The sequence below is a fragment of the Aythya ferina genome (assembly GCF_964211825.1).
Source record: "Aythya ferina genome assembly, chromosome: 3".
Classification (NCBI taxonomy): Eukaryota; Metazoa; Chordata; class Aves; order Anseriformes; family Anatidae; genus Aythya; species Aythya ferina.
The window spans coordinates 102,941,322-103,464,404 of NC_140298.1; the positions used below are offsets into that span (position 1 = coordinate 102,941,322).

Below are 523,083 nucleotides of genomic sequence, written 5' to 3' on the forward strand. Positions count from 1 at the left end.
TCCCACTGACATGTAAATGAACAATTTTCATTTGCCTGGTGCAATATATACAAAAGTGATTGATCTACATAAAAGAATGTGATTTCTAAATGTTTTCAATGGCCCCAGCTGTCCAATGCTCCAAACATGTGGAGAATATCAAGGATAAAAACTACAAAGTATGTGGTTTTTTTTGTTTGTTCTTTTTTTTTTTTTAACCAATAAAATGATTGAATTGTGTACCACAAGAGACTTCCTACTGGAGTATCAGGAAAAACTCATCTAAAGCCAATAAAATGGAGTGGATCAATGGATATTTCATCATAGGAAACCCAGCTGCAAGATAACAAAATGGACTGCATTTAGCCCTTCATCTCTCAAATGTCTGACACTGAAAGTGGGCAGCTGTGACTTTTTGGTTGTGCTGTTTGTTTATTTTGTGGCAGACGATTGCCTTTGAGACTGTAGTAAATACTAGAGTTTTAATCACTTATTTGAAGGAAGAAGGGGGAGTGTGGTTTTGTTGTTGTTGTTGTTGTTGCTTTTTCTCTTTTTATTTCTGACAATACTTGGCACATAGTATTTAATGTGACCTAACTATAGAAGAAAAAATAAAATCTTTCAGTGTGGTTTGCTGAACACCCACACATTAAATGCACTCTAGAATTTACAATAATAACTCATTCTGGTTACGGGAGCAATGATTTCTAAAAACAAGTTTGAAAAAACTTCAAAACCTTCAAAGCTTGTATACTGCATTCTTAAACTAAAGATTAATCTCTGCATAGTTTTTCCTTTAAAAGATAATACTTAATGCTTTCCTAGCAAACTTAAGAATATTCTCATGGTGGAAGCTGCAGTGTGTTCCTGAAGTATTGTGTTGGGCATCCACAGGGATCTGCAATGTGTCTGATACTAGTCAACATTTTGGAGCTGTATTTCAACAACTATTTGGAAGCAAATGTAAAAGTCATTTTATAAAAAAATTACCTCTTCCAGAAGAAAGCTTGACAGAGGTCTATGATGTCAAGGTAGTAATCCTGTATGTCCTATATACCTCCTAGGACTGTTCAGACAGTTGCTCTATATAGCCATGTATGAGTCAGGAATGTGAGTATCTCCTTCAGCATCAGTCTTTGCATCCATCCCATACAGCTTTAGGTGCTTGAGTTAGGCACCAAGTACAAAGCTGGTGATTAAAATTATGATTAAAAGAATCTACATCACTGTGCTCTTCACTGAGCAAATTTACTCTTACAAAATTCCAACCTCTCTCCTGGAAAGTTATGGCTCCAAAAAGCAGGGCATACTGAACTATCCATTAATTCTACTTATGGTAAAGTGGAAATCAAGATAAAGGCTGGAAACTAGAGGGATAAGAAGGCATAGCAGAACAGTTGGAATCTAACTGACAATAAAATTAGGCTTGTATTTTTGTCAGCAGAAATGATTAAGCTTGGGAACAAGTTTATGTGGGTAGTGGTAGACTATCCGTTTCCTGACGTCCTCCCATCAAGGCTGATGGCTACCTTTCACAGAAACAGAGAGGACATTACTGTAAGATATACTGTAGGTCACACTACAGGATCTCATGGCTTCTCTGCCTCTTTAAGTTCATTAGTCTCCAAGGTCCAGTTCAAATATCTATCATTATAGCATCTTTTGATGTAGATATTATTTATCTGTTGCACATCATCAGGGAATCAAACAAAGAGGAATAGTTTTTCCAGACATAAGTGCCAAAAGTTAGATAGCATACTTTGGCATCTGAAGGAAAACAACTATTTCAGCCTCCCTATTAAATTAGCCAGCAGCACATTAACAAAAGTACTGGTTTAAAAGTCAATCTAACTTTAAAACTTTTTTTTTTTTTAATTTGCATTTGAAAATGAAATTTAAATTTAAAACATTTCCCTTAAATTGATTATTCATATATTAAATTGATGTTAAAATTTGGAGTCCTAACTCAGAATTAGTTGTGCTTTAAGCAAAATTATTTATAAGCTATACAAATAATGCAATGACTCTTATGCTTCCTGATGTAGAAATGGAACATCAGATACAGGACTATGCATCATACTGGAATCAGGTTCATGATCCTGGGAAATCCTGAACACAAGCTCCTCAAATTGTACACAGAAAATCCAAGAGTACATTTTTTGTAATCCTTTCCTACTTCCTTCTCACTTCATTCAATATTCATTTAAATATGAGGAATATCATAACTGGATCTCTCTTCTTTATTCTCATCTTAGCAGTCCTGTAGTTAAAAATAAAATTATCATCCTGTATATACTGTCTATACTTACGCTCACAATTGAATGCACTCCATTTGATCTATGTTTATACTAGAAGTATGTATTCAAACTTAGAATATATTCACAAAAAATTCTGGTATCCTTTCTTTATTCCCAAATGTTCTTTTTTTTTTTTTTTTTTTTTTTTAAGTCTATAGAAGATTTTTTTGGTATTGTATTTACTTGCTTGCTGAAGTTACATTTCAAATTACTTGAACAATACGTTATATTTGCAAGCATTATTGTAAAACCAGTCAGTTCACAGAATCTCCAAAACTTTTATAAAGGTGAATCTTACAGAATACATTGGTTATGTACAGTTTAAGTGCATAATTTTCTAATTCACCTATATAGGGCTGACACATTTTATTTAGTAAAGTAGATTAACTCCTTATCTGAAGACAGTAACATTTCACATGTAGCTTATGGTAATTGATGTTCTTGCAAGTGAAAGTGCTCCCTAATTATTTTTCTTTTCCAGTCCTAGAGGGAGTGAAACTCAAGTTGTTTAATTTATGAAGTCATTTATGTGTTAGGTTACTGCCAAACTGCATTACATTCAGCTAACTTGTTGCCAGGTTGAGTCCCTTATACTTTTTCACTACTGATAATAGAGCCAAACTCATTGTCAATCCAGACTGCAGTGTCTATTCTGTCAACATGTTGCTGAAACACACCCTGAAGGGAGCATTTTGTAGTCCACAGGAACCTCATGTCAAGCATTAACATTCTGAAATATTCTGTATTTGAAAGTAATGTCTGAAAACATGTTGATGAATACTGTAATACACTTCAGAGAGATCTATATTTTCTAGATATGGACTCTCCATAATGCACATATAATTGTCTCCATAATTGTCTCCAATGCTCGTGTTGTCTTTTCATTGATGGCTCTCTTTTGATTTTAAGTATATGAAGAACACTAATCATTTCACTTTTAAATATCTATTTCATGGGGGATTGGAGGGGGGTGGGTGAGGGGTGGGTCACATTTTCAACAGTTAGTTTATTCCAGGCTGCCTTCTTCCATTATTTTTCTATTTTGCCACACTGATCGTTTTTTGATAGTTTATTACCCAGGTACTCAGATTACTCTCTTCTTTACCATATGTATGTAGGTGTGCATTTTCTCCTCTTCTCCCCATGTATGTATATGTTTAAGAAAAATCTACTTTTTAACTGTTTTTGTTTACCATAGTTTTGATATGGCATATGGCTTCCATTTCCAGGACTTCCACACTGAAATATCCACTCTGAAAACCTAAAACATTCTTTTCTTATTGTCAGCCAAATAAAACAAACAGGAAAAAAAAATAAAAATTGAAAGTTAAGAGAAAAAAATCTGTTGTAGATTGTCGGGCACTTGTAATTTCTTCAGGTAAATCAGCTTCAGAAATTTAAACTTTGTAGCAATTATCAGCCTGAAAATCGTTGGATTTTTACATTTTACCCATTTCTTCCTCTTTCTTCATTTCAGGATTTTATTTTGTTACTATTGCATGTTTTTGTGTTTTTGTTTGTTTGTTTGTTTTCTTTTGCTTATGACCACATCTGGAAAGGGAATTCTGTTATTTGGTCCATATCTTCACAAGTATACTGGAGCAACCTTCACAGTAAAGAGATTATCAGCACCGGGGACAGGCACTGTGGAAAGTATGTAGGACCTGTCTGTTTCCTGTTCAGTTTTAATGGAGGAACAAAATTGTGTGGTTTGGGTCGAGTTTAGCATTGAATACATTCAAGAATCATGCATTACTGTGGTAGGAGGGCTGTGCAAAGGAATTTAAATTAGAATACAATGAGAGCTTATTCTGAAGCACACAGGGTCACCTTCTGTTCAAATTTGTTACACAAATGCTTCTCAGCTGCAAGATGATTCCCTTTCTATCAATGTTTGTCTGAGAATTTCCAGAGCTGTAACTGTTAATATCCTACCTGTGTTTTATTTTTTTTTATTCTTTTTTTTTGTTGTTGTTGTTGTTGTTTTTTTTGCCTGTGCTGATAGTCCTACTCATGAGAGAGGGAAAATAGTCTGGGATTACCAACCCTCACCCGACCTCAGTGAGAAAGTGTCCACTGGTACTCTTGAAGATAGTGAAGCTTCATCTTTACCATGAGATTCTCACAAGAGGCTGAGTCATATCCAGGATAAGGATCTCCTCTGCAGTTAGGAAAGTATATAGGAGTTTTAAAACAGACGTCATTACTTAGTAAAATAAAGATATTTAACTTGCAATGAATGCATTCACATACCTTGGAATCTTCTGAAAAACATGTTTTTGATCTGTTGTGCTGTAGATTTTTAAAGGTAGAAATCAGGTATGGAAGCTAGAAAAAGCAATTACATCATCTTTGTTAACCTTCTGCACAGCTTAGAAGGTGGTTATCTCATGTCATTATAGACAAAGACATATATGGCAAAGGCATATCAGATGCACTTTTTCTGCCTTTCCTCTTTGCAATTTTAAAACATCTATATTACTGTATCAAACATCATTCATCTCTGAGACTGGATATAGCTCTGTCCATAACCTCAGCTGAAGGATAACAAAAGATGAAGTCCATAACATTTCTCATGTTTACTATTTCCAAGGATTAATCACTTTCACTATCATAAATAAATGTTTTCTTCCCAGTCTGAATTCATCTGTCTTTAAATTCAGCCTTTGTTTTCTCTTATGTTCTTTCAGCTATATTAAGAAGATTGAAATATTCAATATTTTCTCCACATGAGAGCATTTAGACTATCCTACAATCAAATCAACACTTGGTGCATTTGATGAGCTACACAGATCAAGGTCCTTAAGTTTCCCACTGTAAACTATTTGTTCCAGTCCTCTCATTATTCTGTGGCTTCTCTCTTCACCTTTTCCAGTTTTACAAGAGAATTTTAAAAAGGTTTTCAATTTTTAGTTGAACGATATCAGAAGGATAGAAAAATATCTGTTAACTTTAGCTTTGTCCAAAATACTTATCTGTAAAAATATATACCCTGACATCACAATTCATCAAATTTCATCAAACTGCTGACTTTTAATTACTTCTCACACATTTATCAAAGCTGTATACAGATATTTAAATTCACCAATGGCAGACTTGTACCTGTCTCTATTTAGGGCTGTAAGAGGATGTCTTGAAAGAGAAAAATAGCCACAGTGCCAGTTGGCCTAAGTACAAGTTACTTGTCATGCTGTTGAATCTAGATGCTACAGTAACCCCAAAAACTAAGCTACACACCCATAACTGCCAATATCAACTCAACATAATGCCCATGAGTAGGGATTCTTGCTTCATTATTATGGTGGATTGACACTGTAAGTGGTTAGGATTTTCACACCTATGTCTGTACGGTAATGGGAAAAGAGAGATACTATTTACTTTATTTCCATTTCAGATTCTGCATAGGCATCACTCTTACTCTGCAAATGGACAAAGAGAAGGTAGCAAGTGAATCAGGGAACAAGTGTACTACCTGGAAGATACAACTGGAGGATGTTTACAGGGTATACCTCATCAGTAGTCATATAATTTAGCTCACTGGTTTGGTTCTGTGTCTTGGCCCTATCTGCAGGACCTATATTTTTGTTGATATGTATGTTTTATTTTTAATAAAATAAGCAAGTTTCATCTGAAAAACAGTTTCTTCTTGCCGTCCAGATATGACTCTCTATGGGTTATATGGGAAAAACACACAAGAAGCATGCCATCCCTTATCTGCCAAGTTCATCCCTTATCTGTCAGTGCTATCCCATCATCACCACCCCTCACACACTTACATGCTATCAATATCCTTGCCCTCATGATACAAAAATTCCACTCTGGTGTACTCCAGAGTCTTTGAAAGGAGAAAAAAAAATATTACAGCAGCAGATATGTTTTCCAGCCATATCTCTCATTGTTCTGGGGACATTTATATATAGTATTAAACACCAGGAAAAGAAACAGTCCACTCCAAACCTAGAACATTGTAAGAACACGTACTCTACATCTTCTGTCCTGAGATATGAGGATTATTCCAGGTTGTGGATGGTTTCGTAACTATAAACATAGCCATAATACGTGACTAAATGAACTGTATTTTAATGGACATTTTAAAGTGTTATATTCATGATAGATCAATTTTCCGTCCTTGGAAATTTTCAAGACATGACTGGTAAGGCCATGGATGATCTGATCTAGTTGGCAGTAGTCCTACTTCAAGTTAGACAAGATGCTTTCCAGACACTCCTTCTAGTGAAAAATTTTATAACTTTAAGATTCTTTTTTGATACCACAGCTGGACCTTTTGCAGAATTTCTTCCTGAGCTGGACTTTAATTTCTTTAAATAAATAAATAAATAAATAAACCATCTGTCTTGATTTAAACACATCAGGAACAGAGATTTCACTCCTGAATGAGAAAATTACTTCAAAGTTTAATTAACCTCATAGATCAAAATATGATTGCTAACTTTTTTCAAAATTAGGGAAAGTGTAGAGAGGTTATAGCAGTCTCCAAGACCACTTTGAACTAATAAAAGAGAATGCATATGAATGGTGTTTAGTTTGAACAATGTTAATAAACTTCCTTCTGAGAAGGAATGCTTTTGGTTTATGTGCTGCAGTCATTTTTCAAGTCAGCTACATGCTTATTCTTTCAAAATAGAGAACAATGGCAGCTGCCATTTTTCTCAAGAAAGTGTAAAGTGCTTGTTACCTCCAAAAAATTAAACCAATCACATAAATCTCACAGTAATTGTGAAAGGCTGAGAAGATCAAACCCAAAATAGAAGAGATTGAAGAGATTCAGAAGTTCCCCATGTTTTTAAAGGCATGATTGAAAATAAAGTGACTAGATAAAACCAATCAAAATAGAATTACAATGTTGAGCTAGTCAATATTATTTTTAACATTGTATCTGCATTCATCTTATTATTTCAACTAAGTCTCAAGCTCGAAACAACATAAAAAATTTCCTTCTTCCCTTCAAAACCTCTGGCTTTAGTCATAAAATTTTCTCAATGAAATAGGTGCTGTGGTGTTCCTGTGACAATTGCAATCATACATTCAAAAGAATATAAATGAGTAAGGAAATTGGAAGATCTCAACATAGGATCAACTCTCTCCCTTTTCAGACATATGAGGACATAAATATGTGTCATGACCTCCAGCCAACTTTTCCTGAATTGATAAATTATCCATTTAAATATGTATTTGAGCCACATTTGAATTTTTATTCATTTTCTCCTGACTTCTAAAGCAGTGCGGAGAAGGAGGAAGAAAAAAAAAATGTTGTAAAAGCACCAACCTGATAGAATGTCACTAGGGAAAAATATAACTTGGAACAGAGACAATAATAGCCTTCCTGTCCTTCAGCAATGGCCAACAATAAAAGTTGAGAATCCTAAGTGAGAATAACCAGTTAAGCCTAATCACCTTGACAAATAATGAGATTGAAAGGGGGTGGGAGACAGAAAGAGAGGAATTAAAGTTTCTGCTTATTGAAATGCTTCTTTTAACAACAGTATTTATTTCACCTAGGCTGAGTAAAGGCTGTGACTTAACATAGGCTGCCTCAGGAAAAGCATCAATTTGTAATGAATGCGTTTTTTCCCCTGCTCATGTTTTTAAGCGGATCTGCATAAAACTATGAAAACCCAGAAAACAATCCTCTACAAATTGAATTTCTTTAAAAGAAATAAAACATAAGTGAAAAAATAAATGAAACAGCACCATTATTTGGATTACATTTATCTTTAATCCACTTTGTCCTCTATATGAAATACAGTATGAAGACATCTGCCAATATTTTAAAGGCTTCTGCTTGTGTCTGAATTATGTTTTTAAATTAGACCCTAAAGCTGCATTCTAATGCATTACTTTCATTTACTGGAGTATGCATATACTATCATACTACTCCCATGACAGTCTTTATTTAATCAGTCTGAGAGCAGTACAGACCCATATCTATTCCCACATAAATCTCTGCCAAATACTGCTGACTTTTAGATTTAACCTCACTGGCAATGAATGACCTGCCTGGGAAAAAAATGTATAAAATGGACTAATATTTTAGGGGAAGAAGCAATCTTTTTGGATAATCAGTGGAAGTTATGCAAATCTGACTGGTTCAGAATGGAAGTGGTGTCCTTGTGGTGAATAGGAACTGCTGCAGTAAACAACTTTAGCCTTTCCTATTAAAGGTTAGGGGGATTGATTGATATGTTTGACAAAGAAATGTAAGGTCAGGAGCAATAAAGCCAATCTGTTCTTTATACAAAAAGTACATGAAAAGCAGTACATATACTGGGTATTCTCTAGTTGGTTTTGGTGCACCTGCTATTTCAGAATAATAAATGGAGCTGAATCTGTTTGCAGCCTGTGCAGGTAGGATACATTGCTGTTAACTTACTCTGTTCTCTGATCATCAGATCATCAGTTTGTCTCTAAAAAAAAAAAAAAAAAAAAAAAAAAAAGATAATGATCTTCCCATTGACCTAATTTTAGTTTAGAACACCATCTTTATTGTTACTCAGTATTTAAGCTGCAATTAAATACACAACTGTCAAACTCATTTAAGTAGAACTCATTGGAAGAAATGTAACATTAAGCTTCAGGTAGGAGTATTGCCCAGATAATGTTAGCTCTTTATTGTGTTAAGGTTTCAGGAAGTATAAGTGCCATATGTGATGGCACCATGCTAGAAATATCTGTTACTATTTTTTAGGGTTTATGAGTATATCCTGCAAGATTCTGAGCGCAGTTACATTGTCATGTATCAGCATTCAACTTCTTTTGGACCACCAGTAAGATCTTTTTTAAAAGTCTCTGAGTTATTGTCCAGTGACCTCTGAGATGATTCTGCCCTTTCAGGACATGCATTCCCACTGCAGTAAAGGAAACCACAGATTTCATTCTATTAAATGACGTGTTCAGTACATAGAAAGTTCTGACATAGAAAGTCCAGAATCTGGACTTCAGAGATTAATTTCTCTTTTATAGCCTGATGGTACACACAAGTGTCTTAACAGCAACAATTATGCAAGAAAACCCAAACAACAATACAAAGAAAAAACTTCCTTTTTCAGTCAAATAACTTGAAGTACTGCATTTTCCCTTGTTGCAGACATTTTCCTACATTCAGATCAATAGCAGAAAACACAGACGTCCTGCAGTAGTGATTGCAGCCAATAACTAGAATCACATAAAGTAGGCATAGAAAGTATCTTGAGAAATTATCTAGCTTTTTTTCTGTTTGAAAACAAAAGCAAATATACCTGAACTGTCCCTGGCAGCTGTTCTTCTGACTTGTCTTTCAAAACTTACAGATACTGAACTTCAATGATGTTATGAAAAAATAGTTATATAGGACAAGGAGTAGTAGCTTTAAACTAAAAGAGTGTAGGTTTAGATTAGATATAAGAAAGAAATTCTTCAATGTGAGGCTAGTGAGCCACTGGAACAGGTTGCCCAGAGAAGGTGTTGATGCCCCATCCCTGGAAGTGTTCAAGACCAGGCTGGATGGGAACAATGGGACAATGGGAACAGATGGGACAATCTGATTTAGTAGAAGTTGTCCCTGCCCATAGCAGGGGGTTTGGAACTAGGTGATCTTTAACGTCCCATCCAGCACAAACCATGTTATGATTCTATGAATCTGTTCTATCTCCTCTCTATCACTATCTCCTGAGCATAGCTTCCTCCCAAATGTTCTGTTTTTACTCGACCATATCTCATTTAAATTAAACTAATATGACTGACTCCTTTCTTTCACACAAAATATTCTATCCAATTAAAGATTACTCCTCAATTCTTGAATCCTGGGAACACTCGGCATTTATACTGTGGAAGAGAGGTCTTTCCAAGGTACCTCCAATATCATCAATGGAATTTGAAACAGTACTTTTTCAGCATGGGTTTTGGGAATCCGCATACATGTGCAGGACCATAGAAAAGCTTATACAGCTCAAGTCTTTCAATTCCAACTTCTGTTTTTCTCCTGCATTGAAGTCTTATTGTTACAACTGCATATCAGGATGTTCAGCTGACCTTCCCAATTTTACAGTGAATATGCAGTAACTGTGACTGAGGACTAAGCTATATGACTTACCTTAATGAACCCCAACTCAGACTGGTATGCCCTCTTAAAAAATTTAGCAGATTAATCTATACAGCGACCAATTTCAGCTGGGACCTCTTAGCTGACACCAGGATCTGCCTATGTGTTAAATGCTTCTCTTCGAACACTATTTTCTAAAAGGGCCCTGATGATAGGGGAGGTGAGCTGTATGGAAAGGAGTTTCTCACACAACGAACAAAGTTTTCAGCTAAAAGACAGCTAGTACTATATTTTACATCTGGCTGTATAGTCTCAAGATCTCTCTTGCAATGGGACTCTGGTGTCAGGTGGGAAGCAACAATTCATTTGCTGGGAGAAGACTAGAATCGTGCAATCATAGAATCATAGAATGTTTGAGGTTGGGAAGGACTTTAGATCATCTAGTTACAACCACCCTGCCATGGGCAGGGACACCTCTGAGTAGACCAGGTTGCCCAAAGCCCCATCAAGCCTGGCCTTGAACACCTCCAAGGATGGGGTATCCACAGCTTCTCTGCACAGCCTGTGCCAGTGCCCTCACAACCCTCTGAGTTTACAATTTCTTTCAAATAGAAACACCTTTTGTAACCACCCCTCAGTTGCAACTCACTGTTTCACTTGTATTGGCCCTCACAGTCCTCTGACAACAGAGTCACAACTTAAGGATTCAATGGTTTGGGTGAATGAAGAATTAGTGCACAAATTTGGACACAAGGGAGGGACCACAGAGATTTCTAGCTTACTAGAAATCTTCATAGTTTACAACACCATCATGCAGTTCCAGCAAATTTAAACCTCTCCTTTTTCCCCTCTTGTATTTTCCTTTTCTTTCTTTCACTCTGTGCACACATTCACTCTCATCTCTTTTAATCTTCCATTTCATCTTTTTTCTTGTTCAGAGGGTAAATCTATCCAAAGAACTTAACATAAATGTTTCTCCTCTGGTCCGAACCCCTCTCTACAGCTTTACATGTCCCACAATAACAGAATTATCTATTTCAGTATGTTTATCCTCTGCAGCTAGGATTTTAGATACCATTCTTAGGAGAAAAAAGTTGCAGCATACATATATATATATATCCAGGCAATGACTCAGCTGCCAGAAAATTGCAGGCCAATGGGACATTGCTGTAATCTCTGATTCCAACTGGTCCATGTATTTCCCGTGGCCATGCTTAAAGAGACTCAGAACTGTTAATTAAGTTTGTTGTGAAACCAAGTGTTTAATATCTGTAATTCTGAAGGATCAACAAGCAGTTAAATTGAGTGAAACTGGTTTTGAAGTGATACAGTTTCAGAGAAAGAGCAGCATCACGTATCTCCAAAGAACTTACATTTTATCGTCAGACCATGAGTTTGAATCTTTTACTGTTTGGGCTGATGAGGGTTTTTCATTTTTGTTGTTGATTTGTTTCTTAATGAAAGGCTTCACTGTGCATGTTAAAAAACTGCTGTAAAAAAGCTGCAGTGTTCATGAGGAGAACCATTTATTTTACAGATAGGTTATCAACCACAGCCATATTATTTAAAATGGCTTGTCAGCAACAGGGTTGATTTTGTTTGCTTTTGTACGTCTCACTTGCATTTCCATTTTATTATAATGCAAGTACAAAACCATGTTGGGAACACATTTGTCTTCAGTAACAGTTTTTTGATCATTATTGTCATTATTGTTTCTTCTGCCTAATTTGGTATAAATTACCAGGTTCACTGACTGAAATCTATATGAAATAGTGTTTGTTTGTTTGTTTGTTTTTTTAACTGTGCATCTGCTACTACAGTGGTATCATGGGGGCATCTCTAGATGGGGGCATCTCTGAGGGCACCTCTAGATTTGAACTATCCCTGGCCAGCTCACTTATGGCTTCCTCCATGGCCCGGGACCCCATGTCAGCCCCTGAGGACATCACTCCCTGCCCTAGTGAGGCCATAGCAGGGCTGGTCTCCACAGTCCTGCCTTGCCTAGACATGGGTCTCACTGAGGTGGGCCCATATCCCAGCCTGGCTTCAGCCCATCTCCAGTGAGGTGCCAGCTGACCTGCTCCTGGCTGGATCAGCAGAATGGCCTGGATATGTATTCAATAACATATTTCACATAGAGAATATTTCATTGGGATCACTAGGATCCCAAGAAGAAAAAAGAAAAAGTTCTTCCTGCTGCCAGGCCAACACCACAGATACTAATTTTGATTGCTAAACTGGAATCTGTATGGTGGCTACAGCCTGACTGCCCAGTAACCCTCTCACAAGTGCAGCACCGCATGCAGTAACACTAGGGACGCCTGGTGCAAGCAACCATTGCCACAGCCAAATGTGCTACTGCAAAATAAGACTTTGGACTCTTCAGCAAATAAATTTATCTTGTACACTACACACTGGACTTACAATGCAGTGCATATAATACCTGTGGGAATAATTTGGTATAATAGGCACCTGGCGACTGTTGGCCTCTGATATATTTTCTTCTCCCTGGGAGGGAGTAAATGCACTCAGCTGAGAGCTGACTCCCTGGCTCAGGAAGCTGGGAGAGAGGTGCCTTGGTGGCAGAGGCAGGTGCATCAGACAGCTGTTCTCTGTGTTCCCCAGGACTGCAGAAGAATAGAATTATTGGGATCGGGGGGTATGTGGATGCCACTGAGTTAAGACCTAGATGGTTAGAAGTAAAAAAGCATTTTGAACAGTCTTCTAAAGGAAAATAGAAAAAATGCTAATACAGATGAGAAGTAGAGGGGTTTTGAAAATTATTTTTCACTTAGAAATTATAATTTTTCTGTAACAATTGTTGGACGATGGTATAGTTCTCTATTATCTCAGTCAGATTGTTAAAAAATCTATTGAAAGCTTGAGACTTCTTAATGGCCTTGTTCCTTAAAAATACTTATGTAGTTGCCTTGAAGGCTGAAAGAATGCTGTCCAAAATAGACTGGAAGGAATATATCATTGCTAGCATAAGAAAGGACTACTCCATGCTGTAGTAGGTGCAATGAATACTTGCTCACTGTTAAGAAAAAATGGTTTGAAGCTGGGATGAATGAGTTGCACATCAAACCTTGCTTCCCTACTAAATACTACTTCATCGTCTGGTACCTTCATAAAATAACTTTTGCGAAGGAGGATTCTGAATGTTCAGGAGGACATAACAAGAATGGATTACAGGTATCTTTTTTGTTGTTGTTGTTTGGTTTTGCTTTTTTTTTTTTTTCTTCTTTATTTATTTATTTTTTAAATGTGATGAAAAAAATCTCTAGAAAAATTACAGTCAGCTCTCTGAAGTTACAACTCCTCACACGTGCTTTTCATGGGACAGGTTTAAATTCTGAAATTGAGCATGGTAAAACAGTTTTAGCAGCAAGGTAGCATCCAAATTGCACAATGTAAAGAGGAGCAGAGGGAAAGCAATAATTCCATTGTCCCCAGTTACCACAAGAAAGTTAAGAAAAAATACATTTTTGACTTCTGTTCCTGTTTTGTTTGTTTGTTTGTTTTCTTTCTGTTGATCTGCAAAAATGAAAGAACTAATAAAAAACAAAACTATATTTTCTTAAACCAGTGATGTACAATGTACTTAAGATTTCTGCTTTATGGACTGTTGTGGTTAGTTCATATGAGATAAGGTCAGACAAAGGATGTTCTAACAGTCTCTCTTGAAGAGCAGAGGACAGCTGCAGAAGCTCTGAAAGGAACATAGTGCTGAGTAGTTGCATTACCCTATTGTTTGTTAATCTTAAAGTGAAGAGAAAATATTCAAGATTTTTCTATGTTTTTGCTCTGGAAGTCTGCAGAATACAATTTCTTTTCAACAGTCTCTGCCCGGCATTTTGCTGCCAGCCTCGACATGATCCCATCTAAGTTGCAAACCACAAGAATTGTGATTAACTTGTGATATACTCCTCTGAGACAGTTTTTCCCAAAATAGTAAAGATCATTCCACAGTATCCTTTTTTTTCTAGCAGTCTCTTTGTTCTCCATTACCACACTGTATAATTTTATGATTGTATACTGGTAAAATAGAAACAACTTTCCCATGATCAGAATATCATTCTATAATGAAGTAGATGTTAATAAATACAATAAAAATAGAACAGTGGTTTATAAGGCCAGAAAGAACTAGTCTCATCATTTAATCTTACCTCCTGTATAACATGTCACATAGCCCCTAATTTGTCACACCAGAGTTCTAATTCTTGAATTGCAGACCCAAGCTCAACAACTGAACAAATAGCTAACTTTTTTGGCTTCCATTTTGAGAAAAAAAGCAAGGAGTATGGAAAATTACTTTGATATCAGCTGTTTTTCTTATTCTGTAAACAGCACATGGGCATGCAATGTCCAGTACAGTATGTACAGAAATATGGAAGTGTTTTCTTGGCAACAACAAGAAAGTAAAGCAAGAGATGTCCAAAGGAACATAAGCGGAAGGCTGGTTGCTGATGGGCAAGATAAGTCTCCCCACCGAACTAGCCTACTTTGTCATTCCAACTGTTCAAAACCTGACATTTTCCAAGATGTAATTAATATTCACTTTGAAGATGCTTTTAATGAGCTATGGATGCTAAGTTAGTCTCTAACAGCTTTCCAGTGGTAAGTAATGATTCATTCAGAGAGTAACAGATTCAGCTTTAGAATGTCCCATCTTACTGCCCAGTTTTGTTACGCTCTTGCCAGCAAAACTCAATGTCTGCAGTGGTCGACCCAGCCATGTGGCACTAGTACTGTGTAGTCTCTTGATATTAACCTGGCATCTAGCCTCCTTGTTTCAATATTCTTCATTTCATGTTGTTATTAAGGTAGACTATTATTTCACTATTATACAACAACACTGAAGAACAATTCAGTCCAGCCTTTAATATGCATAGCTAAATGCTCTACTTCATGCATTTTCAAGAGTCAGGAGAAAAAAAAAAAAAAAAAAGAAAAAAAAAAAAAAAGAGGATTTCATTCCATTTGTATCCCATATGTACAAATGTGTTCAGTTTATGGCCCTGGAGAGAAACTTTCCAGCTTCCAGAAGTGCATACATAGCCTGGAATGTGAAAATCTTGTTGTTTTCTTTGCTTTATATTATCTTTGATAATAAAGATTGTACAGTCACATAGCTGGCATTTTTACTAGTGACTCATAAGGAAGAATAGAATCCAATTTTCTTGTCCTTAACTCTCTTGGCTCTGATGCTGTAGTAAATAGAAAGCACTTATTGTCAGAAAAGTATGTAGATATGACTCAGGCATACAGAGGGCTACAGATCAGTTAAAAAAAAAAAAAAAAAAAAAGCTATTCTGTGAACAGAACAAATGAAGCCTAGTTTGCTACAGGCTTCTTCCAGAACTCCTAGCACATTTCTTCTTTCCCTTTCCCCTAAATCTTCTCCTTGTCTGTTTGTCTGTGTCCATGTCAATTTTGTTTGAAATTGATTAACGGGTTCCTTCACTTAGGAGAAGTGGAGAAGTGATGAGTGCATTGTTTCAGAGAGAGACTGAAAAATAGGTAGAAAATGTCATTTATAACCTTTATTTCCTTAGAAAGGGAAGCTAGAATGCTTCATATTCCCAGGCTAACAGATTCAGCTTTAGAATGTCTCATTTTACTTCCCAGTCTTGCTGTGCTCCAGCCTGCAAAACTCAATGTCTCCAGTGGCTGACCAGGCCATGTGGCACTAGTACTTCTTATAACATGCTTCATATTCTAGTGTTCTGTGAGGGTCTTGAAGTCCCAGCCAATAGCCCAGTCCTGTTGCATTAAGTTGTGTTATGTGCATGGGGTGAGGGAAGCAAATGCTTCTGCCTTGTTATATCCTTCATGTTGTTAAGAAGCACATACAGCTAGAAAACGTTTCATGAGTCATGTTTCCCTTGCTATAAGTTCTATAATTTATTTTTTTGTGTGTGTGGTTTCACCCTAAAAGATAGGCTCCAACGAAGTTACAGCTCTTAGCCTTGAAGCAAGAATCAATGCAGGAGCTCCTAAAGCATGTTTCATGTAGATCAGAACAGATGATTAAGTGATTCCATTCAGTTTTAAAATCTTTCAGATTAAAAACTTCATATAATCATGTGAATAGCTTTCCTATTCCAACTAATTCTTTGTAAAACAACCACCATTCATTTGTTCTCATATATGCATTATTAGTAAAGAAGGTTGCATTTATCAATGCAGTTTGCTTTTACCACTTCTAAAAAATACCACCAGTGTTTGCTATCTTCCGTTAGTGCAGAATCATATTAGCAAAGGGCATGACCATATATGACCACATATATTGTGAACTGATAAAAGTACTGTGATATCAGGGACTTGTCAAGGTGTGGTGATAAAAGGCTCTGTATTGTATATACAGGATTTCAGAACTAGCATGTTAAAAATCATTTTGGTCATTTTAAGAACCCTAGTTAAGAGCACTGCATCCCTGCAATCATTGTTAAATGGATCTTTATATAAGACAGTCCTCACATTCCTTAAAAGTATAGAAAACAAACAAACAAACAAACAAACAAAAAACTACAATTTTCCTTCTTTAGCGTTTCTTCTATTTCAGGTCAGCTGCCATTAATATCTCTGCAAATAAATATTTTATGAACAAATACACCCATAGTCATACACTGTAGAGAGTATGTCATATCGCACTTCATAGCTAACTTTCCCCTGTCCCAAAAGATTCAAACTTTCATATACACATTGAAAGTTGTAATGATTATCTGACAAAGGTCTGTTAATGCACTGGAAAACTTGATTGTTAGAATGTTTCTGTAATACTGCTTCTCCTTCTATTCACATAGGGCTACATCTCATGGACTCAGGTGTCTGATGCAGCCTTTAAACAGAATGAAAAATCCAGGCCCAAAATCTCCAATGCACAGCATAGCTCTAGTATTCTGCATCTGTTTTACATTGATTCCTGTTCCTGGCAGTTCTAAATCTGCACATCCCAAGAAATCTCTTAGTATTTCAGCTCTGCCCCAGCAGTTTCAAGAGAGGAAAAAGCAGTCTCGGACATCCACATTTCCTGTGCATCCACATTCTATGTGTTCTTGAACTTACTTGACATGTAGGGACAGGATTGAGAGGTTTAATTCAAACTGCAACTGTGGACACTTTCTTTCAAGAAACTTTATGATTGAAATAATGGATTCTGCATCCAAAAGAGTACCAGCATTAAGCACTACACTTTTTTATTGTTTTCATGTGGAACTCATTCCTTTTCTGCACTACCTTCCCACCCTAAGTTCTAGAAGAAAAGATTGCAATTAGTTTTTGCTACTATTAGGCCTAGAGTTAGTTAAAGGGATACAAGACTTCAGATCAACACTGCACTTTAGTCACCTCTAATTTCCACAGTGGGAATAATGGCTATAATGGCAAGCACGTTGTTGTTAATGTGTCAGTTTTTTACTTTGGCACCTTCGTGTATATTCTGCAATTTCTGTGACAGCATGCAATTCCTCCAAATGTGAAATATTCAGAAATAAGTAATTTCAGGTTCAGAAACCTAAAAACATCAATAAGAATATCTCTGGAAATATTAATATCTAGACAAGAACAGTTGATCCTCATTGTCCTAGACTGCAGTATCTGTTGACACATCTTACAACACACTTCCTGCCTTGTGATTCCATCCCAGGAATTTCTCTCATAATAAAAACAACTTCCAAATATCTCAGTCCACTAAGCAAAGCATTAATTGTACTTCTGACATTGCCTTATATTTCATTTTCTCCATGTATATTGGGTAATCTGTAGGAAATGTAGCCTGATGACTCTCTGCCATTTTTGTTTTTAAATTCCACAGTATTGTCTTGACCCTTATTTTTCTGGTAAGGAAATAACATCTGTGTTCTCTCTCTGTGCCCATTCTGTCCAACTCACACCATCCTCTGGCTGAGAATGGGGTCTAGACAAGAGACTTGCCTAGAAACAAGCTATTAACATAAGATGTGTTTTACTAATGTACCCTAATTTAAACAGTAGAAGATCACATGCGTGCTAGATAATTAATTTGGGGATTTAACAGATCAAAGGTCAAAATCACAACAAAATTAGCTGGTTTCTTTATATCACCACTTATAAGGCAGAAGGTGGGGGATATGTATTGTGAGCACTCTCTAGTTAAACTGTTGTGCTAGCACAAAACATTACTGTATTAGGCTGTAGCCTGTAATCAATCCCAGCTGGAAGCTCATATCAACATTACTGTTCTTCTTGCCAGTTCCCTGTTAATGCTTTAAAAGGGTAGGTAAAAACAGGACTAGTGTCTTATATTACATAGGTTGATTTATGGAACCCAGCTATTCAAACATTTTATTCTACACAGTTTACAGGCCAAATAATTTTATTTCTGAAATGTTTAATTGGTTAATTTAGACCATACAAAATAAATGACAAAGGGCTCCAGCGGAAATTCCATCCCATAGTCTCATTTTGGGGTATTTTGTTCCCATTTGAAGTTTGGGGCCTCCCTCTATTCACTGCAGCAGTGCTTTGTTGAGCTGAGGAGTGAGCTTTTATATACATATGGATTTTTTAGACATACTGTCATTGAGCCAGGTATTTCAAAATGTATGTTTTTCCAGAAACCCCGATCTATTGGATAGCATGTGTATTCATGCTGCTTCTTTCCTTTTTGAGTGCCTATGCAGGATGGGTAGATGGCTCAAATGCTGTAGCTTAGCTGCCTTGAGAATGGCAGTAACACCCTGATGTGTTTCCCATTTTGCAAGCCAGTTGGAATGTCATCATAATGAAGCCAAAAAAAAAACTATAAGAGGCTGTCCCTTGGATGCAAACAGATTAATTGAAACTGGGGGAAAGATTCAATTCAGAAAAGTTTTGGAGTGTTTTTTATTATTATTTTTATTTTATTTTATTTTGTTTTTAGCTTGAGATCCTCTCTTTCTATTACCTCCTATCCTATAACCTTCAAAGTAGTCTGAGTCATTAGAACCCATTTGATTCATCAAGGAGACTAATTAAGTTAGTAGCCTCTCTGATTAAAAAGCTCTATTCTTCTGAGACCTATTGCTGATGTCCAGCCCTTCTTAACAGAAGAAGCTAGAACCATAGTGATACCAGATATTTTTTTCCTCTCTGATTGAATTCCCAAAACATGATATTGCTACACCTGAATGCACAGCTGTGGTTCTAGCTGGCAGAAAATGAAGCTGTCTAGACTCAGAGGAGCTGGGTGAGCACATCCCTATACCTCTTGCTTCTGCCCACTTTTGTTCCCACACATTGATCCACAGCTTCAATACCACATATAGCCAGGAGAAAGTCTTCTGGACTAAATTCAGTCCATTCAGGCTGTGGCTTCCTCCTAGATACACCAGAACAGTGCACAGTAGTGCTAAAAGACAGTGCTGATCTTACTAAATAAACTCTTCAGAAAAAAACAATATTGCCTCAAATGGAGGCAAAACAAGAAAAACATCTACAAAAATCACTGAAGATTATAAACATAAGAAATACTTCTAGTCTTAAGGTGGTTGCTTTGGAAAAACACTACAACGGACGGGGTGCAGTTTCAAGATGTTAGTTGTGCAATGAGGGAAATTACAGTTTATGCCAAACTGTCTTTATGCACAGTTGAGGACAATGTTTCTTTTATGTCTTATTTCCAGTGAACAGTGAGCTGTGGTTCAAACTGTTTCTATGTTCTTTTATTTTGAATCTTTTTCCTAGCAGAGATAAAACATTAAAACAGAACGATGTTTAAGGTAAAGTCTGAATTCCGTAATGTAGATTTCAGTCCTATAGCCACCAGAAGAAACTGTCCCTTTATAGTCACAATAGATAGTCAAAGCCTTGTGGAAAGGACTGAGAGTTTTTTTATGATTCACATCCATAGTGGATATCCTAGTGAAAAAGTACTTAATTATATTAGGGTCAAATATGATACATTATTTTGTAACAAATCATCACAAATGTGATACCTATTATTTAGGCTGGATATTAAGAGAATGTACTAAGAGTTGTACATCATTGGAACAGGCTGCCCAGGGAAGTGGTTGAGTCACCATCCCTAGAGGTCTTCAAGAAATGTGTAGATTTAGAACTTAATAGCATGGGTTAGCGGTGGACTTTAGTACTAGGTTAAAGGTTCAACTCGATGACTCGATGATTTTAGAGGTGTTTTCCAACCTGAATGATTCTATGAATCTTTGATTATCTATTTCACTGATTGATTTATTTAATCTGTGCATTGTTGGAAACCACATCCTATTAGAATCTAGTGCCATTTTGGAAAAGAGCTTTCCTGACATAGACAATTAGAATAAAAAAAATAATAATGATACTTTAAACCCATAGTCAGTGCTACCTTGATTTGCAGCTACTGAACTTTTACATATCTCCTTGAAATTTGAATCCTTACTTTGACCTTCATCTTGTAAATAGTTTGTTCTTGTAAATTTGTACCAATAGGTCTTGGGAGGTTGAAAATTTTCTTCCATTTATAGAAAAATTCTGTTGTGGGTGTTTCTTTAACTGGATTTAAATCATCATCTTGTCTAGCATGACATTTCCTTTTCTTCTTCTCCATCACTTGCCATAAGGAAATATTTGGTTTAGTTGTTAATATCTCAATTATTTTTTTACCTTTATCAAACAGCACCTCAGAGTTCTGAGCCACTTTTTGTGGGTTAGAAAACACTTATTACTAAAATTTCAGGTATATGAACACCAAAATCATGGGAATAAGATATATTCCCCTTGGTGTAGAAGCAAAATGGAATGAAATGAAATTAAATAAAATGAAATAAAATAAAATAAATAAAATAAAATAAATAATAAAATAAAATAATAAATAGAAAGAATATTACTTTTAACAGTTCATAATATACATTAATGGATGTGAAATTTACAGTGACCATGATTGCCATTTATTTTGTATTCACATGAGGCTCCCATATTTAAGTCAGAATTTCTTGGATAGAGATAGGTACACATGCATAAAACATCGTTTCTGATGTGTTTGGGGTTTATCCAACATATTGGGCATTGCTTTATAGGGAGTCTGTATTTGTATTGTGCATCCAAATACATTCCATATGCATCAGTCAGGTCAGCTATACAGAGGTGTGCAACAATTCCAATACACCTAGAATATGAAATTTTATTACACAGGCACTGTGTATCTGAATAGCAAAAAAAGCATAGTCCTCTTCTGGTCTTAGATGTCTTCCAGTCCCTGCATGTCCAGTAGAGCTGCACTGAACACATGTTGTGATTCACTGCCCAAGGATTTATAGTCACTGCACTGTCTGGGCTTTTGTATTATGCCAGGAATTCCCTAGTAAAATAGCCAAAATTCTATTTTCTGCCTGGATAAAAAAAAAAAAAAAGTGGGAAAAGAGATGTTTAGAGAAATGCCATAAGTGTTGTAACACTATATTCTAATATACAAGTAGTCATTGTCGTGAGAAAAAGCATGGAATTTCCTACAGCCTTCACTTAAGTGATTGGGACTGGTTTAAATCATCAGTTTTCTCTGTAACTAATAGAATAAAGGAGCTCTGCCAGGTTTCTAGATAGAATCTGAAGGCTGTGCTTAGATGATTAATATTTTATTTTTTATGTATGTTCTTTTTGGTAATACTACTTGTTATTAAAAGCTTATATTATTTAATGACTAGCAAGATAATTTATTTTGGGACAAGGTACTGTGTGGTATTTCCTAACCACATCCCCTGTCCTGAAGCAAGTAACGTTTGTGAGGATCACTTTAACAAACAGTCATTTTTGTGAAGAGAGAGGGATGTAGTGCATTTTTTAAAGATTTACCTCTAAAGAACCAGAAATCTGAGATGACCAAAAGGTAAAAACTGGTGTGCATAACACCAATCAAATATTGTTTTAGGTGTCTTCATGTACAATAGATTCAATGATTCTGAATTACTGAAAATAATACAGAGAAAATCAAATATTTATAGAGATAATTTCTGGACTGTTTTCTCTATAGGAGGGCTGATATGTTAATAATGCTGATATGTTACAACATCCTTATTCTTTTTTTAGATCAGCAGGAATCTTACAGTATAAAGAAGTATGAAAATATAAAATATAAGGACCTTATACAATGAAAGAAATTACTCAGCATAAGGAACCAGCCACTTCCAAGGTATATTTCTCGTTTGTTATCAGTGTACAGTGACCTTACTACTCTAAGTCCCCAATCTTTATCACTTTAAGATTCTGGGAAAGATCTTAGATAAATAAGGTTGTGACCCTGTGAAGACAAACTGGCTTGTAGTCTATTAAGAAATCCAAGACTATTACTAGACTATTTTAGACTATTTTAATCTAAGAGTCAAAAATGTTAACATGATCCTATCAGTGTACAGTTGTAGTAGTCAATGTCTCCAAGAGGCATTTTCAAAACAACTTTGTAAAATAGTTTCTTGATTTTTGCAAAGCTAAAACACTACCCTACTTGTACTGGACACTTTTGCCTCAGGTTATCAGATTTTGTTTGTTAAATGTGTTCAACTCAATGCTTTTATACATATTTTAAATTAGATAAATGGTGATTTGTTAACACTTGTTTAGGAAATACAAGCTTCATGGGCCCTGTAACTTTTTCTTCCTTTATGCCTGACTGGAGATTGTAGCAAATCTTTCTCTTGAACTCTGATATAAACTGATATAAACATAAAGAACTGAAATTTCACCTTCCAAAACACCTTCATTTTTATTTTGTGAGTGCTGCACAGGTTTGTCTGATAATAAATTTTGGCCCCTATATGTGGATGGGAAAATGGCTGAAAGTTCCACATAAGAAAAAAATATCTAAAAGGTGTTCTTAAAAGCCAAACACTTTCAAGATGTGATAGGCACTTGTATGTCAAAGTTTATTCATTTTATGGGATTGTTCTGAATCCTGGATATGTTGCTTGTGCAGTCTCCCAGAAATATTGGAAAGAGTCTTCTTAAAAGCTGGAAGTTTTTGCATACAAAGAATTCTAAGTGCTTAATATAAAAACATGAAAGTGTCCTTTGAACCATGAGCTCATAAGAAGGATAGATTGAGGCTGTTCACAATGCCTCAGCTAAAAGTTCTTTTTCTGTGAGGTGTCCACATGCTTCACGGTACTCAAAAAGAAAATACTTTATTTTAAATAACGTATTTTTTTCAAGACAATTTATTTACCATACTTTAAGTTATCTGATCTTGTGGCAGCTTCACAGCAAATATGTTTTCCCTAAGCCACAGACATTATTCATTTAGCCACTAAAAACATCAAACTCCTCTATCTCAGAAATAATGTAAAGATTTTGGAGACCTCCTTTTCCTGCAAGAGACAGAACTGAGTCCATTCAATTAATTTTAACAAATCAACCCAAGGAAATTCAATAGACAAAAGCAGGTGCTTCAATTTGCATTTGCCAATAAGCATTCTTAAAACTCATAAGACTCATGAAACACTGGCTATGTTAATAGCCACATCAGTATGAACTGTCTGATCTTGGCCAATTTTCCCAATGAAGTTTCATCAAAAGTGTTCCATGAAAATTTTCAGCTTCAGTGAAATAGTATGTTAGCAGTGTGGAAATAAAAAGGAGGAAAAATACTGTTTGACACCTTCAGTTATTTTCTGATCCTTGCATATTCAGCCAACAAACCCTAGCAAGTGGCATATTGCAATAGCTAGATACAAAAAAATGCTTGCAGTGAGTCCACTGGAGACCATTTTAACGAGAGGAATGCAAGCATTCAGATAAGATGAGACATGGAACAGAACACCTGGAAGGATATCAGCAAATTTCACATTATCAACAGACTAAAAATATCACATCATCAAAAAATGAGAAAGAAACCCAATACTATTTCTACTACTACTACTATTAATAATAATAACAAAATTTAGTGTATTTTATTTTCTTATTATCCTACAGAATTTAAATTCATATCAAATGCATTTCTGCTATTTATTTTTTTGGGACAGTTCAACAAGTGTGCTCTAAGTAATTGAACCAATACTTTCGGTTCTCTTGCAGTTTTGTTTTTTGGGCTCCCACAAGAATAGCTCTGATTAGAGCTTTCTGTGTTATTGGTCACTGAAACATACAGGAAATTAATATTGTTGAGAGAACTGTCCCTCTGTGCAATTTGGTTGCAATTAGTAACAAATTCAGAAGTTATTAGATAGAGACTGACTAGCAGACAGGCATCCCTTTCATGCCTCCTCCCCTCCCATGCACAAAATATCCTCTTTAATTTTGGAAACTGGAGTTAAATTCCTTAACTACACCTTAACTACACAGAGAAATGTCTTTTCTTGGCTTTAATCCTGTTAAATTCCCTGTAAGTTTTCTGTTAGGCAGCTTTTAAGCATTTGTATATTTTCAAAGAAAACTCTGTATACCTTTTAATCAAGTTTTATACAATTTGCGAAGTTAAATAATGTTGTTCCTAGTTTGAATATTTAAGAGAGAGAGACAACATTTAGGACTAGCTGCATAAAGACAAGAGCCTCCATATAAGCTGAGACTTCATTGCAAAGACCTATTGGTGTCAGTCTGTCTTGTGTTCCTCAGCATTCCTAGGAAACAGACGACTTAAACGTATACAGCTGTATCCAGGCAAGTGCTAGAGATATGTAAATATAAATCCTACATGGTCATAGGCCAGTGTATCACTGAAATAATTCTCTTTTCAACAGAGAAACTGTATTGGTTGCAGCTCTCATCTCCTGCCAGCTCATAATCAAACTGAGTCTGAGCACCATCAAGAAAGGGTAGTCTGTTCTGTGCTGTCGATGGAACTTCTACTTCTTGTCTAAGTTTTTTACCAGAACAAAAAATATTAGACTGAAAACTCCCACTGTTCATGTGATAGTGTTGTGTTTCACGTACCGTAAATAATTTGATCCACTAATTTTAATAGCATAAGAACTGTTCATTTGCGAATTATGATATGCACAGCTGGAAGAAATTGATCTTTCGGCATCATGAGTGGCCATGAATGTGGGACATGGTAACAACCAATGGTTCTCTGAGGGACATGATTTGCTAATGTCATTTGAAATTGCTTGATCTCTTATTGGAATTTCCAGCTTGAAAGTATTCACCTTTTACATGTTATTTTTTAAATAGCAAAATACCTGTTTAAAACAAATTTTCTATTTGAATAAACACTGCATCGACTTAAAATTCTGGCTGCTTCATGCAACAACTTTGCTAATGTTATTCTTACCCATGTCACTATTAAAACATGATAGCATCCTGAAACACTCTATCCAGGCTGGGTCATATGGGATTCTTCCTATTGTCAGAACAAGAGAACAATTAAGCCTTGTGGAAGCACAAAGGAAGAAAGCAACCCACTGCTGCTGCCACTTGCTGGAAAACAGGCTTGTCATTTACTGTAGAAAACCAATGATTAGACTACAATAGCAGCAGCAGCTTAGTGATTTGCTTAATTTTTTTAGCAAGCAGAACTCAGCACCTGGACAATGAATTTTCCACCTAATCATCATCACAGAGAGAATGCTGAGTTTGACAGGGCAAAGATACCTCTACAAGGAATTACAGGTTTTCATCTTAAGAATTTGCAATGGGTGCTAATTTACTATTTAGGACATTCAGTGGCTGAGTTTCAAAGCACAAAGCTACGTCTTAAGTATTCATTTATTGCTTCGTAAATTAATCAGAAAATTGTTTTACACTAAAAAAAAGACAAAGCACAATCACTTTTAAGACTCATGTGATGTGTGTTGCAGCCTTTCGAAAATTTTATGGTTTCATTTTCTCTTTGTAAAATTGTATTTTATGCAGTTCTGCATTTCATAACTAAAAATATTTAATTGTGCAAGTGGCAAACTACATCGAAGACTGAAAGACTCATTAGTATGCCAAGATCTTTTTTTATAAGTGATCTTTTTGAAGTCTAAAATATTCACCTCCACATTTGGTTTCATGAGCACATTGCTATGTACCTGTATCATTACCATTTAATGATATAATCCTGAGAAACCTCCTCCTAATCAGTTCTTTTGTTACCAATTAGACAAAGGATTCCTTTTGTCTCAGGGTTTCTTACATCAATGATCTGATGAAAATGGGCTGTTCATATGCATAATACTCGCCACCAGTTGCAGTTAACTAGTCTCATCTAGATTTGCATGCAGGCAATCAGGTACCTGATACTGCAAATTATAGTTGCTGAGAAAAATAAGAAGATTATATATATATTATATATATATATATGTATGGCTCATCCCGTAACTGAGTAAACTGGATATATTATACTAAATAGAATATATGTTATTTATGAGTTTTCAATTTATGATGAACAAATAGCACAAAATCTCAGAGAGAGTAGCTGGAACAATATCAAGAATACATTGCTTTGGATCTTATAAATTATGCCAAGATACACCACTGATTTGTAAAAGTCCATGACTGTTCATTTTAAACTTTTTCATATAAACATGCTATAGTGTTCATTATCATAAACTCCTCACTCATACTGATTAATTAGGCTTTACTTCACTCTGGTGAAGCAAGAAAATATTTGCTAATTTTAGTGATTTGGACTTCTCCAATATAATTTAGCTAAACTGCTAGAGAAATAGCAGCAGCATGTTACTTGACTGCAGCCTTTCTCTGCTAGGCACTTCAGGGCATTGCAAAGGACCAGGTTTTTGCCCCTGACTCCAGACATGATTGTCACACTACATAAGTTACAACATGTTGCTGAATAGCTCAGGATTCTCCAAGTATTTTCAGGTTGAATCTAAATTTTCTAGAGTTACTGGCTTGTCAGACATTAGAGTGCTCTGGTAAAGACTCCCTTCTATCGGCAACATGTCTCATCTAGGGTTTTGTACAAGAATAGTTTCAGGATTAGTAACATCAATTTAACACCACCTGAAAGCTTCCACCAACAAAAGAAGAGTCTTCCTCATGCTTCTTGAAGAGCAGATTGCTCTTCACATCTCAGGGCTTTCCAGTCACTCTGTGACCCCAGAGGCCCTCGACACTTGTAAAGTAATGCACCCATGAGGAATGGGCAGGCAGAGAACCAGTTCTGAGATATTTATATACGGAAAAATTGCTTAATGTCATTTTTGCAGTAGGAACTCTCTGAACTATATCACATCATATGATGTGGTTTTAATTAGAAATCCTTCAAAGTCCACCTTTCAGCTTTACCATTGTAAACTAAATGTCAGCAAATATTTAAGCAACAATTAACCTAAATTAGGTCTCTCAGTTAAAAAAGTTTTTATCCATACATCTTATTATGTTTGAAATACTATATATTTTTTTACCAATACCATAACATAGAAATGATTGTCTTTACCATTCCCATCCATCTCTTAATGTATTAGATTGCAGTGTTGTTCCCTATGATATGTTTTCAGGCACTTTGCCTTCTTTAGGCAACTTATGCATTCACTGGAATCATTTTCAGGTTATTTTATTTCTACAGTACTATCTTAGTAAATTTGGAAAGGATCTTTGTAAATTGGTTGGATATTAAACTTGTTCCCTTAAAGGAGATTATTGCACAGTCCACTAGAATTTACTCTTCAGAACTCCATATGGGCACTCAATACTATATTTCAGCTTGCTTACCTTTAATATAATTATCACTGCTTATGAAGCCTAAAAAAATCTTGTTCTTCCTTGGTTTCTTTTATTTCACTTTGATGAATATTCTTGTCATGTCTTTCTCTGTCACAGTTGGCTATTCTTGACATACTATTCCCTTACTTTTTCATACTCAGATTTATTTTCATATTTTTCAATTTCTGCAATCAGCTGTATTTTCAAAACAAAAAATTGAAAGCAGAAATTGCTGGTTTGGTATGTCTTGAGGTCTTGGGATTTGGAGGGAGATCTGCTTTTTTGGTGTATGTTTTTGTACAGTTGGTTTATCATTGGCATTTTGTATAAGAATTTGGCCATGACTTGTTATGCAAAGTTTTTATAAGATTTACTACTTTCTTTGTTGTTATTGCCTGGGATTTCTGTGCATTAATCTTTTGTTTGTTTGTCTCATAAACTATAGTGTAAAAGATTTCATGTCCTTTTAAGATCATAAATTTTAGATAATTCTTTTCATTGTCTGAGTGCTTTAATGTGTACACCTATTGAACTACACACCTGCACTTGTAGAAGTAAACATTCAGTCTGAACAGATATTCACAGAAGGCTGAAAGCTCACAAATATTTTCTTGCAAATTTCATTAAAAATATCTGGGTAAAAGGAAAACAATATTATTGTTCCTAACTGAGAGAAGAAGGCTGCTCTGTCAAGCTAGAAAACACGTGCAGAAGAGAGATGTTACAAAGAACTTCATTATAAAAAAAAATAATAATTATTATCTTTCCCATGTTTGCCACCTTCCTGGACAACAGAAAATGCAGTAATGACAGCAATGACACACAAAACTATGGGAGTCCAGTTTTACTGGTTTTCTGCTCATAAAATCATTTGCTTTATGATAATCTTAATTCCAGTGTCCCCCCCCCCATTTTTTTTTTATTTTTTCCTGCTTGTCTTTGCATATTTTGTTTCCCTGTTAGCTCTGTTACTTACCTGGAATAACATAGTATGAATGACATGAAGGTGAGAAAAGTGGAGACACTCAATTTCCAGTGAAGACAGAAAGTATTCATGAGGGTCATCATATTTAGAAAGCTATAGAGGGTAAATGCAACAATAGCAAGACATGCATTTTAAAATGCCTGAACCTCAGTGTGTAGAGGATGCATTTTTATGGGTTATAGTGCCTGAAGAGTTATTTATACACACTTTGAAAGAGTTACATTTTAAAGTAGGTTTAGGAAGTGATGCAAATTGTATATACATTGCACTAGCGTGAATCACAGGAACAGTATTTCCTACCACCTCTGATAGAATAAGGCATTGCTTCATTATCCTTACAGGCACATCAAATCCTTATGCTTCTAATCTTCCAGAAGTGCTTGAAAAAATCTTTCACACTGATGTTTTCATTGACATTCATCTTCAAAGGTTCAATTTCAGAACTGAAATAATTTCTGATTTTTTATTTATTTTTTATTTTGCCTATTAGTCATATGACAAGGTCTCTGGTCCTTTCATTCTGATGTTTCCAGAACTGTATTTATCTGTCAGTATTTGCAGTGTAACTGGTGTTGACATTTTTCCATGTCACTTGACATTGCTGAACTAAAATACAAAGCCTATCAGAATTCTCTTATTCTGAAATTACAATTAAATCATGAATAAGTTTAATTTTATCTTCTCCAGGACACAGAACTTTCCACCTCAGGAGACTGTAGAGTCTTTAATTCAGGTCTTTATTGTCTCTGTTGGGTAGCTGTTTTTCATGTTCAGAGACCTTTCTAAATCTCTACTGTTAGTTACCATTTACCCAGAATTCAGCACCTCAAGTGCTGATTCCCATGCTGCTGAATCTGTAATAACATGTTGGAGATCTCAAGGGTTGTACCATTTATACCAGAACAAGGATTTTTCTAGCCTAAAAGACTCTTTCACCTAACCATACCTATGTTCACCTATTTATTTCTGTGTACATGAAACAAAGGATAGAGTTTAGTTAGCTATGCAAGGCGTGGCTTGTGTTTGAGTATTGTGGAAGTGAGGCATGAGATCACAGAAATACAGCTTTCTTGGAATAGAGTAGTGAAAGTCAGGTAAACATATTAAGACTACAAAGTTTAGCTTTTTAAAGAATATAGTGTTAGAAGTGGTACATAGCACTTAAGTTCACTTCTAAGGCAACGTAGCAGATAACAAGCAGAAACATGGATGCTCTTGCTCTTTTGTCCAGCCAATGATGAATGTGATTTTCTTTAGTCACTAGAATGGGCTGGACAGCAGCGCAGTCTCTGTGGGGTTAAGGCATCACAGTGCCTTGCAGAAGAGTTAAAGGACAGTAAAATTTGAAATGTCATTGCCAGCCAATAGAGGCAATATCTTTTTCGTTTCTAAATTCTCTGATTCTCCACTTAAAATTTTATATCAAATATATTAGAGTACACTGATCTTTGTAATGAATGTGTAACTCATGCTGTAAGCAGATCAGAACAAAAATTAAAAAATAAATGTAAATAGAAAGTAAAAAAAAAAAAAAAAAAAAAAGGTTAAATTAGTTTCATTACAGTGGAATTCCTACTGGATTATATTATACTCACAGCAATACTAAAAGAGTTCACCATGATTAATGTTATTAGAGTATCTGCCAAATGAAACGATTGTTCTTCCACAGGAAAAAAGTTTCCACTTACAGTGTAGTAAGATGAAACATTTCACTTTTGTCATATAGGTACATTAACATCTATAATTAAATGAATTAGGAGCAAAGTGTCAAAACACTTTCTAAAGATGATTTCTCCCTGTTTAGCTCAATCTGTGTCCCTCTCTTTTCTTCTTCCTCAGCTTCTTTCTTTGCATAAGACCTCTCAGCCGTTTCTAAGGATTCACACTTTTCCCTCTATATATGTATTAATCGATAGATATAAAAAAAAAAAAAAAAAAAAGATACTGAATCATAACCAAGATCATAGCTAATATAACAATGCAAGTATATATAATGTTTCTGATGGCTTGGTTTTATGTATATTTCATATGTCTGCAGCTCAATGAAAAAATAGATGGTTTGGCTACTTCAAATGAGTTAACCTCATCTAACTTCAACTACATCTGAGGCAGATTTCTTTTATAATCAAGAGGGAAAATAGGCACTTCTAGAATGTGATTCACTTCCTCCTAATATGGATGTCAAAACATGGTATATAGCAATAACAAAATCCTACACTGCTAATGTTCAATTGGATTCTTGCCACCATCTTCAGCAGGGCCAGAATATATCCCCAAATATGCTAAGAGCTTTGTCAGAGATATGTTCAAATTAACTTTCCAAACTCAACAAAGCACACCAAAGTCTTAAGCCAAACCCAGCAGAAGATCCAAAATCAATATGACTTTTTCAATATGTTAACTTCTAAAGTAGAAAACTAATATATTTCAATTTACAACATGACATGAAGTAACAGTGACATGCTGAATAAATAACTAAGCTATCATACAATTGCATATTTTAATCAGAGACAGGATTTTGGATCACTTCTGTGGAAAATCTAGATACTAGTGAACAACAAAGCTACTACCTACAAACAAAAATAGCTACTTCCAATCTAATTCTGAACAATTTCATTAACAAGAATACATGTTAAAACAAGGACTGCTGAAACAAACCATTTCTTTTAAGATCTACTAGTGCATATCCATAGTTTAAGAATTGTTGATCCTATAGAGAATTTGCTTTTGCTTTGGAGATGGTCATTCCACAATTAAAATGGTGTGTGTAGGGGGGGAAATAAATAAATAAATAATACTATTTTTTGAACCATACAACTTATTTTTTGGAAAAAAAAATCACTTCCCCAACTTCTAATAACTCAACCTAAGACACCTATTTCTAATAGTTAATATCACTGAATTAAAAAATAAATAAATAAATAAATAAATCTCAGTAGGAAAGCTAGAGGCTGGAAAAGTCATTAAGGTGCAGCAATTTTTTTTTTTTTTTTAATCTCATGTTAGTTTCTTCCTCATAAAATGATTAATAAGAGATAACAGAACAATACGTGAAATGGTATGATTAAAATAATAATTATGTTCACATAACAATATCTCTGAACTGTTTCCTGTGAAACCCTATTTAAAATACAAAACAAACAAAGAAAAGCAACTTCCAAATAAACTGTTATCATCCCCAAATGAGGAGTAAAACCTGAAATACAGTATTTGAGGTTAAAAATGTTAATTTTCCAGTTTATTAATGCTTTACTTCCTACATAATCCCTATGCTTCTCAAGACAGGATTACAACACACAGTTCACTGTTTATGAAAATAGGTGACATATGAAGATATCATATAGATGTGCCAACAACATGATTTACATATGTTGCAAGAATAATCTTCGTCTCTGTTTTTATATCTTATATAGTTTAGGCAAATGGGACGAAACAAATAGGAAGCCAATAGAGAAATAAAGAATCAGTCATTAAATGCCTGTGCAATAGGTATGGTATACTTCACCTAAGAAATCATTAAAAAATCTATAAAAACTAACAAAAATAAGATATTTATACAAATGGTGGAGAACAGTAATCAATTTGAAAGATCATTCTTCAAAGTACCATCTTTATTTCACAAACATTAAAAGGAATTAGGAAATCTGCCTACATGTTGGAAACTTGCTGAACAAAAGAGATACTCATAAAAAAAATCAACACCATAAAACACATTAAATCCCATTAACAAACAGGGAAGGGGAAATATTCAACAACTGGCAGAAGTATAAAAACAAGTTCAAATGAAAACCATAAGACCAACAACAATCTAGTGGGGGGAAAAAAAAAAAAAAAAAAGGAACCACAAGCCGGCTAAATACTGATTCAACTTGCAGGCTATCAGTTGGCACTGAGTGATATATGAAATCCCAGACGTTGCCAAACTCCAAACCAGCATAATACTTAAACTATAAAGAGGCCCTGCTGACCCATTCCAGAATTTTCCTTATTTTTTAAATTATAGGTTGGCTTCTTCAACGTGCTTTGGCCAAGCTCTCAAGAAAAGGGATTTAAGTCTTTTTTTTTTTAATATTTTTTTGAATCATTATTTGTTTCAGGCTCATGCTTCTCTCTCCAATGCCTAAGCAGGGACTCTATTGTCAATACATGACAGCAACATAAAGCAGACAGGTCATACAGTTACCTACCAGATACTTCAAACTACATTGCATGTGGAAAAGAACTATGCACCTGAACAGAGTTGCAATTTTAACTAGATTTGCAGCTGCTTTGCATTCCTGAAGCTGCACAAAGAAACAGAACTGGACCAGGGGGGCTGACCCTGAGAATGGAAATTCTAAGGATATTGATTAAAACTAGTAGATGTCAATTACACTTGGAGAAACCATGATATTACAATATTTATTACAATATGTTAATCATCAGATGAATACAATAATCAGGGTTTGTTTGTTTGTTTCCTAATGTAGAACAGCTCTCAAGACTAGAAAATGCTCGTTAAAAGACTGAGTTTTCATGATTGTGCCTATGTTTTTTAATCTCTTTTAGTTAGACTGAGGAGAAAAAGGATCACAAGTCTGTGATGTGGCAATTTGTGTGGTATCTGTGGTTGCCATACCTTGAAATTCTAGAAATAGCAGAAAACAGTTTGAACTCTCAAGATTTATTGTCCAATTTCTAGACTTCCCAAACTAGCTAACTGTGTCATGGACAAATCCAAATTATGCCTCAGTTCTGGACATCTGCAAACCACAGATCAAAATCAGTACCCAGGGTCTGCAGTTCTGAGCTTTTGTAGTTTGGATGACTTATCTGAATCAAACATCCAAGGCATCAACAACAGGGAAAATCAATCAGAACCATATGCCTTTTTAAAGATCTTCTTCCAGCTGTTCAGGGGAATAGAGGAAAGGTTCCTTCCATAAACCCTTTAGGACTTCTGATTCACCCCAAAAACAGCAAGAAGGAACAAGCTGGAAATAGCAGTGGAAGCAGTATTCACTATCCACTTACACAATTGTGTTTTAGGAGTGTCCTGCCTTTCACTACTAAGAGAAAACTACTACCCAACCCTCCTGTGTCCAGAGGGGTGACATAGTACTATCCCACTGTCTTTGAAAAAAAATAGACTAAATATATTAATCTAGAACCTCAAAATGTATCTGATTATATCTGGAAAAATAAATAAATAAATAAATAAAAGAGAAAAGAGGTTATCATGGAATTTTTGGAAACTTTGGAACTTATGGGGAAAAAAAAAAAAAAAAAAGAAAGAAAGAAAAAAAGTATTTATTTCAGAAAGTAAAATACAAAATTTTTAGAAGAGACATAAGAAATCCTACTGTAGATGTTAATTTGTGTATGATGTTCATTTTTTTACACAAATTTTGAAATTAGTTTGAACTCTGGAGATCCAATCCAACAGAGATTTTAGCTGCTGTCCGTAGGTTCCTTATTGACAGGATAAGGAGAGTTTCTAATTAAGGTACCTCGTGTAAGCACTTAAAGTCATATTAATCCATATGATACAGCCTCATATACAGCCTGTGTTACTCTGAGACTATCAGATGCCTTAGAATTAGCAAGACTTGTATGGTCTCAATGCCAATATTTGGGAATACTAAGCTGGAAATCTACAGTCTTTGACCCAGAGCACCCCCATAGAAAGTCCTGGATATCTGTAGGCAAAAGTCCACTGGAAAAAGACCAATCAAGTTTCAGAGAGAAGCCAGTTGTAAGTTTGTTGACATCACTGCAAATCCATTAAACATGAAAATCTGATTTACTGGAAAATGTTTGACCTATTCTGTGCAACACTGCCACATTAGGCTTAAGAATACCAACGTTCTTTGGACTACAACAGAATCAGTGGATTTTATAAGAGCTTCTTGTAAAGAAGAATAATGAGAAAACAAACAAACAAACAAAAATTGGCTTCATTGTATCGCCCAAACTTGAATGTTGTTTTCCATATAACAAGGCTTATCCAGATAAAAGCTCCATTATAAGAGCAGGAATTTAAATGCGTGTGTACTGCTGACAGTTCCCTAGAAATAACAAGACAGTTGGGAAATGGGAAAAATGTTTGTAAGAAGACAGATATTTTATTTTAAATTGTCACATCATAAAGTCTCTCAAACTGTTACAGAAGATATAGAAGCAGCATGCATAAACCTTAGATAATTTTCACAGACCCTCTGAAGAGGAATGAGAAACCATTCAAAATGCTACATTTCTTGTACAGGACTTTGGTGCTATTCTCATCAAAGTAATTTGTCAGGTTATGTTGTGCCTCTGTATTTGCTTTTTCCCTTCCTCTTTATTTCTAAAGATGTTTACACCAGAGTAGGGTCAGATGCCAATATGAAATCTTGCTTGTAACACCGATTTATGACAAGAGGAATTTGTAAAAATAAAACTGAAGTGTGGATGTAAATCTGGTATAACTCCTCTGACTACCTTTATATCTTGTTTCCTTTTATGCCCAAAAACATGAGGGAGGGAGGGAGGGAGGGAGGGAGGGAGTTACAGTTCATTTGCTGGGTGGACAGAGTATTTTGTTTTTGTGTGGCTGGCACATATTTCTTTAGTCTTTAGTCTTTTCAGCCTTGGAGTTGCAGCAAAAGAGGGAATATAGAATAACAGGAATGAAAGCTGAGTTTTACCGCAGGCTGTGTCATCCCCAGCCAATTTATTTGCACTGTCCCAGCTCACAATTGCCTATCTGTTAACAAGGTATAATGCTGCCTTTTTAGCACCTTGTGGGTTCTCTTTTGGGCAGGGAGCTATCCTTTTAATGTGTACTTGTATACTGTCTTTCATAAGAGCAGATGATTGTTATAACTTGGAAAACAATATGTATTTTTGTGATAAATGGAAAATGTTTTTTTACTCAAAACAAAAGTTTATGTGGTAACATAAGTGACTTATTTTATCATGAAATTACCTCATGTCCAGAACCCATTTTCTGGAGAGACAAACAAACAGAAACCACATACAGCACTCATCTGGAATGCAGGGAGTTCACATCTACTTGATTCAAAACTAAGACCTGTACTTTGGTCTCATAGCAGAAAAGTGCTTTTTTTAGAGTCATGGTCTTTTATTCCATTTTCTGCAATTGTCTGATATCATGTAATTAAATATTCAGTGGATAAGAAACATATATCTCACCATGACTATTTTCAGGAACCTAACTGATGCTCCCTAATTAATAGCTTAAGTATCCTATATACCCAGTAGAAAGACATAAGACTTAGACCATTTTCAGCCCTTTATGTTTTTGGGTTTTTTTGTGTGTGTGTGTGTTTGTAATAAGGAATTAACCCTGAACCTTTTGCATCAGCAAGGCATAGCCTAACCAATTTCTGTTTTGAAAAATTCACCAGTTTTTGTGAGCACTTAAGAAAAGTTTCGTTTGTAATCCAGAAAATAAACAAATATGTAAATAAATAAAGGATGACATTCAGATATTTACAAAGAATATATATATAAAAAAGTCTTCATATTGCAAGAATAAATAAGCAAATCTTTAAGAAAGTGAAATCTACTCTGGATCTCTTTGATCTGATCTTTCTGTATAGCTAGACAGAATATATAAAATTAAATGGCTGTCTTTGCATAGAATAAAATCTTTCTAAAAATAATGTTTCAGCAGTATCCAGGAACACTAAAATAAGATTTATATGGTATTGATGGGGATCACCTCTCACCATAAGATTCACAAACCATTTTTCCAAGTAGAATAACATACGTTAAAAATGGTGGAGTGAACCCATTGTTACAAAATACAAATGCACCAGGTTCTTAATTGAAGACTGAAATTTAATTTGTACTCAATAATTTTGTATACCTACAAGAGATTTACAAATGTAAGTAACCATTGCAACTGCTTCATTATTTATTCTCCTTTTAAAATGTCTGAGCTGAAGAAATAGTGTGGTAATTTTAATTCTCATTTGAAGAACTAAGAATTACAGTGGTGATTCTTCACTTACAAATTAGGAGAGTTATTTTCTACATGTCAAAGGCAGTAGACAGCACAGTAATTGTACAGAATTTCATTAACGTTGTAGTTCTTGTAGAAGCGTATACAGTCGTGAAGGGTGACATACTTAAAAACCATTTTGATACTCTGAAATGTAGAGCAGTGTGATACATTTATGTATATATATGTGTATGTTTTGCATACATATATTATGAAGGAAAATGGCAAGGCTGCCATTCAGAGAGACCTAGCCAGGTTGGAGGAGTGGGCCAACAGGAACCTTATGAAATTCAGTGAGGACAAGTGCAAAGTCCTGCATCTGGGAAGGAAGAAACCTTGGCAGAAATACAAGATGGTGCTGCCTAGTGGGGATGCAGCTTGCCAGAGAGTGGCACAGGCCAGCATCTCCCCCAGGGCCAGGGAGATGGAGCCAAGGATGACCCAGTTCCAGCATTCCCCATGCCCACAGGACACAGTCACATGGGGCTGGTAATGGGGTCCATTGACAACCTTCAACATGGCAAGTAATGAACCAGAGTGAGGACACAGACAGAGGTTCCAGCCAGAAGCAATAGGAGACAGGAACAAAACCAGGACTGGAGGCCACCACAGCTGCAGTCTGGCTGCAGTGACTGAAAATCTTGGGTGGTCCTGGTGAGGAAGAGTGTGTGGGGGTCCCAGTGGAGTATGGGCAGGACAATCAAGTTCTTGCTGCATTCACTCCTGACTGAGGTGTCTTGACAAGAACTAGGGATCCTGGTTCACACAAGGTGGAACGGGCCAATTAAAGACCAAAAAAATACTGGGCTGTATGAGCAGAAGCACAGCCTGGAGCAAATGATTATCCTGCTCTGCTCAGTACTTTTTAGACCATATCTAGATCATGCATATAGTTCAGGGTCCTTGGTTTCCTGTCTGAGTTCAGTGGAGGTCACCTAAATGGCCAGGTTTGGAATACTTTCCCTGCCAGATGAGATAAACTGCATTATTGTATGATCCTATGAAAGAAAAAAAGAAAAAAAGAAAAAAAAAAAAAAAAACAGCAGTGGACAGTGAGTATACCAGCACCAAATGGATAATTCTTTCAAGAGCTGTTCAGGCCAGTAGAAAAAATGAAAGCTGAGCTACTTCTACTGACAGGCCAAAATATTTACTGGATTGTGGAGGCAATTCCACACATTCAGAATTCTGTGTTTACAAGATTGATTTTTTTTTTTTCTCAGAAATCTCATTCGTTAGATGGGCAATACTGCAGTACTTCGTCTTATTCCTGTATGCCCTCTGAAATCACTCATTACTGAAATTCTGGCTTACCAAGTTTAAATTAGAAAACCGAAGTTACAGCAAACATCCTCCTCAACTTCTGTATTATTTCTTGCTTTAATAAACTGCAGCCTAAGAAATGGAATAAAGTTCATTCACTTGCCCCTTTACCCTCAGACTAGAATTAGCAGGTGTTAGACACATCAAGAGCAGTAGCCATTTCTCAGACACAAGGAGAAGAATTTGATATTGAGTTCGGTTCTGAATCAGTACATAGTGATGCAAATCAATGTTAGTTCCTCAACCATGTGCTTCGAAGAAGTATAAAATCTGAGAAATTCAGTGAAATAAATTCACATTGAAATCACTTTTTGAATTGTGTTAGTATGCATATTATTACAAGAAATGGAAAATAGAAATTAGAGCACATGAAAGCTTGCTTGTCAACATGTCGTTAAAATATTCAGTCAAAAGTTGGACTGGAAGATCTGGCATGGCCGAAATACAGTATTTCTTCTAGACGTTTACATTTCATTATTGACTGTTTACATCCTCAGAACTGAGCTGAATTCCACACAAAGGATATTTTTTACTCTGACTGGCAATATAAATTTCTTCTAACTTCAATGGAAAGAGATGGACACCCACAGAAGAGAATTTATTTCACTTATCTGTGCACTTATCTTAGGAAGAGCTAGCCATCTTCTGAAGGCTCCTATGCCTGTCTCCAATTAAGAGTTAAGGAGAAAGTCCAGGAGACTGTCTTTAAACAGATGCTCAAGTCTTATATGAATTCTCTTCTTCTTCACTTCCAAATATTGATTCTGCAATGTGTTGAAAGTAACCTACTTTTCAAATGTTTCTTGGACTCTTAAAACATTCCAGTCTTTTCTCTTGCATTGCTCCCCTTCCAATTTTGGTGTCATATTTAGTTAAATTACACTTTCATCTTCATTTAAAAAGCATATCTCCAGCTAGATTCTTCCCTAATCTGTAATTCATTGGTCTTGCTTGTAACAATTTCTTTTGGTCATTGTTTTTGAATTGCTACTATGTTTTTCCCTATCTGGTATTTAAGCTCCTTGCTTATTACATGGCACATTTTCAAATGTCTATTCAATTCTGTATATATTTTCAATGTGCATATATAATGAAGAAAACTATTTGATTTCTGTACTATCACTTTTTGTAACTAGGTATTGTGACTATGAAAATGAAAGCACCTTTCTGAAGTTTCAGATGATTCATGAGTTGATTGTTCAGAAGTGAGTCTGACCTGCACTGTGGTGTTAAAGAAATGTGTTTCTACAATGATACTTCAGACTTAAGAATTCTCCAGAGCTGTTGTGCTCGTCTTCCAGAGGAAACAGTGAATGTGTTTAAGGTGGTAACGACATACACATTTTAAGACAAAGGCTGACAAGCAGTGTACTAAAGTAATGAAACAGAAGAGAATACTTTGCTTACAAGCCTATGTTATTAAGAAGGAGATTTAGTACACATCAGTTGCTGTAAGGGTGGCTAGGACTTATTTGTTTCTATAACACCTGCTGTCCTATGCCTATAACCCTCCGAGGCAAACCTGTTTGACACCAGATTCAATATGTTTATTACCTGTACCTGATAACCAACGATTGGCATCTGACATCTCACATTGATGCTGTGATATATGCTGCCTGATGGCGAAGGAAAATAATAGCCACCCAAATATTTTTCTTCAAGCAGATTAATAGCAAAGATAGTTAATTATCAAACATGCTTCACAATGTTATCTTCTAGTAAGTGAAGACTTATTCTAAAGCTTCACACTGATATAAGGAATCAATAATTATGAATCACTTAATATTTTATCAGTTTCATCCCTTGCAGGTATTTTAAGGCATTCACCACTCACAGCATTTAAACTCTTTCCAGTGTTCTTTAAAAAGACCCCAAACTGTCCAGCACAGTACGCATTGCTCACTGAGCTGTAAAATGATCAGCTTGCCTTGGAATTCATCTCTGCTGCTCCTTGCCATCGACCCTGCACCCTTTCCAGCTGGAACAGCCTACAGACACTATGGAAAACCAAGTGCCCATTCCCTCAACACCAGATGTCAGTCATCCTCTAAAATCCATCTAGCCTAGAGGGGAGGTACATTTAATTCCCCAGTGCCCCACAGGACCAACTGCAAAATGCCAAATGGCAGAGCCTTTCCCAAATTCTCTGACTAAAATCAGGCCCATTGTTCTCTTGCAGAAAGTAGCAGCAGAATAAGTTCTGCTCAATTATATGCACTGTCAGCCTCACACAGAATTTTCATCTACTCTGAAAGCTTCAGCTGAAGCCCATTAAGAAGAAAAGAAAACTGGAGTGGACAACATTCCTAATTTCTAACATATTTAATTCCTTTCAATTTGACAAAAATATGGCTATAATTTTAGCTGAGACATGTCAGGACATTACTGGATATATGCAGATTTAAAAAGAAAAAAATGATGAGGCAAATTGCATGCTTTACTTTAAAAAGTATAGCTGACTTTTATGAAGACAATACAGTCCTTCAACATACTACTTAAAAAAATAAATAAATAAAAATAAAAATGGAAGACAGGGTATACCCATTTTATTTTGCAGTTTTTGTGATATTTATTCCATCAAAATGAAACTAATATATACTCATTTGTATTTATATTGCATTTTTATTTCTGTATTAATGTTTGTTTGAATTAATCTGAAAATTCCACATAATTTAAATTTCAGCACATGAACTGAATTAACCTCATTAATGAGAATTCTGCCTATGGCACCCCTTTTACAAATGCTTTTGCCATTGAGAACCTTGCTGTGAAGACAGCTTGATTGTGATTATAGTGCCATTCAACTTGTTACTGCAAATCTCTATTTTTTTTTAGATGTTTTCATATCTGATGGCTGAATTTTCCTCAAATATATGAATAGATGAAGCATTTAACTCAAGTTCTTGAGAACACAACTCAGTAAGGCCAGTTTGCTATGACCAGAGCAATAAATACTAGACATAGGTATTTTCTCAAGAGCTCCTTATTATGTATGTTGTAGGGAACAGTCACAATGGAAAACTGTACTAGAAGCCAAACATTAAATATTTTATGAAGCCAATACCTGCTCTACTTCCCATGTTGCTTCCTGTAATCCACAAATCTGTTTAATATTAAGAAGCTCCTAATGTCAATAATCATTTGTTTGTATAAATAATTTGATAAGTGACATTGATTTCTTTTGCTCAGCACTGTATAGAAATATAAGATTCAGTTACAGATAAATAATGTCTCAGTACAGCAAATCTCTTTTAAAAGAAACCAACTTTTCTAATAGTCTTCCTGTTAAAATCTTTGTGGAAGAAACAGAGAACAACTGCAACCAAATATGCCATTTTAGGTGAGAAATTTCTCTCATTCAGTTACTGCTTATATAATGGTTTGGTTTCCTCTCTGATGCTATTCTATGAAATATTGTGGTTTCAGCCAACAGGTATATCTATTCTCAACTGCAGGTAATCAACTACATGTCATTAGTTGCCTTGCCTTTATTAGAGTGGCAGCAATATACTTGTCAGATACCTAGGAAAATGGAGGCAAAGATATTTTTCTGAACCAGTGTATTAAAAAGCCACAATATGACATGGCAAAAGACAGCTAGTATCATTAGAAACAAACTGTGTAAAATTTGGCTGGTTCAAATTCAGCTCGGGTTGTTGTTATCTGACAGCTATTATCATCTGACAGCTGTTTGTTAGCTGATGTGAGGCAAGCAGGAAATCTCTGTTCAAGTTTCACCATTGACTTCAATGGCTGTATAATAATCCCTAAGTGCTACTATGATTTAAAACAGCAAAATAAAAAATCAATATTTACCCTTGTAGAAGTTCCCACATAAAGTTCAGTAGACTAATTGTCATTTCACCTAACCTGACTTGATAGCATCAGAGTAAAGCCATGGTGTGACTACTGAAGATCTCCCAGGATCTGCTCAGACAACCCTTACTCAGTTAGAGTACTCAACTAGTAAACTTCCCGTCCCCGTGAAGGGTTGCAGGACTGGCATTTTAAATATCACAGAGAAAACTCTATCATGGCAGACATTTTATAACTTGCAGTGAATTTCAGTCAATCATGTTCCCATTATGGTGATTTAAAACCTACATGTATTTCCTCAAGGACAGGATTGATCCCATACCTAAAAAGTGACAGAGTACAACAAAATACTACTGGGATAGAAATATATTGGGTGTTAGTTAAAATAAAATAAAATAAAATAAAATAAAATAAAATAAAATAAAATAAAATAAAATAAAATAAAATAAAATAAATCATTTAAAACAGTTCCTCTAAAATGAAGTAACTTGTCTGGATTCGTTGGCAGGACACAATTTGTTTAAATCATCCTGTAATCTATGCTGGTACTGTTAAAATTAAATTTGATCTCACAGGGCCAAATGCTTACAATTCAAATGTAAAGTTAGCATGCAACAGTAATAGAGCACGTTGCAAAACTATCATTTCTGCATTGCAAGGAAATTGGACACACAGATATCTAGTCCGGAATGCACTTAACTATTTTAAAAATATTTCTACACAGTGTTGAAACCATGTGCTATAAATGATGATCTATTATAATCAAAGGATTTTTAATACAAGTTATTGTTTAAAAGAATATTTTCTCCTTTGGATGATGTTATCATATAGCATAGATCATGTAAGGTGTATAGACTAGTTCTTCAGTTGTTCCATACTGAACACACTTTTTAGAAACAAAGGTTCGAATAGAACTACATCCACTTACGGCAAATGAAGATTTTTCTTTGTATCTAAGCTAAGTGAGCATCAAATATGTTTTGTTAAAAAGTATTTGTAACACATAATATATAATTGTTTTGTCTATACCTGAAAAAGGTCGCACTGCTAATCCTACTGTTAGGTTACAGACGAAGGGTTGAGAAATGTAGATTTATTATTGCCAAAGGAAAAGCCTTTTGCCTCTGTTTCCATAAGTGCATAGCAAAGATTTACTCAGGGTATAATGCTATGCACTGTTCATTTATAGTAACTCCTGTCACTGTCAGATATATCAGTGTAGCAAAGCTAATCTGTAGTCTCAGCTCTACTGTCCTATCTCATCAGTAATACCGCTCAGCTGCTTCTCATTTTTGCCAGTTCCAAAATCTCCACATGTGACCTTGATTTGTCTTTTCCAAGTGCTTTAGGATCTCTGGATGAAAGGTTCTGTGCAAGAGTTAGGAGGCATTACCATCTCTCTTCTGCCAAGCTACCTTTAAGTCTTAGTTAAAAAGAGTCTTTATCAGCCTATTCACCCTCCTCTTTGTAATAAACTTCATCCTGATAACATTATTAAGCAAGTATTATGAACTGGTTTTCATCAGACCTTTGAACTAGATCCTGAAAGTAATAAGAACTGATCTGTAACCTTGTGCCCATTACAGCTGGAGAAACACTGCATGGGAAAGATGCATAGGTATGGAGCTTGGATGACGAAAGTCTACACCATTCTCTCTAGCAATGAATTGCTTTGTTTTGCTTGACTGTAGATGTGTTTTCTTGGAACAGGTGTCTTTGTGAAATGCTTGTGCTATACATTGGATGTTATTCAGAAAATAGGAAAAAAATGAGATAAAAAGCTGGTGTTTCTACTCAGTTTCTTCCAATAAGGTGCAACAGTGCATACTCATCCTTAGTGAGCAGAGGACTAATGGCATCTTATGGGTAGATTCATCACATAAAACTAGAAACCAGTTTAACTCTGGTGCAAATGAAAAAAAAAAATAATAATAAAATAAAATAAAATAAAATAAAATAAAATAAAATAAAATAAAATAAAATAAAAATAAAAGCAGTTCAAAAAAGCAGCTCAAGAAGTTTAAACTCTTCAGAATCAATGATGCATATTCTCCTTTTATTCTGAAGCTGAACTGCTGCTCCAATTCTTTGTTCCATCTGGACTGTTTACTTTGTAAATATTAGTATGTGTTCCTTTTCCCCTTTTTCATTGACTCTCATAATCCACTGACTTCCCATTGACTAGGCTTCTTTTTACCACCTTCTTTTTGTAGATGATAAAAGTAACCTTGTTATTTGCATCATGTGAAAGTCTTCAAATTATTATTACCAGAAATCCTCCCTGCTGGACCAACACTAGACTACTTGTCTTTCAGCAAACATATTTGAAAGTTTATTTGGTTATTCTTTAAACAGAAACACCTGTTGTAAAATGTTTAAAGCTATTTTTGGAATATTCCACCATCTTCAGAAAATTAGGCACATTATATATCCAAAAAAAATGTTAAAACAATCACTTTCTCCAGTGTCTTGTTATAACACTGAGCCAGAGAGGAATAAAGAGTGTGGGTGAGATTTTTTTTCTGGGATGAAAGAAGGAGAATGAGATCTTAGCTCTAGAAATACTGGATGGGCATCCCAGCTCATAGTTCAGGCTACCCAAAGTCGATCGTCTTCTGAACATGCCTCTTCTCTTCACCAACTGCTAGTGTTGGACTAGAGCTTGTTGGACTCCTCCTTTAGTTGCCTCAGTTAAATATATTTATTAACATATTTTCAAGTATGTGAATATTTCAGTGGCAACCTCAGGATTATATATGTACATGTATATTATAAATATCCTATAAGGGGCCAGAGTACTTCATCCCCAGGCAGCCAAACTGAAGAGCTTGTGGGTATGTTGGTGGATTACTTCCTTCTGGCTTACATATCTTGTCTGCCATCTTATGGAAAGAAAAAAGTGTGAGCCCAATGGACAGCCGAAGGGCCCACAGGCTCCCTTGTATCACTCCTTCAATCAGAAGACAGCTGGAAGTAGCTGGAAGTTGAGCAACACGCACAGTGAAAAATACCATTATATTTATATACATATATCCACTATGGAAGATCAACTTAACAAAAAAAAAAAAAAAAAAAAAAAAAAAAAAACATATATATAGTTCAGAATGGATTTTATAAAAATATTATATGTTTAGTAGAACAAAGAAAAGTCCCTGTAAGTTCATCAACTACACAGAGATCTGCTGTGCTCATGATCTAAGTCCTGGTGGTTTATAACAAATCAATTTTTTTCCCTGGACATTTAAATATATACAAGTTATTTGTAGCAAAACCAAACAAACAAACAAAACAAAACAAAACAAAACAAAAAAACTCCTTATTCTCTATTGCATTTATATAGCTTTAAAACCAGATCCATTGATAACATGGAGAAAAAAAGGATTTCGTCAGTTAACAAACCCACCTCAACTGAAATAGAAAATAGAAGATTCATTATCTCATTGATTTTTTGATTCCTTCATTCAGACTAAATTTCACAATCTTCAACATTGCTAAACACTTACTGGAAACCCCTATAAGACAGAAAATGAAATGGCTGACAGAAGAAATGGGAATTTTAGGCATTAATTGGCTGGTCTTTCTGATGTCAAGTTGATCACTCCTTTAACACCAAAGTATTAAAGTTGTTGTTTAAAAAAAAACTATCTGACTGTCTCATGCTTAGCTCTTTGAAGAGTCATTTGCACTGATGAAAAACAGGTGCCATATATCACCAAATCAAGACAGTGGCATTTTTAATTTACTTTATCCAAAGGTGAAAGTGCAAAGCACTGCAAAATGATGCACTACATTGTCATGTAGTTGAAACACCTTTTCATTGTGGAAAGTACTGTTGGTTTGCAAAGGTCACATTAACAGTTAAGTTAAAGAGAAAATTATAGACAATCATATCTATATCAGTTATTTTTTAGGGGGTGAGGGCTGCTCATTGTGTGTTCTCAGTGACTTTAATAAACACCTCCCAATTCTGGGTGAGAGGATGTGGTTTCCATCAGAAACCTTTAGAAGATAATCAACAAGAGTAGAAAAACACACCTACGCTCTCACAGGTGCATTCAGATCCTCCAACCAATGGTGAATAGCCCAAATGTATTAGCGTTCTTTCTTTTCTATCACCACATGAACTAAGTTTAACCAGATATTTGAGCTATGTTTTCTTTTGGTTTTTATTTTTAACTGAGAGATTGCACGATGATGAAGACATACGTAGATGTAAAAGACCATAGTTTTAGCTGGACCAGGGGCCGTTTACTCCTCACTTTCCAGTTATCACGTACCTTAACTTAATACCCTTACATAAACATACAATAGTTCATAGCTTAGGTACAGCTTTTGTTTAGCTTCACACCAGTTTCATTTCAAACTGAAGATGTGAATATATGTATAGATTCTTCTGAATACCATCTAAAAACCTCCTAGGCTTCTCATCTTTGGCAAAGGTAGTGTAATATTTATAATCATATCCTAATCTTTAGGTCACGTAGTCTTTATTTCTAGCTGGTAAATTTGATATTAGTGTCATCCACTCAGTTTTGACTTTGTGTCAAGGCTGGGAAGTCTGAGAATAGCAGAAAAAGTAAACCCTCTTCTGTTCAATATAAGGTAGTTAACGTTTGGATGTTAAGGGAGCCAAGATTTCTCCTTTGATACCTTAGATAATATTTCTGGCTTGTGAATACCATGGAGGGTGGGATAGGTGGACCACACAGAAGAAGTCCTTGAGCCACGAATTTTTGAAGGCTGAGAGATTGTTCAGAGAAAGGAAAAAAAGACTGATATTTTATTCTTATGCTTTTTCATAAGCATCCACTTTCGAAGTCTGTAGGTTGGGATAGCAGGACTCAGTGTGACTGAGTATATATATGCTTATGTTATATTTTGTGATGTTTTAAATCTGCAGGAATTGTTCATCTTAACACTAAATAATGTTACCTTGAGAAAACCTATGGTGCGCAACAGACTGCATTCCTATTTAAGTTTTTTAATTGTTGTTGTTGGGTTTTTAGGCTGTTATTGCATTGTGGTTTGGTTTGGTTTTGTTTTCTCATTTTATATAAAAATCTATACTTTTCAGGGTAAGTATATGTCTGCTTCACATCTCAGCTGAAAATCTGACGCTACATAACAAAAAGATAGCAAAAAAAAAAAAAAGAAAGAAAAACAAAAAGAATTGGAGATAGGTATCATGATGGCTTTTCAAGGAGAAATAGTTTAATTTCTGTAACTTGTAATCAAGTAATCACACCCTTTTTGCAGCCCCAGACATCTCAGTGCATCAGTATCATCTGGTTTACTAGCCAGCTCCCACTGATTTTTTTCTAAAAAAATAACATATTTTTTGGCTTAATTCAGGGTAGATGAGAGCAAACTTTGATTTTCTTTAATAATTTTTTAGCAACTCCATGGCTAAAATAACTACAAACCTTTCATACACTAAAAAAAGCCATGTACAGGGCTGCAAAAATCTGTCAGTGCATTTGCAGGAGGAACAAACAGAATCTAATGTAAGTATAATGGAATTTGGAGTGACACCCAGGCTGTGAGCAGCCTTATGTTGTCATGCCTGGTGTGCAGAATATCAAAAACTCTTTTAAGAACTCAGGCTTGCTTTTCATCAGGATGTTTCTCTTTATGCTGTTCTGTGAAAATGCACGAACCACCAATGTGAAAAAGGACATTTGTTCTGAAAGTGTAGGTCTGCCACTGTTTTGGACTTGCACAGGTCCACTGAATCTCTCCTCCAAATGCAACACATGAGAAGATGAGAACACTCATTAGTATCTAATGTCCCAAGAAATGTATTCCAAAACAATAATCTTTATAGTGAATATTGCATATAGGCAGAGTGGGTAACAGTTTTTGTCCTGAAAACCTTACAATATAGGAAGAGGAAAACAGAGCAGAAATGTGATTTTCATTGTGTAGATCAACAGGAGACTATGAACAGAATGTCTCCAAGCTTCTAATGCAGCCCAGGAGCCACTGACTGCAGTTTCTATTAAGCTTATATTGCAGTCAAATCAACTCCTAACACCTTACTTAGCAAATAAAAATTTTCCTGCCATGAAATTGTAATAAATTGGCATTATGTATGAAAGGCCCCCTCACTGCTTTTGATACAGATGCAGTTTATGGATGAATCTGTTTTACAATATCGAGAAATGCCAGGGGAGAAGGGAAATAAATAAATAAAAATCACTAGTTTAAAGGTCTTGTTTCGTCATCAAAATAGAGATAAAATTAAATTCAAATTTACATTAAACTAAAATAATGTATAGATTTTAACATTCACCCAGGTGAAAGTATGGCTCTCTTGGATGAATTTGTATTTGTGTTGGTTAGTTTGTTTTCAGTGAATGTTGAAGTGGGTGAAATGTGCCTGTTTCTGAGAGAATGTCTCACTGCATTTGTAAGAATTACATATTCTGGAAGAATGTCTGCCATCCAAATCCTAACCTAATAGTTTTGGTGGGGTCTTTTAAAAATGTTTTACCATGGAATTACTATTCAGAAACAGCCAGATTTGTGGGCTTCATTCTTCCAGTTTTGGAATTTTCTGAGGCTATTTTTAATTTAATTTAAAAATTGTAACTTTGGGCATTTTCAAAGCAGTGAAATACTGTGCTGTTTAGTTATGAGGAACTACATGTACATAGTCCACAATTATCTAAATGAAGCATATTAAGCCAGGGAAAATAAATTAATCTCTCTGCAAAAATGCAGGAAGTCAACCCACGACCAAAGCAGCCATGTTTGAAGGAGGCAGGTCAAATGATACTAATATTTTCTGCTAGATTTTCATAGATTACTGTCTAAATGTACAAAGGAAAGGTCAAAAAATGTCTGTTAAACTGTGTGGATGATCACCGCTTAGAATTAAGAATTTGGTTGCCAGAGTTTAGCCACCAATTATGTAAGATAAATACAACCATCTACATAATAACAAGTGTATAGGGACAAAAATGAAATAAAAGAGTGGATGTTGGCTATGCTTTGTAGTGCAGGCTATAAAAGGCTACAGTATGATCTGAAAAGAAGTTGGATCTCCTATCCTTGCTGTTTTTCTCTGAGCTTCATCTTTTACTGTTCTGTTTCTCATTGACACATTAGCTGCTGCACCAATACATCACATGCACACAGCTAAGTCAATCCTGAATTAGATGAGCCATGGAAAACCATAGAATCTGCCAACAGTGAAGAGATTTAGCCAAATATTTCTAAGTAAAGCTTGAGTATGCTCAAACTGCCAAAGAGCAGCATTTGCAAAGACAGCGGGGAGGTAGACGGACTCATTCTGCACTGATCTAATCAGCTGATCTTAAACCTTTGCTTGTCTGACACTTCTTTCTCATAATACCATGGAAGAATGATTACAGGAATGAGTTATGTTGAAAAAACAAAGTCTTTAATGACTAAAGAAACTAAAATGAAAGAAGGCCTTAGAGGCAAGTTATGTATTTCTACTGATTACAGAACAGGCAGGTTTTTATCAGGTCTAAACAAACCAGAAAAAGTAACTATTTTTTCTTTTGCTTTTGTTTTTTTGTTTGTTCTCATCCTGTCCTATGCAAGTGCTTCACTCATTTTTACTGCTAGCATAAGGTAAATGTGATATAACATGCAACTTTTTTTGATCAACCACAAAGAAGTTTTCTAGCATCTATGGAGCTCAGCTAGTAAGCACAATTTATAAAACAATGAATGACTAACCCCTGTAACCATTTTAATGACCCTAAAATAAAGTGCTTAGAGCAACATCTGTCTCAGCAGCTGGGTTCTCTGCATGAGTGGGCAGAGCGACACATTGGGACAAATTCTGTTCTCCCTTTTGACAGAAACAATTGCAGCAGATCATTTTTATCGTAATCAATTTAGGTACAGTTTCTTGGAAACCATCTGTGTAGTGTTCATAGATTGTGCTTAAGAATTTAAATGTGTGTATTTTTGGTTGCTTGATGTAGCATCTGCTAATGACCACATAAGTTCCACTTTTTATGCATAAAGCTGTTTCCTTGTAAAGGGATTAGTAGAATGACTACTTGATTTTATCCTTTTAACTACCCAATAAGCTGTCGCAGCTTGAATGACATCCGCCACAGAGTGTAAGTTGCAGAATTAATTGCATTTTTGAGCTGGAGTTGAAACCATAAGGATAACAAAGCATTAGCAAAACATTTTATTACATTTCTCTCTCAAGTTAGTAATTTAAAATTAATACAGGTTTTGTCTGAGCATTTTAAACTGAAGAGGAAAAAATGTCTTTTTAGATAACAGATAGTTTTTTCAATTCTTTACTGGTTTTCATGTTGTCCTTTATAAACTTTTTTTTTTTTTTTTTTTTTTTTTTTAAACTTAGTAACATTCTGAACAAGGGGAAGAGTGAAAGAGTAAAAACATATTTTATTTCCCAGGGCTATTTGAGAACTATATGAAAAGACAATGATTTGGAAAATGCTGGGAGTATACTAGGGAGGCTGTGCTTTTTCAAAGGAAAATTGTTGTCTGCCCCACCTTTTGTAAAATGTAAAACTTTTAAAAAGAATAACAGTGAAACTCAGGTCTGATTCTTTTTCTATTTTCATACAAAGTGCAATACCTCATTACGCGATTATTATTGATGATGATTTCCTGTAAGTGTAGCACATCAGATTGACACACCAACCCTTCTCTGTGTGGATGGATGCACAGGTGGACCCTGTAACTGCACATGGGAGACTGGGCTTCAAAGAACTCTTACTTAGAGAAGAATTACTTAAGAGAAACTCAGAGGAATTTAAAAAAAAAAAAAAAAAAAAAAAAAAGACTTTAGAAGATAGATATTTAAAATTTTCTTGCTTCAAAGACATTTTGTTGATGGGGTTCTGGGATGCTCATTCCCAAACTGGCCCATACAGGGCCCTTCTCAAACGAATTAAAGGACAAACACATTTTCTCTCAAGGACTGAGGAAAATAAAAATCCTAATAGCTCTATGGAAATTTCGAAAAGACCAGTGAATGCAAAGCTTAAGAAGTGATGTATATGTGTGCTTTTGTGAGACATACATTAGCTATTTTATACTCAAAGTCCAAAGTTAGTGTAAACTACCAGTTAATTAACCCTGCTTTGAAAAATTGACAAAGTCCCTGAGAAGAATACAGAAGTTTCAAGAGAATACATTTACCATTGCTTGTGAAAATTCATTGGATACAATGCAGCTGTGAACAACAAGGAAAAAGTTGCAAAGTATTGTTATGCTTTCAAAAGTAGCTAAGAATCAGAAAGCAGGAGATGCATGATAATAAACCACTAGCAACAGAAGGTTTTAAGGCTGCATCAGAGATTAAGGAATGATTTAATGTATTTATTAATTATCCAGAAATGGAGTCAAGCAGTGAGATACTAAAATTTACAGATAACATGAATTTATTTAGATTTTATTGAAGTCCAGAGGGACAGTAAAGAATTTCAGAAAGGATAAGCTATTCTAAAATAATATAGTGGCAGATTAGTACACTTGATTAAATTTGAAGGCAGTCAATTGAAAATGCATAAAAGGGGGGGGGGAGAGAGCAGACAATGTGCAATTAAACTTCATAAATCACTGACAATAGATACCACCAAGGCCAAAAGTTTAGCAAAAATCCATGGGGAAATGGGCATTTATATGAATGCTGAGAATACTCCATGTTATGATAGTGAAAGCTAAAAATAGATGGTGGAAAGGAATGTAAAACCTCATGCTCATTGTTTTAAGCCAACTTCCAAGTATTAGAATTAGGAAGAGAAATAGAATTAGAAAGAGAGAATTACTTAAATGAACGGGTGACCTCATGATGACTGTGAGACCTGTTGTGCTGTAGTCCAAATGGAGGGCTGGACATCTTTGGAGAGGATACAGAGAGAATGCTACCAGAAGCCTGATCCAGCTTATGTACCCCTGAATCACAGGTCTCTGTGCTACACTATGTCCGAGAACAAATCTTCTTCCCCAGGGTCTGGAGATACTAACTGTACTCTTCAAGAGTTCCTAGACAAGATGGCTTTACAATCAAACTTTTCAACTCTTAGGGAGCTCATCAAGTGGGGGGTGTGTTGTGTTTTACCAGAGGAGAATTAAGGTGGTGAGTCCCCAGATGAGGGAAGTTTTTTATGTAATTAAGACCCAGGCCAAACATGCAAGAATAGCCCTGAATGACCTGATGAAGACTGTAGATGAATCTCCCTCCAGAGCTGAACAAGACACTTCAGAGTAAACATTTTGCTAATTAGAAATGGCTGTGATATCAGAAAGGCCATCTAGTCTGAGCTCCTAATAAGCCCACCTTCTACATCCAGTTTTATTGTCTAGGTGAGTATGCATGACTATATTTCTCTAAGGGTGCTATTATTGTTTTAATGATTCTTTTTTGATCCTTTTTTATTTTCAACATAAAGAGAAAATGCAGATAGAATGTTAACTGTTAGCAGCACAGGAGACTGGTGGTATCAATAAACAATTAGCTTATTGAGAAGTAAAACGTGTAGAGTCTGTGAGAACTGCCTGTATACAAGGAAGCTTACTTTACTCTTCAATAAAAGCTGGGTGACCTACCTTGCCTTTTCTCTGTGGTAAGACCATGCACTGAATCATCCACTGAAGCAACCCTTGAAGCTGACAGGCTTTAAAATCATGCTATAGTTTAGCTTGCTGTAACTTTTCTCATGAGCCAGTGTCCTAACTCTGTCCAGAAGTGACTGAAAAGCTTTTTGTAACTGTGATCTGTATTGTGGAAATAAATTCAATCTCCTATCAGATTTCTGAGGTAGCACAGGATATGAATTTGATATACTCCTTATCTGAGCTGCTTTATTCATCTCTGTTGCATAATTATTGTCCTTTGTGTGAGGAAGACAAGGCTATCATGCAAAATATTCCCCTGATAGAAGATATAAAATGGTAACCAGCTGCAGAAATGTCTCAGAAGCATCTTCAGTTTGTAAATGGTTAGGCCAAATGCAACTATCATTTTAAACATTACCTCCTATACACACTGAATGCATGCAAACACACTGAGGTACAGAACCATTTATTATAGTCCTCCCCACTACAAATTAGAAGGAGGTTTTTTTATTTTTTTTTTCCATTCAGCCTTACAGCCCTGACAGATTTCATTACAACCTGTTACCATTAGCTGGTATTTCCAGTGTATTCAAAATACCACAGCATGTATGCTAGTACTGCAAAGCACTTTCTTTTATTCCTTGCGAGTGTATCAATCTATTGCTCAACAAACAAGGAATTGTGCCAAAAAACACAGATTAAAAGATGGGTGCACAGCACTGGTAGGTACAGGACATCATCTGAAGTCAGAAAAAGCAATAGTGTACTCAAGAGGATAAATGTTTTGTTTTAATAATAATAGCTGTATGCACAGATTAGAAACCTAATTTGGCATGAATCAACAGTAATGCTTAAACCATTCTCATGATTTCTCATTTGCTTTTCTGTATGAACAGTGCCTTGGAAACAGTGAATAATGACCTGTGTTTTATACTTTTATGCACATTTTACTAGTGTTTATCCAAACAAGGGTAATTTTAGCTAGATCACCTGCACAAGCTTTTGATGAATCCAATAAAACCTTTGTTTCCTCTATATTTTTAAGAGATAATTTTGCAGTTCACAGTGTTTTGCTTTATTATATGCTATATGTATTACAAAGTGTTATGAGGAATCGGTTATTACAATAAAGTTTCTGTGTCTTTCCCGGTAATGTGGATGATTTCTTCCAGGAGAAAAATTAACAAACACACTATGGCTTGAGTTTTTTCCCTTTCTCATTCCCTTTAACCACAGCTCCTATGTTTTTCTTTCAAAGACAGAGATGATTTAGTCCACTCTCCTCAGCATTTGATACCTTGCGTCCTCACATTTCCATTTTTACGGCCCTGTCTGACCATGTTTTCCAAATTCCAGTGTGGCTACTCTCATCCTTTCACTACTTTATCATAGCCTCTTTTTCCCTGTATCTTAGAGTTCTTTCTTCTAGAAATAAAAATACACTTCAAGTTTCTCCTTGTTTAATAAATTTTAATGCATATAAAAGTAAATTTTAAAAACTGTCAAGTGAACTCCTCTGCTTCTCCAACTGTAAATCTCTCTGCCTCCTTTCAATTTTAAAAATACTGAATATATTCTCAACATTAACTGTGAAGAGTTGTTCTTTCATTTTCATCTCTTTCTCCTCTTTCCCTCTCCTCACTTCTTAGGCTTTACTGGATCTGCTCTTAACAATGATTCCAGTACTTTTGACATTTTAGTCTACACTCATAGTATTTTCTCCTCGTGCTGACCCAACATCAGCCCTCACCTTTCTTTTTAACTGGTAAGTTTTTACTCTTCCTGTGTGTTTTGTTTGTTTGTTTGTTTTTCCTTTAGAGCATCCGAGTGCAGTCACCTTCAGCCTTCTTTAGAGTCCAACAAGTCGTTAGAAATCTCCTCCCCTCCCCACCCCCCGTCCTTTCCTCTCCTCCTCCCTCTTTTAAATACATATTCAACTGCTGTTTCTGTGCAAAGATCTGTGTCTCTCTTTCAGACCATTGTTTTTCTGTTCATGCTAAAATCTCATCCTGAATAGCTCTTCATGTATTCCTAGTCAGCTATTCTGTTCAATGACATAAAAAAAAAAAAAAAAAAAATCTTTATCTTTCTTTTTCTCTCTTTCTCAAGGTCTTTCCACTTTTTTTTTTTTTTTTTTTTTTTTTATCTCCATCATGGTCCCCAAAATCCCTCATCCAATACAGTAAAATAAGTCTTTTTTAAAAAGTCCTCTCAACATTTGTTTAATGCAAATATATTAAATATAACCTATTAAGCAGAATGTTGGTAGTGGAGAAACCATTTGTTAGTAAAAATCACCAGCAATATTTGGGATTAATGCATTAGTGTGGTGATCGTAGGACATGAAGATGGAGTTGAATTTGCGAAACACTACAGCTATGTTATCCAAAAGAAAGAGCTTATTGCTGTTCTGAATAGAAAATCTTGTTTGCTAATAGCTAGTCACAACAAATTTATCCCAGATTTTTGATTCTGTAAAAACAAAACAAAACAAAACAAACAAACAAACAAAAACTAATGTAATAAAAAGGCTTCAGAAATTCTTTACAGAAGCCTTCTGAAAAGAATAAACAGAAGAGCCACCAGTGCTTTCTTCCAGAAAATCTGGACATGAACTTTGTTAATATTCTTAATAAGCAAAAATAATTAATGGAGTAGCATAGTTACATTGGGATAATTACTGTTAAGTGGAAATAATACACTTTTTTTTTGATGTTATATGCATACATTTTATAGCTAGAAAATATGCATAAGAGTTTTGAAATAAAAAAAAAAAAAAAGAGTATTGATATCAAAAATATGCATACAGAACCTCAGTACAAAACTGGGCAATTGTTTGTGCCTGCATTCATTTGTAGATAGTACAGCCAAGGGTCATTAGTTTAATAGGACATTGTTTTTTTCCATCTCTCTAAAACGTCTGTTGAAACATCCTCCCAGGAGCCAAATTGAGGAGGTGAGGAAATAAACAGCAACTGACAGCTTTGATCACTGACAGACAGAGATTCATTCAGTCCAGAAAGTACCATAGTGTAGGAATCAGAAAAAGCACTCCGAGCAAGGAAGTAATGACCGTACATATGATGATGTCCGGTGACCGAGGTAAGCATACACTGAATAGAGGGCACCTGGAAAGAAGACTCTACAGAGGTTCACAAACAAAAAGGAATTAGGGGGAGGCAACCTGTAGGTCACACAATGAGAGAAATGGTACCCACAAGAGTAAGTATCTGAGGTGCATAGAGGTTAGAAACATTAAGAAGGAACTGCTGGTTTATATATATATACATTTGGTAAAAAGTGAAGAAAGTATTTCAAGAATAGCTCCCTTGCTTAAATGAAGGTAGTGGATAGTATATGAGTGATTTAATTGGGTATTTGATTTACCAGTCATCTTTTTGCAGCCAGCAATATAGTTTGAGCTCCAGTACAATGCCTATGTGTCTGTAGAGAGATATAAAAGGGATTGATTGTTGCAGAACTTGTTGTCTTCCCTACAGTGATGTACTGAAGGGGAGATTTCAGGGACAGCTGGGAGCAATTTATGATTGTTATAATTTCATTGCCAAACTGAAGGTAAAATTGGGATGATTCCCCTTCCTCTGATACAATTCTAACTTTGTCTAGATACTACTAAATAATCCCTGCCAGAGATGAATTACCTCTCAGGGACATAAAATGTTTCTGAAGAACCTTCTCTGGATTTCAAAATGGATTGCTTTGCATTGATAGTAGGTATTTCTAAAGTATTTTGGATAGGGTTATAGCTGAAAGACTGCATCTAGTTTTATTCTCATCCCCAGTTCAAGACTTACAACCAGTGAGACTGAGCTATACAATAAATATATATCAAAATATATCAATAATATTTCAAAAGTAGGCTTTTCTTCAACTATTGACTTAAAACCTAAGCATCTCTGACAAGTTCTGTTCACTTTTTTCTCCCTACTTTTAAGAGAAAGGGGGTTTGTTGGACCAGGAAAAGGGACATAAAATTCAGAATTTTTCTCCTTTTTTTTTTTTTTTTTTCACAACAAGTAAAGTCATTTTTTCCTCCTAAAATAATATTAATGATTAAAGGAATGGTATTTTTCTTTTGAAATCCTCTGTATTAAAACACCATTAGCATATCACAGTTTTTCTGTTATACCTTTATGGGTGATTACTGATTTCCTGAAGAATAACATAGGTATCATTTAGATGTGATATTTTACATTGTTCTGTTTGGGTTTGCTCTGCTTTAGGAGACAGTCCTCAGATTGGTCTTCCATCTTCACAGTTTCAGTATAACTCAACACAATACATTGTCTTCTTTTAATACCCCATTTTTAGGAAGGACCTTTGGTCTTATTACCTTGGTTAGATGGTGGCCCACTAAACATCCTCATCCAAGGCAGAGGGCTTTTTTTCCCTGGAAAAGCAGTGAAATCAGCATTCATGCATCAGAAGCAATGCAAACAGCTGAAAGACATCTCCTTCTATAGACACAGTCAGCACATGGAGTAAAGCTGCTGATGTCACCTGTGGGAGGGGGTGTAGGCACTTTCCCTTACCTCCTCAAAAACAATTCCTTTCTCCTGAAGCAGCAGCACCAAGTGAATGTCAGTGCCAGACAATGCCAGAAGCTGCAGCTCTGAGGGGAAGAATATCACGTGCTCAGTTGGAGGGCCCAGAAAGGTCCATCTGACCCTCATTGTTCCTGGGATTAGAGTACCCCTGATTTACATAATCAAAATATAAGTAAAAATATGAAGAAGCAGAATAAATAAATAAATGAATGTCTAAACAGCATTCTATTTTGCTTCCAAATACATTACTTTGACAATATGCACCTGTGTATTCTCCCATGTGCCTGGTGACAGGACAAGGGGGAATGGGCTAAAGTTGCACCAAGGGAGATTTAGGTTGGATATTAGGAAGAACTGAAAGGGTTGTTAGGCATTGTAATAGGCTGCCCAGGGAAGTGGTTGAGTCACCATCCCTGGAGGTCTTTAGAAGACGTTTAGATGTAGAGCTTAGTGATATGGTTTAGTGAAGGACTTGTTAGTGTTAGGTCACAGGTTGGACTCAGTGATATTGAAGGTCTCTTCCAACCTAGATTATTCTGTGATTCTGTGATATTTACTTAAGGGTCTTCACATAGATGAGATTGTAAATGACCTACTCGGGAGGATTAAATTTTACTTTGGTAGGATTAGGAAAAGAAATAGACCCCAAACACTAGCCTCAGGCTTAGAAGCAATTACAAGAACCAGATAAGAATTATATTGCAAACTCCTTATTTCTGTTTTATCTTATCTTTTAATTACTAATTGCTTATGACTTTAAATATACTTAGCTTGTCTGCTTCATATTTTTTACTGTTTGACATGTCTCTCCTTATTTGAGTTTTAACATGATCTTGTCTGTCTCTGCTGGTCACTTCATTTTGCTCATGGAGGCAAGTCAACAATTATCCTATGATATAAATACCAAAATAAGCACCAACCTGGAAAACAGTAAGCCATCAACAGTTGCCTTACTTCTTATTATTTGGCTCATGTTTCTGTTAATGAAATAAAAATAACTCCTTTCTCAGCCACATTAAAGTGCAATATAGAGTGTGCTCACTAAACCCTCCCTTCTTGGCTGTGGTTTGGAGAATGCAGCAGAGAACACTGATAATCCCCCATCTTGAAAGAGCTGGAGGGGAACCATCCATCAGAGCCGTCCATTTACTGTTGTATTTACCACAACTCTATCAGTGAGAAAACAGCTTCAGATTGCTGACATCCAGCAAAACAGCACTGCGTGTGCAATATGAAATGATCCTGAAAATGCAGAGCTGACGCCTGACTTTGCACACACCTGCATGTTTGGGGAACAGAAAGCCTTCCTGTCCTTGAGTGTGCCCACATCCTGTGCAGGTGCCTGGAGAGGAATGTGTACACAACTGATCTTCTCCAGGGAGACTGGAAAATTAGCTTTGATGGAGAAGTTTGTAGTTGATACTGCTGATCTTCAGCTGATAGAGCTATCTCTTACACACCTAGCCTATTTGAAGGGATACTATCTCTTTCTTTTACCCTTCACGTAACACAGAAATGGTTTCCAGCTCTACTTATTTCAGAGCTCAGTGTCAAAATGTAAAGTAAAAAAGCTGAAAGTCAATTACTTGATAATGTCTAGAATAATCCCTTTTCAGCCCTTGAGTTTGGGAAGGATTCCTGACTGTTAGCTATGGGAAATTGCAGGACTTAGGCTGACAAGCTTAAGACATACTTTTAGTCACTAAAGTCTGACAAAAAGCCATAAGAAGGGGACAACCTCATGGACATGAACCACCCTACTAATTTCCCTGTGTATTACTCACATATTACTATGATGTACAGGAAACACCTGTGCACCATCTATGCGAAATTCTGCCCCAAAAGAAAGCAATTTACTTTTTCTTGCTGCACTAGCGAGCAGTGCTGACCTTTTCTCTGTCTTCTGCTCTGTTATCTTCACAGAATGAAGGTGACTTTAATGCTTTGGTAAGAAAAAACAAACAAAACTTGATGCAATCTGAATTCTTGAAATAAGATCACCCATAATGTTCACTAGTATATGAAAACACCCAGAGGCGATGACCCACTCAAACTGATAGTTATTACACCACCATCGTTAGAGTGACTCATTATCTCCTGCTCAGTGCTGGAGTGTTCAGGGGACAAAGTTTTTCCTGGGGGGTGCTTGTGTGCAAAAGTTGGGAAGGGCTTTTCCCTATAGTAAGCAGGGATTCTCTCAAATGAAACAATACTGTATTGTGTATCAGCCTGTAGATATGACCAAGTAGCTGGTCAGCTCCTTGCCACTTTATCTGTGTCCTGAAGGCAGTGCTGTGCATCTCCATTCTGCTGGAGCTCGTGACTTGCCAAGTTCGTCTTCCTGCAAAAGGAAGACATAGCATGTCAGAGAGAAGGGATATCGTATAGATTTTTTCCAGGTCAGTGAGAGTGTATTACTCACCTATCTGCTGTCTGCCACAGCTTCCCAAATACTGTGCAGTTTGCACATGTGGGTGCTTCTCTGGAGCTGGGGTTCTTGTTCATGAAACCCGTTAAGCATGGGTTACTTTCAGAGAATGTTTGAACACTGTTGGTTTGAATGAGAATAAAATGTATGCTGATGCTACCTACTTGGGTAAAGACTCCTGGTTCATCTGGGCCTTAGAGAAATTGGAGGACAAGGTAGTCCCTCACATTGCATGATCATGACAGGGAACTTTCCACTCTCCCTGCATTATCTCTGTGCAGACCTGAAGCTCCCTGTAAGCCAAAGATGGTCTGTGATGCTCTAATTATCCAGTTCCAGCAGGCCTTAAATACTACTACAACAAATCCACTAAAATATTAGCACTTGTAGTATTTCTGCAAGTGCTTGGAGATAACTTCATCCTGAAAAGTGCTTCATAAAAATATATATATATATATATATATTATTCTGCCTTACCCACCATCCATCTATTTTTGGCTTTTGACTGTAGATTATATGACTTCTACCTGACTCATTCTGGGGGTCATAATGAGAAGAAAACACTCTCTGACATACTTTTTAATATGCTCTTCGCTTAATGTAGTATTTAGATTAACACACTATGACACAATACACTCTGTATAATTTCTTCCTTTTTTTTTTTTTTTTTTTCAGAAGGTGTTGAGAGGATGATAGGGAATAGAGTGAAGCTTATCATTAACAGAGCTAGCAAATGCCCCATATGAAACCCAGGTGGGTTTGGCAGATGGATATAAAGTAGTAAACGAAATATATCAGTAGAGTGTGCAAGCTGGTGAGAGATAACTGCCTGAGTTATTTTTGTGCATTTGAGCCGATTGCTGTTTTCTATAATGATAAGTGAATTTTGCCTTCCAGATTTTAAATTGATATATTTTTCTTAATTTTCCTCATTTCTGAAAAAAAAATAAAAAAGAGTCATTTAGAAATTAATGTAACCAAGTCAAAAAAAAAAAAAAGAGCAAAAGTATAAAAGGTTATTTTTATTGTATATACAAAAATGCATATTTGAAGTTGCAACATATGTATTTCTCGATATACAGTGTATAGACATTTTGTTATCATTTTTACAGATATGTTAGGAACTTTCAGTATTCTGCAGAACAGTGTTATAAAAAGCACAATCCACTTATATTAAAAAGAATCTCTGAAATAGCAAATCATATTTTTTTTCCTTTTTTTTTTTCTTTTTTTTTTTTCCCCACAGTGATAACAGCTTTTCAAACTTTTCAGCTTTCATAGCAAGTGTTATGGACATACCTGAAGTAAATATCATATAAAAATTAAAAATAATAATAAAAACAATAATAAAAAAATGTAAGTTTGTTGTCATGCTCTATCTTTCTCTCTTGTTCTCACCTCCCTGTGCTTAGGTATGTGCTATTTTCATTGTATGAGATCGGTTTTACCATTTCCTAAAACGAAGAGATACCTTCAAGAAGTGGGTGTTGGCTGATTTATTAAAATGGTAGAGTCATTATGGCAGTTTAGAAGTAAAGACTTCAGATATAGGATAGGCATGCACTTAAATGCATAGCCTTCTGAGGCTGGAGATTGGGAGAACATGTAACCATATCCTAGTATTATCTGCTTCCTAGAATCATTCATTTTCCATTCAAAGTTCATTTGCTTTTCCCAGCTCATGCTTGCCTCTACTTTGTGTTGCAAGATACAAGCAGACCAACTGCAATGCATGTGTTTTTGGGAAGGGCTACTCTGGGATTTCTTCAGGGTCAGCAGAAAAGAGCAAAGGAAAGCCTAAAGAGATTTGGATTGAGCTGTCTGCTTATGCAAATAATAAAATACTGTCCTGCACTTCAATCCATCTTCTGACTGTTTGTTAAGCATTGAATGCCTAATATGTACTCATCTTTGATGATGAAACCCATGAAAACATTCTTACCATGTTCCAAGGCTGTTAGCACACTGATCTTATTGATATATACATCATTGTTTCTGCACTGTCCAGTCACCCAGCAACCATACATGGGCTGCCAGTCTTGTACCAGTTAGGACCCGCTCCACTTTCCCTACCCTGAGACAGTTATTGTGCTTTAAGTCAATTAATACATATTCCAAGAATTCCTTTTGAAAAGTGGGAGAAGAGAACAATCCCCTATTAAATTCCAAAGTCTGTCACTGCTGGCAAATGCCTTTGCCTCCTTTGTGCTCCCCTCTGAATTCATGCACTGCTTTTGTCTGTTCCAGGAGTCACTGAAGCATAGACTTCGCAGACTTCCAATCACTGCATCTTGTGGCAAGTTATCTCCCACTGCAGCCTGAACAAGAAGATTTCTATCCCTGCTTGAGTGACTAAATTGGCCATAGATTTTTCGTACTATACTTAACATTATTTCAAACTCCATTACAAACAAGCTAATCACTAAAAATAAAGTTTTAGCAGTGTGCACACCATGACAACTATATATATGCACAGTATTTTGTTCTTTTTCAGCTAGAAACTGTTTTGCTTTTAGTTTGGTTGTTTGCTTTCATGGTGGCATAACTGTTAATGAGAAGAACACTTTAATTCAAACCTCAAAACATTTTGTTTGTTTGTTTGTTTTTCTTTTTTGTCCTACAACACGATGCGTCTCTGTATCCATTGTGGACTCTGTCATAATTTTTCTAGCACTGAATTCTGCTTGTTATTTGATGGTGCATTTCATGAGAATACACACAAATCTGTGTGGGCATGAGGAAGAAATAACACTAGCATTGTTGGAGGTGGGTGATATGGAGCAAATAATTGCCATAGCAAAGCAGAAGTGCATGTGGTGTTTGTACAATTGCTTCAGTACACAAGAGGCACAAGAGACTCTTGAAAATTTCTGGAGATGGTGCTTCCAAAATTTGCAATGGGAAACAATGGAGCCCCTGATGATACTAAAGTATTCAGGATGAATAAACTGACTTGTTTACTTGAAAACAGAGACAATAAATCTTTAAAAATAAACACAAGCCAGGTTTTTTTCTTCAAAAACAACATAAGACACTTAAAATAACCAGGCTCAGAAACAGAAGTCAGACCTTAATTATTATTATGGAACCTGCTATCTTTGTTCATAGTGTGACATTATTATAGATTCCCACAGGATAACAAGTTTTATACCAATAGGATGCACTTCTTCCCAGCAGTGTCTCTACTCTGACATGAAACAAAACTGTAAATGTTTCTTATCAAACTTTCTTATCCTGCAACAGTGTTCTACAAGCCAGATGTGCAGTGTCTCTGATTTCTTCTCTCAGATGAACCACTCTCCCTCCCTTGCATTGCTTGACCATGAAAGTGATATTACAGTATTCAAGGCAAGAATATACTGAGTAATTCTTTCAAATTTTGTGGTTTTCTTCCAGTAATTAATAGAACACAGACTAGAAATTTCACTTTGATTACTGAAACCTGCTACCCATTTGAGCTCTGGTTATTACACTGAAAAACTTGTGTATTAGGTTTGCATCCACAATCCACTGTGTAGAGTCCTCACCACTAATGGAAACCAACTAGCTCTATGCTGAAGACAAAAGCAGCCTCATCTGAGTGTGACAGTCCTTAATAGGCCTGGAACCTCATGTTTCAATACTTTTCCATTTGTACATCTATGCTTTAAGTCAGATAAATTTGATATAAATCTTTTGGTTTTCCTTTTACTTTCTTTTAAGGAGTTTTACATTATTTTAGCTCAAGAAAAGCTGTAAATAGGTTGTATGCAACCCTGCCCCTGTGCATAGTATACCAGTATTTCAGCAATGACATGTCATTTGTAGCTCATGTTGTGAGCTGGATCGATGAAGAGTTCTGGCTTTAAAAAAAAAAATAAAAACACTGTAACACAGAAATTTTGAGGGGGGCCTTCGTAAAGCTGGATCAGATAAAGAGATGACCTAAAGATAGGTCTTGCAAGCAATTATGTTAAAATGGGAACAGCACAAGTCAGTGCAGCCACTGAAGATAGCTCACTGGTGAAGGACCACTCATCAATAACAATAAAAATTAAAATGTGAGCAATGAATTGAAATCTGATGTTCATTTCCTTAAATTGAACAATTCTTAAATTCATTTTAAAAAAAAATATTCACCTTGGTTTCTATACAGGGTGCCTGAGGATCAATGGAAGTATGCATCACTTTCAACAATTTACCAGCAGTCCTGGCTAACCAGGGAGGTCCCAGTTGACTGGATGCTAGTGAATGTGATTCCAATCTACAAGAATGTCAGGAAAGAGGATCCAGGGAATTACATTCCTGTAAGTCTGGCATTGGTGCTAGGGGAATTCATGGAGCAGATCATCTTGAATGTCATCAGATGGCACATGCGGGACAATTGAGTGATCAGATGTAGACAGTACATGTTTAAGAAGGGCAGGTCCTGCCTGACTAAACTGATTCCTTCTATGTCAAGATGATGTGTTTAGCAGATAAGGGAAAGGCTGTGGATGTTTACCTAGATTTTAGTAAAGTGTTTGACACTGATTCCCACAGTATTCTTCTGGACAAACTGGCTGCTCATGGCTTGGAAAAGTGTAGTAGGTAAAGAACTGGCTGGATGTCTGGGTTCAGAGAGTCACAGTGAATGGAGTTCAAGCCAGATGGAGGCCAGTCACCAGTGGTGCTCCCCAGGGCTCAGTATTAGGGCCAGTTATGTTTAATATTTTTATCAACAATCTGGATGAGAAGATTGAGTGTACCCTCAGTAAGTTTGCAGATGATACCAATTTAGGTGGGACTGTTGATCAGCTTGAGGGTAAGATCTGTATAGGCTGGATCAACTGGCTGAGTCCAACAGCATATTTAATAAGATTAAGTGCTGAGTCCCGTACTTGGGTCATAACAAACCCATGCAGAGGTATAGACTTAGGAAAGAGTGTCTGGAAAGTTGCCTGGCAGAAAATGACCTGGGGCTGATGGCTGACATCCAGCTGAACACAAGCCAGCAGTGTGCCCAGGGGGCCAAGAAGGCCAATGGCATCCTGGCCTGCATCAGAAACAGTGTGGTCAGCAGGCCTAGGGAAGGATTTTTCCCCTTGTTTGAGGTGCTAGTGAGACTGCATTACGAATATTTTGTTCCATTTGGAGCCCCTCACTACAAGAAGGATATGTGAAGAGAAGAGCAACAAAGTTAGTGAGATGACTAGAAAACAAGACATATGAGAAGCAACTGAAGGATTTGGGATTGTTTAGTCTGGATAAAAGGAGGCTGAGGGGAGACCTCATCACTGTCTATAACTACCTGAAAGAAGATTGCAGCAAGGAGGGTGTCAGTCTCTTTTCTCAGGTGAAAAAGTGATAGGATGTGAGGAAATGGCTTCAAGTTGTACTATGAGAGGTTTGTATTGGATATTAAGAAAAAATTCTTCACAGAGATGGTTGTCAAGCATTGGAATAGGCTTCACAGGGAAGTGAAAAGTCCCCATCTTTGGAGGTATTTAAGAGATGCATGGGTATGGCACTAAGTGACATGGCTTAGTGATGTGACTCGATAGGTCAGGTTGATGTTCAGTCTTGATGATCTTGAAGGTCTTTTCCAACCTAGATGATTCTCTGATTCTATGGTTTTATGCTCAGATATTTTGACTCTAAGTGGTGCACAGATGTCTAAGACAGGCTATGTTTTTAGCACTTCCTTTCCAGGGTGTACTTAAGACTGAACATGCAGAAAACACAGTATATAAGAGCACAGACAAATAAGCAGCACAGTTACCATCAATATAGGTACTCCTCCATTAAGTCTCTGTTTCTCTGAGAAAGATATTCAGTCTTGGATGTTTGACCCTTCTTTTGTACTAGTCAGATACATTACTGAAGCATCACTGAGTCCAATTTATACTTCAATTGACCTCATTTGAATTAATACAATTACTTTGGAGATTGCTTTGGTTCATGTAGTTATTTATAGCTGTCAGGTTTTATGTGGAAAACCTATGCACTGTAAGAAACAGACCACCAACAAAATAAATTTGCTAAGCATATTAAAAAGTTGTTTTCCCTTCCCCTGTGATAAAAAGAGAATTGCAGCCAAGAAGTCATAGAACAATCAGTCACTTACCAGCTATCAACCAATGATCATGAGTCTGTAATACTTCTTTTTTGAAACACAGAGGAAAGGTACAGTATTCCCAGATATATGGGAACTGCTGGCAAAAGATACATTCTTAAGTGGTATATGTATGTTCCTTATTATAAATATTGCATCCAAATGTGGAAGAACATATAGAGCTGTTTGAACACATGGAATACATTTTAACACTTTCAGCCGTCCAGAGCTGGATGCCTTAGCTAGGTACACCTTTTTCTCATAAAAAAAAAAAAAAAAAAAAAAGAGAGAGATCTTTATACCAGCATTTACAGCACTGAATCGGTATGTGGTAGAAGGGTTCAGGTCTCAAGTTCAGCGTATCCTATCATTTTACAAAACAGAATAGTTTGTACAGGAGACAAAGATAGAGATTCATGAGAAGAATTGCCTGGTCTGGTTGATAAACACTCAACTCAGATGTTAATGACTGACATTTTAATCTGTGCTTCAGATCATGTTCAAGTGAAATGTGAAGGAAAATAATAATAATAATAATATTTTGGCTTCCAGGTAAATGCCTTACCTTGTTTGTCAAATTGGTGATGGGTGGACACATCTTTTTCCTCATGCTTTTTCCTGTGGTCCCAGCAGGTAAAGATCCTGTGAGGAAATCTCAGTGTTGAGACCACCCTGTTCTCTGGAACAGGGTGTCTGGCAAGTGTTTTGCCAGGGTTACAGTGGGAATAACTTAACCTCTCAAATGTTTTAATGGTTATATATACATAAATTGGCAAACACTTAGCGCATAGGTTGAGTTACATAGTGGAAGGAATGTGCTCCACAACATACTCCTGAATTTCATCCCATGAACATCCAAGCTGGACAATCTGCTGGAATGTCTGCTATTTCCTTCCTGGCATGGGACCCATGTTAGTTCTGCAAGAAGCCAGTTATGGGGGAGAGGTACGAAGGAAGCAGACTCATGTGCCCCTCTGATGCAGCCAGGATGCCCAGTCAGATGACGGAAATATTCCCAGGTTTCACAGTCCAGGCATGGTTCTTGCCTTCAGGGGAAAGAAAAGACTAAGGGACTCAGTGTTGGTGACTAAACTCCTTAGTGGACTTAGTGTAAGTTCCTTTCTCATGTAGGGAGCCTACAGTAGTGGGCCTATATAATTTGTACTTGGGCATCCCAAATTAATCAAAACTTAATCCCAAATTACTGACAGCCACTCCACGGACCACATCACATAGACTCAGCTTGTCCAGTCAAATCAGAGAATTCTCAGCAGTAAATGAAATAGGTAGCATCATCACACTGCTGAAATAGCCTACTCATACTGGAATTTTTGTGGGTAGTGCCATTCTGTCAGACCTTCCCAGTTCATTCCAGGTACTTTAGCTCAGCTCTAGTCTTTTTATCTAATAGATAGTTAAAAATCAACTCTAAATATAGTGTAGTGTAACTGTGTAATGATATGTTTATGTTCAGCTAGTGGAAAAAAAGTAAGTGAAAAGAGTAACAGTTAACAGTGTCACCTCCTGTTGTGCCCAAACTGTGAGATGCAGAAACTGGAGACAGCCTGCATAAAATTAACAAATAGCTGATCTGCGGAACCATATATTCAAACCTGTCTACAAAAGACTCCTCTCCCCCTGCTCTCCTGCTATATCAAGCTGTATTACAATCGAATCTGACAAAAATATTTTAACAATGTAAAGTAAATCCTGGAACTATTTAAAACAGGTAATTTTAAAGAAATTATTACCATCACAAATCCTGCTCATTTTGACTACAATAATGCCATTAAAGAATAGCAACACGAGGATGGAGAAAGCTGCTTTGTTGCAGCTGTGTTAGAAAAATTAGTGGCTCCCCAGGGGTTAACAATTGATTTTGTTCCAATCTGACTGAAGGGTGGTGCAGTTTGAGTTTTCTTTCCTTTCTTTCTTTCCTTTTTTTTTTTTTTTTTTAAATTGGTTTGTCATTATACCAAGTATCTGTGAGTTTAATTTCTCACAATGCCTTCTGCAAACTGAACCAACAGAAAGCCAGAAATAGGTTCAAACCACAGACTTTGAATCTGGATTTCAGACACATGAAATCTCAATCTGGTGTTTTGATATAGACTTTGATACAGATAAAAAGACATTTCCAAAACTGATCTTCAGAGTACTTAGTTTTGTAACACTGACAGCCCCATAATCCAGGAGCATCTCAATGCACAGATTTTGTTTAGTGGCTATTTCTTCCTTTCTGTGTCTTTTCTTTCTAAAGACCTTGTAAAGATTAGAACCAGAGGATAGCATTCCAGAACCTGTCAATATTTTGATAATGGTATCAGCATTAGTAAGGAGTTACAATTCTTAGCCAAACAGTGTTCCGCACAAAATAAATAAATACATATATATTTAAAAAAAAAAAAAAAAAAGACATTAGAGGAAATCGAGTGGCCTGTTCTGCCATTCTTACGCATTGCACAAATGTCTTTTGTGTGCTTTGCCATGAAATGAGTCAATGGAATCTTGTTTATTGGAATATTTGAAGATTTTGAAGTAAGTAAAAGAGCTCATATTCTGGAACCAATTGCCTGAAAAAAAAAAAAAATCAATCAATTTTGTGATGTCATAGTTGAGCTGATCTGACATAAAGACTTGTGCACTCATATCTCTGATACAAATATATACAAATACAGAGCTAATGGAGGAAACAAATAAAAAAATTTCCCAAACTGAGCAGTCATCTTTTAGGTCAAGAACTAACATCCTTCTCAAATGATCTCTCTATAAATCTGAAAGTGTTGAAGCTAGTTGGCGTCTAAATATTCTGTAGATTTTATTTATTTATTTAAATTGTGAGTTTTAGATTTCTGTATCAGGAGTTTAGACATGTTTGTACTAATAATTCACTACCTTTTACTTAATAGCTTGTTAATCCTTTAGACTGAAGACCTCCCTGTAGTTCTTTCATGGTAATGGATCACTTAGAAATTGGTAAGCGGATAGGTGACATGAACTTCTTTAGGCAATCACATGATTTGACATCCCATAAAATTTATGGGGTTAAATGAAATTAAAAATGTTTCCTGTTTTCTCAGCAAAGACAATGCAAGCATCATTTGCCACATATATTATGCTAAGGTAGATGTTTCAAAACTTCTCCACTTTGTGCAGTGCAGACAAGAAGTAAAAACCAGTACTTCATTTATGCCTACAACGAGAAGCTTAAAACTCTTTGTCTGAGTTGGTAGCCTTATAGACAGCTATTTTTTGGAGTATGACATTATTCTAATCGATGTGGAAAATTCCCAACAAATCAAAAATTTTCACAAGTAATGAATATAATGTTTTGTGAAGTAAATTGCCCAGTCATATATTTTGAAGATACATTTGCCCTGTTCTGAACTTTCCATCTATGCTTGATAATTTAATTTTTATTCACCTTTCTGCACATTGCTATGACTACGCTCTACCTAAGAATGACAAAGTACTGGAAGTCAAAATATTTCTTGCAAGAGGTTTCCAATTCAGGTTGGACAATGCAGATTTGAGAACTGAGGATAAGCTCCTAATAACGTCCAGAACTTAGATGTGTTTCATGTAAAATTACATATTCTCTCAAGAATTAATCTCAGTCAAAAACACCTCAGTTGCTAGAAAACTTTGAATAAAACCAGCTGTTTTATTTTTGACTTCCTCTGTTACTAAAACTCAGCAGAAGATGCAACATGTCTTTAAACAACAGAGAATACTGCCTTTGAATGGTTTTATTTGTGCTTCTGTTGGACAGTCCCGAGGCTGAATCTGACATATCTTGTGTTTGGTGGACTGGATCTCTTTGGTGGCTTGCCAGAGCAAGCTAGTCTTTGTGCTGGGTCAGAGGAGCAATTTGGCCAATTCACAAGGAGAGGTGCAATAGGGTGAGCAGTTGACTATGTCTGCACATACCCCAGAATCTGCAGTGGCTGCTTCTGCACAGCAACACGTCAGATGCTGATATCAGAGAGAAGGGCTCCGGCTTTCAGCGTCTGTGCTTTATTTGTATTTCCCTTAGAGTGTATCCCCTCTTGCTCAGGCTGCATGCAGATTGTGCAGGATTAAGCTATATCTTCAGTAAAGATAGTAATAATATTTCAACAGTATATTTTAAAATGGTTTGGCCAGCCTGCTTGAATTATCGCAGAGTCAGATGTAGAGCCTGGAGTAACTGCAACAAAAGCATTGTTTGCTCTCGTGCACCTCAGTCACCTTCCAAGCCATGTTTTGTGAAATAAATTTTAGCTAATAGAGTTCTTGACCTTGCAGCTAGAATTTCTAATTAAGTGAAGTTAGTCAGTGATCTTTTATTTTCCTAACATTGCATTCTCTGTGTGATGGCTGTTCAACTCACTACTCTGACATGTTGGTTATTTTAACTAAAAACTTGCTTTAATATACTCCACAGCACCTAGAACAAGAAGCACACACACTGTATATTCGTCATTTCCATCTCGATGAGGAGAAAACAAAGGGATAATTATAAACTGCATCTCATATTGTTACACTTACACTCAACATGTGCATCTATTTTTTTTTTCCACAGTAAAGTGATTCTGCTGTGGAGATAGCACCAGGTGCATGGGGGTGACCTCACACACACACCAAATCGGGAGCTGACATCCATCACACTTTGAAATTTTGGATTTCATCATTTCCTGATCTTTCTAAAGGGATCACAGCACCTGGCCCTCACAGCTGTAGTTCATTTAGAAAGCAATTTAAAAACCGAGAAAAAAGCAAATGACATCTTGCTGCCTCAGCCTTGTCATTAAGTATAGCAGAATGGCCTTCATTTATGAGACACATGGCTAAGAATTAATATCTTTCAGTGCTTTCTCAAGTCGAGATTACAAAAGGTTTGAAAGACCACTAAATAATTAGTAGTATGACTGAGGCAAGCAGAAAAAAAAAAATAAAATACAACCCCTCTTCTTCATTATGAAGAATATTGAGCATCACACTGACTTCAATGTGTTCCAAACGCTGCGGCCTTTGAGCATTGTGTCCTCACTATAGAGCGAACCTTCAGCTTTCATTTCCTTCCCCTTTTCATCCTGTATAGCACTGGAAGCTTTGTACGTGCATGGATACCTTCTCTGTACAGTTTAAATGCCTTGATGAACACAAACTGTTTCTCTGCATCTGCAGGAGCTAGACTTAAACATTGAAGTTAAAGCATTTTAAAGTTTTTCACAGTGTTGTTTCTTGCCCTTCACTGCTCTGTTACATTGTAGTCCCCTTTTTTATTATTTTATTTATGTTATGGCTGGTTTTAATGCTTACGAAACGAGTGGCTAATGACACTGGCTGGAGCCAGACCCTGTGCAGGCAGGTGCTGTGCAAGCTCTCCCCACGCAGCCCTGCCAATCCTGCCTCCCTCCTCCCTGTGCCCCCGCACTCGCTCTACCCTGCCAAGCTGCACCGGGGCTTTTGGAAGGAGAGCTTGGAAGGTTTTATTACCCTGAGCAGAATCTGGACTTTCAAGTGCTTAGCTGGTATGAATGAAAGGCCCTAATCCTGGATGTGTGCCCATGCTATTGTCTGCGTGGTTCAAACCAAGGAGAAATCCCACCTAAGTTGTTTTGCTGGGAACCCTAATGTCGGGTTCAAATCTGGAAGTTCATTCTATCCCTTTCTTTGGATTAAAGACATAATTTTCTGGAAATGTTTGTAAACGCAGGGCTAGGATATGGACTAAGCAGAGCTGTTTAACCTTTTCAAGCAACGTAACCAGAGTTAATATCTTTCAAGTGCCACCTGATAACATACGTTGTCTTTAATATTTACCCCATAGTGTTAATAAGGCAGCAAAAATCTCATGTATTCTTTAGCATTTTGTTTGTTGACTCAGCATCCTTGGATGAGCTTGAAAAGATTGTACATGTAAATGCAAATAATTCACATAATTCAATAACTCAAATAATGACTAATATTTATTTTTCTTCTTTTGTAGCAACTCATTACACTGCTAGCTGTAGGGATGAAGTGGCTCCTATTTCAGCTGAGGGAAGTGCAAATTGGCACCCTGGGTTTCCAGAGTTACCTTTGGATCTTTCCCATGGGGAATGCTTGGGAGGTGAGTGCTAAAGGTAACGTGAAGACCCTCAAGTTTTGGGTTCATTTCACGGGACAGAGTAAAACATCAAGTTTGCAGATAGAAGCTGGATGCTGTAATTGCATGTGTGTGCAAGCATGTGTGTGGGCTTAATAGCCCAGTACTGAATATCAGCCTCTTCGAAATGATACCTAAATGAATTCTTATTTAGCGTATTGTTAAAATCTTCTGGGACTGAATCCACTTACACTCAATTAATATTAAACTAAATAATTACAGCTGTATATTTAAAACCATTTTCGCTATGAAGTAAACATTTTGGGCCTAGAAGAAAACCCACTGAAATCAATTAACTCTTCTGTGGATTTCAAAAGGATTTGTATCATTCCCTTTCCACTATTACCATACTCTCTGCTTCCCTGTCTCCAAGAAAATCCTCTATCCAAAAGGTTGTGCTGCCTTTCAGTTAAACTATCCGTTGTCTTAGGACTCTGCTGATCAGAACTACATTTTCCTCTGGGCCGTCCTGGGCTGCCCTGCCTTGACACGTGGCTTCAGAGGACACATCCTTCTACTTGCCAAGTGGTATTTCTGTCTCCTCTCATAACTCATTTCCCAAAATGCCACAACCACACCCAGCACTTTCCTCAGAGAGTCGTATCAGACCGACTCAGTGCATGCAGAGTTTTCACTAGTAAATAATCTCAGGGAGCCAAACGATGTGTTCAGGAGGGGGTAGTGCTCTCGGAGGCTATTGGCAGTCATTCAGATGACAACCAGCTGCAGAGAGCTTTAAGAACAGTGTTATACACATACACACACACACAAAGAAAAGAAAGAAAGGGAAAATTGTTGACTGAAGTCATATTGCCCTTGACTGAATAGTGAGGAACCTGCTGTCAAGAAAAGAGATATTTGGGAAATCTTAAAAAAAAATAATAATAAAAAAATAATAATAAAAAAAAAAATAAAAAAGATTTGTCCATTTTACTGGGTGTGGATCAGCCTTCAATTGTCAGCCTTCAGTTGCCGAGGACAGACAATGGTGATTTATGCTTGATTAGCCCCTCAGCTGACAAAAATTGCTTTTCCAATTGCCTGTTGATTTTGACTAGGAGGATATTGTTGCCTGCAGTTTTGTGAGTGGAGACCTCTGTAAGGGGAGAGTAACTTGTGGGAGCTCCAGTTTGCATGGATCCCTGTAAAAGATACCAACACAAACAGCAGCAGGAAGGCTGCATGTCCTGACTATTCACTGTCTGCATAAATGCCTTCCAATTCTTTCTCATACACTGTTACAACGGCATTTTTGGTGCTAATATCTTTGATCAAAGTTCCACTACAGGTAACTGGTTTCTGAGTCCCTAGGAGAATAAGCCCTATAGCGTTCCTGTTTCCATTTGAAAGGGATGGTGATGAAATATAAATACAGCTGTATAACCCCTGTGGGGGACAAGTTGGTCCCTATCATTGTAGGGAAAAGCCAAATGTTCCTCAGTGTTTCAAGAAAAAAATACAAAATTGTTTTGCAAGAGGAGCAGCTTAAAAACTAAGCAGATAAACAGAAAACTCCCAAAATATACAGCACATGCAAATAAAGCTTTTTTTTTTTTTTTTTTTTTTATTGTTCCAGGCACTTCTGTGCAATCATCCTTTCAGGGTTATACCTTTTTTTTTTATTACTTTTTTATTTTTTTCCCTAAGCTCCCATCCATCTCATTCCTGTAATGATAAAAAATAGTTTTCCTCTCCTGGATATTCTGGACAATGCTTTACATGTAAGCTCATTTCCCAGCTGTTATTTGTGCATGTCACTGTTTCTATGAACTCTTTGGGAAGGGAATGACTATTAGGATGAGGATTTAAGAGGTATATGTCAGGTCTAGGCTCAACAAATAATCACATCAGCCCCTTGAAACACTGGAGCTGTTTACTGGAAGTGTTATCTCTGTTCCTGGACTGCAGACAAAGCCCAGAAAGATCTCAGAGATGACTGAAGATACCCTTATGACTGGCATAAAACCACGTTATCATAGTCTAAGTGAACACCAGCCCAGCTGTTGTACTCATACTTCCTCTCAGAGCCTGCAAATGCAGGATGGTTGGAGCTATTTTATCCCGCAGTCAGTGCCAGTTGCAGTGAATCACATCATGTCATGCACACGACGTGGACACTTGCTGTCAGCAGCATGGGCCAGGCAGGAAAAGGATTCAAAGATTTTTCCTCACCTGAAGATATTTCAAGAACGTAAGCAGAGAAAAACGGAGAAATTTACCCAAATTTTGCTGAATCTGTACATCAGCAGAGGCCTGAGGAATGTCAGACTGTCATTTCCAAGAACACTATAATTCATTATGTTTAAAAAGACCTTAGTAACACTGTTTATATTCTGAAATATTTAAATTATGTACTAGCACAAAGAACAAACCTATCATAACACCCTGAAATGCAAAACTTGTCCCTGAAAATCCTTCTGCAACCCACAAACTACTTAAATTCCTATCAGAAAAAAAAAGTTTAAGAATTTTTACACATATATATATATTTATACATGTATACATACACACAGAGAACATATACTGATGTCCTTTTCAACTGTTGTGCTTTGCATATGCCTGCATTTAAAAAATGGCAAGGTTTTATGTTTTCATCTCTGCACGTTTTCCATTTGAGTATCCATTTTACTGTGCTGTGAGAGTTAAACTATACAATAGTTAAAAGTTAATTTTCTTTCCTGCCCCCAAAAAAAACAAACAACAAGAAGGAATTTAACCTCATATCCTCACTCTGAAATTAGCTCTATTGTCAAAAGATGACAGCTGTATCCTGATTTCAAGAATTTCATGTTGGAATTAAGCAGCATTTTTGAAAGCATTGTGTTACTTCAAACAGATCCATAATGGTCCCTCAGCAAACCATTTTCAGAAGACTTGTGTAAGTAAGATAAAAAGACACCATTTCTGAAGAGATGCTTTTATGGGCTAGGTCAGAGTGCTCTTTCCATGTTGTTCATTCCCAGTCGAATTTCCTAATAGCCTATCTCCTCAGCTAACAGATGCCCAGCCTCATGTCGGAACCAGATCGAGCCACCACTGAGATGATATCCAGCTCCTTTCTTATTGAGCCGTTTCCCTAGCAGATGGTGCAATGCTGCAGGCACACTCCTTCCTGTTAATTACCAGCCTTCGCTACAGATGGAAATGTCAGTCAGCCTCACAGGTCCTGGTTCCTGCCATTGCCTCAGTCCATAGCCCTCTACCTAGGCAAGATGCTGCCAACACACACCATGTGTTTTGTGACTGCTGACTAGGCAGGCAACAAAAAACAACTTAGTTCATGAATATTCATGGAGGAATGTTTAGAGTTCTGTTCATCTGCAGTGCTTATAGATCTGTTTAAAGGAGATTGTACTTTCCGAAGAGCCCCATGCCCCTTGTTTTACTATGGTGCGGGTAGATGAGTTATCAAAGTGGGTTGCTATAGTAACATATAAAGGACTATTAAATGTCTGTCGTTTGGAGACTTCTATAGACACATCAATTTCTGACTGCCATTTTTTCCATACCTTAAGTGCCCTTTAATTATTCTTGTCCTGCAATAACAGGCCAATAGTCACCAGGCTGAACTGATTATCTAATAACTGTTGATTTTCATTAAAGCCTGATTGCCTCATTATAAGTAACCAATATGAATTCCTTGATCTTTCCCAGTATCTAAGCACAGTAAATCCAGATAGATGAAATTCTCTGTAATCTTTTTAAATTCATTAGACACATTTATTTTAGCGGCTATAGAAAACCTGGTAGTAATCAAAAATACATTTTCAGAAAGATTTTATATAAAGTTTGACCTAGAAGATAAAGAAAATATCAACTGTGTCTTTGTGTGTGCATGTGTGCGTGTGTGTGTGTGTGTCTGGAGGTAATTCATTCTCTTGTGAGATCTGTGCAAGTGTAATGTGTAGATATTAAAATAGCAATATGACTCAGAACGTGCCAATAATATTCTTCAGTTTTTGACTCATGACTGTTCATGAAGTGAGAGTTTACATGTTCCAAATCAGAAAAGCAGGCATCTAGTTTATGTTAAGAACACACTTTTTAAGAAAAAGGGGGATTGTATTCCATTTCCAGCATGCAGAATGAGCAATATGTACAGAAGTAGGGTATGTTTAAACAACAGTATTTTAAATCTGCTCTGTACTGATTGTTGTCAGTTTGCTAATGCTTCAGAAACAGCGCAGAGCACCCAGAAATACCTGAAAAAGACACATGCTGTTTCTTTAAAAAAAGCTGCAAGCCCGACAAAAAAAAAAAAAAAAAAAAAAAAAAAAAAAAAAAAAAAGTTTCTACAAATCAATCATATGTACTTTTAGAGCACTGCTTTTTTTCCTGCAGTTTTATCCCCACATGAGAGTTGATGGTGCCTGCTGATTTTTTTTATCTCTTTCTTGCTTTCCTTGTATTGTTTTAATGGTTAGGATTATACTGGCTGTTACACTGTTAACTGCTAATGAATAGTGGTTTACAAGATGACAAAGTCCTCTTTTATAAACCTGAAGAAGGCAAAAACTAAGTGATGTTTGTTCATCCTCTACATTTTGTCAGTGGTTTGTTTGTCTGTTTGTTCGTTTGTCTCCCACAAAAATATATTCTGATTTTATTTTTACCTTCATTACTATGAATCCAAAGAAGCAATGTAAAGTATTTCCAAGGTTTATTTTGATTTCTAAGTCCTACAACATTGTTTTATTTCAATAATAAATAATAAAATGTAATGCTATAACCTACTTATTTCTAAAATATATTTAGCTGTATCCCTCCAAGTTAAAACTACAAAACATATGCTACTACCAAATTTCTCTCAGCTGCACTGGGGAACTGAAATTGCAAAATACCAAAGAGTTCAAAAAGGGTACAAAAGTTTGGGGATTGAATGATGTGCTTATAATACTGAATCTTGACTTCATAAAGCATTATTTGAAACAATATATAAGCTGCAAACTAATTATTAGGCTGTTAAAAAATAAATAAATACTGCAGTATGAGAAGTTCTGATATTCCATAAGTTCAGGTCTTTTGTGGAGCAACCACAGAATTATTAGGGCTTACAAGCTTATAAATAAATATAATTATATTAGTTATACTTATATTTTATATTTTATAAAATAAATATATAAATATATTATATATATTATCTATATTATATATAGATATATAAATAAATATAATTATATTTATATTTTATATATTACGTATATTAGTCTTCTTCCATGCAAATTTGATAATATTCTACAATAAGATACAAAAGGCAGTGCTCACCTCAGTGTCCAACAGTTAGCTGGCTTACAGCCATTCATCAGCTTCTGTAAAGACAATTAATATTTTTACTTAATAGAAAGGGATTTCATCCCAAATTAATTTTCAGAGCCTTTCTCAATTCCTACCCTAGAGGTAGTTATTTCCATTTACAGCAAACACTTTTTTGATTATATATTTTTTTAAAGGTGAGGTATGACTTGCTGAGACTTAAACAGTGGATACCTTGAGTTAGGTGGAGCACAGCTGCTCCAAATGCCCAGCATACTAGGCTGTCCAATGCACTGTGGGTCAGGTGCACTCGGTGACCGTCTTGGAGCCCTGCTAATGCATATGCTTTTCTCACACTGACCAGGGCATGGGGATTAGTGGGGGTATCTTACTACAGCCTGTTGCATGGATAATTTATTTACAGTAAGTTGAAAAACTATGCTCTAAGGGAATTCAGAGAACTGTGGGACAGTGGCAACACCATTACAGTCTGGCTGGTGGGATCTCACCAGGCTGTCAGAGTAACATCCTGATCTGGTGTGTCTTTATCTCGGTGCTGGAAAGCACACCTCCCAGCAGAAAAAGATTTTGCTATAAAGCTATTGTGGGGGCAGACTCCACAGTCCCCAAGAAGAGCGTTGTCCCTACTGTGGGTGCTGAAAGTACTATGAGAGTTTAAATGACAATGTCAGCAAGTTCTACAGCAACAGTGTGGTTAGATGAATACATAAAAGGTCTAAAAGCCAAATTACAATATTCATTCTAACAAAATGTTGCTCTTATTTTTACACTTCTAAGCACTTGAGTAATTCTATTGACATAAGTGGACTATTCAGATAAATGAGTTTTCAGACATTATTCCACATTACACCTTGTTATTTCTTATTTGCAGCTGAAACTGGGTTATATTCTTCATAGTTTCTCGGAGCCTAAATATCGTAACGTTTCTTTCATTATTAAGTGGAGATGGCAGGCTGAGGAGGGTGACAAAGTTGCTCTCGGGTACAAAATCGAGATAAATATACAGATAGACAAAGCTATGCACATGTGGGTGGGCATGACATCACAACAATCCTATTTTTGAAATTAGCCATGACACATTTCAAATGTTGTCTCAATTTTAATCCCTAAATAATTTAAGTTATAACCACTGTTCGGCCACCTGCACAAGTGATCTGCATCTTAGCTAATGGGGAACATAACAGCCTCACACGGAAGTACTCAAGGACCATACATATCAACTTCTCATAATAAAACAAAAAGAAAATGAATTCTTGATCAGATCATTCCTGGTTATATGACCAAAAAATAAATAAATCAGTTGATGTGTTGTGAAATGCATGACCATTTTCATTCCAGGATTTCCACACATCTATCATATATGACCTGTTAATACCTTATAACATGGTGAATAAAATACAGCAGAGTTCTCAGAAAGCAAAGAAAGAGGAAATAGGTATAAGAACAATCCATACAGACAATTAATTGTACTTCCTGATTTAACCTGGCCTACCAGCCACACATCGGCTCCTACATCAGTCATACATCAAATAGCTGGGCTAGATCAAACTGCCATAACTATTTGTTCTTCACTTAAAACTTTTTACAGACCTCAGGGATTCTAGCTTCATGCCATCTCTTTGGTACGTTTTGAATTGCATGGTTTGTTCGGCTGCAAGTAATGATGGAGGTCTGCAAGTCTGTAGACTTCAGAGTTTTTATTCCTTTTTTTTTTTTTTTAAGTATCTCCAAAAGCATTTGACTGCAAATACATTCAATAGGAGGATGCAGAATTAAAATTAGAAGCTATGAATAATTTATCTCCCATCAGAATGTTTTTCTGCAAGGACTTGACTCTCCCTTACATTGAAGCAGACCTGGAGCAACATTTTCTGTGATGAACTCTCAAGATATAAAGGAAAATTATTGAACTGCTGAACTGTTGTTACCTAGTCATACTCATTTGTTACTCCAAGACTCCTACTCTGATCTTATGTTGCTCAAGGAAGAGAATTGAGGAGTCACAGCTTGCAATATACAGTGCTGAATAATAAGTGGGTAGTAGAGAATGGGTACATGCAATGAAGCAGGAGGATGCTCTGTAGAGTGGAGAAATGAGATCATGTTAAATGCCTGTGATCCCAGAGGTTAACAGCCTATTACCACAGAACCCATGCTGAAACAGGGTTTAAAACTCTTTCCTAGCCAAAGCTCCACAGCATCAGGGTTGGGTGCTTAGCACTATCCACCTAACTGCAGATAAACAGAATCCTACTTCTTTATAACTTGTTATTTTTGGCTGCCTTTGCCACCTTTTCTACTTATCCCCTTCTCAGTCTAACTGCTGCCATGGCAACATACAACCTTGCTCGTTCCCAGCTGGAATGGCGAAAGTAGATTTTCTGGAGTCAGAAGGGACTTACTAGGTCAGCTGGTGGGAGCCTGTGATCTATGAAAAAGGTGAACAGACTTTTAGCATGTATCCAAGAGTGCTTGAGTGCTTTGATTCTTGTGCACTGTGGTTAAGAACCCTTAAGTACTTTTACATACAATTATGGGTATGGATGTAGCATACAGTTTGTAAGGTCACTATCCTTTTTACTTTACCTGTCTTTTTCAAGAATTGTTACCGATAATCACAGAATCACAGAATCAGAGAAACACAGAATTGTAGGGGTTGGCTGGGACCTTGAAAGATCATCAGGTCCAAACCCCATGCCAAAGCAGGTTCCTTAGAGCAGGCTGCCCAGACAGGCTTCCAGACAGGTCTTGAATATCTACAGAGAAGGAGACCCCACAGCCTCCCTGGGCAGCCTATTCCAGTGCTCCATTACCCTCACCGTGAAGAAGTTCTTCCGCATGTTGTTGCAGAACTTCCTGTGCTCCATTTTGTGGACATTGCCCCTTGTCCTGTCCCCGCAAACCACTGAAAAGAGTTTGGCCAAATCCCTCTGTCTCCCACACCTCAGGTATTTATACACATTGATGAGATCCCCTCTCAGTCTTCTCTTCTCCAGGCTGAACAGACACAGGTCTTTCTGCCTTTCTTCATAGGGAAGATGCTCCAGGCCCCGTATCATCTTTGTGGCCCTCCGCTGGATTCTTTCCAGGAGATCCCTATCTTTCTTGTACCAGGAAGCCCAGAACTGGACACAGGACTCCAGGTGAGGCCTGACCAGGGCAGAGTAGAGGGGGAGGACCACCTCCCTTGACCTGCTGGCCACACTCCTTTTAATGCATGCCAGGATGCCATTGGCCTTCTTGGCCATGAGGGCACACTGCTGGCTCATGGTCAACCTGTCATCCACCAGGACCCCCAGGTCCTTCTCAGAGCTCCTCTCCACCAGGTCGTCCCCCAGCCTGTACTGATACTTTGGGTTGTTCCTTCCCAGGTGCAGGACTCTATACTTGCTCTTATTAAATCTCATTTGGTTTCTTCCTGCCCATCTCTCCAGCTAGTCCAGGTCTCGCTGAATGGCAGCACAGCCTTCTGGCGTGTCAGCCACTCCTCCCAGCTTTGTGTCATCAGCATACTTGCTGAGGGCAGACACTATTCCCTCATCAAGGTCATCAATGAAGATGTTGATCAAGACTGGACCCAGCAACAACCCCTGGGGAACACCGCTAGTCAAAGGTCTAGCATGTTAGGACAAGCATGTTAGTCAGACATACTTTCACACTAAATGGAAAATACACCTTCCTTTCTCTCACTATTATAAATTTACATGAGCATGTAAGTGTATGTGCATGTCTGTAATTAAAATACCAAACTAAAACAAAACAAAAATAACAGTAAAGTGAAGTTGCTTGGGTTGTAAATTCAATTAATTTTTAGAAAATGCCAAATATGTGGACATCCTAATTCTTTCTCTGGTATTTCTTCAAAATCCTGGGCAAGGTCAGATTTTCACATATATATACATAATCCACAGGACTTCAATTTTGCAACCTAAGCAACAATCTTTCAGGAGTATTTTCGCACAAATTTTGGTAGAGAAAAGATGGAATTCATTACTGTTACATATCAGAGAAACCTGATGGGATGACATCACAGACTGCAAATACTTGAGCTACTTGAATACTCAAGTCCTCTGGACTGCATCTATCTCTCTGTCATGTAGCACAGAAAGGATGCAGCTTTAGGGGAAAGGCCCCAAGGGAGCAGGCAGCAGATCCTTGATTCAGAAGGTGGTAAGGTAGCCTCCTGCCTCTCACACTCTCTTTATTCCCTCTCTGATACTTAGGGCAGAGACTCCTGATACTTGCTTGCAGTCCTTCCAGACCATATGGTACCAGGGATAGAAGACTATCGGTCATATGTCTGTCCAGGAGATGAGCCCTCTGTCCCTCAGCAGTAGGGTTCCTCTTCCAGAAATTTCTCCAAGGATGTGGTAACCATCCTGACACTACACAGCAGTTGCAAGATGTGAAGTCTGGGTCACTCTCTACCACGTATGGCAACTACCCTTCCTCTTCAGTGTTCCCAGAACAGTGCTGTTGGCTGCAGTTGTCCAGCTGCATTTTTGGCACTGTCTTGCATGAGGTTCTCTGGAATGTTCCAGATTTTGGCAATCAGCAGCATTTTCCTGTAAAAGCTAAGGACAGTAATCCTCAACACTATACAGCTCAGCCAATCCATGTAGAATTTCTTCTGAGAAAGAAAAGATACTTTTCTCACCTATGTAGCTACCACATGCCAAATAACAAAGCCTTGATGGAAGCAGTGGAGGTACCAGAATTTCTCAAAGCAAAGACCACAATAATTTCTTTAGGTGCAGAATGAGATTTCCTGGCAGGTCCTTTATTAACGATTAGTGAAAATTTCCCTTCTCCTAGCATCTCTAGCAAGCCCATCATATAAACTCATCCAGAATCTGATCAAAGTTTATAATTATTTTTTGGTAACAGCTGAAGCTGTGGTTGAGAAAATTACAATTCTTTAATAAAAGCTTCTCTAATTTATCTCACAGATTATTAAAAGGTATGCAGATACGTAGCAAAATAAAGATGAGGACAAGAACATGTCCAGAGATGATCAGCTTCAATAAAGGACTAAAGGTCTCTAGCACTAGGACTATCCAAACTGTTCTGAGGTGTGTGATGGCAGAAAGTGTCTGTAGTCCTGCAGCCTGTTCACCTTCTCCTTATGATAGCATTTACCTGGTTTTCATGTATACGGTACAAATATCAAATATGCTCACTTCTCTCGACAAATGCAAGAAGGCTGTGACATCTTCTATGTCCTTGGAGTCCCCTTTTATTTTGTGAATACCATTCACAATTTCAGTTTCTTAAATGAATTTCTGTAATTTCTTTCCCTATGATTCACCACTTTTCTCCAGGGCTCATTTTTCTCTCCATACTAATGGAGAACTGAGACTGTATTATCTGTGTTTTGTGTTTTTACGTTCAGCTTGCCAACTGCTAATTACTCTGAAGCCATTTTCTTGTATGTCTCCCACTTTTAGCATTAAGGCTTTTCTTCCTAGTATGTCCCAGGAAGCATCTCTTTCCAATCCAGCATAAGTATGAGTCAATAAGAAAATAGCTAGAAGGCTTTGAAGGCTTTGCTGTTTCCAGCAAGGATTATTGATCGTGTTCTAAGTTTTCCACTCAGTTCTGGAGAATATCACTACAGTTTTGGTTAACATGATAGCCCACCAAGACATATAAAGTACCTCGTTAGACATTGCAAATGAATTGTGAAATTAGGATTTATGAGAACTCTTAAAAGTACAGTTGAAACAACAATTCTGCAGAGTCCCAGGATGTGAAAGCAGAGGGGAAAAAATAAAAATAAATAAAATAAATAAAAAGTGTGACTAGATTCCTGAACAAATACTCCGACAATTTGGGATTAACTCCCAATTTCCTAATTCCATCACAGACCTTCACTGAACCTTTGCATAAAAGATTTATTTTCCATGCTTCATCCTCTCACTATAAAATAGGAATAAAATTTCCTTTTGCCCACATTTGATTTCTCTTGTGCATGTTGAATGTATATTATCCAGGGAAAAGGGTTTGGGGTTTTGATTCATACCATTTAACTTCAGACGTCTACAATGCTGATGTGTGCATCAAAAGTAAAACTCTTCAATGGAAAAAGAGGGTTCTTAGGGAAGTTGCTGGCTCGTTATTACAAACCCCCCCCTTTGGGAATAAGATGAATTACATACAAGAAATGCATACTAACTGTACATACTGACATCTACTTTTAGTTGTAACTAAGTCTCTTCACGGTCCCAAACATGCATTTGTGTACATGGTGGGGTATATATGTGTTTTTACTTATAATCTAAACTGCCTAAAGTCATTGTAGTTAAGTCTACTTCAGGCAATAAGGTTTCCTCAAGAGGATACATGAAAACATCTTGACTCATTTTGATCTCCTTCCTTTTTTTTTTCCTTTTTTTTTTTTTAGTCTTTTTTTAAAACTGGAGAAGAAAATGACTGATTATGACTGTTAAAGTGCTTTGTCTGCTTGTGCTTAATTAGCAGGTGTCATTTCCCTGAAGTAGTGTGAATTATTCTAATGTAGGGGCAAAGCTTGAAAATAATGAAGTTATTCAATGTGTTTACATTCAGCGACAGACAAACTAACTTTGCCTAATTATGATTCTGCCTTTACAGGTCTGGGTTGAAAGTTCAATCCTAATGTTTCCTGGATTTATGCTGTACTTTGGAGAAAATGTAGAGAATGAACAGAGACCCTTTCCAAACTACAAGAAAAAAAAAATAAAATGCAAAAATAGACAAGCAGAGAAAGATTATAAGAATGAGCCAGGGAGGGAAGGAAAATAATAATTACATGAGTGAAACCCTACTAATACAATCGTTCTAATAAAATACTCATTTGCCATCTTCTGAATGCAGTTGTTTTAAATTAATCAAAATTTTATCTTCTAAATGTATTAGCAATTATATTTTTGAATACTGCATAATATAATATTTATCTGTGGCATAGCTTTGCATTTCTTCTAGTTGCACTATCTTCTCAAAATAAAATAATATTTTTTGTTTAAATGACAAGAAGGTTGTTCAGAAACTTTGCAATCTTCTTCCTCAAGGTCAGAAACTCTCAAGATCTTTTGTTTATCTACCATTTAGGGTTTTCTTCTTCAGTAATGCAATGGACTCAGTCACTCAATGACCAGTTCTCCAGTCCCTCTTCTCACAGCTGTATCTTCCTGAACTGACAGTCTGGATCCTACTGCCTTCTTCACTTTCATTGCTGCTGTTGGGACTTAATGTGATCCTTTCTCAGTGCATGAAATGATCTCCTGCAACAACTGAAGAGCTACTTAGCTCTTTGCATATTTTTGCAAAGTTTATTGTTTATTGTATCAACAGATCAATATTAACATCTCCAAAGGTGAAAAGGCGTTATGCTACAGTAATCTCTATTATATAAAAAGTGGTCTGTTTTAATTGTGCCATCAGGAATTATGTATGCATTGGCAGATGCACTCAGATATGGATGAGTTTGTTTTTTTCTGACCTGATTTAAGCCAGGTTTGATTCTTTTTTCCTTTTTCTTTTTCTTTTTTTTTTTTTTTTTTTTTTTTTTTATGATCTATGTTTCTTAGGGAGCATTCATATGTTTTCATCCCTTCTTCCTCAGTGATGGTAACAGACAGAGAGCTCTTCATGACGCTTTTATCTTTCCCTGCATTAGTGTCCATCCTAGCTACTGCTTCTGTATTTGTGAGCACAAATTAATGATGTCCGTCTGCTGCTTCCTTGGGATACATCAGCTCTTTAAAGAATCCTAAAATATTGTATTTATTCTGAAGGAACTGAGTACTGTACCGACACAAAGGACAAGATTGTCTTGTGTCAGAAAACATCTCTGCCCAGAAAAGACATTGACCAGGCAACATAGCAAGTTAGGAGCAGAGAAAGAGAAACGTGGAATTAATTTTAGTTGACTTTAGGTGCCTACATCTGAACAAGTTGACTAAAGTTCATTTAGAGTTAACATAAAAATAAGCACAGAATTTAGCTGACATGTCATAAATACATATTTTCAGAGTAGATAAATCAGAACTGGAAATGCCCATTTCCTTCTATCAGCAGTTAGAGTATTCTAGACATCCAGGATTCAGACAAATTTTTGTATTCACCATGATTGTTACGTGAATCTCACCTGGTATTCTATTCCCTATGCTTGTGCTTTATTAAGAAAATCAGCTTGCTTATGGTGAAAGATTTTGTAAACCTTTTACATATATACGTTTTCCTTTCCCCTTTCCTTAACCTTATTATTTTAAACTTATCAAAGGTCAATACTTCAATAATCTTTCAAGTAAGCCTTCTACTGAATTTAGAGCAGTAGCCAAGCTAATCAAGCCAGCATCTTACTGAATATGAACAGATACTTCCTTTTCCATCTCCTGCTCCATTTCTAAAAAGCTGGAATAAAAAGTATGCTGGCCACATAAATGAAAAAACTTTCAGTGAGATTTTTGTGAACATTTTTTTAAACAACCAGATCTTTCCCTTAAAATATCAGCAGAATTAGAAACAGTTTCTTTACAAAAAAAAATAAATAAATAAAATAAAATAATAAAAAATTGGAAACAGCTTCTTAATAAAATAAACACCAAATTAATTTCACAAGAGGCCCTTTCTGTGTAAAGCTGCCTCTTTCGCTGTGGTGCTGGTGATAAGTATTCTTTTAACATGGAAATTACCACTGTGGAACTGCCAGTATGCGATCTCAGATCACTCTTTTGGCTTTGAAATTCAAACCTAATAGAAATCCTGCCAAGTTATTCAATGCTAGAATCCAAGAAAACTTAGCCCCATGTTAAGCTATTGCTAATCAAGAGCTATCCCTCGACACCTGAATGGGTGGATTCCACAAAGAAAAGAAAAGAGAGGTGTCTTTGCAACTCTGCTCAGTTTGCTGCCCAGCTGCAGCAATTTTGTTCTATAAGCAGTCAAAAAAAGAATAAAGTGAAGAAAGCAGCTGTATGGGATTATAGGCACATTTGCAAGATGCTCCATGTGTGGGTTTTTTCCCCCTTTAAATGCAGTGTGAGTGCAGTGTGACTAATTATACCAGAGAGGAAAGCAGAAGCTCTCTAGTTAAAGTATTTGGGTAATCATGTTTACTGCAGGGAAAGTATGTCTGCATTAAATAAGTCAAAACACGGTGCGTAAAATGTGGAATGACTTTGTAAGCACTGCAAGAGAGAGGAAGATGTAGAAATGATATAAGTCTCATTTGTCCAACTAGAAGCACTACCAAAAAAGATAAACCATCTGCTTCAACTAACTCAGCTCCACTTGAAAAATGCTAATTGTACAAGAGGAGGAGGTTTAAACTTATTTAAAAAAAAAAAAAAAAAAAAAAAAAAAAAACTTTGTCAGCTAAGTGGTTTGACAAGAATGATACCCACAACTCGGTGACAAGGACTGGATCTACCCTTTCCACATCTCAATTTCTATTTCATTGTTGCTTTAGGTAGGTGCCATCTGCCCCAAATATACCAGACAGCAAATGCTTAGTCAGGGAAATAAGTTCTTTCAGTTACTTATTGTCTTTCAATTCCATCTTAACTTTCTCCTTTTCCACTATGCCTGCCAGAGCTTGGCAATGGTTCGGCAGCAGCATGCCAAGATCACCGTCTTCCCTGGTGACCAATGTGGTTTCCTTGTGCTCTGCCTCTGTCTGCTTGTCTGTGTCCACCTGCTATCTTTTCTCTAGCACTTAGATCACTAGCTGTTCAGAAATGTTTTCTGCTAGCTGTTAGTAAGGCAGAAGAGGCAATGGGGCAGTAAACAAATTTGGTTTCTGTTTGGAGTGAAGTTGGATAGAACATGTGAAATATTTTCTAGTCCATTATTAATTAGTACCTACCAAGTTTAAACACCTTTAAATTGATAGACTTGGTATTAATTCTGTACCTAAGACTCCTAAAAGAGCCAGGAAAATAACTTCTGGACTTGTTAATTTCTGCTGCATTTTTCAATAGACAAGAATTATGAATAAAAAGGTTGGGGCAGTATTTAAAAGGGCAAATTAAATGACCTGGATAAGCATAGGCTATCTGGCCTGAATCTAATTCTGAGTTAAATAATGAAAACATATGTGGATACAACTGAGAGGGAATTAATTCATAGGTATACTATATTTATGATTTTATGTCAACATATTTTTATGGAAGACAATGTATGAGAACAAAAAGGATTCCATTATCTGAGTGAGGTTATAGTTTGGCTGATACAGACAACAGCATAAATGCAATATAGTTTTCTAATATATTTGGGATTTCTGATTTAACTTTCTGATATAAAAAATATTAAAAATAAATAGGTGTGTGTTACATATATTGGGAGCCAATATACCAAGAGCCAGTGAAACTGTTGAATGTATGAAAGCGATGTCATGAGTAAACTAGTGGATTTATTTTACCTTGGAAAACAGAGCAAAACTAATGAATCAGTACTGCACCAAAGTCTAGGTTTCATATTATCCATATTAGGACTATAGGACAACATTAGAAATTTTTACATAATTTTGACCTTTCTCCTCTGAAGTGAGCAGACAATTCATTCAAGTGTTTGGTCTCATTTTTCAGAAGGAATGAGAGATGATGTGAATGCTATGTAGTAGTACATTGCTGGGTTAACAAAGTTCCAGATATCTCAAATTTCACTATTCCTTAAATTTCAGGTATTCTTAAAATTTCAAATTCTGTTATTTTTTATCAAGAGGAGGAACAGCCCAAATTGAACCAACAGCTGCAATTTTGCATCAGAGAATTTCCAGTTTGAAATCAGATACAAATCTTTAGGGGAGAAAAATAATCATGGGAATAATATAACAGTTGATGAATCAACCATATGTCAATTCCCTGAAATCAAAACTACATGGAAGCTATGTTTTAATCATTTGTCTTTGCAGAAGGATAAATAGGTGAAAGTTTATAGCCCGTTTAATGCAGAATGACAACTATAATACAAAATGGAGTTTTATAACACCAAAAGAAACATGAGTTCATTGCTATTTTCACACAGAAATGAGGATTTAAATACTACACGATTTGTGTGTCCTGTAACCCCAAATTTCAGATACAAGCTTGCAAGCAATTTCATTATTTTCTGATACCAAGGTGTTGCATGTCATTCTTTTATGGTAAAGGCTGCTTAAGTTTCTTCTCTTGCTAGTAAGGGTTAGCATATCATAGACAAAAAATAAAAAATAAAAAAATAAAAGAAATCAGAATGATAGGAAAATGTTTCATGTTTCATATTAGTGAAATAATAAAAAAAATGTTTTAGGGAGAAGATTAGTTTCTTGTACTCATTGAATGAGTACTCTTTTTGACCATAACTAAATTTAAGTTTTCAAGGACATTAACATATTTACAAACTGACAAAAAGAGAAACTATTTTTTTTTTTATCATTCCTTTAGTTCCTGTGTTTTCTGCTCCTCACACAAGCATATCACATATATTTTAGTTGAGCGCTAGCTCTTACAAAAAAAAAGAAAATCCTGCTATAATCACAGGCTGAAAATCATAACCCTGACCAGCTGTAGAGGGGACAGTAAATAACCTATGTGTGATCTTTAAGGGAAAAAAAAAAAAATCTGTGACAAATTTTCAGCCCCAGTCATTGTTTTACATCTGGCTATGTTTCCAAGGATATCTTTCTGTTGTTTTTTTTTTTTTTTTTTTTTTTTTTAACCAATAATACCAGTTTCTTTTTTTTTTTTCTCCTAAAAAAGAAGGCTTAGTTTCCAAAAACATATGAGTGTGCATATTAAAATATCATATTAGCATGCTATATGCTAAAATTCACCAGATTGCACACTAATATCTCCTGTGGCTTATTTGGACAATGCATTTGGACAACGGTCTCTTGCAAAATGTTAAGAAAAATATTAGCATCTATGTCCAGACTTCAGCACAAGCAGTTGGGCTCCAGCTCTGCAGCACATTTACATCAAGAAAAATAAAGTTTCATGTATTTATAGATTAGGATATGTTCTCAGAGAACCTTCTTGTTAAACCTCCCTCATACCTTTTTGCTGACCTTACTCTTTGTGGTTTGATTATGACAAAAAGAGACTAGTTAAGGATGGGGTGGGGCAGTAAAAGCTTTCTTCAAAGCCATACTGGAAATGCTATCAGGGACTTCTGCAGATATAACGACCAGGCTCCCCACTTTATGACCACATTGTTACAATGGTCCACTAGTATATCAACAAAACACATACAGCTGGGGAAAAAAAAAAAAAAAAAAAAAAAAAGAAAAGAAAAGTAAAAAAAAAAAAAAAAAAGGGAAGAAGAAAAACACTCTCTGATGACATCTGGCACATGGATTTGCATGGAAAGTCAAGGCAAAGAGCAGTGCCAAGATTCTTAACAATACTTACTATGTCCGAATGAGAAAGCAGGAACACACATGAATAAAAGGATTAGCTTCCTTGCAATCTAGTTCTCAGCTAGGAATAAGGTTGTTCCTAGGCATTCAACCAGGAACACAATGCAAAATGACTCCAACAGCATGGAGTCAGAGTTTGGAAGTTTCATAGAGTAAAAATATACTCTATTTCACATTGAAAACATACTGTGCGAAAAAATCATGTACTTCTGCAGTGCACAGCACTGAAATCTGAAGCCCAATAGGAACTGTGACCTGGTTCCAAGAAAATGGGGGTTGGATAGAGGAAGGATTTACTGAACTGCATGTCTGCCTAAGTGATGCAATAAGGATAGCATTCCTTTGCTATCTGCTGTGTTATTAAAATAATTTTTTCCTTTTTTTTTTCCACCTTTTTTTTTTTTTTCTGTTAAACTCTATCACATTGTATTACAGATTCTGTTTAAAATGTTGATTGCTCCACTGGCAAAACACAACCAGAAGAATGGAGACTTAGAGGGCGAAGAAAAAAAAATAAATAAAAATGGTATGGTTGACATGAAGATAGGAAAAAAATGGACAATTTTTTATGTATTTTTTTTTACTTAAACCTATGGTATCTGCGTGGCAATGATCTGCGTGGCAATGACCAGAAACTTTACTTTATGAGGAATTACTTTCTTATCTGGCTGGCAATCAAGAATTTCTTCTTACTACAAATTATTTTTGTAATTGTTTTCAAACTTCATGTGAAGAAAAACTGAGATTCAGGTTTCATGTTTATGTGGAAGAAACCTAACTGCAAGAAGCTATAGACTTGCACTTAGCAGAACTGCACTACAACTTCAGATTTCTGCCCTACCACATTCAAAGCAGAAATTTGAGCCTACGCCTTGCATATACATGTAATCACTTCATTTACAGGTTTCATCTTTCTACCTTGTTTCCAATCTGCTTTCCTATTTCGTCATTTATGAAAAATACCTCCTAAAGAACCAAAAGCAACCTAAAGTTTAGCAGACCCACCTGTGAGACTATGACTTAGGGACTGAAGCTGCATCACTGTGGCATTCTTCAGTCTCCACATGAGATCACAGTCATGTCAGAAAAGAGAGACAACTGTATAAGTATCTGTATATCATAAACAAAACAGCTCACCTTGGATATATATACATAGTAGGCAGACATGTTGCTAGCAGATTGTTTTTGCAACACTAGAAAGATAAAATAAATAAATAAACAAATCAAAAGACTACTTCTGTCCAGATAGTTTTATATTTACTAGACACAGGCTTATTTATATAATCATAAATCAAAGGCAATTGTAGTTGCAAAGTTAACTTCTCAGCATGCAGGATGGACAAAAATCATTCAATGTATAGCTGTTTGATAGGCTTTGCCCTTCTTACTGCCCTACTTCTTTATACTTTTTCTTTTAGCCTCCTTACTTTGATTATTTTGCCCTCCCTTTTCTGAGGGAACAAGTTGTGACAATTCAATATTTTTGCACATAATGCCTCACAGCCTCAAGTAGGGAAAGATGTGACGGAAGCAAGGTAGTGTTTGCCGGCTGCGTCTTAGGTCCCTGTTACAATCAACAGAAAAAAATAATCACCTCAAAATTAATCTCATCCTTACGTAGGTTAAAAACAGATCTGCTCAAGGTGTCTGTCTTCACTGAATTAGACAGGCACTAGTAATGACTAACTTCGGTTTAGAGGCCTAAATGTTTAAACCTCTAAAATGAGTTGAAAATAATCTCTTCTACAGCAGCCACCCTTTGAGGGCTACTTTTAACTTCCCTAGCACTGCAGGTCTTTTGGGACATCTCTATCACTACCAGATCTCTACCAGGTCTCTGGTCTCCTTTCTGCACTGGCAGGGAGTGAGTCCTTGTGGAAAACAAGTGTGCCACCATGCAGCTGCAGGCCAGGGCAAGCCTAGGGAGAAGCAAGCGAGTCATGAGCACAGCATCACAACAGCTGCTTTCATGTGTGGTTTCCTAATGCTCTGAAAAGCAAGCTGAAAAGAAAGCAAAGCTGTCACATGGCATTATTTTGACATTGCTATGAGTCAGCAGCTACTTGAAAACTTTATATCTACTGCAGGGACCTCTTCTATGTGGGAAAAAAAAAAAAAAAAAAAAAAAAAAAAAAACATGGTAATTGAGAATGCATTGACTTACACTTTGTAGGTCTGTGGGTCTGTTCTTGTGTTCTTCCCTTAGCATTTACTTCTGGCTGTGGGAGGAGACAGGATATTGGGTTAGATGGTCTGACCCAGCGAGTCAGTCTGATGTACTTACCATTAACAGCAGCAAAACTGCAAGAGGTTTCATGAAAATTGCTGGCAGCTGAGGAATGGTAGGGCTCAAGACTCACTGGCTTCACTGCAGGCTTGACAGGATTAAAAGCTGACATGCACGGGGCTGCCTGACTCTTCTAGCTCTCCTCTGTCTCCCTGCCCAAGAGCCTTGTTCCAGCATGAGCCTCCAACCACAGCTTGTTCCAGTTACCATCTCTACTCCCAACAGTCATCGCTTCTGCTCCTGGTTTCCCATCCAGACTTTAGCTCTAAGAAGCTAATGCTAAGCTCCCAGTCCAAATTACCAGTCTTCACTCAGCCATTTTTTATTGTTTTTTAGCTCCAGCACCTGGTCCAGAGGCTGTAAGTGCTTCCTTATTGCTTTTAACAGACTGCTCCCACACCATCAGCGTTCACCAACAAGAAGTCTAATACTTTTTACTGGTGTATACTAAGCTCTGCTGCAGAGGTTTCTTTTGCATAGGTTTGTAAAGGATGAGTGAGAGACTGGATCACAGTTAATGTATATTGGAAACCATGGAGTCTTAAGCTGTGGACTAAGATTTCTTTAGTGGGAATATATGAGCATAGTGTAACAGTGAGTCATTTTATTTGGTTGTTTGCAGTTCGCTGTGCATTTCATGTTGTTTCTTTAGCAGGCTGTGACCACTTATCTTGATTTAATTGCTCTGCTCTAGTTCAGGTGAAGTCCTCCATAGGGGGTGGAATATCTTGCTCCTCCTGAGACCATCCATGAGCAAACTCCACTTCTGGAAAACATGGTGGGTCAGGGTCAGACATGCAGCAAACAAGGAGTGGGTGATATCTGGAAACAACAAGCACTGGATATGGCCTGGCCACAGAAGTGACAGGCAGGAAGAGATTTTTCATAAGGTAACTAGAGGAAGGGGAAGGAGACTGCAGGAACAGTGTAGGCAGACTGGGATTTGTTTCTCACCCTACTTTTTTCATTATTTTTTTTTCCCATCTGAGATTCTACACCATTAATTACTGAAGTGTTTGTTCAAGGTGTCTCCTCAAGGCTTCATTGAATTAACATTTTTTTCAAATACATATTTCTGGCTAAATCTGAAAGGCTCCTGTGAAGGCAGAAACTGTCACAGGTCTAACTACTCATCTCTTCTCCCTATTCCTCCCTTACAGTACTGAGTCTTAGCTCCAGATGACGTGAATTTGAGTAGTATTCCTAATGCATTACGCTTTTTTCATGGTAAATTTTTGTTGTTGTTATGTTTAGGTAAGTCTTGAAAAATAGCCAGATATTTTGATTAGACCTTTCCAAAATTCTCTATCTTAATGATGTCTGAATACTCTATATGAGATATTTCAGATGAAATAATTCAATTTTCATAAATATATAAACAACCCAAGCCAGGGTCAGATAACGATAAATATCAGGCTTTCTTAACAGTCAAAATTACCAGCCACCACTATAATTATATGAGATAGTATTTGAAGCTGAAATTTTCCTTATAAACAATGTGATGAATAATCAGGTCTGAGAGGAGGAAAAGGAAATCACAATTGTTTCCTTGCTGGAATAGATCCACTCACGATAATTTATGCTTTATCCTTCATTTCATGCAGTCATATCAGCCTTCCATCAGTCCTATCCACCACAGCTTGAAAAATCCCATTTCAAGTGAATCCCATTGAAACCCAAATGGCAAGGCCAGGTGTTCGTCTTAAGAGCAATGGCTTTAGAATTCCCGAATATTCCTTTCAGAAAGCCACACAGAAAACAGCCCAATTATTATTGTTGTTGTTATTATTATTCAAAAACTAGTTCTGAGAAATACTTTAAATAACAGAGGAAAGCAAAAATGCTAATCCTCTTACATAACACAAATCCCAGATGGCCTTGTGCGGAGGGGAGGAAGATGCCATAATAGCAGTCACCATTATCAATTGTGCTTGGTGACAGATGTTAAAATGATGCAAGTGCTTGTGCTCACTCACAGAACTTCAGTAAGTCTTTTTCTGTCATATTTCCCATAGAATAAAATCATAAATAAATAAAAAGTCAGGTGCAGTCAAGCACTAATCTTCACTGCAATTGAGCAACTCATTCCAAATAATGTTTAAAGTAAAGCCTTTACAGTCTCTTCATTTGCAGTTCTGCTCCTTAGCTAGAGAAAAATGCCACAGTAGCAGTACTGTCCTGTACATCTTGATTCCTTTGCTCTCCATAACTCTATAATATAAATCAAAATATAACATTGATTACTAGTGATGTCTGTACTAATCCTGTCACCACCTACTACATCATGGACTGTTTTATATTTACATGGAAGCAGCTTTCTTTCTTCACCTTGCATAAAGCCTGGCCCTAAACTACTTCAGATTAATGGCAGGCTCGTGTGACTTAAAGGGTGCACAGGTATTCATTTTCTAAAGGGTTTTGTCACAGTGATCACCTTGTTGTTAAGGATAACGGGGCTGCAGGGGAAGGTGGAGGAGGTACCCATATGTCATGGGGTATCGCCTGCTTTAATAAAGCATACTGACACCCCATGTACAAATGCTCATTTAGTAACCCTAATATTCAAGAATAGAAACATTGATATGTAATAACTTCATTCTCCTATTTCACTTGTCTTAGTTCAGACTGTGCAAGGAGCCAGGCTTGCTGAGAGCTTGCCAGCTCTCAGAATCACATCACCAAAAGTCACAGGGAACCAGGCACCAAACAAACAAGAAGAACCTGTAGTATATGAAGTTGCTCACAAAAAACTCTGGGGACCATTTGAGGTCAATGCAAGAAACCTCCTTGTCCATCTCTCCTGGACATTCTCTTATTCCCATAACTCTACAACTGTGTTTCCTGTCCTCCCGGGGATTTGTGAGAATGACAGAAATTTCCCATCACACTTCCCAGGCACTGGTGCAGCTGTAAAAGTGCTGGTTGCGGGAGTCAGTCTTTCCCAGAGAACCAGGGAGCAGCTCTTACCCTAAAAGCCAGTGCTATGTGTTTGCTCAGCAGCTGTCCCAGAAAAACTAGAAACCAGTTCATGGCTGTACTGCTGTTGCCCCTTAAGAATCATCTACTCAGTGCGTTACTCCTGATCCACTCTGTCTTCCTACTGAAAATAAAAATGTGAAATGTGGATATTTTATACCATATGTATTAGGGGTAAAAAAAAAAAAAAAAAAAAAAAAAAGTCCCTATTCCTCAACAGAGGCTGAAACCTCATACTTACTGTGCCTTTCTAGAACAAAAGGGATGTTAGACTTCCAGTCATGCCATTGGTCTGCATCTGCATGTGTGCAGAAAGGAACATATTAGAATATGTCTCTGAGAATCTGTTCCAGTGGAGAAAAAAAATATTCAGAAAAGCAGTCTGGCTGATACATGTGATTTGGGTTCCAGAAAGGGACCTCTCTTAGATTTAAATCATAGTCACTTCCCTTCTCATTCCTTTGCCTGCCAGTAGCTATTATCATGAAATAAATATTTCCATGCACCAAGTCACAAGCAGAATTTAAGAATTTAAGAAGAAGACAAAAATAACAATAAAAATAAAATAAAATAACTGTTAGGGTGTGCAGGCTACAGCCTATTTGTTGCCCTTCTCTTGTCTCCCACTCTTTCACTTCTCTTTTTCCCTTGAATAGGTGCAGGCAGGCCAGCACCCCCTACATTATCTGGTCACATAGGAATTCCTACAAAGGTGCAGCAGGAAGACAGCAGTGGGCTCCTTTCCCTGGCCCCACTGGATCCCACTGAGGATCTGAGTGCTCCCAGCCAGGATGGTGATGTTGAGAAGCAAGGCAAGACCCAGAAAGGAAATGAGAGGTTATCTTATTATTCCTCTGGCAAGCCCAGAGAAGGCTTTCTGCTTCACTTCATTTCATCTTCCCTTGCAGAGCAATCACTTATTCAAGCTCCAGTTCTAAATGTCTCCTCAAAGAGTTAACTTATTATAAATAATCACGAAAGAAAATGCCCGTTTACACCCAAATTATAGAGAAGTCTCTAGTCTTTATCAAGTCTCAAGTGTATTTGCACTTAAAAGCTTCCCCCCCACACACACATGCTAGAAACAATAGTGCAGGTGCATTGCCCTTCAGTGTACAATGTATTTATCCTGGGAGGCAGGAAGTTGGTTTCACACCTGTTTCTTCTTTTTATTTGTTCTTGGCCTGGCTAATTTGCCGAATGTCATGATTGGTACAGCTGAGGCTGTCAGAAAGAATTACCACTTTGTAACATGACGGCCTAATTCTGGCAGTTCAGATTTTACAATGATTTGCCTTTTGTTCTTTCTTTCAGTAGCGGTCTGTTTTCTGTATTGTACACAAACGGAATCTGATCAGCAGCAACAGAAAATGTAAAAATAAGACGGGCTGCTTTATCAGATGGTTGGACCTTTTTAATATTATTATTATTAAAACTATTCTAAAGACTATGAAATTAATTCTCTGATATGGTGAAAGAGATTCCTGCCATTGGGTGAAAAAATATTATTTTGCAGGAATTAATTCATGACCTAGACTGTGGAAATTTTTTGGTCAGAATTGAAGCACTACTGAAAATTGAAACATATCATTTTCACACAAATTTTAAGGAAGTAACAAGATGTGGTTCATATATTTCTTTGGGTTTCAGCTTTATTACCAGTCCTCCATTTTTTTAATCTAAATTGAAGTGGGCACTTTTAGGAACCATGTTCTCATGTTGACACAACCATTTAGACTCTGCAGTTTACAGCTAGAAAGTTTTCTCTAAAAGCCAAGTCAACCTGAGAAAGAACAATTTATTATTCTTGATTTTAAACATTTAAAGAAAGATTATTTTACTTCAGCTCCCTTAACATCCTCTTCCCCTGCCCCCAAATTCTATTCTTTACCAGAAATAAAGAAACATCAAACTATTGATAATTCTTATTCTCTATGCAGTTTTATTTCAAGGACTATCCCAATGAGGACACCCCTTCCCAGGTTGTGTTTGTTTGTTTGTTTGTTTGTTTTCTGTACTGCAGACCTCCACTTTTTTGCAGCATGTCTGCACTTCATGGAGTATGGTCAGCCTGCAGGAACAGCACCCACGACCCAATGGCCAGCATACAGAAGACATCAGCCCTCGACTCACCCACACCATGCATACCACCTGCACCAAGAAGCACTCTGGTGTCTTAGGATTCACACTAATCCTGTTGTGGTAGCACAAAGTGGTAAACTACAGCCTGAGAGGATGAAGATGGGGAGAAAAGGGAGCAGGGCTGGGTCATGGCAGGGTTACCAAAATGAAGCCTTTTCTCATAAACCACTATGCCATGACCAGAGAGATTGTCAGATGTTTCTCAGCTTCTCTGTAAAACAGAATCACGATCTAAACATTGGATGGCATCAATACCAGGATCAAGACACCTTTCTTTAACTTGTCCGGGGCATTAGCACTCACATGTGAAAAGACACCATACTGTAGACACAAAGCTGATGATTTCAGGCTGCAAAAAGCTACTCAGCTGGCTCTGTGCCAGGAACTGGTGACAGCTCTAGAGCAGCAACACACTATTCTGGAGCCTTAATAGGTTCATTAGCTTTATTAAAGTGACTGTATCAGACGTCTATAGAGCTGAGGCTTAACAGTTCCAAGTTAGGAATTATTTTATTGCTGTCATTATCAAGGAGCTTCTGCAGGGCTCTTCTCCATCTGCTTCATCCTTGACAAGATTTCTGATAGCTCAAGCATCATTACCATGTTCCATAAGAATACCATATCCAGCCGCTACAAGACTATCAACAGAATACACTACCCCCACAGTGTTTGTTGAATCTATCTGAATTTATTATAACCATACAGGGATGCTTCATGATGGTAGGCCAGTTGCATGCATCGTCTTTACCAGCCATGCTCATATTGCCAGTCTATTTCAAATCTCTGATATTATCCTTCTGTGACTAAAAAAAATAAAAAATAAAAAAAATCAACATATCATCTTATCTTAAGGAAAATACCAAATCTGCACCTCAAGCCAACTTCACTTAACCTCAACCAAGAATTTTTGCCTTCTGCTTATGACCTTTTGACCATTGCACTCATGGAGAGGATACAACAAGATTTTTAGCCTCTGCCAGACATTTGTCAGATGCGTGTTTGGTTATTTTAGGACTCTGACAGTGAGAATGGTTCAATGCTAGTGTGGAAAAGATCATCCATGTGTTTTCTGCACACTTAACATCAGGAGAATGGAGCCTTTACAACCTATGAGGCTTCCAAGAAGATCACACAAAAGAATGTGAGTGGGCCACTGGCACACCTGGTGGGGGGTAAGTTCATTTTTCCTACCAGACACAGTCAAGAGAACCATTATGTGCTATCAAACGCCAAAATTTCTTGTTGCTGTCCAAGAAAAAGAAAAAAAAATCTTTTAACATTCTCAAGCAAATACATTATTTGCTGTTTGTACAGCTATACTGGCCGTGTAGAGAGACTGCTGAGCAGGGAAATCTCAGAGCAGCAGTCTGTACTAGAAATTGTCCACCTTCACACACCTTTTATTGAAGGGCAAGCTTACAGACCTGTCCTTTCTACAGAAACAAATTCATGAGGGGAGCAGTTCAGTCACAGTCCACCTACAGAGAAGATAACCTGCTCCTATCAGAACAGTCGTAGCTTATTTGGGTCATTTAGAACAGATTAAGTGCACACAGAAGCCCTTTTAAGGCCACAGATGGGGGACAGATTACTCAAAGGAAGGCAGGCATTTCACAAAAAATCTAGTATTAATGCATATCCATAAAAGGACAGTCTTCAAATTATGTACTGCCTTTCCATGTACTTGATAAAAGTCCATAAACCAAATAAAAATAAAATCAAATTAAACAAACAAACAAACAAACAAACATACAGGCAAACAGGAATCCCAGTTTATCCCCGGTAAAAGTAAATACAATCTCCTTCTAACCTTTCTCAGAAAAGTAGCCCAAACAGAAGAGACTTCTAGTAGATGAGAAATATCCAGTCCCATGTACTAGAATAATTTCCAGAAACTCTTTGCTTCAGTGATAGGCCACTCATAGGTAGGTTCTTGGTGATGTCGAGGGCACTGTGCTAATGCTTCTGACCTATTTTCAGCAGGTCCAATCAACCACCTTGATGTGGACACACAATAAAATTACAAGTCAGTTTGCTCCTGTAGTGGGTTTACGTGGCAAGGTTTTGGTAGCAGGGGGCTATAGGGGTGGTTTCTGTGAGAAAGATCTAGAAGCTGCCCCATGTTTGGGAAGGGCCCCATTGTTTTCCAGATCTGAGCCAATAAGCGATGTTGTTTGCGCCTCTGTGAGAGCATATTTAAGACAGGGAAAAAAAACGCTGCGCCAGACAGCAGCCGGGAGTGAGAGAACAGCCTTGCACGTGCCAAGGTCAGTGTAGAGGGAGGGGGAGAGGTACTCCAGGCGCCGGAGCAGAAGTCCCCTGCGGCCTGTGGTGAGGACCATGGTGAAGCAGGATGTCCCCCTGCAGCCCATGGAGTACCACGGTGGAGCAGGGTTCCACGCTGCAGCCCATGGAGGAGACCACGGTGGAGCAGGTGGCCCTGCACCGACGGAGGCTGCCACCTGTGGAAGATCCCTGCCGGAGCAGATTCCGGGCCGGACCTGTAGCCCGTGAAGAGGAGCCCACGCAGGAGCAGGTGACCCGGCAGGAGCTGCTGCCCGTAGGGGAGCCAGGTTGGAGCAGTTTTCTCCTGAGGGATGGACCCCGTGGTACGGACCCATATCTGGAGCAGTTCTGAAAGAGCTGCTGCCTGTGGGAAGCCCACGCCGGATCAGTTCATCAAGGACTGCATCCCGTGGGTGGGACCCCGCAGCACAGGGGACAAGAGTGACTGAGAAGGAGCGGCAGAGAAGAAGTGCTGTAGACTGACCATAACCCCCATTCCCCCGTTCCCCTGCGCCGCTCGGGGGGAGGAGGTGGAAGAGGGTGGATGGGGGGAAGGTGCTTTTGTTTTTTTTTTCCTTTGTTTTCTCACTTCTCTCGCTTGTTAGTTGTAGGCAATAAATCTTACTATCTCCTTATGCCGAGTCTGTTTTGCCCGTTACAATAATTATTGCGTGATTTTCTCGTCCTTATCTCAATCCTTGAGCCCTTTTCACATATTTTCTCCCCATTCCTCTTTGAGGAGGGGGAGTGAGAGAGTGGCTGTGGTGGAGCTCGGCTGCCCACTCGAGCGGAACCACGACAGCTCCCTAGATGCCTGCCATTGTAGAAATGCCTGCAATAAATCTGGGATCTATGATAGAACTATGGATGCCATGAAAATCTGGCAGTTTTGGTTATTGTTATTCACTGACAAAGACTATTTGCGTCACCAGTCTTGTACCTCTTCCTATTCCCAGCTGGAGTCCTACAATGAGACTGGATATTCCTCATGGAATTGTTGTCAATCACTCCTCTTGGCCTTGTCTTTCCTGATTTGGATTATGTTATCCCAGGACCTCCAGGTGGAAAACAGACCTTAACCTCCAAAAAAATGATAGGCTACTGTCCCACTGCTGGGGTGTAGCAATGAGATGCTCCTGCACTGCCAGACCTCAGCTGCTGAAGTGCTTACTTACTTTCAGAAGTAAGATTTTAGAAAATGTCAGTGATACAGTCTTGCATAATGGTGGAACTTCAGTACAAAGCTCAGTCCGTGAAAAAAAAAAAAAAAAAACAAAAACAAAAACATATGTATATATAAATATATAAGTGAACCAGAAATCCCGTGGTAGTATACATGGACTATATGAAAAGATTGGACATACATGATTAAAAGAAATCATCACAGAGATTCACCAGGGATTTACAGGATGTTGAAAATAGAAGTGATAAAAAAAAGTATTTTACTCTCTATATCTTAAATTCTTGTTTATAAAAAATCTTTAAAGGCCAGCTGAACACTCCAGCAGAGGGCTATAGAGCAAAATAACTGCTTAATATAAAAAGCAGTACTGTTGCTAGAACCTGTTGAGGTCACTTTTGCACATGACCTGCAGAAATAGAAGTCTTTTGACTAGTGTTATTTCAGAATTAGATTTTAGCAGCGTAAACTAAGTTGCATTAGATTATTTTGGAAAGGCAATAGCTGAGAATTTCATTGTGTGGACACAAGAAGGGAGGATTCAAATACTTTTGAAAGAATGACTAATACTAATAATTGCAATCACCTTTCCTGAAATAATCAGAACTGGTGGAATTAAATCCTGTGATTCAGTCCCAAGGAAACAATTAACTGATTGCAAATTATTAAAGTCCATGGATTAGTTTAAGATAATTCTTGTATTCCGTATGCATTAGTGCCATAAAAAGCACAAGGGGTAAACACTTTAGTTTATTTAATGGAAAATAGCATTTTAAAATGGCACAGATTCAGTGACTTTAGGGCCAGAGTGGACTGTTTTCATCCTGAAGTTTAACATAGATAAAGCTGACAAAGACTTTAAAATTTCTGTTATGAGGGAACTTTTTTTTTGACTGTACATACTTTATTTAAAGACATGAATAGTCTTTAAATATTAAAAATGATTCTTCGTGGCCATAATTAGTTTAATAATATCTCATTTTTCTCTGAAAGAAATAAAAAAATAAAGTTCCCCGAGGATCTACTGACTCTGAACTTTTAAATAGTAAGAAATGTCACACCTTCTAAGGACGTGGGTTAAAACAAAAAAGGTTTAGATATAATGTTCATGGATTTGAGCTTTTAATGCTTCATCAGAGTTCATGCAGACTAAAAGTTTTCATGTAATTCAATGCTAGCAAAAGCTCAGTGGTGCTTGTCAACTTTTAACCTAGAGGTCAGCCAGTGCTCCATGCAGGTTCAAATTCAGGATTTGCTCTCCCAAGTTCTCTTTCTCCAAATTCTGAAGAGGTTCTGCCATATTCCATAAAGATTTAAAAGAAATCCTCTTCTTGTCTTGCAATCTTGTTTTATGACCACTAATTATAGATCATTACTATTTTAATTTCACAGTGTCACCTGCAGCTTGTTATCTCTGTTCCCTGAAACCATTCAGCCATACTAAACAGCAACCATGAGAGGGCTCATCCTCTAGTTTCCCTTCAGCTGTGTATTTGCTCCTTTTTTGATACAACAAACCTGATAATTTTGATGAGCAATTTGCCACTCCTTTCTGACAAGGAGAGATGGAAACATCATTCACAAGGCTGTTTGACACCATTTCCATACACAATAGTTTCTTCCATTCTTTCTGAAGTACCTAAAAAGGTATGATGGGAATCCATAGGCCAGATACTCTTCAGAAATAATGAAGGTGTCTGAAAAAGGGAGGGTTTAGAGAGTTTTCTTATTTGTGCGGTGAAATAGGAGTTGTTTTTCCATTGCATTCTCATTCTTCAATAGAATTGAGTGCAGACTACCTTCATCCCAAGACCTCTGTACAGTTTCTATCTCAGGTAGGTTAGAGTCTTATTACTGTAGGCCGCTTCAACAATTCTTGCCTTTGATGTCTGTGCAACATGTTTCTCTTTTTATTGAAGATTTTCAGCCCTGATACACTGCTAACAGGCTTAAGAGACTCAGCTATGTGGTATATCCACATATATCAAGGTCAGGTAGAGAATTTTTGAAGGGGAAAGATGCAAACAGTGATGTTCATATACAGAAGAATGGAGGATCAGATAAACGGCATGTTTGATGGCTCATAGATTCTGTCATAGTGAGGCTAGGGATGACACATTGTTTGTTTTGACTTCTTAGTGTCAGGAGCTCTCTTTCTGACTAAGCCCTACCTAAGCTTCCTGTTCCTCACACCAACTTCCTTTGTGAGATCTGGTTTAAATGCATGAGGGGAGTAAAGCTTTAGGGTTGAAAATATGGCCCTGTTTTAAAAATTGACTTAATAAACAGCAAAATAATGTTTCTCAATTGTCATCTGTCAATAATGGTCATTTAAATGCACTCAGCTTACACATAAAGAAATTACTTCTGAATATTATGTCTACAAACTCCAGCTGGACTTGGAAGATCATTGCTATTTGTAACAATATTAATGAGGGTTTCAGAGCTCCAATGAGCCCCTTGAATACAATCAAGTAGTTTTTGATTAAGCTACAAGGTTTTCCCCTGTTTTTTTCACAGATTTCTGAAGATATAGGAAGGAACAGTTTGGCTGAGCATCAGCACAAGAATCCATCTTATTCTTTCTTAGGTACATTGTCTTTCCAAAGCTAACAGAAAGATACATTATTGAAATGTTTATGCTATCCTATAAACTTTAGAAGATGTAAACAAAAACAGTTAAACCGAAACCAATAGAAATGCATTGCTTCATACTACCTGAAAAACTGGCTCACAATTTTCACTAACTCCAAACTACAAGTAAACAAAATTGTGTGTTCTGTAATTGATGAAAAAAAAAAAAAAATGTATATGAAGTTGAAACGAAAACTGGCATCAGCTTTGTGTGGTCTTTTTGCATGATAATGGTTTTCCTTACATTCACCATTCTTCACATTTTATGAAAAACACATCTGGCCTCTTATAAAACAATCAATTATTGTGATTAAGACACGTACACTGTTCCTTTAAAAAGAGAAAGAGATAAGAGAGTAACACAATGGTTCAACAGACACTTTTTACAGAATTCAAGTTCTTAGCATGTGAAGCCAGAAAGGTAACTCAATCTATCATGCTGAGATAACCATCTAAATAACCCCGTGCAGTACTGAAAAAGGTAAACAGTTCTTGAGAGCAGACAGGTGGCATAAAACCATAGCAACAGAAAGTCTGGACAATGCGGTACAAATGCAAACAAAACTCTCCATATGTATTGCTTTGTCCTCTGCCTTATGTGAAATTGTATTTTAACTGTAGAGTATTTCAAATTTGAATTTCCTTGCACTTGCCATGTCATGTTTTCCTTCTTTGCACCTGTCTCCTTCTCATCTTTTGTTTTTGGTCAACTTTTGGTGATCAGGTACTATTCAGGTCTCCTCCCAACAACTCAGCTCAAACTGTGTTTTTATTTCCCTGCCATGTTATTCTCTCAAAAAACAACCTAGTTCTGTTTTTCTCCCATCAGACCTGACACACACAGTTGTGTACTGCCAGAGTGGGTGCCAGGCTGCTAGATTTTCCTCACGTGTCCCGTATAATCAACAAGGAATGAGAAGTGCCTGTAAAGTCTTCCAGAGGAAAATCTTGTCCTCTTTAGTTCATCTATCAACTTGATCTGGCAGCTCTCAGAGATATGTACTTCTCACCACTTCCATCAGGATTTTAGGCAGTTATGTCAAGAGGACTGTTTCATTACAATTTTAAATTTTGTATGCAAAATGCCTGTCTTAGGCTTCATTTACATTAGCATATTGGTTCAGAGCAGTTGTGCAGTCTTGAAATAACTCTTTCAGTCACCCCACTCACTGCACGTTGGCTGACTTCATGGAGAGTTTTCAGTGTTTACAAACCAGATCCCTCTGGAGGCTGTGTTTGGTGCACACCAAATGTGCCTTGGCCCTTCATGTGGATATAGGAGATGCAACCAACTATTGGTCCTTTAGTTAACTCGGAAATATATTTGTCGCAGTGATGTTCAGTACAGGGCACACCACTAAATCTATGCTGAAGTAAAAGCCCCAGTCTGTATACAGTAGAGATATAAAGATCTCATACTTGTATTCTGTCAAATTATTTGCTAATATAATCATATAGTCATATCTTTATGCCAACTGAATTCACTCAGACTTTCCTTCCCCCTTCCGCTGTTTTGCTACTTCTGCTTTTCTTCCGTTGCTTCAAACTAGTGCTCACCTCCTTTGACATGACTTTTCCTGTAATAGCTCTCTATTATATTTTTCCCAACCCAGATCTTTCCATCTTAGTAATACAATCCATTAGCAGCTACACAGCACATCTTTGACCAGCAACAAAAGTAAATGTAGCTGTCTACAACTGAGCCATTGTCAAAACTCTCTTTATAGTCAATAGAAAGAAATAGGCACTTTTAGGGTATGATTCATCTTAACCCACAGTAGACACTGAATATAGGTCAGATGAATCATGTCTTTAAAGTGCCTACTTCTCCTTATTGACTATAAAGGGAGCCTAGTGCGACTAGATCAGATTTAGATCTCCACACTGCAGCCGTCTTAGATCAGCTGTTTTCCAGTCTGTCTTCTATCATTTCCAGCTTGTTTTTCCTTTAACATGAGTGACAGCAAAAGCCATGCAATCTGGATGAAACTAGATAAAACAAGGGCCCTCAGGGCCATGCTTTCCCGGGAAGAAGGGGGAAAACTGAGGAAACAGTACCCAAACATGGTTTCTGTAGCGGGAGCTTGAGTAGATTATCTTCCAAGTGATATATATCCTACATGGTTTTTGTACTCACCTATTCTGCCTGATTCAGATGAAAGGAGGAAAAGCTCAAACTTACTTTGAACTGGTCTCATTTAAGAGGCAGAAAGGAGCAGCATTTATATTCCACCCAGATTCAGTGCTGGCACCTTCTTAGATGAGACGGCTGCCTGGCTGTGTGAATAGTTGTCTTCCCTGTATCTTTTCCAGTGGAGAAATAGATAAAATCAAGTAAAATAATTAGTGAACATTGCAATAATTAATCACTTAGAATCAGATTATTCACCTCTTGACGTAAAGGAATGACTTCACCGTTGCCCAGAGGTGAACCAGGGCACTATTTGGATGCAACTACCTCTCTGTGAAATGTAAAGTGGGTAAAATGTGGGGTTTAGTTTCACATGCAGATTTCATTTACAGGGTATGTTTAGTACTTCAGTACTTAATAACAAAACAATTAGTTATTTACACAGAGGACAATGAGACTCCTTTGGAAATATCCATCTCATTGTCATTAAAAGCAAATAAAGTGATTATGAACAGTGTAACCGTACAATTAACTGATTAAACCCACGCTGCTCTGTCTATAACAGACCTGCTTTTCAATATGACTTTTATGATTAAAAAAATAGGCTTGTACATGGTGACGCATACCTAAGCCTTCTGAGCATAAGTGAAATTTTTAATTAAAAATGTATGTTTCAAGATAAAACAGCTTTCTCTAATGTAGGGTAATGAACAGCTCCTGACAGAGGTGTGGAGCCCACAAAAATGGCTTTGGAGAGAGGAGGAGGTAATTAAATGCCAAACAAAGCTTAAGCATTTGAAAATTTAAAAAATCATTTATTGTAAGGATACTCCCATTCTACAGATATGATTCCAATTATACTGCAAAACAAAAGGCAGTCAACACACTGCAGTGTTATGAAAAGGAAAAAAGGGAGAAAGCAACCATGTTTCCTGTTTCCTAGAGATTTCAAAATATTGTATTTTTCTTCCCTGTTGAATTTTCCATGATACCATATTAGAAATATTCCAAACCTAACATTCTTCACAGTGAAATAAATTAGAAGATCTATGATCATGTGATGACCACTCCAGACTGTAGGGAATTTTGACACGGAAGGAAATATGATGACTGGACAAAGGAATAGCCTGTCGTCCAGGCACCAGTTATAGTTTTGGCTGCTGAACAGTAGGGTATTTCATTTTTCAAGTTCCTTAGTGTCAGTTTCCACATCATGTGTTAAAAGTTATTTTTTGTTCAAATGTACTTTGGTGTGAATAACTGAAATTTGTTTTTCTGATAAAGGCACCTGAGGAAAAATATATTTTATGGATATTACATATAAAGACAAAGAATTCAATTTTCAACATATAAAGATCAAAATATCTCTCCATCAAGCACTTTAAAATATTATATTTCCCAACTAAATAGACATTGACACTGAAAATCTGAAACTGGTTATACAGAACACTGGGTTAATATAAAAGGAGTCTCATTCATGCAGTGACTTATTTTTATTTTCTCACATCTTACTGTATATATTAGTACAGAGATCAATCCAAATAAAGTATGAGAAACACCAGGGTTTGGAACATGCTAAAACCTAATGAGACATCAAACTTATCTACAGAGCAAATGAGAAACACATTCTAAGTCAGCTGCAGAGAGACTAAAGTTTTAGAGGTAATGCCATTTTCTTAGTGTACTCACAAAAGGAGAGTTTTGCAATTGTTTTGCATAGAAGCTTTGGGAATAATTAAATGCATTTCACTGAAAACAATCACCAAACCTAGCAAAGAAAGATGCAAGATGTGGAAAAAATCTATCTCCTGACAACACAAGATGTTTTTTCCAGAAATATATTTTTCATGCATTAGTCAGTCTGTTTAAAATTTTACAAGTTGTAATACTAGAAATTATCTGAAACTTATAAATTTAGGAAAAGAGCTAACAGCAAATTGTTTGGGATGTCTGATTAAAAAAAAAAAAAAAAAAGCTCAAGCTTTCTCTGTACAGAGGGCAGGCCTGAATTCCCAAACAAAGCGAAATACATAAGTGGATTTTCAAAATGTGTGTCACAAGAATGTGTATTGGTTGAGGAATGAGAGAGGTTTAGCAAATATTCAGCTGAAAAGCAGTTAGTCTTGTTTTCTGATAAGCTGTCAGAAAACAGCTTTATATTTTGAGCTTGGATGGGCCTAATAGTTTAGTCACCATGTCAAGCATCAGTAAAACTTCATTCTGTCAGCAGCAGACTTGCAGTGTGCCACTACATTTTAAAATGAAGAGTTGGCGTGAACTCTGTTAACCATAACCTCAGGCTCTTCCTGGAACTGTGATACACCCACGCCATGCAGCCTTCACTGAATATCATGTTAACACTCCTCCCCCATGCACGGCTGTTATACTGTATGTGAACAGCAACAGTCAAATATAAGACTAAGAACCAGCTGCACCCTATTATTCAGTTCACTTTCAGATTTGCATACTTACCAAATATTCCCTCAGTGGGATATTCATTATTTCTAGTATTTTACTTAGCACCAGTATGGAACTTCCCACTAAAGCACGTTTTCATCAGAGAAGACTTTTATTCCTTGATAAGACATTGGATCACAGATATCTGTATTACTTCCAATGAATTTCCACTGAAGCAAAAGGGAATTTGGCCTAGAATTTCAAAGACTGCAGTTTCAAGGTAGATCCATCGCGATCAACTCTTTAAGTTCAGGCACTTCAAGACTTCCAGGGCACTTTTATGCAGAATTAAGAACCTGAATCCTAAAAGCCTCAACTCCCTCTTTTTTACCTAATGAGCATGTTAGAATTTAAACAGCAAAAGCTCACATGAAATTTTGAAGAAATTGTTCTGTCTGTTGAAAATCTGTGAAAAATCTACATAAAAATAAATAAATAAATAAAATAAAGAGCAGGATTCACCTTCAGGAATGAAAATTCTTTGTTTGCATGACCTTTACTTCTAAACCAGGAAAAGATATATTCCCTGACTGAGACGGCTTAAACTGAAACCGAATTTTTCATTGAAATCCCTGAGACTGTCCCTTGGGAGCTAAAAAGTTTGCTAGATTACATAGCTCAGTACACTTCCAGTAAAGCAAGACTATATGCTAAATTATACAGTCAAGGTACTTCCTGTACCAAAGCAACAGTTTTATTTTTTCATAAATCAGAACAAAAGGAATCTTCAGATTCCTGGGATTTGTCACTTTTTAGGCAGTGACATATCTTTCTGCACTGAGAGCAGCAGTAGCTGAGTTTACTTTTATGTGTTTGCTTCTTTTTGGGGGACTGTTAAAAATGGCCATATAGTGACAGGGTTGGAGGTCTCCTAAGCCATCAGCCTGGACATGACATCGGCTCTTACAACCACTGTGACAGCTGGCAGGGTTCACAATAGAAGTAATCACCTTTAGATTGCATCTGCTGAAGCCCCATAGGACTTAATTTGACCACTGATAGAGTTTGTGATTTTTCTTAGAAAGGCATTAAAAAATAAAAGAGCTGGGGATAAGTGAAATTTAGAGGAAGGCAAGAAAAAGGTGAAGCCACAAAGCAACCAAAGAAGAAAAAGTGAGAGAAAAAGATCAGGAGGAAAAGAAAATGTATCCCAGTGAAAACGTATATATATATATATATAGTAATTTTTTAATTCATATCACCTATCTGTGACTCCATAGTTGACAGGATAGTCACATCTATTCCTACAGGTTCTGCCTTATTTTTAAAAGCTGGAGTTGAGCTTGGTTAAGTTAATTGCTCTAAGGGCTGAAATGAATGAAGGATATGACTGGCTTGAGAGAAGTAAAAATAAGGATTCAGTATACTGCAGCATACTTATAGAGCAGGGAAAGGGCAAGAGGAGACTCCACAGTAACATCTGTAAGGGATCATTCACTTCACCAAGTGCTGCCAACAGGAAAGTCCTGGTCTCCTTTGACTTCTTGCTAAATGCAAACTTGGTAGAAACAAGGTAAGGGCAGTGAGCTCTGTTGTACAGTCATCAGAATCATATCACGATGGTATCATCACATCAATGCATCAGTTATGTGAGACAGTGCAAAGAAATAGGAGGTGGTGGGATGAGTGAAATGGGATTATCATAGTTCACAAATACGTTAGGAAAGCAGTGCAAAGGAATTCATCCTGACACAGTGTGAGAGGCCTTCAGACCTTCATTTAAATCTGAATATAGCTTGAGCTTTGTAGAACACTCAGGTACACATGCATACACAACACACACAGCAGACTGCTGGGAAACACGATTATGGGGTAAGCAAATGGCACTGGGAATGCCACAGCTGACCAACTGTGGCCTCCAAAGGCCAGATCCAGAAAAGACACACAAACTGTTTGAGCTAAAGTTCCTCTAAGTCACGAAGGTGAAAAATGCTCTTCTAGAGACCTTGCATGGGCCAACTCAACCTTTGGACTTTTCTGTCTCTCCTCTTTGACTGCAGAGGAAGTCTACCACCTAACAGATTGTTTTAGGCTTATTTTTTGTAAACAGCAAAGGCTTTATAGAAACTCTAGTCACAAAAGAAATTTTGCCCTGAGTAATGATAAGCTGATTCAGTTTAAATGAAACAAGTCTACAGTTAAGATTTTTTAATTCAAGAAACAGACTGTGGGAAATTAAGGAAATTAGCAAGTGTCGTCAACTGTGCTGAAGAGCTCAGAGGCTCATATGTAAGGCTTGGAATTTCCTTGATGAAGTTCTGAATTTGTCTGTCATTCAATTTGCAAGCAAGGAGAAAATGCTTTAGGTATAACTAGAGGAATAATTACCATAGAAGGTATATTAAAGGTAAGCAAATTCTACAAGCAACTGAAAAAAAAATTAATTAAAAAGACTGAAAAGAAATGACAAATATATCCTGAAGGTGAGAAAGTGGAGGGACAATGTGAGAACTGCCACAGTAAAGCTGAGTTACATATCACAGCAAAAAAAGTAAAACAAAATAAAACAAAATAAAACAAATACCCTCGGCCACATGGGCAAGAAGAGATGAAGCAAGAAGAGAGTGCTTATCACTGAGGACAAGGGGTGAGATAGCAGAAGAGAAATTAATCTAGATAAAATCCAGCTATCAAAGGAATATTTTGCCCCAGTTTTCAATGAAATTAACAATGAATGTGAAGATGTGAAGGCAAGAAGGCAAAGAGAAATGAAAGCTGAAACAAAAGTGAAATCTGAGGTAGACACAGAAGTCAGAGAGTTCAAGCTGAAGAAGGTATGGGAGGTGAAACATTTCAGAATATTGAAAGAACCATCAGAGGAAAATGTCCTTCTTCAGGGCCCAGGGAGGTTGTGGAGTCTCCTTCTCTGGAGATATTCAAGGCCCATCTGGACACCTACCTGGGCAGCCTGCTCTAAGGAACCTGCTTTGGCAGGGGTGTTGGACCCAATGATCTTTCAAGGTCTCTTCCAACCCCTACAATTCTGTGAATCTGTGGTATTTACAGAATTGATCAAATTAGATAATAAATGAGGAAAGACCACGATCTGATAATAAATGAGGAAGGAAATAAGCTACTAATATTTAAGAAGAGAAACATTAGGATTGCATTCATATTGCCTCAAGAATTTGCATTGTTCAGAACATAATTTGAAAGAAACAATAACTTGCCATGGAGTTACATTGCAAATAGGATAAGGCAGTAACAGATTTTCAAGAAATACCTTTTGGTTGAGCAGTATATTCTTTCTTGATTTTTATTATAAAAAGAATTTTTTTCTAAAACATGTATCTCATCTACCTGGACTTTGCTAAGTTATTAAGCTTCTCTTACACTGTCAGTTAGTAGAGAAGCTAAGCATTAACAGAGAATTGTATTGTATATTAAAAATGGAACCAACTATGAGATGGCAACAGTTTATACCGAAGGTGACACCTGTATTTGAAGGACATTAATCTTAAAGTTTCTTTAAAAGCTGTGAGGGAGCAAATGATTGAAAGTTTTCAAAAACAGCACAAAATATAGGAGCCTACAAATTCAATCTGGGTGCTGACATAAAGCTGAGAGACACTGCCAGTATGGAAGAGAATTGGAATATCACACAGGAGAAGTGTTATATTAACCCTGAGGACCAGGCTAATAGAAATTCATGAATTACCTAATTAATACAACATATGGAAGCTCCTGCAATTACAGTTTTATAACAAGAATAATTCCTGTAAATTAGAGGCTCTTAGGTGCTACTGACAGCAAAGAAGGAAGGTCAGGGTGATCATTTCAGTATTGATCAATCAGGAATTCATCTGACCTAACTTCAGGTGTCTACAGTGTAGGCATATTTCCCCTAGCTGCTCAACCCAGCCTGCATTTGCAGTCAAAGGAGACAAATAGGCACTTCCAGACGTTATTGATCTGACCTTTTTCAAACCTTTACTTCAGAATGAGATGAATCACTTATTTCTCTCTATTGATTATGAAAGAAGGTCTCTTTGGGAGGAAATCAACCAGTCACCACCAAAACAAAATTCAGGAATCCTCAAGAATTCGCAGCACATCTATGCTGTGGCTCAGAGCAGGCAACATCTAATCTGCAGTTCATGCCACAGAAAAACTGTTCTGTGGGCTTGCAACACAGCCCTCACATTTTTAAATACAATGAACTGAACCACCCCCACAGACAAAAACAGACATGTTTTAGATGTATGTGAGCACCATATGGGCAATATGGCATGGATGGGATTCATCTGCTCTATACAGGATTAGCCTTGCGTATTAGCCACTCTAGGCTACTTGGGTCAGGGGACCAGATATCACTCTTGGGTGGATGTGCCTTGTGATGTGATGACATCCAATGTTAAATATAGGTGGGTATGGAACAGCCATGAAAAGGTTTCTGATAAATAGTTTCTAAACGCCCCTGGAATTAAGCTAATAAACAGCTTTCCCTCTGCTGCTGCAAGGACAAGAAAGTAATCAGCTCCAGAAAGAAGCTGATGTGCTTTGTGATGCCTGCCACAGCAGAGGACAATTCTTAGGATGGTTCTCAGCTCCCATGTCTTGGTCATGAATCACCTATAGTTCCAGCAGATTATTTCTTTTATCTTACTCCAGTATATGCCAAATGACACCTCTGTTGAACTGTTCAAGTGCAAAACAGATTCCAGTTTGCTTTTGCATCGTGCCCTTTGCAGTGAAGTATGTGTTCTTTCAGTCTTGTTTTCCCCTGTACTATGCTCCCACTTCCTAGGAAGTTTTACAAAGAACAGTCTTTTTTCTTTTTTAATGTGAAGAGTAGTCTGAGAGGTTCAAAGAGTCTCAAATGCCAAGAAATCAGCCCTCACCTAATTAAGAGCTCATTTACTCCAAACAGAATTGCCACAGTAAGCTACAGACTGTTTCTGATCTGCTTGGAAAACACCTTTTCTGATGATGCCAGATGAAATACCATACAGAAGATTTTTTATTTTTTTTCAAGCCATACACTTGGTTCTCTTTCACATGTAATGAAGATAAAAGCTCTATCTGCACACAGGATTTCTGAATATCTAACCATATGCACTTGTCTACATCTATATACACAGAGACATGTATATACAGGCTACATTAGCAGTCCATGAAGAATGTGACCAAAATTAACATATTGTTCTTCCTTTTTCATTTGATCTCCTAATTTATTTCCTTTTCACCATCCTCTTTTTTATTTTCTTAGCTATGTTTCTTACAACCATGGGGTAACACAACACTTAACAACACTCTTAACACTGTAAACCTACTTAGGTGCCCAGATTATGTATACATGTGGAAAATATATATGCTGAATACATGTGTCTAAACACACACAGAGATGCAAATCTTAAAGGACAGGGTAAGGAACAGTAGCCCTTCTCCTTCCTTCCCCTCTCCCCATTGCCTATACTGTCCTTCACAGCATGTTCCCATCAAAGCCATGCAGTAACATGGAAGTATGACCTTCCTTATTCATGTAGCTGACTGAATAGTCAGCTTGAGAGTTATACAAGTAACCCTAGTCTTTGGGCTCAAACTGGTGTCACAGTGCCTTATATGTACTGTTTGTAGCACACACTGTCTGGGATTTACCTGTATCTGTCATAGACAAGCTTTTACTAATGAAATCTGAGCTAGTGTCAAAAAGGAGAGGACTCCCTTAGTTTGTTTATCACCTCATTAGCAAAATTAATTAGCAAAAACACTTCACCATGACAATCACAAATGAATCCCCAGGATATCTACCTGTAGATTTGGGGATGAAACCTTTTCCAGAAGGACTATTTTCTCAGAATCTGAAGCTAACACAAGCATTAGCCCCTTTCATGTCTTCATTTTGTATGTGTTCACAAGGATATAAGGAAGTTCTGAAAATAATTGGAAGTGTTTGATGTTTGTATATTGCAGTGTATTACACTGTTTGAGATACATTGCAAAGGTTCTTTAGGATTGTGCATTTCAAACACAAGAATAACGTTCAGCAGTATAAAACCTTCAGAAATAGTTAACTTCTACTTTTTGCACTCAGAAAAATATGTACAATCCTCTATTGCGTGAAAGACAGCATGATGCTAAAACCACAAACAAACAAACAAACAATAGCAATATATAGATTATGTGTTTGCTGGCCACGTTTAAAAGCAAAGCATAATTACATTAATAAAATGAAAAGGAAACCTGAAAGTAAAGTCAGGATTCACACAGTAAAACAAAACAAAAAATGTGTTAATTAAATGCCAAATCAAACTGGTGCATTTTTAACAAGATTTTAGGTCTTGCAATGATTTGCTTATTCTGCTAAACAAAAGGGAAGGAGTTTCACAGCGTGGGAGCAGAGAAGAGAAACACCCTAAAACCGACATCATCTATTTAACAAACAGAGCTGGAAAAAGAATTGTTATTCAGCTAATAAATAGGTATTGTTTTCTTTAACTACTGGTAAATGTGCACCAGAAAGAAATCGAAAATATTTCAGTTTTACTGTCTTATTCTCAGCCCCTTGCCATTCTGCTCTGTTCCAAACATTTTGGCAGCTGCTAAGCAGCCAGCAAACGCAAGTGAGTGACGTTCCAGAGAACAGAATGACCTTGCCACCAGTAAATCCATGTGGACAGGTTGGAAGAAAGCTTGTGTCTACAGGGCAAGACAGACAGATGACAGTTTTTTCCCAGGGTAAGACAACTCACTTGGTGGACACAACAGACAATCTGGCTACTGCATCTGTAATCCAGATGGTCATTAGTATCTGAGAATGGCTCACTATTATTGAGCCCAGTCTAGTTGATTTAATGTAGATGACCTTCTTTGCATCACCTCCAAACCAGACAGTCACTTCTTGCCTAGAGGACCCCCAGCTTTAAACATGATGAGCATTAAAGAATACTGCTGCATGCAGACCCAGACATTCAGTTTGTGCTGGTATTTGTGCATTTTATAAAAGGCACATCAGGAATAATACACTGTAATTTTGAACCATACCACCGCACTCCATGACATGTTTCCAGTATGCATAATTTGGGAATAGTGAGGTTTGGGGGGTTGTTTGTTTTTGTGACAACATTTGAACTTCAGATTTTTAAGTGATAAAAGTGGGCAGAGTTTCTCTAAGGTTATCAGCTGAAGAGCTGAATTTTACAGTTCTGTTTTAAAAGCACACAGAAAGGGCTTTCAGAGGTATGAAAAAATGTATATTAGAAGACTGAATACAAAATAGATCTGTCTTTCCTTCAATTTTAGATCATTACTGCTTGAAATTAAAAACATGTATTATGGTTTGGGTACATAAGATATTGTTAAAATATTTGGGAAGATATTAAAACAAAGTTTACCTAAAAGTACTTCCTTAGCAGTTTTCTTTATTTGTTGATAGTTTACTAGACTAAATACTGGAGACTAAATACATTTTGGAGACTAAAACTCTGTGTTGTTTTTTTTTGTTGTTGTTGTTGTTTGTTTGTTTTTGTTGTTTTTGTTTGTTTGTTTGTTTTTAGTTAGTTTGTTTGTTTTAGTTTTTCACTGATCCTACGGTTCTTCTCAGATTCTCAGATACGGTTCAGCAGATTTGAGAGGGTATCTCTAACCCTCTTTTTTATTCCTGAAAGCATTCATGCATGTCTTTCTTAATCCTAGAAATGAAAGCTAAGATTTTCAAAAAAGGCAAGTAATTGTAATTGGGTCAGTGTTTACAGCTCACAGTTTACAGTGTAAACAAATCAGAGGGATGTTTCTGTTGTCCAGAAGGGGGTATTTATCCACCTATCACCGTTAGGTGAAATGTAAGGTGTCCTAGAACTGATACAGAAAAATTGAGATCCTTGTGTCTGCCATTTATTTAAAAAATGCTTCTCATTTAATTTATGTGAAGCATCATTTTGAAGTTAAGACTCTTGGGAAGAGTATGGATAATTTGTTTCCAGTTCTTACAGATTTTCATGATGACTTGGGACAGGCAACATAAGTTATAGATATTTGAAAGATATTATGACACTTAAGATTTACTGTGGATTTACATAGGATTCAAGACACCTAAACAACTAAGCTGCATCTCCAAGGATGTTTTTAGGCTGATCAGAAAGATTTAAGCATGACTCTAAGACTGTAAAACCTCAACCATTTGGATTATATGAGAAGTGAGTAAATGCCACGTTGTTCACTCGAGAAGGGAATAAACTCTCAGTTGCATCACTAGCTGTGATGTTTGCTCCATTGCGGTTCAGGGAAAAGCAACAGCTACATACATGGAGTGCCAAAACAGCTATTTCCGCTGACACTTACGCACCCTTGAAAATGACACAAAGCATCAAAATCAGCTTAAAATCAAGCTAGAGGTAGTTCTCTCCATTTTAAACATTGTTTACAAACTTCTACCTAGAAACTGGGTCACCCTCTCTTCAACATAAAGACTTTCCAAACAATTTCTGTCCTTACCCAGAAAGAAATTCACCTGATTAGATAGTAGTCTCACTCTCTGTCCTTCCTGTTGAAAATGGGCCACTGTATCCAAAAGCAGGCATGATTCATGCAGAAAGAGGAAGGGTAAATGAAAGGAGACTGGTTTTATAGCCCACTGCCAGAAAAACCCTAGAAAAGGAAGAGTCCTGAGTTCTGTTTCTTGCTTCAGAATATACATTCAGAAATACATTTGCCAAATGTATTTTCAAATAAAGAGTCTTTTGATAAAATGCTTTAACAATGTGGTATGAAGTCTGAGTGTTGTTCTATATCTCAGCTACCCCTCTATAGAGGGTAGGGCAGGGACAGCTCTTTGTAAGATGTGCGTGAGCTTTGCTCCACTTAATGAGGCATGCTGCACACTGAGGAAGGACACCTTGTTCACAGCTGCAGACCCACATACCTGTCTCCCCGTGACACCCAAGAACAAAATCTCCTCCTATACCTTGTATCTGTTCTAGAAAACAAAACAAAACAAAAATTATAAAGAAACTACTTTCTGTAGTTACCTACCATGTTTACAGCCCTGTTCCTAGCCAAGCCATGCAGCGTGGAGGCACAGCTGCCACCTCCCTGTGTCAGCTGGGCTCATTGTCAGGAGGGAATGCCCCAGGAGGCACAGCTGATGTTTGCACTCCTGCACAGATGGGCACTACCCTTCCTGCCCCGCTGCTTGCTGGAGTCCCCGCATAGGGTCTGCTGCAGGGTGGAGCTGAACCATGATGTCCCTCAGCCATCCTTGTCCTCCACTGTCCTTCTCCAGTGCCCTTCAGCTGGGGAGCTCTGCTCTCCGTCCCCCCTGGACACGGCATTAGGGTGAACTTTGCAGCCCTCAACCCTTCTGCAACAGGCACCAAAACCCCTGATATGTTCTTAAAACTTCACTTCAGAAACTGGCAGCAACAGCAAGGAAAGAACTTTTCCCCAGCTGTCAAGGTTGCAAATGAAAAAATAAAAATCCAGAACTGATATAAAAATGAAGTACTACAGTACCGTTGGATTTCATTTCACTCCTCTTTACAGCCCTGACTAGTTTTCTGTCAGTGTTTGCAGAGTTTCAAAAGGGGGAGCTAGTCAGCTAACAGAACCCAGGTTGCTACAAAAACTTCCTTGACGGTGGTGCATAGCTTTAAGATTTTAGGTGAAGCAGAATGAAAAGCGAGTTCACAGCTTCAGACTTATCCCCGAGAAGTACTTTGTATGGCATTGCTGCTCCTGCTTTCCCCATAAACCTGACTGATTATTGAACATATCACATAGACACAGCATGAAAGCTGATTATGTCTTGACAAGCAAAAAAACATAAACAGATTTTTTAATCATGAGACACACAAATGAGCTTGTAAAAAGCTTGAGAATGTATAATATACAAATCTAAATAACCAAGGGAACATAAACTTACATAAAGAATGACCTGTGACTGAAATTCCTGCATCAAAGGATTTTAACACAGTGAAGAGTTTCACAGTTTCAGAGTGTCAGGGAAAAAAAGCGGCTCCCATCTATCCAGACGAGGTCTATTGGTCATAGTGAGACAAAATGCATTCAGTTGTCCTTAAGAAATGTGGAAGAGTCCTGGGCCTTTGCGAAATATTGTACCAATTTGCTTGTTACATGGGAACAGCAAGTAATTTTTACAGCTCTCGCTGTCTTTGAGTTTTCAGAACAAAGATCAAACACAGCCCCTTTGTGTGGTTTTGCTCTTCACTTGGTATTCTTCCTCAGCTATAAACTCCCCACCCACGCACACACCTGTGTTCTCGTCTGCCCTCGAGGTGCTGTAAGTGGCAGAACCCTGACTTCTGCTCCTCCCTGGGCAAACATTCACCCCAGTGCATGGCATGTGTGGGGAAACATCTCTAGCCCTTTAAGAAAGCGTGCTGTGAAACCGCATTCAAGGTTTTGTGCAATATTCCTGTTCAACTCCCCAAGTTAAATATCCTATTATATATATATGTATTTAAATATATATATATATATATATATATATATATATTAGGTATACTTTTTTATTTGAAAACAGTTTGGCAAAATTGTCGGTGGTTGCTTCAGTTTCTGGAAGTGTTCAGCAGGCTGCAAGTGTTATATTGCATTTGTCCCATCCAACTCCACTGAGCCAGGCAGTTCAAGTGGCAAATGACTTCTATAAGCCCTTCTTCCCACCAAGCTCTCACTCTAAACATCGAGACCTGGCAACAGTGGAGCTGTAAAGGGCCCATGTTGTGCTTTGGAAGTCACACGCGGCACCTCTTATTCTAAAATCGTATTTATTTCTCATTCTCGCTACAAAGTGATATGATGACAGGTCAGGTCCCACTGCATGTAACTGCTGCCAAACACTGACTCCATTCCCCTTTACTCCATTCCTGACTCTAGCTCTTCTAAACAGCATTTCATGGCCAAAATCATTTGGTGAGCTAAACCAAGAATATCACACTGCTATTGTCAATGTCCCTTCACAGCTCTGTGAGGAAAATCTCCTGCAGGTCATATATTAGCTTTTGTTTTTTGTAGTACTACCTTCCATGAGGTGACAAACCTTTTGTTTCTGATGCTATTTATGTGCGTCTTTTGCCAGGCACGTAGTGTTGCAATCAGTGGAATCATTTTCACTGGTTTCTCTCTCATCTTGACATAGAATTGTAAAGATACAGGTTCTAGAAATATGGGAGAAATCACAGAAAACTCCGGAATTTCATACTCTGGAAACACAAACTCATTTTTCTTGTGTTTGTTTTATTTCATGTTTTCATTTTCATTCCATTTTCTGAACCATATGATGAAATATAGTTGTTGCTTTACTGATCAACCTTTCTCACTGAGACGCATGTACATAGAGTAAGAGACAACTGCTACTCACATAAATTACAACATTTTTGGTATGCTTGTCACCAAATTCCACTCCCGATATCCATAAATGAAGGAGATCAGATCAGAACAGTCTGGCCAAGGCTAGCCACTGTAGTCACTGCATCACAAATGCCTTTGTGGCTCTCCCTAGCTGAAAACATGAAAGGTGAGGAAGGTTCAATTACCCTTTGGTTCTTTTGTAAATGCTAATCACCAGGGAAAGATCTAATAATAATCAGAAAGGTGGGGAGGTGTGTAATATGCCCTCTACAAGAACAATAGTAAAGCAGTATTAGTATATATTAATAAATTGCATTGATAGTAATATTAATAAATTGCATTAGTAAATCAAAATAAATAATATTCTTTTTTATAGTATTTTACTTTATTTTGCACTTTCTGGTGTCGCTTGCACTTTATTTCTGGTGTCAAAGAAGTAATTGTGGGCTTACAGAGACTACTAGATGATCAGTGTCTGCTAAGCTGATGTATGTTGCAGACCTGTAAGATGGAAAAATACTGATGCAGTTTTATTTAGGTATGATGCTTAAACTTGGGAGTGTGTAGGTCTCCTAATGGAGTAAACATAATCCTGTTCTTCTGACTGTTGATAAAATTCAGTTTTTTGTTGTTCATGGGAACTTGCATAAGTGCTGTGGAAAAGGCAGGAGTCTACCACTATCCAGCAGACACATACCCACCAGCCAGATGGATTGCATGACAATCTTTTTTAAGGCACCACAGATACCAAAGCAGAGGGTAACATGGATAAGCTCTGAGCCCAAAGTGCATCATGTATCAGCAGAATCTTTGCAGATTACCTTTTGAGTAGATACACTTATTTTAATCACTTCTGCATGGCAAATTGCATCACTGTGTTTGTCCACCATGGCTTACAGTTATGAGGCAAACATTCCCTGAGCTCTTTATGTTTTCAAAGTAGAGGAATGATCTGAATCACTATTGTCTGAAACTTTTATGAACCAGAATTTAATGTCGCTCCTATGAACATCAAGCTACTGGACTGAAACCAATGTGTTATTTCCCTTGTTGTTAAGAGTTTCCTACTTTGGGAAAGTAATGTTCTCAACTTCAGCTGAATGGTTTAAGATATAAGATAAGCCCAACCCAGTCACAGTGTTTTGTAATTATTTGGATAGTCTTTCCTGCTTTGATGGAGGTACTGTAAGGATGAAGTTAGCTGGTAGTAGAGGTAGAGAGAGATGTCTCTAGGTTCCAAGAAAGGGCATTCAGAACATAAAACCTCCGGTGAATTTGCTTGGTACTCAGGAGATCAAAATCTTTCCATCCTGTCTGGTCCTCAGCTCACCGTTCCTGCCTGTAATGCTTTCTCTAGCCAAATACAGTAGTCACTGGAGGGACTAGAAATAAATAGCGTCTTTTGTTCCTAATGTGGTATTTCAAGTTGCTGTCAGCCCTGGCTTCAGAAAATAAAGCATGGTAAGGGAAAACATGACATGACTTTTGGATGTTTCTGTGTCCATTTTATTATACAAAATGTTTCCTAAATTAATACTCAGTCTGCATGGCACTAGAAGGAGAAGCATGAGTTCATGATAAAATCAGGCAGAGGAGCACTTTCTAAGGCCAGGTTGCTCCTTTCTGAGTCTGGTTCCCCCAGGAGCACCTGAGAGGAGTCATGAAGAGAAGGCTGGAGTCCTCACCCGATAGGTCTCTTCTAGGACAGACTGCCCCAGGGGTGCTCACTACCTGGTTCCTCACTCCTGCAGCGCTTCCTACAACAGAGCGCAGGGTGTCACAGCACATAGGTTACTAGTCCAATTCACTTCAGCAATTCCTAAATATTTACTGTATCTAGTCATCTGGTTAAAGATAATTATCATCTTCTCTTTTACCACTGCTTCATAATTTTCTTTTGTGATAAAAATACATAACTTTAAGCAGAATTCAAGACTCTCTCTTTACTCCTGTATCAAGATTTTTGTTACACTTTTTATTTATTTATTTATTTAATTTTTATTTAGATGGCTTTTACAATTATATCAGATCAGGGCCACCAGCTGAACAGCAATGAACTTGCTAGCTGAAGCTACAAGCTTTGTATGACTTGTTTACCAGGCTTGTGAATTCTGGCAGAGGCAGCTGTAGCTATTAGGGCACACAGCCCTAATACCTGACCTGAACTATTAGCTACTAGGAAACTTACTGCTTTCCTGTTTTAATTTGTTACCTTTCTCAGTTCTTAATAAATGCAGGTAAAACAACTGCTTTAAAACCCATGGGCAACATTCCTTCCCCCCTCTTCTGCTGTAAAATTTTTGTGACGTTCAAAAGTCTTTCTACAGAGTAGTTTGCTTGACCATAAAGGACATATTTGGGGAAATCCTGTCTAGAAAATCCAATTGATCTGCAGTGAACAACTCAGATGTCAGGAAGGTAGATGCTATGTGTTCAGAGATCCAGACTCCTCTGTTTGGCCTTCTGGCAACCTTCTTCTGGCCTCTGGACTTGTGAATTTGTCGGGACGTCATGCATCTTAACTGTTTTACCCAAGGACCTTCTCTGTACATCAGGTGTTTCCATGCAGCTAAGGGAAATTTTATTTTCCTTTGGGATTTCTGTTGGTCTGGAGGAGTCATGATCCATCACATCCTTAATTACCTCATTGACATGCTCATTTCTCCTGTGAGTTGACTGAATTCCCCAAATAAGTAAAAAGCACAGTTGTGTTTTGCGAAGTCCTTCATATTGCATGGATCCTAACAGAAGTGATCTGTGTGGCCAAGCCTTCAGTTGCAGTTCAAGCTGAGCAGTCTTAGTGGAGAGGAGGAAAATTCAACCCTTCAGATGACACTGACATGGTTACGACAAGACAAATGGACAGTCCTTTAGCACTTTCTGTATATTGAGTTCAGAAGGCAGCTCACTATTACTGAAATGCCTCCTGGCTTGTGTTTTTAGGTAGAGAACCAAATTTCCAGCTGCCTGGGTGGCATTGCTCTAATTGCCAACTGGCATTGGGACTTTGTACGCAAAAGGTGTCCTGTGACTGCCTGTCAGTGATGTCACAGCTACGTCAATAACCTTTAGTAAATACACAGAGTTTGGCTTTCATCCTTTCCCTTACAATTTCCATTACATAATACACAAAAAGACTCTCCAGGCATTGCATTTCTAAGGTGATTAGTGCATTTCTTGAGAAGCTAATGTCACTTGGCCTCTGGCTGCATGCCTCAAAGCTCCACAACTGGTGCAAATATTAACTATCCAAATGGCTCTCCTTGTTGTGCCTGCTGCCTAATCAAATTGCTGCATAAATGCCTTACATGTAAATTGCTTTAGAGACACTTTAAATGCAGGAAAATATTGCAGAACGATTAGGAAAAAAAAAAAAAAAAAAAAAAAAAAAAAGGATTTTCCCCCTTTGATCTTCTGATAAAGAACATGGGAAGCCTCCAAGCCAAAGTTAGTTTTCCTGAGAACTTGCAATTAAAATCTTAAGTCTTCTCCATGTGATAAAAAAAATACTTATTTTCTTTTTCATAGACTGGGATTAAATCGACCGTGTTTACTGTGTCTCCTTATAGACAGTACAAGCAGACCAGAATCTGGAGTGGCAATAGTAAAACCTCAGAATGAAATAATGTGTTCACTAACTGAAGTGCTGGATGACTCTCTGTGGTAGCAGAAAACAACATATTCCATTTCATTTACTGCCAAAAATATGTACATAAAAGCAATGGGACTAGCACGCTGTTTCAGCTCAGTTATGGGGAAAATATCTGCAGTTTCCTCATCCTCACAGCCACCTTTCTGCCCTCAGTCTCAGCTAGCATTGGATTTGCTGAGTTGTCTCGTCATGGGTGACAGATTCACTGGGGATAGAGGTGCAAGATGAAATTCACGCTGGCTGATTTTCAGGGACGCAGAGGTCTCATTGTCACTGGCAACAGTTCTGAGGTAGAGGAAAACACAATGCATCATAACACCTCAGGTCTTGGAAAAGTGTATTTGAATGTATTATTGTACAAGAAGGCAGCTGGGGAATTTATTAACCATGATTTTAGAGAACTGAAATGGTTTTACAAGGTCTTATGTTGTTGGTTGTTTTTGTTTTTGTTTTTAATTTTTGTTTTAAAGAGTAAGTCATATCTGAGTTTGGTGCTCACTGACTGAATCTTCATTATGAAATAACAACATAATCTCCTCCTATAAAAGAAATGTTTTTTCATTCTCTTTTCACACCTCTGCTAGCTCCTGAATCTGAAGTATGAGCCTGAAGAACACAGGGGGGTTGGATGTGGAGGAAAAGAAATGAACACTGACCTTGAAAAAGTGTCTTCCACAGCATGCATTTTGAAACACCAATACTTTTTTTCTAGTGCGATAATTTTCCTGATTCTGTCTTGGTGGTGGCAGTTTGTGTTACACAGTGAGGATGCGATCAGTAATTTCAGCCCTTTCAATCACTAAGAGCTACAACCAGCAATAACAACTGCCATTTTGTGAGGTAAAGCTGAGTGTCTCACCTTAACAAACAGAAGGTGCTGAAGACTTTAACATTTTTCGTGGGGACTTCCTGAGGGTCTGTTTTTCTGTGGGCTCTTACAAAGCAGCATGTTGTGCTTGCTTTTTGGTGTAATGCCATCGATTTTAACTCACAGCATTATATGTATATAAGCATTACATTCAGTAGAAAAGGCTCAAAGGATCAGTCTTGCTTTCTAAATGAATGAATGTTTCAATCTGTTTGGGTTTTGGTCAATCATATTAAAAGAATTGTTCATTTGTATTTTATTTCCTTAATGCACTGTTTAAAAATTACATTATCCTCCAAGATAGTTCTACGATAAACCAATTTAAGATAATGAACCTAATTCTTCCTTTTGTTTAGCTACGCTTAATGCTCCTCTGCCAGAGATAATGTCATTTTGTAGGTGGCAGCTATTAAATATAGAGGCACAGGGATATGAAACAAAACGAGCTGTCCTGGTGATAGCTGCTGATATGATTCCTCTTCTGTCCTTTATTCAAAAGTTTTGGCACACAGATTTCCTATGGAATGCACTCAAAGAGCACACCATTGCACTGGAAAGTTTATAATTATCTTTTCATAACATAAAAATATTGTGGCTTTTTGTTGTTGTAGTTTTTGTTGTTGTTGTTCTGTGCAAGTGGGATATCCCAGCAGTTGTAGATGCAGTGGCCATACTGACAAGCAGACAAGCATGTAATATTGCTATGAAAGAAACAATTACATTATTTGGAGGATAACTAGGACACTCTCATCACAAGGCAGTAAATTCCCACTTAGCTGTAAGGCAACTTTCACCCTATTATAAGGTTCAGTTGGTCAGAAAAAAATCTGATCAAATATTTTTTCTTTCTTTGAAACTTGCAATATTTCACAAAAATAGTGAACTTCCCTAAAGTCTGGTTGCCCTGCATCACCAAGACACTGTGCAGACTCTGTGCAGACTCCTTCCATCAACAGAGGAGCCCAAAGATCCACTGACCCAGAATATCAGGGCGAACATCCACACAAGCTGCCTTACTGCAGGTTGTTCAGGGCTTCCCAGACAATCTCAGGCCTGTTACTCATGTGAACTCCATAGTCCTGAAAGACAGGAAAGCAGACCTTGATGTCAGTTATACCATTTTCATTCCAGCTTCCTATGTAGACTCATTTTTCAAGGGTTTCTACATCTGTGTCAATCAGCCAGGAAAATGCAAATTTTTCATTATTTTCCCTTCTCCTTTTTTCTTTGATAGCTCTACCACAGACAAAAAGCAAGCAGGATTAATTCTTGGTGGAAATCTAATGATCACGTTATGTTATGTTAAAAGAAAATAAAAAATCTTGCTAGCCTAGTTTAGCTCATTTACTTTATGCTCTCCTCCACTTTGCTACTCTTCTGCAAATTAATATATACAATCTGAATATCCAAACATCCTTCAGTCCCTGTAACATTCTTTGCTGATATATAGGACATAACACAAGAAACCTTTTTCTGCATAACAGCTAAAAGGCAACTATGAGCAACAGCACATTGGTAAAAGTAATATCAGATCTCGTACGACTTCTGACAGAAACTGCCAACACAATTTGCATAGAAAGAGGGAATTATTTGTCCCTCTTAACCCCAGTAATATACATCTAAGTAGCAGTTTTCTAGGGAACATGGAAGACTTTGTCCCATATACATCACATGGTTTTCCATCTACACAGACCAGTTTCCTTATCAAAGAACAGGCTTGACCAATGTGTGAAATTGGAAGAGCTTGTCTCTAATTCCTTGATTTACCTATGGGGTTTCACCGTATTTTGATTACCTGAGTTATGTCTTTGTCAGCTAACATAAGGACTATACTGGATGCAAAGAACAAAGGCTAAATGTTAACTTCATCTTACATGAAACAAACAGAAAAGAATAAAGGGGAGACAAGGGAAGGGGGATGGGAGCATAATATGTGACGTATTTCTGCAATGTCCCTGAGAGCAGCTCACAGCTGCATATCACTAAAACATTCTACTTGGTTACAGCAGTTTCTGAACTGTACTAAACTAATCCGTATTTTTTTATAGTTTAGCCTTCAGAATTCATTTTCAAAATCAGACACATGCATGGAAATATATTGCCCTGAAAGCACTTTACATAACTGTTTCAGTAATGACTGTAGGTAACTAAAGTGATATTCACAGTGACTCAAAGCAGCTAACAAGGAATCCATTTAGAATACCATCTTTCCAGTTTCACAGGCATCCATGGAGCTATAAAAAATCTGTATGTAATATGCTTGTCAGGTGACTAATGACCAGAATTAATTTGTTTTCACATCCCAAGATTCCTTTTCTGTTTTATCAACATTTAATTAAAACCATTCAAAACCCTTTGTAGAGTGCAAGTTGCTCCACAAATTCAACTATTATGAAGACTGTGAAAACAAGTAATAATGAACCTTGCTGCACAGTGATGTTTGCCAGAGCAACGAGATCTGGTCTTGATCTGAGCTTCTAGCTTTAGGCTTATCTATGAAAACAGCAACATTTTTTGTGATAGACTTGAAGCATAGGTGAATTATTTTATTCAGGGATATAGTCAAACCAAAAATGATTGCTACCATCTCCAGTCCTAAAGAAATTGAAGCTATTTCTGTTGTCAATTTATATACATATATATATATATATATGTTTGGAAGCAATAGTTTCAGTTTAAAGAGAAAAGTGAGAAAAAAGAATAAACTCGTTAGGTACTAGAGATCTCCTGCTTCCATTCAATAATCATCTATGCCATAAGGTTTATGGTGAAATTTGAATGTTTGCTGCGTAAATTCCCCCCAGTGGTACTACTGAGGACATTGAATTATCTCTCCAGAAAGCAGGAGTTCGATACAGCTCTTACAATGCTAGATGTACTTGCCCTTGTACTAACAGCCATACTCTAGCAGCATGTATCTATTTGCATCAAGGAGCATCCTACTGTAATAATGCAGAGAGATGGCTTTTGTCCATTAGAATTTGTGACTCAGGAATGTGAAGAGAAATACTTCTCAAAAGCGGCTGAGTCAGAAACGTGAAAAAAAAGCTTTTTTTCCAGTACGTCATATCGAATGACTATGGTTAAATGATGACCTATCACTTAGAGAAGATACCTGTTCAAAATGCTCTGAGACCATGCCATTACCATACAATACCATGTTTGTACAAATGCATTAAAATGATCAACTTGTCAAGCACTCAGTCAGATACCCACTTTAAAATCTCCTTTTTGTTCTTTCAGCATTATGAGAAATAGGGGAGCCAAGCTCTAAGTCACTTATGCATTTCTTAGGGTGTTCCCCAATGAAGACAAATTGAGTATCATCACCTTATATACATAAAGAGACAAACTGAGATGAGATCAGTTCTCAAAGTTCATGCAGAGATGGAATGTCACCCAAATTTCACAAGTTCTCATCCAGAATCTCATCCTCCCATTTTATTTTAATGAATTAATATCTGGATGAGAAAATCCTTAACAGTTAGATTTTGTCTTCTTAATTATATGACATTACTTTGGAACTTCCTGATAAAAGTATGATATAAAAACTGTATTATTTATATTTATATAAATAAATTATATTTATATTATATTTATATATTATATATATATTATATATATATAAATATATATTATATATTTATATTATATTTATATAAATATAAATTATTTATATTTATATAAATAATAAGCATCCAATTTATAAGATTTTGTGCATGCATATATGCATATATATACAATAAGGGAAATTATATGAGTTAATTCAGACAGCCATAGCCAGTATTTATCTCGTGAGATATTTATATTGGTTTTGTCTTGCACATATTGTTATAGTTCTGCATGAATACGCTTCCTACCAGCAGTGGCGTAAAGTCTCAAAAGATGCCAAATTATTGCTTAAAATGTTACACCAATTCCCAACATTTGCTCCCTAGAGATAGGGAAAAGTCTGTCATTTTGTATTCATGTCTTCTAAATACAAGCACCTTGAACAAAACAGTGTTTCTCTGTGATTGTTGTCATGTCTGTATAACTCATATTTCAGCATGAAGCAATAGGAGTTCCCAGTGTACAGATTAGGATTAGATTTATTTTACAAAAATGAATGCAAATAAATATTCTTGAAACAAGAAGGGAAAACAAACAAACAAACAAACAAACAAAAAAACAGAGAGAGAGAATTGTTTTTGTTTGTTTGTTTGTTTGTTTTAAGTTGGAGCACTCACATATCTTTAAGTCACTGAAAGTCATCAAGTAAAGTCAGGATATTCCAAAACTGACTCAGAACAGGAGAGCAATTTACAGTTTCTTGTCAAATTATCAATTTCATATCTTCTCTAAGGAAGAACAATAATTTATTCTAATTCTAGATTAAACAAGAAAATTACCGTTTAAGTAGACAATATATTTTGCATTGCACAAATCATACAATATCATGAATGCTGAAGAGTGCTCGCAATCTGATTAGCAATTTTTAGCTATTCATTAACTTCTGTGCCTCTATAAAAAACAACCACACTATTTAAGTGAAATTTTAATGCCTAAGTGCGTTCTGAAGCACAGCTCTCAGCTGGGAGACAGTTGTGAGAACCATCCTCTCTCAGATGATCAGAATATCACCTTGAAGTGACACAAAGCAACAGTGGGAAAAATCTGTCCATCTGAAGAAAATGCAATCTTCTAAAGAGACCTCAGTTGACATGAATTTTATTCTCAGTGCTTATTTTCTGCTTTCACATAAGGAAACAAACCAAAACAAAAATAGAAAATAAAAACAAAAGAAAACTTCTTTCTAGTCACAGTCAATTTAGCCTCAAAAATCGTAATTATTAGCATAAAGTGTATTGTCCTCAAATAGAATAGGCACCAGTTTTCCAAAAAGCTTGGTCTGCACAGCAAATTGTAAATGGCTAATAACAATCATATTTTAAGTAGTAAAATATTTCTTTAAAAGTTCAAATGCCTTACTGGTGTTGATGGAAAAGCTCTTTTGGATTTTATCTACTATTTCACATGGAACTTAGTGATCTCCAACTCAGCAACAATTTGATGTATTGCTTATTGCTTTCAAACACTGCGTAAACATTTACCTTTTCCCCTAGAGCAAACCTGGCAATTTGCAGAAAAAAATATATATATATTTTCCCAACCTAAATTAAAGAATGAGGAGGGCTAAATAAAACTGTAAAATCATTACTTTGTTTCAGACCTTAACATTGGACAGATTGTTTCTCCTCTATAATCTACAGAAAAACCTATTCTGTTTTTCTTCGCTAGCATGTGTCACTGTGTTTGATGTGGCATGCAGCAATGGTGTTATTTCTATAAAATAGAGCTGAACTTCATTGTCCACTCAACTGCAGTTGCTACATCATGTAAATTTCAGTGAAACTTCACACAGGTACTGCGTTCTTTCCTGGAGACTTACTTTCTTCTTGATTTGTCCTTTTCTATTAATTTATTATGTTACTAAGATCATATCATAGAGCTCATATTTGTGACTGGAAAATATATAACTAATGCTATTGATTGCTAACAAATTGTTAATCACAATCCACGAAAATAATTTAAAGCAAAACTCTATGTCACAGTAAACTGTACACTTCTGTGACTTGCAGACAGCACTGAAACAGAAATATTTTATTTCCCAAATATCTAATATTCCCCTAATTTCCTCCCAAATCCATGTATTATCTCCCTCCTGTAATATGAAATAGCATTTGCAACTGTAGTGGGAATATTAAGAAGTGTCTTGAATTGTTCCCTGCTGTTCTGTAGGGCTGTCTTCATGTGTAGGCTCTGTCATTTTATATCTCCTTTTGTGTCTGCAAGACTGCTCACAGGCCAGGCTGCTGTGAAGGGAGGATGTTTTTTGGGTGCCATTCTGCAGCAGCATTCTGCTCCCTCAAAGCCCTTGTATGATCCATGTAATTAGTTCACACAGACTGATAAAGAACAATATCTTCAAGTCCGGGTAACTAAAGTTTGTCTTCACCCTATTAGATACTGATTTCAGCCAGTTAAGATTCCTCAGGATTTCTAGAAAACATTTAGTTTTGATCCATGGCCTATATAGATAGAAGAGCTTAAATCACTGATCTACGCATGGAAATGTTGTCTTAAGACAACTACAACAGTATTATTATAAGAAAGAAGAAAAAAAAAAAAAAAAAAGAAAAAAAAAAAAAAAGAAATGAGTAATTAACCATGGAGACACCAAAATTCTCCCACAGTGAGTTTTGTGACTTCTCATTAGGAGGTTATACAGAGGAGTGAAAACTGAAGTCATCACATTTTAACATTTCATGTTCTTAATGTTCCCACATTAAGTACAGGAGCATAGATACTGCAGAAACACCGCTGGCACAGTTCACAGATCTGTTTGTACTTTGGTAAAGCTTCAAGGTACTTTCAGAAATAATTCATCATGGATAGAAATGTATCATAAGCATCTTGTGATAGATTAAAATTTCATTGCTAGAACTTTACCTTGTTACAAATACCTTTTTTTATTTTTTCAAAAATGAAATTTTAACAGAAGTTGTTTGGCATTCATTTTTAATTGATTTCTTCAACATTTTTCTGCTATTTTCTACTGAAAGATTGTTAACCTTTGGAAATTCATTATTACTGGGTCTACTGAGCAGTGACTCCTTTCTAAGTTCACATGATTGAAAATAATTTGTTTCTAAATTGCAGAAAAGTCTCAAAAACTAACAAACAAACAATAAAAAGTGGCTTGGAAAATAACATGAGAAACATGCTAACAACTCTGACATGTCTTTCCAGACTGAGGTTTTTCTTCTGCATGAGATAGACAAACATTAATAGTTCTGATAGGCTTTAATATTCAGATTCATCAGCTTCCTGAGGGTTAGAGTCAACCTGATGCAGGAAGCAGTTACCAAGGAGAAACTGTGATGTCATTTGTTGGTCTGCATGACCAACATGTCTCATCTGTTGTGAGCTTCTGCAGCAGAAATAGTAGTGCAGTGCACTTGGTTATCAGAGGGTTTCACTGAGACAGCCCCAGAGCAGCTTCACAATGAGCCTGGCTCGGGAAGAAGTTGGATGTTAGGACAAGATATTCTGCTCTCAGCACAGCGATAGATTACAACTGCAGCTCTTATTAAAAAACACCATTGAATTGCTGAGATCTAAGCATTTTGCTTGTTCTGGCAAAAAGTCAGTGGGTGAAAGTAAAATTGCCCACACACACCCTTCCATTGTTCTGTTTGGAAACCTTCCATTGCTTAACAACCCTTTTTCTGTGAAAGGGGAGAAATGATGAAAACAATAGCCCTATCTGAGGATTCAATAATACTCATTATTTAAACCTTTCCTCCGAAATATCTGTCTAATGTATAAGTCCAGGTGAAAATTCCTTTGTGAGATCTTTAGTTCTGCAATCATTATCGCAATAGCTTTCAAAACCCATCTTGAAATACTGAAAGAACTACCAGTATTTTCTGCTGAAAGTCTCTTTTACAGAGATCATTACAACTTACATATTAATGAACTACTTTGATAGAATTATTCTGTGCAGTAAGTCACACCATGGCTAACAGTCGTATCAAAAGTGCTAACTTTTGTGTCTTTGATTATTTCGTAAAATCCTTAATCTTTGCCTGACAGGTTCACTGTAATTTTGCTTCTCCAGGGAAACCTTTATCTCCCGTACAAGTTCAGACTCCCCATTTTCATTATCTGTACAATGTGTTGACATATGATATAACCAGCAACCGCACAGAATAGTAACACTGAATGGCGGGAGAACGTCTCCCTGTTTATATTACATGAAGGTTGATTTGATGGGCTGCAGCAATTGCCTCTGAGAGCAGACATAAGAGCAGCCTGACTCTTTCAAGTTGACACTTTGCAAATACCATGCAGGGCTCGCCACGGCTGCATGCTTTTTATCAATTGCGCCAGGAGATACAGTAAATGTCACTCCCCAAAGCTGCACATTACCAAATTAGTCCTAGTGTCAATTGTTATCTGGCAGCGGTCAGTTGCCAAGCCGGCACTGTATTTTCAAGGGTTTGCTGTTTCACAATGAAAAAGCACAGGCCTGAGAGGGCTGAGGAACTACAGACGCTGGCGGCTGAACACGTGAGGATCGCCAAGCGGCACTATTTCCTTTTGTGCTGCCTAATAAGGCAGCCCATGTCATTCCCCGGGTGCTTGCTTACAAACAGAGGACCAAATTTGTCCCTCTGTTGTACTCTTCTATAAGCACCGCTGAGTGTAACCAGTGGCAGAACCTGGTCCAAAGGGTATAACTGCAAAAGCAAATACAGTGTGACACAGCCCAGAGAAAAGACATATTTTTCCTGATGAGGTGAGTGCTATGAAGCGCTAAAACCCCATCTCTGTTGCTTCAAGAAAAAAAGTGAGATAGAGCTTGGGGGGGGTGGGGGGGGAATTATTCTTTTGGACTTCAGCTATTGCAGCGAATAAAGTCATCAGAGAGCCATGTACAAAAACCCACCTTATTCCACATTTCATATATAGAATATTATTTGAAAGAGACACACAAAATAATAATAAAAAATGAAATAAAAATAAAAAAGTCACTGCCATGTTTGAATGCTGTTTTCACATTTCCTTTGTGAGCACACAAAACGGTCCATAGAAAAGAAATGAAAAAATAAAATAAAATAAAATAAAATAAAATAAAATAAAATAAAATAAAATAAAATAAAATAAAATAAAATAAAATAAAATAAAATACTGCTTTACATGAGTTACTAGAAGATATCTCTTAGTTTGTTTTAAAATTAATTCCAATTTACGTCTTGTTTATTTCATATTGCCTTAATCTTCTTCCACACACTACTTCTTAATTGTCCCACTAACTACAGCTTCAGCTTAACAGTTGGACTTACATGACACTTTCAAAAAATTTACCCTAATGCCTTGTCTTTAATGAACATTTTTACAAAAATGTAGAAACAGTCCTAGACTCAGACACAGGGCCCTCTAATTCAGCATGGTGTAAAATTCCTCCTGTAGGCATGCACAGGATAATACCTTTTCTCCATTACATCCCAACATGATTTTATACTTACAATTAGGTTTAAGTTCTCAAATATGAAGTTTGAAAATTCATAAAGATAAATTCAAAATGTATCTTTACACCAGGAGTGGGAAAGTTCTTGCTTTCTCTGTAAAAGCACTACCCTTCAAAGAATCATCAAGATGACTTAGCAGCCTACTAGGAAATCACAGAGGTACAATTCCACCCACTGATTTAGACAGAAGATAAAGGGTGGTTGAAATTCAAAGCCGGGAAGCTGCATTTAGAGCCCTGAAGGTCCTTTGGAAGGGGCTCATTTGTTTGCTTGGTGTCTCACTAGCAGAGATGGCAAGGAAATAGTAATCTCATTCCTCTCTTACCTGGTGTAAATCTGTATTTACTGAAGCCAGATAGAGTACTCTAAGTGTGCATTAGAGCCACCAAGTCCAATTTTACTTTACAAGGGGGATACCCTTGTCAGGGAAAAGGGATTAAATTAGTGGTGTTACGAGAACTTGTGCCATGATACAAACGTCCTAAGCAAAAGAACCAAGGCAAATGGCTTAATCAAGCCATTATACCACACAGAGGTGGTATAAACAGGCAAATGGCTTGGTTAAATTGCACCACTACTCTCTTTCTTTCCAGGCACTTTCTCTTTATATATTTTCAACTAACCTTACTTTACTACAAAACTTCATTTTCTTTTGCAACATAATTTCATTGTAAATAGGTGGAAGGAAATCTCTCTCTGACACAGCACAATGAGTTAACTTTCTGAAGTTAAGTTAGGCACATATTGTATGCAAATACAGAAGGGACTGACCAGCTTTATCTATTTCATAGTGAAGATAAGGGGAGTTTTTTAATAAATATTAGTAAGCATTATACCTACCCTATTATTCTTCCTCACTGACCACTCAAAAGAGAGTTTCCTAGCCTTTTGTTTTGTTTTGCATTTTATTAGAACTATTCCCACACCAAACTCCTGTACATTTCTTGGCAAGTTACACAGTATACCCTTTCCCTTGTATTCCCTCAAGCAATGCAGAGATAAATGTTTAGAAGGAAAAAATATATATTTTTTTTGTTGTTTAATTCAAAGTATCTAGGTCCCATGGGCCTTTAAAATCTCATTTGATTTCTCAGAGATACAGGTTTTCAGAAAGTTTCATTAGTTTCATTTCAGAAACTCTGCATTGAGACATAGACTGAACTTTCTGGATAGCGTTTTTTGTTGTTGTTGTTGTCGTCATTTTTTGTTTGTTTGTTTTTGTTTTTTTTTGAAGCTGTATCTCAGGACAAGGGGACTAGAGAGGAGAAATTAGGAAGAACTTCTTTACTGAAAGGGTTGTTAGGCATTGGAATAGGTTGCCCAGGGAAGTGGTTGAGTCACCATCCCTGGAGGTCTTTAAAAGACGTTTAGATTTAGAGCTTAGTGATATGGTTTAGTGGAGGACTTATTAGTGTTAGGTCAGAGGTTGGACTCAGTGATCTTGGACGTCTCTTCCAACCTAGATGATTCTGTGATTCTGTGAAATACAGCTTCTCGAAGGAGGAAAATATAAACAAACCTCTCAAAACTGTTAGAAGATTAGAAGTTGTATTTCAGCAAGGTTATCCTACACTCTTCCTAAACCTTCAGAAAACTTGCTTCATACTTAATATTTGTTTAGTAGGATCCTTTATTAAAGGTTTTTAAACAAAATTGCAATTATTAAAATATTAGGATTCCTACCATCCCTGTGAGATGACACCTTTGTGGATGAGGAAGAACTGGTGAACACAGGGGTTAAATACTTATGTCAAATTAGAAACTAGGATTTTATGGTAGAGCTTGGAATATAAACCAGGCCTCTCAACAGTCAACACTTTGCTTTAGCCACATGTTCACTCTTACATGGACTATGTGGTCAAAATAACATGCAATATTTCTCACTTCTTAATTTGGCAGTAATGGTCTGTGGCAAGTAGTAAAGCAGAACTGTATTTGGTGGACCATATTCTCTCTGGACAGTTTAAAGGCATTTATTTCCATGAAATTATTCCTAATTCATCCTGATGCAGATAACAAATGAATCATACTCAATTATGACAGGGATATTTCAACTAATCTTTAAAAATCATTATGGAGTATATATCATATGTAAGGATAAGGTGACTTTAGAGATAAGCAGGGGGGTCCATTTCTCTTTGTTTCTTAGCAAAATTTCAGACTTTTTGGTTTGCTTCTTCAGCTACTTAAATCATGGCCAGCTTGGCTTTCCAATTCTCAGCCAATAGTGATACAAAAGTTTTTACACTTTTTCAGTTTCCCTGCTGACTTACAATGTTATTAAACTAGCAAAATAATATCCCACTTCCCCTTTAATTATTCTTGTCCTGTCTAGTGCTATGAAAGAATACAACATGCAAACCTAGGCTCAGCATTACAAATCTACATACTATTTATGAACACACACTAAACCAACATGCCAAAATACACATACAGTAGTAAAAGGGAGCAAGGCAGCCCTTTAATTGCCAAAATACACATAGAAGCATGCAGTCTGTAAGTCATTCATCATTACTAACATGTATATATGAGCATGCAGGAAACCAGCCCTCCTCGTTAGCAGTGATGCTCTGCTACCAGCTTCTTGCACCAAAACAGTGTACTAGAACAGGTATGTTTCTACCAAAAGAAGTCTACATAAAACATTCTGCTAATGAGACTGCCTCAGTGAATATATATACTTGGGGCACTTCTAATAAAATTTTAGGGTTCAGACACTGATTCAGTGGTGAGTAACAGAAAGTCCCAAATCACAGAATATTTAAAATTCTTCAATTTGCACATCTCCATAACATCAAGGAAAAAAAAAAAAAAAAAAGATTCATATATTCCAATGTATGTATGTTTCTTCCCATTCAGTTTTGGTGGATATGAGGATAGTCAGCATCTTCATCATGTAGTAAAATTCTGCTGTCTTCTCCAGTTCTTCAGTTTTTTATTTATTTTTCCCAGAGAATCAAAAACTAAACTACAATCCAACCCTTGAGATACTAGCAATCCAATCCACTGTTTTCAAGATGTGTCACCTAGGTCAGAGCAAGAGACCTAGGTCATTCAGCTCCAAAGAAAGTTATCTAAACTCATTAAATTAATAAACTCAATAAATGCTTTCTTAGTTCATCATATTTAAAACATACCCTATAAATGACATAGGTCTGTCTATTAACCTGGAGTTTTGGGGCTAGCTTAAAGATGTGATTTGTGCTTATACAGACAGCTGGCATAGGAGTATACACTGTGAAGACTTGTGTTGTTTCTTACTTAATCATATGCATTCAAATATTTAAGTAGTTCCTCTGTATTCTACAACCAGGCAGAAGTACTTTAAGTGAATAAACCACTCTTTTAGACAAATGCCAAATAAAGTAATTTCAATGATACTGAGTCATCAGTACTGCAGATCATAAACCACCTTTCAGAAAGGAACAAGTACTTAGAAAGGAATTGTGTTACTTCTGTATTTTCTCTGCTAGCCTCTCAGTATGTTCATTCCTTATAGCTGAATTGTATCTCTGATTGGACATAATTCACCTCTCTCTCAAAAGAAAGTATTTGGCTTTCTTCCATACAATTACATGTACTCTATGGATTATGTTTTGCCATATTTGGGAAAAATATCACAAAAATGCCAGAGCACTTCTAAGAATTTTCTTCCTTCTCCCCTTTCCTTCTTTTCTCTCTTTTTTTTTTTTTTTTTTTTTCAGTTGTAAAGTGGCCTTTCACTGCCAAAGTTGCAGAAGCTTACTCACAGAATGAGCTTCCTGAGGAAGAAGAAAGAGGAATGACTACTGGTAGTTTTGGCCTAACTGTGCTTCACTCCTGAACTTTTTCTTTTATGATGGGTATCGTGTTTCATTTAGTAAACCATTATTTAATCCACAATGCAGAATCCATTACTCAAACTATAACTAATCTTTGGAAAAATAAAAAAATAAATAAATAAATGTAAAAATAAAAATAAAATAAAAATAAAAATAAAGAAAAATAAAGAAAAATGGATTTGTCTTTTTGCAGTCATAAATTAAATCAAAATCAGGAAGACTCCATAACCCAATTTTCATTTGCATTTTCCATAGGGAGATCAGTAAAAGCACTCTTTCCACAGCTTGCAAGGGGGGTGTATTAGGCTATACCAGCTTAATAAAAGTGATACAACTTTTGGGTATGGATAAGGTTCAAGGACAGACAACACACTTTTGACAAAACGTAAATATTTAAAAATGAACATGAGACTATGCATGAGAGTTCAGGCTGCAAACTGCTTTACTATTTGCACGCAGCAGCATCTTATTGCTTGTTTTTTCACTGGTGGAGGTTACATTTACTAGCATGGAGAAAAAAATTCTTTACTGGCATGGAGAAGAAATTTTACTGGCATGGAGATTACATCTCTACCAGTGAAGTTCATGCAAGCAGTTAAGGCAAAGACTTCCACATTGGCTTAAGTAACTGATGAAGGGCTCTATGCTAATCTAGATGACTCTGCACCAGATGGATTAAGGGATAGTTAATAATATCTCATCTGTTGACAGGGCTATAAAAGAGTAACTTCCAACTGAAGACTGATATTATTTTCAGAAAATGTAACCAGATGATGACTGTCATTTATGTTCACCCTTACAATGACCAAGAATGAGAACCATAAATTCTTCTTCCTGATAACTTTAGTAAAGGTGTGCTCTTCTGCAATGAGCACTGATATATAAATCCCAGTCTGCTAGTAGAGCACATTAGACCCCTCCAACAAGTAGCTCATGTGAAGTCCTGTGAAAGTGAAGGATCTTGTAGACTTCCAGGACAGGGAGGACACTCCAACACGTAGATGAGTTCTATCTTCATCTATAACACTATCAATGTAGTAATCAGCTAATCTCCACAGAGCCAAGAGCTTGTTACTTACTGACCACCACACCAGAAATTCAAGGAAAACCAGTGTTATCTCCAGACCAATTAATCTGCAGACAAAGAACTAGTAACTAACTTCAAGGCCAACCAACTAGTAATTTAGACAGTAAATAGCAAACAAGACACAGGTACGTGCAAACATTCACAACCATACTTACCTAACTCTTGGTGAAATTAATGGAATGAAGAAACTATGCTTTTGCAAATCTTTTAGCATATACTTTTCCCATTAAACACCTGTTGAAACCTGGCTTAAAATACCTGAAGTACAGCAGAACTGCTTGTCAGAGGGATAATAATGTTCTATATATTACAAGACACTGCTTTATCCTGGAACAAATGTATACAGACCAGAGAAATGATGGCATTTCTAATGTACATTCATTCACACTTTCTATGAATATAGAGTATTTTGCATTTTGTGTAACCAGAATATTGCACTGCAGAGTAATAAATATATAAGGGCCTTTTAAAAGAAAAAACATCCCAACCTTAAACCCTAACTATCCAGAAATATCAAAAGAAATATTGGAAGCATTAACAAAAAATGACATTTTCAGAGTGCCTTGTTCCAATGCTGTCACTCCCAAAGCCACAATTCCACAACCATGAACATAAAAACAAATGAAGGGTTTAACTGATAAAATTCCTGAATACAGACATAGTAAAATTATTGCAACCAGTTCTGGGATTCACTCTTCAAACAAGACAGGGACCAGGAACGTATTGTACAAGACAAGGCTCAGGGAACATTTTCTGTGCCACAGTAAATATAAGTGATTAGATCACTGATATTTGCAAAGGGAAAAGGTGTCTGAGGAAAAGAATTTTGCTGTCAAAGAAAAGCCTACAACAAATAGCTGAGTACTGAATTTAGAGAAAAAAGATACATTTTCCTACAAGTTAGGGTATTTAACTGTAATTGCTACAGAAAAGTATCAATGTTTGGAACAAATCATATAAATGTTTGGAACTAATCATATATATATTTATATTTTAATATTTATATCTATCTATATATATATTATTATTTTTTAAAGATACAAGCTTTTGACTCAAATACTGATTTAGCAAGGAAGGGCATCCGGGAGGGTGAAGCTCTTCTCAATTAACATCAGCTACTTCAGCATGTACATCTACATTCTATCAGGCAAAGTGGCCAAATTTTCTTCATTCACTACTGAAATTTTACTGGCATCCAAGGATATAATCATCACACATCCTTCCCATCACTCAGATTTAATCTAGTTTTATAAGAAACTCTACAGCCTGTATACACAGAAATCCCAGTCAAGATGATCATAGTGATTCTTTCTGGCTACAGACTGTAGCTTTCTACAAAGACAGTGCAGTTCACTGTCCTTTTTCATTAGCTAGTCCATACTCAATGGGGCACAACTTGCACAACTTCACTGCTGCCTGTCTGTGATGGAGCAGATCCTTTAGCTTCAGAACTGGCTGAAGTCACCTGTACTTTGAGATATCATGCTCAGCCCCAGTAGACAACCCTATCAAAATTTTTAGTTCATGAACTTGTTTAATTTTAGGACAATCTCCCAAGTTTATACCTCAGCAGGTGGGAATATCTGTCAGATAACTCCCTGTCCCCAGAGATGAATAACGAGTAAGAGCTAGAAATAGGAGTGAGGAAAAAGCACAAGCACTGAATTATGCAATGTTATACAAGAAACTAATCTAATGTACTGGAAGCAATTTAGCAGTAACACAAAAACAACATTCATGGGAAATTTTTTTCTACCCAGGGCTTCATTTAATTTAATTTTGGAAGATGTTCCTTTTAGAAAGTTCAAAACATATGAAAATTGTATGAAATTGACTTAAAGGAATGATTTTATTTCCAAAAGATTCCATTTAAAACCCTTACATATGCTCTACTTTATTGCTTTAACTTGTAAAAAAGGAGGAATTTGAATCTATGGAATTATAATTGTTCTGAAAAAAGTCTGTATGGAGACTATTTCCTCAATGTATTAAACTTGTTTAGACGCTTCAAAGAACTGAAAGCTATATATCAAGAACTGCCCAAAGATAAATTAAGATTATTCTTATTTCACTTTATCTCTGGCCAGAATAATCCCTTCAGATCCACAAGTCATTTACAAAGATTTCTGGAGTCAGTGTCTGCTATGCAGGCAATGTTGTTCCATCTTTACATAAAACAGTTTAAAAAGGCAGAGTAATCATGTTACAACCCCATTCTTTTTTATTGTTAATTGTCTTGTTTCTTTTGGGTTTGTTGGTTGGTTGGTTTGGGGTGTTGTTTTTTGTTGTTGTTGTTGTTTTGTTTTGTTTTGTTTTCATTGCTGTTTAAGTTTCTGAGATAAAAAACTAATAAGTAATGCTTTTCAGTAAGTCATGGAAAAACTTGAATATGCCACAAATGATGCTTTGCAAGATTATAATCTGATTTCACAGCACATCCAAGTGAAAAACTGTACAATACAATGCGGTCGGTATTTCAGGCATTCAAACTGCAAAGGGCACAGTATTAAAGACTGGGTCCAGTGTAGTGGGTTAACCTTGGCTAAGATCCAAACGCCAGCTGCTTTGCCCACTCCCTTGAAACCCACGGCAGGACCAGGAAAAAAAATAGGAAGAAGAGGAATAAGAAAGCTAGTAGGTCAAGAGAGAATCATAGAATCACCTAGGTTGGAAAAGACCTTCAATCAAGTCCAACCATCAATCTGACCTACTGAGTCCCGCCCCTAAACCATATCTCATGACCATTAGTGGCACATGTCCCTTAGTGCCAAACAAAGGCAAAGAAATTGTTTATCAATTACTGTTTTGTTACATTGACTTGGGAAAATTAACTAAATTTGTAGTGAACGAAAACCAAAAATGTAATTACTAATTTTTATCGTGGGAAACACAGATACAAACATTAAAAGCAACACCTTCCCATTCCCACGCTCATTTTCACTCCTTCACTTCAGACTCCTCTATCACCCTGAGCACTGCATGGCAATAATGGGGCTTGTTAGGGTTCCTCTCTGCCACTCTTTTTCCCTGCTGCAGTGTGGCTTCTCAATGGACTGCAGGGGATAACTGCTCTGCTATGCTCCTCCTCCTCTGATCTTGGTTCTCCCAAGAAGAGTGTGCTGTTTCACACTCTTTTTGTTCCCTGCTCCTCTGCCTGTCTGTACTGGACTTATGTGGCAAGGTTTTGGTAGTGGGGAGACAGCAGGGGTGGCCTCTGTGGGCAGAGCCCAGCAGCTGCCCTATGTCAGATCAGAGCCAGCTCAGCTGTCTCCAAAAAGGACCTGCTGCTGGCCAGAGCTGAGCAAGTGAGAGACACTGGTTGGGCCTCTGGGAGAGACGATTGAAGAAAGGGGGCGGGGGGGGGGGGGGGGGGATAAAAAAAATGCTGTGCAACTGCAGCTGGGAGAGAGAGGAGTGAGAAATGTGAAAGAACCAGCCCTGCAGCTCTCAAGATCAGTGCAAAAGGAGGGGAAATGGTGATCCAGGCACACAGCAGCAGTTCCCCTGTGGCCTGTGCAGGGGCCCCTGGTGGAGCAGGCTGTCCCCCTGCAGCCTATGGGTCCCACGTGGAGCAGATCTCCACTCTGCAGCCCGTGGAGGAGCCCCCAGTGGAGCAGGTGGATGTGGCCTGGAGGAGGCTGCGGCCCATGGAGAGCCCCGGCAGGAGCAGGCCGCGGGCTGGAGCTGCAGCCTGTGGAGAGGAGCCCATGAAGGAGCAGGGGGTCTGGGGGGAGCTGCCGCCTGTGGGGGACCCGTGCTGGAGCAGTTTGCTCCTGACGGATGGACCCCATGGTACAGAGCCATGTGGGAGCAGTTCTTGAAGAGCTGCTGCCTGTGGGCAGCCCCCACAGGCTCAGTTCAGGAAGGACGGCATCCCGTGGGAGAGACCCCACGTGGAGCAGGGGCAGAGAGTGACTGTGAGGGAGCATCAGGGACTGTTTGCAGCCCCCATTCCCTGTTCCCCTGCACTTCTTTGGGGGAGGAGGTAGAAGAGGGTGAATGGAGGGAAGGTGGTTTTAGTTTGCTTTTTGGTTTCTCGCTGTCTGCTAATGGCAATTATAATAATCTCCCTACGCTGAGCCTGTTTTGCCCATGATAGTAACTGGTGGAAGGTGATCTTCCTGTCCTTATCTTAATCCTTGAGCCCCTTCCATCATATTTTCTCCGCCTTTTTCTTTGAGGAAGGGCAGTGGGAAAGTGGTGTAGTTCAGCGTCCTAGCAGAGTAAAACCACCACATTGTCCAGCATTTTATGCCATTTCTTAAGTACATTTTGGCAGAGGCACCACCATTTTGGCTGCTGGGCCCAACCATGCCGTGCGGTGGGGCTGTTAGAGCTGGCTGGAACTGTCATGGGGAGGCCCCAGCATCTCCTCTCAGAGGCCATTCTTGCAGGTCCGCACTGCCAACACCCAGACAAAGACACCCGATACACCAAATGATTTTAGTCTTCAACAGTTTTTAAATGTCATTTTCTTTCACGTAACTTTCATTCCTAAAATATTATTTTGATGGGAACTTCACAGGAATTCAGCCTCTTCAAAATGGGAATGAGCTGTCCTTCAGTATTTTAAGGACTTAACATGACTCGACTCCATTGCTTTTGACTACCCACAGTTCAGTCAGCACCACTATTTTCTCTTTTTGCTTGTAGATACATGTGAGCATTTTTATAGTATTAAAACCACTATTCATTTTATTTATTCCTATAGTAATTGTTTTTACTGCACTGCACCACTAAAATTGGCCCTAATTCAGCAAAATGTAGCTGTTCCAGAAGGGTGGATAAGTATATGCTGAACATTTAAGCACACATATAAATCCCACTGAAGTCATAAGGTGCTGCCCTGTGTTCAGATGCTGGTCTGATCTGGGTCCCCATTAACAGGACGATTGTCCTACCTGCCTAGTATCCCTAGGTAATAATAATATTGTTTATTAAACAGAATAAATAAATACATAAATAAATAAAAAAGTCTTCTGTCCAGGTGTTTTATACATTTAGATCTTTTTTCTTTAAACAGAGTTTTAGAATGTCCCAAGAGGATGAAACTCCCTTATTTCCTTATGAGTGAAATTGTACTGGCATCCAAGGATATAATAACCACACTTTAACTTAATGCAATACAGAGTTAACACCATATCAAAAAAAAAGATTTCTATGAAGAGCTATAATTTTATTCTTATCACTGCAATTGAGGCATGCAAACTGGATCTCAATGTGCTCATCAAGGGACCACTCTAATTATTGGACCTGTAACCTTTGCTCAGGAAAGGTAACAGAGCAGCTTTGATTTGTGAACATCCAAACCACACAATGGCATTTAGAGTGATCATTACTGTGGGCAGACATGCAGTGCTTAAAATGACTTTCTACTAGACCAACAGAGAAGTGAAACTATGAGCCATCAAAGCTAGAAGAAATTCGATGGAAATTAAAAAAAAAATAAAAAAATCACAGGGAATTAAGCTCAACAATAGTGTATATTTTCCCTTCACTGCAAATAGGCTACTACTGTTGATATTCATAGAGGCTGCTTGAGTGCATAAGTCTGAGAATGAAGGTGCAAAAGCCATCAGGACCTAATTCTTTGAGACATTTAAACAGTTCATGGGTTAAAGTTTACCAGAGGGAGACAAAAGTGACCAGAGACTTCGCCTACTAGCACTGCCAAATAGGGCATAAATTCCCTTAGATCTCCTCTGCAGCTCCAGTCATCATCTCATTACTGCTGAATCATGAAATATCTCTTTCACATGGATGTGGCAGGTGATGAACTATGGAGAATCAGGGACAAAACTAACATTTATCTGATTAAAGGTGCTGTAACTTTTGCTAGCTTTTTAAGATAAACCATTTCTTGTCCAGGATTTCCAAAATAAACTTGAGAACTTGTAATCCAAAGTGTTTCTAACTGTTTTGATTACTAACAGAGAACAAAGAGACTATCTCTGTTACAGATCTATAAGTTTGGGCAGATTAATAACAGAATTTAAAGTAAGCAAATGTTGCTCTTATGGGACTAAGCGATCTTAATATTTTAGTTTTCAGCTCTGAGTTCTAATCACTTTTTCTTTACTACTATCAAAAAATGTTGTACCTATGCTGTTTTTACAACAGGATTTTTTTGTTTTGTTTTGTTTTGTTCGCCCATTCTCTTCATGCTTAAAAAGAACTAAATTCTTTGTAATTTTCAAATGCCTAAAGAAAATCATGCTCAAGGAAAGGCTTGGCATGGTCAAATCCCATTTAAAAAGTTATTTGGGAATATATTACTGAAAACAAGAATGATTAGCTACTGAATGAAAAATAGCTTCTGAACAGGAATGAAAGCTCTTAAGCAAGACCAGTAATATGGTAGGGGAAATAAATACAAAAAGAACAATGGTATAAAGAAAGAGTACAAAGTGGAGAGGGCAGTAAAAAATGGATAGATTAATAGCGGTCTTGTAATGCATTCCTTTCGAACCATTTCTGTCTGTAGCTTTGCATACAGTCCCTGGTTAGGCTTCAATCCCACAGATAGGTGTGAGAATAAAAATTGACTTATGATCAGCTCAACAGGAATGCATTAATGTTTACACTTCATTACAGCTTCAGGATCTGAAGAAGTGGGAGTGACCTACTTCTTACTGTTTGTAAATAGTTGCAGTTCATGAGTGGTAAAACTTAAAGGGAAAATGTATGTTTATATGGATGGCAAGAATCTAGAGTCAGAACAGCTAATGCAGCTTTTGAAGGCATTGCTTCAAAGTTTTATCTAACCTCTAATAGTGATTAGAAGGCCTTAAGATAGCACATACCATATTCTCCCTGTAATTGTTTTGGGTCATGTTCTAAAGCCTTCAAAGACACACGTTTTGGTCAAATGACTCAGTGCCTGATCCAGTATAATACTTTTGGGTAATCACCTACAGTATTTCTAACCATGTTTTCAAAGATGCTGAGCACCTGAAATTACCACTGAAGTAAGAAGAATCAATATTTGGAGACTCATTTCAATCCAATTTCAAACTGAGTCAATGGTAAAAAATAGGCTACTGTGTGCAAAATGCAGAAATCTAACTCTTTGTGTATGCAACAAAGGTCATATTCATCTGGTTAAGATCTTCAGTGGATTATGGTCCAATGTGTGTTAAACCTTCTTACAGCTTGGGAAGGAATTGGCAGTATACCTGGCTGATGTGTTGCAGAACATTAGAAATTAAATGCAGAAGTAGTTCAGTCCTATTCTAAAATCCTAACATCCCCTGTGTGAACTGGCCCATTTACACTTTTCCTGTGTTCTGCCAGAGCTGGAAAAGTCCTTTCTTGTCATGTTGTCTCACCATCTCCAAGGTGTTCAACTGAGCAGGCAGGTGATGTAAAGGAGAGAATGATGAGAGTGGGAGCCCAAGCGTGTGTTAACGCTGTGTAGTTATAGATCTGACACATTCCCTCTCAGAAATTCGCTACTTCCCCACGCTCTTCCCTAATCATGTAAAATCCACACTGCTTGAACATAGGGAAGTGCAGATGAGAAATACAATCATATTCCCAGCTTCACAGACTTCAGTGACAGTACTATCTTGTAAAAGGATGTTCCTTAGGCAGACTCATCCTTCGGACTCTAGTTACAAAGGTTTATTTGCACGTAGTCAGGTTCTTTGAACTTTCAGCACTGAACAAAAACATTTTTTAGTTTAAAAGCTAAGAAATACACTTGGAAACAGGTAACAAAGTCTCTACTTTTTCTATAAAATTTGCACTGGAAATCATCCCTCTTGAAGTACTGTGCCACTGGTCAATGCAGTGGTGTTTTATAGACATGTTTACCTTTGAGAAATGAGTATCTTCCTGAGAACTTGCACATTGTTCCCCTTAACAGTAAGTAGAGAGTTCTCTTGTCAATGAATCTTAAAAGATCCTTCCTAAGAGGGGAAGATCCTTATGTTTATGCTTCAAAATAATGAAATATCTGTTGTTGCATTTTATTTCACTGCAGAACTTTTAGGTTTGAAGCTAAAAAAAATCCTTTGTAGATGGGATGTTAAGTTTGATATCATCTTAGAAAAGTTAAATCCCTCCCATGTCCTCCCACACATAGTCTTCTTCACACCCACAAAGGCATGTGATGTACCTGCACTCACTCAGCTTATCAGTGCTACCACTCACCTTATTGCCTCCCTCAACTTCTACATTTTCAACATCTTTTGAACCTTCACAGAAGGACTTGACTTTGCAAAATACTGAAAGAACTTTGATGTGGGGATTTAACACGCATTCTCATCAGGGTTTAACTGCGATGCATGCCTTTCCCCCAGACCCTGACACAAAAGAAACAATCAGAAACAATAAAATGGAAGACATTTCATCCATGAAGCAGAGCTGTGTAAACTTTACTAGACTTTTAGCTAAAGGAAATGTTCTTAACCTCACACTTGTCTTACTGTTGTCTCTTTTGGCTGTATCATTATCATCTCTATTCTAGACATATTTAACCCGTTCATTTAGATTCCTGCAAAGCTTTAAAGGCTACTCCAAAGCTCAGAGTAGTACATAACAACAGTTTGTTTGAGTTTTCCCATTCATGTTTTTCAGAGCAGAGTTCTTGTAAGACCTGATGCCCTCCATGATTCTTGGCTGCTGGATGTTGGTAACCTGACATCCTAACTCACCAATTTAAAGTCGTACCATTTATATTTCATACCAATAGTTAGAAAGGTGTAAATTCTCAAAGGTCCATGAGGTCCTTTATACAACCGAGATTAATGTAGCCAATAGTTGTATATTGCTTCACCTACTTAAAGTGACCAAGTACACGTTATATGGTCTTCAACGATAAGGAAATTACTTCATCTGAATGTATGTCAGCTGTGCTTCCTGATCTCAAAGGAAATACTGAAGAAAACATAAATATGCCTGTGGTGTCTGATGTCAGCCATGATTTGCTCTCCCTGTTTTAGATTTATGTATTTCATTTGAATTCACACTGCATTAACCATATGTGAGGAGAGCATTATGTGAGGATTTAGGTGTTGCTTATCCTTCTTCTTTAGCACTGCATTAATCCTATATTTTATCACTCAAGTTCTTCTGCCTTTTTGTGATTGCTCAAAAAGATGATGGATGGAAAGAGCTAAATAATTGGTCAGTGCCTATACTGACGTTTTTGTCTTAGGCCACAGTCTCAACATTTTGTTAACCTACAAAACACACACAATTATTATTTTTATTAAGCACCCAGTCTTCAACGTGTGTCCTTTTGTCTGACTGTATGTTCAAACCAAAAATTTTTTTCGATTTCCCAGATATCAGCAGCCAGCCTACCAATTGTTGTTTCTGCTCATGGATGATCATCTTCAGCCTTGATGTTCCACATGAAACAGACTGACATAGGTTCAGTGAAGTCAGAGACCTGCTCTTGGTTCTTCCAAACCTCTGTGCTTCTGTTGTTTCCCTGCACAAGAGAGGGGAGCAGGGGCTGTCTCTCCCAGAACCCCTTCAGCAGGGCAGCTGAGCCATGAAAACTGATATTCATTTACACGCAGGGCATGATTATCTTTCCCAAGGGCCAATGCTAAAGCAGAAGTTGAATCATTTTCTGAATCATAGCTATTTTTTTCCATTTCTAAAGCACAGTATTTCTCACCAGTGGTACTGTGGTAAAATGGCAGTCTTGTCCTAAGATGTTTTTGTAAGGAAATAGGGGCAGAGTTAGAAGACACAAAAGTATCCTTATAGACAGAAGAAAAAGAGATGTAATTAGAAGCGTTACACAATTATACAAGTGACAAGAAATCATTTCAAGATTCTTTTATTGATTTTTTTTTTTTGCTCTTTCACAGCCCAAGATAATTGTCTCATATTAACTACTTTCATTGTATTTCCTGCTAGACTGTGCGCACTTATGTAATATATTTGCAGTAAAGCAACAGTGGACAATTAAATTCTGAAGAAGAGATGGCTTTAGTATTATTGGGAGAACACATTATGTTTCCATGTGTGTCTACATGAGTACTTCTTGAAATTCACCAGTGTTTCACTTTCACTTAAAAAAATGAAAAAAAAAAAGCAAGTGGAGGACACAGTTTAGACTATCCTATTTCTGTATGAATCAACTATGAGGGCTTCCTATTTGTTTACTTCAAAAATTTACTATGTATGTTGCACACTACAAAACAAAACAAAACAAAACTGAAAAATATTTTAATGTTGTTTAAACAGAAGGCTTTGAAAGAAATATAATAGTATAATAGCTTGTTGTTGGTTTTTTTCCTTCAGAAAGAAATTTTAAATTGTCATGTCTTATGCTGATTGTGAACTAAGCCAGGTTTTGAAACCATTAAATAAAACATTCCTGCCCCGGCACCAGCTTTGTAATGAATTTCTGCTCGATTCAGCTTTTGTTGCTGCTGACCACAGAGGGCTACACTGACCTGCACCTAATGCCCTCTAGCAAATTATTCCACTGCAGTGTTTTTCTCTTTAACTTGGTAAATTCAAGTTCCTTCTCATTACTGTTCAGTTATTCTTTTGGCTGAGCATTACATAGAAATGTAGAGAACAGGACTCTTTTAATTCTTTTTGTCCCCTTTCCAGTCAGATGGCTGCCTTAAAGCAATACATTTTGATGAAAAACAGGGTTGCTTTTAAGATATGAGTTTCTCTAGTTTCTCTTTTTTTCCCTCCCATAATTTTTCATGGCACCTGGGGTAGGGAGGCCTGTTGCATGCAAGAAGGAATGTTATATATGTGGTGCTTGTGAGTGAGGCAGAATCACGGGAATGGAATGTGGAAAACTGTCTTGTCTTGTTTTTCCTTTTTCTTGTTGCCTGTTTTTCTCTGCAGCCTTTTCCTCCCCCTTGTGTGTGTGTGTCTTTTTCCTTATTTCCTTCTTTTTTTCTTACCTACTTTTTGAACAAACTTTTAGGAAAGTCAGCTGGATTTATACTAGCAATTATCCCAGAGGGGCAGGAACTAATTGCTCTAATTATTACTCGAGGGTCATATAGGGAGATTTAGAGCCTGAGGCCAGCTATAAAAGAGAAGGTAAAAAATTATCTTTCTTGAGTTTGAGAGGCACTTGTTAAATTCTGGTGTTGCAATGTTCTTAACTATTGGGGGACAACCTGATAGAACAGGCAGAGGAAGTGGAACAGAAATATGTTTATCCTTCTATTTGCCTGATTTTTTCAACAGGATAAACTAATGAGGCATGTTATTCTTCTAATGAGACATGAGATTCTTCTTTGTTTAGAGAAATAATTTTTACGAGTAAGATTACCCTATGAGAGTACTCTTACCTATAAGACAGAAAAGAACCAGTTACTACCAGTGCTGTAGCAAGGTTATTGGGCTTACTTAGGCAGAACCAATTGTAAGATTAGGCAATAAAAGTAATCTGAATAACCAAAAGTAGAAATCAGTACTTACTGATATGATAATTCAGTCATTCATATGACATATTTGCTACAATTAGGCAACTGTGTCCAAACTTTGGCAACTGAAAGTTGAACTGAATGTTTCAGCAACTGAAGTTTTGCTTTGGTAAAGTTTTAATACTTTCAGGTTCTTAAACCTTTCTAAAGGCTTTGTAGAAGAAAAGTCTTTCTAAATGTTGGAATAATATCCAGTACAAATGAAAACCTTCTTGGAGACTCTTCTTGTGGACTTTTTATCTGCAATAGAAATACTCATAATCATTACAGAGCTAAAATATGGCCTTTGAGAGACCCCTGTTTACTGTTCAACAGTAAAATCTCAACCAAGTCTCAAATAAATAATTGAGAGAGAAGGAGAGAGGGAGAAAGAAAAGAGAGCAGGTAAGAACTTGTTTTAGTTATTCATGCTTGGACTTGATTTTTCATTCTTGTCTGGACAACATCTAAAGATGGGTTTACACCAATTTTGATTAATAGATTAAAACACATCCTGGTTTTCATGCCAGTCTTCCCTTGTGTTAAGTGACAGAATGCATCCTGACCTGGCAATAGGTTGCATATGTGTAACGTGAAGGAAAATTTATTTTTCAGATTCTAATCCCTACTCTAAATCTTGTAAGCACATGTATTCATCACGGATTTTGTGTGTGTGTATATATATATATATATATATATATATATAAAGAGAGAGAAAGAAGTTTTAGCTGGTACTAGCAGGTACCAGAAAATGTAGTTTAGTTTACAGTCACCTTGTTCATTGATAGCTGACTGTAATGGTGAGCAGTGGGCATGAGATTCTAATGATGGGAAGGCAGATTGTCTGTCTTGTCAAGGTTTAGGAAATGAGTGAGATCTGAGTCAAAAGTGTAACAGAAAAGCTGTTATGTAGGTTATGTATAATCTCTAGGCTTTGTCAGGTGTTGATGTAGGTTGTGCTCAAGACTTCGTCTCATATAAAATGGTGCTCACACCTTTAGTAAGGAGACATGATTTAAAATGCTATAAACACAGAATTCTGCAGGAAAACAGAGGCTAAAGCAGCAGGAGGCACTAGAAGCAGCCAATGGCAAACTCTGGGGGTGTTTTCTAAAGGTTAGAAGAAATCGCTTTTAAGTTACTCCAGCTTCGCCATAAACATGGAAAGGATATTTCAACATTTCAGTTGAAGGAGGCAAAAACAGCAACCAAACAGGACGTCTGTCAGAAATGCAAGTGACAGTTTCCTGTCACCAAAACATTCCCATAAATTTTCAGGCGTCTTGGAGTCTTGAGACTGGTAGTAATTGAAAATAATCTCACTGAGAATTTGAGTTGTTTGTTTTCACAAGTCACAGAAAGGGACATGGAGGAGTCATCCTATCCATTAACCCCTTTCCCTTAGAAATCAAGAGTTCTTCAAGCTACACCAGACTGACAGAGGCTTTCAAGGGAAGCTTGTACACTGAGGCAGAAGAATCCCAAACAGAACTTTGCAGCTCTCAGTAAAACCTTCTGAGTCTACTCTTGCAGTGCTAAGCACAAGCAGTACATGTGCTAGTTCCATGCCTGGCACCAGGCATTCTGTGAAATCCCTTGGGGGGGATTTCACTGGCTTTCCCTAGGCTCACAAAGACAGGTAAGTGTCACCTTAAGCTGTGTGTGACAAGCTGTGCACAGGAGAAGTTTACAAGGTTCTTTACAAATAAATGATATGTTTATTTTAATGTTTTCTATCATATAACAGCTAAATATTACCATAATGAGTCTTGTCTTGGTAATTGATAATCTGTAAGGTTCTTGCTTTATAACAATTTGTTCTCTTAAACCCCCATTTTGTGCGTGCACATAGGTACACACATAAATATACACACACAACTTACAACAAAAATTTCACTTGAAATGCCACTGAAAAGCATTAAAGAGACCAGCGGGCCTCTGTGCAAGCTGTTCTTAAAAACCTCCAATTTCAAAAATCCCAGAACCCCACCAGTCAACTGATTCTACTGACCATCCTTTCTATTATAAAGTCTCCTCTGATGTCATATTTTCAATAACAAAGTTCATTTTAATAGTCAAGCTCAATTTAATAGCAATGAAAAGTTTCTCTGTATCAAGACAGACCTTGAATATCTCCAGCGAAGGAGACTCTACATCTTCCCTGGGCAGCCTGTTCTAGTGCTCTGACACCCTCACCAGGAAGTTCTTTTGTAAGTTGGTGCTGAACTTCCTGTGCTTCATTTTGTGGACATTACCTCTTCTCCTGTCCCCACAGGCCCCTGAAAAGAGGTTGGCCATACCCCTTTGTTTCCCACACTTCAGGTGTTTATAAACATTGATAAGATCCCCTCTCAGTCTTCTTTTCTCCAGGCTGAACAGACCCAGGTCTCTCAGCCTTTCTTCAGCGGGGAGATGCTCCAGGCCCCGTATCATCTTTGTGGCCTTCCACTGGACGCTTTTCCAATGTACTTTTAATACATTTTGAAACGTTAATTGATAATTTAAAGTATAAAACATTAAATGAATAATTAAATTGGTTTTAATGCTTTTAACAGTACAAGCCCAGGTGGGCCAACAACCAACTAAATTAGAAAAGATTCAGATGCATTGGTCCCCTTTCCAGATATGAGTCAGATTTTTTTGCTAGTCTTGATAGCACAGCCTTGTAGAAGGAGCCAGGTGATTCTAGACTTCTATGACTTCCATGTGGCCTTCTAAACAAATTTGCCTGTTTCCTTTGTTTACCTGGTGTCTGTCCCATTTTTACATACTGCAAGCTCTTCAAAGCACAAGTACCTTCTCTTAGACTTTCTGCAGTGATTAGAAAAATATAGTTTCTGGTTTCCATGGGTATCTATAGAAGATCCAGGAAATGTGGGGGATGTACAGCCAAGCCCATGATTTAATGTTAGATGATCTGTGGTTGTATTATTTCTTTCCACATAACAGTTGGATAACAGAAAGGTGTATGACCTGCCAAACCTGCTGGAGACATATTCTCAGTTACAAAATATTTTCTCATGTGAGTTGTAGAGATACCAACAATAATTTATAGACACATCATTCCACCTATCAGAAAAATATGTTTTGATTGCCAGTATAGTGTGACCGGCCACACACAAAATCCTAGCTGGACTGGAGGACAGGATGCACAGTAGCATCAGAGTTAGTAAATTTCCAAAGAAAATTAAATTGTGTAAGGTTTAGATGGAGAGTCCATAAACACAAAACAATTCTAACAAATTCCAGCTGGTCTGAGAATGCAGGCTGAATGCACACTGTAACAGGATAATTTTATTTTGAGATAGTTCTAGGTTTCACTCCAGCCTTCACCACAGATTTATGTGGGCTTGGCATATATGCTCCTAACTGTACTTTTAAGTTCAAAAGGGGATAATGATCAATTAAAGGATCCCATACTGCTGTGAGAAGACAGGGGCAGAGGGTTGTGGGCAAGGTACTAAGTAGCCCTCACTTCAGCAACCAGCATCAATGGCAGTCGCAAGCGCTATGCTGTGCCTCTGTGGACTGAACCTGAGATACAGAAAAGAGTAAAGGAAAAGTCCACAAGCTCATGGATCTTTATTAACACAGAGCTTATGTAAATTGCACATTAAATAGGTTACAATACTGCCACTTGGCAAGAAGAGAGCCAACCATCTGGACTGATGTGATTAGCAATGTTCATTCTAATATTCTTTGACTAAAAAGCACATCGTTTTCTGGACACAGATATACATGAGAAAAAATGGAGGATTTCTTTAAGCTGTATTAATAGTGGAAGTTGCACTGTGTAATTCCAATTCATTTGGGTAATGAGGTGTGCTAATTTTCAGACTCAGTCCAGTTTAGACACACAGCATGCATATGCCCTGTAATAGGAGTGTTTATTAATTATATTTAATTGTCATCGTTTTTCCTAATGATAGTTGTGTACACCCCCGTTCATTTTGTTTCTGAAATGGCGATTAGTGAGAACAGGGAACATGGTTGAATAGGCAGCTGGAACTAAGGAACCATGGGTGGCTGCAGCAGAAAAATCGGCCCTCAGCAAGCCAGCCATCAGCACAGTTGTCCGGGCCATCATGCTCCAGTGATTGGGAAAGCAAAGCTTGCCCAACCTGATTGCTGCTCTCCAGTGGCAAGCAGGCCAGTCGTATAGAGAAGCTGAGTGTCTTTCACATGTGGATGTCTGTACCATGAGCAGAGGCTTAATTAGAATTTTCCAATTAGCTGATTGCACATTTTTATGGGGTTAACTAGTGGCAACCTCCACATCACTCATAGCAAGGGCATTAGGGCTTATAGGCCTTAAAAATGCCACCAGCAGGTGGAGAACTAGTGACATGAATCACACACACATGAGTACACATGCACTCAATCTTGAGACATTGCTTAAACTTGCAGAGTTGCATTTGTCACTGGAATACCAGTTCCCAAATCCTTTCCACTTGCAGCTTTACACATGGTTGTGAACTGAACTTCTGGCTTAGCACTAGAAACAGAACTGCCATCATGACTCTTCATGAGGTCATAGCCTTGTATGTTTGGAAGAGCTGTGCTAGAAAATAAAATATCCTCTACATATACTTCTGCCAATCTGAGTTGGCTGTATATTTAAATGCAGCTTCCATGTGCACTATATAAGTAATGCTCGAGGTGGTATTTGTAGCCTCAAACAGTTACGAAATTATTGCCAATGTTTGTAAAATATACTGGTAAGCAAAAGGACATTGGATTCTGTGTACGGCAGCGGAGAGCTAACTAATGTTCCATGCATGTAACATGGCTCGTCTGTGCATTCACTTGTGGTTTTTTGGTACGTTGTGATATAGTAAGAAATGCCTCCTGGTTTCATGAGATATACATGTAACTAGGGCAGAGGGAGAGTGTTGTGAAGGCTCTTTGTTGCATGCTTATCTTGGTAAACTCAGTATGTATATGAATACAAAGATGAACTATTTAACTTTGCCAGTCATCCTATGGGACAAACATTTCTTGAAATCCAGCTAGGTCTGTTAATTTTTTTAAAGTAGCAAACATTTTCCTGTCAGAATACCCGACACTGGCCACATCAAGGGTTCTTCAATTCTGAGCCATGTCCATAGGTATTGTCTCCCTTTCTTTTTTTCCAGAGCCATCCTGGAATCTATGTGAATAAGGAAAGCAAAACAAAACAAAACAAAAGCCATATCTGAAAATTAATAACTATAATATGGGATATAGATAGATAGATAAATATTAAGACATATTTACACAAAGATTTCAAAAGATTTATATAAGAGATGGGTCACTAAAAAAAGAGGGGCTATATCTGTCCCTCTGCATGCTCAGCCAGACCTACCAGCCAGGACAAAGGAGTACTTGTGCCAACAATGTATAATTCCATCCTCCTCTCTAGCTGAACGCTTGCACATCTCTTGCAATCTTCACTAGATACACAGCCCCCTTCCCCTGTTCTTCAAATAGTTTTAATCAGAAAAATGGTGGGTTGGTGGGTAATGAGGGTAATTGATTTTTCGCAATTGAGATGTACTCCTGCCTTTGTTCTTCAGTCAGCAGCATCCTGTTAACTGTAGGCATGATGACTTGCTTCACATTCCAATTGGGACGTCTATTTCCTTTGTTACAGCTTTCTGCTGAAGTCTGGGACCACATGCCTTATCATATGCAATTGGGAAGCTGTCACATATATCAGCCAACAAAAGCGTGGTGCCCCAGGAGAACTCCAGACACACTGTACACCCATGCTACCAGAAGCCTCCAGCACACTCCTAAAAGAGCAGCTCCACATTTCAGGAAGTAACACATTACTGAACGATTCTCCCATTAAGATTTATGCTTAAAATAGAGGAGCCACAACCTCGTGCATCAGCAGAGTTTTCATCAGCTGATTAAGCATGACAGATGAAGCAGGCTCCTGACCTTTCTGAGGCTGAGGCAAAAAAGGAGAGAAAAAAAAAAAAAAAAAAAAAAAAAAAAAAAAAAAGAGAGAGAGAGAGAGAAGAGAAATGGCCTCTCTTTCACCTCTGTATTCAATGGTGCACTTCCTCAAACAAATAAAAAGACACTTTTGCAGCTGAACAAGAGGCCATGCAGTTAGCCATGGGCCCCTAAAGTTGTTCAGTCAAGAAGGAACATGATACTATATGATTTGTCTGTTCATTTCTCCTGGGGTGGGCCATTGCTCCTAAGTGAAGAATAATAGCTGTCAATTATGTTCAGATCACAGTAAGAGCCCTGGAATTCTTGCGCAACCTGTTATTAAACCGTTAACTTTCTGATGTCGATGTCTACCTTATTACTTTAAACATGCATGCCAGACTGACTTTAAATATACACACTGAAAAGAGTAATTAATCTTTCCTAACACTGGAAATTACATTTGGTGAGTGCAATCAAAAGTTTGGGACATGTCCATACCCTTTAATTTTAGTTTTTCACCTTGTGAAGAGTTATGAATGTGTAAGTTGCAATCAGTGACATCATACCATATATACATACATACATTCATTGCATATAATGTGATCCTGTCTTGGAAGTCTCCTGGAGCTCAGCATGTCTGTTGCAGAGAACAGGAGCTAATGTCTGCGCAGAAGGAATTGTTCTGATTTCTTAAAAATAATAAAATAAAATAAAATAAAATAAAATAAAATAAAATAAAATAAAATAAAATAAAATAAAATAAAATAAAAGCTATGGGGTTGAAAAGAAATAAAAATATATTTTAGGTACACTTTTTATTTGGATTTGGTCTACAGTAGCATTTAAGGAGCTGAATAGAGATTGGTGCACTTGTGTGATAGCAGATGTAGCATATTTTATATTTACTAAATTGGCCTTAATTTTTAGCATAATGTAGTCCCAATCCTGTTATTTAAGAACTGCTAAATAAATTATTGAGATTAGATTCTTTACTACAAGCTATACTCTAGTTCAAGCAAGAATTAATTCAGGGAAGTCCAACGTCCAAAGTTCTGAAACAAGTACTACAGGGCTTGTAATTTAAAAATCGATGATGATATGTCCATTTTTTCTTATGTTTACAGAAGCAGTAGTTAATTAGAGTTATATGTTAATGCAAAAAGAAGTATTAATCTACCTTATAGACTTCCTGATTTTACACCTGAAAATTTGCTGTTTAGATATTGCAGTCTTTGTTACACCATCTTCTACCTTGCTTGCAGGGAAAGTAGTCTGGATATATTATTTTCTGATTCTTGTGTGGATGCAAAAAAAATGTTTTAAGAAAGAAAAATTATGATAATGGTGTACATTCTGAAATTTTGCAGGAAATGAGAATACAAAGAGAAAAAACAACAACAACAAAAAAAAGTGTTTAGACTGAAAATGCTCACCTCCATAGATTTCCTAATCCTTTGTGAGTTCCGTAGCCTAAATCCAGCTCTGTGAAAGTTTCTGAATTCATCAGCTTGCTCTTAACCAGAAGCAGTTTTCCCAGTGGCAGGTACTCACCAAAGGCTCTTATTGTCATGGAGAAGTAAACCCTCAGAAAGAGAAAAACGACTCACATAAAGTCTTAGCAGCAGACAGAAAATTTGACTCAAACTTTGGGATCCTAGGGAACTGGCAGAAAATGAAGCAGAAAAGCTGTGTTCACACTGACTCACACCTTACCTCTCATTATTTCCCAAATCAATGTATTCTTTTAGTCACAGTGCACTTGTTCAGAGCGGGGATTTTAACATAAACCCCTTACCTCATGCTTCATTTTCTTTCCCTTCTGTTCTCTACCAAAACACTTTATGAGATCCCTGATCACCCCAAAGGAGGATGAAAAACAGAGAAACATGTCCTAAGAGTTTTACTAGATGGGAACAGTATTTCTTGCGCAGCTCTACCTTGAATTTTAGGCAGAGGGCAACGTGGAATTGTCTCATCTATGTGAAGGCTTGTTTCTGAGACATAGATTAAAAGTTTAGTTAGTCTGAGTTTTTCTGGAGGCAATAACAAAAAGTACTCACAGGCAGAACAGAAGTCATGCAAGAGACTTTTCAGTGCTTCATCTTTTCAGTGCTTACACTGAACGAACACAGGGACAAGAACATCCAATTAGGTCTGCACTTTCATTAAGGAATCCTGTGATTCCCCTCTCACGAGAGCTCAGCCCTCACTTTAGCTCTTCACTTGCTCTAGAGAACCAATGTCATGTAGTATTTATCTACAGGGAAAGTAAGCACTTGACTCAGAAAGTAAACAGAACACATTTACTCTTTGCCAGCCAATATAAAATCTATTTAAAAATACAGTATTTCAGGTAAATATTTTCAGATTACTTTTAATGTATGCTGGTTTATTCTATTAAGTGGAGTTTTCCAGACTGTTTCAATTTTAAATGTAATAAATGAATCTAAATAGTCAAGAAGTATACATAATTGTTAGCAGGTCTGCATTTGGTAAATAATAGACTTTTTCTTTTGCAGGATATTTTCCAACTCATCACAGATACAAAGTGACAAAAATTGCTTAATTAATGCCTTTAACACAAAGGAAATTGTATAATTTACAAAATCCAAATACAGCATAACAATATTTCTTCACTTAGATATTTAAGTTCAGTTTATTGAACTGAATCATGATGTTTCACTTTGGCCCCATTTAAGAATTAATTGTACCTGGACTTACTGCAGTACCCAGTACTTTTTATGTTCTATTTTGAATCACAAATCTCCAGATATTCAGAAATATCTGAAACAAATCTTTGAGAAGGCAACTTGGCAGGTCAGGAGAAAATAAAGAAAATCAAAATTAGCCCAAAATTAAATGTTGCAGTTTCAATTCAGATTTCCTTATCCCAAAATGTTTTGCTAGTTTTCCCTAAGAATCCCAAAATTTTTTTCAAAGTCAGAATTTCACCACAAGAATTGCTGCCTGTGACATATATAAATTTGAAGCCAAACAGATGTCTAAGGAGAAACTGAAGTGACAGCAATGGCACTTACATGCCTCTTAGTTGCCTTACATATAAAAGAAATAGTCTGAATGGCTGTTTTTGAGACCCATATTGTCCAGGGATTCATCCAGGGATTCTTTTTTTTTTTTTTTTCAGTGATCGGTTTTGGAACATTAGAGGCTTTAGCGTACTCTCATCAAAGCTCGTTGTTTGCAGGAGTCTCAAGTACTGAATGAGGTTTTTACTGTCCAGGAAGGACAGAGGTCAGAGTGTCAGAGTCACAGTTGGAGGCGTAGCCTGATGACAATGCTTTTGTGACAGTGTGGGAATGGGCTGAGCAGCAAAAAGAGGACATTGTGTCTGTGTCTATTCTCAACTTTAAAAAAAAAAAAAAAAAAAGATAATTAATTGTATTGCAAAAATATGCCTGGTCAGGGCAACCTGGATTCACAGAGTCACTTGTGATACAGAAATATTCTCTGCAGTGTAACTTTGTTCCTCCCCAAAGCTGTAGTAACCCAAAGGAAAGATTACCTCGTTCTTATTTTGTTCCAGGGAACCACAGCAAACAGCTCCTTATGGTACAGTTGATACAACAGAAGGAGGGATGCCATCCAAAGGGACCTGGACAAGTTAGGTAAGTGGGCACATTTGAACCTAATGAAGTTCAACATGTCCAAGTACAAGATCTGGATTGGGACAATCCCAGACAGCCTAGGTGAAGAATTCATTTAGAGCAGCCCTGCAGAGAAGGATTTGGGTGTTCTTTTTGACAAAGAGCTTGATATGAGCCAGCAGTGTGCACTCACAGACCAGAAGATCAACTGCATCCTGGGCTATATCAACATCGGAGTGGCCAGCAGGTTGAGGGAGGTGATTTTTCTCTTTTAGTCTGCCCTTGTGAGGCTCCACTTGAAGTACTGTGTTCAGCTCTGGGATTCCCAGCACAAGAAGGGCATGGACCTTTTGGAGTGGGTCCAGAAGAGTGCTAGAAAGATGATCAGAGGGAATGAGCGCTAAGGATGTTCAGCCAGGAGATGAGAAGGCTTTGGGCAGGATCATTGCAGCTATTCAATACTTAAAGGTGGCCAAGAAAAAAGATTGAGAGTGACTTTTAACTCAGGCAGATAATGAAAAGACAAGGGTGAATAGGTTTAAACTAAAAGAGGGAAGATTTAAATTAGATGTTATGAGGAAATTCTTAACTCAGAGGGTGGTAAGGCATCGGAAAAGGTTGCGCAGAAAAGCTGTGGATATCTGTATTATGTTTATGTGGCAAGGTTTTGGTAGCAGGGGGTGCAGGGGTGGCCTCTGTTAGAAGAAGCTGCCCCATGTTAGATAAGGGCCAGCTCAAACTGGCTGCAAAAGGACCCACCACTGCCCAGAGCTGAGCCGGTAAGTGATGTTGTTTGCACCTCTGTAAGAGAAGATTTAAGAAAAGGAAAAAAGCTGCTGCACCACAGTAACTGGGAGAGTGAGGAGTGAGAACCAGCCCTGCAGCCCCCAAAGTCAGTGCAGCAGGAGGGTAGGAGGTGTTCCAGGCACACAGCAGCAGTTCCCCTGCAGCCTGTGCAGAGGCCCCTGGTGGCACAGGTTGTGCCCCTGTAGCCCATGGGTCCCACGTGGAGCAGATCTCCACACTGCAGCCCATGGAGGAGCACCCAGTGGAGCAGGTGGATGTGGCCTGCAGGAGGCTGTGGCCCATGGAGAGCCCCCACAGGAGCAGGCCTGGGGCCGGAGCTGCAGCCTGTGGAGAGGAGAGGAGCCCATGCAGGAGCAGGGGGTCTGGGGGGAGCTGCCGCCTGTGGGGGACCCGTGCTGGAGCAGTTTGCTCCCGGGAGATGGACCCTGTGGTACAGAACCATGTGGAAGCAGTTCTTGAAGAGCTGCTGCCTGTGGGCAGACCCCACAGGATCAGTTTGTGAAGGACGGCATCCCGTGGGAGGGATGCCACATGAAGCAGGAGCATAGAGTGACTGTGAAGGAGTGGCAGAGGTGAAGCTTTAGGGACTGACCACAGCCCCCAGTGCCACTCAGGGGGAGGAGGTAGAAGAGAGTGGATGGGGGGAAGATGTTTTTACTTTTTTTTTTTTTTTTTAATTTCTAAGTGCTCTAGCTTGTTAGTAATAGATAATAAATTACATTAATCTCCCTATGCTGTGTCTGTTTTGCCCATTGTGATAACTGTTGAGTGATCTCCCTGTCCTTATCTCAAACTTTGAGCCTTCTTCATTGTATTTTCTCCCAATTTCCCTTTGAGGAGGGGGAGTGAGAGACCCGTTGTGGTGGAGCTCAGCTGTCCAGCTGGGTAAAAACACCACAATGCCTCATCCCTGGAGGTGTTCTAGGTCCTTGGATGAGGTCCTTGGCAACCTGATCTAATGGCTGACATCCCTGGCCATGGTAGGGGGGTTGTAACTAGATCATCTGGGTCCCTTTCAACCCAAGCTATTCTATGATTCTATGAAATGAGAAAATTGTCCTTGCCCCTCTCAGAGTTTTAAAAATGTTGAGGTGTTCACATACTGAAGTAAGAGGGCACACCGACCCCTAACTTATGGAGATAGATAGTCCCCAGTTTTGGACAGGTTGGCCAGGGAATCTGGCCCTCCATCAACACAATCAGAAGGGGAGGAAATAAACCCAGCTGTTGCCTAAGTTTTTCAGTGATTATGGAAATCAACAAAGAGCTTCTTCATGTATGCCCACTTCAGACAGACTTCGGGATCTCACTTTATGACTAGTGAAGGGAAGTTATCTGGTCTATAAGCCTTTTGCATTTGTGATTCTCCCTACCAGCAAGTCACAAATACTATACAGAATTAATCCAAAAGATGCTGTTCATCCTATCCAAATTCTCTGCTTAACATATATTCAATCTTAGGGAGAAAAAGTAATCGTTATATTGCCTGCCAGATAGAAAATCAGGAAACTGTGAAGGCAAATGAGAATATTTGTTATCAGTTTACAACCGTAACTATTTGCTCTTCATTACTCTTCTTTCTGCTCCTCATGGAATTTTCAAGCATCTGATGAGAGAGTCAAAAATAACTCCAGAAACTTCAGTGATATGTTACATGTTGTTAGTTGGAACAAGTGAAAATGATCAATGTTTGAACATGCCATGAGATGGTAATTGATACAACAAGGAAAGCCTTTACCCATACTGAATAATTAAGAAGAATCAATACATTGGCAGGACTGATTCACTGGTGATTCACAGAAAAAGCAAAAAAGCCATATTCCCTGAATCATTTATTTACCATGACTAGTTCTGTCATATCAAACTGTAGTGCTGCAATATCACTTTATAAATGAGCATTGATTTCCATCAAGCATTTAATGAAAGTTTACAGCATAGTTAGGCTGCAGATGTGTTGCTTCAGAAATAAATCCTAATGCCTGTTTTTCAGGTTGCAGTCACAAATGCCATCTTCCAGCTGGAACAGTGGACCTAGGTATAGAAACAACATGCCAAAAAGCAACAGTTTTCAATGTAGTGCAACACAACTGTGTGACTATGCGGCCTATGTCCCTGCCCCCACTGGTGGATTTTCTTGATTTATTACAAGTTCAGAGAAGATGAATAGCACATTTCACTGAATTGCATGTTAAAATATATAGTTGGCCATATATAATATAGATCTTTGGCAGAATATATTCATTATAAAACACAAGCTTGTCTGTGGTTTCCTTGCTTTCAGGTGTGGTGTTCTGTTTTTCCTCCTTGCTGACCGTTTTGACATTCCTCTCAGCTTTCTCCAGATTAAACATTATATTTAATCTAAAGGGCAGTGTTTGGTACCATCTGGGTAAACTATTTTTTATGTTTCTTTTTTGTAGATACATTACTGATTAAACACATCCTTGTAGAAGAAATTCCTTTCTCTTCTTCATTTGCACTGCTGTACTTCGCACGATCCATTTCCTAATCACTGTTGTCATTTATCTCTTCGTTTTACCTTGTCACCTACTTAATTCCACTAGAGGCATTTCTAACATCTCTGTCTAATAATCTCTGCTAACAATGCAGAACACTATTAGCATAATAAGCATTTCCCATCTGCACAAATGAGACTCCTTCTCATCAGTCTGAAAACTAACTACTGTACATAAAAATAGCCAGGAATCATTAGAACTGAAGAGAGAACACATTCCCCTGCAAACAAGCTTCTTCCTTCTCTTCTCCTGGTGGTAATAACTTCAGCTGTCTTCCTTACAGTAAAGTGTGCAAGACCAGGACAGACATTTGAGCACAAGGCCTCAGTCACCCCTACTGTTTAATATTAGTACAAACCATGACACAGTTTTGAGCCAGGACAAATTGTTGACAATGTCCAAACTCAGTTTAGGGATTTAGCACAAACCATGGGCTCATCTCAGTAAGCGGTGTAAGTCACACTGTTCCACGAGTGAACACAGTTTGGCTATATGGACCATACATACCTATACACCTCTAAGCATGACCCAAAGCATATGGAGTTGTAGGGGAACTTTCCAGTGAATGTACTTTGGACCTAGCATCTCTTCTGCATGTAAACCTGCAAAGATGAGTTAGGTGATGTTAAGGAGATGTTATATTTCTGCACTTTCAATCTTTAGAAGCTTTTCCACCAAAAGCAGAGGCATAGGTGTTGGAAGACCCCTATAGCTGTGTCTTCTAAGTCAAATGAATTATATCCTCAAAGCATCAGATTCGGGTAACAGTTATCAGCCATCACCAGTCTCAACTCAGTCATTCTTGACCTGGACCTTTAATTTGGTGAAACACTTATTTATTTATCCAAACACTTATTTATTTATTTATTGTGATGGATCCCTTGTTGTCATTGTTTTGGGAGGGCCTGTATTGTTCAAGAAGAAACCTTTCACCTTCAAAACATGACTGAGAAAACCTACCTTTTTTGACCATAGGCATCTATAATTTCAATAGCATCTCAGAAATCAAGGGAGAGTGCTGGCAACCGAGTAACTAGAAACTCAAACTGGCTCCTTATTAATCCCAAAGAAGTCGTCATGCCTCTGCAAAAGTGCTGGTTCTGCAATATAGTCTCTATTTTATTATTATTATTATTATTTTGAATGCAAGGTAACTTTTGCTACTAAAACTTTTGCCCATATTAAGTGTAAAGGTTTCTAGCTATTACCAAACAAATGATGAAAATTTCAGAATTTGTCATTAGATTTGTCAAACTACAACTTTATGTTTGTCTTCATGTAAGGACAAAGAAACAGATTACTGTTTTCTGCATGACATATTCTACCTTGTTTACAGGACTAGCTAACACTTCTCTCTGTTTCAAAGTACTGGCAGTATTCCTTTGCTATAAGGTCTTTAAAGAGAAAAATGCAAGGATCACAGAAAATCACATAATCAAAGAATGATTAAATTGGGAAGGGAACTCTGGAGACCATCTGGTCCAACCGCCGCTCAAGCAAAGACACCCAGCAGAGCACAGGACCATCTCCAGTGGACTTTTGAAGATCTCCAAGGAGATCTCCACCACCTCTCTGGGCAACTCCAGTGCTCTGTCACCCACACAGTAAAGAAGTGCTTCCTCATGTTCAGACAGAACCTCCCATGTTTCAGCTTGTGCCCATTGCCTCTTGTCCTAGCACTGGGCACCGCTGAAAAGAGCCTGGTTCTTTCCTCTTTGCACCCTCCCTTCAGGTATTTATGGACATTGATAAGGTCCCCACAGAGTCTCCTCATCTCCAGGCAGAACAGTCCCAGCTCTGTCAGCTTCTCCTCATAGGAGAGGTCTTCCAAACCCCTTGATCATCTTGATAGCCCTTCATTGGACTTTCTCTAGTATGTCCAGGTCTGTCTTGTACTGGGGGGCCCAGAATTGGACTCTGTACTCCAGGTATGGCCTCTACATTGCTGAGTAGAGCAGAAGGATCACCTCTTTTGACCAGCTGGTGATACTTTGCCTAACACAGCCAAGAATACTGTTAACCTTCTTAGCAGCAAGCTGACTCATGTTAAACTTTGTGTATATCAGGACTTCTAGGTCCTTTGCAGAGCTGCTTTCCAGGATGGTGTTTCTGTGTTTAAATGACATAACATCCAGCAAAAATGAAAAAGTTTTGGAAAGGCTGGTTTTAGTCCCCTAGTTCTTTGATCCATTTCACTGAATGTCTGCACAGAAAATTGCCACAATGGATTTGTTGGGAGAGAAAGGCCAGGAATGAGGACTAGGGTCTAGGGCGAAAACAGGGTTACTTTAGCCAGTCTGCAGGTTAGAAATAGCACTTTCCAAACATATAACCACAGATTTCAAAAGCCAAATTGTAGACCTCTATGATGAACCTCAGTTTTGGTTACCTTCCTCTAATCTGGAGTTGTCTCATAGCACCCTTCTAGTGTTTGCTATGAGGTGGTATGTGTATCAGCTCTAATTATTTCATTCTTCTTGTTGTCCTCACATTCCACCAGAAAAGCCCACACAAAATTAAGACAACATTAGTCATGATAGAATAGCATTATTTTCACCACAACCACTCCATCACACAGTTGCAGTGAAGACTAAGAATTTTTTTGTTGTTCTTCTTTGGTGGTTGTGGTGGTGGTGATGGTCTCTGTGAATCAAGGACTTCCATAAACAAAGAGGTCATCCTGAGGGAAAAGAAAATTTTGTCTTGTGCTACATCCTTCTTCACCTACACATAAGTGGAACGCCCATTATTTTTCTTAGCTCTGCCCAGGCTAAGAAACGATTAGGAACACAGGAGGATTTCGAAAATAATAAGAAAATGAAAAAAGTGATAATGGTATGAGGGCACTGAGTAATCTATGAGTATTTCAACACGTTTCATTAAAGTGTCATTTGTGGCTGTCTGCTTGCCTCCATTTAAGGGCAAAGAGAGGAGAAAACAGTTTCTTAAAAATGTTGCAGCTGTATTGGTAATTAAAAACACAGATGTCTTTGGGTGAGGCTGAGGGCCTTGCAGAGGAACTGAGACTGTGGCCTGTAGGCTGACAGAAAGGAATAGCAACAACCTTTCAGCTTCACTGAACCCATAAAGGATCCTTCTGCACATCTATCATTTGCACTGGTTCTTATGCAGCCTTCACTGGCCAGACAATGCTGAGTTGTGTGGTGGTCTTCAGTGGTTCATGGAACAAATCTGATCATTTTCAAGAACTTTAGAAGATCTTACTTGTCCATTTTGAAGCAATTGTTTCTGATGTAGTAGATTTTATTTTCTAATTATATTTATTCATATTAGCAGGAAACATCAGAAAAAGCACATTAAAAAAAAAAAAAAAAAAAAAAAAAAAGGTTTTGCCTATGTAGGTAGACTAGGACTGGAGATTATAAGCACCAATATATGTTAATCTCTACTGGTTTAGTCCACTCTCTGAAAAAGACCAGGTACAGTTTGCAGAAACAGTAAGCTCAATGGTCTATTGTCAGTCAGGATGAGGCCACCCTTCTGTGGGGCAGACACTTCAGCCATTGTCGTGGTTTAACCCGACCGGCAGCTAAACACCACGCAGCCGTTCGCTCACCCTCCCCCCTCCCTCTCTGGGACGGGGGAGAGAAATGGAAAGTGAAGCCCGTGAGTTGAGATAAAGACAGTTTAATAAGACAGGAAAAAAAAAATAACAAAATAATAATAACAATAATAATAATGATGATACAATGGTGATAATACGAAAGTAATAATAGTATGTACAAACAAGTGATGCACAATGCAATTGCTCACCACCCGCTGACCGATGCCCAGCCTAACCCCGAGCAGTCCGGCCCCCTCCCCCCGGCTAGCCACCCCTATATATTGTTTAGCATGACGTCAGATGGTATGGAATACCCCTTTGGCTAGTTTGGGTCACCTGTCCTGGGTCTGTCCCCTCCCAGCTCTTACTGCACCCCCCAGCCTGCCCGTTGGCAGGACAGAGCAAAGGCTGAGATGTCCTTGGCTTAGTATAAGCACTGCTCTGCAACAATTAAAGCATCGGGGTGTTATCAGCACTCTTCTCATTCTAAGCCAAAACACAGCATTCCACCAGCTACTAGGAAGAAAATTAATTCTGTGCTAACTGAAACCAGGACAGCCATGCTGGTTGTCCATAAGGCCAAAGAAGAGTCCCTAACCTGTTTTATTTGCTACTGTTGATGTAGTTAAAGGCATGTGGATACCTGACCACATCTGAATATGTGTCTGAGACCTTCTCCTGATGCTCAAGATGCATGTAATAGAGATGCACTTGGCTCGGCTAGCCCTTATCTTCACCTAGAACATTCAGCTCAGGAGCCATTGCAATACATATGATTACAAGAAGTATCTCTTAATAATATTTGCAGATTATTAAGGCACTAGAAACCACAATTGTTGATAAACTAGAGGTTTGTCATATGCCACATATTTTCAGACTGAATGAACAAATTTTAACTAAAGAGACTCTTCAAACAGTAGGTAGAAAACACAAGGATTTAAATCAGGAATTGGATAATGATAAGCAGCTTTCATCTATTTTAGAGATAATGTTTTTCTTAATCATAAAATTGAATTTACAGATATCAATTTTTAAGTGAAAATTTTGTCATACTAAGAAGAAGAAAAAAATCACAGAATCACAGAGTGGTTAGGTTAGAAAGGACTGCTGGAGGTCAATTTGCCCAATATCCCTGCTCAAGCAGGGCTACCTAGAGCCACTTGCCCAGGACCATGTCCCAAGTGCTTCTGAGTATAGCCTGGCTCTGTTTTTTTACCCTCCTTTCAGGTATTTATAGACATCAATGATTCCCCAAAGTCTCCTCTTCTCTAGGCTAAAGAGTCCCAGATTTCTCAGCCTTTTCCCACTGGAGAGATGTTCCAGTCCATTCAGCATATTTCTGGCCCTTTGTTGGACTCTCCCCAGTATATCCAAGTCTCTCTTTTACTAAGGAGCCCAGGAGAACTTCAAGATGTTTCCTTTATATATATATATATATATATATATATATATATATATAAAGGAAATAATATATATATTATATTTATATATAATATATAAAAATATAAATATTATAAATATATAAATATATAAATATATAAATATTATATTTATATATAATATATATATATATATATATATATATATTCAGAGCATTTCCAGGTTACATTACCTGAAAGAAAATTTCTTCACGACTATGTTCTGACCTACATCTCAGGTTGGAAATAACTCACTAATCTTATTCCTACCAAAGAAACTATAATAAATAAATAAATAAATCCTATTAATTAGCAAGGATCCATCACTTACTTATTATGAAAAATTGTTGATTTCTGTATCAGCTGTCATCATGTTTAGATACTGTTACACAAACATTGAATTTTTTTTTACATACACTTATCTACAATACATGATGAAAAAATCATTTTTCTCTTAACATATAAAATAAAGACTATCACATTGGTTGTCAAAATTGTACTGAAAACACCATATCCTTGTCACTTTGCTTATAGTCAGACTAAAGTGTTTCTTTATTTGAATTTACCTGACCTTTAAGATACTGAAGAACAAGTTTTGGTTTCTAAATAAAATCATTTTTAGAAATACCTACAAGTTTTAGACACATAGCCTTTATAGTGTTTGTCTTGTGTATGTGCTCACGTACAGAAGAGCACCATAAATTTTCCTGTACCTTAGTCATATATGAGACTAGTGAGAGTACTTCCTATGAAAAATACATTTTTTTGTGTGTGTCTATGTGCATATGCACATTTGTATTTGTACTCAGACAACTGTTTTCTTCTTCACTTGTTTTGCTTTTCAAGTACTGAGCTATTTGCATGTTGGGTCAAAGCCCTGGCTGATGTGGTAACACCTACTAGGAGATGGCTGCTTGGGAAAATAAAGCCAAAGGATATCTTGAACTACTTTAAAGCACTTGTTTAAAAATAAATAAATAAATAAATAAGCACACTCAGTACACTTTTTCCTTTGTGTCACCCTGATACAGTCATGGGATGAAATTATACAGATACTTTAAGAGTCACTGGAGTCACTGGTATAATTCCTCTAAATATATTCTTGTTAAATAACTACTGATGCTGAACGTTCTCCCAACATTTTTACCCACTCATTTCCAATACTGCCTAATGGAACAATTTTGAATGTTTGTGATGTAAAAACATTCAGTTTTACCAGAGTAGAGTATTCAGCTTTTTATCTACCACATATAATAATGTATCTTACATACATTTCTTTTATGTACACACACACAGACGATATTTGTATATAAGGATGTATAATTTTAGGTCATCCATAGGATTTAACTTATCATGGGGTTTTACTTTGAAAAATCAATCTTAGGATTTTGAATAGCAAGATACGTACAAAACATAGATGTCTAAGGACTTCTAAAAAAGAGCTATACATTAAACTGGGTGATGTGAGGAAACTTGTGGATAAATGCACATGTTGAATGGTGCTTTGTGTTTCAACATTATCTTCCACATAGGTTGATAATGCTTGTTTACATATCAGAGATTATTTTTAAGTTACATGTGCCCTGAAAAGGGAGAATAATTTCATGGCTTTGCACAGTAGACCTTCACCCCCTCATTTACAATCACTGAGATGGAATGTGGTGATATTTACTTCAGTGATATTTGGATCAGGCCCTCAGCCTGTAATTGGACATGCTGATATCTTTGCTAAAAAAGTTCCTTAAGGCAAACGATGCACTTCAGAGGACATGACCTAAATACGGCTTATAGGGCTTTTAGGAAAAGCAGAAGTTTGGATAAGACAGCTTCTAAGACACATGCCTTTCTTCTTCCTGAACAATGTGAACATTTAATTTTTCCTGCACATCTCCTCCTCTTCTCCTGCCTGTCAGATAAAAAAAGGCTCACAGATGGTTTTGTGGGGGAGATAAAAGACCCTTTTTAACCTCTACCCCACCCCCCAAATAACTGCATATCCACTGTGAATTTATCAGAAGCTTTATGTGAGTTTGAAAACTTTTGCCAAGTCCACATTTTCTGTTTTACCAAAAATCTAATTTCAGATTTCATTCTTTTAATTAACAGATCACAGATACTACTTTAATTAATTATGCTCTGCCAAATTAAATCAGCTAGATGTGGGTGCTTGCTTTTCTGCTGAGCTCAGATGGAATTACACTATCAGCACAAATGTTCACTGATGGAGGGAACCTGTCCGATCTTATGACGTACGGGATCATTCTTTTGAGCATTGTGTTGGGTTTAGCTGACCAGATCTCTTCCAGGCTCCCATAAGGACAAGGAAACTCTCCTAATGAGTTTCACAGCTAAAAGTGCCTAATCCAGCTCTACTAATCTCAGACAACTTTTACCACTGATTTCGATCAATGAAGGATCAAGCTCCCCTACAGCCCAACTTCCTATCTGCATGTTGTCCTTCAAGCAAACAGAACAGATATCAGGTTCAAAATACTGAATATACCCCCCAAATTTCAGCAACATACAGTGTTACAATATCACACTACATAAGGTACAGAGAGCTCATCCTTCCCTCGGGACTCTTGTCTGTGTATTTTTCTTGTATTACCCCAAAGCCAGGCTTATGTGTCCAGTTTAATACACAGTAAATCAGAAGCATCTTTTTTCGTAACCTAATGAGAACATTAACATTTAATCTTGTCTTGTGCAATTGGTTTCACTCCCAACTGTCCAACTTTGAGAAAGGCTCTAAAATCTGAGACAAAGAGAATCCCAAACTAAGCAAGGATGTCAAATGTTGAAAGCACTTTCATCATTTTTTTCAACTGTTGGCCCACAGGAAATTAGTCAAAAAGCATGGGAGCACTTCAGCTCAGAAGGAAGTGCTGCAGTGGAGAACAGGAAAACAACCATAGCATAGTAAAAGCAGTTTAGATTGGAAGGGAATTCTCGAGGCCATCTAATCCAACATAGCAGGGCCAGCTAGAACAGACTGACCAGAACCTTGTCTAGGCCAGTTCTGAATCTCCAAGAAAGGAGCATACAACAGCTTTTCCATAGAAGGTGAACTTTCTAGGACTATATGGCTGTTCACTGAACCAAAGAGCAAGGACCTAGAAAGACCTAGGACACTAGTGATACCCTTGATCTCACCTTCTCCATTTCCTGTAGCCCATCCCAGTCTTTTATGTCATTTGATATTTGATCTGAAAGATTCTAGTATGGCACCAGTTTTGTGCCATCCTGCGTGCCAGAAAATGGCACTGTCTTATGCTTCTCTTGACTGCACTTATGGCAACTAGACCTGATGACCCAGATGGTCTCCTGCAGGTCTCTGTTCCTAAGATGAATCTGTAAATATTAACTGCACAAGTAAAACACTACTCTCATGAATGACAGCTTGTTTTTCATAGTCTACAACAGCATATTTTTGCATGTGAAATTACCTGCTTGTGACAGCATAGGCATGTTTCACATGCATATTTTATGAGAGTTGCCTTTGAAAGATGGTCTTTGGATAACCCATGCAGTCCTCCTGGAAATCCATATAAATGAATTCTGTTGCAAGGGTAAATATATTCAAATGAAACAAAGAGGTCCCACCCTTCCTACAAAATTTCAGCTTCACACATGTCAATCCAAAAGATGCATTTTGTGCATCTGCTTATTAGAGGGACCACACAAAAAAATGAAAGGAGTGGAACATGCCACCTGCCAGCTCATTTTCTATATAGACTTGCAAGAGATAGAACGGAAAAGACTGTCCAATCCTTCACCAGCAATTAAGATCTGAGAGGATTAGACCGCACCTGTGCAAATTTGTTTCTATCCACAGTTCCGTTGTCTACTATAAATTATTTAGACTGCTAAGGAATTGAGAAAGAGTGTGAAAGAGGAATGTGCAAGAAATTAGGAAGATAAATTAAGAAGAAGTTACAGAGTAAGCATAGTATTTGGCAAGACATACACCTTTTGCAGATTAACCTACTTCCCAGGCTCTCATCCGAACATGACTTTGCAAGCGGTGATGACTTTTGTTTTACTGTGGTCCATGTAGATAGTAAATGGGAATGGATGGGAGATGCTACTGGGTGATTGAGGCACTCACTGGCAAGAGGAAAATGATAAAAGAAAACAAAGTGTGTATGTCTCTCAGCCCCACACTGAGATCCTTCATAGCTTCTGAATTTTGCATAAAATGTTATGCTAGCCTTTCCAGGTACTCAGAATCTACTTGTCAAGTGACTAAAAGAATCACAGAATCATCTAGGTTGGATGGGACGTCCAAGATCACCTAGTCCAACCTCTGACCTAACACTAACCAGTCCTCCACTAAACCATATCACTAAGCTCTACATCTAAACGTCTTTTAAAGACCTCCAGTGACTCCACCATTTCCCTGGGCAGCCCGTTCAAATGCCTCACAACCCTCTCATTAAAGAAGTTCTTCCTAATATCCAACCTAAAACACCCCTGGTGCAACTTTAGCCCATTCCCCCTTGTCCTGTCACCAGGCACGTGGGAAAATAGACCAACCCCCACCTCTCTACAGCCTCCTTTAATGTACTTATAAAAAGCGATAAGGTCGCCCCTGAGCCTCCTTTTCTCCAGGCTGAACAAACCCAGCTCCCTCAGCCGCTCCTCGTAGGACTTGTTCTCCAGACCCCTCACCAGCTTCATTGCCCTTCTCTGGACTCTCTCGAGCACCTCCATATTCTTCTTGTAGCGAGGGGCCCAAAACCAAACACAGTACTCGAGGTGCAGCCTCACCAGAGCCAAGTATAGGCAGACAATCTCTTCCCTAGCCCTGCTGGCCACCCTTTCTTATGCAAGCCAGGATGCCGTTGGCCTTCTTGGCCACCTGAGCACACTGCTGGCTCATATTCAGCCGATTATCAACCAATACTCCCAGGTCCTTCTCCGCCAGGCAGCTTTCCAACCACTCATCTCCCAGCCTGTAGCTCTGCTTGGGGTTATTGCGCCCCAGGTGCAGGACCCGGCACTTGGCCTTGTTGAACTTCATACAGTTGGCCTCAGCCCGTTGGTCCAGCCTATCCAGATCCTCCTCAGAGCCTTCCTACCCTCAAGCGGATCGACACACACACCTAACTTGGTGTCATCTGCGAACTTACTGAGGGTGCACTCGATCCCCTCATCCAGATCATCAATAAAGATATTTAAGAAGACTGGCCCCAGCACCGAGCCCTGGGGGACACTACTAGTGACTAGCCTCCAGCTGGATTTGACTCCATTCACCACAACTCCTTGGGCCCAGCTATCAAGCCAGTTTTTAACCCAACAATGTATACACCAGTCCAAGCCATGAGCAGACAGTTTCTTGAGGAGAATGTTGTGAGAAACGGTGTCAAAAGCCTTACTGAAGTCAACATAGACCACATCCACAGCCTTTCCCTCATCCACCCGGAGTGTCACTTTATCATAGAAGGAGATCAGGTTCGTCAAGCAGGACCTGCCTTTCATAAAACCCTGGGCCTGATCGCCTGGTTGCCCTGCAAGTACCACGTGATGTATAACATCTCCAGAGATCTCCACAAAGAGTACTGTCATGCAGATGCACACTATCTGGTAGGTGTCACAACCCTCCAGTAACACATGGAAAGTTTGGATTTGATTTCTTCATAAGAAAGATGGCCAGGAACAAGTCTCCCAAGCTTTCCACTCCCCAGTTCTGTACCTAAGAGATAACAATACCTCACTGAGAGATGTAAAGACAAACTACTGATCACAGTAGTTACAAGTTCCCTTTTAATTTTGTTAAAGGGTAAAAAAAATTTGATCTGTATTAATTATTTGAAGAAAAAAATAGATTAAAGGTAAAAACTGTGATTAACATTGCCCCCCAGCTTTCACCTCTTTGAACATACCTTTCATACTCTGAACAAGTTTGCAGTGGCAAGGCTTTCCCTGGCTAGGGAGCAGATGCTCAGTGTCACCGCCTCAGTTACCTTCTTGGGTTGCTCTACTATTTGCTGCCTCTCTCAGTAGAAGAGGAAGGGAAAATGTAGTGCAAAGGTAAGACTCCAATCAAAATTTGCTTTGCTCTCCAAACCAATTTCTTAGCATGTCTCTGCTGCAGCTAAGAGCTTTCTACAGTCTGAAATACAGCAGCGGAGAAAAAGTGCTCTCTTCACACAGGATGGCAACCTGCACTAGCACAAGCAAGATGAGTATTGTGAGTAGTCCCACTGACTCCTGAGGGAGAGCTCAGATGGCTGAGGATGTTAACTTTAAACAAATTAATTAATTAATTATATGCAGGAATTACAGAAGTAGGAATTTGGAGGAGTAGCTCAAAATAGTAATCACAGTAGGTCAAAAGAGAAACCGTTCCTTATTTTGACATTAGTTCTACTCCACGTTTGTATTAATACATAGAAATTCATTGCTTACATTAACTCTGCATTTCAACAGCTAAGTATTGCAGTTTTCTCAGTCAAGTGGCTAACTACAGTGCAAAGGAGTCACAGCACTGATAAATATTTGTTAATACAAAGCAGAGTGTTACAGATGTCTGGATTAAATAATTAACCATAAAGGAGAAAGAGAGAACATGAATGATGAGGAGTACAAATCTACATCAGAAAAACTTGTTCAGTCTCTCCCCTGATTCCTCTGCCAAGATTTGACTGTGAGGAAAGAAACGCCTTACAGTACCTCAGACCAGTGTACTGGCTTTAAAACATTTTATCCGCCACAACCACAATAGCAGCAGTGGACAGGGTTTCCAGAAACCCCCTGACCTGTGTGAATGACATGGGATCCACTATTCTTATTCTGCCCAAACTGTTCGTGAGCATCCTGCTGATGGTTGTGCTTGAGAAGCTATGACTTTATCTCCTGAATGGCCCAATCCAGCACCCACCAAAGTCAAAGAAATAAATCTCTTTAGACAGGGATGTTAACAGTGCTAAAGGAACGGAGAGGACAGAGAGACTGATTCCAACCACTCTGCAATACTTTTGTGGCAATGCTATGTTAAACGTAGCATGCTTTTACATTTTTAAGTACATTTGATCTTGAGTACTGAACAAACAGCATTTGTTCAGATACTTTACAAAATGTTCAAGGTATGCCTTCTCAGGAGCAATTAAATCAAACTTCAGCTCATATTCAATATAGGAAATATTTCATATAGTACAGAAATTTTTAAGCATGACTGTTCTTTCAATGCAGTTTTAACCTCAGATGAGCATTTAAGTACAACAAGGAAGTCCTACATTAATATTGGAATTGTGAAGAAGAATTCCATAATTCTTCTGGAATGGAATTCTGATAAAGAATCTTTTACATTGGAAAAGACCTCCAAGATCATCTAGTCCAACATTTCACCTAGCACTGACATGTCCATCATTAAGGCATGTCCCTAAGCTTTAAATCTACATATTTTTGGAAGACCTCTAGGGATAGTGACTCAACTACTTCCCCATGCATCCTGTTCCAATACTTCACCACCCTTTCATTGAATTTTTCCTAATAGCCAACCTAAACCTCCCCTGGCACAACTTAAGGCAATTTCCTCATCTAATCACTTGGTTCTTGGGAGAAGAGACTGATCCCCACCTCACTATAGAATCATAGAATCATTTAGGGTGGAAAAGTCCTCTAAGATCATCAAGTCCAACTGTTAACCTAGCACTGCCAAGTCTACTACTAAACCATGTCCCTGAGCAAACTGCACAAGGGACTTCGTATTATCTATGACAAAACATCCAGTCAACATAAAATCATTATTTTGATATCTCCCATGAAAGAATATCCTGATGAAAGACCCCCATTGCTATCCTCGCTAACAACACTATATCCAGGGGTGAATGCTGCCTTGATTTAAACCTGTGGAAATTCAGGCAGCCTAATTCTGCTCTCAGTTCCAGTGGCAAATTCTGGGATAGATCCACTGCATTTTTAAAGATAATTATGGAGTGCAATAAGGTCTCTCCTGAACCTCCTTTTCTCCAGACTAAACAACCCAAACTTCCTCAGCCACTCCTCATAAGGCTTGCTCTATAGACCCTTGACATCCCTCAACCTGTTGGCAATACTTTGCCTAATGCAGCCCAGGACACCATTATCCTCCTTTGCTGCAAGAGCACCTTGCTGGCTCATGTTAAGCTTGGTGTCCATCAGGACCCCCCAGGTCCTTTCCTGATGTTTTCCAGCTGGATAGCCCCCAGCATGTAATGGTGCCTGGGGTAGTTCCTTTCCAATTGCAGGACTTTGTAATTCACCTTGTTGAATTTCATGGTTTTTTTGTCAGTCCATTTCTCCAGGTGGTGTATTCAGCTAGAGACACCTCCACAAACAACAAAAATAGATTTATTTTGGTTCATTATGATTAAGTAAGTCCTTAATCTGTGTACAAATGTTTTATGTTTGGAACTACAAACTCTTCTACAGAAAAAAAAAAAAAAAAAAAAAAAAAGTATATGTAAACAGGTAAATAGAGGACAGGGATCCAATTTTTCTTCTTCAAACACAGCCGAATAAAATTAGGAGAAAAATGAGAAAAATACTGAATCTAAAATATATCAGCTTGTTAATGATATTCCAAACGTCACTAAAAGAATTTACATTAATACAAAGCAGAAATTGTAAATAAATACTGAAGGCCACATAAGATGTTACATCTGTGAGGGTGGTCAAACACAGGAACAGGCTTCCTAGAGAGGTGTCTGATGCCCCATACCTGTCAGCATTCAAGAGGTGTTTGGATAATGTCCTCATTAATTTGCTTTAAATTCTGGTTAGCCCTGAAGTGGTCAGGCGGCTGGACTAGATGATCTTTGAAAGTCCCTTCCAATTGAACTATTTTATTCTATCCTATCAGCCTTCAATCCAACCACGAACAAAACAATCCCAAAAGCAGTTATCTACAATTTATGAAGTCTGACTTCTGGTGTTCCTCTCCTATATAGATTATCTACTTGTAATAGATAAACCTTTTAGCTCTCATTTCTTTGTCAGCATCTCTTTCAGACTTCCTATTTTAATTAACCCTGCAGCAACACCTTTGAAACCTGTTTTGCAGTCAAATAAAATTCAGATTGAATGATAAATTTAAGTGTTATTGTATGATACATAGTCACACTTAAAACACATTAACAAGCACAGGGTAAAGAAGCAAAGCTGCTCTGGGTGCCACTTCCTTAAACCTATAGCCCAGAGAAATTTTATATATAAGATTTTCCCAATAGGTATAAAAGTGGTAAATAAAAAGATCTTGCTTACTAATTCAAGCTGACACCACAAAAACTAGTTCTCCCTGTAATCTGTTGCAGCAATGATGTAAGCCAAATAACACTAAACATGCTTTAGCTGTAAGCAGTTGTGTTTCATAAGTATAGCTAACTTATGGAAATCCAACATATTGATTTAATCATGCTAATAAAGCATCTGGGCAATGTAATCCTTGTTCAGGGCTAAGGTTTACTTAAAATGGCTGAAGATAGAGCTTTTCCTGATTAGTGATTTTTACGAAAAGCAAAAATATCTGTGGCAATAGCTGACATTCATTCCCTTTCTGCTCAGTCAGAACACAAATGAGCTGACCTACAAGGCAAGAAAGATATGCATGTTTATCCAGACTCCTGCCTGTAAAGGTATTAGATGAAAGATGTCTTATATTTAAATGATGGTGTGCTGCAGGACTTCCAACTTATGGCATTTGTTAGGAGCAATTAATACTGGGATCATCTGCTTCCTGACAGTCTCTGGCAGTTTGTTATGAGTTTTTGGTATTAATATATATTTTAAAGGTTGAAAAGTGCACATATGATAAATGTGTGGATATATATTAAAAATATATTAAAAAAAAAAAAAGTGAAAAATAATAGCAAAGTAAGGATGTAACAACGGGGGGGAAAAAAAAAAAAAAAAAAAAAAAAAAAAACAGAGAGAGCAGAATAAAGCAAACCACCTCTTTTGCTTTTGTGTTCTCTACTTCTGCCATCTTTATTCATTTCTATTTAGTTTTCCAGGCCTAGTTCATGAGTTGTTAGGAAGAAAGTATATCACTAATTTGTATGTTTATAAAGGCTTAGAAAGGATGAAGATTTGGACTCCAGAAAGACAAATCACACACAATTATTTGGAAGGAACGATTGCATGTTTATAGAGATACATCCAAAACATAACCAGCTTGTAAAAATAGACTTAATTAAAGAGCATTCCTATGCTTTAATGTCTTACTCAATTTCTGTATGTTACTTAATTATTCTACATAAATTGCATTGTGTATCTGTTTCTTGAAACCTTATATTATGCACTGGACAACAATCATGTGTCACTACTCACAATGAATTTAAAAATAAAAATTACTTAGTGAAAGGAAAACAGATTTTTCTCTCTAGTTTGCTATCCGTTCTTGTGATATAGCTTCAGTTGGAAAAAAAAAAAAAAAAAAAAAAAAAAAAAAAAAAAATCAGTCAGACCAAATTTGAAGAAACAAGGCTGCAAACTAGCCTAAGATTTCTCTTCATGTGTGTGTGGTTGCGGGAACTTGTAAGTAGGGTAAGGCTCAGCTTTGATTTTATTGTGATGGGATTTGCAAGTCTGTTTAATAGAGGAAGCAAAAATCACCCCTGTATGGATTTAAATGGCACTCATCTGTTCTACAGAAATACACCTTTCTTACTACTGTGATTTTGATCACCTGCTGTTCTCCAATTAAACTGTGAACAAGTAAAAGGAACACAATGTATTTGCATGTGAAATGCAGCATAGTAACAAACAGCTTTTTTTTAGGAAAAGATCAATTTGGGAAGAACAATGTGTGCCTGTAGTGTATAGCAAAAAAAAAAATCCTTTATTCTTCTAAATTGAGAAAACAAACTGTTGGGAGATCTGTTTTCTTAATTAATGGATTAAAGGATGATTTACACCCACCTGGAGTATCTGTAGTAGAAATGGCTTAAAAAGCTGTTGATATGAGAAAATTATAAGGCTGAGTATATAACCTATGCGTGTGGAACAAGAAATGCTACTTCATGTCTGTGTCTCAGTTCTCATATCTGTTAAATAAGGATTTTGTTTGTTTTGAAAGCTACTTTGGTCTCAAAGTGCAGTAAGCTCTTACTGCTCTTCATGGTTTATGGAGAAGTTGCACTGTTCTTAACTTGCACCTCTTTTGTTTCACAGGTTCAACATTTAACATGCATTTACAACTCAGAAAGCTAGAAAGAGGTGCATAGAAATACCATCCTCATTTTTTCCCACTCGCTTACAGGGAAGTAAGCTGCAAGGAAGCAAGGCAATTCTCGGCAGCCATCTCACGTAGCAGCTGGACAGTCAAAAATGGCAGCCAGGTCCCCTGGCATCCAATAAATGCCCTGATCCATTAAATCTTACCTCCGTCATGTAATTGTAACATAGCTCTAACACAAATTAATGCACAGAAGGGGATTCAGTCTCATCGCAGTCCTGTTTTCTTTTGGATAAAATAATTATCTGGCCTTTCAGTGCTGCAGTTCACAGAGAAGAAAGAAAGACGGAAGGAAAACTATGAAAAGCCACAATATTTGCAAAAAGAATTTTAAGGAGCATAGGAAAGAAAGTACCCAAAAATCTATGAGATAAAAACTTCAGGGTATGTAGTGAGCCAGGGACTCCCCAGTGCAGCTGGGCAAGGCCTGACAGCCAGGGCCCTTCACAACACCCCAGCCAAAGGCACCAAGACAGCCACAGGCCTGAGCATTTCCCTTAGGACAGCAACAGGCCAAGGCCAGGCCAGAATGTGAGCCTGCAAGTGGACATGGTTCAGTGGGGCCCATGGCCAGGCAAGGGAAGGCTATGGGGAGTTGGAGGATGGCCCTGATGCAGCCTTGTTGGGGCAGGGGCTGACAGCTCTGGGGGCTGATGTGGGGTCCTGGGCAGGGTGGGGGGTACCTGCGGTAGGGACTGGTCAGGGGTATTATTAGCAATGCCCTTAGGACCCTGGTAGAAATATCAGTGTGAGCTGGTTTTCTGTGAACCCATCACTGACAGAATGCTGTGCTGAAATGCACAGGTGAGTTCTGTCTCCTGCCTTCAGTCTCCTCAGTTATCTGCCCCCTTTATTAGATGTAACACATTAGTCTCATTGGTATTTTAAACCCCTTTTTCTAGAATTTGTGAGTGCAATTTGCTATTATATTCATTGTTCATGAATGAGATAATAAGGTTTCTTATTATGAATGAGATAATAATGAGGTTTCTGTTGCCTTTTCCCCTAGGATTTTGAGATTTTATTAGAACCTTAAACTTGCCTCTCCAAAGACTAGAAAGGCAGGTAAAAATATACAGCCCTTTCAGACATTTCATGAAATCATACAGCCTACAAAATCACTAATTTTTCAGGCTCGAGGCATTTCCCTTGCCAGCTGGTCTGCAAATTCAGCACTGGATTCAGAGGGTAATAACACTGAATGCCAGCAGTGCTGGAATGTCTTCTGTGAAAATGGAGGTAAAGCTGGAAAATTTCAGCCCTGAGAAGCAATCCAGTAATGACCACTAATGTCTTACGGCACATTGAAAAGGAAGAAATCCCAGGATGGATCAGTGCTTACAGGTTTTATTTCTCTAAGCCCCAGAGCACAGGGTTTAGATGCAAGCTTTTAGGGCCAAACAGGGGCTGAGACCCTTCTCTGCACCTGAGCCACAGGACCACAGCAACCATGGTTCATCTAGCATGGGCTGACCTTCAATAGGTGGTTTTAAACAGGTGTCCTGGATTTGGTGTGGGTATCCCAGCCCAAGTACAAGCAGCAACCTTGTGCAGGAACAAGAGCAGACTCTACTAAATTGAAACTGAGAGGAGGAGGCTGATGGATGTCTAATTCTACAGTCCCTCAACTACATTCTTGCAGCAGATCTCTGCTACTAAATTGTGTATTTTTTTGCATACAACCTCAATGAACAGCAGCAAAAAGACAAGTAACTGCTGACCAGATCTCAGCAATGCATCTCTTGCAAGAAAACATTTAAACACTCAACAACTGCAGAAAATGTAATTTCTTGTGTAATCTAGCAGTTTACATTCTCACCCATTGAAATTGACGATAATTTTATCATTGATTTCAAAATAATAGTTTTGTCAGGATTAGCACAGGAGAGTGCAGTAATGTCATTATGTTTCTAATCACAGGGACAACATTTTGTTCTGAAATAATAGTTTCAGTTACATCTGGTTAAAAATCCTCCAATAAGTAATTGCCCATCAACAAATTACAGATTTTTCATAAGTCAAATGTCATTTTTACATGCCAATTCTGACAAATAACATTCTGAAAGCAAAATTGGCATTTTTGAATAAGAAAATTCAATTTTTACTTCCAAATTATTATATATATATATATATTTTTAAGTGAGATGGTCAATTATGGGTGACATATTCAGCTTTTCATTAACAGATAGATTTCAGAGATTTTTTCTGTATTCTTTTCATTACTTTTCAGAAGAAAAAAATACGGATCCAAATAATTTTATGATTTTTTTTTATATTATTTCTACCTAACCATTGATTCAAGTAATTTTAGTTGCTCTCACTGAAAGTAGAGCATCAGCCAGCATCATAATTATCTTCAGTGGACTGAAAGCATGTGGTAGCTTTCTGTATGATTCCATGTAGCATTATATAAAAAAGCCATGCTTCACACAGCTGAAACCATACCATCTCGTGCTTGTGCTGTTATAGTACCTGTTCTGACTTCTCTCTTGATTCTTATTTATAACCTCCATGATATTGCTGGATTCCCAGAGCAGCCAGAATTGTGTCATTTTGTGGTGAAATGTGGTTTAAGCTGAATACCAGAAATGAAAAACTTACATCTACCATAAATGTATTGCAAACCTTCTCCCTGTAAATCTGCATTTCTGATTTTGTTCTGTTGAAAAATGCATGGTGTTTGCAGCAGTTACCTGACAACTGAATATGTTTGGCTCTGGTGTGGTTAGTTGTATTTCAGGATCCTAAACCTAGTTACATATTTTTTGTGCTCATTGTTATATTTGGAACAGTTCACTTCTCAGTCAGCTATTGGTATCCTAGTGTATACAAGCATAAAATAAAATGTTTTCAGCTTGTTATGTTTTCTGTTCTAGAGGAGTTTCTTCTTTTTGAAGGTTAAAATTGATCATTTGAAGGAAAGAGTTGTGTGTTTCTTCAGAGAAAAAAAAAAAAAAAAAAAAAAACATAGGCTTTTCTTTGAGAAAACATTCAGGTGTTGTTACTACCTGTAAATATATGCATTTCTAGATAAGAGAATAAGTAATGAGTAATTCTTGCAGGAATAATAGACATCCTATTCAAAGATTTAAGCAGAATAAATTATATAGATAGATAATGCAGTATTCCATATATTATCTTAAGCAACGCCTGTACACCACTGTATGATTTATCCACCTGTAAAAATACATATTAGCAGACAAGTTAGAAATTCCATTTTTAAGAGGCGTTCAGTCAAGTTATTCTATACAAACTCCAGATTGGTTATTTGCAAACAACTCAGAGAATTAACCCGAATTACATACATGGTTTTCATCTCTCTATACAGATCTGATAATTCAACTCCACAGTCAAGCCACGGAGACTTCCAGAAGCAACCAAGAACTTGATTTATAACCAGGTATGCCTCATACAGAGGGCTTTGTTGCCATTGCAGTCTCCAGCTAGTACAGTTCATATCTTGTCTTGGAATAAGAGGACCTTTTATTTTCTGTCTTCGTCATTACCCTCAGACTCTCTGTCATTGATATGGTGCCTACAGTGCCAAAACAGATCTCTTAGCACCAGGCTACAAGCCATTTTGGTTGTGAAAGGATTCTCTGTCGTTTTCAACCTTCTTATAAACACATATGATGCTCCATAAACACAATGATGCCATGTTCCAAGACCTTTCTCACTGAACAGGGAATTTAAATTCCCTGAGGACCTTAGGCCCCCACTCTCCCAACTAGGCCTCTAGCAAAAAATGTGCAGTACCATCACAATTTGCTGAGTGGTTTATATAACGCAGGCAAATGTTGCCCCAAATTCTTCATTCTCTATGTCCTTTGATAGTTTTGCCAGTTTAAAATAAACTTTCCCAGTCAGAGGAATAGCTTTGTTTTTCAGTAACAAACAGAAAAGGCACACTCTTAATCATAGGATTGCTTGGTAGTTACATATCTGTCTTCTTTAAAAATGAATAAATAAAGAGAGAACCAGAAATAATGGCTCATCTAAGATAACAATTTTTTGGGTGGCAGAGTTCATGGGAAGTTTGTCTGTAGGTGTCCACATCAAACAATATCTGTTTTTCTCTGTACTCTTTATTCAGTGATGCATCCACTCCCTGTAACTTACCTCTACCAATGCACACAAGCCCTTTGCTTGCTGAATGCTTTTACTAACATGAATGAAATATGTTCTGCCTGACACCTGCACATTGCCAAAGCATAAATACAATAATAAAAAAATAAATTTATTTACTTTGAGGCTACACAAGTTAAAAAAAAAAAGCTTGATTTTCATTCAATTTTCCCACGTATCATTTGTACTACAAGTAAAATTTCTCACTGGAGATTTGAAGAATGAAAAATGATACCACCACTCAGTTTGTTCATTTCTGCCAGTGTTTTTCCTAGCTGTGACATTGTTATTGTACACTGCTTCAACATAAATATACTACCAAAAATAATGCCAAATACCAAAATTTGCTAACATATGAAGACAAGAATAATCATTTCAGTTTAGACAGCAGGTCCATTTAGCACAATAATTTGTTACCATCATCAGCCAATAGAGCCTGAGAAAGAACCGAAGAGGGTAAATGCGAGCTGATGTATTTCTCACCTTACTTTTGCACCTTCCAGCAGTAAGGCAATCAAAGACTTTAAGTAGAAGTCAACACCTTTGTGTTTAACTGTTCTGCTAAGCATTTCTTTCACGAATTTGTCTCACTGCTTTTTTGAACCCAGGCACTAAATATTTTACCTCCATTTATTATACATTTCAAAGGCTTTCAGAGCAACAGAATTAATGCAACTTACACAGTGCTGTTTTTAATCAAGCCTGGAAGCTGATACTAACTTGGGAGGAGCTGTTGACTCCCTAGAGGGTAAAGAGGTATTGCAGGGAGCTCTTGATAGATTAGAGGGCTGCACAATCAGCAGCCATATGAAATTTAAGAATAGCCAGTGACAGATTCTGCACCTGGGGCAGGGCAACTTTGGATATACATACACAATGGGGAACAAGAGGCCAGAGAGAAGCCCCAAGGAAAGAGACCTGGGTGTTCTGCTTCAAGGCTATTCAAATTTGAGTCATCAACAGTGTGCCCTGGCAGCCAAAAGGGCCAACCGTGTCCTGGGGTGCATCAGGCATGGCACCGCTAGCCAGTCAAGGGAAGGGTTTGTCCTGCTCTGTGCTGCTGCTACCTCACCTCAAGCAGTGTGCAGTTTTAGGTGCCACAATATAAGAAGGACATAAAACCATAACATTGTCCAAAGGAGGGCTACAAAGACAGTGAGGAGCCTGGAGGGGAAGTCGTATGAAGAATGGCTGAGGCCACTTGATTTGTTCAGCCTAGAGTAGAGGAGACTGAGGGGAGGCCTCATGGCAGCCTGCAGTTCCCTCACAAGGGGGGTGGAAGGGCAGGTGCTGAGCTCTGCTGACAGAACCCAAGGGAACAGCACGGACCTGGGACAGGGGAGGGTCAGGTTGGATATCTGGAAAAGGTTCTTCACTGAGAGTGTGGTCAGGAACTGAAACAGGCTCCCCAGGGAGGTGGACATGGGTCCAAGCCTGCCAGATTTCAAGAGTGGTTGGACTACACTCGCAGTCAGACATATGGTTTAATTTTTGGGTAGTCCTGTACAGAGCCAGAATTTGGACTTGATGGTCCTTGTGCGCCTTCCAACTCAGGATATTCCATTTTCTGTGGTCAAATGTTATACTCTGTATAAAAAGCATAGTAATTATAGAATAGTATGTGTGTATATATACATATGCACATGCACACACACACTACATATTGACACGACAACTCACCAGAACTCAGCTCCCTGCTCTGGATCACATCCACACATAGCTTAGCTCCTGTTTGCGCACCATCCAGAGGACTGCCTCACAGGCAGTCACTGAGAAACAGGTCCAAATCTCAGTCGAGCTCCCCCTGAAAGTTCATCACACCCACTTTTCTAGCCTGGCATCGTGTTACTTTGGATCAGTTTCGAAAGAACTACCAGCAGCTGGCTATGGATCATGATCTTTCACCACTACAACATACGCAGTTACTACTTGTGCCACTGGACTAAACAGCAGTAAGAAATCAAGTCAACAGAAATGATACATGTACACACAGGCATATATCTAGATACCCTAAGGACAGCATTAATAAATGAGCGCAGTGCATGAACAAGTAATAAGCAGTATTTCTGTTGGTTGACATGATTGTAGCTTACTTTTGTAAAATACATATATATATATTCTGCTGAGCATCAAAAACAAGCAGACATGCTGGGTTTTCCTGATTTTCCATAGACATTCAAGAAAACCATAGACATTCAAGACCTGAAATATTTTGAGTAGAAAGGAAGGTCTCAAATCAGCACAGATAGTTGTGAAATATTTGTCTACTTTATCTCACAGGATAGGCTTTCTTTATATTCAGGGGTCCCAGACAATTTTTGTCATTTCCAATGACTTCCTGCTTATTACTGAGACACAATGTTTTTATGCTTTTCAGGAAATTATGGAACTGAAGAGCTCTTACAGGCAACCACTTGGATTCATTCAGGGGAGGAAAAAAAAAAAAAAAAAAAAAGGCAGGACAAAAAAAATCAAGATCCACAAAATATACTGGAGAAGAGATAGAAATCATCTTAAGTTTTCATTTAAAAAAAAAAAAAAAAAAAAAGGTACTGCATATTTTTAAAGCATCCACTAATTTTACAACACTTAGCCCCGCGTACAATAGCCCCAACAATATTGTTGCCTGTTATCGTAGTATAATACTGTATTTTGAAGGATGATAATGGACACACTATAATTATCAACACAATTCCACTCACAGCAAGGCCAGCATTCTCCCCTTCCTTTAACAAGCAGCTCCTCATCCTCCTTTCAAACAGTACAACTCTTTACTGTAGGCTCCTAGACATGAGGGACCACACATAAAGGATTCATCAGGAAGCTTGCCAAAGTATTGTAATGGGAGGTAAAAGCCTAATTACCTCACAGGTGAATGCCTCCAGTAAGGATCTAAGCTACAATGTCTTTAAAAGAACTCAATCAGTTGTTTTAATGCCATTATGTTTCAAATTTTAAGTGCAGACACTTAAGGAAAAGAATTCCCCAGTTCAGGTCTATCAAGTAGCTCTTTATGTTTGAATGACTGACACCTGTTAACTTAATTAGGTAATTAGTTTACTTTGAATTATTAAGGGAAAGATCTGAAATGATAAAAGCTATAATAGAGCTGGAGGGCTGTATTATTATTTTTTTCTTTCATTTCTGGTTTAGCTGAAAAGATAAAGAACAAATGCACAGAAACATATGGTTCTAACCTCCTTGAAGATAGGCCTATTGGGTATTTTTCCAGGTCTGTGAAGTCAGCTCCAGAGTGAAGTTATCCATTTTCAAACATTTTCTTTCTCTGTTTAACATTTTGAGTTTTCACAGACTTCTTACTTTTGTTGGTTTTGATAAAAAACAGTTATTGATTTATTAAAGCATTTTAAGAAAAGACCATTCTATTGGTATTTTCAGTTCAGCCAAAACTGGGACAATACCGCAATTCTCATAAGCAGAAAACCTATTCTCATGAGATTTTCTAACTGATTTTCATAACAAAGAAGCTACTTAAAAACTTTTTTTTTTTTTTTCATGGTGTCTGAATCAAACCTTTTGAGATTCACCCTCTTGTAGAGACCTTTTGATTTTTACAAGTTCCCACTGATATGCATAACGAAGATGGTCTCTGTGCACTGAGAGCAGCTTGCAATACAATGGGTTTTGAGAGCTGGTAGCTTCCCAAGCTTTGAAGCACCTGGCATAATAATGGCTGTGCTGATGGATGACCTGATGTGTTATACAGAGTATAGCCTATCAGCATCATACTGATGGATTCTTTCCTGTACCTAAAGGGAGAAGATTTTGAAAGGGAGCCCTATTTCAACATTAAGGGAAAAACAACAGGGTTGGAGAGCTGTGGCGGAGTGATGTATTGCTATACTATAGCTTCTACTTCTGCATATAGCTATTAGAGTTTGAATGTTTCCTTTTCTCAAATAAGCATTTTCAAAGGTTAATAAGATGGAAGGCAGGAAGACCGACACTGTAATAGGTGGTCTTATGAAGCAAACATGCTGTAAGGGATATATCAACATCACTTTCACTTTGGAAATTTAGGAATACAAACCACAGAATTCCTTATGAAACATGACTCGTAGTATAGTGCATATGAAGCAGCAGTGACATTATTTCTCCGTAAGCTATATTTATGATGTAAATTGCAAAAGCTTCAGATAACATTTCTGAGAACCCTGATATTCAGGCCTCTTAAGAAAAAGTACAGAAATCCTTGCAGGTGGTGGATGTCATATTCACTAGCTACAGCATAGATCAGGTATCACAGGGCACTTTTCTACATGAGCAGGTTGCAATCAGTTCACTCAGAGCAGAGTACAGATGATTTGACATTTCTGTTCTGGTCACAAATCTGGTCACACAGAAGTAGCACAGCCTAATGCCCAGGTAGTAAGCATTGTTAAAAGCAGGTTTTACTAGTTTGGACATTAACTGCATTTACAAGTTATAGGCAAAGCTGAAAGTGTGGGCAGAATGTGTCTGTCTGTTTTCATCAATATAAACACATATAAGTGTCTGTGCATCACTTTCTCTGCTTTTTGTTGCACTACCTTACATGAACTGAAATGCAAAGTGCCATTATTTCTAGTACTGCAAAAAGTAATTGTATTTCTCCATCTCTCAGATATACTGGAAACCTTGATCTGTGGTAATCACACAGGCAGGGAGGTGGATTCAAAAGGTGCAAGGTTTTGTTTGTTCTCAGAATGAGGCAGCACTGAAATTGCTCTGTATCAGCTTTTACACAAAATTTAAACGATCATGAAAATTCTGGTTCTGTAATTACTAGTGAGGGAACAAAGGCCGAGACAACACGAGCTCTTTTGGAAGGGAAGAAGGAAGGTTTGGGAGATCCCTAGCCACAGGAGTTTCGAGAGGATCATGCAGTAGGTAGCTAATTACATTCAGGGGAACCACCTCACTCCTTCTGGTTTCTTAAGTAATTCAGTCATCTAATTAGAACCAACTACAGAGCACTGATAACAAAGGGGAGCCCATATGATATATGACAGTTATTTAACTTGCCTTGGAGTCAGACAAGAAACATTATGTCTCTGGCTTCAGGCAACTGAAACAAGAAAACCACGATTAGAGAGCTGTGTAGGAAAAACAAAAGTCCATGTGTAGCAAGGGAAAGGATGCTTTGGTACTATTGTGGTAGACACAGGTGACACCAAGTATGTCAATGTCTTAAAAAATCATTGTCATTTATATATGCTTCCCTCTAATTTGCACTTCAGAGACTTACTGAGGACAAAAGAAGCTGTGAGTATGACTTGCTGTGTAAAGCACTATATTTTTGTGTGGCAAGTCTGAAGGGGAAAGATCTTTTCTGCCTAGGCTTAAAATAGTAATGACCATCTACTCAGACTAGGACTGTCAAAAAGGAAAAGAAAGGGGAAAAAAATGAGTGAGCTGTCTTTTAAATTCAATAAAGAATAATATAGAAAGAACTTTATTTGCATGGCATGCAGTTCTATAGGGACGCATGGGATCGTATACTATATTCTGGCTGTAAGTGCAGAATTTTCCTCCTGCACAGATTCAGGGCCTGTTAGCCTGTCCATCTGCCCTTTTACAAGAGAAATACTCTGCTAGTATTTAAATGAAGGTCAAGAAGAGACAAGTAAAGAAACAGATGCAGCGTTAAGGCATGGTGTATCAATGAAGGTACAGCCCTGCTTTCATTTATGCCAGCTGCATAATGGCCAGAGAACTGAAAATGCATCCAGAGGTTGACATGACAGAAGGACAACATGGACTGGACATACCAGCTACAATTTTGGAGGCAAGAGGCAGAACATTACACAGGCATTATGCTCACTATAGTATTTTTCACATGGAATCCTCCATTAGCTACTATATGGGCTTTAAGGTCAGATTGCACTACCAGTGTTGGATATTGCAGTGACAGCAGGTGATGAGTCTGAAACCTTTGCTGGGAGCAAAAGAAGCTACGTAAAAGATTCACCATGTAAAATGTGATGGGTTTTGTATGGCAAGGTTCAATTCAGTGTCAATATTTAACACCATCATACCTCATATTGAGAATGTGAGAGTGTGGCAAGTAGTCATGTTCAAGAGATAAATGTTTATCAGCCATGGCTAACTGCAGCATGTAAATTAGCATGAGGTTTTGTCTTGCTTACTCACAGTGCATAAGCTCTCCTGTAGTTCCACTGAAATGAACAGGAGCAGTTGAGAGTGAGTTACCACCCAGAATGGGTGAGTAAATTAGAATCTAGCTTTTAATCACCTAAAACTACAGATTTTGTGCTCTCTAGCCAATCAATAGATCAGCAGTTTTTTCACTGTTTTCCTGACCCATATGTTCTCAGTGAAATTTTTTTCCCATTTCCTTATTTCTTTTTTTGTTCCCTTGTATTTGGTAGATCTTTCTAAAACTGCAGCTGTCAAACCGGTTCATCGGAATGAGGCATGGAACAATGAAAAGCTTCACAGCCCAGGGTGCTTGGTGACAAACAGTGCTTTGGTGAAAGCCTTCCACTTTTTCACAGCCTTCATGGCCAGAAAGACTTTTGACCTCAGAAGCACTCTCAAAAGGAACATTTATCCAGAGAATGAATGCAGGGAAAAGTTATCTGAGCCACTCAGCAGGTGATCCATCACTTGGGACCATTTCTCCCACATTCACTGTGGAGCTTCAGGAGAACTTTTCAGTGGAAACCTTCTGCCACCATTAATCAGAATCAATCATTTCATTAATGAACATACAGATTTTAGGAGATGTTTTATTTTTAGAGTAATCCAAATATTTAATTAGTTTAGCTTTAAGCTTCATTTTAGGATATTAAGGGATAGATCTGAAAAGCAGCTCAGAAGCACTGGTCAAACACAGAGTTATGGGGAATATATGCTTGCATATTTGGTGCATGTTTCACCAAAATAAATGGTGGCTTTTCAGAAAGTCTCCAAAACAGTGGGCTTCAGTTCCATCTGTCTGTGGCATTTGCCACATTCTGCTTTTGAGTTGTCTTCTATTTATTCCAATCAGATATATCTATACTGACCCTGCAAAATAGATGTGACAAGGATTCTCTTATGACCTTGAGGCCAAAGGACACACAGAGGTGCCATCTACATCACATTGTGCTTAGTCCAGAGGCTTCTTGACACTCAAGGTGGTTTTAGGACACAGTTACTGCGTGTTGTACATGCCTCTGTTTAAGGGTCTGAAACAATGCAAGGAGCCTAAAACTAAGGAAATGTAAAAGGTCAGGATATATTACAATAAGGCAAAGACTTTGAACACATACAGCCTGCAAAGATATTGATGGAGAGATGTATAGAATGGAGGGATACAAGCATCCATGGCTGCCCAGCGAAGCTGCAGATGCCCCATCCCTGGAAGTGTTCAAGGCCAGGTTGGATGGGGCTTTGAGCAACCTGGTCTGTTGGGAGGTGTCCCTGCTCCTGGCAGGGCAGTTGGAACTAGGTGATCTTTAAGGTCCTTTCCAACACAAACAGTTCTGTGATTGTATGATTCTTGCATATGATATGGTGTCTTCCATCTTCAGATTTCCAGTCACAGCAGTGCAGTCTAAGCTATTTTTCTGTCCTTTAAAAATATGAGTATTTCCACAAGCATTCCAGCTGTGCTATTCATACCATTCAGTGTCCATGATAGTTGTACAGTCTTGGGCCTTTTACCTTTGGAGGGATAATCTGTGAGGCATAGCTAGACAGTTCTAGGTGCCTTACACACATGAAATTTTATGTAATGTAAATCACTTTATCATGAAAAAGGTTGATCAATACTAACACAGTAATGTGGGATCCAAATTTCCTAATGTGCATTACACAGACCAGCAATAAATAAATAAATAAATAAATAAATAAATAAAATAAAATAAACTTTTGGCCACTAGAATAGTCCCACTTTCTAGCTTTGCATTTTCCTGAACTCACAGAAATAGCACAAGCTCAATATTTGCTTGGTTGGTGTATACATGTGTACATACGGACCAAAATAGAAGCACAGAAAAAGAAATAGCAGATTACTTTGCTAATGCCTGTATGTATTAAGAAACCAGTTTTAGGAACAAAGCTAGTGTATGTTTTACTGATGTCAAAGGTCACATTTTCTTTAGCTGGTGATTAGTGTATTACTTAAAATATTCCCTCAGAAAGTTCATTCTCAGGGTTTTTTGAGCCCAGTGAGTGTCAAGCACCATTGGAGAAACATATTACCTGACACTAATAGGGTTTTTTTAAAGAAGCAGACAGTGTTACTAATATCCCTATTCTGGTCCCATAGATAAGGAGCCTTTTTAATGCTTTGCTTTGTAGTAAGTGAAATTTCTCATCCTTATTTCAGATAAAATGTCAGTGGTTACTGAAAGCACATCTGAGCCTTCAGTTTAACAATTTATTAATGGAGTGGGGTGAACTACACACTTTTCAGTATCCCATTTATTTATTCTAAATTTTAGCCAACAGCTATGATACCTGATACATTCCTTAGTGACTCAATGGTCTATGTACCAAATATGTTGCTTCACAGTAAAGCTGGAAACAAGTACTGAAATAATACAGAACTTATTTCTTGCCGCGACCAGTCTCTACTTAAGCTAATCAAACACACAGTTCCCAGATCTGAAAATGTGAATCTAACTTCATGGGTACATTCAGTGTATCACATGGTGAAGTGCTCTTGTATGCTATATTTGCCATATCACCTTTTGTTTGAAACAGTCAAAAAAAAAAATAAATAAGAGTATATAAACCACAAACCATGATCATAAGATCCGAGAGATCCAACAACATTCTTCTGCATGGTTAAATACCAGTATAGAACACCAGAGAGTACTTTGGTATTTTTAGGTTTATGATGGTTTGTGTGTGTATGTGTGTTTGTTGTTGTTGTTTATTTGTTTTTGTTTTGTTTTGTTGGCATTATTCTGTCCTATGAGCTTTCACTAATGAATTGATGAATTCTACTCATTTACTTTATAACACAGGAATATCCCTGTCGATGTCCTCTCAGTGACATGCAGAAATCTCTACCTGTGTGGCAATGTCTCTACCTGTGAGCCTGGTTCTGTCCTCTTTGCACCCTCCCTTCAGGTATTTATGGACATTGATAAGATCCCCACAGAGCCTCCTCATCTCCAGGTGGAACAGTCCCAGGTCTCTCAGCTTCTCCTCATAGGAGAGGTCTTCCAAACCCCTTGATCATCTTGATAGCCCTTCATTGGACTTTCTCTAGTATGTCCAGGTCTGTCTTGTACTGGGGGGTCCAGAACTGTACTCAGTGCACTAGCTCCAGCCTCTACAATGCTGAGTAGAGCAGAAGGATCACCTCTTTTGACCAGCCGGCAATACTTTGCCTAATGCAGCCAAGAATGCTGTTAGCCTTCTTAGCAGCAAGGGGACATTGCTGACTTGTGTTAAACTTGGTGTATACAAGGACTCATAGGTGCTTTTCTGTCAAGCTGCTTTCTAGCTGGATGGCCATCTGTATGTCCTGGTGCCTGGGATTGGTCCTCCCCAGGTGCAGGACCCTGCACTTCTCCTTGTTGAACTTCATGAGGTTTTTGTCAGTCCACCTGTCAAAGTCTCTCTGGATAGCTGCATGGCCCTCTGGTGCATCAGCCAGTCCCCCTAGTTTTGTGCCATGCACTCTACACCTGCAGTATATCCAAGCTGTTTTGTTTTTTTTTTCCTACCTGGTCGTGTCTGATAACATCCAGGACAGCATTCAGCTAGCTGGACTAGCACTGAAGGCAAAGTTCTGGTGAATATTGTTAAGAAAGCATCCAAAAACCTGTAGTGCCAGGAGCAAATAACTGAATAATCCAAAAGTTAGTCACAGATCACACCTACTTGTCCAGTAACTGGGTCAGATATCCATATCCATCACCACACAAAGAAAAGAATCACCTGTTGGAGAGAGCTTACCAACATCCTTGTGGTGGAGAAAAGAGAACAGGTTCAATGCCATTTGATTGTCATGAAAACATTATTTTTTTATTTTTTTTTTTGTCATTGAAAGTATCGGAAAAATTCCTTAAAGAGAAGACTCAGATGAAATTCTGAGATAAACCCATGGCCATAGTCTCCCTGAGAATCTGTAGTACTGAATCTTCACTGCAGTCATCAATAATACTCCAATAATTTGTCCTTACATGAGTCCTTGCTTTAACTCTTCAAAAATTCTTGTAACATTTTTTGTTCCTTAGCTACAGATGATTAAATGTAAATTGTGAACAGTCCTTGAATTTTAACAGGCAGAAATACATTCATTCACAGAAGGATGGAGGCTTGAGGAAGACTTATTACTTAAGAATAGTTTCCGGAGGGAAAGTGCTGAAATGTCACAGTTGAAACACTGAAAATAAATTAGGTACAATCACTGGGACTGTTTTTTGCTTATTTTTTAGACATTGGGAAAAAAAAAAATCAGCAAGCTTTGTAAAGCCTGACTGTTTTATTATGTTACATATCAATGCTGTAAAATGTATTTCTGCCTTTACCTTCCATCAAGTACTAAGAATTTCTGTTCTCTAACTTGGTGATTTCTGATAACTGTTCACTTACAGCATAACTTCGTCGGATGTACCAATCTGTACTTAGGTGGGGGTGATAAGTCAATAAGATGCAATATAACTATGCATTGAAAGACATGAATTTTGTTATAATTACAGATATATCTTCTATACCTGCACAAGAAGAACTTGCTGAAAGCTGCTCTTAAATGTGTATATCATACTGGTTCATAAATAATGAAATGTGATAAAAATGACACAGGAATCAAAATAGTAGTTACAGATTTAAAAAAAAAAAAAAAAAGTATACTATTTGTATACTATTTTTACTCTTTTACTGGATAACATTTCCCAGAATTAATCTAAGTTTATGCTATATTTCATATCCAGCCATTCCTAAATATACATATCAATCCATATTGCTGACACTGTGCTTCTTTTGGGCTGCCAGCAGATTACATCCTCACCGTGGTTTCACCACTGGCAAGAAGCCTAGGAGAGAAGTTTGCAGATGGAAAGGGATGAAGAAATTCCCAAATAATCTGTTCTGTTCTGGTCAGGTTCTTACACCATGCCCACCGCCATTGCATCAGGGACCTTGCTGAGCTGATACATTGGGGCCCTGCTTGCAAAGCACAAGATCTCAGGTCTGAAATAATGATGGATGAATATGAGGTTTTGGTTCAGTTACAGGTCTGGGAAAAATTAAGAACAGTTCTCATTTTATCAGAATGAATTCACCCATCCCTAATATAGAGCTGGTGATGTTTTTTTTTGTTTGATTTTTGTTGTTGTTGTTGTTGTTTTTTCAGCATTAGAATACTGTTGCATAAGCATAGTAACTAAATGATAAATGCCTCTAATGAGGGTGGAGTAATGGGCTTGAACTACTGTAGACAGCTCCACTCAAACTGCTGTTCATCACTCAGAACTGCTAACTTCAGCTTTGTGGTATACTAGTAAGATAGATATTATTTTCCCGCCTCACCTTCCATGGTTGCTGAAGTGCTGTGCTGTTAAAGGAAATGTCATTAAAAATAAAATCACAGGGACTAGCTATATATATTAGAGTGATGCATTAGAACATAACCTGTCTCTCTGAACTTTTCATGCTGACCTGACTATCTCTTTTTCCAGAGTTTATTGACACTCTATATTAAAAATACTTATTAAAAAAAAAAAAAAAAAAAAAAAAAAAGCCTTGATTACTGATGGTACCTTTATTCATTATTAGGTGAATTACAATTAGCTTGTATTTTACCATCTATTCATAATGTTAGCAGAGGGCAACTTGCAGCAGAATAAGGGTTTGACCCACACAGGGTTGTAAGCTTTCCACTTACCAATGAATTCTATTATCAAATGCTAAGAAAAAAAATAAGTGCCTGCCAGCTGTGGCTTTATTATGTTTTCCTAGAACTAATAATGGGAAAGCTGTGACAGTTTTTCTTTTTTTCACTTTTGTGTGTGTGTGTGTGTGTGTGTTAGCCAACAGCAGCAACAACAACGAAAACCACAATCTTTTGTTTCTCTCAGAAATATATATTTTTTTTTTCAGAAGGTGATCTAACTAGAACAGCAGTGTTATTACTACTAAAATTAGGAACCTCAGTTTTAAGCTGAAACTTCCTTCCAGCAAAGCACTCCTGAGGTATTAGGAGCAGTTATTTCTCTGACATGATGTAGATGCAAAGATAAGGTGAACTGATTTGGATGAGTGACTGTGCAGCACAGAACAAATGTGTTTACCCATCTACCACTGGCATTTTCCTACCTTTGCATCAAACATCACACAGTGAGCCATGCTGTATTCCAGCTATTTGGTGAATTGACCACAGACAAGTTTAAGTGAAGGAAAAGCTTCCACTTACCTCAATGCCCTCTATAATCTCTTTTATGATTATCCAGCTGTGTGCTGCAAGAAGCACATCAATGCCAACAATTTGTTTCTGACTGAGATGGCAATATCAAAACCCCTGATTTGAAATCCTTCAGACATGAATCAAACTTCGTAAAGCTATAATAGTTTTACCCTTCTTACTGCTCACTTAAAGGTCACTTTTAAATGGACTCAAATAGTGGGCTCTCAGGCAACTTTTGACTGAACATAGAATTTTAACCAATTTCAGTTCCATCATTTTCTTCACAGGGCGAATTTTATTCTGCCTCTTAATAAGTGAATTTTATTTCAATAAAACCCTGAATTGAATTTAGCTAAGCTCCTGGTTCAGCAAACTGAAAAGGACTACTTAGTTCTCTAGGTGAGGCCTTAGGCAAAGAAATAATGAAATGACCTTTTCTGCTTCTTTTACAACTAATGAAATTTCCTCACTGAAAGAATAATTAGACTGTGGAACTCATTGTGGTGGGATGCCACCTAGGTTAATTCAAATAAGAATTTATAGAATAACAATGTCCAAATGTATAATGTTTCATGCTAAGAAAAAAGAAATGTAGCAACTAGAAAACTTTGTTTATTATAGTTTGAAATGCATTTTATTTCAGGAGATTAAAATGAAACCTTCTTGAGAAAATCATTACCATTTCATGAGACTTCTAATATATTCTTCTGAATCAGCTGGTACTAGCCATTCTCAGCTTTAGAATAAGAAGATGGACAGATTACTATATGGTACATTAAAATCTGTCCAAATATATCAATTCTATGGAAGCAACTTGTTTATGTAGGTATTTTAGTAACCCATGGTGATGGGGGGTGGACATGGACAAGAGACAGGGAAGTAGGCAGTAACCCATACCCTGTTGTTATTTTAATTTATTACATTTAGTTGTTGAGTGCGATACTAAAAAGTGTACGATGATTTGTATTTTAGATTTATTATTCAAAGCTGTTGCAGTTGTAAAATACTTTTTGATTAATATAGAAGAATATTGAGATGTGCCGTCCTTATTAGTTTGTCCCGATACTTGACAGACCACTGAAGGTTAACTGTTGATTAACTGCACCCTGATTTGGAACTGTAAGTAAGGGTCATTACAGCATATTCCTTATATCCCTTGAGAGCTTAGCAGTCACAGATACCACACTGTTTTGAGGATACTGAACATCACATCACACTCGATGTTTTACATTCATTTTATAATAACATATAGCAAAGAGTCTTTTTATAGCAAAGAGTCTTGAAATGGCACAGGGTTAGAAATGTTAGTCAAGAAACTGACCTGGTTTTGTCGTCTCTGAATGCAAACTTTTAATGTAAACATACCATAGAACTATATTTGTAAGTCGGGAAATACTTGTTTTTTAGCATTAGACATCAAAAAGAAGCATCTATAGGAATTCATCCAGTTGAAATAGTGTCTAGTATTCATAACCATTGTAATAATCACTAGAACTCCATGACAGTACAATTTCTTCAGCTGCTTTCTTTGACAAGTTTGTTACATAATTTGCAGATAAATTGGCTCTGGTCTGATGAAGTAAGCTGTAGCAGTCATTAGAATTTTATCTTCATTTGGAATCTGTTTGGTTTCCAATTAGGATTATTTTTTTATTTTTTTTTTTTTTACCATTTTTTCCAGATTCCATACAGATCTGGCCCAGAAACAGAACTTCAGCTCCAGAAAAGAGATAAGATTTTGAAAAGGAAATTATTGCAAATCAAGTCAATAACTCCTCCCAGACAAACAATATTTTTTTAGAGCTGCAATTCCACAATATTTGGTTCGAGAAACAGAACAGCATCACTGCTACAGGGACAGATTCATATTTCCAAGCCAAAATGTGCTCCATGTGTAATGGCATGTGCAGCTGGTGCAGAGCTCCAGAGCTACAGCTTGCTGACCCTAGCTAGTTACCTGCCCCATAGCCAAATAACTCACCCACCAGAAAGGCATCTGGTCAGAAGTGGTCTCCCAGGGAAGTCTTCACTTGCTGTTGAGGCAACTGTGTGAATTACGTGTAACAGCCTTTGTCCAAACCTACTCTATGAGTTAAGCTAGAGATAAGCTTATATGAAGCCCAGAAGAGAATTCCTGTCAAATCTACAAAGCTGCTTACTTCAGTCAAACCCTACTGTCTTATTCACATGCTCAGAACAGAGATAATGAAGAGTAATTTAAATTATAAACCAAGCTATTATTCGTGTATCTAGCCAATAGTAAATTGCTACTGCAGGATTTGGGTTATTCAGTTGGTTGAGTATTTACAAAATAGATTCTAGTGTCATTACACTACTTTAATGTGCACATCTAACTTGAAAGGTCTCATGACTTTTTCTGTAGTGGACTTCATCTTTGCTATCCAGACAGAATGATGTGGACAGACATCTTCCACAGAGAGAATTGCCAAGCAGATGTCCTTCCTCAAACCGCCTTTTACACACAGCCTTGCAGAGTAAGGTAAGATGGTGAAAGCTCTAACCTTGTATCTTTTCAGGAAATAATCAATAGGGAATAAAAAAGCAATCAGACAAAAACACAGTAAAAGGAAAAGTTCAGGCAAAAACAAACAAGCAAACAAAAAGAAAACTAAGAGACTCCCAACTGATTTACAATACCCAGGAAGAAGCAAAGGGTGTGAATGCAGTCATTTGAAGTTATATATATATATATATATATATATATATATATATATATTAAAAATTGTCTCTATTAGAATTGCTGTCAAAAAGAATTTATTAAATAATGAAATAAAAGCTAATACAAAATGCCCTCAAAATGCCTTTCAAGCTCTATCTCTTCCTTCTTGCTTCCCCAAAGGTTAAAAAGTGTCTAATGTTTCCATTCTGGCCAAACACCTGTCAAATTCCTATTTCAGTTAGATTTTAATTAGGAGCAGGAACTAATACCCTATTAATTAATTGAGCATCTTCCTTTCCCAATTCCTCTGCTGCCTCTTCTTCTACTAAGATAACCCACCAAATAGGATTGCCATACAGCCATGAAATTCCCTAAAATAAGACTATGAAGATAATAAACAGTCAAACACTCAAAAAAATAATATATTCAAATTTATTCACACATTCTTAATTAATCATTAAAATTTTGTTGGAACTGAATATCTTGAAAGAAACTGATTTAAACAGCACGTTTTCATGTGTCTGATAACATAGTTACTATCTATCTGTATCAGCACATTGCGTATGAATTCCTTGAATGAAAGCAGAAATGGATCTCCTGGTCCTTTAATGTGGACTGTCTTTTTATTCATCTTAGATTGTTTTGCTGATATAAGGGTATGATTTCAATGTGCTTTGCTCTCAGTATACTGTTTTCTATAAAGTTAATTCCAGTGACCACAGAAATTGTACAGCTCATTTCTGTTAGGGAACTATCCCTGATCTGTTCTCCAAAGCTCTTCTCTCTTGCATCACACTTTATGTTCAGTGTTAAAAGAAAGACTTGCTTCAAAGAGAGGTGAAAGAGAACTACAGAGAAAGTGTGCTTCATAAACAAAAAAATAGCTACTTAAAAAAGTAACTGATCCTGTCCTTAAGTAGAAAGTGGACAGAGGTTGTAAACGTAGAAAGAAATGCATTTGTTTTACTTATGTAAATTAATCCACTTCCACCACCACCACCCAGACCCTTATTAGAGGGGAAAGAAAAAAAAAAAGGAAAAAAAAAAACAAGTTGTTTCTTCTGGAAGCACTTAGGATCAAGCCTAGAATAGGAGATCTGTGCATTTACAAACTAGATACTCAGTAGTACTATTCCTATCTGGAGCATGATCAACTGCGTTATATTGCCATGCTAGCAAAATAAATGTCCTTAGCTATCACACTGTGCTCTTTTCAAGAGATAGCAATATCAGTTCTGGAAGCTGGCAAATACCTAAATAGAACTTCCCTGGATCCGATCAACTTTTGTCATCATCTAGAAACTTTGCTCTGCTGTCAGAGAGTTACCGATTATAAACCTGTGATTAATCTATTTTATTTTAATAACAGATTAGATTTTATCAGCTATTTTATCCTAGTTATTGACTTTTGGTCAGCTTTATGGTAAATTGGTAAGATGCTGCAAAGGCTTCCAGTGACTTCCTCCTGTTAGGTTGCTCTTTGAAAAAAATAAAGTAACCTGAGCCGTGTATTGCTACACTGGTATCTTCTACTAAATGCTACTTGTGGCATTTAAGCAGCTGTACATGCTAATGAGAGCCTACACCTAAAAATGCTTTTCTCAGTCACATCAATACCTTGTTGGCTTGGACCATCACCAAGGTATTGATATGACAGAGATGTTTCTTCATCACTGACTTTGCACTTGGTTCTTTAATTGGCAGTTCTTCCAGTTGAAGGCCTAGCATCTACCAGAGTAGCAAAGGGACGAAAACAATGAGTCGTCATGTGGGAGGGCTGGAGACAAATGAATTTAAAGATGTTTTAATATCATGCTCTTAAATTCTGAACCGAGTGTCTGTCATGGGCCAGCACTGGAGACTGGCTGTTGGCCCCAAGCCAGTTGGAGAACTGACCCAATTTAAAGTAGCCAAACTTACACTATGCTCTTTGTTTTAGATAAGGATATATTATTATACAGTACTTAATCTATAATTAATTTATTTTAGCCTGCGGGAAAATGTGCGTAATGGCCACCCATATTTAAATAAAGATAGAACTTTTCCAGCTTTCAATGCAAAAAATGTTAGGGTTTTATTAATATGCTGACAAGTGTATTTGCATTATATTCTATAAAGTGATCTCAATCTCTGCTATGGTGAAAGTAATTTAAAAGCTACTTCTCCATAAAATAGTTTTACAGACTTATTAAAGTAATTAAATATCTCTATAAGAGAGACAGAATTGCTCTTACACTAAAGTCTGAAGCACATTATAGCTGTATTTCTTAACCAGAATAGTGCTTTAAATCAATTACATTCTGTTATAATGATCTTTTTTGCTAAAATACATGATTTGTGGCATTTCTGTAAAAGCAATTAATAGTAGCCTTTTAACATAGACAGTATACATTCTGCATACTGTATATGTGAATGTGTGAAACATACCACACCTTTATGAAGCATTTTAAACTAGCTTAATTGCTGCCATAAATCATTTAAATGAATCTTAGTCTGAGTAATTATTTTTGATTGGTTCAGTGTGCTGTTTTACTTAATACATTGTGTTTTTCTAATTGGCCAAGATTTTAATAACAAATTACAAAAGGGTGTGGGGGAGGATGGGTAGTACAACTAGCAGTTCTAATATATGTGGTGTCCTGAACTCAGTTAATTAATCCAAACAGCAGCATTTGAAATGGCATCTGCTTGATGCAACTGGAAGTGCTTTTATAATCCTAAAATGCTCTTTAACTAATCTGCTCAGGCTTCTTAAATCTGTATTTTTAATTACTGTTATTATATGAAGAAAAAAAACAAACAACAAAAAAAAACATTTGGTTAAAGAAGTCTGTGGTGAGTGGTGTCTTCAGGGTACATTCTGCTTACACATTTAAAATGTAATTTGTAATTCTTCCTCCTTAAAGAATTTGGGGAAATATTATGATTTGACATTCTGTCTTGAGGGAAAGAGCAAGGTTGTGGCTACAGTGTCCTTGATGCAGATCTGCTCCAAGAATTCGCTGTGACACTGCGGGCTGGACTGGTCAGAGATGCTGTTCTGCTATAATTATACCAATTCTATTCCTTTTTTCAGATAGCCTGTTCTCAAATAATTTCTTCCAGAATAAGTAGTCTCTGATGAAAGCAAAGAATCAACTGGTGTCTGCAGAGGTTAAATTAATTGGGAGTTACTGGAAATTGGTATATTAACTGTTCTAGCTTAGCTGTTCCAGGTGGACACTTCTTTATCAAATGAAAAGTGTATTTATCTTGGCTTGAAAGAAGGGACTTCCAGAATGGGGAAAGCTCACTATGCTAACACTATTTCTACTCAGGATCTTGAACTGAGACCACTCTATAGGAAAGGGATACCAATTCCATTATTTTTGACTCTGTGTAAATTCAGCCTCTGCACTCTGAGAATAGGTCTTTTACCTCCGTATAAGCACAGCTGGCAGATGAAACAAAGGATGTATATCTCCTGCAAGTTCCATTTGGCCTCTCTTTAAGATACGGTCAGAAGTGATTACTATGGCAAAAGGGTGACAACAACATCTTTTCAAAGATTCTTCCCAGATATCAAATGCCACTGCCCCATGAGCAAAGCCATCCAAGAAATAGAGGCTATATTCAGGATGTTAGAAGCAGCCACAGCATGGCTATCTCCTGAAAACAGAACATAGCTGGGAAAGTTCTTTTAATACTTTTTATTTTTAAATCCCAGAGTTATATTTTAAAAATAAATAAGATGAGTAGCAACAGTGTTCAAAGTTCAGAAAATTAATTCAAAATAAAATTTAATAGGTAAAATTGAAATTTGAAATTCACAGTCCTATTCCCCAGCTTTAAAATGTGTATAATGCTATTTCTGTTTCAAATGAATTTAATTTAAAAAATTGGAAAAACTCCACAAAATAGTTCAGACAAAATTCTCATATTTCAACAAAAATACCCCTTTTTAATCTGAAAAAGTTCTGACCAGAGATCAGTGCAGAAGTCTTTATGTTACAGCTGTAACCTTCTTTTCTGTTTGCTGCAAGACTAGGCTTTAGATAAATCATGTAGGATAACAGTGGTGTAAGGTGCTGAGGGGGGCTTCAAAAAGCATCTAAGGACGTATGAATAGGTAGGTACTAAAATAGATTTAAAATTAGTTCTGTGTTTCCAGTGTCTTCAACTATACTTTAGAAGAGTGCTATAAGGGTAGTTGAAACCAAGATCACCACCTGTTCATTTACTGTCCTCGTGGGTATCACCAACACCATCAATGTCACGTGGTATTGGGTACCATAAACACTATATCTAGTAGGGGATCTTGTTCTCAAGCAAACCTCTTCACACCTTGGTGGTTTGGGTGTCTCTTTAATGAGAGATGACACAGTACTTGAAATCCCAGCTGCCCTTCATATGCAGTGCTGCTGTCCCTGCCTCTGCATAGGGCAAAGAGAAGTCTCCTTGAAAAGCCCTGAGTGGACCTACATCCTTCCAGTCTGTGTCACGCAGTTTATTTTTAGATACTAACAATTACCAGAGAGTTTCAGAGTAAGGATGTCTCACTCCACCCGCAACTCTCTCAGGGACTAGTTATTTGTAAGGTTCTCAGAAAAGGCTGTGATCTCATATAATGGGGCTATCCAGAACAGGGACTTCAGTCCAAGTGGAAGTCTTGGCTCAGGATTTTCTGGACTTTCTTAGTTTACAGTCAGCTGTAACTCAACAAAGTGTTACTCAACAAAGTTTATATGTGTGAGTTGTTATCAGACTCTTGCTCCTATTTTGTTGCTCTGTACAGTATTATTGTTTGTTGTAATAATTACAGGCTAATGTTGTAATTATAGACTTCTTAATTTTAATTTATTTTCATGGCAACAGCTCTGGTGAGGTTTTTTATTTAAAAAGCAGATACAAATTGTAATGAAAATAATGTGTAGTTTGAAGGAATCTGTCGAAACAGATCAGTAAAACGCCGAGTGAATGGCACACAAACAAAGATGTGGAACAAAGACGTGGAACAACCTCTCCAGGTTGGAGAACAGCTTAAAAACAACAACAATGATCTCCTCTTCCCACCAAAGGTTTCAACATTTGGACAGAAGTAGTTCCCTGTATGTCTGCAAAAAGGCAACTCAGCTCCCACCACTTTCACAAAGCTAAAGCATGGGACAGCATCAAGTGGGACTGGGCACTCAACCCCTTGTTCTGATCTTTCCAAGATCCTTTTCTCTGAGGAAATGTGTTAGCAAACCACAGCCCAGTGGTTATGGCAGGAGCAGTAAGAAGTGAACAAAAGAGCTTCCCTGAAAAAATACAGGTAACATGTTAGATCCTTCAAAAGACTAAGAGCTCCTGCACATACACTGCAACGTGCATTCAGAAAAGATGTATTTAAGTACTGTATAAGTATTGCCATAAGTTTTACGTGCTACGTCATGAGTATTTGCTCAGTCCATGAGGTCTGTTATATCTACAGTAGTCTGTTTCCATTGATTGTACAGGGAGCCAAAATTTATCAGTACTGAATAGTGGGCCAAATCACTCACACACCTGAACAGAGCCGGACTGAATAGGACAAAAGTCATTGCCAACCACAAATATACCTCCTCCACTTGCCAACCAACAGCCTCAGAGGATTGTGTTATCATAAGGTGGATCACATCACTGACCTAGGTAGACTGAACTTCTGACTGCTAGTCTCTGTGAAAGGCCATACCAAATAAACTCAATTTTTTTTCAAAAAAAAATTTCTCAAAATTTATAGGAGATGCATTTGAGAATTCGTTTAAGAGAATAACTGGATTCAAGAGGCTAGCTAGTTTATCTCTAATATGGTAACAGGTTGGAACCTCAAAGAGGGCTTTCACCTGTTTCATTTTATTTTATTCTCTGAGGGTTCTTGGCCCATCACCTTTACCATAACTGAGAATATTCCATTAAGCCTGTAAGTGATAGGATTAACTATCTTTTTAAATTATTTAAAACACGCTATGTCTGTAATCTTCCCTACTCTCCCATCTTCCATGTTCTGTCTCTTCATGCTCATAAAAAAAAATGAATACAGAAATAGTTTCTCAGCTGAATATACCTTCCACTATTTTGTGGGTGTTGACATTCAATAGATACTACATCATTTGATTTTAAAAGTATCAACTAAAATAAATAATGTAAACGGTACATTCAACTACCCATCTGAAAAAAGTATTTTCTTAGTAGAACTACTTTGTGTGCAACTGATCATTCCAAGACATGAAAGACTTGGATTACATTCTAACATGGTCTTGCATTAAACCATAAGTCTACAAGTACTTTGTAGACTTAACAGATTATTAATGTTATATACAAATATCAGTTCTTCTGCTTCAAAAATTGCAAACATATCTAGGATGCCAGACGCAGTTGTTTCCCAACACATGATAAAACTACACACAGATTTAGGGAAAAAATAAAAAAAATAAAATAAATAAAATAATAATAATAATAAAAAACTCAAATTGAAACAGCCAAGGGAATTTAGGTAGGCAGAACGTAATTACTCAAGCTGGAATTTGGCCAAGACACTGGGGCTAACACTCTTTCCCTTTTGAAAAGTGCCAGGAGGTCTTTAATGAGAACAAGTACCCAGGGATCTCTAATGAGAACAAGGTCAGGACCTTCATTTGATATCTCAGCTGAAACATAGCAATCTCAGCAGCACCATAGTACCTAACACAAGGCTGGGGCTTAAGTTCAGATCTGACTCAGAAGAGTGACAGCAGAAGCATCACCACCACTTTCTTCTTTTGTACCTTGCTCTCCATGCTTTTCTCCCACTCCACTGCATACCAAAGTGCTGTTTGTCAGGTGCAGAGCAGAACATAAGAAGACTGGTATTTCTTTTTAAATGTATTTGGCTCAACCTTTGTTGTTCCCATTTGGTATTTTCTGCTGGGTAAATCTGTAAATGGATACTGGCTGGCTATGAATGCTAAGCTAACCAAGGACAGTAAAGTGGAGCCTACTCTTGACATGAGAGAACATAATTATGACCAGAAACATAAAAGCAGAAAGTGTACTATTCTAGTAATTTTAATCACTTGCATTTGTTAGTAAAAGACCTTAAAATAGTTCTGCAATGACAGTTTTAGATTGTCAGAAGAGTCTTTCCTATTTAGTAAAACATTTCAATATTTATTTTTTCAGTCCAAATACCGTCTTTCTGACATTTCCAATTCTTTGGGTTATAGAGGTGAGAATTTGGCTATTTCTGTTAGTATTTCCATGATTCAGGTATGACATTCTATTCTACTTGCATATTGTGATCTAATTGTTTCCAAAGCAGACACACACACACACACAAAATCAAAGGAAAGGAAGAAGTGAGCGTAATTTTCAAATGCTACTGAATTCAACCCCACATGTTAATAAATAGTCCAGTTTTCAGAGGCACTGAACACACTCAGATTCTGTTTATTTCAGTTTATTCCTACTGATGACACATGATCTCATGCTAAAAATGTGCTTGGCAGGATTAGGCCCCAGGCTGAAACAAACTAATTTGAAAACACTTCACTAGTTCTTACAAAGGCAGCATATATATATATAATCACACAAAAGGCAGTTTCTCTCCTATTTGCCTTCCTTCTTTTTTATTTTTATTAGGTCAACAACTATCACAGCTGGTATCACAGGGTCTATGGCTTGCACAGATAGAGATCACTTTCCTGGTATGATTGATCAAGCTATAAGAAACCCCAGTGTTACAGTTGACAAAGTGTGTCCTTACAATCCAAACAGTACAGGTACTGCCATAAGAAAGGCTTAAATGAGCTTATCAAACTGTCCTTTTTCCTACTGTTTTCTCACCATCTATATACCTGTGAGATGATCGTCAAATAACACCAAAGAAAAGTATTCCTGATATTTCTGCACCAAATGGAAAGATAACTTTGCCCATCTGGACAAGCCACACAGTCCAGACACTCTGTATGGCTCACAATTACATCAGTCTCTTGATGGACTTAATGTACTGTAGTTTAACAGCATAAAAGCATACTTCAGTTTTGACTTCTCTCCATATCTAGAAGATCCTAAAGATACCATTTCTGCATTATTTAAACTACATGCTCTCTTCCTTCAGACTAACTTCTTTGTCAGAAGCATCTTCTCTTGAGAAAAAACTGCAACGCAACAAAGTCAGGAAATGCAAGTGAACCATATCTTTCTTGGCATAATAGGATGATTTTGAACAATGTATTCAGAACACAAAATAATTTGTACGGTGTGTATGGCACTCATGCAGGAACCTGAGAGACACAGAATAATTTGTCTCAAAGGTCTCATATGATATTGCTATGATATTTGCAATTAGTGTCTTTTATCTAACATCTTGATAACAACAACACACCTCATCCTACCCAATAAAAAATGATTGCAAATTGTTTTAAAAATTCAGCACTCCAAAGGCTTCCACATGAAAGGATTCAAGTGGGATCCACCACACATGAGGGTGCTTAGTATTGTGAGGAGCCAGAACATGACACAGGGACAATTGGAAATGAGACCATGCAAGCCACACTGATACTTCCTCTTTACCTGACTATACAAGACAGTACCACTTCCTATGGTTGGTTAGACTAGGAAAGAGTTCAGCCTCCCTCACCCACCTTTCCTCCACATAAATCTGCCCCTGTTTATAAGCATTAAAAATCAGCATGAACAAGATCCTTTGTCTGAAGTCCAGGAGGTAGTTCACTGAAGTCAGGATTGAAAACTACGTGACTTCATTTGTCTTACCTGATTTTTGAGCCAGTGAACTTTGTTACTTATTCTTTTCATCCACCTATTACTGATTCACCATAAGAAAAGAAGATTTTTGAGAACCTCTTGAAAATTAGCAGCCTGAATTTTACAGAGTATACATGTATACACATGTGTGCATACATCCAGTTAACCAAGAAAATGTAAATGAAGATCGAAGTATCTAGATGTTTTGTTGTCTCCATGTTCTCATTATTCAACCTTTTTTTTCATCCTGCACTGTGTACCCAAACAGCCACTACATATTTTATATTCGTCTCATAAGAGCATGAAGCTGTTGGCTAGGACAGCACCCAAATTTAACCAAAAGCCTCTCAGTGACTGGACAAGTGCTTGCATATCTGAACCATTACAGCTGACTTCATTAACAGATAGACTTTCTTATCTGTAAGACAATATATCACAGACAGGCATTTATATTCTCAACTTGCCCTTGAGTAAGTTTAGATAGCTAATAGATCACATATAAGTATATATTTGTACTTTCCAAACTCACGTGGAAGTTAAACCTAAAAATGTTAAGAGGTATAGCCTGAACTAGCAAAGAAAAGCCCAAAAGAGGCAGGACTAATTAGGGAGACAAAAACAAAACAAAACAAAACAACAACAACAACAAAATGATGTACAGCAGCTACAGTTAATTGCCTGGTTGAGAACCCTGTAACACAGCAAGGTCCATCTTCATGCCAGGCCCACATCCTGCTCCACAGCACATCCTGCTTCCCCCCACCCCACCCCGGGGATCATTCAGCAGGCTGATGGGGATGAACACACCTTTCAGGTCATCAACCTTCCATGGGCAAGCATTTTCCATGATGCATGCTTGTGCCTAAATTTTGTAGATGGTTTCTCTCAACCAAATTTTGGATAGGTCCAAGACAACTTTGTTTCCAAGACTAGAGGCAGCAACCCAGCATGGCCAAGACCTCAGAAGATACCGGAGACATTAAATTAAAAATAAACTTGCTGAAATATTTAGCAATCACTTAGCCACTACTAATTAAAGTCTAAATTCAGTCTCACCTCTCCTGACCACTAACCAGGAAACCAGGGAACTTTCTATCTATGGCAAACCAGGAGGCTGTGCAGACAGCAGCACATAATTTGTCCAGCTCCTGGACTTGGTTCAGAAAAGGAATTTACCAGAGTTCACATTCACCATAATATTGACTTTGCTTCATGGTGAGGTCCTTTATAACTTTTTCACAAGCCAGCTGACCAGAGATAAGAACAAATATCCATGTTGTTACCTGCCCTTCTAGCTGAAATTAGTGACCAATAAATCCCAGAAGTACTGAGTCTGTCACAGATAACCCCTGAAAAATTGGTGAGAATATCTGAAGTTTGCTAGAACTGCTATAAGTTCTTGGATCTGCAAAATCAGCCCTAAGGTGCTGTGAGAACAAGGTGCAAAAGCCTATTGGTGGGAAAAAAAAAAAAAAAGAGGGCAAAGATAACATTTCAGAGCCTTCTAAAATATCTAGTTGTGGCAATTTACAAAGGGTTAAAGGAAAAGAGAGTTTCTATTTTATGAACATTGCCTCACCCATTCTTTGTCAAGATACTGACTAAGCCTCAATATGACAGAAAAGAAACTGAAGAGGTCTTTGCTTGGCAGTGGGTCGAGAACAGCTGTGAAAATAAATGATGACTAGAGAGAGAGAGAAAATATATGAGGTACCAGTATGCCTTACTGTACTTTTAAATTTATGCTGCAGATGGTGGAGTGTTTTTGAATCTCAGCATTCTGAATAACTAACCTGGCAGGTGCACACCTGGTGGACTTCTAAGGGGAGACATCCAACCATTATTATCATAGAAGATCCGGTTGTTAAAGCTGAAGAACTGCATGGCCATGCAGTTTTGTTTTGTCTTGTTTTGTTTTTTATTTAACTGCATGCCAAATCTACATATCAAACCACAGGCAGAAATTAAAATCTGCATAAACATTCATACAAACACATACATATACTTTTCCTTGTTCATGTGCATTTCATGTGTGTACACAAAGGTATACTCACACATACCTTTGTGAGTACCAGGAGTTAAAGAAGATTAGAACATTCCAAACATTTTTTTTTTTCCTTTTTTTTTTTTTTTGTTTTGCATGTTATTATGACAAGTACTGATAACAGGACAGAGTCTCTACCTCCAGTTACAAAAATATATATATATAGAAAAAATAAATAAATATCCCTCAACTGATGTGATTCTTTTCAACATCTGCCTCTTTTCTTTTCTTTCATAGAAAACACGCATGAATAATCAGACCACAGTGCTGCTGTTAATTGTAAAAATCATTAGTAAACTTCCAGGTGCTGTTTACTATATAACCATTGTAATTTTCTATCCTAAAATCAGCATCTCACCAACATCATTGTCTGCCCTGGGGCATGGGGATTGTGCAGCTTTTACATTGTCAAAGGCAGTTGCAACCCCATTTGCTAGCAATGAAAGAAATGGATCCACACCTGCAGCGTTTGAGGCAATAATTCCTAATATTAGCCAGACCTCATGAGGAGAGGGCTTTTTTGCCAATCCTTTATGATTCAACACTTTACAATTCATTTGAAATCATTTAAATATTCTTTTATTTTGTTACTCCTACCCCATGTTTATTCTTCCCTTCATTTCTCCCTCCTTCTGAAATAGACCTATGCATAAGAGATAGGCAGTATACCATACCATACCTATGCAGCTAAAGAAATTGAAGAATTAAAAATCACCTCTTTAGAACACGAATTATTAGACCTATCCAAGAAAACAGTGGAGAGATATTCTACAATATAGCATGTCTAAGTACAGATGAAATCCAAATCTGTCTTGAAAATAACAACAAATTTCTAACAAAACAAACAACAAACAAACAACAACAAAAACAAACAAACATAACCACCTTATTTCAAAGTCAGAACTGAATCTCTTGCCCAGAACAAACTACATTTCATAAAACAAACTACAGGTAGCAAGACCTCAGCTGGTTTGAATCAGAATATTTTCCTTGACTTCAAGAGGGCTGCACCTGTTCACACCTACCAGGGCTCTGCCCTTCTGTGTTCTCAGCTGTAATGTACCAAACTTCCACATCTCTGATCCTCTCAAAAATTACTTTGGAATTGGCATTTTTCTCATATTTATATGTGTCTCTGAAATGCCTCCTGAACTGTCATGTTCAGTTTCCCCAAAGAGACTCTGCTCAGATCAATTATTTCAAAGAGAACAAACCTTCTCAACCATAATATTGTTTCTGAGAAATTTCAAATAGTGCTGGCTGCCAACCCAACACTTGCTCAAGATTTAATACGGCAAGTTTCATCTTCAGCATAATACATAGCATTACTAGACTAAAATTAATACTAAAATAACCATTCTGGTTAGTTTTGACAAAGTATACTCCTGCCAGGATTTGTCCTGGGTAGCTGTTCTTAAATACAAATTTATTTTTTGTAGGATAGACAAAAGAAGATAAACCACCTGAATGTACTTAATTAGATGTACTATAAAATATATATATATATAATAAAATAAAATAGTGATTTAGAAAACCCTTAGTTATAAAGGGTTGGCTTGGAAACCAGCGGAATCACTGGGGAGAAGTAAAGGCTGCAGCACTGTAGCCCAAGGAAAGCAGTGGTGGCCCTGAGTCCCCATAAAATAGTGCTGAGTCCCCATAAAACTGAGTCCTGAGAACTGGTGAACTCAGCCAATCTGAGAAGAAAAAAAAAAGACTGAGAAAAGAAAACTAGAAGAATTTTTAAACACAAGCAAGAGGAGAGAAGGCTAATAAGGAAAGGATCTATTGTTGAGGCTTCATTTGTAGCATGCTTTAAAATCAGTACTGTTCAGTAAAGCATTTAAGTATTGATTTAATGGTTAATGCTTGATTAAGATTAAATCACTGGCACATAAACCTTTTCAGACTTAAAGGTTGACACACTCTGAAGTGCTTTGTTGAACCAAGTAATACTGACTCAATTAGGAAGCAATTTTAAAAAATCTAAAATATATCAGTGTCTTTGTAACAGATTGTATTGTCTTCCATAATGAAGAAGGTTCTGGAGTTTCATCAAATAAACAATGAGCTGTCTGGTAACATTTTCATCATAGACATTTTCTATGACATTTGGTTTTACTTTTCAAGAATTCATTCCCATAAACTTCTTTCTGATAACATGGAGAACTGACCATATGAATATGTTATTTGAAAATTCATTTAAATTTTTTAGAAACATTTTTTCATAACATATTATCTAAAGGATAGGACTAAAATGCATAAGAGCCCATGCAGGGTAACTATCATCCACATCACTGAGGACAGCATCTCCATCTTTTTCTACTTCAGGAGTCTTGTGAACTTAAACCTAAAACACCTAGAAAGTAAAATAAATAAATAAATAAATAAATAAAAAGTGTTTCAAAACATTTAAATCCTGAATCACCTTAAGGCAAAGACCAAGTATTTTTCAGTCGATGGTAAAATGCCTTGAAAAGTCAGCTGAACTTCTCTGGGAAACCTAAGACCCCAGTGCATCTGTGAAGGCTTTAATCCTGCTTCTTAAACTGTAAGTCTGATTCCAAGGACTTTGAAGTAAATGGAAAAAAAAAAAAAAATAATAGACATCTGTAGGTTTGATTCAGTCCCACTGGGTCTTCAGAGAACTTTTTTTGGAATGGACTGGTTATTGTGCTGTTCACCTTTAATATTGACTGTCTTTTGCATTACTAGAAATTTATTTAAAATCTGCTCCATAAATAATCTGGTATTTACAATAAGTAATATACAGTATCATTTCCCTCCTTGGCTTCCACATACCATTGTTCCAGATACTCGACTGGAAGTTTTTAGCTGGTTTAATTTTCATAACTCTATGAAGTTTGTTCCAAGATTTCCAGGTGTGTCTGATCACTGAGTTATTTGTCTTTAAATCTTTCAGGGTGAATTCTTGGTAGGTGCCAGCCTTGCATGTGTCTGTTAATTGATGCTCTGTTTTCACCCATGGCAATTGCACTTCATCAGCCTGCCAGACTCTGAAAGCTTGAGCCAAATTAAAAGCCCACTGCTAGAGCTTTACATTTGGTAATTTTAAACCTCCATATTTAAGGTTGGCAAAATGTTTTGTACTTCCCATCTTCTGATAGATACAGCCTTAGTCACTTGCAATAAGCTGTGCAAAAGCCCTCTTGGAAATGCACAACTAATTTGTGGAGCTGAGATGATTTTATATGTGAACTTGGACAGACCCAGGTGCCTGAGATCTTCTATATTCTGATTTATGTTTACAAGCCTGATGATTTAAAACCTTTCCATCTGAAAGTATTTTTGTATCTTCTATGCATTAAAAGGAGATGAAGGGCTCACGTGCTAAGCTTAAGTTTCCATGTCAGACCACTTTTTGTGGTAGCTTGATACATGGCTGAAATCGAACACCACATTCAGATAGTTCAAATGTATGGAAGTGTATGGCCACAGTGCTCCACAGTGAAAAGCTAGCTGCCTTCATGAGTCTCTCTGTTGTTTTATATCTTTTTCGCTATATCACATTCTGTAGATTTCTGTATGAATGAGAAGTTATCATATCTAAAGGACGGCACTTAGTTTATCTTAATCTGCATGGAAAAAAATATGTTGAGCAAACAAAAAGTTATCCCAAGAAAACATTGACCTCATTTTATTTTTGTATAGATAAAAGTTCTGAGTTAAAGCATATATTTGTTTCTATCATTTACCCTTCATCCTTCAGATGTCACTTCCCCTGCTAATCTTGGAAAAGGTCATTGTCTGTTGGGCTGTGTGGGTGGTACAGGGATATAAATATTACTACTAATAATAAATGTGTGACAGTTCTTCACCATACACCAGTAAAGCAAGCATCCATTAAAAATCTGCCAGGGCCCTGAGGACACTCCCAGGCCTTATGTCCCTGACCAGGCCACTGCCTGTCCCCCACCCTGCGCATGTCCCAGGACCCCATTTGCAGCCCCTGGGGCCATCAGCCCCACCTCAGTGAGGCCACAGCAGGGCCGGTCTCAAGCCTTGTCCTCGTCCCATCTCCTTTTGTTCCTGTCTGTCGCCTCTGGCTGCACACTGGCCCTGGTTCATTACTTACCATGTCAGGGGCTGTTGAAGGACCCCATAATGAGCCCTATGGTACTGTGCGCCATGCATGAGGCCAGGCCTGGCTCAGCCTTGACTCCACAACCCCAAGGGAGCCTCCAACCTGCGCTGTTCCTTGGCATAATTGTAAAATACACAAAGTAGATTTAATTTATGCATTTCCTGATCTGATCCTACAATTAAGAAAGCGTACCTTACTCTCCAAACAACTCCAACAAGGGTTACACCATTCTTTTGGGAAAGCAGGCCCTGATGTCTACACTGATACATTTTTATCAAGTTAACATTTTCAGTCAGCTGAACAACCAGTAATGATACACCCCTGCAGGCTGAACATGTTTACAAATAGTTTCATGTCAGTTTTATGCCTGAACTCTGTAAGAGACAGAAGAATATTTCTTTTTGCACCTTATGAAAACAGCAATGCCCTGAAGAACATCACTAGGAATGCAGCAGCATTAGGCTCCCTTACAGTCAGTTAAGATAGCTCTAAAAAGCAATTCTTAAGGCAAATGAACTTATTTTCTAAAAGGACTAGGTTTTGCAGGAGGAAATGTAGTCCCCCTATACCATAACCACTACTGTAAGTGCAGAAAGCAGGTGACTTCCTAAAGGGGTGTTTTCACGTGATCTGTCACTGCTCTGATGAACTTTCTTTAGAGGTGCAGAGACAACAGATAGGTGCCAACTATCACAGCCTCTTCCAAAATATGAACTAAAGGCTGTCAAATAAGGTAGCAATTGAGAGATTCAGGAAAAACAACAGCAGGTTGTTCTGCTCACAATTTGTTGAAATACACTGGTGGAATATATACACACATGTCTTGGGTCTGTCCTGTATCTGTTCCTAGACACTAGGTCTACCCAGGAACACCCCGGCTCTCAATGAGACCTATGAGCCCCATAGGTTGACTGTCACTCCTTAGGCTGACAGCCTCTCATTCCAGTGGCTGGCATTGAATCCTCTCCTACTCACCAGCCAGTCCAGCTTGAACTTCACTGGCAGTCACAGACACAAGCTCAGAATAAAGAGTGCACCCACACAGAATGTAGTTATAAATAGGATTTAATAAGGATATATGATAGATTGTAGTGAGCAATCAAATTTGTCTGACACTCAGAGAAATGTACTGACCACCCACGTGTTTAAACTTAACCAGACCATTTTATCCCATTTATCTTCTATTTTCCCCTGCTTTTTCCTTTCCAGTCTATCTGGATTCCTCTCTTTCCCCACCTTTAGTCCCTTCCCTAGACAATCCCTAGTAAGTCTTTCAATCTACTTAAAACACCCCATTATAAATTTTGCGTAGTCCCCCAAATCTCTTCCCCCTACAACCCATAATAAATCTGAGTCTTTAGGCAACGACCCTCTTTAGTTTGCATGGTGCTGTAAGGAAACAGTGTCTGTTGCTGGCTTATCTTTCTCAGGTGGGTTTCATATTAGGGGCCATGGTCTCACCTTTCTCCTTGGATGGCCTCAGGAATAGCTAAAGTTTATATACATTCAGAGGAGGAATAGTCAAGCTAATGGCAGCTAAATTCACTGAAGATTAGCATATATATCCAGCTCTCAAAGCCCCTTGGCTGCAAATAATTGAAGGCTAGGAGAATTCTAAAAGGAAGTACCATATATACTTGTTCTGTTAAACTCTTTCCTCAATAGCTGCTTTTGATTAGTCCTAAACAAGATTCTGGGGAGATGAATCTGTAGTTCTCTCTACGATGGCTGTTCTTAGGAGGCATCACTCCAGCTTTAAGGACAGTGCAGGTCTGTCTCTTTCCAACACAACAGAAAGGCTTGGCTGCCATTGTAATGATTATTCATCTCTGTCATGTCTTTCTCAACTTTAGCCCTGTTTCATGAACCCAAATGAAATTACAGAATGGCAGGAAGGAGGAGTCATTTATCGCATGAAGATACTGGCAGAAACAAGGAGGAACAGTGAGTCAGAGGGCAGGTAAGACACATAAACTCATTTGGGGAACATTCCCTGTGTTGCAGATTTACGATCCATCAGTCTAAGCTCTCCTTTGTATGAACAAAAGTCCAAGATTGGTTATTTAGTACATTATTTGCCATATTTTTTTGCAAAACTTATTTTAGCCATCTTTTATCTGAGGACAGACCACAACAATATAGAAAACAAGGTAGAGCAGAGCAACAGGGAAGGTAACTTATTCTGCAGCCCCTAGATTTGTTATCACAAGCTGCTTCTTCATTTAACATCTCCACTATGCCTTTCTCCATAAAGCATTATGTTTTTGCTCTGAATTAAAACTGAACTATTTGCTGTTTGATGTGAAGGCTTTTTTTTTACAGATTATTTAAGGCACAATTTCTGTTTATGGTCCCAGGGTACATTCTAATCACCTTTGTTTACCTCATATTCCTTTCCTAATTAACTGACAACCTATTAGCATACTTTTTTTTTTTCCCCAGGAGTATTAATTATACATAATTTATATCATAAGCATTTATTCCTTATCAGTCAGCTGAATAAAACATTTACCTGTTTATAGCTACTTGAGGTTAACACTTTTATACAAAAAACTCACCTGAGACTTCCAATCAAATTATCAGATTTTTAATTTTCTGTTACATAATGATACTGTATTAGTCATTGTAGTATTTTATTCCACTCTAGGCTAAACAATCATTTAGTGGAGCAGAGTGTTGGCAGCATTAATTAACCAATGATACATGCTCAGTTGAACAATAAGCTGCAAATAATAAAAATGCAAGATGAGATAATGTATAGACCTTCTGTGTTAATTGTATGCTGGAGAGCTGTACCAAACCCTGCCCTCAACTGTACACGTGTAACTCAGTGAGAGCAGTCTGAGGGCAGAGTCTGGCTGACAAGTAAGGACTGGACTGTCACACTCAGGCTGCAAAATTCGTTGCATGGATTTTACCTTTGCCCAGTAACACTAAGCCATACCTGAATGCAAACTGCAGAGGGTACAGGTGGAAAAATGGACTATTTCCTCACCTCAGGAAAATAGGTTGGTAAACATACCATGGCAAGAAGCATTGCATAAATTACTCCCCCCCACCTCTCCCCACTCCCCCCCCCCAAAAAAAAAATAAAAATATACAGACAGTCCAGTAAGCTTGATAGCCCTCAGTACAGTACTCTGTGTTCTTAAAGGACTTCAGTCAATTAATATATCCTAAGCCAAATATGCTCCCTGTCTTCAATCAGTATCATGCCTTGGTTGTCCTGTTTGCCTCTTTTTGCCTCTTGCCCCTCATCATTGCTTGTTATCTTCCAAGTGTTTGTTTTGTTATATTTTTAAATCCTTATGTGGCTTTCTGAAATACTTCCATGGTATTCACCTTCCATTCTTATTTTCATTAGGTATCTTTATTCTCCTTCAGTTTTTGTTTTCCATTCCTATCCCACCTGTGTCTTTTTACTCTGTCTCTAGTGTATTTCTCACTGCCTCTCCTGGTTCTTTCTCCCCTTTTTTTCTTTGTTTCTGGTCTTCTCTCGTATCACTGTCCATATATTCCCCTCTCCCTCACCATAGTTCTCTATTTACTTAGCTCTTACTTAATTTACTATTCATTATTCCTCTCTCCTTTGTACAACCATTGTTCCTTGGAGCTCTGGCCATGAGGTAGACTCCATTGTACTAAGCACTATAGAAACACAAAGCAAATCATGTTTCGCTGACCCAAGCAGCCAGATATAAGAGAATAAACTAGAGAAGATGACTGCTGAATCAAAAGAAAACCTTCTCCTTTCACCCTGCAATTTATGATCCTTCAATTTATTTTAGAAGAAAGAGAATAAGGAGAGTATTATTAAACAAAAGTAGTCAGGGTTGGAAGCACATAAGCATTTGGGGAAAACAGAAAGTGAATAACTCAGAAAAAAATTTGAAATATGTGGAACAGAAATTTCCTTGTTGAGAGATCTTCAAGTTCATAGGAGATCAGTGAAAAGTCCACACCTCATGCACAACACACAGCTGAAGTGAGACATACAGTGACTCATATAGACCAATTCTGTCTTGAAGTCAGGATTAATTTGACTGGCATCTAAAATCTGAGTTAGTTTCTAGATTACTTCTATAGTCAACCAACAAAAAGAGTTTCTGTACTGCAATTTATCACTAAAGTAAATGTCTAAAAAACGCTGAGATTGACTGCATCTTAAAACTGTGTCCACCTTTCCCTTTTTACTGGAAATGAGCCTGAGTAGTTCATGTACTGACACTGTGGAACATTCAAGCTAGGCAATATGTCTGCAGACATTCCCAGACTTGTTAATAAGTTGGCCCAAGTCCTAATTTTGCCCTGTCATTTGCTTCTGTGGGACCAGCAGCAGAAAGACAAGGTACTGCTGAGCAAGTTGATGTGAAACTTCAGAAGCTGTGGCTTCTGAAACAGACTGCCAAGGCCACCAGAAGATGACAATAAATAAATAAATAATAAATCTCTCACTTTCATCACCCTCTCAGAACAGCAAACAGGGTACAAGTGCCTTCTCCAGAAACTCCTCTCACTCTTCCTCCATCAAACAGTATGACAGTGGGCACATTTCTGACTCTGTGGCTTCCAAGCTGTGCTCTGTGTACCACTGTCAGGTCATGAGGTTGTGGTAATGATCAGCAGAAGCCTGCTGAAGCATGATAATCAGCCATATCATGTTGCCTTTGTGTTCAGTAAAACCATACACAAATAGTATACTGGGTGGCCCACAGGAATGTCTCATGGTTGGTAAAAAATGCTTCCTGGTTCACCAGAAATGTTGAGGGTTGAACAGTAGCTTCATGGTCTAAAAAATGAGAAATTCTGTTTCTAGCTGTACAAGACTTTTAAATTGCATCAGATAGCACATAAAGTCACAATTTATCACTGAGCAGTCTTGCTGCATGCATCTTTTTAGCTCTCTCTGCTTACTTTGTTGATGAAAATAAAGCTTCACAGACATTTCACTCATAGTCCTTCTGATCCAACTGAGGTTTTATTTCTCCTGCTGTAGCAACCACATCTTTAAAGCTGGAGCTGCTTGGCCCTCCCCAGACAAATCTACTGAAAATACTGAGACTGTAGAAATATAACTGGCTCTTGAATACTTTTGATATAAAAAAAGGAAAGAAGTTACCAGCATCCCTGATCCCAGAGAGAGTTCACAAGATGATACCTTGAAAAATACCTTTTCCATATGCATGTAGTAGATTTAATCCATAAGATCATTTCAAGACCATCAATATGCAATATCAATAATTTATTCTCATATGCTTAATATTGTACAGTCCCTCTTAATGTTTTTGATCCATGCTTTTGCAAGGCTTGTGGAATTGTTTTTCAGAAGCCATGAATGAAGGCAATACAGAGCAGAACAACATCGTCTTTTTCAATGGAAGTCACAAGGTCAACTTTTCCAATTTCAGCAGCTTAAAATTAAGCATCCTTCACTACAGCAAAGCATTTCGGTGGCTGCATTATTACTGAGGTGCATCACATAAAGCAGCCAAGATTAAAAGTAAATAAACTGTCCTGGATCAAGTCCTGCTAAGGAAGGAGAAAACCCCCTAAGCAGTTTTATTTTCAGGGCTGGTAGAGGGCTAGCTGATGGAAAGCTCCAGAAGTTTTTTTTTGCATTGCTCCTTTACAAAAGTGAAGCTACATTCGCTGTGGTCCCCTCTTGCATCTCCTGGGTACAAGGTCTCCCCAACAGAAGGCAAGGTGATGCCTCCCTGCTTCCTCCTGCCCTGGTGTTCAGGAATTGCCATAGACTCTTTTGCTATATCCATCCCTCTGATGTTCATCTCCAGGAGTGTGGACTCCATTGCTATTTCATCCAGCTGAGAAAAAGCCAAAAGGGAGCTATGCTACTGTGGAATTAGCTGATATTCAGGGTGTCTCAAATATGAAATAACTCGTAAAGAGTAAAAGAGAGGCTGAGACTTGGGCATGTACCTCTGGATACCCAAGTCTGTGCAAAGACATTTTCATCCTTCAAAGGTCAGAGCCCAGAAATAGAAGAACCCCAAACTGTTGGTTACTCGAATCATTGCAACCAACTCTTCAGCAGCATACAGCACTTGTTTGTGATCTGCTGAGCTTAGACACAATGTTTTGTCTTTTGCTATCAGAGCCAGAAATTCAAATCCCTTCAGAAAACTTAAAGAGCAAATAAGGATCTCCTGAAAGAAGAAAATCCAAGCCTTAAATAAGAAGGTCTACTCACTAAGAAGACAATTCTGACCCAACTCATAGTATATTAGAAACCTGTGTTGGTTCAGATTAACTTGACCCCCTTCGGTGAACACAGACATAAAAAATAGGATATAGAGGAAAGGGATACGAAGGATTTTGCTTCCCATTTTTACTGTTCCCTAATGTTTTGTGTAGTAAAACAAATATTTTTGTTCCAGAATCAAAGCCAAATTTCAGAAAGCATCCTGCAAATTAAACAGTCTTTCAGAATTACAGCACAATATTAATTAACTCAGACTATATTTAATGCTGGGACATGCCATTATGTGGAGTGTTGAAATACCTTATGTTATTCTGGGTGTTCTGATCATATTTATGATTGAAGGAACTTTATTATATCTTGTATTAAAATCAGCTTCACTTAAAATGGGTGAAGGAAGCATTTATTTCCCTTTGCCTTAAGCAACTAAACTCTTTCAAGTCAGTATTTAGGACATCAGGTGTAGCTGTAGCAGGAAACCTGTCTTACATGACCAAGAATTAAAAACAGCAGTTATCACAGGAAATGGTCAGTTAATAAGGAGCTGTCCACAAAATGTAAGCAGCAACTTGAGATATCTTCAAAAGTCAAGAGAGTATTGTACAATTCATTAATTTACTATGATTACTGAAATATTTTTCATTACTCTTCATAAAGTAACTTCTGAAGTAACACTGCTTAAGTGGAAGTCTCAACTTCCAATAAAAAGTAAAAATAAAAATAAACAAATAAATAAATAAAAAACAGGAGCTGTATAGCCCTCACAGTTGTGACAAACAGATTTAATCATACCACATGAACAGAAATCAGAAAATAAAATTTTAAAAGGTATCTCCCACTTCTTAAGTTCCATTATTACTGAGGGCTTGAGGCTGATAATATTACATAATCCCAGCCTCTGATAACATTATTTCCCTGGAAAATACTGTGGAACGTACACAAGGGAATTACAAAAATTTAACCCAGAGTGCCTAGTCTCATTATAAATAGCTTATTGGGAGCATTTATGAAAAAAAGGATCACAGATGCAATAGCTGCAGAACAGAGGAAGATGATGCTGATCCACAGCACACTGATTTTCAGCAGAAAACCTCTGCTGTGTTATACAGCCTACAGAGAAAATGAAGCCATTTAAGAACTTCGCCACTTTACTCTTTGGCTGTTCCATGCACTATGAAATCTGATTAGGGTAGTATATTTCTGTAATAACAGAAGATTTAAGGTAGAGCATGCTCAGAACATCCACTTCTGGGAAGCAGCAAAGCTTCCACCTGAGGACCTAGCAGCCCTGTTCACCCACCTTTTGTTATTCATGTCTGTATATAATTTTGTCCGTTCTTCTTCTTCCTCTCACAGATTTCATATTCTTCTTCCTCTCATGATCTTTGCTTTCAACTCTTATCTTTGCATAACTAGCAATTTTTGTGTCCTTTCATGAATCGTTTAAAAATTCCCCATTCCAACAGCAGCTTTTCTCTTTCTGATAGCTGCTGCCTCCAGAAGCTGGCAGCAGAGCAATCTAGATGAAACAGTTGCTATCAGACAGGCCCTTTTGGATTCTGCTCATGCAGGAAGGGAATCCCACTAGCTTCTCTGGAAACTCTGTGGGCCTTTCCAATTCCCAATGAAATCTATGAAGAGACTCCTAAGCCTAATCCATCAGAAATTCGTGTTAGCAGCTGCTGGACCACAAATGTTTGGCTGCTCTACAGACCACATATGGTAGCTGATGCTCTGATAATGAGTGAGAGATCTCTTGTCCACATCAGCTGTACAAAGCTTAATTATATTCTACCTTGCCACTTTCCCAGAAATAGGTCAGCTACACAGAAGATAAAGTAGTATCTCTCTGGACAAAGGATGATGGAAAAGCATTTAGTCATTGGACATATTACTAGAAACAAGGAGAAAAGATCAGTTTCTAATCAAAAGCTTTTTCTGGCATTACTTCCTCTGATGAATAGGAAAAGGGGTATGTTTCAACCACTCTTTTTTTTTTGTTTGCTTGTTTGTTTGTCTTTCTGTTTTTTGTTTGTTTGTTTGTTTTGTTTTGTTTTGTTTTGTGTGTGTGTTGTTTTTTGTTTTTGTGTTTTGTTTTTGTTTTTGTTTTTCAGCATTCTCTGGGTAATATATATTTCCGTGTTGTTTAAACAGAAAACATTTTCCTGTTTCTTGAAAAGTCACACAATTTACACCGTGAATTTCTGCATATCCCGATTTCTCTTCCAGAACCACTCAAATTGAGCAAGCTGAGTACATTCCTTTGTATGAATGTATATGAAGCTAAACTGGGGTATTATGAAAAGCAGTTCACAAAGCCAGTAGAAAGCTATATATAAAATGACATTCTCATTTCAGATGAAGCCTGAGACAAAAGGGATATAGGTAAACACAGCTGCAACATTTTTAGGCATATAATCAAATGCACAAAAAAATATTGGAAAACTATGCTAATTATTGTAATTAAATTGTGAACAGTATTGATAGAAAAATATCTTTAAAGCATATGAAATCAAAATGAATCTTACAATGTATGAGAATTTATTCTAGAGAAAAGATGTGCCAGGACAAAAGGACCAGCTACCTACTTGCTGCTTGCTGCTAGTAGAAGGTAAAACATAAGAGAGAAACAAGAAATAGAAGAAATGTTCTTCAGTTCTGGTTCACTGAATCCCACAGTTTATGAAGAAATAGAAAACTAGCATCAAAACAGTAACAGTTTTGTGTGTGTGTATTTTTGTTTGTTTGTTTGTTTGTTTTTAACGTTCTGTTAAGACACTTCTCTCTTCATCTGCAGCTCCAATTCTTCTATAATTATTCCCTTCTCATACTATGTTTCTGTATCATTTTCTTTTCTTTCTTTCCTTTGGAGTCTGGTCTTTCCTTGTTCCCTATAGATATTTTCTCTTTTTCTTATTCCCAGTGTTGCAGAAAGTAAGTACACACTCAACTTTCAGCTGGACTTGCTTCCACTGGGCTTAAGCACAATCCTAAAACTGGATTTGGTAATGGAACAATATGAAGCTCCCTATGCAGTCTGGAGAAAGGCAAGCTCGCTTCACTGAATGGATTCAGATTCAGAGTAGAAGCCAATCTAGGTACTTTTGTCTTTCAAAAGATGCCATGACTGTGTAGGCAGCCTGAGGCAACCAGACACCTGAAGGAAATCTCCATCAGAACTTGGTCATTCCATGGAAGGCGATAGATTCTCCACAGCGGAACCTTCCACTGCTTTGTCTTCCTCAGCTTTATGCATTTTTTTCTAATATATATCACTAACAGTTTGCTCTCCGGGGCTCTTTTATTCAACAGAATTCTCTAGAATAAATTTAAAAATAAAAAGGAGGAGGAATAATCTTTAAATCCCAGTATGTTAATCAGCATACACCCACCTAAGGATATTCCAGTATTGTAAGGACTAAAATAGCCTACATGCTACTCTACTGTCTACCTCCTGTCATGACTGTCATCCAGGTATAACAGAGGCTAGCTTACTCCCTTTCAAACTGGGGAATGGATGCAGTGGCCTTGCAAGTGGCTTGCAAGTACTTGCAAGTGACTTGCAAGCTGGACTGCCATGGTGCAGAGAATATGCTGCCTTCAGCACAGTCCTCAAGCAATGCTTGATGGCTGGATGGATCAGAGCACGTCATCTCTCCAGCACAGAATGGCTCAGACTGTGTACTGGCCTTCAGCATAGCCTTGGTCCTGCAGCCCACTACTCAGCAGAGCAAAGGACAGGCTCAGATTGTGCCTCTAAGGGAGGCAGCCTTCGCTCCATGCTGGCCTTGAAGCCTCAGTAGCCCTGAGTTCAGTGTGAGGACTGGAGTTATCTGCTCTGGATGCAAGAAGGCAATGATAGCTCCACAGATCTGAATAGCTACCAGGTAACTGCTGTACTTTGTCTGTTTTTCTATTCAAAAACTATTTATCTTGATTTATCATTTGGAGGGAGACTTGACATCTTCCTTCCACAGAGAACCATTTATTCTTAAGGTAATTTGCATATAATACTTTGCTTTTGCTTTGCTCCAAATGGAACAATTTCCCATTAGGATAAAGCAAGCCTGAGCAGACTGCAGCCACTGAACAGAGTGTGCTGGCAGAGCAGAGCAATAGTATAATGACATTAAGACTCAGATTTTTTAAACATTCAAAAAATAAATCAAATTACAAAAGAAAAAAAATAGTCCAAAATTGTCTGAGCAGCAGAGTCACTTGGAGGTCCTTCACAAATGCAGAACTATTGGCTTCACCTACAGCCTTTATCTGTTCCAGCTGGTCATTACCTGACCACTAAAGCCCTTTGGATGAGTCAGTAATGTTTAAATAATCCACATCCAGACACTGTCTTACACCTTCCTTAGTGGACTGCAGTGCAAATGCATGGTACAATTAATTAACACTGGGACCAAAACCAGAGTCTCCAGCTTCCAAAACAAATGCTCAGCCATGTAGCCAAATGCACAGCTCCAATGGCATAAGCCAATTTACTCTCTGTTTTATTAACTTCCATAGTGTTTAAAATCACTAAGTCACAGTGGGTCTGGCACTTTATGCGATAAACCTTGATGAGCATTTCTGTACCCACCCAGACACAGTTGTGAGTCTGTATTGCTAATTGCCCTATCTGAGGTATTTCTGTTTTACTGCAAATCATATGTAATGATATGAAATTTGGCAACATACATAACAGTTCCTGAGCCCAATTAAGACATGTGTTTGTGTATACTCTCCTTCCAAAAGTTTTATTTGTTCTTAAATTATTATTTTTTATTTTTATTATTTTTACATGCGTTTATCATAGCACTGCTTAAGAGCACTCTTAATGTGCAGGCCTCCGGCTGAAAATAGCTGTAGTTATCTTGGCTTTCTAGTCAGGATTCATCCTTGTCTAGTTTTAATCATCTTAAAGTTAAGATTCAAACTTGAGCTGATTGTCTGGTCTTCCTATATGTTCAACAGACTGAGGCTGGCACTTGCAGAAGGCACTTTGTTCTGCCCTTGGTCTAACTGTAAAAACAAAAGAAGGTAATTGACTCTCAGGTGGCCCACCTCTCTCTCTTGAGAATTGATGCAGTCTAGACACCACCTTACAATTAGACATTTTTTTCAAATAGCTTGAATTACCTGAGAAGCATTAATTCCATTCCTACAAACTATATGGCTTCCAAATAACATCTCGGTTTTGTAATTTCATATTCACGTCCCTTTTATAAATGGGGAGAGATTGAAGAAGCTGAGGACATTTTAATAAATAATTTCAATTAGCTTCAAATATTGTATAAAATTTAAGGAAAACAGCTACAGGTAAATTCTAGAGCCAATCAGAAATGTACTTTTCTAGCTTTCTGTTGATATTGACTATAAAATAAATTTTATTGAAATGAAACTTGTTTGAACTCAATATAGCCAGAGTTTCAATGTCTGATATAAGATGATTGCTGTTGCTAGAAGGTCCTGGAGCAGACTTCATCACAAAGCCACAGACTCCTTCCCAGTGTTCTCTATACCTTAGGGAGAATTAGCATCTGGTCCTCCACATACTGGCAAAACTAAGGCAATAAGTTAAAAGGATATCAGTTAAGACTCACTTATTGGCTTATTTTAGCTCTTCTAGTTCCTTCAATTGGAAGGAAAAATAATTATTCCACTGAGAGTTCTGTATTCTGCAAGAACAATCTTAGAGAACTAATGATTTTACCTGTGTAAATTGATCAAAAGAGTGTCTATAGGAAGGTGGGAAATTAACATTATGTTTATTATTCTTTAGATTTCAACACCAGCTTAGTCACCCTGAGCTCCCTTTGTATTCATTCAGTAGAGAGCAATAAGCACTTTTATAGTGTGATTCATCTGACATCCTTTAGACTGAGATGAAACAGCCTTTGGAAGGGCAGATTTCTTTCTGTTGATTACAAATGAAACTTATGGTGCCAAAGTCAGTTACCGAGATCTTAAACATACCAACATTTTACCAAATGAGTCTGGTGGCCAAGGGGTAGGATCAATGTATTTCAGATTTACCCACTTCCTAAATGGATTAAGGCAAATGAAAATAATAGTAACCAGACAAAGGGTTTTCTCAAACAGCCACTGTGATTTAAGTTGCCACTGTTCTTAAATAAACATTCAGCTCACATAATGTGACTATATACATGTATATACTTCAGGTTGAGCTGAATGCACTCTACTTTTTGCACTTGAGTGGTTAAATTGCTACTTTGGTTGCATTGCCCTTATTGTTCATATCACCACCATTCCCATGGGATCTCAGACACCTACCTCATATGTGGACAGTATGCTGAGGGGACTAGATCCAAAGCCAACTGTGTATTCTTGAAAGTTCAAATTTTGTAGCACAAAAACACAATTTCAATAGGCCTAAACAACCAAATCCTTGCTGTTATCTGGAGTAGCATAATATCATTTCATATCAGTTCATCTCTATCAAGAACTTCACAAGATGCAGTTTTCAATTTGTAATGCACACATTGGCAGGAGAGCAATTTTTTCACCAAGCATGAGCTGGATCTCTGAACATTTTAAATCATCCTACCTTCCTAAAGAACCAGCCCTATAAAGAAACCTTTCTAGACTTGTAAAGTAAAGATGTGACTCTTAATTTCCACATATTTAGAATTTTACAGGTTATTGAAATAGCATAAACTGGCAATAATTGCGGTCAGCTGGAATACTGCAATAATTCCGTTTTAGTTCATTTCTAGCCTGTACTTGTTTATAAAGCATCTTGTTGTTTTAACATCTGCTGCTTTCTAGATATAATTATCACTTCAGATTTCTATTTTGTTTCAAAATAATTTTGCACAAACAGAGGTTATGTGTTTGCCCTCCTTTTCCATTCATAGCTGTAGGTGAGTGATAGCAAAGCAAATTCTTTTCCATTATCCGTCCTCACCTAAGCAAGATCCTCTGGTTGCCCCAGTCTGAAAGAACAACAAAATCTAAGTCTTTGTTTCTTCTGTAAAACTTGCCAGGTGCACTGTCCTGACTTATTCATAAGGCTTGGTTTTCTGTTTTAAGTAGTTCTCTACCTTCTATGACAGTATTTATATATGGTATTTAATGTTTCTTTAAAGAGTTTATATTCACACACAAAAAAATGATATTAAATTTTTCCTAGTAGAAGACACATCTTTCCTAATAGAGGTGTCCTGTTGCTTTACACTGGCAAACTTATTTTATGGTAATCAAGATCACTTTGCATAGGAAATGTTTCAAAGGTTTCACTGGCACTCCCATCCTTAAAATTGCTTTGATGGAATTCCTGGAAGTTGTGTTATGGCACCTGCAGAAAGCAAGGGGGAGAGACAGGGAGAGAGGGAGAGCAAGTGAGAGAGGGAAAAAGAGAGGGATCTGTCTGGATTTCTAGCTAGTGCATACCCTAGAGCCCTGAAAGCTTCTCCCAGTGTCCAGATTTCTTGAGAACATGAGACATTCTTGGAGCGAATAGAGGACATTTGGCTTATCATGTCTCATTCCCTTTTCCTTCTACACCATGATGTCTTCTAATTGTTTCTTTAATGACCTCCGTGTTTTTGCCTTAACTATCTTGCCTAGTAAGCCATTCAACACATTTATGATTCGCTGCTTGAAAAAAAATACTTCCTGACATCTGTTCTGAATTTGTTTTTCTTTAATTTTCATTTATGCCCTCTCGTTCTATCATCTGTGTTGGGCTGAAAATAGGAACCCATGTTGACATTTTCTGAACCGTTTAAATTTTATGTTCTTTAATTAAAACTCCCTTTTAACTAGACAGAAGTCTAACCTGGTGGTAGAGAATATAATATTATATTTTAAACAAAATATTACTTTTATAAACATTAAAAAAAAAAAAAAAAAGGATACATATACTTAATATTTTGTAGGTTCTAAAGAAAGGGTAGGAAATTCTCCTAAAGAGAAGTTCCCTACTTTTGCTAACATTCATTCACAGGGGACATGAAATATACTAACAACTCTAAAATGCACTAGGATCTGAGTTTTTATTATTTTTTTCCTATTTTTGTCTATGATAGGTATTGATTTTATGGTGTTATTCATCTTAAGATGTCCTAATGTTATAAGTACCATTGGAACTATGTGTCTTCCTCTGTCAGATCTCATCATTAAAGATCTAATTGTCAAAAAATGCTGAGCCTCCTACCATTTCAAAAGGAGGTGTTTTTTTTTAAGATATCTCAATTTGGACTGCCAGAGATTGGATCATCCTTCCAGCCTCTTTTAAAATAATGAAATAATTACATAGTTTGAGAGCTACCAATAACTTAAATCACCAGTATCCTGTCAATGCTAGTTGGCCATTACAAGCTCATGGCTTTTACACTTCTCTAGTTGGTGAATGCTGTGAATTTATTTAGGATCATATTGTTCAGTGTGTGTTTACTTCCTTCCATTAATTCCTTCATTACTTTTTTACTCATGATTTTTTTTTTTGTTCGCTTCTGCAAAACAATGACAGAAGATCCACGGTGACCACAATGCTCTAAAATTTCACTCACCACAACTAAGAAGGGTATTAGCTCTAACAGTGATTTTATTTTCAACCATTTGATGTAATTAATAACAAACATCTCATTGTCAGTTCTTCCACTTGGTACCCTCAAATGAGCTTTTCATGCCCTAGGTGCTCAGGAGCATTGCCTGGTCTGGCCTGTTGTGCAAGCAGCCTTCTTGGAAGGATATTATCAATAACCCAAACTGTATCTGTGAAAAAAATATGGATGATACTGACAGAAGTCCTCTACTGGGACTCAGTGGCATTTTGATATCTCTGAATGCTATTAAGAAGCAATACACCACTAGACAGATTCCATAACAAAAATCTCACTTGCTAAAAACACTATTATTTTTACCATGTTGAATACAGAAAGAAGAGAGAGAAAAAAAAAAAAAAAAAAAAAAAAAAAAAAAAAAAAGTGAAGATTGTAAGCTTCAAAAATTTAATGAGAAATTTGAGTGATTTTTTTCTGTTACTGGTCATCCAAATGCCAATTTTAGATCCCATGAATTTAAGTAATATGTTCAGATATTTTGAAATCTAAAGGAATTTAATTGATTTCTCAGAGAGCAATCAGGTCCTGGCACTTCTCTGAGCCTGTGTGCAATAGGGAAAAGAACCCCTTGTTCTTTCTATGTAGATTAGAAGTAGTTCCCCCTCCCCCCCCCCAAAAAAAAAGAGGCAAAGGACAAGATGTACTATTTGCTTTGACCTGAAGGTAGTAGGTAAGCAAAAGGGCAAACATTAACCCCTCCCAACTAGTTTAAGCAATAACCTTTTTCTGATTAATTCTGGCACCTTTCTGCTTAGATCTTGGCATTCTTTTGCCAAACTTATATAGCCTTTCTTTTTTATCTTCTTACCAATACTCTCTGATCTTTTCTGCCAATGTTCTCAATGTGTGTTCTGATGAGGTCATGTGTTATTACCCAAGCAAATAATAGGACCCATGAGTTTCTGTGTGCCATGTTTGAATGCCTTATATCCTCTGGAATTTTGCAGTTTCTGCTGATTTTGGGGCCAAGTGCCTCAACTGAGTCTGTATCAGTGGAATTCAGAACAGTTTCAGAGACTTACACGGAAACAAAGAAAAGTAGAATCAATTTAACAGAATGAGAAACGATAACCATCTCAACAATTTTCTAGGGTAATTTGGCTTGGTGCTTATGCCTAAAATTCATTTTGTTAGAGTGACTGATCTTCAGTAGAACTGTGTAATGAATGGACAGCTAGGTTAATGTCAAAGTGCTGTTAGAGGCAGAAGCCAAAAATTCTCTTTAATGTCATCTCATTAGGAAGCCCCCGTGTAAGCATCTTTCCCGGAATACTGTGAGAATCTGTGCGCCAGAGCTGGTGGGAGGGATCCTCCACCAGCTGCCAAACATGACATTTCTGGACAGGCTGCTGAACCCTCAGCAGGTGACATCTGTGAAGCAGCCTTTCATCTTTCTGTCTCTCAATGGCTGGATACCTGCATGGGGCAGGGATCCCAGAGAGGCTCTATGAATGCAGCCTGTCTCTTTCTCCCAGCTGGGCTTCCACAGCCACAGGCTGAGGATCCCAGAATTTGAGCTTCCAGTGTCAACATCTGCTCTCAGAGCCTCTTTTGTCCATTTCTCTCTTTATGTGCTGACAGCTAAAGCCCTGTCCAGCCAATATAAACTGTCTGTAATCAACAGAACACAATCTACTGACTGTTTATAGCTTACAAGCAATAGGTATATTTTTTCACTTCTGTGGTATATTTAACTGAATAGGAGAGTGATGAACCAGCAAAATGGATTGAGCAGTTTAGAAATTTTTCAATTGCTATATAAAAAAAGGAAAGCTTCAAAGCATGATCTAAGTAAAAATTTACTTGTAGATGATAATAACCTCAGAAGCATTTAAAATTTTAAAGCATTGATGAACAACTTCTGGTTTTCTTGCATAGGCTCTGCTGCTAAATTAACTGTTTTCTGAGATGGGAAAAATAACACAAAATTGAAAAAATAGAAGAGTGCTTTATTTTTCCCTTTGCACAAAGGCACCAAAAAGGCAAGCGTTCTTTTCACAAAATTCTAAGTGATGCTAAATGTAATTTATTCATCACAATTAATGTTATCGCAATGAATACCAAATGAATTGCTAATCATTGGCCACCCTGTTTTAAAGTGTTACCTATCCATCTGTCTGTTTTGCTAAAGGTACTTTTCACAACATATGTTTCTTTTGGCTCTTTGAGTGCCACTAGCAAAGGCATAGTCACCCATCAGAAGGACATTCAAATAAATAATAAGCATAAAATTGCTTAAGAGAATTTATTAGTCTTTGCTAGATACATCTGGTTTATTTTCATTTATGAAGGAAGCAAGGATTTACTTCAGTGGTGGATAAATGTAGGTGAAAATATTATTTCTTGTGGCAAACTATATGGAAAAGAAACATGAGTTCAAGATACTGTTCTTGCTTCTGAATTGAGTCAGAGTGATCTTGAATCTTGAATGATCTGAATGATCTTGAGTCTTTCAGAAAATAAAGAGAAACTAAGTATTTAGAAGTTAAAATGTCACCTGTTTCAATGCTTGACTACTCCTTCTGAGAAGAAATGTCTCCACATTTCCAACCTGAACCTTCCCTGATGCAACTTAAGACCATTCCCTCTAGTCCTATCACTAGTTACCTGTGAGAAAAGTCTGACCTCCAGCTCCCCAGACCTTCCTTTCAGGTAGTTGTAGAGAGCAATAAGGTCTCCCCTGAGCCTCCTCTTCTCCAGATTAAACAACCTCAGTTCCCTCAGCCGCTCCTCACAGGACTTGTGCTAGAGGCCCTTCACCAGCTTCTTAGCCCTTCTCTGGACACGCTCCAGGGCCTCGATGTCCTTCTTGTACTGAGGGGCCCAAAACTGAACACAGTACTTGAGGTGCAACCTCACCAGAGCGGAGTACAGGGAGACAATCACCTCCCTGGTCCTGCTGGCTACACTATTCCTGATGTAAGCCAGGATGCTTGGCCACCTGGGCATACTGCCAGATCATGTTCAGGCAAGCACCAATCAGCATCCCAGATCCTTTTCCTCTCACAGCTTTCCAGACACTCTACCTCATGCCTGTAGCATTGCATGGAATTGTTGTGACCAAAGTACAGGACCCAGCACTTAGCCATATTGAACCTCATCCCATTGGCCTCTGCCCATTGACCCATCCTGGATGATGTACACAATATGAATAAAGAGGAGGTATGATGTGACCAGACTTTTAATCCTAGCAATTATTTAGTTTTATGTTGTAGCTGAAACAATTACAAAGATGTTCACAGTAAAAATATTTAAATGTGTGAATATAAGTATTCAGAAATTAATGCAAGGACCTCTGAGTACCTACTTGCATAGGTCATGAGCATTTCTGAATAAGCACTGAGTCTTTCTTTGTGTGCATACTGCATGGCAAGGGTAGGAGTTGGACAGTGTGTTCTGCATACTACAGTATTGTAAACACAAATTATAAAGTAATAGCTCTACACTTAGCTGCTTAGTTTTAACTTGAGACCATTATAATTAGGCAGCAATCTGCCAACTAGAATTCAGGTATAATGTCAATAAATATTATTTGATCCTGAGAAAATTTCCAAAGAACTATGAATGAATAAAAGAGCTGCAAAATCATGGATTTTCACTGCTCTAGAAAGTCACTATTACAGTAAAGCAAGCCTAAATAACTCAGAAGGAAACACAGACACTGTCTGGATCATCATTCTGCACCTTCTCAGGGGCATTTGGTGTCAAACTGCCACACTGGGGGAGGGGGGGGGAGGAGAGAGAAAAGCAACGGATATTTCTAACTCCAGTGCTGTGGAAAACATGTACCTTAAAGGATAAACCTATAATGATGCCTTCTTTAGCAAATATAATATATAAAAAATAATGAAAGTGTTTTTGTCATAAACCTTGCTAAATTATGCTGGGGAATCAGCTAATGAATACTAATGAATGAATATCATCCTTCATAAATGCACACACCCCAGTCATGTCTTGCATCTGTACTTGCATTCAGCCTCCTATTCAATCCCACATATCTGTTACATTTTCAGTTCACAAATTTGATATCCTAGTAAAGCATATTCTCAATGAACAGATTCTCTAGAGAGCACTGGCAGTCTTTTGCTTCGAACTCACCAACATGAAGTCAGGGGAACCACTTGTTTACGCCTGGAACTCTACTTTTTGAACACTGTGGCTTAAAATTACATCATCTCCAGATCTTAGATATTCTTAGATTCAAAGAACTCCAAATTCTCACAGATTTATTTTCTTAATGGTATTTAATTATTTTGTCACTGTGAAGTGCAAAACATCTGTACTTTAAAAAAAAATGGAGAGAAAACAAATTAAGAACAAAATTATCAAGTGCCCAGGATATTAATAAACTACTTTTCAAAAGTGGTGGTTAGTGAAGAACAATCTCTGGCCAAGGACAGCAACAAAGAGACACTTCAGCTGGGGACAAAACTTATTCATGTCTTTGAATTTATTGGACAAATGTATACATGTTTTAAAATAAATAAATAGATAAATAACTTATCATAAAGTAATTAATTTGCATGATAATCTTTGTGGAAATAATGATACCTTCCATCTGATTCTAATTTACTGTCAGAAAAATGTCAAGGAAGGAAGGGCAGAATCTTTCAATGTTTATTTCTTCTGTTTGAAAATGCTCTAAAAAAGGCACTGAGACTCTAGTGGGGGCTCTTTGATGGAAGTTTTTATGAAGTTAATGTTGCAGAGAGATGTTCGGAAGCCCCCAACAAGTGGACTGTGGCGTGTCGAATGGTCAAACGATTCCATCTGTAGTTAAATCTGCTACTGGAAGCATTTATCAACCTCCCAGTTGTTTAATTTGGGATCCTGCTGCTCCCACACTCTATCTGGATTTTGTCATTTACTAGGGCAGCAATCAGTTTAGAAACACAAGCAAAATCATATAAGTGTTTCAGCTGCTTCAGATACTCTGTTCAGAAACCAGAAATACTGAAAAACTCAATATTTTCATTACCTTCTCCATATGCTCCTATCATCTTTTTATACAAGTAAGAGGGTTTTGAGTGAGGGATTCCTACGAAACTTTACTAGCAATGTTCAGTAAACATCTCTAACTTCATTCTAAGACTGATTCTTTTTATTAGAGAGATTCAAAGCTGAACTGCAAATGGGAGCCAACATCCTTTGATCTTGTAAAAATCTAAATCTCAGTTTTATAGCTTCATCCCTCTTCTCCAAACAGCTAAATCCAGCATCTCAAGTTGGAATACTTAACACTTTGTTCTCCCCTCCCTTGCTTTCATCTACACCTTTCTTTGCCAGTTCCAATGAAGGCCTTTCATAGCTCTTAAAACAAGGGGATCTAAGAATTTCTTCTCTCAGACCATTTCTTCTCTGTGCCTATCAACATACCACAAGACTGCAGCTGAGACATAAAACCTGTTGAACTGAATAGTGTGTAACAAACAAAGGAGTCTGGAACCACAGAGAGCACAGTCTAGGATTCCTTTTCTATTGCAATGGTCCTTCTCCTTTATGACATTTTGATCCTTCAGCAACCTGTCTGCAAATTCTCTTTCTGTCACCACAACCTACCACTCCAGTCATAGAATCATAGATTCACAACATTATTTAGGATGGAAAAGACCTCTAAGATCAAGTGCAACTGTTAACCTAGCATTGCCAGGTCTACCACTAAACCATGTCCCTAAGCACCACATCTATATGTCTCTTTAATATCCCCAGGGATGGTGACTCATCTACATCCCTGGGCAGCCTGTTTTAATACTTCACCTTTTAGTGACGAATTTTTTCCTAATATCCAACCTAAACCTCCCCTAGCACAACTTAAGGCTATTTCCTCTTGCCTTGTTGCTTGGGAGTTGAGACCAAACCCCACCTCGCTACATCCTCCTTTGAGGTAGTTGTAGAAAGAGATAAGGTCTCCCCTGAGCCTCCTGTTCTCTAGGCTAAATAACTCCAGCTCCCTCAGCTGCTCCTTCTAAGACTTATTCTCTAATGCTGCAGGACCACTTCCAAATGGTTTTACCACCATTTGTCTTTCATTCTTCTTCTGTAAGAAGGAAAGGGGCACCACACAGAATTCTTAACCAAGAAGAGGATGGGCAGCTATCAGGGGCACATAGAGGTGAAAGGATCCAAATTCTACTAGTAATCATCTCAGCCAAGAAATTCTAATTAAACGCTATCATGTGACTGGAATAAACACTTCCAGTGGTGCTGAACTGGCAGTGTTGTAGGGGAGTGCAGAGACCAGCAACAGAAGAAAGATGAACGTATCACCCCAAAAATGGCCATTGAATGAGAAAAAAGGAAACACAGTAAAGGAGGAAGTAAACTAGAAAAAGGTATAAAATACAAGTCCATTTATATAATCCTGATGTACCCACCATAATGAGTATGTTGGTCCAATAGCTTTTTAGAACAAGGAGTTCTCTTTTTCATTCCAGTGCTGGCAGTATGGTTAGAATATCCCATTGCTTAATGAGATCTGGGCACCAATATTTACTGTTGGAAGTATCTACAATAGGATCAGTTTCATAATAATGCTTTTATTGTGGAAGCAAGGATAGAAACAAGATAGAAGATAGATAGAAGCAAGGATTCCTTGCAAGAACAATAATTCACCTTAATGACAACTTCTTCCATTTGAGCCATTACGAAGTCAAAGAAAATAAGATGAAAGAGTAAGAGGTGGGAAAAAGAGAGGGAAAAATAATAATAAAATTCCTTCTTGTGGTGGATTGGCCCCAGCTAGCAGCCAAGTACCCACACAGCCACTTCTCATTTACCCCTCCACCCCCACCCTGGCAGGACAGCAGGGCAAAATAGAAAAATGAAAAATTGTGTGGGTCAAAGACAGGGAAAATCAGTTAGCAAGTACAGCTGTGAGAAAAATAAATAAAATAAAATAAAATAAAATAAAATAAAATAAAATAAAATAAAATAAAATAAAATAAAATAAAATAAAATAAAATAAATAGCCACCTCAGCTTGGGTTATTTAACTTAATTTTTTGTCAATTTGCATAAATATTTCATTACTACACATTACAGCACAGGTGGTTCGGGTCAGTGCATAGCAGTTTTGCTCTGACACTCCTTGTTTTTCACTTTCCCTGTGCCCCAACATGGGTCCTCCACAGTCCATCCAGGTGTGTACCTGTCCTGCCATGGAGCTCCTCCTCCAAGCCTGGTGTTCCCTTTACTGTTTCTCACTTTTTTGTTCCCTCCACCTCTTCCTGTGTCTTCTGGTCTTTCTCAAATCTATTTTCACAGAGGTGCCACCAAGTCAGGTTCATCTCTGTCCCACGTTGTGTCCATTTTGCAACCAGATGGAACTGCCTGAGTCCAGCATGGGGCAGGCCTCGGCCTCTTCCCACAAAGGCCATCCAACACACATGCATGTTTGCACACACACACCACACTGTCTAAACTTTGCTGTCTACACCCAATACACTTCTGAAGAAAATGAACTTTTCTAGGTTGACCGTAAGAAGGTCAGACATATACTCCCACTGACTCATTTGATGGGAGCATTAAACAATGCCACTGATGAGAGGAGATCCATCCCACACTATACATTATCTGTGTGTGCTCAGAGGCAAAGAAGGCACAGGGCCTACCAGTTCCCAGCCATTACAAATGGGTAATTCCCTTCCTTCCAAATCAGTCTCTTTCCCCTAAGGTGTAAGAATTTCTTTCAATTAATACAAGACCTAGTGGCAACTTGCCCTGTTTGCAGTTACTTAGAGCTGGCCATGTGTGGAAAAAGACTAACCATTCTACAGCCCCCAGTGTTTCAGGCTTGTAAACCCAGTGAGGTTATGCATGAAAGTCATCAGCGCTAGATGAATGCTTTTATTTACTTCAATCCCCAGATCCTGTTGGTTATATTACTAAAACATGCCCATGAAGACCAACGCCAACCTCTATATTAGAAATGTTCCTTCGGGGCTCTTTTCTTCCATACCTCTGTTGCATCCTCTTTCAACTCCTATTTGCTGCATGCAATGTGTATACCGTAGTAACTAAGCTGGTTCCCCATGCGTCTAGCGGGTCTGCTGATCTCAGTGTACTTCAGAGTGGGCTGTAAGTTTGCTTTTTTTGACTTTCAAACATGGGAATGACTAGAAAAACAGTTAGCAATGAACCCTGAAGTCATTTGAATTTGCTAGCATATTTATGATACCTGTATTTAGCTTACTGGCCTAACACTAGGACCCTGGTTTAATGGTACAATACCATCACTAGTTCAAACTCAGGTTAAGGAAGGGTGTGGAAATGAAGACCCACTCCCAGCATCTTTTTAAAATTAAAGCATTATCACTGTTGCAAATAGGCACTATTACAGCTCTGTAGCTGTGGGAAGAGCAATATAGTGTAAAAGCTATATAGACTATATATTAGGTGCCCCAAGACAGAACCAATAAGTGGTATAAATGCATTCTATATGGCCTGTTGTAATTAGTAATGAAATGCCTGAAATAAATCCAAAGCTTTGCAAGAAGTCAGCTTTCCCTAGAAAACCTGTTTTCAAATGGTATCATACTTCAGCATTCTTCAACTTTGTGAGTTCACAGCATCTGCTGCTTAAATATAACAGCACATATGGCAGCATCATTTTGGAAAGCAATGTAAAAAAAAGACTGAAGAAACTATTACAAGGACTGCTGTCATGCTCTTGGGGCACAATTGCAATCTTGTGTTCCCATACGGCACCGCTGGAGAAAGAATGTGAAGTTTTAGTAGGGTAGATAGGGTCAAATACAGTATAATAAACTGACTCAAATGCTCTCTTTTTGTACTTACTTTTTATTAGTTCCAAATGAAATACACAATACAATTTAGGTCCTGACTTTTTACTTGGGACTAAAGTAGGTGCTTCAACTCTAGCATGAGAGCAAGTGCTCTTTTGAAGCCTAAATCAGGATTCATTCAAATCCCATCAAATGCTGACATTCTATCTCTTGTATTTCAAGAGTATAATTAATTTGTAGATCAACATAACCCACTTTTGTGAACTGGTGTCAACATTTAACTATTCTGCCACTGGGTAAACGTGGCTTTTATCATTTTTTATTTTATTTTTTTTTTCTCCCATCTGACTGTATTATAGTAGAGAGGAGTCACGTCTCTCAGGAGTTAGCACATTCAGCTGGAATTCCACTGATGCTTTATTGTTGAGGGAGTTTTATAACATGAAAACAATGAGGGCACAATTATGCTTTTAGGACACAGCCTCCACCCAAAGGGACAATTATGCCCAAGGGATTTAGGAAGATGTATTTCTTTCATAATTTCCTGGAAACTTGATTTCCCTTAAGTGATATTAAAGCATGGTATTATCTCCTTTTGAGGGGATGTGTATCTTTGGGAAAATGGGGAGGAAATTCATCTATCTCTCTTGTGCAAATGTGAATATCTATGGCCACTACAAAAGGACAATGCATCCTTTCAGTCACTAAACACCAAAATTGATCTTTAGGTTTGGGGGATAAACTTCTGAAGGAGGACAATAAGTTGAGGTTCAGGGTCCCAAATAATCTGAGCACTGGTCCCAAAGAATCTTCGCTGGGAGTGAGCATAAAGTGAGCATGTCCATCTCCTCTCTTGGTCTGTGGAACCAACCTCATTTGAGTTGCCCTGTGATGGCTGATAACACTTGTGTTTTGCCACAGCAAATGGGTGCACAAAGAAAGTAGTGGCAAGCAAACAGAATAAAGAAAGTAACTCAGAGAATCATGTATTCATGTACCTTCTACATGTTACTCATTCCTTGGAAATGGAATAGTGGGCCAGTGGAACTCCTTGTCAAAAAGTATTAGAGAGCTTAGCAAGCTTCTCAAAAAGAATTGGAAACCAGTAAATTCTAGGGGCAACTATTTTTCCTTGTTTTGACTTTTTCCCTCACAAGCATCCTAAAACTACATCTTTTCACTCATTATATTACTTTAGGCTATTATTATTTTGTTTGTTTGTTTGTTTGAGACAAAAATCCCAGAGCAGAACAACACTTCATGCAATTACTGGCATGTTCATCTTCAAACCACGCTGTATTCCCTTGTCTTTTTGAAACAGAATTGCATTAGGAAAAACAGCCTCCCCACTGCTGCCTAAAAGAGTCCTAGTTTTTACCACTACAAATGCTGTACTTGACATATGCTTTCCTTAAGAATTAATCTATTTTACTGGTCATCCTCAGGTTGAAGCACTAAAGATTTGTCTCAAACTGACATTTTTAGCTGCATCTGTAACACGTAAACTCATTCAGAAAACAAGTATTTATTCCATAGCATAAGACCTTGAGCTGAGCTTTAGTTTGTAAACAAAAATCACCCAAACAATCCACTCTGGAGATTCAGATTGCACTATAATTGGTCCAAAATTTGGTCTGCTATGCAGGAGACATACAAATTACAGTCTTATTTAAAAGGAGTGTGTATCCAATGATTTCTTTCTTTACACATTGTATTTAATGAGGAACTCTAGACCTAAAAAGGTTAAAGTTATCAGGATCATCTTATGATACCATATATTTGTTTGAATTCCAGTCATCCATTAAGTTCATGATCACATATAGATAGAGAAGGATGAATTCAATGTCTTTGTCCAGCTTTGCTGTATAATTCTGTACTCACTTGAGAACTTCTCAAGAGGACTTTGGACCATCTTTGATAGAAAAAAATCCTGTAAAAATTGGAACTGTTTCACTAATTCATCTTCAGAAGATGAGTTTAGAGCAGTTATTAGCACAGCATTGGCTGAATAGTTTTGTTTCAATACTGGTCAGAAGAAATCATATCATATCTTAAAAGATCTCAGTATGTTTTTGAGAAACATCAAGAGCTGAGAATATTTTAGACTGCTTTTCTTTTTTTTTTTTTTTTTTCTTTTTTACTACTTCACACCTCCTTCCTTTGATATATAGAGTTTGTTTTTTATGAATACAAAAACAGGAATTTCATGCTGTGACCCAGATTTCTATCCCATCACATACATTCCCCTGTGCATCAAGTTTAAAAGCTAAAAAGACACAGAGTTTTGCATGAAATTTGCAGCTTGCTTGGATTATTTTTTTTTTTTCAACTTTTGGATTTTTTGAAAATGAGTCATTTTGCAGCAAAGGAAAAAGTTTCTGGGGAAAAAATGATCCTTTTACAAGAAAGGCATCTACAGAAAAATGTCAAGAGACGTTTTGTGTTGCAGACAAGGAAAAACAGCTATCTATATACCTAATGTGGTAAAGAAAGCTTTATCCTCCCCTCTTTGCAAAGCTCCTTAATTTCTCTGGGTTTTAAGTTAAAACCTGAATAAGTTAAAATACCACTATACTCCATTGCACTGTTCCAGAGTAGATGGAGACTTTGGGACTGTGTTCAATAAGGTAAAGAGATTTAAAGCAACTTCAAACTCTGACAGCAGAAGAGGCAATAATTTAACACAAAATAACAATATTTATACAGCAAGTGGTTGGAGAGATTGTGGTTTTGAACTGTCCCGTACCTCTACTTTTCCCCTAGCAGTTTCCTTTCTTCTGGACTCTTGTTTTAATTTTTTTATTTTTTTTTTTCTTTCTACTTGCAGTTGGACTAGATGATCTTTGAAGGTCCCTTCCAACTGAACTGTTCTATTCTGTTTTATTCTGTGTTTTGTGAATGGCTGTACTCACCATCAAGCCAGCAGGACATGGGCTTCAGAAGATGCTTACTGCCTTGTTGGTAATCAATTTCTCATGACAGTTTTTATGTGTTAAATAATTTTGCTTCTAAATGGTAAGCTTTGCAAAGATTTTCAACTGACTTCTCAAAAATAGGCATGTGAAATAACAGTCTTAATACATAAAGCTCTATATGGTCTTATCCTAAAAGGCAGCAAATGCCTAAACATGGAATCAAATTTTATTCGAAGGATCTTAGAATAGCAATCTCATGTTTATCTCTATGTTTATCTTTAGCTCAGAATATGTACAGTGATGATGACTGAATAAAAATCTCAGGCACTCCTTCAACAGCTAGAGTCTGTACCTTCAACCATGAAGAAAAAAAAAAATTTTTCTTCAAACCAAAATAATACATACTATCCTAATTTTTAAGATTTTAAGAGATAGAGATTGTTCTGTGTTTAGAAAGAAAATTTCCTTTTTTTTTTTTTTTTTTTTTTTTTTTTTGGCTTTCCTTTTTGATAACAAACATCTTGGTAGGTTTCTTTTAGGTTAGCATTCTTTAAGGTAATAAAGGTTGGACTCCCATGATATGTCAGATTTCCCAATTCTAAGTCTATCTTTTCAAATTCACAGAAAAGAAAGTGAGGTTTGAATCTGTGAGTCACATGAGAGTCACATTGCCTCCAAGACAACTGCTGAAGATGCTCAGCAATTTAGGAACAACATTAGGTACATATAGAAATTGTATAGAAATTGGTCCCAATCTGTAACTTTACTAGTTACCAGATTTTAGCTCTCTGCACAACTGAGATTCTTACATAGTCATGCAGTTTTGGCTTTAAACTTAATCTCTGTTTACTGCAAATGTCCGTAAATTTGCTTTATGTACTACACCCATATAATATGCTGATGAGCACATTGTAAGAATTTATACAAAATAAATTTGATTTCAAATTTGCTAGGCTAGGCTTCCTCCTCACACACACACACACACCCTTAGGCAAAAGAATAAGTATAAAATAAAATAAATAATTGTTTCTCAGGACTGAAAACCACACATAGCTACAGTCTGGAATGCTATTAGTGAGAGAATGCCACAGCAGCGTTCTGCTAGGAAAGAAATCTACAGCCTGCTTGTTTGGGTAATAGTTCTTCCATTAGAGGCAATATTAGAATTTCAGCTTTTGATCTCTCCTTGTGGACCCCTTAAAATCCAAGCTGTGAAACAGCAGCTGATGCTTTACATACTATCACAACAGCCAGCAATATATGAAACCTGGAAACGGCATGCAAGGGAAATTAATGATGGGCTGTTAAGGGATATACAGTAACTCACGTTTGCATTACACAACATACAACAAATTAAAGCTGCCTTTCCTTTGTTGCGTTGGTGATAGAACAAATAAACATCATGCAGCAATACAGAATGGCAGTATCTGAGATCACTTTTAATTGCTAGAAAGTCAGGGAAAAAAAAAAAAAAAAAGGATATTTTTATCAATAGTGCAGAACAAGCTTAGAAAGTTACACTGATCAGTAGACAGAAAATGAGCTCTGCGTCACCATTGCTAGCCTGAATAATAGCATATGGTACAGCAGATCCATAACAGCAACAGCCAGAGATAGATCCTGAAATATTCATTTGTCAAATTAACAATTGCTAAAAGCACAACAGTAACATTAATGTATTTGTTCCATCTTCTCCTTCTTCTTCTTCTTCTTCTTCTTCTTCCTCTTCTTCTTCTTCTTTTTGTGATTTTGTTGTATTTTTGCATATGAGTACAAACAAGTAGCCATAAATGACTTTTTTATTTCACAGGGGATATCCTGTGTGCATTTTGTCTTAATGTAAATGAATCCATTTACCTAAATGACCAGAAGTTCATAAGTAAAATGCAGAAAGTATACATTTGGGGTTTAGTATTTATTATACTTAATGTATCTTAGGTTACACATTGTTTATGCTAAGTGTGGTATTTCAATTTATCTTTGATAATAAACATTTAGTAATTTATGTTTAATATTTTATTGTTGTTAGGTGCTTTCAAGCTGAATGTGAATTAAGGAAAATTTCTGTAGATTCTCTATAAAATGTGAGAGCTCTTAAGTTAGTTTGTCTAAGTGGACAGTCGATTTCTATTGCATGATTATATCTTTATATCAAGTATCAGACATAAGTTTATTAAAAAAAAAAAAAAAAAAAAAAAAAAAAAAGATACTTTTCCACCTAACCCCCAAAGCAATAGAATCTGTAGCCCTTCTTTAAAGTAAATTAGTATTTTTTGGGTGAGGCCTTTTGTAACCTTCCCTATTGTCTTGACTTAGCTTCCATTCACCTCAACAGATGCAAAATTAGACACAGGTGAAGGGAGGTTTCCTCACAAAAATCCCAACCCCAATGAAGGAGATGTATGAATCAAGAAGCCTCAGAACTCAAATGGACAGGCATGTTATTGGTATTATTACCATTATAACAACTGCTCTGTAATAATAATAATAATAATAATAATAAAAATTAAAAAAAAAAAAGTAGATAAGAGCTAAAAGTTCTTATAAAGGTTGTGCTGCTGCAGCAACCATGAGACAGAAAATGCTACACGTTTGTTGTTTTTTTCTGAACAATGTCACAGCATGACCATGAATGAAAAGAATTTTAAGTCTGCCAAGTGAGGGCTAGAAAATGTTTCTATTCCACACCAGGCTTTCTGCAAATAATTTTGATGTACAAATCAAAGGGTAGGAGGGAGAGGATGGGACACAGTATTGCATACATGTATAAGCAAAAATCCTGCTGCAAACTACCTGAGCCCCTGTATCACCACTGCATCTTGTTGGGCAACACTGGTAATGGTAACACCTCACCATACAGCCATGTTAGTAGAACATGTAGGCTTAGGCATAACACCATGTAAATGGTAATCATACCTGGCTACCTAAGTTGGGCTCAGAGCACTAGGAGAGGAGTCAGGCTCAGCCAGCGCCATCTCCTACACGTGCTCCCTAATTCCTTCGTTTTGTGTCTCACTAGAGGTTGGATGCTAAGACCGTCCACATACCTCCTCCTGGTGGAGTTCCTGTCAGAGCTACCCAAGGTATCTGTAAACTAGGCCAATTTCAGAACAGCTAACTGCACTGGTGGTGTTCCTCACTTACTGCTGATTACTGTTTGAGAAGTGGTGCTTATTACCTTGGATAGCCAAGTTAATAAAATTACACTTCTTCCACATCCAGAAAGGTATCTTCTCATTTGACTGTCTGTCTCCTGTCCCACAGCTCAGCAGATGCATATGCAGGTTAGCGTTATCTAGGGCAGCAGGCTCTGTCAATATTTTGTTATCTCTCCAGTAGATATTAAAGCACCCAGGAAATTTTACTGGCTGAAGTTGGGTGTCTCAAAAGATGGGTGACAGCTGAAACAGAAGGAAGAAGGAAGGCAAGAGCTGAGAATATGAAGTTTTACTTCTGTGCCTAAATTGGCAAATAAATAAATACCTATGTCTTTCTCTGAATTTACTCCTTTGTGTGTAATCTTTCTACTCCCTGTTCTTAACCTTTGTCATACTCATGCTGGAAAAACCCTACCCTGAGAACCCTTGGCTGCCAGTTATTTTATGTTGCATTTTTAATCTACCTATCATAGTGTATTTCCACACTTCAGGTTTCATAAATAGATTGAATATATATATAAGCTGTGTCTAAAGCTTTATGTTTAACGTACAACGATCAGTACAATAAATCTGTCAGAATCAACACTTGACAGTACTGCTGCATTTAAAAAAAAAACAAAAAAAAAACTATCCTACTCTAAATGATATTCAAACAGACTAAATGATCCTTTTCCTGTTTCAGAGCAGGAATTCAAACCTTATTTGTTCAGGATGTCAAATTGCTGGCAAAGAGTACTTGGCTTGGCACACTCTAAATCCTGTACTTAAATTGAATCTGATACCTTTTGAGTGAAAACACTGCCAATTTTTAAGGCATACACAACTGGGATAAGAGACACTAATGGTGTATTACCTAAAGATGTCACTAGTTACAGAAGAAAAGGAAATGATTTTCATCCACTCAGATGATTTTAAATGGCTACAGACTTATCTGAGACATTAGGGCATTAAGACTAGTTTGGACATTATGATCTGCATGGACAGCCACTGCAATATCCAGACATTTATCATATAGTATAAATGGCTCAATGCCGTGTCTTTATCTTCCTCTTCATGCAGTTCAATGCTAGTCTTCTCCAGGAGCAGCAATAACTACTCTTGCCACCTCCCAGTTTTAGACATTACCATAAGCAAAAATGATCCAAACACCCTGTTCATGTGCACATACACATACACACATATTGCTGCACCAAGAACATTTACAGTTATATTCTGAATTACTCAAAAAGATGTCAGCTAAGATTTTTCTTAAGCAAAATATGGAAAAAAATGCTTAACTTTAGACTTCTGCACTGCCAGTAGTCTGCATAAGAACTAGTCCTCTTAAGATATATCAACTTGAGTTTTCTACATAGCCAATGGAAATAGATAGACATTTTTAATGGTGCAGTCTATGTAATCTGCTCTAGATGTCTTTTTGAGGGTGAAATGAATCACATCCCAGAAGTACCTGTTCTTTTCTACTGCTTACAAAGGAACTAGTGCACATGTAGATGGTAGATGAGGTGAATCCTACTTAAAATTTGTTGTGCTGTAGATATAACTGATAAGATGAATCTCATCTTTTATGTCTCAGTCTTATGTGCAAAGCTTTATGTCCTAAATATGTCAAAAGTTAGAAAGAGCACCCTGGAGGAATCTTTTCTCACCTACATCCTCATTTGCTTGCTCTTCCAGGTGCTGTTCCTACCGTCATCTCCAGCTACATCTCCTACTCCACATTCATGTACTCAGTCTAATACTGGATTCCTAGCTCTAATAATAGCAAATGGCTCATATGCTTTCATCCCTCTTGAAGGGCCTCCTCCATCTCTCACAAGGGCCTTCAGTCCTGCACCTCTCCTTGTTGGACTTTGCTTCCAAATCCCTGATAATGGGCAGTTTTATAAAGAATTTCTTTCTTCCTTGTGAACATTAAACTATCTCAGCTACAATAACTTCTGCAGCTTCTCTTAATGTAGCATGAAGTAAATTCATGTAAAAAGAGCCACAGCCAGGTCTATGCATCACTTCAGATGCTGAATAGGCCTTGTGCTGGCTCTGTGAAGTGAAGTTCACCCTTTGGGAGGAATTTCTCTCAAGTCAGAAGAGAACAGAAGGGAACTCTGTTCTCTCTCTCCATGGAACTATATTCCCCTTATAAACAAACTTAGAATGTGAGGCACTCTGTATTACCAAGGCTTCCACTTTTATCACAAGCCCAACTACAGTGGACTTCTTTTTTTTCCTATTAAATCCCAGCTCCTGGAGTCATGTGAATACCCAAGGAATTTCAGTTGTCTTATAAAAAGATTGCATTTCTGGCCCACACAGATGCAGAGGAAACCCTGCAAATGTGACCCCATTGCACCCTAAACACTCAAAACCAGAAGGCAAATAAAAAGAAGCCAAGTACATTCAGTTGCATGATTTTCAGGCCAATCTCATGATTATTTCAAGCCTGATTCAAGATTTTTGGATGGTTTGGGTTGGCAGCACTGAAGACTTCATTATAGTTTCAAAGACTATAAAAAGAAAAAAAAGTTTCCAAGCTGTATAATTATCAAAATGATGGAGAGTCTGAAATACAGCAGAAATGACAGGCACACTTGGGCCAGCATTTTCAAATGGGGCCTGATAGAGCATGCTTCAGCTATTTCAATGCCACATCCAGGCACAGTGGACCTGATTAGCCTAAATATAGCTCTCACTGGAAATCAATTGGCTTAGGCAGGAGTTCGGTGACACAGGTCTTGTTCTTGACAACTGCCAGAGGTGAATTTCACCCTGAGAAAGTCAAACAAGAGGAGGGAAGGATTGCTGACCTTACTCAAACTGTGTCTTGAGAAAGCAATTTGTAAAATACAGGACAGAGATTTATTCAAAAACATGTGGAAGTGATTTATGGATTCTATTGAAGGTTTCTGGTATTAAAGCCTGGAAATAAGTGCTACTCCTATATTTCAGTTGTAAAAAAGGTTGTATTGTGATGTTTCATCCTTAAACTGGCATACTAGCTTCTTAAATTCCCTTGTCTTTTTACTTTCCTTCTCTGTTTTCCTGCATTTCCTTGATTTTTCTTGCTGGTAATCTAAGATTTGATTAAAAGGTCAAATCTTCAGAGATTATGGAAGTGCAAGCTCTGTGTATATTTATTTGGTGGGAACTTTCTGTCCTTCCATATGTTCAGCAGTATATTGTTCCACACCAGTCCCACTGATGTTAGCAGGCACCTCCTAATGCCAGTGTGGGCACAAAATGGAAGAAGAAAAGGAGGGTGAAACAGGCAAACAGAGCCAGGAGGTAATTTAAAGGATGTAATAAGACAAACAAAAGCTTGTAATCTTTCCATGTTTTTTTCCCTGGTGACTTACTCCTTCTTTTATTTAAGTCAGTGGGAAAATTCCTTGATAGGAACAGGCAATGTTTCCTTCAGCTTGTAACCATAATTATGATATTGCATTGTTATATTGAAGTTTCCTATATATAAAAGCATTCTTCTGTCTTTAACTCTGACTTTAATATGACAAATTCTATTCTACAGAACAAATTAATCCTGGTGTTCATACACACCCTAAACTTTAAGAACACGAGCAGGATGACTTACATTTATGAAGTGCACAAATTAATAAAGTATTAATACAAAGTCAGCCCTAGCCATCACCAAATTGGAAACTTTATGTTTATTTAAAATAAAGATATGTGCACAAGCTATTCCCTCAGCCTCATCAGCAAGTACTGGAAAGTATACCCCACAGCACAATAACTCTTGGTGGCAATCCCAAGTGACAGGTTTGCTTATCACCAGTGAGAGGAAAAAAAAATGTAAAGACGGGGGAGTTCATGACTTTCCAGGACCAAAATTTAACATCAGTTACTTAATACCATTCACAGAGGAAGGTCTCTTCAGTTATTTATTTATTTTGGGAGAAGGAGGAGGGGGGAGATGAGGGCTCCTTCAGAAAACCTACAGGCAGAAGGCCCCACGTGGTGGAGGGAGAGGGGGGTATTTCACTTACAGGCATCCTGGTAGCTATTCTACCTCCTTGAAACATTTTCCTAACAATCTTCAAAAGCAAAGTCCCAATTTGCATTTTTAATACTGAAATGTAATACGCTGTTACCGGGAGACACCCCTGAGTGTTATTACTTATCACTGGGCCATTATAAACAATCATGAAAGATTACAGTTGATCTGCCTGGCCAGATGCATTCTTGAAAACCCAGAAAGAGGGTTAAATGAGAACCAACATATGTAAAAGATTCACAATGCTATATTTCAAATAAGAAACATGTCAGGAGTGGGGAAAAAAAAAAAAAAAAAAAAAAAAAAAAAGCCAAAGAGCATAGTGGTTAAAGAAAAACTGAAAGAAAAACACATAATTGCTTTTAGTCTGTCATTTCCCCCCACAGAGTAGTAAATAAGAGCTTTGATACATAAAAGCCGTTATCAAACAGTAACAAATTAGTTCTTCACCATCTGTGATCCACGCGAGGGGGGTGACAGTTATAGGCAAGATTTTAAAATATGAAATCAACTATTTATGAACTGGTTTCAGAGTCTTGCTGTCTACTTTGACTCTTAAAACGTGGCCACAAGAAAGAGATGGGGTTTTCAAAGCTAACAAAAAACAGCAGTTGTGGTTCCACTCTTTAAATGACGCTAATTGCTGGCTGACATTTGTAAACAAGATGTTTCCTTTAGTACCACTGCCTACCATAGCTCAGCGTTACTTTCAAGAACAATATCTCACTGGAAAAAAAAATAAAATAAAATAAAATAATGACCCTGACCTTACCAAATCTTATTACTTTGAGCTCCTTTACATTACACATGAATGGCCAATTATTTCATGCTGGATCCACTGTTTCATAAATATTGTGACTTAGATTGAATCTTTTTCTTTCTTTCTTTCTTTCTTTCTTTCTTTCTTTCTTTCTTTCTTTCTTACTTTCTTTCTTTCTTTCTTTCTTTCTCTCTCTCTCTCTCTCTCTCTCTCTTTCTCTCTTTCTCTTTTTTTCTTTCTCTCTTTCTCTCTTTCTTTCTCTCTCTTTCTCTCTTTTTCTCTCTCTTTCTCTCTTTCTCTCTTTCTTTCTCTCTTTCTCTCTTTCTCTTTCTTTTTCTTTCTCGCATGCAGGCATATTTTCTCAATTTCTTGCTTTCTCTGTCTGTCTATATCTTTCTGACTTTCCTTCTCTCTTTCTCCCTCTCTCTTTCTTCCTCTCTCCCCCCTTTTTCTTTTCTTCTTTCTTTTTTCCTTTCTTCCTTTCTTTCTGCAAAAGTACTTCATTTTGGAATTCTGTAGCTGAACAGAGATTTCAGTTCCTGATTTTAACATGGGAAATACTGACTTCTTCATGATGTACAAATTACTGTATATTAACTGACAAGTATCCCCAAGTTAATTTAGGAGAAGGAAAGAACAACTCAGAACCACTCATTCCTTACGGATTCATCTAGCATTTCTTCTTTTGCTTCATTCCTCTTTGCAAAAGGAGTGGTTTTTTGGAGTAAAAGCAATTAAATCTCACAGAGATTATGATAATTTGTTTCTGCTTGGGAAGTGAGCACATTTGAAAAATGAGTTTGAATTGATCTAGGGGATTTTCCATCTCATCAGTCGAAGAAACAAAACAGAATTAAAAGCCTGAAATGTTAGAAGAATCCATTACTTAGAAACTTGTGAGAATGATTATTTTATATTTTTTTTTCAAACAATGTTTTAAAACATTACAGTTCTTGCAGTTTGGGGCAATATGAAAAGAAAGAAAAATGCGTTAACATGCTGCGGATTGTTGTATTCGATGGGACAATCCAATGCCTTTGAAATGTGTCATTTTTATTTTCAGTGAAATACAATGGACATTTCAGCAAGAACACAGAAGTGAAAAAGGATTGGCCATTTATTCCCACAGTCCCACATCCATTGACTGTAGTGCCAAGAGATCTTTCAGTTAGATTAAGAGGCTTTGACTGACAACAGTACATTTCTCTGCTGTCATCAATTTCATCCAAGACAATAAAATATGTTCATGTGGTAAATCAAAAAGACTATGCAAAGAGGCAAATGTAGATACATCTGCTTAGGTCCTTGAAAAGTGGAAAATGTACATGCAGGCTTGGGTGCCCCAGGGTAATTTGGTAATTGAATTATATGAATTATATGAAGTAAATTGAATTTCTCACAAAGATTTCTGCATCTGTAGTGGCATTCATCTGGCCAAATGTAAGCATCTATAATGCATAATATGCATAGGAGCTGGCTGTCTAAACCCAGTAGAAACAGGTTTTATCAGATGATACAGAAGTTTAACACATCTATACCACTGAATCTGTGACTGATAGGCAGACAAACAGCAAGTCAGTGGAAAAAGATTGGTACTTCTAACTTTGTTCACCCCAAACAAAAATAGGTACTAAAACAGGCTAGATGAATTGTACTGTGTTCTTTCATCAAAAGGGTCAATACTCAATGGAAAAGTGGATGTCCAACATTCAATGAGATTAATCCTACCTTGAAGTGACCTATTCTCTGTAATCACCAGTGATAGGACCCATGGGAATGGTGTTAAGCTGTGGTAGGGGAAGTTTAAGCTGGACATCAGGAAGAGGTTCTTCACCAAGAGGGTGGTCGCACACTGGAACAGGCTCCCCATTAGAGTAGTCACTGCACCAAGCCTGTCTGAATTTAAGAAGTGATTGGACTGTGCACTTAGTCACATGGTCTGAACTTTTGGGTAGACCTGTGTGGTACCAGGAGTTGGACTTGATGATCCTTATGGGTCCCTTCCAGCTGTGGTGGTTTTACCGTGCTGGGCAGCTAAACACCACAACTGCTCTCTCACTCCCCTTCCTTATATGAGGAGAGGGAGAAGTAAAGCAAAGAACAACTCATGGGCTGAGATAAGGATAATTTAATTAAAGGGAAATAATAATAATAATAATAATAATAATAATAATAATAATAATAATAATAGAAAGATTATTATGAACTAAACAATTTAACTAAAGGGAAAAAAAAAAAAAGGAAAGGGGAAAAGGGAGGAGGAAAGGAATGAAAAGGAGGAAAACAAACAAATAAAACAAATGAAGGCTATGTGGAAGTGCAGAGGAAAGAAATTACTCTCTACTTCCCACAAATGAGCGATGATTGACCACATCCTTGAAGCAGGGTCTTAACGCACATAGCCGGTGTTTGGGAGGAGGACCAACATTTCCACAAGAGCCCACCCCTCCCCTCTTCCTCCTGTTTCCACCTTTTATTGCTGAGTGTGACATCGTATGGTATGGAATATCCCTTTGGTTGGTTTAGGTCATCTGCCCTGGTGATGTTTCTCTTCTCACTTTTTGCCCACCCCCTAGGAGGGTTAGAGAGAGGCCCAATGCTGTGCCAGCACTGCTCAGCAGCAGACACAACACTGGTGTGATAACACTGCTGTTCCAGCTACAAGTGCAGAGTACAGCACTGTATGGGCTGCTGCAGGGAAAGTTAACATTCCAGCCAGACCCAGTACACCAACTCAGGATATTCTATGATTCTATGATTCTATGATATATTTCTGAGATTATAACATTTTGCCAGAAAGGTGTAATTTCAGTTCATTGCATACCTTGTTAGGCTACTTGTGACTCAGAAGTGAAAAGTCTGGCTAGGCTGCAATCTCAACTGGAAGCAATTTGTACTGGTCATTCCAGTGCTCCTCTTATTTATAACAATGCTTCTGAAAAAGATATAGCTTAACTTATTCTTGATAATAATAATAATAATAATAATAATAATATAAGGGTTTCAATTTTTCCTCTATTTTCAAGAGCTACCCAAGATGTCTGTAGTAATTCAAGTAAATCTCACAGATTCCTTCAGTAACATTCATTCTCCATTTTTACAATACATGAACATGTCTCTACTGAGGCAGTAATGATTTTTGCTGGCCCCCAGCTGTTCTTGTTTGGTCTCAGGTGGCCTGGCTACCAGCCTGGACAGCAGTTTTCTACGTCTGTCATAACATGCCTGTTTCTTTTGCCTTTCAGCTGGATTTGGAAACTTGGTATTTGCTCAAGTTTGACTCTTGTGAAAAGAATAGCCAATTAACATCTGTTCAGGAGTAGGCAGTCTTAATTCATTTCTTATATACAGCAATGTAAAGGAGAAATGTTCATCTCTGCATTTAGTTTCGTGTAATAGAATAATAGCGCTCAATGGGACAAAGCCATCAAAAAGACTAAGCCTGTGCCTAACTTCAGCACAAGAATAGCTATATTAACTTCAACACTTACTATTATTTCCCTGCTTTAAAACCCTTATGGCTCTAAAAAAAAATAAAAACTTTATACCTTCCCACACAGGCAAGTTTTCACTGTCTCACTTCACTTCCAACTAAAGCTTCTTTAGAGAAAGATATAGCAGTACTTAGGCACTTTACTCAATACTGCTGGTCCTGGTCTCTCATTTGTTTTAAAACAACTTAGGGAAGAAAACCAGGCCAAAGTTAATTTATCAGATACTGTGGCTCATTTTTATAGGTTGATCTGTATTGTATGTCTTGCATATTGTACTGTCATATAAATGATTATCATTCTAAATCTTGTATTAGTTTTAAAATCATACACAGATTTTTATAAGCTTCTGAATGAAAAACTCTTTTCAAAAATATTGATTCTGTCACTATTTTTTGTAGTGTTTCTTCAGAAAGAAATTTACATCTTTATTTGAAAACTTGATTTTAGCTAGAACAAAAGGAGATCAGGATTCTTCAGAAGTCTTTTGTCCTTAGCAGACTGTAAACTAAGACTTTTTCAGTTATTGAAAATGTTCACCTTTGATTCTCCTTTGTGAACATGGGGTCTTTGGAAGAAAACAGAAATATCAATTGTTTTAATAATGCTGATTTCCTTAGAAAAGACCTACTTTAAGAGAGGACAATCTTTTCCTTCTGAAATACAATGGATAGTTGATACTTCCTGAGGGCTCTCAAAGCCCCTTCAGTTACACAGGCAATGTATACAGAGGGCTAAAACATAAAAACACTTTTCATGAGCACAAATAGATGCTTTGGCAACTACTTTAAGATTTAATCAGGGTGCCAAGCTGAAGCAGGATCATTCATTGATGAGAATATATTGAAACTCCTTAATTAATCTGTTATTTGAACCACATGCAGATTGTATCAGATCATGTATTTATAGATAACAATAACTAAATATATCTTCAAAGAAGCAAGGAAAGTCCTAAAACTTTTGAAGGAATCATAATAAGTAATCACAATATTCTTACATCAGTGCTAGCAATGGCTTACTAAGTTATTCTTGTAAATAAAATAAATTTATTGCTGTTAGTAAATAAAAGCTCAGGCTTTTATTTAGGTTTCATCACTGCAATGGTTTAATTTGGGGTCCACAAGGACTCCCAGGTACTTTTTTGTAGATCTTGTTAAAAGATAGTCATTCCCCAGTTGGTACCAGTGCCTAGGTTTATTTTTATTTTATTTATTTTTTATTTTTCTAGATGCAGGACTTTTCATTTGCTTCTGTTGAACTTCATGAAATTGTTTGTTTGCTTGGTTTTTTTTGCTTGTTTGTTTCTTTTAGGCTGCTTAGGTCCCTCTATAGTAGCCCTGTCTTCCATTTTCTGAGTCTCACTCCTTAGATTGGTGTTGCTCAAAGACTTGTATGAAGGCTTTACCAGCCCTGATATCCAACTCAAAGTAATGTTACCAGCTCCCTCAACATGGTTGGATGCATCCTGTCAGGTCCCATGGATTATATGTAAAGCCAGATCACCTAAGCAGTCCCTAGTGTAAGTGGTCCCTAACTAAGCAATCCCTCTTTCTTTCCTGTGAGTAGTTCATCCCCTCTGCAAATTTTGTTACTTGGTATGGAGGCTTCTGAGGCCTGAGAAAAGATGTTTCTGGAAAAGGCTCTGAGTATCTCAGTCTTCTCCTTGCCCTTTGCATGAGGTTGTCTTCTCTCTTCATCATTAGCCGTACATTTTCCCTGTTGCTTCCTTCCCAGATATGATACCCAGTAGAAGCCATTTATAGTATTTTTAACCCTCACTGATTTCTACTCTAGACAAGGACTGACTTTCCCAACTCCATTCCACAGTGCCTGTGTTATGCTAAATTTCTCCTTAGTTGCCTGTCCCTGTTTTCACTTTCCAGCTCTTCATTTCTGCTTTTGAATTCAGTTTAAGTTCCCCATTCATTCTTCTACATTAGGATGGATTGTTCTTGGGCTTTGAAGGAGGTTTTGTTTAAGTCAACAAGCTCTAAACATATGATGCCACTTATTTTCAGAGATCAGTTATTTCATTGGATAACTTAATCTTTTAGACATGTGAGGCTTAGCAATTTGGTAGCCAAATTTCTTGCACCAATGAATTTGCAGCCAGTTCTGGGAGATTTGGCTCATTTCCAGGGTAAATAAATGAGCTTCACAGATATCTCAACGGGAGTTGCTTTTCTCCTGTCTTCTCCATCATCTAACTAAAATAAAGTTCTGTGTGTCATAATTGCTCAAAAATTCTGATAATTTCAAAGCTTTGTTATGTGAATTTTAAATTTTTCATTATTACATGCAAAAAGTAAATAAATCTTTTATTCTCTGCCAGCATAATTGGCATGTGTTTATTAATCCCTTACCATTTAGCATTCCAGGTGGTGATTACATTTTTTCTGTTTCAGCATTAAAAGTTGGAATCCATGTGAAGGTAAAGGCAAAATATTTTAAACAAAATTCAGCTGCCTAATGATCTGTTTGGACACATGAGTTTTTCTCCCTTCATGCATGCAGATAGAAGTTAACCACACCCAGTCATCAGGATCTGCTTTCCAGCCTTTCGTAACAGTCTTTCCAGCTAGCTAAATCCTGACCTACTGAGTTGGTGAACTCTGGATTAGGGTCTTAATACACAGTCACCAAATGCTCCCTCTCTCCTTCAGATAGACAATTTTTTTATTTTTTTTTTTTTCCTGTCAAGGGAATGATCTTGGTTCAATAAATAATATTTCTGTGTGTTTTTGCCAAAACACCTATTTAGCCAAAATATGCCTTATTTCAGCTACTCCCTGAAAGACAAACACTAAACCTTCCAAATCAAAATACTAAAACCATAGTAAGAGTTAGAGTGACTTGATTTGAGTGGGATCTGTAGCTACACAAAAATGCTGAGCCATGCAGGTCATTTTAAGATAAGTGTTTAAAGAGGATACTTATACTTTTGTGCTATACTTTTTGCAGTGTTTACCATTCTTTGGTTAAGAAATAAAGCAAATTCTGTTAGGAAGAAAAATACCATTGTGTGATAAACAACCAACATTTATGATCATTCACTTGCTTTGAAAAAGTTACTTGGTTCTTAGAAAAATATAGAGTAATGATCCAAAACAGTGTAATCTTGTTAGACCACAAATGTCAAATGCTGAAGTGTGTGTTAAGGGCTTGATCTATTTATAGATGTTTGTATATACATATGTTAACTCTTTATCCAGCATTCTCATAAACATACTTTTTAAAAGGTTTCTCTATACAGTCTATTGTTTCTGTAAGCCAATATAAAATGTACCTCACAAAGGCAATGCTGAGAGCTTAGAGCTAGTCTAATTCAACATTTATTATAATGGAGTTTTATTGATTACATGGTACCAATATAGAATTGTCTCTTTGTTGGTCTCTTTATTGGCTGTAAGTAGGTAATTTCTAATGTTTTCACATTTGTGTTCAGTTCAGAGGAGCACCAATCAGATTGGATGCTTATCTGAATGCTCGTGTGTTTGAAAATTTAACTGGAAATCTTAAAATAATCTAAATACTTCCTGTTCTAAATCAAGCCTGAAATATCTTGAGCACTGTCTTTGTTGTGGTATTTTGGTACTTAGGTTTCTAGTCTCAGACAGAAACCAGAAGTGCAGAAGCTTGTAAAAACTAGAAGAATGGAAAAAAGGTTAACCAAACATTTCAGAACACTCAAAAATGTATGACTATTTGGAGGTCTGAGGTACATAGTTTAGGGTATTAGCCATTTATCTCTGAAAGAAATATTCAAAGCTATTGTATTTCAGAGACTTATCATCCTCTGTGCAGTGTATTATGCCATATTATATACATGTATGTATGTCTGTATATACGTGTAGCTGTAAGTGATAAGTGACTGGGGTTCATCATGTCTACATTATATTTATTTACAAACATTATGTTTACTACTTGAAATAATGTGGGTCACCAAAAGATTAGTTCACTGACAATAATCACCATTACTGTTAGAAAGGAGAAAGACAGAAGGAACATGGTGAGAGAAAAATCTGTTTCTAGAGATGTTTCTAGCAGCCCGAATTTGAACTTGTTGTATAGTGGCAAAGTAATACAGATTTTGAAGTCTGTTCCTTGTCTGTATTCAGTGGACAACTGGTCTAAGCTTCTAGTTCTACCAGACTAGCCAAGCAACACATCATATATGTGAAGACAGTGTTAACCAAATAGCTGAAGAAAGTAGCAAGTGTAAGACTTCCGAAGCAATGCTGTCTGTTCATAATGAGTTTAGATTGAACTTTACCCAGATGCACACATATTAAGAACTACCATGACTCTATAAATATATACATATATTTGATAGGAATCCATTAGCATATGTTCACAAATGTAACCACATATAAGAAAATAAAATCTCTAATATTAGAGGAAAAAATCAGATTTTTTAATATGAAAAGACACACATATTTTGACAATCATTTATTACAGAATAAAGGGAGGAACATATAAGCTGCAGCTGAAGTTACATAAACCAACACAGAAAGCTCAGTGCTTCTGTCCTCTAATATTTTGGAAAAAAAATAAAACTTCACTCTCTACAGAGTTATATTTGTATTTACCATGACTTATTGTGAAAAAAAAAAATTACTTTTCACATACTAATAGATAAAGAGTTTGTTTTTAAACACCTGGCTTAGTAAAAGGATATATACATAATATTCATATTGAAATTAAATTAATTATGAGAATTTATAACTTGTTGTAATAAATTAATTCCTCTAAGAAATTATAATACCTGTATCACCAAATTAACTAGAGTGAAAGTCCAATATTAAAAGATCAGCAGTGTCAATGTATTCAGCTTCCCTAATTGTAAACATAAGTTATTAATTATTAAAATATTAAACTATATTAAGATTTATATGTCCAGTGTTTATCAACTGTTAATAAGTTAGGTACTTAGGTCTTTGCAAAGATTTTCTGAGGTTTTGTCGTGTCAGGGTTCCCTTGGATCAAACCAACTCTCTGTTTTACTTTTTTACTTGTTATTTTTTCTTTCAAACCTATGACACAAATCCTCAGTTCTTCACCTATGTTGTCTGTAAAGTAGTGTAGCATAGACCTACTACAAGCTGGTGCAATAGGAAGCATGGACAATAAGCATGGTCAGTTTGTTCTAGGAAAAGAAACAGACTTTCCTTAATCTTCTGCAAATTGGTCTTAGTGAGCTGCTGAATAGGGCAAAGCTTGAAAAAGCCATAGCTGTTCATTGCTTCTGAACAAATCCTGTTTCTTCTCACTAATTGTTCCAATATTATAGAGGGTCAGAAAGAACTGGAAAATCCTGAAGAACTTGGGAGGGGAGGGAGGGTGGAAGACATCAAGAATAAAAGTGATTTATTTTAACACCTAAGAACAAGAAGCAAAGGAAAGAATGGTGACACTGTCTAGAGTCCTATAGATAGTATGAGAGAAAGAGTAGAAGAGAGGAAGAAGCGTTTTTCACAGAAAATTTCTGAAAAGTTACTGGAACAGCCAACTACATGTTAGTGCCTATTGCTCTGTTGAAGAGACACAGGAATATCTGGAGAGCAGTGCATTGACAATACCATAATGGTACTGCTTTCCTGTGTGCATTCACAGAGGCTCTGTTTGTGCATTAGCGGAGGCTCAGGCTCTACTCTAATGGATGAGGATGAACAACACTCCCACCACAGGTATAGACACAGCACTCCAGGCTGTACGGTCATGGTCATTAAGGCTTACTTTACAGCCCTACCTGCCTGTTTTGCTTGTGTGAGCTCTGGACAGACCTCTCTTCACTGTTTTGCAGCCACACTCAGGATCCAGTGTCAAGAGGCAATTGGCAATTGGCACAAACTGAAATACAGAAGATGCCATCTGAAACCAAGGAAACATTTCTTTATTGAGAGCATGACTGAGCATGTGGACAGGCTGTTCAGAGAGGTCATGGAACCTCCCTCCATGGAGATACTCAAAAGCTCTCTGGACATGTGTTTGACAGCCTGCTCTAGGCATCCCTGCTGGAAAGCTGGCCTCCAAAGTTCCCTTCCAACCTTTTCCATGCTGTCATTCAGTGACATGATCCTTCCCTGGGGTTTCTTCCAACTTCGAGTGAGGATGTGGGCTGAACACATACCAGACCCAAGAGTTAGGAAGGACTGTGAAGTCCCAAAGTTTCAAGATAAGCAGAGTCTGTCATTTCCATTCAGAAGTCTTCTCTGTGAGACAGATGAACCCTTTTGCTGTCACTGACAAAGCAAGGGGACAGGATTTTACCCGTCTATCTTCTCTGAAGCAAGGTCAGGTTTTTAGGGAGGTCGGTGTCATAAGATTAAAGTAAAAACTAATGAAGTAAGTAATGAACTTAAGTAATAACTAAAAAGGTATTATTTAGCCTAACAAGAAGAAACTTGAAAGTTAATATTGCATTTAACTTAATGATCACTGCACTCAGGATTTTACATATCTTTCTCTCCCTTAAAGGAATAAGAATAGTTTTGAAAGAAACAATTTCATTGTTCTCCAACTGTCTTGCAATCCAATTTCCTGTCATCAAAAGTTTTTACATATACGAGAGAGACTACATAATATTGATTGTCCCTTGCTGTTGCAAGAACAGTTTCTAAACTACAAAAAATTCCCTATATTCAGCACTTCCACCTCTTTCTCTTCTATATTTATATAGCTTTGCATGATGTATGACATTTCCCTTTTCAAAAAGATAAAACAAAAGATTTCATTTCTTGTTCATTTTGGGTTCTGCTCCTTCCTGCACATCTGCCATTTTTTAAAAGTTCTCAAGAAAATTTCAAGGATAACTGCTATCTTTTTCTTTAAGATTCTAAGACTTTCATATCTAATTCATTTCTGAACAAAATCTAGAAACCATGAGGAGCTCATTGTGTTCAATCAGTAGAAAATGAATAACTGATAGAATTTCAAATGTAAAATTCCATTAAGAGTTCAAGTGTCAACATTGCTGTAACATATGTCTCATATTACTGACTTGTGTTTTACATCTACTGCAGGGTTCAGATTTTTTTTAATTGTTGCAATTTTGTACAAACATAGCAAAATCCATGGATTATGTAAATTGGGATGTTTTGTATTTAGTCACTGAAGAAAGTCAAAATTGAACTATATAATTGTGTCCAGACCTTTTCTTTTTTTTCTTTCCTTTATTTTCATGGTCATTCTTCATGCAGCCTGTTTACTCTGTCATTCTACTCAGAACCTTAACTGAACACGTTAAATGGTAACTCATTTCAAAAGCAATATAACTTTGTTGTAATTGCCATACTAATTCAACAAAGAATTTCTACCACACATATCATTCTTCCATCAGAATATATACAGCTAAAGGAATCTAAGATGAAGAAAGAAATGCAAAGTAAATATCTCTTCTGCTACCGTTATCAGCAAAACTAAAATGCCATGGTTCATTTTGGCCCTCAAGTTTAGAAAGTATACTGAAATAAATAACAGTAGGTGGATTATTTTGTTAGAGAGAAAGGATTTGGGACTAGGACCTCTTACCAGTATAAATGCTACCATTGCAAAGGGAATCCTGATGGAAAATTCTGTACAGTAAAGTGTAGGGTTGATAGAAAAATGCATTTCAGTCATTTTTGATAGAAAGTGGAACTTTGATGAAACGTTTACCAAAGTCTTTTTTTTCAAAGAACTATCAGGCTAGAGCTGATCCAGCAGTATGTGCAGCGTATTGTAGATACTAAATCTTGGCGGCAGAAATCTTGGTGATAGAATTTATAGTTCTTGAGCAATACATCCCACGATGCTCTTTGACACTGGAGTTTATTTAATAGGATCAGTCCCAGACTCATTCTTTCAGACTCTCCTATTTCATTGCTCACAGTGGGTTCTTAGAAGTTCATTTTCTTACATGTGACTTCTTCATAAATATGAGACAGAAAGGTCTTATTTTATTCACCATCTGTTTATACTCCTTCAGTGTTCCTTTCCTACATTAACTTCCACATCTGGTTCCATACTTTCTGTTGCAGGCCAAAATTATGGCCACATCCACTATCTTCACAAGCCCCTCTCCATTTCGTCTATGCATCTACAGTAAAAATTTCCAGAGTAACAATGTAAGCTGAAGTCTTTTGGGAAGCACATTCCTTTTCAATACTTTGACTTCAAGTTTCTCTTCACTTTTGCCAGGGTGAGAAAAAATCCAGAATACAATATTTACTTCTAGGAGTAACCATTCTAATATTGTCCCTTTGCATACACTTAGACTGTGTGGTGGATGCCAAGTGCCATGTGCTGTCCATTGTGGTGGTAAGCTTAAGTACACAAAGATTTACCCACAGAAATTTACTCTGACTCATTTCTTGTCTGAGAATAAACAATTCTTACACAGCTATGGTTTTCCACCCTTCTTAGCTTAGCCAGTTTTGCAATGGTGGCCTAGAAATAAGCGTGCCTACTATGCCATGACAATCAAGTTTGAAAGTCACTTCTTTCCTCTCCAACCATTCATTATGATTGTTTTGGATTCTTTCAACTTTGATCAAATGAAACCATTAAACATTGTGCAATTTGACTGCTCATTGTTATTCTTTTAAAAGTACTCATTTGGGTTAGCGTTTTATCCTTGTTTCCTTAAAACTAAATGCTGTTCATCCAAATCACTGATAGCTCCCTCCCACTAACCTCTAACCTTGTGTGGCTCACCCAACAGTTGCTCATACCACCTGTGGAAAAGAAACGACAATTGGTATGAAACTGAGGTGAGAGCATCAGGACAAGTTCTTCAATAGAATAACTTGACTGAAGGCAGTCAGTTGCAACAGCAGGACACCTCAAAGATCATGTTCTCTATCCATTCTCTTTGTGGCTCCTGAATGCTGTCCAAACATTGAGAGAGCTGCAGTTATATTACCTGAGCAAACTCTTTGAAGACAAAACACAAGGGATCCTATAACCAAGTGGTTATTCCTGAGGAAATGTTATTTACTATTTTCTGGTTTAGTCCTTTAATTTTAGTGATTTCATGTCATCCCTACATTTATGGAATAATGCTTACTCTCTTTTTCTTAAGAAGGACTCCTTTTGGGAAGTTGCAAAGCAAGGTAACTTTTCATTGCTACACCAAATATCCAGTGTAAATTTTCTAGTAGGCCCTCCTTTCTAGTACGTCCTCAGAGTTAATTTCTAGACTTCTCAGTTTAATTTTTATTAATGCCAGAACAGGTTACCAGACTTTTCAGAATTAGTTGTACTCTATGTGCCAATTAAAAGTTGTTTTTCTTTTTTTTTTAAAAAAGTTTAAAAAGGTTAAAAAAAAAATCCAGATGTTGAAATGAGAACTGCAGCATATCCATGACAAAATTTGACCCCATTTTCAGTGTAAAGCACAACAAATCTTACCATGAAATCTTTTGAAAAATTTGCCTTCACACTTTGCAATGTATATTTCCCCTCCCCAAGAAGATTCTGAGAGATACTGCACATTTATGATCTTCTAACAACTCCATTCAATGTGTGTCCAAAAACAACAACATATTTCACTCTTTTATGAGTTTCTTTATCACAGGAAAAGAGGGAGGAAAATTAAAGTCAAAAGTTAGTATTTTCAAAAGAAAAGCAAATGTAATGTTATTCATAACATCTAGGAAAGTGGGGAGCATGTTAAGTCCTCCTCCATTCACTCACAGGTAGTAGAGCTGGTTTTGATCCTGAAAGCTTTTCAAATTTGCCCCTAGCAACAAGAATAGATAGAAGAGAATCATGAGAATGAGTGGATTGATAGCTCTACTTCCACAGAACATTTCTGGTCAGATACTACTGTTGATACATTTTAATGTGACACTATTAACACCATCAGCAATGCCTGGAGAAACAGAGATGATAAAGTAAAAAGATCAATTCTAAATACATTTCTCCCTGTTTTCTAGCGGTAACCAAATTTCTTCTACCTTATTCTGGCTTTTTTTTTTTTTTTTTTTCAGTAATACTAAAATTGTCTTAGGGAATGAGCCTTTCTCACTGTTTCATAATAATTTGAGATACTTATCACAGGAAAGTTTTGTGAACTGAACCATATTCCTTCTCCTAGCTCTATACTTTATCATATATAATTTAAAGCCATGTGTGCATCAGTTTAAAGAAAATAATTTCTAGCTATTCTACTTTCCTTTCTGTAATTTTTTGAGTGCCTCCTTAATGCACCCAAGTGGAATAATCACGGAAATTCATAGAAATATTGTGATGCTATGATATATGATAAAAACATGCTTGAGTAATTTCTGGGTATTATATTTTTGCAAACTAATCTCTTGTATCATAATGGGAGCAATTTTCACCATTTTTATTCAAGCAAATATTACATCCAAGAGCCATGATATATGATCTGAATTAAATTTTCTCTTTTATTGAGAATCCAACTAGCTTTGTTTTGTTGGTGGCTCCAAACCAATGTGTTTGAAAGGAAAACTCAAACCTGATATACAAGATCTTTTATAGACCTGATAATTTTTGGCCCTCAACTTTGAAAACAAAGTAATTTTATTAAATATATATATATAGAGAGAAAAATGGTACTTTTAAAGCGATGTTGTGGCATTTTTCAAAAATACTTAGCATTAGCTAAGTTCTGCTCCAATTAAAGTTAAAAGATATATTAACACTGTCTCCAGCATATACTGAATTGAGTCAACACTACTCAGTTTTCAAAATTTTCTTTAGAGTTCACAAGAAAAAAAATATATTTGAAAAAATACAAATATTGCCTGCTCTGCCAACTGTTCTGCAGATTTCAAACAGGATTGTTTCTGAGTTTTGCCACATCATCAGTACCAGAATACTTTGCCAGCCCTTTTTAAACTCATTAACTCTTACACAGCTCCATTACATTGAAGACAATGGCGTAAATCTTAAGGATGTTGGCAGAATTTAGCCCAGCATTTAGTTTTCCATTTTGTTGATGATGTGAAAAACAGTAGGCTGTCTAGCACACTCCTCCCTTCTAACAAAATTGTGTTTGTTCCCATTCAAGCTCCAAGTAGCACAAGAGATGTTTACTGATAAAAGTGTGATTGTATAAATCGGTCTATTATTCTTCTCTGTGAACAGAATTCCTCTTAGCATTCATAGGACCTACTTGCACATCGTGGAATGTTTTGTACTTATAAATATTTGCTCCTTGTTTTAAGAGCAACAGCAATATACCTTAACTCATTGCTTAAGAGTGCATTATAAGTGCCATACAGTGCCAATCCTCAGAAGATATAAAGTGTTACCTCTCCCTTGCCAGTGGTCTGAGTGTTTAGCTCAAGCTGTCCATGCCTCCTCGTGATAAAGCCACAGTGGTACACCAGGCCACTTCTCGACCTGACTGAAGAAGTTGGTCTCACATTAATATGTGATCCTCTTTGTATGTATTGTTAACAGAATACTTCCTACTCTTTTGACTGTTTCATTTTGCAGAGCGATGAAAAGAGAATCCCATCATCCAGTTTTAAAGAAGCATTAGTGAAGCATTCTTATATAATGTTTTTTATCCCAAAACATCCTGACTCATATCCAAACACACACACACAAACTGCCTCACACATCACAGAAATTCAGGTGTCTCAGGTTTGTCATCAGAAAAAATTCTTGTCACAGCAAACTCCTATGGCTACATATTGTACCATGAGGCAGTTTCTAAGCTTTTTTCAGTCCCATCCTTGAGGTAAACAGCAGTATTCAGGAAAATAATATATATAAAAAAAAAAAAAGTACACTCTCTAGCCTTAAATTCCTAGGGGTTTAAGCACACATTTTTAATTAGGGGTAAAAAAGAATACAAAGGAGGTTTTAAGGAATATAGAGCACACCTCACTTTGCACCAAGAGATTATTCTGTCTCTAGCATACTTTTTGCAGCCTCCTCCTCTACCAGACAAAGGTACCCCACTAAACCAAGTCCTGCAGAGCTGGTGAACAGCACTGATACACCAATAACACTAAAGTTTATCGGTGTGAGGGATTTTCTTCCCCCTCCTCTCCTGTTGTGTGCCAGAGGTCCCCTGCTTCCTGTCTCCAGCTGATAACAGTGGGACAGGGAGGAGGGGAGGGGGCCTGTCCCTCGGTGGCGAGGGGGAAGCAGGGGGCTTGCGGTGTCTGACAGCTGAAACAGATGATGCCGCACACCACCTATGTAAACAGAAATAGGCGCTGGGGCTGATGTAGCACAGAGATATGACCCTGCCCATAGAGCCGCTGAGTCTAGACTCCAGATGTGTTCTCACTGTTACCAGGCCAATTCAGATCCAACTGGTAAATATTTCTACCAGATGACAGTGGGCTCAGTTACAGAAATGAGGACAAAGGACAAAAATAGGCAGAAAATGAGTACTGGGCATTATTGCCGCTTAGAAAAATACTCTGCATAGTTTTAGAGATGTTAAGGGGGGTAATTATTTAAATAGATCGTATACATTCCTTTATTTTCTTACCATGTTCAGCTGAAAAAGTTCCAAGGCAAACTGAAAGTTCTTTAGGCAAATTAGTCACTTAAAGTGAACTGAAACAGAGCTCTGTAAAGGATAAAATAAAGTTTATACTGGGACTTTACCATATGGAGATAAAGAAATGAGGGAAAACCATGGTGATGATAACCTAAGGCTGGTAAATACCAGTTTATTGGAAAGTGAGTGTTGTGTGATTTATTTACAGAAATGAGTGATTATAGAACAAGACCATGCTAAAGAAACAAAATGCAGGAGAGAATCCCCTGTCTGCTGGTGTTTCATCTCCCCAGATGTAGGATTGCGACTCCCAGTCCATGTGGTGTTCAGAATGTCATAAAATGTGTCAATTAAGTAGCAGCAGAGCACCACGGATGCAATCAAGGCTCCAACAAGTTTTAAGAGGTTACTGCTTTGCATCTGGCTCAGACAGCTAGAATGAAGCAACAGAGATGTGCAGTGATCCAGGCTCTTTTCTTGTCTTTTTCTTAATATACAGTGTAGCGCCACACAACAGCAAAGAAAAAAATCATCTTTGCAGAGAGCTACAATCCTAGATATATATGCTAAGGGACAGTAAGCACAGGAGAACATTATCTACAGTCTTTGTGAAGATATTTGTAATTTGCATACATATTGTGTGATCTTCTCTTTGAGATCCATGTTTGCAAGATGACTGCCCATAGGTGGTCCTAGCAGGAGATATGTGGACGGAAGATACATGACTTCAGGTGATCTTATTGGCTAATACTGATTGGGAAATTGAGTCCTGCTTTCTGAATTTCATAATAAGCCTTCCCGAGACAAATTGTCTGGCTGATGAGTAGGACAAAAATCACAGTATATAATCCTAGGTAGGATATGGAGTTTCAGCTATAAAATGAAATTAATAAACAAAGCTTAAAAAATTAAATCTTTCACATAATCAGAACTTTGTATGAATGTTTTTATATTATTTAATATTTTATTTCATTATATTTTTGATATTAATATTTATTGAAAGAAAGATGGCTCCTAGTATGTCTAACACTGAATGCATCAGTGGGAAATGTATAATCTCAGCTTTGTAACAGTTTTTAGGGAAAGATTTTGTCCTCACCACAGTAATTGGTAGCCAAATAGTGACTTTTATGACACACACATATGGGTAAGCAAAAGAGCATTCAGGTTAGCACAGACTGGAGCCATGCTAGCTATAAAAGCAAAGTTAGAAATGGCTTAGCTATTAAAATGATCACATTAAACAAGGAATAGCTTTGTTCCTCACTTTGGACTCATAAACCAGCAGCAGGAGCTTTGAACTGAAGAAGAAAGACTAGCCTAATCTAAATGTTCCTTGAGATGACCTTTTAAGTAGTTAACCTTCTAGTTACGTTATAACTGCAACTTTTTCTTTGCACACCTGTGAAGCCATTACTCTGCGTTGAAGAGACAGAGTGAGTTTACTTACTAATTGGCTCTCGTTGCACTATGTTCCATTGCTTTTTCTTTTCCCTCTCATCTTCCCTTTGCGTTTGAGACTCTCTAGCCAAATGTTAAATATTCCTAAGGAGAAGTTTGCAAGCGCCGCTACAAATGGTTTGGCTGAGTACTTCGAGAATATCGATATACACTCTCTGGTGAGCAGTAGTGTACTGTTAAATTGCTGCATTTAATTGGGTTACAGCTGCTGATCATTTTGTGCAGTTATACTGGGGTTTTACTGACAGATTCTCTGACATGTCACAGTTTCTTTTTCTCAGGCCTTTTCACCCTTATGTAGAGGAAAGAAGGTACATGTCTGAAAAAACATGAACCTAGACAAAAGAGAGAGAGTTCTGCCTTCATACAAAACTACACTGCTTCATTTTTTTCCATGGGGAGCACACTTACAGCATTTATTTGTTTACTGTGTTTACACCAAGTTTTCTGGTACCAAAACAAATGTTAATAATGCAAATAAATTAGATTTATAAGGCATGAAGGCACTGATGACACAAAGGAAAGTTTTGATTTTGGAGGAGAATAAAGAGGCATACTATGCAGACTCTAAAAGAAAAGGGGGGAAAAAAAAAAAAAAAAAAAAAAAAAGAACTGTTGGAACTCTTGGTTTCCTTTACCAGAGGATCCCTTCTCTTCCATCACTGTCTGTTCTCAACAGGATCAGCATCTAAGAACTGACCTCCGTCTCCATGCTTTTCTCTCCTGAAAAGAGGTTTTTAAGCTGTGGGTAGCTCTTTGATCTGCTGGCTTCCTGTAGTTATTCATACCATGGTTATTCAGCAACTTCACCTCACTGACCAGGTCAATGAGCATACTTGAGCAATATCACATAGTACTATCTACAGAAAAACTATAATAGACTCTCATGTCCCACAGCCTGCATCTCAGAAAATCTGCTGAGTTCACCGCCTCCAGACCCATCAAAATGGAAGAATCACCTATTTTCAGTAGATAGGGAATAGGTGAGGACCTTCATCTCAAAAGAGTATCCAACTTCATGAACAGAATGATAAATCCTATGTTTCCTCTATTAAGGGAAATGCTAAATGTTATCAGCTTCAGGCTTAGTTATCTCAAAGTTGTATACAAACCATCAAAATCTGATCTCTAGAAAATAATAAATAAATAAATAAATAAGCCTGCAAATTATAGAATAGGAGAAAAAGATAAAAATGTGTGAGCTAACTCAAATCTAAGAACAAATGGGGACATACTGGCACTTTTAGGTACTCTGAATACATTGCCAAGAACATCCAAACTGCCACAAAGGCTATAAATATGTTTAAATCAAACAGTGTTCATAATGCAAGGAGATATTCACAAACACCTCTTTTCTTTTCTTTTTTCTTTTCTTTTCTTTTCTTTTCTTTTCTTTTCTTTTCTTTTCTTTTCTTTTCTTTTCTTTTCTTTTCTTTTCTTTTCTTTTCTTTTCTTTTCTTTTCTTTTCTTTTCTTTTCTTTTTTCTTTTTTTCTCTTTTCTTTTCTTTTCTTTTCTTTTCTTTTCTTTTCTTTTCTTTTCTTTTCTTTTCTTTTCTTTTCTTTTCTTTTCTTTTCTATTCTTTTTTTTTTCTTTTTTTCTCTTTTCTTTTCTTCTCTTTTCTTTTCTTTTCTTTTCTTTTCTTTTCTTTTCTTTTCTTTTCTTTTCTTTTCTTTTCTTTTCTTTTCTTTTCTTTTCTTTTCTTTTCTTTTCTTTTCTTTTCTTTTCTTTTCTTTTCTTTTCTTTTCTTTTCTTTTCTTCTTTTCCCTTCCCTTCCCTTCCCTTCCCTTCCCTTCCCTTCCCTTCCCTTCCCTTCCCTTCCCTTCCCTTCCCTTCCCTTCCCTTCCCTTCCCTTCCCTTCCCTTCCCTTCCCTTCCCTTCCCTTCCCTTCCCTTCCCTTCCCTTCCCTTCCCTTCCCTTCCCTTCCCCTTCCCTCCCCTTCCCTCCCCTCCCCTCCCCTCCCCTCCCCTCCCCTCCCCTCCCCTCCCCTCCCCTCCCCTCCCCTCCCCTCCCCTCCCCTCCCCTCCCCTCCCCTCCCCTCCCCTCCCCTCCCCTCCCCTCCCCTCCCCTCCCCTCCCCTCCCCTCCCCTCCCCTCCCCTCCCCTCCCCTCCCCTCCCCTCCCCTCCCCTCCCCTCCCCTCCCCTCCCCTCCCCTCCCCTCCCCTCCCCTCCCCTCCCCTCCCCTCCCCTCCCCTCCCCTCCCCTCCCCTCCCCTCCCCTCCCCTCCCCTCCCCTCCCCTCCCCTCCCCTCCCCTCCCCTCCCCTCCCCTCCCCTCCCCTCCCCTCCCCTCCCCTTCCCTTCCCTTCCCTTCCCTTCCCTTCCCTTCCCTTCCCTTCCCTTCCCTTCCCTTCCCTTCCCTCCTCTCCCCTCCCCTCCCCTCCCCTCCCCTTCTCTCTTCTCCCCTCCCCTCCCCTTCTTTCCCTTTCCCTTTCCCTTTCCCTTTCCCTTTCCCTTTCCCTTTCCCTTTCCCTTTCCCTTTCCCTTTCCCTTTCCCTTTCCCTTTCCCTTTCCCTTTCCCTTTCCCTTTCCCTTTCCCTTTCCCTTTCCCTTTCCCTTTCCCTTTCCTTTTCCCTTTTTTTCTGTTTTAGTCCTTTTTGAACAGCCCCAGAGACACTTACTCACACTTTTAAATGTTAAAGTATCTTTTTATATCTGTCTGTGTGCTCAAGTACAGCATTAATGGTCTCAAGCTTCATCAGGGGAGATTTATATTGGATATTAGGAAGAATTTATTCATGGCGACAGTGGTTAAACATTGGAATGGGCTGCCCAGGGAAGTGGTGGAGTTCCCATCTCTGGAGGTATTTCAGAGACCTGTGGAGGTAGCACTAAGGAACAGAGTGATGGGACACGGTAGGTCAGGTTGGTGGTTCGACTTGATGATCTTGAAGGTCTTTCCAACCTAGATGGTTCTTTGATTCTATTCCATGGTTCAGTTCAGTCCCCCAAACGCATGCGGATTTGTATCCAATTACCATAACATTTTTTTCCCGTCTTTGATACCCAATTGTCATCAGGGCATCAGAAGATAATTCACTAAATAATTGTATGTTTGAGTTTGGGGAAGGAAAAAACTTGCATACATGTTTTCATCCTCCATATAAAATAAATAAATAAATAAATAAATAAATATAATTAATGCATGTTCATTTTAGCTGGAATGGTTGGTTTCTGTTTTCAAATAAAAGTTGGAAAGGTAGTACTGCATATATCTGTGGATATTTTTTGTCAGGGTTAAGATATTTTTTGATTCTTTTTAAAACCGTTATAATTTTCTAAGGATTAAAACAGGATGAGAACCACTGCTCCAGAAAATACTCACCAGATCAATAGGCACAATAGAAGGTAATTAATGGCTACATTCATTAGATAGTTAGTATGCAAAGGAGTAAGCCTAAATCAGGAAGTCAGTTAACTGGCAAGAAAAAAAAAAATGCAAAATTTCCAGTGGGAAAACAAAGAAACCATGGCACCAGCAGGAACCTATAAAATAGGGCCACAGAAGAAGTTTCCGGGCAGAGCACAGGAAGAAAAGAGAATTCAATCATTCATGGAGGAGCAAGAAGAGAGCATGAGCTCTTTGAGGAACCAGCCAAATTCAAGATAAGTTGTTGTAGTTCAGAGAGAAAAAAAAGGCTGTGATTCTGGAAAAAACTCATGCAAGGAAAGGATCATGGTCTCCAAAGAGCCTCCAAGAATTCTCCAGCATAAATCACAGAATTATAGAGCCATTTGGGTTGAAAGAGACCTTTAAAGACCATCTAGTTCTGACCCATCTGCCATGGGCAGGGCTACCTTCCACTAGATCACTAGACCAGGTTGCTCAAAGCCCCATCCAACCTGACTTTGAACACTTCCAGGGATGTATCATCCACAGCTTCTCTGGGCAACCTGTTCCAGTGCCTCACCACCCTCTGAATGAAAAATTTCTTCCTTATATTTAATCTAAACCTACCCTTCTTTTTAGCTTAAAACTGTTACCCGTTATCCTGTCACTACACTCCCTGACAGAGTCCCTCCCCAGCTTTTCTGCAGGCCTCCCCTAGGTACTGGAAGGTTGCTATAAAGTCTCCCCAGAGCCTTCTCTAGGCTAAATAAAAACAACTCTCTCAGCCTTTCTTCATGGGAGAGGTGCTCCAGCCCTTTGATCATCTTTGCGGCCCCCCTCTGGACCCACTCTAACAGCTTTATATCTTTCTTGTGCTGGGAGCACCAGAGCTGAACACAATAATCCAAGTGGGGTCTCACAAAAAATGAAGAATAATACAGACCACTAAAATATTGGGAAATGAGTGTAGGGATTAGGATTTTGATTTCATTTTTCAGATTTTTTAACTATGTCAATACAATTTTTTCCTTTATCTTTCAATTAGAAAAACAATGCTTTAAAAACAAAACACAGGTATGCGTGGGTAAATCTATACTTACACATTTTACAGTGCTGGGAATTGTTCTCAAGAGCTGGCAATTGATCGCTTACAGTGTTAAACTGTCAAAACAGTCTCACCATATTTCCAGCCCAGGCCAACAAGCCTAATCCAAGACAACTCTTAGGCATGGTGCAGGAGCCCAAGCACTGGCCAAGGACCATGGCAATAGACAGCTGGGTTGGGGCCATCCTGATTGGAAGATGGGAGAGTAGAAAAGTGTGAATGCTAATCCTTTCATTCCAGTTTGACTCAGTGCCAGAGAGCAGCATGGTTAATTTGCTAGCGTATAGACTATATGTGCATGTGCTGTGTTTATAATGGAGTCCTAAAGACATAAATTAGAAACTGGCAATCTCAGGCCCTTCAGTAGGATCATGTAGGATCTATATGCAAATTGCAAGATGTATGGTGTTTTAGTCCAGCACTAAAACATCACTATCACAAGAAGGAAAAGATGTTGTCCTTGACTGTTGGAATACTCCCTCAAATCAGCTTTGCAGAGTTACAGAAGAGTTAAAGCTGGAAGGCATCTTTTGAGATTGCTTTATCCAACCCCATGCTCAAAGCATGATCAAATAGAGCAGCCTGCCCAGAATCATAGAATCATAGAATCGTCTAGGTTGGAAAAGACCTTCAAGATCATCAAGTCCAACCATCAACCTGACCTACCGAGTCCCATCACTCTGTTCCTTAGTGCCACCACCACAGGTCTCTGAAATACCTCCAGGGATGGGAACTCCACCACTTCCCTGGGCAGCCCATTCCAATGCTTAACCACTGTCGCCATGAATAAATTCTTCCTAAAATCCAACATAAATCTCCCCTGATGAAGCTTGAGACTGTATCCAGTTCCAGCTGGAACTGGAGCGGCTGCAGAAGCTGGAACAGCTGCAGGAGCAGGAACTGGAGTGGCTGCAGGAACTGCCACAGGAGTTCCATATGGTACCAGGATACATGTGAGGAATGTATCCTCACATACTATTACTTGTCATCTGAGAAAAGAGACCAACACACTCCTTGCTGCAACCTCCTTTCACGTAGTTGTAGAGAGTGATGAGATCTACCAGGACCATTTCCGGTCAGGTTTTGAATAATTACAAGGATGGAGACTCTGCAACTTCTCTGCGCAATCTGTCCCACTGCTCAACCACCCTTACAGTAAAAAATTTTTTCTTATATTTGAATTGAATTCCCTTATTTCCAGTTATGCCCATTGCTTTTCATCATTTGACTGGACACCACTGAGAAAGGTCTGGCTCTAGGCTGAGCAGTCCCAGCTCTCTCAGCCTCTCCTTATATATCAGATGATACAATTTCTTAATTTTCTTTATGACACTTTTACTGGACTCACTCTAGTATGTCCATGTTGCCATTGTACTGGTGAGTCCAGCAAGTGACCCAGCACACCAGACTTATTTCACCAGGGCTCAGTTGAGAGGAAGGATCACATCTCTCAACTTACTGACAAAACATCAAAAGATCAAAATATATTTCAAAAGAATTATCTAGTGATTTCTAGGTCTTTCCACAGAATTATATCAGAGTAAAACTGCATTAAATATGTTCACAATGTATTTCTAAATCTACTTCAAGGCCTATTGTGATTCTTTTTTTAGTGGAAGTTTTTCTGGTTTTGCACCTAAGATACCTCATTATGTATCCTACATTCTAATAATAGGAAAATAAAACTATATTGAGAAAATTATATATAATAAGGAACACTTTTGCAATATTAATTAAAATATGCTAAATTATGCTAGTATACTAGGAGGATAAAACCTGATTTATATTAAGATTAGTTCTAGAGGAGAACATAAGTCACTTGAAACCACAGTTCCACTTTTCTGTCTAGTCTATAGTCTATACAAACCATGTAAACCAATTACTAGTGTTTACTGCAGTACAGTCTGTATTTGTCTGGAGCTATGTTAAGATTAATTAAGGCTTCCATATATAAAACTTAGTTTTGATTGAATCAAGTGTTATATAGACACGTTTTTGGTTCATCTTTTCGGTTACTGTTGACAAAAGCACTGCAGGATGTTCAATATTTTAAAAGTATAAATATTTTTAAACAAGTACATAGATTGCCTCTAGCAATGTTCAGAATCATTTAGAAATAATCTGAATGCTGAAAAATTGGTTCACTGACAACATCCGCTTCCTCTCAACTTTTAATTTGACACATTTTATTAATAATGTCAGACTAACACATTATCACTGGCACATGGTAACTGGATGATAATTATCTCTGGAGGCCATGGTTGTAACGGTCTGTCTTTGCTGTGGGGACCCCACGGCGCAGCCCTCATATCGTGGTCGGCCAGATCATGAAATTTATTTAGAGGTCACTATGACTTCTTTCCATCAGGTTTTGTCTCTACTATATCCCCAGTGTGGATAGCAGGGGAATATGGTATGCACACAGGTCTTGCCTCATAAAAATTCACAATGCAGAAATAAGAGGACTCCAGCCCTGGGAGCTGGGAACTACACTTGGAAAACACAATATAAACATAATTCAACATACAAACAATGTCGGGTTATGAAACCCTTGTTCATTTGTCTTTTTTTAAAAAATATTCTTTTTTTTTGGCGGTACTAGAATACTCAGGGTTTCACCAGCACAGATATAATTCCTTCCTGAACCTATCATCAGTATTTTTCCATTGCAAGTTGGCTTTCTGAAGGGAGGACAAGGAAGATAAGATGTCTAGTGCTGTACACACCTCAGCATGTGGCTCATGCTCCCACCCACATGGCCAGGAGTGCACTGAGAGCAGGGCAATGCCTCTGACATTTTGCTACATCTAAAACAGTAAATTAAACCAGGCCAAAGGCATCATCTATCATTTCAGAATGAAGGCACATCCCTGTAATAATTTTGATCCATGCCTAACTGGCACCCCTATTAGGAATCCCCAGCCACCATTTACTGCCAGGGATCATTGTCAGGAGGCAGTCTGGCCAAGGCTACAGAATACGACAACACAAACACCAGCCCTGGTCCTGCTTTGTGCCCTAGTAAAGACAGAGAAAGAGAAGCATCATCCAGCCTTGTTCCACATCGGACATTTACATAAAGGATAAACTTGCATAAAATGACCCTCCTAGAAGCTACTGTTGTTCAGATAGATACTGGTGGTGAAGGATTATAAAACCTGTTATTAACCTCTTTTTTTTTTTTTTTCTAAGTGCCCTTTTTTACTGTGTTGTGCAGCATCTAGTGCTGCAAAACACCTAGCACAAGTGGGTCATGATCTTAATTTGGGATTATTGGAATCTACAATACAAATTACGCACACAGATCAAACCTAACTTTTTACTTGGTCCTCTGTTTTAATAGCACTGCATTTCAGATGGCTGAGTTTTGTTGTTTGTTTGTTTGTTTGTTTTTTAATGTGAAAGCTAAATAGATCTACATCTGACTTGGGATTTTCCCAAGCAACATTCCCTGCTTTTCTTGGAAATTAAGACAAAAATTAAGCTTGCAATTTATAGTATCTGTTACTTTTTGATTAACTGACATCTCCTAGGGTAAAATAAGTAAACTTTACAGTTTCCATCTCTCTCTGAAGTCCTGCAGAACGTAACAGCTACACCCTTTAGTAATTCTGTTTTAAGTCATATTGATAGATTTGTCTCTTTCAAGTGAGTGTTTGTTCACGGGACTGTTCTACAAAATAGCTGAAATCCTTCCAGGTACTATCTTTCTTTCTCACATTTCCCCATTAGTTTTTCTTTTGTATTGCTCAACAGTCTTCATGTCATATGTCCTCAGGCACAACCTCATTACATGGTAATTACAACTGCATATTACCAGTCATCTTTATACAAAGAAAAACATAGTTCATTTGCACAAGGAAGGCCATAGAATTTTGCTTAAAGATTAGCAGAGAACATGACATGGAAATTCCAAGCCCAGACAATTAGTATCTGGGCAGCCTGAACAGGCCAGTAGTGATCTGGCTATAGTTTGTGAATGTTCAATGACTCACACAATGCTTTTCCTGCCTTTGGTAATCATTTCTGTATTGTGACTGAAAACTTTCAACAGAAACTGGACACCATTGTACTAGCCCCTCTTCATACAACCAGGCTCCGAAAAAGCTAAACAGCAGAGAAGAGAGGAGAAAGAGAGAGAGAGAGAGATGTAAAAGGATCTTTTCCAAAGGGATGTATTCCAAAGTGGGATCATTTGTCAATCTGAGGAGTGTCCTGATTGCCTTTTTCTACAGCAGTACTACATCCAGTGTAGAGCCTGCCTTCTGAATGAAATTTGAAAATACTTTAAACAAATCTCAGTGATATGAGGATGGCTTTAGCTCATTGTATTCTCACTTCATTATGATATTTTAATGCAGTAATATCTGGACGATTCATTCACATGCATATACATTGTAAAAAAACACAGATTATTTCCTGCCCCATAGGTTTACAGTTAACAGTGAATAACTGATCTGAATTATTTATCATTCAGAATCATAGCTAGAAGTGGAACTTTCTATTTTGGAAAAAAAAAAAAATCCACCATGTGTTCAAGGATGTTTCAAAAATAATAAGCTAATGTGTAGCCAAGGGTGGTCAAAAGCCCTGAAATGCTGTGTTCATTTTATAAAGACAGGTATTTCTCAGTCGCAGAAGAATTTTGGTGATAATAGTAACTTCTGATTCAAATTAATAAACAACTGAATCTGCAAAAGCATTCTCAGTAAAAGAAGGACAATTGACCCGTCTCTCTTTTCCCAATAAACTATCTAAAATAGAGGTCAGGTATACAAAGTCTGGTCTGATGGAGAATGACACTTAATTCTTTTTGACTGAATTTAGTTGTTTTCAACTAAAGTGCTAAAGCATTATCTTTCCCATGATGTGCATTCACTGGAATCAGTTTATACAGACTCATCTATTAAAAACACATGCAAACCCAGGTCACACCCAGTATGCTGTTGCATACAACCCGCTAACAGACTTAAACATCTGCTTTTGCAACCTGCATTTTGGTCAAGTTGTGTGCATATGTGCCATTAGCAAATCCATAATATCAGATTCTTGGTCTGTATACTGTTAAATCTCCAGAAGAGTTTTTGGTTTGAAAGTTGCAATTGCAAAAACAATCATTTCCAGAAGCCCATATGCAAAACTCTGTTCTTGTATGGCTCTACAGACTAACATTTCCTGCTACACTGAGTGCAATAGGGTGTGGTGCACAGTTAAGCATACTGTTGTCTTAAAATAATTTTCTAACATTCATCAAATAAAGAAGAAAACCTAAATTGTTTCCTGTGTCCTGCAGAAACTGGTGGCTCTTATATTAATATTTACCACAAAAACTGAGAAACAGACTCTTTCTCTGTGTTTTGTTTGTTTGTGTGTTTGTTTGGGGGCTGTAGTTTTGTTTGTGTGGGGTTTTTTGGTTTTTTGTTTGTTTGTTTTCTGTATTGTTGTATTCATTGTTGGTTCTTTGCGTTTTTTGTTTTGTTTTGTTTTGGGGGGAGGCGGGGGCAGTCTTCCTTTTTCCATTTTCCTAGAGAGAATGGAAACATCGATTACTACATAATAGTATCTGCTAACAACCTGAGCTCTCAAAAAATATAAGCAATCTCTAAATCCCTAAGGACTGTCTCAGGGCTTTCTTCAAGACTGCATTGCTTTCATGTCACCTAACTGAGGCTTAGAATAGAACTTCTTCAAAGTGGAGAACAAACTAATTTAAATAAGCCTATACAGGATTATTATTTTCCTTCCTTATTTTCCTGTGCTTCCTACTAGCAGATAGTAAAATCCATTTGTATTACTTTTCCTCCTGTGAGTTCAGTTGTCAGAGGCCTGCAACCACAGTGCATCAACCAAGTCAAATTCCTGCACTGGTATCACGAGAAACTTGAATTGTACTATTTAGGGTACCACTATAACCAACCCCAGCTTCCCCCCCCTTTCTCCCCGCCCCTCCCTCCACCCCCCTACCCCCAAATACCTTTTTCCCTCAATAAAAAGTGACAAGCAATTGAATGAGACTGTAGATTTTGAGGTCACAGGGATTAAAGAAAGGCAGGATATCAAGGGCATCTAAGAGCTAAAAAGTTAGCATAACCGTCTTTAGCCTTGACTCTGAAAAGGTCAGTAAGACATCAGCTGAGACTCTCCCTCAGCTATCAGTGTTGTCTGGTATGCCCTTTTATATGATGCAGGTAGAAACACCATCAAAAACATAACATTGCTACTTCTACGGGCAGATCTAGGATCTGACACTAACTGCAGTTTCAGGTCTTCTATGTTATCTGGCAGATGAAAGAGCACTACAAGGCACCCAACTTGTAGGACACCATTTTAGATGTGTTGGGAAGTAGTTCTTCCGTGTGAGTGCCTGAATTCCTAGTACAGCCAATGAAAGGCTGTAATTTCCCTTAAAAGCTATTAACAGTGGGCACATAGGTGATTAAGATTGTTTTTTCCTTTTATTCACTAAAGAGGGCACTTATGCACTTACTAAGGAAACACTGCCAACAGTTTAGGTACACAGATTAGGTACATCAGTCCAACCTAGAGCTCTTCTGAGCAGTTCTCTCATTATTGCCATTCCATTCACCATTGCATTTTCAGCATAATTCTAATGGCATTTGATTACAGTTCACATAAAGTTTAATATATTTTTACTAATTTTTTTTCTGTAATTTTCTGTAACAATATTTGTTATAATACTAAAAAAGAGAGTAAAGTTGCAATGCTGCTGTGAAATGATAAATTATATTCTACTATACTCTCAAAGGAAATTATAGTTTTTGACCTAAGACTCTTCTAGTCAAACTGGAAGATGGAAAATGAATATACATGAATAAAGAGATTATTGAAGGGAAATAAAATAATGAAAAGTAGCTGAAAAGAGGAAGACACAAGTCATACCATGTACAAATCTAGAAAAACAAACAAAAAAATAAACAAAAACTAGGATAGAGAATTGTTAAATTGATGATTTTTTTTTTAACATAAGACAAATTTTTAGTCCTCTGTGTACATCTTTGTACAGGATATAACATAGGTCCAAAGACTTATCCTCTTCAGTAAATATGCACTCCTCCGGGGAAAGTCCTGAAGCATTTGGAACCTATTAAAATACAGTTCATCATATCCCAATCTTTCACTGACCTCTTCTTTAGCATCTTCAAGTGGGTAGCACCCTAAAAAACTATTATCTGGATATGTTAAGCCTTTACAAGGCATCTGTGGACCTCTATCTACAGTGAAGATGTGATTCTTCAGCACTCTTTCAGCAGTCTACATGTTCTAAATATGCCTGGAGCAGGAGGAAGAAAGAGTATTTGATTGAATGCTACTGGAAGACAGAAAGCTAAAGAACAAAGCAAGACAACTGAAGTATTTTTCTTTGGAACACAACCATTTCTTCCTTGAGAAAGGCATTCCCATATTAGAGTGATTTGCAATGGAGACCATGCTGATACAGATTCTACTATGATAAATCATCACAAAAGGTCTCCAGCTCTAATATTTCTTATTTTTTAACATTAGATATGACAGTCACTGTGTGACTACCGTTTTATCCAAGGTGTACTTCTGCCTGTAGCAAAAAAGGTACAATGCAGCTTGTAATAAATATAAACCATTATAATCAGTGGATTTTGAAATGTTGACTTTAGATGTGATTTATAAAGATAAGAGGTTATATATCATGGTTCATAGAAACAATATAGAAAAGGCGATTATTAGAGCTAATTAAAAATTCACACATCTGGGACTACGGAAAAACATTTCAAGGTAACTATTTATCTATCCAAATTAATATCAGATGCAGTGAGAGTACAAGAAATGACAGATGGATGCTATGTTTCTGGGAACGTATAGTCTGCTATCTGGTAAAATGGTAGATGTGTTTTGCCCGTTGCTATTTTGGAAAAAATAAAATAAAATAAAATAAAATAAAATAAAATAAAATAAAATAAAATAAAATAAAATAAAATAAAATAAAATAAAATAAAATAAAATAAAATAAAATAAAATAAAATAAAATAAACCTCCTCAGGTTCTAATATAGAATGAAACAAAATATAACATGTTGGTGCAATTGAGAAGACCTCACATATGTTAAATTGACTACAACATGGCATCAGTCACAGGGCATTTGGTTAATGTATTTTATTTAGCTCAGTAATTGCTGTATCAGACCAAACAAATTGTCAAGCTATTGGTTATTTTGAATGGTTATTTTCCTTTCTTTTGGTATGTGCTATTTTTATTTTCTTTTTTGCTCTCCCCTTTATTTTAAGGAAATTTTCTGTGACTCTAGTAAAGTATATTTTAGACTCTATTCCACACTCAAATATAGCAAAGTGTTCATTTCTGACTGTAGAGTTTCTTGAGCTGATGAGGTTGACTGGATTGTCTGAGTTATCCTGTGTCTCTCCTGTTTAATTTGATTCCTGACTTAACTTGCTTATTTGTTAAAGTCAAACCAGCAGATGCATTTTCCAATCACATTAGTCAGGCCAAAAGAAATGTTCCAAAGTAACAACAATTTGTTTCATTAATATTTATCCTATTAAAACATTTTTTTCTGAGCTATTTATGAACAGCTGAAAGTACAAAGTAGTTCTGCAAATGCTTCATAAGGAGGATGAATATGTAAAGTCACCTATCTGAGCTCTCTGGCTGTTTTGCACTCAATAGGATCATTTATCATGGTTATTATTTATACGATATATCACTACAGAAACTATGAAAGTACTTCATGGTATATTATGGGTTGAGCAAAGATGGAAAAATAGAAGTTACCTTCTCTAGAGTTGACAATACAAGGAAAAAAAATTGTTAATACCTGAATAAAAATAACAGAAAGCAATAGGATAGAAAGAATTAACATAGGAAGTTAATCATATGATCATAGAATCATAGAGCAATAAGGTTGGAAAAGACCTCCAAGGTCATCTGGTCCAACTGTACTGCTACTACCAATACTACCCACTAAACCATGCTCCTAAGCACCACATCCAAACTTTCCTTAAACAATTCTGGGGATGGTGACTCCACCACTTTACTGGGCAACCCATTCCAGTGCCTGACCACTCTTTCTGAAAATAAATTCTTCCTAATTTCCAATGTGAACCTCCCTTGGTGCAATTTGAGGCCATTCCCTCTAGTTTATCACTAGTCACCTGCAAGAAAACCTCAGCTCCCCATGGCTTCCTTTCAGATAGCTGTAGAGAGCAATAAGGTCTCCCCCTGAGCCTCCTCTTCTCCAGACTAAACAACTCAACTGCTACTCATAAGACTTGTATTCCAGACCCTTCACCAGCTTTGTAGCCCTTCTCTGGACTCGCTCAAGCACCTCCATATCCTTCTTGTAGCAAGGGGCCCAAAACCGAACACAGTACTCGAGGTGCAGCCTCACCAGGTCCGAGTACAGGGGGACAATCTCTTCCCTAGCCCTGCTGGCCACCCTTTCTTATGCAAGCCAGGATGCCGTTGGCCTTCTTGGCCACCTGAGCACACTGCTGGCTCATATTCAGCCGACTATCCACCAATACTCCCAGGTCCTTCTCCGCCAGGCAGCTTTCCAACCACTCATCTCCCAGCCTGTAGCTCTGCTTGGGGTTATTGCGCCCCAGGTGCAGGACCCGGCACTTGGCCTTGTTGAACTTCATACAGTTGGCCTCAGCCCATCGGTCCAGCCTATCCAGATCCTCCTCAGAGCCTTCCTACCCTCAAGCGGATCGACACACACACCTAACTTGGTGTCATCTGTGAACTTACTGAGGGTGCACTTGATCCCCTCATCCAGATCATCAATAAAGATATTAAAGAGGACTGGCCCCAGTACCGAGCCCCGGGGAACGCCACTAGTGACCGGCCTCCAACTGGATTTGACTCCATTCACCACGACGCTTTGGGCCCGGCTATCCAGCCAGTTTTTAACCCAACGAAGCATACACCAGTCCAAGCTACAAGCAAACAGTTTCTTGAGAAGAATGCTGTGGAAAATGGTGTCAAAAGCCTTGCTGAAGTCAAGGTAGTCCACATCCACAGCCTTTCCCTCGTCCACCAAGTGTGTCACTTTATCATAGAAGGAGATCAGGTTCATCAAACAGGACCTGCCTTTCATAAACCCACACTGACTGGGCCTGATCACCTGGTTGCCCTGCAAGTGCCACATGATGACACTCAAAATAATCTGCTCTATTAGTCTTCCTCGCACTGAGGTCAAACTGACAGGCCTATAGTTTCCCAGGTCTGCCCTCTGGCCCTTCTTGTAGATGGGCGTCACGTTTGCTAGCCGCCAGTCAACTGGGACCTCCCCCGATAGCCAGGACTGCTGATAAATGATGGTAAGCAGCTTGGCCAGCTCCTCTGCCAGTTCTCTCAGTACCCTCAGGTGAATCCCATCCAGCCCACTGGACTTGCGCACATCCAAGTGCCGTAGCAGGTCACCAACCGTTTCTTCATGGATAGTGAGGGCCACATTCTGCTCCCCATCCCCTTCCACCAGTTCAGGGTACCGGGTATCCAGAGAGAAACTGGTTTTGCCACTAAAGACTGAGGCAAAGACTGTTGTCTTTGACGGCAGTCACCAGATTGAGCTCCAGATGAGCTTTGGCCTTTCTAATTTTGTCCCTGCACTGCCTCACAACATCCTTATAGTCCTCCCAAGTGGCCCGCCCTCTTTTCCAAAGATCGTAAGCCCTCTTTTTCCTTCTAAGCTCAAGCCACAATTCTCTGTTCAGACAGGCCAGTCTTCTTCCACACCGGTTTGTCTTTGGGCACATGGGGACAGACCGCTTCTGTGCCATTAAGATTTCCTTCTTGAAGAGCGCCCAGCCTTCCTGGACTCCTCTGCCCTTCAGAACCACCTCCCAAGGGACTCTACCAACCACTGTCCTGTACAGTTCAAAGTCAGCCCTCTGGAAGTCCAATCCAGCAGTTTTACTGGTCCCCTTCCTGGCTTCTCCAAGAATGGAGAACTCTATCATTTCATGGTCACTCTGCCCAGGACGGTTTCCAACCACCACATCTCCCACCAGTCCTTCTCTGTTTTTGAACAGAAGGTCTAGCAGGGCACCTCCCCTGGTAGGCTCACTAACCAGCTGTGTCAGGAAGCTATCTTCCACACTCTCCAGAAACCTCCTAGACTGCTTTCTCTGGGCTGTGTTGTGCTTCCGGGATATATCTGGGAAGTTGAAGTCCCCTACAAGAACAAGCGCCGACAATTTAGTAACTTTTGTCAGCTGCCTGTAGATCTCCTCATCAGTCTCCTCATCCTTGTTCGGCGATCTATAACAGACCCCCAACAGGATGCTTCCCTTGTTGGCCTTCCCACTGATCCTAACCCATAAGGATTCAAGGTCACGTTGAACCTCATCCCATTGACCTCTGCCCATTGACCCAACCTGTCCAAGTCCCTTTGCAGGGCCTTCCTACCCAGCGGCAGATCATCACTTCCCCCCAGCTTGGTCTCCTCTGCAAAGTTACTGAGGGTGTACTCAATTCCCTCATCCAAATCATCAATAAAGATATTAAAGAGGAAGATCCCTGAGGAACACGACTCATGACTGGTTGCCAGCTGAATTTAATTCCATTCACCACCACTCTCTGGGCCTAGCCATTTATCCAGTTTTTAACCCAGCAAAGAGTGTACCTGTTCCATACACGGGCTGTCAAAGGTTTTGCTGAAGTCTAGGCAGATGACATCAACAGCCTTTCCCTCATCTACCAGGTAGGTTACCTGTTCATAGAAGGTTGGTCAGGCAGGACTTGCCTTTCATGAACCCATTCCAGCTGGGCCTGATCACCTGGCTGCCCTACACATGCTGGGTGATTGCACTCAAGATTATTTGTTCCATAATTTTCCCTGGGGCCAAGGTCAGGCTGAAAAGCTTGTAGTTATCTGGGTCCTTCTTATGACCCTTCTTATAGATGGGCATCACATTAGCAAGTCTCCAGTCATCTGGGACCTCTTCAGTTGACCACCTCCATGGATAAATGATAAAAAGCGGCTCAGCAATCATGTCCACCAGCTCCCTCAGCACCCCCAGGTATACAATATACAATCTTTTGTATATTCACTAGGTTTTATACATCTATGACATCTGCAAAGGAACTGTCTGTTTTGTCCCCACCAATGTAGGGAGATACTTGTGAACTTGAGGATGAGATAAATCCATGACTCCTGTCTGACTTGACTACTGAAAGAATTAGAACTAGTTCAGATGTAGTTTCTGTATAAGAGCCAACAACATTTGAGCAGGTGAATCCCAGTCAAGATGCCAAACTATTTCTATGTTTCTTCTAGGTTTCTCAGCAGGAAAAAAAAAAAAGTTTTACAGAGAATTTTTGGAGGTGGATAAGGAAGAAGCACTATGGATGATCATAGGCTTTTCCTCCATGAAAGAAGATCTCCTTAGGAGAAGATACAAATTCAAACAGGAAGAAAAATATTGTCATCAAGTGCTGACTAAGGCCAGGAATCAACATCTCAAAGCAAACAAGAATGGAGAGGAGAGAAGTTGTGAAGGGCTTTGACAAACAAGATAGTGATTGATTCAACAACAACAACAAACAAACAAACAAGCAAACAAAACCACTGAACTGTTACATAATTAGCTTGACATGGTCAAAAAGAAAAAGAAACTATAGGAAAAAAAAAAAAAGCAGAAGAGAGACAATAGATATTGAAGGGGCAAAACTGTATCTCTGTAGTGATGTTGAAATTAATCAAGAGTAATGATGTAAGGAAAAGGACCTGGATAAAAGTCTTCACAGTGTGGAACAATAAGAAAGAACATATCATTACATACTTTAAAGATGTTCTAGAAAAGCATCTGAAAAATGCCATAGCCTGGATGGAAGAACATGGAAAGACATCTGAGTGAAAAATGACACTGAATTATATCAGTGACAAGCAGGATGATGTCATAGTAATGAAGAAAAAAAAAATGTGGATAGTAAAAGAGCGAGAATTTGGTTTTACTTAGGTTGACCTTTAAAATTACTTGTAGACATCCACAAAGACATAATGTAATAGCTGTGATTTTTCTGTTGGTGAGAGAGAGAAAAAAATCTGAAGGGGAGCTCTCTTTGTGAATCATCTGCAAAGAACAGGCAATTGATTTTGCATGCGTTACTCAGAGGCTCAATACAGAAGGAAAGGAGAAAAAGAAAAAGGATTTAGTCTTATTAAGAGATAATCAGTCAGAAGGACCTATCAAAGGAAAGACTCATGGAATTATCAGAAATGTCAGAGGAAAACACAGCAGATGTTGACACCTCAGAAACCTCAGGGGATGATGGAATTTTAAGAAGAGTATAGTTGGTTATGTCAAAGACATGACAGGTTTGAGAGAACAGTGTACTGAGTATAAGATTTGGCTAAGAAAAGGGCATTTGAGATTGACAGGAGTGATTTCAACTGAACAACAAGGGCAGAAACAAAACTGAAGGTGTCTATGCTGTGTTTGGGGAAGAAAAATTCAGTGACAGGGCACAAGACACACAAGAGCAATATAGAGCACATAATGCAAAGAGTGGCAGTAACTGGAAAGAGAAATGGGGTCAAGGGTGAATTATTTTCAATACAAGGTGTTAACATAAGGTTCACAAGAAGAATAAATGAGGATACATTACTGTCTTTGTTTCTTCAACAAGTCTAAAGTTTCCGTACTTCTCCTCCCATCTGGTCCCTTGCTACCAAATGTATAGAATGAGGATAAATGACTAAATAATTAAGTAGGCACGCAGCAGAGAGAGCTTAGAATAGTTTGGGTTAGAAGAGACCTTAAAGACCACCTAGTTTCAACCCTCCTGCCAGACATGGGACATAGACTTCTAGACATGGGGCATCCACAACCTCTCTAGGCAACCTGTTCTAAGTGAAGAATTTCCTCTTAACCTCTAATCTAAATCTCCCCTCTTTTAGTTTAAAACCATTCCCCCTTGTCCTGCTATTATATGATTGAGTAAAAAGTCTCCCTCCAACTTTTTTTTCTTTCTAAACTGTCTTTAATAAGAATCCCCATTTTGTTAGCCATACTACTTTATCACACTAACAGCGTAAGAAAGGGATGTCCCAGTATTCCACTGTCAGATTGCAATGTCCTTCTTCACAGAGATCTAGGCAATGCAATAGCATACTTTTGACTACAGATTGCCAGCTAGCACTTTCTGACAGTTAAATATGTCCCTCTTTTGGGGATTATATGAATCTAACCTGTCCCCATCCTCCTTCAAGCCAGAGGTGTCTATCCCGGTCAGCAAGCTTCTGGTTCTCTAGCCACAGATGGTCTCTCTGGTAGTATGGCTACTGGCTCTGATTTTTATTGATCAGCGGCATACAAACCTCGCTGTGCACACAAGCTCAACAGCTGCTATTTCTTGAGCAGTTCATAATTCATGCTTGCTAACTTATTTTACCTATAGCACACTAGCAAAACTGTACTTAGCTTTTGTTGAAATCAGAAGAGATAGCAACAGTACTGATGGCACAGGAAACCATGAAAAGCAGACTTAAATTATGTGAGTGGAAAGGTGGCAGAGTCATGCAGAGTAAGACTAGGTGATGGTCAAAGCAGATGAATTCTGAAATAGCCTTTTGTATATAAGCAAAGGCCAAAAGGAAACACTTGAAGACAAGGTCATGTGAATGGCCCTTTGGCAAGCTGGAGAGTTGTACCAAAGCTAAGGGTTGAACGAAGAGCTGAATAAAGAAATACAGTTAAGGCATTAGATAGTTCATGAGTATGAAAGTTAATGTCAGTGAGGTTACAAAATAGAAGACTATGAAAGAAGGAAGAACAAGCTGTCAAAATTAAGTGGTAGTGGAAATGGGTAGAATAAGGTAGAGAGCCAAAGACATCAACATATCACAGCAGTTACAAGAGTCAAAGGCATTGCATAAGGGATGGAACATAGTGGTATAAATCTATTAATAATGTACAACATTCAACACTGTATTTGAGTTTTGGTCTTCAAATTCTACCAGTGCTGTAACATGGTACTTTATATGACGGGAGTCTATGCTATTTACATGATCTCAGTTCTCCCTCCAGGATATCAAGGATTAACATAGTTTATTGGGTTTCATCGTTCCGCTATATAACAGCATGGCGGTAAACAAACCCTCTATTTTTTGGTTAGGGTCTTTTCTTGTCAAGTTTTTGTTTGTTTGTTTGTTTGTTTTTAATAAAGATAATTAACGGGTTTAATAAGTTTCTTTGTCCCTGCACTGGTTTTCATGTTGCCTTTCTGATATCGCTCTTTGCCCAGAGTTTACCTTCAGTACCCTTAGTAGTGTCGGTTCTATTAAATTAGGCCTGAATCTGTCCCAATTCAGGAATGACTGGAATTATTGCTATTCTGATGAGTGCTTAATGACCTTTTTAAAATAAACTGTGGTCCTGGTCTACGTCATGGTAAATGGCCCACGTCTCCCCAACACAGTAACAGCTGGCACAAATTGACACCCTTGTTCTCGGTCTTAGTAGTCAGGTTAAGGACCAGATTGTGCAATGAATTATTCTCCCACAGTTGGGTGTCATCTTCCTACATCAAAATTGAAGCAGAATATAGGGGCAAGGAAGGAAAGCCCAAGTAATTTCTGTTTGTGCTGTACCATCACTGTGACTTAAGTCACTAAGGCTTTTCAGATTTCATGGTCTCCAAGGTAAATGTAAAACAAAGTCACTTAGGAGATGTCCTTGAAAAAGTATAAAAATTATTTCTGGTCCATTTTTATAATTCTGCAGTGACTGATAGTGATCCGAATGCTAACACAATAACAGGTTGGCAGAAACAGTTTATTACCTTAATTGTGGATGAGAAGTAATTCTGCAAAAAGAAAGAGGGAACTTGTCATCCCACGCTTCAGTGGGATTCTCAGACATATTCGGATAGAAGCTGAGTGCTATGGATGTCAGATGGTGGGTCCCCCAGGCTCCCTGGCAACCTGCAAGCGACTAAGAAAGAGACAACAGCTTGCTTCAAGTATCCTTCGTAGAGATGACATAGTTAGATAAACCCAACAGGGAGCATAGCACGTGGAGGGAGCAGTCTGGTAAGAGGAAACCATTCCCTGTGGGACTGGCTCCATATTGCCACATGAAATGTTCAAAACACTGCTAGCCAGGAAAGTTGAATTTATTGCTTAATGAGCAGAGGACCCGGAAAAGATCATTGACAACTGCAGTGTAAACACAGCCACTTAATAGGGTGTTATTGAATGCCAAGAGGAAATTAAAAAAATCTGTCCTACAAGCAGTACTTTCTACCGTATAGAATATGATTGGAATAAATACAGAACACAGAAAGCAGCTGTAGAGCACAGATGAGATATTAGATATGGTAGAAAGAAAAGAAGAACTGAAATCCAGAGGGCATTTTTTAGACTGCCTTGAGTATAAGAGTTGTGAAAAAGAAACGATGAAGAAAGACAAGTTAGCATAACAGAAGCAGAGTGACAGAGGTAACATAAAATGACACTGTGACATTATTAAGAAGCTCAGCAACACACTCGACCTCCATCACAATGTCATCAGGACAGATGGCAACAATTGGCAAAGACAAGGCACAGCATGTCTGGAAAGCAATAAGAGCCTATAGAAGAAAAAATAATATGAGCAGCTATGGAAAACACAAGAGAGTACTACAGATTTTTCTAGAGCTAAACAATTTACCCTTCACCCTATGCTTATTTGTCACAACTGCCTGATGTTTATGATATCTTTTCCCACTTTGTCAAAGCTTTATAAAGAATTGGGGCTTTCAAGGAACTTATTATTATAATTTATTATTTCTGTTAGTACCTATGAGACCTATTGTGAAGAACTGTATCATGCTAGGCACCTACCTAAAACAGAATTTAAAAATGGTCCCTGACAAGTAAGCTTACAATCAAAACATAGCATGAAACAAAACACTTGGGTGCAGATATGAGGGGGTATAATAAAAGAGGCTTGTCTTCTAGGAATGTCAGCAAAGGTCATAGAGAAATGACAAAAGGAAGAAAATGAGGCTATGAATACTAAGTACAGTTATTTGTTCACAAAGACCTCGCTTTTAAAATTAGTAGACAAAAAAAAAAAAAAAAAAAAAAAAAAAAAAAAAAAAACAGGATGTCCAAGGTACACGTGAAGAACAAGAATATAAGAAATAAAAAACCTCACATAGGAAGTAGAAACACTAGGAAAAAAGTGCTAAATTATACCTGTGGTAACTAATAACAGAATAGAAAAGAGAAATACCCAAGGCAGGGAAAGTGCAATGTAGATAAATTATTGCATTATAAACAAAACACCATTTCAGCCGGAGCTGGCTTCAACTAGTCCTTCCTGCAGTAGCAGTGCTGGCCAGAAAGTCAACTCAGTATTGCTAAGCAATGGTACCAAGAACTGAGCCTCCACATGTTGAGCTCTTGCTAGGGGAGAAAGTTAATCTCTGGCTAACTGAGAAAATGTCATAAAAAACTTTAACCAGTAGGACAGTGGGTGCAATAGGGCAGAAGGAGATTTTTCACTAGCCAGAATTACAAGGACTTTGGCAAGCCACCTTGTGGTTGGGAAGGGCTAACTTCTCTTGGTAGAAATTTGAGTTGTTTATTTCTGTCTGTGTTTTTGCACAAAGACACATTTTGAACATGAGTTAAGGGAAATTTACAGAAAGGTAGAGAGCAGCAATACATAAAAAAGCAATGTGAGAAGCCGTATGTGGCACTAGGCCCTGCTGTTCATTTCCATGTGTGTTGGGTATTTGCTTGACCCTTCCCAGCTGTTGTGTACTTCCTGATCCCCCAGATGATATGAGCCCCTTGCCTGATCAGCTTCCAGATGCTATACTGTTCCCAATTCCTCCTGATCGTAAGTCTCAACGCCAACTCAGTTCCAGCTGCCATAACTCTCATCCTACCTCACCGAAGAGCTCCCTACCCAACAGTACCCCCAAATGTCATAACCTGCCTGACCCTCCCCAGCTGTTGCAATCCTCCTGATCCCACACTGTAAAACCTCTTTGATTTGTCCCTTTCCCAGCTGCTCTTCCCATTACCACTGAAGGCTGTGGTCCAGATCCTATCTCCTTGAAGTGTCCTACAAGTGCAAAAACATACAACTGTAGCTCACAGATTCCTAGGTGAAACATTTTTCTTTACAGGATATATCTTTTCAGCCAGGTTTCAGACAAATGTGCTGCCGTAGCTTTACAGAAGTAAAAATCTGATTTTGTGTACATTTATCAGCATTTGGGACGTTGCATAGATTATTTTATGGTGGAATACATACCATATTGTATAGTATGGTATCAATATGACATAATCACGATTGTATATTATACAAACAAAATAAAATATTAATATTAAAGTAAAATATAAATTAACAAATAAATACAACTATTGTAATATGCACAGTATTAACACAATCGATGTCTTTAATGTTTTCTTTTATGCATGGCAAGGTAAAGGAAATACTGCATAGAAAACTGAGACTCCCTTTACTTTACTTAAAAGCCAAAAAATATAAGTCCAAAATATAGTCCAAATTTAATTACCTTCAGGCTTCTTTATCCCATTCTACCAGCATATTCTAAATTCTTTGAAACTTATGTCCATCTCACATTGCAAAACTGACACAATGAAGAAGAATGGGCATAAATAGAATTCAGAGGTCCACAGAGTTTAAAACTGGAGTTCAGATTTTATTTTGGATACAAATGAATTACAAATCAGGAAAAAAAATGTTTTTCAAACAAAATTAGTAAATACAATAGGAGAACAAGTTCATTGTGTGCATGACTTCAGTATCTGCTGGATATTCATAAAAATGTTCACAGTTTGATACCATTTTGCACTAATTGGTTTCTCCAGAACCACTAAAGAGCTCATTATACATCATTTTTAACACTCATCTTTTAAAATGTTCAGTTATTTATTTAAGGTAGAGGAGTAAATAAAGAAAAGAAGACAAAATGTATGGCTTTGATCACCACTCCTGCAACTTATGCAATCTATATTAAGTATATGGAGAATGTACCTACTCTTTAATCAATTTGTCTAAGTCATCAGTACAAAATAAAAATAAAAATGAAAATAAATAATAAAAAAAGAGTAGTCAACATAATAAGGTCCTCAATTTATCAGTACAAGGGCTATTTCTTCTCTATGTATGATATCCCTATCATCCTGCATGCACTGTTAAATGCACCTTGATAGTTTTGTTAGCTGTCCTACCATGTTTCCTCTCATTCCACATCCATATTATGACCCCTAAGCACATACCCTGCCTAAGGACTAGTACCTGTTATGGCAGGTCCCAAGATGTGTACATGATGATCTTCTGCAATGTATGGCTCACAGGAACAGCTGTAGGTATCAGGAATACCTGGATAGAATAGTGAATCCAATCACAGCCTTAGAAGCACACCTATGACATCAGCTGTAGTTTATATTGATGCCAGATTCAACTACACGGACTCAACCAAGAAACTGATGGCTGAAATCATTATTAATGGCAATTCAAACAAAAAATTTAGACAGGTCTATACATGAAGAGCTGTTATTTTTGAAAAAACTGTTTTTCTATGATACAGGGAAATAGATTGATATATCTTTCAGTGTTATGAAGGGATTTTCATTTGTGTTGTTTTTGATAAGATTTGCTGATGTCCTTTCACACCAGTCTGCTTAAGTGGTAAAGGACCTTGTGTGCCTTCTGTTAAAGGAAACAATATAATTCAGAAACCATATGGGGTTTTCCGCCTCCATACTCCTTTGTGCATCCTCAGAATAAATAGTAAGTTTAAGAATTCCCTTTTATTTCAAAAATCTCTCCACCTGTAAAACTAGTCTGATAATCTCATGAAAGATATTTCATAGAATCATAAGATCATAGAATGGTTTGGGTTGGAAGGGACCTTTAAAGATCATCTGATTCCAACCCCCTGCCATGGGCAGGGACACCTCCCACCAGATCAGGTTGCTCAAAGCCCCATCCAACCTGGCCTTAAATACTTCCAGGGATGGGACCTCCACAGCTTCTCTGGCAACATGCACCAGTGCCTCATGACCCTCTGAGTAAAGAATGTCTTCCTTATATCTAATCTAAATCTACCATATTTTGGTTTAACACCATTACCCCAGAGCTGAACACAGTACTCCAACTGGACTTTCACAGCAGCAGAGTAGAGGGAGAGGATCACCTCCCTCGACCTGCTGGCCACACTTCTTTTGATGCAGCCATTTCTGAAACATTACCATTTCTCTTAAGCCATCATCATCACCAAGGTAAGAAAACAACCTGGGAGACTGGAAAAAAAAATGACAGCAACACATTTTGAGTCAGACACAGTTAAGTTTTCTTCAGAACTGACACATTAGGTTGTCCTGTAATTCTGAATTTGTAGCAAACTATAAAGCAACTTGCTCAAGGCTTTTTTTTTTTTTTTTTTTCCAAGTAACATACTAAGGTAAACTAAATTATGTTCAGAACATAACAGAATGAAAGAGCCAATGAAACCATGCAGCAATATCTCTGTGTCAGTTTACAGAAGCAAATATGGAGGACTGTGAAAAATAGCTAATAATTCTTATTCAGTGAAAGAGGCTCATGGACCTTTCATGTATATCCAAGTTCAAATACAGTGTTTTCTACTTTATTCCATTATAGGGAAATGGGCTAGCTGTTAAATAGTTTCTTTTAATTTGTAGGCAAGTGAAGCCTTTAACACCTTCAATGTACAAATTACACACATATACATTGTCTTCTCAGAATAAAAGGGCTGACAAGAACAATGAAGAGCAAGCAAAAAGGTGAGGGTGGAAATGCAAAGAAATATTACAGGTGCTCCTCACAGCTGGGAGGTTAAATGATTACCACAAACTTGGCAAACTCTATTTACAGCCATGTGGATGCTAATGTGGATGGCATTTTTATATCTGAAGGAATCTCAGCTCAAAAACTTAGAGCACATGTACAAAACTGAAGTTTTGTACAGGAGTCTAAAGTTAAGAAACCTCCCAGTCTCCCTTAGATTTCTTGTGTGAATCTGTGTGTGTGACAGAGAAAGTGGTCTAAAGTAAATGTGCCTCAGTTTCTCATTCACAAAAGACAAACAATAGGGTAATTTGTCTTCATTTCACAAGAGTGTATCATTTTGGATCTACGAATATTCGCCATTGCCTTTCTCACACGGTGCATTTTTTCTGTGTAAAACTGCAAAGGATCATGGAATCATAGAATATCCTAAATTGGAAAAGACCCACAAGTATCACTTAGTCCAGCTTCAGGCTCCACACAGGACTACCCCAAAATTAGACCCTATGTCTGAGAGCGTTGTCCAAACTCCTCTTGAACTCCAGAAGGCTCAGTGCCATGACCACTGCCCTAGGTAGCCTGTGCCAGTGCCTGCCCACCCTCTCAGTGAAGAACCTTCTCCTAACGCCCAGCCTGACCCTCCCCTGTCCCAGCTCCATGCTGTTCCCTTGGGTCCTGTCTCTGTGTCCAGAGAGCAGAGCTCAACGCCAGTCCCTCTGCTTCCATCATGATGGAGCTGCAGGCAGCCATGAGGCTTCCCTTCAGTCTGCTCTGCTCTGGGCTGAACAAACCCACGGACCTCAGCTGCTCCTCATATGACTTGCCCTCCAGCCCTTTCATCATCTTTGAAGCCCTCCTGTGGATGCTCTCTAATAGTTTTATGTCCTTCTGACACTGTGGTGCCAAAACTGCATACAGTGCTCGAGGTGAGGCCGCACCTGCGCAGCGCAGAGCAGGACAACCCCTTCCCTTGAGCGACTAGCAATGCATACCTGATGCACCCCGGGGTATTGTTGGCCCTTGTAACTGTCAGGTTGCAGTATTGACTTGTATTCAACTTCTTGTCAACCAGAACTGCCAGATCCCTTTCTGCAGGGCTATTCCCCAGCCTCTCATCCCCCAGTCTGTTACATACATTCAGGGTTGCCCTTTCCCAGGTGCAGAATCTGTCATTTGCTTTTGTTAAATTGTATGTGGTTTGTGACTGCCCAGCCCTCTAATTTTCCAAGTCCCCTCTGCAAAGCCTCTCTACCCTGTAGGTAGTCACCAGTTGCTCCTAATTTAGTGCTGTCTGCAAATTTACCTAGTATAAACTCAAGACTTGCATCTAGATCATTTTTAAAACATTGAAGAGACTTGGCCATAAAAACAATCCCTGTGGAACCCCACTGGTAACTGGCAGCCAGCCTGATGTAACCCCATTTACTAAAATCCTTTGAGCCTGACATGTCAGACAATTGTTCACCCATTGTATTATATATTTGTTTAACTGTATGCTGGATGTTTTGTCCAGAAGTTTACTGTGATAAACAATATTAAAAGCTTTGCTGAAATCCAAAAAGATTTCATCAACTGGCTTCCCTTGGTCAACTAGCTGGGTAACCTTGTCATAAAACAAAATTAAGTTCGTTAAAAGGGAATTTCCTCTTGTGAACCCATTTTCGCTGTGACCAATAACTGCGTTGTCTTTCAAGTGTATTACAGAATAATCTCCATAATTTTACCAGGCACTGAAGTGAGACTGACAGGCCTTTAATTACCAGGGTCTTCTCTCTTGCCCTTCTTGAAAATTAGGATAACATTTGCCAGCTTCCAGTTGACTGGGACCTCCCAGATTCCCAAGAACATTGAAAAATAATTGAGAGAATTATTATTCATTTTGTTAATAGAACATGTTTCTGTGGCATCAAGTGCTCCATCAGTTTTAATCTCAGTTCCTATATTTGAGTAACAGCTGAATACTTCTTTTCTGGCAAAGTGCAATGCCTTCTGTTTCTGTCTTTTTCCTTCCCCAATATGCAGTCAAGTTACAGTGAGTCCCTTGGGGACAGAAGAGACCAGAAAGCCAGGTTGATTTGTTAGGCCCCAAGGCTTGGCCTCAGGCACAAGTATGTACAGTCTGCAAGCTTCATTCTCATCCTCAGTGCATACACAGTCCCTCCATTATTGTTAATGGAAATGATGCACATACACTAAAAGACCAGATATTTCTTTCCTTCTTACTCTATTAAAGAATTCTGTAAATACAGAGGAAAATTAACAAAACAGACTAGAAAACCTCTGTCCCGTATGTGTTTTGCACAGGAAAAATCTGGGATCTAACTTTGAAATGAGAATTACAATATGTTTTTTAACTGACATGTGCTTGATGTGCAATAGTAGCAAAAGCTTCCTCTAAAACCTTCAGCAGGGACAGTGAACTGTACCAAGGTAACCACAGCAGTCAGGTCATAGTGTGGTAGATGAAGTTAATGTTGACACAGTGAAGCTATTCAGAAGAGAGCAGAAGGAATTACAGTTGTTTACACCTCTAGCCAGTAAGTCAGCTTCATCAGTGCCCAACTGAAATGTCTCCATGATAATGTATGTAGCATGGGGAATAAACAAAAGGAGTTAGAGATCTAACTAAGAGATCTAACTAAATTCATGCCTGCAGGGCTATGAACTCATGGATATGAACTCATTATGGAGACATAGTGGAATAGCTCTCATAACTAGAGTGTCAGGATGGAAGGATACAAGCTTTTTAGGAAGGATCAACAGGGGAGGTGAGAAGGGGGCATCATCCTCTGTGTAAGCCCTTGTTATCATGGGACTTCAACCACCCCAATATCTGTTGGAAGGACAACACAGCAGGGCAGAGGCAATCCAAGAGGTTCCTGGAATGCATTGATGACAACTTCCTTCTCCAAGTGATAGAGAAGCAAATGAGGAGAGGCGCTATGATGGACTTTGTTTGCACCAAGGAGAGGCTGGTAGGGAATGTGAAGCTCAAGGGAAGCCTTGCTGCATGATCATGAAATGCAGTTTTGTATTCAAAGGGCAGTGAGGAGGGAGCACAGCCAGCTCACTACCCTGAGCTTTGTGAGAGCAGACTTTGCCCTCTTCATGGATCTGCTTGGTAGAGTACCGTGGGACAAATCCCTGGAGGGAAAAGGGGTCCAAGAAAGCAGGGATCCCCTCCTTCAAACTCAGGAGTGATGCATCCTAACGAAGAGGAAGTCAGATAAAAATGAGCCAAACTCAAACAGAAAAAGAAGGCCTAGTGGAAGCAAAGACAGATAGCCTGGGAGTGATACAGAGACATTGTCCAAGCAGTTAGGGATCAGATTAGGAAAGTCAAAGCCCTTTAGAATTAAATTTGACCATGGACATCAAGGGCAATAAAAAATGTTTCTAAAGGTACATCAGTGATAAAAGGAAGACTAGGGAAATTGGGGAGCCTCTCTGGAAGGAAAAGGGAGACCTGGATATGGAGAAAGCTGAGGTGCTTAATGACTATTTTGCCTCATTCTTCATCGACTAGAGCTCCAGCCACATGGTCCAGAACAAGAAGGCAAAGGTAGGGACTGGAAAGATAATGAACTGCAGAATGTAGGAGAAGGTCAGGTTTGAGACCACCTAAGGAAGCTAAAGGTGCACCATGTCCATAAGACCTGATGAGATGCATCTGCAGGTCCTTAGGGAACTGACAGACAAAGTTTCTAAGCCACTTTCCATTCTATTTGAGATGTCATGGCAGTCCAGTGAAGTTTCTACTGGCTGGAAGATGGGAAACATTTCTCATTTTTACGAAGGGAAAAAAAGGAAGACCCAGGGAACTACAGACCAGTCAATCTCACCTCTGTGCCTGGCAAGATTGTGGAACAGATCCTCCTGGAAGCTATGCTAAGGCACATGGAAAATAAGAAGGTGATTGGTGACAGCCAACATCGCTTCACTAAGGGCAGATCATGCCTGACAACTCTGGTGGCCTTCTATGATGGGGTTACAGAATGGGTAGATAGAGGAAGAACAACAGACATCATCTACCTGGACTCATGCAAAGCATTTGACACTGTTCCCCATGAAATCCTTGTCTCTAAAATGGAGAGACAAGGATCTGAAGGATGGACTTCTCAGTGGGTAAGGAATTGGCTGGATGGTTGCACTCAAAGAGTTGCGGTCAACAGCTCAATATCCAGGTGGAGATCAGCAATGAACAGTGTTCCTTAGGGGTAAGTACTGGGACAGGCACTGTTTAACATCTTTGTCAGTGACATGGACAGTGGGATCGAGTGTCTCTTCAACGTGTTTGCCAACACCAAGCAGTGTGGTGCAGCTGACACACTGGAAGGAAGAGATGCCATCCAGAGTGATCTGGAAAGACTTGAGAGGTGGGCCTATGCAAACTCATGAATTTCAACAACACCAAGTGCAATGTCCTGCATATGGGTCAGGGCAATCCCAAGCACAAATAAAGTCTGAAAGGAGAATGGATTGAAAGCAGCCCTGAGGGGGCCTGGGGGATCTTGGTTGGCAGGAAGCTCAGCATGAGTTGGCAATGTATGCTTCCAGCCAGAGAGCCAACGGTATGGTGGGCTGCATCAAAAGCAGCATGGCCAGCAGGGTGAGAGAGGTGATTTTCCCACTGTGTTCTGCTTTTGTGAGACCCTACCTGGAGTTTTGTGTTCAGATCTGGGGCCCCCAGCACAAAAAGGACATGGACCTATTGGCATGAGTCCAGAGGAGGACCATGAGGGTGATCAAAAGGCACCTCTCCTACAAAGACAGGCTGTGGGAGTTGGGGTTGTTCAGCCTGGAGAAGAGAAGGCTCCAGGGAGACCTTGTGGAGACCTTCCAGTACGTAAAGGGGGCCTACTGGAAAGATGGGGAGGGACTCCTTGCCAGGGAGTACAGTGATAGGACAAGGGGTAATGGATTTAAACTAAAAAAGGGTAGATTTAGATTAGATATAAGGAAGAAATTCTTTACTCTGGGGGTGGTGAGGCACTGGCACAGGTTGCCCAGAGAAGCTGTGGATGCCCCATCCCTGGAAGTGTTTAAGGCTAGGTTGGATGGGGCTTTGAGCAACCTGGTCTGGTGGGAGGTGTCCCTGCCCATGGCAGGGGGTTGGAATCAGATGATATTTTAGGTCCCTTCCAACCCAAACCATTCTTTGTTTCTATGATTCTTTGATCTTGAGGGGAATCACACTGAAATAGATTCAGCTTCCTATGCTTGAGCTCCCATTGCCTGTAAGACATGCTGTCTTCATTCTGTATATACAGGTGAGGCTACCAGACATAGCTTGTTTGCCATCAAAGGAGGAAGGTAAAACAAATTCATACAGGCTATCTAAAGTCACTATAAAAACCTGATCCTTTGAAAACAATGGATTCCCTTTAAATCAAATCCCTGATATTTCATTGTTTTAATGCCAATGTTCCATTTCTTTAACTTTAACAAGACACATAAGTTTATGTGTGAAAAATATTTACAACAGGAATATCAAGAGTGTTAATGATTCAGTTCAAATCAATCACCCACAACAGTTTGTTTTGCTTCACCTCCACATTTTAAGATAGCCCAGTTCTATACTCTCCATTCAGTCCTGCAGACTGAGGCACGAGCGAGGAAGAGTAAGATGGGCAAACTGGCAACACTAAGTGCTGACTCTCCAGCCCAAATGCTTTGGGTGAAGTGAGATTATGATGGGCTGGAAACTGTGATTCCGAGGCATACCTTAGTTTGTAGTAGTTTATCCTGCACTAAACTGGCTGTTTCTAATTCACGAGCCTGCCAATGCATACCTATCTGGTTTGCCTTATTGTAAGATAACTGGGATAGCAACTGACTCAGCTGGCGAGTTACTAAAGGTGGCACAAACAAGGGCTGATCTGGATGGCAGCTCCTCTGAATTGAGTACTACAGGCTTGGATCAACACATACACATACACATTTACTGCTAGTAATGAAAGGGAGAGAGGGAGGGGGGAGGAAGCCTGTGGTTTGACCAAAAGATGTATTTGTCTGAAGAATCTTTATCCATTAGAAATAAGATTCAGTCACTTTGCTAGTTCTTGTCTAAATAAATAACAATAATAATAATAATAATAAACCTATATTTTATAATATTACTGTCTCTTTATTTCACTGACAGGGTTTAAATAATTTAAGAATGCATGCAGAACCAATGAGGGCAGACAGACAGGGAATATTTGTATGCAAAAGACCCTAAACTTTGTGGCTCCATGTGTTTCATCAATACCTAACAAAGTACTGCAGAATAAAAGTCCAGCATATTCTGGCAACTACTCCTTAGAGACAAGCTACAAAAGTTATTTCTTACCCTCTTAATGGTTCAGGAAGAAATATATTTACCATGAGAGATGGCAGCTGTATGTGGTTTTAAGGTTATTATTGTTATTGTTGTTGCTATTGATATTTTTATTATTTATATTTTGTACCCAAAGTGAACTGCCCATCACATTTGGAAGTTTAGGCCACATTTGGGCTAAACCTCACCAGTTAGATAAACCTTCCTCCTTTGTATATTCAGAACAAGTTTCATGAGAAGTATCTCAGAAACATCTGCCTTCATTATAATTATATTTCTATTTCAGCTGCACCAAGCTATTTACAGATGAGCCTGTTCATAAAGAGCTTTATAATTAAGCAAACAGAAATATCTTTTTATAGGATGCAGATCTAGGGGTGATAATCACACACAAAATACACAGCAACAGTTGCAAATAGAGTGTTCAATGCTAGTTATACAGTTAGTGATGTGCTCAATAAAGCCTGACATGTCTTTGTTCCTAAATGTAAGAAAATATGGTCTTCGCTACACAACAGTGTAAACTGCCTTTTTCATGTACAAAAAGGCCATATATTTCAGGGTGTATTGCCTGAAAGCCAGCATGAAAACAAGCCCACACTTCTCCAATGTGACATGATTACCAAGCTCTTGGATGGAAAAAGGAGCTGACAGCATATATATGAAATTTCAGAAGTGTGACCTATCTCCTCCACAGATGGACACCAAAAGACAGAAGAGCAAAACAAGCACATATTGGGGAAAAAAAAAAAAAAAAAAAAAAAAAAAAGAGAGAGAGAGAGAGAAAGAGAAGTGAAAAAAGAAAAAAAAATCTATTATAAAGCAAAATTACTGTCTAAGGTCTTTTCACAGCATATGTGCACCAGAAATCCAACCTCATCTCTTCTTAAGAATATCTTTGTCACTTACTTCTTCAAGATTGCAAACTTGCTCTTTTGCAGCACTTTCTTAGATTTTTATAACCAATTGTAGCCCAACAAGTGGGTTTGTAAACTGAACTGCTGTGATACACCATATGAAACCCAAGTCTGAGCAACATGCCAAAGAAAACCACACAAAGATTAAATTAAACTATATATGACACCTCATTTTTCAAAAACAAGATTTTGTTTATGGGAATTTCTATGTGTGTGTTTTGTTTTTTTTTTTTCCTTCTTCACATTTAAATCAGCCAAAATAGATGTCTGAAAGAAGACAGCAGAGAGCAGGCCCCTATATATAACCTAAAAAAAGCTATAAACAGAAGGAGTGAAGTGAGTAGAATAACATATTTGCTAAGATCCTTGCTAAAATCATGTGGGATTATTTTAGTCTATTCCAGGTAAACTATATATTCTACTTTGGCTTAGAATTTGCTATTAATTTATGTTATTTTTATATCCTTGGACAGATAAAGATATTCTTGTAAAATATTCCTAGAAAGATTTGAAAGGGAACTATGTCATAGATTTCAATATTTGTCAATATTTTTTTCATGTGAGTTCTTACTAATGTTAATCACACTCTATTTCAGGATGTTTTTACACATTCAACATGCATGTATTGCTTTCCTGGAGGACCCTTCTGTGGAAGAATGGTTAACTGAAATAGGACACGAGGATGTTGGGCAGTTAAGAGGCAATGGGCTAGTAAAGTACCGTACTCAACTCACAAGAGTCTGGGCACGTACGCAGCTGGCTGAGAGCCAATCAGGCTCAAGGACACGATGCCCTTGAGCCATGGGGAAAGTCCCTAAGGCGGGAAGGTAGCTAAAAGAAGGAGAAACTACCTGAAAAGAGCGGGAAAATGTTAGCCAATCCTGAGCTTAGTTTTTGCAATATGTATGAGTTGATTATGTTCAAACTAGATAAAAGGCGACTGAGCTATCCATTGAAGTTGAAGTTCACTGTTCACTCATACTGAGCGTCTGTGTCTTCCTACCGTCGACAACAATTGGCGCCCGAACAGGGACCGGTCTGAACGGGAACAGGGAATCCGCTGGAGTTGAATCTGCGAGGGACGGAATAAGGGAGGAACCGGTCCTGCAACGCAGCCCAGGAGGTGGAAGGGACAAGAATCCCCGCACCCGCGTCGGAAAGGTGAAAGGGACAGGAGTCCCCGCACCCGCAGCTCGGAAGGTGGAAGGGAGTCCCCGCACCCGGGATGAGCCTATAAAGGGTCCCGCTGGAAAAGCGCCGCCGAGGTCTTTGCAAAGGCTGCAACTGTATATATAAAGGTATGAAAGACAAGCGGTTTATAATTTGCTCAGATGATTTTTAGAAAAGCGGAGCATTTTAGATAAAAGAATTATCAGGGATATTAGCATACGCAGTAGCGCAGGGTTGTTTTTACAAATCCTGATACAGTTTTGAACAAACAGAGTGGTGTAAATTGGGGACAAATTGTTTGATGATGTTATTAAAGATATTAAGTCTGCTAAAAACCTTAATGAATCCATGGAGAGCAGTGGCTAATGCATTAGGCATATATAAAGCTGAACAAAGAATTGCCGCTGCTGCAACAGAGCAGTTAGGACCACCAGGAAGGGTTAATAAGGTTAATCCACAGCAAATAAATATGGAAGGAACAGATTGCCCGTTGCCACCTTCCGTTAGAACTTTTACCATTACACAGGGGGTCTCGGGAAATTCGGAGGTGCCTGTAACAATGTCCTCTGTAGCAGAGGAGAAGCTTTCACTACCAGCAGCTCCAACCGCTCCAATAGAAAGTGAGGAAGGAGCAAGTGGAAGGACCAGTGCTAGCCTATTTCTATCGAATACAAATCCCTTCACAACGGGGGCGCAGGGGAGAGAAGGTCTATGGAGGCAAATAGCAAATGAGGCACTGCGTGAAGGGAATTATGAAACGGCAACACAGTTAACACAAGCTTTTCCGGTAGTATACTCGCCACCAGATGCACAGGGGAATGTGACGGTTAATATGACAAATTTAGACTGGAAACTATTAACTCAATTACGATCTACTGTAAATGATTCTGGTTTAAAGGGGGAACCTACTCGGCAAATGTTAGATTATATTTGGGGAACTAATATATTGCTCCCTGGGGACATACGTAGTATAATGAAGCTGATCCTAACACAACATCAACAGCTTCTTTTTAATGCGCATTGGCAAAGTGTTTGTCAAGAGGCAGTAGCTACGATAAGGGCACCTGGAGATCCGTTACATGGTGTCACGTTGGAGGAATTGATGGGGCTCGGACCATATTATAGATTAGAAGCACAAGCATTGATGGGTCCAGACAAAGCTAAAGAATCAATGAGATTGGCTCGGAGAGCCTTGGACCAAATTAGAGAGCCAGGGGGGATACCATCCTATATGGGCATCAAGCAAGGAAGGGAGGAACCATTTGGGTTGTTTATTGATCGAGTAGCAAACGCAATACAAGCGGCTGGAGTACCTGATTATCTAAAGGGCACTATTCTAAAGCAGTGTGCAATTCAAAACTGCAACCCTTCAACTCGTAGTATATTAGCTACGTTACCGGGAACTTGGACAATTGAGGAGGGTTTAGAAAGGATGGCTCAGGTACCCGTGGGTACGCAGGCTATGTTGGTAGAAGTAATAAAACAGCTAGGGGATAGTATGAAAGAACAGGCACAGGTATTAAGAGAGACTGCGCAGCAAACGCAGAATCAAGCACTCGCTGCCCTTGCTCCTTTGCAAACGCCCGGAGGCCGTCCTCCGCGACCGCGTTGTTTTCGCTGTGGGATCATGGGACATATGAGACGAGAGTGCAAAACGAAATCAGTGTGGTGTCAGAACTGCCAATCCAATATGCATAACACAGCGACCTGTCGACATGGTGCGTCGGGAAACGGCTGGAGCAGCGGGAAGGACCGCCCCGCGACGACACAAAAAGCGGCATTTACGACAGCAGCCGGAACGGCTCTGTCACCAATGTCTGCCGACCAGCCACCAGAGGGAGCCTCGGCTTGGATTTGGCAACAGCAGTAGATGTAATGCTATTGGACTCTAAACCCACCAGGGTAAAGACAGGAGTTATGGGACCAGTTACTATTAATGGTGATCCTGTGGGAGCTTTATTGATCGGAAGATCGTCTGCTACCCTGAATGGATTACAAATATTGGTTGGACTTATAGATAAAGACTATTGTGGGGAAATACAGATTATGGTTTCTGCAATGTTTCCTCCAATGCATGTACCAAAGGATACAAAGATAGCTCAATTAATTCCGTTGCCACACTTGGCGGCATCTCTACCACCGATGGTCAATAAGGACCGAGGATTCGGAGCATTTGGCTCCACAGGAAAAGTAGCGTTATTAACGCTTGGCATGCAGCAGAGACCACGACAGAAAATCACAGTATGCTTAAAGGATGAGAAACTGCAAATTGAGGCATTGTTGGACACTGGCACAGATGTGACAATAATCAGTGCGCAAACTTGGCCACCGCATTGGCCTACATTCGAATCCAGTACCACTGTAGCAGGAGTAGGAGGTATGACTATTGCTCGTCGATCACCAGTACTGCAATGGACAATAGGTGACAAAGTTGTAAAATGCAGTGTATCTGTCTTACCGTTGCCAGATGGAGTACAAGCACTGATAGGGAGAGACATTCTTGCTCAGATGGGAATGGTTCTTACATCAGACCACCATTTATAGGTATGGCCATTGCTTGGACTTTCCCAATCCCACTAAAATGGAAAACTGATGAACCTGTGTGGGTTGAGCAGTGGCCGCTAAAACGGGAAAGTCTAATACATGCTCACGGACTAGTACAGGAGCAGTGTCAACAAGGGCACCTAAGACTGTCAACAAGCCCTTGGAACACTCCAATTTTTGTGATTCCCAAGAAATCGGGGAAATATCGTTTACTTCACGACCTGCGAGCGGTTAATAATCAAATGTGTGCCATGGGAGCACTGCAACCTGGTCTACCTAATCCTGCTATGATACCAGAGGGTTGGCATTTATTGATTGTGGATCTGAAGGACTGTTTTTTCACAATAGCCCTCCATGAAAATGACAAACAGAGGTTTGCCTTTACTCTCCCGGCAATAAATCGTGAAGGTCCGGATCAAAGATTTGAATGGACTGTATTACCCCAGGGAATGCGTAATTCACCTATGTTATGTCAGCTTTATGTTGACGCAGCTCTGCAACCGATTCGACGAAAATGGCCAGAGACAATAATCTATCATTACATGGATGATATTTTGTTAGCCCAGAAGGAACCGTTTTCTCTACAACAGAAAAATGACTTAACACTGACCTTAAAACAAATGGGACTCGTACTTGCACCGGAAAAGGTTCAGGAGACAAGCCCCTGGAAGTTTTTGGGTTGGAAAATTACAGATTCCACCATTCAGCCTCAAAAACTTACAATCCAATCGGACATCAAAACTCTTAATGATGTTCAAAAACTGCTGGGAGATTTACAATGGATCAGGCCAGTAGTCGGGATTCCGAATGAACTATTAAATCCCCTTCGGCCGTTATTAAAAGGAACTGATCCTGCTTCAAAAGTGACACTATCGGAAAAACAACAAGAAATATTACAACAAATCGCATCATTGATCACAACGAGTGTCACGCACCGACGTATATCTGACAGGCCACTCGATCTTACCATTCTATGTGGCTCACAATACCTGATGGGTGCCATAACACAGCAAAAAATAAAAACGGGGGAGAAGGGAGGAGAAACTGTGGTATTAGAGTGGATAGCTCCTCCGTTACAACCTCGACGAACAATTCAAGAAAAAATTGCAACATTAGCAGAATTAGTAAAGAAGGGGAGGAATCGAATATTGCAGGTGGATGGGGTTCCTCCAAATATGATCTGGTTACCCATGAAGCCAGGCGATTTGGAATGGTATATACAAAATTCTGAAGAGTTACAAGCTGCACTACTGCAGGATGGCGCTACTATAGTAGCAAAAACGTTACAATCAACTGCTCTGACATGGATGGAAAACCAGGGATGGATAACTAAGCCAAAACGATCGTCTATCCCACTTAAGAATGCAGTGACAGTTTTCACTGACGCAGGAAAACGTTCTCGAACTGCTGCAGTGACTTGGAAGGATGAGCATGGTTGGAAACATCAAATTTTACAAGCCCAAGATAAAGACTCATTACAGACACTAGAACTTCTTGCAGTAGTATGGGCATTTATAAAATGGAAAGATATTCCGTTAAATGTGGTATCTGATTCCTTATATGTAGTAGGCATAGCAAATCGTATAGAAGACTCAGGCTTGAGAGACTTGAAAAATGAACGGCTGTCAGAATTAATAATCAGTCTACAGATCGCCATAGCTCAAAGAAGTGAACCGTACGCAGTAATACACATAAGGAGTCATCAGTGGGAAGAAGGCCTGGGAGAAGGCAACGCTCGAGCGGACCGACTAGTCGCCGCAACAGCTACTGAAGCACCACTGTCACCCTTTTGCAGAGCTCGGGAGGCTCATGCTATTTTTCACCAGAACGCTAAAGGACTTGCACGGGCTTACAAACTGTCTAGAGCTGATGCGCAGGCGATAGTAAAAGCTTGCCCAACGTGTAGTCATTACAATTCGGGAGTGGGAATCGGAATCGGAACAAACCCGAGAGGGATTAAAACCAACGAAGTGTGGCAAATGGACATCACTCATGTCACAGCATTTGGCAGATTGAGATATCTGCATGTAACGATAGACACTTATAGTCACATGATTTGGGCTACACCGCAGCCTGGGGAAAAAGTTCGGGATGTACGACGTCATCTTGCCAGTTGTTTTGCAGTAATGGGAGTACCACAAACTATAAAGACAGATAATGGTCCAGCCTATGTTAGTGGGCCACTTAAGCGATTTATGGAACTGTGGGACATTAAGCATATAACTGGTATTCCACATTCACCAACTGGTCAAGCTATAGTAGAAAGGGCTAATGGAACAGTTAAGCAGTACTTGGAAAAGTTTAAAGACATTACAGATGTTAGAGAGAGGGTGGATAAAACTTTATTTGTTCTCAATCATTTGTGTATATTTGGAGATGATGAGGAACCACCCGCGGCACGTCATTACATTAAGTCTGAAAATGATAATAAATGTATTATGAGAGTACTGTACCGAGATATGAAAACAGGACAATGGTTGGGGCCTGCTGACGTGATTTATATGGGGCGAGGTTATGTGTGTATCTCTTCCCCTACAGGGCCAACCTGGGTGCCTAGTCGATGTGTTAAACCAGCCATTGAAGAAAAGTCATCAAGTACGGATAACAGCAACCATGGCTGATCTAATGGCGCAAGGGATTCTGGTTGCGTTGGCTTAAATCTGTTTTTGGGAACATGGGTGGATGGGTTTTGTTAGTTAAAGAGGGACTTCGCTTTCTCCAGTCCCTGGGAGCAAGTTGACTTATAGTTGTAGTGATTGTGATTGCTGCACGCGTGGTCTTTGGCTGCCTAGCTGAGAGACGAGAGCAACTCACAGAGAGGGTGTTCGTAGCGCAAAATAAAAACGGGGGAATTGTGGAAGAATGGTTAACTGAAATAGGACACGAGGATGTTGGGCAGTTAAGAGGCAATGGGCTAGTAAAGTACCGTACTCAACTCACAAGAGTCTGGGCACGTACGCAGCTGGCTGAGAGCCAATCAGGCTCAAGGACACGATGCCCTTGAGCCATGGGGAAAGTCCCTAAGGCGGGAAGGTAGCTAAAAGAAGGAGAAACTACCTGAAAAGAGCGGGAAAATGTTAGCCAATCCTGAGCTTAGTTTTTGCAATATGTATGAGTTGATTATGTTCAAACTAGATAAAAGGCGACTGAGCTATCCATTGAAGTTGAAGTTCACTGTTCACTCATACTGAGCGTCTGTGTCTTCCTACCGTCGACAACACCCTTCCTCTGTCCCTAGACTATACACAGTGCCTCTGGAGGTAAAGCTACAGGTCAGCAATGTAAATACTCTTCTATTCAACTGTACCACCTCTAGAGTGGTTTCTTCATTGCTATACCATGTATTTCAGAAAATGTTAAGTACTTCTTATAATCATGTTAGACAAACATGAGTCTTAAACTCAGTGATGAGAATTACAAAAGTGTTCCAATGCCTGATGTGTACTACTATTCACCTTGAAATAGTCTCACAGTAAACATCCAAAAATTGCTTCATTACTTTCCTTAAAACCAAAGACTTGATGGCTGGGTAAACTGTGGCATTCCCTTACATTCCCCATCATGCCAATCAGTATTTCATGCTAATTTCTCTGAGCTTCTCCATCTAAAGACTTATTACTTATTACCTCAGTAACTCTTACCTTATATTTCAATTGCAAGTTCTGGAAGAAAAAGATCATTTTCCTGTTCTGTTAATGTAGTGAAGCATAGTGGAGTCAAGAACTGGCACTATTAGGTGCAACAATGATTCAAACAATAAACAGGGTGATAACTCTTCATCCACAGAACTGTGCAGAGCAAGTGACCCCAACAGAAAAAATTTATTATGTAAAACAAGAGCATTGTTTTTCTATTATGTTTTTATACAGTAAAAGCAAGCATGTCCTTTCATTATCAAATTCTTTCTGGTTAAATTACAGGGGAAGAAGAAAAAAATATCAGTGAAAATACAAGATGTACATTGCCTACAGTTTGGACAGCAAATTCTGAGAGAAAACAATGCTTTCCATTGCCTTCAGGAATCAGTGATCTTGAAAAGTGATAGATGTCTCAAATAAGACTTAGCAAGAACTACACAATCTCCTGATGACCAAAATGATTGATTCCTGAATGCTGGCTGGATGCATGACATCTGTTTAAGATGCAGGAATGCGTAGAAATTAGCAGCCCTGAAATCTCAAGTCTCACGCACAGAAAACAGAAAGCACCATTGCTTTCTGTTCCAGGTTCATTCGAATTGTGGCTTTCTAGCATAATTGTTCCAGACAGACAAACCCAAAATGAACTGATATTTCTAAAATTAGAGCTGCATTTCATTAACTTTTTAGTCTGCCGCTTGTGAGGCTAAGAACATGGTCTACACTTCGTGTGATATTCCCAACTCAATAAAGTGTGGAAAAAAGAAATGCTAAAGAAGAAATTCAAATTGAACTTATTGAAGGTTTCCATCATCTCTCTCTCCCCCCCAGTATGAATTTGGAAGCAATGTAAATGCAGCACATCTGATTCTTGAAGTCTTTATTCCCAGAGGTTCTAGTTCTGGGATAAGCACGGACTTTCTGGCTCACTTCCAGCCTGCTATCAACTCACATTACTACACTGCTCCAGACTAAAATACAATTCCACAAAGGAATGTTAAAAGTTAGAATTGGAGGAATTATAACGGAGCAGCTTTCTATCAATCTCCTTTGATTGTGGCTGACAGCTGAATTTACATAACTTCTGGTGAGCATCAGTTACTGGTGACTACTGGATAGTGTTTCCAGTTAAAAAAGTAATACGGATAAGAGTGTGCACATCAGATAGCCTAAAGATTTCATCATAACCACAAAGCTAAAAATGAAGACCTGTGTACAGTATTAAGACTGAAATGCTGGTAAAGCATGTAGGAGACACACTGTCAATACTGTTAATGCTGTCCCAGGGCCAGCAGCATGGCAGGGTGTGTCTTGACACTCATGTGTCAAATCTTCTGCTCTGTGTTGTCCTTATGATGTGGTCAGAGCCTTATAGAACTCTCCGATACACTTCAGCACGGGCTGGATGAAAGAATAATTTGTAGTAGAAGAATATACAGCCTCTTAACAAGGGTTTTGATGTGTTCTGTGTGGGATATGTTTCATCAGCATATTCATAGCATGCGCCTCTGACAGATCCAAGTTTGATTCTCAAGGTGTGAAAGTGTCAAGCTATCATCAAGTCCCATTTTTCCATACATCAACTTTCTCATGTTTATCAGGAGAGAAGAGGCATAAAGCTCCTCAGAATGGGTATCTCCAACTGTGACTGTAAAAGGAAGGATGAGTAGCTGCCTGTATCAGCCTTCTCCTTAGTCAAACAAGAGGTTTTAACTTCCATCCTTATGCAAGAAGAGCCTGGCAATGTAACACTGTTCCTGATTTCCTGTTGTTAGTATCAGAAGGAAAGGGGTCAAGTTTTCTCCATATTTCCTGAAATGACAGGAAAGCCTTAAAGCAGGAAAAACAGAATGGAAGGAATTATGTTGGATAATTCACACTGTTAACAGGCTATCATGTACATTATTAGTATTACTTGCGTGATCTCCAATAACTGTACTGTGAAAATAACAGCAGTATTGCAAAAATAAGAGCAGTATTGCAAAAATAATATTTTTTTTATTGTATCTATCTCATGGAATGTTTTGTAGATGGTTTTTAAACTATCCTTACAGAGAAAAATGAGCTAATTAAGGTTTCTGCAGCAGACTTAGAGAAGGTGAGAAGTAGGGAGAGTCAGAATGTGAGAATGAAAGATAGCCAAGTCAAAATAACTCTTAAAACCAAAAATGGCTTATGAGCTGTCAAAACTGTATTGCCATTGGCTAAGAAAAAAAAAAAAAAAAAAAAAAAAAAAAAAAAAAAAGTGAGTTATCTGAATATGTTGCTCTTGCTTAACTGTAAGGAAATGTAATTAAACAAGCAAAAGACGGGGGAGGAAGGAAAGGGCACCAAACCTGTCACCCTGAAAGGGAAAGATGAGCTCAGAGGGAAAGCCCATCAGGCCCCCTTACTACCTTTAAATCAAGATCTTGGGAAGGTCTAGCTTTGAAAGACAACAATCAGACCACGAGTTGAACAGCTGAGACACAACTTAAGATGAGGGGGACTAAACAAATAAGAGCAGATCTTATTATGTGTGTATGCTACAACTGAACTGATGTTTTATTTACTTTTTATAAATGTCTTTCCAACTTTTTACTTAAGAGCTTAACCTATTGCCTGACTAGAATAAACTTGTATTCCTCTCATTCTTATGCATGTTTGGTTTAATAGGCAGGACCACATGAAACCAGAAAATAGGATAGATAATAAATGATCACTGCAGGCGATACTCATTTAAGCTGAGACGGCCACAGGATAGGTGAGTACAGACGGAGACAAGGGGGTGATGCCCCACTGCTCCAAAAACAGCCACTTTTGCCATTGCCTAACATATTTGGTTAGACAGTGAGTGTTCCAAGATCACTGTCAATCCTGTCACTGATACCTTTGCTGTTACATCAGGATATATTTATCCACAAAGTTAGCAATGCTAGAGCATGAGGGATCTAAACATGCTAGTGCTAGAGCATAGGGGATCTAAAAGTCCTTTGACTCTGCCTACCAACTGCTAGGGCAATCATTGGTGTGGTTTTAGCAAAAGCCAGCTAAAACTCCCCAGGCAGTGCCTGGGCATAATTTGGGAGCTAGCATGGGCCAGAGACAATTCCCAGTGAGTGCTATGGATGTAGTCACACTATTTGGGAGGTAAGAGAATTTAAATATGGAGATGGTTAAGTGGTGCCAGCTGGACTCAGGGTCAGAAAAAAAAAAAAAAAAAAAAAAAAAAACAAGCCTTGGCACTGCTTTGCTTAGCAATTTGTATGAATTCATCTGTCATCCTTTACCCACTTGCTGTCTCTTTTCCCATATTTCAGTTCTAACTTCTTTGTGCAGAAGAACATCTTTTTGTTCTTCCCTTGTACATTAACTACCAGCACAAAGAAGTTCTACCACCCATCACAGACTTCAACGTACTAAATTAACAGAATAAATAAATAATTAAGCAACACCTGGGCAGAATTTTAGCTAGCAGTCAGAACCCAGATCGACCATGACTATGCCCCTCAATTATCCATTATACCTCCAATGAAACTTATTTGCCTGCTACTCAACCTCCTCCATGACTTATTCTGAAGTACTTACAGGTAAGACTGGAGCAGCATCAGCATCCCTGTTATTTTGTAAAAAGAAGCAAAGAATGTTCCCATGCTCCCCAGGTTGGCTCATTGGCTGAAATGTCACTTCACCTCTGATATTTGGAGTTCCAGGCTTTTGGGACCAACCATGCAGTGATCAGACTACAGGTTTTGATCTATATATCTGCTCATATGCAACCCAGCTCCCTCCCATGACCACCTCAGCTCTATTTTCTGGCAGTGCCATAGCAGGACAGTCCTATGTAACACTTGTTCCATCCCATGGACAGAAATCTGGAGACACGGTTCATTTTCCCCCATGGCCAGATAGATTCAACCCCCAATGAACCCTACACATGAATGAGTCATGAATCAAGCAGCCAGAACCCCACTGACATCAAGACAGAGCAAGCTGTAAGCTTAACGGACAAGGAAGAAGTTCCATAAAGCTGGACAAAATAGCTTTCCTGGACTGTATTAGCCAGTATCCTTTGTGAAAGAATTGATTTATAACAGCTGCATCTGTAGTGGAGAAAATAAAATCCTGTTTTATCTATATATATTTGTTTTAAAAGAGCAGAAGGCTATTCAAAGCCGAGTCAATAGTGGCATTACTGGAACTCATTTGGAATGGACAATGTTTGGCCTATTGTGTTAAATTCCTGAGGGTTTGCCTATTTTTGTATCAGATTACAGCTTTATTAGGTACAACTGTTTTTACATTGCATTTTTGTGATTAATGATGCTAAAAGGATTTTGGCATTTCAAATGTTGTACACAAACCTAATGGGCAAAATCTTCTGTAAACTTCTTCTAAGCTCTTGGCAAACTTTCCTCGGGAGCAAATATTAACTCCAGATAGTGTTTATTAGCTTTTATAAAATAATCACTGTAATAGTGGCATGTAATTGCTGGAGGTAAAAGCACATCCAGGCCAAGAATTAATCAAGTTTGAGCTCCTTAATAGAAACAGGTCAGGAACAATTTATTTCTTGCCCAGCTTGTATTTAAAGTAATATAATTTTCTTCTGATTTTGTGTCATATTCCAAGAGTGATTTCATACACAACATTCCCTGAACAAACTGTGTTTTTAACTAGAGACAGGTCTGAACTGCAAAGTTCAAGACCCACTTTATACTCTGACAAAGTATGGAGGCTTTGGGGCTTTAAGCTTTAATTTGCACATTACTTGGGATAGAACAAGCAAAAAATTCAGATCTGAATCCAACTCCACTGCCTTTTTAACCCACTGACCAAAGTTTGAATGTGTCTGTACACAAGGTTTTATTTGAGGATGTCCTGTCAACAGCAGACAAATGGGAAACAAATATTCTTCTTCAAAGAGATCAGTATGCAAAGCTCATTAAGCTTTTACTTGCAGTCAGTCATACTGATCCAATATTAAAAACAAACAAACAAACAAACAAACAAAAAAACACACAGCAGAAAGAATACAGCCCTGACTGTATTGTGTATGGCATCTCCCATGCAGTAGGCATCAAAGTCTCTTGAAATTGCCCTTTGGAAAGTCAGTAAAGCCTTCCTGGTGCTTCACTGCATGCCATGTAATTCCTTGATTGTTTTGACAAGAGATATGCAAGAAATATATAAAGCATGCCTATGTCAAAAGAATAAACATATCTAAGACAGTACTGTGTGGAAAAATAAATAAATAAAGAACTGTAAGTCCCAGCATAAAGGACTTAACAGTAAAGGTACCACTATATTGCCTCACAGTTGATGATTTACCACTTACCACCAACTACTTTTGATGTTACCTTAGGCACTTATGAAAACCATTCTACGTGCAGTGAATCTATTTGCTGTGCATAGCTGTTGGACATGGATTTTCTTTGAAGTTAAAGTTGTGGTGCAGGGTGTGTATCAGGAGATGTGATCTCTCAGGCATATCAAGCTGCATTGAGGTATCCTAGTACATTTTTAACACAGGAGATGAGTTCTCATTAGCACAGCTCTCTGCAAAATCAAACATGCACAGGATGTTTCTCTAGCATTAAGGACAACAAACTTGGAATGGTCTGTGTCCGTTCATCTCTCTTGCCTTCAACAGCAAGGCAGTTGCATGTAAAATGCTTTCTGTTAAAGTCTATGGCCCATGCCAACTCCCTATTCCTGTCTGGAAATCGTCTGGGAGAGTGCCAGTCAGCACAGGCAAATAACATGCCTGTGACCAGCCTAATAATTTGACAGTACAGATAACTGAGTTCTCATACCTGGTTTGTACATTGGAGCTGTTTAATTTGCTAGGAAACAAAGACAAAGTTTCATGTACTCTATGTCATGCAGGATTTCTCAGTTTGTTTGTTCTGGGAAGCAAACCTGTCCTTCATCATGGGCCAGTCCTGTAATCTTTCATTTTTCTGTTTGTAAGGAAAGTGAGAGACACCATGGAAGTTTTAAGGCAAGAATCTCATCACCAACAAACAGTATGAACTGTTCTGCCAGGATAATCAGGAATAAAAGGCACAATATCCACATTGCAGAAATCCATCCATTTTCCACTGCTAGAATTCGTACTTCTATTCAAAATAGATCACAGAAGCTAGTCCATTCTCCTTTTATAATCTGTTGAACATTAACTGTCAATCATATTTAATGTATATAAACACCTCTGCACAAAATCTTAGGGGATTCTAATTCAAATAAAACCATTAACAGTAATCTTTGAAAATTCCCTTTTTTTTTGCTTTTTTTTTTTTTTTTTTTTAATCATAAGATTTTCCTTTAGGTATATACTGATCAAATCAAAGATTATTTCAATGTTATTATTTTCCTAACCCTAACCTTCTAGTGTATACTGTGAAATCATAGTGTTGTACAGAGAAATGCTGTAAATGGATAATGGCTCACAGTTGTTATGCATTACATAATGGAAAGCAATGTTTTTCCACTTCTTGGTACCGGAGCTTCACTTTAGAAACCCATCCATTTCAGCACCTCATGGGGCTCCCCAGTTCCACGGGTGTCATAGCCTTCTATTTATCTAAATCACTTTTGCTATCAGCTGTGGAAAAGGTAATATTAAAACTAAATATGTAAGCCTGTCCAGACCTGGACTTCAGCCAGCTCCATGCAGACCCATGCAGGTGTTTCTGAATGCTGATCTCCAGGGCTCCAAGGGTATACAGAACAGAAAATCCCACACTGACCCTGTCCAAAGCCTGCACAGTCTACAGATTAGTTGATTTGCTTTGCCTCTACATCCAGTGATTACCCTGCAAGATGCATTTCAAAGGATAGAATAAAATGATAAATTTTAATAATCTTTTACTTTTGGTGGTAACTTTGGAGGGCTAAGCTTGGACACCAAACTTCTGTTCAAAACCAAATTAAAGAGCCTGCCACTTACATAGGAAAAATATGGAATAATTTGGAATAATTCCCAGGACTTATTCTTCAGTCTGATTCATGAAAATATACATCTCTTTCTTTTTACCTAGATTTAAAATCCCAGTTTCCCCATATTTAACATCCTAGAAATTCTGTGGAGTTTCCATGGGTTAATTCAGAATCCGTTGGTTCACATTTACAACTATATTTCAGCTCAGCCAGAAGAAAGAAATTGTGAAATTACAAAACCAAACTGACTTCTGTGCTGGAAATGAAATCCTAGTTGAGACAAGATGAACCTAGTTTTGGTCAGGAGCTCCACTGCAAGCAATTTTTATAGAGGCCCTATAGCTACAATGAGGAAAGACAGCAAAACTCTCAAATGCTGCATGTGGTATTTACAAAAGTCCACAATAACTCAATTCTTTTTAGTGTTCTGCAGGAAAAATAAATAAATAAATAAATAACAGGCCTGTGAAGAAACAAAAGGAGTTTTCTTCTTGCTCTTCACAAACTGGCTAGCCACAATGGCAGTTTAAGTAAAGAATTTACCTTCAGGTAAGAATTTCCTCAAGAGAAACACAAGCAACTGTCCCCCCTTGTAGCAGAGCAAGCAGACATTTTGGGCACTAGGACGACAGCAAAGCTAGTAGTATGTGGCAGAGAAGTTCCATACTGAGTTCTTGCTTTGCCTTATATATCATCACCCAAAGTAACGAGCTCATAGTCATACCAAATTTTAGCCCAGAGAGAATGGATGCAACAGATTTTATTGCTATGTAATTTTTATATTATGTGTATAAAAATACACTGCTAACTATACAGTCATGCAAAGCTAAAATTCCTACCTAGGAAACCCATGTAATCTTGTCTTTGAGAGGACAGGACAAATATGAATCATGAATAAAATAGAGGGGAGAAGAGCAGAAAAATGGCAAAAGAGGTATTCATTAGATGAGGTATTAACTTGAACAAAGATTGTTTTTTTTTTCAGCAAAAATTACAGCTTTCACCCATTTCTGGTCACTTACTATATGCTTGTGGGAAAATAGCTTTTAGGAAGAAAACAGATATAACAAAATTAAACAGAGTTTTCTTACCGTAACAGGCTGCACAGAAGAAAGCAGAGTTGTAACCCAGAAATACACTTAGGAAGTTTTCTTCACATGTAAAAACATGAACCATGGAGAATTAGGAGGCCTTTTTTCAACCCAGAATCATCCCTGAGAACATTTTTTGGAAATCCTGGAAGAGACCTATGCCTGCTGGTATATGTGGCTCTGCATCTTCACCTCTGGCAACAAATTATGAGAATAAAAAGGCCTGACTCCATTTCCAGGCCCTAAGGTCCAGGTGTGGACATAGTGAGGCACAGCAAGCACCTCTGGAGTGTATTTCCAGAGGGTCATGCAGAGCAGGCTTGCACACTGAACTGCACACACACATAAAAGCCACATTTCTGGAATTAGGCCAACTCACTTCTACCTGTCAGGCAGCACTTCTGCCTTTGCAACTGTGGTGTCAAATATGTCCATTTCAGATGTACAATGAAACACAGGATGAAGGTATAGCTATAATTTTATTATCACTCATTCGGAAGCATGTTGTTTGGTGAGTGTGACACTTACTCCAGCAGGCAAATACTGTTTCTAAAATCTTTTTCTAAATATGTATTATCTACATAGCACTGAGCATTTTACGGATGACTAAGAATCAAAATACTTCCCATAAAAGGTTTTCAATATAAACAGAAAACGCAAACTCATGATAGGTAAAATGATGTAAGTAAAGCAGTAAGCAAAATAATAATAATAATAAATGTAGCACACAGCTCTTCAGGTCTGGCACTTTTTAGGGAAGGGTTAAACTCAAGATTTCCTGAAGAAAAAAATCCAACCTATTAAAGCCATGATAGGAAAGCCTTTTGGAATATGCTGTTTTTCTCAGTTATGTTCTTTTGGGGTCTATTTTCATTTACTTTTTGCAGAGCTTTCAGCCTGTGACTGAACTGAAAACAGCCAATCTCTCTTTCTGGTTCATGTATATTAGCTCAGTGCTGTTAGGTTTGTTTCTCCAAAACAGCAGGGAGCTGGGATTTTTTAAAGGTTTCCACAGAAATTAAGAGGAGAGGGATATAATACCTTCAACTCAAATTTATTTCTTTTAATTCATTTTATATGCACTTGGGGCCTAAATAACTCAGGAGTAATTACTGAAAAGTAGCCTATTGTGTGACTTGCACCCCTTTGTGAACAACTATTGCCTTAACTCCAGATGCACAGTATTTCGTAACATGACTACACTCCATATTCCCTTTGTGGAGCCTACAGACAAGCAGTGGATCCATTTTTCACTTGCATGACAGAATAGCTAACCATATGTGTACAGTTGTATGTGCATACAAAGGCCAGCAATCAATTACTACTACTAGAAGTTCATACAAATCAGGAGACAGATGTAATGCCTCCAAATTTTCTCCCTACGTATTAATGCCCCCTAAACCAAACCCTGTAAAAGATTAAAGTTACTCCTGACAACACAACATGGTCCTTAATATTTGACTAATAAGCCCCAACCTCTGAAAATATGGTCTCAAGTAACAATAACAATGACAAGCAAGAAATTTTAAGCATTCATTCAAGTTGGTGTCTCTGTCCAAATTATAACCAGTCATAGTATAGCTTGAAAACTTTAATATACAAGTTCATCTGAACCATTTACTTTGTACAGAGCAAGCAAGACAACTCACACACACAAAAAGAATCCATCAGCTGTACAACATATAGTCATATCATTATTTCAGGTCTCCGGGGCCTGTGTGAAATACAAATGAATGTGTAAGGTGTTATCAGTATGAAAGGAGAAAAATGAAGAAAATCTGGAGCTAGCTAGCCACATTTCACTGGGCTAGATAACTACATCTTTCCTCTCCTCATTTTTCCTCTCTATTACAAGCATCTGGGAAAAAATGAATAAGGTGTGTGGGGAGAGGACTCATGTCTGAAACTTTTTTTTTTTTTTCTTCAGTAAGCTGGAAATCTCAGGATCTAAAATGGCTGAGAGATTTTTTCTCCCTCACTCCAAAGAAAAAGGTTAGATTTGGGGTTTTCTTTTCCTCCTTAACCCAAAGATTTTTATTTTTTCATACAAAGACTGCCACTTCTTTTGCTTAGACATTTTCTTTGAACAGAAAACATTACTTGTTATGACATTAGATTATAGAGAAAAGCATTAAACTGGTAAGTATTCTTGGGATGTTTTAAGTTTAGATTTTCCATGTACTCATTAAGAAAATGTAATTTTGAATCTACACAACATTATGTAACGTAAATGGACATACATTTGGCCGAACACGCATATATAGAATCATAGAATCATTAAGGTTTGAAAAGACCTTCAAAATCATCCCCCTACCACCAATATCACCCACTAAGCCATGTCCCTAAGCACCATGTTCAATCTTTGGACACCCCAGGGGTGGTGTCCAATGCCAATGTACTGTAATGTAGATTTGGAATTAAATTTTCTTTATGGGTGCATTCAAATACACACAAAAAACATTAGTATTACAAAACCTACCACTCAAAAAATAGCAAACCACTGAATTAATATTGTCTTTTAAGCCTTAATTCACCCTTTGTGAATATACATCATGAGGATGTATATACAATATACAGGATGAATCATGGCATATCTATATCACCTCCCATTGTTGTACAAGACCTTGACTCATTCTTTACGTTCTCTTTGCCTTCTTCACTCAATATGTGAAGATAATGTAGTATAAATTCTTTATGGGCTTTATGTCCAGCCTGTCACCACATCAACTGAATTATTCCCAAACTTCAATGCATATATCTTTGCCTGATACCTCTAGGACATTATCAACTATTTTTTTATTTTTATTTTTTTAAATATGTTAGGAATAAATTAGAAAATAAAGTTAAAATTTTCAGTTTAGAAGAGTTTGCCAACTGAAGATCCTAGTTTGAGACACCTAGAATCAAATGTCTCAGAATAATTGATGTTTTTAAGATCTTCATGTATCTTAAAACACTGCAACAATTGTCATTAGTTGTATGTTAACAGTCGGCATTCCTGTAAGTCTGTAACAGCATCCTATGTTAAGCTCCCTGTAAGAAAGGAAGGCGCAGTTTGTGGTCAAGAGTAAGATATAATTAATGTTTGCCTAGTCACAAAAGAACTCTGTCAAGAACTGTAATCACAGAGAAAAATTGTACCAGAAACAGAACACTGTTCTTCCCTTTCCTTCAGCTCTCCAACTCAATCTCTGTGCATAGTTATAAAGACAAGGTCCTTATGCTTTTTACCCAAGCAGAATGCTCTTTACCCAAACACCATTCATGCAAGTGCACTTTCTGTCCGATGCACTGAATAAAAGTGACTCTGAAGCAAAAATCAAATATATATATATATATATATATTTTACACGCTTGTTTAAATAAAAAGCAGAGGTGAGAGTATTTTTAAAATAAAACATACAAGTAGTCTGTAATTAAAAATGATCTGTCATGTCATATCAATTATGGAAAAAAAATCCACTGGGAAAGAGTCATGTTTTAACTCTAAGCATATTGTCTATGTATTTTAGTATTTTTATATTGTCTATTTATTGTCCTGTGTATTTTAGCACTCTAGAATCAAGTTTATCTTTGCAACTTTGTAAGAAACAGCCATTTAATTTCTAGCAAGCACTGTTACAGACTGTTATAGTTAATGTATGCAAAGAGACAGAATTAAAACTAGGTAGATAACCTTAAAAATGGTATTTTCATCCTTTTCAGTCCTTCTCTTTGAGATGCTAAAGTTCTTCCTCTCTCCCCCGTCCCACAGATAAAACTGCAACCAATAACACTATGGTAAGTATATGTACTGTTTGCCAATGTGTTCTTTGGCAAGTCCACAGCAACATTTCTTTTTCTTCATTTGATCCAAACAGGTAACCCAACACAAAGGTAAGTAATTTCCTCCATATAAATATTATACACATTTTGCAAGAGCAAGATTTTCAGAGCAAAGGAGTATATAGTTTTAGCAAGTCACATTTTCAGAGGAAAATATCCTGTCTCTCTGTCCATCTATTCAACCCTCCATTCTTGCAGTCTTCTACCTTTGGTTCCTTCAGTGGTGCACACCACTGACAGCATTGGAGCTCCATTTCTCCTCCCAGCTACTCTTCTGGGGAAATGAAAGGTAGCTGCATAAGCCTGCCATTTCCTGTGTTCCCAGGTCCTGTTCCCAGGTGCTGAATTTAATATCCATTTAGAGATAAGGCATATATCCCTTGCTTATGAGTATGTTCCAAATCCCCTTGGAGTGCACATCTGCATTACATGTTTGAGTTTGAGAAGAAAGGCTACTAGTCTCTCCCTGTGATGCTGATATTTCCCTTTTCTGAACAGTAGTACCTTTAGGGCTTTGTAGCTCAGCTTCCTAGTAACTAAAAAAAAAAAAAAAAAACGGAATGTTCAGAAAAAGTAAGGGCTGAAGGGCTGAATGGAATATAGGTACTGTACATCTCTTTTTCCAGAATTCTTTGTCTAACACCAAAGCCTGTTTGGCAGCAAACAACTTTGTCTGAAACTTCAGAAGAACAGAGCAACATAAAGCAAATGCCACTTTTAATCCTATAAGTCTCTCTAACAAATCATCGCATTTTGTGTATTTCTTCTCAAGACTGAACATTTGCTCAAACACAGAAAAGTAACTTGGCACGCTATGTAGAACAGCACCACCTACTGAATTTCTGCAAGAACCATGTGCTACTCAAGCACAGGTATTAAAATATTAAAATTACATGAGACAGAAGCACTTCAAAATATTTAAACAGTGATGCTAATATATATTCAAATATAGTACAACTTAAATTATTTGTAAATTGTTTCAAAAATATTCTTAGAATAATGTGTTCTTTCAGTGATTCATGAACAATATCACAGGACATGAAGAATTGTTTGTAACAGAACTGAAAACATCGGAAACAATTTTTTGCATTCCTGAGACATTTGTAAATGCTTAGCCATTTTAAGAGAAGGCGATTTTTTGAAAATGTACCATTTTTGTTCAAAATAATCCCTCGGACCAAAAAGATTGATTTCATTGAAAAATTTATATAGTTTAAGGAAATCTGGCCTGCTTCTGATCAAAGAAGTATTTGCAATTATGTGTGTTCTGTGAATGTAACAAATACTAAGACTGTACATAAAACAAAGTTCCCAGGTTGCCAAATATTGTCAGAAGTACAGAAACAAACAAACAAAAAACAATAACAACAACAAAAGCAATGCTCTTTGTCACAACCCCAAATATTGAGATATCTTAGCTATTCCTTGAGGTTGTTTTTTTGTTGTTGTTTTTTCCTATATGTGGAATGCTATCAGTAAGCATATTACTAAGCAACTTCTACTCAATACAGGACTAATTCTGAGTATATCCTTATTAGTAATTCAGATGCTCCAAAACTTGTTCATGTATAAGGTATGTACAATTTAAATGTAAATATATATATATATATATATCCTCAAGGAACTTGAAGATTAGAGAGGATCTAAGTTCTTGTCCTCCCCTGCTAAATTCAATGAAAAACATTCATTAATTGAACAATATCCCAAAAATGCACATAAGTGTACGTGTGTGTATACATATACATATATATTATTTTTTTTCCGTATGCATAAGTATATAAGTGCAGATTGACTTTAGAGAAAGCAGGTCCTTTTAAAAGGATATGATGATAGTTACACAATGGCCTTCTTTGTTTCTCCAGAGTTACGAATATGTAAACTTCCTAAAAAGCACAAAATAAAAAATTAATGTTATCCTATAAAAAATAGAAAAGAAAAAGAAAAAAAAAAAAAAAAAAACCATAAATGCCTAAACCCTGATTCTCCTTAACAGCAAGGAGTATCATCCTAAGCCTCATCAAAGATAAATCAATCTGCAACAGTGGCAGGCAGCTACTTAAGGCCAGCGGATGGGGCCAGAGCCATGATAAGTGCAAGACTGTAGCTGTCACATTGCCAGTCACTGCATTTCCACGCTCAGGACTGCACCATTTCTTGTAAGACTGCCACCAGTTTGACTCTTCATCTCTTTATCACCATTTGGCATCTTCTTGCACATAGTTCTCAATTATTCCTCCTGCACTTCTGCATTATTTTAAGAGCTTTGTTTTGATTTTAAGTTTGAATCCAAAGATTCATTGGAAATTCCCTATGACAAGAGCCAGAACATGAGCAGGATGAATGGCTGTCTGAAGTGTATGTGATGATGTCTCCACCCTGACTGGATACCTTCTCTTTAATAAGACATAAGACATAGTTAAAGTGTGCCATCAAGCCAGGATAAAGCTACCTGAGCTAATATTGCTCTAATCTGAAATTTCCTTCCGTGCAGCATAGTTCTGTGCTTCATCTGAAAGAAGAAAAACAGGATCAATGCCACACAAATTGGTTTACCAGCTAATCCCAAACCAACACAGCACTGACTTTGCTCTGGGAAGCTACCTTGGACTCCACTGTTTCAGCTGTACCTGCACTATGGTCTGGCTGGGGGTGAGAGCATATATTTCTATACAAACAAATTGTCTCCACTCAGATGTCATTCAGGAGCTTTCTTTCCTTTCAAAAAGAAAAATTGTCATTACTACTGCAATCCGTTCCCTTTCTGTGACACCTACAGAAGCAGGTTTGGCTGGCCAGCAGCTGGCTGTTGCTGCAAGAGGTCAGCGTTGCTCTTCACCTCACAGCTGAGCACGACCAGGACAGGACATGGTCATTTCCTCTGTGACCACAGAACTCAGCGCTTGGACTCTGGAGTCAAAGCATGAACTTCACCGAGAGATGTGTAGGTTTCTGCTCCGTGCAGACACACAGCTTTTTGGTTGTTCTTTTTCATGTAACTACAGGCTCTACCAACTGCAATTTGATACTAGAGTACAGGGAAATTGTAAAAGTGGAGATGCATTTTTCTACTACTTTCCTGTGGCGTATCTCTCACTCACATTCTGTTGTCATCTACATTTTCTACGCTCTGTTTTCACAACTCATTTGCACCTTCCCACATGAAGGATATCTCCGGCAGGGGACATTTATATTGTAAGTAACCTAAACATTTCAGTTTGTGCTTACTGAAACTGGCAGTAGTCTTTGAGCAATGGAGAAATGCAGGCCCCTGCACGGTCTTGAAAACACAATGTATTGTACACAGTCCTATAAGCTCTTAAACTCCCCATAGACACAATCCTACTCTCTACTTTTCCAGTTACCCATAAAACTTAACCTTCTATTCTCTTCCTCAGAAAAGGCTTGAAATGTAAATTAAGGGCTAGAAAAGAGCTGAGGTCTGTCTGCACGATTCAGTGGTAGCTTCAAGGAAGAGATGTCCTATTTTAAGATAGGAGAGAAGCAAAAATGTTGCTTACTCTTGCCACCTGTTTTGATCAGGGAAGCAGCTTTGATTCTATTGTGGCACTGCTTTGCATGTTTCCCTTTGAATAGAAAAAATAAATAAATAAATAAAAATAAAAAATAAAAATAAAATAAAATAAAATAAAATAAAATAAAATAAAATAAAATAAAATAAAATAAAATAAAATAATAAACAAAAAAGCAAGTAGGAAAAGACCTAAAAGAGATTTGGGTTCAGCAGTGAGAACGGTGGCTGGGGAAATCCAGTAACTTACAATGGATGTTTAACCAAAAGGATTCTACTTAAGAAAAAGAGAAGTTGCTTACTCTGCTTGGGCACTTCCTTGAGGACCCCAAACAAACCATGGCAGATGAAATGTACTCATGTGGGAGACTCAATAGATGGCACTCCTCCCCCTGAGCCAACAAAAGGGCTCAGCTTTGGATCAGAAGTTCATCTTCCAAGGGGAACAGGGTGAAATCTCTTCTATAAGATACAGAACTCAATATATAAGTACAAATACAAATGTTTGACAGTAAACATCTATAAAACTTAAACAGTCTTGGGCCCAGCTTGCTCAGAGACTACCTCTTTCTGTATGTCCTACTGCAACTGATTGTTCCCGATTCCAGACATGGCAGTTGGGGTAACACATGCTATGGGGTCATGGCATAGACCAGAGGAGCAGATGTCAGGACATTGCAATATGAAATTGCGTTGGAGTATGAGAGGAGTCTGTCCAATCTTCCTGCGTTCATGGGATGGGACAAATGCTGTTCTTTAGTTGCCCTGCTTGGACATTTTCTGTTTGAAAATATAAAATCATCCACTTGGTCTACCTAGGACACGATTGCAATTTTTGGATAGATAATTCCTATATCTGTAAAGAATTGGTAAATTCTTCTATGATCTTTAAAATATAAGTAGTTACTTATTAGAGTATACAGAGAGCATAATACATTAAAAGCTAGCTAAATCAGTCCCAATGTCAATAGCATTAACTTACACTGCAGTTCCTTCATCATGGATTTTTCATATATTTTATTCTACTGAACAACATTTTCTTAATACTTGCCGAAGCACTTACCAATCTAAAACCACATACTTCTATGCTATCTTCCAAATTAAGTTTAGAAGTAAATTGCGAAGTGAAATGACAACTAATCAGAAGAGAGAAAAGTAAGACAATCTAGAAAATAAAGAAATGTTGGAACAGATATTAGAATTTTCCATTGCAAATTATCACTACTAACCGGCTGTCTGGGAAACACTCCAACCTGATGTTGGGTTCTCTTTGATAACGTGGTGTTTCTAAGCAACATTTCTAGTCAGCCCATGTGTATGAGTGGTCAGCCACCGCTCCGCAACTTCAAAACATGAATTTCTTTTGTTAGATGCAGATCCAATTTGCTATTTGTTTGTTTTTTTGTTTGTTTGTTTGTTTGTTTTTTATATAAAAAATGCAGCAGGCATTTTAAGATACAGTTAAAAAAAAAAAGAAAAAAAAAAAAAGCAGTGCTAAATATTGTAACACATTTCAACATATATAGCTGTGTGACTAATTTACTTAATACTACATTAATGAACCCCTTTTTTTTTGTTCTTAAGCTAAGCAGATGGGTATTCAGGTAGCATGTGTTAAAGTTGTCAAGAATTTATGTTCTAATTCCATTCACATAAGCAGCCAAAGGCATTTCTTACATAAGAATGACAATTAGCTGGTCTCTTCACTCGATATGTTTCTACTATAATCCCAGATGAAAAATTTTTCAGGATTTGGATCTGCTGTGCTAGAATTTCTAAAGTTCATTGCTTTCAAACCTTGTATGTGAAAAAGATGTGAATTCCAGTCCCTCAGAGTTCATTGGCTGCCCATCCACCTTGGATCTATGCTTTGCACAAATTCAAGTTCAAGGTGTATATAATGATTACATAACTCATAATTGAATCGGGAAGTTGTTCTGATCTCACACAAAAATAATTTTAGTTTGATATGTATAGATTCATATCCTTGATAAATAAGGAACAAGAATGACCCGGTAAAGTGAGAGGTACCAGTTGTACAACAGAAAGGATCTCTCACATTGGTAGCACTGGACCCATTCTTGGCTGATGGACATTGAGCTAGACAAAGTCCTGTGGACTGGTGGCAGAGATGTGGATATGGTGGAGCCAAAGGAGATCAATGTTTTCAGTGAAGTCAGGCACCATTTTCCAAGATTGTGCTCGGATCTCAATGAGACTGACTTCAGATCACTGGCAAGGACAGTTGCATTCCGTGCTTAGGCAGAAAATATTTTAGATTTCTATAAAATCATCCTATCAAAATGAATATATTTCATCAACTCAAATCTGGAATATATGCATCCTACTAGTGCTAATTATAACAAGACATATGGTTAAACAGCACTTCAGATTGAGACAGTTTGGGGAATTTCTCTACCTATGATTTCTTCTTGACACTGGAATCTTTCTCATGGACATCTGTCAGTATGCAAGTTCCAGCAGGAATGTGGCACACTCAGTTCCTTCTTCCAATCCTTTGCTTCCATATTGACATAAAACCCACAGTAGGTGACAGAAAAGTTGCTTGCACCTGGCTCTTGGATAAAAATAGCGAGCCATTAAATTTTGATGATCCTCCATTTAAATGGAGCGCATTTGGATAAAAGATGGCAACTATCCAGAGCAAACGGTTATTTCAAGTGTGATTCCCAGGAAAGATAATCATTGAACTACAGATTAGTTACAGAGAAATAGATCATCTGATAAACCTTATCTAACAATCACCTGAGGTATAGGGAAAGGGCTTATAGAAGTTGTTTCCTCTGAGATCACATCAGAAGAAAGAAAGAGGGAACAGACAGCTAGCTGCAGGACTGAGAAAAACTCAGTGATTCAGACCTGAAACTAGAGAAGTCTCATGGACAACCCAGAAAATTTTGACCCAAGAAAAGAAATAAACCAAGCTAATGAGGAAACTGAAGCAAAAGGCTGAATGTGGAAACGTTTTGCACACAGATGTGTACTTCTAATGCTAGCTGAAGTAAGACATGACTGCTTTTCAACCCATCTGTTCATCTCAGCTATCCCATGCCTTTGAGAGGGAAAATTGCAAGTGCATGTTGATCACAATGTGGAGTTTTGGGAAAGGATGCACATGGAGAAGTAGGGGAGGAAATGATGGGCTATAGCAGTCTTGCTTCCCTGAAGCAATAATAGATAATATCCATATCAAAAACTGCCAGAAAAGGAGACTAAATCTAACTGAGACATATGAAAGCTAAAAACACTTAGATACCTTGTAACATTACCCAAACACAGCATCTTGGAGCGTACAAAGAGAACAGTTTTATCAAGGCTGTGACACAAACAGTCCTGGAAAAATTAATTCATCTAGCCTGCAGCTATGTGTTCCTTTCTTAGCATATTGGCTCCTCTTGTTATAGACATGAGAGTAACTCTGTCATGTGCTCTCCCTTTTATGATAGGCAATCTTCATGCAGGCCTGAATTTTGGCTGATTGTGTGGATCATGCCAATGCACAATATGTGCAGGGGCCTTTCTGACCTTCTCTAAAGCATCCAGAAGGGACTCAGGTGTTATATGGACTACATGACTACAGTGGGAAAAGTAACTAGGGCATCTCATGCCATTACATGGCCAAAGAAAAACATGACCAGATGAATTGGGAGTGCAGGTACCATCACTCCCTTAGTCTGGTTGTGGGTACTGGGGACACCTTGCACTGCAGTACTAGCAGAATAGGGTTGTATGGCTTTCTCCACCAGAGCTGCCTAAGGTGTTTTGCCTGCAACCTATCTGAGCAGGCAGATGGTCTTCAGCCCTTCTCCACTGTTACTACGGATGTGAACACGACCACTTTTAGCCCCCTACCTGCTGCTGTCAACCCAAAAGTACAGAGCTGAGGAGACCTGAGATTCTACTGTGGTAACTGCAACTGTCTAACTGAGTCATCAATGTTAAGAGCACAGTATGCTGGGATTCCCTGTATCTTTATAGAAAACAGTTACCTCTGGAGGCTTGCTGAAACCTCTGAAGATCAACATCATGCAGACAACATGTCTATCTTTCAGCATTCAGTATAAGCAGAACCTAGGTGACATAACTCATATCACAGAATCACAGAATCACAGAATATCTAGGTTGGAAGAGACCTCAAGATCATCGAGTCCAACCTCTGACCTAACACTAACAGTCCCCACTAAACCATATCCCTAAGCTCTACATCTAAACGTCTTTTGAAGACTTCCAGGGATGGTGACTCCACCACTTCCCTGGGCAGCCTGTTCCAATGCCTCACAACCCTTTCAGTGAAGAAGTTCTTCCTAACATCTAACCTAAAACTCCCCTGGCGCAACTTAAGCCCATTCCCCCTCGTCCTGTCACCAGGCACGTGGGAGAACAGACCAACCCCCACCTCGCTACAGCCTCCCTTGAGGAGAGCGATAAGGTCGCCCCTGAGCCTCCTCTTCTCCAGGCTGAACAAGCCCAGCTCCCTCAGCCACTCCTCGTAGGACTTGTTCTCCAGGCCCCTCACCAGCTTCATCGCCCTTCTCTGCACACGCTCAAGCACCTCGATGTCCTTCTTGTAGCGAGGGGCCCAAAACTGAACACAGTACTCGAGGTGCGGCCTCACCAGAGCCGAGTACAGGGGGACGATCACCTCCCTAGCCCTGCTGGTCACACTGTTCCTGATACAAGCCAGGATGCCGTTGGCCTTCTTGGCCACCTGAGCACACTGCTGGCTCATATTCAGCCGACTATCCACCATCACTCCCAGGTCCTTCTCTGCCTGGCAGCTCTCCAACCATTCCTCTCCCAGCCTATAGCTCTGCTTGGGGTTATTGCGCCCCAGGTGCAGGACCCGGCACTTGGCCTTGTTAAACTTCATGCAGTTGACCTCAGCCCATCGGTGCAGCCTATCCAGATCCTCCTGCAGAGCTTTCCTACCCTCAAGCACATGCGCATAGCTTGGTGTCATCTGCAAACTTACTGAGGGTGCACTCAATGCCCTCGTCCAGATCATCGATGAAGATATTAAAGAGGACCGGTCCCAGCACCGAGCCCTGGGAGACGCCACTAGTGACTGGCCTCCAACTGGACTTGGCTCCATTCACCACGACTCTTTAGGCCCGGCTATCCAGCCAGTTTCTAACCCAACGAAGCGTGCGCCAGTCCAAGCCTAGGGCAGCCAGTTTCTTGAGGAGAATGCTGTGGGAGACGGTGTCAAAAGCCTTGCTGAAGTCAAGGTAGACCACATCCACAGCCTTTCCCTCATCCACCCAGAGCGTCACTTTGTCATAGAAGGATATCAGGTTCGTCAAGCAGGACCTGCCTTTCATAAACCCATGCTGACTGGGCCTGATCGCCTGCTTGCCCTGCAAGTGCTGCGTGATGACTCTCAGGAGGATCTGCTCTATTAGTCTTCCTCGCACTGAGGTCAAACTGACAGGCCTCTAGTTTCCCGGGTCAGTCCTCCGGCCCTTCTTGTAGATGGGCGTCACATTTGCTAGCCGCCAGTCAACTGGGACCTCCCCCGATAGCCAGGACTGCTGATAAATGATGGATAGTGGCTTGGCCAGCTCCTCTGCCAGTTCTCTCAGTACCCTTGGGTGGATCCCATCCGGCCCCATCGACTTGTGCACATCTACATGCCGTAGCAGGTCACCAACCAGTTCTTCATGGATAGTGAGGGCCACATCCTGCTCCCCATCCCCTTCCACCAGCTCAGGGTACTGAGTATCCAGAGAACAACCGGTATTGCCGCTAAAGACTGAGGCAAAGAAGGCATTGAGCACCTCCGCCTTTTCCTCATCTCTTGTAACTAAGTTTCCCCCCGCATCCAGTAAAGGATGGAGATTCTCCTTAGTCCTCCTTTTTGTGTTGATGTATTTATAGAAACGTTTTTTGTTATCTTTAACGGCAGTAGCCAGATTGAGCTCCAGATGAGCTTTGGCCTTCCTAATTTTGTCCCTGCACAGCCTCGCTACATCCTTAAAGTCCTCCCTAGTGGCCTGCCCACTTTTCCAAAGCTTATAAACCCTACATAACACAGAAGCCTCATTTAAATTCCTGAAATTAAAAAATAAATAAATAAAAATAAATAGTCAGCTTAATTATATCCAGTAGGTAAGCATATAAACATAGCCCCTGGAAATATACGGGAGCTTGAGCAACAGAACCCATGAAATAAATTCATCTGTAGAAAATTTGTCACAAAGAAATGGAGTGCATTCAGTGTGGAGCTGAAGGAAGCATTCCTAGCAAACTACTAATCTGTGTAAATTAATCTTTTATTTTTGTTAAGCTTGTGCTGAATTTCGTGACTTGTGGGAATTGCCCACAAATATGTTTGTCACTAAATTCTGTGAAGAGATCTGTGTGACTGGGAATTCCCATGACTGACCTTGAGAAACACAGCACAAAGGTCAAACCAAAAGGTCCATCTAAGCAGTGTCTTTAAACAGAGGTGAAAGTAGATGCTTAAAGAAAGGATATGAAAATAGTATGATATTTTGTCTGCTATATCACCCCAGCTTCTAGCACTGTGTGGATAAGTGACTTCATAAGCCAGATGTTGTAACTTTGTGGTTAGTACTGCTTGACTGATTTTCCATACATGAATTTAACCGGTCACTACATCTGCAGTTCAGACCATGGGCTCATTTCATTTCCTTCTCTCAAGAGCATTTCCATGCTTTCTACCATGCAGGCCATTACACTTGAAGTAACTTTACCTATTACTTCATCTGATTCTCCCTATCTTAAAGCTCACCGTTGCTCCAGAAAACCTCTGGGAAAGTAGAATAGAAAGACTAATGAATGTCACATCCAAATTGTGTCTATCCTCTACAGCTTGATCCAAAATCCCATTGCTGACTAAACAAAAAACAATGTTGATTTGAGTCAGAATCACACTACTACCAATGTGTTTTTGTTGTGAGAGATGCCAAAAAAGTCTCAGGGTGCTTGAAAGCTCAAAAGTCATAAACTGTGATCAACCATTAGATCCTCTATTACTCAGTTTTGTGTCCTGATTTCATTCAGGTAATAGTGTTTTCCTTGCAAATATAAATGGTTGTGAATTTAACAATGACATTTGAAATTATTGCTACACAATGTGCATAAAAATATTTCTGCGTGTTAACATGCTTGGTGAATATTCACAAAAATCCAGTACATAGAACAGAGTTCAGTATTAGAGTGCCAATAAACACTACAGTCCCTTTTGACAAGCTTCATCATTTTCACCAAAAGTCTCAACACAAAGCCTCTCTCTGTCTGCATCCTTTGCCCCAGCATGTTCTTTAACACATCACCTTAAGTACCAACTCTTTCTGTTGGTCCTCATAGTTGCTTTTAAGTTTTCTTAATTAAGGATTCACTGCAGACCTTCCTGTGATTATCTTCTCTACTCACGTTAGAGTCTCCACCATGATGTTTTCCCACCTCTCTCAGGACCAGGTAAGAGGTAAGCCCTTCAGCAGCTCTTCGTATTCTGCTATAGGAAGTCTAAGTGGAAACCAACATGCTAGCTATTCTATCTTCTGCTTTTCCACTCTTCAAGTAAGAAGCCTACAAGCAAACTGTCTTCTTATTCTCCTTCCCAAAGCCTTTTCCTGCACTTAAGTGTCCTATTCTGCTCTTCGTCTTAGTTCACATTTAGAGGGATTATTCATCCTCTTCCCCATATTCCTATCCTGCTCTTCCATCTTTCAGCTTTTTCTAAAATATCTTCTGAGATCTCCATAGGGTTCCCTCACCAGTTAACTGACTTCTCCAAAGAACCTCTGAAAGCCTGTGACTGCCCCTGCCCCTCTTTTTCCAGTTATTAGATTCAAACCTTCCTAATCAGTTCCAGTTGAGGTTCAAATGCTCAACCACAGGAAATTACACTTTGGTTTATTTGGCATCCCTCTGACAAACACTCCTCTACTTCACAGGATTGTACAGGGTGAGTCCCTCCAGGATCAGAACACTTTCTGAAGTGTTGGTTTGATTACCCAAAATATTTCAGGGTGCAGACCCAAATTTTATCCCTAAAACAGTCCTGTTCTTTTAGAAAACAAGACACACATTTTTTGAATCTTCTACTTCAGTAATCAAGAGATGTGTCCTAAACACCTTGTGAGAGATACTTGAAGCTCTTTATCTGCATAGAGTCAATTAGAGCATGAGCAAGGAGGGCTCAGCACCTTGGGGCTCTCTTCGCAGTAATGAGGTGGTACGTGCCCTGACAGTACCTTTGTGAATTGCACTGCTTTTCCTGCATGGCATTTAAAAAACAACAATAAATCCATTGCAGGCTTGGCCTTTCAATGTGCTTAGCGTTAAGCACGTAAATAGTTTAACTGATGTGAAAGAAATTGCCTACATGCCTACACATGTGATTAAATGCTTTTCTGGATCAGGCCAGAATGCTGAACCCACTGTTGAATCAAGCATTGAGTGTGTATATAAACAAGATCTTTACAAACTGACACAAACATAGCACTTGCATTTCTTTAAGACTCTCATAGCTGAGTTCAGCCCTAGCCTAAATCCACTGACCTTATTACAAAAAGGCCAGCAGAGAAATTAGCCTTCCTTCTTTTTTGTTATAATAATGAAATGCTTAGGTAAAATTCCCTGGTTCTAATTTCATTAAAGACATATTTTCAACTGTTGCTATACAATCTCAAGTGGTGATTTACAGTATTGACAATATGCAAAAAACTTTCAAAATATTTGGATTTCTATTTTTACCAAGCCCCAATTGCTTTCATGAAGTATGGTGTTTGTGTTATTGGCCACTGGAGTCCGGCTAAGAGCATCGGAACATTATCCTGCCCTGCCCCTGCAAATAATGAACTCTTTTCCAGTCTGTAAAATGTTGGTGTTTTGTGGTTTCCTGGAAGGGAGATAGCAACTAGCGGTGCCTGCTCCCACTGAACATGATGTCAGACTTGTCAGTTTGTATCCAAGGTTTCAGGCCAGCCCTCCGGCAGGCATTAGTGCAGAATTAGGGGAAAAACTATTTCTTACGTTTCTTACTTTTATTTTGCCATCAAGATTACACCACTGTAAGTAATCTCCAGCTGGTATAGCTCCAGTAAGAGCCAGTCTATTAGCAACAATTCCATCTGTGAGCATAAGCAGCAATGGTGCTTTTGTAACATCAAAAGTAAACAGGGATTTATACATACTATTTCAATCTTGATCCCATTCCAGTTTTTTAGAAGTTTAATTATTTTTAATAGTTGCCATGAATTTTCTTAAAACTTATAGTATGTCTTTCTTTGCTCCTAGTTCTGTCTTGAAACATATCACAAGCCATCTTAAATAGGATTAAACTAGTCCTCCTAAAAGCCTCCTGGTAGAATTGCTAAAGGTTTAATTTCCTACTTTAATCAGTCATTTATTCTGCAGTTTCAGAAGTTTCTGTGAAGATAGAGCTTCCATTGATTGCAATAAATTCATATAACTAGGATTATTTGTGTAGGCTAAGGAAACTGATTAAAAAAAAAAATAGACGTGACTATTTATTTTTGTAGATGGCTTCGGATATATTCCAACTTCTTTAAGGTTCATCTCCTATCAACAAGTGGAGGATCTGTGTGCTTTAAACCCACTAGCATTAATGAGAATGATCTTTGCAAATGTGCTGCATGTAGCTGGGAAGGGAAGAGACTCCGATGCTCTTGCTTGTTAACATTCTCCTTTGTTTTTGCCCTCTCCAACTCAAACGCTTTCTAGCTGTTTTGCTGGCAGCTTTAGCAGCATTAATACATTCCAAACTAGAAAAGTTTCTACTTTAATATCTTACAACTAGCTCAATATGTACTGACCTCAAACCCAGGATAGTAGTAATTTGATATTGCAGCTCATTATTGTTACTCCCAGCAAGTTTCCCCTTGAAAGTGCCTGATGCTTCCCCCTCCCTCTAACATGCACCCTCCCACCCTCCATTCAGAATTTGTTTTTAATTGTTGAGGAGAGAAAATTCAGACTGTGAGCCAACAATATATTTCCAGGGGGTACAAGATATTAATAGAGCTACATCGTGGCCCCATATATTGTAATAAACTGTGCTGTAATTTGTTTACCCACCGTAGACAGTAACTAACATTCAGATAAATGGAGTTGGCGCCTGTAAGATTTATGATATACTTCTGTGCTTAGCAATGTTTAATCAGGGAGTTAAAATATTACAGTGTAAAATCCTTTACAAGCATGCACAAACAGAGAACTACCATTAGAGGCTTGGCAGACATACTCGGTGTCAAATAGTACCTCCAGACACTCTCAAAACACAAAGAGGAATATTCAAAGCAGCTACTAACTGACTAGCATTATTTGAGAACCACGTCAGAGCTCATTTTTTTAGGGGGACTTGCTTTTGAAGTGACAGAATGATAGGCAGGGACAAGTGGGCTTGTCTGCAGAGCCCATCAAGCTGAAAGAAGTTGGGCTGGGTGGAAAGCACGGAGGTGGGGGGGTTGGGGGGAAGAGGTGAATTTTGGTCAAAAAGGTGGTAGATGCCTGTCACAGAGCTTAGTGTGTTTGGATAAGACAGGCTAGCATGTGGGGGGATCAGCATGAAGCATCACACCTGGAGGAAAAGACAACTAGCTCCAGCCTCAGTGCCATAAGCCTGGCTCCACGAAGTCTAGCCAACATCTGGAATGGATATCAAGAGACACAGTGCAGCCCTGACTGGCGCTGTACTCTACCTTTGTACTTTTCACTGCAAATTGAAAAGCAAAACAGACATCAAGGATATATTTATATAACTGTCTTCAAGCTGCATTTTCTACTCCCATCTGCTGCACATGATAAGTTTCAAGTGTTTTCTAATAAAAAAAGGATTTTTTTTTTTTTACTCCTTGTTCGGTATACAGACTGACCTTTATTTATTTATTTTTTTTTTTAATTCACAGTTTTAAAGGAACAGTAAATATTTTACAGCCAGAGGAAGTGTCAGCACCGTAAGGCTTTCTGCTATTGACATTATTTAACCACGCTGGCTATTGAGCCAAATGTGACAGCACGTGAGTTTGTGCGTGTGCACACATATTGTGTTCATTTGAGTTTGTACACGAGCTCACTTGTGTGCATTTGGATATGCACATATGCCTTGGAGAGGAACATTCCTGGGAGTTTTTCAATTTATTTTCACATCATGTTGTTGTTATGTCGCAAAGGGGGAGGACAGCCCTATATGAACAAACAGGAGACTCTGTGGTAAACCACTCTCCAGGAGGCATACACAGAAGGAATGCAGCCACCATATCAGAAGGGCTCTGTTTTTTCTCTCTGCTTTCTAGCTATGTAGCTGATGAGATCAGATCAGCCTCCTAGTCAGATTGATTAATTGTGAAGAAAATAACCAGAATGAGAAATGCATATATTTGACTATGAAACTAATAACTTCATCCTCAAACCAAAAAACATTAAAATGGGCTGGGCTATAGTTGGGTTTCTACAGAGACATAGAGAGCATGGTCCAATGTGCTCTTTGGCAAAAGCCAGCTAGACTCAGTTAATCCAAAATACATCGTAGACCACATGGTTAATGACATGTAGGAGTAGCCACAAAAAAAAGTGCACTTATCTCAGGGAGTAAACATCAGCCAGCAAGAGACAGTAGGAACCAGAGATATTTGTGTAGTCCCAAGAAATAATTTCCTCTTGGTCTAGCGCAGTGGGCCTGATTCTTATCTAGCTCCTGTGTTGGTAAAAATTAGGGATAGCTGCATTAATGGAAGTTATGCCAGAGTATAAAAGTTAAGAAAAGTGTTCTTGGAATCCATTGGTGAAAAGTTTCACCAACTCTAATACCATGAATAACAATCCTATAGGAACTAGCTGGAACATCAAAAATGTATTCATTATTACCTGTTGATCTCGTGAGAAAGCAGAATCGTACTGGAAATGGCTCCAGTTGCTCTCCCTCATATTGTAAAGTACTATTTTTGGCTGACTTAGTGCTGTGAACAGGAGCTGGGGATGCAAAATCTATACTTCTCTTCTGACTGCACCGATTCACCTTAAAAGCCTAAAGAACTAGTAATATCTCTGCTTACTCTTTCATAAAATACATATAATTCACCTGTTAAGGGTAGACTATGTCTTAAATAATGGTTCTAATTAAGATAAACCAAAATTTTGTGTTGGAAATTTATTGCTGTCTTGCAGCTGTTCACTGAAGTGGAAATATGTGGGTTTTTTTGGTCTTCATGGCAAACGGTACGTTTTTTCTCAAGACAAACTTAAAAGGAAAAGAAAAATAAAAAAGATCTATTTTTATAATAAAAAAAAAATATTTCCAAAAGTGAAAAATATTGTTTTCACCAAAATTTCATATATGAAAACCCCCATCATTCCTAATTCACCTTACTTGTAATATCATTCAGTTATTGCAATGAAAAAGCACACTATGAGAGCAAATACTATATTTATAGTACAGTAGTAGAAGTTACACACCCTATGCTGTGAGAGCTGGTGGATTTCAAAAGAGTCAGAAGAGGTTCTTAGCAGTGTTTTTTTGTTTTTTGTTTTTTTTTTTTTAAAGAAATATCAAAATAAGTGCAATAAGAAAAGTGGATAATTTCATAATATATGCTAAAAATCATTGTGTTAGCTAAAGAAACATATTTGTCTTCTTCCATAGCATGCAGGCAAATACAAATATCTGTTTTTCACTTGCTGCTATGTTATCAGCAGCACTTATTTTGTTTGGTCTTTTTTTTTTTTTTTTTCCAATTAAAAAGTTACAACTTCATTAAAGCCTCCCAAGTTTTATTTTGGAAAAAAAGGGTGACATAGGATCTGTGAAGTGAAACTCACAGTGTCGGTAAAGTTGATGAGAAATTACAAAAAGGAGAAGCCTCTTCTTTGGTTGAAACCAGTCGCTCTGCATGAATCAGGCAAATTTCACAGACATAAATAAATAAAATTGTTTGCTCTAATTCTGAAAATATATATATATATATATCTTTGAAATCTTACTGGCAAACCATGCATCTTTCCAATGTAATATTAGAGTTTTAGAGAGCTTCTAAAGCTATGCTCCCAAGTGAAGTTGCCACAGAGAACGCAACTTACAACAAAAGATCTGCACATGCTTGTCAATATGGAAGGTTTGTGGAAAGAAACTCTAGGACAGTGTTTGGACATAAAAAAGTACTTTCTCCTTTCCACCTAGATTATTTTACAGCACTCCTTGATATGTGTTTTACTATGCATAGCTATTCAAAATAAAAGCTCCATGAGTTTGCTTTCTGGAGAGTAGAAAGGAGAGTAGAAACCGTGTCTGCCTGCCTTTAAAGAGGGATCACATATCAAAGGAAAAGTAGCCAGGTGGGTCAGGGGCAAACAACAACATTTCCTGACCCCCCCTTCTGAACTAAACTAATGAACTGAACTAATGAACTAATGAACTGAACTAATCTGAAGAAATAGGAGTATATGTAGTTTAAATTTTATAATTCTTGCATTTATTTAATAGTAAATGTTTCTATAGTGACTTAGCATACATTCAATGTTATATATCTTTTATATACTAGTGTCTCATTTGTTAAATTTGGCTGGATGGAGTTGTCCTCTACGGAAGGTCCAAAGAAGCCAGAAAGTCATCTGTATTTGTAGTGAGAGGGTCGTTCTGCAGCAGACCCCACTACCAGACCATCCTGTACAATGCAGAAAGTAATTAAATTAGCACTCCATTGAGTTACACATCCCACGCTGAAAGGCCCTGTCTGCAGATTTGGTATCAAGATTACATTAAACCCCTGAAATATGCTGGGTGAGGTTCAGTTTCTTAGCTTGTTCCTCCCTCACATTTCATGTGGTGTATTTCTCAAACAGGGAACCTGCTCATTCTCTCTGTTTACCAGTATCTGTCTGATAAAGTAGAACTGAAAACACTGTTGTACTGGAACGTTGGAGTTCAAAACAATTGCTAGCTACAAAAATAAAGGAAGGCCTTTCCTATGAAATCTATGAACTCGAAACAGGGATACAGAACTAGTCGTTGCCAATAACTTTAACTTCATTTATCTATATTTGGCAAAAATTGTGCTGCAGCTGGAGATGAAATGCTGAGCTAAATAACTGCAGCGACGTGAGCTCCAAAACAGCAATTACTAAGCTGTGCTGCCTTGTGTAAGATTTTACTTTTATTTATTGTATTTAAAGCAACTCTCTAGCTATGTACAGTACAACAAGAATTGCCTGATCAAATAATGTCTGATTGCAAGGCATCTCTGTTCCACTGTCAATACAGTTAAGTGTTTAGCAAGGTAAACATATCTTTCACGAAGCCAGATTAAAGAGGTGTGCATGGCAGTTTTACCATGCACATACCTTTTTATTGTCTCTAATTGCAAGGAATGACTCATTTTAAACCTGAACTTGGCTTATCGCAAACACTGAATATATTACATTTATTTTTTCTTCTAAAACTAGAAACACTATTGTTAGTTTTAAAAGGCTGAAGAAAACAGGTACACAATCTTTATCCATTGCCATAGAGAAAGCTTCCATCTCTGAGGGTGGGGCTTTCTAACCTCTCTTTGTGGTTATGAGAATAAATAAATAAATAAATAAAGCTGTTAGAGTAACAGCTCACCAACATGGTTTCCATCATCTACCCTTTTAAAAAGAAGGGAAAGTTTTGTGTTTTTTCAGTGTTGTCTTTCTTGCTGGTGGATGTCATCGTTCTCAAGTGTGAAGCCCAAGTAATAGTGATTGTGGGTGTTCTCCAGTATTCATAACTACCTACATGTACCCAGTGTACAGAGACTCATCTGTCTCAAGCACAAAGAACAAATTTCATCATGCATAAACAACTTCATCTATGTAAATGTTGATCTTTCTGAGAAAGAAAAGGAGAAAAGGAAGTGACTTATGACTAACTGCTTTGATTCCAAAGGTGATATAATTTTTCCAAGTTGGCATAGTCTTATTACCAGTGTTTGGTACCTCAAGCAGTTGTCTTAGTCCCTGTTTACCATTCTTCTAACTCTGTCTTCTCTCTTTTTTTCTTTACATCCACATACAGGAATTCTGATACAGAGCATTCCCCTTCATTCATGAGCTTTTTAACCCAAACCAGCATAAAGTTGTAACTGCTTCAGTCATTTTCTAGATGCAGAGAGCAGCACTTCATTGGGACATGCTGTCCTTCAGCTGTTGGTTCACAAACATTCAGGACTGATCATCCATTGCTTTCACTCAAATTTAAAAATAAAATTCCTCATTCTTATAACATAACTTTTACTTAAAGATAATACTGAAAATAATTCTTAATATAGTTCCAGTTTTCAACTGCAGACCACCTACCATTGATCACTATTAGTCATCAGTGAAAACAGAACTCCTGTTCTATTGTACCCAGAATTGGTAACATTTGTTCCTTATTTACATCCTGGACACAGCTATGTCAGAGGAAGCAGTTACCTATAGAAAAGTTGGTCATATTTCTCATTTTCTTTTAATAGTCTTTCAGTTGCTCTTTAAATTGCATCCAATGTTTGATTCTTTCTGTGTTTCAGAAGCACCAGGAAGACTGCTTATATCTCCTGGGATGCTTCTCCTCATTTATTCCAAGGCTCTGAATCTTCCTGACAGAGGTAGCAGTGGAAAGCATGTTTCTTGTCACCTTCCCTCAACTTCAGAGCCTGCCTCTTTGGAAAGGATAAACTTCAGTCCAGCTCTACTCATGCAAACTTGTTTGCTCTGATTTTGTGATTACAGCCTCTGCTGAATTGCTTGATTGGTTGGTGAAAAGGAAAGCAAAGCAAAGTGAAGCAAAACAGGAGAAATAGAAGGCAAGGCAGGGAAGTATGCAAGTCCTGTAAGAAACTTCAGAATTCTTGGTGGCACTCATTACTGGATATAGACTATGAAAGCTTGCCTTCTGTCTTTATTTGTCCACCCTCTGGGTCACTCAAGCAGTACCATAGGTACTATAGTACCATAGAAATATTTCAACATGTTAGCCTACAGCTATGTCGCCACCACAGTCATCAAAAAGCTTCACATGGTACTTGTTACTATAGAAGATCTTTCAAAATGGAAATGAAGAATCACTAAGCACATGCATTTAGCAGCTATTTACATCCATAAACCAGCTGTTTTGCTGATTGAGAGGCTAATACCAAAGTTGATATTCCAGTCTGAATAGATTGGTGACCACCTGCATTCACAACCAGGTCTTTGCACCTTAAAGGACATGAAAATCATATCATGGTTTATTTCTTCCTTTTCAGAGTCACTAAAAGATGGCACAGCTAAATATTTCTATTGCCATCACTTGGTAAACCAAATGAGCTGAAGCATTCCAGCATCATTGCTAGCGCATTTAAAGCATGGTTCCTGTATCCTGTTTTTACATCAGAAAGCTTATACTTGATATTCAACTCCCTACTCAAAGAGAGAGACTGCATACATACTTCTAGGGTAATCTAACTTATACCAGAGACTGCTAGAGATTAATTGACTGGGTTTTGCTGATGCTGACACTGTGATATATGACTGTCTGCTTCTTCTTTAATAACTTAGGGCCATTGCATATGCTGAATGTTGTATGGGCTGTGGTGCTTCAAAATAACATGAAGCAGCAACAACAGCAACATATAATTTACAATGGAGTGCCTATATTTTATTTTCACACATAGAACTCAGATGCGATTCTTCCTTTTAAAGTAAAGGTCCCTTTTCTATTCACCACATACCGCCAATCACTACCATTTAAGCATCTTAGAGAAAATAATGTACCACATATCAGAAAAACTGACAGGGCAAACAACTGAAATTTAACACATCTTTACAAATTGGGAAGAAACTGATGGACTGTTATGCAAGCAAAAAATAATAGCAGCCACATTTCTTGTCTTAATAAAAGGAATTATTCTGAAAATTTATAACAGTGTGGTATTTATACACTTCCATAAGTCTTCAAACAACTCCTGAGTGATTCTGAGGCCTAAGTCATTGGTTCTGTTGTTCTGGAAAAATCAACAGTTAGTCAATACACAAAACCAAGTACGATCCTGATGAACCACTTGTACTAAACAAGATAATGGCATTCAGGAATCTCCCTGTTATCAAGATTAAATTCTCTTTGAGAAAGACTTATGTGCACACAGATCTCTGATTGCATTTACTCTTTGCATTGAGATCTGTTCTCCATTATCCAATTCACCACCCTTTATGCCTTATATTCAGTTTGTAGGTACTAAATAAGAAAGTCTCGTGCTTTGAAACTTATGTTAATGTACATGATTACCATGTAGTCAATATCTTCTTCAAATTCCAGATATGTATTCACTGCCCTTTGCACTGTTTTTCTCTCTTTGGCTACAAGGTCATCTCTTTTGTTACCAGTCTCTCTGCAATAGACTGGACATAAAATTCTATGTCAAGAACCAGTAAGGTATAGACCCCAGAGAACACTAATCCTGCTAAAATAAGGGGTTTCTTCTGGAGTTAAAAGTACTTCAGCTGAAAGCCAAGAGGTAAGGTAAAGGCAGCCCATAGTTTGTCCCACCTCTGACTGAAGCAAACACCTTGCTTTGCCCTCTTAGAGACATGCAGCTTCCCATGGGGTACTTTCTTTTCCCAGGGTATCTGCAGTGCAGGTAAATTACCGTCACAGCAGTAAGGTAATTCCTGTTTCCACGTACTCCTAATCTGCCTCTGCCTCATGTTCAATTAGGCTCTTTATACTGATTTCTAGACAGTAATTTTCTCCCATTTATGCCATCTGAGGGCCAGGCTTCACCAGCATCTGAGCATATGGCTTACGATCTCTGTGAAACCCATGGTCCTTTTTGGTTTTACCACAGAATTCACTTTCATCTGTTTTATCATAACAAATCTAAAAGAATGACTTATTGCTCCCATTCTAGTATGACTCTAAAGTAAATGACTAGTCAGGTAGATGGGTCTGTCCTTTTACAAGGATGTGTATTATTTATGACTTACAATCATTTAAAAAGCCCAGCAAAATCTTACTGGACATCAAGAATTGTTACTTCAGACAAGAAAATAACTAAGTAGCCCATATTCTCTGATAGCAAATGTTTTCTGAAGGCAAACTATTGTACTAAACTTTCTAAACAAGAAAAGAGACGGAGAACAATTTATTTGTTTTTTAATTATTATTATTATTAATAATTTATTCATTTATTTATTCAATTTATTTTTAATTAATTTATTCATTTTTTATTTGGTTGGTTGGCCTATTGGGATTTTTTGTTTGTTATGGAGATATTTTCTTTCTTTATACAGAATGCAATATTGTTCAAAACAAAGGATATGCTGGTGTTAGTAGATCTGGCCTGAATATCGTTCAACTAACATTAGTTATTAGGTCAGAAATAAAACTTACCTTGTTATTAAATCCACATTCTAGCATAAATACTTTGCTAGTAAGACAACACATTTCTTCATATGGCAGATGAGAACTGAAGAGAGGGATAATAACTGTGGAATCTCACTTATCCTAAAACATTGCATAAAAGTTAGGCTGCATTTTTCCTCTGCCTTTTTGAACTGTTTTCCTTTAAATTCCCAGGAGTAGCTAGGTGAATCAGGAAAGCATGAGAATGAAGATTAAACAGATTTCCTTTCCTACACTTCCACTCAGGTGAGGGGGAAGGAGTCAAAAACAGTAGGGTTTTTAACTGTATTTTTGCATGAAAAGTAATAAAATTTGGAGACAGTGACATTTAATTTACAGATTATTAGCGACTTTTGCTGGAGAGAATAGTGCAATCATGGGTCTGCCAAAATGGCTGAGATTATTTGGAAAAAAAAATAATTAAAAAAAAAAAAAAAAAAAAAGGAATGAAGATCTTAGATAATACAGAATACTTCACTGAAGCCAAAAGAGCCAAGGATGAAATGCAGGGTGCATAGTTTCCAATTTATTGTTTCCTGTATTTCACACATTGCCTAATAAAAGTGCCATTACAAGAAACTCAATAGGCACTGTGGGGAGATTACCTCAAACATCATGATCAGGTGAAATAATACTGAAAGCCTGCCAAAAAAGTTTAATTTCAGTAATCCCAAAATTATTTCTGGATTTGCATTGAACAAGTGGAATAAGGGCTTGAGAGCTAGATGCTGATAATGCTGCTATCACCCTGGTTTCATACTGTTTCCCAGTAACTGTGGACCTGCACAAACATGTGAGACTGGCCCAGCTCTGTCTTTGACTAATCAGAGTTTGAACCCAAGCCACTGTTCTCCACTGCTCTAGACACTGAACTAGGCATTCAGAGTAATCAGACAGACTGTAGATTATTTTTATATACCTTGAGTTGACAAGAAAAGAGCCCAGTATCCTAGTGGCTACCAAGACTGTAGACTACCTTGGTTTCAGGCACAGTTCTGAACCAGTCATAACATGCAATTCTTGCATTTCTGAAGCAAATGTCTTGACAACAGACTGTCAGTCAGTCTAAGCACTATCTTCCTCAACCTGCTTCTGGTGGTGTTTCACAATAAATGGTTATTCATTAATCCTGTGAGTAAATCACAGTTTAGCCCAATGGTTAGAGCAATAGTCTATGAAACATGACAAGTGGCTCCTCATCCCTCCTCCACTGATTGCTTAAGTCACTTATGCAACTGAAACAGCAATGACTTAGAAGCATTATTTACCAGGATATCCTAAACAGATGGCTCATGTTTTCTACGAGGAGTGAGACACCAGGATTCTTTCATCATTAAGTGGAAAGGGGGACTGTCTCCCCCTCTGAATAAATGCTCAGTGCTCAAGACAGACAAAGAGTGGGAGGAAAAGGGGCAAAAGTAGGTAGTGATGGAGAGTGACTGTCTCTTTTCAAATAGACAATAATGATAAAAGTGGGATTAAAAATCAGCCCTCTGGCAGCCAGGACACAGCCTCAGTTACCAGATGGCCTTGCCTGACCTCACTTCCTTGGCTGCTGTTTTTCCTGACTTGTCAGGACACACTCCTCAAGTCACTCCATCTCATCTGGGTTTAGAGCTCAAGTGTGGGTTGAGGAAGTGTCCCTGTGCTCTATTTCTGGCCAGTGGAGAGCTCCCTTACTCTCATCTTGGTACAGGTGCTGAGATATACAAGATGAGCCATCTCCTGAAACTGCAAAATATTTGGCTTCAAGAAGGACCTAAAATGATGAGACTAGACTGCTAGACTGGGATGACAACATTTCATCCTGATCTAGACAAGATGAAACTCTATGATTCAGCTTCCCTGCCCAGGCACTACACCTGTTTGCCTTACAGAGATACCATGAAATGTATAAAATAGTGGTTTCACATTCCAAAATCCTCAGGAAAAAATGTATTAAGTGCACTTTATTTTTACCATCTTTTCCATCTTTGGAGGCACATTCAAATGCATTTATTAGCTACTCACTCTTCAACTATTAAAAAAAAAAAAAACATGCAATATTTTTATAAAAGTTTGAGGAACAATGGATATAAGATCTTTCAACATAGTACCTGTAGCTAACAGCTAACTGTTTTAATGATATGCAATGAAAAGAGTCAGCAATGTTGTCAGCAATGCTGACAAAGAAGGTGTGCCAACTAATAAGAGAAAGGGAAAAGCACTACACAGCTAAGCATACTCACCCGCAGGATGAGGCAGCAGACAGGTGCAAAACAGCCATTTTGGTGTTCAAGCTGGTTTTCTCTGTATTCCAAAGGACCAAAACCAGAACAGCTTTCTGTGAAGAAAGATAAATTGAGAGCAATAGTCCAGAAGTGAGTAGTCAATGAAAAGGGACAGTATCTCAACTCCCACATTTTTAAGGATTAGACCCCTCACACACACGCGCTGTTTTTCAATATTGTTCTCTGCAATAAAAACTGAGATTGTTTTCTGAACAGGATGCCAGCTGCTTCCTGTTCATGCTACTAATACATAACACTGCCATTGTATCAAATCAAGGGATCCTCACTCTGATCATCAGCCAGCAGAACAAATGCACTATATTAAGTAAATCCTTATAAAAGGCTACAGCTTCGATTGGTGGAATTCAGTGCAGTCACACTGACTTCAGCAACATTTTACTCCTGTTTAGGACCTAAGATACATTTAAATGTATCTTTCACATAATTAGCTACTGTACTGTACTACATATTAGGGTATAGCATGTACCTTGTGTAATGCATACGCATATACATAGGAAATACATTTCTATATTCTAGGCACACAGTATAGGCCCCATAGTTAGGCACATTTGCTAGTTACAACCTCTCAGGCACATTGCAGTGAAAACAACTACAAACAGCACAGAGCTCCCTGTAGCATGAGCTGAGTACTGCTCTCTTTTGCCACAAAGAAGCATTCTCCGACCTTCGGTGACTCTTACTGTAAGCATCCCCTTCTCTCCCAAGAGGCGATCTTCCCCAAGAAGCCACTGCCTCATTCCATGCAACTCAAATCTGCTGTTACCATGGTTAATATTTCTGACTTGATTGGCACCACTAGTAATTGAACTGCAGTCTCTTGAGTGCAGCAAGCTCTATTCATTAGCCCCTATTGTGTTAGGACACTGCATCAACCCACATTATTCTTCTGTGTTAAGGGGAAAAAAATCAGCCATGAATACAAACTTATGTTGCCATACAAGATCATGCAGTTGTGTTCTTGAATTAATTTTCTGAAATGAAATAAAATATTGCACATACATTTTATTTATATCAAAAGCAGTGCAATATGGGATGAGGCACCTTTGCTTTGACTGCATAATGTTATGTGCATCTAAAACCTTAAATAGCTTAGTATCAGCTTTATAAGAAGAGTTCTAATTTACTCATCATAGAAGCAAAATATTGCCACATCTTTTCTCATTTTCTCCACTTTATACAGGGTACGACAACTTTGTACAAAGTTGTTGATTTGAGTCTATATGTCAGTATGCTATATAAGCAAGGAAGAATCCTATACAAGAAGATTTCCTGCACAAGGAAAAGGACAGATAAGCTTCATACTGCAACATCCAATTGCCTATTTAGATCAAGATTTTGCACATATTATGTATCTCTTAGTAGATATTATGAATGACTCCATAGTATATGTAAGTGATTTAGACCAATTAAGAATTACTTCATAAATTTTGGTAATTTTGAGTTGTCAAATTTAACAGAAATACCTAAAATATAATAAATATTTTGTATCCTGATCCCATAAGGTCTTCCACAAATAAGTAAACTCTGACATCAAGCAGATAACCCTACCAGCAAGGTGTTCCTTTTGTTCAACTTGATGCTTTTTTACTGCAATAAATATCCTTCTGCTTTCATCTTTGCAAAAGTTTCCATGCTTTTTCTGTTTTATTCATTTTTTCCTTTCTCCTGTACACAGGCCATTTAAAGAGGCCTGAGAAATATTTGCCTCAAAAATTCTTTCCCATAGAGAAACTAATAATAAATAAATAAATAAATAAATAAAATAAATAAAAATTTAAAAAAAAAAAAAAGAAGAAGAAGAAGAAAGGAAGATAAAAAAAAAAAAAAAAAAAAAAAAAAAAACACAGGTTCCAAAGTACAGTGTTCTGCATTGCTCCATTAACCTGCCTTGGCATTGTGAAATGGATTTTAAAGTATGAGGAGCTTGCAAGGCTTCAGGAATGTGAGTTTGAGAAAGGTGGATGGGAGGGATAGACACTGTGAGATACCAACAATAGACAAACTGTCTCATCGTAGCTTGCTATCAAGTGGAGTAAACTGTTCTTCATGCTCTCAGCATAGGAGCAGTGCCAATATTCTCACCTTTCCACAATTTCCACTCTGTGTTGAAAATGCAGTAATATATTCCCTACTTCTTCAGTTTCCAGATTCATCTGAGGCCACTGCATTAAGTGGAGTCAAATAGGTTTACAAGGAGTGAGGCAAGCTACATGAAACAACACATACCCTATAGGAAACACACTCACACAAAACAAGTGCAAAAGAGCAGTGCTATGAGATGTGTACCACTGAGTCCACAGGATGGATGGCCTGTCAGTAGTCCTGACTTGTCTCAGCTCTGAGAGCTGCCAGTGCTTGGCATATCAGAAAAATCTAATTGTGTTCCATTTTATACAAAAGATTATTAAGGCACACCGAACTGGTGGCTCTGTGTTTACATCCTCTCTCATAGCATGCAGACCATAACACTCAGCTCTCTTTTTATCACTGCAAAGCTTACTTAGTACTTGTGAGGTACTCATTTGCCAGAAGAAAGTCCATGATGCTATAAAAATTCCTTGTCTGGTGTCTGCCTGCTGCTGGGACAGCATTGTGAGGAACATGGTGAGTCCACTAGACTTAAAGGCATTAGAGAGAAAAGTGGGCAGCAGACAATAACAAGAAGATCATTTCTTAAGAAAACAAGGTTTAAAATACATAAATAAATGAAAATTGATCACCTGTCTCATTCAGCAATCTCTGTCCATGCCATTCAATAAACAGAGTAGGGACTCGATGGAAAAACACAGTATGTGATCATGTAGTAGTTCTCACAGTATGCATACCAATAGGTATGCATACCTGTAGGCATCAGATTAAGGCACATGGCTGTCCTAATACTGACATATTCACATTTCTGATTACCTTGTTTTACAACTGTAATTTATGTTTAATCTTCATTTAATTTATCTGGACTGTGCACTTACACACATGGTCTAAACTTTTGGGTAGACCTGTGTGGTGCCAGGAGTTGGAATTGATGATCCTTATGGGTCCCTTCCAACTCAGGATATTCTATGATTCTGTGATTTGGGTGTGCATCAAACACATGCATAATCCACCAAGGTACATGTCTTCTTGTACTTATTCTGCATGTGTAGATTAAACTGGTAAATTGGTGTGCCAGCCCACACTCTGTGCCACCAGTTACATTTCCAGAGCACAGCCACATGGGCTTCTGCAGTGTTCTGATTTCTTTTTCTCCTTTCTCAGCCACACCACCAGGTGGGATTTGTAGCATGAAGTAGCCCCACAACTGGTCATCTCTGGCGTTCATTAACTGTGCGCCCTTTGTTTCATGATTTACACAGTCCTCTTCAAGCTCCTGCTGAGACCACAGCAAGCAAGACTCATGTACAAGCAGCCTGGTTATTTTCATGCCCGTCAGCTTTCATTCTTTTTGTTGGCCAACATGCCTGCTACATAAATAATCGTGGTTTAAGAATAGAGCTAAATTCTATTCCTCTGTTTGACATACTGAACTAACTGCAAATATTCTCAGCTCAGCTTTTTAGAGCAGTTTGTAAACAACACAAAAAAACAGATGTGACTCGGAAAGGACACTCTCATGTAAATATAAAAAGACATAATTCAAAGTACAACTGTAAGTCTCAGTAATTCACACCCGTTTGAACTTTACACTTTGATGGCAACAACCCTGACCTGACAAATACTACTGGGCACATTTGTATAAAATCAAGTACACTACAGGATCTTAAAACCATGGTCACATTACAATAATAGTAGTGGACTTTTCCTTGAGCCCAGTACATACACACAAGATTCTCTTAAGCACCTAAGGAATGTAGGTGCATAAGCACTGCTGAAGGTCAGTGGGATTTCTGTAGCTAAATCCCTAAGGCATGTTGGAATCAGTCCCTTACAATCACTAATTCAGGTACAAAATACTGTTATTTACTTCTATATTTTAATGTTCACCTTGGATAGAATAACAGGCCACATTTGGACTGATTCTGAGTCACACCTGCCTGCATACCTTTCCAGTGAGGCAGCCTGTGTCAGTTAAGTCATCTCCAATGAGGAAAAGAGCATCTGAATTTGGCTGTTGCTGTTTATTTTTATTATCTCCAGTTCTATTCTCTCGCTTTATTCTCTTTATGTTCAGCATCTCTCATTCTCAACCTAATTTCCTCCGTGTGTGTTTTGATATACACGGTGGTTTTCTTCTTGGTCACATGCTCTTTTTTTTCTTCACTGCCAGGCTGAATTCAGAACGGATTAGTGACTTAGCTCCCTCCCTCTTCAAGCTGTATTTATGATGATGACAGCACTTGGGTTAACTCCTTCTTGTTTTCTGATAGAACAGAAGCAAAACTAAATGTATTTGTTAGCTGGACAGCTACACTAGGAAAGTTTTTGGAGTTAGAGATATGTCTGTGGTAGCAGAAAGCTGTCAAGAGCAAAAGATACATAGCCATACAACCCGTCCCTGCATCCCCTATAGCACTGCCTCCCTACCTTTTCATATTCACTCTCCTTCCCATTCCCATATACATAAGTGGGATGATACTCTGGACAATCTTGCTGCACCTGGCTGAGCAACAACGTCCATTAAATTTCAACAACTCTATCCATTAGAGCACACTACTCATCAGGAAAGGAGCAAACCCCTTAGACATCACACAAGGCAATACTGTGCCTGTGCTGCTGCAGGATAATGCTCCTGGGGCAAACACCAAGTGCTGGGGGAGATGCTGCACATGAGGTTTTCTCCATGTGAGCCCCAGGCATGGAAACAGCACAGATGGGCTCCACAGAGAGACATGCACCAGTCAGCAACTGCTTGGACATGATGCTCAACACTGAGTTTTGGATCCCAGAGGAAAGAAATGGTCTCTGTTTTACTCTACACATGTGAGAGGCAAATGCAAGACACAGGGTCCAGGTGTCTGAGTGCTGTTCCCTGCACTGATACTGAACAGGCTTTGAAGTTATTTTGTTTGAGTATTCAAACAAAACAAAACAAAATCAAAAGCCATTTTGGTAAAACATGGCTTTAATATTTGGACCAAGATCCCCCAAAATGCTCACCACCTGAGGATTGAAGATTTGGGGTGTGTTCAAGTTCTTTCACCACTGGAATGCAATGAGGTTTCATTATTTTATGACTGGAAGATGGATACCAGTCCCTATAAGAAACTGCAAGTAATATTGCAAAAGATTAGCCTTATTTGGTTTTGTTTTCTTTTACAGAGAGTAACATAGCTGCTGAATCATTATTAATAATTGTTTATGTTATAACAATGTCTTAAGCAACCCTCCAGGACAAATACTAAAAAGGATAAACCTTGTACATTAGCTCAAGCAGAGCAAAGGGGATTTTGTTTTCCCTGGACCCTGAGCCACTTGCACCTGCAGGTGGGCTGCTCACCAAGATGTACATATTGCAAGTCCTGATCTATGTATGCTATGTGGGGTGCTGCTAACCAGGTGGTGCTACCATCCCCAATCTGCTTCTGAAACCTACTTACCTCTAAGCTCCATCTCTCCCCAAGAGATCTAACAAGGAAAATAAAATAAGCCTGGCATGCACTCAGCTATGTTAGTCAATCTGAATAATTCTCGAGCTTTGGTATCAGGCACCATGCAGCTCCCACTCACCTCAGTAGGAGGGAACTGGCCCTGTGCATTGCCCAATTTATCAACATGATACATGAAGTCTGTCTGGAAGATAAACAAGAGGACATATTGCGGTGACATACGAACTCTTTTCAAGTTGTGCATCCTAGGAAATAGATTACATGATGCAGTGTGCCTTTTCCAGCTCATGTTTCTGAGCTGAACTGTGATGTTCTTCCTGAGGACAAGCTGCATTTTATCCCACAGGTAAAGCTGACTTCCCTGTCTTGGGTTCAGAATTTAGTTGCTTGTGGTATTTGGCAGGTGACTGATTAGAAGAAATGTATAACCCTTTGCCTGATGAGATTTTTTGTTGTCTTTCTGTCTGGGAAGAGGTGAAGAAGTATGTTTGTATTAAAAGAAATGCAAGGAAAATGGGACAATTCTTATGGTATAAAATTGTCCCTGTCCCTATCTCCTCCCATCAAAGTTTACTGCAGAGGATCTTTGAGTCCAGCTCCTTCCTTGCTTTCTCTCTAATTCACCATCACTTAAGAGAGAGGCAAGAGCAGCCAACAGGCAGTAATTTTTAAATGGCATTAGGACTAATATTGTGACAAACAAGTCAGCAGCTATTCAACACCTCCAAACACAGAATGGCAGAAGTGTGCCTGTCAATGCACAGCTACAGAACGATTTGTGAACTTGCCATCCCTACTGCAAGTACAAAGGTGGGAAATCTCCAGAGGCCTAAAAGACATATAAGAACAACATCCCCTCTTCCACTGAATAGATCTGGGGACAATTACACTCCCTCTGCATTTGAAAAGTGCCCTTTTTGAATGTAGCTGATGTTAGAGTTATTAAATCTGCATATAGCTGGACTGAGGTTTTGCTGAAAACAGTCTATCCAGAAAGATAAACTTCTAATATTTTTTTCAAACGATCCATTCTCCTATTGCTATTGATATGCCTAAAATTCATTACAAACATTGATGTTAAGCTTGAGTCACCTGATGGGGTAAATATGTTGGCATTGGGGGTTTTAAGAGATACTTTGACAAAAAACATGTCCTTTTAGTAGATATGTTAGTATGTGTGCAACAACAAAAAGCTGTACTAAAAATTATGTTGGCACTGGCTATACACTTACGCTATGACCAAGTGTGAATTGAATATAATTAAAATGTTAGGAGCCACGATCCAGCCACTTTCCTCCACACCACTTATTCAAAGGCTACATTGAGCTTGTGCCTGATCTGGTCAATCCCAGAAACAGGCTGAAGCCTATCTCTTGAGACCTTCAACTCACTTCAGTGCTGCCTACAGCTCCTTTGCTCCCTTGTGCTCTTCAAGGCTGCGGCCTCTATAGGAGCCTTACTGTCACTCAGGCAGTAGGTTGACTTGATGGTGCATCCAGAAGTGTCCATGTGGCATATCTCTGTGTCCTAAAGCATACAGTTCAGCTCCTCAACAGTTCAGCTCCTCAACAGTAACCACTGGTTTACCTTGGGGCCTCCAGGTTCATTCCCAAGTTTGGCCCTACAGAGCTTCAAGGAAAAAACAGCAGGGATTAGTGTTGATCAGGGTGATTATTTCTGATCCAGTCTCATGGCTGTTGCTACACAGTTGCACCTATACTATGCTACAACTATAATAATACACAGAGCTAACTAGAGATCACTTTTAGTCTCTAGAGCCAAGTGCCATGGCCCAGCCTGCAGCCATACATGCTCATGTCCCTCCAAACCAGGATGGGCATATCCCAGAAATCTTTTGGAAAAAGTTCTTGTTGTGTATTCCATTCCCATTCATCCCTAGATGAAATAATGTGCTGATTAAATCCGTTACAGGTACAGTGCTAGCAATTTAAGTGTAAATAATCTCATAGCAAGGCGAGAGTATAAACTCACAACCCAGCATAGATGTAGCTCCTGTGTCCATGCCTGCCCATGGAAAGCCAAGCTCAGAATATCTACAGTTGTCCTGGATTGCCAGCACTGAGTCCCATCTGGATCTGCTCCACCCAACAAACCAGGAGGGTCCACTTTATGGCCCTAAATACTCCCCCATCATGGAGCTCAGGAAAGCAAGGCCAACATATAACGATGTGACTGGTGAGCCGTGAGTTGGAAAGTGCTTTTGACTAGCACTGACTGGGTTGTCATACGTTCGGGTCTGTATGAAAACACCCCTGAAAGCAGCAAAAGTAATGGGCTCACCGTATAATAGCAATAGACATCAAGGTAGCCTGAAGGATTACTGAAACAGAAGGCACAGTTTTGTTACATTGATGCTCAGCTTCCCATCCAGGCTTTTAAATCAACACCTCAAAATCTGAGTAGGCTCCTTTTTGTGCAGAGCTACAATACACATGAAAATGAATACCTGGAACAATTTGGAGAGACAATATTAGGTTGGAGAATTTTCGCCTATTTCTCATGCAGACACAATCGATGCCAGTTTTGTGCATCTTCCTACCTGCATGAACAAAATAATTACCAGACTACAGCATTCTGCAGTAATGATCATTAACTGCAGTAGCAATATTGCAGGCTCTAGGGCCTTATTGTAATCTTCCTCATTTCAGTGTTAAACTACTCTAACTTCATTAGCTTCACTGGAGATACTCCACTTTACACCTACATAATTGAGAGCAGAATCGAGCCTCCACTGCTGTGGAAAATACTGTGTAGTGCAGCACTTTTCAAATAAAATGTAATTAACATGAAATTCTAGATCCATATTGCAATTTGCAGAATGATCACTGTGGGTGCAACATGACTTCCAACTCCCTCTCTCATCTTAATTTAGTTAGAAATAGGACTGCCTGTGTAATATTTTCTCTGTAGCAGCAAGCAGAGGCATATTTCTTTTTTCTTTTCCTATTGTTATTTTTTTCTCTTTATAAATCTTTGTCAACAAAGGATTACTGGCTCACCTGAGAGAAGCAGTTAAAGTCAGATACTTGCCCATAATTAGGGAAACTTGGAATCCTTGACAGTGAACACCTGGCTTCTCATTACTACCTGAATTTTATACTTCCAAGTGTTAATCTCTCCTCAGGGTTTGCCTTGGAGTTTCATTCTGGTATTCAATGAAACCATCAGGTTTTCCAGGCACTGACACCTTTGAAATGTTTTCCACATGGGAACCAATACGAAACATGTGTGATTATTACCGATTTCTCTGTGTTGATTTCTATTATGGTAGCGCCCTGGAAAAATAGTACAGACAGCAGTAATAAAATCTTTCATTGAATGACTTTATACTGCAGGAAGAGTTGTGTTTAAAGGAGTTGGTTTGACAGGGGGGCTGCTATGATGAATGGTGTTATCATGATTATAGTTTGGTTTAAAGGATTCGAAGAACTTCTTGCACATTTTTTAGCCTTGAGAGTAAGCCCTACCAGCACGTCTCTTAAAAACCAGTACTGCTGCCATTCCTCATAGCTCTGGATGAAATACATGGGTTAGCCATGGGAACAGGCTGAGCATGAACTCCAGGCTAACAGCACAGAGCTACAGCTCAGATTGCTACAATTTCCTTTGCTTTACTGAGTGCAGACTTTTCTTGTCTTCCCAACCTTTACCAGCCTTATGGGCAGGAAAGTTTTCTCATTCTTAAGAGCTGGAATGTGCTTTTACATCCACACACTGGAAAACCCAGGCAAGAAGACATCTTTGGGATTTATCTTCTGTTAACTGCAAACAGTTACTATCCTGTATCTGCATAAAAGAGTTGTTCAAAGCAGTCCAGGCCCAAAGCACTAACAAACTATTGTGTAGCAACAGGATTGATAAGAAATTGAAATAAAATGAAAGAAGAACAGCAAAGTTAAGAGTTCCCATGGAGCTGAAACTCGTACAGAAACATGAAAACAAGTTATTTTTAAAAAATAGTTATTTTGGATTCTGAAAGGTGCCCAAGCACTGACACCCTTGACAATTTTTAAAGTTTTCAGTGAATTCAGAAAGACTAGACTATGAAATTTACTTAAGGAGTAAGTACTGCACTCATAGAATCATAGAATGGTTTGTGTTGGAAGGGACCTTAAAGATCATCTAGTTCCAACCCCCACTCAGCGAAAGCAAACATGTAAGGTTTATTTGGGCTCTGAAGGGATAAAAAGAAATGAGAGATCTTGTGACTGATCTAAGCCTGAGTATCCAAATTAGCAGTATTTTGCTGATAAAAGACAGTTGTGATTGAACCCCAGAAGAAAAAGCACAGAAGACAACTGAGAAATCCCAAATTAACCTATGGTGAGCTTTAAAAGCAAAAAGACTAAACTAATGAAGATTAAATGAATGAAGAATGCAAAATTTAATTAAAACATCAGAAAATCAAAGGTGTTGATCAAAGTGGTCTTTGTCTTGCAGTTTAATGATAAAAAGTGAAAATATCAGTTGCCCACTGCATTTGCCTTACATGATTCAACTCTGATTCTGATGTCTGATGTGTCATAGATGCTAAGAAAAACTGAGCATAAATATGCTCCAGCAGAACAAGAGTTTGTTCCTCCTAGATGGATACAGAGAGTTTCATGTCCCTATTTGCCAGAGCCCAGTTTCATTTGAAACCAACCAGAGTGTAGTTCTCACCACTACTGGGGGACACCTGACAAATTTTCCCTGGAAAATAGGAATTTCTTTCTTTAGTTGCATGTTTATGATCTGAGTTTTGGGTATGGCCCTGGGAGAGACTGGTGCTTAGAGGAGGCTGCATAATCTTGCTGTCAGAACTGGAATGCAAGGACATTTCCCCAGACCCTTAGTGAGGTCCTAGATGCATGGCATTTCCTACATTCCTTGGGGATATCCAATAATCCTTACCAGTCGCCTGGTCACTTGGGGAGCAGCTGCAAAGCACTGCCTCCTACTCAGCAGAGCTCAGGCAAAAAACACTGTATCTTCATGAATATATTCTGCAGATTATTCGTAAAATTAAAAAATAAATAAATAAATCTGTGCCATAGCGACAGTGTACATTATGTATATACATATGTAAGTAATGCAAGGGGAAGTTTAACCCAGATCCTTCTTCCCTCAGCAGTTTCTCAATCTACATTGACTGTTTCAATTCCTGCATTAGCCCTCTTCCCCTCAATCCCCCATGGCCTGTTTTCTCTCTCCATCGTAATACCCTTCCCGTCTCTGCCTCTGGTTTAATGTAAATGTGGGTTATTTGGGGTGATGATGACAGAACTGAAAATAAAGCAATACAACAGTCCTGCTCTAGAGCATTTGACTCAAAGCACAGTGGATGACTGGCTGCTCTGCTGGGAGCATTTCTGGTCACTCAGCTGCAAGCTCTGCAATTCTTGTCCTCCTTCCTCACAATCCAACTAATGCTCTCACATTTGTGTGTGTCAGAAATGAATTGCCTCAAAAGGCCGTAGGGCAGACCCGTGCAACAGCCAGCTATTTGTGACCTGCATCACAGATGTGTGTTCTGTTATGGGAATGATGTGATGGCAGCTTCCCGGCATGCAATCTTCATATATTTAGTGGTATCTGTTATGGGATACTTCTGCAAGTCCCCATTTCTTCTGACACCAGCTTCTCTCATTACAGGCAGTATAGTTCTCAGTTTGCTGTTAAGTACAGTGTCTGCAGAGGAGGTGCCGAACAATGTTTCGATGGTGCCTCCTGCAACGAGTTGGTGAATATGCCCTAGAACAACTGACAAATTCTGGTTACTGGTGAAGTTACAATGAAAATTACTGGGCTGTGAAATGTTTCTATGAATTCACCTCAGCTGTTCTTACATGATGATCAACCCCATGGAATTGTTAATCTTAACAACCACACTTCAAACAACTTTGGCTCAAAGGACTGACTGATGAACCAGCTTTAACAGCCTGTCTAACAAGTGGAATGAGGAATAGAAAAATGCTAAGAAGGGAAGAAGAGACACACACAAAAGCAGTGAGGAAGGAGGGTAACAAAAACTCATAGGACCAAGAAACACATGTTCATGTGATGGGCAGGACTTGATTTAGCTAATGGATCAGCTCAAGATGTGGAAACAGCCTCCTTGAGAAACCTGCAGGAGAAAGATCTTTATAGATCTCTTGGAAACAGGATGCCAGAGAACCTGTTTCCAGCCTAAATGATATACCAGAAGCATAAGGAAAAAGGGAAAGGAATGTATATAGGATTTACCACTTTTGCCTTGTGCTAGGAAGTAAGGAGAAAAAGATTTTAGGAAACATAGAATCATAGAATGGCTTGGGTTGGAAGGGACCTTAAAGATCATCTAGTTACAACCCCCAACGGAGCCCTCTGACAAGGTATTGGTAAATATATCCATGCCCTCCTGAACACTTACAATGTAAAACCGAGTGCTCACATACTTGCCAATGGTGATTTCTAGGAAAACATGTTTAAATTTGGGAAGTCTAAAGAGTTGGTGTTTTGTTTAGTGGAGAGAATGAAAACAAATGTTGTTTTGGATGAGGACAAATGTTTCATTTTGCAGCATTATTTTTTTTTTTCAATTCAATGAACAACAAAAACATTTTTTTGCTAGCATCACTTATGAGTCAGGCATATAAACAGGAAAAGAAAAAACACAGATTTATGTTGTACGCTGGTGCATTAGAGAAATCCAGTGGGAAACTACTTTTGTCAGGTAAAAAAGAAAACAGAGGAAAGAATTCTTTTAAAATCTCTAATAGGATTAAAATGACGGGGAACAAATGACTGAAAACCTCAGAAGCTGAAGACTTTTATCTTTAGGTGTGCTGGCACTTCTAGTATGAGCCCCCACTTCAAATATAACTACATAGAAGAAATTGATTTTCTGTTTTTATGACTTTTTAAAGGCACATTAATGTTCTACATAACTGAGTATATGCACAGTACTTTTATTATGTGAAATACCATTAATTTCAATGGGAGTTTGTGTAGTATGGTAACGATGTCATTAACTGGGGCTGTTAAACTCATCGGGCTATATACCGTCCTAAATTACACCTGTACACCACCACCCCCCGATCAGCATGCCCTCTCCCACACCTCTGTACCTGAGCCATACACACAGTGTGACCCTGCTCCCCTGGTTAGCTGGGGCCACAGACGAAAGCTTTGCAGCTGCAGCTAATGACTAGCAGGTAGGAAGTTTTGAGACGTAGCCCACATTACATCCATCTGCACAAGAAACGGGTTTGTCCAAAAGGCACAGACCTTTACTGTGCGGCTGTGCCATGGGTTGGAATGGCTTCATTTATCACCTTCCCCTAAAATGTCACAGGTTTATTCTCACAACTATTTTGTGAAGTAGAAAAAGACCAACTAAATTCCCAAGAGTGGAACTGCGGCACATACATAAGATTTGATCTGCGCATAGCAAATCCCTTCAGTGACCTGAGCAGCATCCTGGCTAGAGGCTGCTTTCCAGTCCCATTACTGCCACAACCGGTATGGACAGCAATATACAACACATTTTGTAGGTTAGTATTTCCATTTCAGTCTATGGATAACTTGCACACTTAGGGATTTGGAAGACTTAGTCCCTTTATTGTTTATGGCTTAAATTGCATCTTCTGGGAAAGCCTGAAATAATGGGCGGTGGGTAAGATGTGCTATCTTTGAAGTATTTCTAGGAAGAATTGTCACTCAGTATCAGTCTTCTGAAGGATTGCCAAGCTTCTTTTCTCTATGTGCTGAGCCTATGGCTGAGGGCACATTTTCCTTCTTGCTTTATCCACCCTGGTTACCTCAAAAAGAAGAGAGAAAATACAGCCTCATCCTCAGCTGTCCACTTGACCTAGCAGTTGTGTGGCAGGATAGACCAGGAACCAGCAGTGCCCTGGTATAAAGGAAGCTCTCACATCATGGCTTGCAAACCAAATCATCTATTTGTTTTTAACCTCTGTCCTTTGCTCTCTTTCCCATAAAAGGCCTATAGTGTGGGTTCTTCCTGTCTCATTGAAGCCAATGAGTTTTGTTAAAAACTTCATGAGAAGCAAGATCAAGTTCTTTTTTTTTTTTTTTGTATCTAATTTGGATTGCAGTTGTACTGATTGACAAGTCCGCTACAACTGCATTGAATTGCTGCCCAAATCAGTAATCTGCTTTGGTGTCTTAATTAACTAGAGTCAAATTTGAATTGAATTGCTTTTCTTGGAGATCTTTTACGGTGACTGTTAATCCAAAGGTAAAGACTTTTATAAAAATGCTGCTGCTTTTTATTTTGTACAATTGCTTTAGATAAAGATATTTTTCTTCATCTCCTACCTCTCAGTACTTACATTTTCTTATTTCATATTCCTTTCTATTTCCTTTTTTCATTTTTAATATATTCTTTTCTCCCTCTTATTTTTTAATTAGCCTTCTATTTGAATTTAATTATTTTCTTCTCTTTCAGCTAACTCCTGTCTTACACAGCACACTATCTCACCACCCTCTTCAATAAAGCCCTGTCTCTCAGCTTCACCTGCCTCTTTCAAGTCTTCCACTCTCTAATTTATTTTTTTGCATTTCTAATCCCCCTCCCCCACAGTAATTACTTTTTAACTCATAAGTTTCCTTTCTAGCCACAGGGTCCAGATTTCTCCCTTTTCACTTCCTTTACGTCTATCCAATGCTGAAGCTCCTGAACAAGTGGCACCAGATCTGTACCTCTGCAGTGCAGAGAAGAACCAGCCCCACAGAAGCATATCCATTAAAAAAAACTGGGATGTTCCAGTGGGCAATGTCTGTTTGCAAATAATGGGAAAATGTTTCATGTTCCACCCAGGAAGGTGTAAGAGCATTTTAGTAAGTGGTTAATAAATTCCTGGTCTTTATCCATTACCTATCAACATTTCCCTTTCCACTCCCCTTCTTCCTACAAAACTCACATACGCCATCTCTCTCGTCATCTCTCTTGGACAGATATTCTGATCTTGTTTTTACTACTTTTACAGTGCTTTCACAGTCCTAATTTCTGTTTCATTTTTCTTGAGCTATCCAAGCTTAAGCAAGAGCAGACTCAGGGTCTCTATTGAACTGGGATTTTATTTTTTTCTTTTTTTTTTCTTTTTTTTTTTTTTTTTTCTTTTCTTTTCATTTCTTTTTTTTTTTTTTTTTTTTTTTTTTTTTTTTAATTCGAAGTCCCAACTGATCTTAAACAGCTGGCTTTTTTTCATTTCAGGAGTAGCTTAAGTCTGCATTCTTCAACAGCATACAGCAGTTATCAGTTAATGAGATGACTTGTACCCTTGTCCACACTTGCATCACTATGGCTTCTTAAATGAGCTGATGTGCTGCAGCTGAGGATTAAACCATCTCTTTCAATATTGCATGCACTGCAGCACAAGTCACTCACTCCAGCAACCACAGAGGTGATTGCAGACCTGGGAAAGTCAAGATGAGCAGAAACCCTTGTGCATTAAAGGTAAAGCAACTTCAGCAGTAGAAAAAGAGGAACACAATCCTCTGCTAGCTGTTCAGTTGCTGCTGAAATCCCCTACCTGTTTTTGCCAAATGTATATTGTTTTGTGTATTTTCACATCCGTTTTTTAATCCACCCACACACGGTTCGTTTTTGAAAGGTGCATTGTGAGCATGCCAGAGCTGAAAAGGACACTCCAATATTCAGGTCCATAGAATTCACCATTCCAAATCTATGCACATACAGTAAAAGGAAACATTCTAGCAAAGCAAGAAAATGCTCTGTATTGGAGTATAATCTTTGCAGATTCAGACCTCCAGCGTGAGGTAGCCACTTTGATACCCTGAAGCTCGAAGAAGAACTATTTTTGTAATAATGCCACATTCCCAACTCCACTAGAAAATCACAAATGTTGGGGTATGGTTCCGTAGGATTTAATCCAAGTGTTGGCCCCGCGCTGAAGGCTATTCAGCTATAAATGACTACCTGATCATTTAAACTGCAGAGCTGAAGATAATTACATCCATCTTTTGGGTGTTATTGATTACAGAAGCACCACAACCTAACTATTTCAGCCCTAGGGCTAACTAGGTTCAGATGTACCCTTTTCTTTCTACTCAGACCACAGAAACGAAGATGCCTTAAGGAAGTATTATAAATGGGGACCCATTTATTTGTGCAAAGGTATACTTTGTTCAGTGATCCTGAATTAGTTGTTCCATTTCCATGCTACAGAGACAAAATTAATAATGTGTCTTCATATGTGGAGGCAGAATTTGCACTAAGGTAATTACAGTTGCCAAAACTCAGCAAAAACCTCAGTCATTGAATAGTTTTGCTGTTACCCACTAGCACGACTTCTCTTCTCTGCAAAAATGTTTTAGGCATCTTTGACTCTTTACAGCAGATAGTTAAGACACCACTCTTATAACTAGTCTTATGCAGTACCAAAAGACTCTGCAAGATCCCACAGCAGCTCTACGCACTGTGCAGACACATGCCACTAGACAAATCCATATATCCATTCAACCCTGAAAGATATTTATAAGAATGCAAAAGGAACGTATTATACTACCACTCTTGTTTGATGGTAACTGAGGTCCATCAGTTAATCAATTGTGTGCAGCGCCAAAAAAGGGCTGAAGGGAAGCAGCGGTCCCTTCCCTGGCAACCTCCTGAACTACTTTCTTATCCTTTCCACATTAAACTTGTGTAAGCTCTACACATAAGCAGCAAGTCTTCAGGCTAAAAAAGGATTCCAAATAAAACCCACTCCAAAACAAAAACCCCATTGTGTACTTTCTGATTAATTTTTGAATGCACCTGAAGCAACTGCAGGAGTAGTAATGATATTCTTCATAGAGCCTGTCCCTTAATGTACACCATAATTAGAGGAAACTTGGATCCCAACAGACATAGTCTCTAAAGACTTGAGTGACTGGGAGGTGAAAGGGGAGGAGGTAAGGCCATTAAACGTAGCCAAGACACCTCTGACTATCCCTCTCAACACAGACCAATGCAAATATGTGCTCTGAAAATTAACACAGCTAGGAAGGAAACATCCCACAGGGAGAATCAATACCCAGCAAAGGATAATGGGAACCCTGTGCAAGCAGCTGTGATCTGCCCTCTGAACATTAGCACCTGTCGACGACAGCAATCAATGCTGGTCAATGGGCAGCTCTCCTTACAGCTCAATTCACACAGTGATCATTAGCTGGAGCCAACACGGTGGCACACCACACTGCCAAAAGGTGTCCCTTTCTTCCCAAATGCAGACAAACAATGACTTCCCCAAATAATTGGCACTGCTCTTTTTAATCTTTCCTCCCTCCCTTCTGCTTTTTGCAGTACATAGGGAAGATCCATTGGAAGCTAGAAATTAAGTTACACAGTTTAATTTCAGAATTCATTCTGCCATGGAGTCAAGGCATAACATGCACCTCGATTCAGACATAGCAAGGAATACAGGCTTAACCGCTTCTGTTGATACTATGTGGTCTTGCAATTTGTAATTAATTTATGATTTATTAAGGAATTGTATTTATTATCATTTCAAAGACTGTGAAAGAGCAAAGCTGGAGATGCCCAAAGCATGTGGGAGTTTGAGTTTTTCTCCATTGGACAAAGAAATTCTGCAGACAATAAGACCTATATCTGTCCATAGCAGAGTAAGTTGCATCAGTGAAGACTGTTCTTGTCACAACCTTTGTGCATGTCTCCATACAGTCACACTGAATAATAGAAAAAGGACAAAGAATTGATATAAGCAAAGATTCACAACATTTTCATGGAGTCCACTGGACAGAACAATGAATTAGTGTGATGTAGTCAGCAGCAGGTTTTGAGAAGGTCTCTTTCATTTAGAAGGACCTCCTTGTTTCTGTAATAGCAAACAATATCAAACATTGCAGCTTTGTTTTAGAAATGTGAAGCGTGCCATTTAGACCTGTGACTGTACCACTCTGCCTGGTGTTCTCCAAACTGTGTTTCTGTATCCTTAGATATTCCTAGATACTGTGAAATAGGGGCAGAAAGCTGAACCCAAGAGAGATCAAAGCCTCACTCCCCTAAACACCATCTGACTACACACATCCTCAAAATTACAAGTGCACTTCTTTAGGCTGGGGTCTGTGAATCTGCTCTAAATGCTAAAAGCCAGAGGAATGTCCCCAGAAGTTTGCAGGAAGTCATCCTAGCCACCAAAAATTACTCCAGATCTTGCGGTTTGCAGTCCTGTGCTCTCAACATAATAATATCCAGTTTCCCACTAGAGAAACCGGTAGCATTAGCAAGCACAGAAATGCAGATTGAGCTTACTGAGATGCCAGCTAGGGCTCTGAAAGGTAGACAGCTGAGCAGTGTACTGGAAAATGACCAGATATATTTAAACTGGCATGATCCAGTTCACTACATTCTGAACTACTGCCAAAAGTTCAGGGGCATTGCGAACACATCTTACGTAAGGGACACACGATTCTGCCATCTACTCATGGTACGGAGCACAGCCGAGTGCAGAGCAGGGACAGAGGGCAGAGGATATCCTAGAGTGTTCTTTCAAAGTTGACACAGATTTCCATTTTGTCACGTTCTTAGCATGTGTGTTTATTTTCCTTGAATATTCAAGCATTTGGAGGCTTACAGTTGCCAGAGCTTATGAAAAGTGCATATTTAGCTCAAAGAGTTCCCAGATGTGAATTTCAAAATGACACTGTGTTGATTAGCTATAGAAGGCAGCCAGTCAAAGAGCAGAAACAATAGCATGTGACTTGGCATTCCCCAGCCAGCCAGAAAACAGTCACCCATTTATTTTTTCATGAATTTTCCAAAATCTGTGAGTACAACAAAAGTTAAAGGTATGACCAAATGTTTCGATCTTCCAGCCTGCATTTAATGTCCTGCTGAAGAAACTGCTGTTTCTTCCCCACCTATTGTTGGGAAATGTCTTGACAAGACCTGTGAAGTCACCTGAAAATGGTGACCAAGACTTCAAGATTCCTCCATCACTGAAGTTATCCTGCCATGGAAACACATGGGGCCCTGCCCCACCTCTGGGAAAAAAAAAAAAAAAAAAAAAAAAAAAAAAAGAAAATAGAGTGAAATGTGTTTACTTTCCCTTAATGTCATGCATAATGTCATGCATTGTTTGCAACCGATCATTCATCATCACAGCTCACCCCTATGAATGATTCATGAGGGGACAGCTGTTCCCAGGGCCAGCTCCTGAGTTGCACATACCATGGGAGAAGCTCAGCACCTGAGAAGAACTGGGGCTTCTTCAACTCCAAGAGCTTCATATTTTTTTTCAAATGAAGGCAGGGCTGTAATGCACCCTAAAATACATTCAGCAGGGAAGGAGTGGGCAAATAGATTGCATGGAAAATTAAAATGCATTTCAAGGTATACAGCAAGACAGGGTTTAAGGAGATGTAGCATTATTTTGATCAGCTGTAAACATTAGGATTCAATATTCTATGTGGGATTCTTCTAGCTGTCCACAAAATGCATGCACATAACACACAAAATGTCATAAAAATGTTGATGTGTTTTGTAGATATTATTTGTCTCCTGTTTCTCAAGAAACACTCTTTAACTGTGGGCACTACAAAGGACAAAGTATAGCCAGTTTGTGTATCCATTTCTGATTTCCTTCTGAGTCTTATCTAGTCTTTGTATAATAAAATGCATGTCTCACATAACCATGCACTGCACTTTCTACCACAGACAGACCTAAACTTGTCTTAATGAGGCTTCCCAGCTTTAAATTAGTGTTAATATAAAAATAATCTCCTCCCTCTTTCCTTATTATTACCACACCTGAAGGAGAAAGACAGAAAAGAGAATTTAAAAATCCACTGAGAAAGCACAGTTTGTAATATTACAGCAATCATTATGATAAATCAGATTTTTTTTTCAAATACACTGACAATTTTATCTTAAGAAAATAGGAAACTGAAATACAACTGAAATGGCAAGCAATTTCTGCACTGTCTGTGGATGTTGCAGAAATCAGAAACGTATCTTATGCTTTTCTTATTCCTTTTGTATCCTTGCCTTCTTTCAGTAAAACAAAACAAAGTAAAATAAAATAATAAAATAAAATATAAAATATAAAATATAAAATATAAAATATAAAATATAAAATATAAAATATAAAATATAAAATATAAAATACTTCCAGGACGGTATTCTACCTGGAAATCCCTAAAACCAGACAACTGCACTGAAGAAAGAGTGGTGCTACTCTTTCAAGCTCCACACACAAAATAAGATTGAATTGCCAAAACCCAATGACATTCCTAAACTGGACAGATGTTTAGAATACAAGAGCAAATGCTACTTATAATTTGGATTTCAAACTCTTTAAAATCACTTCGATTGAAAAAAGCATCACAGACTGACTTTTCAAGAAAGAGTTCCTAACTGGAAAGCTGCTAAATCCACAGCCCAGATTTGGAATTCACATATTGCTCCCTTCTTTAGGGAAGGGTAGTTTACACCAACACTGAATGGGATTTTTTTTATTATTTTTTTAAACATACAGCTTTTGTTAAATGTCCTTTATCCTATTTGGATAGTGCTTTCTCTCAGCCCCTTTCTGACCTCTCACTCACCCCACCACAGACAGTCTACAAACTATTCAAGGTTATTTATACCACAATCATTGTTTATACAGAAGTGGGCAAGGGAAACTCAGTTGTTTGTAAATGCAGGAGGGCAATTTAAATAGAATGAAGTTCAGCCCCAGTGCTGGAATTCTTTACTGTGTCTCCATAAGAGACATACAAACCACTTACTCTACAGAGAACAAGTTTACAAGTCACACATCATACATACACTGGAATTACATGGTTTGTGGTAGACCTCGTCAGCGCTACAGCCAAACTCTGTTCTCAATCTCTGGAGACAATGGGCTCGTATTGATATAAGGTTGCAGAATTTGACTTTAAATCAGTATGCAGGCACACCAGACAAAAAACAACAGGCCTCTGCAGACATATGTCCTTGATTACATATTCCTTGCACATGGAAATCATTTTTAGTTAGAGAAAAAAGCTTTTTGTTGTCTCCAGAAAGACCAATATGATGACTATGCAGCCAAGCATTAAGTAGCTCCCTAGAAGCAGCAGTGGTCACCTTGCTGTAACTAAAGAGAACCATGGGAGGATTTTCCCAGGAGAGAAGCAATGTGTCTAGCCACCCTTTCTCCCATTAGCAACAATTAGTGTAGTTCAATATCATCACATCATACGTGACACCAACACCATCATACTTGCATGCAGCCCAGACAGTTAATTACACGGATCTCTGCTTCATACTTTTCAGCTTGCTTCAGAAAGAATTTTCCCATGACAGAAGTCCAAAAGAAAGAAACACCAAAGCATTATTCATTAAATAAATAAACTGCTTTCCTTGTTATAGAATTCCTTTTTTTTTTTTTTTTAAATGATGATCATTTTCAATGATATGATAAGATTAAATTTTTACAGAACAGTAGGATCCTTGAAATGGAAACAAGGGAACGACCTTCAAGAACATTATGGCTATAATAAAATGGCCTCTCCTCTTAGTACCATTCAGGTTCCAGCTGTGTTCAGAACATGATATTATTATCTGTAGGAAGAAAAACAAAGACAGAAAGAGTGGTTGGTTGTCTTGAACAAATTACTACTGTTAAAGGTGAGGCATAACAGAGCTCAGAAACCACTGACATTAGGTATGTTGTGTGTGCCCATGCTGGTCAGTCACTTTCTGGGAAACATATTCTTCTCCAGCAGTTTTTAAAGTTGTATATCCTATACCACTTGTACTGAAGATCTGATTCAAGATGAATGCTACCAGATTCAAACATACAAAATTCTAAGTGCTCCAGTTCATACTTAAAACCTTGCGTTACTTCTTATTACTTCATGTCTCAAGGTTTTTCGATGACGAAGATTTTTTTTTTCCTCAAATAGCATTTCTCCGCAGATTTCATTGTACCTTACCCAGAAAGAGACAAAACTGAGAAGCAAAGTGGTGAAGGCCATAGAGAAGTTCATCAGCAGAGGTGAGGTTATAAACCTCAATTCACTACTTTGTCCGTGGATCACTCTACCAGTACAAGACAAAACTACATAATTAAAGCAACCAGACTGATTTTAGGCCTCTATGCTAAGGATTCATCTGTTTTCCAGTGTTCTCTGGCAATCTAAGAGAGATCCTAAAGGCATTGTCTCAATTGAAAACTGATGAAGAAGAAAGGAAAGAAGGAATACATGCATACTGTGCATATAAAAGACATGGATGGAATTTTTTTTAACCAATTAACTCAGCAGTGTGTTCATATGGACATAAGAAATATCTGTGCACTTACAGCATTTTTCTGTGATGTTCAATAAACCTTATATCCCACAACAAACTGAAAAATTAAAAGGTCAGTTTTTCTAACAATAACAGTCATCTACAGTTTTTTTCTTCACAATGCTTACATTTTTCTTCCCACAGTGAAGGGTACTTTCTCACCCTTATCAAATGCAGTAAATATTTGAGACAGAACTGAAACAACTCATCCAAACAGACGAGTATCTCAGAAGAAAATCCAGCTGCATCAAGACAGGTTAGAAAGGGAATGATTTTGTAGATGCTGATATTCACTTCCTAAAATATTGCACATCATTATGAAGAACTTGCCCAAGAATAATTCCAGATTCTTTTTCCACATTAGTGGTAGGCTTTTGTATGTGTGTTTATAACCAGTCTGTCTTCTGGATATTCAGTCATTTGCAGAGATGTTTTGTGTCTGCTGAGGCTCTTTTAAAGACTACTAATTCCTGCAGGAGAACTAACCCACTGCCCACTAATCTACTGCCAAGCATCACAACGGGAGACAAAACCTCACCACTGAAGATGCCAAAACTATTTCAGATCCACTCTGTTGTTGTGAATGTCCTTTCTGTAGTAGGTGGCAACAAAAACTTTGAAGCAGAGGCTATACTAAATGATTTCCTAAGGTCATTTCAAACCTGAGTTTTATTGTGATCGTATGACAGATGGCAATGTGGTATGAGACAGAAACTGCATAAACCTGAGAATTTGCTGCCTATTATTATCAAGCTATTGCGACAGTTCTGCCATCTGATGTGAGGTGCTGCATGAACTCACATCCTGATCAGGTGAACAGCTTTCCTCTAACATTGTTTTCCACAATAATGGAACATAGTGGGGCATATAACATTCCATTATAATGAATATAATTTCTTACATAGGCCTGCACAACAAAATCCAGTGAAAACAGCATGGGCTAAAATAAAACCCAGGGAACTCTCTGACAATTTAGCAATGTCCACATAGTGTGCTACATCCTTTGAGCAGAAGCCCACACGTGAAGATAGAGTGCGAAATGTCTTTCCCGGGGCTTGACTGCAACCAGGGCTGTACTGCCAGGAACAGCACAGCCCTCAGACATGTTCAACAGTTGTGCAACACTCAATTGGAGCAATATCAGAATGGGACCCCCCTCTGTGACAAAAATAGGGCTGACAAATTTGTGGAAGGAGCCAATGCTTAACAGATACAGCGCGTGGCAAAAGGGAATGCTGCTTGGAGCGTAATGTAAGATAAGATTACACTCCTACAGCATTGCTGTTTGTAGGAAGAGAGATGTTACCCGTCCAACACAGAGACACTCACATATTGTAATGAATCAGATTAACCATTGTGCTATTCCTGCAGAGTTAAATGGTTGTAGCAGCAAGGAAGACTGTGGTGGTAGTTGTCCCAATGCTAACAGTGCCAAAGAGTTGCCTTGTTTCACTTGAGAAAAGGAATTCTAACCTTACTCTAACAGAAGTGCTCAAAAAGCCCCTTTTCACACCTATGCAGTGCTTGCTATCATGACAGCAGTCCTCAGTTATTAACTGCTTAGGATTATTTCAGTAAACAGTCTACTACCTGGTGTCAGTGGCCAGGCATTCAAAATCTACACAGGGATTCAAAGCATGCACACTCCGATGGAAAGACGTGCCCTGACTCCCATCCCCACTTGCATGGGTTGAGGGTCAAGCTCTTAGAGTCTGCACATGACTGGTAATTTTTAAATGATTACAATGGAAGGAAAGACTGCCTTTTTAATGCCCAAGCGCAACAGCTGCAATGTCATTGGGGTTGTGTTCTGAGATGCTCCTAGACTGCAGCCCAAATAAGCGTCTTAATGATACTTAGAAAATATGTAAAGCACTTCTTTTATATGCAATCACAATTCCATCTGGGTGAATCGTCTGTTTGTCTGTTTGTCTGTTTGGTGAATCGAAGCAGAACCAGATTCTGCTTCGATTTGCACTACATGCAACTATGGTGAAGACGCACAGTGTGTAAACAAGGGAAAACTTTGACTGTTACTTTATTTGTGACAGTGAGCTTACAATTAGGTAACACCTTTCAACTCCAGTAGATCTCCAGGTTCCAAAAAATGCACAACACCAGGCTCTTTATTTACATGTATTGAATGTTTAACAATTCTTAACCAACAACCTCACAAAACTTGTGTAACAATAAAAGATGATATCAAAGATGTTATCAAAACCACAAAAGGAGTTTGGGGAAGCAAATCAAAATGACATACACAGAAATTTGGAGCAAATCCAGGCACTTCACCCCTACTCCCATAACAAATACTTCTGGGAGACTTTAATGATCATACTTGATGATGACCTTGTCTTGTTATCCATATAGAGAAGACAGCTTCTCTCTCACAGCATTCCAAAGGCAACAGTTTGTGTCATTAGAGGTGACACCAAATAATGGTCATTTGGATGTATTACTGATTCAAAGGACCATCATCTTTTAGTTGCAGTAATTGTTATGTATGGTAATTATGTTATTATTTGTGTTATACATGGTAATTGTTATTTATGGTAATTTATATAGTATAAAAAGTTATCTGATGCTAAACATGTAACAAAATATAGACTAAGTTCTTTTCCTATACAAAAAAAAGTGTAAACAAAATGAGTTCATTGCGGTGTGCAGAAAGGAATGGCTGCGGTCCCACAATTTACTGTTACTGGCATCTCAAAGGAAGCAAGTGATGACCTAAGTGCAACATTAATGAAAAGAGTGATGGTTGACTAAAGGGTAATAGCTGACTGTATTAGTAGGAGATGAAATGGAAACAGAAATGAAACAAAATTATTTCCAACAGTTCTCTCATATTTTTCATGTCCTTATATTAGACCAGTGCAAGGACAGAAGCATTCCAGACAATACCTGATATATCTTGAGATCTAATTGCTATCCCTAACAGACATTTGGCTTCTGTGGGTTCTTCTAGAGTGGTTGATCTGTTATAGGTACATACAGGAAGATACAATGTTGTCCACTGCTCTTGCAGCCTGACAGACAATCCACCATACATTTGTCAATCCATGTGGTAAAACAAATTAAAAAATATGATATTAGAAAAAAAAAAAAAAAAAAAAAGTGTTTTATTCCAAACCTCTTAGCTTTTTGTAGGAAATGCCTGACTATTGTATTGGGTTTACGTGGTGAGGGCTTGGTAACAGGGGGGCTGCAGGGGTGGCCTCTGTGAGCACAGCCCAGCAGCTGCCCCATGTCAGATCAGAGCCAGCTCCAGACGGCTCCAAAAGGGACCCGCTGCTGGCCAGACCCGAGCCAGGGAGTGATGCTGGGTGGGCCTCTGGAAGAGCAGATTTAAGGAAGGGGAAAAACTGCTGTGCAACTGCAGCTGGGAGAGAGGAGTGAGAAATGTGAGAGAAGCAGCCCTGCAGCCCCCAAGGTCAGCGCAGAAGGAGGGCAGGAGGTGCTCCAGGCAGGCAGCAGCAGTTCCCCTGCAGCCTGTGGAGAGGCCCCTGGTGGAGCAGGCTGTCCCCCTGCAGCCCATGGGTCCCACATGGAGCAGATCTCCACACTGCAGCCCCCCGTGGAGGAGCCCCTGGTGGAGCAGGTGGATGTGGCCTGGAGGAGGCTGCGGCCCATGGAGGAGCCCCCGCAGGAGCAGGCCCCAGGCCGGAGCTGCAGCCCATGGAGAGGAGCCCACGCAAGAGCAGGGGGTCTGGGGGAGCTGCCGCCTGTGGGGGACCTGTGCTGGAGCAGTTTGCTCCTGGGGGATGGACCCCGTGGCTGTGTGGGAGCAGTTCTTGAAGAGCTGCTGCCAGTGGGCAGCCCCCTCAGGCTCCCCATGTGGAGCAGGGGCGGAGAGTGACCCTGAAGGAACAGCAGAGATGAAGCTTTAGGGACTGACCACAGCCCTTGTTGCCTGTTCCCCTGTGCTGCTTGGGGGGAGGAGGTAGAGGAGGGTGGGTGGGTGGAAGGTGGTTTTAGTTTGCTTTTGGTTTCTCACCATTCTAGTCTGCTAGTGATAGGCAATAAATTATATCAATCTCCCTATGCTGTCTATTTTGTCCATGACGATAACTGGTGAGTGACCTCCCTGTCCTTATCTCAGCCCTTGAGCCCTTTCCATCATCTTTTCTCCTCCCCCTCTTCCTTTGAGGAGGCGGAGTAAGACAACAGTTGTGGTGGATTTTAGCTTCACAACAGGGTAAAACCACCACTGCTATGTAAAGCAAGACAACCTAATGAATCATACCTGATTGTCGGCACTCAGCACACTCTGAGTTGGCATTTCCACATACTAATAAGCTTATTAAAATTTTGAGGCCAGTGAAGTTTGTAGCTTTTCCCCATCCTGGCCAGGCTTTTTCCATCTTTTTCTTTTAGTGACAGTTTGTGTAATTAAAATAAGATTTGGAGAATAAGGTGCAGGATAGAGGGGAATTAGGTTAATGTGAAAGTCCTAAGAAACTTTAAGAGGTCTTAGCTGTTCATTAGGCAAAATCTACACAGCTCCCAGTACACAGGTGAATAAGGGAGTCATACCTTAGGGACAAACACCAAATCAAGTGTGACACTTCAGCTCACTGGATAGAGAAGAGGCCCCCGGGAATTTACAGCACAGTCCTTGCTAGTAAAGTGACTTCAGTGAAAACCTGTGGAAGCCAGCATATGGCTATGCCATCTGACTCCATGTTATACTTTAAAGGAAAGTGGTCTGGTAATGCATGAGGTTACAGTGCTACAATGGCCTGCAGCATATGTGCTTCTCTCACAGTAAAAACTGCTGTTTCCTTCATACACCTATATCAGGCTGTGCCTGCCTGATTGACTACAGCAAGTGACTTTGGGAGGGCAACATACAGCCCCAAGGAGGAAGGGCTATAACATATTAATATAAGAATGTGGCTGATTACAATATAAGCCACTGAAAGCGAGCTGACTATAGCACCCGACTGGAAGAATGCGGCTGTCTGCAGGGTCCCGCCAGGAAAATGCATCTATCTATACCTAGAAGTGCATGGCTGACTACAGGCAGCTGTCATGCAATCGGAGTGGACTGGTAGGGTGGTCACCTATCAAACCACCACGCCTGCTGTCATTGTTGGTGTAAATCCACCTCCCCCTAACTTCCCAGAAGCTAACTAGATTTTGCCTCTGGGGCGGGAGGAGATGGAGGAAGTGGTCGCACTGTGAGTTTCATTAGAAGTTTCTGAATCTCAGATTTGACAGAAAGATATGTCCTTTGATGAACAAATGCCATTCTGTTCTTGTACTCAAGGGAATGATTCCATTATTAAGAATCTGATTTATTTTTAATAACCATTCTGCTATAGATATAGGAACACCCTGTGTATTATAACCTAAAAAAATCCCTAAGGGTAATTTGTTTTGGAACCAATATATTGCCTGGGATTTTTGAATAGTGGAGAGTAATCAAATTAAGTGCATTTTCCATATCCGAATCACTGGAAGAACAACACTGAAGCGTGTTTTGTTTGTTTTCTTCTTCCAGTATACACAGGGAACATTTAAATAATAAAGCATTACCAAAAAAAAAAAAAAAAAAAAAAAAAAAGTTCTAAATAAATTCTTTACAAAGGACAACCAATCCTGCAATCAGACCCATCAGGCCCATTCCGCCTGAAAGCCAAAAAGTCCACCTGCTCTGAGCTGACTGCTATATTTATATATGTACCAGACGGGGATTTGCCATTTACTCTCTGCCCTAAGTTAATGGAGCTCAACCCTGCACAGTTTTGGGGAGGATGCTTAGGATAACTCTGCAGAGGGCCGCGGCTGCCCTCTCCAGCTGGTGCAGCATGCCTTCCCATGCTGAGCGATGGGCCCTTCCAGGCACCTGTCTTCTCCTTGTCGGCAGAGCAACCTACTGCCTATCAATATTCATCTTCCATTTCCAGATCTCCTGCCCCAGAGGCTTCACATTCAAGCGTCACCTGGCCTCACCTCTCTATTTTCAGTGCCCGTGCATGGGAACCCTTACACATTTGAACATCCCAAGTGGGAGATTTTGATATCACTCTCTATTTACATAGATTGAGTAGTCTGAGCTTTTTCTTCTTCAATTGTAGGAGTTATTAGTATGTTTTGTCCCTTCTTTCCCCTTAAAAAGAAAGCTTAAAATGTTATTTGCTTTGGATTCTGAGAAGTACAAACTCTACCACATGGCAGACACATGTGAATCCATATGCTAGCATGTCTGTAAAGCCGAGAGAGATTAAAGCCTGAAGCTTCTATTAAACGCTCTCCTTTTTTTCCTGCATGCAACATTTTTAGATCGAGCTCTAAATGTTCACCGACTCATGAATATTTTTAAGCCAGCTCTGTTCACTAAGATAAATCATGCTGCTTATGTGTTGGGTTAGTGACAGATAGTTACCTGAAAACTTCTGATGTAAAATGTTTTATAGCCATCTGAGGGGGGAAAAATGTGTGATCTTTGCCTGACTGCTGGAACAGTATGACAAGAGGAAACATACTGTATTCAAGCCCCACAGCATGCCAACTTTCTTTCTTTCTTCTAGAAATGGACAGAACTGAAAGGAAAATGACTGCTGGCATATTGTGAAAGTACTTCCAAGTTTGTACAAGCTCCAGTGATAGATGCAAACACAGACAAAACCCTTCATGGGAAACAAAAAGTTTTGCAAAGAAAGCTGAAAAATATCCTATGAAAGAAACAGAACTATCACGGTTAGGCTTTCCAACAGAAAGAAACAGACGCTCTCTAGGCTTATGTTCCAGAGTCAGTTTTATTGTAGTTGCTACACTAAATATAGATATTAAAGAATGTTATTCACACTGTAAAAAGCATATATCATATTTAAAGCAATGCAAAAAAAATCTTTCCTTCCTTTAGAGATCTAAAATCCAAGGACTGCCTTGTCTCCTTTAAAGTTAGCTACCTTGAATTACCTTTCATTGTCATAGGGTGTGAGCACACAAACTGGCAGTTGGGTGATGAGTTACCCTGCATGAACTGCTCTGTAACACCGGCTTGTATGTTCACTTCTACACAGCCATAAATGCAGGACAGTCTTATCCTTAATGGGCATCAAATTCTACTCTTGAATTAGAGATCCCATGGGGATGCAGAGAAATGTTGTCTTCCATTTAGAAGAAGAATAAGAAGGAAACTACCCATAGACAGTTAGCACAAAGACACTGTTTCTGTTTCTACATCCCATTCCATGATGTCATCTGAGCAGCAGCAACCTTCACCTGAGAGTCGTCATCATATGACTCAGATCATGCATCGCCACACTGGCCTTGTGCTTGGGCATTTAGTTCTTCCCCTGCCAATTCTTTCATTTTAAAGGAGTCCTAAAAACTGGTGATTTGTTTGTAGAATAGGGGCGCTCCTAGTTCTGGAAAAATAAGAAGTTTCTTTCCTTTGGAATGTAAACACAAAAGGTAAAGGAAAAAAATTTCCACCTACTGCTGTGTGGAAATGCATTTAGCATAATACAGGCTTCTATAGTTAGGGTAATAAACCATGTTTCTTCTCTTGATTAAATCACATCGTAGTTATACTATCATCATTAACATGACATCACTGCTCCGCGAATATTTCAGCTCTGGGATCTGAGTAAGATATGGTAAAGATTTCATGCACAGTGGAACTAAATTCCACTGTCTATTTAAATGGCCAAAGTCAGCAGATCCAGCCTCCCCTTTTTTTTTCCAAAGGAAACCAAGGGAATAACCCACCAAGATCCTACTGATTTGGACATTATTTCCCTATAGGTGTCTTTGAAAATATTAACCTGAGGAGCTCAGCCAAGAGTGGAATTTTGCTCAGTAAACCCAGAGAACACCACTAACATCACAGAGTGGGAAGGATGAAGGGTAATTACAGTCCCGGCTGCCAAATTCACCTCAGTTGCAAGTAACCATGATTTGTACCAGAATTAGGAGGTGGCGGAGACACAGATATTCTGAAAATCAAGCCCTTTTTATTAAATGGCAAAAAAATGGACATAAGCATTCATCTGTGTTTGAAAATCTTCACCTTGATGAGTAGGGAAGGTCACAGAGTAAATCTGTGTGGGGATATGGACAATGCCAAGACCATCCTTCTCCCCATTAAACAGACCCTCCCTTCCCTTGTATTAAAAATATTTCAGAGTACGTTGGTCTCTATTCAGATTAGTACTTTTGCATTCTTTTAGTTAGATAACATTAACAATCCCCATACTACCAACTACTCCCCATAACTACCATAATTACACTGATTCAGATTGTTTACATAAAGTTACATGTATTTGTAGTAAAACTATTGTTATTTATTATACTATTATTATTGTATTATACCATTGTTGTTTATTAAATTCTTCTATTCCTATTTTTTATATAAATCAGATAAACTAGTGCATTAAAACAGCCCCTCCATTAGAAAGTGGTTATTAACAGTATAAGAGCAGAGTAGCTCAGTAATCTTCTGTCACCTCCATTTCTCAAGGGAGCTCTCCAAATACACAGGAAAGCACAGGTCTCTGCAGCCCTGACTCCCAGCCCTCTGTAATTCCCAGTCTTTTCCATGAAGGCACTCCAGAGGCACTGCTGCTCTGCTCTCAGACCAGAGCAAGCTTTCAGACCAGCAGCCTCTGCACACACTTGCTGTTCTAATTTGGAGGAAACCCCATCCCGAAGTGCTTAGGATAGGAAATTAGAAGACACAATCCTTAAAGGCAAAAAATAGAGCTCCATTAAGTCACCTACCATTCTTAGCATCTGAGGCCTGTTAGGGCCATTTTCATATAATGTTTCTAAACATGACAGTCAAAACACAAATGGCAGGTGGAATCAAAGAGATTTCCTAGAGAGAAAAAAATAAATCAGATAAACATTTCACAAAGCTTTTGGTTCTGTATCCCATTGACAACACTCAACATTTCTCTCAGGGCATTCTGCACATTTACCAGACAATTGCAATACCAGACAATTTCTTTGTTACTTACAGGGGCCTGGGGTCAGGTATGAAGCAAGCCTGCTGACTTTACAAAGCAACTGCTGTCTTAAAGACAGTCACTCAGAAAACATCAGTCTAGAGCATCTTATTGTTCTCATAGCTGTGGTATCTAATCACCTTTAAGGGTAGGTTATTTGGAAGAAATAGGTAAAGCTTAATAAATTAAGGAATAAAGTAAACACACCTGGACTTTCTCTGTGGCAAACACTCTGGTGATCAGTGATCTGAATCTAATCTCTTTCCTTCTGTGAATCATAAATTCAGCAGTGATTTGGATCTCAATACAGATTTCAAACATAGATATTTAATAGGCCAAACTAAATCCATGATCTGCAGACATTTGGAATTCAAGCAAGAATAAAACTGGGAACAGTGCTATCTCTTTTCTTTAAATTAGCCTCCTCTTTCCAATTTTCTCAGCTCACCAGCTTCAGCCTGCCTCAGAGCCAGTCACCATAGAGAATGACACACTTACCTGTTACTGACAATCTTTGCTTTGTGTTCTTGCTGCTCAATCTTACTATTCCAGGGTTAATACATCGATTAAAAAAAAAAAAAAAAAATGTTTCCCTGAATCATCTAATTAAATTACCTCCCTACAGTAGCTAAGCTAAGCTAATTGCTCTTACCCTACAATTCTATATTCCCATTTCACCTTTGCTGACTATTATCTAACCACGTTTCCTAACAGTTTCCCAGAAGAAACACTCCACCACTTAGACTAATGCTCTCTTTCCTTGAAGGAGAGGCAAAGTACCTTAGAGCTCCTCCAGAGTGAGTTTTAAGGACCTGAAATTCAAAGTTCAATAGCATCGTTCCTTATTCTCATGTTTCCATACAGCCAATGGACCCCAAAGGAAACCATCCTACTCTTGGCTCTGTCTCAGCAGTCAGGTGAGTAATTCAGAAGAATAATTCAACAATTCCAATCTTGGACTGTCTGGGAGAGTTCTTCTCATTATGGCCACCTCTTGGGCTTCTCAAGCCACAGGCATTTATTTAACATCATCACTCAGCTATAACTCATAGTTTTGAAGCTTGAACTAATTCAAGTAAATTCAGAAAGAGAAGTCAGGAAAGGAGGTCAAATATGCCAAAGGTAGATTGGATTATCTTTATGGCCCATTGTGGGCTTGAAACATTAATATAGGCTTATTCTCCTGTGGTAGGCTTTGTACTGTTCTGTCACTTTTGCTAGTCCCAGAAACTATTGGCATCCTTCAAGTGCCCCAAAATTATTGTTCCCACATGGGTAATACCAGAGAAGAAAAGCCCTTTTCATCAGCCAGCCTTCAAAATGTTTCTTGACTACCTGCAATATCAAGCATGTTATGATAGGAAACATCCACAATCCCACACGCAATCTTCATGAAATCAATGCATGTCACAGGGATAAGTATGGACCTCACAGAATATCAGCCTTACTGCTCCCTGTCCAAGTAAATATCTGTGACTGGGACTGAAAGCAGTCAGCACATCAGTATAAAGATTTTTATACTGACACTGCACATCTTCCTTGCTTTTTATAGGGAAAAATACAGATTTTTTATGTGTAAAGTTTTCAGATAGTTATATTCAGGTCCCTTCCTGTTGTCTAAATTATACATCAAAATGAGGACATAATCCATTGTTTTTTATATTGAGTCAGATACTGGCTGGTTTTTATGACAACTAAATGTCTTTTTTCTTTCCAGATTTACATTGCACCATATTGACTTTAAAATGATTGTGATTTATCAAGGACTATTTTTGTTAGAATTTAAAGAAGGTGAGGCCCAGCAACTGGAAGTCATGAGCAATCTTGGGCCCTCAAATAGGTTTAACGAGGAACAGATTAATAGATATATAAATCTAAGAAGATGGAAATTACATTCAGTTGTTTCAGAAAAAAAAAGGGGGTGGGGAGAGGAGGGGTAGCGTTTGCCATGCTTGTTTGGAAACCAACATCTAGCAAAATCTAGTAAAATCTTCAATGAAATGGAAGGATATATTTTTCAGTTTACATCTCCCTCTCTTATGAATTTCCCAGGAAACTATCACAAAGAGCACCAGTATAAAATTTATTAATTTTTTATTTATTTTTTTTTAGCAGGGATGAATTTAGAGTGACATTTTCTAGGACAATAAAAGTGCACAAGAAGCTTCTGCAAAATTACTGTGACTGTGTATGCCTCCAGTGGTTTGTATGGGTGAAATCTTAAATATATTTGGATAGTAATTATTCAGAACAGTTTTCTTTCTATGAATGGAGTGTGCAGGTGTGCCGCATCCTGTTCTGATGTGACTAGTGAAGTACAAATGCCTCTTGTGAAATTCACCTTTCACTGTAGCGACTGTAAATCTGACTACCTGAAAAAAAGGCAGTCATGCTTCTGAAACTCAAGCAAACAATGCCAGTGGAGTACTTCATAACATATTTTCCCCCCTCCGCATCAGGACAAAGGCTTTCATGAAGTACAAAGAACAGGTGTGCGCAAGAGCTAAGTTGTCTCTATTGTTTTATAACAAGGCATCTCATTTTTTTGTACTTCAGCCCTGTGTCCATTAAATGCAATTTAGTGGGATCATCAGAGCTTGAAAGGGCAGATCAAACAGCACTAAGAATCCCAGCTGTGCAGGCCCCAATTCGGAGTGAACATTAACCTCAGCATTCAGCAATAATTTATTCTACTCTAGATAGGAAGATGTTTTTATTTGTTCCTGCCTGCTGGTCCCATTGTTTGTTTGTGTTGCTTTTTTTCTTCCTGAAACAGTCACAAAAGTATATCGTATGTAATAAATTAGAGATTTTTTTTTTACATATATATGTATACGTTTATATACATGGCATAGATATTTATATATCTCTCTCACAAATAATGTTAGATGTGCCCAGAGCTGAAGTGACATCTCAGAAACCCCTCCAGAGGAGAAGACTATTTCCAGTCTCATCATTTTACACTGCCTGTGCTGAAAGAAAGGAAACCTTGGCAAACACAGTGACTCTGCAGGCTTGTATTCACATCTTTGTACCTGATGGCTGAGGCAGAGGATTGCATGAAAGGCACTTATTTTAGGCAGAAGATGGTGATCATTGATTGTACATTAAAGATAAACCATGACAAGTTTTTTTGTTTGTTTGTTTGTTTGTTTTGTTTGTTTGTTTGTTTGTTCGTTTGTTTCTGTTTTAGTCTACTGTTAGCTAAATCTCTCAAACACTGCTTTTACCAGTACCTGGTGACGAGAGATATGCATGGGGTGATTTGCATCCTAGTCAGATAGGCTGCACCTCAGCTGATATATGCATGATATATCTCTCCATTTCACAGTATATTTGTTCCTGATATTTTTTAAACTACAGGATACATAGTGGTACAAACCTTGAAAGATGGTCAAGAACTGAAACCTGCAACTGTCCTTAAGTTAAAAGAAAGCAACGCTAAGGAGTTAGTGTCCATGATGCTAATTACATAAAAGTTTAAATTACGTGCTAGAGAGGTAATTCATGTTTTAACTACAAGTGGCATAGCCAGCAGTTAAACAGTAGCACTCCTATTACTGTATCCAGCACTGGGGACATCCAGGGAAAGGTCAACTCCAAAAGACGAGTCATAAAGGAATTGCAATTAATGGCCAATGTACAGAAATAACCTTTTTTACCCTCTTTCTCTTCGTGTTCTTTTCTTCTGTACCAGACTGTGCTACATAAAACATTTTGCTTGTTTTGATTTTTCCTAAGCACTGAGGTTTATTTTGGATCAGTGAGGTGAGAAACTTTTGAAAGGCTCATGAGACTCCATAAGCCTGTGAGTCCAGTGTTTGCACCTGTCAGGATCATGGTTTCCTTCAGCAGATTGCTAATGTGGAAATATAGCAGACACATTTCTGCATTTATTTCCTTCTCTGTCTTAACAAGAAAAAAGTAGTATTATGTATGTAATGTAATCAAAGGTTTCACTTGTCAGATTAAGTGGATTGTGTTTTTTTTCAGAAGTGAAGAAAAGGCTGCAGCAAACTTGGTCTGCATTGCACAATCCTCCAGACACACAGACACTGGTGGCCTTGGCTTGAAGAATGTTGGAAGGATTAAAAGACTATACAAAAAATAAAAATTTTAAAAACACTAAAAAATTGGGGTTACTCTCATAAAGGAAAACAATGATTGACTGTGTGTTTGTTTAAACCTTCACAGTCGCATTAAGGGCTTGATAACTTTTTAGGTAAACATTCAGGTTCTACTGAGGAAGAGTACCACAGAGAGACAAAATGTAAAATATTCAGTCAAGAAGCAAAAAGAATTCTTGCAATATCCATTTCCCTTAGACACATTTAAGTTAGTGAAAGATACATTCCATAAAATCAAAGACAGATTTCTTCTGCTAAAATATTGCAACATTGCTTCTTTTCTCCATTCTTTCCCTTTAGAAATAGATCCAGTATTTAAATCCCTTCTACATGTAATCATCTACAAAATAGAAAGAGAACAGATCCTGGGATCTGAACATTTGCAGACAACATAGATCACAGCTACAGAAAGATAGAAAAAAGACTTTCGTCTGGAGGTCAACACTTTCAGAAGCTCCTAAGCTCCTTAGCAGTCTAAGTCCCACAGATAAATGCCACTTTGAAAAATGAACAAATAAGAATTCAAGTTTCACCAAAAAAGAGAGAATTAGATTCCTGTGTCACTTCCAGAAACCAGGTATAGTTGAATAAATTGCTTAAAGTTTGTTGTTTTTCAGAAAACGTTCATGCAGTCACAGTCCCTATCACACTGGGTGTTTTCATGAGCCTTCAGATACCTCCATGCTTTTTACAGGACAGACCTATGGCCCTGAAGTTTCTAAATCTGGCAGACTGACTAGCTATATCGGAGTCCCAGTGAACTTAGTGCTGCTGTATGAAAGGGCCATTTGCCTTCCAACAAATCAGAAATTAACTGTTCCAGTTAACACTTAGCTGTAAGACACTGTGAACCAAAATCACAACCAACAGCATGAATGAGCATGACTGGGATGCTACCTTGCCTTCCCCATTCCCTTCTCTCTTCTTGTACCCTTTTGAGGTTATGTCAGCAACACTATGGAAGAGAAATGTAGGTACCCCACAGCATTTCATCATCTCAGAATTACATTTATGCTGAGCCAGATCCTCCAGCTTTCACGTTAGTTTATGCTGACAGTGCAGAGAAAAGCAGCTGCACAGTAATGGAGACTCCTGCCCTACATTTCTATTTCTATCTAGCCCAAAGGAATCATAAGAGTATGACCACATCAATCATAAACAATCCAAATAAATTTTGATGCATGCTATGAAGTTAGATGAATATTGCATTAGAGAAGGTTGTGCCTATTTGTTAAAATAGAAACCATGAATGAAATTACTTTGTGCTTTGTGAATATTCAATAGTTACGTTGTGCTGCTAAAACATTCAAAGGAAGCACATCTGCATTAAAACATTTACAAGCACATGTGCTAATGTTGATGAAGGTAACCTTCTCACTACCATCTTGGCACCTCTTGTCTTCATCAAAATTTCAGTCACCTAAATCAGGTGTTCGAAACAATGGTACATGCCCTACTTAATCATTCTTAAACCAAGCCAGCCAACACATAAAGCATGAGGTAAAAAAAGATCACAAAAGCTGAGATTGCATAGAATGTTAAACAAAGGAAAATAACAAGGAAAATACCAAATATCCAATATAATACATGGGAAATTCATAGATGAAGCATGAAGAAATATTCCTTGGACCTAACTGATGCTTCCCCAACTCATAGTAGTGACACAGAGGACACAAGGATCTAAGTAAATTATCTTCACTTCTTGTGAAGTCAAAAGTGCATTTTTTTCAAAATGGCCAACAGAAATGAATAGCAGGATGGAGATGATGTAGATGTTCACACTAAATCATGCCACAGAGATCTGTATCCTACACAGTGGAGATGCAATACCAAGGATGGCTGTCCCCTGCTCCACGTGGCACGGTAAGTGCTACCAGGTGGGGATGTGGGCCAGGAAGCAGAAGAGAGTCCAGCACAGTTTGCAGTAGACAATTGGCAATCAGGGGCAAATAGAAAGATGATAGAAGCTTCCCCAGCTTCTCATCCCCTACTAAACCCATGACTGTATGAATCACAGAGAAGTGAAACTATTTGTCCCAATAGTCCAATTACAAAGCTCAGAAACTCCAGTCTTCCCAGCTCCCAGCCCAATATGTCCTCCATTAAAGTATAGTTCTTCCAAGCACTCTTTGAAGTCAAGACCACACTTATAGCCTATCTTACAGCTTGTTATCTGTTGACAGGTCACCCACTTCCAGTATCATCTTTTCATCCTATCCAGCTTTCCAGCCAGAAAAAAAAATGCATATATATATATATATCTTTCTTCAGAAATTGTATTCTTCTGTACCTCATGCCTTTGAATACATCATCTCTAACAACTGTGATAGGAAAGTTCAGTGTGAAGGCTGCAGAACTTAGCAATAGGCTTGTGTGAAGTGCAAGCCACACATTCACTGCTGGCCTGTGTTTCATCACTGATTTATGCAGAGATGTACATAAACTACACTTACTACTGAGGAACTTGTCCAATTGTAATTGGAATCAGCAAGACGCCTTGAAGGATTGGGTATGGGCAAGTCTTCTGAGAAGGTGTTTTTGCTAAAGAAAAAAATTAACATGGCAAACTGGCATCCAAGTAAAATATGAACTGTGTAGCATTTTATTTCCGAAGTCACACATTTCATGCTGCCTACCAGCTTTTAAAGGTCAAACATGTAAACTTAAGAAGTGTGTGTGAGTGTATACTAGTTGCAAAGCTCTTTTTTTTGTCAGTTCCATGAAGCAATAACCCATGAAATATAGTTGATATCTCATGGGTACAGTTCTCCATGCCTGCAAACATTTAAAATTGCACTTGTGGTACATAAAAGATTTATAATGATCTCACCCACAAATATAAATTTTATCCCACATAGGAGAAAAAGACCTAGAAGCAGAAGCAGTGAACAGCTGAATATGAGCACAGTGTCATAAATTCATAACACTTACAGCTTTTTAACAACCAGTCATAAATGTGACTGATTTCAATTTAATTTATGAGAGTTTGCGATAGAACCAGGATTACCTTCTCAAAACTGAGCTTTCAAACACACTGGGTACAATTATGGCCTTACTAGCATGTCAGCTAAGGCAAATGGGGTGGGGATGACCATCTGGAAGGTCCCCCAGCCACACTACATGTGCAGGCTCAGACAAGTGGAGCTGAATGGTCTCCACCAAATTGTAATAAAGATCCTACTACTGCTCCAAGTCAAGCAGCACATTCCTTCACTATACAAGGCACCACTAAAGGGCATGTTAATAGGATCTATGCAGCTTGCCATCACCAAAACAAGCATTCTTCATATGGGTACAGCTGGGCAATGGATGACCAAAACATACAACATGCTAGAGCCATGACTATTTCTTGTGCAGGTAAGTATCAAATTCACCTCACTTCCATCACTCCTTCATCTACCCTATAAAATGACACAACTCAGACCTTGTAGTAGTTTACACATATTTAGAAAATTTTGTCTGGACTGGAATTTTTAGTGTCAGTTATTTCAAAGGAAAGGGTAGTTGAGAAGGGACCAGAAGACAGGAAACAGCACCAACCAAGAGAACAGGGGTTGAAAGAAGAATTGAGATATGCTTTTTCAAGCATGCTCTCTCAGCCATCACTGGAAGAGTTCATGTCAAACCCCTGCCATAAAAGAAAAACCTCTGCTTTCCATAATGCAATGTTGCCTTTCTTCCACTATTGTATTGTTTCAGTCTGGTATCTCTTAAAACTAAAAAATCTGATTTTCAGCTATATGTATCTTATAAATACTCCAAGACAAACCCTGAGATCTGGCAAGTCAACAGAACTGTTTATTTTCTTGGACATAGAGATCAAAATTTATTTTGGGTCTGGCAAGAGGAAAATTTTTGAAATACCCTGAGGAATCAAAGTTTGCCTCAGAGCTCTCTCTTTCTACACCTGTCAGAAGTTTGATTTTTTTTCCCTCTCTACTGTACATACTGGCAGCTTGGAAAACTAGCAAACAAACAACTTGTATGTTTTTCCTGTCGTTTCATCAGGAAGAACCAGGAGGAAGAAAACATATTTTACTACCTAGGCTTTTTGCTTCCATTTTTATCTTACACTGCACTTGTTCTTACATGTGGAAGATAACAAACATTCCCTTGTGTTGCCTATGTGTATGCATTTGAAGGCAAAATATTATGTCACAGTGTGAAGTAGTAATATTGTGCCTATTAAAACATCAAAACTAACTCAATATAGAAAAAGACATGATGAGGTCAAGCTGCAGATGTATCCCCAAAGGTACTAAGGAGGACATTTTAGTCACAATTATTTTTAAATGTGTGTTGATGATGAAAATGTAATTCTTCCAGTTTTGAGGGATAATGTGTTTGCTAATGGTTGATGGCTATGTCATACAAAGAGGCAAAAAGTTTTATATTTTATTTACAATATATAAAAACTTCAAAGAACAAGAAGATCATTGATGAATAAAGGAGGGAAAACATCTAATGAATGATGTATGATATTTATTAGTTGCTGATTCATATCTTAGCCAAACTAATTGCAAACCATTAGAGAGCAACAGGGTGGTCAGTGTGATATGTAACAGTGATCTGAGTCTCTTGCATAAAATTGTAGATATAGCTGTAGGCAGTCCTGGGTCAAAAAGTATTGCAGAATTCACACTGCTTACAGTAACTTGCAAAGCACTGTAGAAAGTTGTGGAGATAATTGTTACGTGTTCTGTAATAAAGAATAATGACATGACTACAGACACTACCAAGTGGTGTCAAAATTGAGATCTGAAGATATGGCCTCTGTTTTACAGACATACAGAGGGGGAGCCACAAATTCAGTTGGTAGGAAAGAAATGAGGAGATTGCAGAGCTCTTGTACTCAGAATAGTTAATGTAGAGTTCTTCAGCCTCTGAGGGGGAGGCTTTCTCCATACAACACTGAAATCAGTGCAGTACCCAAGCTATCTGGATGCATCCTGCATCCTGGACTACTATGGTGGTGCAAAGCTTCTGCAGCTAGAAGCTCCAATAATGGCCTCAGACTCCATTGATCTGATTTGTTTCCAAAAGCCCAATGGTCTTTTCTTAAGTCAGTTAGCACAATAAGAGACATACCTTTCTACCTTTCTTTGTACACTCATGTCAGAGTATATTCTCCAAACTTGCATGGTTAGAGCAACTAGCAGTGTTGCTTCATGCTCAGAGAACAAGAAAATCTCTGTCAGTGAGAGAAACAAGAGAATCAATATGTGTTAAACAGTTTCATTAAGAAGCAAGGCTTTGAAGAATACAGAATGGTGTGGGGGTTTTTGCTTAAAAAAAAAAAAAAAAAAAAAAAAAAGAAAGAAAGAATATTTATGACCAAAATGTCACCTTTCCAAGAAAGTCACTGAAGAAATCCCACTGGAAATCTCACCTGCTGCCTTCAGAAGAAAACTTGTTCTGGAATGATAGTCCATTTATCTGGCCAAGGTATGCATACGGATTTGGAAGATCTGATTTTCTGCAAGTCTTTTACAATTACTTTTTTTGCCTTCAGTTAAGATGAAAAGAGGCATCTGAAGCATGAAGAAATATGATTCTGTGATTCTGTGATAGTTGTTTGTGTGATCAGCACATCAGTGGTCTCTGTCATGATTTGAGTGGGACTTTTTTCCAACTGCAGAGCTGCAATTCTTCCATTTTCCACTCCATCAGAAAACTATCAGAGAATCAGCCTTTGTCAAAAGCATGTATATAAAGTTTTTGTATGCCTGTGTTTAGTCTTCCACTCACAACACCTTGGATGTTAAATTTAGCTCTGCCTCTCATAAAATACAGTAATCTGCAGGATAGAGCAGAGGACAGGTATTTCTGTCTTGATAGATGGAGACACACAACTCATATTTGCACTGGTGCTTCAACTGTTAACTAAAAATGAATATGAATTCCTCAGAGGCTGAGAAGAGGGAAGAAGGATAAGCTTTTCTTCTTAAATCAGCAGTCTGGAGAAATGACTGTGTTACATGAAACACAATAAGAGGCTTCTACACTTTTAATTCTTCATGACAAAATATCATTAGTCATATTTGCAGGGTCTTTTCCAAATATAGCAGTCACAGCCTTACAGTTCTCTGTAGGTTCATTTCCACTGATACTGGTGGGCAATATGACCATATCCAGGAAGCTAATATCAAAATAGCTTCAAATCCCACAGCTTCTAGAGAATCTAACTTTTAAAAAAGCTGGGAAGGCGATGTTACTTACTGCTGTCATGTCCTGAGCCTCAGTTCGTGCAGGGGGAAAGAGTGGCCACAGCTGTCAAACTGGACACTGACTGTAGACAGGCTGAAGAGTGTCTCTTATATCTGCAGACAAGATTTATTCAAGAAGTTTTGCATGTGCCAGTGTAAAAATAACAGATCCCAGAAAGGCTCTGAAACTGTAAATATTAGGGTTATCAGAGCTAAACAGTTAGCAACTGAGTCACACCGAGAGAGCATTTACTCATGTGCACAGTATAATTTCAGTAGCAGATCCTAAATCTACACTGCAGCAGCTACAGTGACTAAAACATTCTAATTTTTCAGAATATTATACAATTGTCATCACAATTTATCAACCCAGATAAAAAGAAAGATTCATCTTAGCACTCTGATTACAGGTAATGGAACAGCTATGGAGCTGCAAAAGGCCAGTGTATATTTGCAATACTAGAGTAGGTGTAACCATTTGCTTCTTTTTCTTCTTCTTGGATACATAATACTACTGTTTGTGTGATGGAAAATTTAAGCTGAACAAGCCACCCTTTTGGCATCAAAAGTAGGAAACAGTGATTTGTTGACGCCCTAGGTACAATACTTCCCAGATAAGAACTGAGAGAAGTATTTAATATCCATTTAATTGTTTCACAGGTCTGCACATTTCAGCTGGGAAATCAGTAAAAATAGATAGATAGATAGATAGATAGATAGATAGATAGATAGATAGATAAATGAATGATGTCACAGTGCAGAATGTTTTGTTAGTTTCTCAATAATCCTCAAATTTTGTCAGGCATTGGGCATTTACACTAGAATTTGCCAAAGGGAAATCAAATTAATTAAGTAAGTAAGTAGGTGATTAATTCTTATCATATACTGGACTATTCCAGCATCTAAATGCATTTTATATGCATATTTGTTGTAGAATCCTTGTATGTAGATGTACCTCTTTTCTAAGCACACCACATCTGTCAGTGATTGATTACCCATAAATTGACCTTGCTTGATCATCTTGAGCTTTCTTTAGCCTTTTTCTATCTGGAGACAAGTTGGGTGGTTACACAATGGTATGCCAAAATACCTTTCTACCATGAAATGTTAGGCACCAGATAACTGGAAGCACTGAAGTCTCCAGGCCAGCAGATCCTCGTCAACCTAAAACATGAGCCAACAGCTTGGGAGTAGTAAAAGGTGGTGGTGGACTGAAATTTGTGGAATGTTGGTTCTGTTCCTGGCTCTGGTTTACTTTACCTTCAACAAAATAGTAAAAAGAAGCAAAGATATTCCACCCTCTGCAAAGTAAGAGGAGATCTATGAGCCAGAAAGAAGTGACAAGAGCCAGACATAATTATTATTTCAGCACAATTGCTGCATAGCTTCTGGATCACATTGAGTCACACAGTCTTTCATGTATCACTCTAATAGCTGTCAAATTCAGAAAGCAGCTATCCCCTAGAGGAATCACTTCAGTCACCACATCATTCCTGGACACTATAGGGGTTTCAAAAAAATAGAAAGTATGGGATAGGTAACCAGCCACCTCACGGTCTGACCGAAGAGCAGGGACACACATGACGCTGAAGTGACACTGAGTTGTATGTACATAACACTGCTCTTTACCAGGCTACCATTTTTCTGTTTCTGCAGATTTTTGTCGTTCTGCAGAAACTTCAGTCCTTCTCCCCTTCCTTCCCCAGCTTTAGCATCATGAAGAGGTTTCAGAACCATCAGGAGAATGCAGTCAGCACAGGAATAAACCACAGCTGAAGAGGTAAGAGCTTTAATTTTTCTTGTGCATTCATACAATCACAAACAGTAAAGAAAGCATATTAGACATACCTAAGAGTTTGCTGTTTCACAAATGCTTTCCTTCATTTTCACACAAACAATATACATCCAGATAAGATTTCCTTATCTACCCTATCTAAGATTTCCTACCTACCCTACCTCCTATCTGCTATGAGGAAGAGCATCACACTCTTACTATTCTGCATATGAATGGGTATACCCACTAGCATTAGTCAGACTTTGGCTAATGTACACCAGGAGAGAGTAAAAATCCATGCAGTATACCGATGGTTTAATGAAACATATTCATATAGAAGTGCTACTTCTTTTTATTTTACCAGCTCCACTCACTTTAATATGCAATCCTCCGTGTCCATGTCATTAAATCCACCAACTTTCTAGACCATAGCCTCTACAGACATCTTCCACTCAGCTAATGAATATGTCCCAGACAACATTCATTTTATTGGCATCCATAAAAGTCCTAGCTTATTTGCTTTGCAAAAGTTAGATCTTTACTGGCTGTGTATGCTTCATTTAGTTAATTAAGAAGTACTCAGCAACAGCCTTGGCTTATCCTGATATTGTTAGAACATACTCTGTGTCCATTTGCAGTGCTTCAACATTTTAACATGTTTTTTTACTGTATGTTTTCACATAACTTAAAACAATGAAGAAAACCAATGACTAGTAATCAATTGCTATTATTTGTTACATTTCTGGTCATGCCTGAAGATTCACACTAGACTGTGCATCTGATGCATCTACTGAAATCATCAAAACACAAAGTCTCTGCTTCCCAGAAGCTCATGATACAAACAAGAAACAAACAAAAGTGGAAGCAAAAATAGAATAACTAATGACACAATGTCTGATTAGGTGACATACCCATATTTGGAGTCCATGGAAAAGCCACGGATGTCAGAAGAGGTAATATTTTTCTTTTCTTTTTTTTTTTTTTTCTAGTTTCTTTACACGTAGGTGTCTAATGCAGTTATATTAACTATAAATTCTTTAAATACAGGTCATAATTTTATAACCTAAAACCAGTGAGAAAGTTTGAGGCAGTAAAAATAATTTGTTTGATGGTCTTTTTTCTTCCATATTGGGTATTTCACTCCAAGTATTCACATATTAATGGTCAGTCAAGCCTCATAACAAAGTTCAGCCTTACTGAGCCTTGGGAGATAACTTCATAGCTGTTATTCAGTAATCACGAGAAAGATAATTGAACTAAGTAGTCATTCTTGACAGTCACTCATGATTATTATGTGATGTCATTACAAAATCAGGCCTCTGTGAAGTTTATTCTTCTTTCATGTGCAATGCCAGGCACCCTGCTGGCAGTACTGTGACTTGTTTCATCACCCAGATACCAGCAGCATAAACTGAAGGCAAGACACATGTCTGTAGCAGGCATGCTTGCCACCAAACCTACTGTGAAGCACAGCAGAGTCCCATGCAGGATGAGGGTTGATCTACCTCTTCATAAGGTATTTCTTCAGGACACAGGTGAACAGGAAAATATTTGTGATCGCAAATTGTTTCCTGAGACTATGGAAGAAACTACTTTGTGAACATCTCTGACTGCATGTTTTCAGCAGATTTTCCATTTATAACTCACATAAAAGAATTGGGGAACCATTTTCTATCCCTATTCACTGTTATTAGTGCATTTACCTGTTAGGCAGATGGCTGCTTTGCAAATAATTGTTGAACAAGGGTAATATATACTGTCTAAAATCCTTTATGCTTCACTATGCACAGGTGGTTCATTTTGTGGGCACAAATTTTGTGTAAGGTCTGTGTGGTAGAAGCACAGGACATGGGACATTCAAAGCTCCCCTCCAAAACTCACAGATTATGGTCTTCTGTGCCATCCCTACCGCACCATCCTTCCCTCTCCATTTTAGCCCATTGTTTTTTGTAATGTAGAAAGAATCCACAAATTCTACTCCACTCCATTGATCTTTTTCTTACTATTACCTCCTTATAGGGAAAAAAAAAAAAAAAAAAAAAAAAAAAAAAGCATTCATTTACTACAGTCAAGAATCCCCATGCCTTACTTTGTCCTTGACTTGCTTTTGGAAAGAAGGAAGAAAACCCAGAAATGGTTTTTCTTGCCTGTTTTACATTACTCTGAGTTCGAATATTTTGTTGAAATACTGCACTGAACAGGAAGCCTCTCCCTGTCCCCTGAGGGTATTGCTAATGCATTGATATAGATTCTAAAGAAAGATTTGTGTTCCACATGGACCACAACTTCAAAAATAGTAGCAGCTCTGCAGTACAAAAGGTGCATTGCTCTGAGGGAATGTTCTGCAGTCAATCTGATGACTTCTGTGACCTTTTCCAATGAGATGAGGAAGATCATAAGACCTACGCATTGCCCCCTCAGTCCCCAGACTCAGAGCTGTCGAAGTCTTGGTGAAAGCTGTAGCTGTACATACTTCCCTTACAGCGATTGCTGTCTGACACAAAAGATGGCTTTGAAGACAGAGCCAGGCTAGCCACACAGTGCCAAATCAGCACAAGTTTTAGACTGATAGCTCTGACAATAGCACACTAACAAAATATTTTCTGAATTTATCGTTAGAAACATTAGTTCTAAAAATAGAGATTCCAATGTGCAGTGGCCAATAATTTTAAAGAGTAACATAAAAATCCCAGCAATCAATGACTGCACATTGGTAGTGAAAGCTGTTTGATGTCTCAGGTTGAGGAAGAACAGCTAAGACATCTGGGTTGTTTTTTAAGCTCTGACATAGATTTCTTGTATCACCTGGGGCTAGGGACTTAAACTGTAGGAAAGTGTTCCTGCAGTGTGCTTTGGAACCCTGGTCCTTTGGTCACTTATTATGGGGATCAGGCTGGAACACATTAGGGCTCTCTTCTGAAGCCCTTTGGGGGTTTCATCCACCTGTAGAGCTTGGAACGAAATCAAGCAAATCAGCCAGGACCTGGAAAATGTGCTTGAGTTTCCCTGGTACTGATCTCTTTATGAATAAAAGGATAGATGGGAGGAAAAATGGGGAAACCTCCAGTTCCAGTGAGTCATAAAGTATCCAAAGTCCTCAGGTCAGAAAAATGTAAAAGTGGAAAGAATTACTGTTTGCATATACACGAGGTGCTGTTGTGCCTTTTGTGAGTTATGCCAAAGGAAGACTGCATTAGCTGAAATAGGTCAGGAACCAATGACAAACAGCAGCTTTCATGCTTTGGGGAGCTGAAAAATATAATAAGCAATAAGAATACTACCTCAGAAATTCCTCATCATTCATTTGCTTGCTTGAACTGTGCCCCCAAAATCTGTACAGAGTTCTAGGGAACATATCTTACATTGTGACATTTCCAAGCTTTAACTGACAGAGAGCAGAAATGTCATTGAAGAAAGGAGCATCAACAGAGCAAAGAGGAATATGGGCAATTAGGCCTTCACCCTGAAACATTTCCACAGGCAAGCAGGCTCTTCAAAGTCAGAAATGCTGCTGGAGAAGGGTCTAAGACCCCAGTGCAGAAAGCATTTAAACACATGCTTTTGATTTGAACAAGACTTGACCAGATACTTCAAGTTAAGTGCAGTTTGATGAACTGAGGCTTGATGAATGGTTGCAGGATCAGATCTTTACACCATTCAACTCAAAGTTGCTTTTAAAAACTCTTCATTTCTATGTTTATAATGCTGCCTTCTAGAAACATCACCATTCAATATAAACCTTGCTTGTTTTCCTTTACAGTGGCATTAAATCCTGAAATTAAATTAATTAGTTGCTAATTTTCACTCTGTAAGAATGTGTTGACACAAGAAGTATAATAAACAGTGGTTGGGTCAGATAAATAGTGAAGCATTTACCTGACCCTGAGCCATTATTATAATTAGCTCGCTTTCACACATTATAGTCTGTTCATCAATCCACTGCTCAACATGTTCCAAAAAGACATCCACACAACAGTTCCAGTTCACAGTCCCAGACAGACTGGAGAGAAGTGGTTTCTCTCCTATAACAGCATAGCAGAATGCAGCATTAAGTCTTTCTAAGCCTTTAAGCACTATGGGAATGGCTGTTATTTCAAACTACCGTTGCTCTGCAGCTTTTTAAGACATGATTTTACAGGAAAGTTAGTAATTTCAGTGTTCTATCAGAGCACACAGCAAAATTCAGCACCACAGTAGCAACAATAGCAGCAAATATCCAGGACTTTTCCAGAACTGCACCCAGAATGCAATCCTACGTGCCAAGTGTGTATTGTGCTTATTGCTTCTTGTCATAAATTTCCTCTTATTTGAATATCTGGCAGTATTTCAGATGGGGAAAAAGTTTTAATTTAAAGAAGATTATCAGCTGTTCTGAGTTTTTGAGTCAAATGCCAGATCTTTCCAGCTTTTATGATATAATACAAACAGATTATTTTTATAATATGAAGAATTTTTGATTGTTTTTTTTTTTAATTCTTTTTTTTTTTTTTTAAACAAAGGAACATATGATGTCATGGACAAACAAATATTGTGTTAGTTTGTTTCTAATAACGGACACATTTTAGAGTTAGGATAACAGGAAAAAAAACCAAGATAAAAGGAAAAAAAGATGAAGTTAGTGTTGAATGAATTAATAGCAGGCAGGTGGCTGGGTGGGTGTCATGGCAGATAAACACTGAGATGAAGCCAAGGTAATTATAATTATAATCTGGCTAGTAATGCTTTCAGCTGAGGGTGTATAAAAACCTCTGTAAGTTACTACTGAGATGTTCAGATCAATCACCTTCTTGCCTGCTCCCCCAAAACATAATCTCATATGGTTAAACTCACTTTTAGTGTATTTTTATATTTTTAAACATTTTTATTATCATATTTTTAAGAGGGCTATTCTCTTGTAACTAGAGTTTAAGCAACTTTCCACTCTCATGCAATCCTGGAAAACATGAGTATGCAATCAGCTGAGTCTCTCCTGGCCTCCATGTTTTGCTGGACAGAATTCACCTCTTTCTATCATTGTCTTTCACAGGCTCTTTCTTTCCCTACTGTGCTATTCACAGGGGTATAAAATGCTCAGGCAAACAGAAGTCAATGGCAGATGTGTCGGCAGCACTTCTTTCTGTAATTTTACTAAATGGATGTAGCCCATAAAAGCAGCCTTAATTAATGGAAACATTTTAAAGGCACTTATAATAAGCAGGGAAAACAACGGTTGCCAAAAGCAAACTTTGTTAGCAAAGTATGTTTAAAAGTTACTTTCCTGAAGGTGACAAAAGATTTTATGTACACAACAATTAAAAAAATAAAAAATAAAAAAGGTATTTCTTTATTCAAATATCCTGAAAATCTTGGAGGACTCAGGTTTGGGACATGTTTCATCATGCTTCTGTGCAACAGGGGGGCAATGTTTTCACTGTGTCTCAAGGGTCTTTTATTATTTAGAAGTCTGAACCTGAAAGGTGCTGAGTGCTCTCAGCTCTCATTGAGTTCAATGTCACCCAGCCCTTCAGCCACCTTCAATGGGATCTGAGGGAATGCCACATCCTGCAGCAGATGTTTCCCCCATAGAGTATCTTCTCCAGTGTATCCCATCTCCAGAACACCAGGGCCTTGAGTTGGATTCAGCTCTGTTGGATTCAGATCTCTTAGGTATGGTCAGAAGTGTGTACCCAACAGCAACTGTACCCAACAGCAACTTCATCAGAATTTAGCTAGGTGTCTAGAAATTAGTACATATTTACACACTCTACCTTCCTGAAAGGAAAAGGAATAATTTTCTTCTGTGGAAGCTGCGATAACATGTCCTTCTTTTTTAATGTTGTCATTATTTTGGAAAAATATTTAAAAAAATAAAAATCCTGGGTTAATCTATTCTCATCAAGTAAATAATCTGGACCAAATGCCTTTTCATTTTCTAAAGCCACCACAATTTCTTTTGGCATGTACACACTTTGCATTGTTGCAGAGATGCTGGTGGAGAAACTGAGTAAACCCTAGGATTTGCTTCATCAAAGGGAATCGCTTCCTTTAGGAAAATGTCCCCTTGCACACCATCTAACACTGGCTTTCCAATCAAATATAATAAGTAAAAGCAAACTGTCCCTACCATCTGTAACAAAGTCCCTTTAATTCTTCAAACACTCTCTGTAAAATGCAGCTATTAGGGATAGACATACATTTTGCTACATTTGTACATTAGAGTTGTTTTCTTTCATTCCTGATTGAGACAGTATCGTTGTATTATTAACTCAGAGAAGTTCTGTGTCCTTTTTAATTCCAGAATAATGAAACTCATTGGAACTTGGCGGCGCTCAGTCCTGCTGACTAATCGTTGGCAATTGCTAATGGCAATTTTTAATCAAATCTTATTATTAAATCAGAATATAAAAGATTTAAAAAATGCAAGGTTGCAGCTAGAGGTCATTAGTCATGAGCACAAGAAATAATCAATACAATTATGGTTGCTCGAATTGTGCTGGATGGGCCAGGTGGCGCAGCGTGATAATGCATTACCCTTTCACCTCTGCTGTCCGATTTGCATCAGAGATAACAGCAAGTCTGCTGCTTTCTACCTCAGCTCCAGTAGATGCTTGAACATGCAGAAAGGATTAAAAGGAATTCAACCAAATGGGTGAAACTAAATTCTTAGGCACACTGGTGTAAATTTTCAAAGGCGTTATTCCAGATTTACGCCCACCCCATTGCAATTTGTTTTAGCAATATCTCATCTAAAACTAAGATACCACATTAGATAATAGGAATGAGCTAGAAATTCCTGCTTAACAAAACTGTGAACAGCCTAACCTACTGTTAATCACTGTAGTGCAAGCAGGAAGTAATTAAACTGAAGTCACTGCAGATTTACACTGATGCTAACAAATGAAAACTGAATTGTTGAGCATTTCCTTTTCATTATGGGAATGTGATACAGTGGTTGCCTTCTTTTGCTGTCTTAGGAGTGTATCCTCAGATCCTAGAAAGGATCCTCAGGGAGGGAAAAGGGACTAGGAAAAGATAAAAAAAAAAAATTGGAGAGTGTGGGTAGCAGGTGGAGCTACAAACAATCTGTGAAAAGGCTGCACTTCATCCTAATAAATGAATTTTCCATCTCAAACTGGTGTTAACTCAATGGCACTAGAAAAGTTTACACCAGCTGTGAATCTGGCCCTACTGGCAAGCGTTCAAGCAAAAATATTACCATCCGCTAGCATTTACTTTCCAAAAGACATGCTTTTATTTATCTCCTTTTAACAAAATTATTGGCTCCGCTCCAGTGTTAGGCAATTTTTAAAAGATTTCACACATTGCATCTACCTGGACAAGGAGCTGGTTTTTCTCCCCCTGCCTCAGTGGGGAACACTGGAAAATACTTGATTACCAGCAGAGGTCGATGTAGGGGGCTTTTACTTATCAGGAGTATTACCTTCACTGAGAATTTAAATACTTTCTAAAATACCTATTTTGGACAGAATTTTCTTTAAAATAAACGTTCTCAGTTTCATTTTGTGTCACTGTATTCCTTACACTAAGGACACATCCACCCTCAAAAGCAAGGAAAGGAAATTCCAACACTACAAAAATGCTGTGTTCATATGAAAGCCTGACAGGCCAAAAAAAAAAAAAAAAATCTTATCCTGATTTATTTTTTTTTTTAGATAGTAAAAATATCTCCTTTTTCATACATAATGTTCCATCCTGTGTACATATGAATAAGAAATAAAAATTCATATAGCATGCTAACTACCCACCATATAGACATAATTGCTTCTGGAAATATTGTACTTGAAGACATTTTCATGTCAGCTGTATGTGTTCGGGTATCATCATAACATGGTGTTTACACCAGATTAATACCATATGCTGTGTGGGAATTATGTCAGGTTATAAATGGAAATACAGTATAATATCTGAAATTCAGGAGTGTGTTAGAGTCTGATTTCTTTTAAAGTGCTGTTAATCAAGAAGAATGTAACTTTGAATAACATTGCTTTTGACTTACACTGATACAGCGAGGGTAGAACCCAGTTGCTGCTGCCTTCAAGTTTCATTACCCAAGTCATAAAACTATCACCAATTAATATTATTCTGCATAATATTAATGGACTCCTGACCTCATTAAGGCAGCCAGTAGTGCTGCCACAAAACCATGGAGAATCCTCAGATCTGGAGAGAATCCTTTTTCTAGCTTTTTTTCTCCCAAAATGGCACCGCTTTTCCATGTCTCCTCTAGGCTTCTTGTGATGCTGTCAACACATTTTAACTCAAAGCTGAAAGCACTTGTTTAATCTGCATTTTACTCACTGCCTAAATAGTTTAACAGTTGTCGAGAGGGTCAGGAATAAGAAGAAAAAAAAAAAGAAAAAGAAAAAAAAAGTGGAAGAAGTTGAAGGATGTGAAGAATGCAGCAGCAGGAGTCTAAACAGAAAGTGGAGTTAAAAACAGACAAGGAAAACAAATTAAGGAGTAGAGACCAAGTGCTAAAGCCAGAAAAATCTAAGGAAGATTTCCACAGATTTTAATCAGATCCCCAGGGAATGACAGTGTGGAGAATAATGAAGGACATTGAGAGAGATGGCACCATTACCACAATGGAATTTAGCAAAACAAGAGTGTATGGTCACAGAAAGAGATGGTTTACCAAGGGAACACTTCCCAGCACTGCTGAAGAAGAGACAGGCTCCTTCATAGGCTAAGATGACTGGCTCCAGAAGCCAGAGAGTAAATTAAGTCGGCCTTGGGCTCCAGGTCTCCATCCTGCTTTCCATAGGGCTTACCAGTTTTGTGCCAAGCCAGGGGAGAACAACAGCAGAGCAAACCTTTCTCTCCCTTGTCTTTCTGCAGACCTGCACCTTTTACAATCAGACTGCCTGAGAAGAGGTAAACACTTGACCCCTTGGCCAACGCCTTAAATTGACAGCCAAGTTCTTCTGAACAGACAGCATTGCTCAGGTGAGCAGCTAGGGGAAAAAAAAAAAAAAAAAAAAAAAAAAACACGTTAACACAGAGCTAAAGCTCTGAGTTTAAATAAAACTGTCTGTGCAACATTATGAGAAAAGCTTTCAGAAAATTACGGCCTGTGAGAAGACTCAAAAGTAAAGGGTGCATTAATCCCTTATAAAGTATAAAAGTATAATTCAGGATTAAAGAATTTTTAATTGTAGAGGTGGCTACACATGCTATAGGATCACAGCTTCTTGTATAAGTAGTGAAGGTACTGCAAGGTAGTCTTTGGCATGTTTTCCTCTGCCTCACAAAGTTATCCCCTGTATTTTCCATTAAAACATGGTATGCATTCAGTGTTATTCACTTAAACATTACCTAACTCTCTTAGTGATGACAGATTGCCATTTTGATTAAAAATTTAAGGGCATGCTGTTGGTTTGACCCTGATTCATATACTGAGTAGGATGTGATATCTTTTGTGCTAATCTAGCTCCAAGCAGATTAATATATATATATATACTTGTATATATATATATGCATACACATATAAAAATATATGTGTACATAAAAAACTGTTGGAGGATTGAATGCAGAAGGAGAGCATTAACTCTCTCTTTGCACAGGACCTATTAATATGAAAATTAGTGTAATATGATTAACTGCTCCTTTTAACACCAAAGAGAGTGACTCTTGAGAGATTATTTTGCAAGTTGATAACATTTCCCTATCCAGTTTGTAACCCTAGGGAAAACTGAAAAAATATGGATTTTGATTTGAACAATAATGAAATGGTAAGTGATATAGCTTTGCTGTCTTATAATGACTGTATTAATTTGCAAGCTGTAGTGCTAAACCAGAATAGAGGTGCTCGAGGAGATATGCCTGTTATCTAGGCAACAGTTAATATGATGAAAATGCTATTTAGAAGCAGCTCCATGTTTTTATCATAAATATAACTTTAATTCCTTGAGAATCTCCATAAAGTCCTGGTAGAATGTAATAAATGCAACATAATCTAAAAGAGAAGACTGTCATTTATAACCATTCCCAATATTAGTTATGGATCTTTTAAAGTTTGAAAGCACTTTCTGTAAGAGAATCTATCCCATATATTCCATCCTATATTACTTTCCCAGTTTAGAAAAATGACTTAACTGTGATAAAGAGATTCAATTTTTACCTTTTGCTTGCTTTTGAGTTAGCATGGCAGACCTTATCTATTAATTTGCCAGTGAGATTCTCTCTTCAATTGTGCTTTTTCCCCAAAAGTGAAAAAGTCTTTTCAATTTTAATTTCAGTGTAGGAAAGAAGTACTCCACAAGCAGATTACAAAATGGAACTATATGCAGACTGATGTTTTATCACCAGACTAAAAGTGCAAGGCTTCTTTGAATGCAATGCTCTTACAATTGTCAGAATTTTATATTACTGATGTTTATATATGATGAGGCTGAAAAAGCCTTTTATTGACTGGTGAGACTACTCTGTACAGATTTCATGTTACATTTACTGAAGCTAAATTTAATTTGGCAACACTGTAAACTGGCCAATTTTTCTATAGGAACAGTGTAACTTCAGCCTTTGAATTTTATTTTATTTTATTTTTAATTTATTGGAGGTCAGCCTAGTGGCCTGAGAAATGCAGGACTGAACGAAGTGATAAACACAAGTTTACACTGAGTTACCCACAATATACTGTTCAGACCTCAGTCAGAACCTCCCTGGTCTGGCCTCTCTATGGCGTTCATGTTTTGTGTTATATCTTGTAACAGTGCAGATATACTGGCATGCTCTACACACGCCTTCAACTGGGAAGAAGGTATCATATTGAGGAAGGAAGAGTCCAAGCAGTGGCCTTTACACACCACAACACATTGCCAAACCTTGTAGGGTGCTAAAAGGGGTTGTTCTCATTCACAAGCCACTGCTCTCAGTGGTTCTTTCCTGAACTTTACAGCAGCATCTGACATAGGCTAACAGGCTGATGATGTTCATGAAGGGACAATATTTAGGAAGGCATTGTTAGTTGGTTGGTCTTGCCCAGGTACATAGAACTGACAGGTATTTTTTCTAAGTGTTTTTTTTGTTTGCTTGTTTGTCGGTTTTGTGTGTGTGTTTTGTTGTTGTTGTTTGTTTGTTTGTTTTTATGGTAAGTGTAGGTATTTTGGGAAGAGCAGTTCACGAGCTCAAGTGTACTGCATGAGGCAGATGTTTTTTGCAACAGGTTGAAACACATCGTGTTGCTGCTAGGTCTGTAGGCAAGTGTGATGTTACCACATACTTAGTGGTACAACAGAGGTAAATGAGGAGGCAAATAAAGATTTCCTAAAGGATGGGAAACACAAATCCTTCTGGGTAAGGACAAGGAGTAACTTCATTTCTCAAGGGGAAGTTGCCTCCTCTTGTCCTGCTTAAAATAAACAAAGAGAAAAAAATGGGATTTATTGGTAAGCTTTAGAGCGTGTGTTCTGATGCTTATTTGTGCAGTTATTGTATTTTATTGTACCTTACTGTACATACAATTGTTGTACATACAATATGTTATTGCATTTTTTCACCACATGACAGTGGCACAAAAATATGCTGTGATATGTTGAAACAGACTTACAACTTTGAAAAGGAAATACACTGGGGGGGAGAAGTATGGGGAATATATTAAAATGTATGTATTCCATTGACTTTTAATATATATATATGTATGTATGTATGTATGTATAAAATACCTCTAACTGCTCATCAGCCAAGCCAACAGTTGACTTATAATCACTGAGGATGCAAATATTATGAGAAGATACTCTCTCTGCATTCTATCTACATAAGCAGTTATTCTAATAAGGAGCTGTCTTCTTTTCTATATATACTGCATGCTGACATGATAGTCACAGCTTTTTGTATTGCACAACACAAAAGCTTTCACCTTTTTCTTCTCTTGAGATAGAACTGACAGAAAATGATTGAGGATATAAGGGAATCTGAAGGACATTTTCCCCACACTGGTATTTTTCTTTAAATGCTCTCTCCTGGGTTAGGGGAGCAGGAAGGAAGTTTTTTTGTTCAGCTTTGGTGTGCACAATGTCTTAGTTTCTGTGCAGATTGCAGGATGTTATGGCGTTGACTATGTCAATATTGTCTGAGTGCATTCTTAAACCCTGTAGCTCTGAGCAGGTAGAAGTCTGTCTGTAACTAAATGATAAGGCTCTATCTGCTATAAATACAATAACATCATCCACACACATGTACAGATGGCTACAAAAGAGTGATGAGACATCTTGTTTTGCCAAATATAGAACCTAATGAAAGAAATCACAGACTCTACATTTTAGCACTTGAGACTTTTAATCTTCAAACTTTTGAGTTCAAATTCTTCTTGGTTCTGGGAAAACTTGGGGTTTTATTATATTATTTAGTTCTTCCTTCCCCCATTAAAATCCTAGGGCTCATATTAATTACACGTAAGAATCTTGGTACAGGTTTCAATTTAAAGAGAAACATTTTTCTTCTGCTAGCTTTATATTTTTCCTTCAGAAGGAAGGAAACTTGTCCCTCCAGTGAAGGGACAAGTTTCAATTACAACAGGAAACACAGTCATCCCAGAAAAGTTTTGGGGAAAAAAATCTTCTAAAGTTTAGAATATTTTGCAAAACTCACTTCCATCTTTCATCACTCTTTCAACACTGTTATTAAAATGTATGTGTCCATTTTCATTTAGGTTTACACAAAAAGAATCCATTATCCATTGTCATTTAAGTCCACTGCCAATTTCTCAGCTAGTGTAAACCACCATTATTCCAGCTTGGTGAAGTAACACCGCTGGACATCCAGCTCAGGATCTGATTCCTGTTTTCTATTTCTTCTGATACAAGGTAGCTGGATGAAATTCCGTGGTCTGTGTTTTATAGGTAGTTAGACTAGATGCTCTAATGGTCCCTCTTCTGCTTTTAAAATCTATGAATCTAATGAAAATTTTGTGTATGCATCAAGGGGAAAATATGGTTGTTTACTGCACAAAATTTTTGTGCCTCATTTCACAAGAAGACTGCAAAACCTGACTATTTACAAAGCCAGGATTTCTTTTCACAGTATTGATAATTATATTACAAACAGTATTTAGCACATGAAATTAATAAATCTTTTGCTTCCTCGTTTACACCAGTTTCCCATATTGTATTAGTAACCACACATTAGCTAATCAGCAGGTTGAGGGGAAAGCTGCCAAAAGCAGATCTGATAATTGGCAGCAGTCAAACAATCATAGCAGGAAACTTTACACTTCCTGCAGACAAGGCTACTGATGAAGACAATGCTGAGATACAACTTTAGGGAAAAAAAATAGGATGTTTAGTTCTTTCATGTTTAATGATCTCTTGGAAAACTAGACCACTTCTCACAGGGAGGCAAAGGGGTTTTGCTTAGAAACAATGTAGATAACCACCCAACACTGGTAAAGGGAAGTTTGGTAATCTAATAATCATCTAGAAGCATTCATGGGATTTTCTCTCTGCCAAATTTTTCAAGTCATTTAAAACACCTTTTTATTTGTCAAAGTCCATGTATGGTACAGTTATTACTGTCATAGGTGAGAACGTGACACATTTCTCCACACAACATTCCCCTGAGATAACTAAATATTAACAAATCCATTCTCCAGGTAGGGATATAAATACACATTAGCCAAGTTTTAGACCCACCAAGACTCTAGGTGATTTGGATGGGGTTTAAATGAAAAATCAGTATTCTAAATTTCATCTCATCTGCTGCTTAGGTTTGGCACCATCTGAATCTCTTCAAGTGTTTAAACTAAAATTTCCCAAATCTCTTCAGATATTCTCTTTTTACGCAGAGAGAGACACTTCATTTTTTATACTGTGAAGAAGCTGTTCTTCGGCCAAAGAAGCTTTGACATCCAGCATTATCTACAGCTAGGCATCCTTCATTTATCTCATTCTTGGCAACGTTCTCACTAATATTTTACATCAAATACCCTTCAGATCAAGTACAGCAGCAGTGGCTTTAGAAGAACAGAGCTGAAGATCTCCCATTTCTGCTCACACCTGAGTTGACTCAGGCTCTCTGGACCACACAGCTGTAAGTTTCTTCCACAAGAAAAAAAAATTTCAACAGGAAAATATGAAGCATCCTTACTTCAAAATAGCCTGTATCTGGATGGGGAGAACAATTCCAAAGTGGTGGTAGAGGAACAAACACACAACCACCTAGGAACTGCACTATAAGGCTTTTAAAGAACTGCTACTCCATTCATTTTATAAAGTAAAAGGGTAGGAGAATGTATAAAATTATGAATCCTCAGAGAATTTTTTCCTGTATCTAGATATATAGCACCCACAATTCCTGCAAAGTAGGTATTTAAGAAACACCTATGGCATTAATTTTCACTGCTTCTCCCTACTACACATGGCTGATCCAAGTATTCTACCCCCCTTCACACCAAGTTGTCAAATAAGAGACCATATCCTTACTAATTTCTGATTATGCACAGAATCACTCTTTCTAGCCAGCATTTCTCTTTCCAAAGAAACAAATACTTATTTTCAACCACACCGTGAAATAAAGAATGTGGGCAGGCCAAAAATTAGCTACAAGTTCTGAGTGTGAAATTGTAGCAAAACGTATAATGAAAGAATTTCAAATGTCAAAGGAAGAAAAGTATGATGTCCTATATCTTGTCTACATCAACCCGCCTATCCTAGTCACTGTTTCTACTGTTTTTTATAACATCTTTGGGTTGTGTTCCCAATCCATGCATAAGCACAGCCCAAAAATACAGAGTCTAATGACTAATTTTCACTGGTGGTCTTCAGGCAGGAAAAAAAAAAAAAATATATATATATATATATATATATATATATATAAACACAAATCAAATATAAAATATATATATATATAGAACACTAAGAGCTAAAGAACAATCACTGCATTGCTCTCATTTTCACACACTTTATGGTGGTAACATTTCAAAGACTGTATGGGGAATTCAGTATGATATACAGAAAGTGACATGGGGAGTGGGAGGAATAGAAATAATGTCCAGTAAGGCTGGACTGCCAGGCTGCCTTTGTAGCCATGGAAGGCAGATACACTCCTCAGGAGGTGTGCATTTTGGAAGTGTGTGTGGGGAGGGAATTTGTGATACCTGCACTCCCTTAAAATATGATCACCATCTGCTCACACCTCTTGAATTTCACTCTTATAATCTCCTTTACTGATCTGAGATAAAGTTCTTTGGCCAACATAGGAATCACAAATTCTGGGACTGTGTCGTACTTTCATCTGGGGTGCACCCTAGGAGTGAATATCCTCCAACTAAATGGAAAATGAGCCCAAAATTTTACACATTTTCCTACTGAAAATTCTAGCTGAATTTCCTAGCTGATTCTTCAAGCTATCAAGCATATCAAAACCACAAATGATATTCTCACTACAGAATTTTAAAAGCAGAAGGAAAATGCAGAAAAAAAAAAAAAAAACATCCTTGAGGTAATACCTAATTTCACAAAAAATCTTTTGCTTTTTATGTTCAGTGCAGGCAGATCAGAACCCTCTTGTAAGCCATGTGTTTTGTGGATTAAATGTTCACTTTTCCAAGGTCGCACAGAAAAATAGAACGATAGTCTTCCCCTACAAATTTCAGATTTACCATTTAATTAATTGACTTTGGCAGTTGGCACACAACCTTTAAAAAAAAAAAAAATCTGAAATGTCAGCCTTGAAGGGGGAAAAAAATCATTTGATGAATTTAATCTAAGTGCCAACCAAAGCACAAATGTTCCCTGTGGACCCGTTACAACACTGGAGTTCACAACTGATTGCTTGGGAATGAGCAAACTAATGCAGCAAAATATTTACTAGCTAAGTAGATGTAGTTTAATATATACACTCTACTCGCCAGATATTTACACCTGTATCCTGTAAAATGCTGAAATCTTCAGACTTGTTAGATTAATTAATTTAATTAAGGTAAATAAATAGAAATACAGGTTGCTGTTTTCCCAAATAAGAAGTTTCACAGACTGAGAGTGTTCATTTATGATTTCTTTTTGTTTTTGTTGTTTTGTTTTTTTTACAAATGTGAGAAACCACAAAAAGTTGTTCTCCTGCTTCCTGTATATGCATGTCGTGCAAATTATATATAGGCGACTGGATAGTCTTCAGCAGTGAACTTCAGGTACCATCTGTACACATTTCTGGCACCATTTATTTGCAATTAACCAGGGCCTTATGTTTTATCCCCTGCAACTTAAAGTCTTAAATTCTGGAGGAGGTAAGTTTAGCTGAAAGGAATACTGAATCCAGCATAAGGCTTTCTAATGAGCAAAACCTACCCTGCTACTTCTTATTTAAACCATTGTGACTGAGGAAGATCACTTTTGCTAAGTAAAAGAAAAAAAAAAAAATCTTTTGGTAAAAAAAAAAAGAATGATTTAATAGCACCTGCAAGTGCAGATTAAATCATTTGTAATGATTCATTAAACTTGATGGCTCAGATACTCCACCAGTGAAAACAAGCTCCGCTGATTTCACCAGAACACAAGGACTTAACTAATAACCAGAAGGCCATGGCAATTTACCCCAGGTGACCCAAGGTGTCCAGTCACATAATAACCCTTTCATCCTCCAGAACTGCTCTTGAGGTCAGTGTTTAAAAAGGAGAACCTGTAAGAGAACAGATATTGATGTGAAGTACCAGAAACTTTACTGATGCCGGAGACTGTTTCTTCTCTTCTTTCACCCCACCACACTCATCCCACAAGTGGGTAGTACAGAAACTGCACATCTTGAAACTTGCAGATGCACTTATCTATCTGCAAAGACACACAGCTTAGGGACAACACTTAAGCAAAATGTAGCAGGTTCAGAAAAATCCCTCTGTTCATAAAATCACATGAAATATCTCTGTGTGGATTCCCGTATGAAAAGTAGTAGTCAAAAGATCCAGCAAATGAAGTAGACATACTGACATTACCAATAAAGGAATAGGCAGAAAAACACAGTCAACTGCATCTCCTATTAGCTAAATCACTTCTCTGCTTTTAAAACATGGGAGAAAATTGGACAGGCAGCAAATATTTTGTGACAACATGGTGCACCTCAATTCTTCATAGCACCGCTTTCACTAATGCTATTTCAGTGTCCTAAATGCTGAGTGATGGGTGCTTTAACACCCTTCCCAGAAACACCCACCTGTGATGGTAAGATTGGTGGAAATGACTCGTGATGCTGAAAATATAAACATTTCATCCCAGATACTGGTCACATTCTCCTAAGCTGAGTGAAATTCTCTGAATCTTGATAGTGTTCAAGTACATCTGTGTGTGAGCATGTATAAAAGTGAGTGAGGAAGTGGGTGGGGAAAATATGTGTGGTACAGAACAAATAAAACAGAAAATCCCCTCTTTCCATGTACAAGGAAAGTCTATTCATGTCAGCACAAGTACTTCTGAAGCAAGTAAACAAGACAAGAGGGAGTAAATGACCATGTTTCCCTCCAGTTTAGATACCATCCCTGAAAGCTGTTGAGGAATTATGTGTCAACACATTAAGGAGAAGGAAGTGATGAGTTGTACAATGAGAAGAACATGAACAAGCATCGACACAAAACAGTGTCAAGAAGTGATGAGGATTAATGAAATTTGACTGCCTGGCTAAATTAAATCAGTACAGAAAAATAAATAAATAAATTAATTAATTAATTAAAAAATAAAAATAAAAAAGTAACCAAACTACAAAGTATTGGACACATCGTTTCATAGAAATAAGTCTTACCACCTCCTGGTCACATCATTTCATAGAAGTAAGTTTTACCGTCTCCTGGAACAAATTTACCAGAACTGAGAAAAGGACCCAGAAACTCTGAATTCCCCTCCCTCTTCTCAGGCTCAGTAGCACCAAAGGGCACAGTGTAGAAGCTATGACAGGGAAGCAGTGGCACTGCCCTGAACATCTTCCCACTGTGGCCACAGCAACTGCCACCAGTTACCACACACATTCATGTATCACGTCATATATCATATAGATTACAAACCAGAATATCTGAGTGTACCCTCCTGTTCCTGAAATTAAAATCATAAAATGGTTTGGGTTGGAAGGGACCTTAAAGATCACCCAGTTCCAAACCCCCTGCCATGGGAAGGGAAACCTCCCAGCAGACCAGGTTTTTCAAAGCCCCATCCAGCCTGGCCTTGAACACTTCCAGGGATGGGACATCCACAGCTTCTCTGGGCAACCTGTTCCTCATCACCATCAGAGTAAAGAATTTCTTCCTAACATCTAATCTAAATCTACCCTCTTTTAGTTTAAAGCCATTACCTCTTCTCCTATCACTACGCTCCCTGACAAAGACTGAACCTTACTTTTCATTTTGTACTGAACACTGAAGTTGTGTTGGTGTTGCCTTTTTTTTTTTTTTTTTTGGGGGGGGGGGTATTTCTTTCTTTCTTTCTTTCTTTTTCTCCTTTCTTTCTTTTTTATTTTATTTTATTTATATATATATATATATATTTTTTTTTACATAATGGCAGTCCAGTATAATTTATATATATATATATTTATTTATTTATTTTAGTTTTTTTTGGATTAGTGTCCATTAGAATTGGTCAAAATGGATACTCAGAAGGCCTGGTATAGATTTATTTGTCCAGTCATTCACTTCTGAAATACATTAGTATATGCTTGTGACAGTCTGAGAAGTGAAAGCATGGCAATCCTCCCATTTCCCCATTTTCCATTACTCAGTAGTTTTCTACCTAATCATCAAGATATAGTGGCAATCTCTAGGAACAAGGAGCCATTGCCGATAGTGCCCAAAACTCAGGGCAAACTAAGTTCAGGCTGGACCTCATATTTTTAATAGACAGTTACTTCCCATCATATCTCTACCACAGCTAGCTCATTCACATTTGCCTTGCCAATCCCTTGAGCAAATTCATGAGAAAACCTAATAAGAAAGCATAACATGACAACAGAAAGTTTCTAGATGGGATAGGTGACTCTATGTTCCTCCTTCAAGTCTGGCAGGCACGCAATTTTTTTTTATGAATAAGGATTTATGGTTGAACAATGCATTGCCCTCAAAGTATGTGACATGTGACTTCTGAATGCTTCTGCCAGACATGTAGGGTCAAGGTGTGAAGAGAAAAGCTGTGGGTAAGTGTTGAGCCCCATGATCAAAGGAGTTCCTCATGTAAGAATATTCCTCTCTGGCATACAAGTGCTACTTCCATTCTGCACACAAAATGGAAAGAACAGACTCTAAATATTTTGGAGGGTCTTTCATAGATCTCATTCATAGTAAACTGGTATTGGACACTTAAATCATCCTTTTTATAAAGCACTCTTTTAACAGGAAGAACTGTGCTTGGCATAGCAAGCACTTAGTCCCACCTGCTCTATAGGCATTACTACCATATCATAATGCCATTGATCTATAAAATAAAGGTAAACCTTGAAAATAAGCAGCAACATTGTTTCTTCACTGTTATTTTTAATGAAAAATACTCTTCATGTAGTGATTTAATTTCATTTGGACTAGTCCAGTAAGTAAGGTCAAGCCATTGTAAGAACTACAAAGGCCAATGTTGTTGATCTAGATAAATTAGGTAGAATGTCACAGCATTACTCTTGCATTAGCGTGGGAGGCAGATAAATGCAAGAGATGCAGCTTTAGGGCATAATACTGCAAACAATGTTCCTATGATTATCTAGTTAATATAACACTGTTTTGGAGACTTGAATATGCAAATTAGAAATGATAAGGTACCAAGTTTTGTTCCTTTCTCTGGTAGCAATGCATTTTGTTGTCTTGAGGACCGTCGGCCTTTATAATAAAATCTTACCTGTCCCATAGAGGTGCTGTGAGCATTAGTTAAAGACTGCTAAGTGCTTTGAACACATAAAGCCCCATGGCTCACAAATACATGTATTATGAAATATAATTATGTAGTTATTGGAAAAGTCCCTGATTGTCTCTTAGAAACAACTGTCACACAGCACTTACTATACATAGGGAGTGACACATAATGATGAAGCAGTTAAAACTGAAAATTATATTCTTGCTTCTAGACAGAGCATTTGCATTTTTGGAGAACAGCCTTGTTTCTTTTTTAGGGATTGGCTTAAGAAGCTTTCAGAAAGGCTAAAAATACCTTTTTGTATTAACTAGCTTTCCCTTTCTTTGAGCTAAGCACACAGAAGTACCAAACAGTTTTGATAAGGTCATGAATATTGACACTAGAGCTAGAAAACTATAAATGCTAGTATGTTATACAGGCTCATTTTATGTAGCAGTAGGGACCATTCACTACTAAACAATTAATATAGTTTGAATTTAGGATTGTTATATAGGTTGCCTTCAGGCACAACACATGCCATAGTATTTTACCCAAGGACTTCTGCATAAACCCTGCAATTACTGGTCAAGCTAGAGCAGCTTTTTGCAGAGATACATTTTAAAATCTTCATATGTCTGAAACTCCACCAGTACTCTATAGATAAATAAATAAATAAATAAAAGTAAAAAGAAAAAATCACTGTCTTAGCTTCTGCAGTCTCATACATTTTACATCTTGCATGAACTTGTCTAGATTAAGCATTCAATCACAGGATCCTGCTATGGCTTTGTCTGCTAAATTAGAGAATCCCCATGTATTGGAAAACTGTTTCTCAACTTGGGACTTAGAGACCATGATCAAGTCACCTCTTAACCTTCTTTTAGATAATCTAAGTACATTGAGCTTCTTTAATCTTTCAATGTCAGGCAGGATTTTCAGACTTTCAATTGTTCTTGCTGTTCTTTATAACCTTTTGAGATTACCTTAATTCTCCAGAAGTAAGGACATTCAGCAAAAAGGATTATGGGATGCTGTGTAGAAATCCCTGGGAAAAATCCCTAGCTCTGGAACACTTACCATGGGTTTGGTATTAAAATCGGTGGCCACTGGCTTTTTGCATGGCCTCAGTTAAGCCAGGCTGGCAGTTTGCTCTTAGAACAGAAGCCAAAGAATTTCGAGTATCCAGTGACTAGAGGTGACAGCAAGGCAGAGACCTTCAGAGCCAGAGCCTCTAGGACTTAAGATTTGATGGAAGAATTTATATTTTAGTATGTTTTCATATTTTCCAATCTGAATTAGAATAAAATAATTTTGATTTAAAGCTCAGAATCCTCTAGGAAATTGAATCAGCTTCCCTCACACAATTTTATTAATAAAATAACTTTTATTTTTCATTCCTTATTTGCCACATCCCATAACAGCATTAAAAAGATCTGTGATTTGGAAAATATCCCTTTAAATTTTAAAGATTGTTTTGATAATCAAATAGAAAACAATGTTTCTACTGCAATCAAACGCTAGCAGACTGGACTAAAATGATAGGGCAATTAATGGTTGAGAATGCTTACATTCATTAATAATTACACAGCATGGTTATGAAGCATTCTAAGTATTTGAAATTCACCACTTAACCTAGAAACACCTTGGTTTCATAGACAATATAATAGTATTATTACTTTATTTATAGATATGTGGTCTTGTTGAGATTGCACAGTTGCATCAACTCCTTCCTCTTCCTGATAATTCTCACTTCCCAACAGATAAAACAAACACATAATCATTAATAGGTAGAAAAGTGGAATGAATAACTGAAAGGATTAATGTTATTATCCTCATTCTCTCCTGCTGTAATCTGTAAACTGTTTTCTAGGCTAATTCATCATTGCCCTAAAGCTTGTTTACTTGTTACTAGAATGTGCATATAAAATGCTCCTAAAAGAGAATAATTCAGTGGTGTAAATCAGATCATACGGTGCCCAAAAACCACACAATGGGGACTGAGTTTCTATTCTTTCTCTCCTCTTCTTGTTCTGGATGCCCCATGCCTGGAAGTGTTCAAGGCCAGGTTGGATGGGACTGAGCAATCTGAGCTGGTGGCAGATGTCCCTGCCCATGGCAGGTGGGTTGGAACTGGGTGATCTTTAAGGTCCCTTCCAACCCAAACCATTCTATGATTCTTCTGACTTCTTTTGCCAAAGCCCACCAGTTTATGTCCAACCCATCAGCAAAGTGATTTGGCATTAACTGTGTCTGAACCACACAAATGCCATGCCCTCTGTTGTGAGTGAAAAGACAGGCAAGATATTAAAGATACCTCTTAAGTACCAGTCTTTCTGCACACATCCTCCTTCCCTTAATGACATATCCTGTTCTCATCCCTGAGAACCAATGCAGGAAATCCAGGCTCCCAGCCCAAATCTGACAACCTGCCCAATTTCTCAGTGGTCTTTGCAAACCTGAACAGTCCAGTAAAGAGTGATGTAATAAAAAGGTACTGTCAGGCAGCTCACTAAGGGAATAAAAATAATGATAACAATGCAGCCGTATAGTTTTCCTGTAACAAAAGTAGTGAGTAGTGTTATGGCCAATGCACCAGTGTCTGTACAGGGCAGTATAGAATGAGCTTTGTCTGGGGCACCAAATGCTGAGTTCAAAATACAGCTGTGTACCATGTTTTTGAAATGCTCATTACTCAAAATGCATGCCTAAAAGTGTAGTTTTACAGGTGTCCTACATGCTAGGATGACACCTTCAAGGTCCTTCTTCAGGTAATGTTAGCATAGGTTCTCCACCAAGGTCAGCCCAAGAGGCTCCTGGGGAGCAAAACGCAACTCAGAAAAGCAGCTCTGATTTCAGGCTGCAGCTCTATCACCCATTCTGCTTCTTACATGCCAGAGACCAAGATAAAGGACAGGAAATAAAAACTTCTGCTCCCTTTGTTTTTAATGTATTTCTGTTTATCAGTTCATTGTATCATTTTGTGAGGCAGCTTCAAATCTTTGCAGGCAGGCTGAATATTAACCATTCCGCTACGATCCACTCAGTCACTCCTGGCACAGGTTAATCCCTGTATCATAGGCTGCCACCAGTTTGCTAAGCAGCTTAAAAGGACATGTTATAACTTTGACAATGACCTGCTAATGGTTTTACATTTCTCAGAAGTATTATGAGCTATCTTTGTCATTTTTATCTTCTAATGAGATCAATAAATTTAGGAAGCAGACATAGATGGAGCAAACTGCAATGCCACAGCCAAGGACGTGGCATGTATAACTGCTATACTATAAATAATAATGCAGAAACTATAATCAAACCTTGACTTTTACAGAGGAAAATCGAGTTGCAAGTGCCTCAGCATAAAAAGAAAAAAAAAAAAAAACTATCCTCATTTGTTAGGAAAACAGTGTAACCCCTGATTTCTTCTTTCATATCACACCATGCCAATCTCTTAATGAAAAGCTTCACACTGAGAAACATGTTTCACTCACTGATTTTTTTCTTTTCCAGTGGGAAATAACAGTTTTTGATGTTTTAACCCTCCCTCGCAGTCTTTGGTGCCTCTACGTGAAATAAGCATGTCAGGTTAAAATTTTTGCATAGCTGCACAGCACATTTTACTCTTTCTTGAACACATATCATTATCTCTGCCTTCACCCTTCCAACAGCTACAAAAAGTCCTAGGCTTAAAAAACACAGAGATCTCAGGTGGCTTCCAGTGCAGGTGACCACAGCTGCAGGGTGACATGGCATGGACTGTCTCTGTTGATATGACCCACATGTACCCGTTATGCCACACTGTGACCAGTTTGGGGCAGGATCCTGGCTGTCTCTGTGTGGCATGAACGTTAGAGATGCTTCTTGGGTGCTGATCCCCCGAGGAGGTGCACAGTCCCAATGGTCTCCAGAGATAATGAAATAGTGTTTTTGCAAATGGGGTCAATGCACCTAGGACCTGAATGGTCTGGGAGCAAAGTACACATACCCTTCTCTGACATCCATTTTACTCCTATGGTTATCCTCCCCAGCACCTAACTGGCCCACATAAGGCCCAAAACATGTGAACTTTCAGCAGACCTGAGACCCACATTTTATTTTACTGCGCCTTCAGTCTCCATTCAACATAATGAATTGAAACCAAGCAGCTGCACCCATAGTTATTTCTCCAGTTCAGTAACTACATGCACAAGAAGGTGCTGTGTGGCAGAACAGACGTGTCTGGAAGCATACATCTTCAGGTACAGGAGTCCCAGGTAGAGAATTATCAAAACAAGTATAAACAGATAAGTATTTAAATGGTCCTCATTTCTGCAGCATGCAAGCATTTGTCATGCAATGCAATAAGAGGAATGTACCACCTTACAGAGCACCAGCTGCAAATCTCAGTCAGAGCAGAGGTCTGAAAAATATCTTGTGGCAAATGGCTCCACATCCTACCTGCCTATTCTGTAGAGAAGAACCATTCCTCTTAACAGGGTTTGGATCTACAGGCTGGTCATATTAAAAATTCTGACTATAAAACTTGATGGATTTATGCCTTGTACAGTAAAGACATGTTTAAAGAGCTTGCCCTTGACAATTGTAGGGGGTATTCTATTAGAGCACAGGTATTCTTCCCCATTCTTTAGCACAAAACAAACTTTACTGCTAGCTTACAGAGCCTTCCTTTGGAACACAATTTAAGCAGCAATAGCATTAAATGTAGAAAGAGATTCATACCAGCTGTATATGTCTATAAACAAAGACAGGGCTAGCTAGTAATTCAAGTACCCCAGGAACGTATGGCTTGGCTTGGCAAAGATTTTCCTACTGCAAAATAGAATGGTTTGGATTTTGCTTTTCTTTATTTTTTTATTTCTTTTTTCTAGCAAATGATCACAGACGATGAAAATTAAGGCAATTGAGCACCTTTGAAATGCCAGCAGTTCCTGCCTCAGTGCATTGCATTGTTGCGATGTCAGGAACGAGCCCCAGGAAGGCTTTCAGTGGCACTGCAGCCATGCTGCTCTAAGTGCTTACTGCTGACACTGGTGCAGATGAGCCCAAGCTACATGTGAGCAGAAAATCAATTACAGAAACTTAAGAATGGGAAAGGGAAAAAAACAAGTCTCCAGTTATCAAATATCTTGCAAACTATTGTGCAACTCACAAGCCAAGAACATCCTTGTTTCTCAGCTTCAAAAAATGCCATTTTTGTTTTGAACAACAGACCTGAACTGTGTTTTCTAAAAAGTGTGCTTGTTGCCCAATGAGGACATGAGAGTCACATTGCTAGTCTGTGCCCAAGAAAAAGCATAGAGTTCAACACACACATTATCCCTCAAGCATATGTGAGCAGGACTAATGCAAAGATACATGTGCAATATTTAATCTAGGCTTTATTTCTCCAGCAGCATCTGTATTCTGCTCTTCACCTGCTCTGAAATGAGGTTAATAAGGGCTCCAAAATGGAAATGCTGGGCCCAGCTCTGCCCCCTCCCTTACCAGATGCAGTAGCAAAATCTCTTTGATGTCAATAGAAACAGGATAAACCTCACTGTTTGTTGGGAAGTTTAAGTTTCTCTATTCCAGATACCATGTAAACCCACCTGGCCTTTTGTGGAAGGTTTGCGTTCTTTTTTATTTACCAGCAAAAAACAGCTCTTGGAGAAGTTTCATTCACAGTCAGGTGTGGTGTCATAGATGGTGTCTCCAGCATGATCAGGAAAAAAAATCACTTCACCTATTTCTGGTTATCTATAATGTAGTCACCAGTGCCTGATTTATCAGGCTAGACTCTCCTTTCCAGTTGTTAAAGAGGAACACAGGCTTCACTAGTCTGAACATTGATATCAAATTTAGGGTGACACAGATCATGCCCCAGCAGTGCCTGTTTCTGTTTGCTGACTATTAAATGAGTTTAGAAATCAAGCTCAGATTTTGAGCAGCTACAGCACACACGTAATTTCGACCATGTCTTCCACCTACCAGTTTTTTCTCCCATTTCCATAGACATGGCTGCAGGGGGCCCTGCTCTTCCTGTATAGTTGCTTTTTTTAGCCACAATTTCACCAACTTCTGATACTATCTATACATCCAGCTTCCATTTTCCCAGTAACCACCCACTTTTTGAGATGTGTCCCTCTACACACACAGTTGCAAGTGTTTAATCTCATATGGCAGCATGGAATCTAACATTATTTAACCCATGCAGTATGTCTCAAGTTCAAAATATGCCAATGAAAAACAGCTACTTTCTACATGTTAGATGAGTGGGCCATTGGAAGAAAAACACTAAAAACCTGTTTTGTTCTCTACTCCTGTCTCCAAATCCCATCCTATTTGTCTCTAGCCTTTGCAGAGGATTTTAAAAGCTGAGGTGGGGATCACCAAGCTGATGCTATGGGACTTCCCAAGACCTGAGTGTACCTACAGCTACTTTTGATATGATGATGGTCTGGAGGAGTAGGAGGAGAGACAGAGACTCTGAAAATTTCTATGCCAAAATAGATACAGGAAAATGACAGCAAGAAGACACAAAGAATCAAAATATTTTACAGCTATTGCCTTCAGCTGTGTTTCACCTTGTTTCCAATATTTCATCTCAAAATATTCATCTCATTTCAAATAAGAATGAGATGTCCTTGTTAAATACATGCATTTTAATCAATTATTTGCTGATATGGTTTAATTATTTTATATGGTATAATATAAACAAGAAAGAATATTAGACAAGCAATGGATTCATACTGTTGGAACATCATTCATATGTGGAACTTAATGACATTTGAACATTTAATATTTCAACACAAAGATCAGGAGTTATGTTTTACAGTTATTTAAAATCTTACACATGTGCTTCATGGCTTCATTAATAACAAGCTAAATACAAAAGCCCACTATTATTGTTAAGGATGAAAACTTAATATCTTCTGAAGCCATTGACCTAAATACATACAGAGAGCTACCTAAATGTATTAAGGAAGGCCTTTTAAAATGGTACTACAATGCCAGATGTCCTGGTTTCAGTTAGAACAGAATTAATTTTCTTCCTAGTAGCTGGTGGAATGCTGTGTTTTGGCTTAGGATGAGAAGAGTGCTGATAACACCCCGATGTTTTAATTGTTGCAGAGCAGTGCTTATACCAAGCCAAGGACATCTCAGCCTTTTGCTCTGTCCTGCCAACAGGCAGGCTGGGGGTGCAGTAAGAGCTGGGAGGGGACAGACCCAGGACAGGTGACCCAAACTAGCCAAAGGGGTATTCCATACCATCTGACGTCATGCTAAACAATATATAGGGGTGGCTAGCCGGGGGGAGGGGGCCGGACTGCTCGGGGTTAGGCTGGGCATCGGTCAGCGGGTGGTGAGCAATTGCATTGTGCATCACTTGTTTGTACATATTATTATTACTTTCCTATTATCACCATTGTAACATTATTGTTATTATTGTTATTATTATTTTGTTATTATTATTTTCCTGTCTTATTAAACTGTCTTTATCTCAACTCACGGGCTTCACTTTCCATTTCTCTCCCCCGTCCCAGAGAGGGAGGGGGGAGGGTGAGCGAACGGCTGCGTGGTGTTTAGCTGCCAGCCGGGTTAAACCACGACACCAGATCACCTATTTGAGACTATAAAACAAGCCCCTCCATGCACATGAAGTATCAGTGACACTGATGAATGAGTATTAACACTTCAGTGATGAAATGAGGAGACAAGAATGAACACCACCTGATACTGTAAATAAGCATGCTTCAGATAAAGAAGGCATAATTTTCTGTCTAAAATCTAACCATGACCTCAGTCCTGACCTGAAAAGACCACTTTCCCTAGTGATTAGATCAGAGATAATCCTACTGTGGCATGCACCCAGGTGTGTCAAACTGAGCTGAAGTGCTTTTGAAACAAACATCAGATTTTTAGTATTCAAAAGCAGGACCAGGAATATCTTGCAAACTGAATTCAATTTGTGCAGAGTGAGCATCCATTATTTTTTACCTTGTCAGCTAACCACACCCAAATTTGAGACAGCATATTTTAAAACCTTATAAAATGTTCCAAAATTACTAGCTTTTTTATAAATATTACTCACTACTATGACTGCCTTATAATCTTTAAAACTCTACCAATAAAATTTGCATGGCGTTTTATGTGTTCAAAGAATCAGCACACTATTAGGCTGGCAGGTACACGTTTTTCTAATACAGGTACTCCACTGCTAATTCATAGTCCTAAATGTAACACTCAGAAGACCAAATATTACCTTCACAGTGCTGTTACCACTGCTCAAATTGCTGTTACCTAAACTTTTTGCATATAAAACTGTTTCATCCCTTGATACACATATCTGTCCCTGCCAACTCATCTATACAAATTTCAAATCCCTGCCTTCATATATATATTTTTCTTGCTTGCTTAGCACACATCAATAACTCCTGATCTCCAGCAGTAATACACCTTAGCACCTGAAGTACTTATCCTTAAAGCATCAAGCGGAGAAGATCTATGACCCACGTGTTTCAGCTGAGTAGGCAGAGTGACCTGCAGCAGTCACTCAGGAGGACTGTGTTCTTAACTGGAAAAGTGCATCTCAGCTAGACAAGTCATGGCCTTGTAGCTATTGCTTCCATGCACTGATCCACAGGGCTGTAAACCTCCTTCTGCCCTGTGCAGAACCTTTGAGCCTGATGCTAGGTGCAGGCCTGGTACCTGATCCTTGATGGTTTTTTAGCATTTATTTGTTGAGCTGTTTCCATATGTAAGTACCTGGTTACTGCAACAGGATTTTCTATGCTCCTATTAGGTCAGAGGTTGGACTCAATGGTCTTGAGGTCTCTTCCAACCTAGACAATTCTGTGATTCTGTGATTCTATTCTACCAAAACATTCAAAAGTATCAAGTGCCTTTGTGAGAGTTTCACCTGTACAGCAGCAAGTGGTTTCAGCATGCTGAGCAGTTTCAGCACTATGATTATTCGCGTCTAAGAGGAACAGTTTCCAATATGCAGTCACCTAAGTGGTTTTATTTTAAATGTTATAATCTCAGTTGCATGAGACAAATAATTTGTGATGAAGCATCTCCCACCTGTCTGTTCTTGGGGTCATTTTTCAGAGACACAACCCCACCCAAGAAGAATTCATATAAACTCTTTCCTGGTACAGCAATTTCCCTTTACTCTGCACTAACCATCAGTTTGGTTTTGGTATGACACTTTGCCACTGGAATCAGTAATGGGTCAACTTAGCACATAAACTATCTCATGGTACATTTCTGCGCACCAGTAAAAACACCAAGTAACAACAAGAAACATTTTCAGGTGCCTAAAAAGAGTATACGGATGTAGTGGAACATTCATGCATTCTCCACACATGCATTCTTCAGGCTTGCCAGGCACAATACTTCTTACCATAAATAACAGCTCTACCTTATTAATGAGGAAAGAGAGATAGCTCCAGAAATACATCTATAGTAAGTGACATCTGGGGAGGAAGCACTCCTCACTCCTTACCAAAATACCACTGCTGACCTTCCCTCTGGCTCCGTATCCTTTGAACCACTCAGAACTGTTTATCAAAATCATAAATGAGGCACAAGTCAATTACCTTTTTAGTGCATAAAGCCCTGAGCGTTGATTACATGTTTAAGAGGAATATTTACTTTTTAATCAGGGTTGACTGTGGGGTGTGGAGGTAAGGCTATTTTGAAGATTAATTAGTTAATATTTGTAGGTTGCTTTGAAGCTACAAGATAACTAAGTATTTTTATAGCACCTAGCTAATAGCCTTAACACTTTCAGCCATACTAATGCCAAGGACTTGAAGAGCAATCATTCTAAGTGAGACATTTTTTATTTAAACATTTGGTAGGCTGTAGTGACAACAAGCAAAATGGAATTTGTACTTTCAATTCAAAACACTATTTCAACTCCACCAAACCCAGCGAGGAAATGGTACATTCTTAAAACATCAGTAGAAGGGACAGGTAGCTGCACAGTGTGTACTTTTACCTCCTTTTGATTCAGTGTTTGGACTTGACAAAGATGAGCAGTTTATATGTTACAAGCATGGTGTATCTGTTATCATGACAGCCTGCTGAAGAAAACCATGAGCTTACATTTGTAGATGAGGTGCACTGAAGGATTTAGGATCTTGGAAAACTTGGACCTTTCTCCTGTCTAGGTAGATAAATCCCACAGTGGGATTTAGGTGCATAAATATTTTCTGTATCTCAGCCTATATGACTTGCACAAGGTCAAGCACAGACCACATCTTGGAGTAAAGGGAAGAAAAAGTTCCAGGTTACCACTCTAACCACTGCCTTATTCCTTCTTCCTAAAATGGACAACTGAGCTCCCATGTTCTGCGGTAGGACAGCCATTTTGAAACAAAAGTTCTGGAGTTTAGCTTTATTTAGTCTCATGAACAGCCAAATCTATGCAAAGGATTTGGGGTCATAAAGAGATGTAAGCACAGTCTATTTTTTAGGCGAGCACAGACTACAAAATCACAGAGGATATTCAAACTTTGGGATGTACCAACTGCATCCCTTCTGTATACCTCATAGCAGCTGGCCAGAGCGCAGTATCAAACCCCAGGAGGAAAATGGTTATTCTGTCAGCCACAATGCTGGTGTGCATCTGCCACTGTGAGAAGAGGAGATTATGAAAACAGGAAAAACAATAAAGGTGGCACACTGATGCCAGCCTGATATTCCGAGACCCATCCTCAGGAAAGTTAAGAGGCCTCTTGGCATATGGCTTCAGCTGAGACGATGGGCAAGATAAAACCCTAAGGTCTCCAGTTGAAAATATAAATGACAAATAAAAAGAAATTTCTGGAGGGGAAAGAATGGAGCGAGCCACCATGCATGTAACCAGCATTTAATATCAGATAACAAATGGGAATCTTGTTATCATCAATTATGACAAAGCATAATGTCGCAAAAAAGGCTCAAAAATGGAAAAGAGACAAGGTTCTTTGACTGAATATGCTCTCACTGCATCCAGCACAAATTACACAGGCTGGAAAACTGAGCAGATTCTTACAGGATCAGGTATTACAAAAAGTGTTCAGGATTTGGGTTAATGAATACAGTGTTCTCCCAGATGTTCCATCATTGTTCCAGAGTGGGAGGAAAGCTGGCTGCAGACCAAATCAAATTTTTATATTCCTCTTAGATAGTGCCAGACACTAAGATTTCATCAATATAACATCTGAGGCACAGAGACAACGCATCATGGTTGGATAACCCTATATTCAATCCATTTTGCTGAAGACAGGACAAATAAACTAAGAATCAGAACATTCAATGAGTCATATCAAAGTTATAAATTGAAAGTCAACACTTGTACTGCATATAATCTAGCTGAAAAAGAATTTATAGTCTGGAATTTCCCATTTAAACACTGCTGCTGCTTCTTGCAGATATACTCCAAATGCTAACTTTAAACACTGCCAGTCCTTTCAAGTTGGGTTTTTTGCTTACTTTAGAATATCTTTAGGATGCACATCCTTCTCCAGGGTAATGGAGAGTTTAAGAAAAGAAATTAATTGCTAAAAATGCCTGGTCTGCTTAGAAAAAAGCACACCATTTAGTTTTTAGTAAGTAGCTAAAAATCATTTTAAATTATTTTTCTTTAAACATATCATCCTTTTCTTCTAAGCAGAATTAAACAAGGAAGCTTCTGGGATGTGCAAAAACAGAGATCAGTCAAGGCAAAAAAGGGTGGTCAGCACAACACTCCAGAAATGCTTCAGAGGTGATGACAGGAATAAAGAGACTCAACATCTACAGGGGCCCAGAAACTCACCACAAGAAATAAACCAAACTTTGCACAAAAATAGACAGAAATTAATAATAATTAAAAAAAAAAAAAAAAAAGTTCATCTTGAGTGCATGGCTAATCCTCATGACCAGCAAGAGTCAAGCTGAAGTCAGAGATGAGGGTATCCTTGGGGAAGGAGTTTCAAGTGTGAGAGTATGTGGCTTAAAAGCAGACTGGATAAGGCCTGTGATTAAAAAGCTAAGATCCAGTTCAGTTACACTAATCTGATTTGGGCCACACTCCCACTTACCCTGTTCACTTAGCTTAAAGGACTGTGCATGTACATGTGTGCTTACTTGTGCATACACATCCACGAGACCTAAACACCTGCACAGATTTTTTTATACTCTTCATAAGCAGGTCAGCAGTGAGCATTCACTGGGCATGAAACAACATTAGACTGTAAAATGCTCCCTGCCTCATGTTGGTGAGGATTTCAGTTTGGGGTGACAAGCAAATATCTGGAAAGTCTCCTCTGTAGATATTTTCACCAAAAGTATTTGATGTGCTGCTTCATGGATATTATTTCTCAACACACATATATGGAGTCACATAACAGGAGAAAAAAAAAACAAGACGGGAAGGACAACTTGCCATGAGGCTACCGGCCAAGAGTAGGTCGTGCTTGTGGACCCACTTCAAACATAAAGGAGTGCAGTAAAATTCCTCTGCCACTTCAGGGACCCATCAGAACCTGGAGCTAGGGAGCTACTGCTTCACCATGAACTCATGGTACATGGGAGACATGAGGTGGGGGACAGCTGATTGAGCACCATGCTTGGACCACAAGTCCAACATTTAGCTGGTACAACACTTACAGCTATACTTTCTCCAGATTCACTGATTCCAGATTCCATGGATCAGCACATCAGAAACTGAAATATAGTCACTCCATTGAGAATGCATGGAAATATATCTAGCCTGAATTTATCAAAGATGAAATTCAGCCAGAATTATCTTCTTTTTTGTGTGTCTGAGGGGGGGAAAAATGTAAACTTTCAGAGGAGGAAGAAAATATCACCTTTATTTATGTCCCATTTGAAACCTTTCACTTCACCACTCACAGAAACGTGGCGTGTAAGTGAAAAAGTTTTGACTTGTTCTTAAAGGAAAAACTATTTGCATAATATAGTTTCATTAAGCCTATTTCTGTGTGTCGAATAAGTTGATAAAGAGGAAGATGTATTCTTGGAACTTCAGACCAGGTTTTGTTGATGATAGATGAAAAACTTGAACTGTATCTACTTATCTGGAGACTATCCTGCCTTAGCATAAAGCATGTTCTCTTCAGCCTGCATTTACCTGGATGTATCCTGCATTTCCATTCAGCTCTGACTTGTTGCTTTTTTTTCTTTAAAGTAATTATTTACAAATTAGATTTCTTGAAAGTAAACTATCAAAGGAGGCACACTCCACCTCTCTACAAATGTATGCAATAGATCTAATTATTTTTCTGTAAACCTACAAACAACATTCTAAATAATGACAATCATTAGGAAACATTAGGGTCTGTCACTTATAATCTCTGCCAAATGCTGATAACATTTTATTACTGCTTAGAAAGGTTGATTAAAGCTTGTAATAGATTTAGTGAGGGTGAAAGATTAACAAAAAAGGTATTTATGATAGAGACACTAAAACATAATATGTTCTTAGTAAACACTCAAAAAAACCCAGCCCTGGGACATTTATAGATGTTGCTCAAGACTTAGCTTTTCTTCTGCACAATGAAAACTGATAACGAGTTTCTACATGCTAGATGAAAAAAGAGAGAGAAAGAGAGAGGGAAAGGGAGAGGAACACGTTACCTTTGCAAGTCTCATGTCAGAGCAAGCGAGAAAGTGCATTTCAGAAATAAATCAGCTGAAACCCCTAAATTCCTGGGATTGCTCTCGCTGGACCACTTGAACAAACCTCTCACTTCGAAATTATAACAGGGGAAAAATAAAAATCTACTTGGATCAGAAGGCAGCGGCTAAGGGGCAACTACTTATGCCTGGCCCTAGAGGAAGATGTTGCACCTCTCAGTCCATGTGCCCCACACACCTTCATGGAGGGACACTGGCTGACATGATAGGCATCAAAGCTTTCCTCCTGCTTGTCTTTTACTAGGAAAGGTGCTGCCAGCATTAGGCTAGCATTTTGGAAGAGTGCATTCTACTGTGCAGCTGTTATGAAGTACAGAAAGGACTGCAGGAGCATGTGGAAACACCCTTGCTAGTGACGAGGACCACAGATCTTCTGGAGAAGTCAACCTTGCAGCTCATTGCAAAGATGCCAGAGTGGCTTTGGAATCTCTTGTGCCTCGGGAGAGAACATGTATTTCTGGGGCATAGTAGAATTCTTCCACAAGGTGTTTGATCATTTATCCAGCCCTTTGCAGATACTAATTCAGTGGACTGCAGGATCAGCTTGCTCGTTGCTTCAGAACAGCCTCTGCTGAGGTCAGCTGTGAAAGGACAACTGATAAGCAGGTGCTCAAACTGAGAGTTTACAAGCCCAGGCTGAGGCTGTGAATGCACATACCATGGCGAACAGCTTCAGTTGTCCTAGTTCAGACTTGGCCTTGCATTGTTAGCTCTGTCCCTTTACCACTCCTCTAGTCAAGGAGATGGAGCAGGAAGGTTCACCTGGCTTCCACTGCCTTCAGCATACCTCAGTAAAATAAAATGAGATCTATTCCAATAGTCTGTGCCTGCTGAGCATCCCTACACAAACATCAGGGAGCAGGGCAAACCTCCAGGAGAGGGCTGGAGCAGACAGCTGGGGAGTTAACTGGTTCAGCCTCCCTGCCTTAAGCCAATACAGAAAGACTGGACCTCTCAAGGTTCTTTAACATCCACTACAAATTATCGTCTCTGTTGTTTTGATGATGACAGGCTAATACGTAACAGTACTTCTCAACACCAACCAGCAGACACCATGAAAATAATTTGCCAGGAACAAGAGACCAGACAGATCATAGCCAAAACCAAACACATTAAAAAATAAAAATTATTTCTGTGATGTGCATGTCATGATAAGTCTGTATCCAGATATACATACACAGTCTGTAAACATATTAACTCATGGCTTACCAAAGAGGTCAAATTTTGGTGAAGTAGAATGAGCCTGTGGTTTATTCAAGCAGAGAGCCACTGTCTGCACCCTGTGAATATGTTTGTGAGTTAAAGTACTGCAAAGTGGATGACAGATTACAGAACCTGTGAATACAAATCAGCCTGCCCCAAACTGTTCCTCAAATGCACAACGTGGGCAACACTGACATCAAGGATGACTAATGGCTTTCATGCTGAAAAGTGGAATTTTTTTTCTTTAATGTCAAGAGATGATCATTGAAAGAGTGCAGATTTCAAAACTAAAGTTGTTAGTAACCCAGAAAGACATAAAACCAGATCTCTCTCAGGTTTAACCATAAGGCACTGTGTCATAGCCACCAAATGAGCCCAAACACCTCTTCTGAGTTGATATTATACAGTGATTTCTTTCTCCCTCATTCTTTCATACCTAGGAAATGAATAAAGCCTTGAAAAATGTATTTCCAGGCTATTTAAAGATACATAAAAAGCAATAAATGTAAACAAAAGTCTCATATTTATGTGTTGATGTAGTGAGTCAGAATAAACATGACAGCTTTACCTGAGAAGCTAAGAGTCTGAAAACAAACCCCGTGTGTTTGGCAACAGGCACAGAAGATTTTAAAAAGAAATACCAAAAATAAGCTCAGTAACATACTTTGCAACTCCCACAGGTAAGCCTCGTTCACCCAGGCAGAATCACCAAAGTCAAGAAAAAAGAAGAACCTTATAATGCAGGGAGCTGAGCATCCCTCAGGCCTGTGTCCCTGCATCCCACATGCTGCCTGTATCCCACAGAACTGTTAGCCAAAACCTGTTCCTACAGGGCTAACCCATTCTGACAGAAAGATTTCTCTTGGAAGCAATAAGAAATTAAAAGACCAGCAAAGGCTGGCATAGTGAGTGAAAGCCATAAGGCACAGAGACGAAAGAAAAAGACTGTGGCAGGCACTGTACTTCATTTCCAACATTTATGTGCTGGGACCAGAACAACCAGGATGTGACCAGCTACAGGATGACAAGGACTTGGTCCTCACCAGGGAATTCTGGCATGAAGCTGGCAGCCTCCTCCACCTCCCTGGCAATGCTATTCCTGACCCCTGTGGCACGTGAATACTTTGAATATGATCCGGAAAGTTTTTCTACTGGTGCAACAAAGAAGACGAGCAGATGGCAAAATACTTTGCTAACACCTGATTGTGGTTATGGAAAGTTAATCCTACGTAGTCTGAACCATTTTGGAGAAGACCATAGGCAGGGTTTTCTCTAAGCTGATACTTCAGTCTGGATGAACACAGGAGACTATGATAAGCCTGGGAATGGAAGAAATTAAGGAAATTTTTGAAAGCTATTTGTATGTCTAACATACAATTACTTTAAAGGATAGAGAGAAGATCAGAATAACTGTATGAAATCCATGAAAACTTCCATATTGTAAGTGTGTTAACAAAGCTAAATATCTTGGATGCTGCTGGAAATGGAAAAATATCAGACAAATCCAGGCAGGTTGGACTCAGTGGAAATTTTTCCCCCAGTATTGGATAGGGGTAGTATTTCAATTTCTGCCTCCCAATTAAAAAGTTCTGTATCACAAGTACTTATCAGAAGCATTGATACTTTGTTCATGTCTCCTTGATTCAATTAAATTATTTTGGTGTCAGGTATTCCTTATTTTTACATTTAATATCAAAAGGTAGCAAGCCAAAGGTTAAACCATGATTTTTTATCAAGATTCTTGTCTATTCATATGTCTCAAGCTGGGGAATGCATGGGTATAACATGGACCTCTGTATTTTATATCTAGTGGACCTAATAAGAAAATAAATGAAACTTTCATTCTCCATATTCTACTGCCTAAATAACCAGGGTTTAATTTTATCTTTCCCTGAGCTCAGTTTAGTGTCAGTAAGAGGTTTGTTTTGTTTTGTTTTGTTTTTTCCCACTGGATATTAAAATAAATAATATATTAAAATAAATAACGAATAATGAAGCAAATGAATACACACTTGCTTGATAGTTGAGTTGTGGTGTGTTCCCTAGATATCAGGAGAGCTTTCTGTTACATTACTCAGTTTCATTTTTTCTACTACCCAGCATCCACTCTGTGCTTCCACCCAAATTTATGACACTACTTTTTCTGTTAATGGCAAGGGAATATTTCTCTAAAAGGTATCCTTTCTTTTGGTGGCATCCTAGCTGTTGACAAAGGCAATGTTCTTTGACAATTTAGGACTCCACACCTGCTGCCCTTAGGGTGGGAATACACTTCCTAGAAGAAATCACCACTGGGAGCAGTGGGATGGGCCCTGAATGGTGAATCCCCTTCCTTGCTGATCCAGGGAGCCCCCCCTGCTCCTGGCTCCTAGACCTCACAGTGCCCTGGCAGCATCTTCTCTTGAAGTAACACACTGTTAATCTTGTACTGCTTGAAATGGTAAAAAAGCTCCAAAAATTAGATGTTTCTAGTGTCTTTCTTGAGGAAAGGTCATTTAATTTAAAATATTTCCTCATGATTACTTTCTTTCTCCAAGTCACTCCAATTTCATGAGTTAACAGTATATAACTTTAGTTTCTGACCTTGAAGTAAATCTCATTCATCAGCAGCAATCCTATCTATCTCCCTCCAGTAAGCACAGAAAATCCAGAAACAAATTGGTCTGACAATAATAGAAGAACTTGTATGCGTATCAAATATGGTCAGTCCTGCAGGAACTACTGCATATCTTTCAGTATACAAGGAGCAGAGCTGTTAAAGGAAAGCTAAAACATGTCACCTGTTTTTTACTTGCTCCCCAGAAGCCCTGGAGAGGAACCTGAACCGATGATCAATCTGCTCTTCAATCCTCTCTGTGTGCACTTTTCTGCCTTGTGCTGTTCAGTCACAAATTCTACTTTCACTTCATGTCCCTGCTTTACCAGTTCCTATACTGTCCCATGCAGAGACAGCAATTTCTGTTGATCACGGGATATTGTGGAGCAAAGTGTTGGAGACTGGTATGTTAGTTGACTGTGCCTTTCGGGGTAGGTTTTCTATGATAGACAACATCCTGAAATCATCCTTAGTTCAAGCAAGGAAAAATATTTTTTTATCCAATCCAAAACAAGTAATACAGTTGCAGAGGTTTATAACATTAGGCTGGCAAAAAGGAAAGAAAACTTTAAAATAAAGTCCAAATAGTCTCACCACTCTCTTTTTCCCCCCTCCTGTCTCATCTTGTGTCTACCTGCCAAACAATCTCTAAACAACATCAAATCCACATGTCCAGTGTCTCAGAGTTGGTGTACAAACTTCATCCTAAATATATATTCATGAGAAAGAACTTGCATCTGAGGAGGAAGGCTGACATATAACCCTGCACTCCTTTTTGGAGGTTTGCTTGAAGTTTCATTCAAATTCATTTCCCCTCCTCCATTCAGGAGGCGTTTCTGTGTCCTTTCCCTGGACTATTAACTGGCCTAACTTCTTCAAATGCAAATGTCCCTTCAATAGGCCAGGTGCAGACTTCCCTTAAGCTTTACTGAGCTATCAGTAAATCATTAATCCACAGAGGAGTAAAACACCCCCACTTAACAAGACAAATATCAGTGTGAAGCTTTTCCTGGCTCCAAATTTCATATTTCTTAAAAATAAATATACACATTGACAATCACAGCTGATGCAAACATTTGGTCCTTTTGGGCTAGACAAGGGTAACAAGGACCGTGGTACAATTGATGGACCCCAGCTTCTCCCAGGGGTTTACTGTGAGCCTGATGTGACATGACCACCAGGAGAGCAGCAGGAACAGAAAGCATCCCTATTACCAAATGTGAGAGGGGCAAGCATTTGAACACTATTCAGTGTTTGATACCATTGGAATTTGTGGTGGCCACGACAAAGGGTCTGAATAGATGCATTCTTCCACCAGCTTCTGCCATGTATTTATTAATCAGACATAGCAAAAAGGGGAACAATTAAACCACAAGAGACTCTAAACCTAAGAATGTCTTAAACCTCACCATCTCCAAGTCACCCCATAAAAAACTCCAGAGACAGCCAGATGCACTGCTAAATTGCCTGCTGCATCTGGGACATCCTGAGAACACAGCTTCTGCGGGAAGTTGAATGAGGGGCAGATGTGCTGAATATCAAAAAGAAAACTCCGCTCCGTCCTACCCACAAAAAGCACCTCAGCCTGCATAGATCACACTGTCCCACTCTTGTGATCAGTCATCTGAAACCAGATACTTTACACAGCCATGCTGAATGCGGAACTGCCGACACTGATTCACTCTGTTTGGGGCTGCCCCCACATATAAAAACATTTTGGTTATTGATCTAAAGATTTGTGACTCACAGGCTCAATATAGCACTAAGTTTAAAAGACAGCTTTGTTCTTGGAAGTGACACATAAGGTCTCCTTGGGGCAGCAAGCCCTCCTCTGTGGCACCTGCTCCTTCCAAAGAAACTCCACAAAGAGTTGAAGAGCTGCCGAAAAATGAAGTAACTGAGGAAGTGGGCTGTGCAGCTCTCACTCCATCCATCCACCCTTTTCCAGCTTGCCAGGCTTGGATGAGGCATCGCCATCCATGTCGCAGTGCATCACAAGGGATTATCATCATGTCTCTTCTCATTTCAGAGGGATCTGAGATCCCTGGGACTGTCAGGGATCATTCGCTATGCGAAGCTCTATTTAATCAAACAGTTTTAGACCAAAAGACAATCTCAAGTCAGAATCTTTACATCTAAGATGTAACCTTGACCTGAGGAAGCACTTTCTGGAGCCACAGAAATATTTAGGGGCCAGACTTTGAGGCTCTCATAAAATTTGTATATGAAAGCTGTAGTAGCCGCAAGTAACTTTTTATGGCACTCAATCATTTACAGAATATGCAAGAGCATACTCTTCCAGTGTACTCTACAATACTTTCCTTGCCTGGGGAAATTCATTTTGGATGTCTGATGCCTTTTTGAATTAACTGGCACCAGTCTTGTAATCAAGCACTGTTGAGCCAACAGGAAGACAAGAACTTAACAGTATTTTGGTGTGGAATACATACAAAACCAGAAGAATTGGCCCAATATGTTACAAAAGACCACAATACGTGTTCTCATTGATACAAAAATTAAGTATATAATCACACGATGAGCAAAGGACTTCGTATGATGGTATACAAATTTAAAACATACAACTCTATTTAAATAAACTGCACACTGTGCTATATTCCAAAAAAAAGATGAAGTTACAATAATTGTCACTTTTAGTTTTATATAATTTTACAAATAAAAATTTGAGAGTTGCCATTAACTAGCACTGACAATGCATGTACAGTACACACATTTGTCAATTTCATTAACCTTCCAAATTAGGTATTCACAAGGAGCTAATGGCAGCATAACACATCATTACAATATTCAATGCAATTTCATGGATATTATGTATAGGGAGAAATTTTAGGCTCTCTTGTCCTTACAGCTGTTAGAAAATATTATACTTTGCAAATATCCCATTAGGGATCGGCAAATGCTAAATAGCAGAATCTGAATAGCATGAATTATGTCCCCCTCTCCCGCCTCTCCTCGTCAGGAACAGGGTGCCTCTATTTGTGTCATATTTGGCCACGAGTAAGGAATACAAATCATCTGCCTGGACTTTCCATCCTCCTCACCATTGCTAGCCTCCATAGCTAGGATTAGGATCCATGAGGTTTGGGCTTAATTTACCCATTAACTTTCTTTATGATCTTGGGCAAATATATTATTTCTTGCATCTACAACAATTCCCTGCTTCACAGGGCACAGTGTAGATAAAATCTATTATGGATCATGAGGGACTGAAATACCCATAGAAGGGTTACAGTCCTCCTCATAACTCATAGAAAAAAATAGGTTTTATTGCATGAGAAGAGGAGGTCTTCCAGCTGGGACTGTGTGGGAAGGCGCTGGGTACAAGAAGAAAAGTTGAATGTGGGCAGGTGTGGGAAGGAGAAGAGAACAACAGATATTTTGAATTTTCTAAAGGAAGATTTATTTGGTGATGTGATGGGGGAAGATACTCAGAAGAGAAACAAATTGAAAGGATTTTAAGTAAAAGGAAGATTTTTAAGAAGTGAGTATATAGGAGAAAGTAATTTTGTGACACACAAAATGAGAGATGGGTCATAGCGCTGTACACATCAGAAAACAATGTGTTCTTACCAGAAGCAGAGAATATGAAAGAATAACATTGTCCTGCAAGGCCAGAGGAGGAGGAAAAGTTGGTGAATGACAGAAATCTGATTTTAGCTTTGATGTACTTCTAAGAGTTTTGTTTTCTGGACCACTTTGAATTCCTCAAACCAGTCATCTGTGAGTCAAGCGAGCAGAACTAGACCTCATGGAGACTGCTCTAGCATCAGCAGAGAATCCTTAATTACAAGATAACCAAAGAGTTTTTAACTCTTCTTTTAATAAGGAAAACTTTAAAAAATAAATAATGTATGTTAAATTCTCAGTCTTTTTCCTGCTGATCTGCAATAAAATATTCAAAAAATAAAAGCCATCAGCAGTAACATTACAGCAAACTAAACAAACAAACGCCCATGTGTGATCCATAAGAGCAACAAATTCCCACACAAAGCATGCCCTACAGAAATAGTCAAAGTTACCTAAAACAATTTTAATTGAGTTTTGCATTCCTGCTCAATGGAGCTTTCCCCACAGGTCCCAAGCAGAGCTCAGTATTCACCTTGTTCACCTTGTCAAATAGGACTAGAAATAAATGCCCTTGTAGCTTACTGAAGCTTACTTACATTTTTTTTTTTTAACTTTTTTTTTGTAGCTGGTGACAAGGCAAGCAGTGTTAGCAGCCTCCCTTACCCATTGTTTCTAACCCAGTTGGCTACATTGAATCTTGCAATATTTGAGGTTCTTTATTCATGGGAAATGCTTTGGATGGTCCAGCTTCGAAACAGCCAGCTCGTGTTAATTTGAATCACTTTGGTTTGCTTTTCTCACTGTTGCTCTCACTGCCAAGGGCTGTCAAAACACATTGTCCTGCTTTCAGAAAAAAGCCACATACTGTGTCATGGAGAGATACAAAACACAGCTGATAAAACTACACAGAAGAGTTCAGCTGTCTTCCTACTCTATGAATTTAAATAACAATCTCCTATAGAAGAGCATGAAGAAGCATTTTTTTCATTAATTTGTCGTTTTCCCCTCCATACAGAGCACCAGCTTCACTTTGCCACCTCATTTTGCATTTTCCATTTTGGAAATTTGTCTGTTTTCCATTTTGGAGATTTGATGTCATGTAGCCTACTGGAAAAGTGAGCTTTTAACCATCTTCCTTTCAGAAGAGTTGAGTTATCCATCCAACCAGTTGTGGCAGTTTAAAGTTAGCTTTATAGGTAACCTTTTATTACCCTGTGCCTTTGCTTACTGTTATAACATAATATGGAACATGGAACAAACTCTGCATCTCCAACAATAGGCATAAAAGAAAATGTAATGTTACAGCCTGTTTAAACTTTGGTCAGTATAAAACTGTTTGATAACTAGGGGAGAGAAAAAAAAAAAAAAAAAAAAAGTAAAACAGAAACATTTTTTCTTATAGTTGCAGATTTACCACAGACAGAAATAGAGTAATCTTTGACACAGGACAGAGGGAATATTTTTAATAAGGTGTTGTGCCAAATTGGCTTGTTATGCTTATACATAAAGTATCCTCGTGTCCTTTAAATTAAAAAAAAAAAAAAAAGTTCAAGCTGGACTGAAGTGCCAGCAAATGTTATAAACCAGTGGATAGTGGGTGGGTGGTGTGAAAACGTTTCATAACTGCTAACAGCAACCCTGTTGTGAACCAAACAGCTGTGCGCAGAACACAGGTGTGCTCACACAACAAGGGCTATTCATGCCTTCCCACAGGGCGCTGGCCAGGTTTGCAGAGACACAGCTGACCACATAAAGCATCAGAGATGGAAAAGGCTGTGAGAGAAATGTCCACTAAAAGTGTAAACACCGGATGCCACACAGGCGCATGCGCACACGCACAAACACACGTACGTGTTTAGCACGTTCTGCTCACTACTGAAATGAAGCAGAGAATATAATGACTCAGGAAGTTAATAGGAACATTATTTGCATGGAAAAATAGGTAAGCAAGTACTGGGATATGGCATGCACACACACAAAAAAAAAAATCTGTATTTTTATTGACCTTATCAGTCCAAAAGATCATTCAAATGATGTACCCAGGAATTTATGATTAAAGAAACTTTAGAAGAGATTCCTAATAAAGCTTATGGAAGGATTACAGATTCTCTTTTCCTGTGCAGAACCTCCAAGATAAAAAATTAATTTCTGGAAAGTAAAATTATATGATTAAAAAATAAAATCGTTTACATTTCTTATGTTCTACGTAAAATGTTTTACAGCATTTCTTCGACAAACATCAGAGCAATAAATGGTTGGGGGGGGGGTGGTTTTGTTTCTTTTCTTTTTTTTAATGGGGTTACAACAATACAGTTTATAAAAAGCAATTCATATGAAAAAGGAGTGGTAATTAGAAATTCCCAAGTTCTAATTCTGACTGTAGAAATCCTACTTTGGGCATTTAAACTGAACACATGAGAAAACATAATGGTTTAACTGCAAAAGGTAGAATTCCTTTGTGGAAAAAGCACAGGGCTATCCACCCAAATAGGTCTTCTCTATCTATTGTACATATTATGAAAAAGCAGGGGGTGGGGGGGGCTGATTTTTTTTTTTAATATAGTCTCCAGATACAATATTTGTATCCAGGTGGTATGCATCAGGAGCGAATGTTAAAACGCTTTCCAATTGCAGATATATAAAAGACACCTCTTATTAAAAAAAAAAAAAACATGGTAATGGAAGTAAAACATAGCATAAACATGATGCTGACTAATATCTCTGCATTTAAAATTCTCACTAGCCAGTCTGTGGTGAAATCTTACACAACACCAGTTTAGGCATAGCAAAGCCCTGCCTGGTTCCCATGAGTGCTGGTACTCCTAGATTTAATTCTTCTTTCAAACCCACATACAAGCTATCGACACTGACCAGGGTCCAGCTAATAAATCTAATGATCAAGTGACACTTTGCACCTGGAATATCCTCCAATTCTCTAAATACCTTTGGGCTCAAACAAAGTTATGAATCCTTGTTCCTCTCTCTTTCAAAGGCATTTAAATATTGAATCACAAGTCCTGTTCCCAGCAGATGTAGGGCCTCAGCACTACAATTAGAAAAGCACACCGGCAGTGGTGAAGATATATTCAAGAAGCTGCTGCAGATGCGCACTTTTGGCCGCCAGCAGCAGCGACCTAGATGTGTATCTGGCCAACGTTCGGAGTGTGGCTGTTCCACTTCTATTAGCAGCAGCTAGTGGTCAGCCTCCCTGAACCACGCTTCAGAAAATAGCATGCACAAGCCTCGCTGTTTACACGTTATGGCCACTATCTGGGGTAAACTGAACATCCTCTCTCACTGACTACAAAGCCCTGCAGAAATGCTTTTATCGCTGCTGTCGTTGCTTTCTTCTAAGATGGCCCCATCTGTCACAGGAAAAATAGGTCCCGAGATTAACCGAGATCAACAATTTGCATGTGTATTTTTGATGCTGCTTGACAATCTGATAAAATCCAGTGTTTATCACCATTAAAACACTTGCAACTGAAAAGTGGCCCATGAACCTTCACACATCCACAGAGCACAAGCAGCTGTGCTCCAGCAGGATGTGCGTTTCTCATTAGTCCCAGTTTTGTCCATGAACCTCATGAGGAAAAGCTAGCTCAGAAAACCAGAGCATAATTCAATTCTCTACCTCCATACAGTCCCTGTCCTCTCTGCCAAGCTGGTGAAAAGTCCCTGGAGTGGCTGATCACCAAGTTTTTGTCTGAGATCTCCAATTTACTACCTGTGATCTGAGAAATAGTGATCATACTCAACCAAAAGAGTTAGTTTGCCTTCCTCTCAATGTTAGTCCTTCAAGAGTCTACTGATACTGCAGGTATTAATTAATCACAGCTTATTTCTATAAAATATGCTGTAGTAATTTAAGCAGTACTCAGGCAAAAATAGTGTTAAGATTGGCTAGCAGCTTGTAATTATGAACATTTTCTTTGTCACAGCTTACTTAGAAGTGATTTACACTTGCCTCAAAACGTTGAGCAGACCTGAAGCGAATGCTCGCAAAATTCTCAAGATCCTTTTTGAGATTTCTCTGCAACCAACAAATTCAGCTTCTTACCAAAAGCAGCAGAATTTGATACCTTCCAACAGAATGACAACTATCTGCCTTGCAGCACGCCATTTAGCCACTGATCTGTATTTAGAGTCAGCCAGGGAATTACAGGGTCATTGGATCTGTAATCTTTCAATAAGGACTGGCACCAAAACTTTTGGCTTATGTATGATGTAAATTGTTTCAGCTCCAGAATCCTTGAGAAAGATCTATAAAAAATAAGAAAATCTCAGGATCTGGCCCATGTATACAATTGTTATGAGTTTACACTAGCTACACTTGTGCAAAACTAGACTAGTTTCAGCCTAAGCAGATCTAACACCTTTAAAAAGAAACCTTAACATTGGCATTCATATCTTAAACCTTCCAATCAGCCTTACAGAAACCTTATTTTTGTGCTTTTTCATGTGGAAATGAATGACTTGCTGTTCTTTTGTGTGATAATTTAGCTAAGCAACAATTATTACTTTGTGTCCTCAGCTGTGGAAAAGACAGAGTAGAGTTACTTCAGTTCATTTGCCTTTCTTTCTCTCTCTGGATTTATGAATTATATATATATATATATTTGTCTTTATAAGCAGTATAAAGTATACATTATTCTAGAAATTCACTTTCTAATCTCAAAAAAAAAAAAAAACTTTGCATTCATATAGGATGGATTTTTTTTTTCAAAATTTTTAATCCATTTTTCAAATTCAGGCCAAATTCTGCCCTTTAGCTTTCTTCCTTCTTAGAGGGATCTGTACATGGAGATTAAGATAAAAAAAAAAAAAAAAAAAAAAAAAAAAAAAAAGAAAAAAAAAAGATGGGATGGAAGTACTGCCATGGAAAGAAAAGACACAGTGTATGAAAATCTTCCGTCTTTGGTCATAACATCCTTTTATTCCAGAACTGTGATTTTATAGAGTCTTTAGAGAAAGCCTGTAGATAGATTAAAATATGGGTTAATATAAATGCTACAAAGTTGTCTTTATAATAATACATCCAGCAAGTCACACAGTACAGTGGTGGGCCCAGTAGCACAAACATAGCTAATGCCACTGCAAAAATTCAAAGCCCAGTGAAGACTTCCATGTACAAACTACACTAATCACTTCTCAGAAGCAGATTACCTTCAAATGAGAAAATGCGAAGAAATAGCACCAACTGCAGCAAACAAAAACCCCACCAGTTATTTAAAGAAAATTGCACACAGCAATGCTGCCAAGATGCCACAGTGTCTCCGTCACAGTCGGAGGTGGATGGCTTCTGTAGGCTTGGGCAATTCACATTTCAGATTCTTTTCCCACTGCCCACATGTTCAATTTTACTCAACAGCAAGCCCTATTTGTCCCTTATTTACCTTCTAAAGCAAAGCCCACATTGGTGGGAATGAACACCGAGGTGACACTTAGAAAAAGCAACATCATTTGAACAGCTGTAGACAGTCTGTTATTTATCAGAAATTTTAACAAAGGCCAAAGGAAAAAAGCAGCAGTTCAGTAGAGAGCGAGTCCTGCCCTAGCACAGCTGTTACACAAGATGGGAAAATTTCAAAATGAGAAAGTAAACACCACTCTATATTCTAGCGAAGAGGGAAGAGATTTTTCTTCCCAATCCTTGGAAATGGCAAACTTAACACTAATGAAATGCAAACATTCCCCTAAACCCCCAAATATAAAATAGAGCTGATCCAGTTGTGATTCTTTTCTTGTGGCATTACTCTGCCCACACTACCCACAGGGTGAAAAGCTGTGGATGTTGGAGCAGACCCCCATCAGCAGTAAAATAGGATTGCCTTATTGATTGTCATGCACTGACGGTACTGCTGGGCAGACGCAGAGTTCCCAGTCAGCCTCTGCCAAGCTCACTTCTTGTTGTGCTGAGATTTGGGGAAATGCCCATGGGGGTAAATAAACTCTTCCTCCAGTAAACAGCCATAATAAAAACACTGCAGAGGGATGCTTTTGAGAGTCCTTTCAACAGGTTCTTGTTCAGGGCAAGAGCCAATGTTCCTTTGATAGCAGTATTAGGAATTTTAAACTGCTCCCCTTCTGCATCAGGGTGCAAACCAATGACAGAGCCAGCATGAACCAGCCTGACTTGGCTCCTCTGTCATTCGGAGGCTCACATCCCTCAGTGCTGTTCACTTGCTACTCAGGTGACAAATGCACTGTAGGAAAAATAATCCCAACCCTCTAAGATGGGTACTTAAAAGACTCCCACCCTGCAGTGTCAGGTGTGCAGAGCACAGCTTTGCACCAGGTAATATGTAGACCTGCAGTGTTCAACCTAGAGACACAAAAGGACTTTACAAGCCACCTGTGGAGCAATGTGATCCTCACAACACCCACCCAGCTCTGAGGAGAGGTGAGGAAAGAGTGCCCCACTGCTCACCCACATGGACTCAGGCCTGTAACCGATGCATGGGGCCTCTCCTGGGGATGAGCAGCAAGTGGAGCAGGGAAGGCAGAAGCTCCCTGTCCATGGGTGCTCATCACAGGGTTCTCCCAGCACCTCCATCACCCTCACTCCCTGTAGCTGGTTGCTAAAAATCAGAATGGGCTGGTTTTCCCAAGGCAAAACATGCACCTGGGAAACCATTCAGAGTTATATATCCTGATCTACCTCTCAGGCTGCCAGAGGGTGTTAAGAGGGTGCCAGACTCTCAGGCTGCCAGAGGGTGTTAAGAAGTGGAAATAGTAGCTGCTGTTTCTAGCACAGATATTCGCTATCCTTACCCCTCACCTGGGGTAAAACCAGGTTTGGGGCACTGGCCTCCCCTACTTATCTTCCTTCAAGAAGAGTATATGGGGCTCCCACTCTGCCTCAGTGCAGATCTCAGACCAGCAACAGCCTCCAGAGAAGGAGATGGCCGAGATCCCTGTCAGGCACTACCACAGCTAGGTGGTCTTCCAGCCAAGAGCAGTGCTGGCCACCGCAGAGCACCCAGGGGTCCATACACCACTACTGGGATGGCACAGGTAAACTGGACATTGCTCAGTACCTTACAAGCTAGTAGGAGATAATTTACAAGCAGGAAGGAATTTGTTGCTTCATTTATGGTTGGACCAGATGATCTTGATGATTCTATGAATCTTAATGATTTAATGTTGTATTCTACTTTTAGCAGTTTTCTTCTCCTTTTTTGTCTAGGAAACAACGTATGGAGATCTGGGCATCTCCTAGAGCAGCTGTGTTGCACAGAAGCTTGTGCCTCACAGCACTGTCACAGCAGAAATCAGTTACTAATCAACACAGGCACTGGACAATTTCTGAGCATCAGTCACGTCCTTTGAGTATTTTTCTTACAAAGAAAAATAAAAAGGCAGAACACCACAAGAACAAACATAACCCAGTAGTTAAGAGGACAGCTAGGAGACACTGGATACAGAGTAGAGTCTTAGACCTTAATCTTCTACCTCCCATTTGAATGTCTGAGTCACTGGTTAGGATTATTCTGGGCTAAGCTCTATCCACCTCCCTTGTTGGAAAGGCTTCCTTTTGTGTAAACAACCAGATCTTAGCTGGAAAGTGAACCTCACTCATAATCTTCCACCTCTTCCATGTGAAAATCCTCACTGTAAAAACTAGTCTTTTTCTCCATGATTCAAAGTACATTTATTTTTACAAACAAGAATAGCTTCTATTTGGGGAAGTGAGAGACTCATGACAAAATGCTTCAGGGGTCTCTTCAGCAAACTACATTTCTCACCCTACCTCTAACCACTGGGATGTGGTAAGGCTGGGTAAGTCCAGGGTAGGTGGAGCATCTTGACCAGAAACTCTCTGCAAATGTTGTCAGAGTTAATGCATCCCAGGGAAAACCTCTGGGTTATGGCAATCTGACATTTGTCGATGAAAAACTGTTTAGTCAGAATTTTTTTCTGACAGTCCTTCCCCTTGACTCTGTTGTCCAACTATTTCCCCTGATTATTCAGTGAGCAGCAGCCTGCTGGAGCACACGGAATGCTCTGTGCCTTATATCATACCCCAAAGGTCCAAAGCAATACGCCAAATAAATAACACTCTAGCTGTGTTTCTGAGCTTTAGCTTAGTTATAACACCATGGGTAATAAGAAAACTCAGCGTTCCAGTTACTAATAGAAATTTTACTAACTTCTGAAAGGGGAGTTTTTAATCATTCACTTGCAATATTTTCCTTTTTAAAACAAATATTCAAGTTTCTAGGAATTTCTGACTACTGAGCTCATGAAATGGAGCCCATTTTTGCTGTGTCTAGGGAAGGATAAAGAAAACATGATGCACAAACCAGGAAAACTGTAGAAAAAATATTGGCTGGAAAGTCTGTGTTCCTGAAGACAACCAAGGATAACATTTAACCAGAAACTGGTTTTGACATTCAGCTGTCAGTAGTTCCCCTAAGCACTGGAGCCTCTCAGTCTGCGAATAAAATCCTGATTCATAAAAATGCATACACTAAATAAGCGTATGAATCTACCAAATTTCTTCAGAAAATTCAATAGGAAATGACCCTTCAAAAACTGATTTCCAAAACTCCAAAACCTGTTTTTTATGCATGCAAATCAATATATACACTCATGTACATATAATGCATGATTTTATAGGTTTCATTTCAATTTCAGTGTAAAATCTACTTCTTATTAGGAGAGAAGGATTAGCATCTAAATGTTAGCCAGGTGGTTACAGAACTTGCCTGTATGAAACATGATAGGTTAAATCCCATTTACACTAATTACATCCACAGCAATGCTTGCACATACAACCTCACATGTGTTTCAGCTTTGGAACTTAAAGCACATTAGCTCAAAGTTAACTTAGGACATCCATGTCTTTCTCTGAAATAAGCTGAAGAATTTTCCCTTGATTTTTTTCTTACCCATCAGCAGCTCACCAGAGGCTCAACATGTATTTTCCTGTTCACAAATTACGCCAATTGAAATGCACAAGCTGTGAAATAGAAGAGTGAAAACAAAGACAACAAAACTCCTACCACTGGTCAATCTGCACATAAAATCACACATCAATATAATTTATTATAAATTCCCTAACACCCCCACTTTGAATTTAACAGTTGTCAGTGAAACTGGATATATTGTCTTCTGAACAAATATCAGTTAACAGAAAATATTGCCCGTTTCTCAGGTAAAATAACTTCTGAGTTTTCTCTTCAAAGGATTCTTCTGTCATTAGTGGGTCATTGCCATACATACAGTACTCTGTACACAGCTAAAAAGATATGTATATCTTCATACACAATACTGGCAAAGTTTTGGATCCATTACTATTATTTTGTAGGATTTGAAAAAGAAGATAAAAAGAAAAAAGACATCTCCTTATCCTCCTATCACTAAGGCATAACTGGGATTGATGAACTGAAGAGACAGAGTAAGAAAAAAAATAAAAAAACAAGGTTACACCATTGTAAGTCAGACGGTTTCAGGGAGAACAAAAAAAAAAAAAAAAAAAAAAAAAGACATTGTCACACTTACTTTAAATAAATAAATAATAGAAAGCATGGAGGTTCTGAGCCATATTCTATCTAAGTCAGTGGAAAGATATTTAATGGCTACAGTGGCTAATATTTTTATCTTATTTAAGCTGAGATCATAAAGCATTTTAGTTCACATGTAAATTCTGTTAAACACAGTGAACCTTATGTTTTGCAAATGCCTGATGAATGTCTTTGAATTGGCTATGCTATGAATAAGGTGGGTTTCAGGAAGACATTTAAATGGATAGCAATAACTTTTTCTTGCAGAACACTTTATTCATGTGAAAACTCTGAGCTGGAAGTTGCTGGAGGCTGGTATTGCATGACGTACAGGTGCCCTGCACCATCCATGAGCATCTCCTGTCAGTCTCTGCCAAAAACAGGGCACCAAACTGTGGGGGTTTTGGCTAAAATGGCCTTTTTATGCAAGATATTGGAAAATCAAACTGGTATCTTCACAAAACTCTTCCTCTCCTCTCCTCTTCTCTCCTCTGTTTCAGTCACTGTTCCACATATTTTCTTTCTAAAAATTTTTCATTTTCAATCACTGTCAAATTAAAATCAGCCTCACAGGACCAGCCATACCTGACTGCAACAAGCAAGTGGCTTAAACTTATTTCTTTTATTAACAGAGTAGTGTAGTGCTCTTCCTGCCTAACATTTTACCAGAGCATCTTTCAGAAGCATTAGCAGAAGATTACACAGTCCTCCTTGATTATCTCAGACCTTAAATTTATTATGCCCCTATCGCACACAGCTATTATAGTCAACTGCAGGTTTGTAATTGCTCTCAGTGGGAGAAGGTTCAAGCCCTTTATTTCTTCCTCAGAAGGATATTGGGCCTGATCCAATTCAGGCCAGGCTCATACTGTTTTGTTCTCTAAAAATCTATTTCCTTATTTTTACATTAATTCAAACTACAAGATAGCCATCTTTATCTCTGGCCCTTGACCTTAGAGATAACCCTTCTATATTCCAGCAAATAAATGTGTAGCAGAACATAATATTAATTAAAAGGCAGCATACCTTTGATTTAAGCATCAAATAAAAATATGACAATATCACAGAAGGAAAAAAATCCTAGATATGGTTCATCATATAGACAGTGGGTAAAATTAAAGTGCAGCTGTGAGCCAGTACCAACAACACATGCATACTCTACTCTGACGCAGATGCCATCGTTCAGCTGGGTCATCGCTTGAATTCAGGGGTCAGATCCTTGCCCACACGCAAGCAGCTTAATTTACCTTCTCATCCTTGTTAAATCCTGCCAACCTACTCAGAAAGGGAAGAGCCACTGTCTCAAGGGAACCTTTCTGTGGGGGTCCTTGACTTGATGGTGGTATGAAAAATATGAGATGCTCACCTCTACGCACACATATACATCACCTGCAGTTGTATTCTGGTCAGTTTGCATCTGGGTGTTTTCTTAAAGGAAGATACATTTGTCTTCCCAGTTATTCTCTGTGAAAACAAACTTTGATGTTTATTTTTTCCAAGATACCTAAGAAATACCATTTATTATTAATTAATGGGCATAACAAAAAATGTAGCTCAAAGATTTTGTGGGAGGAGGCCAAAATAACAGTGCTTGGGGAGGGGGACAGAAATCATTCAGTTGCTGCCACTCTTATTTAGCCTTGATGTTCCTTCCAGGAACACAGGGTTTAACAGTAGCTCAGCAGTGCATATGGCCAGTGTGTAGGCTTGGCTTTCACACATTACAAGTCTACAAAATCTACCTCTCCAAAAAGATGCCTTCATTACTCATGGCCCTCCCCTGGGAATCCCACACAATAATTGCTTCCAAAGAGGGAAATCAACAGAGTTCTTCATCGGACAGAGAGACACTATAATAAGGTTTAGGAAGTGATTATCATAGAGAGATGCCTGATTTAGGAATTAATGTGTGACAAGTCCCCTAGCACTTGATTTTGTTCATAATCTGCACTGCAAGGGCTGCTACTCTTCCCATTCCCTCGGTATTGAGTTTAAACAAGAAGAGGAATAAAACCAGCTTACAGTATTTGCCAGCTACAGAAGCCGTTTTTGTCTTCTCTTTAAATGCTACGAATTTCTCCTTTACTACATTCTCAGATTAAAAATAAAAATAAATAAATAAATAAATAAATAAATAAATAAACAAACAAACAAACAGTTGAGGGTACAAAACCTAGATTTATTACCCATTGTATGCGGAGAAATCTTTCAAAGCTCAGGACTTTGGGATATGGAATTTTCATTTTATAATATCAAAAGGTTTAGACAGTAACAAAATTTTGATGTACCTATTTTTATCAAACAACTGACCAAGCTAAGCTGTAATAATGAATATTTGGATGCTTAATTTATGTTGGTGAACTAAAATGCCTAATAGTCAAAAATTAATTATATGATAAATAACACTACTTAGTAAAGTTAAAATTCTTTGGATGGGTATAATAACTGCATTTTCAGAACCTAAAATGTTTTGATTTCATTGATGTGTCATTCTAGCACTAAATTTCCTGTCTCATATACTTGTTCTAGGGTTAATTTAAATATATGTGTTACCAGAAATTACCATCAATTTTAACTAAATTTTAACATTTTTTCTACTTCAGAGTACAAATCCATACTGTTTCCTCCCAGCATCTCCAGTCTGCTCCATCACAAATTACTCCTAAGACCCCAAATATTGGTGTAAACATTTATAACATAAGTGCTACCATACTTTGTTTTGTGTTATGTGTATTTAGACAAACCCAAGTTTTGATATTGAAGGATTTCTACTTTAGAGAAGCTCTGAAACCTTGACAATTGATATGCTGGACTGCCAGAGAGACTCTGGGAAGGCAAAAACTAAGCAGTGATGCTGTGGCATGGCAGCAAGATCCAAACTGAGGATGTTTGTAAAAGACTTTCAATGAGCCAAAGAGACTTTATGCGACTCCATTCAGTATAGCATTATTATGGCAAAACTATTAGGGCAGCTCAGTTTACACAGCACAATCATATTCCCGGTGTATGCAAAAAGAAAAAGTGTGAAAGTAGAAGACTACTTAGGTTACAAATACAAAAGCTATAATGCTCAGCAATTTAGGGAACTTTTGCTGTTTCCTATAACAACCTTATCACATTTTCTAAGATCTGTCATAATAAGGAAACACTTACAGCATTGATGTACTTAAAACTTTGCTACTGAGAGCAGTCCATTTTACAAATTGCCAATTAGTCATGTTCAAGTAGTTACCACTACAAATTTGCTGGAATAAATGAATAGAATAACAACAGCTTTGATTTTCTCATTTTTTAATCTTCTGCAACTTGATCCTTGGGAAATTGAGATTTTGAAAGTGCTCGACATGCTGATTTAAAATATGGAACCTGGAATTTGCCCAAAATGATGATATCCTCATAAAAAGGCAGGCTGGTCAAATTTGTTAGTATGAAGCATAGACATCCAGGCTTTAAAGACCCATGTGCTGAGAGAGTCTCACATTGACATGGCTTTAAAGGTCACATACATACTCTGCCTCAATTGAACCCCAAGGGATGCTGTGGCTAAGCACACAAGATGTTCAGATACTACAATTAGGTTTAAATGGGCATATGGCAGAAGAAATCTGTTCCCATAGGAGGAGGAAAAGGAGAAGTAATATCACAAGCAAAATTAAGAAAAATCAGGATGACAGCATATTACTAAACTAATAGAGGGGGTGATACAAAAGGGAGGAGGTTGAGTTGCAGGGAGACACTTGAAATTAAGAAGCCAGTTGTGGGAGCATGGCAATGCATTCAGTGCTCGTGTTGACCTTCAGCCAGAGGAAAATGTCATTCCTTTTCATTCATTTGGATTTGGATATTTTTCACATTTATCTAGTGTTTTAGGTACAAGGCAACTAATCTCAAAAACAAGCTTGGTTTGAAAGCTTAATAAATGTGGGAGTTCACACAAGACAAAGAAGTAAATGAGTAAGAAACATTTTTTTTCCCCTCCTGTTCAAAGACAAGCTGTCCTCATACACTAGTCTCCGGATCTCAGAATCTCTCAGATAACACTGTCTATATCTGCCAGGCCTCCTTCACAGAGCAGAAGCTAATTTGGCTAACAAGTTTGGACCCAAATCTAAGATACTTCTTGAGTAGTCCTTTCCTTGAGCTAATAAGATACAAATCAGTCTCAGAAAGAATGAAAATCTTGTGCAACAATTTTACTTCTGCCATGTCTGAGCTCAGCTCTAAAAGTGTAGTTTCAAATGCAGAAAGGGTCATTTGTCTTCCAAAATGCACTCTGGGGTAGCACTTAGCTCTGCAGTGTCAATAAAAGGGTAAGCAGCAGGGTTGTGGCATCCTCTTCACTATCTGCAAAGGAGCATGACACATCTCACTCATTTTTCCATTCAAAAAAAATTTAGATGAACACAATAAATTCTTCACATTTCTACTATCCTTTTAAAAAAAAAAAAAAAAAAAAAAACAAAAAAAAAAAAAAAACAGAAAACATTAAACATTCACAAGCCCTCCCATTTAAAAATTTCTCAGGTCTACAAAGTGCACCTACCTGGAACAATGTCATTTTGGGAAGGATTTTTCCGTATGGACAAAAGATAAATGATGCAAGAATCCTCTCCTGACACCTCCCCTATTGTATCCATACGACAGGAAGTATCTGGTAGCTCTCACCAGGCTGGGAGCCAGTAGAGCTGAATATGGGGTAAGAGGAGGAGAGTCTGAAAGAGGCTACTAAGGGAGAGGGGCAAAAATCTCAGCATCCTCATGGAATTGCCCCTCAGTTTAAGCTCTGAGTCTGGTGTACAAAGCACAGTGCAGATTGTAAGCATCCTTGCTGTGACTTGGAAGGACTGCATGGAGTACATCCCAACTTTCACATTTTTGTGGTCCATTTGTTTGCTTTGTTTTCCTTAACAGCACATTCTAGCAAGATTATTTTAATTAGAGTCGTATCTATATACAACTTTGACTGCATCTTAATGAAGGGCTTTTTTTTTTTTTTTTTTTTAGTCTGGTATTTTTAATTTATAGCTAAAATATCTAATTACCAAAGAAAATATAATGAAATCCACTAAATGTGAAACAACAAACAGCAATTCCAATTAGCAGGGGGACTGATAAAAGAATTTACATTTCCAAAGCTAGAGCCAGATACTTTTTCTTATTATGTTACCTGCTATTCATTTCATGCTATCAAAGCTCCTTTGCACAACAGAGAAGCATTTACAAATTCCACCCGTGATTCTTCCCCCAGATAACAGCACAGAGGGGGAAGAAGGAGTGGGCAGCAAAGAAAGAAGAAACCAGGGAAGTTTCAGCAAGAGCTTGTGGGGAAGAAACTTGGAGCTTTTTTGCCCCTTTCCTACGTGCAGCTTTTATCTACAGAAGCACACACAAATCCATCAGACACTTTTGTCAATGTTGCCTGTAGAGCAAGTAGAGCATTGTGACACTAGCTTCAGCTCCTAAGACTCCCATAAAACACTTTGTCTGCACATAGGCAAAATTATGCCAGGAGACATCTGACTACTGCTGCTTTCATTGATTTTGCTCCCAGGAAGACTCATCATGTACCTCAATGACACTCCGTATCACTCTGCTGAGGAGCTGCACCCCAGCTTTTGTGTACAAGCTTTTAATTACCGAGCGTGGCTCCCACGAGCGCGGGGACTGATTCACACAGTAAGCAGCACTGTCACCTTCCCTGTATTCAGCCAGACGCTGGAAATGATTAGCCCGATGTGATTTCTTACAAGACTGAATTGCAGGCTAGACACTGAAGAAAAACACCTCTTTTCAACATAGAAATGGGAATTTAGCAGACGTTAGATGGTACAACTACAGTTGTAATGACATTATTCTGGTGCTTATCACATAAAACTCCAGATTCAAAACTCAGTTCTACGGCATGTTTTAGCTTTGTCAGTCAAAATATTCAGCTGACATAAAAATCAGACAGAGTGAGGCAGGAATTTTTTCATGTTTCGACTTTCCATCCTGAGGAGCCTGAGGACAAATAACTACCCATTTCTAGCCTTGTATGAGAAACCCAAACCGTTCCATTTAAAGGAAAAAAATAAAGTTGTGGAGGGCTGTTCATTTTCGTTGTGCTGCTTTGATGGGAAATTCTCTTTCTGCTCACTGCCTCCTCTCCTTCCTCCATTTGGCTCGGGAGGCATCAGTGACAGCCAGGAGAGCACACCTACAGGGTGTAGGTGGCACAGAAGCCAAACTCAGCCCCCTTTCCAGACCTGCTAAGAGCATTCCTTGAAAGTATTGCATCTGGCCAGGGTGTAGCCTTGTGCCCAGTGCCTTCCTAACTCCAGCACACAACAGGAATGTCTGCAGGGAGAACTGGTTTCTGATCCAGAAACCCAGAGTAGCGATGTTTCCTGCCCAGATATCCTTGTTCCAATCCTGGGAACTCTCCTGACAAATATTGTGAAGGTCAGCTATGGCTATCAATAACAATATGCACCACCAGCTCTGATGACACTGCCAAATAAAAACATGGAGCTGATTTTATCCTTCTCCTCAGTCCTCTCTGAATCTGAATTTCGATCTGTTTCATCTTTTCTTATCTTGTTCCCTTTGTATTTTCTGCTTCCTGTCCCAAAATGTTGGGTAATACTGCTGTGCACTGGTAGAAAGGCACTCTGCTCCCCAGAGCTGCTGGCAATTCAGCGGTGTGGGAACTGATTCATGTAGCCACATGTAATTTGTATAGCACTTTGGGACCCTTCTGGAAGAAAGACACTATAGAACAGCAAGACCATTTGCATTACAAAGGTTCTGGTGGCTGTTTCTTGGATTAGACACTTTAGATTTGTATTATGTTTCTATGTCAGAAGAAATGGGAGCTGAAATGAAGTAAAAAAGTCTTTTCCCCAAAGTCAGATATGCATTCCATATATTAAGTACTGTATATTCATTAGCTTTCTGATTTTTCCTTTCCACTTTCCAAAAAACACCTATTTTCCATATTCTGTTTCATTGCTTAAAACAAAGCTTTAGAACATTCAGATTAAGGTGTTGCATTTTGAGTTTAGCATAAACATTGCTCTTTCACAGCAGAAACCCAGCCTCAGAGGCAATTCCAAGAATTCAGCTTCCCAGATCATTAGATGAAATAACACAGTTGCACTCTCTGATGGGAGTGTCCCTGTCTTGCAGGGGAAAGCGTTCATCAGTGCCTTCTACAAGCCAGTGTCCAGAAAGGGCCAGTAAGGTTGTTCTCAGGCAAGATGCCAGATTGTCTCTTCCTGGGGAAAAGGTACCCGGAGAAAAAGGGGGCAGAGGTACATGTGAAGAGTCCTAGGTTGTAAATGAAGAAAATGACACATTTTCTTATATGAAAAGAAAGAGTTAATATGAAGTTGAGCATAAGAGAAACTGTTCCTGAATCCTCTGGCCCAGATGTATAACTGGTATAAATAAGATTAGCTTCACTGACTTCAAACCACAATTTATGCCAGATAAAGATATGGCTGACTTATTTTCCCCCCTTAATTCATTAAAACAATTACATGACAGTATCTATAGCCCTACCTTCAGCAACAGGTGAGCAGACAGCATTCTCTAACAATGACAAGAATTCATCCTTTCCTAAATAGCTTCTAGTTTTAAAATGCCCCATTGAGTGTTTTCTTACCCGCGCCATAGGACAAACTTCTTCCATTTACAACAGGGATATTCCAGACTGCTGGAATTACTCCAAACACATTCAACCGCAAATGACAGTGCAATCATTCAGTATCCCTCTGACCAAACTTATATATACATACCATACGCTCCTCTGCCAGCACAACGCTAACTGTCACATTTTCATGTCATTCCATATAAACAGACCCTTTTCCTTTTTTAACTGATTTTTTATAGTGAAGAAGTTGTTTAAATTGATACTTTTGAGTGGGGGGCACAGTCAGAGATTACATTTTACGTATACAATGAGAGCATCCTATTTTAAGATATTTCAAAGAAGTCCTGTGGTTTATCTACTCACAACATGATGTCTGACTCGATCTGCTTCCTTACTGCATGACGGTCTAATTGTTCTGCACTTTCTCCCACTTGGAGAGGGACCAAAAGTCCACTGACTTTACCACAGCTCCAGCTTTGGGTCAGGACCTCATTTCATAAGAAATGGTCTGTCTGCAGCAGGATTTACTGCTGGTGGAAACTGCTATTCAGTGTGGCTATGGATGTCACAATCTGGTCCTGAGTATTTTTAAATGCATTCTTCTATAACTTTTCATGCGTGTTCAGAAAAGTTTGAGTAAAACCTTCAGAAAAGATGATGCTACAGCAAGCTACTGCAAAGAATACCACAGTAGAGAGTGTGTCAGTGTTATCAAATAAAACAAGACATACATCTGTTATTTAAGTTATTACAAAGCATTTGGTGTCATACTCAATAAATAATACTCCAGGAAGTTTAAATGTTACCCTGATGGACAGTTAGCAAAGAATAATTTTAAAATGAATAGCATATGTGGAGAGTATCTCATGGTTTTCCACTCTGAAAACTGAAAGAGAGCTATTTGTGCCAGAAATTGACACTCTTCCAGTCATCACCGTGCTAGGGTAGCTGTGCTCCAATACAGTATACAGTGTGCATAAAATATTCTCGCAGTTAAATGTGGGCCAGAAGTGTAGGAGAGAGAGAAAGAAAAAAAAAAAAAAAAAAAAAAAAAAAAAACACAGCAATGTAGTTAGGAATTCCAGGCTGCTGGTTATTAAAGTGCCCTTCGTTCACCTGCTACATCCAAATCACAGCACTGTGATTGGCGTTTGCTCTTGTAAGCGGGCATTGTGTAAGCAGTGGGCAGCTGGAACCCTCCGAGAATCTTCACTTGTCAGAGATGAATCAATCATCTCAAAAGATGTCAGCATCTGCCCAAACCATTTTATATTAGAATAAATGGCAGATGGTGGTGTTTTTATATTTAATCAGTTCCACCAAATGCAGTTTCATCTCTTATAAAACTAAACCATCTGCAGTGTGTAGGTGTACAAATCTAGCTAAATGCCCACTGCAGAGCCTTTCCTCTTAAAGGTAAACTGTACATGTTTAACATTCGTGGATGCTAAGTTCAATAAATTTCAAAAGCTTTAACAAACTGCTCTGTTTTTATAAATACTTTTTTTATATTTTTATATTTTAAATATTTAGTATCAGTGGTCTGTGCCTACCTCTCACTTCTGAATCTTATGTAAACTGCTCATACTTGACAGTATTAAAATACTTTCTATGAAAGATCATTCCTCCCTTCTTTCTATAAAAGTGTAAAACTCAGGTCCAGCCTTGTAAAACACTGCACAGGAAGAAACTCAGTGACTTGTCCAGTACAGAAGACCCCAACTGTGGTATAACTCAGAAAAGAAAAGATCATCCTTGCAGGATCAGATCTGAAAGTCTTGATCTTATTACGGTTTTATCTTAATTTTAGCAAAGCTTTCAACACTGTCTTCTAGAGCAGCCTCATAGACAAACTAAAGAAGTACAGACTGGATAAATGGACAGTGAGGTGGACTGAAAACTGGCTGAACTTTTGGGCTCAAAGGATTGTAATTAGCAGCACCAAGTCCAGAGCTGGAGACCAGTTGCCAGTACCACAGAGACTGATACTCGGGCCAGTGTTGCTTAACTTTTTCATCAGGGACCTGGATGACGGGACAGAGCTCACCCTCAGCAAGTCTGCAGATGATACGCAATTGGGAGGAGTAGTTGGTACACCAGGTGCTTGTGACATAGAGATGATCCAGAGGGGACCTCGACAGGCTGGAGAAACAGCCACAAACTGAAATACAAGAAATTCCATTCAAACATTTTATATATATATATATATATATATATATATATTTACTGTGCATGTGGTTGAGCACTAGAATAGGTTGCCAGAAATGTTGTGGAACCTCCATCCCTGGAGATATCCAAAACTAGACTACATACAGTCACAGGCAGCCAGCTCTGCTGCTGACCCTGCTCTGCACAGGGAGATCAGAGTAGGCAATCTCCAGGGGACCCTTCCAACCTATTTAATTCATTCTGTTATCCTGTGGAAATTAAGTGTTCTTTGACTTTCCCTTTTTTTTTTTTTTTCCTCATTTCTCCCTGTGTGGCAGGCTGTTGCTGTCAACTTCATGGAGACACCCATGATACCAATATAAATTTCCCCAGCACCACCTGGGTGAAGCCTGACCAACAGCAAGTTAGACAGCTGATTTCCTACAGTCAGGTGGGATTTGATGGGAGAGAGAGGAGTAACAATAAAGCAGCCACACATCTTAGCACTGAATTCAGTCTTTGCACTTTTTCTATTTCACTCAGTCAACACCAATGTTGGTGCACCAAAACTAGCACAAATTAGAACTACTGACGTATACTGGACTCTGCTCAGATTTAAGCTAATAGTGAAATCACTTGGAAGGTCTCAAAGTTCCCAAAGTTTCATAAAGAAAAATATCTATATTCTCTATGAGAAAGAATTAACAATCCAACAATGGAAAGTATTAAGCATCTATCTAGTTATCTAATATTTCAGCAGCTTTGGAAAGTGATCTAAAAATAAAAACTTGCCACAAGTTTAGAAAAAAAAAAAAATCATTTGCTCTGTCATAAATCTGCAGCACTAAACGTAACATTTTCCTTAGCACAGTGTCAACAAATACACTGTCAGGCTTTTGTGTATCATTAAATAATGTACTTTTCAACCCAGCAGAGGCTATACCTTGGGGAATGGCTATAGACTACAAGAAAGCAGGGAGAGGGAGGAGAGGAACATTCTATATTTTTTCTACTTTTCTATATTAATAAATAAATAAATAAGTAAATGAGACTGAAACACCCTTATAAAGCTGCCACCCAGGCAGTCCCTGGAAAGGCAGGCAGAGAACATGTGAGCGAGGGCTGCAGCCCAAGGTTTGCAGGGGAACAAGCTGCCCGCAGAGGCTGGACACCCCAACAGCATTGGCACGATAGGGACAAGACTATGCCAAGAGCAGCTGGCAGGGAGAAGGGCTCAGCTCAGAGGGATTTACACCTCCCACCTTACACCCCACGCAGAAGAGGAGCAAAGCAGGGCTTGTAGTTGAACAACCATTCCTTCCTGGCGTTGTATCTAGGACAGTGGACATTGATCAAGGTCACCTCCTAGGGCTTTGTTCTGGTCCCCAGGGAACGAGCAGAAGGAGGTATCTCAGCTGGGAAGTAGGGCACCCATCTAGGTTATCACAGTGGTTTCCGTTTGCAGCGATTCATGGAAAGCTTTTCTTCAGTTTCAGCCCAAGTGCATTCACAAACACTCCACTCGGGTTTCAGTCTGAGCTTGCCTGTCAAATACGGCTCATTTGAAACTGAGTTACTCCTGAAACTCCTGCTTGCTGCATGAAAGTGAAAACTGTTCCTATACTGCATTGTTTAAAAAGTTGCCTTTTTTTTTTTTTCTTTTAATTCTGGAGAGCTCAACACTTATTTTTGAGTTACTAATTAAATTTTGGGCCTTGAATTCCCCCTAGGTCAGTCTTTTTTCAGAAAAATTTTAGGAGTCATCCAGCATATGCCTATTCACCTTACCAAATCCTAGTTTCTGTGTGGGAATCATTTGTACTTTCACATCAGGCTGTTTTCACCACAACTTGCTTCAATACAGTTTGTGTTAATAAGCAGGAAAAATCCACCTTTGAAAATGTTTCCTCTGAGGGTTGGTGTCTGGGCACCACAGCAGGGCAAAGAGAAGGCTAAAATCTAGGAAAAGTCAGACTGTCTGCACTGAGTGCTAGAGCTGGAGCCTGGGAATTTTCCTAGAGGCAGAAGAATGAAACAGAGCATTGATACAATCCTACAGAAGTACATAGTTTCCCTTGATAAAATCACACAAATTAAGAAGCTGGGGAGGGCAACTTAAGCAACAAAGAAATCAAGACAAAGAGATGGAGAAGGCAGTGGGCCAGGGAAGGAACTAGGAACCAAATGAAACCAAGCCTGTGAATCAGAGAAGCTGTACACCACATGAGGACTGTGGGCTCCTGAGGAGGTTCTGATATAGACATGAGGAACCCCTGAGTATGGGGAGACAAAAGGCAGAGAGTGTACATATGATTTCTTCTTTTGAGACAGAGAAAGATGCATATACACACATACAGATTTTTGTACATAAGCACACGTTTAGTGTTCATAAATTTGCATACCATACATATATATGCATCCATGCAAGTGCATGGATGTGATATTTCTTGTGCTATTTCAGTAGCAATCTGACTGGTGTGCAAAGAGCGCAAAGAGTGTTTGCCTGTTTGCTATCAGCTGCCACATCCCCAAAGAATAAATTGTAAACTCATTTTTCCAGTAGGACTGACGTTCTCAGAAAAGATGAGATGACGTTAGTCAGGAGCTTGGTGGGGAGGCCAAAGGGGCTAATACAGCTGTGAAAGCATAACAGGCAGACAGGCTGTTTATTGGAAAACCACCAGAGAAGCCAAGGAAAGAGACCATGCCACAAACCACTCATTCAAAATGGAGCTTGGGAGTGCACCACAAGCATGAAAGCATAGCTTAGCTTAGCCAGGGGTGCCCTACCAATGCTGTGACACTTTTGAAATAATAGCTTGATATTTGTATAAAATATTTACTTGATTCATTCTAACTGGCAGGAAAATGATTGGTCCAAAGGGAAAGTCTCTGCATTATTAATTTAATAATCAAAAACGTTATTCAGAATTTCCAAACAGATTTTTTTTTCCCTCCCAGAACTGCACAAGTGTATAAACACTTCATCTACAAAATCTATGTGTTTAGCTGCAAGGGACTGCTATAATTATTTTAGCTGTGGATAACACCATGAAATACTGTATCCAGCCACTGTCCTCAGATCATCGAAATTAACGTATATTCAGAGATTTTATTATGGTCTACAGAGATTCTGTATACGCAGCTTTCAAAAATGCAGCACCACAAGAATAGTACTGATATTAGCCCACCCAACATACATAAATATACAGCATTTACGGCAAAACAAAACAAGCTATTCCGTGACTTAAAGACCTAATATTGCTAAATGCAGAAGGCAAGAAAAAATGGTAGGCAGGCAAAAAAATATTGATATACTGATATATATAGGTCGGTTTTCTAGTGAAAAACCATGCCAGAAACAGAAAGTACATGATAGAAAACACAAAGCCCCAGAGGCAGGGGATGGACATCAAACTGATAAATTGGTACAGGAAGGTGCCATGGCAATAAAAGCAACTTCTGAAAGGCCCTGAAGTTACGCTTGGGAAGCTATTGTTTGATGTAGCTGAATGGGAAGCCAATGAGTGGCATAAAGGGAAAGCAAAACTACTACTGGATCACCTCATCTACTGTCACGTCAAGTCTCTATTCAATTCACAGCTTACAGATTTACCAGCTAGCACATTCCTGACTGCAGATTTCTAACTGAGCCAACTGTGCAGAAAGTTTTCAGTTTGGCACTACCAATAACGCTGTTTTGTTCACAGAGCAGAGAAATGCCGGAGGAGAGAGCTCTCGTTTTCTGTCACTGCCTTTGCATGACATTCAACACGCTGAGGGTGGCATCCTTACCGAAATGCACCATGCTTTGTGCAGCCCTGTGAGGGACCCAGATGCAAAAACAACCCCAGGGTCCTGTTCTTCAGATAGCAGAGACCAGATTCATTGTGGTCTTTAACAATTTTGCCACTGGGGACAGGAAAGAGGATGGAGCCAATTAATTTGTACCAACAACGTTGCTTCCCAGCCTATTTATAGTGTGACATTAACAACCCTGGAGAACACAGTATTTGACTGTCCAACTTGGAGAACGTAGCTGGAAGGGAAGGAGGGGAAGGAACAACAGAGGTAATGGAAATCATAACAACATGTAGGTTACAGAGCCATGAAAAGTCTCTTCTGTAACTGAGGAAAATGCAGCAAATAGGAGTAGAGAAGGTGGGCATAGGGGTTCGGGGCATAATCTTCAGTTAGTCACACCCAATTAGCACAAATGAACTCCTCTGAGAGAAGTAGAGCTGTTCTGCATTTACACCAATATAAATGAGAGCAGAGTCTTACCCAACATGATAACTACTTCTGCTGATGATTTCTTTTGGCTTGTTTCTTTCTCACCCCACAAAATGCTGAAAAATGGGCAAATGAACATGGAGCTCTCTTACAATAAATTGGATGAGTGAACAGAGGAAAATCAATTTCTTCATGATGGCTCCTACTATGAACAAAACCAGAATGCCTAACAAGTGCTGGGATGATAGATGGAGTTTGAGGACAGAGTCTATTATTACATTATGTTAAACTAAAACAGCTTTGTTGACTTCAATACGTTTATTCCAAATTTTGCACAGATAGAGATTGTGACTGGAATATATACAGTATACAAAGTTTTGGAGCAAGTTCTGGAAAGTAGGGGCTTCCTGCTTCCTTGACACTGAGAACTAAATTGGACCAATCACCAGTTGCTCAACACATCATGAAAATCATCTAACATTGCTATCAATGGATATGCCAGATGAATTAATAGAAAAAATCTCTAATTTATGAGGTTTAAAAAATAAATTCTTACCAGGGTTAGAACTATGGAGAAACTTTGCAAGGATATTAAATAAGTAATTTAAAAATAGTAAAACTTGCTCTTTTCCATTAAGTTCAACTGACCAGTAGAAGACATGTCTATAAAACATTCTCTAGCTCACAGCTTAATTAGAAATTAAAATGAATGCCATATGCAATAATTACGACTTGTGTTCTCAAATCTTTTTTTTCATATATGTTCCTTTGAAGCAATAGTTTGCTTACCCTGTTTCATACCTTTTATATGTATTAAACAAAAAAATAAGAGTATACATTATTACAAACATATCCAGACTCTTGTTCTGAAGTCATGCTTCCAGGGACTTAGAAGGTTTCAGGTGGGCTGTCCAAAAGGATCATAGGATCATCTAGGTTGAAAAAGACTTTCGAGATCACCAGGTCCAACAATCAAGCTGACCTACTGAGTCCCATCACAAAACCATGCCCCTTAGTGCCATAGGACCCTCCACATTACAACTGGACAGCCCACCTTAAACCTTATAAATCACTGGACTATGATAATAGCATATCAGAGATATATTAAAGGCAGCAAATATCACCTGTATTAAGGCCTAATCAAGGCTTTCAAATAATCTTTCCTGTTGCCAGACTCTTACAGTATTGCCCCTGGCAAATCTGAAGATAGGCACCAGTCCAGAAACTGTTCTTATCTGGAATACTAATTTCTACAATGCTGTGTAGGAGCTCCATTTAACTAATGAACTTCTTTTGTAATAGAACGTGTTCATGTCAATGCTAAAAAAAGCATGTATATATTTCAGGAGCCATCCTGACTGACATTAATATGGAGCATTGAGTCACATGAGGAAGTTACCATTTGTGGGACGTTCCTCATAGTGCACATTTTGGAGAGTAGATAAGGATGATTGGGTTCTTCAGTTTGCAGTGGCTAGAAGATAGCGATGTTTCTGGTCTGCAGATGGCAGGGGAGGAAGAGAGATACTGCTGCTGTCAATGGCATGTTGAAGTGAAACATGTCCCACGTTCAGACTGCAAGCATCTTTATGGAACAGACCTTGCACAACTCCAGTAACAGCTCAGACGAAGATGGTATTTCTTATACATATTAGGGTTGACTAACAGGGCAACCTCCACAGCCCTGATTTCTTACGTCTCTTTTCCTGACAAGGAATAAAGGAATGTCTTTATTCCTGATCCCTTTATTCTGACTCCTCATGTCTTTATTGTATCCTGCAGCACAATACCAGAGGAATAGTGGAGCACAGCACAAAAACTCAGTGTATTTATTTGCTCTTTTTTTATTATTACTATTTTTTACAGAAACAGAATTTTGAAAAAAAATGACATAGAAAGGGAATATCTATCTGCAGGCATATAGGCATAAGACAGACCCTGAGGGCTACAAAGGACTGCAGTCTTTTTCTGAATTACAAATATTTCAATGTTTCAATATTTTTGACGCTGAAATATTAGTATTTCAAAAAATAAATCTTTTTATATATCCAAATGTTAAAAACTAATATTTTTGCTTAATTTATACCTAGTCGCATCCCTAGTTATTATTTAACAAAGGGTTCTAAAATCTCCTGCTAACTGTTCACAAGTAGTCATGGTTTCCAATGACACCTTCTGTGCGAGTCCCCTCCTCAGTAAAAATGGAGAAATCTTGTGCTATGAACCAAGTGATCATGACTGATTTCCCCCAAGTTGAAACCTAGTTTTGCTAAGCACATAAACCTACTTTTAATTTTAAACTCTGTTCCTGGAGAAGGTATTGAAAGTTAAAAGTTTTGCTGATTAGAGGTTGCCTTAAGCACATCTTCAATGCTTTGCTGAATCAAGTCACAAATGCTGATTAAGATGGAAAGCTAACTGTTATCACAAGGAAGTTGAATACAATCTTAGAAGACATCTACTTTTTAAGGTCAGATTCTAAGCCCTGATATTCACTCTCTATCTGTAACATCTCAGAAAACGTATGAACACATCTGACAAACCAGGATGCACGTTTGTTGGCCACTCCCGGTTACTAGACAGGCTTACAGATTTGTATCAGACATGCATGTGCATTTCCTGGCTCCCCTCAGTAAGTGACCTATTTGAGCTGCCTGTGTGGAAGGTTATGGTTTAAGAAGCTAAGTTTGTGAATTCCCCTCCTCGTGCAGCCTGCAGACAGCAGTGCCCATGAAACTCCTATGGATCATTTCAGCAGACATTTTGAAAGGGTTTGTGTATGCCAATATCTACCTGAAAGTAAAACCACACCATTAGAATAAATTCAGGACATTCCCTGTCAGCTACAGAATACAAAAAGTTCTCTTGTGATTTTACCTCAGTGCAATTCCCATTGGCTTAATGAAATTATAGACAGCAAATCATGGCAAGGCTGAATTCAAGATGTGCAGGGAGGCAGTCAACATACCATCCCCGTAGTAGGAAATAAATATGCATTCAGCTTTGCAGGAGACCTTTGTACATAGTACAATGCCTCCTAGATTATTGAACAGCCTGTCCTATCACCTACCACCTATATTATAAAATACATGCTGCCTCCCGTCCTCTGAGCACAATTTGAGGAGCAAAATCACTTCTCTTTCTGTCAACTCCAACTAGGCAATGAAACTTGTTATTACCTCCCTCCTCACTCAGCCTCCTTGGAGAGCAGTGTTCAGATTTCTTTCCTCCATGGTACTACATCAGTCACTATTACCAGCCTTCAGCCTTTGCTGGATCTATTACACATCATTCTGTAAAAATGTTCACAAAGATTGCTTTCCATCCCAGGTCAGGATTCGAGGCATATCAAGAAGGCCTATAAAAGGAATAGAGCCATCAGACATCACGTCATGCTGAAACAACCCCAAAAAACAAGTCGGCTTTTTAGAGGAGACAATGGGCTTTGAACTTGGTAATTACCAGTTACTCCTGATGACTGTACATAGGGAAACCCACAACCTCTTCTGTTCATGGAGGCTGCAGATGTAAACCCTTCATTATTGTTGCTGCTATACAAATGTTCTTTTGCTTTTCCGTGTATTTAACCTTTATAATGGCAAAGAAATTCAATCTTTAAATCTGCTTTAATTATATTTCTTCTTGACTGTTGTAATAAGGTCTCTTGAGTGACATCTTTATTTGTGTAAAAGGCAAAAGAGTTTGCAAAAATGGGTTTTAAAACACTACCCTGGCCCACAAAAGTATTTCTCTCACAGGACACAATAGACAGAGAAACAATACAGTGTTTGCCTAGGAAAAAAAGCCTAAAAGGGAAAGAGTTTTCAGGGATCTAGTTAAAACTCAAAGTGTTATGAAGGTTACAGATGGCTCTGCAACCTGAGAGGGCTTCACAACATGGCAGACCCCTTTCAAGACTATCTAAATTGCCTCTAGTGTCCAGGACAATACAAGATTCATAAGGCACAAAGGCATCTTTGCTCATCTCCTGTTAGATGTGTTTTTTCTGGTGCCATTTATAAAACCATAAGGTTCCACTCGTAAAATTACCATATTTTTAAAGATATTTAAGCACCCCAATATTCAGAAAATAGAATCTCATATACTTTTAAAATTTGGGCCCATTAGGAACTGGAAACATGGTCAGATTCAAGGAATAGGTAAATGCAATTTCATTCACTTCTTTTTTTCTCTTTTAATCATCAATATATCTTTTTTCATATATTGATCTAATTTAGACTGCAAGCTCTACTGAGCAGAAATATTCTTTTACATGTATAGAATGCCCCATAAATTAATGCCACTAAATGTGTTTTTATAATAATAAGTAAGAAAAAAAAAATCAATGATTCGGTGAAATGATACTTTCCTCACACTAGCAATTGATATTAATGCCTCCAGCAATAGCTGATGCTGGCTATCAACATCAGAGTCTCAGAAAGATCCTGGAAATTGTGCTCATATGTTTCTACAGTGTTTGCATTTTTGGACTCTTGGAAAGTAATTGAATTGTGATAAAGCATTGCAATATAAGATGTCTCTTGGTTTCTTGCTGACATGAAGGCACTCTGCTTATCAGTGAATTAAAGGCAACTTTTTACATTCGCATGGATAAATCATTGCTGATATATTACCATTGCAGAAAATGGCTTGGATATGTGCAACACACTCAGCTTTTGTTTCATTATAAAATTCTTTGAACAGTGATAAAACTGCTGTACCTCCCTTTATATAGGCCTTTTGTCCTTTCCCAGCTTTTCTAAGTGCTTCTCTGGCCCACATTGCAGGACACACAGTGCGGTTTCAGGCATATAGTTTGCTCCAGTGGTATGTTTGCAAAATGAATGCAAAACATGCAGCCAAGATAAGCCCTGGCAGATCTGGAAAGCAGAGAAAAAGAGATCATTTTGCTGTTAGATCATTACCTTTAAAATCTCTTCTATTTGGTAATTATACCACTAACAGAGGGAGAAAATTTTTTATTTTTTTTTCTTAGAGATATTATCCTGTAATCATATATAACTTTCCAGGATGCCTAGTGCCTGTTTGAATGCTCAGGAATTAATTGTTTTATCCACCTATTTACACAGGACAAGGCTGCTAAATAATGAGACCCATAAACCTTCATAATTAAAGAAAAAATACAGCTAGCGTAGAAACAGGCACAGCCTTTGGTGGCATAAAAGGACACCTCTAGCTAGTTAACAATAGCCAATGCATTCCTGATCATAAGTGAAATGATTTTAACAGCTGGTCTCATAAAATAGATCCCCAAATTAATACATTTAAGGCAAACTTGAGTTGCTAGATTAGGGCACTCTGCTCAAGCAGTGGGAGCATTCGTTAAATTGCGCATCAGATACCTATTGTCTGAATGTGGTACTGATAGTCACATTGTAAATCTGATTCTCTAATATTCTTGGGATGCAATACACTGCATTTTTTTCATCATTTCCTCTACATGTAAACTGATCTCTTGCATTGAAGCAGTACTATTTAAAACAAAAGGATTTGATTTATAGCCAGTCCCCAGCCTCATAAATCACACCTGCAGTGTGGTGCTCTGAGCTCCCTGTGTTCTGCCAGCATTTACCTTTTATAAATGATTTGGGTTTACCTCCCATTGTGATGGAGTCTAATACAATTGCATTCTTTTCTCCCAGCATTCACTCTTGCTGTTGCTCATTATTCCCACTGGGAATTCAGTCCTAGTTTTTGCAAGCTTGTCAGGGGGGAGGGGATTCTTCGTGGTGCATTCTTTTTTTTAATTAAGGAACATCGAGTTATAAATTTATGTTCACATTCTGTAGCATTTTCTATCACTAGATATACTGTGCAGTGACTTCTTTCCTCCCCATTGACTACACTTATATTTAAGTTCCCATTTGCTAGGCTAATGATTTGGAACTTAAGCAGGACAGTAGCTTGAAACGTCCAACACACTGAGTATTTGACCTTCAGGGTAACCCAAGTACATACATCAGCCACTGCACAGACTGCATAAGGACCTTGAATTCAAACTTTAAAAAAAAAAAAAAAATCAAAAATAACGTTTTGACACCCTCCCCCCCACCCCCCAGGTGACTAAAGTCCAAGGATTTTCTACTTAAATCTCAGAATCTATGAGTGCCCAAAGATTAAGTGCCCAAAATATATAATATTTTGCAATTGTGTCTCCACTTCTCAATCATATTGCAGTTCTAGTTGGTTAAGCACAGTTCAGAAACTGGGAGATACAAGACTTGCTCCTTGAAGCTGGCAGTCTGAAGTCTTCATTCAGGGAATCATTTCTAAGTCATGGCATCATTTAACTGAGATTGATGGAATTTGTGCACTTGATTTCCCCTGTACCAAAACAACAAATGACTTAATTTGTTCAATTAATGACCATCATCACTGTCATTTTTACGGTTACAGAATACTGCTGCTATCATACCTACAGCCAAAAAAGAGTTAATTATAGTCTGAGATTGGTAAAAGCCACAAAATCAAAGTTACATTTCTGTCACGGATATTCTATACAGCTTTGGTTCCGTTTTGAGTCCAGCCTTACAAACTTTTAAAATGGAGTCTGTTATTTGATGAGATGGTTGCAAAATTTAGACTTAAGATTTGGATGACTGTAATGTGTGTCAACTGAGATCAGACTCAGACCTAAAGTAGCTGGAAAAACATTTCTGAAATGAATAGTCGTTATTCAGAAAAACTACTCCTTTTCCAACATAACTCACAGGTGGACTGGAATAAGTGGACCTGTTCCAGTTCAATGAAGGATTAAGCTAAACACTTCTATTTTCAAAGTAGATTAAGTGAAACAAGAAGACATTTTGATTCCTGAATTAGAAGTGTCCACACATGGACTTAAGCAGGAAGAGATTCTGCACTTGAAATGCAAGCCTTACTTTCATCCAAATTAACTTTCAAATAAAGGCAGAACGCCTTGAATTACTGAGTCCATTGTCTGTAAACTCATATAAAAGCATTTTTATGAAAAGTGGTCTTCTCAAGTTCATAGTGTGGGCATAAAAATAATCAGTTGTAACAGTTCTTGCTAGGTAATGACTAGCCTAATTTTTAGAACCTATTTTGGATTTACTGTGTCTGATGTATAAGAACTATTGATTCCAATAACTGCTTCCAAAAAATAATTCAGCAAATTCAAATGTTCTGAACAACTGTTTTAATTTTCCAGTAGTTCAAAACCAGATTTTCTTCCAAGAAAAAAAAAAAAAAAAAAAAAAAAAAAAGGCATCTATAAATTGACTCATAATTACTGAGAAGCAAATACCTCTTTTTAATGCCAACATTTGTTACCTCAAGTTTCAGTTTCTTGGATTTGTAATCCAAATTTGAGAGAGCCACGAGAAGAGACAGTAACTCTGCAAATCCATTGTCCATCTGATATTTCAACTTGTTGTGGGACAAAGTAGTAAAACAGTAGATTGCATGAACCTCCTCATTCTTTGGAATTATTATTTGATTCACAAGTTAGTTTTACTTTGGAATTTAACTGTGGCAAAGTTCAATTATGCAAATCCTGGTATACATGCATAAGGCTAAATTAAGTCTTACTGTCTAGTCTTGTGCTGCCCCAAAAGCAACCCTGCAAAGTGTGTAACTCCATGGACTGTTGCAAGTCCTCCATTGTGATTTGTTTTTTGTAAGTACCTTCATATATTCAGCCTCCCATGAAAAGAGGTCTAGGATTATGGGCTTCATTCTGAAGTAGCTTCACATGCACTACATCCACTGAAGTATTAGAGAACTTTATTGTGGGCTCGGTCCAAAGGTACTTCAAGTGCTTTTCATCCAACTGCATGTTAAGCATCAGTCATGACATACAACATATGCTTATACACTGGTTTCAAATAGCCCTAAAATTCCAAAGTTTCTTCTTGAAGGCAGTGTCTGTGTATAAGGTCTTCTCAAAAATAAATCTGCAATAAATAAAAAAAAAAATGCTGTATGTTATGTAAAAAAAAGATTTTTGGTTGAATACGTGAAGTCTATGTTGTATGTCATGTAACAAAAAAAAAAAAAAAAAAAAAAAAAAAAAGATTTTTAGTTCAATACGTAAAATCTATTTTTCCATCAAAGGAGTAAAGGAGTCATTTGTGTTAACTTTGAAGCTTGATTTAAATATTAACAAATCTGCAAGATTCTTTATTGTCTTTACCCAAAGCAAAAAGACATTAAATTTGCCCCACAGTCTACCATGAATGTAAATTATTTTAGTAAATGTAGATATGTTTTAGTTAATTGTTTTGTTTATAACGTGTTGCAGCAACTACATGCTATATCTGGAGCACTGATAAACTCATCACTTCTTGGATACTGGCACAACCAGTTTAAAGAGCACACTAAATTTACATTTGCTCACACAACTCTAACAGCTGGAAATGTGCAGTTTGATTTGCATACAAAGCTTTGACTCCTTCATGGACTGCACTGAAGACTAGTATCTACAACTCTACTGGAAAGTTGGCCCCCTGTGATTCCTTACATGCTAGTATTTTGGACAAGGTCCAGCCAGCTGGTTTCTGAGTTCACATTTATATCACAAAAAGTCTTGCAATCCATTATGTTATTGGAATCCAAATGCCAGCACCAAATGCTTCTGTAATAGATCTGATAGTTTGAAAATACATTGAAATATCCAGACCTATCAAAATAGGAGTGGCAATTTCCACTTCTCCTGCAGCCTGTTCACCCCTGGGAGAAATCTATATTAAAAAAAAAAAAAAAAAAAAAAAAAAAAAATCAACCAAGCAACTTGCAAAATAAATACCTGATAGAGCCATTAATATGCAATAATAGTCAATACGGATGGCTTTCCTGGCAGTAAACTACTAGCTGGAGGAACCATTAACTTCAAGAAATTTTAAAACATAGGGTGCAATATGATTCTGAAAGCACTTATTCACATTATCAGTCCTTATTCTAACAATGTAATCCTGATTTGTGAGAGTGAGATTTACTCATTAAAGTAATATCCTATGCAAGTACCATAACATTCCTACTGTTTCTTAGGTACATTAATGAAGTACTATTTCTAGATCATTTGTTAAAGAGTTCTGCAAATACTTCTTAGAAAACAATTTTTAAAAAGGGAAAGAAAAAAAAATATTTTGCTTTCTTAAGAGCTTCAAATTTTAAAGCTGAGCTATACATTCCCAGTAATGGTCTTGCTTCAGTACAGTAAGCAGTAGGGAAACAGGACTTGCTCTCAACATTTCAATAGGCTTAGCACTTTCATTAACTAAGTGTTCCTCCACAGGTGCTCAGTTGGATACTTTTTTTTTCTTTTTCATTCTGAGAAAAAAATAATTCTTGTTCGTGGCCCTACAATTGATGTCAGCACTTTGCAAAAATACATACACAACTTTACTATTTCTCCCCTGTAAACCCTAGCCACCTTTCTCTGGATGGGTCAAGTGGTTGCAAACTACTAATCATCATCCTAAATCATTGATGCAAAATTTATGCATCATCACTGATCTGCCTCTAGAAATGTGATATTTTTGGTTTATACACAAAATCCTGTTTTTTAGAAGAATTCTTAGAATGACAAGAGTGATTGCCAATGCAAATAACAATCAAATGTTTCTGCTGCAAAAGAAATTACTTATTCTCAGATGTAACATCAATCTCATCTTATCTAATTGCACATGTGGAATAATTCTCTCAATGCCACAGGTTATTCTGCTTTCTTGATCCTTGATGAAAACGATTGGTATGCTCCCCAGAACAGGTCTTGAGACATTTTTAAGGAAAGCACTTTGACAAAGAGAGAGCAATCTTTGAAGAAAAAGAGCTTATAGAGAAAAAGAATTTTCCTTAAATGCAAAGGACGTAGAGAAGGGTAATGTATATCTCAAAGGCTCAGTAATGGAATGCACAGCTTTTCACTCCTAGGTGGCTAGTTCAGATATAGCTGAGGTTGTCAGTCATCAGAAGTGGTAAGTCTAGGCTTAGATACTGATAGGCTGCAAATATCCAAGAGGCAGAGTAATTATTTACAGCAGCACAGGAGACTGAGTGGAGGGAAAATAAGGAGAAATTAATGTTAGCTTTCAAAATTACATGAAGGCACATCTCTAGATAGAATACGGTTAAGAGAAATCCTATCTTCAGCGTGAGGTGGACTAGTGACCTAACAGCTCTTTTCTACAAGATGCTTTCAGATCTAATAGGACTATTGCTGCACTCAGGCCAACTGAAAATTTTCCCTAGACTAACTTAGAAGATTGCTGCTGTCCTTCTTTCAAATATTCATCAAAGCTCCTCTGTCACACAATCCATAAAAAATTAATCATCTATGGTAGCTAGGTTCAGAATGGCTGGCAAGGTTCATTATTAAGTCTTTTTTAATTAAAATGACTATTAAATTCAATACTTAAAATATCATTGCTATGCTCATTATTTTGAAGTTATTCCAAGTGTCACTGAATCTCAATGATTATAGAGCTAACCTGTGTATTCTATATCACCATCCACACCATTGCTTTTGCTTTTTATTGTCTTCTTTCAAGTTACATGTAGCCTCTTCAGGCCTGGGGCTATGTCATCCTATCAACTAACTAGTACATTGGATTCTGATACTGCCTGGGCTTTCAGGACACTGCTGCAGAACAAATCGCCATCATGATCAATATCTGGAGAGCTATGACATTGCTAGATGAGAGCTTGGCTCAGTGACTCCATTAGCACCATCAATACACATCTGATGGCCATGAAAGCAGCTCTGTGATGTAGTAGAAGTCACTTCAGAAAAATCATTGACTGACTTAGTACACAGACACAGAACTGACAATTAAATGAACTAACAGCTTCAATTTACTTTCTGTGATCAATTCAAGCTACTGTTTAGTCATGTGAGGTAAGGGTAGGAGCAGCATGACCACGCCTGAACCCCAGCTTCCATTTTGTGACACAGTCCCCCGACAGAGAATTTTTCTGTCAAGGGCAAATAAGACATCTTAAAAACTATTTTTCAAAGTTAATCTTAAAGGTGCTCTTTCAGACACAAAGAAAAATATTTTGGCCAAAAAAAAAAAAAAAAAAAAAAAGTAACAATTACATGAAACAGCTGTTGAGTGGGCAGCAGGTATTGTTTACAGTGGGCAAGGAAACCTCCTTCATCTCGAACAGTCTACTGAGTATTCACAGATAACCCATACCTGGGTCTGACTCGTTGCTGTTTCACTTATTGGCTATTTAAATCTGTGCAAAGACCATGAAACCTGGTCACTCTGTGCAGACTTTTACAGCTACTTTGCACCCCACGGAGCAGGTCCACAGTGCCAACGCAGCAGCTCTTGTGCCATTACTTGCAGTAAAGCCTACATTTACAGTATGTTTTTCCATGCTCCTCCTCATCCACTGTTTTTCTTCATCCTGGATACAGGAATGGCTTGTTTACTTTTTATATCCTATCCTGTCTGAAAAGGGTACAACACTCTTTAAAACTGATAGAACAGTAAGTTGCACTGAAGTGGCTTTCTGAAACTCATCCAAGTTCTTCAGCACAATTGACACTGTTTCCTTTTAACATAGATGTGGCAGAGTTGAATAGACTCCCTGGAGACTCCAGATATTTTCAGTAGTGACAAGAGCCCATCCCAAACATAACTTTCAATCTGTTCATCCCTCCTTGAATACTAAGTAGAGCCTTTTCCTCTTACAATGTACCAAAACTGTGTCTGTAGATCAAAACACCTCCAGCACTTCAATACCACCTGACTTGCTTTTTAAGATATGCATATTAACACCACAATTATTCCCATTGTTAGATGTAGATCAGTCTAAAAAGACTGTGCACTGCCTTTTATCTGACCAGCATAGGAAGCTCCACTAGGAGATGCACATTCATGTCAGGGGCAGCACAGAGCATTTTGAAATTTAAAAGAAATTCTAATGAAGAAAGGATTCAACAGAGAGAACAGTAGAGATTTTATGCAAGCCAGAAAGTGTTGGAGTCCTAAAAAAATAATTATTAAGTTCTAAAATAAAGTGCCAACCTTATAGTAGATCTACATAACAACATGAGTCAAAAGTAACTTCAGAGAAAATTTACACTTTTTTTCATCAGTGATTGATAGGCAACTATGTAAAAGAATTCCCTATCGTTGGTCTTGTAACTCATTTGTATAGACATAGGATCTCCGAGAATGCAGTGCAAATTCAGTCTTGGCAGAGCCACAGTTATTATGGAAGCAGTATCTTTGATTTTTCCAACAATTGTCTGCATATAATCTCATCTAAAATCTTACACTACAACAATAAAGTTTGGAGACTGTTTTTGTGGAGTTTATATTATTTTTTTCTTGGACTGCAAGATAATTCTAAAGAAAAGAAAACAATTAAGATGCATTGTTTGAGCATGATCAGTCATTCAAATAAATACATCGTTTACAGAACACATTTCTCTCACATTTCACATACTCCAAGTTTATACGTGTGACCCCTCCTTGCAACAATTTGCATGCAATGTCTGAAAATTTTTCTCCTACTAGAAAAATAAAACCCTTCCTACAGACATGCTAGACCCCCTTCCAATGCGTTTTCAAAGGGAGATGGGTCTCGGGATAAAATGCAAGACATGAAAGGCCGGAAGATTGCACACAATTCTCTTGTGAAACAAGAGACATCATGCCCTGACAGTGCAGCCAGCCTTTCAGCATTGCTATATGTCTGCAATCCAGCCTGTCTTCAGTCTTGGAGCACAGCTGCAGTCCCAGAGGTTTCCTTCCCCCAGGCCCTTAACACCAGGCTGATTCCTGGCTCTGACATCCTCAGCTTCAGTCCTTCCACAGTTCCCTGCATCCCAGCACCCCTTCCTTACACACGCATCCCTGTGCCGGGGGCTGACCACCCACAACACCCAGTGTGGAGGCACCGTGATAACAGCGCATACCAACGATGCAAAAGAGGTCTGAAGAATAACTTACTCTGACAGATAACAGAGCCAATTAAAAGCAGTGACACGATGCATGTGCAGTTCTACAGAAATCTATGACAAAGGAACAGAAGAGCAGTGTTATCCTGCTATCTCAGCTCAGAAGAGAATGCTACTGACTTCGTGGGGCATTGTATCAGTCAAAGAGTAGCAAAGACACAGTATTTTGTGGTCTTATGAGATTTCACAGTTGTGTGACATATGCATTCAAAAGATAACAACTTCAGGTTCCTATTATTATGAATGCATTAAGCTATGTTTAATAGTGAGTACAGCATCATAAATATTTCTGAAACCATTTTGTTTATCTTCTAGCATTGAATTTGATATGACTAGAAACACTTCAAAATTTGTTAAAATAGTTTATAAGCCAAGTATTGTAACCATGGAAGCTCATGCAAATGATCATGCATATGTACTTGAAAAACATGCATGTCACATTATATTTGGCATGATTATCAATTGGCATTTAAACAGTGTAAAACTGGTTGCAAAAACAATTTAGAGTTGTACTGAATGGCTGTATTACTAAATATCTTCATATTGTTTAAGACAAAATACAGCATCTAATTCTGATTTTTAAATGATTGTTATTATTTATATGGACTTAGCTGTCCTCTGTCAAATAATCTCATACAGCCCTTGACCCAAAAAGCAATTGATCATCTAAACATAGAAAGGTTTGGTTTTGGTGGTTTGGTGGTTTTGGTATTGGTGGTTTAGCACAACACAGCATCCTTTTTGCAGTTTGTGGACCTAAGATCCAGTGTTGTAGTACACCAGCAGTGAAAATTCAGAAAACACACCTCCAAAGGAAATTAATTGGAATGACAGGCTGCCTCATTCTAGAATTGAAGCCTAAACCAAATTGTGCCAGGAAACCAAACCTGATTTCTTCCTATTCCCATTGTTTACTGGGGCTGAACAGGAGGTGCAGGGGGGTGAACACTTTACTTTGCTTAACACTTCACTTAATTCACAGTTCCCAGTTTACCATAAGTTTGACTTCAGTGGAAGTAGTGACCAAAAATTAGAGTTCAAATGCACAAATGACAGTTCATCCTCTGAGTACTAAACATTACACAGGATATTAACAACCAACTTTTGCAAAGCCTGACAGCACAGGCTTTGTTGCAAGTTGTTGAAAACTGTGCACTACCTAGCCAGTTAGCAGTGTTGACCCTGCCTCCTATGGGTGGGAGGCTAACCCATCCCCTACATCCTGCTTGGAGTAGGGTTCATCCTGCACATTCAAAAGCTATCCTACCAGGAATTAAAACCATTCTCCCTCTTAATCTGCACTGAAGGAACTAATTATTTTTTAATAGTGCCATGCTTTTTGTCACTGAAAACAACTTTCTCAAGAACAAGCCAGGATAACACACTTTTTGGTGTGCCTTTAAGTCACTGAAGGACAAGATGCCTGATCAAGGAATCACAGAGCCACAGGGTCACAGAGTGACTGAGATTTGCAGGCCCTCTGGAGATATCTGGCCCAACGCCCTTGCTCCAGCAGGGACGTCTAGAGCAGGTTGCCCAGGACCATGTCCAGATGTTTCCTGAATATCTCCAAGGAGGGAAACTCCACAGCTTCTCTGGGCAACCTGTGCCAGTGCTCAGTTCACTCATGCAGCAGAAAAGTTCCTCCTGATGTTTTTCCTCCTGTGTTTGTGCCTGTTTGAGTCTGTAGCCAGACAAGAAGATGACAGGAAACAATAAGCTTGCATACTAGGCCAGGTGGCAAGACAAGCAGGCATCGCTATATGAGAAAACAGAATCTACTCCACACCTTTCTCTGCATAATCATAGGGTCCATACACCTAGGGAACAGTTTTTCACTCCTTTAATGATCCTGTCATGAGCTTTGCGATAGAGACTGGTTTTGTGACAAGCTCAACTTGCTCCCTTCACACTCTCCTAGCCATATCAGGAGATCAGCCTCAATGTCTTTTGTGATGGGCACACTATAAATAAGTTACTGTGAAACTTCTGCAAACTGTCATCTCGAAAGGGCCAAAAAGCCTAATTTTTGTCATTATGGAAGCTTAGGGGCAGAAGTTTGAATCTTTGTTCTGTTATTTATTTTTTTTTCCTCTGGTAAAATGTCAGTTTAATGTTTTTGGAAAGATTTTGCCTTTTTTTTTTTTCTTTTTGTGGGCATATCATCAAAGCCTATTAGTGTAATACTTGCTATCGTTCATTTACTGGAGAAAACTCGTTAAACACATGTCACTTCAAAACTGCGTGACATAACATGAAATTAAAATGACCTTTATTTTGGCACACTTCTTCACTGAGTTAGGGTATTACTGAGTCCCAAGTGCTGCCTGTTTATGAATGCCAGTCAGGCTACTACCATGGCTCTAATGCGCTCAGAGATTGTGCAGACTATGAACAACTGTAGCTAACTGCAAATACTGAAGTAACCGTGGGGTAAGATCCTCTACTTTGAGAAAACTGATTAATTTATGTTGAAAACCTGACCAAATAGAAGTGGAAGCATTGACCAATTACTCACTTTTGTCAGATGTTGTTTCAGCGTTTGGCCTCCTGTCTTGCAATCCCTGAACTTGCATGTTGGGTCTAGGTTACTTCTTCCCATCCATATGGTTCTCACACTACGTCTGTAAGAGTGACAGCTGAATGAGTCACGGTCATGCTTAACTTTAAGCACAAAGGTGTCCAATTCTTGGTCTTAAAAATGCACATGACTGCATCATAAAAAAAACACAGGCTACAACACAGAGCTTCAAAGCACTGCCACAGAGTGCACAGATGTGTACATCAACCCTCTTGCACCCACCACCCCACTTTCAGGACCCAAAATAGCCAAACAAGAATCAAATTTCCACTCATTTCCTGAGGTTGCTCGACAACTTTGGACAGCATCAGATGAATGCTGTGGATCACTAAGTTTCTGTCCCCTGGACCTTTTAACATACATTCAGCCGTCTCCCTCTCACATCAGGGGACTCCTCCAGAAGAGGTGCCGAGCTCCAAGACAAAGACATGACTGATTCTTATATCTGTTCCACCAAGGGGCTCCATGGCTATTGCAAATGCAGCATTTCACTGTGTCCAACTGAGGTCCTTCTCCTGAGGCCTAACAACACAAAAGACAGTTTGTAATAGCTCCCTTTGAAATCAAATTAGTAATGTTTCAAGGCATGACCCGTAAAGGGTTGCTGTCCAGAATCTACATGTGTTTGACAGATACATCTTCCACCTAACGGGCCTCTTCAAGAGTACAGATGGAATCAAGATGTGTGAACATAGCTCCAAAAAGAGAGCCATGGGATATCAGGATACACAGCAAAGCACTCTATCTCAACAGATGAAAAGGAAACAATATCAGATACAGTGTGAAATAGCTCACTCCAGCTGGTAGGCCAGATTCTGACACCATTATATAGGTGAGATTATTGCAGACGAAGATGCTATTCCATATGTGCAAAAGCTGGCAAAATATAGCCCAAAGTAAACTACAAAACCTTGTGCCAACTCCTTATAAAGGTCACACAAAGTCGCAATCTCCTTTTCACATATGCTCATACAATGCAAAATGCAAAAAATTGCTGTGGGCTGCAGTTCCCTGTGCCCAGGTACACTTATGGGCTGGAGATTAGGGTCTTCAGACAGCAGCTTATCTTTACCTAGCTAGACAGTCATTTGCTAGCTGAAGGACTAAGCACGGTACCTTATGTATGGTATGTGATTGGTTTGAAAGGGCTAATAAATATCAGGAGAGGACATTTTGGAGATATATATGCTAGTGTATCTCATGGCACAGAAACTGTGGGTCTTGAGGGTAAAACAAAATGAACTGAAAGGATAGAAAATAAGATGAGTTTTCAAGCTTGCCATGATGTATTCACTTATTTGCCAGAAAACTTACCACCCTATTGTCCTGAAGGGCAAACCTCTCTGGAGCAGGGGTATGAAGATGAGAACTCCTTCCCATAGTGTATGATAATAGGAAACTGTTAGATAGTTGGCCTTTTCAAACACCCACAGGCCCCATTTGACTGTAGAGAAAATTAATTTAAAGCAAATTAATTTAAAACAACTTCCTAATGCAGGCCAGGCCTCAGCTTCATAATTCATTTTCACATGAATTCACAGACAAGAAAAAAAAAAATCACGGTAATGTATCAAAAAACCTTACAGCAGCCAAATAAAATGAAAAACCTGCTCGCAGGAACTCCACCAGCTACTTCTTGCTGCCAGTGTCTGCTGCCTGAGAAGAGGACACAGCTAGGGATGAGCTACATATATTTTACAAGAGGAAACGGAGTTCAAGGCAAGTCCTAAAAAAGATAAGCTGTACAACCTACACTATGTGTCAGGACCAGCCATTTCAGAAAAGAAACTTGGTACTTTAGGCTAAGACTAGGAAAAGCCTGGGAAAGACAACAGCAGAGTTCACTGATGGTGTACTTAACTTACATTAGACCCCCCAATGGCTCATTTCTTCAATGACCTTCAAGTTCTGCCTGCTTTAACAGGAACAGCAAATGTTTCAGGAAATGGAACAAATTTCTGCCTAATTACGAAAAGGACAGAGGATCATGCAAGTGCTCATAGGCAGTTCTGAGATAAGGTTATAGCCATGACTTGGCCTAAGTTGTTATATATCAACATTTTCAGCTGCATTTGATTACATTAAAAAGCCATAAATCACTGATTAACGCACATGATTTTCACACTGTTTTTCCAGGAAGTTACTTCAGTGAGCAGGTAACTGTCACGCTGTTTACAGAACTAAATGAGTTGCCATCCTGATAAACTTGGAGAATGACATCCCTATGAGATATGTGTAATACGAGACTCATATCCTGATATGAATGAACAACCCAAAAAAGGATGGAATTTGATTAACTCTGTGTTAGTACAAATCTTCCTTCTTGGGCTACCAAAGCAGTCAGTTGTCACCTTGGCTTTGGTCATTAACAGCAGTCCCTGAGGAAAAGAGCAAGAAAACCAAATCATTACCTCCAGAATTTGATGGTAAAACACTTTGCACATGAATGCTACTGTGGCAGCAGCTCTCTCTCTTGGATTATAACCCTAGTTAAACCTTTGACTAAGAAGTTAATAAATGAATGGTAACCTGATCATTCTTATCAGTGTTTCTGTAACAGCAGCAGAGTAAAAGCTTCCCATTGTGTCTGAAGCAGTAACTGGCATTCTTCATGTGATTGTGATTTGTAAATAAGCTTGGCCATGGAAACTGTGCTGTTGGAGTAGTGGGAAAGAGGAAGCTTAAAAAAAAAATAAGAATAATACATTAAGTATAAGTAGAATGGAAGCCCAAAGGCCATGATCAGCCTGTCTCACAGACTGTCACTCAGGTTAGCGAGTGTTAGCCAATGCTTATGCACTGAATTCTCCCCTGGAGTGGTACCTCTTTCTTTTCAGTCTATCATGACATATTTACAGCTTTGTCTCTCAGCAGTCTCTACTGAGACTCCAGGGATCCACACTGGCCTATCATGAATGTTATTTTCTTGTGCTACTACTGCATAGAGCCAATAGAAGATATCCAGCAAGGAATTAAGAGTCTGTGTTAATGTGATTTCTGTCATCCCCCTATATCCTGGATTAGGTTAAACGTACTTTTTTTTCCCCCTTGCCTGCTTCAGCTGTTTCCAAGCATATATGGTGTAGAAGTAAGTTTGCATTATCTACATCTGTACTAGAAAATTGAACAAGCCTAGGACCGTGTTGGGGAATTACAGCTACTGGTTACAGACAATCCCTGTCCATTCTATTTAACCCTCTTAGCCTCCAAAACAAGATGGTCACGTGCCTATGCAGGATGGGGTCCTGGTTGGAGCTAATCCCTGAATGGTACCCATAAATTATTTGGGAGAATCTGGACCTGACCAAAACCCAGCCAGGGTCTCTTCTAACACTTTAAGTGTAGACAATATAGTGCTTGGGAATGTTTCCTGATGTTATTTTTTTAATGGAATATACATTGTTATAGAGAACAGAAAAGAAACCCAAATTCATAAAGAATCCAAAGTCTGGTGCTTTAGTTTTACACTTGTGCTGTCTTTTGTTTTCATTTGAACTCCCCCTTTTTTTTTCTCATACAGTCTAGAAAGCATATGAAGTACAGGAAGCATGTGAGCATATAGAACAGAACCTGTCAAATCCCATAATTAATGTTTCTTTGCAATCATATCTGGTCTCTTCTTTCCTGACATGCTCTTGTAGAATCACATTCACATATCTTGCACACTAAAATAAGAAATACCAATGCATACTAGCAAAGAGCCAGATTCCTCCTCACCAATGTTCCTATCAGCCAGTTCTTTGGTCAAAATCACCTTACAACCTTCCAAAATCATATCCTACTGATTTACAAAATTATTCTACACTCCTATGAACAACCTGATTAGCTGTAAATGTATTATCAAAGCTAACTCATTATATTAGACCCAGGGAACACTACAGGTATGTAAATTATACAATCACTTCCATAAATGATGCAATGCACTCAAACCAACTGCCTTTAAGTCCTTCATGTAGGAAAAGAGACTGAGCCTCTCCTAAGGCTCAGTGGCCTAAAACCATTTAGCAGATTTAAACCAGAAATTGAGTCATGTTAGAGAGCACAGAAGCATTTACAGGACAGAGTGCCACAGTCCTTGTCTGAGTGTGACAGGTCCTACTCTAAGGTCTGTGGTTACTGGGTTATTCACACACTCACTGCTGATGCAAAGTTAATCTGTTCCTGCTCAATTGTGCAGTGAGGCCACATCAGTCCTCAGTTTCACTGTCCCTTCTCAAACTGATACACAGGCAAAAGGACAGTGGTTTCAAGTCTTTACAAAGGGGAAAAGTTCTGCTCAGAAACAAAAATCCCTCCCTAGTATTACCTAGTAGTAGTAACTCCAAGATTCTGAGACCACATTTAGCTTTACGGAATAAAACATAACAAGCTGTCAAAATGTGCATAAATAAATTAGAGCCATTATTCCAGCTCAGAGTTCTGGGGACGTAAACAATCCTCTTGAAGTTCGCTGTGACATATTTTGCAGTGGGAGCCAGTCATTAGCATTACCTCCTGTATGCAGAGAGCTGTACATGCATTCTGTCTTAGGGGCTGGCACCGCAGCACAGAAATCAACAGGCCTGCCTTGGAATAGAAAAGAAAACAATCCAGGGCCAATTCCCTGCCCCTGAGCATGAGTTTGATGGCATAGCTCGTGTCCATATGGCTAAACTCTCTCCTTCTGCTCGCTCCCCAAAGAGTTGTCCTCATCCATATCTGCCTGCTTGGAATAGTCCCTGGCTCGTGCTGCTGTCCTAAGCCATACCCGTGTGCCATCAGGGAGAGCACTGGCTGGCACTAGCATCATGCTAAGGAGAATGCTAACAGTTAAACACCACAGATCACCAATGTTACTGCTCCTGGCCCTGCCTAGTTTACTAACACATATGCAGTCCGTGACTTCTGCTATAATATTACTCTAAAAGATGTTTACTTTCTCGTAAGTGACTTTCAGTTGCATAATAGGAAATATAGTGAGGTCCAAAAAAAGTCATGAGGAATTGAGATGCACATACATTTTGGGTGCACGGGAACACAAAGGAGCTGTACCAGGTGAGGCCACAGCACTAGCCAATGAGACAAACTTAGGAAAAGTATGAGATCAGGGTAAGCACGACACATTTACTCAGTACACTGCCCTGCAGCAGCCTGTAATTCGTGGACTTCCTGAACCAAAAGTGGGATTTGGGTATTCAACAGCCCTCAGGATTCTTATGAAAGAAAATGAACTCTGGACTTAAATGCTGCATAATTAAAAAGTCAGCAACAATAGGCTTTAGCAGTATGAATTATAAACAAGGGGCAAACCTGTTCAATCAGAAAATGTATTTTACGTCAAAAGAACATCAAAACAAGGATGAACAAGAGTATTGTTGTTACAAGACTGCATCAAGGTGAAAGCTACAATCTCTAAGAGCAAAATGGCACTGACATCCTCACAGAAGGCCTTTGATTGGGCTCAGTGCACGTGAAACAAAACAAATTTCATAGTGTATTCTAGGGAGAACCTGCTGTGATAGAAATCCAAATGGCTAGCAATTCAGCAGCAAAGTGTAGGATTCTTTCTATTTAGTAACTGACAATTTCTATCACATAGTTTTCTCCGGACACTTTTTTTTTGTTTGTCCCTTTAAGGGTTTGCAATCATGACAGCTGTGTCTTTGGGTCCTTATGGGTATTTTTGAGCTACTTTCTGAATCCATATTAGGAGCTGAGGCAGCCACTGCAGTAAGAAGAACTTTTCCGTTCCTGAGTGGGAAATTCCATGAGATAAAACATTCTTGCATTTTGTCCAGCAGAAATACTGTATTTCCATTGAAAATGCCATACTAATACACTCATTATATTTTTCTAGAAAGAAATAGGGCAAAAAACTTCTGACCCTCTGTCTCCCCTTTTTTTCTCCCTCCCCACCCCCCACTCCCCTTCTGCTCTGTTCTTCATCGTAGTATGAGGAACATACTTTTTTTCCCTCCTAATAATAAAGTAATGGATATTCCCTTACTTTTGCCTTGATGTATCAAAAACATACTGAAGGAAAACCATCCTGCTTTCCAAAACTTGATGTGACCATTGATCAGTGTATCCCTATGAGTAAGAAGTCAAGAAAATGGGGTAGGAGACCTGCATGGATGAGCAAGAAGCTCCTGGCAAAACTCAATCAGAAGAAAGTACACAGAATGTGGGATAAATGACAGGCCTCTTGGGAGGAATATAGGAATTTTGTCAGAGCATGCAGAGATGCAATGAGGAAGGCTAAAGTCCATTTGGAATTAAATCTGGCAAGGAACATCAAGGACAACAAGAATGGCTTCTCCAAATACATCCATAACAAAATATATATAAATAAAGACCAGGGAAAATGTGAGCCTACTGCAGACTGGGGTGGGTGCCCTCATGATGAAGAATACAGGAAAGACAGTTACTGAAAGTCTTCTTTTCTTCAGTCTTTACTGCTAACACTAGCCCTCAGGAATCCCAGACCTTGGAGAAAAGAGAAAGTCTGTAGAAGGGAAAACTTTCCCTCAGTTGAGGATCAGCTTAGAGATCATTTAGGCAAACTCAACACCCACAGATCCATGGTCCCCAGTGAGATGCACCCATGAGTGCTGAAGGAGTGAGCAGATGCTACTACTAGGCCACTCTCCAACATCTTTGAAAGGACATGGAGAACAGAAGAGGTGCCTGAGGACTGGAAGAAAGCCAAAGTCATTCCAGTCTTCCAAAAGGGCAAGGAAGACTCAGGAAATTACAGGCCAGCCAGCCTCACCTCCATCCCTGGAAAGGTGATGGAACAGCTCATCCTGAAGGTCATCTCTAAGCATGTGAAGGAAAAGAAGGTGGATTACCAAGGAGAAATCAATCTTAATCAATCTGATAGCCTTCTATGATGGAATGACTAGTTGGGTAGATGAAGGGAGAGCAGTGGATGTTGTCTACTTTGACCTCAGCAAGGCTTTCAACACTGTCTCCTATAACATCCTCTTAGGTAAGCTCAGGAAGTGTAGGTTAAATTAGTAGACAGTGAGTGGTGCAGTCTAATCTGAGACCTGTAGCTAGTGGTGTCTCCCAATGGTCAGTACTGGGTCCGGTCCTGTTCAATTTATTTGTCAATGACCTGGAGATGGAACAGAGTGCACCCTCAGCAAGTTTGCTGATGAAACTGGGAGGAGTGTCTGATACACCAGAAGGCTGTGCTGCCATTCAGAGAGACCTGGGCAGGCTGGAGATTTGGGCAGAGAGGAACCTCATGAAGTTTAACAAAGGCAAGAGCAAGGTCCTGCACCTCAGAAGGAATAACCCTATGCACCAGTACGTGGGTTTATGAAAGGCAGGTCCTCCTTAACTATCCTACTCTCCTTCTATGACAATATGACCTGCTTAGTAGATGAGGAAAAGGCTGTAGATATTGTTAAACAGACTTTAGTAAAGCTCTGGTGAGGCCTCACCCCAAGTACTGTGTTCAGTTTTGGGCCCCTCACTACAAGAAGGACATTGAGGCCTTGGAGCATGTCCAGAGAAGGGCGTGAAGCTGGTGAAGGGTCTAGAGAACAAGTCTTATAAGGAATAGCTGAAGGAACTGGAGTTGTTTAGCCTAGAGAAAACGAGGATCAGGGAAGACCTTATTGCTCTCTACAACTACCTCAAAGGGGGATGTAGAGATGTGGGGGCCGGTCTCTTCTCCCAAGCAACAAGGGATAGGACAAGAAGAAATGGTCTCAAGTTGTACCAGGGGAGGTTCAGGCTGAATATTAGGAACAAATTATTTACTGAAAGGGTTGTGAGATGTTGGAAGAGGCTGTCCAGGGAAGTAGATGAGGGTACATACCTAGGGTTATTTAAAAAGCTGTGTAGATGTGATGCTTAGGGATATGATTTAGTGGTAGACCTGATAGTGCTAGGTTAACAATTGGGCTTGATGGTCTTGGAGGTCTTTTCCAAACTAAATGATTCTATGATTCTAAATATGTTTAGGGAGGGTGTTGAGAGGATGGGGCCAGACTCTTTTCACTGGTGTCAAGTGACAAGATAAGAAGCAATGGGCACAAACTGAAAACTAGCAAGTTCCATCTCAATATGAGGAAAAACTTTTTTACTCTGAAGATGGGAGAGTGCTGGAACAGACTGCCTGGAGAGGTGGTGGAATCTCCTTCTCTGGAGATATTCAAAACCTGCCTGCATGTGATGCTTTGCAACCTGCTCTATGTAACACTGCTTGAGCAGGTATGTTGGACTAGATGATCTCTAGAGGTTCCTTCCAATCTCAACCAGTCTAATTCTGTGACACTGTGAGAGGAAACATTCCCTAGAAACTTAACTAGCGCTAAAACGTTCTTGCCTTGCCCTGTACTTACTCACAGTTCAGTCACAGCCACACAGGTGCAAGTTTTAACATCTGTGATCTGACTCCCTCTGAGAATTCCCCTTTACCTCCATGTACTTTGTAAACATGACACGAGAATTACTGCAATAATTTTATTTGGGAAATTAGGGAATTAGAAATTAAGCTGGAGCTGGAGACAGAGCCATTTTGACTAGGATACAAATCAAGTTGAATTCAGCCTTCAGCCAAATTTGGAAAGGAGGTTTAAGGTTCTGCAAGGTAGAATTCCCATATTCTACACATCACTACGTATGTGATATATAGTAGAGGAAGGCTGATTATGTCATTTGATTTTGTTCTGCCAAAGATGTCCGAAACTATAAAATGGTGACAGTAGTACTGCCAATCTCACAGGGCTCCTGTGAGGACAATGAACTGATTTGCAGTGCTCCTACACCAGGCAAATATTAAATGAAGGGTAAGGCAGCCCATCACCACCCTATGGCCTCCTCATATGTCAGAGAAGCATACAGGACTCCTGGCATGCAAATCACTCTCATTTCTAAATACTGTTGTTACTGATTACCAGTTATTCAAAAGGAGCAAACAACAAGCCGACAATTTTTCCAGCAAAGGCCATGTAAGAAATTCTGGGATCACTAGATACTGGCAAGGGCAATACAAGAAACACTGTATCCCAAGACACATAGGAAGGACTAGGATGGGATCAATTTTATCAGACAACAAACTTCATACAATTGTCACTACCCACAAACAGGCTGATTATAATATTATTTATACATAGTAAATTAGATTTCCTTTCACCAAGAAGAACAATCTTTGCTCTGGTGCTCTACTCTGGATTGCGAGGAAAGTAGGGAACCATACAAGCCAATAATCACAGATCTTTCCTTATTTTTTTAACCCAAGTCAAAACTGATCTGGCTTCCTCAGATCACTTATCACCTTCAGATCAGAACACAGCCACTATATTAATGCAAGACATAAAAATACCATGCTTACAGTTCTATGTGCAAGTCTAAATTAAGTATGGGAAGGGGAAGAAGAGAGTACAGGGCAAACGAATCTAATAAAAGCAGATCAGAACACGTTTGGATTACACATGATTTCAGAAGAAAATCCAGGAGAAAGAAACTGTAAAATGATTCCTCAAACTAACCAATAACTCTAGTATGCCAGCCACAGAGCAAGGACTCAGTGCTCTGTTCTAGCTTTATAGCAAAGGGAAGTATTTTTATGATGTGGAAAGTATTAGGAGGGTAGTAGGTACCACAAACTCCTCAGAAACATTGATATTTTCAAAGCAGTTTCAAACATCCTCTCAGAAGGAACAGTTTTATATGACAGTGCCCAGAAGCTTCTCACTCCCCTCTACTGATGTTAATGTCTTGGAATATACATGGAAAAAAATAGACATTTCTACAAGGTATCCTCACAGTATCTTGAAAAGAACAAACACAAAGAAGGGGCTTTACAGAAATACCCCATGAGGTTCCCCATTTCTTCCCCCTCCCTGCGTCATGGCAAGAGGAAGGGCAGTTATAATAAATACAGGATTCCCCCAAAAAAACTAAGACAAGCGTTTTTGAAAATGCCATGTACACAAGATTGTTTCCCATTTCTTTCCCCTCTGGTGGTTAGAGTCCAGATTACATAGGCACGCCTTATCACTGAAAACAGACAATTAAATATGGGAACGGCTGTCAAGCAAATGGTCTGTGTTCTTGTGAAACCATTTCACCATTCTTCCACAAACAGGAAAATATTTAGCAAGAGGTGTGCAAACTGGGTACAGATGCAAGAGTGTGATTGAAAGGTGGATGTCATCTGCTGACAGCAGATCTAGACATACAGATTCAGCATGAAAAATATTCCCTTTTTCCTCCAGACTGAGAATTTTCTTCCATTGGCCTAAAATGATTGTTACTTTTATTCTGAAATTTCAAATGTTTTCTATTCACACTTCCAATAACAAACTATCATCTGCAGTCCCATATTTACAGTATTTCTCTGAAAAACTCCTGACCACAGCAAAAATGTTCCCCTGCTTGCTCACATAGACCAAAGCATTTGAGCCATTGGAAAATACAGCAGAGAACAAAACATTCAGCTGTTAAAGCCCACACATCCAGCTAGCTTCTCTGTCCTTCTCTCTAACAGCCTTGCAGAACTTCAGTTCAGTGACATGAGAAACTCCCAAATCTGGGAAGTAGTCAGTCTGCAGAGAAAGTACTTTCCAACTGCTTTGATGTGTTCTGGTGAAACTCTACATTACTCCAAAAGCCCTGGAGACACACACTGCAGTAATATAAGGGATGAAATTTGTCCTGATATTTTTCACCACTAAAATCCTGCATAATCCTCATTTTGAAGACTTAAGTGAGACTTAAGCAGTACATAGGCTCGTACCGGGTCCTCTTTGTGTTGGCACAAATTTCACCCAGGCAAGACAATATTTGCTCAGGTGCAGTACCTTGGGTGAGAGTTAATCCCTTTCATTTCTGACACAATAGTTATTATGTACAATAACTAATAAAAGCCGCTCTCAAGATCGACAACCTACACATTTTCAATTTCCTCTCATGTACTCCTTAGCCTTTCATAAGCTCCTTTGATCCTGTATAGGTGTCAATCTTTGCATGCTTATAGGTCGCAAGAAAGTTCATCTCATGTTAATAGCCCAGTCACCTTAGGATGCATTGATTTTAATCCATTTCCATTTCCAAATTTAAATTTACCATCCTGTTTCAGACACTTCATTATTCTCAAAGATGCCAAGTTGCAGGGACTGTGATTTTGCTTGGACTCTGTATTAAAGAGGAAAAAGTCAAGTCAAATATGAAAGCTTCCTTCTTGCCTGGCCTGCTGGGGATGGACATATGCATATACATTGTCCCCTTCTTTATCAGTGTAAAGCTCGGCTATTTCAGGAAGGATTTATTTGGGCTCCTAAACCAGGAGCCCGATTTCATGAGACAGTGATGTGAATCATCCAAAATACACAACAGCTCAAAATACAGCTCCTTCACCTCCATCACGTTCACATGCTCAGGACCCACTGGGAAATCTGCAATGAGGACTCCATGTCTGGGGAAAGGCAGAGAGGCTGCCTGAAGCAAGGACCCTAGGAGAGCTCAGGGTGCTACTGATGGTTTCTCCTCACTTCTTCCCCTTTTTCTGTTTCTCCCCATTTCTTCTACTGGAGGAGTAAGATGTCCTGCATAGTTTTTTCCCTTTCCCCCCCTCCCCCCCCCAAACCACCAATACCAGACCATTGCTCCCAGAATTCTGCATTCTTTGTTTTTTCAAACAGGACCAGATGCTGCCAGAGACAGTGAGCAAGGCTAGAGGGACTGGACTTAATCTTTTCTGGGAAGGCAAACCTTATAGGATTGTTTGTTTTCATTCTGCTGTAAGACATTCCAGCTAGTGGGAAGTTTCAAGAACTTGTTCCAATGGCTTGTTTCTCCTGCTCTCTCCCATGACAAATTGAAATCAATATTTTTGGATTCTTCTCATTCCCTTAAAGACTCTCTCTTGCCTTCTCCTCCCTCTCCCCCCCCTTCGAGGTCACACAAACTTTGCTTTGGACTCCAAACTATTTTTCACATTACTCATTTTAGGTGTCTGAAAAGCTTCTTACTCATCAGCCCATAGAAGGAAGTGTTCCTTCCAACCCCCCAGCCCCCACCCCCCCCCTTTTTTTTTTTTTAAAAAGACAAGGAGATACGTATCTCAGCAGCAGCAATGAGATTTCCTTCATGCCATCACAATAAGGTGAAGCCCCATTTGCTGTTCCCTGCTTGGCACGCAATTGTTGGCTTTGCTTTGAGCCTCGGAGCCCCATTTTTCTGGGGAACAAAGAAAAAGAAAAAAAAAAAAAAAAGAAAACTGTGCCAGTCAAGAAATCTAAGGTAGCTTTTCCTACAGGTGAAGTAACTGCAGAAAATGGTTGTGGAGCTGATTTCTCACCAAACACTGTGTTGCCCATCACTGACTTCTGGTAGCCACCAGCTTAAGATATGCTCCTAACTAGAGATTAAAAACCCCACAGCCCAGTGTCAGTCTCCAAAGCTCAGCAAGGATTCCTGTCAGCAATGGCTGGAGAAGAGATGAGCCTGTAACACAGGAAGTGGCTTGTGAAGCAAGAAGCAGCCTTCCTCATTTACCAACAGTTCCCTTTTCTGCTTGACCCCTCTCCTGGACCCATTTCGACTAGCCAGGGAATATAACAGTGCAACCCTACCTGTCAGCAGGGAAGCATGTTTGTGCATCTCACTGTTCTATCTCTACCAGAGCTTGGCTCTTGGATCTCCTCAGGCTCCTGATAACCTCCTGATGTTACCACAGCTGTTTGTTTAACATAAACCCATAAAATTCCTGAGGTTACCACATCGCCCTTTTCTCCTGTCCACACCCAGGACCTCCTCTCATCTTCTTACATCCAATAAACAACTCCCTGCGGGGTCCACATTTACTGTGATAACTAACAAGTCCATTAAAACTTCAGCTCTGACACACATTTTATACAGCAGCCTTCAGTGCCCTGATGTCAGGTAAGAAGACTTTGCTGAGGCATTCAGACTTTACCAATAAAATAATATTTGTATTCTCACAATCATCTACTGAAATCTCCAAGAATGCCATAGCAAGAGCTATGAAGTACTTTTAAGGAAATATATATATATTTATTGTTTTAATTATTTTTTTCCCCTATAGAAACTTCAGCAAGTTTAACTTTATATAGACAGGGTGGAAAGCTTTTCACAAAGAAAAAAAAAAAAGATATTGCTACAAAGCCAGTTTTGTCCAGCTCACCTATTCCTTTGGTTCAGAATGGATCAGATGCAAGTAGCACCATAATCAAGTTTTTCTGGTTTGGACCCTGGGTGGACAGAATATAGCTGAAATCCAGATGAGCCACATTTTTTACATCAGGTAAGCCAAGATCACATACAGGGCAAAACAAAGCAATTTGCAAATGTCCCTATCTAGGCTGCAGGTCTGAAAAATATGCTGAGCAGCTTGTGCTTGTTTGGAAACACTCTTAAGTCAGCAAGAAGGTCTCTACTTGCTGCATTGCTTCATCCCTACCTGGGACAAGGTCCTGTGCAATTGTTTGTACAGCTGGATAGAGCATTCAGGATGTCTGTTTGAGATGCAAGTCCTAATTCCCCTCCTCTCAGTCACTTGAGAATATATTTTCTGACAGGCTGTATTATACACAGTTTCTTCATTCAGTTTTCTCTGAAGCTGAGATTTTGATAAATGCGTAGGTCTACAATTATACAATGTAATAGTAAAAGAGGATGAAAATACTAGTCAGTCTCTGTTAAGAGTTTTTCTTTTAATAAAACAAATATCAGAAAGTGCTTATTTGTACATACCTTTCTGCAAGTCCTCGGCCTGTTTCCCAATCAAAGACAATGTTGCTCATGCAGCAGCAATAAAGCTGTCATACCGCCTTTGGCTGTAACTTGCAATCTGTCCGTATCCAATACTCCACTGAAAAGAAAAGGTACAGACAAGCCCTCAATCTGGATGAATTGACTGGCAAGGGGCTGTGCAACCTAAAGTTCAGCTTCCTTTTTTTCCTTGGCAAATGCATTTAAATCCTCCAATATAGACTTACACCATTGCATCCAGGTGCCTTACCCACAGAAGCTTCAGAAATTAATCACGCTTTCTCTACAATCATGGAAACATCACTGATTTAGCATGGAATTACTTTTCAATTTTTCTCCTAAATTTTTCTACCTTTTCCTGCTTCCCACAAATACCTGTCCTGGCTGAAAATACCACATATCGTATTTTACTCTTGCAGAGGATTTTATCTGTGACAGTTAACAAGATTCTGCAAATAATTTTTAAAACTGTTACATCTTTGACATTTCTTAAACTGTTTTACAGACTTTGTTGCTGTTTGGTTATGCTCATAGACACCTGTAAATTCAGTATACTCAGAGATAGTCTCATGTCCCACACTTTTGCAAACTTTCAGATTTGTGATTCATTTTAGAAAAAAAAAATGTCACAAAAAAAAAAAAAAGTACCTTTTTTGTTATGTTTCATAGGAGAAATGCAAAACACTTATGAACAAGAACTGCAAAAGAAAATATTGGAGCAGGGAGCTGTGTTTATAAAAGTCTTCTTGTCAGTTTAATGTATGCAAAATGAAAGATACTCTATAAAGCCTGTTAATAAAAAATATTCCCAAGCTAAACCAAAGTCAACGGCAGTATTTTTGCTCAACTTTAAACATTATTAGTTTCATAACTAATTATCTCACAATTGCTAATATTTTGCCTTGATGAACTCTGTGCTGCCTCTTCATTATGAAAGTGCTGCAAGGTAATACAGCAGTTACATGACAATGCAAATAGGACCCATTCAATTTGCACAAAAAAAGGTTGCAAGGAGCAATTAGCACTTCATTAATATGATATAAAATGCTAATTTGCCATATATCCCAAGTGACTCAAAACTCCTTTCCATCCATATGTGCAAATAATAGTTAATATGATGCAGTGTGTGTGAATCAGGTTCATGGTGCATTAGCCGGAATCCCTGTGTCAGTTTTCTGTATAATAGCTATTAGTTAATATGAACAGTAGCTCATATTTAACCTATGACAGCAGTGTTAAATGATAAAAGGATCTGCTGGCAGCAATATCTCATAATTCCACCCCTGTAAAGTTCTCCCTTCCTTGCTATCCAGGATGAAGTATTGGGAACTGACTTCTAATCTAATTTATAAAGCAGATTGAAATGAAGTGCTGGTAGCACTCAGCTCGGCTGCTCAGCATTTTGAGAGGCAAGATCATTCCCGGTGACTTGCACAGCTCAGGCATTTGAGCACTCACTGGCAGCTTCTAATGATCAAAGTATTTGACTTAAATAATTGATTTATTTATACCAGTAAAGAAGCTCCAGGGGGTTGTGAATATTATGAGATATAATCACACCACTAGGGAATTAGAGACACTCAGATGTGCCTTGTGCCTGCTAATGCCCTGCGGGTGTGATTAGGATATCACACATCAAAGGAATTTGCTCTAAAATTTTTCATATAATAAATTAATAAAAGTAATTTATTTAAATAATTCCACTGATTTAACGGAACAGATCTGATGTGAGATGCTGTGTGCAATGAACTACTGTGGGTTGATGCAGGACAGAAAAGAAACCCTGACCATCTCCAGTAGCTGCCACAGCACCAGCAGAATACTCTGGGTAGCAGCCCATGATGAGGTGTTAGCATCACCTCAAAGCTTACTGCCTGTGATGAGCATTCCCAGAGATTTTAGCCAACCTGCATTGTCTGAGATGGAGTAAACAGTGCTCCTTCAATGAATCCTTTCCAGAAGAGAAATGTTGATTACCAGTGACACAGAAGGCAGTACAGCATGCTGGCACAGGCAAGCTCAGCGAGAGTTGAAATACCTCATAGATAACCCAGTCTTCTCTGACCAGGTTATTTGTTCAGGTTTTGAAGAAGAAAAACTGCCTTACCTGTTTATATGGTATGGCCATCGTAGACTGCGAGTGTTTTACAGTCCTTAATGCACTTTCACCCCAGCATACAAAAACAATAGGGAAATGTCCTTATTTCAATTGTATTCATAAGAAATTGAGTCACACAAGAGACCAACTAAGTTGCTTAAGGGCACACAGAGTCTGTGTCAGACCAGGGAATTAAATTTGAACCGAGTTTCTGTAGTTTGCTTCTATTCCAGAAGTACATGGGCTTTTCCACAAGGACATTACAGAGCACATTACAGCAACAGGCAATTAACATCTTGTTATCTTTAACCTCGTCTCCTGCAAGGGAAGTATACAGACATTTCAATTCCAGAGGTACAATTCTTTCTTATATCCAGGACTCACAGGGAAGTAATAAGGGCAATGATAGGAAACACAAAGGCAGCCTTTCAGAAAAAGGTTGTGCTTAACCCCTGTGGTTCCTCTTTGGTATGAAGACAGAAAGCAGTATGTGGGGACAAGTTGTGCCTTGGACAAACTAGTACTCCAGGTGAAAAACATGATGGCTGTTCTTGGGTTGCAAAAAGAATGAGTAAATAAGACTTGTTGAAACCACATCTCTACTCCCCTGGGGTCAGGCATAGCCTGTCTTTAATGCCCTCCAAAGATGTTGCAAAAGAACTCCAAATCAGCAACGCTGTTTAAACAAGTCGTGCAAGTTGTAAGTAAAGAAATCAACAACAGCTATAAATTTATCCAAAAGCACCATCTCTGTGGCTAAAATTGGAATGGGAGGGGCTTCAATGGATTTGTTCATGCCTATGGGCAAAAGCCTGAGGCTGCATTCGACTATTCCACACTTAAGTGCCATTCCCATCCTTGTGTATCTGTTCTGATTTTGGCACAAGAAGCATTGTGCATGCCTACTGGGCCCACTATCAGTCTATGTCACAGCAAGAGGTACCAGGAGACATATCACAAATCAGATGTCCATCATATCATACGTGTTTTTATTGCAAGGGTCTGAAGTCAGCTACCCCAAACACATCCAAAATTCAGTCTCGCTCACTCAGGGAGTTCAAAAGAAATTCCTGTCTTGGAATTTCAGGATTTAAATTGAGTCTGGAGTCATGCAGTCCACTACCAATTAGCCTGACAGTGTTACACATAGCGTGCTGTGTTGAAAACAAATGTATACATTTCTCTGTGTTTATAACCTCTCTCTTTACATCATTCTTCCTACAAGCACATAATAAATACAGCCAATCCTACTAATGTAGTTTTATGGGGGACTTTTTTCTCCCCCCACCTTGGGCATACAGCAGCATTCACTCAATGGGATGTGACATAGGCTCTGTGAGAATGCAGCCCCATATTTAATAGCGCTGGTTCTGCCCATATTATCTTGTAACGTGACATCTATTTGCCTTGTACTAATTATGTTGCTGTGATTTTTGGGTTAACCCATCCTGATTTAGCTTTGAAGAATCAAAATGAATACAAATACTGTATAGAACCAGAAGGACTCAGAAAGAGTATTCATATACGGGCCCATTTTTAAAAAGAAGGATAAGAATTCAGCAAATCACTGACATAACTATGATCATTCGAGACAGTCATGTCACCAACTCTGATCCCAATTTCAAATTCTTCTTGTTTTCTGTGACTGCCAACTTGAGCTTCAACAGCCACCTGATCTGAGGGAGTCTTATGCTGACTGGGTAATCTCAGAGGTGATGCCAGGCTGGATTATAACATGGTTCGGTAATTCTGATCCTAACACTACCTCAACATGCATCCCACAGCATGGATGCCTCTTAGTTAAAACTGCAAATACAAAGAGTCTACCCTTGAAGCACACAGTCAAGTTTGCAAGCATCCAGTGAAGATCAAGGACTATTAACGACATCAGGTTTTAGAACAGAGGGGCTTGTTTGATTGTTTGTTTTTTAACAGTGTCTGCTCTGTTATCTCTATCAGCTGTGACCTGTGTGTTACTCTCAAGGATAACAACAGCTACAACACCTTGAGCAAACCAGCTTCTTAGGAACCCAGAGAAGTGAATCACTGAGAGAGACCAGAAAGCACAGACCTTCAATGTCTCAAAGAAAATACTTATTATTAATTGGAGACAAAACTTGAATGTCAAGGAACATAACAGATGATGCTTATAAATATGCCAGAATGTTCCATGATTATAAGTACAAGTATTATTTATTTCTATATATGGAGGTCTATAAGGGACTATGAAATTCTCTTTATTTGCATGCAGTGGTGCCCTTGGCTTTAGCTAAAGTGAAGGGTGGCTAGAATTTCTCAAAACTCAACCCCAACAGAGCAATGGGGAGCATGGAGGGACCTTGTGTCTACTATTAGTGTAACAACAGCATGCCAACTGGCCAACCATGGCTAAGCTCAGAGGAAGGAACGTAACTGCATGCCAATGCAGGCATGTGAATCACAGGACAAAGGTGACTAAAGAGTAGCTTTGATGAGCAGGATCTGGCCTTGCAGGCTTGGCCATAGCAAACCAGGGATGGTAGTGACTAACACATGGCTCTGAGGAGCCAAACCACGGAGACAGCCCAGGAACAAGAAAGAAGGTCAAGGCTTGGGGTGATAGTGGCTCATTTTCCCAAGGATACAAAAGTGTGATATTTGCATAAACTGAATCTCTGACTTGCCCCTATCTTCATCCTCCATTGCAGTAATTCAGTCTGAAGGTAACAGATGAATGAATCATCATGCCAACTCACAACCAAGTGAAAGATGTCAAGTAAAATCTAGGGTTGAAAAGGAGGAATATCAGGGCATAGGAAGCCAACAGTAAGGCCAGCAAGGCCAGAGGTCTTTGGAGATGAGAGGCAGTAGGGCAGATCTCTGATGGGTGGTTTTCCCTTATCCAGAAAGCCACCCGCCTTGCAGCCTCTCGCACCAGCTGAATTCAGTTAGAAGTTACTCTTCTTCATCCCAGTGCTGGTGTCCCAGGCATTGTGAAATCTTAGTGCTGGCAGTGTTTGCAGCTGTAGGAAATAAGATATAAACTCTAGTGTCATCAGTACACTGCTGACAATGGAGCCTGGTAACCCTATCACCAGCTAGGGCCTGAAGGAACAGAAAGGAAAAAAAAAAAAAAAAAAAAAAAGGGCAGTTAAATAAACCACAGACTTGGTGATCAGCAACAGACCTGCCTGTTCATTCTGCCTGGAAAGGAAATTCCCTCCTTTTGAGCTGGCTGTTAATGTGCCACTCTCCTCCAAAAATGTGTGACATAACATGGCATTGTCCTCCTGAAACAGCCAGGCTTCTCAGCTAAAGTTTAAAATTTGGGACTTCAGTTAGATTATTAAATCCACACTTACTCTCCTGGAAAAAGGTGCTCAGGGGCTTTGAAAGTTGAGAAGTATGAAAGAGAAAGTGCCAACATGAGGCACAGCAGCTTGAAAGTGTCACTCCATGTACTGATCTCCTGGTCTAGCCACCCCATAGTCATGGAGGGAGGTATCCTACCTTGCATGGCTGCTTTGTCCAGACTTTGTGGGCCACATGGACCTTCTTTTTGAGAAGAGGTTCTGTGAATCAAACGAAAAAAAAAATGTTAACTGCAGGGGCCAAATTCAGTCTGTGGTATACACTTGTAGAGATAGAGCCAGTACCATCCTGGGAGGTACTGAGTGACATATTTCTACATGAAGTAGAAAGAATAACACTTATCTTTTTAGAACTTTATATTGCTCCTGATAAAATCAGTAGGAAATTTGTCTTTGGTTTCAAAAGGAGTAGAAGCTGTACTATAAATTTTAAATAGAGTTTGCAAGGTATTTTTTTAATCTTGCCTTCTTCCAGAAAGTTACAAAATGAGAACAGCTTCTTTGCAACTGATGAAAACAAATGTAGAACTCATTACTTCTTAGCACCCATTGTACATGACAGAAGCACTGTGTTTTTTTTAAAGTGCACTCCCTGTTTGATGAAGAGCTGCAATGATTTTAAGTAAAATGTTTAAACCTAACTCCTCATTACTTGTAGTCCCCCACCCCCCTGCTTGCCTGACAGGCTTGGAGGCTGTGAAAGGAGGAATGTAATGAGTATACATTAATGTTATATACTTTCCACGGTTCTTGTTCTGGTGTGACCAGATTTATGTACAGAGTAGCTTGAATGTAATCCATCAAGATTATACATAGCATTGGTTTCAACATTTCTGCAGGTAGCACAGCCTCCCAATTCTCTTAGCTGTGGTTGTATGAAAGGAACTGAGATGTGGTGACACAATGTTCATTTGTTTTGGTGGCAAGACTCAATTAAAACAACATAACGGGGTTTAAAAAAATACTAATCTGTGAAAAAATGTGAAAGTGAGTTAAGTAAAACCTTCAAATATTCCCTTGTTCAGGACAAGCTGTGTGGGCTGACAGCTGCTCCCAGGGGAGCGAGAGGTCTTAGAAAAAGCCCTGCTGCGAAAGGACTGGCTGTTAAGGCAAATCCCCACCAGTTGGAGCCCTGAGGAGGGTGAAGCCCAGCTATTGATGCCCAAACACAGAGAAGACATTGTAAAGGAAACATGGGGGATGAGAATGGCAGTGGAGGAAACAAAATAAGGACCATGTCCCACACGGGGGGACAACAAACTTGGGAAAGAAAGAAACTACTTTTTCGCTCAACAGTTTTCAGGAAGAAAGACATGTCCCGTGGTGTTCAAAACACCACCTGGGCAATTAGGGTCACCCCATGCTACTTCTGCTTGAGGCATGGAGGAGAACAAGACTGTGGGTTCTTAAAAAGAAAACATAAGTACAAGGAGCCTTCCTTGCAAGGAAGAATCATTTCAGTTGCTGCCATCATTGATGGACACACACAAAGAGTGACCTGAGTATTTCTATCTTCCCATTTTCATCACAGGTTTTGCAATAGCCAAGGTTGTTCCCAGAACCCTAGGATCCTAGGGCCTTGTCAGCAGTGGTCCTATTTTCCAAAAAGGATTGAAGTCCAACCAAGTCATGTTTTAAAGTCTTTTCTCTTCACATGCAAGCTAAAATCACAGGTGTGCTGCAAACTGTTAGAAGTAAGTTTTAGGCAGTCTCAGTCAGGGGTGGGCAAGGGAAAGGAAGAAGGGACACATAAGGAGCTTTGGTTCTGTAGAGTAGCTCAGAGTAGCTTCACAGAGCAAGGATTGATGCAGAGAAGAAAAGCTCTCATTGTTATTATACATTGTCCAGAGCCATAAAAGGATTGAAATTGAGGGCAATAATCATAATAATTTACATTAGAGAGTGCCTTTCTTTGAGGAACTTATAGGTAATTTTACACACCTGCAATTCTGATATGCCATTACACCTCTCTATGTTGTTACTCCTATAGCTGTTTCATGGCATAGCATATAGAAACCCTGAAAGTTAAAATGCCGTGCAAGGACACAAAGTTATAGCAGCTACCAGGACCACAAAAGTCCTCCTCCCAGACCTCTCACTGAATAGATCTGTATAGTCAATGCTGTTAAGTGATATGAATATAACAACCTATGAAAAACAGAAACATTGAAGGAAGATTAAACACTAAAGGAAGACAAGGAGTTTCCTTATTTAGCACTGCAATGCTCTAAGTCTCTTGTATACCATTCCTAAGTTCTTCTAATGCATGAGTTGCAGAAGAGCAGAACAAATTGCTGGAGTCCTCCACATGAAAGAATATTTCCCATGTGTGAAGTTGGATTTATTTCCCCAGAATTTTATTCCCCCAGAACCTCTTTCCATGAAATAAATACACTCAGGGAGAGGAATCTATTTGCAACCTCCATCCTTCACAGTGAATTGTCTATGATAAAGGTTGTTCCTACAAAATAGGCAGGGTATTCAGCTGTGGAAATATAATTAAAAGACATCTGTACAGTTCTTGGAATCCTCAAAGAGAAGATGTGGCTAGCAAGACCTGGGACAGCCCATTAGCAGCCTGGTTTTCTCATGACAAACTTTCATGTACACCCCATGGCAGTTTCCATTAAGAGCAGCATTGCATTTGTTTAAATTTGCATTAAGAACAGCAATGCTTTAATTCTTAGAAGACAAAATCATCCCAGCGATTACTTTACAAGACAAGCAACTCTGCCTTCATTTAAAAATAAATAAATAAAAGGAGCTGTGTAGTTTTGGTGTGCACAGAGAGCTGCAGGAACTACATGGAGCTGGCCACACTGAACCTACCCCAGGAGGGCTGATGAAACTCACAGCCCTCCAAGATGCACATACTACAGACCTCTAGTGTGAGACACCAAGATAAAGCTGGGAAAGAGGTGTAGCCCATGCTGCTTTAACATACTCATATTTTCTCTTGGACCCCTATCTCCTGTGCTGGCACATCCATGCTCATGAACTCACAGCAACAAACAGTGAACAGTCCAGCTGATTTGACATTAGGTGGGCCATTCGTTGGACTTCATGATCTTAAAGGCCTTTTCCAACCTAAATGACTATTATAGAATTAAAACTATGAATTTGCAATGTGATGCTGCTGTGTAGGAACTCCAGCCGTAGTCCCCAAAGCACAAAGGATACTCTGAACTGCAATATGTGGGGCAGAACAAATCTGTTTCTGGACTTATGACAGATTATGTCTTGTAGGGGCAGCATATGTTTGTGTTTCAAATGGTTGTGCTTCTATCAAACAAATCACAAGGAAAGATACAGCAGTGTTTATGTTTTCACAAGCCTCACACAACAAACTAACACCATTTCCAAATAACTGCCCTAGCTGACCACACATCAGCAAGCACCTCTATTACTGCAAATAAAAAGAGCAGTGCTTTAATATAGGAATAGTTTGCAAATCACGAATTCCCTTTTCCCAGGCCCCAGTTGTTACTTTATTATCACCACCATCTTTAAATCCCAGAGAAGGAGCTAGGGATTTAAAACAGATTATCAACATTATAGCAACATTTATGGAACTTGGATCTAAGCAGAAAAGTTGTAAGAAGGAAGACTTCGGAGGAATTACTGGAAGGTTGGTCTGTGTGCACTGCTGGAATGCTTACTGCTTCTCCAGCTAAGTTTCGGTTTGGTTTTACAAGCATGGCATCCTTTGCACATTTGCACATGGTATATGAAACTTCACCCTGCTTTCCCAAAATAGCAGCTCTAAATGAGTTTCATGGTAGATGTCCTGCTGATCATACATGGGTTTATGAGCAATACAAAGAATCAATAGGATGCTTGCACTCCATGCATCAGCCCAAGTACAAGCACACTGCAGAACGCCTGCCACATGCCCACACAGCATTATTTGCTGGCTAATGAGCAAGGAAACACAAATATAGTCACACTACAACTCAAGAGTAAGTTGAGCTGAAGTAGTAGCATGCAATGGTGGAGGAACTAGAGAGGAAGTGGAAGGGAAAATATGGTAGCATGTCTTTTGCACTCTCCCTTCTTCTACTAAACACATGCAAGGTCCTCTATAAGCCAGCAGTAAGCTTAGGATCCACCTGAGGGCATCATCTTGACACAGCAACACACCATATTCACTTGCAGCACTTAAACCCTTAGAAGGGAATATTAATACTTATTCTTCATACTTTAAAACTCCTACTAACAGGGCACAGGAGTTAGCTGGAGCAACACAGATCATGAGATGCTAATCTCTGATATAACTAGAACTTCAAGAGCACTAAGGATAAATTTCTCCAGCAAGACAGATCACATTACATCTTATAAAGTTATGGAAAGGCAGCCAACATACTGTGATCCCCATTCCTACTATGTGATCAAACACATCCTACTCTTTTATTCAAAGTATCTCTGTTTTGTTGCGTGACAAGAAACCCACACAACCAGAGAGGAAACTGCAATGACAAGAGAGTCACTTCAGCCCATGACTGGGTTGGAGGTGTGTCCATCACACAACTGAGAGTGATCCTAATACGTGACTAGAGCAGAAGCATCACAAGCACGTGGTTCCAAGTTCATGAGCCCTCACATCACAGAGTCCAACATTCATACAAGAGAAGCCATCACATGTGACAATTGGACAAGAAGGAGTGTCCCACCAAAAAAATAAATAAATGGGCAGCCTGCAAATCACTCCTTTGCCTTACAGCTCCAGGGACTTTGAGGCAGCACATCTTGAGCTGGATGAATTAATGCCAGGTCTGGATATAACTTGTAAGACTTTAAATTGTGCAAACCTACTACAGAGGCAAAAAGGAGGGGAAGTATTGCATATATTGCATAGTTTCTAAGTTCTTCCCCACCCAAAGAAGCTCAGTAAGGTGAACGGCTGCACTGCCAGCAATTTTCTCCTACAACGTCTATTTCCCAGAAGGCAGGGACCAGGCCTAGTTAAAATAATCAGGTCCCAGATCATAACATCTTGCCCTCCTTTCTGCACCAGGAGTACCATTATGCTGGTATGCATTGCTCAGCCTCTCACTATCACACATACAATTAAGTTCAGCTTCTAAAAGCCCTACCTGTAATTGGAGCCAGCTGCAACCTTTCTGACACATACTAATTGCCAGTAATGATTTAAGTGCAGTAAATTCACATGCTGCAATTGTTTTAAATAAGGGAATCTCTCATAGCTTTTCCCTGAGAAAAATCTGTTAATCTTTGCTGCTGACTTATCAAATCCTCGAGTCACCTGTTTGCCATCATTTTCATGAGCTGATAACGTGTTTATTAGAGCCATAATATGCAGGTGGAAGCGTAAAGGTCTCATTTGGTGGAGTATGAATTCTGTCTAATATATCTGCATGGAAAAACTTGGTTTTACCATTCAGCTGTGCCTTTGCAAAGAATAAAATCCAAAATAGTATCTTTTATTCTTTTCAAATAGAGAATTAGCTTTTCTAAGCTCAGTACATATCCCAAAATACCTTTTGGATGAGCATGACAGATTGTTTTTTGTTAAGCCCAAGATATCACTTCCTATGGTGAATGCATGTAGTCCTAGATAATTTCAGCTTAATTGTATTCCCCTTTTAATTACATATATATATATATAAGCAAGTTCTACAAAGAAATATATGCCATGTTGATTCTACAAGGCTGGCTTAAGAGTTCTTCCCACAAACTATTTTAATTTCCTACAGAAGGTACCTGAGATATTGCAAACAATACATTTTGGGCAAAATTAACCTAGTATCTCCCTGAAATATTCAATCTCCTTTCTGAGTAGTGGAAGATTTTTTCTTCCGGGTGGGAGATATTTTTGGTTGTAGTGGGTTTTTGTTTTTTGTTTTTTTTGGGGGGGAGGAGGAGGAGGGAAGGGTGTTTGTTTAATTTTTAAGGCATGCTAGTAAAATTACAGCAGTTTGAAAATGAATGTGCAAGGTTTGTCAGTCTACTTTTTCCACCAGTAAGCTACTTAGAGTGGACAATCACATAGCAAATGGGTTCTGCTGCAGCTGAGTTCACTGGCTCTTCAGCTGGTTTATCTGTGTGACTACATGACCTCAGCTCCTAGGGGAATGCGTATGAAAAACTAGCCTTAAATGAATGTTGTCATGTCTAAGACCAGGAGAATAAATACACTGTTCCAAAACAAAAACGATGCCGGTTGCATTACAGTAAGGAACCATTCCATTGCTCACGAGTATAGTGAAGGAAACAACTGTCTAATTTTTATTGCCAATTTTTTTTTTTTTAATCGGAATATTGAAATTATCTTCCCATTTCAGGACATGTATCAGTAAGACTTACTATATGCCACTGCCATCACAGACTCCACAGTTTTCTTTTTTGTTTTAGAAATGTCCTTAATTCTTGCCTGTGTCAAGTAGGTGAGGGCATGGACAGACAGAACCTACAGCAAACCATGAACAACCACATACAGTGTGGGGCTTACCCCAGAAACATGTTCAAAACCCTTGCCTGTGAGACTTTAGGATCCTCCTGCTTCTATCACAGGGCATTAACAGCAGGGGAAATGTATGGGCCAAAACGTGAAACAAGGATACTCAGCCAAGTATCTCCAGTTATATGAAAGATAAGAGAAATAAGTACTAAAAGAGAAGTACTAACCAGACACTCAAAGAATCAAGGCAGCTTTGCCTTGTGAAATAACAAGCTTGAATCTGAAGAGAAAGAATATACGAGAAAGAAAAAAAAAAATAAAAAAATAAAAAAAAAAAGATGCCAAGTGAAAGCCTAGATTATGACTGGGACAGCCAAGCTTTCCAATTGCAAGAAGAATTTCATCTGAGTTAGGACTCCTCAATTTGGCTCCTGAGAATGTAAAGTAGAGGCCTAATTCTAGGACAGTATGTGGTTTACTATAAAACAAATCTAGCATATAATAATTTCCTTCCACAATTCCCATGACTTGTGGCATGGGCCCAAAACCTCTTCCATGATTCACGTCCAAACCTCCCAGGAGAGCTCTGATGGCCAAATTGTTAGTTTTAGTGCATGAGTAGTTTGGGTGAAATGACAAATGCTAACACTCAGTCACATTGTGGAGAAGAGATGACCACAGTTATGGGCAGACAGCAGAACTCCACTGATGGTTTATTATTAGTATCTTGAATATGCGTAAATCCCCCCCCCCCTTTTTTTTTTTTTTAAGGTAAATAACATTTTCCTACCTAAGTCGCCACTCCTCGGGGACAATTTGTTAGTCATTCCACAGCACAGGCCAATTCCTCTTTTCCAGAGAGGAGAACAGAACGTCTCAGCAGATCAAATAATCAAATGCACTGACATTCTGAGGTGCCTTAAAATTCTTAAAGTCTGCTTCTATGCCCAATAATCTCCTGAATCTGCATTTTATACAAACTCTGAGCCAGTGCTGACCATGCCCAGACTAACACCTCCTGGAATAGCTTTCCCTACCACTGAAAACCTTGCCAGAGTAAATAATGTACCAGTTTGCTGATGCAGTCTATTCCAGAACTCCTCCTAGCTTTAACCTTTCCAAATAGTCTCTGAATCTGAAAATACAGCTAATCTGTGGCTTCAACTAGTCAATTTATTCATTCCAAATTTCATGTTTGTTGTTAATTATCCCCTTTTTCTTCCTGTTTGCAGATTAATCATGGATCAATCCATCAAATCATGCACAGAAACAAGTCCCAGCCTCATGGTCTCTGTTCACTACCCACTGATCAGTTATACCATGCTTTTTTCCTCCTTGTCCCAGTCTATATGGCCAGAACTCTTGAATCAAAGAGAATACTGACAAATATTAAATAATATATGTACCTTTGGCACAACTTTGCAGGAAAAAAAAAAAAAGGCATTTGTGAGCATTTTTTGTAAGCACAAAATTTGTGAGTATTCTGGATTCACCGGTTTTCTAAAAATACCTCCTTAGATATCTGACTATTAGCAAGAAAAATATTAGAGAAAAAAAAAATAATTAAGAAACTCGTGGAAAAAACTTTGCAACATTTGACTATTAAAACAATCACTGGAAAGACTGCATTGTGCAGTCAGCTCTATCTAACCACCTCACCTAAAACTTGTGGCAGTTAAAGATAAGTAGACAGTGGCAAGCAGAAAAGCAGAGGTAAGCCTCAGAGGACTAGCAACATCCCTTTTTTTTTTATTTCAGAACAGTTCCTGCTTCACATGTGGTGTCCCACACACCCAGTGGACCACGAGCTCTGAGTGGGAGCAGCAAGCCAGCTATTCCTGTTTTTGAAGCAGAAGTGAGGGCAGAGAAGGAGAGGACCATGGTGACCACTGAAGAAGCAGAATATGAAGAGCAAGATTTCCTGATTGAGGTTAGAAGAAAACATGACTGAAGAAAGTAGTAGTCTCCTAACATATTTTCTGACACCTCCCAGAGATATCTAAGCAGCACTGGACTTATCAGATAGAGGTACTGAGAAATGGAAGTGAGCCAGGGGCCCATCATGTGAGGACAGGGGACAGGCAACACTAAAAGCTCAAGCTTATAGACCAACGTAAAATATATGGTGTCTATGCAGCCCCTTAAGCATGGAAAGAGTAGGGTAATACTGTGGGAGACAAAGATGGGCCTGAAACCCTGTGTGTTAAACAGTCAAGGGCATGATGGAACGGAGTTGCTTACAGCCATTGCAAATCCAGTAGTGCTGGTAGGAATAAGAGTTCAGGTCAGGCCAAGGCACTCCAGCTTGCCGAACTTGGAAGTGGCTTCATTCATACCTAAGCATCCTCTCAGCCTCCTATCTGATGGGCTCTTAATGCAGTTCCCCCATCTCCCATGTGTGAATAGGCAGTTGTAAAGTTATGTTCTTACTTGCTGTAGGATACCAGAGCTGCAATAACAGTGAAAAGTCTGGAGAGAATTCAGGACAAGAATCAAGTATTTAAGAAAAATGCCTGGTTAACTATCATTAATAAAAACCTCTTCACAGAGCGGCAAGTTTCTGTATGTTGTTTATCATCTGAACTTCCCTTGAAAACAACCGCTAGCCCCCCGAGGACTTTTCTAACAGTCACAGAAGATGTCTAATGAGGCAATGTTTAAGAGACCTAATTATGAGAAAAAATAAACCTTGATAACCATCTTATCCCACATACAGCTCTAATATGACTTAAAGTTTATTTTAATAATCCTTATAGGTGAACACAGCACAGTCCAAGCTGCACTGAACTGATGCAGCTACTGAGAGATGGTGAAGAGGAGCTGGAAAATCACCCACGGCAAGACACCAGACCAAACAGAGGTTAAAGAACAGAGACAAGCTACGGAGAACTGAAAGCAGCAGCCTTGAGAAAGCAGGGCTTTGCCTTGCAAACTAATATCATTATATCAATTTTGGCCACTTTGCTCTGATCACCTGTGTCAACAAGGCATTTCCTCTGTTCTGTACCTTGAGCCACGTTGCTGCACCTGCCCTTGAGGGAGGAGTTATTGGATTAACCCAGCTTCCTCTTATCTGTGTTTACTCACCAAAACTACTCTTCAGAGAAAACTCCCTGAATCAGTCCCAGAGCTGCAGTTTCACTCATATGCAAAAACCCAGATGTAGCATTAAACATGCAGAGCTAAAAAAAAAAAAAAAAAAAAAAAAAAAAAATGACCTCATTGTGAGTAACCACCACAAGCCAAGCTGGGTGAAGTCACTGGGGATTTTTCTTTCCAGCACGCCCACACCACTGGGACTCTTTCTGAGGGACAGACACCTGCAGTGCTGCTGGGCACAGCCAAACCTTTCTTCCTCACTTTCCCTGAACTGGGGGAGAAGAAAGTGGGCAGCCAAGAGAACAGATGAGGAAACAGGTTCAGACATGTTGCTTTTGCTACCTGCACTGGGCCAAAAGCAAATAAAGAAAGAAAGATGAAAAAAAAAAAAAAAAAAAAAAATGGAGGGAAAAAAAAAAAAAGGGGGGGAAGATGATGATGGGAGTCATAAGGAATTTTGCTTAACACCACTGCTGGCTCTGCTCCAAACTCATGACCCTTACAGCATGTCACTGAAGGATTGCTAGGCAAGCTGCTGGAGTCACTGAAGCAAGAGAGAGAAGTCCCCAGATTTCTTAGTGTATGTAATTTTGTATACCGTGAGCTAACCATAAAACCCCTGAGATACCTCTTGGTTTTAATCTTAAAATGGGCCTAACAAAGACACAGAGGACAAGGAAGGGAGAAGAAAAAATTAAGGGGTAGGGGTGGGGAATGACACAGCCTTTAGCTTTAAAGCTAAAGTTCTGATATCAAAGATAGCAGGCTTCAGCAACATTTTGTTATGTGAAGCAGTCATTCAATCCAGACCTGGGAATAAAATCTCAGGGCTGACTGCCCAATTGCTGAGGCGGAGTGAGACACAGTTCGTAATGAGTCTTCCCACAGAACAATCGGCTTCTTCAAGGTGAACTGAGATCCTAACCAAAGGACAAACAGGAAACTGTTAATGACAATCTTAAAAGGTTAGATAAGAAAACAGGTGCTAAAGTGCCTTATATTTATCTACTTGGCTTTCACCTGCAGATATTTGTCACCACTTAGTGCCTCCTGTGCAGACCTCTACTGACCCACCATATTACTTGCAGAAGTCTTCACTTCACGTCATTTGTGCTCAAGAACTGTAAGCTCATATCTGCTTGTGAAAAATCTGAAAGTGTTCTTAAAGGCAAATGAGCTTGCATTTCGCTCATCTGTGAATGGTGTTTTGCCTTTGTAGAGGCCATTCTCTAATAATATAAGCCTGTATTTTTGTCAAAAACAGTGATTTGGACCTTAAACCCAGGAATCCAAAAGGTTTCATTCAATACATCTATTAACTTTTAGCATACTGATTTCTTGGGGCAGTGTTCCCTTCACAGCAACATGAAACTCAGGAAGCTTTCATCATGACAGAAGGACCAGTTCAAAATTCAACAAAGCGTTCAGATGTAACTCTCACAAATTTAAAGCTGTAACATCTAGCTTTCTAGGCCCTTGTGCCATTTCTACTGGCAGAAGAGTAATCCCTGCCAGTAGAAGGAAGCCTATACCCATCAGTATGACAACCTGCAATTTCAGAAAAAAAAAGCCACAATTTTCTAAAAGTGGGCAGGAGAGAAGGATATCAGCACACTGAAATGTTTTCTCGCCCTCTAATTCTAAGCACTTATACCATTGCTTCTGAAGTCCCCTTCTTCTATCAAGTGGAAAATTTCTGAGATTCCAGAGGCACACACGTGACTTGGCTAGAAAAATGCAAGGCCCAACCTTTTAGCACACAGGCCACCCACATGAAGAGATCACTCACAGGACCTGGGATAAGAAATCTGAACTCACAAACAAATCAAGAGTTTGATCTTGGGCAGGTTTAGCAGGGCTCAGAGTCATATCAAATGAGTCTAACAGGAGGCTCTGGCTCTTTGCAACCAAAGCTTTATGATAGAAGAAGACATGGATCAATATTGGAGAATAACAAAATGCTGTGAATGTAGGTTGGTTGCAGAGGTACAAAGGAATACTAAAATACTTTTGAGTTGTAGGTAAAGAGGAGATGGGAAAACACAATTTCTCACCAGAGGAAGGAAAATTAGGAAGGAAGTGAAAAAGAGGAGTTGACAAGCAAACAGGACACTCAGATAATACCTGTTAAATTGAGACTTTCTCAATACCTAGAAGACAGAACATATTTAAGGCATAATGATGCCTTAATACCACATCATTTTCTGGTATTCTGAAAGTTTACATAGCTGCAAGGCAACAGTTTTTCCCGATAAAATCATTCAGCAAGAAGCTTTCTAGTGATTCACTCAACTTCTAAAATAAACACTATCACAGCTGATTATAAGTACTTACCCATGCTGTAACTGCTGTCATGTTCAGATACACAGAAGTATAACACTACCTTCAGTAACAACACCAGGAAAATGACATTAGTTTTCTGAGTCAAGCAAGGTCTTTCTTTCAGCTCAAGGGCATTCATCTGTTTGCCTGTAACACGGGAACTTTTGAATGTCATATCCAGGCAAGCCCAATGTTCAGGAGAAGTTCTACAAATCAAAGCACAGACCATATGATTTTGATGACAGCCCGTTCACCCAAAGAGAAAAGTGCAGAATGCATGCAATCCCTCGCCTCTCCCTAGCCAAACCAATAACTTTATTTCCCCCTACAATTGCTTATACACGGAAAAGAAAAATAACAGTTGCTATTAACCATCTGCTTCTCACCCCATTATAGTTAAAATGTGGGCAACTGAATAATTTACTTCTTTTTGCTCTGCCTGGGAGATAAGACTGCTGCGAATGAAAAGCATGTTTCCAGATCCTAGCACAGGAACAAATAAGGGACCTTCAGCAAATGGGAGAAGGGGGGTAGGAATGGGGGATGGGGACAGAGGAACACCCTGTTTCTTGGTAGAGATTAAAATGGGAATACTCTAAACATAAAAGCACAAAATGGTGGCCAACAGGAATCCCTGAAGAAGCAGTAGATGGGAGGGTAGCTTGGAAAGAAACCATGGGGAGAAAAGCATGATGAAATGAACCCTGGGTGCCTACAGCACATTCATGGTTACAGAAAACACACAACATGGTGATTTCCAATATTACGTCTTTCCAAAAGTAGTAACAACAGCCCCTCTGACAACCTTTGAACTTTTTATGAGCCAGGTTTGTTGAAAGAAGTGGGTTGAAATGAAGTCATGAGGGATGCCGGATTTACTCTGTGTACTGAAGGGTGCTAGAGAGGCAAAAAGACAGGGTAGGCCATAGTACAGGCCAAATGTCACACCCAGGGACAGTCAAGGAGCATGGTGTTGATCTGCACGTATGCATCTAAAGGCAGGTGCTTGCTGATAAAGAGGCGGCATTTTTACCTCAGGGTATCTAACACACACGTCATCTACCTTAAGGTTAAAAAAACAGTGAAGATGAGGCACTACAAGTTTTACCACGAGGTGACTTGCCAAGATGATTGTTGTGCCCCTGCCCAGGGTTGACCTGAGGGAGTTTACCTCATGGTAAAACTAATAGTGTTACCTTCACTGAGCTTTCCCATTCAGGCAGTTGACATGTACCTCTGTTACCCTGAGGAAAAAACACTCCGTTTGTTCTAACAGTGAAAGTTTGGTGATTCGCATCTCAGTGCCCTGTTCAAGAAACTGAAACCACTTTTCACTGGCTCTAGATGTCATTAGTATTTTTTCTTTGCTTACTTTCATTTAAAAGCAGATCATTTGACTAATACACAGATGCATACATACAACAGACAAGACTCTTCAAAATCTGCAAAGAATCTTTCCAAGTACTGTGAATACACTTCATAAAGATCTGCAGGTACTGACTGAGTAGTCAGTTTGATTTCTCCACACAAACTGAACATTTCATCATGGCACTGTCCTGCAAACAGTTGAGAGGAAATTTAATAGAACACGTTCAATTCTTTACCACCATCACTCTGGAGGAATTTTGAATAAACCTTATTATTCAGCATTGAAAAATATGTCAAAAGTCAACATGCAAGTGAAAACTCTTTCATGCATACCCATACCTTATTATTATGTTCATGTGCCAGTATCACAAAGTCAGTGAATACACATTAAACCTTTCACAAGCATTAATTATTCAGAATAAAGCTAAATTTTTCCTTAAAGTACATATTATTAAAAAATTATCAGAAGCTTCCACACTACACTAATTGGGAGCCACTTTCATGTTCCTTGAATCACAAGACAGATATGCTGGGCAATCACTGTAAGCCCTTCAGGGCAGGGGCTGGCCCTTCTTTGTTCAAGAAATGGCCAGTATATATTTTTACTCATAGTTCACTATGAACAACGATCAGTGACAATTAGTAGCAATCTCAATGATCTGTAAATGCTCCTTTACAAAGGATTTTAGAGAGCTGTCTTTTAACAAAAGGTCTTTTAATTAAAGCAGTCTTGGCCTTTCTGCAGAAACAGGCAAAGGAATTGGATTGATTTTTATGTGTCTCATTCAACCAGGCAAGATACAACAAGGTAGTCAAGCATCCTCTGACCCCTTCCACATTTCCCTGTTCCAGTAAAATGACCTTTCCCATTCTGCAGCACCACGAGCAGCTGGCTGATGGACATAACTGGCAGCTGCCCTCAGTACAATACTCAAAAAGGTTGTGTATCTCTACACAGCAGTCAGAAACACATGGTGTGCCTGCTGGAAGCCTTTTAGGTGCATTGGCAGATAAACTCCCAACTGGTGTCTCTGGCATTTCCCTCTGGGATAACACAACATAACCACAGAATCACAGAATCACAGAATATCTAGGTTGGAAGAGACCTCAAGATCATCGAGTCCAACCTCTGACCTAACGCTAGCAGTCCCCACTAAACCATATCCCTAAGCTCTACATCTAAACGTCTTTTGAAGACTTCCAGGGATGGTGACTCCACCACTTCCCTGGGCAGCCTGTTCCAATGCCTCACAACCCTTTCAGTGAAGAAGTTCTTCCTAACATCTAACCTAAAACTCCCCTGGCTCAGCTTAAGCCCATTCCCCCTCGTCCTGTCACCAGGCACGTGGGAGAACAAACCAACCCCCACCTCGCTACAGCCTCCCTTGAGGTACCTATAGAGAGCTATAAGGTCGCCCCTGAGCCTCCTCTTCTCCAGGAAAGAGAAGCCAAACTGCCTCCTAGCAAAGAACCAACACCTCACGTCTGCTCTGCCTTGAGTGAGCCACCATTTCAGACATCTGCCCCCTTTGCATGACTACATTAGGAGTTCAAGAACCTGGGAGATCTATGCACCGACATAAGTCTCATACATAAGTCTCTTAAGTCTCAACACAAGGAAGCTCAGTCATATAGCAAATAGAAGTTAAGCAGGCATACATAAACAGTTAGCTTTGGGCCTAGATTCCTCCTTTCCACCATTCCAATAGCGTAAATTTTTCCAGACTTCCAGGTACACAAACACAGAAAGTTAAGGTAGAAATAGTTTTACAGTCACAACTAGTGCAGCCACTAAGAATAGGCAGGCATAAAAAATGACATTTTAGCCATCTCCTAGAGTACTTCAAAGGTCAGGAGACTTATCACACTTTATTTATTCATTTTGATTACAGGACAAGGTATGGATTATATAGTGGCTCTGAGTTGGGACATGCAAAGATGGTATTAACAGTCACTGTAACATACAATGCAATAAAATATGGCCTGGATTTTCTTTTATTTCAGAGGTTTTGGTCATGTTTACAAACCTTACTGTATTGATATAAGGACTAAAAAATGTATTCTGGTGGGAGCTGAGATTCTCAATGCCACCACCTTCATCCAGAAGCTAGAAAAATGTCAAATATTGTGAGAATCACAATACAAATCACAAGGGAGGGTAGGCAACAATCTAAAAGAACCTAGAATCTGCCATGCCAGATCAGGCCAACTGCTCAAGTCCAGTATCCCACTCCTAGCAGAAGCATTTAATCACTGCCTCTGATTTAAAGACAATAACCCCATAATGCACCTGGCCAATTATGAAATGCTGTGTATGGATAAGGGAAAATCCTTCCTGATCCCTACAGAGACTAGCCAATGTCCTGAAATATGAGATTTAATTAAGCCTGTCTTATTACTTCAAATGTTACAACTATTCATAACATTTTCTAGGCCCTTTTCAATCCGGCATGGCATTCACATTTACAACCTCCTGTGGCACAGGAGTCTACCAGCTCAGCTTCATGCTGTGAGGCACCTTCTGCAAAAGAATGAAATTTACGGCCCTTTTTTCCTCATTTTCTTAATACAAAGCCATGCCAGCCAGAAATGTATGTTTTTTCAGGTGACATCACCTACCTCAGCTAGTCACCCCCAAGACCACACAGCTGTTGGCCTGGTGAATGGGACAGGGCCTTAGCACAGAAACAAGGTGACACAAAAAACAATGACATGAACCTTCTCTTGATACTTTTTTTCCCCTACTCATATTTTTATCATCCTCTCACCTGTTAATGAAACTTATAATGAAAGTCTTCTTAACAAAGGGAAAAGGTTGTTGTGGGCTGAGTCTCTGGTTAATTTGCATGGTCATCATAGCAAGAGTCTATAAGTAACTAATGTCAAAATAAACTGTGAAAAAATGTCAACCAAATAGCATTTTCACTCCTATCAATAGCTCACAGAGTCCCTAGGACAAGGCGACAAGGCTCCAGGTGGAGCAGCTGTTCCTCTTTGCTAGAGAAACCTCCATCTCACATTTGCCCTTGCCTCACATACATGATACCCTGTTTTACAAAGAACAATGTTGAAGTTGGACTAATATTGCTACACATGGAAGGTATTGCCACCCTTAAAGCAAGACACTATAGGTTTGCCTGCAGGTGAAAGATGAGGATTATTATCTACAGTGGAACAATTGTTAATAAAAACATTTTTTAATTATATTATTATTACTTTAACATCCATTCTGGAACACACACTGCTTTCTACCCCTGCAAATGCAAAAAAAATCACTATTAACATTTTGAAAACAGCAGATAAGATAGAAATGCAAAACCTTAGGTACACGTATAAAGAGAAAAGGAAGGAAGGAAGAGGGAAGGCTACAAGTTAATAATTGTTCAAAATCTGAAGTCTACAGTAAAGAGGGAAATAGTTTCGTTCTGTTAAACAAACATCTTAGTAATCACAGGGTCTCCTGCATGCTTGTCACAATCCTCTGTGTAAATTACAATAAAAGGATTTGTAGATTTGTTGGTTCAGACTTTGCCTTATACAAAGTCACTTCTGAAGAGAATTACATTGGAGGAGGGAAAAAGAGGAACCGAAGGAGAAGTCCGTTCAGAGAAGAAAATGTTGTAGTTTTGGAAATTCTCCTCCCTGAAATTGCACAGTACCTCATTTTGGAAACTCCCGAGTAATGTTGCAGCAGCCCTGGAACTGAACGAGATTCTTGGCAATGCCAGCTGACAATCTGCCCCAACTGTGGCTGCAATGCTACACAGCCAGAGAGGCCAGAACCCTGGCAGCCCATTGCCTGATTGTGTGGACCACTATTGAACTGGAAACAGTTTCCTCTAGGGAAAACTGACATTTCCCCTGTGATTTTTTTTTTAATTTTTTTTATGTTTCTTGTTGGTAACCTGTATGACAGAGAAAAAAAATATCAAGAAACTGGGGGTGAATTCAGCAGAAGACCCCCAAGATGGTTGGAGGCTGGAGCACTGGCCCTGTGAGGAGAGACTAATGGATGTAGACTTGTTCAGCCTGAAGAAAAGATGGCTTGGGTTCAGACTGGATGAGGAAAAAGCTTTTTCACCATGAAACCAGTAGAAATCACACAGTAGAATAGGTTGCCCAAAGAGGCTATGCAGTCTATGTTTCGGGGACTTTCAAGACCTGACTGGATGCAGAGCTGAACAACTCAGAGTCCTTCTGAGGTCCTTTCTAACCTAAATGATCCCAACCATCTCCACCAAACAATCTAAGAACAAAACCACTGGGAGGAGATGGACTCACTCAATTGCAAAACACACCATCCCCTTCCATCTCCTGCAAATGTCATACAGCTATTCAGCTTCTCCTCATCATCAGTGCCTCTTGATCTGCATGACCAAAGAGCTTATCAAGTACTTCTTGTGTTATCTGACACCTATTTATATACATTTCTACAGCTTTTACTTCTGTGGTGCACAAACAGTGCACAACTGATAATGAATCAAGGTTCCTCAAACATCCAGAGCAGAGCCTACAGCCACCAACTCCCTGCAATGTCTGGAAAGGCTTCAACCTTTCTTTTAGTTGTTGTGTCCTATAAATAATATTGTCTGTGGTACTGAAGGCTCTGTTTGACCTTCTGTGACAGATTACAGCGGTAGGCTTCACCTTCCCATTGTTTGCCATCTACCTGGCTATTGTTAGCCAACTAAAAAGTTTTCAGGAGCAAGTGAGGCAAATAAAGTTATCCCTAAATGTTTTCCTTCCTGTTAACATCATGATTGAAAAAAAAAAAAAAAAAATATGGATATCAACAAGTGCATAATATCTATTGAAAAACTTTGAAAAGCTTTCATCAGACTTCAGATGTGACGATGCTCAGCACACAACAATAAATATATTGGTCCATACAGATCCTGAGGTCCTTAAAATCCAATACGAAGTATATGAAGTCTCTGTGAAGATTCTAATAAAACTTTACAGGCTTTGGAGCACACAAACAGAGTGGGAACAACAGATTGCTATGATTTCAGAGAACTTTGTGGTTTTCCCTGTTTGCCAAAGCAAAATGTCAAGGGTAGGAATCCAGGGAAAAACAAATGTACATGGAAAAACAAATGTACACTTTTACCATCCCATACAACCATGTTAATTAAAAACATGGTACTTTTCAGTATACTGATCTCCACACCTCTGCAAGGTAAACATGACACCCTGTTTTACAGATGCTGAAGTGAGGTGCTGGAAAACTAGGTGATAATGTTGAAAATCATACGATGAACAGAGAACCAAATCCAGGTTTCTCAAATCCCAGTATGGTGTCTATACACTGTTAATGTATCTTTTCATACAAAAATTAAGTGTCTTCTGTCCTCAGAAAAGGCTTGCAAAAGTCTTCAAAAGGTTCATTTTCTCTCAATTTACTAAAAGATTAATTTGTGAAAATTTAGACAAGAATTTGACTAAAAATATTAACCAAATAAATGCTCAGACTAGATCTCCTTTGAACACTGTGAAATGGAATTACCTTGGAATTTTTGAATTGTATGTGCTTTTTCTACCTTTTGCTTTTTTCCATTTTGTACAGCAAGAACGAGCCTTTACCAGCTGAATAAATGAAGAGACTGGGGTGGTGGTGTCTAGAAACTACAAGATTAGACAAGTAAAATCTACCACAACACCTGCTGCTCTTCTAGATGCCCCACATGCAGCATTTTTAGCAAGAATTACTGAGTCAAGAGATATCTAATTAACATTTAGTCCTTGTGCTTTCCGAGTCTGACCCAGGTGCAGCAGTGAATATGGTAGCTGAAGTTTCAGTTTTCTAGCTTTCAGTTTTTAATGAAAAAAAAAAAAAAAAAACTATTTTCTATCAAACAGCAGTTTTAATGGAAGGTTTTTTGAGCAGTCCCATTGCCAAGTGCTCTCAAGCCCCATTAATTCACTGTGTAAAGGCATTTAGTATCTCTAAGTGCTCAATACTTTTGTACTTGACCCTCTGGGATCAACATAACATGATACTTAGAGCCAGAAAAGTAGTTCCAAGTAGCACAAAACCTGAAAGAGTTGATTCACATTCACTGGCAGCTTTAACTGGGATGGACAAAGCATTTACCGTTGCCAGATGTCACCTCTGTCCTTCTGTTGGATGTTACCATCCCAGGGACAGTGTAGCAGAACAAGCATCCCCTCCCAAATCAGCAGGGTTTACAGCCTGAAATCAGCAGCAGCTCATGAGTACAGCAGAATAAAATCTCCTTTGGCTTGGGTGCAGGCACACATCACATTCAGACAGCCCCGTGGCAAGGCAGCATCCCCAGCAGAGGGGTGGGGAAGATAGCTGGGAGCCGTTTCTCCTTCAGCTATCTCTGATTGAACTCTGTCACCAAACATGAGTCAACACCCAAAGCCAGTTAGCTGGCTGCTAGTGTACAGTGCTTCTAGTTTATAAAAAGGAATGACCCCATAAAAATAGTTAGGGCTCAAACTTTCAGTATGCACATCTGTTCTTGGAGGCAGACTCTAAGGTCACTTTGAATCGCGGAATGAAGTATACAGCTAGTGAAATCCAAGAAAAATGACTGCCTTTCCCCTTGTGTCTGAACTTTTATCTGCTCATCTGAACATTTTGCAAAAACCAACAGAAAACCTATTACAAAGATTGCTGGTGCATGAAATGATTGAGAAATATTTGCAGTTTGAAAGCAGTTTCACTTCCTGCCTTATACCACAAAGAAGCTTTTTAATAAAGTTAACATCACTGTTATTTGTTTTACAACTATGTTCTTATTTTGTCTATTTTTGATTTCTTGAATACTTATGTTAACACAAAGAAAAATTTGCTCTTGGAGCCAGAAGTTCATGGTTTTTCATTGTAAGCCATGCTGATGATAATGTAACGATGTTTCTAATAATAATACTTTGCACTTACACTGTTAAGCAGCTTTCATCCAAGTATTTCAATGCACACTACCAATTTTAGTTAAGCTACCTAAATACATGCATGCGATTTTACCGCTGGGCAGACTGGGTGATTTTGTGACCTTCTTCCCGTAAGCATAAAGCCTGAAAAACTAGATTGTGGAGTCCTGAGTTAAAATACCCCAGGAACCATTAAACTATACTGCCTAAGCAACACCTATTCACAGTAGTTAAGCTCCAGAGCTGGTAGAATACTAATTAAATTAATTTTGCGAATGCTTCTGTGCTGCTATTTGTGAGGTTGTGTTCCAATATGCAGACAAGCTGTTAGATAGTCATAAAATATATTTGTGAGTCCTGCAAGTAATGAATTTCAGCATGAATAACTATCTAAAGACAGTCCTACGAAATAAAAATCATAACAAAAAGCTATCGTATGTTCCCTACTATTATTTTTGGTGACTTAAAATGTTTCAGTTACCCACTCAGAAAGCCACGTGACCAGTATCATAATCTTGCAGGCTATGTCTCTTTCTAGAAACTACTTTACACTGTGACCAGAATAAAAAGGCTAAATTTGTTCATTACGGTTTTGACTAATTCTGTTAAACACAAAAGCAAATACCTTTCTGACCCACAAGGGAATTTCTATAGGGATGGCTGACCAGTAGCTCTTGCTTTCTGTTCAAAAGGAGGGTCGCTGGTTTCTATGACAGCCTCTTACAAAGTTGTGTCATTGGCAGTGGTGGCGTGTCAATTACCCGATGAATATCACACAGCAGGTCTTTGTTAACAGGGTGATACTTCAGCCCTTTTCCTGTGCTGCATCGAAGGTCACGTTTCTTGCATCGTCTTCTGAAGCCATCTGGGGGCATCTGCTGGCTGTTGGACTTGCTGGACCCTGGCTCAGCTTTCGCAGGATTCTGGCCATTCCCCCGCAACTAACATGGCATGTATATGTTGAATGTCCCTCCCACACCACCACCACCACCTTTTTTTTTTTTTTCCCCAAGAAAGTTAAACATGCATATTTAAACTCAGAGCTTTTTATTCCTTTAGGGCTAAGTGAGTTGCAAGCCCCACACCAAAACACACTCCCAGTTGGTAACAAATGTGGGAAAAATGCATTAAAATGGAGTATGAACATCAGCAAGCAAAGACGGTATCTGGTTATTGATGTGTAACTCTTTCTTCCATGAAAAAAAAAAAAAAAAAAAAAAGTAATAATAATAATATTAATCTTTGCCCAGAAATAATCCTACAGTGAGTTGAAGGGTGGGAAACTATAGCAATGTATATATTCCTCCTGCGTAGGTAGACCTGAGTAATTTAGATCCATTTGTGTAGCACTCTGTAAGGTTTAAGCATCAGCACCTGAAACAACTGGAAATAGAAGAAATTAATGAAAGAGTGCAGTGGCTTCCTTGCCCCCAGGAAGAGGCTTCCTTGCCTCACAGCAGACTGAGGCTTTTGCCACTCTCTGTCCAAGCCCTCCTGTTGCCTGCTGGCCACTACACATCATGCAGCAGGGAAGGCTGCATCACCACTGGGCATGCAGGATTTGCACCCTGTTTCCAGGAGGGAAGTGCCACTCTGGAGACACACGGAGAGCCCTCTATGCTTCAGAATTCTGCTTTTTAGCCTTATCCAGCAGTAAAATCATTCCTTGCAGATGGCAACATCAGCTGATGGTCCTTTGCTGTACCCACGTTACATTCAGTAGCCAAAAAATTAATTTTAAACACCATGTATAAAATACCGTGCTACTTTTCATGGTAAAGACATTAAGCTGTTCACTGTGGCAGCCTTGGCCTGATTTCTTTCTTTCAGCTTACAATTTATTTTTTTTCTTTATCCTGACCATGCACTCAAACACACAAAGATCATCAGGTCACTGCAGGCAGGGCTGGGCTGATGGTGAGTCTCTGTGCATGCCCATCACGTACACATGTACCTGGAAGGATGACCATGTTTCAACCTGGAAATCAGGACATGAACAATGGACAAGTAACATTCAACAATTCAAGTAGTATATACAAAAGAAACCTTGGAAATCAGAGGACAACCGTTCCTTGTTTCACCAGAGAAAATGAGGTCAATTTATAACAGGGAACAAGGTGTTTCAATAACAGTATTTTTCTCTGTATGATACTTTTTTTCCTGCCAACTCCCCACATTTTGCGTCTATGCTGTGACATCTTTTATACCCATGCCCCACATCCCTGCACTAACTTTATTGTTACCCCGGTTCCTTCACTCCAGCTTCTTATAACTAAAAACTCCACGTACGTGCACATACATGGAACATATATACCTGTGTTCCTTTTCACCCATATGAAGAACCTGTAGTCCACTGTCCAACTGTCCACTGCTCTGAACCTCCTTTGCTCTCCAAATTCTCTGCGTTGCACAAGATTTAGAACCAAACCTTGTAACTCCTTCTAGAAATAGATGTAGGTACCAAATGCGATATTAAAAGTGCTGGGAATTGTACCTCTTCACACCTATTTTCCACTAGATCTGAGCACTCATCATTCAGGGTATTAGCTTGCCTTCTCAGTCTCTGGAGCTAAGCAGGGGCAAGTCAGGCTGCATTTGGTCACGCAGTTGGGCTAACATATACAAAATGTTTGTATTCACCATATGAAGAACGGATGTTACCATGTCGATGGGCACTGTAATAAATAACAGGTTACACAATACAATGGAATAATCTTCCATCCTATAGGAATAACAATTGGTAAATATGCTGGTTTCATTTTTATGGAGCATTTCAGATTTTGTCTGGGTTTTAGTGCACTGTAAGCAACATTTGCTTTGTGTTAGGTTACTCTTCCCTTTTATTCTCTTTTAAAGCAATGGAGATTTGTTCTATAGTTACTGATTTTTTATTCTTATCATATATACCACTGTGGTATCCATATAAATGCAGCAAGATTAACCGTTCAAGTGTGACTAAAGAAATCGTGGAAATAACAGGGATAAAGTGATATATTCCCCAACCCCCACTTCAGCAAACAAACAAAAAGTTGCTGAACAGTACATGTCAGCCAACATAGAAATCTTCAGTATTGTTCCCTTCTTGATCTTGATTTAACAGGCAGAAAAATTGGAAAATGTGGGAGGCGAAAAAAAAAAAGGCACTGTACAAGTACAGTTATGAGGACAAAGAGAAATTCTCGTGTGCTGCATTAAATCCAATTTTCAAAGCCTTTCCCAATGTAAACCAAAGACCTCCTTACTGATTCAACTAACAGAGGAAATCACAGCCTATTGATCCAGTTAGCATAGCTGCAAGTTGTACACAAGTACGCAGACACTTATTAAACACATTTTGGAAACAAAAAGTTGTTTCTGGTACATCATCCTTCTCAACATGGCTGTAGCAATGCTGCCAATTGTGCTGCAGTTTAATATAGATTTCCTATGGAAATTAATTCCACATGCTGACGCTTTACTAGTTAATGCCTATGAGTTACTCATTTTTCTGTTTTGCATTTATCAACTGTCAATTTCATAGAATACCCCCCACCTTCTCATATTATGAGACAGCGAATAGTAGCTCCTCATGTTTCCTCCACTCAGTAGTTTCCAATAACTGTCTTATGCTTCTCAAGGAAATTTTACAGTGTTCTAAATCTCTTTTTATACAGGCCTCTTAACTAGGATCATTACACTCCTACTTGGTCTATTTTATTTCATACAGAGTTTGTGAAGCAATCAAATACTTTCAGTATAATTGATAAGACCTTTATTTATAGAGGTTATTGTTACTGTTTTCCTTATTAGTCTTTTCCTTTACAGATAAAAGGCAGTTGTTAGGTGCAGACAAGCATACATCCCTATTGAGATTGCAGAGGACAGGTTGTGTATTCACTTTCTCTAAGTGATCTCATGTATTTCTGTAGGGTTGACTGACTGTGTTAAGGCTATAAATTGGTTTGGGATATAGTTTTGCAAGGAAAGCATTGTTAACCAAAGCTGGATCCTCTTACTCTACTCATATGCTTTTTATTCTACTTTATTCTCCTTCAGCAAGTCTTCACTTGGGAGATTTGCAGCTCAGAAACAGCCTGAAGTCATTGTCTCACAATAAGGAAGCATATCTAGGGAGACCAATTTCCCTTCTGTATTATCAGTACTCTTCATGTACGTGATAATTATAGGTCAGGGCCTGATTCTCATCTTACCACCACAATAATGAAACTCTATTAATGTCCACTAAGTTGCTCCCACTATAATAGAGATTTCCAAACCCTACAATCAGTTAAGATAAATATTACTGTTTTGCGAATGACCTTGTGTGGATCTTTGTGACCATATGTTTGAGTTCTAACATGCATCCTGGACATAAACATCAGCACACTTTTTTTTTCAAACAATTTGTGAAAGTGGTTTTGTTAAAAGCAACATTTGGTAAAAAGTCCTTTAGTGGATGAATTTCTGCACTTAACAGAAAGCAAGAAAACAATTGTTTCCTGTAATTGGACAGTTTGATTAGAGGCAGGTGGTGCAGAGCTAAGAAAACTGGAGCCACGAAGCCAATTTTAGCGTCAAGCACATTTCCTTTTGCTTTAGGATCCAGAAGCATAACATGTAAATTACTTCCAAAAAAAAAAAAAAGAAAAAAAAAGAAAAAAAAAAAAAAAAAGAATGTAAATTTAGTTCCTATTTATTATCCCTACTGGTACTCTCTCCATAGTAGAAGCTTGCAGCACAGAAAGGAGGTGTACACTTGATGTTTATAACACACTACGCACACAGAATCATGGGTATAAAAAGAACATAGAAACACAGAATTAGGATTAAAAAAAAAGCTCCTAAAGATTTCCTTGAAAAGATATGCAAGAGATGAGGTGAGTACCTGTTCTTGTACAACCCAATTCAAACAACACACCTGCACTAAACTATTACTGAGAGTAGCTGTATTACTTATTATTTTTATCACTAGTGAAATAAGGGGTCCCTGTGATGGACCATAAAGCAGCACCTCTGAGTGCAATGGAATTAAATTTCCTTCAGCTCTTGCTGAGATTTCAGTGGGTATCAATCCCAATTACTACACAAATAAATACAATAACCAGGTCTGCTCATCCACCTCAGCGCGCATTAAGCCAGAGACCATATCTAGTCAAGAAGAAACTGTAGATATATGAGCAATCTGAAGAGTGCAGTGTCAGTCTGAATCTTGCTCCTCACCGCGGTGTACCCGGGTATCTGACAGAGCAGACTGACTGATATCAACTGCTTTAAATTGCCCTAAAGTCCTGCCTGCCGTGGGAGAAGAAAGAGACTGAACATTTTATATACAGATGGTTTAAAGTATGCAGAATACCTTACATTGAACTGGGATAGAATTAATTTTCTTCTTCATGGTCCACTTCACATTGAGCATTCATAGGAGTACAGCTTGAACAACAGGAAGATAAAAAGCTCGGGGACAAATTTGCTGCTCCTGTAGAGCAGCGTGTAACTTTGGTCAGTGTTCAGAGTAAGAAATGGATCTAAACGAAGAGAACCAGCTTCTCATAGGATGATAACACACCAAGTGCCACCAAACACTCCTCACCTACTGAGCAAACTGGGTGTGCAGGAGACATCACACCCATCACCCCCATCCTGACATGGCAGAGAGGATGACGTGACCCCATTCCACCCGCTCCGACCGACAGCCTGCCGCACGTCTCGGCAGCGAGTGAGAACAGAAAAGCGATCCCAGCGGTGCAAGGCTCACAGTGCGGCTCAGCTGGGCCCCGCGCGTGGGAGGAGGAAGTCGTCTTGGTTAGCTGTCACCCAGCACCACCGCCAGCGGCTGCACACTCCCACTCCCGCCACCTGCATCCTACCCGAGCAAGCAGCACCTCTTGGTCCGGATTTAGACGGTGTGTGAGCACACAGCCTCCCTCCTGCATTGCTTGGAAGGGAACGGGGAAGGCCCCTGCGGACGGCAGCGCTAACCCACGAAGCGCTGCGAGCATGGGGGAGGCAGGAAGGAGCTGAGCTCGATGAGTGCAGGGCAAAACGTGCAAGGGTGACTCCTCATGTTATGAGCAGCTCACAGCTGGGCCCAGCATCCCAACCCAGTCTTGAGCACGGGAGTGCCTTTGGGCAAAGCTTCATCCAGAAGCACTGCCTGGTACGGTACTCAAAGGAAATTCAGACAGATCAAGTTGGAAGTGCCAGCAGCGTGATCGCAGGGACAGCTGACACTCATGAAAAATACATGAGGATGATTTTCAACACCACTTACATATGTGAAGAGGCAGAATGAACTTCCCCAGTTGGTGCTTGTATCAACACATATAGAAACATTGGTACTATTGCAATAGCAATATTTTCACAAGGAAGATAAGTATTGAACAATATCTTTTCTGTATTGGGCATAAACATATCTTCAATCAACATCAGCCATGCGTGGCCTCTTTTCCATCTACACTTTCTGTCAAAGACACATTCATTGTGGGCAGCACCAGGCATACATTCTAGGCAAGTGACTTTTTGCATTAGTACTTGCACCTTTTAGATGAGGTAACATGCTGTATACAATGCCCTCGATATTTATAAATTAGACTTAGTAATAACACGAGATTAATGAATAATAGACCTTCTAAATGGTTTCTTAAAGTCAGAAAAAAATGCTCTTTCTTAAAGAAAACTACAAATTCTGAGATGAAAGTGTGGCTATATGAAATCTAGGAACGGCCATGCATCTCTGACACATTTCACGGTCAGAGCTAATAACTTGTTAGATCCATCTCAAAATATTCTCTAGCTTTTTCTTAGTCATCCAAAAATTGTTCTTACTCTGGACATTAATTCTTTGAGAGGAGCCCAGTCAGGACGCAGCAGGATGATTCTGTCAAACCCATCATTAGTTCAGTTGTGACTGGACAGAAAGATTTCACATAAGAGAAGTAGCCATTTCTGACAAAATGGGAAGTGCAGCACTTTCTGAGCATCTTCTAGAGCTCATGCCTCATTTGGCAAGTTTCTGTGATATTCACTAAGAGAAAAAAAGGATGAACAACTTCCTGGACATTGGTCTGGAAGAGGCTCCCTAAAACTAAGAATGTGTTCCTCAACACTAAATAAGAAAGATCATTCTCTGTTAACATCTGTAATATCTGATTGCTCCATAAGGTCCATAAGTTCAATTCTAGTCACAATGTCAGTCCACTGAAATTCTTCACATTTCCTCAGAATAGTAAAAACAAATAGATTCTCTTTGTTCGACACAGTATTTCTCATGCAGCCATGCTGACTGTGAATAATCAGATCACAGTATTTAAGCTGTCTCACTATATTTTGCTTTAGCTTTTCCAGCATTTGCCCCATGGCTATTGTCTCTTTTCATACTACAGTATTTACCTAAATGATGCAAAAGCACGGGGACACTGTGTACACTTGCGCAATTGCTAGATGGACAAAATTGGAATAAAGTCAAAAGAGATTTTAAAGATGTTTAAGCATTTAACTCCTACAGCATTAGGAACAAGGCATGTCACAAAACCTGGTTGTTAGACTGGGACTGGAACAGAACTGCATTCCTCTGTACAGCTGGAGTCTGATGGTCATGTCTGAAGTGAAAAGTGTCTTTATCCCTAAAGCGGAGAGAAAGCAGGCACAAATCAGCTGGAGATAAGGTCAACAACTATGGCAAGGGAGGAACTCCTGTCCTTGTTAAATCTCCAGCAATTTCTAGTCCAACTAAACCTCCTCCAGGAGCTGTGAAATGCACCAGCTCCTCCCTAACCTACAACCTTCCACACAGGACACATTCCTTAGCCCATCCCATTACAACAAATATTCTGCAATAATCATATCAATACCACAATAATAATAATAATAATAATAATAATAATAATAATAATAATAATAATAATAATAATAATAATAAAAATACTGCTGAAACAAGGCCCTCCAAGACACATTCATTCTCCAAGAGGAGAGGCTGAGAGAACAAAGACCATATGGCACGTGTTACTGAAGGTGCTTGGATACTCCATTGAAATGTGTGGTACAGAAACACACATAAAACAGAAACCACCCAGCTGATAGTACTCTAATATATTCTGATTCTCATCTAGGTCATGACTGATGTTACACTCTTACCAGTCCTCCAGCCTCTCCTTGTTATCTCATTTTGTCCCATTTGCCTCAGCATTCAGGAAAGCTAGTTACCTAAGCATGGGTTATATCGACCTTGAGAAATTGAGTTTTCAGGCATTTCGATTTCATGATCACCTGTTCAGGTGATCCCGATCTTCTCTAGTAATTCGCTTTTCTCCCTTGGGAAATTTCTGCCATCTGTCCTCTATTCCTTCCTGAAAATGGAGGCAAAGATAAAGCTTTCAGCAACACCCTCAATAAATGCCTTCACTTTTTCCTCACAGGCCTCATCTTCCCTTTCAGTAACCTCTTATTCCAAATGAACTGCAAGCAAATACATTTAATTCTCTTTAAAAGTGAGCAAGGGTTTCTATCATCTGTTTTATTCTGGCCCACTACATATATTTCAAATGCTTATGCACGTTTCCTTTCATTCTCCATCTGTCTTTCTTTTTTTTTTTCTTTTTTTTTTTTTTCTGTTCACTTTCTGTTGAGGATTGTCATCTAATGTAGAGCATTATAAGAGAAGTCAGGTCTTCTAAATCAGCTGCTTATCCTTTGACTTGCTATGTGACCCCATGTGTGTCATAAAGCCTTTTTAAGCCTCAGTTTCCTGTCTTTAAAAATGATGTTGCCTGTTTTAACCAGCATATTAAAATAGTTTAATTTCATCAGAATAATAACACCTTATAAATGCTCAGTACTATTTCTATTTCATGCCAATCATGCCACCCACATTAATAAACTGCTTTGTGTTTACCTCTGGGCTGATAAATTTGTCATAATCGATTCTCAGGCTCTGGGTTCACAGCAAATAACTAAATCTCACTTTGCAGAGTGAGATCTTCCCTTGTTCTTGAATCCTTTCCCTTCCTGTGCAACTTTCCTCTGAAAGTACTTCATGAAACCACACAGACACAGCCTGTTAAAGTGAAACTTATTTTTTAAGCTCAACAACAGCTACTGTAAATAGAATGGTCCCCTATACTGCTAGTTGTTCTCATTCTTTAAAGATTTTAGTAACAGTGTCTGAATTCATGCATTCATTAAAAGCACTTTCAACATGTTGGAATCACGTTGAAATGGGGAAGGAGAATCTAATACAGGTAACTGGGGGATGGATCTCATCTAGTTAGTTGTGGCTTAGAGAGATGCAGAAAGTGTGTAATATTCAAATAATGCCAACAAATTAAAATTTGATATAATTCACTTAGCTTTGGTTAGGGTTTTTGATTTATTTCTAAGTATGATATTATGTGAAATAACTGCCAGAGACCAGACACTCTCATTTTAGTTTTGAATGGCCTCATTAACATTCAGCTCCATGAATTCTACTGTTTTTTTTAGCAAAGCAAAAATGCCCTTCCTACTCAGAGCAACCCAACAAAACCTAATTTGGTTACTGTCACTGGAACCTTTGTGGACATAAGTCCAGGTGGCCTTTGTGCTTCATGTAATAATTTGCTAACATCTTTTACATGTCGAGCCTTAGCTACATTCCCCATATGCCCAAAACTCCTCTCATGGAAATGATGTGTTGTACAATTTATTGGGATAGAAACACCTCAGTCATCATTTATCCTTGTTTATAAGAGTTTGTATTATCTCTTCAGCTGGTTGCTCTAGCAGAGAGAATTTCCTATCTGTTGCTTTCTTTTATAATGTCCTATAATGTTTCCTCTGGGCACCTTCAGTAACACCCATCTGTGGGACACAGTGCATAAGGAGAAAAGTGATGATTTTCATCATTACTTTACAATATGAAGGCTTAATCAATGGCCTGATCTTAGACATTGACAGGACCAGAGCAGAGCTGAGTGCATATTCCAAGTCAGGTATTCTTCTCTGATCACATAAAAAGGGTTATGGAGAAAACACAGCTATGGCTCTGTCTCAGTAAACCCATCAGGCACAATAGCCCACAGCAGGATCACTCCAGGAAACTTGGAAGGGAACTTCAGGTTCTACAAACCAAAACTTTTTCTGTATATTTTCAGTGATCAGCTATTTACAACACATGCCTATTATTTCCACATACGACTCCTCAAGAGTGCTGCTTTTGTGCCCTGGCCTTTTACGCATTTACTCCTAAACAACATTCATGATTTTTTTTTTTCTTGAATATTGCTATCTAAAAATTTTCTTCTCCCTCCAACATCAGTTACCTGTTCTTCAGGTCACCTGTGCTCACCACTATTTTTTTGCCCTGTCTGATTGCCTTAGCCTACAGCACAGATCTCTGACCATCCTTTCCCACTAACCAGTACTAATGAGTGGGCAGGGGCTGCAGAAGATGCTGACTTCTCAGCAACACTTTGATTGTTCTTGAAGATAAAGTGTCTACTATTCTTCCTTCATCATCCAAAGATAAACATATACATTTACCAGCAAACAAAAGTACTGCTACTCTCATATAAGAACTGTTAATGTTACATGGACTGTTGTATCTATCCAAGATAGATTCCACTTCCCTGTTGCCTTCTGCAAGCCTCTTTGACTTCAGGCCTTATTTTTTTCTTTTTCTCTACATGAGGATATATCTCCCTGTGCTCTTTTTCACAATAATGCAGCACTTTCCAAGACATTAAAGATTGGTTTGGCAACATCAAGCTCTTCCACCCCTTCCTCCCCACTGCTTCCTCACCCCTAGAGCTCAGTTCTCAGCCAACGACCTGCTGAGACTCTCACCCTGAAGGCTGCTCCATCTCCAGCCCACTTAGCTGGCTTCTGCTCCCCAAACCTGAGAAGTGCTGAGTAGCACAACTTGCTTGAACCTCTCACCTTTGCATTCAAGCAGCTTTGGAGGCCTGATCCCCAGGCACTTCATCCTACAGGACGTCCTCCTACCTCTTTAGACTCTCACCCTGCAGATGTACCTCTTGGAAAAAAAGGAAAAGGGCATGTCTCACCCACAGACCTTTCTGGTTCAGCTGATCCTCTCACAGAGGATGATATGTAGAATACATATTGCAGTCATAAATTGTCGATAGTTAAAAGAAAAGGAACCCTGCGGAGATATCTGAAATCTCAACTCAGACAGGCAGCAATCTAAAATAAACTACAGTTGGCGTTTCAGCTTTGATACTGCTGCCACCAAAGGCAAATGGCACAATTCCCATTGATTCCAATTAAATCATAGGCCCTCCTTTTCTTACTCATCTTTCCTTTTTAGATGTCTCTATTTGCCTTTCAGTAGGACTTTTTTCTGCAATACGGTGTAGTTCTCATGACCACTACATTTTTTTCAGAGAAATCCATACAAGTGCAAAAATTGGTATTAATTTTTTTAATAAAGGAAGTAGGTACGATTTTTGGCTCCCTTAATTAGCAGCATGGATGAAAAAGCAGCATAGTTTTGCACTCATGGTTAGGTTGGTTTCGGTTTGCGATGTAATCCATCCTAAGATCCATAACACTTTCTGCATATCTTTCTACTTAAGAAAGATCACTCTCTTATGACACTAAATGCATAAATACCAAAGTGCAACTGTTACCCATATTGCAGTGACACGGGTGTTTAGCCCTTATACACTTAGCTTGACCTTGACATGCCTTATCTCAAAGCAGACCTCCCTCCCTTCATTTTTAGGCAGTGCCTTGCACACATGCATGCTGATGTGTGGCATGCCTGCATTGGTGCTGCCACTCTTGTGGGAGTCATGTCACCACAAACTGTGCAGCTCTGTGCCTCGCTGTCCTTTCTGACAAGGACAGGCAATGAGAGGGTCTCCTGGTTTACATTTCCACTGTGACACCAAGCGTGATACCGAATCTGCACTGTGGGCACTTTAGCTGCAGCTGTGTTGAGACATTTTGGGGTAAAGTTTCAGAGTTGTCAGCTCTCATGCTCCACTAGGCTCACAATCCTCTTTCCTGGAGGTTATTATCTCCTGTCCTTGAAACTTTGGCTTTCCTGGTTGCAGAGAAAAGCCTGAAAACATGGAATCTGATAATATTTTGAGGTGTGACTCATGACTTTTTACCATGAAGGGTACATGCTCTTGCCTCCTTTCAACTTCCCTTTGCCTCTTTGCATGCAGCCGTGCACCTGCAGATGGTCAGGGAGGAGTGCTTGCACTCATGCACCCTAAAAGCAGCTTCTGTGTATGCAAAAGCCAACACCCGCTTGCACAGGTGTCCGTATTCCCAACGGGCGGGTGCAGGGGTTCTGCTTGACAGGGCTGCATGTGTATAAGAAGTTGCCCCTTTGGGCAAACTCAGTCTCTAAATATCACATTTTAGCAAAGTAGCATAGCTTCTTCCACACATTCCTTCCACAGCACATTTTTGCAAGTAGTTTTATAACAGATGTCTGTCAGGTTGTTTTTTTTCCCCTATCTGACACCACTTTGCAAAGCTTATAGCTTGATGCCCCTGACGGATCCTGGGATGAATTTGCTCTCCTTTCCTCGTCAGAGTTCTTAAAATAGCTCAATGCAAGTTGCACATCTTTAGGACAAGATTAGATCCATTTCCTGCATGTTTGCCCAAGCAGGGCACACAGAACAAAGCCTTCCAGAAACAAATTACTGTCATTCGGACACACACAAAAAAAAAAAAAAAAAAAAAAAAAAAAAAAAAAGATATAAATATCAAATTGCCATTGCCTATTACCCCTTCAAGGTCCTCACTTTTCCCAGTGGTTCATTTCTGCCCCTGCTTTTGTATTGTCATATTTCTCCCATCCCACCCTCCACGATGAGCCCAGCCTCTATCTTCCCACATCCTCTTCTCTTATATATCTTCTGCCAATCCCCCCAGCACACACCTCTACCTCAAAGAAGAGGACAGGAGGGAGAATGACCCCTGTCTAGTTCTCTGAATGTGATTCTGTTAGCAAAGGGAAACAACAACCACGACATGAGCCAACTTTCTCTCTGTACCCTGCCTGAGTGGCCATGCCTCTGAGAGTGGCCATCTTGGGGCAGGAAACGCCTCGGTATTTTTGTTCCGCGCAGCACCATCAGCAACAGCAGCAACACATTAAAAGAAAAAATAGTAATTCTGAGATTGCTGTATAGAGGAGGAGGATGGAGGATGCCAAGGTGAGCTGGCATGGGACCTTAACAATGCAGGGCTAGCAGCCCTATGCTTGGCTCCTCAGGGAGCTGCTGCTATCACCCTCTTGTCACTGAGCCCCTTCCCTCCTTGTGTATCACCACCCTGCACACCTACCCTGGATGGCACCTCAGGAAATGACAACCATAATTGGTGCTCAGGCTATCTATCAGGCACAAACAATGCAGTTGATGAGGGTAATTTTCAGATGAGTTGAGATAAGTATGTTGTGTTTCACTCTGACCTTCGCAGTTATTTTACACAAAGCCCACAGCTTGGTTAACTGTTTCTAATGCTGCTGCTGACAGTGCTAAATGTGGAGAGAAAGAACCAGCCCAAACAAACCACCGGGGAGGAAGCATTTACAAGCATCTGTCCTCATTAGCACCAGTGCTCCTCAGCTTTCTCCAAGTTCTCCAGGGCTGGTAGGATGGAGGCCTTGCCCTGTAAGGGATGTGAATCTCTTGATACTCCCTGGATCATTTTGTCTGAAATGACACTAGGTGATGCCACCAACCCCTCAACACCACGGCAGCCCCACGGGAACCTGCTCAGAACAGACTCGGTCACCCTCATTATGAAGCTGCCCAAAGAAATATCACTCCAGATACCTTTAGCAGCAGCCCCTATGACTCAGATAGTGCTTCTCATCGGTAAACGTCAAAGGTAGCCAAGCATCATTACCCCATACAGATGGGGAAAACCAGGCCCGACAGGGTAAGTGATTTGCCTGCAGCCCTGTAGCACCTGGCAGACCTCAGCAGAAACCAGGGCCAGGGCCATGTTGCGCTAATTCACGGCAGAGAGCCAGTGCATTACACTTGCCTCAGAGGGGTTACAGCCTGCTTGCTCCTCTGCATGCATGAGCTGAGTGTGACCCCACAAACTCTTTTGCCTGGAGACAGGATGAAATATAAGGTTAATGGGTTATTTTTGCCTTTAAACATGTTCTTCAGCCTAGTTCCACCATCTAGTATACATGAATACGAAGCAAAACATAATGTGTAAGTAAGTGGCTGAACTCAGTAAAGCTGAGAGTTGCATTTAATAAAGTAGCATATTTGTGATTATGGAGTTTTGTTAAAAATCATTTTTAAGATAACATCTTATTTGTACAATGTAGTTAAAATAAATGGTTAGGCTAATTAGTGCAAGGGTTTAAATAGTCTTAAGTACATTAGCATAATCACTCGTGAAGCACATGTAGTTTATAAATGAATTAACAGCTACAAATTAACGAAGAAATGTCTGCTGTTTAAAGCATCTGCCCAATTTAAGGGGAGAAAAACAGGAAGTGGGGCGTTCTGATTTCCAGAGACTCCCAGTTTGTGCACTGTGAAAACACTTGGTTGTACCCTCCGCTCCTCATCCTGCCCAGCCACCCACAGGGCTCTGGAGGGCAGCTCTCAGGAGGTAGGACCTGGTGTGTGAATGAAGCTTTCCAGACCCTAGTCCTGAACTCTAATCAGCTGCACGTTATTCAAGATTTTTGTATATTACGTTGCATTGGGGTTAAACTCTTACAGGTTTTAAAAGTACTTGTACCTTCCTGGTATTTCAAAAAATATATATCTTTTTTATTAATAAGATGATTTCACAGACCTATTGAGTTTTCTGAAGTGAGTAGGAAGCATGTTTCCCATCCTGCGTTCCCTCATCCCTGCACTACACACACATTAAGTAAAGGAGGATGGCTTCTTCACTTCCTGAGGTCAGACACACCTTGGCCAACCTGACAGCACAGGCCTCTTGGAGTTGAGGAAGGCAAGTGCCTACATGGCTGCTCTACAGTCAAGGAGCCCACTTAAGTATCCGCTGAAGAAAGCCCTGCTGGAAAGACCTCTGCAGCTCCACATCAAAGCCCCCATTGAACATGCAAAGGTGCACACATGATGTAACACATGGGCCTGGGTTCAAATGCTTCATTTCCTGGAATGAAGAATGAAGGACTATATGATTCTTGCAGAAATAATTACATGGAAAAGGTGAATAAGAAATGCTCATTGAGAATGAGGGACACAAAATAGAAATCAGGACCCAGAGTCTCCAAGGAGAGGTGATTCTCAGCAGAAATGGTAGTTAAAAGGAGGAGCTCCTCACCAAAGGATACTGTGAACATGTACATGGTTTCAAAATTATATGAATTCAGAGGACAGACATCCACTGGGCTACTAGATACAGACTTCTATGGCTTAGGAAGGAAGTAAATTTATAAGCTAATATCCCCACATTTGCCCTGTATGTGCTTGCCCAGGCATCTGTCTGACCATCATTAAAAGACAGAGCTGGGGCAGCCATTTTATGCTCTTGTCTATGTTCTTATTTTTTGCTTTAGACTGATACATGTGGGAGTTAAGACCTACATTTTCCAAAAGGGAAAGCAAGGGGGAAAGCTTTACCCCAAGGAGGAAGGATGTTCCTATAGTGGTTTGCTGCATAAGATCGCTTGAACAAGCTCATTAACCTTCCCTTCCTCAACAACCACCCCACCCAAAAAAACGCACTGGCAGTGGGTGTGCTGGGGCTGTGGTAAACACCCCGTGTCCCCTCCCTGACAGCTGAGACGACAGGTTCATTCGTCACTTTTCAAGCTACAGTTTCATTGTGGGCATGTCAAACACCATGTATAGGGCAAAAATTCAGTAAACACGTTGCCTTTTCTGTTAAATCTGTACTAACACCACTTTTATTTTTTTTCCTGTGAATAAAGATACCACTATATCACACTTATCCCTTCAAACATTAAGTCTTCAAATGTGATTTTGTATTGTTGTATTTGGGACAGATTAATTCGTTTTGTCTTCCTGACTGACTGGGAACCACTGCAAGACAGTACTCAGGAACCTTGCACTAGAAGTCCAACCTTCTGGCTCAACTCCCTAGTAAATTTACTGCTATTTTCATATTAAGCTAAGGGCAACCCAGTCACCACTCACACTGAGAGGTATTAAAAATACTTCCCCCAGTTCTCAGAAAGAGAATAATCTAAAATCTCAAAGTATTTGAACTGAAAAGGAAAAAAAAAAAAAAAAAAAAAAAAAAAAAAAAAAAAAAAAGAGGAAGCCTTAACGTGAAGAGCTATTATTATGCCTTCTCACATTTTGCTGTAGCTAAAAGCATGAGTTGTATATATAACTAATGCACCACCCACCCAAGCAAAAAATACTTGCTTGAAAAAGTAAAAGCATGCCTGTCAGAGCTCATCCTCTTCATTCAGTCTCCATTGTATATTTTTGTTCCTGTGATAAATTAGCCCACTCCTTCTCAGGTGATGCTAGTCCTTCAAATTTTAGCACAGGGCACACTCAAGTAAAATCATCAATGCTTTCTTAAATTCACTAGCAGGATGAAATCACAGGGCATCTAGTACTCGGCAAAGCAAAACCGAAATATGAAGGTAATGGGGTGAAAGTTTGAGGCCTGCCCTCCACTTGCACTCACTCACACACATAAATGTTTCCATCCTGGCAGCTATAAACACTGTTTACCATCAAACACCTGCAACATATTTCCAATACTCTCATGCTCACAGTCTGTGTTAGGATGTAATCTGTTTTGTATGCTAGTACATAGCAGAAATCTGAGATTGCCCTGGAGGGTTACAGTTTGTAGGTGGAGCTGCCTGGTCACATCTTTCTTCTTAGTACTCTTACTTCTGTCTTTTTCCTTCAAGCTCCTAAATGTTCTCGGTCTCAGCTTTTTTTGTTTGTTTGTTTGTTTGGTTTTTTTTGTTTTATTTTTTTGTTTTTCATTAAGCATAGCTAACCTCTATATCAGTGTAAGCCATAACCATTTTCTGGTGTATGCAGGCAGACTTTCTAGACAGTGAAAAAGAACAGAGAAAGTTAAGCAGAGACTCCTCTCAGTCAGTAAAACAGCATCTTACAATTTTAGCTCTAGAACCATGCTCACAGATACAGAGAGCAAAACAAGGAGATTGTGCTTTATCTTTTCATGGAAAGATGGCACAATCTGAGAACAATTATACTTTTGGAAGGAGGTGGTGACAAATTCTTGGAATTTCTATGAACTGTAAAACAAGGTTGAGAATTTCTAGACAAGACTCCAGACATTCAAAATATTTACCAACTTCACAGGTGGTTTTACAAGGATATTCCAGTAGATCTTGGACCTCTGTGGTGTACCATTACTAACATCAGTATAGCAGAGAAGTCCTCTCACTAGTTATGTTGCTTTCACAATCTCAAAACAAACTCAAGTGCAACACGATTGGCCCAGCTCCTAACCTCTGTGCAAAAGAAAACTATTTCTTTTAAGACAATGTCCAGGGAAAGCCACAATGTCATACATGGTTCCTGGACAAGGTCACCTCCACAGTCATCATATGTTTCTTCAGCATGTCCTAATGATGCATCCTAATTCTTCCTTAACCCACCACATAAACCTGGACAGAATGAGCTGAGAAGCAATTCCATCATTTCTAGGGCAACTGTCCTGCCAATGCATCTGATATATAGATCAAAGCTGTACGGTCTCCAAATGAGAGTTTTAATAAGTACCTAGACTGAGTTAGAAAAGGTATAAATTTGGGTGCTAGATTCCCCAACAAGTACCATGACGTAGATATTTTGCCTCTTATAGCTGAGGTCAGCATTAACACGGTGACATACCTTAACCACTGGCATGCAAGGACAGAATAAAAGATTCCAAAAGATCTCTTCTCAGATGAAGTATTTGAACATGCTCCCTTGTGCTGCCAGGTATAATGGTATTAAGGTTTTTATGGAGTTCATGAGGTTCAAAGCCATTCCAAGCCTTTGCTTGGTCACAAGCAGTGATGGATGTGATCATTCAGTAGAAGATAACTCTGCTCTGAGACTTGTGCTTGGTCTAAACCCACAGACATAGCTGAACTCAACTTCGCACAAGGAAGGAGTCCCTGGGATTGTTCCCTATGTCAATTTTTGTGGGATTGCTCCCTATGTTAATTTTTGTGATACAGAGCCTTCTTTTCCCAAGGTTGGGGTGGACAGGAAGGCCTATAGGCCTTCATGGCCACTGAGCCCTTCAGATAAGTGGGATTCGGTTTCCCTACACTGATATTTCTACCTTTGTTATGATATAAGTTTAGTGCTTTTAAATCATGCAAATGAGTCTAGAGATTGCCATGGGTGTGTGTTTGAGAAATCCAAAAATAAAATAATGTAATGCAGCCAAATACTTAATTACCAACATGTGCATCTGTTGTCAAACCATACGCTAAGTGAGTGGCACTGCTCATTAGTTCTGCTTTCAGGAGCTACCAGGCGTTCGTGTCATCACTACCAAGAGTCTTCTGAGTCTGAATCATCTCCGGAAGGGACAGATTCTGTCACTCATGCAGTCACTGTTAACAAGAATGCTGATGGCGTAGCAGGTGTTTCCTCCACTTCTCTAAACCTGGAAAGGTTCTGGCACGGTTTCCCTCCAATTTTCCCTCTTCAGAAAGGAAAAACAATCTTTCTCTCCTGGCTCACATCAACACGCAGTCATGTTCCAATAACTCAGGTACTGGATGCAATAGCTCCTCTTCTCTCTGTTCTCTACAATACTGCAAGATTATCCCTCAGTACAAGGTTCTCGGGAAAGACTGCTGGTTTATGCAGCCCAATCCTTTTTCATGCAGTAACTCTATGGGCCCAGAAAAACAGAAGGGAGTCTGTGACCCATAAGGGTAAAAAAGATCTGCTTGTCATTTATCTGACCTGCTAATTTGAAGTGTGTTTGAAATGCTCTTGCAAAGTCGCTGGCTGACAAGCACTTTTAAACCTTTATGGACATCTAATGTACTGAAATGGACTTGGAGAGCTTCCTGAGCTCTGTCCGCATCAGGCAAATGCCAGCTGGGATTCAAAGAAAAGAGCAGAGCATTGCTACCAAGAAAACAACTCTCAAGCTGTAAAGAACATCTGTGATGGCGAGAGGACCTGCGCAATCCCAAATATGGGTCAGACAGGGCTTTGCTGAATGCCAGTTAAATCCCAGCCCAGTTCTCCCACATTGCCTCTGAGCCAGAGAAGCACAACACAGGTCTCTTCCCTCACTCATGAAATGTTTCTGGCCACAGAGGGCTCTTCGCAGGGAAAAAAAGCAGTTGGCCAACACTGAATGTGGCCAAGTCCAGGCTCAGGTAGTGGCATTTCTGTGAGCACAGCAATAACGGGTTGCACCCACGCCGCTGCTAAGAAGCTGGGGAGGGCAGGATTCACCCCCCCCCCCCCCCCCCCCCCCCCATGTCCCACTTTAATGTGCAACAAAAAGGCCAAATCAGAGCCTTGTTTTTTCAAATTGCAGAAGATGGCTCAGGCACTTCTTTTCACTTGTAATCAAATGCACATTTTCTTTCTCAGCGCAGCAGCTCCCAAGAGCCAAAGTTCAAGTTGGAACATCAAAACTCACATGGCTTAAATCACTGGTGGGATACCTCTGGTGCTGACACCGATGTACCCAGCTCAGGCCTACTGAGAGCTTGGACAGTGCTGGGCCCACACGCTCCCCTCTGTCAGCTTTCCTCTCCCTGCCAGCTGCAGCAACCAACACTGCCTACAGCAAATGTGTCACATGTAGGTAGGTCACTAAATATCATGCCCAAATGCAACACAGGACCAGATGCCATTAAAAAAAAAAAAAATCCTGTCGATGTAAGCACTATGCTTTTACTTACCCAAGTCTGACAAGCCTCCTACACAGCCAGCAGCAAGCAGCTATTTCCCTTGTAATATCATCAGCCTCCAGTAATGTTCACTTGCCTGTTTTTAATCCCCTCTGCAGCCCTTCCTACCATCCCATGATAAATCCCTTCCCCTCTACCATTTCACAGCTGCCCAAATCTTTTCCTCTCTCTCCCTACCACATCTGGCTTATAGACCATTCTCTGCTTATTTCTGTTAACATTTTCAAAGTTTATCTAGGGCATGACAGACTTTTTTTTTTTCCTTCTTGAAGGTGGAGGGAGGAGGAGGGGGAACCTGCTGCTCAGCTGGCTTTGGCAAGCCTGGGCAGCTCTAGCTGAACTCCCCAGTCCTCTGCCAAGAACAGCCTAAATAGGAGCACCAGAAACATCTTTTAATGTTATTTGTATTAATATTTTTGGAATCTTCACATGCACACTGGAATTGGTTTTAAAACCACGAAAAAAAATAATACAGGAAAATTGTTGGCAACTGCATGAAGCTCAGACTGTATCATACACAGTACTGTCATAGGGAAGTGGCTACATTGGGATGAGGGTCCAACTGCTTGCATCAAAGGCATGTTTTTCCATCACTTTCTTTAATAAAGTTGTTCTTAAAACAAGGCTGTTTATAGCCTTTGGACAGGAGAAACCATTCCCTAGTTTGCTCATCCTAAGCAAGGTCTATCAACAGTGTTCGCATTCTTAAGGAGAAAGAAACCCTGTCCCCTCGAGGTATGCCCAAAAGGGAAAAACAAAGACCATGATGAAAGAAAGCTACCTATGTACCTTTCTCCTCTCCAGTTCCTTCTCCTACCTGCCAGGGAAGCAGGATGGGGCTCTGCAAGGCCTCTGGCAGCCCAGTGCTTTCCTGCACCACCTCTGACATGTGCTTGCAACCTACTACATCAGGCCCAAAGAGCTCCTCAGAATTTCAGGGATTTCAAAGCAGAGTGCAAACCGGGCCACTAAAATGTCAGTTATGAGGGAACTGATCACACTCTTCATGCTAGAGATAAGACTGGGCTGGGAGAGGGGTTGTTAACCTCTGGACCTAGGACCTATCTCCACAGCAGTTTGCAACCACAAGTCAAAAGCCTTCTTACAATAGCAAAACATACATCTTGACGCATAAAAGGAAGCAAAATAATCTGTGTGAGTAATCTAGCTATGCACACTTTAGGAGGGAAAACAGATAAGAATCTTTCAGGTGAAGTAGGGGGCATATACTTGCAGAGAAATCATGTTTCCCTGGCCTAACATCATTTCATGATTGCATCTGTTTCCCCAGCCAAGGAATGTCAATTTCTATTCTTCAGTAGCCCAACCGTTGATTCTAGATTATAGATGGGTTTTGCATTTTGGTTGTCCCAGTAAGAGACATCATCCTAATAATCTGCAGTATTGGAAAGCTTTTCTAACTAAGTGGACAAGCAGGATGTACATTCAGGCCTCTCTCTGTAATTCATTGGAGCTGGGAGAGCTTAAAAATAAATGACACAATCTGCACTTTCCTAGAAAGCAACGGGCTTTGGATTTTTTTTCATTTCTTTCTGCCATATGCTGGAAGTGACTATCATTTTACATTTATTATAATATTTTGA

The 523,083-nt window shown here is 38.6% G+C and overlaps 1 protein-coding gene and 3 long non-coding RNA genes across 11 annotated transcripts; all 4 read right to left on the reverse strand.

Moving 5' to 3' along the window:
• Positions 1-68,171: 68,171 nt before the first annotated feature.
• On the reverse strand, positions 68,172-116,615 carry LOC311434916 (uncharacterized protein). 3 transcript variants are annotated; one of them, XM_084515429.1, is made up of 7 exons: positions 116,523-116,615; positions 116,002-116,138; positions 94,964-95,020; positions 91,624-92,512; positions 90,597-90,652; positions 77,072-77,115; positions 68,172-68,246 (listed from the first exon to the last, which is right to left on the reverse strand). In XM_084515429.1, the coding sequence occupies exons 4-7, from the start codon at positions 91,856-91,858 to the stop codon at positions 68,186-68,188; spliced, it is 396 nt and encodes a 131-aa protein (XP_084371555.1). In that variant the 5' UTR covers positions 91,859-92,512; positions 94,964-95,020; positions 116,002-116,138; positions 116,523-116,615; the 3' UTR covers positions 68,172-68,185. The 3 variants fall into 3 exon arrangements, with proteins under 3 accessions (XP_084371555.1, XP_084371556.1, XP_084371557.1); XM_084515430.1 differs by lacking the exon at positions 116,002-116,138 and adding an exon at positions 105,147-105,268 and having other exon boundaries at positions 116,523-116,601; XM_084515431.1 differs by lacking the exons at positions 94,964-95,020; positions 116,002-116,138; positions 116,523-116,615 and having other exon boundaries at positions 91,624-91,678; positions 91,820-91,889.
• A 7,742-nt stretch (positions 116,616-124,357) lies between these two features.
• Positions 124,358-486,525, reverse strand: LOC311434917. 6 transcript variants are annotated; one of them, XR_014691820.1, is made up of 6 exons: positions 486,246-486,525; positions 481,672-481,733; positions 476,067-476,184; positions 462,291-462,396; positions 339,483-339,577; positions 124,358-124,458 (listed from the first exon to the last, which is right to left on the reverse strand). It is a non-coding gene; the product is annotated as an uncharacterized lncRNA (long non-coding RNA). The 6 variants fall into 6 exon arrangements; XR_014691821.1 differs by lacking the exons at positions 124,358-124,458; positions 339,483-339,577; positions 476,067-476,184; positions 481,672-481,733; positions 486,246-486,525 and adding exons at positions 448,718-450,172; positions 451,536-451,694; positions 454,483-454,751; positions 462,715-462,875; positions 463,668-463,926; XR_014691822.1 differs by lacking the exons at positions 124,358-124,458; positions 339,483-339,577; positions 462,291-462,396; ... (1 more) ...; positions 481,672-481,733; positions 486,246-486,525 and adding exons at positions 448,718-450,172; positions 451,536-451,694; positions 454,483-454,751; positions 455,477-455,539.
• LOC311435313 lies at positions 160,809-184,737 on the reverse strand. Its single transcript, XR_014692056.1, has 3 exons — positions 184,645-184,737; positions 162,124-162,218; positions 160,809-161,131 (listed from the first exon to the last, which is right to left on the reverse strand). It is a non-coding gene; the product is annotated as an uncharacterized lncRNA (long non-coding RNA).
• On the reverse strand, positions 303,665-311,036 carry LOC311435049. Its single transcript, XR_014691885.1, has 2 exons — positions 310,965-311,036; positions 303,665-305,330 (listed from the first exon to the last, which is right to left on the reverse strand). It is a non-coding gene; the product is annotated as an uncharacterized lncRNA (long non-coding RNA).
• Positions 486,526-523,083: the final 36,558 nt, after the last annotated feature.

Bases quoted from the DNA above. Each gene is read 5' to 3' on its own strand.
- LOC311434916 (XM_084515429.1), bottom strand. From the start codon at position 91,858: ATGTCAGCTTTTAATCCTGTCAAGCCTGCAGTGAAGCCAGTGAGTCTT. The intron at 90,653-91,623 runs GTAAGTCAATGC...TTATCTTTCTAG, and splicing joins GACCCACAGACCTACAAAGT to TGTTGCAAAAACAATCTGCT. The intron at 68,247-77,071 runs GTGAGCACTGCC...TTTTTTTTTCAG, and splicing joins GCTAACTGTTGGACACTGAG to GCAATTGGTTCCAGAATATG.